Below are 576,716 nucleotides of genomic sequence, written 5' to 3'. Positions count from 1 at the left end.
AAGTCCTTTGCTGAGACTGACACACATGGCATCAAGGCACCCAGTGCTTTGCTAGTCTAACAATCCTACCAGAAAAGAAAAGAAGGGAATTTGTCATCACCTCTCTTATTCTTAGGTAAGCCATACGAGCTCCCAGTGGTCATTGCTTTCTTCTCTAAGTGCTGAGAAAAAATTATATGTATGTACATACATATATACATACACACACACACATATACATATACACACATATATATACACATATATATATATTTATACATACACATATATTTCTCAGTTATAGAGTTTTCTTGGGGATAGATATCAAATTTAGATGTAAATTCTAACACATATTTTCTTCTTATTTAGTATTGAATAATTTGCACATCTTCAGTCCTCTGGAATTGTCCTCTGAAATTCCTAGAAGATTACTTAGAGTTACAATTGTGTACTCAAATCTTCTTTCTATTAAGTCATTTATTCAAGGTGGTGACCTTGAGCAAATGATTTCTTTTCTTTCCAGTTTCTTTAACTGTAAAATGGATATATGTCTTCCAGAGTTGCTATGAGAAAGGAATTCAAGAGCATACCTAAAAACACCTAATGCAGTGCCTGACGTGTCCTTTAATGAAGGTCTGTCCCTGCCCTGTGGTGATCCACTTATTTTGTTTCTGCATCTTGACCTCTGTGCTTCCATAGTATTTCCTTATGTCTCCTCCTCTCCACGTTCTGCCTTTTCCAGTTGGAAGATCATTGCCCTTGACAGAGATGACATAATTTTATAAAACTTATACAGCAGGGCTCCCCTGGTGGCGCAGTGGTTGAGAGTCCGCCTGCCGATGCAGGGGACATGGGTTCGTGCTCCGGTCCGGGAAGATCCCACATGCCGCAGAGTGGCTAGGCCCGTGAGCCATGGCCGCTGAGCCTGCGCATCTGGAGCCTGTGCTCCGCAGCGGGAGAGGCCACAGCAGTGAGAGGCCAACTTATACAGCAATGTTTCTTCACTCTTCACTGTTAACATTCTGTTTTCTGCCCTGGGCAATGAGCCTCTTCCTTCCTAATTCTTATTTTAAAAATAGCTTCTAAATAGTCCCACTGCAACTCCTAGTACCCTTTTAATTCTGAGTACTTTTCACAAGTCTCAGTTTATTCAGCAGTTATCATTTAAAGGCTCACTATATCCAGCATGTACTCAGTGTTGAGGACACATCAATGAACAGATTGATGGGGCCCCTATCATAACACATCTCACAGGGGGCATCAATTCTTGTAGGTGAAGCTGGGTTTAACCCGTGCCCCAAGCCCTAGGGTGAGTGTAGCACACAGTGGAACTAGGATTCGAATCTAAGTGCACTTTCTGCCATATGATATTGGCACAAATGAATTTTTTGGGAAATATTAACAGCACCAAGGAAATATTATGAAGTACACTTTTAGGCGGGCCCCATGATCCTCCTTCTGACATCATCTACCTCCACTCAACTGATTATCCACTAATCTTTATTAAGTGGTTACTGGATAGGGTAGTTAAGGTGTAACTGATAACAGCTAAGGAATGAACCTCTTCCAGTGGGAATGGAGTAAGTGGTTTTATTCATATCAACACACTCTGAGAGGGGGTGGAAAATGATTTAAGTGGCTATCCTTTCCCCCATCATTTACCAGTCAGTCCTAATTCATTCTTTCCACAGCTCTCAGACATTAAGCTCTAAATACAGTGAACAGAAGATCATCACACTACATGATTACACATCCTTTGCCTTAAGAACCCACCGCCTTCTTTACTCATTCCCCATGTAGTGAGGTATAAACAGTGTCTTCAGTAGCAGCGGGGAGTGGACCTGGACTCTTATCTCACTCCCGTCATTAACTCATGGGAAGTCATACCTCTCTGGACCTCCTTTTCTTCAACTGTGAAATCAAGGACTTAGAAAGTTCTTGAAAGAAGGTCCTGCTCTAAAGTTCTAAGAGGTCAACTGCCTCATTCCAGAGACATTTGGCTGTGCATAGATGTTAGCAATCAGCCTCCTGCCCCAAGAGCACTTAGTTTCGCTCTGTAGGAACCACGACGCAGCTCTTCAAGGGGGCTCCCATGGTGTGACCTGAGCATTCACATTCTTTTCCGAGAGCTCATTCAGTGAGATGAGGGAGAGCTCTCATCTCATCCAGTGAGAGCTCTCATTCATTCACAGTCTTCATGGGGCTTATACCATGAACAGAATTGGATCTGGGCCAAGGGCTAGTAGCCTGACTGTGTCACTTATACACTGTGTGGCCTTGAGAAAAACACGTCACCTCTCTGAGCCTTTTTACTTCCTCTGTAAATCTGTCACAATGGTACATCTTTAAAGGCAGTGGTGGGTCTAGAAATTTTATGACTATATTATTGATCTGACTGGAAGATGGCCTGAGGGGCTTGCCTTGAACGTGTGATTGTGAAGTTAGCAAGCCACGAGCACAGTGCATTTGCTTAGATTGTGTATGTATTTAAGGAGTCTAGAGTGAGAGCACGGGTGTAGGTTATATGAGGTGGTGGGACTCAGGCCTCCTCAAGTTACCCCAACAGCACAGTCATTATTCACAGAGCTGTTTTGACAATTCAATGTGATTCCATATGCCTAAGTGCCTGGCATGTGTTAGAGAAATAAAACAACATGCTGGTTTTGAATGTGAGTCAGCTTTGTGCCCAGCTCTAGGTGAAATACACATCACCCTAAAGTCCTTTATCCTGCAATAAGGTCCTTGAGAGGAAGACAGCATTTTTGTAGGGGCAGCATGTAAAGAAACAAAATGATCGTCTCTTGGAAAATACTGTCTTATTCTTAAGATCTGAGGTAAACCATTGAGATTTTGGAATATATCAGATGGTAGCTACATGGCTCCATTAGTCCTCAGTTAAAGCATTGGGCTTGCAGAGTTGTGGAATCAGGATTGTTTATCCTAGTCTTGACAACACTTGGAAATTGAATTTGTGCCTGACTCCTAGCAGGCCTTCAATAAGTGTTCAGTGAATGAATAGATGAATTAGTGAATTAATGTATAAATGAAAAAAAAAAAACAACAATGAACTATTTTCTAAGACCACCTCTGGGAATTTTCAATTTCCACATATCTCCTCACTCCTCAAGTTAGTCTATCTGAAGGAACAACTCCAGAATATTTTATTCTCATAACATTTCTATATGCATAACCACAGGAGAATGCTCAAAGTATTTTGTAAACTTCTTATTTTTCTTCTAGCACTGGCAATTCTATTCCGAGCTTTTAGATGGATAGATAGGCAGGCCAGCACTCCTCTGAAATCTAAGTGTTTGGAGGAGTTGTCCCCAATATCCATTCACCCCTTCCTCCTCAGTAACAGGGGCATGCTTTTTCAGTTGGGCACATGGCTGCATAGGACAAACACTACATTCTCCCGCCTCCACTGCAACTAGGTATGGTCATGTGATGAGTTCACAATAGAATGTGATGAGTTCACAACAGAATGTGGGCAACTTCCTGGAAATATCCTTAACCAGAGGGGGCTGTTCTTGTCTTTCCCCTTTCCTCTTAAGTGCTAGCTGAAAAAACAACCATCTTGGAGATTGAGATGAACTTAGAAATGGAAGACACTTGTAAAAAGTAAAAGATAGGAAGATGGTCCCTAATATGGGTCCCTTCAGACCTTACCTAAAAGAGAAATAAACCTCAATTTGAAAAACAAAACCAAAACCGTATTTTGGTGTTTTTTTCCCCACATAGTCAAAGCAAATCCTGACTCACACAGAGTTGACCCTAGGAAACCTTGGAAATGCTATTCGTACAATGTGCTCATAGAAAATGACCACTGGACTAGGAAATGGTTATTGGACAAAGTGTAACTGATAATAATGAGGGTGAGCTCTGGTCCAGCTTCTATCCCTAGTTAGTTTGCTGACATTCAATAAACAACTTCCTTTTTAAAGCCTCAGTTTGCCCCTCAGCAGAATATGAGCATTAAATAAATATCTCCTCTACAAATTTACTACCCCATGATAATTTTTAGAAAAATACAGCATGAGCTCCTGTGTGAAATATCCTGTCAAGCTTAAGGATATTAAGGAAAGAAGAATCTGGTTGTAAACACACTCAGTCGATATTTGCTGTGCACCTGACTCATGCCAGGTACTGTGCTAGGTGCTGGGAATATACAGGTGACTTGAACAGAGACATTAACAAATATTGATAAATAATTGTAAGTAGAAAAAGATTTGCATAGAATAGAAGCACACATGTTATGGAACCATGTGTCAGGGGAACATTGCCTGGTTGTAGAAAGAGGAGATCAGGAAGAAATACATGAGGAAGTGATATTTAAACTGAAATATGAAGGCTGAAGGTTGACTAGGTGGAGAGTAGGAAGAAACACAAAAACATCTATCTTAAGTGAACTTTAAAGGTTCCTCAAGGACAAATTGATCAAGATTATTGAGCCACAAAAAGAGACTCAGATTTACTCACTCGCAGACCTGGCCCTATTATAAACTGATGCCTCCCAGCAAAACCTCTACCCAATCCTTAATACTCAGGACTTCCAACTCTGGAAGATATTTTTTCTTGAAGTGGTAACACTGAGCATTTTTAGACTAGATACTCTCCCTTTCATGTGTACAGCAGTTTTCAACATAGTGTACACAGAGCAGACTCACATATACAATTTCACATAATATACAAGGTAGATGGTACTAGCCTCAATTACAGGGCAGAAATGGAAACCTGCTGAAGTTAAGTGGCATACTTGTGTGTAAGTGATGGGACCTGAATTTTTCCTCTGATATTCTATTTCCTGGTCCAGTGTCTGTTCACCCCTCTTTCTAGTGTAGATACCATTTTCACACACAAGTGCGACTATAAGGGAAAGAAATTGATTTATCCCTTTTAAAGGAAAATTGGCCAATTAATGGAACAATGCTACAGAGAGAGATTAAAGTCAAATAATTTCTTCACTCCATTTAGGACTTGCTTCCAAGCCACACAAGAAAGTAAATAAAGACTTTAAATCCACCCTTTGGTTTTTGACCCCAAACATTATTACACAGGTTGATCAGACTTTATTCAACAGAATTGGATCTAAATGACAGCTGTCTGTTTCCAAAGAATCAACTCCACCCTCAAAGGATAAAGATTCACCACCTTAGGGAAGACTCAAAAGAATGTGCCCCGAAGGCACATTCTCAGGAATGTTCTCAGGAATGTTCAAACACATTTTGAGCAGTGTCAGTGCCCTCTGAATCAGGGTTCACCTGGATGAGATCTTTAATAGTGATCAGCAGTTCTTCGAATGATTTGATTGTGATATACAAAAATACACTGAATTATACACTTTTAAATCGGAATTATATCTCAATAACATGGTTTTTAAAGTGTAACCTCATTGGTTTATCTTGTACATAGTGTTATCACTGGGATAGCTGCTGGAAGACTCAGAGAAGTAGCTTTACACCTATAGGTTACAGTTAAGTTGGAGACACATAAACCTACCATTAACCTTGTTCCTTCCTGCTCATGAGACAGCTGGTGACGTCCCATCACCTCCTTCAGTTCCATGAGCTCATCATCTCCAGTACTTCACAGGAGCCCAGGGGCCTAGACGGAGCCTTCCTGTCTTTCTTCAACGAAGATCTTCGCAATGACAGTCTAAAAGAGAGGAATCTCCATGTCACGGGCCAGCTACTTTGGGCTCGCCAAGTGTTCATAGAAACTCACAAATCTCCCAAGGCTCCTCATGAAAACCATTTCCTCAAGAAGATTCCCTACAGCAGAGGTCAAGGAAGCTGTAGAAATCTCCACCACATGGGGGCAGCAAACGGGAAAACAAAGGTTGGAGAGGTTAAAGCTAACTGCTCTGAGGACAAGTGTGGTCAATAGCCTGAGGTCTTTTAAAACTAGCATCAGAGTTAACTCCTAGTTGGGAGATTAATTGAGTGAAGGGTATTCACACCTTGACATTCAAGAGGACATCCTCATTAGCAAAACACTAATTAACTGAGAGAAACTGGATGAGAAATGCAAGAGTCTAGTTTACAAAGAGTTTTACCTAAAACACACACACACACACACACACTTTACATGTCATTTTGACATTTATGCATAAAATTCTCTCCCCATTTTTTTAATATATACTCTCCCTTTCTTTCTCGCTCCTTTTTTCTTTCTTTTCCTCCTCTCTCTTTTTTAACTCATTCATCAAAGGGTGTACCCAGTGCCAAGCACTGATGGAACAGCACTGCCATAGTCCTTTCTCCCACACAGCTTATGGTTATTGGGATATGTCCAGATAAAGAATCTAGAACCTTGCAAAATTCCTTCTAACACTCATTCTTGCAAGGGGTCCAGTCTAGAGCCATATGTGAAGATGTGTCATTCCTGGAAAATGCCTCCTTTGGTCAAGATTAGATTGAATTTGGTCAGCAACAAGTCTTAGGGTTTCCAGAGGCACCACTGAAGCTAGGATGAGTCAGAAAAGCCCAGAGACCCAAGGGAACCCTGATTGTTAACATCCCTGGAACAGAACGGGAGGCCCCAAATCACGGTAATCTTGGTTTTCAATATCTACCTGGCCACAAAGAATCCTGGTTTTCTTTAACTCCTCAGAAGTGGGAGAGGCCCAAACATCACAATGAATGATTTAGGAGCAGAGAATATGCCAACCTGCCAGTGCTGCAGGGCCCCAAGATTACTGATTCCAAAAGAAAGGTAGGTGGGAACACTAAGTACCTCTGGATTGACTCAAACACCAGAGGTCCAAGTGGCATTGGAATGGTGTTTCCAAGATAGAAAATCATATGTATTTGAGTTCATTAGGATTAAGTTCTGCTGTGAGTAAAAGAGACCTAGAAAATTATTGCTTAAGTAAAGAAAAAGTTAATTTCATTCTCAAATTTAAGAAGTCCTGAGGTAGGCATTTCACAGTTGATACTTGGGCTCCCCACTGTCAGCAACAAGGACCCTGTGGTATTTGGTCTTTCATTTCCCAAAATACCCACATGATACAAATTTCTTTCTGAAACTAGCTATTGCATATTCCAGGAACTAAAGGGAAATAAAGAGTTAAGGACACCCCTCCTCTCTTTTAAAGAAAACTCCAGGAAGATCCCAATGACACTACTGCTGATACAACATTGGCCAAAAAGTTAGTCACATGACCACACCCTGTTGTAAGGAAAGGTGGGAAATTTGGCAGCAATATGCCCAGGTAAATATTTGGGCCTGTTGCTAAATGAAAAGGGAGAATGGATTTTGAGCTCAGCTATAGATAATCTCTGTCATGGTCATCAATGGATTAGCTAAAAACAATTTTTTTAAGTTTTGTAAACTTGGGAAGGAAAACTTCTGCCTCTTTGAGCCTTGGTTTCTTCAATTGTAAAATGAAGACGTGATTACTGAGGTGTCACCCATCTCATTTCTTTTAAAAACCTATTTAACTTGGGTAGATTATGCAGAGGATTTTTTTTTCCAATTCCTAGGCTCCAAGTGCCTTCACAACTCTCTGCAAAACCTGGGTATCTTTTGGTAATAGGTGTCTGACCAGGATATGTCACTTTCAATAAGAAGACAAATCTATCAGAGTGTGGTTGAGCTAATGATAAGGAAGAACAAGGTCCATTAAACTCCAGGTTAATTGCCAATTAGCAGTTGACTTAAAAATCAGACAGAATTATATTAGTCCTTATTTTTCCAAAAACATGTTCAGCCATGAGTATAAATGAACCTATTTGTGCTATTGAAATACAACTGATCCTCTCTGGGGAACCCACTCAGGACCCAGAAGGCAAGGAAAATGAACTTCACAGCATCTTGTGCAACTTTCCCAAACACAGATGCTAATTCATCTTCTGAAAATTTAAATCAACCTGTGTGTGCACACACATGATTACAAAGGGAAAGGAACGTGTCTAAACGAACTCCACATGCCCAAGGTTTTCTGGCAGTTGACCAGGGAAATTTTAATGTTCCTATTGTTGACCCAGTACCTAGAAATAAAGACTTTAACTTTCACCTTCACTGCCCTTCAATCACCGAACACACAAGACTAGTCCCTGAGATACCATGATCACCAAATGCTAAAACCAATGGTAATATCTCAGATTCTGAAAGTCATGCATTTATACAACCTGAGGTGCTTTTATAATGTTGAGGCAAATAATTCAGATTCAGGAACTGGATGGCTGAGGGTGCTAGTTCCGTTCTGAAATTTATAAGCTGTATGACATTGAACAAATAACTTTGATACACCTCAGTTTCCACTTCTGCAATATTAGGAATGATCGGGACATTCATCTCTTTATGGCAGTATTAAGTACAAGAAATCCTGGAATATAAGCAATTGATAAATGCCAACTTAAAAAAAGGCAAGCAAACTTTTATTCCTCCACATTCCACTTCTTCATTTCCACTAAAATTTCTCTTCGGCCTTATTTCCGACTGTATATCCCTAAATCCCTCCCACTTCCCCAGATCTACCTTTCTTGAGTCCTCTACTAGCTGGAGACCATGGGGGAACTGTTTTAACTGCAATCGTGCGAGCCCCCTCCTCTCTCTTCTTGACCTTCCATGTTATCGGCCTTTCCAATTTCCACCCTCTAGTTCCAGGCCTTCGAGTACTGATAGGAGAAAACACTTAGCAACACCATAAATTCATATCCAGCCTCAGCTGGAATCAGAATGCTGAGCGGTACCTCTGTTAGTCACACCTAGTTCCCACTTTCCACACACGAAGCAGTTATGCCAATCCTGCCCTCTCAGCACGAATGAATTATTTTCTTCATACATGTCTTAATTCACTCAGTTAATAAATATTCACTCACTCTCTACCACAAGCTAGATTAACAGTTTCCAAGGAGGCTACTCTCACTAAGGGAAGCCTGAGACTCACTTGTTCATACCTTCCTTCCTTCCTTCCTTCATTGAAATGATCTTACAAGAACACCCAGATCTTTATTATATTTCTCCCTTCCTCAAACTTTCTCCCAAACTCAATCTACTAATGTCTAAGAAAGAAAAGCTTCTTATTTCTTTGCAAGTCTAGTTCCTTCATATGCATTCCTTTCCAGTCTCATCCTTTTCATTTGATATCCATTTTCACACTTCTTCCTTTCTCCCCTTTGGCTAATCCTTTACTATTCAATTTTTTTGAAAGTTGGCATTCAAAAAACAAACACGCATTAATTTTTTTTAAACATCTTTATTGGAGTATAATTACTTTACGATGGTGTGTTAGTTTCTGCCTTATAACAAAGTGAATCAGTTATACATATACATATGTCCCCATATCTCTTCCCTCTTGCGTCTCCCTCCCTCTCACCCTCCCTATCCCACCCCTCTAGGTGGTCACAAAGCACTGAGCTGATCTCCCTGTGCTATGCGGCTGCTTCCCACTAGCTGTCTATTTTATGTTTGGTAGTGTATATATGTCCATGCCACTCTCTCACTTTGTCCCAGCTTAGCCTTCCCCCTCCCTGTATCCTCAAGTCTATTCTTTAGTAGGTCTGTGTCTTTATTCCCATCTTGCCCCTAGGTTCTTCATTACCTTTTTTTTTTTTTTTTACATTCCATATATATGTGTTAGCATACGGTATTTGTTTTTCTCATTCTGACTTACTTCACTCTGTATGACTCTAGGTCCAGCCACCTCACTACAAATCACTCAATTTCGTTTCTTTTTATGGCTGAGTAATATTCCATTGTATATATGTGCCACATCTTCTTTATCCATTCATCTGTTGATGGACACTTAGGTTGCTTCCATGTCCTGGCTATTGTAAACAGAGCTGCAATGAACATTGTGGTACACGACTCTTTTTGAATTATGGTTTTCTCAGGGTATATGCCCAGTAGTGGGATTGCTGGGTCGTATGGTCGTTCTATTTGTAGTCTTTTAAGGAACCTCCATACTGTTCTCCATAGTGGCTGTACCAATTCACATTCCCACCAACAGGGCAAGAGGGTTCCCTTTTCTCCACAACCTCTCCAGCATATATTGTTTCTAGATTTTTTGATGATGGCCATTCTGACCGGTGTGAGATGATACCTCACTGTAGTTTTGATTTGCATTTCTCTAATGATTAATGATGTTGAGCATTCTTTCATGTGTTTGTTGGCCATCTGTATATCTTCTTTGGAGAAATGCCTACTTAGGTCTTCTGCCCATTTGTGGATTGGGTTGTTTGTTTTTTTGATTCTGGAGATTAATCCCTTGTCAGTTGCTTCATTTGCAAATATTTTCTCCCATTCTGAGGGCTGTCTTTTCGTCTTGTTTATGGTTTCCTTGCTATGCAAAAGCTTCTAAGTTTCATTAGGTCCCATTTGTTTATTGTTGTTTTTATTTCCATTTCTCTAGGAGGTGGGTCAAGAAGGATCTTGCTGTGATTTATGTCACAGAGTGTTCTGCCTATGTTTGCCTCTAAGACTTTTATAGTGTCCAGCCTTACATTTAGGTCTCTACAAGCAACTATAAGCCAATAAAATGGATAACCTGGAAGAAATGGACAAATTCTTAGAAACTCACAACCTTCCAAGACGGAACCAGGAAGAAACAGAAAATATGAACAGACCAATCACAAGCACTTGAACTGAAATCTTCCAACAACAAAAGCCCAGGACCAGATGGCTTCACAGGAGAATTCTATCAAACATTTAGAGAAGAGGCTAACACCTATCCTTCTCAAACTCTTCCAAAATATAGCAGAGGGAGGAACACTCCCAAATTCATTCTACAAGACCACCATCACCCTGATGCCAAAACCAGACAAAGATGTCACAAAGAAAGAAAACTACAGGCCAATATCACTGATGAACATAGATGCAAAAATCCTCAACAAAATACTAGCAAACAGAATCCAACAGCACAGTAAAAGGATCATACATCATGATCAAATGGGGATTATGCCAGGAATGCAAGGATTCTTCAATATATGCAAATCTATCAATGTGATACACCATATTAACAAATTGAAGTAGAGAAACCATATGATCATCTCAATAGATGCAGAGAAAGCTTTCGACAAAATTCAACACCGATTTATGATAAAAACCTTCCAGAAAGTAGGCATAGAGGGAACTTTCCTCAACATAATAAAGGCCATATATGACAAACCCACAGCCAACATCATCCTCAATGGTGAAAAACTGAAAACATTTCCACCAAAATCAGGAACAAGACAAGGTTGCCCACTGTCACCACTATTATTCAACATAGTTTTGGAAGTTTTAACCACAGAAATCAGAGAAGAAAAAGAAATAAAAGGAATCCAAATCGGAAAAGAAGAAGTAAAGCTGTCACTGTTTGCAGATGACATGATACTATACATAGAGAATCCTAAAGATGCTACCAGAAAACTACTAGAGCTAATCAATGAACTTGGTAAAGTAGCAGGACACAAAATTAATGCACAGAAATCTCTTGCATTCTTATACAGTAATGATGAAAAATCTGAAAGAGAAACTAAGAAAACACTCCCATTTACCACTGCAACAAAAAGAAGAAAATATCTAGGAATAAACCTACCTAAGGAGACAAAAGAACTGTATGCAGAAAATTATAAGACACTGATGAAAGAAATTAAAGATGATACAAATAGATGGAGAGATATACCATGTTCTTGGATTGGAAGAATCAACATTGTGAAAATGGCTATACTACCCAAAGCAAAATACAGATTCAATGCAATCCCTATCAAACTACCAATGACATTTTTCACAGAACTAGAACAAAAAAATTTCACAATTTGTATGGAAACACAAAAGACCCCAAATAGCCAAAGCAATCTTGAGAAAGAAAAACAGAGCTGGAGGAATCAGTTTCCCTGACTTTGGACTATACTACAAAGCTACAATAATCAAAACAGTATGGTACTGGCACAAAAACAGAAATATAGCTCAATGGGACAGGATAGAAAGCCCAGAGATAAACCCACACACGTATGGTCACCTTATCTTTGATAAAGGAGGCAAGAATATACAGTGGAGAAAAGACAGCCTCTTCAATAAGTGGTGCTGGGAAAACTGGACAGCTACATGTAAAAGAATGAAGTTAGAACACTCCATAACACCATACAAAAAAATAAAATAAAATAAACTCACGCATTAATATTTATTGGGTTTGCCAAAAAGTTCCTTTGGTTTTTAAGTAAAACTAAGGGACACATTTTTCATTTTCACCAAGAACTTCATTGAACAACATATTCACCACTTTGTTCCACTACCGTCTGCCAATTTTCAGGCAATTTCATAATTCCATCTTCCCAAAACGTTTTATCTCTTTGAGCAAAGAACTGTTCCAGATGCCTTTTACAGTCTTCCAGGGAATTGAAATTGTTTCCATTAAAAGAATTTTGTAAAGACTGAAAGAAATGGAAATCCTAAGGTGCAATGTCTGGTGAATACAGCGGATGAATCAGAACTTCCCAGCCAAACTGTAACAGTTATTGCCTGGTCATCAAAGAAATATGTGGCCTTGCATTATCCTGATGGAAGATTATGCGTTTTCTGTTGACTAATTCCGGATGCTTTTCATTGAGTGCTGCTTTCAGTTGGTCTAATTGGGAGCAGTACTTGTTGGTATTAATCGTTTGGGTTTCCAGAAGGAGCTCATAATAGAGGACTCCCTTCCACTCTCACCATATACACACCATCACCTTCTTTGGATGAAGACTGGCCTTTGGTGTGGTTGGTGGTGGTTCATTTCACTTGCCCCACCATCTCCTCTGTTCCACATTATTGTTTAGTATCTACTTTTTTTTTAAAGAAGATGTTGGGGGTAGGAGTTTATTAATTTATTTATTTTTGCTGTGTTGGGTCTTCGTTTCTGTGCGAGGGCTTTCTCTAGTTGTGGCAAGTGGGGGCCACTCTTCATCACGGTGCACGGGCCTCTCACTATCGCAGCCTCTCTTGTTGCAGAGCACAGGCTCCAGACGCGCAGTCTCAGTAGTTGTGGCTCACGGGCCCAGTTGCTCTGCGGCATGTGGGATCCTCCCAGACCAGGGCTCGAACTCGTGTCCCCTACATTAGCAGGCAGATTCTTAACCACTGCGCCACCAGGGAAGCCCATAGTATCCACTTTTTAATCGCCCGTCACAATTTGTTTTAAAAACGGACTGTTTTTGTTACGTTTAAGTAGAGAATCGCATGCAGAAATACGGTCAAGAAAGTTTTTTTCACTTAACTTACGTGGAACCCAAACATCAAAGTGATTAACATAACCAAGCTGGTGCAAATGATTTCCAACACTTGATTTGGATATTTGAGTATGTCGGCTATCTCCCGCATGTATAATGTTGATTGTTCTCAATTAATGTCTTGATTTGATTGCTATCAACTTCAGCTGGTCTACCCGACTGTGGAGCATTGTCCAGAGAGAAATCTCCAACATGAAACTTAGCAGACCACTTTTGACATGTTTGATCAGTCATAGCACCTTCTCCATACACCGCACAAATCTTTTTTTGCATTTCAGTTGCGTTTTCACTTCTCTTGAAATAATAAAGCACAATATGCCGAAAATGTTGGTTTTTTTCTTCCATATTCAGCATTAAAATGGCTACAGAAAAATTCACCAATTTTGATACTTCTTTTAAAAAATGCACTCTGACATGACAGGTAACAAAATTGTTTTGAATGAAGTTAAAAACAACTAAGTGCTACTAAAGCCATCTTATGGAAGAAAACAAACGAACGTTTTGGCCAACCCAATACTTTGTTACTTTTATTCTCTCTCACTCCCTTTACCCTCTTCTTTTTAAACATCCCAAACATATCTAACACTTTCTCAAACCCTCTCCCATTCACTCCTGGACTCACAGGAATTAATTTTAGCCCCTCAGATGAATAGCTCTCTCCAAGGTCACTAATGGCCGTCTTAGTGACAAATTCTAGGAATCTTCTTCAGTCCTCACATTACTTCTCTTTCCTTTCTGAGGCATTTAGCCCTGGTGACTCCCATCTGCTTGAAGTATCATTGCCCCTTTGGTCATTTTATTCTGAGCACTTTCTGAAGCATTTCTGACCGTTTTCTTCCCTGGATCCAGGTCTCCTGACCAGCTATGGAAGCATTCCCCAAAAGTCTGTTCTCTCTTCTCCTTCCTTCTGTTACTGGACATCTCCATATAGATGGCCTCCTCACACACGTCTCAAGAGGAATGCATGGCTTTCATCACACTCTGTGCTACTTCTGCAAAGATCCCTTAAGTGGTCCATTTCTGGAGTCTTGCCAAAATTGGCCATAATCCGTAGTGCCCATGATAACCAAAGACATTCTTCTTAGGTTCACATATATCATTATTCCCATTCAAAAATCATTGTTCAAAATCTTTCTTCAAAGGAAAACAGAAATTTAAAATCTTTACTAAGACAGTACATAAATGCCTCAGTGATGTGGGTCTAGGTCATCCTATCAGCCTCATTCATTCATTCACCCAGTCAGTCAACAAATATTTGAGTACTTACTATAATTCGGCACCACTCCACCTTTCTAAGCATCAGTGAATAAAACAGACCAAAATAATAACAACAGTAATAATAGTAATACAAAATTATTCAATAATTTTGTTTTCAAAATAATACAAAACAATTTTGTATTATTATTATTTAACACTTATGGAGCTCCCATTTTTGTGTGGGTTTATCCTATATTAGTCCCTTTTCTCTGGTCCATGCAATTTTGTTTTTCACTCTTTCTCCTGATTTATTTTAATGCATGGAATTTTTCTTCATTTTCTTTTCTCCTTCTTTTCTTTTCTCCCATTCCCCCACTAGACTGACATTTTTTTGAATAGCAGCCATGATCATGAATAAAATCCCAGAAAAAGAGGTTTACCAAAATCTATCATGCACCCACTCCTCAGCCTCATACCCTCCTACATTTCCCAGATGCACCATGGGTTTCAGAACACCAAACCCTTATAGCTCCTGGAGTGGCCATGCCCTCTCATTGTTCTGTACCTTTGCTGTTGGTCTGATCACAGTATCTAGAATGCTTTTTCTCCCTTCTTTTCTGGCTGATTCCAGGAAGACAATTGAACAGAACAGTTAGAACCTGGATTGGAATCCTGGCTCCATGCACTCTTTACCTCTGGCATGACCTGGGCAGATTATTTAATATCTCAAAGTCACAATTTCATCACTTGTTCAATGTGGCTAACAATAGTAGCTACATCATAGAGGTGTTGCCATGATTAAATGAGATAATACACAGAAAGCAAACGGAACACTGTCTGACACATGCAAGGCCTCAATAACTATTAGCTGTTATTACTGTTGTTTCAGTCCTATGGTAAAAATAAACCAGGGGCTATGAACACACATAAGAACAGTTAATATAACTTTTGGAGGTCTGGGAAGATTGGAGAAATTGCCTCTTCTTATGTGTGTTCATAGCCCCTGGCTTAGCTCTACCATAGGACTGTGAAATATATTTTAATTGAATATTTATATATCTCTGCACCATGGAGAGGCTGGGAGGGTAGGTGCCATGTCAAATTAATGTTTGTATTCATAACACATAGTACAGGGACTGGTTTTGTAAAAACTCAATAATGTTGAGTGAATGAAGGAATGCCCTCAATTTAACTGCAGAGTCGGCCTCTCCTCGAAGAGCACTTCTGGCTCTCCTCCATCCCAGATGAGGTAAGTCATCCTGTTTTATTCCCCATAGCAGCCAACACTTCTACATTTCACAGTCATATTTACCTGGGCAATATCCCATTCCCCCACTAGACTGTAAGCTCCTTGAGAGAAGCCACTCCATCTGCAGGACCTAACCCAGTGTCTGTTTGCTAAAAGAATGCCTGAACAGGCTGAGATTACTCTTAGACACAGAGTTGCTTGGAACTCAGTAACTGAACTGCTGAAAGCACTGACATGAGCCTTGAGTGGGTGGTCAGGCCTTGCTCACACTTCCTGCCTTCCTCCAGAACCCCATGCTTGCACAGCTAAAAGACCCAACTCTCTGTGTGGCAAAGCTTTGGAATCTGGCTGCTAAAATCAAAAGAAGGGAAAGCAGAGGGGCCAGGGAGTCATTTGAAATGACTGTCCTGAGATCCTGTTTCATCATGTGTATGCACTTAGTGACACATCAGGAAACTTTTTTCCAGCAGCAAGTTCTTTCACCCCTCACTTGTGGATGTGTTGAAAGATCACACATACGTTTTCAATGAACTCACTGACAATCATGGCAAGCCAGCAGCAACAGCTGGTGGGTCCGAGTTACCCGGAGACGATTTAATCTCTTGGCCTCACATTGGGAAAGCAGTTTGAGGAAGGTAAAGATTCCATTAAAAAAATTTTTTTTTGAAGGAAGAAAGAGATCAGGAACAACAAGGAGAAATTGTATGACTTGAGGCAGCTGCTGCTGTTACTAAAAACTAAGAAAGGAGGCAGGAGGGGCCCTCGCCCCGTGGATGACAGGGAGTCTTGTTATCAGCAGCCAGGGTGGCCAGGACTAGTGCTCCTGGGAGAATATCACTTCCTTTGTGGAATGAGATAGGAGAAGATTTCCAACTCCCAGCAGACCAGCCTAGGGAGTATGGGATTGGGGACACTTTGTGATCCGGAATGCCTGGACTCAAACAATGTCAGTACTGCTCATGAGAGATGAGTAACAGGAGAGGGACAATTCACAGGCCAGGGAACCCTGGAAACAGTCATTAAAATGTTGAAAGGTGCAGGCAGCGGTGTAGTATAGCTGCTGAGCCTGTCAATTATAAATTCTGGGGGAGAATGCCATTCCAACGAGGCCAGCAGTTCTCATCCTGACTGCTTGCATCACAGGCCTGATATCCAACAACAGAACCTCTTCCCAAAAGCAAAGCAAAGAGATAAGTAGATTGTGGAGGTCCCTGATGCTCACTGAATTTAGAGGTCTACGTGTTTGACTAGGATTTCATGATCATATTTTTGTACATCAGCCAATTAAAAGAAACTATTTTTCAAAGGGAAAGCTTAGTTCTCTCTGAAACTGAGACATTTGTTAATCAAAAGGAATAGTTGATCAGGAGAAATGACCGCCTCTACTATTACAATTAATGAGATTGAAACTTTCCTATCATAACGTGCTGATCAGCTCCAAAGGCTTTTTTACACCACGTTCACAACGATACATAAGGTACAGTCACTGACCTTGAGGAATTCAATAGTAACAAGGTGGAGAGAGCCACAAAAACAGGTAATTACAATACAGTGGCGTATGTGCTACAGTGGAGGTTTGTGCCTACTGTGAACACTGAGACTGAAGAGAGGAGGGATGAGACCGGGGCTGAATATGGAGAATAAAGAAGAAGGGGAGGCTGGAGGGCAGCAATAAAAAAAAGCGAGGTCAGGCTGCCAAGGTGCAAAGTAGTCTCCTTGCCACAAGTTTTTTACATTTGTACTTGTGTGGTCCTTCATTGCTTCTTATACACATATTAATTGGTACTCTGTTCCGTTTCTGAATTTTTTCCAACATTTTCTTATTTTTCCTCTCAACAATTCCATCCTTATTTTACTCCTTCCTCCTATAGGCTTCCTGCCTATTCACATCTGTACCTATTTCATTCTTGACATATGGGATGCCCTCTCCAGTGTTTTCAGTATATTAATCCACCCATCATTAAAATCCTATCTTCCTCTTACTCCCTATCTTTAAACTTATCTTTCAACACATGGGGCAAGGATGTTTGCGTCCATTAATTTTTGCTTAACAATGAGCAAGAGAATAAATATGGATGTTAAAATGCCTATATAAAAGGGGTTCACTTTTCTGGTAAACACTTTTCAGGGAAGTCACATGTCCAGGGCTGTGAAACAACTTGGCTTTGCACTGTTGTTGCCTCATCACGTTCTCAAATCATTTCTACTTGAAGTATACAGTGGGGGACATATATTTTGGGCGACAGTATCTTCTGACTTCAGGATGCTGTAAAAGATTTTGGTTACTCTTCACCTACCACAATATTTTCCACCACCACCACCCTGCTCTTTTTGTCGGTCAATTATATGGCTCGCAGAGTCAAGACCATGATCCAAACTGCTCAACCAGAACATCTCATTGCCCTGGTCACAATGATTGATTTAGGCATGATGACATGACACAGGCCCCAGACAAATCAAAGCCACCCTAGGATGTTTTCCTGAAACCACTGGGGGAAAAAAAAGACTATCTAGATTACCTGAAACAACTAACATCATGTGAAGGACTGTGGGTAGTAATCTTAGACACTGTGTAGAAAAAGTATGAGTGAGAATAAAGTTAAAACAGAAAACAGAGGTGGGACAGGGGAGAAAAAGCAAGAGAGAATGATTTTTCTCCCCCTTGAATTCAGCTATGTCCAAAACTAGAATGGCCACTCTTTAACTTCTTGTTATGTAAACTTATTAACTCTGACTTTGTTGCTTAAGTTACCTTCCATTGAGTGTGACTCCTGCAACCAAAAGCACTTTTTAAAATCCTGTTGTATAGCCATACATCAACTGAAACATTAATGATAACAGTATCTTAAATGAAAACAGAGTTTTAGCAGAGTAAAATCGAAACAGAATTATATAAGTAATAGTACTATATATAGTAATAGTATATGTAAGCTATTCTCTTTTGATTTTACTCTTACATATATATATGGTCGTTTAGTCTTACATATATATACATATACACACACACACACACACACATATATGTGAATGACTGGAGTATTACATGATGATAAAAGGCTCAATCTACCAAGAAAACAGCAATCCTAAATACATATGCACCAGACAACAAACCCTCAAAATATACAAAACAAAAAATGATAGAGCTGAAAGGAGAAACAGACAAATACACATTATAGTTTTGTAGGTAATTTACAGCACCTAAGACATCAGAAAAGATAATAGGTCTCAAATCAATAATCTAGATTCTCACCAAAAAAAAAAAAAAAAAACCTAGAAAATTAAGAGCAATATAAACACAAAGCAAGAAGAAAAAACAAAATATCAAAGATAAGAGCAGAAATAAATACAATTGAAAACAAGAAAACAATAGAGGAAAATCAGTGAAACAAAAAGCTGGTTTCTTCAATAAAGTTAATAAACCTCTATCAGTACTGACAAAGATACAAGATGAAAATACATAAATCACCAACATCAGGCATAAAACAGGGGATATTACTATAGATTCTGCAGTCATTAAAAGGATAATATGAGAGTAATACAAGCAACTTTGTGCTTATAAATTTGACATTAAAGAAATGGACCTATTCCTCAAAACCCACAAACTACCATCACACAACCAAGATTTAATAGGCTGCTGAAGAGTCCTATAACCACTAAAGAAATTTACTTTGTAATATAAAGCTCCCCAAAAAGAAATCTTCAGGCCCAGATGGTTTCAGTGAAGAAATTTACCAAACATTTAAAGAAGAATTAACACTAAGTTTACAAAATCCCTTCCAGAAAACAGAATAGAAAGGAACCCTTCCCAATGCTTTTTATTTGGTATTACCATGATATTAAGTCACAAAAAGGACTGTACAAGAGAAGGAAAATGACATACCAATATCTCTCATAAATTTAGATGCAAAAATCTTCAGTGAAATATTAGTAAATTGAATCCAACAATGTATAAAAAGAATTATATGTCACAACCAACTGCAGTGTATTCTGGGTATGTAAGACCTGGTCCAATTTTCAAAAATCAATTAATGTAATCCACCGTAACAACAGACTAAAGAAGAAAATCATATGACCATATCAGTTGATACAGAAAAAGCATCTGACAAAATCCAACACTTATTTATGATAAAAATTCTCAGCATATTAGGAATAGAGGAGAATTACCTTAATTTGATAAAGAAAATACACAAAAAAACCCTGCAGCCAACATCATACTTAAAAGTGAAAGACTGAATACTTTACCCCTAAGATCAGGAACAAGGTGAAGATACCAATTCTCACCATTCTTATTCAACATAGTACTGGAAGTTCAAGCCAGACTTTATTCAGTCTGTCTAAAACAGGCCTTGTATAGGCAATAGGGCTGGGGGACTGGTAGTTATCACAGGAAAGAAAACACACACATCTGGAAAATAACAAGTGGGTAGAGCATCTGAGTTGTATGAAGAATAGAGGTGGTAGGTTTGAGCACATATCAGCAAACTGGAAAGACCTTCAGAATTACTTCTCCCCATTATTAGGTAAAAAATAGGAGACATGAAGCTAGTGTCCCAGGTTACAAGTCCCTCCACCCCCATGTCCCCACCAAATTGCCCCGTAAATCACAGCAGCAAAACTACATTCTGGGCAGCACAGCAGAACCGGTGGCTCTTTGCACCTAAAGAGCAATTTTTATTTTATCAGGCCAGCTGGAGCTTGTTTTTGAGTCTGTGGAAAGATAGGAAGCTTTCAAACAGGAAGTTGGGATAGGGTTACACTGACAAATCTGTAATTTCGTTCATGACTTTAGAGGAGAGGAATGTTCTGCTGCAAAACTGCATTGCTACAACCAAGTTTAAATTTTACGTATATGTGTTTAGGCCAATTTGCCTGTTTAGAGCTGGTTCTGATTCTTAAAGTTTGAGTGTTATCTTTGTTTTGTCCTAAGAAAAACCCCTTCCTTTATATAGTGAAGCTGTCCCCTTCCCTGGGACAGTCTTCAGGATCCCCTTTCGAAGTTTTTGGCTCAAACCTCTCTTAACTGGATCCCAACAACCCCTAGTTTTGCAGAAATCTCTAACCTTCCCTCTGCCTCCTCACATATTCCTGTCACCAAGTCCTGGCATTTTTGTTTTGGAAATGGTTCTTAAATGCATGATCTATTTCCTACTAGGATATGCATGACCCCAGTTCAGATCTTTACCACCTCTTATCTGACCAATTTCCTGAATCATCTTCCTGACTCAGTCTCCATTTGTAGGCCTTTCTCCACCTTGCTGCCAGCATGACCTTCCCAGGACACAAATTTGATCGAGGCATTTTCCTGATTATATCATTCCTGGTGGTTCCTCATCCTCAACTGTGCCATTCAAAAATGTGGTCCAGGGCTTCCCTGGTGGTGCAGTGGTTGAGAGTCCGCCTGCCAATGCAGGGGACACAGGTTTGTGACCCGGTCTGGGAAGATCCCACATGCCGCGGAGCGGCTAGGCCCGTGAGCCGTGGCCGCTGAGCCTGCGCGTCCAGACCCTGTGCTCTGCAACGGGAGAGGCCACAGCAGTGAGAGGCCTGTGTACCGCAAAAAAAAAAAAAAAAAAAAAAAATGTGGTCCACCGTCAAGGCGAGCCAACCTTTGTTCCTGTTCATGATAAGGTAAGTGCAGAAAGGGAGAGCAAGGGCTTGAAAACTTTATAGACATTTGACATTGCCATGATATCCAAGCATGTGATGAGTGGACTTGTGTCACTGAACAGGGTAAATACAGGGTGCTGCTGAACCCATGTGGTGAATCATTTGTATCACAAACTCCATCCTCCTTTTGGTCTGCGAAAGACTGGGGAATAAAAACCAACAACTGGTCTTTCACCATAAATAGTTTGAGAAGCCCGGTGCTACAAGATGAAGTCCAAAGACTTCACCCCAAATCCTTCATTATCTGGTCTGCATCTGTGGTTCTTCCAACACCTTCTGGACTCCTATATCTTACCCCTTTTCTGTGAGGCACCTTGACAGTGCTCCAAGTGCTATGTACATATTAATTCTTCTTTCTGACATGCCCTTCCCTGCCCTGTCTATCTGGAAATGTTTTCTTATCTTTTCCTGCTCTGCTAAAACAACTCCTGTGAAGCCGTTTCTGATGCCATCTTTGAATCGCCAGCACGGATATATATCCCTTGTGTCCTTCTGTACTACCCAGTACATTCATTCAAGAAGCATTTTTCCAATGCCAAATTCAGGATGAACAGAATAAGACAAAATTCCTGCCATCAAATGATTCCTAGTCTCATGAATTTTCTGTGTACTGTCTCCTTGAAGACAGTGGCCATGTCTGAAACATCACTGTGTCTCCAAAGCATCTGTGTTGTGAACATATTAGGGACTGAGGTAGTGATATATTTGGAATTAAGATTGAAAATAATGGATGAAACATCTTTAACCCTCTCGGATAACCTATCTGGGCTTTCATTTCCCCTTTTACCACTTTTAGGATTTAAACTGTAGGACACCTGCATTTCCTTTTAACCTCAAATACTGCACTCTGGAGCCAGGGAATTCACATTACCAGAACTCACGTCCTCCAGATTCCCCTAGAAGATAGCCCTTAACCTCCTCACCTCCACCCCACACCAATTCCTCAGACTCCAAACACAAAAGTTGACAACCACATGAATGTATGTAGCTCTATTTTCCTGAGACTTTTTATCAGGTCTTTCTCGATACTGCATCCCTTTGGTGATAGTGGCCTTTCAGCTGCTTTGTAGACTGCCCTTTAGCCAGGTGATTAAAGTAGAAACAAAACAGGAATTTCAAACTTGGATTTTTTTCTACTGACATCTTCGCTAAGTGTTGTTGGGAAATTGAGGTGACAAGAAAAGGCACATTTCAACACAAACATGGCATATGCTCCTAGGCTTGGGGAAGATCATCCAATAGCCATTCATGTATAAAACAACAGATCTGGAACATCTCAATTTAAACAAATTACATTGGAAATGAGCTGGCATTGTGGGTAATTCAGTCAAATATGTCCCCATTAAACCTACTGAGGTCAGTGTTCTTTCTCTTCTCTCCATTCTATCAGCTTTCACAGAAACATAGGATAAAATATATATTGCTCTTTTCAAATCCGATACAAGTCTCTTGTACCCACAAGATTTCAGTGCAATGGAAAATTCTTCCTAGACCTGATCCAACACCCAATTCTTGATTTGGAATAAACAAGTTCGACCTGACAAAATTCTTCCATTGCTCATATTTGATATTGTTAATGAACTGAATTTAATTATTCTTCTTAATTCACAGCAGTATTATGGACAGTGATAATTTCCATTGTGTTGCTTTCTGGAAAAACGGGCAACATGCTTTAAGAGCATGATCTCCCTTCTGAGCCTTCCTCTTGTCCAAAACACACATCCCAAAGCCCTTCATGCCTGACTAGAACTGACTCATCCTTCAAGTTTCAGATTAGATACCACTTCCCTGGGGCCCCTTTTTTGTTCCCCAAGCTGGAGCAATGACATTCTTTCTTGCTCCCATAGTATCCTTGAAAACCAGTCTTTGAAAGAAAAGGGATAGTATTGCAAATGTCAAATTATACCTAGCTTGGTGGACAGCAGAACTAGAAAGCACTCATTCTGAGGTCATCTCTCCCAGTTCAGTCTAATAGAAGAAGAACATTTAAATTAGCAAAGACTGAAGAGCCTGACATTTTTATTTCCTCAAACAATTATTCTCAGAAATACTCAACTGAGTCAGAAATATCTAATAAGATGGTCTAAGATGCTGCAAGTATAATTGCTCTACAATGGGGTAATTTATATCACTGGAAATGTCTCAGGTAAAGTCCTCAAATAATGCTGCTGTAGATGTTTTCTAAGGTATCAGACATGAATTCAACCTACACATCACATCTCTTTTACAGTGCCTCACCTCACCTCCTCCTCTCCCCCCCCAAAAAAAACTCTCCATGAAACTGGCATGTGAATCTGGGGTAGCAATTCTTCAGCCCAAGACCACAAGAGAGAATGACTCTGCTATTGGTCTCTGGGGCAGGCTTGCAGAGATTTCTGTCACCACAGAATGCCCCTACATCTGTCCTCATCTTTCAGATTCCTTTCACTTTAATTGACAGGACAGCTTCCCTCCTCCCCTTTCCCTGGTGCCATACCCACGGGCCTGCTATACACATTAGTGTTTTCAAAGCAATATTCCCAGCAGGAGTCCCCAGAGCAGGCTACACACCCAAGAGGAAGGAGATAAAGGTCTGAAAACTCAATTTTAATTGCATTTGGATTTGGGAAGCCTGTTTTGATTAACAAGTAACACTGTAACGGCATATCTCTTACAATTTAATGAAAAGGTTGTTTTTCCCTCTTTAAGAAAGTGAAAGAGGGAGTCAGATAACTCCACAACAGCTCCAACCCCCAACCCCCAACCCCCAAGCAATAATTTGATTCACACTGGCTGATTTGCACGCCAGGACTGAGACGGACAAAAAACAACTTTCAAAGGGCTCTGGCACCCTCTGCTGGCAACTGGTACTCAGACCAGTAACACAGAAAGGGCACTGAATGTTAGAGTTGATTTATTCCACTCCACTCATTTAAAGATGAATAAGGTGGGGATGAAGAGCCTCACTCAGTGAAGTCATTTACCTTGTAAACAGGAATTGCATGTGGTCCAAGGACTCCCTGCCATGAAACCTCTTTTTTGAATACTATGTATTCCCCTACTAGGTATGTCCTTGAGCAAGTTATTGACCCCCTCCAAGTCTCGGTTTCCCACCTCTACAACAAGACAATAATGAAGATCAAACAGCTTTGAGGGGATTGAAAAAGTACCATTCTTTGAAATATATTATTTACTTGGTAGTATTTTCTTTGACATCATCTTCATTAAGGTTGCTGGGATAATCAAATTATCAGGGCTGACAGGTTCCCCTCCTTACTTACTGTTCTGAGTTAGGCTAAAGAGAAAATGGGCAGTTCTTCAGTTAAACTTATAGAAATAACTGCTCCTGCACACCTCTGATCTGTGCCCATATTTATAGCAAATTATAATCCATATAACTTCAGGACTAACTGAAGCGTAGATGTGGTGTCAACTACCAAGCCTCCTGACCAGTTTACTAAGACACCACCTTCTTCCTCTGGAAAACGACTGAATGCCCTCTCTTCTCGTTCTTTTTCTTTGTATAATCCAGCATCAGTTCTGTCACTTCCTTATCTCAGAGCTAACATGCTGATGACAGGGAGCTCTTGGAAATCTCTTTGCGTAATTGTGCACTTCTGTCTTTGTATTAATTTGGCAATGCAAAATCTGGATGAATTCAGAAACTTTAGAAGGGATGGAGGTCTTCCAGTGTTGACTTGCTCTGATAAATTCCTTCTGCCTGTGGAAGCCACTATAAAAATGCTGGCTCTGATGAAAAGCATTTTAAAGACCTTCCTGGCTTTAGGCAAGAAAAGTGTAATAGTTAGATTGGGTATTGGTCAAAAAACTCTTTCCCCATTGTACGGAATTGTTTTCCTCAATTTATTAAATGTCAGATATACATGGGCATAAAATATTGTTCTTAGTGTAGGATACACAGGGAGCAAGAGAGACTGGCCATGGCCCCACAAAGCTACTGTCCAGCAGAAAGGATGGTTGTCAGTCACGTATCATTTGGTTATTTCTTCTTTGTCACCATAAACCATTCTTCTGATTGCAGCAACTGTACGTAGAAGCTGGCTATAAGCTGTTTCCCTGTGATTTTTCTATTAAATAATTTTGAATATGCACACACATATTTTTAAATGACTTTGAATACACACATAGAAACAAGTAGTAAATTAGAGACAGCTGTCCCAGATTGTATCAATAACATAATATGCCCCAGATATTATATTAATGTCCCAGATATTTTACCTCCCAGATCCTACTCCTTTAACCACTTTTAGTAGCCTCAAGCTTTGGTGTTCAAAACATTTGCCAGAGGGGAGAATCAAAAATGAACACTCTTGCGCCTCAGTCTCCGCATTTCTGATTCTCTAGGTGTAAAATAAAGTCCAATACTCTGACGTGTGCGGCCCACAGACAAAACTCTGCACGACAGCATGCAGATTTCTTTTCTAGCTATTCAGCAGTACTTTTTAAACTACTCTTTTGGGAGCTGCACGTTTATTGGCTATCTTCTGTATGCCAGGTACCCTGCGTGGTACTTTCCCATGGTGGTTCAGAATAGTGGTTAAGAGCAAAGAAGGCAGACCGTCTGGGTTCAAATCCCAGCTCATTTAACCTCTCTGTAGCCACTGTCTCATCCATAAAAGGAAGATAGTAATAGTACCTTCATCATACAGTAATTGTGATGATAAGAATGGCAGAGAGCAAGAATGTAGCCCTATGTGGGTTTAGAAGAAAAACCTCCATATGGACCTTGAAAGATTTGTTCACTGCCTGGTGAATGGACAGATGTCTGGGTTTAGGTGAGCTGGGAATCCAACCCTGCATTCAGTGAGAGCAAAATGGGAAGTTGTAGCTTCTAATAAGCTAGAGAACATATTGATCTCTGGATCTTCCCAGGTTTATGTCTGAAAAGTGGAGCAAGTCCATTCTATAATGTATTCTCACCCTTGGGTGCAATCAACCTCATCTGATCCAAAAGTTTTTTTCCTATAAGTAAAAAGAAAATCCCCCTTGTGGCAAACTAAAATTATTTCATCCCCCTTATCATCACTGGAAATTAAACTCTCAAGTAAATCACATTACTGGTTAAAAAATATGCATGCATTTCTCAACAGTGGTCAAGAAAACGGTACTTGGTATAGCCATTCAATCAAGTGAGTAGTAAAACCCAGAGTAACTGCTGTTATGCTTCGACCTTCTCTGTGCTCTATCTTTTGACAAGTGCTGAATTGGACAGATAATGGTTTGGATACAGTAACGTTTTCTTACATTTCTGTATCACTAACATTTTCTTACATTTCTGTATCACTCAACACACACATATACAAATAATGCTTCTCGTATTAATGGTCTTTTATTTTAAAAATAAATTAAAAATAAAAAAATAAATAGATAAATCTGTAAATTCAATACTCCAAAGTTGGGACACTGAGATCATAAGACTTGGTATTCAAATCTGTTTGATGACGGCATGTTAAAGATTCTTTATATATTTAAATATTTGAACTTGTTCTTTCAAACAATAAAGTTCTACAGAAGAGTAGATGTCAAGTCTCACAACAATAGTTTCTCTCTAAAGGAATGTGCAAATATGCATAATTTTAATTATTATTCCCTCTAAAACATTCTACTGCTTTCTTGTCTGCTAGCTCTTTTCTAGATTACTTAATTCTCTTTCCTCTCACATAACCTTTACAGTTTCCAGATGCCACAATCATGATTTTGTTTAACGGTTAGCAATTATAATGGCCATGACTAAATTTAACCAGTAATTGTGCAAAACTTTGATTTCCTTGTGTAATCCAAAAGTTACCTAGCTTTACAGACAAAAATGCAAGAAATAGGATACGCTGAACAGCAAATGTGACAAACAAAGGACTTTCTTTGGGTTTTTTAAATAAGGTGATAGTCAGGGGACTTCAGCTAAATGAGCGAGGAAGACAAGAAAGGGGGTCATACCCCAGTTGGTTAGAAGGAATTCCCTGAGATTTAGTTGACAGGAATGGAATGTGCTATCTGGGCAATATGATACAGAGAAGGAATTTCTGAAAACAGAAAAAGTTTCATAGTTTGGTCCTCCAAATTAAATATCAATACACTATCACAAAGCTAAAGACAGAGTTTAAGAACAGAGAGATTGGTCCTTACATGCCTGGATTTGAGAGACGGTATATGGGTGTGTGTGTGTGTGTGTGTGTGTGTGTGTGTGTGTGTGTGTGTGCACGTATAGTATATTTGTGTACATGCATACATATGTGTATCTATACACACACACCATACACACATAAATGCTTGTAGATGTAAGACTACATAATTAAATGAGACAGTAGAGCATGTAATGACTACATGTTCTGGCAACATAGATATGGTACAACTATCAGAAAAAGAGGAAATGGGAGCATGTATGGAGCGTAGATTAAGCTTGCTGATAGGCTTCTACAGTATCTGGGGTAAAAGAGTATTATTTTAATCCAGATGCTGAGGAAAATAAGATGGCACCAGCTAATTTAAATAGTGTCATAGGACAAAATCAATAAATAATAGCTAAGAAAAAGAAGACACTAAGGGCATTATACAAATACATGAGTACAAAAGTAATCATTATCACAAATAAATACATCTTCCTAAATAACAAAAGCTTTATCGAAAGAGAGAGCTAATTAAACATATAAAATATTGGATCTTTTCTGTTTAATTATACATAATTACATATCCTACATATTAAAATAACTAAAATATGTACTTTATAATAAATGTATTTTATATGTAACATATACAAATATACACCTTCGTTATATACGTAACGTTACATATTTAAATAGATACAGCAAATATATACAGAATATATTATAGAAATATATATATATACATATATATATATATATGTCAGAACTGAGACCAACCATTTCATTTTATCACTGTATCAATAAATATATATGGACTTACATCACCTATAAAAAGGAAAAGATTTTCAGAATGGGTAAGAAAGCAAAATACACTATTATGCTGTGTATAAGAGGCATCTTTTTATACAAAGAGATTCGGAAAGATTAAAAATTAAAGAATTAAAAATTAAAGAATAGTACATCCCGACAATGGAATATTATTCAGTGCCAAAAGAGAATGAACCATCAGCCATGAAAAGACATGGAGGAAACTTAAATACATGTTACTAAGTGAAAAAAAAGGCCAATCAGGGCTTCCCTGGTGGCGCAGTGGTTGAGAGTTCGCCTGCCGATGCAGGGGACGCGGGTTCGTGCCCCGGTCTGGGAAGATTCCACATGCCGCAGAGTGGCTAGGCCCGTGAGCCATGGCCTCTGAACCTGCGCGTCCGGAGCCTGTACTCCGCAACAGGAGAGGCCACAACGGTGAGAGGCCCGCGTACCACAAAAAAAAAAAAAAAGCCAATCTGAAAAGGCTGCATATACTATACGATGCCAACTACATGATATTCTGGTAAAAGCAAAACCATGGAGACAGTAAAATGATCTGTGGTTGCCAGGGGTTGAGAAGAGATGGAATGAATCAGCAGAGCACAAAGGATTTCTAGGGCAGTGAAACTATTCTGTACAACAGAGTAATGATGGATACAAGTCATTATAAATTTCTCAAAATCCATAGAATGCATAACACCAAGAGTAAACCCTAAGGTAAACTACGGATGTTGGATGATTATGATGTGTTAGTGTAGGTGCATCGATTATAACAAATGCACACACTATGGTGGTAACGGGGAGACTGTGGGAGTGCGGGGGCAGGAGTATATGGGAAATCTCTGCACTCTCTACTCAGTTTTGCTGTGGACCTAAAACTGCTCTAAAAATAGCCCACTAAAAATATAAATAAATAAAAGGCTAGGTAAAGATAATACTAAGGATTTTTTTTTAAAAAAATGAAAGCAACGGTCACAACCTTTATGATTAACAATACCGATTTAGATCCCAAAGTATTAAAAGTCACTTTATAAGGCTAAAGGCAACAACTTACAACAAAGCGATTATAGATGTTAATATTTGTTCATCTAATAACATAGCAACACTTTTCATAAATCATTGTCTAAATGAGACAAAAGAGAAAATACATAGACTAATAACTGGAGACTTTAGCACACATCTCAATTCAAGAGAGATGAAGCCAACAAAAACTAGTATGTTTAAGACATAAGCAACTGCACCCGATGTTGCCAGTGTCCCAGTGCAAAGCTCTGGGCCTCACCTCTGATTTTTGCCATATGGTAGGCAGTTCCAGGTGGGGTTTGACTCACTTCCTCCTGACAGGGCCTTGCTTCAGGCTTCTATCTCCGCCCATCTTTCACTTTCTGTTGCAGAAATTCTACATCTAGACACTGGCAAGAGCCAACTTGGCAAGCACATATGTGCAGCCCCAAAGCAAAGGGAAACAAAAGCCTCTAATGATAGCCCACAACATTTGAGATAACTGCTCCATCACTCAAACCAAAGCGGACAACGGTGAGGAGCATGACAAATGCTCAGAGACGCTGGGTGAGCATCGGGCCCCAGTTTCACCAAGTGGTACCCCAATAACACACTCTTATACTGACTGTTCCTCCTTCCTTCACTCCTGCTGCCAGAGGTGATCTTGTAAGTAGACAACTTGGACAATGCTAGCCCTTGTCTTAGGGTCTGCTCTGGGGGAATCCAAACAAGGATAACCACATAATCAATGAAGTAGAGGATATGTGTGTGTATACATATAATATACATATACATATAATAGAATACATGTATGTGTATATATATATATATATTCTAAAGTATGTTATATATATATATAAAATATGAGAAACTATGAGAAAATAAATGAGTACTGTTTTAAGTCACTAAGTTTGTTGTAATTTTTACACAATAATAGATAACTAATGCAAATATACAGTAAACTCTGAACAAATGAGTAAGCATTGTAAGTACCGGGTAGACTAGCCCACTGGAAATTTAAACATAATAGGCCTCTATAATTAAAAGCTGTTCAGACACCAGAATAGACAAACATATAAATGGAGCATAATAGGAAATCCAGAAATAGATCCAGTTACATGTGACTTTTAATATAATAAAAGGGAGCATCTCAAATTAGTAGTATGGCGATAACTGAATACCTATACAGGCACACCTCAGAGATACTGCAGGTTCAGTTCCAGAACACAGCAATAAAGTGAATATCACAATAAATGGAGTTGCAAGATTTTTTTGGTTTCCCAGTGCATATAAAAGTTATGTTTACACCATACTATAGTCTATTAAGTATGCAATAGCATTATATCTAAAAAAAAGTATGTACCTTAATTTTAAAATACTTTATTGCTTAAAAGTGCTAACCATCACCTGAGCCTTCAGTGAGTCATAATCATTGCTAGTAGAGGGTCTTGCTTTGATGTTGGCGGCTGCTAACTGATCAGGTGTCGTTCCTGTAGGTTGGGGTGGTTGCGGCCATTTCTTAAAATAAGAAAAAATGAAGTTTGCTGCATCGATTGACTTTTCCTTTCACAAACAATTTCTCTGCTTTTCATAGCCTTTTACCCACAGCAGAATTTCTTTCAAAAATGGAGTCAATCCTCTCAAAACTTTTCACTGCTTTATCAACTAAGTTTATGTAATATTCTAGATTTCTTTTTGTCATTTTAACAACCTTCATAGCATCTTCACCAGGAGTAGTTTCCATCTCAAGAAACTGCTTTCTTTTGCTCATCCATAAGAAGGAAGTCCTCTCATCTGTTCAATTTTTAACATGAGATTGCAGGAATTCAGTCCCATCTTCAGGCTTCACTTCTAATTCTAGTTCTCTTGCTGTTTCTGCCACCTCTGTAGTTACTCCCTCCACTCAAGTCCTGAGCCCCTCAAAGTCATCCATGAGGGTTGAAATAAATTTCTTCCAAACTCCTGTGTGTTGATATTTTGACCTCTTCCCATGAATCATGAATGTTCTTAATGGCATCTAGAATGATGAATCCTTTCCAGGTTTTCAATTTACTTTGCCCAGATCTAACAGAGAATCACTGTCTATAGCAGGTATTGTCTTATGAAGTGTATTTCTTAAGTAATAAGACTTGAAAGTCAGAATTACTCCTGGATCCATGGGCTGCAGAATGGATGTTGTATTAGCAAGCATGAAAGCAACATGAATCTTATTATATCTCCATCACAGTTCTTGAGTGACTAGGTGCATTGTTAATGAACAGTAATATTTTCAAAGGAATCTTTTTTTTTTTCTTTCTGAGCAGTAGGTCTCAACAGTGAGCTTAAAATATTCAGTAAACCGTGTTGTAAACAGATGTGCTATCATTCAGGCTTCATTGTTCCATTTACATATGAAGCACAGGCAGAGTAGATTTAGCATAATTCTAAATTCTAAGGGCTCTAGGATTTTTGGAATGGTAAATAAGCATTGGCTTTAACATAAATCACCAGTTGCGTTAGCCCGTAACAAAAGAGTCAGCCTGTCCTTTGAAGGTTTGTATCAAGCATTGACTTCTCCTCTCTAGCTATGAAAGTCCTAGATGGCATCTTCTCCAAATATAAGGCTGTTTGATCTTTCCTGAAAATCTTTTTGATTTTTTAGTGTAGCCACCTTCATTCATTATCTTAGCTAGATCTTCTGGGTAACTTACTACAGCTTCTACATCAGCACTTGCTGTTTCACCTAACACTTTCATGTTATAAAGATGGCTTCTTTCCTAAAACTCATGAACCAACCTCTGCTGGCTTCAAACTTTTCTTCTGCAGCTTCCTCACTTCTCTCAGCCTTCATAGAATTGAAGAGAGTCAGGGCCTTGCTCTGGATAAGGCTTTGGCTTTAAGGGAATGTTGTGGCTGGTTTGATCTTCCATCCAGACCACTAAAACCTTTTCCATATTAGCAGTAAGACTGCTTTGCTTTCTTATCATCCGTGTGTTCACTGGAGTAGCACTTTCAATTTCCTTTAAGAACTTTTTTTTCCTTTGCATTCACAACTTGGCTGACTTGCCCAAGAGGCCTAAGCTTTCAATGTGTCGGCTTTCAAATGCCTTCCTCACTATGCTTAATCATTTCTAGCTTTTGATTTAAAGTGAGAAATGTGTGACTCTTCCTTCCACTTGAACACTCAGAGGCCTAATAATTGGTCTAATATCAAAATTGCTTGGTCTCAGGGACTAGGGAGGCCCAAGGAAAGGAAGAGAGACGGGGGAACAGCTGGTCAGTGGAGCAGTCAAAACACACATATATTAAGTTTGTCATCTTATATGGGCACAGTTTGTGGCGTCCCAGAAAGTTACAATAGTAAATCAAATATCACTGATCACAGATCACCATAACTAATATAATAATAATGAAAAAGTTCAACATATTGTGAGAATTACCAAAGTGTGACACAGAGACAGGAAGTGAGAAAAATGCTCTTGAAAAAATGGCACTGACAGACTTGCTCAACACAGGGTTGCCATAAATATTTAATTTGTAAAAAACATAATATTTATGAAGTGCAATTAAAGGAGGTATGCCTGTATAAAAAAGTTAAAATCAGATTCACTGCTTACAATAGGATACATTATAAATGTATAAAAGAGTTAAGTATGAAAAAAAAAAAAACTATATGAGTTCAAGAAGAAAACATGAGTAGATTTTTTTCACAAATGGGGGAAAATTCCCTAGCTATGCCTCCAAATCCAGAAGCAAAATGGAAAATGGCTGGTAAATTTGATTAAATAAAAATTTAAAACATTTATATGCCAAAACACAATAAGCCAAGTTAAAAATCAGGAAAAAAATATTTACAAACTTGTAATTTCCCTGTTGTATAAACAACTTCTAAAGACAGAGAAATAAATGGCCAAATCCTTACCAAAAGGGGGGTTGGGGGGCGGGGGGTGGGCAGGGATCTTGTTGGTTCACAAACCCGGGAGCTTCTTGGGTAAAAATCTGAAACTTATCCCCATACAGGGTAAGGCGAGCCTGAAGAAACAAAGACAAGGGCAGCCACTCCGAATTGGTAGGTGGCAGGTTTAATAAGCAAGGGAACTTACACACCAGACTTGTTGTGGTCAGACAAAAGACAAGTAGATCTTGGCATCCGCCCACCAGAATCTTAAAAGTTTATATAGAGGGATTAACTGGGTTCAGTCACGGACACTTTTCAGAGTGTCTCAACAACACCTCACTTTCTCAAGGCTGCATCCTTGAAAACAGCTCTCACTGTGGGAACGGTGGGCAGAGTGTACATGCCAAGGACAGGGGTGGGCGAGGCGCCTCCAATTGCCTGGCCCAGCATTCAGGTTAACTGGCAGTCACATCCTCTCAATTATCTCCTCCAACAAATACAAAGTGTTCGCAGAAGAAAAAGAAATGCAAATTGCTTTTAAATTCATTAAAAGATCCTCAACTTTGCTTATAGTAAGAGAAATAAAAGGTAAAACTATACTGACTGACAAAACAGACTGTGGGAAAGCAATATCATATATTGATTGTAGAATGGTTTTAAATGTTTAAACTACTATGAAGGAGAATTTGGTGATATGTAGAAAAAAATACATGTGTACTTAATCCATGTCCCAACTATCCCACTACTAGGAATGTATTTCAAAAGTACATTGACAGGGCTTCCCTGGTGGCGCAGTGGTTGAGAGTCCGCCTGCCAATGCAGGGGACACGGGTTCGTGCCCCGGTCCAGGAAGATCCTACATGCCGCGGAGCACCTGGGCCCGTGAGCCATGGCCGCTGAGCCTGTGCATCCGGAGCCTGTGCTCCGCAACGGGAGAGGCCACAACAGTGAGAGGCCTGTGTACCACAAAAAAAAAAAAATAATAATACCTTGACAAAATTTTACACAAGGCTGCAGTAGATTATATATTTCTCTCCAACTCTTCAGCTTTCCTTGTACCCACAACTCTGTCATGGCCTCATCATGGGCGAAGCAATTCCCCACCTTTGATGTTGGGTTTGACCAGGTGGCTTGCTTTGAATGATGGCATGTGAGTGGAAGTGACAGTGTGCCAGTCCCAAAGCTGAGCTTTAAGTGATGTAAACAATAAATAATCATTTTTATATTCAACTAAGTCTTGGTGGTTGTTTACTACATGGTATTTTGTAGCAAAAGCTGATACAAAGGAAGCATTATTTGTAATAAATAGCAAGTAACTGGAGACAACTCAAATGTCCATCAACAGGGGAGTGATTGAATAAACCATGGACAAATTACACAAAGGATTATTATGCTTCATGCTTAAATTTTTTAACAGCAAGAACAACTGCCATTTAACTAGATCAGTTTAAGATGTTCATAAGCAATTATTTCTTCTGAGAATCTTCAAATATTTAAGAATACAGAGCATTTAATTTTTCACAGTGGCACTGGTGTTAATCAAGGGACCATCCCCAAAGCACTGGTTTGACTGGATCATTGCTTTCAGCCTTAATAAATCAGGAAGTGTAAGCATCAAATTTGGATTGCTCTCCAAAGGAAAATCATGAGTTACTGTGGGCCAGCAGTCTCGGACTTCTTTCTCATCAAAAGTGATCTCATCTTCCTAATGGCCACCACACATGAATGAACAGGGAAGAACTGTTGGGGGTATAAGCTGCTGACTGTGCATGGCTGCTGATTTCCTTGATTGCTGTGGGGAGCTATGTATCATGACACATGAGACGGCAGGTTTGAGGTCAGACACACCTGAGCTCTAATCCCTGACATTTTGAAGTATGACCAACTTAGTTATTGTAAAACTCAAATTCCTTGTCCATCAATTAGGGTTATTAATACCTACCATGGAGAGTTTCGATGAGGATGAGAAGAGAGAGCAAATATACAGACTGTAAACAGTGCTTGTGAGATCACAGACACCCAAATACATTTGTATGTTTGTTTGTATCCTCCATCCCTTCTCATCAAAATTGTGGAAACGTGAATGTAAATATGGGCTCTGAAATCTCCTAATAATAGTTAAATTCAAGACTTTCCTTCATATTTTCAAATAAGCTTATATAAATGATTATAATACTCACTGAATAAATACACAAATGAAAACAAAAGACCTTCTTGAGAACTCATTAGTAATACGAGAAATTCTGCAATCACAAATAAAGGCTCGGAGTTAGTACCGCCTTGAAAGAACATCTATCTTATTTAGTCTAGGTGTGTATGTTAGATTTGATTTACAATCATGCACTCTTTTTTCCAGAAAAACGATCCTATCTGTTGACATGCAGTGACATGACAACAAGTGTTTCCTTGTTGGGAACTTAAGCTCCATCCCATTGTCAAATATGGCCTATGATTTGCTTTGGTTAATGGCAGGCCAATGGATGTGACATACAACACACTGAAGCAGAATTTCTGACCAAGAACCAGAGTGGAAAAATCTCATAATAGATAAGGCATCAATTAGAATACTAAGAAGGTCTTGCCTCAGTACTGGGGGAAAATTACCTTAGTAAACTTCTATGAAGAGGTTGATAGGAAATATTTTAGGCTTTGCAGACCACATTCAGTCTCTGTTGCATATTTTTTTTTCTTTTACAATTTAAAAATGTAAAAACCATTATTGGCTTACAGGTAGTACAAAAAAAGCCCCTGTCCTAAACTAAACACTGCTTTGGTACCACCTAACTAAGCTTAAAAGCAAAACTCAATAGGGCTAAGATAATTCTAAGTAACTTAACTGGGTCCTAGGACTATGCTCAAGAATATTTATAGGAATACTAAAACATCAGGACCCTACAAGGCAAAATTCACAATGTTTGACATCCAAGCAAAAATGACCAGGAATGCAAAAGTAGCATAATAACTACAAAGAGAACATAAACCAATACATCAAAACTGACCCAGAAATGGCAGATGATGAAATTTGTTCCCATAACCTGAGAGAATCTGACTTGAGTGGAGGCTCACAACTTTGGCTTTAAGATATCTTTGTTTCTAACACTTGGAAATTTTATCTCTCTTGAATTCATTTCCAATGATTTTTCTTGTTAAATCTACCTAAGATTTTCCAAGTGTTTAGAGGAATAAAACAGATCTTTCAAGGCATCTCCAGCCACAATGGTGCCTGAAAGTCATTGCTCTATTTTATCAACAGATCTTAGTCCTTGAGAATCTTAAAAGACAAAGTTTATCCTAAACCTTCAGCAAACTAGTCTCCATTGTATCAGGTAATATTAGTGAAAACCAGCCAAGAAAGCAGATTCATATAGATGTGTGTTCAATAAAACCACTAGATGACGCAATATGTTCACATTTCATTAACACTGAAACCCAGAAGGGAATTTAGTCCTTTACAAGGGACACTTACTGGATAGCTATCCTAATCTGTCATTCCGGCTGCCAGCCTTACTTGCTGATGATCTTTTAGCTGAGTCTAATACATCTTTGCTTTGCTTTAACTTGAAAAGGAGCTTTCTAATTTTTTTTTTCTGTTGATGCTGTGGTGAGAGTTTGAATATTTTCAAATGCAAACCGTGAGATGAATTCTGATTTTCCCATTCCCCACCTCTGAACATAACGCTGCCTGCCTTACTCATCAACCTTGCCCCAGATTCCAGCATTTTTCAAGGCCTAGGGTGGCTTCCTCTCCTGTAACAAGCCATCATTGACCTTTGCAGTCTACGAGTATCTCTTTTTCCTAAATTCTTATAACACTTTTGTTTGTTCCTTACTTACACAGGACAGTGTAACATTGGGGAAGTTACTTTCTCTATTTGAGGCTCAGTTTGCTTCTCTATATAATGGAATTCACTATAGTACATCATTCATGTCTAATATACAATAAATTCTCATAGATATATTTATTTATAAGCCTTTGGTATAGTATTAGGTATGACTTCCCACTGTCCTTTAAAGCACTGTCCCACTGTGCTTTAATTATATGGTCAGTAATTATTTCTTGAACGTGGACAACTTTCCAAGCATCTGCTTGCTGCTATAGATGGAGTAGTGAATAAAATGTGTATAACCCATGCCCTTACAAGCCTTACAGTACAGGAAGGAAGAGGGAGATAAATCATTCCAATAAGATCCAGAATATAGGAAGTACAGTGACTACAGGAACATGCAGCAAAAGTAACTTCTCTTGTCATACAGAATTAGTAAAGTCCCCTTCAAGGAAGTATTATCTAAACTTAAGCTGATAAAAATAGTGGTGATTAGCCAAGTAGAGGGGAGAAGTGGGTGGGATTTTAATCCAGCCTGTAAAAGTCCAAAGGCACTAAGATGGGGGCTTGGCAAAGTTACAGCTTTCAAATGTTTTTGACTACAACTTATGCTAAGAAATACATCTAATATCATAACATATACACAGACTCAGACACACATGAAACAAGACTTACTGAATTATTGTTAACCTTATTGCAAAAATGAATTCTGATATTTTCTATTCTATCCTCTCTTATTTAAAAAATTACCGATCTCACCTCACAACAAAGCACCAAAATACCTGAAGCAAAACAGGCCAAAATAAAGGGAAAAATAAAAAATTCAAATAACATTTGGGGACTTCTATATGCCACTTTCACTATTGTACAGAACAACTAGGCAGAACACCAGTAAGGAAATAGAAGACAGCACAACACAACAGACCAACTAGCACTAACAGACATCTGTTGGACATGTCACCCAACAACATCAGAATATGCATCCTCTTCAAGTGCACATGAAACATTCTCCAGGAAAGACCGTATCCTAGGCCATAAAATAGATCTCAATAAATGTAAAAGGAATTAAATATAAACTTCGTTCTGAGAACAACGGAATGAAATTAGAAATAAGTAACATAAAGAAATGTGGGAAACTGACAAATATGTGGAAATTAAACAACACACTCCTATTAACCAATGGCTCAAAACAGAAATCACAAGGGAAACTATAAAATACTTTGAAAGGAATAAAAATTAAGACATACTATACCAAAACATATGGAATGCAACTAAAGCAGTTCTTAGAAGGCAATTTAGAGCTATAAATACCTATATTGAAGAAGAAGAAGAAGAAGAAGAAGAAGAAGAAGAAGAAGAAGAAGAAGAAGAAGAAGAAGAAGGAGAAGAAGAAAGGAGGAGGGGGAGGAGGAGGGGGAGGGGAGGGGAGGGGAGGGGGAGGGGGAGGGGAGGGGAGGGGGAGGGGAGGGGAGGGGAGGGGGAGGGGGGGAGGGGGAGGGGGGGAGGGGGAGGGGAGGGGGGAGGGGGGAGGGGGAGGGGAGGGGGAGGGGAGGGGGAGGGGAGGGGGAGGGGGAGGGGAGGGGTAGGGGAGGGGAGGGGAGGGGGAGGGGAGGGGAGGGGAGGGGGAGGGGAGGGGAGGAGAGGGGGAGGGGGAGGGGAGGGGGAGGGGGAGGGGGAGGGGAGGGGAGGGGAGGGGAGGGGGAGGGGAGGGGGAGGAGGAAGGGGAGGAATATCTCAAGGCAATAACCTAACTTCTCTCTTTAAAACACTGAAAAAATAAAAGCAAACTAAATCTAAAGCAAGAAGGAAGGAAGGAAATAATAAATATTACAGCAGAAACTAATGAAATAGAATGTAAAAACAAGAGAAAAAAAATCAACAAAACCAAGTGGTCCTTTGGAAAGATAAGCAAAATTGACAAACCTTTAGCAGAACTGACCAAGGGAAAAAAGAGAGAAGGCGCAAATTACCAAAAGCAGAAATGAAAGAGGAGACATTATTACCAAACTTACAGAAATAAAACTTTTTATAAGAGAATACTCACAGAATATGAATTATATACTAGTAAGTTAGATAAATTAGATGAAATGGAAAAATTCCTAAATCTGACTCAAGACAAAATAGATAATCTGAATGTACCTATAACAAGTAAAGAGACTGAATTAGTAAAAACAACAACTACTACAACACCAAACATCTACCCACAAAGAAAAGTTCAGGCTTCACTGGTGAATTTCACCAAATATTTATTTTAAAAAAATGCCAATACTTTACAAACTCTTTCAAAAAATAGAACAGGAAAAAACACTTTCCAACTCATTCTAGTATTACTCTAATATCAGTATGACTCTAATATCAAAACCAAACAAAAACATTACAAGAAAACTCCAGACCAATATACCTTATGAATATACATGCAAAAATTCTCAACAAAATACTAGAAAACCAAATCCAGCATATAGATAGATAGATAGATAGGTACGTAGGTAGATAGATAGGTAGATAGATGAAACGACCAAGTGGAATTTCTACCAGGAATGCCAGGTTGGCTTAACATCTCAAAATCAATTAATATAATATACTATATTAACTGAATTAAAAAACAACAACTACGTGATCATCTCAATAGATGCATTTGGCAAAATCCAATACCTGTTCATGATAAAAACACTAAAAAAATAAAAGGAAACTTCCTCAACCTGATAAAGGGCATCTACGAAATATCCACAGTTAATATCAAACTTAATGGTAAAATACTGAATGTTTTTACTCTAAGATCAGGAACAAAACAAAGATGTCTGCACTCATCACTTCTATTCAATACTGTACTGGATGGAGGTTCTAGTCATGACAATTAGGTGAGAAAATGAAACAAAAGTCATATATTTTGGAAAGAAAGAAGTAAAGCTATCTCCCTTTACAGATGACATTATCTTGCATATAAAAATCTTAAGGAATCCACTAAACACCTATTAGAACTAACAAGCAATATCGGAAAAGGTACAAGAGAGAAGATCAAAAAGCAATTTTATATCTATACACCTGCAGTAAAAAATCCATAAATGGGTCTTCGCTGGTGGTACAGTGGTTGAGAGTCCGCCTGCCAATGCAGGGGACACAGGTTCGTGCCCCAGTCCAGAAAGATCCCACATGCTGCGGAGTGGCTGGGCCCGTGAGCCATGGCCGCTCAGCCTGTGCATCCAGAGCCTGTGCTCCGCAATGAGAGAGGCCACAACAGTGAGAGGCCTGCATACCGGGAAAAAAAAAAAAAAAAAAAATCCAAAACTGAAACTAAGAAAATAATCTGTTTACTACAGAATCAAAAACAATAAAACGCATAGCAATATATTTAACAAAATGCAAAAATCATGCTCTGAAAACTGTAAAACATTGTTAAAATATATTAAAGAAAAAATTAAAGAGTTTCTAAATAAATGGAAAAACATCTCAAGTCTATGGATTGGAAGATTTAATATTGTCAATATGACAACACTCCCTAATCTACAGACCCAACATAATCTCTGTCAGAATTCTAATTGGCTTCTTTGTAGAAACTCACAAATTGATCCTAAAATTAATATGGAAACTTAAGAGACACAGAATAGCTCAAACAATCTTGAAAATGAAGAATATAGTTGAAACTCATACTTTCTGATTTCAAAAATTATTACGAAGCAACAAAGCAACAGTAATTAAGACACTGTGGTGCTGGCATAAGATAAGCATACAGATAAATAGAATGGAATTGAGAGTCAATTTATTTTATTTATATTATATATATAATATGCATATCATATTTTTTTCAATTCATTTTTGACAGGGGCATCAAAATCATTGATTAGGAAAAGAATATTCTTTTCAATAAATGATCCTGGGACAACTGGATATCTACATGCAAAAGAATGAAGTTCGACTCCTACATCATACAAAATTTCAACTCAAAAGGGATCAGAGACATAAATCTAAGAGCTAAAACTACAAAACTCTAGAAGAATGCATACAGTTAGATCCTTATGACCTTGGATTAGGCAATGATTTATTACTTACAACACCAAAGCACATCCTAAAGAAAAAGATTAATATGACCTTGCCAAAATTAAAACTTCTGTGCTTCAAAGGACACTATCAAGAATATGAAAGGACAAATCACAAATAGGACAAATAGGACAAAAGGACAAACAGGAGAAAATATTTGTAAATCATATACCTGGTAAGGGAATTGAATCTAAAATATATAAAAAATTCTTATAACCTAACAATAAAAAGACAATCCAGTTAAAATATAGGCACAGGAACTGAATAGATATTTTTCCAAAGAAGGTATGCAAAGGGCCTATAAGCATTTGAAAGATTCTCAAAATCATTAGTCATCAGGGGAATGCAAATCGAACTACAACAGAATACCCCTTCACACATATTAGGACAGCTATAATCAAAAAGACAACAACAAGTATTGGCAAGAATACGGAGAAATCAAGACCCTCATACACGACTGGTAGAAAATATAAAACAATTCAGCTGCTTTAGAAAATAGTCTGGCAGTCCCTCAAAGAGTTAAACATAGAGTTACCATTTCACCAAGTATTCCACTCCTAGCTATATACCCAAGAAAAATTAAAATAGATGTCCACACAAAACTTGCACAGAGATGTTCATAGTAGTATTACCATAATAACGAACAAGTGGAAACAACTCAAAGGTCCAACAATTGATAAATGGATCAACAAAAAGTGGTAATATCCATACAATGGGATATTATTTGACCAAAAAAGAAAAAGAATGAAGTTCTGATATGTGCTACAACATTAATGAACTTCGAAAAATTATGCTAAGTGAAAGAAACCAGTCACAAAAAGCTCCACCTTATATGGTAGCATATATATGACATGTCCAGAATAGTCAAATTTATAGAAACTGAAAGTAGATTAATGGTTGTCTATGGTTGGGAAGATGAGGTGGGGATGAGGCAGTGATAGCTAAAAGGTACAGGGTTTCTTTTGTAGGTAATAAAATGTTCTAAATTACATGGTAGTGATTGTTGCACAGCTCTACAAATACCCCAAAAGTCATTGAATTTTACACTTTAAATGGGTGAATTATGTGGAATATGAATTATATCTTAATAAACCTGTTAACAATTATTGGTCATGACCAACTAATGAGCTGTGATGTGGTACTCTGAAAAACACTTTGTTAAGAATTAAAAGAATTCCAGTAGAAGGATGTGCTCTCACTTCCTCTTACGAGAACACCAGAATCACAACTAGCTGCTGGACAATCATCAACAGGAAGACACTGGAACTCACCAACAAAGATACCCCACATCCAAAGACAAAGGAGAAGCCACAATGAGACAGTAAGAGGGACGCAATCACAGTAAAATCAAATCCCATAACTGGTGGGTAGGTGACTCACAGACTGGCAAACACTTATACCACAGAAGTCCATGCACTGGAGTGAAGATTCTGAGCCCCACGTCAGGCTCCCCAACCTGGGGGTCCAACCGGAGCATGAGGAGGAATTCCTACAGAATCAGACTTTGAAGCTTAGTGGGAATTGATTGCAGGACTTCGACAGGACTGTGGGAAACAGACTCCACTCTTGGAGGGCATACACAAAGTAGTGTGTACATCGGGACCCAGGGGAAGGAGCAGTGACACCAGGGGAGACTGAACCAGACCTACCTGCTAGTGTTGGAGAGTCTACTGTAGAGGCGAGGGGTGGTTCTATTTCACCATGGGGACAAGGACACTGGCAGGAGAAGTTCTGGGAAGTGCTCCTTGGCATGAGCCATCCCAGAGTGTGTCATTAGCCCCACCAAAGAGCCCAGTTAGGCCCCAGTGTTGGGTTGCCTCAGGTCAAACAACCAACAGGGAGAGAACCCAGCCCCACTCATCAACAGTCAAGTGGATTACAGTTTTACTGAGCTCTTCCCACCAGAGCAACAGTCAGCTCTACCCACCACCAGTCCCTCCCATCAAGCCTCTTAGATAGCCTCATCCACCAGGGGGCACACAGCAGAAGCAAGAAGAACTACAATCCTGCAGCCTGTGGAACAAAAACCACATTCACAGAAAGATAGACAAGATGAAAAGGCAGAGGGCTATATACCAGAGGAAGAAATAGATAAAAACCCAGAAAAACAACTAAATGAAGTGGATAGGCTACCTTCCAGAAAAAGAATTCAGAATAATGAGAGTGAACATGATCCAGGACCTTGGAAAAAGAATAGAGGTAAACATCGAGAAGATGCAAGAAATGTTTAACAAACACCTAGAAGAATTAAATAACAAACAGAGAGGAACAATACAATAACTGAAATGAAAACTACACTAGAAGGAATCAATAGCAAAATAATTGAGGCAGAAGAACGGAAAAGTGACCTGGAAGACAAAATGGTGGAATTCACTGCTGTGGAACAGAATAGAGAAAAAAGAATGAAAAGAAATGAAGACAGCCTAAGACACCTCTGGGACAACAATAAATGCAACAACATTCACATTATAGGGGTCTCAGAAAGAGAAGAGAAAGAGAAAGGACCAGAGAAAATATTTGAAGAGATTATAGTCGAAAACTGCCCTAACATGGGAAAGGAAATAGCCACCCAAGTCCAGGAAGTGCAGGGAGTCCCATACGGAATAAACCCAAGGAGAAACACACCGAGACACATAGTAATCAAATTGGCAAAAATTAAAGATAAAGAAAAATTATTGAAAGCAGCAAGGGGAAAATGACAAATAATATACAAGGGAACTCTCATAAGGTTAACAGTTGATTTCTCAGCAAAAACTCAACAAGCCAGAAGGGAGTGGCATGATATACTTAAAGTGATGAAAGGGAAGAACCTACAACTAAGATGACTCTACCCGACAAGGATCCCATTCAGATTCGATGGAGAACTCAAAAGTTTTACAGACAAGCAAAAGCTAAGATAATTCAGCACCAGCAAACCAGCTCTACAACAAATGCTAAAGGAACTTCTCTAAGTGGGAAACACAAGAGAAGAAAAGGACCTACAAAAACAAACCCAAAACAATTCATAAAATAGTCACAGGAAAATACATATCAATAACTACCTTAAACGTTAATGGATTAAATGCTCCAACCAAAAGACACAGGCTTGCTGAATGGATAAAAAAACAAGACGCATATATATGCTGTCTACAAAAGACCCACCTCAGACCTAGGGACACATACAGACTGAAAGTGAAGGGATGGAAAAAGATATTCCATGCAAATGGAAGTCCAAAGAAAGATGGAGTAGCTATACTCATATCAGAGAAAATAGACTTGAAAATAAAGAATGTTACAAGAGACAAGGAAGGACACTACATAATGATCAATCCAAGAAGATATAACAATTATAAATATATATGCACCCAACATAGGAGCACCTCCATACATAAAGCAACTGATAACAGCTCTAAAAGAGGAAATCGACAGTAACACAATAATAATGGGGGACTTTAACACCTCACTTACACCAATACACAGATCATCCAAAATGAAAATAAATAAGGAAACAGAAGCTTTAAATGACACAACAGACCAGCTAGATTTAATTGATATTTATAGGATATTCCATCCAAAAACAGCAGATTACACTATCTTCTCAAGTGCGCATGGAACATTCTCCAGGATAGATCACATCTTGGGTCACAATCAAGCCCCAGTAAATTTAAGAAAATTGAAATCATATCAAGAATCTTTTCTGACCACAACGCTATAAGATTAGAAATCAATTACAGGGAAAAAAACATAAGAAACACAAACACATGGAGGCTAAACAATATGTTACCAATACCAAGAGATCACTGAAAAAATCAAAGAAGAAATCAAAAAATACCTAGAGACAAATGACAACGGAAACACGACGATCCAAAACCTATGGGATGCAAGCAAAAGCAGTTCTAAGAGGGAAGTTTATAGCTATACAAGCCTACTTCAAGAAAGAAGAAAAATCTCAAGTAAAAATATAACCTTACACCTAAAGGAACTAGAGAAAGAAGAACAAACAAAACCCAAAGTTAGTAGAAGGAAAGAAATCATAAAGATCAGAGCAGAAATAAATGAAATAGAAACAAAGAAAACAATAGCAAAGATCAACAAAACTAAAAGCTGGTTCTTTGAGAAGATAAACAAAATTGATAAACCATTAGCCAGACTCATCAAGAAAAAGAGGGAGAGGACTCAAATCAATAAAATTAGAAACGAAAAAGGAGAAGTTACAACAGACAACGCAGAAATACAAAGCATCCTAAGAGACTACTACAAGCAACTCTATGCCAATCAAATGGACAACCTGGAAGAAATTGACAAATTCTTAGAAAGGTATTACCTTCCAAGACTGAACCAGGAAGAAATAGAAAATATGAACAGACCAATCACAAGTAATGAACTTGAAACTGTGATTAAAAATCTTCCAACAAACAAAAGTCCAGAACCAGATGCCTTCACAGGTGAATTCTATCAAACATTTAGAGAGGAGCTAACACCCATCCTTCTCAAACTCTGCCAAAAAAATTGCAGAGGAAGGAATACTGCCAAATTCATTCTATGAGGTCACCATCGCCCTGATACCAAAACCAGACAAAGACACTACAAAAAAAGAAAATTACAGACCAATATCACAGGTGAATATAGATGCAAAAATCCTCAACAAAATAATAGCAAATAATCCAACAACATATTAAAAGGGTCATACACCACGATCAAGTGGGATTATCCCAGGGATGCAAGGATTCTTCAATATATGCAAATTAATCAATGTGATACACCATATCAACAAACTGAAAAATAAAAACCATATGATCATCTCAATAGATGCAGAAAAAGCTTTTGACAAAATTCAACACCCATTTATAATAAAAACTCTCCAGAAAGTGGGCATAGAAGGAACCTAACTCAACATAATAAAGGCCATATACGACAAACCCACAGCAAACATCATTCTCAATGGTGAAACACTGAAAGCATTTCCTCTAAGATCAGGAACAAGACAAGGATGTCCACTCTCACCACTATTCTTCAACATAGTTTTGGAAGTCCTAGCCATGGCAATCAGAGAAGAAAAAGAAATAAAAGGAATACAAATTGGAAAAGAAGAAGTAAAACTGTCACTGTTTGCAGATGACATGATACTATACATAGAGAATCCTAAAAATGCCACCAGAAAACTACTAGAGCTAATCAATGAATTTGGTAAAGTTGCAGGATACAACATTAATGCACAGAAATCTCTTGCATTCTTATACAGTAATGATGAAAAATCTGAAAGAGAAATTATGGGAACGCTCCCATTTACCACTGCAACAAAAAGAATAAAATACCTAGGAATAAATCTACCTAGGGAGACAAAAGACCTGTATGCAGAAAACTATAAGACACTGATGAAAGAAATTAAAGATGATACCAACAGATGGAGAGATATACCAAGTTCTTGGATTGGAAGAATCAACATTGTGAAAGTGACTATACTACCCAAAGCAATCTACAGATTCAATGCAATCCCTATCAAGTTACCAATGCCATTTTTTTTTTTTTTTTTTTTTGCGGTATGCGGGCCTTTCACTGTTGTGGCCTCTCCAGTTGCAGAGCACAGTCATCCAGACGCGCAGGCTCAGCGACCATGGCTCACGGGCCCAGCCGCTCCGCGGCATGTGGGATCTTCCCGGACTAGGGCACGTACCCGCATCCCCTGCATCGGCAGGCGGACTCCCAACCACTGCGCCACCAGGGAAGCCCTACCAATGCCATTTTTTACGGAAGTAGAACAAATCATCTTAAAATTTGTATAGAGACACAAAAGACCCCGAATAGCCAAAGCAGTCCTGAGGGAAAAAAACAGAGCTGGAGGGATCAGACTCCCTGACTTCAGACTACACTACAAAGCTACAGTAATCAAGACAATATGGTACTGGCACAAAAACAGAAACATAGATCCACGGAACAAGATAGAAAGCCTAGAGATAAACCCAAGCACCTATGGTCAACTAATCTATGACAAAGGAGGCAAAGATATACAATGGAGAAAAGACAGTCTCTTCAATAAGTGGTGCTGGGAAGACTGGACAGCTACATGGAAAAGAATGAAATTAGAATACTCCCTAACACCGTACACAAAAATAAACTCAAAATAGATTAGAGAACTAAACGTAAGACCAGACACTCTAAAACTCTTAGAGGAAAACATAGGAAGAACACTCTTTAACATAAATCACAGAAAGATCTTTTTTGATCCACCTCCTAGAGTAGTGAAATAAAAACAAAAATAAACAAATGGGACCTAATGAAACTTTAAAACTTTTGCACAGCAAAAGAAACCATAAACAAGATGAAAAGAGAACCCTCATAATGGAACGAAATATATGCAAACGAATCAACGGACAAAGGATTAATCTCCAAAGTATATAAACAGCTCATGCAGCTCAATATTAAAGAAACAAACAACCCAATCCAAAAATGGGCAGAAGACCTAAATAGACATTTCTCCAAAGAAGACATACAGATGGCCAAGAAGCACATGAAAAGCTGCTCAACATCACTAATTATTAGAGAAATGCAAATCAAAATTACAATGAGGTATCACCTCGCACCAGTGAGAATGGCCATCAACAGAAAATCTACAAACAACAAATGCTGGAGAGGGTGTGGAGAAAAGGGAACCCTCTTGCACTGTTGTTGGGAATGTAAATTGATACAGCCACTATGGAGAACAGTATGAAGGTTCCTTAAAAAACTAAAAATAGAATTACCATATGATCCAGCAATCCCACTACTGGGCATATACGCAGAGAAAATCATAATCCCAAAAGACACATGCACCCCAATGTTCATTGCAGCACTATATACAATAGCCAGGTATTGGAAGCAACCTAAATGCCCATCGACAGACAAATGGATAAAGAAGTGCTGGTACATATATATACAATGGAATATTACTCAGCCATAAAAAGGAACGAAATTGAGTCATTTTTTGAGACGTGGGTGGATCTAGAGACTGTCATACAGAGTGAAGTAAGTCAGAAAGAGAAAAACAAATATCGTATATTAATGCATGTATGTGGAACCTAGAAAAGTGGTATAGATGAGCCGGTTTTCAGGGCAGAAGTTGAGACACAGATGTAGAGAACAAACGTATGGACACCAAGGGGGGAAAACTGTGGTGGGGTGGGGATCGTGGTGTGCTGAATTGCGCAATTGGGATTGACATGTATACACTGATGTGTATGAAATTGATGACTAATAAGAACCTGCAGTATAAAACAAACAAACAAACAAACAAGACAACTAATACTAAACTTTCTTTGGGTTATTTGTATGGAAATATGTTAATATAAATGTTTCAGACATTCCATGAAATTTCTAAAAATCTTATATGTTCTGGTATGTTATAAGTCATAATTCTAGTTATTACTTTAAAATGTATATCTCAGAAATAACTAAATTTTCTTGTCAATTGCGTTATTATGAACTTTCATCAAATCTTTAACCATGGTCATTTTTAAGTCTTTTGTCATTTACAGACAGTTCTGGGTGTACTCTGATGCTTTTGCAAAAATGTTCCTATAAAAGGGTTTCATCTTCAAGGAATTCATGGAAAAGACTCTGACAAGTACAGGTTTCTGGTAACTGACTATACTGCTGAACTGAATGAATAAGCATTTTCAGAACTCTAATGGAAAACTCATGAACTCATAAAAGTGGTAACAAAAGATCAAGCTGGAAAAATATTAATTACATGGGACTGAGTGAACTGATGAGGATGATTATAATTTTTGTGACCTTCTGTTTGAATAAAAAAAAAAATCCCAGAAGGACTCAGAGGCAAAAAATATACAAATCAATTTTCACTGCAGAGTAAAGGAGCTGTTACAGTGGAGGATTACTGGACTGAATGTCAATATTATGACATATTGTGAGTGTGTTTCATGTTTGGTAATTGCAATCATTGTTGCTTTTGTTCTGGTCATCCATTTACAATGCTTGATGTCAGTCTATTTATCTCTTGTAAAAATAAAATACAGTGTGTGTGTTTGAAAAAAAAAAAAGTACCCCTACTAAATCTTATCATAAAGGGACGTTAGGGAAAACTGCATTGAATCACAGTATGTTTAGTGGAAAGAAAAGTGAGATTGATATCTAAACTCAGGCACTATCATTGTTTAGTAAATACACGTGAGTGAAATGCATAAAATTCTCATTACACAATATTTCATAAAGTTGCAAGTTCAAGAACTCTAGGATACTCTTATAGAGAGACCACAATAGGGAAGATATATCATCAAGGTGGTGGTACCTAGAATGAGCATCACTGTTTATAAATCTCTGTTTGAAGTGTTTTTCCTCTATTTTTAATTCAGTAAGGCTATCCATTGAGCAGATACAAATTTTTTCTTATTTATGTCAAACATACATGTATGTCATAGATGTTTTTTACATCTCCTTTTTTTTTTTTTTTTTTTTTTTTGCAGTACGCGGGCCTCTCACTGTTGTGGCCTCCCCCATTGCAGAGCACAGGCTCCGGATGTGCAGGCTCAGCGGCCATGGCTCACGGGCCCAGCCACTCCGCGGCATGTGGGATCTTCCCGGACCGGGGCACGAACCCGTGTCCCCTACATCAGCAGGCGGACTCTCAACCACTGCGCCACCAGGGAAGCACCTGTCATAGATTTTTATTCATAGTCTTCATGTATGTTTCTTATTTTTGCTCCATTATAGCAATGTTTACTACAGCTATTCCAGCCTAAAATTTTGAGTTACTTCAGCCATCTTTTATCTTTCCATCCCCGACACCTATACCTGAGAATCCTAGAGACTGCTCAGTATCACTAAGCATAAATGAACCATGCACTTGTCCCTGAAGTAATCTCCTATGCCTTTCAGTCCCTTGGTTCATTAATATTCTTTTTCTTAAAACTGAAAATCTGCTGGAGACTATTTCTAGAGTTTTACAATATTTAGAATGTATGCCTGTCTCTCAACAGTGATTTATGTTATCAAATTCTCCGAAATACCTTCAAACTCATGTCTGTTGCAACCTTTACAACAACGTATGTGTATACTGTGTGTTCCCGTTTCTCTCTTCCATTTCAGTCTGTAAACTGAGTACGTACATATAGTAGGTGTTTCTACGTCCATTACAGCAAACCATACACTTCAATGTTTTGTTATTAAGATGTTTTATTTTTTTAATCTTTGTTATTTTTTAAAATTTATGTAGAGCAAGTAGATATGAATGAAGCAAGGAGATAAAATCCTCCTTTCTCAAAAAAAAAAACCAAAAAGAATTCCAGTTTGGCTAGGGCACAGAGAACCAATGGGCTACTGATAAGCAACAGGGTTCAGTGATTTTCTCAAAGCCACCCAGCTGAGGAAAATGGAGTTTGGAAACTAGATCTGTCTGCCTCTCAGGTATGTGTGTTTAAACATTATGATACATAACTTTAGTTTGCAAATAAAATCTCAGGTGCAAGTCCAAGCTCACCAACTTGCTAGGAATGTGAGTCTCAGGTAAGCATCTTGGATTGTTTCTTGGTTAGAAAATGGAGAAAATTATACTCACTTCCTGTGCTCTTTGTGTGGAATAAATGATAACATATAAAATACCTAGAAATCTACCAGACAAAATAGGGAATAGCCAATATTGTTGCTGTGAAAAATTTGGTTGATTGTTATGTAGTAGGTGGCATTTTACTCCTTGAAAGATGAACTCAAATTTTGACAGGAGGAGATGGGCATGGTAGATGGAAGTGGTCAAGGCAGGGGAAACATGATAAGCAAAGGTGGAATCAGAAAATGTTAAGGCTCTGAAAACACTGAGTGCATCTTGGCTGAATACAGTGTGAGTCACAAGGAATACAGGATTAGGACCTTGAATGACAAGCTACAAGTGGATCTTTAATTAGGCAACAAAGTGGAAACACTGAAGCTTTCAGACTGAATGAGAATATGTTCAGATTTGTGTCTTAGGGAAATTCATCCATCAGTATCTGGCACAGAGTAGATACTCAACAAATGTTCTCTGGATGAATGGCAGCAAAGTCAAATATGCAGTGAAAAAATAGAAGCAATGAGTAGAGAATCCAATTAGAGGCTGTAACACACTCAAACCCCATTTCCCCACCCCATTCCTCTCAAACAGAATTTCATTTTGGCTTTCTCCCTCCTCCATGAAGGAACATAATTCAGAGAAGATTGGTCCCAGCACCAGGGAATAGGTCCTGCTTAGCCAGAATAATTCTGGAGGTCCTTCCAGGGACTGGTTTCAGCATGGGCATGTACTGGAATGCTTGACTATGGAGACATATGGGAATTCTGCTAGAGGAGCCCAAGAAGAGAGGAGTAGCCCTTTTCATGCCTCTGGATGTTTTTGTGTCTGTGTATGATGTCTAGAAGGGCTACATCCATCGTACAATCAGTCTGTGGGTACGTGTGACCAATAAGGTGTACAGAACGAAGAGAATGAAGCAAAACAGCCCTACGTATACAACGCCATTGAGAATGGTGTTGGTGGGAAACCAATAAAAGCAAAATTAATCTATTATATACAAAGGGCAAGAAACTGAATTCATGAAATATAATACCTTTCACGAACTGGCTTACACTTCACTGGCAATCTGACAGCAGCTTTCTCCTAAGACTTCATGAAAATCAACCCTCCTCTAAATCCAGATATAGAATATTTAAATGGCTTTAATTATTACTCTAAATCAGTAATAAAAATAAATTACTGAGTTTCAAAACATTGGAGCTTATGGAGGTGATGTGTCGTACCTAGATAATCCAGTTAATTAGGAGATAAAACATCAATCCCATCCTCTCTCATTTCTCACCATTTGCCATTTTTTTGGTAAAATACATACACACACACACACACACACACACAAATATACATATATATGTATATAAAATAAATCAAAGAACTACGTTTTAATTGCTCTGAAATTGATTTTCTGGTGCTGAATGTAATGCAGTATTAAATACATTTAGGAAATAGAGACACATAAATAATTAAATAAAACCAAACAAAATGCAGTGATTCAGAGATAACCATTGTTAAAATGTTGTTATACTCAATAGAAATTTGGACAACAAATATGGATAAGTAATTCACAGAAGAGAAAAATCCAGTAAGTATTTAAAGAATAATAAAATATGCTCAACCCCACTGGTGGTTCAGGAAATTGAAAATAAAATAATACAAACAACAAATATAAAAAACTAACATGGGAGACATAGCTGAAGAAAGTATCAAAGAACTGGAACATAAAATCAAGGAAATTATCCAGAATGCAGCACACAGTGAAGGTAATACAACATATGTAAAACACCTGCTCTCCAGAAAATATAGAAAAGATCCCCTCATTCTCTCATGCTTTCCTTTCCTTTTATGTACCTTCTTTGAATGATGTAGTTGTAAAGCCATCAGTTTAGACAGAGCAATTAGACAGTAGATTGAGGAGGACTTCTGTGTGGAGTGTCAGAACATGAGCAGGGTGAGGCAGGTATCCGTGTAGGAGGAGAGGGGAGGCAATATTGACAGTGAGATTCCAAGCAGGGTGAAGAAGGTAAACCTGTTGAGGGGTGGCCCAGCATGTAGTGTGAGAACCTGAGCAAGGTAAGGTCTTCCTTGTATGAGTGACTCAATGCAGGGAGGACTTGGCATGGGGCACGGAGAGTCAGACCAAAGCCGGGTGAGGAGGGAGCCGATGCTTGAAAATGTCCCATACTTGAGAATATATATATATATATATATATATATATATATATATATATATATATATATATATAGTGACTGGGAGGTTTGAATCAACACTGTTTACATGGTAATCTTTTTCATATTGATCTACAGATTCAATGCAATTCCAATCAACATTCTAATAGTATTTTTGAAGAAACTGATAAGCCTATTATAAAATTTATATAAAAAGACAAAGAATCTAGACCAGCCAAAATAAATTTAGAAAAAGTTGGGTGGGGGGGGACGACTCATACTACATGATTTCAACGCAATATAAAGCTACAATAGTCAAGACAGAGAGATATTGAAATACAGACCCATAAATCAATGGAAAGAATGGAGAGTCCAGAAATAGATCACACTTTTATGGTCAACTGATTTTCAGCAAAGGTGCCAGATCATTTCAAAGTATGTCAAAGGTCAGTGTTTTCAAAAAGTAGTGATGAAACTACTGTATAGATGTTTGGAAAATAAATAAATCTTGACAGTTATACCACACACACAAATTAATTTGAAATGTAACAGAGATCTAAACGTAAGAGCTAAAACTATGACACTTATAGAAGAAAAAATTTTTGACATGAGATTAGGAAAATATTTCCTAAACTGATCCAAAAAGAATATATATACACCTGCTGCTACAAAGAAAAAAAGTGGTACAACCATTTTGTAAATACAATATGGCCTTATGTTAAAAAGTCAAATCTGCATTTACCATATATCCTAGCAATTCCACTCCTAGGTATTTACATAAAGGAAATGAAAACCAAAGCATATGTCCACACAAACTCTTGAATTGAACATTCATAGTAGCATTATTATTGTTTGAAACTGGAAACAACTCATCTCAAATGATACCAACTAATGACCTAATAAAGGATTAACAAATTTAGCATATGCATACAATGAAACACCACCCAGCAATAAAAAAAGGAACAAAATACTATGGGTCAATCTCAAAACACGTACTAAGTAAAATAAGTCAAACACAAAGTCTACATTCGCATGTTCCATTGAAATGAAACTCTTAAAAAAGCAAAACTAAGGGAAAAAATCAGATCTGTGTTTGCTTGGATTGGGGAGTGGATCAACTGCCAAGTGGTACAGGAAACCTTTTTTTAAGGTGAGGAAACTGCTTTTTATCTTGGTTATGGCAGAGGTTATAGTGCTGTACACAATTTCCAAAATTCATCAAACTACATTTAAGATGAATGGGCATTGCTGTATGTAAACATTCATAAAATAAGCTTTAAAAAGGCTAAATCAAATTCTTATATCACAACACTTACAAAGTTAAAGCATTCCAGATGATTTATACACAACACAAACTTTTAAACTTTTACAATGAAATACAGGAGTAAATTTTCCTGATCTAAAAACGGAAACGTTTTTTAAACACACACAAACAAAAGCCCTAGCCATTATTGCAAAGACTAGTAAATTCAGTTTTACTGAAGTTAAGAATTTATAATCATTGAAAAAAGGGAACAAACTTGCCCTATTTGCCTGGGACCTTCCAGGTTTTAGCACTTTAAAATATTGTGCCCCAAGACACCCTTCAGTCTCAAACAAATCAGGAGAGTTGGTAACTGTCCAGAGTTGAGCTAAGCTACTCCATGGTATTGCTGCCTCGGCCTCCATTCTGTTTGGCAAGTGGCCAGGGGTGCTTAACCTGACACTAGCCCTCTCACACAAGCAAGTGCCCTAGATAACAGCCCACAAAGGCACAAGCAAATGTAAGCTCCTGATATGACTCCCCCAACAGCCCTTGTGAGAAGCAATCTCCCCTGCCTCTAGGCCTTCAGCCTGTGTGCCCCTAAGGTAAGACCCCTTGGAGCTTACCAAAACCCAGCATTTTTTGGTTTGAACTGACCAAACGGGCCTTAGCCCAGGAACCTCAAAGCACTTTATCCATGGGCCCTAATAAAGAAATGTGGCTCAGGTCCTGCCTCTCTCTCTGCCTACACCCTGCCTTGACCTCCCATGTAGGTCAAGGTATGCTGTGTACTTCCTCCAGGACCTGTGAGTAACAAACTTCTCTATCTCAGTTTCTCTTGTGGTCTTTTGCTGAACCATAGCTCATCACCCATCACCTTGGGGTTCTACTTAACAAATGTTAATTTAACAAATCATAACAGTAACCCCATGGTAAAGTCGTTAAAGGAAGTGAAGACAAGCCCCACGGTTAACCAATATTTTCCATAAAAGAATAAAGAATTCTCCAGACTATTAGTAAGTAAAAGACGGCAAGCATCTTATTAGATAAATGAACAAAAGCCTTGAATAGACATTTCCAAGAAGAGGAAATATAAAATGCTAATACACAAAAAAGGATGATCTGTTTGATCTTATTTTTAATCTGGGAAATGAAAATTAAAGTGAAATGCCAGGGCTTCCCTGGTGGCGCAGTGGTTGAGAGTCCAGCTGCCAATGCAGGGGACACGGGTTCGTGCACTGGTCCGGAAAGATCCCACATGTCGCGGAGCGGCTGGGCCCGTGAGCCATGGCCGCTGGGCCTGCGCATCCGGAGCCTGTGCTCCGCAACGGGAGAGGCCACAACAGTGAGTGGCCTGCGTATCGCAAAAAATAAAAAAATTTAAAAAAATAAAATAAAGTGAAATGCCAGTGATAGACCATTAGAAACCAACAAGTTTGTTAGAAATTTTAAAAACCTGACAGTACGAAATATAAGCAAGAATTTGGAGATATGAGAACTCATATAAAACTCTAATATATAAATTTATGACAATTCATTAGAAAAATTCTGGTAAATAAAATTACGAAGTAGAAATTTTGCATATCCTATTAACCCAGTAATCTCACTCGTAGGTATGAAACTGTATGGAATTTTTAACATGTATGTGTATATATATCAATTGATACTTGGAGGATCTTTATGGTAGTCTTGATACTAATAGAAATAAGTAGAAAAAAATAGAAAAAGCCCAAATTCCACTGAAAGGAAAATGAATAAATTAATTAAATATATTCACACAATAGAATACTATTCAGCTGTGAAAAAAAGAATTGTAGCTACATTTTTCAACATGAATGCATTTTAAAGACATGAAGTGGAATAAAAAGCAAGTTGCTTTTAACTGTAGCATGATGCAATTCTGTCAAGTTTAAAGACAAAGAAAACAAAGAATTATATATTTTACAGCTATGGAGGTATGTGGCAATATTATTAAGGAAATCAAGGAAATATACCACTAAAGGAAAAAAAATCATATTAGCAAGTATCTCTACATAAAGTTGTAGAGACATGGTCATATTTACCAGGGGGAAATATGATTGCTACAATATTGTTGAAAAGTAAAATGGCAATATTTCTAAAATAAATATATATTCTTTAATTCAGTAATTTTACTTATTGGAATTAATCCCATAAAAAATGCCTCTAAATAAATATATTTGTGCAAAGGTGATCATTGTGTTAGCAAACAATGAAAGCAAGTGAAATATCTCTCAATAGGGGAATGTCTGAATAAACTATGGTATATCTGTTCTTTGCAAAATTATCCAGCTAGTCAAAAGGCTGAATTAGACTTTGAGAGATAGTTATATTCAGTTAGATGAAAATTTAAAATGGCAGAGTAATGTGTAAATATGATATTACTTTTGTAAATGATTGATGCGTAAATAATAGCATTAGCCCTAAGCATTTGTTCATATGAATGTATATACTTGTTCTGCAGGAAAAGAAATGGATTAATGCACATCAATTTGTTAACGTGTTACCTTGGGAGACAGAAATGAAAATGCAATGGGATGAGATCATTAATTTTTAAATACAACTTTACGTTGTTTTATTGGTTCAAAGAAGGGTATGTTACGTTGTTAATACAAAAAAGAAAAATTAAAAGAAGAAAATGTCCACTGGGGACATTTTAGAATGTTTAGTTTCCAAAGGGTGTTCCAGGGAACTGTATTTGATAGTAAATTTAAAGAATTCTCCTTCCAAATAAGTTTGTGAATATGGGGTAAAAACAGTTAAAGGTATTTTTTTCACTAAATCATGTATCATATCACTTAATAATTTTACTTATGATGTGAATTTCTGATATGAGGGTTTCACTTGTAGAATTTCTTAAAAATTTTGACAAGCTGGAATATCTCAGGGAGCCACCGCTTCATAAAGCCAATTTTCTGAAATAACGTGCTAATCCAACTCCCCAGACAAGACCACTCTCAGTACAAAGTCCAATTCTTTCTAATCTTTTTGCTAGCATTTTTACATAGTGTAGACCATATGGTACACATAAGTTTTACTTCCTTTTCTTTTGTAATGGTACATTGTTTTATCATTGAACAGATTTTTATGGACATCGGTTAACTATAGTTCAGTTAGAATTTCAACATAAATGTTTGTGTGAAATGTAACCATTACAATCTTAAAATCACAATCCTAAATATAATTAACCTGTAAATAATGTGGTTGTGTAATTCACACTAAAAGTTTTAAAGGGAGTGACCAGAGACAGTGGATGCCTGGAGATAGGAGGAGTGGATGTCTGGAGATAGGAGGAAAGCCTTCATGCGGAAAAGGAATTTGAAGACACACGATCAAGGCAGCCCTGGCTAGAATTAAAGGATGTACATATATCCTGATAAGAAATGAGCTTGCTCAGGATAGGGACTCTAGCTTCTATTAAGAGAGTAACCTGACTGGTTAATATAAGAGATCACAAAGACTTAAGAATGAGATGCAGTTCTATAGAATTCTGTAGAAGGAAGAAATATTTGTTATTATGTAGCTAGATCTGGACTGTGGTAACTGAGACCTATAATAACAAGATTTATGTTTCCAAATACAGTTAGCTATCTTCACGGTTCCACAACATATCCCTTATTCATGGAAATGGTTATCCCCTGAAAAGAAAACTGAAAGCCTGTCACAGTCCGTTCAGGCTGCTACAGAGGAATACCATAGACTGGGTGGCTTAAACAACAGACATTCTTTTCTCACAGTTCTGAAGGCTGGGAAGTCCAAGATCAAGAGACCCGCAGATCTGGTGTCTGGTGAAAGCATGCTTCAGGATTCACAGAGGGTTGTCTTCTTGCTGTATCTTCACATGGAAGAGAGCAGATAGCAAGGCCAAGCTCTCCTGTCTCTTCATGTAAGAAAACCAGTACCATTGATGAGCGCTCCACCCTCATGACCTAATTACCTCCCAAAGTCCCCACCTCCTAATGCCATCTCATCAAGGGGTAGCATTTCAACATATGGATGTTGGGGGCGGGGACACAAACACTCAGTCATAACAAAGCTACTCTGATAATTCAGCTGGAAGCTGCATAAACCTGTAAGTGAGTAATAATAAGTACTAACATTTTTAGAGTTATTTACTAATCCCACTTACATGCCTTATCTAATTTCATCTACTTATCCCACCTGTGAGAGCTTGGTATCATTATCTTAATACTATAAGTAAAGAAGTTAAGACTCAAAGAGTTTGAGTGATTTGCTCAAAGTCACAAAGTTAATTAGTGAAAGAGCTGGGATTTACACCCAGATGTTTCATAGTAAGTTCTTTCTGCTGTACCATATATTCCTTCTCCAATATTAGGCACTCTGGTGATAAAAACAAAATATATTAGTATGCTTAATCTGTTGCCTATCCATTCTTGATTTTTTAAAAAATCTGGATTTATTTTGCAGTCAGTTGGAGTATCTCTTAAGGTTTTTGGGTTTTTTTTTTTCAAGAAAAAATACACTGGTGGCATTATCTCTTTGTTGCTGCATATCTGAGAATATGTTTCCATTGTCACATACATGAAAGATAACTGGGATGTGTGTAAAGATTTTGGATCAAAACCTTCTTCCATTAAAATCCATCAGTTGTCACTCCTTACATCCTAACTTCTGATGTAATGAAGTCTAAGCCAGACTGATTTGTGTTTTTGATAACTCATTTTCTTTTTTTAAAATTTTCCCCTTACCTGAGTACTTGTCAAAGTTTCCTTTATTCTGATCCATCATAAATTTTGCCAACGTATGTTTCTGTCAGTTCTTTTCCACTGATTTCATCAGAGAAGCAAGAACCCTTTTGTCTTTACTTTCTCATCTAATTACTTAACAGGATTTTAAAAAATTATATTGTTGATGCCTACGTTGTAGTTACTCTGATTTTTTTCCTGTGAACACTCGTTATGTTTAAGTAGAACTCCTTTCTCTGCCCTCCGTATCTATCATTTCTGTTATTTTTCTCACTTTTTATTTTTTTCTTAGAATCCCAGAAGAACTCCTCAGTTTATTTCTTTAGAAGACAGATATTTATTAAGTGTTACTCTATGCCACTCATTGTCCTAAGTGTTCAGGATACAAGAGTGAACAAGAGAAACAAAAATCCCTGCCTTTGTGGAGAATGCAAAAGAAAACAGAGATAGTGTATTTCAGATATTTATAAATAATTTGGAGATAAATAAAGCTGGAAAGTGAATGCCAGGGATGGGGAAAGTTGCACTTCTAAATAGGATGGGAAAGCAAGATCTTACTACAAAGGAAACATTTGAGTAAAGACTTGAAGTAGGTGAGAGAGTGAAACAAAAGGATGTATAAAAGAAGAACAATACAAAGTGCAATGACCCAGACTACTTGTGTGTTCAAGGAAGAGCACAGAGACCAGTGTGCCTGGTCTAGAGTGAACAAGGGGGACGGGGGGAGTAGTAGGAGATGAGGCCAGTGAGGTAATCCAAAGCCAGATCATGTGAGGCCATATGGGTAATAGTAAGAACCTTGGCATTTGCTCTAAGAAGGAAAACTAGTGAAGAGTTTTGAGCAAAGGGGTAGCATGAGCTGATTTGCTTTTTAATAGAATGACTCCGTCTGCTGTGAATAGGACAAAGGGCAGAAGGGGAGACATCAGTGAGAAGGCTATTGCCATAGTCCTGATGAGAGATGATGGTGACTTGAACCAGAATGATGGGGAACAAGGTGGTGATGTGGTTGAACACTTAGTGTACCTCAAAGGTAAAACCAATAAGACTTTCTGATAGATTGGATGTGAGAACATAGATTCTTGTCCTGAGCAACTGGAAGGACAGAGCTAAATTTTAACACAGAGAAAATTCTAGGAATAGTAGAGAAAGGAGTTTAGAAACACAATTTAAAGAATGTTATTTATGTAAATTTTATTTTTGGTTTGGCTTCTTTTTGCTCAAGATTTTACTTCTAATATTCATACATGTTAACAAATGTAGCTGTAGTCCCTTTATGTTCACTGATCTATAGCAGGGATTGGCAAACTTTGTTTGTAAAGGCAAAATATTTTTTTAAAAATTGGCTTTGCATTAAAAAAAGAGAAAAAAATGGTCAGAAGAACCTAGGGGCAAGATGGGAATAAAGATGCAGACCTACTAGAGAATGGACTTGAGGATACGGGGCGGGGTAAGGGTAAGCTGGGACAAAGTGAGAGAGTGGCACAGACATATATACACTATCAAATGTAAAACAGATAGCTAGTGGGAAGCAGCCACATAGCACAGGGAGATCAGCTCAGTGCTTTGTGACCAACTAGAGCGGTGGGATAGGGAGGGTGGGAGGGAGGGAGATGCAAGAGGGAAGAGATATGGGGACATATGTATATGTATAACTGATTCACTTTGTTATAAAGCAGAAACTACCACCACTGTAAAGCTATTATACTCCAATAAAGATGTTTAAAAAAAAATTGGCTTTGCAGACCAGATGGTGTTTACTGCAACAATTCAACTCTGTCATAGCTACTGCTATGAAAGAAGCTATTGCCAATACATAAAAGAATGAGCTTGGTTGTGTTCTAATAAAATGTATTTGCAAAAACAGGCAGTGGGCCAGATTTGGCCCATGGGCTGTAACTTGTTGAACCCCCTAATCTATAGTACCCTCTTGAGTGACAGTACCACAGTTTATTTATTCATTCTGCTGTTCATGAGCATTTGGATTGTTTCAGCTTGGGACTTTTACAAATGATGCTCCTAAGAACCTTCTTGAAGGTTTTTTTTGGTGACCACATGCTGATTTGATATAAATATAAGAAATGGAATTGGTGTGTCATAAGGCATGTTAATCTTCAATTTTAATGACTCTAATAATTTAACTTTAATAAATTAACTTCCACCAACTGCATATGAGACTTTCTGTTGTTTTACAACCTTACTACCAATTCGCTTTTGCCAGTTGTTTAATTTCAGTACTTGGGTGAGCATTTAGTGGTACCTCATTTTTATTTCAATTTGCACCACATGATCACTACTGAGGACAAATGCTTTCACGTGGTTTTTGGCCACAGAAGTCTTCTTTCATATGGGACTGGTTAAAGAATTGTGTACATATTCCTATTGGTTTGTCTTTTTTTCTCATTGTTTTGTAGAGTTTCCTATAAATTCTGTGTATATGTTGCAATTATATTTACCCACATATTTACTCTATTTTGATGTGCTTTGTTCATTCTTGCATTTCTCTGTTCCCATGTGGCAAATATTTCATTGGTACTGAATAACTCTTTTTAGTGTTTCTATTAGAGAAGTTCTGCCAGTGATGAATTCCTCTGGTTTCTGTTTGTTTGAATATATCTTAAATTCACATTAATTCTTGAAGGGATTTTTTTCTACATTAATATTTTAGATTGTCTATCATTTTCTTTCAGCACTTTAAAGATAGCATTGCTTTGTCTTCTGCTTTCTGTAGTTTCTACTGATAAGTAAGCTACTTGTCTTATTGTTGCTCCTCAGAAGATAATATGCCTTCCCCACTTCCCCTTTGCACTTAAGATTTTTATCTTCGTTCTTAGCTTTAGCAGTTTTTTTATGATGTTCCTAGGCATAGTATTCTTTATTCATCCTGCCTAGGGTTTATAGGACTTTTGGAATCAGCGGCTCAATTTCTTTTACTATTTTTTGGAAACTTGTATTGCTTTTTGCCTTTTTCCCTCTCTCTCTTTTCCTTCTGGGTTTCCAATTATATGCATGTTAGACTTTCTTATTGGACTCTCTATGTATGCTACACATTTTTTCTGTATTTTTATTCTTTTGTTATATGCATTATTATGGATATTTTCTTTGAGTTTATCTTCCAGTTAACTAATTCTACTTTTGGCTTTGTCTAATCTGCTCTTTAACACAATACATTATGTTATCATTCTTAGTTATTATACGTTTTTATTTCTAGAAGTTCAATTTGATACCTTTTATAGTTTCCAAGGTCTCGTCAAATCATCAGTTCTGTTTTTTATTTACTTGCACATGTTTAGCACAGTTGTTTGCTGATTTTAATCTGTACTTTCTAGCTTTATTATGTGGACTACCTCTGGATTTATTTTTTTATTTGTTGTTTGTCTTGATTTTATATCATATTACCTTGTATGTGTATAAATGTGTATTTTTTAAGTTTTGTAAAGATTTTGTCCATTTTTTTCTCAGCAGGAAGTCAACTGGAACAACAGTCTGTCATTCAGGAAGAACGATTTCTGACTCTTCCTTCTTCCCCCTCTCCCCAGGGATTATTTTAATTGTGCAATTGCAGTTTTTTGTTTTTCTTTTTTTAGTTTCCTTATCATCTTTTACAACACTTATCTGTATTTTCATCATATCCTAATATCATTTATCTCAGCCTGTGTTCCTTTATTATGATGATCTGCTTCTGTTTCAAAGAGGCAATGTTTCCTTACACTCTTATACCAACTGGTTTCTAAAACTGTCATAAGCTTGTCATTCTTCTGAGTCTTCTGGATAAAGTTCCCCTTTCTTTATCCTGCAATTTTCCCAAAAAGCTATTAAAACTGGTCTTCCTGTTCATTTGTTATTTAAGGAGAAAATCTTTCCAAACTTGTTGACAAAGTTAGTAGATCACTATTATTCTGCTTTCTTTTAACTGCAGGTCTGGTCAAGTGTTAGACTGAGACCTATACCTGGATGGCAGCTTGATGTGCACAACTTTTAGGCAATTCTTAGTATGTTTTCCTTGAGTAGGTTTTAATTAGACTGAAAGATAATTCCTTTGAACATATAAAAATATAGACTAAGAAACATATAAACCCCAGTATATGTACTCCATCATGTTTTTCCTGTTTTTAGCTTTCCCTTTCTACTCATAACACCACTTAGAAAGATCATACCTCCAGTATGCAGCAATACAGCCTGTTGAAGAGTATGTGTTTAAGATAGTCCAATTTTGACCATTTTATCAACATTTCTGAATGTCATATTCCCTATTTGTAAAACAGGGACACTAACAGAATTGTTCTTGTAAGACTATTACTTGAAATGATGCATGTAAACTTAATAGCATAATTGCTGGCACTTAGGATTAAGTAAATGTTACCCATTATTGGTAGACGTAAATAGTAGTACCAGTATTTTGGTTATTAATTTGCTGCCTCCTGCTTCCCACTCTGACCTTAAGTTGCTGGATTTAGATAGAAATGACTTCATGAGATTGTTGGTGTCTGGGGAGTGGACTATTTCTTCATTCTTTGAAAGGCACTATCAAAGCATTAAAGAAATTGACACCCAGCTTTATGATAGGTGCAGTTTCCTAACTTTGTTAAGGATTGACAGTGGAGGAAGCAGAAAGCAGTCTGGAATGCCTGTAGGTGTCAAACATGTAACAAAAATGAGTGCAGCAGGCCAAATGCAATTAAAAGGGACTGGCAGGGACTGTGGAAAATCTGAGAGCACCTGCCTAGTATTTTATACGCAGCCATACTTCAGTTCCAGTTAACTGACACTACCTGGAAATGTGGGTTGAGTGGTTTCCCCAGGAGGTAGTCATTGATATTTGTAAGTGAAATCATATTTTATATTTATGTGAATTCATTTTTAAAAAGACCCAGGATATCAAACAATCTGCATGGGTTATATAGGGTATATAGGGCTCATGGTATGCTGTTTTGTGACTTCTAAACTATAAGATAAAGCCCACCACCTTGTCAATAGGATCCAATGACCTGGCTCTAGAAGTCCTCTTCAAAGTTGTCTTCCACCTCTTCCTGATTTTAACTTTACAATATGGTAATACCAAAATGCTTCCAAGAATCCTCTGACAGCCTTCTAAGCTACAGGATTGCTTAAGTGGCCCTATTATAGTTTTAATACCATTCTGGGCATATAGCTATCATAGATCTTGCAGTACAATTTTAAGACATCTGTTTCCATCATCCTCATTCACCCAAAAACTTCTTGAAGCTGAAGACCATGTTGTGTCCACCCCTCACCCATATGCCTAGCACAGTGCTGGACACATAGTAGGCCCTCAGATACCATTTGTTAAATTGGATTGAATTTTTTGAAAGGAACGTGGTGTTATGATCATTCTTTGCAGAAGTTGAAATGAGGTACAGAAAGCGTAAGTGCAGAACACGTATTATTCATCGTTTTCTTTACTCATCATTTTTGGGTCAGAAGAACCAAAGACCTGTAAGATATCTAAGGCAAAATATACTTAAGAAATTTCCAAAAGTCTGATTTCCCTATAACATCCAAAGAGCAAAGGTAAAATTAGTATAAGTAATAGTAACCATAATTATTATTGATTTATGAGGCTACAACACCAAGTTCTTTGCTAAATAGTTTACAGGAAATACGTTTTTTTCAATCTTCATGCCATCCATAAAAGGCAGCTACTCTTATTTTTCCCATTTACCAGACAAAGACATTGAGACTCAGAGAGAATGTCCATGATAATACAGCTAGAAATTGGTGGATCCAGTATACACAATCAGGTCTAATTCCCCTTCACTTCTTGGTGCTACCTCACCAGTGTCAAGTGACATCATTGACCCATGGATGATTTTCTTGCTCCTATAAACCTGAAATTCAGAAAGAATTTACACTCCTTTGTGACTTTATCATGACAGTTTTGAAGAGGTAAAGAACCAGAACAGGATCAGAGGCACCCTGGATAAAAATGACTGAATTTCACCGTTCTGAATGCACCTCTAAGCATTCTTTTGGTATACAGATCCTTTTTTAAAAAAAAAGAGGCACTCTAACTAACAGGGAGTTTTCTGAGAAGTCACCTCTCCCGGCCTGTGAATACTGGATAAAGCAAGGACCTTGGAGTCATGTATTCTTGAGTTCAAATCTCCACTCTGTTCTTTTATGAACTGATTGTATTCTTTCAGGCTTATTTTCCTTATATATAAAATAGAATTCATAAAGCCTTGCTGGACTCACAGGTTTGTTATGAAAATCAAGCAGCAAAATGCAGGGGAAAGTCCTTTTGAAACTGTAGAGCACTAGGCACACAGGAAGAGTGGTTATGGTTTTGCAGAAATGACATTCCCAAGCCATTTTATGTGAAATGTGGAAAATTGGAGTGAATAGGTACACACTATGTATAGTTGTCCTGCTATGATAACAGTTCAGTGGTTTAAGTGACAAGCAAATCAATGGAAATCAGGCTATTAACACTGGACATGTACAGCATATTAATATGGACCTTTATTTGCCAGGGACCTATAATTATACCTTATAATAAGCAATACATATTTTGCAGTATTTTACTAAAATGCACATCAATGAGCAATGAAAAGCAAGAAGGAAATAACAGAAAGAGATACCAGAGGGAAAAGCATATCTTCATGAGGATAGAGGGAAGAAATTCAGTGTGCTTTTTTAAATATTTACTTATGTAGCATTTACCCAAACTCATCTTTGTAAGAACCTCAAGCCAGGTAGACATGATTTCTATCATACTTATGTCCATACAATAGAAAGGAAATTTCCACTCAACTGACAGGTAATGCTAAGAAATCAAGAAGGGGTTTCTCTTTCCATCCCAAGGCACTATATGTACCAAACTCAGACCTTCTGATTTAAAGATATCCTTTGTATGAAAATCTGTTCTACAATACAAAACCAATCTCTCTTACTCCCCGTGACAATCCTTTTACCAGGAAATAAACAACTCACTTGTTATCAATTTATTTATCATAGATTCACACTGAGAGAGTGCCCTGGGACTGTGGAATTCTGTGCTACAGAATTAGCAGATGTGATCTCGATAGCATTTAATAGTGCGAAAGAGCCTGTCTCGCCAAAACCCTCTCACTGGGCTTCCCTGGTGGCGCAGTGGTTGAGAGTCCGCCTGCCGATGCAGGGGACATGGGTTCGTGCCCCGGTCCGGGAAGATTCCCACATGCTGCGGAACGGCTGGCCCCATGAGCCATGGCCGCTGGGCCTGCGTGTCCGGAGCCTGTGCTCCACAACAGGAGAGGCCACAACAGTGAGAGGCCTGCATACCACACACACACAAAAAAAAAACCCTCTCACTGACTATTAATTAATAACTAGTAGATGCTTCAGTGCAATAAAGAAACCAGTAGGTAAGGGAGAGAAACACTCCAGTAGTTGAGAGAATATGCTCATTAAGGAGAAAGACAAGTTGAAACATTTAAAATGAGAATAATAGTGATAGTAACAATAATATTTATTGAGTAGTTACTCTGTATCAGGCACCATACTAAGTAAGCACTTACATAGATCATTTAACTCTCACAACAACCTGTGAGGCAAGCAGGATTATTATCTCAATTTTATAGATGAGGAAGCTGAGACAGAGAGAGGTTACGTAAAAGCCTCACAGCTGCAGGGGCAGAAAACCTACAAAGTCCAATTTGAAGGGGATCGGTCATTCTTCTTCAAATAATCCCCTGGTGCTATTAGCCTTCACTTGGCATAAAGACAGAAAAATTAAAAAACAAAAACAAAAAACCCATCATCCTTGGCTTTCAAGAGCTACTTTCTACCTAATTCATTCTTCCTTTATTTGCCTATCTGATTCTATTCTTTCTGGGTCACAAGCTCACCTTTCCACTCACAGATCACCTTCTACTTCCTGGGACATGAGTTCACTTTTGTTTTATTGATCTAGTCCTACTTCCTGCATCAAAAAGTTCACCTTTCCACTCACTGACTTTGTTCAACTTCCTGAATCATTAGCTCACATCTCTTAACTGACCTTAATTTGCTTTTTGGTTCTCCTTCTAGAAGGAAGACATGTTTGAACCTGGGAAACAAAGAAGCAAAAACAAGAACTATTACCTTCATAGTTCTTGCTTTATGAGCAATATCAAGAATGGAAGAGACCTCTGTCTGTTTGAAATCTCTTTATCTTAAAATCTCTTTATCACACCAGTCAGAATGGCCATCACCAAAAAATGTATAAACAATAAATGCTGGAGAGGGTGTGGAGAAAAGGGAACCTTCTTGCACTGTTGGTGGGAATGTAAATTGATACAGCTACTATGGAGAACAGTATGGAGGTTCCTTAAAAAACTAAAAATAGGGCTTCCCTGGTGGCGCAGTGGTTAAGAGTCCGCCTGCCGATGCAGGGGACACGGGTTCGTGCCCCGGTCTGGGAAGATCCCACATGCCACGGAGCGGCTGGGCCCATGAGCCATGGCTGCTGAGCCTGCGCGTCCAGAGCCTGTGCTCCGCAACGGGAGAGGCCACAACAGTGAGAGGCCCGCATACCGCAAAAAAAAAAAAAACTAAAAATAGAACTACCATACGACCCAGCAATCCCACTGCTGGGCATATACTCTGAGAAAACCATAATTCAAAAAGAGTCAAGTACCACAATGTTCATTACAGCTCTATTTACAATAGCCAGGACATGGAAGCAACCTAAGTGTCCATCAACAGATGAATGGATAAAGAAGATGTGGCACATATACACAATGGAGTATTACTTAGCCATAAAAAGAAATGAAACTGAGTTATTTGTAGTAAGGTGGATGGACCTAGAGTCTGTCATACAGAGTGAAGTAAGTCAGAAAGAGAAAAACAAATACCGTATGCTAACACGTATATATGGAATCTAAAAAAAGAAAAAAAAAAGTCGTGAAGAACCTAGGGGCAGGATGGGAATAAAGACGCAGACCTACTAGAGAACGGACTTGAGGACACGGGGAGAGGGAAGGGTAAGCTGGGACGAAGTGAGAGAGTGGCATGGACATATACACACTACCAAATGTAAAACAGATAGTGGGAAGCAGCTGCATAGCACAGGGAGATCAGCTCAGTGCTCTGTTACCACCTAGAGGGGTGGGAAAGGGAGGGTGGGAGGGAGACACAAGAGGGAGGAGACATGAGGATATATGTATACATATAGCTGATTCACTTTATTATACAGCAGAAACTAACACAACTTTGTAAAACAATTATACTCTAATAAAGATGTCAAAAAAAAGAGAAAAAAGATGTTTATAGACCAAAAAAAAAAAAAGTGGCAAAACACTAGAGAACCTAGCATTTAGGCTGAGGCCACAAAGGGTCTCATTCTCTGAATATAAGAAAGGGATATTACAGCTATGAATTCAGACCCTGCGGCTGTCACAATGAAAGTAATTCAGCCTAGAAGCAGTGAATCCAGAATACCACTCTGGACTTCCAAAAACAAATTTTTAATGGGGACTTCTATGCATGAGTCCTCTTCCTTATAAGATGTTACAGAAAAAACGGAATGAACTTTCTGGCCAACCCAACACATATATACGTACATACATACATACGTACATAAATATCATGGGAATTAGGTCAGCATAAAAAAATAAGCTGCTTAAGAATACCCACTACTGAGTAGGTAGCTGAGGCTTGAGATCAGACAGACCTAGGTCAGGCTCTGTCACATCCAGCTCAGGTCGTGGAGCTTTAGATTTCCCATCCATAAATAAGAAAACAGTACAAACCTCTCAGCATCTCTCCAAGTAAAGCAAATAAGAATAGTTAACCTTTATTGAGAGCTAGGTGCTAGGCACTGTGCTAAGCTTTTAACATACATCATCTGAGGCCTCACACTGGCAGTCTATGACATATTTTTTGTGTGTCTGCATGTTTTTTACTTATAGACGTTTTAATATTTTTAAATTAGTTGTCTTTATTTAAAACTGAGGAAATGTCACCATTTTCCCCATTTATGTCTTCACTTTTTAAACAATGTCAAAGTTGAATAGCAACTGCCTACTTTAGGCTATACATGCACTCTCCAATTTGCTTCAGGCCCCACCCTGCCCTGTTGCCTGGCACTCAGCCCATTTGCCCATGTACATGGTCTTCTTGGCCCCTGCAGACTTTTGAATTTGCCAGACCCGCAACACATCTTAATCCTTGAAGAAGCTCTACAAGGTAAGTATTGCCTTTTCATTTTACTCGTATAAAATTTAAAAAAAAAAAAAAGTTGTTCTATACATACTAGTTAACTTTCTTCTTTACTTTTTATCCACAAAATTTGGTTGAGTTCCAATGTAGAGGGGAAGGCCTATTCTTAAAATTTTAATTAAATACAGCTAAAAATAGAGGCTCTTTGGTGAAGCTTTTATTCAAAGAACCACAAGTGCTATTCAAAGGGAATTCAAATGTAAAAATAAATCTACCAATGTCCACTCCTGCTATTGAAGGTAGATGAGCCATATCATCACTTCATTTCAATCAGAGAGCCTATTAAGGTGAAAATGTTTTTACCTTAGATTATATATTTGAACTGGAACTTGAATGTGGCATAAACTGCTGAATGTTTGAAGCAAAAAAGGTTGAGGGAACAAATTTAGGAGGTGGGTTGTAAATTATTTATGGGCCTTCTGAAAAAGGTCAGCATTTTTGTTTAATTCCACCAGGACCTTCTGAAGAATGCAATACTGCTACTCTAGATGCTTCATCCTTAAGATGCCTGCTCTTTATCAGCATCCCTGTCTCCATGGTAATATGTTAGTGCTCATGCCCCACCCCCACCCTGACCTCCACGCCCACAGCGAACCTTAGCAGGAGGAAGAGCCCTCTGGGGGGCCATGCTCTGCAGCTCCAGGACATAAATAACTCCATGGGTGGTTGCCATGGCAGTTCTTCATCCACAGTATAATTACCCCAAGGTGCACTGGAGATGCACTTATGTGCATCGAAACAAGAACAGCTACATTTCAGTAAATCACTCTAGCCAGGTGGTTGCCAAGCTAGTGTTCTGAGAAGCTTGGGTTACAAGGCAACCACAGCCATAATTCATCATTAGAAACAATGGCAGGCCTGGAGTTCATCCTGGGCATGAAGGGCCTCTCCAGTTTTATAAAAGAAAGCCACATGTTTCCATAAAAAGAATACCAGGAAAATTCAGATTTTCATCCAGGCAAACCTAGGGATGATGCCTGCTTCTTTTACTTAGTAGTTGTGGGGACTGGTTCAAATCCCTTTACCAATCTGAATATAGATTTGCTCATTTGTAAAATGCAAGTAATAATACGTACCTTATGAAATTGTGAATTTATATGTGACTAGTGACCAACACGCAATGGCAATTATTACTATTATTTTTATAATGGGAGCGAGTCTGGTAAGTTTTGGAATAGAAGATAGTCATCAAATAATTAAAAGACAAGCTCTTCCAAATCAAAAGACCCATTCACCTCTCTTCTCCACACAACCATATGCATATACAGATGTGGCTAGTAGCCACTTACACTCAAAGATATGAGTATAGGCAATACTGCAGATGAGTATAGGCAGACACTCCACATGTACTGTTCACTGTTTAATTCCTCCATCAGACAGTCTACTGAAGTCTAGCACGTATTTTCTTCCCAGTGAATGTCTCATCCCCACACCTTCGTAATAAGAGCAGTATATCTAATCAAGTTTCAAAATTGTATTTTATGAGGAAATGAAACTCATCTTGGATTAATCCTCCTGCTAACCAAAACAAATGTTACATGTCACCTCCAACACTGAGCTTGTCTTTGTCTTCCTGTCAATCCCTCATCACCAACTGTTCTCCATTTTCCTGCCCCTAGGATCTAAGCAAGCATTCTCTCAGTCAAGAACATCAGAAGTGGATGACCATTCTCAATCCCATTTTAAATGGGAAAACAGTTGATCACAGAAGTTATGTGGCAGCCCACACAGTTAGCTAATAGCAGGGCTGAATAAACACAGGTTGTCTGACCTCTACCCTTAATCCATTACTCATTACATGGCACCCGCATGCCTTTCCTAATATTTGTTTAAAAAAAAAAAAAGTATTATGACATTGGAAACGTGCTTTTGATACTATCAGAATTAGTCTCACTTTCAAAAGTCTCTGATATTTCAGGCAAAGTTACTAAGAAATTCCACTTGTAATGGAAGTGACTGAATTCTTTGAACAATACAGTTTAGCGATTAAGCCTGACATATATGTTGTTATTTCTCAAGCTCAGTCTTTTAATTCCTGACACAGAGATGACCTATTTAAGCATGTGGACATCTGCTTCATTTTATTTTAGCTTTGCTGGTAATATTCATGCATGTGTTTAATTTCATGTTTCATCCAAACTGCCCCCATTATACGTTTTTGTAGCAGGTTCTTTTAGAGGGATGCAAGTATCTTTTTTACAAGTTTATCTAGCTTGCCTGAAAGTTTTAACATTTTCATTTTGTCAAGTTTTCCCTGGTCTTGAGGGATTCAGAATTGGAAGAATCATGGTTATAACTCACTGTTTTACAAGAAGTTTCTTTTATAACCAGTCTTCTCATCATTGTCAGAAGTTTCACAACTTTATCCTTCAGAAATGGAAATTTTTATAAAGTGATTTCCTTCGTATTCTAAAGGATAATGTGGTTAAAAGGAAAACTAAGGGCTGAATGTGCAAGTGTTTCTATATCTGGTTTCTAGTTATAGACTTTCCAGTTTTCCTTTGGAAATGGAATCTCTTTGTGTAAATAACCTATGAAAGACATATTTTCTTTAATGTGAAAACTATCTTCCTGGTAATGAGTAACTTTATGAGCCCTCATTTTTACTTTAAAAATTAGATAAGTCTTTCAGGGCAGTGAAACTACCCTGGATGATACTATAATGCTGGATATATCTCATTATACATTCGTCAAAACCCACAGAACATACAACAGAAAGAGTGAACCCTCAAATAAACCATGGACTTTGGATGATAATGATGTAGGATTGTAGGTTCATCAATTGTAACAAATGTAACACTCTGGTGGGGGACGTTGATGGTGGGCCAAGCTGTGCAGGTGTCAGGGCAGGAGATACATGGGAAATCTCCATACTTTCCGCTCATTTGCTGTGAACCTAAAACTGCTCTAAAAAATAGTCTATTTAAAAATAGGTTAGAATAATTGACATAAAAGCACTTTCCTTGCAGATACATAAGCTATAGCCCAAATAAGCTTGTGTTATCTTATTGCTATTTTTTTTTTTTTTTTTTTGCTTTATACATAGCTCTGTTCCTAGTTTCTGGCTGTTATGAGTGTGTGTGTGTGTGTGTGTGTGTGTGTGTGTGTGTGCTTTAAATATATTTCAGTATAAGAACTATGTGATTATGATCTTGTCATCAAATAGTTAATTTGGATGCTTCTAATTGGAATTTGATATTTGATGCACAGGTTGCAATCCTTAGTTGAGATTATAAAGGTGTGAGAGAGGGAAACGTTAAGGTTATTATTAAAATTTTCCAAAATTTAAAAAATTCTTTATCATCAGGACTTTGAATATAAACACATATAAATTACAGACAATTCATAGCCATCTTAAGAACCTCTTGATGAGCGTCGCTTTGCTAGTTGCCACATTTAATTATTGTATATTATGTCAAATAATAAACTTGGCTGCTCTTATATAACTCACATGGTAAGGAATGGCTTTCCCTCAAGTTCTTCTGAATTAGTGAAGTTTAACTATACATGCTTTTCCTCTAGTATCTTTGAAATTTTGATTCAAAAAGAATTTAACAGTAGAGATTTTGTCCTATTTTTCATGCATTTTACACGATCCAAAATCACATGCAAAACAGATGCATAGTACATATTTATAAACTGTTTGATAAATTCTATGTAAATTTTATTATCTCTTTTGATAGCCTTATCTAACCCAGGGTTTCTCAATCTCAGCACTGTTGACATTAGCGGCTAGATAACTCTTTGTTCTGGGAGGCTGTCCAGCGCATTGTAGAATATTTAGCAGCATTCCTGATCTCTACGCATGCAAGAGATGCCAGTTGCACCCCCCAACTGTGACAACCAAAAATGTCTCCAGACACTGCCAAATGTCTTCTGCCGGGGAAGTCTCCGCAGTTAAGAACTACTGGGCTAACCAATAACTGGGATCACAAAGTTCTCCTTAAAAAAATACATACATATTTATAGTACACATATATATAACACATATATATTATACATATAATTTTTATGTGTTATGCTCAGATGACACTGAGTTCAAGGTCAGGAGATTGATCATGAGGTTTAATGCATTCATTCAACAAGCATTTATTGATTGGCCTACAATTACATTGCACTGCGTAAGGTGCTGAGAGGGATGACACAAAAACATGAAAAGCAACCAGTGTCCTGCAGGAATTTATGATCCTGCACAGTGAGTGAGAAAAAGCCAAAATGAGTGGTGGATTCAGGGTGACACCAGGGATTGAGAAAAGCTATGCCTGAACCTAGTACTGAAGAATAGAAAAGAATGTGGTTAGACAGAGAGGGAGAAGGGTTGGTTCCTCCTATAAAGGAAGAATAACAGGGAGAGTTATTTATTATAGAAGGTTAATATGTGCTAGTCACCACGCTAAGTACTGATTATATCATATTTTCTGTACATGATGTACAAGGAATGAGACAGAAATTAAGTTCTGGATCTAAAATCACAAGACTTTGCTTTAAATCACTACTTACGACTTGGGAAAATACTAATCCTATTTAAATATTAACTTTTTATGTATAAAATGGGAATAATGATATGGTACTTTTTTTTGAAGTCTGAAAGAGGTGATACACGAAAACCAGCTTAATATAGTACCTACATTAATTAAGTGAATATTTTTATTCTCCTTATTTTTATTATTGTAATTACTCAATTTATTTAGGTATTTAAACCCAGGCCTGTCCGCATTCAGAGCTGTGCACTCTACAATTCACCAAGTTCCCAGAATGTAGGGCTTGTGCAGAGAGCAGTAGAAGCTCCATGTTCTGCCTGGAGAAGACAGTGAACTACATAACAAGGGGTTTGGCCTATTCACAAACAACAGGGGATATTAATAGCTCTGAGCATTGCTCAGATGACACCCCGAGAAACTCCAGTGTAGCTGGAGGAAAAAAAAACAGCAGGAGAAAATGTGGTATTAGATGGAAGGAAAATGGTGGGAAAAGTGTAAGCAAATCATGCAAACCCTTCTAGGTGATAATCAGGAGTTTGAATTTCATCCTGAAACCAATGAAAAGTCACTGAAGGATTTTAAGTAGAGTGATATCAGGACCAAACATGCCCTCTGAAAAGATCACCCTGGCCATTTGAAGAATGGAGAACGGATTGGGGTATGAGAAAACTGGGAACTGAGGCCAGTGAGGAGACTAAGTGATAAATAATGGTAGTCTGGCCTCAGCTAGTAACAGAAAGATGAGAGAAGGAGAAGGATTTAAAGATGGTTTTGGTGATAGAATTGATAGGCTATCCTTCAGCTAGTAAGTGGCAAAGCCGAAGCATTTGATTCCAAATCTAATACTTTTTACCATACATTAGAGCTACATTCTCCTTTAATCTAGCTACCTATAAGCCATAGATATTGAGATAGCAAAAATTACTCCATGCCTAAATCAGCATTGCCTCCCAAGAAATGGAAAAAAAACTCAAATTTTATAGTCTTTGGATTTTTTGCTGAAAATAGTATCTGTGGAAAGAATAAAATGAATGATATTGTGTCAGTGATGTCCTCTCTGTACATGACACATGGAAAACATGACTTGCCTGGAATGTGGTATTTACTTCAATGCAACCCATTAGCATCTAGCGTTTGCCAGATGATCTAGTGTTTGCCAGGTGATGTTTCTTCCAGGACAAACTTGAATAACTGTGTATTTTTAAAATACACTGAGATGCTTTTGGTTTGATATCTATTATACCATCATCTTAGAATAAAATGGCATTTATGCATGTTTTCCTATAAGCACATCTTTGGTTAACTTTTCATGGATTTATTGGTTTATTCAACAAATGTGTTTTAATCTAGTTCTCAGCAATGTATTGTATTTGATGCTACTGATAAAATGGAAATACGATACAGTATTTCCACTCTTAACCAGTTTGCACTTGAGAGAGAGAGATAAGACAGGTAAACAAGAAATCTCAACAAAGTCAACAATTGGGTGGATGGAGCAAGTATACAGTACTGGCAAAAGGGAAGAACAACTAGCCTTCTCCTGGAGAAGCTGATATTGACATGGAAATCAGAGGAAAACTAGGACTAGCCTGGAAAGGGGTAATGGCAGGGAGAATGTTTTGTGTCAAGGTCAGAGCATATGCAAAGGTCCAGAAATGAAAGTGAAAATGACATATTCGTGGAAAAGCCAATATTTCAGAATAGCTGGAGAGTAGATTCATAAAGTGGTGGCCCACCAGGGGGAAAATCATGAAAGAATTAATAGCCTGAATTCATTCAAATGGCAAGAAGGAACCATGAGAGAATTTTCAGCAGGGAAGTAACATGATCAGGTATACAATTCAGAAACTCCTCCTTGACTGCAGGATGGAGGATGCCTGAGTGGGGATAAAGAGATCAACTTAAAAAACAAGCAAGTCAGCTGGAAGTCTTATGTGTTATTACAGACTAGAAATTATGCATTCTGAGAAAACTGAGTGGATACGGAGAGAAGTAGGCAAATTTATTGTTTTACTTTAATAAACAGAATTATTACTTGTAGTGTTTACACACAGTCTTCCATGGTAATGTTAAACTTAACATTTTCTTCAACTGCCCATCAAAATAACACACTTTGCCTTCCTAAGGACAAGGAAATTCAGTGAAAGTGATTTACTCCTGACTGTCCCATGTCTCTTTCTTTTCATTTTTAAACATCTTTGTTGGAGTACAATGCTTTAAAATGGTGTGTTAGTTTCTGCTGTATAACAAAGTGAATCAGCTATATGTGTGGCTATATACCCGTATCTCCTCCCTCTTGCGTCTCCCTCCCACCATCCCTATCCCACCCCTCTAGGTAGACACAAAGTACCAAGCTGATCTCCCTGTGTTATTCAGCTGCTTCCCACTAGCTATCTATTTTACATTTGGTAGTGTATATGTGTCCATGCCACTCTCTCACTTCGTCCCAGCTTACCCTTCCCCCTCCCTGTGTCCTCAAGTCCATTCTCTATATTTGTGTCTTTATTCCCATCCTGCCTCTAGGTTCTTCAGAACCATCTTTTTAGATTCCATATATATATGTTAGCATATGGTATTTGTTTTTCTCTTTCTGACTTACTTCACTCTGTATGACAGTCTCTAGGTCCATCCACCTCACTACAATACACTCAATTTCGTTTCTTTTTATGGCTGAGTAATATTCCATTGTACATATGTGCCATATCTTCTTTATCCATTCATCTGTTGATGGACACTTGGTTGCTTTCATGTCCTGGTTATTGTAAATAGGGCTGCAGTGAACATTGTGGTACCTGTCTCTTTTTGAATTATGGTTTTCTCAGGGTATATGCCCAGAAGTGGGATTGCTGGGTCGTATGGTAGTTCTACTTTTAGTTTTTTAGGGAACCTCCATACTGTTCTCCATAGTGGCTGTATCAATTTACATTCCACACAACAGTGCAAGAGGCTTCCCTTTTCTCCACACCCTCTCCAGCATTTATTGTTTGTAGATTTTTTGATGATGGCCATTCTGACTGGTATGAGGTGATACCTCATTGTAGTTTTGATTTGCATTTCTCTAGTGATTAGTGATGTTGAGGATACTTTCATATGTTTATTGGCAATCTGTATATCTTCTTTGGAGAAATGTCTATTTAGATCTTCTGACCATTTTTCAACTGGGTTATTTAGTTTTTGGTATTGAGCTGCATGAGCTGCTTCTAAATTGTGGAGATTAATCCTTTCTCAGTTGCTTCATTAGCAAATATATCCCCCGCCCTGTTCTGAGGGTTGTCTTTTCGTCTTGTTTATGGTTCCCTTGCTGTGCAAAACTTTTAAGTTTCATTAGTCCCATTTGTTTATATCTGTTTTTATTTCCATTTCTCTAGGAGGTCGGTCAAAAAGGATCTTGCTGTGACTTATGTCATACAGTGTTCTGCCTATGTTTTCCTCTAAGAGTTTTATAATGTCTGGCCTTACATTTAGGTCTTTAATCCATTTTGAGTTTATTTTTGTGTATGGTGTTAGGCAGTGTTCTAATTTCATTCTTTTACTTGTAGCTGTCCAGTTTTCCCAGCACCACTTATTGAAGAGGCTGTCTTTTATCCATTGTATATTCTTGCCTCCTTTATCAAAGATAAGGTGACCATATGTGCGTGGGTTTATCTCTGGGCTTTCTATCATGTCCCACTGACCTATATTTCTGTTTTATTTTTATTATTATTATTATTTTTTGCAGTACGTGGGCCTCTCACTGTTGTTGCCTCTCCCGTTGCAGAGCACAGGCTCCGGATGCACAGGCTCAGCGGCCATGGCTCACGGGCCCAGGCGCTCTGCGGCATGTGGGATCTTCCCGGACCAGGGCATGAACCCATCTACCCTGCATTGGCAGGCAGACTCTCAACCACTGTGCCACCAGGGAAGCCCTATATTTCTGTTTTTGTGCCAGTACTTACTGTCTTGATTACTGTAGCTTTGTAGTACAGTCTGAAGTCAGGGCACCTGATTCCTCCAGCTCTGTTTTTCTTTCTCAAGATTGCTTTGGCTATTCAGGGTCTTTTCTGTCTCCATACAAATTGTGAAATTTTTTGTTCTAGTTCTGTGAAAAATGCCACTGGTAGTTTGATACGGATTGCACTGAATCTGTAGATTGCTTTGGGTAGTATAGTCATTTTCACAATGTTGATTCTTCCAAACCAAGAACATGGTGTATCTCTCCATCTGTTCACATCATCTTTAATTTCTTTCATCAGTGACTTATAGTTCTTGGCATGCAGGTCTTTTGTCTCCTTCAGTAGGTTTATTCCTAAGTATTTTATTCTTTTTGTTGCAATGGTAAATGGAAGTGTTTCCTTAATTTCTCTTACAGATTTTTCATGATTAGTATATAAGAATGCAAGAGATTTCAGTGCATTATTTTTCTATCCTGCTACTTTACCAGATTCACTAATTAGTTCTAGTAGTTTTCTGGTAGCATCTTTAGGATTCTTCCTAGGCATAGTATCGTATCATTTGCAAACACTGAAAGCTCTACTTCTTCTTTTCCAATTTGGATTCCTTTATTTGTTTTTCTTCTCTGATTGCTGTGGCTAAGACTTCCAAAACTATGTTGAATAACAGTGGTGAGAGTGGACAACCTTGTCTTGTTCCTGTCCTTAGTAGAAATGGTTTCAGTTTTTCACCATTGAGAACAATGTTGGCTGTGGGCTTGTCATATGTGGCCTTTATTATGTTGAGGTAAGTTCCCTCTATGCCTACTTTCTGGAAGGTTTTTATCATAAATGGGTGTTGAATTTTGTCAAAAGCTTTCTCTGCATCTATTGCGATGATCATATGGTTTTTCTCCTTCAATTTGTTAATATGGTGTATCACGTTGATTGATTTGCATACATTGAAGAATCCTTGCATTCCTGGAGTCAACCCCACTTGATCATGGTGTATGATCCTTTTAATGTGTTGCTGGATTGTTTGCTAGTATTTTGTTGAGGGTTTTTGCATCTATGTTCATCAGTGATACTGGCCTGTAGTTTTCTTTCTTTGTGACATCTTTGTCTGGTTTTGGTATCAGGGTAATGGTGGCCTCATGCAGCGAGTTTGGGAGTGTTCCTCCCTCTGCTATATTTTGGAAGAGTTTGAGAAGGATAGGTGTTAGCTCTTCTTTAAATGTTTGATAGAATTTGCCTGTGAAGCCATCTGGGCCTGGGATTTGTCTGTTAGAAGATTTTTTAATCACAGTTTCAATTTCAGTGCTTGTGATTGGTCTGTTTATATTTTCTGTTTCTTCCTGGTTCAGTCTCAGAAGGTTGTGCTCTTCTAAGAATTTGTCCATTTCTTCCAGGTTGTCCATTTTATTGGCATACAGTTGCTTGCATATAATCTCTCATGATCTTTTGTATTTCTGTAGTGTCAGTTGTTACTTCTTTTTCATTTCTAATTCTATTGATTTGAGTCTTCTCCCTTTTTTTCTTGATGAGTCTGGCTAATGGTTGATCAATTTTGTTTATCTTCTCAAAGAACAAGCTTTTAGTTTTATTGATCTTTGCAATCGTTTCCTTCATTTCTTTTTCATTTATTTCTGATCTGATCTTTATGATTTCTGTCCTTCTGCTAACTTTGGGATTTTTTTGTTCTTTTTCTCTAATTGATTTTGGTGTAAGGTTAGGTTGTTTATTTGAGATGTTTCTTGTTTCCTGAGGTAGGAATGTATTGCTATAAACTTCCCTCTTAGAACTGCTTTTGCTACATCCTATAGGTTTTGGGTCATCGTGTTTTCATTGTAATTGGTTTCTAGGTAGTTTTTGATTTCCTCTTTGATTTCTTCAGTGATCTCTTGGTTATTTAGTAGTGGATTGTTTAGCCTCCACGTGTTTGTATTTTTTACAGGTTTCCTCCTGTAATTGATATCTAGTCTCATTGCGTTGTGGTCGGAAAGGATACTTGATACGATTTCAATTCTCTTAAATTTACCAAGACTTGATTTGTGACCCAAGATATGATCTATCCTGGAGAGTGTTCCACAAGCACCTGAGAAGAATGTGTATTCTGTTGTTTTTGGATGGTATGTCCTATAAATATCAATTAAGTCCATCTTGTTTAATGTAGCATTTAATGCTTGTGTTTCCTTATTTATTTCCATTTTGGATGATCTGTCCATTGGTGAAAGTGGGGTGTTAAAGTCCCCTACTATGACTGTGTTACTGTCAATTTCCCCTTTTATGGCTGTTAGCATTTACCTTATGTACTGAGGAGTTCCTATGTTGGGTGCATAGATATTTACAATTGTTAAATCTTCTTCTTGGATTGATCCCTTGATCATTATGTAGTGTCCTTCTTTGTCTCTTGTAATAGCCTTTATTTTAAAGTCTATTTTTTCTGATATGAGAATTGCTACTCCAGCTTTCTTTTGATTTCCATTTACATGGAATATCTTTTTCCATCCCCTCACTTGCAGTCTGTATGTGTCCCTAGGTCTGAAGTGAGTCTCTTATAGACAGCATATATATGGGTCTTGTTTTTGTATCCATTCAGTCAGTCTGTGTCTTCTGGTTGGAGCATTTAATCCATTTACATGTAAGGTAGTTATCAATATGTATGTTCCTATTACCATTTTCTTAATTGTTTTGGGTTTGTTATTGTAGGTCTTTTCCTTCTCTTGTGTTTCCGGCCTAGAGAATTTCCTTTAGCATTTGTTGTGAGGCTGGTTTGGTGGTGCTAAATTCTCTTAGCTTTTGCTTGTCTGTAAAGGTTTTAATTTCTCTCTCGAATCTGAATGAGATTCTTGCTGAGTAGAGTAATCGTGGTTGTAGGTTTTTCCTTTTCATCACTTTAAATATGTCCTGCCACTCCCTTCTGGCTTGTAGAGTTTCTGCTGAAAAATCGGCTGTTATCCTTATGGGGATTCCCTTGTATGTTATTTGTTGTTTTCCCCTTGCTGCTTTTAATATATTTTCTTTGTATTTAATTTTTGTTAGTTTGATTAATATATGTCTTGGCATGTTTCTCCTTGGATTTATCCTGTATGGGACTCTCTGTGCTTCCTGGACTTGATTGACTTTTACTGTTCTCATATGAGGGACGTTTTCAACTATAATCTCTTCAAATATTTTCTCAGTCTCTTTCTTTTTCTCTTCCTCTTCAGGGACCCCTATAATTCAAATGTTGGTGCATTTAAGATTGTCCCAGAAGTCTCTGAGACTATCCTCAATTCTTTTCATTCTTTTTCTTTATTCTGCTCTGCAGTAGTTATTTCCACTATTTTATCTTCCAGGTCACTTATCCGTTCTTCTGCCTCAGTTAATATGCTATTGATTCCTTCTAGAGAATTTTTAATTTCATTTATTGTGTTGTTCATCAGTTTGTTTGCTCTTTAGTTCTTCTAGGTCCTTTCTCCATTCTATTTCCAAGATTTTGTATCATCTTTACTACCATTACTCTGAATTCTTTTTCAGATAGGCACCTATTTCCTCTTCATTTGGTGGGTTTTTACCTTGCTCCTTCATCTGCTGTGTATTTCTGCATCTTCTCATTTTGCTTAACTTACTGCATTTGGGGTCTCCTTTTGGCAGGCTGCAGGTTTGTACTTCCTGTGGTTTTTGGCATCTGCCCCCTGTGACTAAGGTTGGTTCAGTGGGTTGTCTAGGGTTCCTGCTGAAAGGGACTGGTGTCTGTGCTGTAGTGGATGAGGCTGCATCTTGTCTTTCTGGTGGGCAGCACTGCATCTGGTGGTGTGTTTTGGGGTGTCTGTGAACTTATTATGATTTTAGGCAACATCTCTGCTAATGGGTGGCATTGTGATCCTGTCTTGCTAGTTGTTTGGTATGGGGTGTCCAGCCCTGTAGCTTGCTGGTCGTTGAGTGGAGCTGGGTCTTAGCGTTGAGATGAAGATCTCTGGGAGAGCTTTTGCTGTTTGATATTACGTGGGGCCAGGAGGTCTCTGGTGGACTAATGTCCTGAACTCAGTTCTGCAACCTAAGAGGCTCAGGCCTGACACCCAGCCGGAGCACCAAGACCCTGTCAGCCACATGGCTCAGAAGAAAAGGGAGGGGAAAAAAAAAAGAAAGGAAGGAAGAAAGAAAGGAAGGAAAAAAGAAAGAAAGGAAGGAAGGAAGGAAGGGGAAGGGGAAGGGAAGGGAAGGGAAGGGAAGAAATAAAGTTATTAAAGTGAAAGATTAAAAAAAGTATTAAAAATAAAAAAATAAAAAAGTATTTATTGGGATGCTAAGGCTGCTGCTGCTGCCACCAGGAAGCCTGTGTGTGAGCACAGGTCACTATCCACACCTCCTCTCCTGGGAGCCTGTGAAGCCTGCCACTGCCAGGGTCCTGTGATTCAGGGACAACTTCCCTGGGAGAACAGAAGACGGGCCTCAGGCTATTGCAATGTCATGCTGGCCTCTGCTGCCGCAGGCTCGCCCCGCATTCCGTACCCCTCCCTCTCCCTGGCCTGAGTGAGCCAGAGCCCCCACCTCTGCATGTAGGTCACCTGAGGGCATCTGTTCTTCGCTCAGACAGGACGGGGTTAACAGAGCAGCTGATGTGGGGGCTCTGGCTCACTCAGGCCAGGGAGAGGGAGGGGTACGGAATGCGGGGCGAGCCTGCGGCAGCAGAGGCCAGCATGACATTGCAATAGCCTGAGGCCCGTCTTCTGTTCTCCCAGGGAAGTTGTCCCTGAATCACAGGACCCTGGCAGTGGCAGGCTTCACAGGCTCCCAGGAGAGGAGGTGTGGATAGTGACCTGTGCTCACACACAGGCTTCCTGGTGGCAGCAGCAGCAGCCTTAGCATCCCATGCCTGTCTCTGGTGTCTGCACTGATAGCCGCGGCTCACGCCCGTCTCTGAATCTCGTTTAGGTGGTGCTCTGAATCCCCTCTCCTTGCGCACCCCGAAACAATGGTCTCTTGCCTCTTAGGCAGTTCCGGACTTTTCACAGACTCCTTCCCGGCTGGCTGTGGTGCACTAGCCCCCTTCAGGCTGTGTTCATGCAGCCAACCCCAGTCCTCTCCCTGGGGTCTGACCTTCAAAGCCCGAGCCTCAGCTCCCAGCCCCCACCCACCCTGGCAGGTGAGCAGACAAGCCTATCGGGCTGGTGAGTGCTGGTCGGCACCGATCCTCTGTGCGGGAATCTCTCCGCTTTGCCCTCTGCACCCCTGTGGCTGCGCTCTCCTCCGCAGCTCCGAAGCTTCCCCCCTCCGCCATCCCCAATCTCTGCCTGCGAAGGGGCTTCCTAGTGTGTGGAAACCTTTCCTCCTTCACAGCTCCCTCCCAGAGGTGCAGGTCCTGTCCCTATTCTTTTGTCTCCGTTTTTTTCTTTTTTCTTTTGCCCCACACAGATACGTGGGGAGTTTCTTGCCTTTTGGGAAATCTGAGGTCTTCTGCCAACGTTCAGTAGGTGTTCTGTAGGAGTTGTACCACTTGTAGATGTATTTTTGATGTATTTGTGGGGAGGGAGGTGATCTCCAAGTCTTACTTCTCCACCATCTTGAAGGTCCTCTCAAGAAGTAAGCAAATTTTAAAGAGACTATTTAGTTGATAGGATGGGCAGCCATTGGTGATCGATTGAATGTGGTGGGTGAATGTTGGAAGGTATCAAAGACTATAGCCAGGTTTCTGATAGGAGTTAGGTAATACAAGAAAAATGGTTAGGACATGACAAGAAGTTGTACCCTGGACATGTTAAATTTCATCTTTCTGTAGGTCATTTAAGTAGTGATGGACACCAGGTCGTTAAATTCACTGTATTTACAGGAGAGCTCTGTGACAGACTCAGAGATCTTGTTGGCATCAGCATGTAGTGCAGGAAGAATTTTGATTGAATATGGTCCATGAACAGAAGAGTCAGAGAAATGTGACAGCATTGTGTGAATTAGCCCTTCACAGCTATCCTGAGGCTGTAATAATTCCCCTCTCTAATCAATGATACACCAAGCAAACAGTTTCCTAAGGGTCACTCCAATGACCTTGTTGCAGTAATCTATTATTAGGCTTCCACTGATTCCTGTTTACCATGATTCCAATCTGCAGCCAATATGCCAATCAATATCTATATATTGAGTGCCCCATATATGCTCAGCATAATGACTATCTGAATTCTCTTTAGAGTTTTGGATGTGGTAGGCTAGAATTAAGGCAAAGGACCCTAGACAAGGTGATCAGGCATAGGAGTCACTTGCAGAGAAAACCGCAGTTTTAGGCACAGAAAACAGCAAATGTCAATCTGTAAAAATCAAGATGGGTTTGAAAACCCGAAGAGCAAGAGTGTTGCAGAAACCAGGAGACAATCCCAAGGGTCAAGAGATAGGTAGAACAGAACAGAACATTGTCCAAAACCAGGAGGAAAGCATGGAAGACTCAAGGCGATTAAGGTGCTTAAGCATCCATATATTGACTTCATTGTTTGTCAAGGACATGGTTCTTGGATGGGCCGAATCTGCTTTCTAAGTACTGGCTTGTGGTAGACAGCAAATACTCATATTGGTTAGACTCCTTCATGATTCTAGAACTTTATTCTCAACATTTTGTTATTAAGGCAGTATTTCCACTTATAATAATTCCCCCATTGTCTAAATCCTTTAGACAGGGATTCCTGAAATAATTATAAGTAGATCCCACTTAATGAATACTAATGGTACGTCCCTGAATGGGCATTTTGCCTGCTCTGTCCCATTTAATCCTCACAACTGTTAAGTGAAGAAATTGAGGTTCCTATTGTCACTGGGAAGACAACAAAAACTCTGAAGATCTGCCTGCAAGACTCTGCTTTGCTTTCCTCTCTTTTTTCCTCCGGACACTTCCTCCAACTCACACTTTGCTCCAGCCACCCTGGCCTTCTTCCAGTTTACCAAAGCCACCATTCTCCAGACCCCAGAATATTTGCATATGCTGTTTCCTCAGTCTGGGCTTCTATTCTCTCTTTCACTTTGCTATCTCTCTTAGATCACAGCTCAAGGACAGCTTTTTAGGCAAGCTTTCCCTGCCTTCCCAGTACTAGTCAGTACCTTTGGTCACGCTTTAGAGGACCATACTCTTTTACTGCCAAGCTTTAAGCTCAGAATGTAGTTATACCTTTATGAGCAGGATTAGTTGTTTGTGTTTTTCCACGTTAAACAGACTGTAAGCACAATAATAGGCCTTATTGTGTATTTCTTTGTTCACTATCATATCCCTGATACCAAGCACAGTCCTGGTCCATAGTGAGGATTCAATAAAGATTTTTCAAAAAATAAATAAAAAAGGTAATTTCCTCAAGGTTACAGCTAGTAAATCTATATACATATTATTATATCAAACCCTACAACAACAGAGTTAGTTTTTATTATTTGTAAATCATAAAAATGAGGACTAGAAAAACTGTCACTTATCTAAGATCGAACCGCTCCTCGATCAGTACCAAAATTACAGTTCAGAGCTCCTACCTCCCCGTCCATTTTCTTTTAAAAAACATTAACCCCAATTTGCTCACGTTTGACCTTCCCTTCACCATCTCCATTGTGATAATCTGTGTAGATGCCCAAAGGGAAACACAGACAATAAGTCTACATCCTAACAATATAAGTTTAATGAACTAACCAGGAAAGTCATCCACCACTAAAAGTCCAAATTAACATACTAAAACCATAACTAAAAACATCGCTTCCATCTGGCAACTGTACTTGTCACTGCCATAGAGTGTGGGTTTTTTGCATACTGAATACTTAAAAGAAAATTGAGAATTTCTCAATTCAAAGAAAATTAAGAATTTCTATTGAATTGTGCCAGAAAGAGTCGTAGCTGTGTTGAACATTCTACCAACATTCCTTTAAAAGCATGTACCATCTTGACATCATATTTAGATATATCTTTTAAAGAAGCTATTGCCTCTATGCTGTAAGCTAATGGAAAGCAATTGCAGTTTCTTTTTTTTTTTTAACATCTTTATTAGAGTATAATTGCTTTACAATGGTGTGTTAGTTTCTGCTTTATAACAAAGTGAATCAGTTATACATATACATATGTTCCCATATCTCTTCCCTCTTGCAGTTTCTTTTAAATACCAATTGGGCCCCCAGAGCAGAACAACAATTCAAATCATGGCTGTATAGTAACCACTTACATGTATGACTTCCCTGTGGCAAAGTTCTTAGTTAAGCCCATGGATCATACTATTCTGAGTCAGTTGATCCCTCTTTGAATGCTATTGCCTGTGTTTCTACAACTAAATTTACAGAGGAGCTTTTGCAGTAGTACTACACCAACTATTTTATATCTTCTTGATTATTTCTGTTCTCTCCTTTTGCCCACATTGTCAGTACAGACTACGAGCAGAAAGCCCCAAAGCTAATAAATGAGAAATGCACTCCACTGACTCAAAATGTGGTAACACACTGGTGTTATCTAGAGGGCATTTTTTCTCATTAATCCATCTGGATCTTTCACTAATAACCCACTGAAGAGGGCAGCTGAACATGCGACACACTGAATTTTCTTTTGGTACTTTCTAAAGTCAATTGATCACTTTTAAAATCAGAACATCACCCAGCCAGGACTCTTTGCTGGGAGAAAAGCAGTATCTTTATTAGCACTTACCCAAATGACCTCAAAAGCACCTGCCCTTTGAAAAAATTAAATAAAAAGGAAGATAAGCGGAGGATTTGAAGTAATGATAATAAAGACACTTCAGTTTTGGACTCAGAAGAAAACTGATGAACAAGAGCAAAAAACATAAGGAGAAATGGTCAAGAATATTTTGGTGAACATCAGGGAACAGGGAGAGCAGTATAATAAAGGGTTAGGAGGACAGCCTTGAGTCAGACACACCAAAGTTCACTGGTTCGTTCATTTATTAATTCATTTGACAATGGCTGCATGGTATAGTGGTTCAAAGTGTAGATGCTGTAGCCAGAGTAACTAAAACCAAATCTCCATTCCACCATGGACAAGCTGTAAAGCCTTTGGCAAGTTCCTTAAGCTCTCTGGCTTTAGTTTACTCATCTGTAAAGTGGGCATGATAATGCATCTATTTCATAAGGTTGCTAGAGGATTTAAGGAGTTAACACAGGTAAGATGATTAAAACTGTGTCTGGCACATTGTGAACACTACGTAAGTTTTGCTTTTACTGTTATGTTTCCTGTGTACCTGCCTATTCCAACCCCCACAATAAGTGCTGCATATTGGAAGGGAATACAACAGGCACTATCTCTCATTCTGTAGGTCACAACAAATATTATAATGGAATGGGGAAGAGAGATGTGAGAGAAAAGAATGAGGCTGTGGGGTGATTTGATTTACTCAATGTGAGAATACACCTCTCTGGAAAAAGTGTCATTGGATCTGAAAGCCAAAGTTTGAGGGGATGAGAGGTAGTTAGGTGACTTAAGGGAGATAAAATATCCAGTCAGAGGACATGACAGTGCACAGCACAGGTTGAAGATATTGGCTACTTTTGAGGAACTGATGTAAGGCTCCTATGTCAGAGACACAGTAAGGGTGATGAAGTAGTGGGAAATGAGCCTGGAGGCATGGTGAGGGGCTGGAGCACCAGGACCTCGTACAGAACATGCTTTATTCTCAGAACAGTGGGAGGCTACTGAAGGATGTTATGCAGAGAAGGAATATAATCAGATTTTTTAAAGTGAATAGATTAGTTGTTAAGAGCAGTTTTAGGCTTACAAAAAAATCCCACAGAAGGTACAGCACATTCGCATATATCCCTTGTTCCCTCCTCCCCCCCCAGTTTCCCCTACTAGTAACATCTTGCACTACTGTGGTACATTTTTTATAACTTATAAACTACTACTGATACATTATCATCACTAAGGTCCAAAGTTTACACTTGGATTCACTCTTTGTGTGGAACAGCTCTATGGGCTTTAACAAGGCCTATTGTCATGTTTCATACATGACAATGATTCTATGTAGAATCATACAGAATACTTTCACCACTCTATAATATGTTTATTTTAAAACCGAACTAACTCAAAGTATGTGGAAAATGTGGTCGGAGCAAGAGTAGTGATGAGAAACTTGTTAAGTGGCTGTTGTCACAATCTTGACAAGAGTTGACGGTGACTTGGACTAGGAAGGAAGCACGGAAATTAGGAGAATGTATACATTTAATGGATACGTTGGGAATGGGTTTGATGGGAGTATATTAATCATGGCAGGCTAACTGCTCTACATGCGAACCTCAAAATCTCAGTACCCTTTCATAATAACAGAAGTCTACTTCTCGCACCTTGGCAAAGTGGCTTCGTCTCAGGCTGTCATCCAGGGAACCCTGTCATCTTCCAGCATAATCCCACCCCTGCCCCATTCTGCCTCCTTGGACCCCTCTCCATTCAGATGGGGACAGAGGAGGCGTGGAGAATCACAGGGGAAGTGTATATCAAATTCTCTTGGCCAACATTCAGTCCCATAGTCCTTAACTGCTAGAAGTTTGGGGGAATGTAGTCCAGTTATAGGCCCAGGAGGAAGAGTAAATGGGGTTTGGTGAACACAGAGTAATTTTTCCACAGGGTAAAGGAGAAGGTATTAAGGATGACTTCTGGGTTTCTGGCTAGAGCTCCTGGATTTGTAGAGATGCTGAGATTAAGGCTATGGAAGAACCAAGAATCTTGGTGGAGAGGAGGTAAAGAGATCAGAGTTCATTTTAGGATCCACGATCCAACCTTTAACTGTGTTTCCTTAGGCAATGTACTTAGCCTCTCTGTGTCTCCGTTTCATCATCCATAATATGGAGATGGCAATGGCCCTTACCTTGTAGTGTTATAAATACTTCATGAAATAATCCATGTAAAACACTTAGCACAGTACCTGGTACATCCTAAGCGCTCTAAAACTCTTCCTTGCTGTCGTTATCATTATCATTTTTACCATTATTAAACAATAGGCTAGGCATAAGAGAGGCACATGACGCACAATCCACCTTTCTCTTCCTGAAATATGGAACTTCCAGGGATGATCTTGTCCCATTAACTGGCAGACCAGTTAAGCCTAAAGAACCCACTTCTAAATTGCAATGAATTTCTTGGAATTTTGTGTGGCTCAAGTCAAGAGTTTGCTCTTACCCCTTATGACATAAATGGGGAAAAGGGGAGTGGAAGAATGAAAGGCATTTTCAGTGTGTCCCTGGAGAAAGGTTATGACTGTAACCGTATTCAAGGAGAATATCAGCTGAACATAAAGTGAAGAAACTTTGTAAAAGGATGAATGTGGCAATAATGTACTTATTTACTTCCTTCCACTCTAATCTCAGTATTTCTAACTTCACCTATTCTCCAAGGTCCAGGTCAAAGAGCAAATCCTTTGGTGGCCATCCTGCAAATAATATTGTTTTCTCTGGAAACAGGACCCTAGTTTCCTGTTTGAAAAAATGCCCCTTCCTCAGCTCATGTGCTCAGAAGCAAAGCATGTGACTAGATGTAAGGCAAGGAGAGTATTCAATCCAATCACAGGAATCCTGGGACTTATGTGAGACCCACCAGGAAACAATGCTCTCCATTCCACTGGTCCTGAACCTGGGAGGGTACAGGAGTGAGGGGAGAACTTGTTTGAGAACACAGGCATCATAGAGGAAGGGAAGCTGAAAAAGGAGGAGAGAGACTGGTCCCAGTTGTGTGGCACTGGATCAAGATTTTCCTGAAGCTCCATTTTTCCCTGGATATCAGTTATGGAAACCAATATCTTCCCTCTTTTGCTTAAGTCCTTTTTCATTTGGGTTCTGTTGCTAATGACTAACAAAGCCCTTACTGACACATGTTCCATGAAGTCTTTCTCGATCCTTCCAATTAGAGCTGATTTCTCTCTTCTCTTACAGTATTTCTTTCTGTATACTCTTATAGCATTTCTCTCTGTAGCTGTCTTGCAGAACTTACCACTATCATTCATTACAATTATTTATGTATATATCTAATCTCCCCTATTAGAATTTAAACTTCTTAGGGAAAATGACTATTTCTGATTTGTCTTTAAATTTCCCATTTTCTACCATCTTTATTAGAGGGTCAAGAAATGGTATAGTGCTGGAAGAATTTGTTGAGGACATCTTGGTTGGTTCCCCAGTTTTTTAGCAATGAATCCTAAACTTAAGGCCTAGAACTCCAAAGCGGTTGGAGATTTATTGAGAGTCCCTCAAATCTGTATGCACATTAAGCATTGCATAAAGAATCAAATCATTAACATGTCTCATATATAAAACGCTATAAAGTGTTTATATAATCTACTGTGTTTGTTAATTTACTGTGATTAACAAAATGCAATTTCATTTAACTCTCTGAATCCATGGCAAGTATTATTTAATATTATTTAATGTATATTCTCTGAATTAGCACATAGGTAGCTAGATAAACACCGTAACTGAGCACGGACAATAAACCAGACACTGCTGAGTAAACACTTTATATACATCATGTCTCATAAGCCTCCCTGAACGTGACACTCTTTTGCAATGTCCTCCATGGGGCCTACTGCCTATAGCAGTGCTTCCCACTCTTCACATCAAAGCACTGAATAAAACACTAGTATGGTTCACTGTGGTCACAGGACAAAGGTGCTTACAGCTGGAGGTTATCTACAATGATTTGTGACTATTCTAGGTCCCACCCAGTCATCCTGAAGACTGAGGGCGTGATTATCTTGGCATAACTAAAATTTGTTCATGGCACTGCAGTGTACTATAGCCTAGTGGATAACTTCCAAGTCCTCAGTACTGAATACAACATCTTCAAGATGCCATTCCCACCTGTACTCTACAATCTTGCCTTCCCCTATCTTTCCAGCCTCAACACTCACATGAATACACACACACACACACACACACACACACACACACACACACACGTGTGCGTACACAGGTGTAGGTATATTTGCTACCCTACTACAGTGTTGGACTCTTACAGGTTCCTGTGCACACCTTGTTTTGCATTCCTCTGCATCCCTGTTTCCAAGCGAGGAAACTGAGGCACAGAAAGGGTAATGTGCCCAAGGTCTAGATTCAAACCCAGACAAATCTAACTCTAGAGTCAACAGACTTACTCTTGCTATAGACTGATTGTTATCACAGTTTGAATTTGAATCTTATCTTCACTGACTTTATTCTGTTTGAATAACATGCCTCAATAACATCATTTTTAGATCGGGCATATTTTCCCTATTGTCTTTTGAATTAGATTTATGAAAGTATTGGCTTAAAAAAAATCTTGAAGCTGCTGTTACCCGACTCCAGATGAATACCGCTCTGATGTACACCTCTGCTACTTCATCGCGTATGGGGTAGCTTTGTGGCTCTGCTCTTCAGAGCAGTTGCTTTTAGGAATTACAGTGTTATGTGATTTGAATCAAAATTATATACGAGAGGGATGATGTGTGTATTTGGGTGGGAAAGGAGCCTGAAGTGGGAGAATGGGCAGTAGCACGTGAATTCCTGTTATCCATCAACATTCTGTTAATGTGCCACATTACCCCAAAGATGAAGTATCAGGAGGCGGCAGAAACAATTCACTTATTCAGCAATCATCTGATACAGGAGCTACTTGTCAGAATCCTGAAAATGCATGTTGATTAGGCTTTGGCCTTCCTATGATAAAAGGTCTTATTCTAATGACACAGAGAGGTGGTGTCTGTATGCTCCTAATTCTTTTTTTTCCCCTCCCTCAGCCCTGAAAATTACCCATCATCACTGGAAGCCTCATGTTGTTTAGTATGACAAGTGCTGAACTGACTTTGATATCCAAAGACATGTTTTTGTTTGTTTTTCATTTTCTTTGAGGTTTTTCATGATGTAGTAGGTACAAAGTATGGCGCAGAGGAACTGTAATTACAGAGAATACAAGAGGACTAGAGAGAGGGGCATAATTATATTCCTTGTAAATGAAGATTGCTAAGCAGTGGGACAAGCAATAACACTTAGCTGGTTGGTGACTGTCTCGCCCTTTTTTCATTCTGGTAAGGCAGTCTGTCCCTGAGTCATCCAGAGGTGGTTAACCCCGTGGGATGACTAAGGAGTCTATTGCTTGTTATGGTTAAGAGAACACGGTGTGGAACCAGACTTTCTGGTTTCAAAGCCTGGATCTGATACATGTTAGTGTGACCTTGGACACTTAACTTAACCTCCCTGTGTCTCAGCTTTCTCATCTGGAAAATGTGGAAAATAACAGAATATATTTCACAGGGTTGTTAGAAGAGCAGATGCATTAATATAAGTAGAGAACTAAGAACCGGACTTGGCACAGATGAAGAGCTGTATACATGTTAATTATGATCATTAATACTAAGTGCAAGTTCCTTATTATTTGTTACTTAGTGCCTCCAAAGAAGTAATGTGGTCTCAGCTAAACCTTCACTTACCCAACGCATTACAGTCCTGTTACTTGTGAAGCATTTGGATTAAAATTCCATTTGGGGCTTCCCTGGTGGCACAGTGGTTGAGAATCTGTCTGCCATGCAGGGGCACGGGTTCGAGCCCTGGTCTGGGAAGAGCCCACATGCCACAGAGCAACCAAGCCCGTGAGCCACAACTACTGAGCCTGCGCGTCTGGAGCCTGTGCTCCGCAACGAGAGGCCGCGATAGTGAGAGGCCCGCGCATCGCGATGAAGAGTGGCCCCCGCTTGCCGCAACTAGAGAAAGCCCTCACAACACGGCCAAAGACACAACACGGCCAAAAATAAAAATAAATAAATTAAAATTTCATTTGCTAGGCCATAGGGTTTCAGCCAATTTCCCCCCTCTCTCACCTACTAAGGTGCACAAACTCTATTTTTGGAGTCACCAAGCAGATGTCACAAAAGCAGGACGTTCTTCTCTCCCTGTTTAAATCAGTAACTATACACATGGAAAGGAAAGAAAAGGAATTACTGTTTAATAAGCAGCTACAATTGTGATCCAACTGCTTAGTTGGTTATTTCTCACACCCTGGGTTGGGGAACTGAGGTTTTAGCCTAAGGCAACAGCTTCAACCATATAGCTTAATTATCTTTTTTTTGTTGTCTGATGTCTGTGAATTTTGTGTTCTGCCCCATAGGATTCCCCATTCCAAAGATTCAAATGAAACTGTTGCTGCAGGAATTTGAGTGGTTCCTATAACTTGAAATCTGCCTACCCTTCTTGAGCATTCTTGGACACAGAGGATATTCCTCTGGGGTACTTGTACCCCATTTGGAGAAGCACAAATGTGTGTATTCTCTTCTCTATATTATTTCCCTAAGAAATTCCATCTTTCAATATCTTGGCTACCTAACCAATGACTTGCCAATGACTGCCAAGTTTCTATCTTTAGCCTAGAACATACCTCTGAATCCTAGACTTATACCTGACTCATGAACATATTCACTTAGTGTCTCAAATGTGGCAAAAGCAAGCCATTCCACTTTCCCATATCAGCATATTCAAATCTGAACTCAAGAATTACCCCACCTTAATCTCTCCCAGTGAATGGCACTGCCCCCTATCTAGTTGTGCAAGTCAGAAAACTGTCCCTGCAATCCTTGAGGCCTCCTTCATCCCCCATAATGAATCCATCACCAAGTCCAATCAATTTAATTTCCTAATTTTTCTTGAATTAACCTACTTTTCTCCATCTTCACTACCACTGTGTAGACCAAGCTGCTATCAGGCCTTCCAAAGACTCCCCAGAGTCTACCCTTGCTCTGCTCTAATCTGCTCTCCACGCTGCAAACCGGATTACTATTTTAAAATACAAACCCAATTATGTCACATATAAGCTTAAAAACCTTGGGTAGCTTCCCACTGCTCTGGAGAAAATGTCAAAATTTCTTACCAAAACCTTTAAAATCTCCTGCAATCTGTCCCTTGCATATACTTCTCCAGATGCATTACCCATCAAAACCACTCTCTCCAACCCTGTCCCTGCCGTACTGGCCTTCTTTGACTTCCTCTGCAAGAATGACACACTTCCTCACATTGTCTATGACTGCTTCTGAGCTCCAGTGGCAGAGCTGAGGGGTTGAAAGAGAAACTGCATGGCCTACAAAGACCAAAATATTTTGTATTTCACCCTTTACAGAAAAAAGTTTGCCAACCCCTGAACTATGGTGTGGTCATTCAAGCAACTGATTTTTTTCTGAGAACTTAACTTGTGCCCAGTAGTAGGTTAGCCACTGAATTATGTCATTGGAAAAGAACAGCTAATGCCAGGAAATGGATGTTTTGACAGGCAACTATTGTCCTCCTTAAACACAGTGAATTTAAAATCAAAACCGAGTTTTTCCCTTTTACTATAGACACTTCCTAGATGCTTTTATCTTCTTACAATCTCTGTGCAAGATGCCAGTTATCTTTCAAATCATTTCAAACTCTACACTGCTTTATTAACAGAAATAAAATCTGCGTTGGAATTTCGGGGGACTTTGAATATCAGCTAAGCTGCCAGAGTAAGAGGAAAGAGGAAAAGAAAGAAAAGAAGAAATGGAAAAAAAAAGAAGAAGAAATGGGGGATAGAGAATGAGAATTATACAACAGGTTGAACCGGAGATCTGATGGCCACTTCTAGATTGAAGGGCACACAATTTAGAATTAGACAGTCCTAAGATTTAGTTCAATGTTAAACCTTACAGACCTTAGATGAGGGGATGACTGATAAACTTCAGTAAAATAAAAAAGATTGAATTTAGTCACTAATAATAGCTTGACCAAGAAATTCACTTATAGTCTATGAATCTCAATATCCTTGTCTGTAAGATGGGGATAGTAATAAAAATACGTTTAGTGATAATGTGTGTACATGTTAGCTATAAATATAGCTTAAAAGTCAACAATTGCTTATAAGAAGTTAAGTAAATATATCTTTAAATATTATACATTATAAACTATTAAATACTATATAGTTAATTATAAGTACACATTAAAATTAATTTTTATATAGTTGATTTTATATAATGTTGTTTTAATGTTAATTCACTTGTATAAATGTGAACTATTTCTGGCTCATAATAAGTGCTCTATATATACTAGTTGAATACATGAGTGAATAAATAAATTAAAATTACAGTGTAGTATAAAAAATCAGCATAATATGTTCATTTCTTCTGATGCCACACATACCTTTAAGTCCCTGAGGACCCTGAAAGACAGGAAGTACCACACCAACATTTGGTTGGGGATGCTGCCTGGTTAACCGTTAACTGTTGAGAAAGAAATAGGCATGATTCATTCTTCTACCTAGGTTTATAAGTGATGCCTCTTGTGTCGTCCTACAAAAATGCTGACCTGGATTTTCTGAGTGCAGCTGCATAACCTAGTCTAGGTGATTTGGTGCGTTTGCTACTCTATAAAAGGAAAAATAATCAGGATGTGTATCTATATGAGTGTATGACTCTAGAGTAGATAGCTAGGTCTTAAGGGATCCAGTTACTATGGGCAGCCCAGAATGATGGAAAGGTCATTGTTCTTTGCATCAAACAGATCCAGTTTCCAAGTTCAGTGCTCCAGCTTTAACAAACATTTGCTGTTGATGCTGTCCAACATACATTCTCCTTCTCCTGACAACAGTACCATGAGTGTCCCTGGAGGAAACCCTTCCCTGCTGTCAATTTCAACAGAAGTTGAGTCTATCACTGACTGCAGGGATGAGCATTCGAAGATATCTGTCTGCTGAGTGTGTCTGGGAGCAGCAATGCCTTAATAGCAGTGAGCACACCCAGGGCCTGTTTGTCAATATCGTTTTATCCTAAAACGAACTAGGGATCCTTGGAGAAATGGTTGTTAGGGAGGGAGCATAAAGTACAAAACGAGCCTGCAATATCTTGCACCAGAAAGTACAGAGGTACTGAGAGAATGATGGGGACATGTCAAAAGGAAGCCAGCTTGAAGGAGCTCCCATTGGCCCAACTGGATGCAACTGCAGATCAAAATAAATAATGATAGTACAGATTTGGCCCACTAAATAAACAGGAAACCACAAGTCCACAAATATATCAGTAAATAAATTTGGAACCTAAATAAATAAATACATATATAAATGAATAGAAGTCTGATGAACAATGGAATACTTAGTTTAAACAACCTCCTCAAACATAATTATTAACAACAAAGAAGAAAAGAAAATTTTACAGTGAGAAGCTTGGCAAATACCACCTTAATTCAAAGATTAAGTTAACATCACCAGTAACATCACCAGACAAATCAATATCATGTGCCTCCAGATGAGGTGCAATGAGAAAAACACAGCATCACTTCTACTACATTCCTGTCAAAGATGCAAACACTGAATCTAATCATGAGGAAACATCAGACAAATCAAAAATGAAGGACACTCTGCAAAATCACTGGCCTGAGACATTCAACAGTGTCAACATGATAAAAGTTAAGGAGATGCTGAAGAACTGTTCCAGACCGAAGGAAGCCAAACAAATGCAACAGCTAAATGCAACATGTGATTCTGGACAGGAAGGATCCTTTGGCTAGAAAGACATTATTGGGACAATTGGAGAAATTTGAATGGAGTCTAAGGATCAGATGGCAGTAATGTATCAATGTTACCTCTGATGTTGATGGTTGTGACTCGGTTGTGTAGGGAAATACCCTATGTACAGGAAATGCACAATAAAATTTCAGGGGTGATGGGGCAACAGATTGGCAACTCTCAAATGGTTTAGGAAAAAAAACCCTGTGTTCAGCACTTGAACTTTTGCTGTAAGTTTGAGATAGTCTGTAAATAAAAATACTAGTAATACACATGGAGAACATGTCTGGAAGGACACACCAGAATTGCCATTGTCTATGAGAAGAGTCCAACATGAAGTGTCCAACATGAAGAGACTCACTCCCCACTGTTTACCTCTCACACTATTGAGATATTTTATGTTGGAAATTAAAAACTAAAACAGAGACATTTTAATAAAAATTTTAAAATAAAGTGTATACATGATCATGATAGAAATTTTGAAAATTACAAATATTTTAAGGGCTTGACCAGCTCCTTCAGTGATAATAGTCTTACTGCTATGCATCATTTTCGTCCCTTGATTTTACAACATTACGATCCTGTGGTCCTATGCCATACATAATTTCACATTTTAAAAATTAATGTCATTTTCCATACTCCTTAAAACTTTTAAATATCAAAAACAATAAATAAAATAGATTATCTCCTTCAGTCTGCACCTTTAGGCTACTTAATTTTGATTGCTAGCATGTATCATTACATGACAAAATATATAACTAATTATTATTATTATTATTTTTGGCTGTAGCTCCTGCACTAGAATGTTGGCCCCTCCTATAAGACTAGGGATTTTGGTTTATTCCCTGCTGAGGCTTTGATGCCTAGTGCTGTGCCTAGCACATAGTAAGTACTCAATAAACATTTAAGTTAGAAAGATAAGTGCCAAGGGAATTTATTTACTTTCATGTTTCAGAACCTGTTATGTAGAAATTATTTTCTGGGCTGATATTGATTAAGTACTTACTATATGCTCAGGCACTGTGCTAAATGCTTTATAAATATAAAAATTTAAAGGTTTATCAACAATCCTATGAAAAAGGACTATCACCATGTACAGATGAGCATCAAGAGGCTTAGGGATGAGTGAATTGACTAAGTTGGCATTTAAGGAACCTGAGATTGAACTCTGCCCTGACTGTCTCCTTGGCCTTTCCTCCATCTGTACCACCTCACACTCTAAATGCCATGGCAGCCACATCCACAGTGGAAATTACTGGCCCTCTGCCTTCTCCCTGGCTCAGCTCTTCATTACCTCTCCTCTGGATTCCGGCAGAGCTATGCTCTCGGCCTCCTACCCATCCTGTAATTTCTTTACAGATAATGTTTCAAAGAAAAGCCAATGATGCCTCTACCAACTACTTTCAAGGGCTATCTAGAGGCTACAGCAGAATTGCCCAGAGCTTGTAGAACATTTAGTCCATAAAGGAGAAATCAAGAATTGCTCTTTCCTAAAGCAATGAGTAAGGGAGCTAAGCATTCCTTCCACAGAGGAATGCTGAAGATCAAGCGTGTTCAAATGGACATCCACCTGACAAATAAATTGCACACCTAGGGTAGTAGGTATGGTACTAGGGTTATAGCTATAAATAACAAGAGGAGGTGGAAGTGGGGCCAGATGCTGAGATGAAACGTGAAAGGGGAGGTATGAGATGTGCAGTCAGAGATAGTAAGGGCAAAATGAGTGCAAGGAAGAGTGAAGGGGGATGGTAAAACTGAGGGCAGGCTTGACATATTCTAGAGATGAGACTGACTGAGAGGAATCATATCAACAACAGTGAGTTATTTTAAGGAATTAAATAAATAGAGTTAATGTTTATGAAGAGTCTAGTACAGGGTCTAGCCTATAATAAAAACTCTATAAATAGTGTATCTTATTAATACTACCTCAATTTTAAAGTTTTGGAATGCGCAAAAAATCACTGTAAACACTTCTCAGAAGCAGAGACACATCTTTCTTTAGATGCATTTGTATATAATATTTTCAAATGCCTTCACATACAGTGACAATCTCAGAACGCATTCCAAAATATTAGTATGGTTTTTGGGGAAGTCAATAAACATTCTTTCCTATCTCTTGTGAAATCTATGGCTCTGTTGATTTTTCTTGGTTTCACTTTTTAGGAGGGTTTTCTAGCCTAAAATTGAAAGTATATCATCAGGGGTTTTACAAAACAACTTGAATTTTCCAAACTAGACATAGTCTGAGGTTGTTTTAAGTAACCTTTGATTTCTTATTTTCCTCCTACCTGCTTGCTAATGCCTTTGTGCTGGTGTTAAGAAATTATCCCCTATTATTCATGGTGCCGTCAATTACACCCTGAAATTTAGACTGAGTAGACACCTAAACTCAAAAAGCAAAGCAAACTTGAAATCAAATTATATATCTTTATAGACTCCCCTCCCTCCACTCCCCTACCATACTACCACCTGCCCCTTCAATTAAGCCTATATAAATCAAAAGCAATATTCACTGAATAAAAACAAATTGAGGGCTATTGTACACCATGTGCCTGACTGGGAACTTACTGTACTGTAATCAGATGTGATGTTATAATTCCACAGACTCACATGCCTAGACCATACTTGAACAGTGAGTAACAAATCATATAAGCAGAAATCATTGTAATGCCCTTCAAAGCAAGAAGTCCCAGTGTTCCCAGGATACTCTAAAATAGAATCCAGGCAAATCTATCAGACACAAACGTGAAATGCCAAGCTCAGGGGCTGGACAGAACACTTCCGGATGACTTCCTATCTTTCTTTACTCATTGTTCCTTCAACATACTCTGTATTATACAAATCTATGACCCTGCTGGTGGTCTTCTCTCTACTTGCTCTGCTTGCGATGCATTTCAGCTATCTTGTCCACTAGATGTCTTCGCTGTTATGTTTGCTAGAGCATCAGAGAAAATAATCCAAAGAGTTTAGTGTCTAGAATTACATAGGCTTGGACTCAAGGCCTGACTTTGCCACTTCCTGGCTGCATGATAGGGGATGCCATAATAGGTAGTCCAGACTGTTTAATAAAGCTCTTGAGGATACTAAGAGTTAAGTTAAAAAGGAAATGTTATCGGTTTTTCCCCTCCATTTTTTAAATAGGGAAACTGAGATGATAATGAATGACTTCCTCCAGGCCATACAGTGAGTAAAGGTGAACTAATGCTTTTTAGTTCATCATTGAGGATTCCAGGGAGACTTCATTTCAAATCTCTGGTTGTCTGACTACCAAGATCTTTGTATTTCACAGTTATTTGCATGTGGACCCTAAACAGGTATGTGGAGTGGGATTTTGGCAACTGAGAGAGGGATCTGAGGGTATATGGGCCTCTTCTGAGAAGTAGACTGAGTGGGAAGGTCTCAGCCATTGAAAGCAAATTCAGGAACTGAGTCTTCTCAGAAGACATTATAAATCTGACTCAACCTCACTGAGGTTTCTACACAAGAGATTTAACTCACTGTTTCCTCTTGCCTGAGTACATAGCTTCGAGACCCCAATGCCCCACCATCCCCTCTCTTATCATCTAATTCATTACTAATTGAGCATATGCTATGGTTGTTTCTGCGAACACAGAGAAAAAGAAGATGAGTTTCTGCTTTCATGGAATTCAAAGCCTATAAGGCAGACTGACATAAACAAAAACTGCAGTCAACTGTGGCAAGTGCTGTAACATACAACTCTACAAAAACAGCATTGGCACCAAAGGTGGGAGAGTTTCATGTGGATTTGTGGTCTGATGAGGTCCAGAGGTTTCACTGCAGGAAGACTCTTGAGTGGGTGTTGAAAGATAGTTAGGAATTCTCTAGGGAAATTGTACTATGTTTAATGATGACCCCCAAGAAGATATGTCTATACCTTAAAGCTTGGAACCTGTGAATATGACCTATTTTGGAAAAATACACTTTGCATGTATAACTGAGTTAAAGGTCTTGAGACAAAATTATCCTAGATTAACTGGGTGAGCCCTAAATCCAATGACATTATATAAGAGACAGAAGAAAAGACACAGACACAAAGAAAAAGGCCATGTAAAGATGGAGAAAGAGACTGGTGTTAGGCAGCCATAAGCCAAGGAACTCCTGTAGCCACCAAAAGCTGGAAGAAGAAGAAAGCACTCTCCCCTAGAGCTTTCAAAAGAAATATCACCCTGCCAGCATTTAACTTTGGGCTTCTACTGACTACAACCTTGAGAGAATAAATTTCTGTTGCTTGAAGCCACCCAGTTTGTGGTAACTTATTGCAGCAGCTCTAGGAAACTAATCCAGAGGTGAAAAGGGAAGTGGCATTTGAAGCAGAAGAAATGTGTGAAGTTGCAAAGACATGATGAGTGCAGCTTAATCAGGACAGCTTCCACAGTCCCTAGGACTCACGCTTGGATAGAAACCTGGACCAGAATGAAACAAAATGAACCACAGGAGGGTGTGTGTACCCCAATAAGGGCTCTGAGTTTTATCCAGTAGGCCACAGGGAGCTAGGGAGTAACATTCAACCAGTGTGCATCTTAGAAAGATCATTGTGGTGGTACAAAGAATGGACAGGAGAGAGAAACCCAGGGAATCACCAGTGAGAACTCTTGCAGTCACTAAGGTAACAAATGACAAGAAATCAGTCAAAATGATCACAGTGAGAATGCAAAGGAAGAGGCTGAGAAGAAAGATGTTTAGGAGGCTAAATCCACAGGATTTAGTAACTGATTGGATGTAGGTGGCAAAATGGAGGGGGAGAGTAGAGTTCTCCAAGATCGATGTGGGTGACTGGGCAGATGGCAAAGATTTTCACAGACTAGGAAATGTAGAAAAGTAGATGAGGAGGGATAATTTGTTCATGAATAGACATATTTGAAGTTAAGATACTTGGAGTAACAACCAGGTAAGGATGTCTAGTAGGCCATTAATATATGATTCAGGATCTGAAAAGAGAGGTACAAACTGTAGATAAGTATTTGGGAGTTATTGAAATATAAGTGATAGTGGAAAACATGGGGGCAGATACATTTGCTCAGGAAGACATGCAGAGCAGAAGCACAAGGATGGAACCCCTAGGTATGCAAACAATTTTGTCAGAAACTTCTGTGATTTCATGGATAATGCTTTCAACTTATGTTACGACAAAATGTTATAGCTTTCCATGAAACAATATGAAGATCTTCTTCATTCTTAGGCTCCAGAATTATTATTTTACAATAAGAGCCAATGAGAAAATAAAAATGAATACATAAAAATTCTCATTAAGAAAAATCTCTCTCATAGAGCAAGATACACAATCTCATGTTTTGTTCCTTCTATCTGCTCCTTTTTCTTATATTCTGAGCTCAGTAACTGGCACCATCATCCAACTAGTTACTCAAGCCAGAAAACTGGAACTTAAAACTGATATCTCCTTCTCCCTGTGGCTTAGCTCCAATTAATTATCAGGTTGAATCTATTTCTCTCGAATCGCTCAACTTCTCCCCATGCCACAGACTTAATCTGAGCCACCTTGCTCCTTTGCCAATAGCCTCCTAATTTGACCGCTCCCAGTTTCTCTAGTCTCCCTCCAGTCTATTCTCCACACTAGTTATAATGATAAAAAAAAACACCTTAAATCTGATATTTAAAAAATGTAACTTCTTCCTTAAAACACTTTCATGTCTTTTCAACACTCTTAAGAATAAAGATAAAAATTCATACAGCTTCCTAACAGCTCTCCATGGTCTGACCTCAACCTATCTCTCCATCCTCACTGGGTGCATCTCCTCCTCTGTCTCTAGACTTCAGCTATTTTGTGCACTTTATCAAAAATGTCACACTCCTTCCCTACCTCAGGGTAGGTATGTCTGCACTTCTCCTAATAAAGTCTTCTTAACCTTCAGGTCTCCTTGGGGAGGACTCCCCTAATCCTACTACCTCTCACTATATACTATCAAACATTCAATCTCTATTATAGAAATTAAGAGCATTTAATTAAATTATGTAGCAACTTGTTCAGTCTTTGTGTTCTCAGCAATACTCCACAAGGGAAGAAATTTAAAAAGACAGAAGAAATAAAAAGAAAATGGAAAGGAGGAAGATATGGCTTGGGCTCTTTTTGGCCTTGAAGCCTCTCAGAGATTGGGTTCCAAAGAGACCTAAAAAAAGCAGAAGTTGTGGTTGTTTTGGGGGGTTTATTTGAGCTATTATTGAGAGAAATAGGAACCTCAGAGTGAAAACTAGGCCATTTGATCAATTAGGATGATCACCAAGGCCTCACACAGAAACGCCCCTGCTACTACTACATCCATCGCTCTTTTTGCCCCCCAGCCCTTTCATTATTCATTTTCATTATTCTGGAAGACGTGGTGGAAGACACCATGAACTAAGTGTGTACACCTGGCCCTTTATCCTGTCTCTGTCACCTACAAATCATTAACTTCATTTCAATAAGCATTTATGGAAGACCTATTTTGTGCCAGGATCTCTTCAAGGGGCTGGGTTTTCAGAGTCACACTCTCTGCCCTCAAAGAGCTCACAGTTTGAGAAAGACATGCAAAGATTAAATGTTCATGAGGTTTAAGTAGTCTCTCTAAGGAGGTGGTCCATTTCTTCATGTCACCCACCACTACTGCACTGGTGCCTCTTCATCTGGTCACACTACATGACTAGCCGGCTGAGAAAGAAAACAGCTAGGCTTCATTCAGTGATGGGTTGGCTTGGCATGTGGTTTGAAGCGGAAAATGGTCTACTTCTGAACTGAAGACACACTGACAGTGCCCCCGCCCCCGGAGCAGTGGGGAGCTTAATTTTCTATGTGAGCAGAGTTTTGGTACATGTACCCAATTATCCACTTTGTGTTGAAAGAGACGTGGCCTGAGATAAGGAAATATATGGACACTTGGGCAGGAAAATGACATGGCTGGCTGGTCAGGGGTCTGAAAGAGAAAGATTAAGAATCAGAGCCCACTGATCTGGAAAAGAGGCATGAAGATGGGGCCAATTCCAGGGACAAGAAACGGGACCACTTTTTAATTGCAAGTTAATGCCCATGAGAGCCTTCAACATGGAAGTGATGCTTAACAACCAAGCGGGCAGAGTGACTTGGCCAGTTGACATCAACCAGCCTCTGTGGCTCATGGTAAAGGAGAAAGAGCGTGCAATTGATCTCTAGATAAGTTATTTCTCAACTTAAGCTGACCCCTATTGTGCCTTATATCTATATTCCATTCTGTGATTTCCCAGGCCCTTCTCCCAATAATTTCTCACTCCAGAAAGTAGAAGCCAACAAACTCCACTCCTCACATTTAGAACATAGTAGGATCTTGTAAAAGAAACAATGCAAGCTTTGAAGCCAGGCAGACCTATCCTTTGTTCCCTTATTTATAAGCTATATAGCCTTGAACACATTGGCTTACCTCCTTGAAACTTAAAGAGAAATGATAATGCCTACCTGTAGGATAGTTACAAGGACCAAATGAAATAATGTTTTAAAAAGGCTTAGTGCAATGTCTGCCCCACAATTAATACCAAGTACAGGTTAGTTACTATCCCCTATAGTCAGAACTCTGCAGCCAGGTTTCTCTGAACCCTTGTTATCCTCCTACACCTCTCCTTCTCACCTTTAACCAGACTCCCAGATGCCTTTTTAAAATGATTTTATACCTAGAATGGTAAAGAGATCTTATTTTGGTTCCAATCCCCTCATAACCACTATCAGAGAGAAGCCTGCATCCCACAACTTTGATTTCCTCTTCATTTTAGTCTATGATTCCCCAAAGCACCTCTAAAGTTCCCTAGAGTAATGGCATTTGAAATCTACTGGCCTAGAGCAATTGTTGTAAGCATGTAACAAAAGGAACTTACTTAATGAAAGGTCTAAAAGATATATATCATTTAATAAGGCAATTAAACACATTACCCAAAACTGCCAGCTGGGTTCCTGTGGCCTACACCAGCAAAATCTAATAACCCCATCTCAATTACACACCCACAGTCAGCCCCAGGTGTTGATTAGCAAACAAATGCTAATACAAAAAAGACAACATGTACAAGGAGAGAATTATAACGGCAGATTAACATATGCAAGCCAACAAACTGTACATTCTTCAAATTAATAAAACTAACAATAACTTATTGTTAGAGCTATCCCTTACAGCACTGAATTATTTTAAGAATCCATAAGGTGGGGAAACAAACTATAAAACAAAAGTAGACCAAAAACAGGGCAAGGGGGTATGAGCTAGATTCTAGCTTTAACTCCGCTCCCAATAGTGATGCTAAATAAAAATAGTCTCACTGATAAGAAACAAAATGTAAAAACTATCTTCCCATATGACTAGCTCTTCCACTAGACCCTGGACAAATCAACCTCTCTTTTCTAGGTTTCTATCTCATTTTAAAGATTAGAAAAAGGGCAAAAGAGAGAGGCTTGGGAAGTAAGAGGAACGTTCATTTCTAAAAGCCAATCTTAACACCATCATTTATTGAAGCAAATGTAGAAACAAAAAGAAAAGCAAAACAAAGCCAAGTGAGCAGTTGGCAAACAGAGCAGGTTTCACATAAACTGTGAATCAACAAATATGAAGAAGTATCTATTATTTGGGCCCAGAACAATAGTATCTACTAAGGGGACATAAAAGCGTACTTGCTAAATTAATTGAGCACTTATCCTCAACCAATCCTTATGAAAGGCCTATGAGGTGGATGCTTAGAGACAAGTGAGCTTAGTTTTCAGGACATTTAACCATCCACCAAAATGCTTTGGCTGCAAGTACCAGAGATCCCTATTCAAACCTGATCAACAAGGAAATGCATCACAGCCTACAACTGAGAGTGCAGTGGCCGGCAGTCTTCCAGGTGTCACACAAGGACCTGTTTTCTCTGTCTTCAGTGTCAGCTCCACCCTGTATCTGTACCACCTGATGTTCAGACAAGATGCGTCACAGTGAGAATCTGAGCTACATGCTTCCCTGTTTCTGTCCAGCATGAGAGAACCTTTCTCCTCCCTCATGTAGGCTATCTGTTCTTTGCCTCAAGCTGCCAGGGACAACTTAGGTCATATGATAACTCCTGAATCAATAACTGTTGCTAAAGGATGTCGCGTGTTGGGATGCTAAAACTAACAAGGACCATTTCTAGAGCTGGGGATGGGGCCACTTTCTTCTGAATCATGAACGTGAGAGGTGTATATGTGAACAAAAATAGGGTGCTTATAAGAGGGAAGAAGAGAGAATAGACGAAATAGGCAGCCAGTAGGTCCACTCCATTTGCTCAAAGCCCAATTCTTGACAAGTGCCGGGGCCAGCATTGCATCAGTTAAAAAACTTGTAGAACCTTGGACCAATTTCTGCAACTTAGAAAACCACATTATCAGGCAATTCTTCTTATTACAACCCAACAAATCAGTTCTGACAACTATAACCCCAGAGATGCATTATAACCATATCTACCCAACAGAAAAGTCAGGTCACTTGGTCGAAAGAATAGTGAACTTATCAAGACAAATGAAAACAACATTTGAAATCCAGAAAGTCATGGAATAGCCAAAGCATATGAATACCATGCCAATAGAAGCCATTTGCTTTGAATGAGTCAACCGTGTTATAAATATATAGTAACAGTATCTGCACAATAGTAAGTATTCATGTGCCATTTAGCCCATCTTATTATTACTGATATTTGTTCATGGTAAAGCAACACTGTTGTATTTAAAAACTGCAAAAGGTATAGAAAGCCTTTAAGCAATTATAATTTTTTTTAATGACTCGTCGTAAACAAAACACGTCAGCCTGACAAGCCTTCTCTAATTTCTTCTGGCTGCTACTGATAATGGTCTGTAAATAATGCTGTCCAGTGTCTGGTGTCTCTGAAATATTTAACACTGGGACAGAGATGAGCTGGCTAGGTGCTGGCCTCTTTTTAGCCAAGACCTAGATCCCAAAATATTCCCTCTTCATCTAGGGTTATAGCAGTTCCATTGAAATAAATACCCGTTTTTCTCAAAGGGTTTTTTGTCCTGTGAGGAGAAAAGATAGATAGTGGCAGCCTAGGACAGCAAGTCTGTTTAGAGGACTAATTCCAGTTTGCTATGTAGAGGGAAATAAGCCAGGTAATTCAACTTTTGGACCATCTCCCCATCTCTCCCCCTGCTTAGGGTCATTACCATAATATACCTGGTCATCCAAGCTGGACCAGTAAACCCATTCGGGTCCTATCCACTCCTGGGTAAACAGAATTCCGTCCCACTTTCATCCTAGTAGATGCTCAGTCAGTTTTTGGTGAGTGAAAGATCTTAATATAGGTTTTTTTAATTGAACTGAAATGCCAAAATGAGACACTCAGAAATAGGGAGTGATCAGGCTTATAGCTGCCTTGTTTCCTTAGTATTTCCCTTCCTTTTTATCCCCCCTGCCCCATTCTTGGCCAGCTCTTATCACCTTCATCTGAAGTGTCATGGACTCGCCTTTCCCAACTCAAATTCCACTGCAAAATTAATTTTGTAAACATCTCTTTGTTCATTATCTTCCTACTCAAAAACCTTCATTGTATTCCCATTGCTCCACCAGAGGCTGGCAAATGTTCTCCATAGTCAGATAATAAATATTCTTGACTTTTGGGGCCAGATGATCTCCGCTACAACTATTCAAACATGCCCTCTGCCATTGCAGTGCAGAAGCAGCCACAGACAATATGTGAACAAATGGGCTTAACTATGTTCAAATAAAACTTTATTTATGAATGCTGAAAACTGAAGTTGATATAATGCTCATGATAGTCTTCTTTGAATTTTTCCCCAACCACTGAAAAAGGTAAAAACCATTCTTAGGTCATGAGCCATACTAAAACAGGTGAAAGGCTGGATTTGACCTGTGGGCTGTAATTTCCTGACTCCCTGGTCTAAAGCCTTTTAGTCCAACATCCAAATTAATTCCCATTCAGAATCCAGCCACTTCTTCATCATTAGCTTTCACTGTTCCCAATTCACCACCAAGGTACTACATTACTCCTGCAAAATTGAGCAACATTTTGTTCCCTGAATGTGCCAAGTGCCCTGTCACCTCAGCTTTTTTGATGATGTCATTCCTTCCACCTAGCTTCTAAGACTCAGATAAAGCGTCACTTCTTTCATAAAACTTTTCCTAACGGTCTTAGCTTGAAATACCTCTTTATCTCTTATAAAATCAATCTCTGCCTAGTTCCATGTAAGCAATTTACATACATTATGTCCTTTAACCCTTAGATGATGAGATAAGTGTTGTTGGACCATTTTACAAATAGGAAATTGAGATTCAGCATGATTATGTAGCCAATGTCATAATAAATGGCCAAGGCAGGAGTCTAACCCAGATATTTTAGACCCCAAAGCCCATGCACTGCTTTTTAAACTCCAAGTACACCACAGACACTAGCATTTTATTTGTACTTCTTTTATGATGCAGATTTCATTTCTACCCACTATTAGAGCTATTTGAGTGAATTTCTTCACCTCCTTTTCTAAAGTCTGGAATTCTTGAAGACACAGTCTATGTTGTATTCATACTTGTATCCTCAGAGGGATTTGCATAAAATAGGTGCTTAATACATCTTTGTTGAAAGAATGAGCACCATTCAATACATACTTGTAGCAATGAATCGCTATTATTAACTTTTGGATTTGATTTCCTGTAATCACTACCCTTGATGACAAAGAATGAACCTGTCTTTTTTTTCTTTTCCAGGAAGCAAACCCAGAGATAAACAGAAAATCAAAACTGGTTTCCATCAGCATGTGTGGAAAGATTTCATTTATGCTCAAGTAAAAACTAGACAGACTCAAATACAAAATGCATTTGGCCATTTGTTTTGAATTTTAGCACTTTATTTCAGGGAAAAAAAAAGCCCAGAACTGTTGGTGTGTTAATTAGTTGCATCAGCATGTGAGCACTGGGGTTGGCATTATGTTCCGTGGGTTTTATAGACCCTCCGACATCAACAACCACTGGAACTGTTGGTCGGCAGGCACAGAACCTACTCCCAGCCTCGCTTATGACAAGGTCATCCTCTGTTTCAATTGGACACTTGGGTCATTTAAAATGGAGCTTCAGTCTGGCCGTGGTATTTGGTAACAATGACAAAGACAACAATCAACAACCGCCACCCCGCCCACTGTTCAACTTGCCAAAGCTAAAAAGTGACTGAATTTTGGGTCTTCTGAGGTTAAGTTTGATAGATCTTTTCTTCCTTTAGATGTGAGGCCTGTTTGGTGATAAAGTTAAGAACTTAATGCAGTGAAGAACAGCATGGCATCATGGCACAGACCCTGAGTTTTGGACTCAAGAACTTCCATTCACCCATATGTGTTGCTTTCCATGTTTCATGTGATGTATCCGATTTTTGTTTTGTTTTCAAACTGGAGAAAAAATAATATCCTCTTTACAGAATTTTAAACGAAGGAATCAGCATTTACACCAATATTTATGCCAATATGGTTGTTGACAATTAACAATTAGATATGAGTGGCTTCCATGGTTGGAGTTTGGAGTGATGGGTATCCTCCTTGACAGTTTTTCTACCAACTGGCATGTTCTCACAAAAGCTAGCCTCTGAGCAAATTTGGTCAGGTATTCAAATGTTTACTAGTAAAGCAGCAACCAAACAGTCATTTAACAAATTGTGCAAGCTTGATAATATCTCTGCTCTCTCATTTTTCTATACTCTGACACATGCATTTGATGAAAGGCTTTCCTGAGGCAGGTACACAATAGTCTAGTGGCAGGATTCAGCTAACACTCCAGTAGAGATGAGGTGATGGAATCTTGCATCAGGAGCTACACACAGACCCTGATGGAATCCCAAGGCCAAGGCTTTATCCTGAAGTGAAGAAATTTTATCAATAGATTTTATCGCATGCAAGGGCAAAAGGCCTTGTAAGCCATCTGGACAATCTATGTATCTTGGACCCAGTCATTGCACCAATTTAAAAATCATGTCTAACATCCATTGTACTAATTAACAAACTTTCTGGTGTTGATAATTGATAAAAGAAAGTTGAATCCTTCTAAAAGAACTGCTAATCTGTGGGCTTCTGATTAGCTTTCAAAGGCTAACTAATTTAGAGCTTATATTGTCTATTAAGGTGTTTCAAACATTAAACTAATTAGAATGGGATTAAAACACTTGCATACGCACATATACACACCATCAACAACGATAAATTACAGATAATGTAAAACTCTTGAGAATTCCAAAATCCAAAAAATTAAAATTCTATAGAGTCTTAGATTCTTGTCTTTGCACACAAGAGGTCTTATGCAGATTCACAGGTGAGAGATGGGTGTGAGGGAGCTACAGTAAATATATGTGAGTATGTGAGTCAAGCCCTAGGAAACTAACAGTAGACTTTACTGTCATTTGGTAGTAGGGAAATGCTGAAGATTTTTAATTGGGAGGAGCTCCCTAATTTCATACCCATGCTATAAGGGTATGAAATAAGGGGCCAGGGATTTGGGGCCATAGCAAGTATAGGAAAAGAAGAAAATTTAAGTAATCTGAAACTAAGAAAAAACATATGATTAAATGACCTATCTTCCTGACAATGTAATGTACTTTTAAAAATGAGTATGGCCTGTCCATTAAGAAAATAAAATATGTAAAAGAATGGCTATTCAGAATGCACAATGCAGACTGACATATTTGTTATTATTTTGCCAGTGTAATTTATATCTCTGGTTTTCAAGATGCCTATTTAAGACTGGGTCATGCAATTAAGGTAAAATGCCACCAGGGGTGAATAATGTCTGTGTTAGGATCACATGACCCTAAAGACTGGCTTTAAGATGGTGTGATTTATCTGAAATAAGCCAGCACAGTTTAATTTTTTAATTATTAAAAAAGTATTTGATTAGTAAAATTATTCAGTCATTAACTGTAATTTAATAATGAACATGCATTAAAATAAATTATAAATATTTAATCATTGCTAATTATTTTTAAATTCAACCGAAAAAGCAATTAGGTGCCTTTCTGTTAGCAGCACAATCTGAGATCCAGAGATGAAGAGCATTGCTCTTTTAAAATATGATGCTAGTTATCCTTCATCTAATTAGACACAGTTAGTATTTCAAAAGAACAGAGCATTTAATTACCACCCAATTCTCAATACCGTCTACAATATCACTGCCAAGGTTTGTCCAACCTAAGCCTAAACCCCTCCAATGATAGTGCTCTCACTTTATCCCAAGGCTTCCAGTTCAACCTTTCAAAAGCACTGGCTGTTACAGCATCATTCTCATGTGCTTTTGTCTAACAAACATGAACTGAGGGCATCCCACTGTCAGGTACTGTCATTGGCTCTGGGACCCAGCATTAAATAAATTACACAAATGCCTTTGCCCTCATGGAACTACATTCTAGTTGGGGAAGACAGACAATAGAGTTATGCAAAATATCTGGTCTGGGTTGGAAGAGATGTGTTCTATGGAGAAAAAACAGAAGAGGGCAATAGAGAGACCTATGATGTTGAGTAAGTTCCAAAAGACGTAAGTCAGTCAGCAGGTAACTGGGAACAGGGCAGTTTCAGCAAACACCAAGATCCTAAGGAGGAAATGTTCCTGGAGTATTTAAGGAAAAACAGGATGCCCATGTGGCCAGGGCAGGGTAAGTGAGGAGAGGACACTAGGAAGGCCAGAGAGGCAACAGGGTGGGATGGGCACAAAGCATGGAGGGAGGGCCGTGGTAAGATCAGTCTCCCAGAAACTGCTGTATGTGAGGAGTGGGAGTAGGACCCAAACCAAGAAAACTTCAAATGACAGACCTTCGGATAACGAAAATCTGCCCTCATGTCCAGAATCTTATCTTCCTCAGTTTCAACAAACCTCCTTAATTCATTCCCTTGCTCTTCATGTCACTCGGTTCTGCACCCCTTCACCATCCTGCTGACTCTCCTCTGAATGTGATTTAGGGTGCCTCGTCTCTCTTTCTATATGAGGCCTATAACTGGATAGAACAATTAGTGAACAAAGAGCAGCCTTTCCATTTGAGTAGTGATATGCTCCCACACTGCCCTGAATTTCCCCCATGGAAGCACTTTTTCTTGGTTATAATGGCTGCCTATTTGCTTGTGCATCTCCCCAATAGAAGGGGAACTTCCTAAAAGTAAAGAATTGATCCCATCACAATTATGACCCAAAGCCTCACGTTTCACTGGCTGACATACACTTGAACAGCCTCACATAGAGTGATAAACCTGAGGCACAGAAAGGTTAAGCAACTCGCCCAACATCACAAAGCTAGAAAATAGATGATAGGATGTAACCCAAAGCAAGCAGTCTATCTAAACAGTCTGCCTGTCCACCTGACTCTACTATAGTACATCCCACTGAAATTTTATTTGATTCTCTTGTCTAACTTCCCCACTACACCCAGAACTTCCTCAGGCCAGCAGCTCTGTTGTCCTCATTTCTGCATCTCTCATATCTAGCACAGCGTCTGGTGAAATGAGTGCTCAGTCGTTGGACAGGCAGAAGTTTGAGCAAGTTTGGTTTGGCTTTTGCTCTTGTTTAATTCATCCAGCTGAGGCCAAAACTGACAGCATTTAAGGAAAGACTAGATTTTGTGTCTATCGATGAGCATTACAGCAGGTGTGACACATTCAGTATGTCATTCAGGCGGGACAGAATTATACCCCAGTCTGTGCATGTATAAACACAAACACACACAGGCCACCACCCAGAGCTTTTCTGAGTCTACAAGATCAAGGGTGCAGGCTCTATTCTCTTAGGGGCCGGTTTACTCCAAGGTCATTAGTTCAAATAGGGCAGATGAGCCAGTTCAAACTAAGCCCCCAGATAGGATATAAATATATCTCAAAGGACTTGTTTAATGGATATGAACAGAGAGAGTCCACAGACCAGTAAAGTCATTTGTATTTTCAGAGGTGAGAACTTATAGACTTTTGGTTGATCCCATCACTCTACATTAAGCACCAAAGTCAATGTGGCAAAGTGGAAAAAGTTCAAATCTTAGAAGCAGAGTGCCAAACTGCAATATCTGGTTCATACACTCATTGCCATGTGAGCTTCGGAATGTCTTTTCAACTCTTGTCTACACTGGGTTCTTTGTTTGTAAAGCCCTTCCTGTCTCCATTGGTTACTAGGAGAATTCAGTGGAACAATACACATGGCATTGACATGTGGAACAAACCCACCTCATAGGATGTAATCAGAATGTAATTTTATTTTTGCTTTCTACTACTTCATTAGGCTTATTACATAGGGTTGGCTATTCTATCTCTGCATGAAAACCTGATTGATCTCATGACATTTCTATTCACTTTAAGCCAAAACTACAGTGTCAGTTCAATCACTCAGTGTCTAGTCTGTCCAATAATCAGAGCTTTGAGCTTCATTCGAAAGTAAAATTCCCCTCTATTTTCACACCTAGGACCTTGTGTCAAGATATCCCCGAGAGCCCCTCTGGTTCAGTGATTTCCTAGGAGCAATCATAGGATTTGCATATAGTCGTACCAATGCCAAAAGGATACAAAACAAAATCAGCAAAGGAAAAAGGCACACGGAGCAAAATCTGGGGGAAACTAGATGCAAGCTTCCATAGTCCTCTCCAGTAGAGTCACACAGCATGAAATTAGTTCCCCCAACAATGAGATATGATGACACGTGTGAAAGTTTTCCAATCAAGGAAGTTTATTAGTGACACCACATTCAGGATCTCTACTGGGGGCTTACTTCGTGGGTACCCTTGCCTAATGTGTAGCAAAATTCAGGACTCCCAGAAGGAAAGCAGGAGTTCAGCATAAAGCATATTGTTTGCATAAACAGATTAGACCCAGAGAGCTACTCCACTGAGTTGGAAACATGGGAACCCTCCTGAAATCCAAGTTCCCAGACACCAGCCAAGGACCAGTCTTACAAGCAGGCCTTTCTAAGGATAAGCAGTCAGGCTTGCTATGCTGCTAGCTGCCTTCAGTATGGAAAGTAGTGTGTCCTCCTCTTTCTTTCTTCCTTAACTCCTTCCCAACTGTCTAGCTGACCTTGAGTACAGAGGAATTCTTGGCTCTGTACCTTAACAACCCCCCCTGTCTCCCTAGGACTTGACTCTCATCTTGGTTTGTTTCTTGTCAGTATACACCTCAGCACTCTTTCCTGTGGTTTAATCCATCTGTCTGTACAATCTTGGCATCTTCCATCATTTTGGGAGAGCGCTCCCTGCCTCAGCTCCCTGATTTCCTGGAACAGCTATCTGCTCCTGCCTTTTGGCTCTTGTCTAAATCTGATCGTCCCCCTTTTCCCCTCGAGGCGAGAGATCTGGAAAATATTCATGCTGCTAGAGCTATACAGTACACACAAGTGATATTTTCCTATTTTAACTTTGCCTCACACATATGGGCTGCGTTCAGATGTGTGGCTGGTGTTCAAAGGTTGTCACTGTGCCTTGCTGGTATCTCTTTAGGGTCTTCAGATTTCTCCCCTGGGAACACTTAGCTGGACTTTCTGTGATGTGTTGACACATTTTCCTTGGCCAGAGGTAGCTTCTCAGCCCCTGGTTGTTCAGCAGATCACTCCACATGGACTCTCTCCGTGGAGCTCCACTGGGCCTCTGCATGGTCCTCCTGGGCAGGATTTGAGAGAGTTGCATGTAGTCCCTCTCTGGCTCATGGGAAACTCTGGGGCATTTTTACCCCTAATAAACTCTGTGAGTATAGATGGCTGAATGCAGTCGCCTCTCCTTGGCTGTAGCTGCCTGAACAGCTAGGTACCGGACTCTCCCTTTTAGGTTCCAGCCTAAAATCAGATACTAGTCCTGTTGTCACACCAGCTGCAGGAGCTAAACATCAAATTTTCTGAGTGGTCCCCTTTTCATTTGATGTAAAAAAGCAGAACATCCTTTTCCCTCACCTTGGTGACTGGCTGGGGTGTGGGGTTGGCAGGGGATGGGGAACGACTCATGGCGCTCCAAGAGCTCTCTGAGGAAATTACTTCCATATATACTCCAGGGATTTCTATCTCCCAACTCACTTTGATATCTAAAATCCAGGTGCACATCCAGGTTTCAAGGAGCCTGAAGTTTATATAATTTAAGTGGAGATGTGTCTTCTTTACCAACAAAAATATAAAACTATGAATACAAAACTAAGTACAAAATGAATATTTATTTTGAATTAGATAATAAATCACAACAAAATAAAAAAATTAAAAAGCTGACAAATACTACAAACGTAAAACTCAGAAAAATAATATTGTTATTAACTACCTGACCCTGCTCTGTAACACTTTTTTTCTGTATTTTTAGCTGTAGACTCTTTGATTCCCTCTATAAAAGATAACTTTGTACTATTTTCAATAGTGTGAAAAAGAAAGATGATTCAGTCTTTCCTCTAGAATTTATTTTTATTATTGATATGTTAGATAATTTTCTTTCAAATTCATAATAAACCACATATATTTTGGGGATCTGCTGTCATAATTGGGAAATCTCCATCAAGTTATTTTCATACATGAGTTGTAAGATTTGGAAGAAATCTCTATAGACTGGCCTCTAACTCCATCATTTCCAACTTTTCTTTCTACCCCATCCCATGTGCTTCCATGCTGGGATCTGTCATCCTAGTCCTGCACCTATGTGTCATGAGGCCAGGTGACTTGGCACTCAGAGCAGTCTGTGTATTTGTGGAAGACATGCCCATACTGACACTGTCAGCAATATTGTAAACCTTGACACAAATATGACCCTGGGCCACAAGATTATATTCCAACGCAAGCTAGATGTATCCACAAATCAACTTCCCACTAGTTCAGAGGTTCTCAGTGAATGGGGTTCAACTCTCCCTCCCCAGGGGACTTTGTCACAACCGTGGGGGGGGGCGGGGGGAGCAGTTTGGGGGTTGCTACTGACACCCAGTGGATAAAGAACAGGAACGCTGCAAACATCCTTCAATGTTCAGGACAATCCCCCCAGCAAAGAATTATCCAGCCCAAAATGTCAAGAGTGCCAAGACTGAGAAGACTTGAGAGTTGAATCTTGCTAGCTGGATTTCCAAAATATGCCCCCAGTTGCTATACCACCACTGGATATCGGAGGAAATGTGAAAAGGAGAAAACTCAGAGGGGATATAGACCATGGTCCTAAAGCACTGCAGCTAGAATATCTTACTTCTGCAAATTCTGCAAGAACATGTAATCATATAATCTCATTGCCAAGGCTCTCCCAGGGCCTTGGAAGGGGGCTGGCGAGGGACGAATCCTGAAGCTTCAGCTTCATCAACTTCAGGATAAATCCTGTCTTCCCTCCCTGCCAACACAGAGGTGGACAGCAGAGTCCCAGGTTTAGCATCCTGTTTAAATGCTGAAAAGGAACAAACATCTCTGGAATGTTTCTTTACCACAGACTAGCATATTATCTCAATTTTGTAAAGTGTTAAAACAGAGGGAGGCCACAAACCGGCCACCGGCAGGCTGGGACCTTGCTTACAGACATGATGTGTTGATTCTCACAGGATTCCCACATTCGATTTGAATGAACTGCCAGCCCTTAAAAATTATACTTTATATAGAACCCCAGATTTCAGGCTTTGATTGAAAAATCCAGCAGCATTGGGCTCCCACTCCCACCTAGCAACAACTGAGTTTTTATTTAGCTTAGTTGTTGCTTTTAGTTTGCCAAAGACCCCACCCAGCCAGTAGTTTATGCTCCCTGCCTAGCCCTCTAGGTATCTGAATCTGCAAGCTTGCCCTGTGGCATCGGTTGACTACAAAGGGCTGTGCAAATATTCAACAGATCATTGGTGTTTAGACTTTAACTTTCCCTTCTAGCCTCTTCTGAATGCTGGACAAACACTCCATTATTTATCATGGGTCATTTTTCTTTTCTTGGAGAGTCACAAGGTCCATATTTTAATAGAAGCCACACTGCTTTGGCAATTTGTCACATGCTAGACTTTCTATGAAAATGCAAAATTGGAGGGAAAAAAAAAAACTGTCCTCTCTGTTGAATGTAGCAGGGTTGACCAAAAGGTGGCAGGCCCCAAGGGGGCAATCTGTAGTCAACTGCTCCAGGAAAACCATTTCTTAAAGAGGCCAGGGTACAGAATGCCAAATTGACTTCAAAGCCCAAAAGGCCAATTAAGTCATGTGAAAATTAATGAGCAAAATAAAAGGCAAGGAATAATAATGGCGATGTAATCATTTCAATGTGTCTAAAATTAAAATTAGGATTTTTTTCTCATTTGATACAGGAAGATGACACCCACTGACATTTAGCAAAAAGTGGGCTCCTTTCAAAGCCAGGCCTTCTGGCCCCATCCTCAAATCATTAGTGATTCCCAGCGAGGCACCAGGTCGTGTTAGATATCACACATCAAAAGAGGTAGAAGTGTTTGAACAGCCTCTGTCCCTGAATCCTGAACTCTGTCTGGTCAGTCTACTTCCTAAACACAGAATTCATTATTTTAGTTGGAAGACACAGAGTCCCACTTTCTTATTTTTCAATGAAAGAACTGAGACCCAGGGTTATTTGGAGACTTCCTGTGATGCTTAATGTTATGTGTCAATTTGGCTGAGCTATGGTGCCCAGATATATAGCCAAACATTATTCTGGATGTTTCTGTGAGGTGCTTTTGGATGAGATTAACATTTAAATCTGTGAACTCTGAGAAAACAGACTGACCTCCATAATGTGGGTGGGCCTTATCCAATCAGCTGAAAGTCTGATCAAGCAACAGGTTGACCTTGCCCAAGCAAGAGGGCATTCTGCAGCAGACAGCCTTTGGACTTGAACTGTATCAGTTCATCCCTAGTTTCCAGCTTACTTTGCAGATTTTGGACTTCCCAGCCTCCATAATTGCATGAGCCAATTCCTTAAAAGAAATCTCTTTCTGTATATATACACATCCTATTGGTTCTGTTTCTCTGGAGAACTCCGACTAATACACTGCCCAAGGAGAAGATTTTAGACTAGGATTCAAGTCCTGGGCCTTCCTATCCAGTGTCCTTTCAACATCTAATGACCTGACTGCAAATGCCACTAAGGGCAATTGTTAAGTAGGCAAATATCACCTGTGTGTACTGTATAGCTCCAGCAGCATGAATATTTTCCAGATCTCTCGCCTCGAGGGGAAAAGGGGGACGATCAGATTTAGACAAGAGCCAAAAGGCAGGAGCAGATAGCTGTTCCAGGAAATCAGGGAGCTGAGGCAGGGAGCGCTCTCCCAAAATGATGGAAGACGCCAAGATTGTACAGACAGATGGATTAAACCACAGGAAAGAGTGCTGAGGTGTATACTGACAAGAAACAAACCAAGATGAGAGTCAAGTCCTAGGGAGACAGGGAGGGTTGTTAAGGTACAGAGCCAAGAATTCAAACCAAACCACTCAAAGCAGGTACAAATATAGACACTAAGAGGGAGATTCAGTGATTCATCCAGCAGATATTTACTATGCACCTGCCATGTGTCAGGCACTGTTCTAAATATCATACCCAGGATGAAATGGTAAGCAAAGGCAGCACTGTCCCTGCCCTTGAGGAGTCTGGAGCTTGCCTTTAGCAATTAACTGGAATAGTGATTCTCAACGAGTAAAGTAGAGGGCATCCCTTGTCATGAACTTGTTTTATGTCTTCAGGGGAACAGGGAAGAGACCAGTAGTTGTATAGTTTTTTAAAAGCACATTCCAAATGATTCTATACATTCTTACTGGAAAACCACTGACAAAATCCATTGTTTTCATAACATAAACTACAGAAAGTAAAGTGTGGGGTATTCTTCATGCAGAAAGGGCAGTTTGAGGAATATTTGCCAAGAATATTAGTGAGCATTTGCAGCTTGCTTTTGAAAACTGGCAGAGTTGGGGTGAAGAAGCTTGTTGACTGCATTGAAGGGCCAGAATGGAACAGATACAGCCTCTTACTTCACTGACACATGCCCCACCTCCTGCGCCCCCACCTCCCACTCCATGTGTGTACACATACTTCAACATATACATACACACACATGCTATCGGAAGGGAGTCTTTTCCCATCGCTTTATTCAGCAAGACTTGACTGAGTGGCAGTGCTGGGTACTGGGAATGTGGCCCCTGCCCACATGCAGCATACCGTCCACCAGAAGAGAAAAGTAAATGCTTGCACTGATGAGTGTACATTGCAAACTGGATATACAGCTATGAAGGAAAGGTACACAGTACTGTGAGAGCACAACTGAGGGAGACCAGCCGGCCCTGTGTGCCAGGAGGAAGGTGCAATCAAATGACGACATTTTTAGGTAAAAGACATGTTCCTCTTTTCAGAGCAATGGAAACATCATATTATTCTTTTCCATCCTGTATTTTATCTACGTATCAGACAGGAAGGTAGCAAGAAGAGGGTGGAGGCCATTAAACTGTGTCAGAGTGACTGATAGAAGTGCCATGATCTTCTGAAAATGTTGCCTGAATATCACTCACACAATGAGTGTGCCTCTCCCACAGTCCTTTAAGATTTTCATAAATCCTACTTGTAAGAAAGAGCGCTTCTAACACTACCAACACGGAGGTTACTTGCAGCCTTTTGATTTTCACCAGGTGATGTGCTGTCATTACTAATTTAGTCAAATAGCTCAGCTTCAATAAATCATTGGCCCCAGGAGTCTGAAAAACCAGAAAACCAAAAACATACATTCTGGTCCTTGTCCGTGACCCCAAAGCCAAATTCTTGACATTTACTGATGCTTCTTTACGAGATTTCCTTAGGGAACCAACATGTTTGTTAATTTTTAGCCTCCTTCTTTTTAGATAAATAAGACAATTAGGCTCATCCTGTAGCTCAGAAGCATTTATCTATCAATGAGCATTTTTGACTACCTACTATGAACTAGGCTCTCAAGTCGTTGACAGGCTCGCAGAGATGCAAATAAATAAAAACAATAAACCAGGGGAAGTGTGAAAACAGAAGCAGAGACTAACCTCTTGAGAGAGGAGAGGGTGAGGGATTGTCCCATGGGGAAGGCGCTATATTAGAAGCAAAGAAAGATGGAGGGGAGTTTGCCAGGCAAGAAGGCGAGAGGAGGGTAGGAAGGAGGAGGAGTGTCTCAAGCAGAGGAAACTGCTCATGTTCAAGGGCACAGAGGTGAGGAACAGCCTAGCCTGTTCATAAGAAGGAAGCTGTTCAGCAATCACGAGGTATCTGGGGGGAGGGGACAGGCATGGCGAGCAGTGAGAACCGTGATGGGGCCTCGTAGCTTTGAATGCCCTGTTAAGAAGTCTGGGCTTTTCCTGAAGGCAGAAGCAATCTCAGAAGAATTTTAAGCAGAAATGATGTTGCAATAGGATTTGTGTTTCAGCAATATCACCCTGGTAACCGTATAAAAGGATAAACTGGGATGGATCCAAAGTAACGTGATACGCCGAGAGACCACAGCAACATTGATCTGAGCTGACAAAGGCTGTTTCATCTGGTTTTATTACTTCCAGAGCCTTTTCCTCTACCTCAGTCCCTGCTCCAGGAGCACGTTTTTAGCCTGAAATTGTTGTGTTTGTTTCAAACTTCTTTCCCAATATCCAGCACTGGGCATATCAAAATGGGTGAGGGATAAGAGGAAGGCATGCTTGAGAAAGCAAATATTTCAGATTCTTTGTTGTGCCTCCTCCATACCTCCAGCCCTGGAGAGTATGGTGCCTCACCGTTGGCAATCTCTGGTTTAGATTTTGAACCTTTGTTAGTCCTCAAATAGTCTCATTTAATACCATGAAAACTTGTACTTGGAGACAGATGGCATCTAATCCTCACACTTCATCTTACAGACAAAACAGAGGCCCAGGTAAGAGAAGTGACTTGGCCCAGGTTATCACATGTAGTTAGTGGCAGGGTCTAAACCATTACTGCCACAGCATAATGGCTTATCATGATCGACTGTGAGATTTTCAAAAAGTAAGGTAAATATTACTAATATTAGTGGTTATCTTGTGTTCTAAAATGTGTTCTTGAGTTGGTGAGAAATGGATTGCGATTCTGGGAAAGGAGATCAGGCATAGTCAGTCCTCACCGAGGAGTGGTATAGTTAGCATCTACATTACGAGAATACTTGGTGGCAAGTGACAGAAACCCAACTTTAGGTAGGTTTACCTTTAACACAAAGGGCAATTGATTGGAAACTTCATTTAAATGCATAAAGGGCTGAGCTGCAGCGGGTCTCAGGAATAACTGGAAGCCAAGCCACCTCCATTTCTCATTTCTGCTTCTCTCTCCTGCAATAGAATCATCTTTAATCTCTCAAGCTAGCTTTATCCTTTGGCAGAGGTAAAAATAAAAAATGGATGAAATATGGTGGCTGGAGACTCTCAGACCTCACCTCTTATAACTGTGCCCAAAAAGAATGACTGTTTTTCCTCCCTTGGGAAGTCAGAATACTCTCAGAGGAAAATTTTGATTGACCTAGCTTACGATATATTTCCCAACCCCATCAACCAACTGAGGTACTGTCACCAGAAGCCACCACAATAAACACATAGTTGTGGTGGGATCCAAGAAAAACGATCCAGGAGGTAGATACTTCTACTATAAATGGTTTCACTGATGTGGTAAATACAAACAACTGTAAAACTTGATTCTCTTGCCAATATTTAAGTTTTATCATCGTAAGGATGGCAATGTTTTCTTTGTATGAATATCATCTATCATATGCTTCTCTTTACTGGTTGTATTGATTTCTATTTAATATATGCAAAGAATTTTCCCCCAAAGAAATTTTAAGCTTAAAGAAAATGGTAACTTTGAGGTACATTTTTCTTATTCCCCCACAGGGCCTAGCATTCATTCACTGCATGTGGTGAGCACCTGAGCTATGCTAATTCCAGTGCTAGGCGTGGTTATATTGACAGGGATGAGACGAGAAGAGCTTACTGAGGAGAGGAGAGGGCACACTGAGCGTGAAATCTGACCAATGGGAACTAATCTCTAGTCCATCAATCAGATTCCCTCTCTAGAGAATATGCAAGAAAAGGATTGGGGACTATTTTCAAATTTGCAGTAGGACATGAAGAGCAAGTGAAGGGTCCTGGGCCTGGGACTTATAGAAAATTGCAAGGCAGAGTAATGCTGCAATAGAAACAAGAGGAAGGAATGAGTCACCCTGCATGGGGATGCTGAGGAAAGCTTTGCAATATTGACATGTGAACAGACTCTTCAAGGGTGAATACGGGTTTTCCAGGTAATAAAGGCAGACAGGCAGAAACACCAAAGGGAACTTCATATGCAAAGAGATGGCACATGGAAGCATATGGCATGTGTGCTTGGAAAGACTACTGTAATTGTAAGGAAAATAAACCTATTTAACTTATCCAAAAGGAAAAGGAAGGAACGAAAAGAAAAAGGAAGGACAGAAGTGAAGGAGAGGGGAAGGCAATGGACGGGAGGGAAGGAGAGGAAAAAGAGAGTTTGAAAGTGTAGAGTCTGACTCCTGGACTTCCAGGGGGCTACACACACATGGGGAGTATGGCCATTCTCTCTGTCTCTAATGCACAAGTGGCAGCTCTCCATTCACTTGTCTTTTATGTCACCTCTGCCTTTCTACATTTGCCTGCTCTTTTCCAGTTTTGCTCAAAATATCATTCCACTTATTCATCAGTTGCACATGGTTTAAAATGACGACCTACCCCCAACCCTAGACCTCTGGATCCATACAACCTTTCCCTTCTCAAAACTCTCTAGGGAAAACATACAAACAGCCTGTTTCATTCTGCAAAATCTTCAAAAACAAAACTCCAATTTTTTGTTGGTCACCCCATGGTCTGTTTCCCTTAGATTGAAATGCATCCTTTGTCTGTTTAGTGGAGCCCCTGAAAGAGGCCTGTCCTGGTGCCCTTTAAAGTAGAAGGGCGAATAACATGGTAGATGAGTTAAGGACAACACGTTTGGTAAATGGAGAAAAGTATGGGGCAGCTTGGGCACAGAGCACTGCTTCACTTGCCATGTTGTAGGACTAAGGAATCAAACCACAACCAAGAAACATCAGCACCAGCATCTAAAAGACAGCAATGGGACCCGTTCTCCACCCAAGCAGCAGTGTTACTATGGACAGTCAAGGACAACATGACAGAATAAAAGAAGATGCCAAAATCCAAGCAGGGGTGATGCCAAAGCTGAAGGAGTAAGTACCACTGAATTCAGCCAGGTTAGCAATGACAATGTGACAATGTGACTACAGGGTATTTAACCTGGATGATGTCTTTCTCATCTGAGGTCACACTGAATGGCATATAGCACATAAGCCATTTAATGCTTCATAACATTTTCCAGATTCGAAGTAGGTATTCATTATCATAGCCTAAGTGCTATCACTGATCATTCTACTAATACTTGTGATACTCTTCCAAATGACGGTGGTCATGCTCAAATCTCATCTCATGATACAAGGTAGTACCCTCCCCTTCTGTGTTGTGAGCTGATGGTTTATGAGAAACAGCCAAGAGGGTAAACCTTCCTTTAAAATGTATAGAAGCAGAAATAGGGATTTTATGTAAGAAAAATAAAGTGATCTTAAGAATATGTTCTCTTGGGAACCAGAAAGCCCATAGGATTCAGCTTGCCTGGAAGCTGCAAAACTCACCCTCCTCTCTGTCCCTCTGTTTCCTAGCATTCAAAGCTGGCAGACAGAGGAGAAGAAAGTCAGAAAATGAGCATCCTTAACTCTGGAACCTACAGAATGTTCCTCTCACCTTTGCTGGGAGCTGGATTTAAAGTAAGGCTTTACTTTGCTTTTTATTTATTTATTAATTTAGGGGCTGGAGATAGGCTTATTTTTAAGGCAGAGGTGAAAACAGAACTGGGAAAGAGAAGAAAAACATGTAAGTCTCTCTTCAGTAGTTTTTCTGATGCAGGAGCTAGACAGCAGCTCTGTTAGATTGGAGGCTGTTAGCAGCACATTAACGTTTAAGTTTAAAGCAGTCAATATCTTTCTATTCAAGAGTTAGAACCACCTCTTCCTAGCCAATTGTTTTCATTTTGGGTTCATTTTTGAGTTATTTTAGCCATGTTTAGATTATTTGAGTTATTTTAGCCGATTCTTAGATTAGAGAAAATGGACTTATGCCCTTTTATCTAAGAAGTAACAAGGGAAAGAGATCCATCATCGTTAAAATCATCATCGTCATTGTTGTTACAATCATCATTGCTACTGAGCTCCCACTATATGCTGGGCCCTCATGCAAGCTTCTCACGTGCATTGCCTTATAAGAGACATAACTACTTTATAGGGTAGCACTATAACTGTCCCTATTTTGCAGATAAGTAAACTGAGGCTCTTACCTCAGTAAGAGTGTAAATTACCTAAAGTCACTGAGATGTTAGGCAGGGGAATTTGGAATGAAATTCAGGGCTTTCTGATTCCAAATTGTATATTCTCAACCAGGATGCTGCACTTACTCTAAGCGATCTGAATCCTGGAGCCGTTAACTTCTGAACAGAAAATCACCTCATAGAGAAAGCACTGGGCTAAAAGACCTAAGGTCTATGTTGCAGTCCAGCTCATCAATAAATAATCGTTTGGAGGGATTTCCCTGGTGGTCCAGCGGTTAAGACTCTGCGATCCCAATGCAGGGGGCCCAGGTTCGATCCCTGGTCAGGGAACTAGATACTGCATGCCACAACTAAAAGATCTCACGTGCCACAACTAAGACCCAGCGCAGCCAAATAAATAAATAAATAAATAAAATATATTTTTTAGAATAATAAAAAAATAAATAATCGTTTGGACTTGGCGAGGTTACTTACCACCTGGGCCTCAGTTTCCCCATCTTTATCATGAGGGGGCTGAACAGGTTGATCTCAGTCCTGACATTCTGTGATGTGGTCATTTTAGGGACTACCCATCAATACTAGATTTCTTCCAAGGAAAAGAGTAAGTGGTCTCGGTTTCCTCATCAGTAAGTAAAAAGATTGAAATACTGGGTCTCTTTAAAAGGAGGTCAAAATTCTGTCTGGTTTTATAAAAATATACTACTTAGGCTAATGATCAACCTGTGTTTAATCTTCTCCCGAGTCCAGCAAGAACTGCTGCTCTCACACCCCGTCAACCCCAAGCAGGTGCACTCACCCCCACACCAAGGTCCTGCACACTCTAAAAGCCTGACGTTGCAGAAGGACAAGCAATGCTTACTTTTATAATCACATTCTTTGCTTCATGAAAAGATCTACTAAATGGATCCTTTAAATAGCAATCTCTTTTAGAACATTTAAAAGTAATTCAATTTACTCCTTCAGAAACACATTTACCTTACCAAGCAAGGCCCACCTCTATCTCCAACCAGAGTTTTGAACAGTTACCAGTCTAATGGAAGCAGGGACATTTTGTGCTTATAAGGGAAAAGATATGCATTCACTGATTGAAAGTATATTCACTGCCAGCTTATTTATTGAGCATTGAATGCTGGGCTAGGTTCTTGGAAAATAGTTTGAGTCAGATTTGTGTGGCAACTTTCCACACAGAATTTTCAAGTCCAGTGTGTTGGTAGATGATATTTAAAGTAACAGCTTAAAACAGAATAAGTGCTATGATAGGAGAGGTACAGGTTTCATGGATACTCCTAGCGTAAGCATGTCATGGGACATTCCCTAGAAAAAGTGAACCTTGATCTACGACCTGAGGAATCAAAAGATAGTGAATAAAAGCAGGTGAGTGGGTGGGAGGGGGAGATTGTTCCAGGAAGAGGACAAAGCAAGTATGGAAACCAAGACAAAACAGAGACCATGGCATACTGAAGCAGCTCACAGAAGTACAAGACAGAATATCCAGAAAATGAGGCTGTATAGGTAGGGAGGGACCGTCTCAAGAAGGGACATAAGCCTTCTTGAACATCTCAGTCTGAGTATCCTTGTCACTTAACTTCTCTGATTTACGTAAGACAGTACCTAAGGTCCCTTCCAACTATGAAATTCAGTGCCATAGTTAAAGACAGGGGATAAGATTGAGGAAATAACTTCACCTGAACTTCAGTGGAGGTGTAGAGAGACCAGGTTAGAGAGCACTCATTTGTTTTTTCAATAATTATTTATTTAATAGCTACAAATTTAATACTTACAAATACTAAACCAATAATGTAAAAAATAAGTATATAGTCAAATTTTATGAAGGAAAATAACGTACTGATCAAGGATATCTACCATAAGCCTACAGAAAGCACCATACTACATGATAAACATTAGAAATGTGTCAGAAATAAGGCAAATTCAAATTCTGTCATTTTCATTCAACATTGTAATGGTGACCCTAGCCAGTGCAACAAAACAGGAAAAAATAAAAAGTATAAAGATCAGAAAGGAAGAAATAAAACTGCCAACTTTAGCAGACAATAAAACAATTTAAGTAGGAAATCTCTGAATATTTCAAACCTTTGGAATTAATAAGAAAGCACCTCAAACTCAAAGTCTGACGTAAAAATATAAATTGTGATGTCATAAAATGGTTACATCAGAAATTGAAAGCTTAAAATGTAGTTGAAATAGCATTTCTAGTATAAGTTCTTCAAGATCTTTAAGGAAAAATTTACAAAACTTTTAAAGTATGTTTTAAACAATCTAAATAAATTGGTGATAACCGTATTTATTAGAGGAACCCAATATTACAGCAATGTCAATCCTCCCCAAAGTGTTCTATAAATTAAATGCAATTCCAAACAAAATCACAAAGCGCTATTTACGAAACATGGTAAGCTGTTTCTAACACTTATTTGTAAAAGGAAAATATCAAGATTAGATAAGACGAATATGACTTATAAGATATCAAAATTTATGATAAATCTATAACAATTAGAACAATATGACAGTTGCCTAGTGATAGAAAAAAAATGACCAATAGAACAAAATAGAGTTCAGAAACCAACCCATGAATATTTTGATACTTGAATATGAGAAATCAGTGGGGAAAGAATGGACTATACAATATTGATACATAGTTCTAGGGAAATGACCTATCTATTTAAAAAATGAAATTAGATCTCTACATCACACCTTACTCCAAACAATTAAATGTGATATAAAAGCCTAAATGCGAAGTATCAAATTAACACGTGTACACCTAAACTTACACAACGTTATATGTCAATTATGTCAATGTTATATGTCAACACCTAAATATGAAGAAGTAAAATTTATGTATACCAAAAAGTATAACAATTGTAAATGTATATATATAAAAATGTATAATAATTATGACCTAACCTCTGATATTTCATACCATCATTTTTTTCATGCCATGGATTATATAATTTCTTGAACTGGACACAAAATGCCTAAACTACAAAAGATTTTACAATTGCCTACATTATAAAATCTTTAATTTTCATTTATAGAATACAACAGTTTTAAAAAAATGTCTCAGACAAGGTGAACATTTATTTAAGAAAATATTAGTATATAGAATATGTAACTAATTCTTATCAATCCAAAAGATGCAAATGAGCAAAGGCAAAAATGGGCTAATATATATAAATAAGTCACAGATAAAGAAATGTAAGTGGCCAAGAAACACAAAATGAATGATTAAACAAAAACTATAACTTATATCAGATTCAAAGGAAGGAAGGAAAGACAGAGGGGGAAAAAAAGCAAGCCTTGTAATATAAAAGGCTTGTGAGGATGTGGAAAAATAGGACTTCCCATGTACATCAGATAGAAGCATAAATTAGTACAACCATTCTGGAAACTATTTTGATAATAACTAGAAAGTTAAAGGTGAATATGTACCCTAGGGAAATCTTATATATGGAATTAAGTATTCATCTAAAGAATGACAACATAGTGGTATTAATAAGAGTGAAAAACTGAAAATCACCTAAATACCCTAAAAGGAGAACTGATAAATAATTATGGCACAGTCATAGAATGAATACTAGAAGTCAGTTAGGATGAATGTTCTAGTTCTACATATGTCAACATAGATAAATCTAAATAAAGATAGTAATGCTGAACTCACAAGAAAGCAAGCTGCAGAAAGACATCATGATTACTTCTGGGGAGGTAAGAAGGAGAATGGGTTTAATGAAACCCTTGAATTTTATACTGGAAATATATATATATATATTTGTTTAGAGGTTTTCTTTTTATATATATAAGACACATTAATCCATTAAATTTGAGGACACAGTACAAAAAAAAAAAACACTTCAACTAATTCATCTGACAATGCTGTTCATATTCATGATGCCATTTTGTTGTTGTTGTTTTGTTTCCTAATAATAAAGGAGGAGACTTAGGGCTGTTGTGCTGATATATATTTGGGGGTCCCCCCTCCCTACCTCACCTACATACCACTAGGGTGAACAGGAGGAGGAGAAGGGAGGGCAGGGCCCACAGCAAAGTTTCATAATCTTGAATGCAAGGGGGGAGGAGGAGAGGAAAGGAAGAAAAAAAAAGGAAATACAAATCCTATAATACATACAACAGAGTGGGGATGGTATGGGAATGGGACAGACATGAAGCTGAGGCATGGGATGGGCTGCTGGGGTTGGGGGCAGTGGAACCCCCCCACATTCCTTCCTCTCTTTAATGCTGTTTCCATAGTTGCCAGGCTGAGAGCCCTCTCAGAAGATGGGACCAGGAGAAGAGAGTCAGGGCCTCAGTTGGCCCCCCAGCTGTAGCTGTTGTAGGCAGACTTGTTGGTCTGGGGCTTCTGCGGGATGGAGCTGGTCTGGCTACGTTGCCTGCTGCCCATCTGGGCCATCCTGGAAATATTTCATAATATTTTTTCAAAGAGAAGGAAGACATGTTCAACTTCTGTGTTGAGTGCTGCTGCGATACAAATAAAATGAAGACTAAAAAGTATCCATAGGATTCAGCAACATGGATGTCATTGGTGGCCTAATGAGCAAGTACACATGTGTATTGGATATTGGTAATCTACTGTTATGTACACATGTGTATTGGATATTGGTAATCTATTGTTATGCAGCAAATCACCCCAGTATTTAGTAGCTTAAAATAACAAAACCCTTATTATCTCAACAGTTTCTGAGGGTCAAGAATCCAGGAATGACTTAACTGAGTGGTCTGGCTTAGAACTGTTCATGGGATTGCAGTCAAAATATCAGCTCAGGCATCATCATCTGAAAGCTCGAGTGGGACTGAAAGAATTGCTTCCAATGTGGCCCACTCACATGAGTGGGAAATTAGTCTGATGGTTGGTAGGAGCCCTTAGTGTCTAACCGTGTGGGCCTCCCCATTGCCCGCTTGAGTGTCCTCATGATATAGCTGCGGGTCCTCCCTGAGGGAGAGACCCAAAAGACAACTAGCAATAAGCCACAATGTCTTTTATCACCTAGTCTCTGATATTGCACACCATCACTCCTGCTCTATTCTTTTTAATAGAAGCAAGAGGCAAAGTGCAGCCCACATGCAAGGGTAAGGGAATTAGGCACCACCTTGAAGAGAGGAGAGTCAAAGAATTCACTGACATAGTTTAAAACCATCACAATATGTCACAAGCTCTTTGTGCTGTAAGGCATAAATATAATGTTAGATGTGATTTCTGCTGTCCAGAGTATAATCTTGTAAAGCAATTAAGTCACATGCAAGGCAGTTCATAGCCAAGACTGATCAGAACTAGTTTCAGTGAATGGAGATGGAAATAGTCTTATCCAAGTGGTCAGAAGTCTTTGTGGAGGGAACAGGGCCAGATGAGGATTCTGGCATATAAGCAGGATGATGAAGATATTCCAGGCAGGGAACAACATCAATGAAGGCCTGAGATCATAGAAATTATGCATTTGAAGCATATTTTATTTGCCTTTATTACTGAAGACACCAGAAGAATAGTTGGTTATGGAGATTTTCCCCAGATAGATTGAAATTCCCATGTTATCTGCAGAGCCTTTGTGTTCCCTTATGGCCAAGACAGTGTAATTTTCCTTTCAGTGTCTCAGGACCTAATGCTATATACCTGGCACAGAGTAAGTTGTCCATAATAGTTTACTAATAAAATATGTGTTGAAAAACAGAAGGAGCAAGTGAGTACATGAATGACTGGGTGAATAAATGAACCCTCTACTACTGAACTTGCAGTCCAGAGTACTTGTCTGGGTGGAAGGAAACATGTGGCATGCAGAGCACTGTGATTTCTTGGTCTACTCAAAGACTAAATCATAGCTAGAATGAATGCCAGCCTCTACTATCTCAGGGGCTAGAGCCAGTCCATTTAGTCTTCCAAACTTCCCAACATAGAGGGTCCAAAAGCCAACCAATTTTTACCCTTCTGTCTCCAGATAAACAGACAAGCAGACATATGAGCTGCCTCTCCTTTCCCCCACAACTCATCTTTAATGTTCATCTTCCAGTCATCTTCCCAGGTTTTCCTGTCTCTCAACAAATACTCCATGAATGGCTGTATCTCACCAACTCTGATTATGCGTCTGACAATCCAACCATGAGCAAAGTCATATGAACACGTACGTGTATATCTCACCAATTCAATACTTGTAGAGGCGTTGCTATTAAAGAACACTTCATATTTCCTTATAAAATATTTAAAAGTCCTGTGCTGAGCTTCCTGACTGCCTCCACTGTCTTCTTCAATATTCTGCATTCCAGAAGAGCCCCAGGAAATCCTGTTTAACTGATTAATCTCCACTCTCAGCATAATTAAAAATAAGACACAGCCCCCACCTGAGCAGCTCTCAATTGAATAGGAATTCACACACACACACACACACACACACACGCACTGATGTCACAATGTTAGGTGGGCCTTCAGAAAAATATCAGTACCTTTTCTCTTTCAGTTCACAAGAAGGGACTGAACATCAAATGAATCTGGGTTGATATGCAGTTCTGAAATGGCAGGTGGTAATGAGCTTGCTAAATATTATGTACCATCCCTAGCTAGCCACCATATCTGGCTACCTGGAGGATATCTTCTATCTCACCTTGGAAATCCCCAATGTCTCTTCTCCAAATAAAGATTGCCAAGCTGGTAAACTGAAAAATCTCTCCAAATGACCTTCGGGTGTCTAGGCTAATAAAGGAATTGAATATGAAATATTTATGTCTCTCAATGAATGTGAACTTTTGACTGTGTCAAAGCCCTCACCAGCCTTTTCCACATGGTCCCTGCTTTCTGTTTTATTGTTACTGTTGTTGATATTATTCAGCCAGAATATAAACTGCCCTCTGAAAGCACTTGTTACTCCCCCCCAGAAAGGCATTTATGTGCTTCTTATGGCCTTGAAGATGATTAAAGGATGATTTCTATTCCCCTTTAGTCATTTGTCATTTTGCTTTGGATCATAAAAGTGCAGGGTAAGTTTCCAGGGAGATTTAATCAAGTGAATGGAGTGGAATTTTACAAGACATGTCTCCAAAGGTAAGGGGGTAGAAAAAAGATGAGACTGAGTTATACAGATTGGAGTTCCCACCACTCCCTGGGTATGTGATCTTAATCAAGCCCCTTTATCTCTGCACCTTGGTTACCTCATCTGTCGAATGTTATAATTAATGAGCTGATATTCATAAACACACACAGCACATGCTCCACAAATGATATTTTCCTTTCCTCCTCATTTCTAGAGAAGGGCTCAGAGTACTGTCATTGCAGGAGTGATTGTGTTCCAGGTGGGGAAGGTTTGGTACCTGTGGAAACATAGTCAACCACACTAGGAAGGCCATGGGGAGGACCACAAAGGCTGATGACAGTAGATCTTTCCAAATCTCTTTGGGGGACAGTGGTCAATGTGCATTGCAAGGCAGTTTATATCCAGATGGGATACAGTGTCCTCTCCTGTCTCTTGGAATTGTTCATTCCCTAAAGTCCCAAAATCCTGGAGCCATTGCAATATGAGAATGGCCAACCTAGATCAAACCCTGGCCCGTCTCACTCTGGTCCATTGCTCTGAAACCAATGAGAGGCTTAAGGGACCATCTCTGAAAGGAGATGTGCATTGTTGTTGGTTATAATGGTGCAAGCTAGGAGGAAACTATCATTGTTGAGTAGCCATTCTTTGGGAGGGATTGGGGAATGGCAAGATGAATGAGACACATCTGTCATGATGTGAGAGGGGCTGTCCCAGTACTGCATATGTTGTGCTATGAATATGTACAGAGGGAAGGAGTCCTTCTACCAGGAATTCAGGGGAGGGCAGGCCTACGAACAGTGTGACTTGGGGTTAGGCCTTGAGGAATGTGCAAGAGTTTACTAGATAGAGAAGCTGCCTGGACTGAGGGGAGAGGATGAGTGAGAACTCAAAGGTACAAGGTGAGGGTGGGGGAGAGGTAAGTCTGGAAAGATGATTTGGGCCTCCCCTACAATGCCAAGGTTACCCCTGAAGAGTTCTCAAGCAGGGCATGACACAATCAGATCAGTTTGTTTGTCCTGAAGGCCCACTTTTCCTCATATTTCTGAATTTGATTAAAAAGTTTATGCTCGGGGCTTCCCTGGTGGTGCAGTGGTTGGGAGTCCGCCTGCCAATGCAGGGGACACAGATTTGTGCCCCGGTCTGGGAAGATCCCACATGCCGCGGAGCGGCTGGGTCCATGAGCCATGGCCGCTGAGCCTGGGCGTACGGAGCCTGTGCTCTGCAACGGGAGAGGCCACAACAGTGAGAGGCCCGTGTACCGCAAAAAACAAACAAAAAAAAAAAAGTTTATGCTCTTAGGAGAATTTCCATGAAATATTCATATTATTCTTTATTTTATAATGTATTTTCCTATACAGTATATTTTTATTTAATGAGTGTAATTTAATATTTATTATTTATATATAATAATGCAATTAAATAATATGTTATTTAATGAATAATAATGGAATACAATGATATATCAGTTAGTACCCTTTGAGTGGAAATGCGTGTATGTGAGTATATGTGTGTGTATCAGGTCATAGTGTAAAACAGTTGGCTTAAATTGAAAAAAAAATGTTTAATAAGATGACCTAGAATTTAAAGTAAAACTTTGTGCTTCAAGTCAAATTCTCTTGCTCCCAGTAGATACACGCCCAGTATAGGGGAGAATTAGGTGTCCTATGGGCCCTTAACCAATATTAATTGCTAGTCATGGAATGAGTGATGGAAATCACCGAGGGACTAAGGCATTCCTAGGAATTAATGTCCTGATGAGAAGGACTGATATCCTAGCAAACAGGTGAGGGTTTTTAGCACCAGCTCAGCTGCATCTCTGGGGAATGTCTAAATCAGAAGTCATCATTACCCTCTCAAGAACTGCAAATGAAGATTCATAAGCCCATAAATTTCCTTTTCTATGGGCCCTGGACTTCCATGGACTCAGTTAAAAGGCAAGTTCAAGAATAAATGCTCTATTTAGTAAACCCAGAGGTCAGAGGCAAAACACTTATTTTATAATTCTCTTAGAACCATCCAGTTTAGAGCCCACCAACAGAAATATCTCTCAGGAAATTATCTTTGAAGGAACCTCAGTTTGCTCATTTGGAATTGAACTATGTGATCTTTAAGTCTTCATTCAATTTAACTTTCTATAAGCTGAGGTGAAATTTTAACTAACAGAACCCATTAGTGAATCTTGACAAGAGAACACAGTGATCTTGGAGCCACAACTTTGATTCATTAACTCATTAGATTATATTTTAAACAAAAGTGTATTGTACTCCCACTATGTTTTGATACCAGCTAAAACGAGAGGATGGAGAGAACAAGACAGACACATTGAGCACAAGCATATTGTTCATAAAGTAAAGGCGGGATGCTGCAGGAGTACAATGGGAGTGCACACAGTGTGAGCCATCTTGCTGGTCTGAGGGTTCATGCAAGACCCTTTTAAGGAAGTAACACTTAAATTCAGACCTACTGGAAGGATTATTAGGAACCAGTTTGGTAAAATATCAGAGTGGAGGGATGTTCCAGGTAGAAGGGTACCATATTTGAAAGCCACAAGAAAGAGAGAGTGAGAGAGAAAAGCAGGGAAGGAGAGAGAAACAGAGAGACAGAGACAGAGAGACTGAGATTGAGATTACAGAAGGAATAAAAATGAGAGGGACTGCAGTAAGAGGTGAAGCCGGAGAGGAAGTCACTGGGCAAGTAAAACTTAAAAGCTGTGTCACAAAAGTTGGAATTTATCCCAAGAGCAATGAAGAGCCATGTGAAACAACTTAAACAGTGTTTTGACAGAGCTAGTGGCTGGTACATAGGAGTCAAACAGAACTGACAGACTTAAGGTCTGTTTTTAGTCTACGATGGAAGAAGCAGTAAGGGAAATTTAAGAGATCCTCACCAATAACCCTAATTAAACTATCTCGACTAGACGACAAATAGCGGGCCACTGGAAGAATTATGAGGCCAAAACTATTGGTCTTTCAAGGAGCACCCTACTAGACTTTTTCTTCCCCACCTTAACTCTTGCTTCCCAACATGGCTGTATAACAACTACTCCAAAATCAGAGGTTTCAATAATAATTACTAACCTCATTAAACCAATTATGGGTTATGGAGAGAGCTGGCTGATGTAGGCAGGGCTCATCTGGGTGGTTCCACCTCAAACTGTGGATGCAGAGATCTTGGCTTCTCGCTGAGGCTTGGACTCAGATCTGCTCCATGTGTGTTAAACTCATTCTAGGGCTCGGTCTGAATGGGCATCTGAATGGCTATGGAGAAGCCCCTCCCCAGGCCAGGACAGAAGCTCAAAAGAGCAAGTAGAAGCACAGGAGGCCTCACAAAGCCTAGGGTCAGCCCTGACACACTATCACTTCCTCCTCTGCTATGGCTAGTCCCACCCCTTTTTTGTGATAAAATATACATAACATAAAATTTAAAGTGCATAGTACTGTGACTGGTTTATCTCACCATAATATCTTCAAGGTCCATCCACGTTGTGGCATGTGTCAGAATCCTTTCCTTTATAAGGCTGAATAATATTCCATTGTACGTTTCTACCATATTTTGTTTATCCATTCATCCACTGATAAACACTTTGGTTGGTTCTACCTTTTGGCAATCACGAATAATGCTGCTATGAAATATAGGTGCACAAATATCTGAGTCCCTGTTTTCAGTTTGGGGGTATATATCCAAAAGAAGAATTGCTGGAACATAGGGTAATTCTGTTTAATTTTTTGAGGAATTGCCATGCCATTTTCCAAAGGGGCCACACCAGTTTACATTTCTACCAGCACTAAATAAGAGTTCCAATTTCTCCATATCCTCACCAACATTTATTATTTTCTATTTTTTTTAACAATAATGATCCTAACGGGTATCTTATTGTGGATTAGATTTGCATTTCCCTAATGATTAGTGATCATGAGCATCTTTTCAGGTGCTTACTGGCCATTTGTACACCGTTTTTGAAAAAATGTTCAAGTCCTTTGCTCACTTTTTAATAGGGATGTTTGCTTTTTTGTTGTTGTTTTGGGTTGCAGGAGTTGTTTAAATATTCTGGATATTAATCCCTTATCAGATATCTGATTTGAAAATATTTTCTCCCATTCCATGGGCTGCCTTTTCACTCTGTTGACAGTATCCTTTTACACACAAAATTTTTAAATCTTGGTGAAGTTAATTGACCTATTTTTGTTGCTTGCGCTTTTAGTGTCATATCTAAGAAATCACAGCCCAATCCAGCATCATGAAGCTTTTCCCCTGACCTCATCCTTTTAAGGGAAGAACTACTATGTTACATGGCAAAGAGTATGGATACAAGGAGCAGAGAGGTGTGGTGCAAAAAAATCAACCTACTTTTGTTCTTAGGTGATAGTGACTAAGACTTGGCTAAAAGAACTACAGCTCCTAGTGATACTTTCATTTCAAGCAGGAGCAAAAAATCTTAAACCAAGGAAAGGAAGACACATGTTTACATTTTGGTCAGCTCTGAGCATGGGACAGAAAACTTATTCCCTGAGGAAACAAATCAGAAAACTGGCTCAGTGCTCAAGTTGCCACCATTTCTGGTATTTCAACCCTTAGCATCAAACTCCTCTGTTAGTAGAGGTTACCAAGATTTCACTACAAACAGGATATGGTAGAGGGGTAACTCATTAACCAAACAGACCCAATGAGTGAAACGAACAAATACAATCCTTATAACCCTCCCTCATAGTTTGATCCCTTCATCAAGGCAGTAGAACACCCTCCCTTGTGTAACGGCAGGGACTACTTTTCCTTCTTGTCCAGCTTTTCCAAGTCGGATTTACATTGAGTAATTTGTTTCATAAAACAAAAGAAGACATTTTCTTGGAGTCTTCTCCAGGTCTTGTCAAATCTTGTTTACACTGTGTAATAAAACAAGACTTTTGTGGGGGGTTTTTTCTGTCTTCTAAACGTAAAATCACAACACTGAATATGGTCTCTCAAGCTATACTCCCTTACTACAGATTATGATTTTATTTTTTCACTATCACCCTAAGGTACCCACACATACACAAACACACATATACACACACACTCACTGGTTCAGAAAGCAAAGGGTAGTTCTATTTTCAGTTTTTTAAGGAACCTCCATACTGTTCTCCATAGTGGCCATATCAATTTACATTCCCACCAACAGTGCACACCCGCTCCAGCATTTATTGTTTCTAGATTTTTTGATGATGGCCATTCTGACCGGTGTGAGATGATACCTCATAAAAACTAAAAACAGAACTACCATACGACCCAGCAATCACACTATTGGGCATATACCCTGAGAAAACCATAATTGAAAAAGTCATGTACCAAAATGTTCATTGCAGCTCTGTTTACAATAGCCAGGACATGGAAGCAACCTAAGTGTCCATCATCGGATGAATGGATAAAGATGTGGCACATATATACAATGGAATATTACTCAGCCATAAAAAGAAACAAAATTGAGATATTTGTAGTGAGGTGGATGGACCCAGAGTCTGTCATACAGAGTGAAGTAAGTCAGAAAGAGAAAAACAAATACCGTATGCTAACACATATATATGGAATCTAAGAAAAAAAAAAAAAGGCCATGAAGAACCTAGGGGTAAGACGGGAATAAAGACACAGACCTACTAGAGAATGGGCTTGAGGATATGGGGAGGGGGAAGGGTAACCTGTGACAAAGTGAGAGAGTGGCACGGACATATAGACACTACCAAACGTAAAATAGATAGCTAGTGGGAAGCAGCCGCATAGCACAGGGAGATCAGCTCGGTGCTTTGTGACCACCTAGAGGGGTGGGATAGGGAGGGTGGGAGGGAGGGAGACGCAAGCGGGAAGAGATATGGGAACATATGTATATGTATAACTGATTCACTTTGTTATATAGCAGGAACTAACACACCATTGTAAAGCAATTATACTCCAATAAAGATGTTAAAAAAAAAAAAAGAAAAAGAAAGCAAACGGACTGGGTTTGTTGCTGTTGCCTGTTTGTATTTTGGGTTTTTTTTGTCGTACAGAGTGCAAAGATTGAGGCAAATCAAGGTTTGTGTGTGTGATGGACAGAGAGGCAAGGGATTAGAGAAGAGTAATGAACAAAGCTGGCTGTGTGAGGGCACTAGGGATCTGGACGGGACGGAGGTGTAGGTAAGGGCGAGTTTATTGCTGACACAAGCTAAGGGAGCAGGTGGGTGGAAGGGACACAGCTGGGAAGACTGGGTTCCATCTACCACTCAGTTATGAACCTTAGTAAGCTCATTTCAGTCCACCTATTGATGCCCACAGTGGACACACAAATGTATGCAAAAAAGCTGAATGGTCTCTCCTATGGCCTTTATGATAAAAGTTCCAAAGAGGCTTAGGGGTAATGTAGAGGCAAAAAACTATGCATGACTGAGGTTAGAGGAAAAGCTTTCTATGCCTAATTTGTTGCAGAAATTATTCAAGAATAAGTCAACTTATTGAAAATAAGTTGAAATATGGCCATTGAGACCTTGCCAAGGTTAGTATGAACCATGAGGATCTGCTGAGCAAATTCTGGCTACGTAATCAAAAACTGCTTGGTTGAAGCTTTAACTTAAGCACCAAGTTTTCTCACCCCCAGTTTTAATAAGGGAGCAGTGTAGGGGGCAGGCTGAGGTGACCACGGTGCAGGTATTTGTGCTGAGCTGGATAAAGTTGCTCCTGGTCTGTCTGTCAGAGAAGCATTTTTCTCATTCCCTCCACTTCCTCTCTCCCCCAAGACCTGGATATTCACCTCAGATCCTACACAAAAATGACAGAGAGACACTAGTTTTGCTGAGGTTTTACCAGAGAGCTAGAATAGTCTCTTTTTCATTCAATTTGCCCAATTCTCGGCTAGGTACAGGGACACAGATAAGGGATAAACAAAGCCTGGAAAGCGGGAACAAGGAGGAGCGGGAGCATCACGGTCTCACACGGGGCATGAATTAATTGGTGCCACCGGAAGAAAACCCTGTATGATAACTCAGTGAATATTCTAGCAATGGCATGTTTCACATCATCTCTGAATTTATAGTTATGCTCACTACACTCCAATGGAAATCCCTCCCCAGACTTTACTCTCTAATGGCCATGTAATAAAAGGTAATATATATTCTTATGCTAAGCAATAAATAGGGAGCACTCAGCAGCACTGTCTTCCTGAGGAAATCTCAGGTCTTTGGGGATGCATATTCGTCCACACAAAAAGGAGACACAAATCAACATTGGCCGAGCAGGCACGGAATGAATGATGGCCTCAGCTCCTAATGAAATGCATTAGAAAGACTGATTGGTGTTAAGTTAGCTGCCAGTGTTAGCTGGGGTACCCCAGGCTGTAATGAAACTGCCAGGGGTAATTTACAGAGATACAGGGTTTAGGGTGTAACTTATGTCCAGCAGGCTGGTGTTACAGACAGATACACACTTGAACCTCCACAATGAATGGAGCAACAGACACCCAGTTCTATGTGGCTCCTTTCCCACTGGATGGGATGGCATGCTTTCCCAAGCATTTACACCAGGCTGAATAAGGGCAGGTTCCCAACCGGAAGGAAAATGGGCCAAGGTTACATATAGTGTGAAAATACTGACTTTAGGTAGGACAACAGAAGGCGTCAAAATAATTGCTGCTGAAACCAAGCCAAACACATGCATCCACATACAAAAACAATGCCCTTGTCTAAGCCAGGAGACAAGATACATGCTTATTTTCAATGTTTGGGAATCCTCTTTTAACCATGGCTCCTTGCATGAGAGCCAGAAAGGGGGAAGAAAGAAGGAAAACCAACACTGATTCTGGTAATTCAGTCATGTGCTCAGGCTCCGGGGACAAAGAGCAAGGGACAAGGGTGGAAGGGTGGATTTGAATGGGGAAGCAGCATGTTGCCACCTTCTTCAGCCCAGGTCTCTGCTCTATATTATCTGGATTTAAGGTGAATGTGGAAAAAAGGATGGAAGCAAGCTGAAAAATAGGACTTCTCAAGAACCTTCACTAGGAACATGATTATACAAACTGTAGCATGTCCAAGAGGCTGGAAATGTCATCCAATCAGAGAGTCTCTTTAATTTCCTGCCTGACTGGATCCAACAGAAGGAAAAGGGGAAATGGTGCATGAGCTTTGTGATACAGACGTTATTCCTCAAAAGCCACCTCTCTCTTATCTGTTGCCTCCAATTCTACAAAAGTAGCTATAAAATGATGTGGAGGGGCCTGGGCATCTGGGGAGGCATGTCAGTGGGCAGAGCAAGAGCAACTGCTGGGGACAAAGAAGCTCATGACTCCAGAGAGAAGGAAGAGGGCCAGGGAGAGAGTGAGGGCTGGACCCAGCAGAGTTCAATGCTACGTGTTCCTATCAGGGCTCCCTCAAATACGGACTCTGAGATGAGGACTTGGGGTGCTAGCTTACTTGGGAGGTGATAACAGGAGACATAAATGAGGAAGTGGGGAAAATAAAACAGGAAATAAAGTCAAAAAAACTGAAAAATTGTACTGAATACATTTCAGAAGTAACCCACTAAGGGGCAAAGAGATCGGGGCATCAACCCACCAACTGTTATTCTCCACTGGTTGAGAGTTGTTCCCACAAGGCATTTCCATGCTCTTGCTTATGCTGGACGAAGCTCTCAAATGCCATAGAAGCCAGCAGACAAGAGGAGTCAAAGGAGCCTGGAGGGGGCAAGCTATCAGCAAGCCAGGAACTTCCCACCAGAGCTGCAGGTGCCCTCTGGTAGGCCAAGAGGTTACAGACCAAACAAATTATGACTTGAGTCATCCTGGCTTAGTCATCTGAGAAAGCTGGATCTGGTGAGCAGGATCAAGAATAGACTTCAAGAGGGAATTCCCTGATGGCACAGTGGTTAAGACCACACACTCCCAATGCAGGGGGCCCAGGGTCTGAGCCCTGGTCAGGGAACTAGATCCACATGCATGCCGCAACTAAGAGTTCGCATGCCACAACTAAGGAGCCCGCCTGTCACAACTAAAACCCAGTGCAAATAAATAAATAAAAAGAATAGCCTGCAAGAGGTAGAGGCTTCTGAGTGACACCTCAGGTGAGGTGAGAACTGGAACCAGTCAGACAGATGCTGGATTAAAAATCAAGAGTCTTTATTAACATGACTTGACTTTTCCACTAACTCTTGCCCAGGAAGATGAAACTGTTTATCTGAAATGTGGTAAGTTGAGAAACAGCCTACTGTATTAGTTTCCTAGGGCTGCTGTAACCTATTATCATAAACTGAGTGGCTTTAAAAAACAGAAGTATATTCTCCCATGGTTTCAGAGGCTGTAAGTCCAAAATTAAGGTGTCGGCAGGGCCATGCTCTCCTCAAAGCTCCAGAAAATCTGTTCAATGCAGTTCTCTTAACTTCTGGTGGCTCTGGGCAATCCTTGGCATTTCTTGGCTTGTAGACACATCACTCCAACCTCTGCCTCCATCATCTCAATGTGTTCTGTTTTCCCCTCCCTGTATGTTTCTGTCTTTGTTTCTCTCCTTATAAGGATACCAGTCATTGGATTAGGGCCCACCCTAGCCCAGTATGACCTCATCTTAACTAATTATGTCTGCCAAGACCCTAATTCCCAATAAAGTCACATGCTGAGGTTCCAAGTGGCCATGAAGTTTGGAGGAGATACTATTCAACCTAGTACATGCTCCCAAAAGATATCCATGTTGTATCTCTGGAACCTGGGAATATTACCTTATACAGCAAAAGAATGGACATTATGTTAGATGGCAAAAGATATGATTAAATTAAGGATTTTGAGAGAAGGCATTTATCCTGGATCATCTGGGTCTGGACCCTAATTGCAATCACATGCATCCTTATAAGAGAGAGGCAAAGAGACACACTCATTCATGAAGGAGAAGCTGACATGATGATGGAGCAGAGGGAGGTACAGCTACAAGCTAAGGAATGCCGACAGCCACCAGACACTGAAAGAGGCTAGAAGGATTCTCCCTTATGGCCTCTGTAAGGAGTGTGACCCTGTCAGCTCCTAGGTTTCAGACTTCTGGCCTCCAGAACTGTGAGAGAATAAATTTGTTGTTTTACGTTTGTGGTAGTTTGTTCTACAGCCTCAGGAAACCAATATAAGGGACTTACTGAAAACCCATTAATCTGACACTATAGTATGCAATTTATCCTTATTTGAGTGAAAAACCCCTTCTTGGTGCAACAAATAGTATCAAACAACTGTCTCCTCAAGATTTACTTGGCAACTATCACCTAGCTCTGGCCACGGATCCTGAACTATTCTGTCAACTCTTTGCCCAACCCAATAAAACCCCTGAATCAAATGACTCGCATTAAACCAGACCCCAATATCCTCAAACATATCGTCCTTTGCCTTCTCTCCTCCAATAAATCTGCTGAGACTCTATCAACGTAATGATCTCCCTTACTGCAATATTTTCAGGAAGCCAGCTTTCAATGCTGGTGACTGGTTCTTGGGCATGCTAACCATTTTAGACTAATAGGTCAGCTAGTACCGTGGGATATAGCCTGTGTAGTTGACAAGGGGAAAACAGAGCTTTGGGGCTCTCACCAAGAGACTCTATCTCTGTAGATATTGAGAACTTTTACCTTAGTCTCTGGAACAGTGATCACCAAACGTTGTGACAGTACATCTTCACTGGTAAATGATTTTCTTACATTACAAATATTTAATATATATATTTATGTTTATTTTTGTATACAGTATTTACACGTTCCATCGCTTTGCATACATTAAAAAGCACACAGGCTCGTGCCCCGTTCTGGGAAGATCTCACATGCCGTGGAGTGGCTAGGCCCATGAGCCATGGCTGCTGAGCCTGCACGTCCGGAGCCTGTGCTCCACAACGCGAGAGGCCACAACAGTGAGAGGCCCGCGTACCGCAAAAAAAAAAAAAAAAGCACAGACAAAAATATAAAATGTAAAGATCTGAAATAGAAATGAAATGAAAACTGCTTTAAAATCATTTTAAATTTACTTACTAATATAACCAAAATCTTCAGTTATATATATCACTAAAAATAATATGACTAATACTTCTGTGAGAGCACTGCAATCAGAAAAATTATAAAAGATTTTGAAATGTCTAGCAAAAGATTACTAGGTATCCTTTCAGTGGAATGCTGAGCATTGTCTAGCAAACCCTTCAGGGTTATCTGATTCTATAGAGCTTTGCACCTTGCTGTCTTGGACGAGGCTGTTCTACAACTCTGTAAATTGTAAGGAAATGATGATAAGGCAAATTATTTTTTATCCATAGAAATGCAAATGAATTTTGTCTCGTAGAGGTACAACTGATTTCTGCCCCATAGAAAAATAGTTTGCTGCCTTACAGGATATTAATCAGATTTGTAAATATTAGCAAATTCATTTTAACATCCTCGATTGCCTGTACATATGTCTACTCTTCAGATTTCCCTTTGAATTCTTTAATCATCTAATGGGTTCTCTCATTCATTAATAAACCAGAAAAAATCTTTGACACACGTTCATTTTATATATGTATGACAGCATGTTTTTGTATTTTTTGAAAATTATCCTTTAACAAATGAAAACAAATATGTCTTTTATTTTTTTTTGCTGTAAAGCTGAATCTTTTTTTTTTAACATCTTTATTAGAGTATAATTGCTTTACAATGGTGTGTTGGTTTCTGCTTTATGACAAAGTGAATCAGTTATACATATACATATGTCCCCATATCTCTTCCCTCTTGAGTCTCCCTCTCTCCCACCCTCCTTATCCCACCCCTCTAGGTGGTCACAAACCACCGAGCTGATCTCCCTGTGCTATGCGGCTGCTTCCCACTAGCTTTTTACGTTTGGTAGTGTCTGTATGTCCATGCCACTCTCTCACTTTGTCACAGCTTACCCTTCCCCCTCCCCACATCCTCAAGTGCATTCTCTAGTAGGTCTGCGTCTTTATTCCTGTCTTGCCCCTAGGTTCTTCATGACCTTTTTTTTTCTTTTTTTTAGATTCCATATATATGTGTTAGCATACGGTATTTGTTTTTCTCTTTCTGACTTACTTCACTCTGTGTGACAGTCTCTAGGTCCATCCACCTCACCACAAATAACTCAGTTTCGTTCCTTTTTATGGCTGAGTAATATTCCACTGTATATATGTGCCACATCTTCTTTATCCATTCATCTGTTGATGGACACTTAGGTTGCTTCCATGTCCTGGCTATTGTAAACAGAGCTGCAATGAACATTTTGGTACATGACTTTTTTTTTCTTTTAATTAATTAATTAATTTATTTTTGGCTGTGTCGGGTCTTCATTTCTGTGCAAGGGCTTTCTCTAGTTGCGGCAAGCGGGGGCCACTCTTCATCGCGGTGCGTGGGCCTCTCACTATCACGGCCTCTCTTGTTGCGGAGCACAGGCTCAGTAGTTGTGGCTCATGGGACTAGTTGCTCCGCGGCACGTGGGATCTTTCCAGACCAGGGCTCAAACCCATGTCCCCTGCATTGGCAGGCAGATTCTCAACCACTGCGCCACCAGGGAAGCCCTGTACACGACTCTTTTTGAATTATGGTTTTCTCAGGGTATATGCCCAGTAGTGGGATTGCTGGGTCATATGGTAGTTGTATTTTCAGTTTTTTAAGGAATCTCCATACTGTTCTCCATAGTGGCTGTATCAATTTACATTCCCACCAATAGTGCAAGAGGGTTCCCTTTTCTCCACACCCTCTCCAGCATTTATTGTTTGTAGATTTACAGATTCAATGCAATCCCTATCAAACTACCATTGGCATTTTTCACAGAACTAGAACAAAAAATTTCACAATTTGTATGGAAACACAAAAGACCCCGAATAGCCAAAGCAATCTTGAGAAAGAAAAACAGAGCTGGAGGAATCAGGCTCCCTGACTTCAGACTATACTACAAAGCTACAAGACAGTATGGTAATCAAGACAGTATGGTACTGGCACAAAAACAGAAATATAGATCAATGGAACAGGACAGACAGCCCGAGATAAACCCATGCACATATGGTCACCTTATCTTTGATAAAGGAGGCAAGAATATACAGTGGAGAAAGGACATCCTCTTCAATAAGTGGTGCTGGGAAAACTGGACAGCTACATGTAAAAGAGTGAAATTAGAACACTCCCTAACACCATACACAAAAATAAACTCAAAATGGATTAAAGACGTAAATATAAGGCCAGACACCATCAAACTCTTAGAGGAAAACATAGGCAGAACACTCTATGACATAAATCACAGAAGATCCTTTTTGACCCACCTCCTAGAGAAATGGAAATAAAAACAAAAATGAACAAATGGGACCTAATGAAACTTAAAAACTTTTGCACAGCAAAGGAAACCATAAACAAGATGAAAAGACAACCCTCAGAATGGGAGAAAGCATTTGTAAATGAAGCAACTGACAAAGGATTAATCTCCAAAACACACAAGCAACTTATGCAGCTCAGTAGCAAAAAAACAAACAACCCAATCCAAAAATGGGGAGAAGACCTCAACAGACATTTCTCCAAAGAAGATATACAGATTACCAACAAACACATGAAAGAATGCTCAATATCATTAATCATTAGAGAAATGCAAATCAAAACTACAATGAGATATCATCTCACACTGGTCAAATATGTGTCTTTTAAAAAATCTTGCTTTAATCCTTTGTGATACAACAGTTGAAGTGTCTGGTTCTAAGTTCAGTTAATTTCGATACTTGGTTTTAATGGATGCTATAGCCCAAACCTCAGAGTGATCAGAAAAATCGTGGGATTGCCCTGGATTTCATTCAAGGGTTAGGAAGAACAAGACCCAGACAGCAGATATGAAAGTGGAGGGAAATAAAGTTATCTTTTCTTGTACTCCAGGGAGGTCCACTCTTTCAAGGTAATGGCTGTGAGTTCAGAATAAGAACAGAGCTGCAACATCTCAGTGTGGGCAGGAAAAGAGAGGCATAAGAGACTGAGAAAGAACAGTGAGAAGGAGGAATACCATGAGCTGATGGTCTCGTGGAAGCAGCTGCCTTTTCCTTTTAAATGTTACCCTGTTTTTCCTGTATCCTCACACACCTCCCCACCCATACACACACTTAGTACAATCCTAGGACAGCTGGTAGGCTACTGACAGAAAACTTGTGAACTGAACTGACAGAACAGTCCTGCAAATAGTTTCCACCCAACTGTCTCAGCATTAAAGATTGTAGGACTCTGTACAACAAAGAGGTCTTTGTTGTATAGATACATGAATGATAAGATCATGGAACTGGGTTCACGGTGCCAATATAGAGCCAGAGCTGACGAGATACTAGCTGCATCTGATGAATGCTTTCTGCTTTTTATAACACTTTCACTCTATATCATGTAAACAGTGAGCATAGTACATCACGCCCAGAGGAAGGGAGAACAGGTGTGTTCTCTCCATTGGAGAGATGACGGGGGTGGGGTTAAAAAAGAAGATGAGAAACTTGCTAACTATTACTAGAGCTAGGACAAGACACCAGGACTCCGGTGTCTCACAGATTTTTTTTGAACATTTTTCTCTCTCCCTGAGATGCCTTTTAATATTTTCCCAGCCCTTTAAGTTTACAGACTGTGGTCACTGACTTTATTTGAAGGTTTTCCATCCCCTTCAGCGCATCAACTCCTAGTTATACCACAAAATCCAGCCCTTTGTCCACACATCTTAAATCTTTACTAAACCCCTTAAACTATAAACAATCTTAGACTATCTGGGATTCCTTCAGCTCATTTAAACAAAATGGAAATAATGCTATTTCTCATTACATAGGAATGTTGAGACAATTAAGATATGGTGAGGGCCCAACACATAGAAGACTTTCCATGAGTGACTATTAATTAATGGACACTATCATAAAGAGTTCAGTGGACAGTGGGGTGGGGAAAAGGCACTGTGAGGACTTCAGCTCTAACCTTGGGGATATTCTTGTTAGCACTGCAGACTTGCTTCCTTCCTGTCATCTAAATGGCAAATCTTGGCCTGCCCAAGATCAGTAGGAACACACAATGCTTGTGCTCCGTAATTGCAACATAAAAACAAGGCTCAGGTGGCTTCTCGGCCAAGCCATTCCAAATGTCTCTGCCCCTTACTTAATCGCAGTGATAAATACCATGTAAAGAGCTGAGGCTAAATGCCAAATGCATAAACCAGCTGGATAGCAGCAAAAACACAAGCTATTAGGCCCTTCTTTCTGATGCCTGGGGGAGCTTACCTGCTCCTCTTTTTCAACAGGCACCACAGTTGGAGTACTGTTCGATGTGTTTCGTAAGTCAGCATAGCAACAGCAGGGATATATATATTTGAAGTATTCTGCATCCAAACATCTCTCTAAGTGCTTTTAATACCAGCTTATAGCACACCGACCAGCAGGAGTTGGTATTTAATAACAGAGCTAACAAGAGGTTCAGTGTCCCAGAAAATTCCACCTGTTTCCACACTGCTGACCAGATGGCAAAGCATTTTCATGAGATTCTCTCCAAGACCTCCTGAGCACCTGTGAAAATTGGGTATTACAGTCGCACCCTAGACACTGGGGAACTGAGACCAAGGTTGAGCAGCCAACAGTGGCAATGCGGGTAGCCAATAACGAGGCAGAGCCTGTCTCCTGACCCCCACTTGCACAAACTTGACACCGTAGTGTGGCTGTCTTTGTCTTCTATACAACTTCCTGTCTCCCTGATGCAATCACGCACATCCTGGGGACTGTGGAAGACTGTGCTAAGGTGCCTGCCATGGGAACTCAGCCACCACCCAGTATAGCGATTTTCTTTCTTTTCTTTTTTAGATCATTATCTGTAAAATAAATTTTATTGAGAATCCTATTATGTAAGATAGATCCAAATGGGACTCAGCTTCCTTCATTATAAATTTTGGGAGGAGTCATGTCTGGCCTCTCAGCAGCATCCTGGCTCCTCCCCACTGAATGGCCCCCTGCTTGGAGCACAGTTTGAAAACCACTGGTTTGAACCAATCCCCAGTTTATAACTGAGGAAACTGAGTCCTAGAAAGAGAAAAGGACTCAGCAAAAGTCAATTTTTTGAAAGTCTTCAGAGCACTTTTACTTTCATTCACACATGTAACTCTGTTTGTCCTGTGTCATCGTAACATTACATTATGAGGAAACAGTCTGCAATTTCCCCAGCCCCACACAAAGAGTAAGAACTGGAGGTGGGATTCTAACCCAGGGCTTCTGACTCCAGATCTGCACCTTGTCACCACTCCACAGCTGCATCCCAGGCCTCTCATGAGGAAGCAAAATTGTGCCTCAATAAAACAAAACTTCACAAAGACCCAGAACTGCTCTGTAAGTTCTGAAGCACCCAGACTCTTAAATATTTATTAAACAGGCATCATTTCACTGGTTCATATTCTAGATCACGTTCTCAGAGTTTTAACTCAGCACTGCAAACATTCCTTGTGGTTTCCCCTCCTCCTATGCCAGGCAGGTGAAATAATTATACTTCATGTAGTTAATCTGCACCTGCTATTGCTCAGCAAGTTTATCCTTTCCATGCAGCTTAGAGGAAATATGTTTTGGGGGAGGCAGGGTTGGGGGAGCAGATTAGGGGGGAGAAGAGAAGTATGAGTTTACAGTTAACCAGGGAGGTAGCAGTGCAGCAAGAGAACAAAGCAAGTGCAAACAAAGAAAAGGAGAGTAAGGGATGATGCATCCTAAGTGCCTCCTAGCCTGGCACTTTGCAGATGTGGTCCCTGTGCGACTTGCCAGGCACTGCATCTGAGCACCTGAGTCTTCTGTTGTCTTGGCTGCTGAAGAGCAAGCCATGTGTTGTGCAAGCTCTGCCATCCTTTGTCTATTCATCCCAGCACTCTGATGGGCTTCAATTTAAAGAGCAGTGACTTTTAAAAGAAATGTAAATCAATTCTCGCAGGTAGCAAGTCACCATCTATCCATCTCTCCAGCCATCCTTTACATCACTCACTCACCCATTCACCCCTTGCTTTCTATAAATATATACTGAGTGCATATAAAGATATGGACTATGCTAAGGGCTACAAATACAATAATGATTTCAGCTGAATATGAAAACTAATGCTTACTGGGTGCTTATCACAACACAACCACTGTACTGAGCATGGACTATTATAATTAATGCTCCAAATCCCCATGATAATATTATCACCATTTTACAGATTTAAAAACACAGAGGTATGTCACCCAAAGTCATGCAGCTAATAAGTGGCAGATCCTGCATTCACTCCCAGAGTTCAAGCAGTTAACCATCATGCTAGACAGAGAGACTTCACGGTTTAATCCAAGAATAGTAATGGTGGACCCCTGTGATAACCTTTCTTCTCCTGTATTAGTTTTCCATATCTGTGTAACAAATTACCACAAAATTAGCAGCTTAAAACAATACACATTTTTAAAATTTTATGGAGAATTCCACAATGTGTGCACTAGTCACTTGATTACACTTCAGTCTCATGTCATGATTTTAATGAACTTTTTACTGCTCTGCCCATGTTCTCTTTTCTACTCATGAGCAAGAGTTCTGTGCAGGTTCTAGGAAGTCTGCACTCTTTCTTCAGTGCCAACTTTTCATTATATTATGCCTCTTGCCTCAAGTTTCAAGCTGTACCCACTCTATGCCTTATTCCACAACCTACAGAGCTTAACACTTTGGGACAGATCTTGCTGCAATAATATGTGGTGTATACGTGTGTGTGTGTGTGTTTGTGTGTGTTCAGTGATGACAAAAATAAAAGCTATACATTGATCAAGATTTGGCAGCACATCTGTCAAGTAATAACTCAGTACATGCATTAGTTAGCTATTGGTGAGTAACAAGCCTTTCCAAAACAACAGGCTACTTAGCCTATGATTCCATGGGTTAAAAGAAAATTAAGTTGTGCTCAGGTGGGCAGTTGTTCTGATCTTCACTGATCTCCGCTGGGTTTACTCATGGATCTGTAACTAGTTCATGGATCAGCAAGTAACTGATCTAGGTTGGATTAAACTGGAATGACTCATCATTCTCTCTTCTATTCTTCAGGTAGCTGTCCCTGCTACTCTTTCACTTGGAGACATTGCTACTTCCCCATTAAAAAATTCATAGGAGGGATTTCCCTGGTGGCACAGTGGTTAAGCATCCACCTGCCAATGCAGGGGACACAGGTTCGAGCCCTGGTCCGGGAAGATCCCACATGCTGCGGAGCAACTAAGCCTGTGCGCCGCAACTACTGAAGCCCATGCGCCTAGAGCCCATGCTCCACAACAAGAGAAGCCACCACAATGAGAAGCCCACGCACCGCAACGAAGAGTAGCCCCTGCTCACCACAACTAGAGAAAGCCCACACGCAGCAACAAAGACCCAATGCAGCCAAAAATAAAATATATAAATTAATTAATTAATTTTTTTAAAAATCCATAGGGTTCTTGGTGGATGTGGAGGGCTTCCAATCACAGTAAGCTCCTCCCTCTATCACAGAAATAAATTCATGGCCTGGGACTAGCAAGTTAAGTATCTCATCTCCTTGGCCACATTGTTTGGCCCAAAGTATGGATATATGACACAAGCAAGACCAGTTTTATATATATATATATATATATATACACACACACACACACACACACACACACATATATATATGTACACACACATATATATACATACACACATATATGTATATCTCCCAGGGAAAATATAGTATTACCTATTAATATTATATGTATATATAATAATATATGCATATAATATTTTCTCAGGAAAAGTTTATGAATAAATATACATAAATATATATATATATATGAAACAGAAGAGAAGATTGCTCTCTTCTCTAGGTTGGCAACTGCAATAATACAAGCCTGGAATGTCCACTATTCATGTACTTTCTCCCCCACCACATGGAGGAAGCTAACAAACTCTAGAACAGAATGAGACCAGTACCAAAGGGTACAAAGTTTCAGTTATGCAAGAAGAATAAGGTCTGGCAATCTAAGGTATAGTGATGTGACTATAGTTAACAATACTGTATTATATACTTGAAACTTGCTGAGAGGGTAAATCTTAAGTGTTTTCACCACAAACAAACAAATAGAATGAGATCAACACACAAGAAGAGGAAGCAAGGGATGGGAAGACAGTGAGGCCAGCAAACAAGTCCCCTGTCACCCTTGCTGAAGGCCAGCTCTGTGGTGGCCTGTCTATGCTTTGGGTTTGTAACATGGTATTTTGAAGTATTAAGTGAGAGATGTTTCCATTTTCCATGAATTGTGATCAAATCAACAGCCGAAGTACTATAACAAAATGATGTTAAGTTCTCCCACAACCACCTGGAAGGGCTGGGGTATAAAATCCCCCTTTTATAGTACTCTTCTACTTTCCTTAAGATGTCAGATAGGGGCTAGGGACAGGGAAGGAGCCTGCCTTTTAAAAGAAGAGAGAATTTGTTGAAAATCAACCATTTCTTATTTCTACCCACTGCGCCTCACATGGAGGAGAACCTTCGCTTTAACTCAGCCCCTAACCTTTTTCCTATAAGATGTAGTTGCACAAAACATGATGTTCCCACCACCAGTACTCAGGAGCTGTTGACCATCTGTTTTATGAAATCTTCTGAACCACTAAACTGGCAAAGAGGCCACTGCTGTTGGGATGTGAAGAAAGGAGAAGACCTGTGAAGCCAAGAAAGAAAGGCCAAGGGGACCCAATGCTACCTCTATTTGGCAGGAAGAGATGACAGTTCCATGGGTAGAGCTGATACAACAGAAGTTGTCTGGGGAAGATACTATCTTACTAGTATCCCCAAGAGGGCTGTACACAAGGCTAAATAGATCCAGCAGGAAGGGCTGTGAGGTTGACCACCCAAGAAGGTGGCTGATGTGGGAGGAGGATGAGCCTCAACCAGGCCTCTCTCAAAGAAGATGAATGTGCAAGATTGAGCCCCTGGGATCTTCCCCAAAGTATAATACAGAGGTACCCCTACAAGAGAGCTAATGTTTGGACTCCTGTGACATAGAGAGGACTTAAGGTCAGTATAATAGCAATAATCAAGGGAAAAGGGCTGTTAAAAACCATCCATGAACAGCCATTTAAGGAAATATCTTTTTGTCACTTTCTTTCCCATTCCCAAGACCAGCAAAGTAAGGACGGGGCAGAGAAATGATCATACGGAAGAGTAATATGTGAACCTCAGCTCCCTTCCTGTTTATGCCAATGGGGGCCAAACTCACCTATGCTTGTGGGGGTGGGGGAAAATAAGAAAAAAGAGTTGTAGAACAAAGAGGACTTAATATTAGCCCTTGAAAGTGACCAAGAAGTTATAAAATCTGACTAGGATGTCATTAAGTAGGTGACTATATAATTTATTGCAAATTCCAGGGCACTAATGAGAGGCACTATTTATAACTGCTTGAGGACAAAGGTGTAAACCAGAATAACCCCAGGCAAATACAGACATATGTCACTATGCCCGTAAGGAAAGGGGCTTCCAGAGAACACAACTGCTAACAGATTTTATAAAAATAAAATTGCTTCAGGTTTATATTTGAAATTGAATTATGAAGCCAATTAATGTCTACTAATTTTTTACTTTTTGCAATGAAGCTACTTTGAGAGGTTTTTGTCACAACTGAAGAGTTCTCACTAAAAAATATGTAAATGTAAAAATAATCAGTCAGGTGTAAGTACTAAGACAAAGGTTGGCACTAGGTACTAGAGGAGCATGGGTGAGAAGCCCCTAACCCAGCCTGGAGGGTCAAGGAAGAATTTCCAGAGGAAGAAACCCTGGGCTGAACCTTTTAGTACAAGCAGAAAACACAAATGAGAAGGATGGGCAGAAGGGAGAGAGGAAGGCTAAGGAAAAAGTATGCGAAAATAAATAAATGCAAGAAGAATACTAAACAGATGAAAATGGTAGGATCTAAAGTAGGGACAGGCAAACCACAGTCCACAGGTCAAATCTGGCCCTCTGCCTGTGTCTGTCAATAAAGTTTTATTGGCACATAACTACAGCCATTATTTCACATATTGTTTACGGCTGCTTTCACACTACAGTGGCAGAGTTGAGTAGTTGCAGCAGAGACTGTCTGGCCTGTGGAGCCTAAAATTTTTACTAGCGGGCCCTTTACAGAAAAGGTTTGCTGACCCTCTTCTCTAAAGCACAAGATAGTCAATGAGGTGCCCCCTCAGGTTCACTGCCAGTTCTAAGAGAGGTATAAAAAGGGTGAGGGGTCTTCTTTATTACTACAGTTAGGTCTTTGATTTTGCATTTCTGTTTGGTTTCCTACCTGGAGAGATTGACTGGATCCTGAAATAAAAAGTAGTAAGACTTGCTTTGTGAATGCCAGGGAGAGTTTTAAAGATATTGCCTCCAAGATTCTGTGCCCTCAGGCCCATTTTTTAAAATTGGGTCCTTACAGAAGCAAGTCCTAAGAAGAGAAGCAATAGCATGTTATTTATTCAAGAGGCACAGAGATCCTGGTGGGGCAATGGCAGGGTGACACGGGAGGAGGAAGGCAGACAAAGAGGAGGGTGTTACACATTCAGTAACCACAGAGCACAGCCAGAACCTCATTCCTCCGGGAATATATGGGAAGTTGTGTACAACTCCTGCCTCAGAAATATTCCAGCCAAGGGAGGAGGAGGCCAGGCTACTTATACCCACTACCCAGCAGTTATTGGTTAGACCCTCCATCACCAGATATCAATTCCTGGTCAGGAGCTCCAACAGCCTGAGGACAGATTCAAATGAATAATTACTTCAATTAATAATAACAATGTCTTGGTTTTACTTGAATAATGCCGTCTCAAGTACAAAGACACACACACATATACTTTTACAAAATAAATACATGTGTTAAATATGAATTTTATATATTTTACAAAAATATATATTCACATAAGTTAATCTTGAAAATATCTTTGTGAGATATGTGTACATATATGCATGCATGCATATAAATACACATATATACATGCACATATATTATGCCCATTTTATAGATATAAGGAAACTGAAGTGTAGAGAAGTAGCATGTAAAGAACAAGAACATAGGCTTCAGCATCAGGTAGATTGAGATTTAAGCCCTAACTTGGGACACGAGAAGAAGAGACAGGAGAGATGGGAAGTGGGAGAGAGACCCACGTTGCCATTACCGCTAGCACTGAAGATGGAGCAAGGGGGCCATGAGCCAAGGCATGTGGCTCTAGAAGTTGGGAACAGCACTTGGCTGACAGCCAGGAACCCCAAGGAACTGAAATCTACCAGCAAGCTAGATAAGCCAGGAGACAGAGTCTCTCTAGCCCTTCCGAAAAGGGATGCAGCTCTGCAAACATCTTGATTTTAGCCCATGAGACCCATGCAGAACATCTAACCTGCAAAACGTTCTGGAGGCAAGAAGTCTGAAATCAAAGATTCAGCAGAGCTGGACTCCCTCCAGAAGATAGAGGGAAGATTCCATTCCTTGCCTCATTCAGCTTCTGGAACATTTCACCAAATATTCTAGAACTGCAGAGACTGGAGAAAACAAGGCCATCACTTCTTCTTTGTTAGGTTCATCACAATTGAGATAGAATAGTTTTCAGTGCATATAATTATTTCATCAAGAAGGAAGTGGAGGAGATTGGTTCAAGATGGCAGAGTAGAAGGACCTGCTCTCACTGCCTCTTGCGAGAACACCGGAATTACAACTAACTGCTGAACAACCATCGACAGGAAGACACTGGAACTCACCAAAAAAGATACCCCACATCCAAAGAGAAAGGATAAGCCACAGTGAGACGGAAGGAGGGGCGCAATCACAATAAAATCAAATACCATAACTGCCAGGTGGGTGACTCAAAAACTGGAGAACATTACACCACAGAAGTCCACCCACTGGATTGAAGGTTCTGATCCCCACGTCAGGCTTCCGAACCTGGGGGCCCAGCAGCGGGAGGAGGAATTCCTAGAGAATCACACTTTGAAGGCTACCGGGATTTGATTACAGGATTTCGACAGGACTGGGGAAAACTGAGACCCCACTCTTGGAGGGCACATTCAATGTGCACATCAGGACGCAGGGGAGGGAGTAGTGACCTCACAGATACTGAACCAGACCTGCCTGCTACTGTTGGAGGGTCTCCTACAGAGGCAGGGGGTGGCTCTGTCTCACCATAAGGACAATGAAATGGGCAGCAGAAGTTCTGGGAAGTATTCCTTGGCGTGAGCCCTCCCAGAGTCCGCCATTAGGTGCACCAAAGAGCCCAGGTAGGCTCCAGTGTTGGGTCACCTCAGGCCAAACAACCAACAGGGAGGGGACCCAGCCCCACCGATCAACAGACAAGTGGATTAAAGTTTTACTGAGCTCTGCCCACCAGAACAACAGCCAGCTCTACCAACCACCAATCCCTCCCATTAGGAAACTTGCAGAAGATTCTTAGATAGCCTCATTCACCAGAGGGCAGACAGGAGAAGCAAGAAGAACTACAATCCTACAGCCTGTGGAACAAAAAAAACCACATTCACAGAAAGACAGACAAGATGAAAAGGCAGAGGGCTATGTACCAGATGAAGGAACAAGATAAAACCCCCAAAAAACAACTAAATGAAATGGAGATAGGGAACCTTCCAGAAAAAGAATTCAGAATAATGATAGTGAAGATGATCCAGGACTTCTGAAAAACAATGGAGGCAAAGATCGAGAAGATGCAAGAACTGTTTAACAAAGATCTAGAAGAACTAAAGAACAAAAACAGATGAACAATAAAATAACTGAAATGACAAATACACTATAAGGAATGAATAGCAGAATAACTGAGGCAGAAAAACGGAAAAGTAATCTGGAAGACAGAATGGTGGAATTCACTGCTGCGGAACAGAATAGAGAAAAAAGAATGAAAAGAAATGAACACAGACTAAGAGACCTCTGGACAACATTAAACACAACAACATTCGCATCATACGGGTCCCAGAAGGAGAAGAGAGAGAGAAAGGACCAGAGAAAATATTTGAAGAAATTATAGTTGAAAACTTCCCTAACATGGGAAAGGAAATAGCCACCCAAGTCCAGGAAGCGCAGAGAGTCCCATACAGGATAAACTCAAGGAGAAACACGCCGAGACTCATAGTAATCAAATTGGCAAAAAGTAAAGACAAAGAAACATTATTGAAAGCAGAAAGGGAAAAACAACAAATGACATACAAGGGAACTCCCATAAGGTTAACAGCTGATTTCTCAGCAGAAATTCTACAGCCAGAAGGGAGTGGCATGATATACTTAAAGTGATGAAAGGGAAGAACCTACAACCAAGATGACTCTACCCGGCATCTCATTCAGATTCAATGGAGAAATCAAAAGCTTTACAGACAAGCAAAAGCTAAGAAAATTCAGCACCACCAAACCAGCTCTACAGCAAATGCTAAAGGAACTTCTCTAAGTGGGAAACACAAGAGAAGAAAAGGACCTACAAAAACAAAAACAAAACAATTAAGAAAATGGTCATAGGAACACACAAGTCAATAATTACCTTAAATGTGAATGGATTAAATGTTCCAACCAAAAGATACAGGCTTACTGAATGGATACAAGAACAAGACCCATATATATGCAGTCTAGAAGAGACCCACTTCAGACCAAGGGACACATACAGACTGAAAGTGAGGGGACGGAAAAAGATACTCCATGCAAATGGAAATCAAAAGAAAGCTGGAGTAACGATACTTGTATCAGAGAAAACAGACTTGAAAATAAAGAATGTTACAAGAGACAAGGAAGTACACTACATAATGATAAAGACACCAATCTAAGAAGAAGATATAACAATTATAAATATATATGCACCCAACATAGGAGCACCTCAATACATAAGGCAACTGCTAACAGCTCTAAAACAGGAAATCAAGAGTAACACAATAACACTGGGGGACTTTAACACCTCACTTACACCAATGGACAGATCATCCAAACAGAAAATTAATAAGGAAACACAAGCTTTAAATGACACAACAGACCAGATAGAGTTAAGTGATATTTATAGGACATTCCATGCAAAAGCAGATTACACTTTCTTCTCAAGTGCGCATGGAAAATTCTCCAGGATAGATCACATCTTGGGTCACAAATCAAGCCTCAGTAAATTTAAGAAAACTGAAATCATATCAAGCATCTTTTCTGACCACAATGCTAAGAGATTAGAAATCAATTACATGGAAAAAAACGTAAAAAACACAAACACATGGAGGCTAAACAATACATTACTAAATAACCAAGAGATCACTGAAGAAATCAAAGAGGAAATCAAAAAATACCTAGAGACAAATGACAAGGAAAACACGACGATCCAAAACCTATGGGATGCGGCAAAAGCAGTTCTAAGAGGGAAGTTTATAGCTATACAAGCCTACCTCAAGAAACAAGAAAAATCTCAAATAAACAATCTAACCTTACACCTAAAGGAACCAGAGAAAGAAGAACAAACAAAACCTAAAGTTAGCGGAAGGAAAGAAATCATAAAGATCAGAGCAGAAATAAATGAAATAGACCGAAAACAGTAGCAAAGATCAATAAAACTAAAAGCTGGTTCTTTGAGAAGATAAACAATATTGATAAACCTTTAGCCAGACTCATCAAGAAAAAGAGGGAGAGGACTCAAATCAATACAATTAGAAATAAAAAAGGAGAGGTTACAACAGACACCGCAGAAATACAAAGCATCCTAAGAGACTACTACAAGCAACTCTATGCCAATAAAACGGACAACCTGGAAGGAATGGACAAATTCTTAGAAAAGTATTACCTTCCAAGACTGGACCAGGAAGAAATAGAAAGTATGAACAGACCAATCACAAGTAATGAAATTGAAACTGATTAAAAATCTTCCAACAATCAAAAGTCCAGGACCAGGTGGCTTCACAGTTGAATTCTATCAAACATTTAGAGAAGAGCTAACACCCATCCTTCTCAAATTCTTCCAAAAAATTGCAGAGGAAGGAACACTCCCAAACTCATTCTATGAGGCCACCATCACCCTGATACCAAAACCAGACAAAGATACTACAAAAAAAGAAAATTACAGACCAATATCATTGATGAATATAGATGCAAAAATCCTCAACGAAATACTAGCAAACAGGATCCAACAACACATTAAAAGGATCATACACCATGATCAAGTGCAATTTATCCCAGGGATGCAAGGATTCTTCAATATACACAAATCAATCACTGTGATATACCATATTAACAAATTGAAGAATAAAAACCACATGATCATCTCAACAGATGCAGAAAAAGCTTTTGACAAAATTCAACACCGATTTATCATAAAAACTCTCCAGAAAGTGGGCAGAGAGAGAACCTACCTCAACATAATAAAGGCCATATATGACAAACCCACAGCAAGCATCATCTTCAATGGTGAAAAACAGAAAGCAATTCCTCTAAGATCACGAACAAGACAAGGATGTCCACTCTCACCACTATTCTTCAACACAGTTTTGGAAGTCCTAGCCACGGCAATCAGAGAAGAAAAAGAAATAAAAGGAATACAAATTGGAAAAGAGTAAAACTGTCACTGTTTACAGATGACATGATACTATACATAGAGAATCGTAAGGATGCCACCAGAAAACTACTAGACCTATTCAATGAATTTGGGTAAAGTTGCAGGATACAAAATTAATGCACAGAAATTTCTTGCATTCCTATACACTAATGATGAAAAATCTGAAAGAGAAATTAAGGAAACACTCCCATTTGCCATTGCAACAAAAAGAATAAAATACCTAGGAATAAATCTACCTAGGGAGACAAAAGACCTGTATGCAGAAAACTATAAGACACTGATGAAAGAAATTAAAGATGATACCAACAGATGGAGAGATATACCATGTACTTGGATTGGAAGAATCAACATTGTGAAAGTGACTATACTACCCAAAGCAATCTACAGATTCAATGCAATCCCTCTCAAATTACCAATGGAACTTTTTACAGAACTAGAACAAATAATCTTAAAATGTGTATGGAGACACAAAAGGCCCCAAATAGCCAAAGCAGTCTTGTGGGAAAAAAAACAGAGCTGGAGGAATCAGACTCCCTGACTTCAGACTATACTACAAACCTAAAGTAATCAAGACAATATGGTACTGGCACAAAAACAGAAACATAGATCCATGGAACAAGGTAGAAAGCCCAGAGATAAACCCACGCACCTATGGTCAACTAATCTATGACAAAGGAGGCGAGGATGTACAATGGAGAAAAGACAGTCTCTTCAATAAGTGGTGCTGGGAAAACTGGACAGCTACATGCAAAAGAATGAAATTAGAAGACTCCCTAACACCATACACAAAAATAAACTCAAAATGGATTAGAAACCTAAATGTAAGACCGGACACTATAAAAATCTTAGAGGAAAACACAGGAAGAACACACTTTGACATAAATCACAGCAAGATGTTTTTTGATCCACCTCCTAGAGTAATGGAAATAAAAACAAAAATAAACAAATGGGACCTAATGAAACTTAAAACCTTTTGCAAAGCAAAGGAAACTACAAATTAGATGAAAAGACAACCCTCAGAGTGGGAGAAAATATTTGCAAATGAATTAACAGACAAAGGATCAATCTCTAAAATATATAAACAGCTCATGCAGCTCTGTATTAAAAAAACCACCAACCCGGGCTTCCCTGGTGGCGCAGTGGTTGAGAGACCGCCTGCCAATGCAGGGGACACGGGTTCGTGCCCCGGTCCGGGAAGATCCCACATGCCGCGGAGTGGCTGGGCCTGTGAGCCTTGGCCGCTGAGCCTGCGCATCCGGAGCCTGTGCTCCGCAAGGGAGAGGCCACAACAGTGAGAGGCCTGCGTACCGCAAAAAAAAAAAAAACAAAACAACCAACCCAATCCAAAAATGAGCAGAAGTCCCAAACAGACGTATCTGCAAAGAAGACATACAGATGGCCAAGAAATACATGAAAAGCTGCTCAACATCACTAATTATTAGAGAAATGCAAATCAAAGCTACAATGAGGTATCACTTCACACCAGTTAGAATAGGCATCATAAGAAAATCTACAAACAACAAATGCTGGAGAAGGTGTGGAGAAAAGGGAACCCTCTGCACTGTTGGTGGGAATGTAAATTGATACAGCCACTATGGAGAACAGTATGGAGATACCTTAAAAAACTAAAAATAGAATTACCATATGACCCAGCAATCCCACTACTGGGCATATACCCAGAGAAAACCATAATTCAGAAAGACACATCCACCCCAATGTTCACTGCAGCACTATTTACCATAGCCAGGTCATGGAAGCAACCTAAATGCCCATCGACAGACGAATGGCTAAAGAAGATGTGGTACATATACAGTGGAATATTACTCAGCCATAAAAGGGAAAGAAATTGGGTCATCTGTAGAGACGTGGATGGATCTAGAGACTGTCATACAGAGTGAAGTCAGAAAGAGAAAAACAAGTATCATATATTAACGCATATATGTGGAACCTAGAAAAATGGTACAGATGAACGGGTTTGCACGGCAGAAACTGAGACACAGATGTAGAAAACAAACGTAGGGACACCAGGGGGGAAAGCGGCGGGGGGGGTGGGGATGGTGGTGTGATGAATTGGGGGATAGGGACTGACATGTATACACTGATGTGTATAAAACTGATGACTAATAAGAACCTGCTGCATAAAAAAAATAAATAAAATAAAATTCAAAAATTTAAACCCTAGGGCTTCCCTGGTGGCGCAGTGGTTGAGGGTCCGCCTGCCGATGCAGGGGACATGGGTTCGTGCCGCGGTCTGGGAAGATCCCACATGCCACGGAGCAGCTGGGCCTGTGAGCCATGGCCGCTAAGCCTGGGCATCCGGAGCCTGTGCTCTGCAACAGGAGAGGTCACAACAGTGAAAGGCCCATGTACCAAAAAAAAAAAAAAAAAAAAAATTTAAACCCTAACTTGGACTGAAACTAGCAGTGACCTTGGAGAAGTTACTTAACGTGTCTGAGCTCATAAATTGAGGATCATAATGCCCCTTCCATAGGGTATTTAGGAGGAGTAAATAAAGTAATGTTGTGTTAATAACAGCTACCATTTTGGGGAATCTACCCTGTGCCAGGCATTGTGCTAAACACTTTATGTACTTTACTTCATTTAATTGTCTCAGTCTTATGTGATATGTTTAATATTACACTGCCATAAAGACCAAGTGAATTGAGCAAATATGTGTGAACTGTATAGAACACTGGTAGCACACTGTGGGAAAGCAAAAAGACTGGCTGGTCTTATAAATCTAGAGGCTGAGCGAGAAGCGCTGCCCAGGAGGAGCGGGAGGAGGAAGACAAAGCGGCAGGGGGATGAATATGACACGCTTTCCACACCCCTGCAGAAGAAGCTGCCCTGCAGGAGTCAACTGCTCGACAGATTGTACCTTTTAAGAAGTAACGTTCTTGGTTTGTTTCTACTACTGCAATAAATCAGGCTGTGTAACAGTAAAATATTTATTTCCTGCAAGAAAAAAAAAACTCTATTTACTTATAGGCCAATAGTAACATCACCGTGGTCTAAATATACATTTATAATAGCAAAGGTGGAAAATCAACGGGGAGTGGTAACGAGAGATGTCAGACCACGTGCATTGGGCCATGCCAGTAAGCACCAGCCCCTGACTTTTCCTGGTCCCTGAAATGCATGGTTATTTGCCAGGGCTACACCTCAAAAATGAACTCCCATGGAAATGCAAGCAGAAATGGAAAAGCCATACTAGGTTCGTTCCTAGTCCTTGAACCTACAGAACACCATCTTGGCATTTGCTGTCCTTCCACCTGGAACAGTTTCCCCCCAGGGAAAGCTGACTACAGACTGGCCGGCTCCCTGACTACATTCATTTCTGTAATCAAACGTGGACCCTGAGGCCCTCTGTCACCTTATCTGAAATAGCACCCTCCCCACCAGCACTCCAATCCTGCTGTATTTGTCCTTCATGGCATTTAGCACCACCTGACACTTCAAATGTCACTTCATTCCTTATTACTAATTTTATATTACTATTACTAATTTTATCTATCTATGAAGTAATTTATTTTTTATTTTATCCATGTGTTTATAATTTTATGTTTTTGTGCAGTGTCTCTCCACACTAGCATGTAAACTGCACAAGAATAGGAACTTCCATTGAAGCACTTCAAACATCTACAACAGAGCTGGGCATGTAGTAGGGATGAATAGATATTTTTCTGAACAAAAATTTATCTTTATACTTGTTTGGAGGTTGGTTTTATTTGTTGATTTGTTTTTAAATGCAAGTTATAAACGAGTTGCAAACTGATTAGAGTTGTACTGTCTGTCCATTCTCTTGGGTCCATTGGGTTGGGTTGTCTTGTCTAAATGTTACACTGAATAGAGAAGAGAAGCCAGAACACATATTAACAGTATCGATTTCTTATCAAGGCTTTATACACTAATTTTAAACTGATTGTCCTATCGTGGTCTCACACTACATTAGGAGGACTGAGTTGGTATCGCTGTTCCCATTCGAAAGATAGAGAAGCTCTGGTTCAGGGAAGTTAAAGGGCTTGCCCAAGGTCACACAGCAATTTAGTTGTTGGTGGAACAGGTGGTTGAGGCTAGAACACAGAAGTCTGGATTCCAATCTAATGTGTGTTTTCATTAGGCACAAAACAAGAAACTGATTATATGCATATAACCAACACCTGCCACAACACCTTCATGCTCACAGAAGACATTAAACATCCACAAATGGCACACCTTCCGCTGGACCAGGGCATGGCATTCCAGCCAGCCTGTCAAGCAATACATGTTAAAAGAGATTAATCTGCCTACCTGTCTCCTATCCTATTGACTCGTTTGCCCTCTCCCAGTCACCTGTCCACAAGATGGAGACAACGCATGGCTTAAGTTTTAGAAAGGGTCTTTAGGGATTACTTACTGAAAAGCTTTACGAGTTGCTCAGCACTATTTCACAATTGTATACTTATGTACAAGTATATTATGGTTATTTTGATATACTGCACTGGAATGAATTGTGTGTTTTATACCCCCACAAACATACACACAGAGAGTCATAAAACAGTATTATAAATTATGTGTAAGAACAGGAGTAGATGCTTTAAAATATTTATTTCATTGCCATTACAGATACATCTCATATTTATACTTTATAGAAACGAGAAAGAATGAATCTAATCTTTGATACTAGATGATTACATGTTTCAGATGGTCCTAAATCTTACATGCCTGCAGTATCAGATTGAGGAAACTGGTCTTGATAAGACATGTGTGTTTATTTATTTGTTTTTCACAGGCCAAGACCAAAGAATAGTCTTCCTTTTAAGAAGTATTCCCAAAGAATCTGGTTTATACCCAAGCAATAATTGTGATGCATAATTATTTTGCAAATAGGCAGTCATGGTAAAATTTCTTTATACCTCATTTCTCAGTTACCACCTGGGGTTCTAATTAAAATTCACTCTTGGTATATGTAATAGCATCAGATAATGTTATTCTTACCTCATTATGTAATAATTACATCTGTGGCTTTTGGTTTTGTTTTTAATTAGCTTCCACAGTTCTCTACAAATGACATGGGGCAACCAACACAGTTCACTTTTTTGATATAAAAAAGGATAAAGGACAAAAAAAGCATCCAAAGTTAATTAGGACATCATGAATAAAATGTCGATGATTTGAGGTGAATAGACTGGGTTGTATTTCAACCATCCTTTTCTCTTACCCATCAGTTCCTATGACAAGCCTGTGCCCACAGTAGAGGGGACCTTGTGGATATATTTTCTAAAGGCAGACACCTGTTTTAAGTGGTGCAACTGCAGGATACTGACTTCATGGCATTTTGTCCTGTTTCATTCATTCTACATCACAGCCTTGCACCATACTTGCTGTAGAACTCTGGAAAGCCTGGAGGGGTGGCATATGATGATAGGTAGTATCAGAGAAAGAACCAGAGGAATCAAAAGTGGTGCTTAACCCAGGACCTGGCTGCCCATCTGAGGGCAGGAGGAGCAAGGAGGATGGAGGGCTGCCATGATGTCTAACCTCATCTCACCCCTTGGACTGGGTTTGAGCAAGAGAAAGATTTAGTCACTTACTTCAGATTTAAAATGTCACATCATTTTATATGAAAAAGCTGGGGAGGCCAAATAACATCTAGGCTACAGTAATTTTATATTCAAAATAATAAAAATTCAGCAGACATATGTTGAGAACACAAGGCTCTGTGCCAGGGGATTGTTCTTGAGTTGAACATAATAATGCTTTAGTTGTAGATAATAACTATCCTTTTGCCTAACTAATTTGCTAATTCAGTTTTACCTCCTATGCTTGAGACCTGTCTCAGCCCTGTTTAAGAACCTTCAATGGGGGCTTCCCTGGTGGCCCAGTGGTTGGGAGTCCGCCTGCCGATGCAGGGGATGCGGGTTTGTGCCCCGGTCTGGGAGGATCCCACATGCCGCGGAGCAGCTGGGCCCGTGAGCCATGGCCGCTGAGCCTGCGCGTCCGGAGCCTGTGCTCCGCGGCGGGAGAGGCCGCAGCAGTGAGAGGCCCGCGTACCGCAAAAAAAAAAAAAAGAACCTTCAATGGCTCTTCTCCACTACCTAGGAGATCAATTCTAAATGCCTAGGCTGGCATCAAAGACTTCCAGTTAAGTCCCCAATCTATATGTCCTGCCATGCCCTCTAATGTTTCTCTTAAAAAACATTCCATTCCAATCTTTCTGGTCCCCAAGTCATGCCTTATACATTTCTACTTCTGTGTGTGTCTCTCTCTCTCTCTCTCTCTCTCTCTCTCTCTCTCTCTCTTCCCTTTGCTCTCCACATCCTACCCACACAAACATAAAGCCTTACCATACTTTTCCACTCTTATTCCTCCTATATAAGCCTGACATATCCCTGTCTTCCCACTGCACACTCCATGTGTCGTTCTAGAGTGTACAGAGACTCTGTGACTTAATACAAGAAAGACCTACTTAGGAGCAATCAGCCTATTCATGTTTTTGCCTATTCATGCTTCTTTTGGCCAAATGGTCTCTTACTGATTTGTAATAGCTCTTTATCTATTGAGGAAATAAGTTCTTATGTGTCATTCTTTTTTTTTTAAATAAATTTATTTTATTTATTTATTTATTTTTGGCTGTGTTGGGTCTTTGTTGCTGCGTGCAGGCTTTCTCTAGTTGCAGCAAGCAGGGGCTACTCTTCATTGCAGTGCACAGGCTCTAGGCACGCAGGCTTCAGTAGTTGGGGCACGTGGTCTCAGTAGTTGTGGCTCGTGGGCTCTAGAGCACAGGCTCAGTAGTTATGGTGCAGAGGCTTAGTTGCTCATGGCATGTGGGATCTTCCCGGACCAGGGTTCAAACCTGTGTCCCCTGCTTTGGCAGGTGATTCTTAACCACTGCGCCACCAGGGAAGCCCCCATGTGTCATTCTTTATGCTTCTTCTCCTGGGCCGAAATGTTATATTTTTATGTAGCTAAATCTGTCAGTCTTTTCTCTTAGACCTTTTAGGTTTTATGACTTGTTTAGGAGGACTTTCTCCCCATTCCAAGATTGCTTAAGGATATATTTTCTCTAATGCAGCATTCTTAAGCGGATTTGCCTAATAAGATTTTCCTTTCTCTGAGCAACAGAATGTTGTCAACAATATTCAGGTAGGGTCCATCCAGGTTTAATTTAATACCTAAAGGGTTCTTTAATGTGAGACTCTACAAAGATGATCAAAAGAAATAACTGAACAACACTAATGCCACTGTATAGTATGGCAAATAGACAGGGTTTACTGAACTAAAATTTTATATTGTACAACATACTACAGATATTATTTGGTGGGTTTCTGCTACTCACTCACCGTTCGTCATCATGAAGAAAATGAAAATAGTTAGCCATAGTCTGAGCTCTCATCTAATTCCTCTTCTTTTTGCCTTTTCTAAGTTATTTTTCAAATTGAGATATAATTGACATACATTGCGTAAGTTTAAAATATACAACATGTTGATTTGATACATTTACATTTTGCAATACAATTATCACAGTAATCATATTAGCTAACACCTCTAACATGTCACATAATTATCAATTTTTAAATTCCTTTAATTTAATGTCACACCTCCCAGGTGATTCAGCCTGAAATATTTCTTCATGTGTCGAGATCGTTATTACTTGTGGGGAGTAGAGTCTCAGTTTCTACTTGTGCAAAAGCATCAAAGTTCACTCAACATATAGAGGCTTTACCTCAAGTATTCCAAGGAAGCTTGTTTCCTTCAACAGAGTGTGAAATATCTGTGCTGCTAGTAATGGACTATCCCAAGATGTTTACATTTGCTGTCACTCCTTCACCACCTTGCCCTCTGCTGTCTCTGTTTTGAGGAAGAGAAAGAACAGGTGGGATGACCCTGGCAGTCCAGTGGTTAAGACTCTGACTTCCAATGCCCGCGGGGTACGGGTTTGATCCCTGGTCAGGGAGCTAATATCCCACATATCTCGTGCCTCATGGCCAAAAAACCGAAACATACAACAGAAAAAATATTGTAACAAATTCAATAAAGACTTCGAAAATGGTTCACATCAAAAGAATCTTAAAAAAAAAAAGAGAGAGAGAGAACAGGCTCTAGCAGTCATAAGACCGGCTACTGTTGTTAGAGCCTGTACACAAACTACCTCCTCACTATTACTTACATTTCTTATAGAAGAGAAAACAGAGGCTCTCAGAGGTGGAGTAATTTGCCCACCATGGCAAGGCCAGAGAGAGATACAGGCAGGATCTAAATTGAGGTCAAACTGCCGACTGAGCTCTTAAGAATCAGACAATATATCCGCGTGAGAAATTAAAAGGTACAATAGGACTTCAATGGAGAGGCAAAAATAATAATAATAAACTGTGCCTGAAGAGATCCACAAAAAAGGAGATCTTTGGGAAAGGTCTCAATAATAGCAGGTGCTCCCCCAGGTTTAGCACAACAACAGTCCTTTAGAGAAAATATCCTACACACCCACTAACTGGAATAAACAGGGCACCTGCGGGCTCCCCCTTCCCTTGCTGGCTTGTTCTCTGACGGCTGCAGATGGCAGCGTGGCTGGCTGACTTTTTGTCTAGACAGAACCTACTCCCCACAGCTCACATAATTTCTCAGATGCTGCCAGGCCACCTCCACCTCCTCCTTTCCCTCCTCCTCGTTATTCTGTATTCTCCGTGCTGCTCCCGTCCTGTGGAAAGGAACACATCAAAGCCATATGGAGTCATTCTTTCTGGGCACCCCACGTCCTTTCTCTCTTCTCCTTTTCCTGGAACATTAATATTAATAGCTTGTTTCTTCACAGTTGCTTTCTTCTCCAACCTCAAGGGACCGGAACCTTTTCTTGGTCTTTGTGACAGACGGAGGGAGGCCTCATTTGAAGGCGTGGGGAGGTGTGCCGGGAAGCACAGGCATGGATGATGTCTCTGATGTAATCCCAGGCCACGCAGTGCAAGCACGTGATGTTGGCTCCACTGCCAGTCCAGTCCACCCGAATATTCTTTGTAATATGTGTCCTTTTGGAACAGGAGGAGAAAGAAATACGCAAACGATCTAGCCAAAGGCCAGTGAAATCATCCCTAATCAATAATCACTGGTTTTGCAGCCAGGCTCTGCACGCATTTTGCATATCTCATCTCATATAATTATCACAATTCTACCGGCTTAATATTGATATCCCCATTTTATAGACAGGGAAACTCAGGCTCAGAGAGAGTCAGTCACTTGCCTAAGCTTGTGAGCTTGAAAGTGAAAATTCAAATCTCCTTCTAACTCATTTCAAAGTCCGTATTTTAAACCTTCACCATCAACTATTTCCTATCCTGGAGCCTCTATTCAAGCTGAAGTACCAGAAAATGGAGACAAGAAGAAAGGCTTCTTTTGTGCTCAGTGAACCCCACAGCATCAGCACAAGAGAGCTGGCTCAGCAGGACCCAGCCTTTGTGGGTCTGCCTTCTCCTTTCTCACGCCCACTCCAGTCCAGTTTGGTACCATCTCTGAGGTTCATGGAAGTTCTGGCATGGAGAGCTGTGAAGCCAGAAGCCATTGGCCAGATCTGTGCTCACCTGCCCTCAGAGAATGCCTGATTCCCCCACTGTGCTTTCCCACCATGGGCTGGAGGATGGCTGCACATCAGGAATAACAAGAGGAGATGTACCAGGCTGACTGGGGTGAATCCCAAAAGGTCAGTGGCCACCTTGCCATGGGGAAAGGTGACAGTGCTTCAAGTTCAAGTTCATGGACATAACACGATATGGAAGTGACAAAGACACCACACCTCTGTAGTTTTGTTTTGTTTTAATTTTTAATGCATTCCCTGGACTCTGAAAGTCTAAAATGGTCAAAATATCTAGAAAGTTCATCATGGTTTACTACGCTTTGTGTGATATGGCTTTGGCGGGCTTTTTCAGCCTGACCATGAACAACTCTCTCTCTCCTAGCTCTAATCAAGGCAGCCTCCTTTTCTTTCCTCAAACACATCAGGTTCCTCCCTGACTGAGGGCTTTCCAGCCTCAGGGCTGCTCCCTCTGCCATTTACCCAGCTCATCTCCACTTATCTTTTGAGCTTCTTTGTTCCTGCCCTGTCAGATTAGGTGAGTTCATCAGACTGGGCAGCCACCAGGCACTAATTTATATAGGGCACATTTGCCTGTGAAGGACCAGATAGTAAATATTTTCAGCTCTGTGGGCCATAAAGTTTCTGTCACATCTACTTAACCCTGCTGTAGTAGTGTGAAATCCAGCACAGATAATACATAAGTGAATAGGTTTAGCTGTGGGTTCCAAAACAACCTTATTTACAAAAACAGGGGGCCAGCTGGATTTGACCTGTGGGTCATAGTTTGCTGACCTTTGCTCTAGGACATCACTGAAATACAGAGCTTCGGAAGCAGTTAACTCAGGTTTCCACAGTAAACTAACGAACCATGTACACCAGTCTTGATTCCAGAAAAGTGAGTCATACCTTGAGTATAAATTGAAGCAAATATTTCTTGCTGGGCTGAGCCCACCTGTGATGCGTATTTTTTTAAGAGATGCATGTTATTGGCAGTCAACTGAGATCTGGAATCCCAATAATCCACGGGGTGAAATGGGAGCAAATTATTTATTTTAATATCTATATGTTGGATCCTTTAACACGTTTCACAAGATGATTTCTGTCTTGGGAAATTACGAAAGAAAACTTAAGTAAGAATAAGAACTACGGAAATACAGAAAACATTTTGCCAGAAACATGCACAAATATCAATTCTGCTTCAGTCAGTGGAAGTCAATTAATGGGTGGAGCTATTTTGGTATACAGTTTTAATTAATTTAAAATAAGTTTCTTGGAAGTCTGGCTACATTCAGGCCATGGGTTCCATGGCTATGCCCTCTGTTTTTACCACCCACCTCTCCCAGGCAAGCCAAATTACAGGTTCTACTGCTATCAGTTTTATTTTTGGATACACAGACTTCCCACCAGCTTCCAGTGTCTGGTGGAGCCCAGCAAGAGCCAGCCAGAGGAAGTTCTCTTTATTTATTCTTCAACCGTTAATTGGACACTTACTACGGGTCACGGGACACGTGAATGAAACACTGACTCTACCTATAAGGATCTCCCTGATCAGGTGAGTAAGTAGGTCATACGCATGAAATATGATTCAAAGAATAAAAATAGCATGCAGCACTGAGGAATGCACCCACATATGAGTACCACAGCCACCTGCACCCTGTGGCCCTCAGCCGTATGCATCCTTGTAGTGAGCTTGCTGCTGGAGCCTCGGGCTGTCTGGATAAAGGCTCAGGCCACGTTGGGGCATTAGAAGACATAAAGGGCACAGAATGATGGTGCTGTTGGGAGAACATGGGTGACCACAGCAAAAGAAAGAAGTGTTTAGACCTTGCATAAGCTCAGGCTCCCCAAGACTCTTCCACAAATGCCCATTACATCAGCTGGTTAGTTGAGTTATAACTCTTCATTGGTCCATGGGTTCTGGATGGGCTGGCACTGCCAGTAACAGAATGCAGTTCTTTAATTATTGCCTCTTTTTTCCTACCCCCACTAATTAGGATGATCTCCAGCCACCCCCAAAATATCTAACCCAGTTATAGTAAGAGAGTTGCTAGAAGTCCCTAGCAATGTCATACTGGGGCCCAATGGATGTAGCAAGAACTAAAGGGAAAAGCCATTAGGTTGTGCAAGATGCTTGGAAGCATTCTATAACCTTCCCAGCTACAGCATAGTAAGAACCCAGAACCTAGATGTTAGGACTGGGTCACCAGCCTCAACAAAGATGGAAGACAGGTAGCTAGAAGGCCTGTACTCCTCTGACCCAGTGGATTTGTCACTCTGCATAGGCTGCTAGTGACAGCTCTGCGATCGCCCCACAAAGCACATTCATAAATCCATGCCTGTCTGCCACATCAGTGTATATTCTCTGTCATACATATCCTGAAAAGATCTTGTTTTCTGTTTCTTTAGTAAAATGAAGTGATTTTTTTTTCAAATCAGTTTCTTCCTGCCTCCGATAAATAAAAGATGAACAAGTTTTTTTTTTAAATCTGTTTGAAAGCATACCAAATTATTAGCCTGTGTGGGACAACTATATTTTTGAGTCCCTCTGATATGTTTTCTCATTGCTTCTTATACTTCTCTTTCATAACACTTTTCAAAGTTTCAATTAATTAATGTTTTGCTAATTCTTTCTCCAATGTCTCTTCTGATTGTGTACCACATGAGGACAGGGGCCATGTTGCTTGTACCATTTAGGTTCCTTCAATATTCATCTGCTGAATGAACAAAGGAATGAAACTGATTTTTTCTTCCCTTTTTTAATGGCTGCATTGGGTCTTTGTTGCAGCGAGTAGGGGCTACTCTTTGTTGGCGGTGTGCAGGCTCCTCATTGTGGTGGCTTCTCCTGTTGCAGAGCACGGGCTCTAGGCGCGCAGGCTTCAGTAGCTGTGGCACACAGGCTCTAGAGCGCAGGCTCAGTAGTTGTGGCGCATGGGATTAGTTGCTCCGTGGCATGTGGGATCTTCCCAGACCAGGGATCGGACCGTGTCTCCTGCATTGGCACTTATTCATCACACCTCTGCTGGGAATGCCTATATTTGGGCTAATTATCTCTGACTTTAACCGTGAGCCTGTCAGTATCAGATGCTCCATCTAGATAGCCCCCATCTTGATGAGGGATGGAAACATCTCCATTGATCCTTGTGGTGGGAAAACAGGATGAGAGGCAAAAAGAAAAAGGCTGGTTGGCAGAGAAGGCATTTGCCCACTTTCAAGCCCAATTATTAATATTCTGTGGAAAATAAGAAACCTATTTAATATTCTGTGGCAAATAGGAAACTCAACACGATAACAAATAACTTCCTGCTGGACATTTCAAGTAATTCAGACTCTAATTCTGCTGTCTGAAAAACTCTAATTCTGTTGTTTGGCTCTCCTGGAGTCAGGGAGCCAAGGCTGAGTTACAGTTTGCAAGGCCAACGTATTTCTGAGATCACTCCAGGAGACCTAATGGGAAAATTCAAATGAGGCCACCTGCTTTATTACATGTCAAAAGGAGCATGCCCCCTCCTCCCTGGGTGCAACTTATTCTCCTAACCCTACAGCATGGGAAATGGGATTTTGCAATGGATTTTTTTCCTTCAAAAGTCATCATCGTTACCAAGCCACCAAGCTCTTCATTGAAAATGGATTTAGATAATTTGGAGTTTGGTGTACTGAGCTTTTATTATTTTTTTTCCAATTTTCTTTTTCTGTTCAGGAAGAAACCCATTCTGGTGTAGTCATGCCCCATTGAACAGAGCCAAACCTAGATATGATTATTTCCTCTGAGATGAAAGCAGCCTAATACGGAAGAAGCTATTGAAATTGAAATCCCAGAAAACTACCAACCCAAGGCAGGGATATTTTTATCAATGATGCATTCTCCCAAGAGGAAGGTTATTAAAATTTCAATTTTATATCTGTGTGTATACATATATATTCACATACATATGTTCACACATATATGAATGTGTGCATATAAATACGTATATGGTTTTATATATACTTATATATATACATATATGTATATACATATATATAGTATATACATATATATAGTCTTCAGAAGGAAGACATGCAGTAATTAGTGGAGAGAGCAGAATCACTAACATCTAATTAGAATGGAAAGAGAAGTAATTTTTTAAAACTGTCATATATTTAATTAAGAAAAATTAGCATTTGGATGCATGGCTACCAGTTGGTAATGAGGTGAAGAAAAGCAGGTTTCAAGAAAACTGGGACGAGTTCTAAATACACACTCTGCCCCACACTCAAATAACCACAAACAGACCCTCTAACTGGAGCAGCCATGTACTAAGTTGAAACTCTTGTTCTATCAGGTTTCTCTTCTTGTTAAAGAAGCACTGGAAGCACACCCAGCCACACACCTTAGCTTTAAGAGGTTTCTGTTCTTTAGAAGTGAGCACGGTGATGTCATGTGGGTGTGGCACTGTCCCTTGCTTCCTTTCCAGAGACTACAAGAGACCTTTAGATGTTTAAGGTCTGAATGTGAAGTTCATACAGAACCTTGTAGTTCCACTTGGCCCTCAGCAGGCAGGATTCCCAAGAAACAACAGATTGTTCCTTCTGCCAGCTATGCTTGGTCAGTCACTGGTTGTTTCTGTTGTATTTCTATCCTTTTTGGTTTGTTTGCTTGTTTGTTTGAGCCCTGATTTGGTTCTTACAGGAAATCCACCAGGGCAGTTACCGTAGTCCATTCAGGCTGCTATAACAGAATTCCATAGACTGGGTGAGTTAGAAACAACAGAAATTTATTTCTCACAGTTCTAGAGGCTGGGAAGTCCAAGATCAAGGGGCCGGCAGATTTGGTGTCTGGTGAGCGCCTACTTCCTGGTTCATAGTTAGCCACCTTCTCACCATAACCTCACATGGTAGAAGGGGTGAGGGATCTCTCTGGGGTCCCTCTAACAAAGGCACTATCCCCACTCATGAGGGCTCTACCTCCAGCTCCAGAAACCATCATATTGTGGATTAGGTTTCAACATATGCATTTGGCAGGGACACAAACATGCCATCTATAGCTACAGGGGACTCTAAAATTTGTACTTTGTGCTCTGTGCTCTAAAATTTCTTGGCTTAGAAAACGCTAGACTTCCTGGTCCTCACAAGGAAAATGCCTGCTGCCTGATTAAGTCAGGGCTTAATCTCCCTGTATAGTTCCTCCTGTTCTTTTCATTGCCTGGAATATCCTTTCCCATCTTTTCAACCTGGCTCTCTCCTAGGCATCTTTCCAGAATCAGTTTTGGCCTCTTTTACTTTCTATACCCCTCTGGGCTGAAGTCCATGTCCCTGTATATGCTCCCAGAGACCTGTGTTTCTCCCTTTCACTGACCTCATAGCAACCAACTGACTGGATCATGAGTCTCTCTCCCCAATGTCATACTTGGCAGGAAGAGCACCTGTCTTTATAGCCCTTATATCCATAACATTTAACACAGACTGAGGAAATTTTACATGATTACTAATTCAATTTAATTGAAAATGCTGCTTCTTATTTTGTAGATATCGCAGTGGGCTAGGTTATGCTGCTATAACAAATACCCTGCATCTCTGTAAAGACCAAAAAATTACCTTAAAATGAAAAAAGTATCTCTCACTTGTACTAAATGTCACTAATATGCCCGTTGGGGGTTCTGTTCTATACTGACCTCCCTCTGAGCCCCAGGATGATCGACAGGCACTATATGGAACACGGCTGAGTTGCCATGGCTGAAGGAAAGAAGGCCCTGGCAAGTAAATACTTTGAACCAGAAGTGACGCACATGCCCTCCATTCACAACTCACTGGCACGAAATAATCATATGGCCCCTTCCAAGCACAAGTGAACCAGGAATTTTACTCCTGATCCTAGAAAGCCGAGTGCCAAATATTTGAAAATGAACACTCATGATTTTAGAATGACTGCTGCTGTTTGTATGCATGTGTGCATATACATACAAATATAGTTTTACAAAGAAACAGGAGTCATGTCTTATTTGTCTTAAGAACCTAAACCTACCACTGTACCCAGAACTAAATGACTGTATGTTCTACTGGCCTCTTATTATGATTTGACTTCTGTGCTTTTATATAAGCTGTTCCTTGGACTTTGAGCTCTCATTATACTCTGCCTGCTTTCACCTGATTATGCCCGACTCATCTTTCAGACCTGTGATTATATGGGACCTCCTCCAGGAAGCCTTCATTGGAAATCCCTTATACACACACCACCATACTGTCCGTAGTACCTTGGTCTCTCCTTGTCACAGAGTCCTCCATCCTAGAATTTAACGCTTTACTTCAGTCTCCTATCATCTCACACTAGACTGAATGTTCCATGAGGGTATGAATCCTGTCTTACCCAATAACAAATAACCACTGCATCCCCAATGCTATTAGCTGCTCAAAAAATATCTTTGAAGGAATGGATCAACTTATGTACAAATGAATAGATGAAATCTCAACTGCTTCTATATTGTTTCAAGATGGTTTACTCTAGTTCTTTGATTCCTTGGCTGCCTTACAAGAGAGAAAGGAATCTATTTCCTTTATTCATCCTCATGTTTAATCCAGAATCACCATCCAGTTCACCTTCAGATATACTTCTCTCTGGCCAAAATTTTAAATCATCATTTTTGTTTTATTTCTAAGTTGTTAAAGCCCCCTTTGGTTAATAGAAGACATTTTCAGAGCTCTCCACTCTAAAGTTTATAAACTCATTACACACACACACACACACACACACACACACACACACACACGTATTGTACTTAGGGACTTGATTTCCTACATTTAGAATGGAAGATATGGCCATGGCTGCCTCTAGAGCTCCTACTGGCTCTGACCCTCTGATTTTATGACCATACAGTTGCTGCATTCCTATTTCTTCACCAGTGCTTTCTTTTTTAAACTTAAATTCCTGAAGCTCTGACCAGCTTAGCTGTTTCTAAGCAATCTTAAGAAGGATTAATCTTGTCTGGAAGAAGGTGATATGTTAGGTCATTACTCCCTTGGGATGGGCAGAAAACTTTTTCTTGTCATCAGCAATACTGTCTGAAATTCCACCATTCATTGATTCAGTTCTTCTGAGATTTGTGTGCCAAATTCTATGCTAGATGTTTTCCCACAGGTGAGTCATAGGTGCTAAGGTAAAGCTCTTCTCTTCCTCTCACAGGCCACTTGCCAGTGATGTAATCTCTGAATAAGACACGACGTAATCTTCTCTCTGCCTATGAAGTCTGTTTTACTACAACTCATTCTTCCTTGGAGTTTTCTGTGACCCTTAAACTAAAGCATCTATTCCTGCAATCTGTTCCCACATCACACTGTGTTCCCCCCCCCCCATATAATCCTCCTCATACCTGTTGTAACTACCTATTTACTGTCTGTGTTTCCCAACAGAGAGCAGGCTTCACTGAGAGCATGGTGTGTGACTCTTACCCAACTGCTGTTTCCCAGTACCCAGTACATTATTCAAGTGCTTTCTTAACAGGCACGTAATAAATATTTGTTCAATGTGTGAAAGAAAACTTCCTGGTTCTGTATGAGACTGAACTAGGGGTAAATTCTACAATCAGTAGTGGATTATCCAATTCTCAGGCTAAGCATGTGCTTAGGGCACAGGGTGGCAGGTGGGGGAGGGAAGACAGTTAAAAAAGCATTAAAACTCCTTCGACAAACTGATTCAGAGATTTGGAATCAAACCATCCCATAAGTAGCTATTTTAATGTTAGGATACATAAACATTTTGTGTTACTTCAAAAAGGTAAAAGCCACTTTGTAGCCATTTTCTTTCTAGAGTAAGAAGGCTACCAGTACCTTTATTAAAATTAAATGAATGGTCTCTAAAGTCTCGACTGAACTTATAACTCAAAGGTCTTAAGATATCCTTATCTAATCTTCTATTTGTACTCTTGCTACAACTTCCCAACTAAACAACTTCCCAACAACAAGCTAAATGTTTGAAGTGAAAAAGAGAGGCCAGCAGTTGTGTGCCTGATGAACATGTGGAGAAAGGAGGAAGCTAGATCTGGACTGTTAGTCCTGGCTGAGTACTGAGGCTGCTGCAGTGCTGTGTAAGGCGCTGCTGAGCAAACGTTCCAGTAAGTCTCATCTGTTACTTCATATGCGTAAACCTGAGTGCATTTAGCAGTTCCCAACTTTCAAATGTGTTCAAATCCAAAAGCACATTTCTTCGTCAGATTCTTTTAAGAATTTGAAGCCATTTTCCCACAGAAATAATAGTGTTTGTAAGTTTTCCAGGCTAGTGCACCAAAACCCATTTTTTCCATAATTTAACTGAAATACATGTTCAATTACAAAAGTAGAAAACAATGCTGTAAAGGCATCAATTTCTTTTAAATGCCATGAAACATGTCTAAACATGAAGAGTAGAACAACAATACATTTAAAAGTCATGATAATTTTTCAGGCCTCAGGTTGGTTAAGATACAAAACTTAAAATAAGGAAAATAAACAGGAATTCAGTTTTATGTTGCCAATTAGTATTTGTAAAAGCAGCACATGGAACACACGACTACTTGTTTCCTAACATCCAGTCTCTCCCTCTTCATTTAGAAAAGGAAAGTAACACTCAATCTGTAGCTGGATACAAAGCCAACCAGAATAAAAAGCATATTCCACAGCCACCTGTGCTGCTAGGTATGACCATATGATTGATTCCACCAAAAGGGTGTACCTGAAAGTGATGTTGTAACTTCCAAGTTATGCTCTTAAAGTCCCTTAGCCTCCTCAATTGACTGGCACACAGAAATACTGGGGGGCCATCCTAGACAGTACTATTGAAGGTGGTACCCTGGGGAATGATGAAGCACAAGACAGGTTTCTTAGACAGTCTTATGGAACGAGGCCTCCCCATCAGTTCTGAACCATCTACTTAGTGACTGCTATGTCAGAGAAAAATTAATTTCTAACTTGTTTATTTTTAATCTTTTTGTGAGATATATATATATATATATATATATATATATATATATATATATATATATATACACCTATATAGTCCTAACTAATATGAACAAAGGATGATGATGTAGTGAGGAATCCTGTGGGGGTTCTGGAGGAAATATCTCAGAATTTCCAGGATGGGGCTAGTACAAAAAAAACTGTTCAAAACTCACAATTTTTTTCTTTGAAAAAACCTATTTTTTAACTTCATGAATATTTTCCAAAATAGGTCATAGGGATATGTTCTCCAGACCATATCCTACAGACTAAACCAAAATTTCTATTACAATTTCCCTCTTCCTTCCTTCTTACTTCTTTCTTCCTTCCTTCCTTCCTATCTTCCTTCCTTTCTTATTTGAACGCCAAGATATACTAGGCATTAGGCTGAAAGTATAGCTATAAAGTTTAATAAGGCACAGTGTTTAGTCCTCAAGGAAGTTACAGATTCATAAGAGAGATAGAAAAAGAAAGGACTAATAGCCCTGCTGTGTGATAAATGCTATAATGCAGTTATTTCCAAAACTCTGGGGGAGCCCAGAAAGAAAAATGTCTTTTGAAAATTAGCAGAATCCTTGCCTCAAAAACTGAGAAAAGAGGTTTTGAGGAGTCACAGTTAAAGAGTATGGGTTTCTTTCTGAGTCGATGAAAATGTTCCAGAATTGATTATGGTGATGGTTGTACAACTCTGGGAATATACTAAAAGCCACTGAATTGTACAGCTTTAAATGGGTGAATTGTATGGTATCTAAGTTCTATCTCAATAAAGCTGCTAACAACAAAAAAAAAAATACTGAGGAAAGATTCAGAGCTTCATCAGAAAGAACTTTTAGTTAGCCTGACTCTTCCAAAATGACTGGATACATGCACATGTATTCATTTGTACATATATGATTACAACAAAATAAAGCTAAAAAGGTTTTTATTTTAGATCCAAATTTGCTTGATGATAAGAGTCAGAAACTCAGGCACCTTCATAGAGAGTCTGATTCAGAATGTTATGTTTAACATATTTAACAGAAGACATAGGGTAGAGTACATGTATCTGTGCTCCTTGCCATGGAATATCAGTGGGTACTATATAATCAAAGTTTGAAAAGTCCTTAAAGTTATTCTTGCACGTTTGACATTGTCATGAAGAAAATTTGTCCTATCTAAATCACTGACCCAGGAGAAGGATGACAATTTGTGGACCAGATGGGCCCAACCCAGAATAGATGATCCCCATGTGAGAGCAGACTCACGTGTCAGCCCAGCTGAGACATGAGACCAGAGACTCTACGAGACAGGCTCAGTCTAGATCTGCTGACCCCCACCCAACTGACAGAAGACATGTAAGCTAAATAAATTCCATTGACAGGTGGTTGTTATGTCACAAAATTATAGACAGAGTTAACTGATATGAGGCCAAGTAGCACTTATGATCAGGCAAGGTGAGGACACTTCTGTGGTCCTTACCACCACCTTCTTTTTTCCTCTCTTAACTCAAATGCCAACAACTGCTCCTGACCCTCCAAGTATAACCTTGTCACTTCTGGGAGGCTCACTGTTTAAGGTGCTACACGTACAATTGCTCTAAACTCTGAAACTGGAGGAACAGAGATAAACCAAAATCTTCCTATTGTAGCAGAGAAACTTCAAGTCATTTTCTCTCATTACCAAGCTGTTATCCCCGGCCTTTTGCTGCTAGTCAACATCCACATCTCAAAACCAGAGCTCTTACGTGTCACAGAACAAAATCAATAGAATTGATCCCAGGAAACAATAGAGGCCTTTGCCCACAAACTCATTTTTCTCTTTTTAAAACCCATACTTCATTTTCAAGTTCATGTGACTTATTCACTCAACATGAAACTTGTGCTCAAGTTGAAGTAGAGGGAGTTAGTTGCTGTACCATTTTTATTTTCCTTTATATGTGACTTTTACCTGTGCCCCACTCCAGGGTTTTCTCCATAAGTACTGACATGGGATTTTATAGCTCATACTGCTCTTCAGGTTCTCCCAAGACTAACAGAAGTTAGGACTTACCTTTTACAGAAATCACAGAATTGCAAATATTTGATTTGATTTTTGTAATTGTCTGTCTTACTAAACTGCATCTGAATTCACAATTTTAGGTTCCCAGTGTTTGTCACGATGTCAAACACATGCTCAGTAGACACTCGTTATGTACCTGAAGACAAATCAAAATCTTTATAGAGAGAATTTATATTTTAGATTCAAGATCAGATATTCTCTAAGTGGTCCTGAAATTCAGACAATGAATGACAACTTCCAATACACACATACACACACACACACACACACACACACACACACACATACATAAAAGAGACAGTGTAGAGGAGGTTTGTTTTTTTTTTTCCTTTTTTTTGCGATACGCGGGTCTCTCACTCACTGTTGTGGCCTCTCCCGTTACGGAGCACAGGCTCCGGACGCGCAGGCTCAGCGGCCATGGCTCACGGGCCCAGCCGCTCCGCGGCATGTGGGATCTTCCCAGACCAGGGCACGAACCCGTGTCCCCTGCATCGGCAGGCGGACTCTCAACCACTGCGCCACCAGGGAAGCCCCAAGGAGGTTTTTTTTTAATTGTGGGCTTTGGAATTAGACAAATTTGAATCCTGATTCTATTATTTTCTATTTGTCTTTCTAGAAAATTAGTTCAGCTATCTATGCCCCTATTTCCCCATCTGTAAAATGGAGATAAAAATCTCACAGAATTGTTGTAAAATTAAAATCACTTAGCATATTCCTCATGCACAGCAATGTAATACATGGTAATAAACTGAATGACTTTTAAAGACCTTCCAAATTATTTTTGGTATTTTTAAAAGAAATGGAAAAAAAACATACCAATTTTAAAGGAAGAGTGTATCAATTCAGAGATATTATTCCATTAGGCTTTAGAAACTTACTTTTGATGAATTAGTCACTCTGATCATATAACTATGGAAACAGCATACGTGTGGCTGAATTAGAAGCTCCCAGCCCTGCTCTATGGGAACCATAGAGACTGGATTAATAACGGAGACTGGATTCATTCCCCGAAGTGCTCATGGGGAATAGAGGACTTGGAAAAGGTGCTGGATCTCCTGGTGCTAGGTCCACTTAACTCTCAGGGTGTTCTTTACATTTAATGAACATTTGTAAGTGATGGGGCTAGAGAATTAAGTACAAACTCCTAACCACATTGCAGCGGAGCAACCACCTCAATCTGAATGTATTTCCCCAACTAAATTCAAAGCCTTGGTGGTCCCATATGACTAAGGTTCAGGCCTTAATCATCTCTGAACCCCTAGAATGAACTTAGTACCTGGCATGTAGCCTGTGCTAACTGTTTGTTGCTTGTCGACGGAATCAATGAATGCCTTTTACAATAGGCCCACAAAGGTCATAGTGGCAAACAGGGTCCTTTTTAGGTCAACAACAATAGCCTTCAACACTGAACAAAGCACCTCGCCCTGTACGGTGCTCTGACCTCACCTGTGCAGAGTCCAAATGGGACTGAAAGGCCCCCACACTGGGCCACACCGAATGACACCTGAGATTACCAAGGCTCAACCCATCAACTCTTTGGAAACAACTGCTGAAAACACTGTGTGAGCATGCTTACACACACACACTCACACACTCACTCACACACACTTTTCTCTCAGGAATAGTGAGCACCTTAACTAAATATTTGTCTAGGATTAGGAACAGACATTTAACTTCCCAAAGACGTACAGTATTAAAAGTATTCTGATCTGGTTCCAGGAACCATACATTTATGTAAAGTATTTAAATTGTGACTTTCTAAGGAATATTCCAGAAATGATAACTATATTTAAATAATGAACAGAATGATGGCATCCACCAGAGAGGCTTGACCGGTTCATGCTTGCCCATGAACTCCTGTTACATGGGGTTTATTCTAACTGTATAAAAATAAACAGATTCCCAATCCTTATCTCTTGAGATTGTCCAAATTCTGTCCCAGTAAGGCTATGCCCTGGGTTTCTCTATTTTTATAAGCTTCTAGGTGATTCCCGTTCCAGGCATGAGAACCATTAACTTGATTCAACTCTAAGACCTTTCCACTCCTAATAGTCAGTCAATCAGCCAGCTGAGAAGGCTGCAACATCCATCACCCCACAGATCTTGAGGTGCTTCATGTGGCTACCTGGAAAGGTGTACCTGACTTCTTTAGCTCCCCCTTAGATGTCCATCTGAAAGCTGTAAGCCAGGTATGAGAGGATACCCACCCCAGCTAGATATCAGCTCTTCAATCAAGAGTATATTTTTTACTGGGATCCCCTGCACAAACTTCAAAGATTTTCTCAGGGTCCATGTGTGAATCCAATGAGTCTAGATGTCAATCACCCTCCATGCTCTAAGTTTCTCTAGTCCCCAGAGCTAAGCCAATCACTCAGAGCCATCAGCTAATGTTAAAAGATTCTACCCCCTCTTCTCAGGTTCTTTCCTTGTTGAAACTCCAAACCCCATTTCACCTAGACCCGTGATCTTAACGTCCCCCCTTTGCAAAAATTCCAGAACCAAGAAATGAGATTGAAACTGTCACCTGGGTGTGTGTAAGGACTTGGGGTAAGTACAACTACAGGGTCAAACCAATCACCCTGTAATCTTCTTTAGCATCCCACATCAACATGAGTAAGTAATTATTTGTGCAACTTTTCTTTGACAGCACCTAACACTGTTGTAATTTGATAAACATCTGTGTAATTTCTTACCCAGTGAGTCTCCGCCAAAAGATCACTGCTACGATGACAGAGACTCTGACTTGTCTTGCTCACTCACATCCCCGGCACCTAGCACAGAGTCTGGCACACAGCGCTCAGTGAATTCTCAATAATACAGAAAAATGCGTCTTGTTGTTGCTGCATGGGATGTTAGTTTCCTGCCCCCTAGGAAAATTCTCTTTCACAATCAATTTGTGAAGATTTATTGCTCATACCAATCATAAGAATTCTGAGTTCCCTCGCCTGGGTTCTAAGAGGATTGAGCAACCATAAGATGCAAATACCTTGCCGTGTTTAAAGCCTCAAGTCAACAATCAACAGACATGGGCTATCTGTAGTAGTTGAGGAGAAGGGTGATGGACAACTCTACAAGACCTCTGTTCTGCTCCTCTGATAGCTACTGCACCGTAGACACTACAGGCAAGTGTGCAGTGCAGGTTAAATGCCCTGCTTCTGGCAGAGAAGAAGCATCCAAAGCTTGTATTCTGAAAGATATTGACTGGGACTTGAGGAATTAGGGGAGGAAGGGAAATAGAGGGGAAGGGATAAAAGGAGAGAAAAATCTTAAGGGAGAAAGAAAAGTGAGTCCAAGAGTGTTTAACCAATCAATCAAGGTATATTTTTATCCCGACTTACTCACAAAGCACTCCTTCTTCCAACAAACTAAAGCATCTTTCTTAAATCCTCACCTAATATTTGAGCAATATAGTGGGGATGAAATCAATTTTTCATATTTTACAGAGACAAAGAAGCTAAAAAGGGTTTGTAAGAATCCAGAATGATTCAAAATCAGAGGTTTTAGAGCTGGGATGGATCTTCCAGAAATCTTCTGGTTCAAATGCCTGACCTTGGATAATTTAATTTCCCCTGTTTCATAGATAACACAAGCTGGTTCTAGGCCTTGCTTCTGTTAGAAAGGTGTGAAGGGGCTCAAAACAGCATAACCTGGTCCACTGAACACAGTGCTTTGCAAAAATGTGCTCATGACTTGGACAAGCTAGGACCTTATCTAAGTGACCCAGTGATTCCCAGACTCGTCAGAACTTATTTCAAAAACTTAATAAGTGATTTCCATATGTCAGCTTCTGTTCAAAATCCTTTAATCCTCTCAACAACCTGGTGAGGTAAATACTATCAGTATTTAGATCTTACTAGTGAAAAAAAAAAGTACAGAGAGGTCAAGTAACTTTCTTGAAATTGCACAGCTAAAAGTATCTGAGCCAGAACTATGAACACAAATATAACACCCCCTAAACCTGGACTCTTAAATCTCTAGGCTACAGTGCCTATCATGTTAATATTCTATCAATGTGTTCCTTTTAAGGAAGGAACTGCCTTCTTCCTTTTTTTCCTCTCAAAGAAAACTGTGTTCAGAAAGTCCTGATAATCCCATTACAATATCAACACCCCAGAGAAGGGTGAAAAATTGTGTGCATGCTGCATGTGCTACGCATATTCTGATTTTATTAAAATAAAAAGTTGAACTGCAAAAAAAAAAAAAAAAACTGTGTGTGAACTGAGTGCTAAGAAAGGTGACACCAGGCACAAGATCTGGCTCACCTCAGCTGCATTCTTCTAGTGAGTATGGCAGCCAAGAGGAAAAACCATGCCCAAATCATTACCCCAGAGATAGATGAGAAGTAGGCACTAAGAATTATTTTATTCTGCTCTGGGGCCCATTTTATACTCACTCTTCATTTCTCCATGTTTTTGGGAGCCTGTCTTGCGATAGCTCTCTATCCCCAAACAGAAGTGTTCATTTTCCCCACTTCTCTGAGGGGGGTGACAAGTCAAAATACATGATGTATTGAGAAGTGACTGGGTCCTTCCATGGTTTACATGTTCTCAGAGTAACAGGTCCAGAGGACCCCTGATTCCTGCAAGTACCCGATTACAACAACACCTGTCCCAGTGTCTCCCAAAAGCCTGAAGACTACCCTTCCCCACTAGACTGAAGCTCCACGAAGACAGGAGAGCACTTACTCTTTTCACAGTGGAGTCCCCGGTGCATAGCTCAGAGCCTTTCCTATCAGGTATTCTCAGTAGATATACAGGGGATATAAAATCTGCTTCCAGCCAGTGGTGCAACCAAGGGCAATTTTGCCTCCCAGGGGACATTTGACAATCTCTGGGGACATTTTTGGTCATCACAACTCGGGAGGAGGGTGGGAAGCAGTAACACCGTCATCTAGTGGGTAGAGGCCAAGGATGCTATTAAAAACCCTATGAGGCACAGGACAGCTTCCATAACAAAGAATTCCCCGAACAAAGTAACAGTCCTGCTGAGGGTGAGAAACTCTGTTCTAATCCAGTGTAGCCCTTTGATAAATGAAGAAAACTGAGAACTGAAGAGATGATATTTCTGACCCAATCTTGCTCATCAGAATGGTGGCAGAGTCAGAGCTGGGACCTGACTCCCAGCCCAGGCTCCCTTCCTCACTGATTAATATTCCAGAAATTGGGACAGGTCTCTTCAGAGCACTCATGTGGTTTCTTAGGCCAAACAAGCTCATTCTAAAAAGAGAATCTTAGATTACAGCATGATTTCCTGCTGTCTATTTTTACTTAAAATAAAAAAAAATCTACATAGCTTAGTGTATATAAATAAGGCAAATGTTGTATATATATGTATCTTTAACTGCTTTTTTCTTCTTTAGTTTTCCACAGACTGATGAGACATTGCTTTTTTTATTACTCATTTTTCTAAAGATGGGTTAATTGCTGGTTAAATAGTGATAAATTAAGGACAAGGAAGTAACACTCTCTCGAGTCTCTCGAGTCTCTCAAGTCTCTCTCTCTCTCTCTCTCTCTCTCTCTCTTTCGTTATGTCTTTAAAGAGAGTCGTCTGAAACAAATATGGGGAAAAAAGTTAAATCCACCAACTTTGAATAGTAGTTGCATTATTAATTTTTGTATTTTTCAAACTCTAGGCAAGATGACCTCAGCTTGAAACCGCTGACCATCCTTCAAGATGACTTGTTTTCACAAGTGTTCACAGGCTCCAGGAGGCAAGGTGGAAGCCGAGGAGAAGCAAAATCTTTGGGTCTAGGCAGCTCTGCCACTTTCTTGGGCAAGTTAATTAGCCTCTCTGAAACTGAGTTTTCTCTTCAAAATGGAAAATTTTTAAAGGAAAACAATTATAGGGATGTTAAAAAAAATTAAAGATGAATTAAGTTCCTCCTGAGAAGAGTGAGCACACACTTGGTGAAGATAGTAGATGTCTGCTTTTTACTGTCGACAGAGCTTTTACTTTCGAAAGAAGGCTAAAAATACCAGGGCAAGAATTAATAGCTAAAATATATTCCTCCCCCTCTTCTTCCTCTCCAGTCAGTAACCTCCAAATTCTTCAGGCACTACAACATGATGAATAGTTTGCTCTGGGATTTAACGTGGTGACTTACGTCTGCTACCAGCTCCACAGATCTCAGTAAGCACTGATTACCTAGTGTGCATTGGTTACTGCACTAGACATTCACAAGGATAGAGGAAGGGCCGACAGGAATGACTCTGATCCACACCCCTCCCTCAGGAAGCTTACAATTTAGTCAGGGGACAAGACAAGGGCACACACAATCCAAAACCACATAGAATGGGGTGCATGCAAGGCTGAGACAAGATATTTATTCCATTGCTTCAAACATCAGATTCCACTTCTGGCTGGGCACATGTGGGGACATTAGACGTGACCCTTCGAGGAGGAAAAGCTTTCAAGGAGAGCTTTCAGGGAGGAGCACATTTCAGCAGGAGAGAAGAGCCTGGTTACAGAAGGCAGAGAGCATCAGTACGTAAGAAGACTGGTTTTCCAGGAGGGCAGACTCTGCAAAGGGAGCTAATGGGAGCTGAAAATAAAAGGAAAACAGGCTTTGAAAAGGGAAATGTACCTTTTCTAAAATTTATTCCGTATTATTTTATTTATCTCGTAGGCAAATGGGAGCTGCTCAAGATTTTGGAGCAATGGTGGGATACACACTGAGAGTGTGCTTTCAAGAAGGTTATTCAGCAGCTTTAGGAAGAACAGATGAGTTGACTGGTGCAGGGCAGGGAAGAGACTATAAAGATATCGTGAAGCTCTTCAACTGTGACCTGTTCATTTATTCCTTGGTTTGAATTAGAATTAGGGTCCTATGTTTGGAAGGAGTCTTAAAGGTCACTTGGTGTAACCTTGTACCTGGTGCAGGCGGTAATGGGAGGGTCACTGGGACACAGAATGACGCAGGGTGTTAGTGAACAGCTCAGCTCCATAGGAGACAGAGAAGCGCAGGGGAAAGACCTCAGGCGTGGGAGCCAATCCCTCCTGCCCAATGAGCAGAGCAACCTGGGATAGGCTACTCTCTGAGTTGCTGTCCTTCCATGTGAATGCTAACCTTCAATGGACAGAGATGCAGTGATGCAAAATCATATATCCTACCCACTGTGGCCTAACACGGTAGACACATACATACTCTCCCTCTTGGTCTCAGCCAAAATCTTCCTCCCATTCACAGGACCTAATTTCATCTTCCAGAAGCACACAGGACACGTTTGCTACCAATTTCCTAAGACAAATATTAGAAGACAGAAACCATGTTGCCACAAGTCTTCTCTTTGCTAAAAGATTAAACATCGCCTTCCTCAGACAACATATCTTCCAAAGCACTTATCTTTGCAATCTTAATATATGCACTGTGATGAAGTCTATATTGGTCTTTAATATAAAACCATATTCCTGTGTAGGGTGAGGGGTAGACTTTCTCTAATGCAGCCCCGATTATCTCACTCCTTCTAATGAGTGAATTTGCTTGGCTAAGAGGGAGAGATGGGGCTGATGATGATGATTTGTTGGTGATCTCTAGAGACTTCTGACCCCTTTTTCATTCCACCAGGCTCTAGTCTGACAACTTCTCAAATGTAGTCTAGGACAAGCCACTGGGAAAGCAAAAAAAAATTGAGAACCACTGGTGTAAGACACATGGATCAGTGTTCTGGCTGACTACCCGAAATAAACTAAGACTAACACGATTAAAATAACTTCAACACTTCATGTTAAAGAGGCATGGATGAGCTCTCGTTAAGGCAGCGCATAAAAGAGCACTGAAGTTTTCAGTACAGTTAGTCTGGCCTGGGAATCCAAGTATAGCCCTGCACAGTAGGGAAGAAGTAAAATGGGTAGGAGTGACCCATGGTCCCAACAGTGTGGAGGACAGGCTGCTTCTGCTTTAGAGAACTGGAGCCTCTCTTCCAGCTGACCCCATGGCTCACAGCAAACACTCAGCAACATGCACAGACCCCTTGTTCTGGACCAGGCTCTGTATGAGGTCTTAAGGATGACAAGGTGATTAGCCCAGCACTGCTGCTCTCAAGCGGCTGGAAGTCTGGCTGAGGAGACTGATAGAGAACAAGAAAGATCATGGCAAGATAATGTGCTAGATGAAACAAGGATAATCGAAACCTAGATTTTGTACTTCAGGTCTAAGCAGGGGGCCAGCACAGAAAAGACAGCTCAGTTTAATACAGCCATTAAGAGCCAGGATGGAGATTTATTCAAAGTGCCATCGGGGGCAGGGGTGGGAAGCAGAGCCGGGGAGCCTTCTCAAAGCTAAAATTTCACAAGGATTTCACCAGGCTGAAAGAACAGGCAGGGAATTGCAGGCCAATGGAATAACATACATATCCAAAAGCTTACTGGCAGGAAAGCCCAAGGAATATCTAGAAAAGGGGCAAATGTACTTATGGGTTTTTCAATCCTTAAGTAATGTGGAGTCAAAGAAAAGCTTTTAAGCATGGAAATTATACAAAACAGATTACAGTGGAATCCTCTGGTAACTGTGTAGAGAAAGAGTCAGAGGAAAGAGCCCAGAGGCAGGGAGAGCTGTTGGAAAACTCAGTCCAGGTCTTAGATGAGGCTGTGGATTAGGGCAGTGTCTTTAGGGATAGAGAAGAGACAGTGGGTTTGGTAAACATTTTGGACAAAGAGCTAAATTGAGATGTATCACATCCCTGCATAAATATTTGAACATGGTGCTGTGCTATAATTGGGGGCCCAACAATTAAAGGACAGGTCCTGATATCCCCAGTACAAACACAGGAGAACCAGCATGAAGTAGGGCCACTTTATTTAGGCACTTGTGCTCTGCAAAGATGCCAGGACAAAATTAAATACTTTATTTCACTAAGTATTTATTAAGCACCTCACCTCACCAAATTCCCATTTATTTCCAGGCACTGTATTATGCTCCCTACATACATAATCTCATTTACTATTTTTAAAAAAATGTTTAAAGGTAAATTTTATTATTTTACATATTTTAAAATAATAAAACCAAGTTTGAATAAGTTGAAGTACCTTGCCCAAAGTCACAGTTAATAAACTGTTGGCTTACAAATAGAGGGGAACAAAGCAAGAAAATATTTCAACAAATATTAAACTGAATTTAAAATGTCTATATTCCGAGAGCTTATGTGGCCCAGTCTCTGACCATTAAATAAAGCCCCAAAGGAAACAGTTTCTCTCATACATTGCTGGTGGAAATGCAAACTGGTGTGCTGCATCTAGAAGGGAATTTGGAGATACTTAACAAAATTTCATACACACCAACCTTTTGACTCAGCAATCTCACTTCTAGGAATTTATCCAGCAGCTACACCTCCAACAGTATGAAAATATACATGCACATGTTTCTTTATTGCAGAATTGATTGCATATGCAAAATCTTGGAAACAACATAAATGTCCATGCATTGGAGAGTTATTGAATAAACTATAGTCCATCCATACATTGGATAATAGGCAGCCATTAAAAACAAGAGAGAGAGAGGAGACGATTTCCCCGAACTATTATGCGATGACTTTAAGGATCTTTGTTTTGTTTTGTTTTGTTTTTGCGGTACGCGGGCCTCTCACTGCTGTGGCCTCTCCCGCTGTGGAACACAGGCCCCAGACACGCAGGCCCAGCGGCCACGGCTCACGGGCCCAGTCACTCCGCGGCATGTGGGATCCTCCTGGACAAGGGCACGAACCCGCGTCCCCTGCATTGGTAGGCGGACTCTCAACCACTGCGCCACCAGGGAAGCCCTAAGGATCTATCTTTAAGTGAAAAAATAGAAGTATAAAATGTCTTCTATAGAGCATGCTATAGCATGAATCCTGTTAGGTCATTTTAGCCAGACCCCTTTCCATACCCCTAATGTTTTCTCTTAGTAATTTTTTCATCCACTGCCCCTCACCTTCCTCCTTGGCTATAAATTCCCATTGGTCCGGGCTGTATACAGAGTTGAGCCCAATCTCATGGCTCTGTTGTAAAATCCCATTGCAGTGGTCCCTCTACCTACCATGTTGGTCCTGAATAAAATTTTCTTTACCATCTTTAACATATGTCTTTGAATATTTTTTTCTTTAACATTAGTAAATTTGTTTTTGATGCAGGAGAATGAGTTAGAAATTCTGAAACTACTTTATGTGTATACTTGGATTGAGTAAGTAAGTGAATATATGGTGAAAAATGAAGGCCAGGTTTCTCCCTGTCAGAGAAAGGAGCTATAAATAAGGAAAGGAAGAAGGTGACAATAAATCCAGTGATATTGGATTAGGATCAGAGATATTAGTATGAACTCAGTGTTTTAATATATGTGTGTGCACAGATAGATAGGTAGATACAGAAATAAATATATATGCATATTTTACATTAGTAAGTAAATATACACAAATTTCATAGGTATCTTTCGAGAAGTCTTAGAAGCAATAACATCTCAGTAGCAATAAGCATATCTAGTGCCGATATTTCGGTTTCTAAATTTCATTATGTGATAAAAGGAAACAGAGATCCTTGAAAAAGTAGGAGATTGGAGGGCAGGTGCATTAAAAAAATACGAGCCTGGAATATATATGGCACCAAAAAACAAGGAAATGTTCAATAAATGATGTAGACATGTTGAAAAGACACAGGGACCAACTTGAATAAGCTCCCACTGACTAAATCTGGGACAATCTGAGCAACAAAATAAATAAAATAGTAATAGATTATAACCCATAGACTAAAATAAATATCCATGTGTCCATACTAATAAAAATATAATTGAAAAATAAATAAACGGGGATGAAGGGACTGCTCTTTCTTACAGTAGAATTCAACTAATAATTTTATAAGGAATGACGAAAATTAAAAATGACCATTAGTAGACACCACAGTGAATATTGTTGCTGGGAAGTATCACTGAAGTATGCTAAAGTTAATGGGCAAAAGTGCAATGAGAAACAGGACATTTGCATAGTCTCAAAGTATCTCCCCACAAGATATTTATTAATTACAAAGATGAAAACACATTTACAATGGAGATTTCTGGCATACAGCACCTTAACCAAGTTATCAAAATCGATATTATCAGTAATGACACAAACTGAACTCATGCACCTTCTGATATGATGCACAAAGAAGGATAAAGGTCGTAACATCACTTCAGTGGCGATCTTGCCAAAAATATTTAACTCATCTAATCAGACAAACCCAGATCAGACTGAGGGCATTCTACAAAAGAACGACCAGATTATACCCTTCAAAAGTGTCAAGATCATCGAAAAAGAAGGGAGGAAGGGAGGGAGGAAAGGAGGGAGGAGGGAGGGAGGAAGAAAGGAAGAAAGACCAAGGATTTCACAGATTGGAGAGACTAAAAAGACCTGATAACTAAGTCAATGAAGGATTCTAGATTGGATCCTGGACCAGAAAAAGGACTGATCCAGTCCAGTGGAACAACTGGGAAGATTCAAATATAGTCTATAATAATAACTGCATCAATGTTAATTTCCTGATTTTAATCATTGTAATATGTAAGATGTCAACATTAGTAGACACTAGCTGAAGGTATGTGGAAATTGTGTACTATTTTTCAAGTTTCTGTAAGCCCGAAATTATTTCAAAATAAGAATTGAAATACATACATATGTAAAATCCCAAAAATGGTACTAAGGTACTATTACAAGGTACTAAGTTAATCAGGCTCTTCTCCCTTGCTACTCAGCTCTTAGCTCTTTGTTTTGCATATTGACAGTATCACTGACATTTTTTTCTTTTCTTCTCACCTGGATTCTCTAGCAAAGGGGAGCCCAGGAACTGGCCCAATACACAAGGATCCTTCCCCTTTCTTCTCATTTCCTCATTCCTGTCTCTCAGTTCCATATAGAAAAAAATCCATGGGTCAAGTTAGTTAAAACAGATCTCTCACTGCAGAGTGGGAGAAAGAGAGATGTTGACTGATTGACAACAATTATTTTTAATGAGTGGAAGAAGGGGGAGACTTAAATGGTTCTGTCTCTATAGCACAAACACAATCAAAGACCAACAAACTCTGGTTGGATGGTATATATCCTAAGAGGGGTCAGGAAGGAATAAAGTAATCTGAGGTGAGGAAGTGGGCTGGGCTGATGGCCATATAATTACCATATAATTACTCATATAATTACCATTTTCTTTCTTTGTGTGATCAAAATATTTAAGATCTACTCCTTTACCAACTTTCAAGCCTACAATACAGTATTGCTAATTATAGTCATCATGCTATACATTAGACCCCTAGAACTTAGTAACCTTTTAAGTTTATGTCCTTTTACCAACATCTCCCCATCCCCCCCACACCCCAGGCAACAATATGAATTTGGCTTCTTTAGATTCCACCTCTAAGCATGATCACACAATATGTCTTTCTCTATCTGACTTATGTCACTTAGCATAGTGCCCTCAAGCTTCATCCATGTTGTCACAAATGGCAGGATTTCCTTTTCTCATGGCTTAATAATATTCCATCATATATACATATATGTGTGTGTGTGCACACACACACCATATTTTCTTTATCCATTCATCTGTCAATTGACACAGATTCTTCTATTTTTTGGCTATTGCAAACAATGCTGCAATGAACATGGGGGTACAGATAGCTCTTCAAGATACTGACTTCATTTCCTTTAGCTTATTTCCCAGAAGTGGGGTTGCCAGATCATATGGTAGTTTTTATTTTTCATTTTTTGAGTAACTGTCATAACTGTGTTCCATGGTGGCTAGACTACTTTCCTTGGATTCTAATCTCAGCTCTGCCACATACTAGAAGGGTTTAACCTTCCTGAACTTCAGTTTTCTTTATCTATAAAAATGAGCAGGATTAAACTAAATAAAATGACATATAAAGGAGAAGCATTACAGCAGTCTTTGTACTAGGTATAAGGAAGAGAGATGAATAAATCATAGTCTGTGCCCTCTGGGTTGCTCAAGCATGATCTCCAGGTTTTGTTTTATCTTTAGCTTAAGAAGTTCTATGGTCCAGTTATTAAGACTGTAGGTTCCAGGGTCTAATCTAGGACACTGTTTAAAATCTGGTTCTGCCATTTACTTAGCAGTGTAGCCTTGAAAAAGTTCTTTATCCTTTCAGCTATTCAGGAAAATGGAGATAGTATTTACTCCAAAGTGTCAAGGTGAGATTAAATTAGACAATGCAGATAAAGTGGTTAACACAGCACAGGTATATAATAAATCATTACTACTAGTAGTATTCTTATTCTAGCATTTGTTTATCAGTGGAGACACCACTGGTTAGAGCTGGATAATTCTTCTTTGTGCAAATCTTTCCAGAGTGTGCCTGCCCACTAAATACTAATAATGTCCCCCAAGCCAATGGAACAACCCAAACTGCCCCCAGATATGTTCAAACATGAAGAGAATAGTATTGTTGCCTTCTGGTTGAGAACTACTTAGATAGCAAACTTCTTAAGGACTTGATTATTTTTGTGTTCTAGGTCTAACACTGTAACTAGCACATAACTCAATAAATACCCTTAACGGAAATGAGTGGAGAATGAATAAAACAATATGACTTTATAAATGTGCTTGAAATGCCACCATTATATATTTATAACTTTTCTTTTGTATATCATTCTATTAAATTTCTATAATCCCTCATTAAATTGAAAATAGTTCTGAGGGGAAATACTCTCAGCTGTTATTAACTAACATCAAGTTGGGTGGATGCCAGCTGTGACAAATGCCCTGCAGGAGTAATTTACAGGACAGAGAAAATGGAGATGGAACCATGTTCAAGTATACATTCAAAAAGGTAAAGCTTTGTATGGTCTCTAATTGTGCCTCTGCAAAAGTCTGTGCATAAAAATATGAAAGTGTGTGACAATGGGAGCTCAATGGGAGACACATCTCTTACCTCCCGCTTTATTTTAAAAGAAATTGAAACCCAAAGTCCTTTTGCATCTATCAACTGTATTCTCCTTTCTTTCTTACAGGAGAACTCCACATCCCATATTTCTCTTTCCTCAGCAATCAGTCTTCCTGAGAAACTAATCTGAAATTCTCTTCATTATTTATTTATTTTGGTTTATTTATTTATTTATTTTGTATTTTTATTTCTTTTTTTTGCATTTTATTTTATTTTATTTTTTTTATACAGTAGGTTCTTATTAGTTATCCATTTTATACATATTGGTGTATATATGTCAATCCCCATCTCCCAATTCATCCCACCACCACCACCCCCTCTTGCTTTCCCCCCTTGGTGTCCACACATTTGTTCTCTACATCTGTGTCACTATTTCTGCCTTGCAAACCGGTTCTTCTGTACCATTTTTCCAGATTCCACATATATGTGTTAATATACGATATTTATTTTTCCCTTTATGACTTACTTCACTCTGTATGACAGTCTCTAGGTACATCCACATCTCTACAAATGACTGGATTTCATTCCTTTTTATGGTTTAAAATTTGTATGGAAACACAAAAGACCCCAAATAGCCAAAGCAGTCTTGAGGGAAAAAAACGGAGCTGGAGGAATCAGACTCCCTGACTTCAGACTATACTACAAAGCTACAGTAATCAATATGGTACTGGCAGAAAAACAGAAATATAGTTCAATGGAACAGGATAGAAAGCCCAGAGATAAACCCATGCACCTATGGTCAATTGATCTATGACAAAGGAGGCAAGGATATAAAGTGGAGAAAAGACAATCTCTTAACAAGTGATGCTGGAAAAACTGGACAGCTACATGTAAAAGAATGAAATTAGAACACTCCCTAACACCACAAGCAAAAGTAAACTCAAAATGCATTAAAGACCTGATTTTTTTAATTAGTCCAATTCTTATCATAATTCCTTGAAAACTCATTCCCAGGAACTTCAAATATTTTTGTCCTCAACCCTCTAAAAGTTAGTGGCCTCATGAGTACTTTGATTTTCTTTCCAGCTCTCCCAAAGCACTTTACTCTGAAGAACATATCCATTCCCATAGCCTCAACCATGACAACTTATCTTTATCTGAGTGTTTACCATCAAAATCACCAAATTCACAGAGTTTAATTCTGTAAAAATATTCACTACAAAACTGACAATTTATAAAAATTAGTCTCCACTTAAACATCCCTCCCTACTTAAAACAAAGATCTCCTAATCCATTGAGACAATTGAGGCAACATTCACTGGTTATCATATGTAAACCTCTATTAGCACCATGAAATACAAGAGCAAATCTACTTCAGGATAGAATTGCACATCTTGTAAAAGATGCAGGATTTCATGATGTCAGAGCACAGTTAAAACACTTGCAAAGCCACTCATATGAGAGAATCTGAAAGAATTACTCCAGTGAACAAATGAAGAAGATAAATTTACAAGGATGATGATACAATAGCAACTTCAAAAACTTCACAGAAAATTATTTGAATAACAAAAAATTAAGATTACTGGGGAAAAAATGATGAATCCTCATATATGTTTTGCACATTTTGCCCTCTTCATAACTGTGTTGTAATGGTAAAACAGAGAGTTTGAGTAGCCAAAACAATTTTGAAAAAGAACAAGTTAAACGTCTTTCAAGCTTATCACAAAGATACTATAATCAAAACAATGTGGTATTTGTATAAATACAGACAGCTAGACCAATGGAATAGAATTAGAGAGCCCGGAAATAAACCCTCACAATCACAGTCACTTGATTCCTGATGAGGGAACCAAGACCATTCAATGGGAAAAAAGACAGCATTTTCAAAACGATTTTGGGAAAACTGGATATCCACATGCAAAAGAACAAAGCTGTACCCTTACCTTACACCATACACAAAAATTAACTCAAAATGGATCAAAGATCTAAATGTGAGGGCAAAAACTATAAAAGTCTTAGAAGAAAACACAGAGTAAAAGCTTCATGACATTGCATTTGGCAGTAATTTCTAGCAAATTTAGGGGAAAAAAATTTTTCCTCCACCTTCTTGGGATCCCTGGCTAGGTTTGAAAATTAAACTGACCAAGACAGAGTAACAGGAGAAAGCATACACATTTATTTAATATAAGGAAATCAAGATCTGAACAAACAGTTAAATCTGAGTATTTTTATGCTAGGTTTGATGAAGAGTGTCTAGTCATGGAGAAATATAATAGGGCAAGGAGTATGAGGTGCGTATAGTAAACTGGGGGTAACTTAGCAAGGCCCATTTGGATTTTTGGTGGCATCTCGTTGTCTTTGGAGATAAGGATGCTCCTTTGCTTCATACAGGGAGACCACTTCCCACATAAGGACTTTATGACCTACTTCATGGGTGAAAGGTTAGGGGAGGGTCAAAGTAACCTTCCTACTTCTGCTGTTTTCTCAAACTCTTTCAACTTAAAAGATTAAATATGCCAAGGTGCCATACTTTAGTGTAGCATGTTCTGAACCCCATCAGATATGACACCAAAGGTACAGCCAACCAAAGTTAAAATAGATAAATTGGACTACATCAAAATTTAAAACGTCTGTGTTTTAAATTTAAATCAAGGACACAATCAACAGAGTGAAAAGACAACCCATGGAATGGGAGGAAATATTTGCAAACCATATATCTGACAATGAGTTAAAACCCAAAATATACAGACAACTCCTAAGATTTAAGAACAACAACAGTAACAAAAACAACCTGATTCAAAAATGAGTAAAGAACCTGAATAGACATTTCTCCAGAGAAGACACATGAATGGCCAATAAGCACATGAAAAGATATACAACATCTCTAGTCATTAGGGAAATGCAAATCAAAACCACAATGAGTCTCCTGCTGCAGTGACACTAGTGGGAGCACCTGGACCGCGGGCTTGGAGTGACAGTTCTTGGACTGCTTTAAGAAATGGCAGACAAGCCCGACATGGCGGAAATTGCCGGCTTCGATAAGGCCAAGCTGAAGACGATGGAGACGCAGGAGAAGAACACCCTGCCAACCAAAGAGACCATTGAGCAGGAGAAGCAAGCGAAGTGAAATTTCCTAAGAACCTGGAGGATCCTCCACCCCCATCATCTTGGAGACCTTAGTCATGCTGTGGAGGAAGAGCCACCTGCAAGATGGACACGAGCAACAAGCTGCACTGTGAACCTGGGCACTCCGTGCCAATGCCACTGGCCCGTGGGTGTCTGAGGGGACCCTCCAATCGGACTGCTAAATTCTCGGTTTGCCCTGGGCTATGATAGAAAATTATTTGTATGATTAATGAAAATAAAACACACCTCGTGGTATGGAAGAAAAAAGAAAAAACCCACAATGAGACATCCACCTCACACCCATTAAGGTAGCTACTATAAAAAGGAAAAAAAAAAGAAGGAACAACTGTTGACAAGGATGTAAAGAAATCAGAACCCTTGTGCACTATTAGTGAGAATGTAAAATAGTGCAGTCACTGTGGAAAAGAGTACGGCGGTTCCTCAAAAAATTAAAAGTAGAATTTCCATATGATCCACCAAGTCTACATTTGGGGATACACTCAAAAGAAAGCATGGTCTTGAAGAGATATTTGTACACTCATTGTCCTAGCAGTACTATTCACAATAGCCCAAGGGTGGAAACAACCCAGTGTCCACTGACAGATGAATGGATAAACAAAATGTGATGTACACATACAACAGAATATTATTCAGCCATAAAAAAGAAAATTCTGACACGTGCTATATAATCTGTTTAAACCTAAAAGACATTATGCTAAGTAAAATAAGCCAATTACAAAAAGACAAATACTGTGTGATCGATTACACTTATAAGAAGTATCTAGGTAGTCAAAGTCACAGGAACAGAAAATACAATGGGGACTTCTCTATCAGTCCAGCAGTTAAGACTCTGCACTTCCACTGCAGGGGTGCGGGTTCGATGCCTGGTCGGGGAAGATCCCACATGCCCTGAGGTACAGCCAAAAAGAAAAAAAAAAAAAATACAATGGTGGTTTCTAGGAGCTAGGGGGAAGGAGACATGGAGAGTTGTTGTTTAATGGCTATGTAGTTTCAGTTCTGCAAGATTAAAAATTTCTGGAGATTGCTTGCACAACAATGTGAATATACTTAACACTATTGAGCTATACACTTGAAAATGGTTTAGATGGCAAATTTTATGTTATGTGCATTTTTTTTAAGTATTTCTTTTATTTTTAATTTTTTATAAATTTATTTAGTTTTGGCTGTGTTGGGTGTTCATTGCTGCGCGCGGGCTTTCTCTAGTTGCGGAGAGCGGGGGCTACTCTTCGTTGCAGTGCACAGGCTTCTCATTGCAGTGGCTTCTCTCGTTGTGGAGCACAGGCTGTAGGCACGTGGGCTTCCATAGTTGCGGCACATGGGCTCAGTAGTTGTGGCGCACGGGCTTAGCTGCTCTGTGGCATGTGGGATCTTCCCAGACCACGGCTCGAACCCATGTCCCCTGCATTGGCAGGCGGATTCTCAACCACTGCGCCACCAGGGAAACCCCTGTTATGTGCATTTTACCACAATTTTTTAAAAAATATCAAAAAGAGTTCAGGGGAAACAATGATAAAAATCTAAAAGGACCTTGAGTTCAGACTGCTTGCCAAAAGAATCTTTAAATTTTCACTCCACGTTGAAGCGCCCAAGACTGGCTTCTTGGGGGCTTCCCTGGTGGTGCAGTGGTTAAGAATCCGCCTGCCAATGCAGGGGACATGGGTGAGCACATTCTTATGTCACCACCATGCCTATTAGCATTAGACAAATTGTCTCTAAATTTTAATCCTATACTTCTATTCATCTGTTTATTGGTTTAAAAATGTAATTTATGTATAAATTAAATATATGCATTACTGTACTAATAAATCTTGATTTTGTCACATATCAGCTAATGTTCCTATGCCAGTTTCTTAACCTAACTTTGCTTCAGCTTCCTGATTCTTTAAATGGGAACACTAGTATATATATTAGGTGTTGTGAGAGTTAAAATAATTAATATATGCAGAGCATTTGTAACAGTACCTGGTAAACAATAAAATGTATGAAGTGCTAAATATAATTAGGGTTGTATCTATAAGAAGATGCACAAAAATAAACTTTAAAGAAAATAAGAAATATGAGTTAAATTTTATTTTAGTTTACTTATTAATGACATAAACTTTTTTGCCTTACTTAAAAATATTACTAATATCACTAATTTTAGCAAGAGAAATATGATTCAACATGTTCCATTGTTTTTGAAAGTCCGGATATAACATTTTGTGATACAGTGATTTGATGGACTGTTTCTAAATTTATTTTGGTTTTTGATTTTAATAACTGCCTAGTTGAAAAATATACTTCACAAAGAAACACAGGTCCTTGTGGAAAAAGTATACTCATATATAAGTGTTGATATCTGATCAATAAATTTCCATCTTCTATAATGTTACTTTTTTTTTACAAAATTAATGGAAGGTATTTAATATTTGTATTTTTCACAAATGGTCTTAAAACCTACCTAAAGTCTTCATTTGGAAGATTTTTAAACAGATTAGAAAGTTCAGTTTCACAGCCTTATTAACATTGAAATATAAGAGTTTTATAGGTAAAATAAATCAGTCAATCTCAGGAACAAAAATCACATAGTGATGAAAATATTTTTAAACATGTTTTCCAAATTATTTCTCCAAAGCATGAGCTTTCTTCAAAAAGCCGTTATTTTCTCATTTATGGTCAAAAACATCACTTTCACTTCAAAAACACTGGTTAAGTGGGTATATTTTGTCAAAAAAAAAAAATGCTGCTAGATAACATATCACCAATAGCCATTGTTTTTAGCTCATGACATACCTGAAAAAGAATCCAAACCAGGAGGGGGCATGCTGCCCTTCCATTTTTTTGTTGTTATTGTTGGCTTGAATTATTAGGATCATTTTGACCAGCAGTTTCTTTGCAGGAAATATTTTAAGTCACTTGTACACTTTAAGAGTGTTAATTTACCATAATCAGTAATGTAGTGCGTAAATCCATTTCACCAACAATATATAAGCTGTAATATGTCACTGTATGTTCAGATGACGTAGCCACCACCAACTCTGAGTTATAGAGCTCTCATTCCTCTTGCAGACCATGTGACACAGAATTATCTGCCTTACTGATTAAGTGATGGAGTCAGTATCAATCATATTAAATACTAGTAAAGCTTAGTTCATTTCCATTTTCTCAAAATAAAATCTAAATAGAGATTGAAGTTCTAATATTTTCTTCAGCCACCTCAAGGGATAGTCTTGCACATCCCTAGAATGTACACACCCTATTTTGCAAATGACAGCACTAAGCTGTCTCATGCCAACAGTGCCACCACGTGGTTACAAAAGAATAATATGATTAATGTTTTTTCTCAGACCTCTATTCTTCCCATTAAGGAGACGCAAGCACTAACAGCTTTCCTCTTTCTGTCCTTCACTATCCTTATTATCAAACTCAAACATATTAATACATACACACACTTTTAAACTCCATTTCTCTCTTGTTTCACATATTCCCCCATGAATGTTCCTCTTCCCCACTCTTCTTTTTTTTCTGTGAATTGAAACATTAATCATTCCTTATAAGCATAAACATAGTTACTAGTCATATGCCAGAGATAGAAACTATCCATTTTCATCTAAAATTAAACAACAAGTACCAGTATTCTCAATTTCAAAAGCTTTTATAGATTCTTAGATGGCTCTTTCAGAATTAATATTTTTCACTTAAACTTCTACCCACATCTTCATCTTCTCCTAATTGTATCTGTTTGCCTTAAACATTAGCATTCAAAAAACATGTTTCCATCTTTTTCCTATTCAATTTTGATATCACTCTGTTTCAGGAGTTTCCGGTTCCTGGTAAGATGGAGTAAGCACAATCCACTCTGCCTCTCCCACTAAATGCAGCTGTAAAACCTGGACAAAATGTGTGAAACAGCTACTTGAGAACTCTGAGATGTAAACAGTAATGGGAAGATTGGAAAAGCAGACCACCATCTGAAGTACCACCAAACCAAAAATTACCAAGTGGCAATTTTTTCATTCTTTTTTCCTCTGGTATCTCCCAGCCTGAGCACAGTGCAGCCTGAAACCCAGAAATTAGTATCAGCACAAACAGAGAGCTCCAGAAGAAGCCCTTAGATCTGCCTCAAGCAGTGAAAAGAGAACTCTAACACTGAAATAAGAGAGTGTGTAAATTTTCCTCATCTTTTTTTTTTCTTTTCTGTCTTCTCACACTTCAGACCCCAAGCAATGCAATGGTTGTGGTAGCAGCAGCACCTTTGGGAGACCACTGAGTGGGTAGAGTGTTGGGGGTCCTTCTCCTCTAATCAGTGGAGCTGTAATTCCAAGAAGGTGGGGTGACTCCCGCGTGATTTTTACTCTCTCTCTGTCCTCCAAGCAGTTGGCCCTGGATGTGTATGTACATAGTCACAAATATGTGCAGCAGGGCAGGATTAATGAAAGCCTTAGCTTTCTAGCTAACGAAGCAAAAGGGGGACACCCAGGGAACAAGTATCTGTAGACTGCAAAGGAAGGAGACCAAGAAAGTGACCCCATAAAGTTACTCATGAACTCCTAGATGTCACCCCTAACTGTCCATGCCTGGATGTGATCTTAATCAGCATTTCAAAGAATTTAAGAACCAAACATCCAGAAAGGCAACTGCGTACATCACAGGCTGACCCCTGGGTGGCACACATGTGACAGATCTAATTGGAACTGCAAAGTCTTTAAAATCTGAACTGACGTTGGAACTATAGCCCGCAGAAGGCAGATTGGAACTTAGAGCCTGAACCTAACCAGGTCAATTGCCTAGTAAAACAAGAATATCTATGTTTTCAAATAGGATTTAAATGAGGTCAAGGGTCTCCCAATGTAACATATGAAATGTGCAGGATACAATTCAAGATTACTCAGCATATGAAGAACCAGGAAATCCTCAAAGACAATCAACAGACAGCAACCTCAAGATGACACAGGGTTATGATCTCAATTGTGTTCCCGCAAAATTCATAGTTGAAGCCCTAACCACCAGTACCTCAGGATGTGACTATATTTGGAGACAGAGCCTTTAAAAAGGAGAATAAGTTAAAATAAGGCCATTAGGGTTGGCTCTAGTTCAATCTAATCGCTGTCCTTATAAGAAGAGGAAACTTAGACATACAGAGAGACACCATGGATGCCTCTGTACAGAGAAAGACCACATGAGACACAGTAGGAAAACAGCTGTCTGTCTGCGAGCCAAGGAGAAGGGCCTTGGGAGACATCAAACCTGCTAGCACCTTAATCTTGGACTTCCAGCCTCCAGAACTGTGAGAAAATAAATTTCTGTTGTTTAAACCACCCAGTCTACGGTATTTTGTTAGGGCAAACTAAGCAAAGTAATACACACTGATATTATAATTTTCTGGCAAAGACTTTAAAACAGCTGTTTTTAAAATGCCACAATAAGCAATAGCATGTATTCTTGAAACAACTGGAAAAGTAGAAAATCTCAGCAAAGAAATAAAAAAATTGAGTGGAAATTTTAGAAATATAAAGTACAATAACCAAAAATATATATATATATAAATAAACTCACTAAATGGACTCTGAGATGACAGGGAAAACAGTGAATCTAAAAATAGATCAATAAAGCTCATCCAATCTAAACAACAAAAGGAAAAGAGACTGAACAAAAATTAACAGTCACAGGGACCTGTGAGAAAAAAAAAAAAAAGTCCTAAAATTAAGGTCACTTGAGTCCCAAAAAAGAAGAGAAGCAAGATGGTGCTTAAAAAAAAAAAAAAAAATTGAGGAAATAATGGCTAAAGACTTAATAATAACGACTTAAACCTACAGATTCAATAAGCTAAGCAAAACTCTTATAGGAGAAACTCAAAGAAATCCATACACAGGCACATCATAATTAAACTTTTGCAAACTAATAAAGAAAAATATCTTTAATGCAGCCACAGAGAAATGATGCCTTACCTATAGGAGAAATTCAAATGACAGATTTCTTAGCAGAAACCACAGAAGATAGAAGAACTGGAGTTCTTGGAAATGATACCAAAAGCATGACTCATAAAAAAATTATAAGGTGAACTTCATTAAAATTAAAAACTTTGCTCTGCAAAAGACATTATTAAATGATTGAAGAAACAAGTTACAAACTAGAAAAAAGTATTTTCAAATTAGATATCTGACAAGAGCTATGTAGATATAGATATAAAGAACTCTCTAAACTCAATGTTAATTTTAAAAACCCCATTTTTTAAAAAAATAGACAAAAGAACAGATACTTCCTTAAAGAAGATACAGTTGTGGCAAATATGCATATGAGAAGATGTTCAACATAATGAGGCAGTAGAGAAATGCAAATTTAAAGTATAAGATGCCACACTACATACCTATTAGAATGGCTAAAATAATTTTTTTTAATTTTAATTAATAATAAGCAATTGTGAGTATGTGGAGCAACTGAAACTCTTGAACATTGCTGGTAGGAATGGAAAATGGCACAGCCACACCGGAAGACAGTTTGGCAGTTTCTTATAAAATTAAGCATATATATATTGTATGACTCAGTAGTTCTACTCCTGGACATTTCCCCTTGAGAAATAAAATCTTGTATTCACAGAAAAATCTGTATATGAATGTTTATTCTCAATTACCAAAAACTGGAAACCCAAATGTTCTTCAACCGTAAACTGGATAAACAAACTTTAGTATATTCACACGATGAAATACTACATAACATTAAAAAGAAACAAACTATTGATACAGGCAACAATATGGATAGATCTCAACAGAATTATGCTGGGTGGAAAAAACCAGTCCCCAAAGATTCCATTTATGTAACCGTCTTGAAGTGACGGAATTACAGTGATAAAGAATAAAACAGATCAGTGGTTGTCAGGGTTAGGGACAGGGCTGTTATTTTAAAGGAATATCACAAGGTAGTTTGGGGGAGCACTGCAACTGTCCTGTATCCTGATTATAGAGGGGGTTACATAAATCATACATGTTAAAATTCAAAGAACTATATACCTGACAGTCAATTTTCCTCTACGGTAATTTAAGAAATGAAATCAATCAATGAAAAGTATACTCTTCTGTTTTATTTAGCTATTCATTTGGTAACATTATTACTCTTCCAAAATTTGTATTGCCAGTTATCAGTTACATTGTTGGAAAAATGAGCCTTTGTCAACTAGCCTAGAAAATCTAAACACAACTTATCACACTAGTTTTAGGGAAAAACATATTTCGAGTTTCCATCATTCCTTGACAATGAAGGATAACTTCAATTCAGAAGGCAGAGAAGCAAGATGAGGGCCAAGTGAAGACTAAGATGAAGGTACGCAGAGAGAGTGGTGCCAGAAGAGCTAACCAAACAAAGTGAGCGGGTGTGGGTCCTCCAGGAAGAAAGGAGAGACTTCCTCAGACGGAATACATCAGACCTGAAGGGAGTTTGAGCTTTCAATTAGTGGCTCATTTACCTGAAAGCACCTGAGGAGAATGTTGCAGAAAGAAAGAGACTGATCTTTTCAGTCACCACATTTTATGATAGCTTGACTACTCTCCCCCACCTGTTTTAGCCAGTTCAGGCTGCTATCACAGAACACCACAGACTGGGTGGCTTCTAAACAACAGAAATGTATTTCTCACAGCTCTAGAGGCTGGGAAGTCCGAGATCAAGGCTCCAGTAGATTCAGTGTCTGCTGAGAGCCTGCCTCCTGGTGCAGGCAGGACACCTCACTGTGTTTTCACCTGGCGGAAGGGGTGAGGGAGCTCTCTGGAGTCTCCTTCTAAGGCCACTAATCCATTCGTGAGGGCCCTGCCATCATGACCTAATCACTTCCCAAAGGCCCAGCTCCTAATACCATCATCTCCACGGGTAGGATTTCAACATGAATTTGGGGGAAACATAAACTTCAGCAGTTATGGTAAATTCTAGAGATAATGTGTTTTATCTCAGATATATAAACATATATATGCACACAGACACATAATACATATATTATGTGCAGTTAGGAGTTCAACATATGAATTTGGGGGGCCACCAGCAACAGTAGTTATGGTAAATTCTAGAAATAACCCTTTTTTTTACCTCAGATACATAAACATATATATACATATACACATATACATGCATAACATGTATATATATTGGGTGTAGTTAGGACCTCAACATATGTATTTTGGGAGAACACAAACGTGAGGAGTTATGGTAAATCCTAGAAATAACACTGTTTTCCACATCTGTGTAAACATATATATGCATATATACATATACACACACATATATATGCACACACACTGTACATAATATACATCTTATGTGCCACGTGGGTGAGGACGACAGGGCCTGGCCGCGAGGAGAAGCGCGGGAAGCACACGCAGGGCCTACCTGTCCCAGGGATCTTAGGGGAGGCGCCTTCCACAGCGGCTGTTTCAAGGTGTGAGCAGACGCTTGGGAAGAAGCAGCTAATCATTCGGGCGAGAAGGTTCTTAGGACGCGGTCTGGGGGTCGTGGTCCAGCCCACAGTCTGGTAGGTCCTTGAGGGCTCGAGCGGAGAATCTGACAGAAACGTGCATTTTAGACGTGCAACTTAGACAGGGGTTGCTGTCTAAGTCGACGTCGCCGCGGGAACGGCCAACGGGCCGGAGGCCGGAAGACAGAGCAAAGCCCTGGGAAAATGGAGTCGATCCCGCAGACCGTCAGCTTCTCGCGGTACCTTGAGGCGGGATCATCCAGAGGTCATGACCTCAGGTTGACCCGGAGGTGGACCAGGAAGTGAGGCTCCTGGCCCTCCCCTGGCTTTGGAGTGCCCGCCCACAGTTCCTTCCCACAGTGGGATCAGTTTTCAAGGACGCAGCTTTGAGAGAGTGGGGTGCCACTGAGACCCTTTGGATGGTGTAGGTGACTGGACCCCATTAAAGCCTTTCTATAAACTTGAGATTCTGGCGAGCAGGGGTGGAGATCTACTTGCAAGGATGAGCAAGTAGCACGTTATCATCGTTTGTATAAATAAAAATATTTTTAGTTAAAAGAAAAATATATATGTAATTAAAATTACGATAAAAGTTGACATTCGTGCTTTCCTGGTGGCGCAGTGGTTGAGAGTCCGCCTGCCGATGCAGGGGACACGGGTTTGTGCCCCGGTCCGGGAAGATCCCACATGCCGTGGAGCGGCTGGGCCCGTGAGCCATGGCCGCTGAGCCTGCGCATCCAGAGCCTGTGCTCCGCAACGGGAGAGGCCACGACAGTGAGAGGCCCGCGTACCACAAAAAAATAAAAAAATATATATATATACACCCTGTGCCCTCCCCCCGGTCTGCACCCCTACTGTTCTAACCAGGGGAAGACAGCCACATGCCATGAGGCTTTTCGAGCAGCCCTGAGCAGAGGCCCTCCTGGAGAGGGACTGAGGCGTCCCATCAACAGCCAGCAGCTGGGTAAGCAGACCCCTGTGATGGCCACCTCCAAGGTGAATTCTCCAGCCACGGCCAAACCTTCAGAGGTCCAGCCAACATCTTATTGCAGCCTCATGAGAAACCCCACGCCAGAACAGCCCAGCCAAGCTGCTCCTGAATTCTGAAGTCACAGAAACCGTAAAGGTTAGTACATAATTATTGCTGCTCTAAGCCACTAAGTTACACAGCATTAGATAACTAATGCAAAGCCTATAGGCATCAGACTTCACATACATTATCCTATTTAATTCTCATAAAGTAGAACATCTCATTTTACAGATGAGGAACCTGCTGCCTGGAATTATTGAAGAATTTATCACATGGTCATGGGAGCTGGTCCACAGCCCTGCTGGGCTTTATACTCAGGATAGGTTATGTAGGTCATATGACTACATGTCAGGCCCTGGGGACACAGTCATGGAAACTGGTGAGTGAAGTGTTGATCAGAGGGAGAGGCTCCTGAACAGGAGAAGGGGAAACATCATCAAGTTCTGTGGGAAGAATGGAAGGAGCTAAATTAGCAACGTCAGTAGCAAGTCTGCAGGTCAGCTTGAACTTGAGGGTAAGGAATGAGAACTTTGGCAAAGAGGAAAGCAAAACAAGGTGAGAAAAATAATATAAATAAATAAAATTCAAAAAAAAATACCCAAAAACGGTTATATCCTTTTAATAGCAAATGAGAGGGTAGCCAGGGACACAGTAGGAATCAGTCCAAGTGGAGTAAGAGTCTCTATCAAAACTACACTGCTCATTTTCTGTTACTAGTTGCCCTGGCAATAGGATCCCCACCTTATTGTAATGATATTTAAATGAGAAAAGTGCATGATACTCACATGTGTCTAGTTACCTTCACCTTCTTAGGAGGTCTGAGTAAAATTTGGGCAGAGTTTTGTCCCAGAAAAAGAATTATACCAAAAAAGGAAACTAGGAGAATATGACTCATGGTCTGGGGCTCAGCCTCCCAGGAAGATCTTCCAGATACCCCTGATCTGTTTCTTTCCCTCATAACGCTGGTAGGAGTCAGTGTTAAGTAATAAGGCTTGCACCTTTTCATGTCTGGTGCATTCTGGTTTTAATCTAAAGGAAACCCTGTAAATCAGGGCCCCAGCCTGCCCAGCTGCTCCCTCCCAGAACTCTGTGTGAGGGATTAGAATCCTGTAGGTGCCCTGCTGTTTGGACAGCTCTGCCGGCTTTGACCATTCCTGAGAGTCGGGCTGGCTAAAAAGAGTATATTTGCTTCCTAGAGCTGCCATGACAAAATACCGTAAACTGGGTAACTTAAAACCACAGAAATATATTATCTTATAGTTCTGGAGTCTAGAGTCTGAAATCAGGATGTCAGGAGAGCCGTGCTCTCTCTGAAGTCTTGTGTAGGGGGATCATTCCTTGACTCTTGCTCGCTTCTGGTGGTTTTCTGGCAATCTTGAGTGATTCCTGACTGCCAGCTGTAGCACTTCAACCCCCGCCTTCATTGTCACATGGCCATTTTCTCTGTATGTGTCTATGTGCCTTCTAATTAGGACACCGGTCATATTGGAGTGGAGCCCACCCTAATGACCTCATCTTAACTGGATTACATCTGGATTACATCTGCAAAAAAAAAAAAAAGATGTAAGGTCACATCCTGAGGTATTGGGGGTTAGGATCTCTGCAGGAGAATGTGGTGGGGTAGGGGCACAGTTCAACCCATAGCGGAAAGGAAGTAGGACCCACAGTCAGGAGAAATAGGCCAATGGAGAAATGACCCAAAATGAATACCCCAAGGTGATTCACACTTTATATACACCCACCTGCACCCCCGTGACAGTCCTTCTTCCCTTAGCTCCTCACGTCCCTTGCAGTCCTCACAACACTACAGTTAATCTAAGAGATAAGGTGCCAGGCTGCAAGGATGAAGATTTGGCTTGGCAGGACTCTGCCTCTGGCTGAGTGTGTGACTTTTCCAAGTTGCCCACCTGTGCACCTGATCAGTGACCTTCAGATGAGTGTCCCTCAAACATACAGCAGCTCATGAGTCACTTGAGCTTTGGTCAGGCATTCACGCTGGGCAGGAGTTTCATCAGCACAGCAGACAGGTTACTCCCTAGACAGGCTCTGGGTCTCAGGTGTATTTTCTAGCTGCCATCGTCACATCTGCAACTGATCCTTTAGGAAAGGGAATAGGCAAAAGGAACTCTAGTCCAAAAATACTTAGGGGACAATATGGAAATGGCATGCATCACTCCTGGTCACATTCCATCGTCCAGAATCAGCTACATGGTCACACTCAGAATCCAGGGATGCTGAGAAACGGTTTCTAGCTGGGTGGCCATGTGTCCGGTTAAAAATCAGGAGTTCTATTATTAAGGTAAAAGGCTAGAATGAATATTAGTGAAAAACTGTCTGTTGCATTCTTTATACATGTTTTTTTTATATTGTGAACTTCTGTGCCATAATTTTTGAAAATTTTATTTTAACATTTGCATAGTTTTCAACCACATAGTTTTATAATAACATCATTATTTTCCTCTTGTTAGACATTTATAGTGTTAAACTTTTGACATTAGAAGTAATGCTACAAAGAAAAAACTCACCAATCTTTGTGCAATTCTCTGATTATCTCCTTATGATAATCTCCTGAAAGGTTTTCCTGAGGCCCCTTGACCCAGGTCTTTGATCCAGGGACCAAATTAGCCTGAAGAACTGCTGATCCAGGTCATCTTTGAGAAAAGTGAGTTTCCTATGGTCTTAGCACATTCTGCCCTTCCCCCATGCCACCTTGCTTTGTCCAGCTCTTCTTCTAGGCCCAGGGCTGGCTACCAGCAGCAAGCTACTTGCTTGGGAGATAATTTGTAGCCAGATGTGCCATTGCTAGATGTTTTCAGAGGGTTTGATTTGAAGGGTTTGCCTTGAAATTGTGTCCCGTGCATCCTTACTATTTTTACTCATCAACTGTATTTGCACCCTGCTTCACAATTTGCAAGACGCTTAACTACACATGATCTCATTGGCTGGGTCCAACAGTGATTTTTCTGAAACACAAATCTGATACTACCACTTTCATGGCTTAAACTCTTTGAAGAACCCTTGGCATTCTCCGATTCAAATCTAAATTCCTTAACATGATTTATAAATCTCTCTGACTGACACATCAATTAGCTTTTACCTAATAATAATAATAACTTAATGGATGAAAACAAAAGCCATTTATTTAGCTTGTGATTCTGTGGTGCTTTGAGCCAGTATCAGCAGGGCTCACTTATCCATCCATGGGCAAGTGCAGGTCAGCTGTGTGACTCTGTTTCTGAAGATAGCTGGCTGTAGACTGGGGTGACCAAGAAACTGTGGCAAGCATCTCTCATCATCCATGAGGATACCCTGGACCTAATAGAATGTCATTGTTGGGCTTCCCTGGTGGCACAGTGGTTGAGAGTCTGCCTGCCAATGTAGGGGACGCGGGTTCATGCCCCGGTCTGGGAAGATCCCACATGCCGCGGAGCGGCTGGGCCTGTGAGCCATGGCCACTGAACCTGCGCGTCCGGAGCCTGTGCTCCGCAATGGGAGAGGCCACAACAGTGAGAGGCCCGCATACCGCAAAAAAAAAAAAAAGTCATTGTAAGGTTCCAAGAGTAGCAAAAAGCTTCCATGTACAAACATTTTTCAAGCCTCTTCTTGTGTCACATTTGTTCATTTTTCATGGGCCAAAGCAAGTCCCACAGTCAACTCAGAGATGGGAATAGACTTCCCCTGTTAATAGGAGGAAAAGAATCTGTGGCCATTTTTACCATCTACCACCTCTTTCTCGAGTCTTGTCTCTTTTTGTCCCTACTTTCATCTCTATGGACTCTGTTCCAGGCAAATGGAACTGTTCACAACTCCCTCACCCTGCCTTGTTTTTTAGGCTTTTGCTCATGCTAATGCCTTTCCTGCTCTGTCTTCCCACTATTCACCTAGGCAGCTCCTGCAGGTCCCATCCTGGTGGTCCTTTCCAACAGGAAGCCTTCTCTCATCTCCAGCTCCCTGTGCTTCCTCTTATAACCCTTACCACACTCTGTTACAAATGTCTGTTTTCTTGTCCATTTACCCCACAAGACTATAAGGTACTTGAGAGCAAGATGTTTTCTGATGCATACTTGGTACCTAGTGTCATACAGTAGGAAGCACAAAGCTATTTGTTGGTCAACTGATCAACTGCATATGAATGAAAGAAAATAGATGTAGGAAAGCCTTTTGCAAATCTGCAGACAGTTACTTCACAATGATGGAATCTTTGGGCTGGAAGGGACCTTAGCTATCTTCCTGTCTATGCATAAATCCTTAGAATAACATTGTTAAAAATTGCTTCTAAGTCCACTGGGCACATCCCTTCTAAGGGATGAGAAACTCAGCTCTTCATCACAGATAATTCTATTGCTGAACTGTTTTCAGGCTTGAAACTTTTTCTCTCCAGTTGAACCCAAATCTATCTCCCAGTAACTCCTACCTGTTGCCCAAGACCTTCCATCCGAAGCCTCAAAGGTAAAGGTAATCTGTTTCCCATGCATCAGGCCTCTTCATCTGAGATCTAGCAACTGTTGCTCTTAGTATATTCTCACAACCCTCACCATCCTGGTGGCCTTCCTCCTGGCATGCCCAAGTGTGTGTCTGTTTTTCCTGGAAAATGACATTCAGAACTGGACAGGATATTCCCCTGGAACTGGGGGATGCACCTCTTGGTAAACCATTTGTCAAGACCATGATGGCAGCCACGAAGTTTAGGAGTGCTGGGAATTGTAGCTCCCACAAGGATGGAACTCAGCCCTGAACCAAAACATTAGGATGACATTTCTAACTCAACACAGGCACTGGCAGGAGGAAAACCTGAATGTTTTTTACTTGTTCTTATCATTCGTATCCAGGTCAAGGCCCCAAAAGGCCAAATTTTCCAGACTTCAAATACCTCTGATAAAAAGAGGGAAGGGGTGTTGAGGTGTGTTCCATCATGAATAGATCACAAGCTTCGGAAGGAAACAAACATGGACTGGATAACAAAATGCTTTAGATGCCTGTGTTAGGAAAGGGAGTTAATCCCCTAGGGTTTGCATTTCCTCATCACCTCCTGGGCTACTGTTAGGATCATGTGTGTGTAATTAGAGCTAACATTTGTTTGGAACTTGTCATATGTCAAGCCGAGTGTGTACACACATTTTATACATTTTAACATGTGCCTACCTTTGCCAAGAAGGTTCTGTTATTATGCTCATTTTGTAGAAGAGGAAACGGAGGCTCAGAATGTTAAAGTGATTTGCCCAGTGTCACAGAGCAGGTGAGTGGCAGTGCTGGGCCATAAACCCAAGTCTTTCCAGCTCCAGACTACAGGCACCCAGTGAACCCTCAAGCCATCTTGGTACCTGCAATTCCACATCAAAAGTCAGAGGAATGGGTGATTCCTGTCCCTAGATGGTGACTGACGTGAGCTGCTGCAGCTCAGTAACCACAGGGCTCACACAGCCACCGTGCTCAGCCCTCAGTGGTAAAAGCCTGGCAAAGATGCTCAGCTCAGAACAATATGCCATCAGTCTCTTGGGGTTTGGCAGCAGTGACCAGTTTTGTTGCTATACTGGCATACCTTCCCAGAGATAAAGTAGAAAGCAGGAAAAAAAAATTTTTAAGGGAAAAAGAAAACCCACCCCTAAGTGTTATTTTGCTAACAGCCTCAACTTTGTAATAAATAAAGACTGCAAGTGGGAAGAAAATGCATAAAATGAAAATAAGCTGAATGAATCATGGAACACACTATGTACAATATATAAATATTCATGTTAAATGACCTTTTACTCCAATTCCTGGTTCTCCTGTGTACACTTAGGGCTGAGTGGTTTTGTTCGGGAGGGCTTAGTTACTGACACAATTGCGTGTCACTTTTAGGAGAGCATGAGGAATAACTAAGAATGATTAGCACAGGTCCGAGTAACGTCAAATCCCAGTGTAAGCCCCAGGAGCTCAAGCACCCTCTCTGCCTTTGGCAAGGGAACAGTAATCCATCTCTTGGTCCTTCCCAGTCAACGGAAACTGAGCTGAGGGAGAAAACGGGAAGAAAATCCTTAATCTTAGCAACAGCAGGATCTGGTATTTTAGCTGTGGAGCTTAAAGAAAAAAACAAAACAAAACAAAAAGCCTTGTTGAAAAGTTCAAGTCTAGGTAACCAGTTTCTGAAAAAGTCTTTTGTATGAGTGGGGAGATGGGCTGTGAGGGCAAGAAGGAACGAGGGCCAGGCAGGGAGGGGCCCTGCTTTCCTGCCCGGGAGGGGGTGGGTTCCCTTCCTGTGGGAAGAATGTGGCTGCGTTGCTAAAGGCTGGTACAGACTGCCACGGTGCTGATGGGCAGGCCAGCAGAGGGAGGCCAGTGTGCCTGGAGGCTCAGCTGACTCAGGGGCCAACATTCTTTCCTTTGTTCCGCTCTGGCCTCCCAATGACCTTGAGGTTAAACTACAGTCAAGCCCAACGGCCATGATAACATGTATCTCACTCCTCTATGCGGCTATGAGCTGCTTCCCACCAAAGGCAACATTCTAAATGTGAGCTCTTGGAATTTCCAGAGCGATGAGTCGATGAGTCGGAATCTCGCTCTCTAAGTTACCCCAGCTTGTCCCCACCTGGAAAAGACATGGTGTGTGTAGTTTGTGTGTGAGTGTGTGTATTTATACCATGTTAGGTAATGATCTGCATGCCAAAATGGATCCTACATAAATAATTTTATATATAAGAACAGAATGACTTTAAAGTGCTAAATCTGGCTTTTTCCTGTGCCTCATGGACATAAATTCATTACATCAGCCTTTCCTTCAAACAAGGGTGTATAGTCCATGGAGTTAAAACTTTCTAAACTTTCTATAGCTCTGTGCATTTACTCCAGTTAATTCAATAAGTACTTCCTGAACACGTACTATGAGGCAGGAATGCCAACACAGCCAGTGTAGAGAAAAACAGAGACTCTGCAGTCAGACTGGATTCAATTTCTGGCTCTGCTACTTGGACCTTTGAGAACTTAGGTTAAAAAGTTGAAACTTTTGGTGCCTCAGTTTCTTCATCTGTAAAGTGAGGGTAACAATGCCTCAAAGGGCGACTGTGAGGGTTCATGAAGATGCATGTAGGACGCGTAGTAAAACAGTGTCTGGAATCCAAAATTCTTCGCAAGTGTTTGCTGGTATTAAATCTCAGATGCTACCTGCAGAGAGGGCACCCCCTGACAGGGAGCATCTTGACAAGTCGAGGCCCCATTTCCCACCCCTCCAATAACCCAAAGAACGCTTACTCTTTCAAGAACCACTACTTTAGTGACTAGTAGCTTAAATCACATTTTCTTCATAATAGCATGGCCATATGCTACCAGAAATGGCAAAGACAAGATGATAGGAGTGCAGAAAGTGGAACAGGGTGCAAGAAGTATTTGAGCATTCCTCAGAGAGGAGAAACAAAACTTAACTTTCGGGCTTCCCTGGTGGCGCAGTGGTTGGGAGTCTGCCTGCCGATGCAGGAGACACAGGTTCGGGCCCCGGTCCGGGAAGGTCCCACATGCCGCGGAGCGGCTGGGCCCGTGAGCCACGGCCGCTGAGCCTGCGCGTCCGGAGCCTGTGCTCCGCGACAGGAGAGGCCACAACAGTGAGAGGCCCTCGTACCGCAAAAAAACAAACAAACAAACAAAAAACTTAACTTTCCTTTTATACCAAAGGAAGCACAGACTTATTACGTGGGCTTGGGTGGGGACCACGTGTATAACCCTCTATTACTCCAGACAGGTCCTACTTCATGTGCTCAGCCCTCAGTCATTGACAACTATTTCACTTTTGACCTAGAAAAGAGAAATACTAATAATCTTGGCTAACTTTCATTAAACACTTGATGCCCAGAACTGATAGCCCTTAATGCCATTTCATTGTTTAATCAGCTGAGCCACGCCGTGAACGAGTTTGTGCCGGATGTTTGACCTACACAGCCATCCCCACTCTCCTCCACTTTGCTCTCTGCCCTGGCAGGCTGGTCTGTACAGATTATATTGCCTCCTCTCATGTCCTCCAGCTTCTAGCTGGGTTTGGCCAGCAGGGAGCCTTAGGAGAGCAGAATTTTGGAGAAAGGAAGGAAAGTCAAGTCAGATTGCCCGCTGCCTCCCGTAAAGTCATTTCCGGTGGACTAAGGTCATAACTTTTCTCAGAGACCTTTTTTTTTTTTTTTGCGGTACGTGGGCCTCTCATTGTTGTGGCCTCTCCTGTTGCTGAGCACAGGCTCCGGACGCACAGGCTCAGCGGCCATGGCTCACGGGCCCAGCCACTCCGCAGCACGTGGGATCCTCCCGGACTGGGGATCGAACCCATGTCCCTTGCATCGGCAGGCAGACTCTCAACCACTGCGCCACTGGGGGAGCCCTCAGAGACCTTTATTAAGAACCACTGCCCCATTTTGGTTCCTGTTCCTTCTTTCTCCCCTCTTTCCTAGTGGCTTAGGAGTGGCTTAGCTCTGTGCTGTTAACCTGGGTTCCCTCATTATCTAGGGTGGTTCCCTAAACCTTTCACACATCTATGATTTCTCCTTTTGTGAACAAGTCCTGTTTGAATGATCCTTATCTGAGTGCAGTACCTATTTCCTGTTGGGATCCTGATACACAGATACTATTATTATTCTCATTTTACAGGTAGGTCTAGAGGGGTAAAGCAACTTGTCCACCTCATAGCTAGTCAGTGGCAGAATTGGATTTCAAAACCAAAACTGTCTAAATCCAGAGCCCATGTTCTTAACTGCTGTACTGTAGCAGCGACAAACAGTTCTGGACAAGGCAGCCCAGCTGGGAAGCCTGGGAGATGCAGCCTCAAGCAACACCTCATGGAAACCTGCAGTAGGAAGAACTACATAGTACAGGCAGATTGAATACCTGTCAACTTCTTTATCAGGCAGGGGCTAGCACATGTGAACTGGGGGTGAAAGATGAACATACTGTTAGGTCTCTTTGTCCTGGGCAGAAAACATCTGCTGGTGCAGAGAGGCCGTGTGGAGCTGTCAGATCTCACTCACATTCAACTCTCGGCTGGGAATCACACTCCAGGACGCCTTTGGCCTTTCTCTAATTGTCCTGGCCAAACCGTGAGAGGCTCCCATTGGGGCAGAGTCTTATTTAAAACAGCCAACCAGACCAGGACAGGCAATGATTGATTCTTCATCCAAAAGAAAAAGCAAGGCTACTTTTTCCCCTGAGCATCAAATTCATTCACTAGACCCCAGGAGAATTCATAGCGGGAACTAACTGAGGATGTCATTTTCATCTAAGCAGGACTGCCCTCCGCATGCTGGCTTCCATCTTCCACCTCAGGAAGCTCAATGATCTATATTTAATGCTGCAATACTGAGGCTTCCTCTGCAGAGTGAGGAATTTATCATCTCAGGCTTCAGATTAAACAGAGAGAATTTTTTAGCTAAAGTAGTTACGTATACACATTTCCATAAATGGTTTTATGATAAAATAAGAAGTCTACTTCCTCTGCCTAAAGCATAAAAAAAAAAAAAGAGTTTAAGCAAAGACTCTCAACCATGCCTTCTTCCAAGGAGTTCTGTTATCTCTTGTCTCCATCTTGGCCCTCGCTGCCCTGAATCGTGTTTACAGGTCACCCCCTGCAGCGGAAAGTGAGATCCTTGTAGGCAGATCATGTGCCTCTTTCATCTCTGTGTCTCCAGCCCAGCCCAACACCTGGAACACAGCAGGCACTCTATATATATTGTGGGATGAAGAGACACATGGATGCCCCCAGAGCACCCTACAAGGACTGTCATCAGAGTGTATTATCCAATTATATGTTGACTCATCAGCCTCACCCACAAAGGCAGACACCATATTTCATTTAATTTTATACCTCCTATGTTTGGAGCATCATGACTGCTCAAAACATGTTTTGCAGAAAAGTTGGTAAAACAGATGTAGCAAGCAAGAAATACAGCTTCGTTAACACTTACCTTCCTGCATTCCTTGGAGATACCTGTCCAGCTCCTTGGGTTGGTGTCTCTGGGCTAAATGGTTGCAATTATATGACATTCTGGAAAAGACAAAAATATGGAGTCAGTAAAAAGCTCATTGGTTTCCAGAGTTTCAGGGGAGGGATGAATAGACGGAACACAGAGCATTTTTAGGAGGTAAAACTATTCTATTCGTGATACTGTGATGGTGGATACATGACATTATGAGTTTGGCAAAACCATAGAGTGTACAACAAGGAGTAAACTCTAAGGTAAACTATGGACTTTAGTTAATGGATCAATATTGGTCCATCAATTGCAACAAATGTATCACTAACGCAAGATGTTAATCATAGAGGAAGCTGAGGAGGGGGAGGAAAGGGGGTTTATGGGAACTCTGTACTTTGTTCTTAATGTTTCTGTGTATCGAAAGCTGCTCTAAAAATGTAGAGTTTGCTAATTTAAAAAATTATGCATCTTAGCTGGTCACTCAATATGGAAAATATAAGAATAGAGGGGCATTGGCTCAAGTAGGGGGCGTAGCCCCCCCTCCACTTTATATCCACAAACACATCTCAGGTCTCATTTTCCTTCTCTTGGGTCCCTGAGTCATTTGAAAACTTCTCGTTTCCCTCCCCCACCCCCCAGCTCCCACCTCCACTCCTGGCACCATAAATGTACCCTGAGTAGCTTGAACTAGCTCCTGGCTCTGTAGCCCAACCTTGAAACCCATGGATTCTTCTTGAGTCTTCTCATGGACCTCTGCACAACATACCTGATTTAAACTTTTCTCATTTTGGCTTGTCCACTGCATTCAATGAGAAATCCCTGTTTGGGCCCAACCATCTCCCATAAATTCCCATTCAGGACCAGTGCGTAGGGGAGATGAGATAGCCAAGGAATGCAGGGAGAAGGGAACATTAATTTTGAACTGGCTATATGTGAAGCCAGACTGTTTTCATATTCCAAAGTCACAGCCGAGACTCCCCAGCAATCCTGCTGATAAACACACCCTAACTGCCAACAAAGAATCGAAAAGAGAACTAAATAACCCCTTGAAGCAAACCAGAGCAGGTTAAATAAAAGCGGTGGTACCACAATTACTGGCAAATGTTTGCTGTGCAGAAGGGGTGCCTGTGAAACGCCGCAGGGCACCAAGACAGGGAGGAGCAGGTTCTACCAAGTAATGAAGTGCTTCCGAGCAGGAGCTGTGTCTAGAAGGTTTCTGAAATAAGCCACGGCTGCACCAGCTAAGGCTCCTGGGAAAGAGGAACAAACTCGCTCTTTGGCAGCAGGGAGGCGAGAAGCACAGCATCGCCATGGCTACCCAGCAGAGCCTCCCTCAAAGCCTTTCAGGAATCTCTACTATTTGTGGAAACTGGGTAGCATTCCCCAAAGGCCAGCATTCCTCCACTCTCCTGCACTTTCAGTGGTTGCCTCTCTTAACTTTCCTTCGATCCAATTAAAAAGCGAGAGTGGGCCCTTACACTCCGCTCATGCTGGGGACCCTCAGTGACACTCAGGTGGAATGCCTCCATCAGAGACCCCTGCACGGCGGAGGTGATCCCAGTGATTTCTGTTTGCCCCAAATCCCATATATTCACAGATCCCGATGTGGAACTTTGTTAGCATATGCTCTTAAATTCGTAACAGGATTGGAGGAAAAAAATAGACCCTCATTGATGTGACTGATGTGCCAATTAAGGACGCAAGTCTTTCTTCTTTTGCTTTCGGTGTGCTGTTTTCCCAACACAATCTCAGAGGGAGGTGAGTGACAAGTAATGTAATCTCTATTGTATATTTGCCACAAAGAACACTCAGTTAGAAACGTTCCCATGGGGGGCCAGCCGTGGATGTTAATCTGCATTTTTTCAAAGAAAGTAAGGAAAATGTGTAGATTGGTTTAATAAGGTAATGTTTTGGAAAACAATAGAAACTGATTTTTAAACTAGCTTAAGTTCTTATTAAATCCAGACTCTTCCAACCACCTAACAAAACAAATAAATCAAAAAAAAAAAAAAAACTTCTTAAAAGAGAGCCTGTGAGGTTTTCTGTTCAATGGTCCCCAACACTGCACATCTATTTGTCTTTTCTGGCCACTCTATCTCCATTATTCCAGAAGGGATCTCAATTCACTTTTAGAATGGTGTCTCTAAAATTGCTCCTTCTGCAACCTCTCTCCAAATATGAGGGTCTGTTGGGAGCTGCCAATGATCGTATCCCAATTGCTTAGCCTTGGGGTGAGCATCTGACCCACAGCAGACCAATCAAAGTTCTTCCTAGCTATTTTCAGAATAGAATTAAAGAGGAAAAGACCTGTTTCCCTTTAGGTGGGAAGCTGAAGAAGTGATTCCTGGATTCCAGACTTAGGGGAAGTAGTTTGTGTAAAGGAATGAAGATGGCATGCAGAGAAAGGCAAAGACATGATAAGGAGTACCCTGCAGACATTCAAGTCCTTGGTCTAGGGTATATGTGGTAGATTGTGATACAGTAATGGGCACCGGTAAGCCTTGCCTCCTTGTATACACAACCTTGCACAGTCCCATTCCACACTGATTCAGGTCTTGACCAAGTGACTTGCTTTGGCCAGTAGGACATCAGCAAATGCAATGCAAGCACAGGCTTAAAAAGCACCTATACGTTGGGACCTACCCTTTCTCTTGCAGCTTTCAGAACTCAGTCACCATGTGAAGAAGCCCAGGCTAGCCTGCTGGAGACAGATGGCCCAGCCAATAGCCAGAAACAATTGCCAGCCATAAAGAAGACCATCATAAACCATTTGGTCCCAGTCACGCCACATGTGAGACACCAGAGATCATCAGAAGAATCATCAAGCTCAGCCCAGTCCAAAACGATGACTCATAGCTCACAGACGAGCAAATGCAGTGGTGGTGACTTACTTCACCAAGTTTTTGAGGGTTTGTTTCTCAAAAAAAAATAATTTGCTGCTCTCTGAAACTGTTCTACCACCACGTGAAGAAGGTGAATGTAGGGCAAGAAACCACATAGAAAGAAAATCCCAGGTGTCCCAAACATCCCAGCCATCTAGCTAAGGTCACAGCAGTAACACTGTATCCAGGTGACACCACATGGAGCAGAGATGAGTCCCCCCGATGAGCCCAGTCCAAGTTGTCAATCCACAGATTCATCATCAAATAGATATTTGTCTGAACTTAAACTTTAAATTTAAAAAGTCACTAGGTTTTGGAGTGGTTTGTTATGAAGCAAAAGCTAATTCATACAGCCTTCCTGAAGCCACTCCATTCTTGCTTTTCTCATAAAGGCAATTTATTCCCCATTCTGCCCAATTTGCTGTACATGATTATTAAGTGCTTTCCTAATATCCAATCACTTCTTTTCCTTTGACTACAAAAATCCTCATTTTGTGTAGGGAGGCAATGTACCCAACTAACCATTCACTCTATCCATTTCTCTTGCAGCTAGATATGGTTATGTGACACAGTTGAAGCCTTAAGGATATGAACAACTGATGAGATGGACCACACCCCTTCCATTCTCCACCTTCCTTCTTTTTTTTTTTTTTTTTTTTTGCGGTACGCAGGCCTCCCACTGTTGTGGCCTCTCCCGTTGCGGAGCACAGGCTCCGGACGCGCAGGCTCAGTGGCCATGGCTCAAGGGCCTAGCCGCTCCGCGGCATGTGGGATCTTCCCGGACCGAGGCACGAACCCGTGTCCCCTGCATTGGCAGGCAGACTCTCAACCACTGCGCCACCAGGGAAGCCCTCCACCTTCTTTCTCACTAGAACACAGATGTGATGACTGGGGCCACAGCAGCCACTTTGAGTAAGCGAGTAAAAAAAAAAATTGAGCAAATGAGTCATGAGTAAAAAAAGAAAATAAAAAAAGAGATGTCAGACCTGATATTGTTGACCTTCTAAAGCAATGCCAGTGACCACCTAACTCCAGAAGTGTTATTGTACAACAAAATCAGAAACTTGGTTCCAAGACACCTGTGTAAAGTGAGCTTCTGTTACACACAACCAAATACAATTTTAAATGAGTGAAGTTAGATTTTTGTCACTTGTGACCAGAAGAGTCCTGACTAGTGATTGGGCCTTTCCTCTGGGGAGTCCTCTGGCCATGTCTGAACTCCACACCTTAAGGTAAATGCTCCCCCTTACTCTCTGATCTGCCTGTAGACACAAAGTCATTTCCCTTTTTCCCCTTAAAATAGATGAGATAGGTGGATATTTCCAAAAAGTATTTTATTAAAATCCAAACAAAAACACAAAGGAAATAATTACAAGAAATATAAACAGCACGTAATTGCCCTATTCCCATGTTTGACACTAAAATCACCAAATAAGCTTTAAGAGCCCCTTTTCTAATCTCTTTACTTTATGGCAGTAGTTCTCAAAGTGGAGCCCCCAGACCAGAGTATCAGCATCCCCTGAGAACTTGTTAGAAACACAAATTCACAGGCCTTAGCCCAAACCTACTGAATCTGAACCATGGGGGTGGGGTTAGCAATAAGTGTTTAAACAAGCTCTGCAGGAGATTCTGACGTAGCCAGTGTCTGAGAGCCTGCTACCTTAGCAGAATTATTTGCCAGTTTCTTGTAGGTAATTAAGCCCTGTCTCCTTTTCTTCCAGGTGGCGTTGAGTAGAGCCAAAGGTTTGGAATCAAAGAGTACTTGGAGCGACATTGTGACTCTGCCCTATTATCAACAGCTGTGACATCTTGGGCCAGTTGAATAACCCCTAACTGCCTGGGGTCTTAATTTCTTCACAGGTAAAATGGGATATTACTTGTTAGGATTATTTAAAGATTAAATGAGATGAGACCAGCAAAATGCCTACTCACTGTCTGGCTCCATGCAGGACTAAACAAAGTCAGCTAGTTCTTTTAAAGTCTGCATCTCAGTTATGCAGCCACAGGTCAGTCCAGCAAGAAATGTCTGGTGTGTACAGTCATCTTATTTTCAAAAAAAAAAAAAATATATATATATATATAAGTTCCCTAAATTCAGTTCAAACCTCCCCATACTCCTAGCTACTCCCACTTCAGCTAGGTGTCCAGACAAAGAGTCCAGCTTATTTCTTAACTGATTTACTAGAATGACTGACACTCATCACTCCCTGGTGGTTAATATGGCCTTTCCTGGCTGGGGCTGGAGGAATTTCCCTCCTCTAGGGCGTTTCCATCCTCTTCACCTCCAAGGGTCTTCCATCAATCCCCTCTTCTCCATTGAACCATAAACAGCCTCCAACCATATCATAAATACTCTCAGAATTAATCACATTCAGAAACAATCATTCACTCACAGGAACCAATTCAGAAACAGCGGAGTGTAAGACAGACACGGGAACATTGTTTTTGTGTGTGTGTTTTTTTTTTTTAACAGTTTATTATTTTGAATAAGGAATCCATATCTATGATTAAAAGGTTCAAATATTATAAAAGGGAATGTAATGCAAAGTTACTCTCTTTCCCAACTCTGGTCCTTAGATCCCTACTCAGAGGCAACCATGCTTATAAGCTTTTTGGGTAAACTTACAGAAATAGTCTATATGTGGAAAAATCATGGGAAAAAAAACATGAATATATATATATTACCTATCTCATCCTTTGTTTTCCATAAAATGTAATATATTATACATCCTGTCTGCACCAGGAATATGGAAAGTATGATGAATAAAGACTAATAAGAGACTTTAATCACCTGCCAAGTCCTACGTAGGGGAAGCCTGAGAGTCGGGGTGATATTACCTGCACCATAAAAGAATCTTATCCTGTCTCTTGTATCTCTGGCTGCACACAGATGCTCTCTTGATGGCTGTATCCACGTGTGGGTGTGCGCATGTGCGTGCATGTGTGTCTGGCCTTACTCTCCACACAACTGTGGCCACACACATCTTTGGGGATCAACCTGTTTTCTCTCCCACCAGCCTGGTCACTCATCAGTCTTAGACTGGACTTCTGATACCTGAGTTGAATTTGCCCCTTGAAGCCCTTGTGATAGTGACTGGCTCTCTGTTAGTTTTTCTCATGCCCAAGTCTGTGTGGCAACATCTCAATTTACTGGGGACTCCCACTTGACATTGCTCAAGCCTTAAAGCCCAGCGTCCCGGGCTGCTCACCTTCTTCTCCTGCACTTCTGACACCCACTGACAAGCAGCCTGTGGGATCCTAGTCCATCCCTCCCCCAGTTTTACAAATGGGAAACATGGGGCCCAGGCCTAGGCTCAGGGAAGTCCCCAAAGGAACATGGAGGGCCTGGGATCGTGACTCTAGCATCAGCTTGGACAAAGTGGGGTTGGACATCTAACAGTAGTAGGTTTGAGTCCTGGCTTCATTACATGAGATCTGTGTTTTCTTGGCTCTGGACCCTCAGTTTCAATATCTGTAAAGTGGGATAATAATTACTTACAGATTAATTAGAATTATTTTTAAAATGGCAGAACACCAAATAGTAAATATTATAGAATGATAATTCTGCAAAATTTAAGTTACATTCCTGTATTTCTTAAAGAGGTTCACCCTCAGAGCTCCAGCTTTCTTTCTTATTTCTGTAAACATTTTTAGCACATATAGAAAATTTACACATAAGGGATACAAAGATTATCAAGACTCTGCCTTTGTCCTCTAGAGGTGTGGTGGAGACAGCCAGCCAGTTCCTAGAGCTCAGTAAGGGCTTCCTTCCCAGGAAGTGTGATGAGAAGCTCTGGAAACTAAGAGCACTTTATCTACCTGCTGTTGACAAAATAAAGGGCAGAGGCAGGTCTAGGGTGGGTATGACTGCTGGCCCAAGGCCAAGATGGGCTGAAATGGGAACACATGTTTCCTGGCATATTTCCTCAATCAGGCCCAGGGATCACACAGTTACTCGCTTCCATCCCAGCTCCTCTCCAGGATTTTCCAAATACTATAGCCCCGTGCCACTTTCATTTCTGAGCTTCCAGATGTGCAGGGACAGAAGAGTCCCCCTCCTCTGCCCCCAGGCATGTCCTTCCACCTTTCATATTTGGGCCCCAGTGAGACCTCCAGATAAAGTCTCTTAAAATAAGCTTCTGAGAATAATTTGTCAAGCACACGATTCAGCAACAGGGCAGGGAATCTCTCCTGACTTCTGCAGATAGGGGCTTACATCACAGCATGAAATATGTTTACCCTTATCTTCGCACACAAGAACAAATTATCCCGCCCCTGTTATAAATCCTTCAGCCCTGCTTCTGTGGGTAGGTTTCTGCGTAAATCTCCAGCAAACTCTACTTAGCTGACTGTTCACTTTGGTTTGCTGCCTTTTCCCGGCTCTGTGCTCACAAAATTGTCAGTCTCACTAGAGGACATGCTGGCTTTTATCTGTAGACAGAAGAAAAGAAAGAGAGCACTCGTCAATCTTAGACTGGACTTTTGATACCTGGGTTGACAGAGTCACTGCTGTCACCCAAACCACATCAACAAGGGCATGTGTCTTCTCTCCCAGCTGAACTGCAGTAGCTCCCTCCCCTCTTCTCCACCAAGCCCTGGTAAGAAAAGTCCTTAACAGCCTGGGAAAACAGAACTTACCAGCTTCCAGGTCCTCCTGTAGACTCACCCTGTTCAGGATGGTTAGTACCAATAGATGATCATGAGCGGGGTGAGGAACCTGTCCAAGGGGCTTAAGTAGCATCAGTAGGTCCCAAAGCCAAATGACCAGGATCAGGAAGGGGGAGGGGAAACTTTCCATACAGCTGACTGCTAATTAAACATCAAACACTAAAGTAAATACCCTTGGCCTGGGTGCTCATGTCTCAAGGACAACAGTATGGCCTAAGAAAATGTTTTTAAAAAATTGTTAGCAATGGGGGCTTCCCTGGTGGCGCACTGGTTGAGAGTCCGCCTGCCAATCCAGGGGACAGGGGTGCGTGCCCCGGTCCGGGAAGATACTGCATGCTGCGGAGCGCCTAGGCCCGTGAGCCATGGCCACTGAGCCTGCGTGTCCGGAGCCTGTGCTCCGCAATGGGAGAGGCCACAGCAGTGAGAGGCCCGCGTACCGCAAAAAAACAAACAAAAAATTGTTAGCAATGGCGGCTTCCCTAGTGGCGCAGTGGTTGAGAGTCCACCTGCCAATGCAGGGGAAACGGGTTCGTGCACTAGGCCCGTGAGCCATGGCCGCTAAGCCTGCGCGTCCGGAGCCTGTGCTCCGCAACGGGAGAGGCCACAACAGTGAGAGGCCCGCGTACCGCAAAAAAACAAACAAACAAACAAAAAATTGTTAGCAATGTGGGCTTCCCTGGTGGCGCAGTGGTTGAGAGTCCGCCTGCCAATGCAGGGAAAGCGGGTTCGTGCACTAGGCCCGTGAGCCATGGCCGCTGAGCCTGCGCGTCCGGAGCCTGTGCTCCGCAACGGAAGAGGCCACAAAAGTGAGAGGCCCGCGTACCGCAAAAAACAAACAAACAAACAAAACATTGTTAGCAATGGGGGCCTCCCTGGTGGCGCAGTGGTTGAGAGTCCGCCTGCCAATGCAGGGGAAGCGGGTTCGCGCACTAGGCCCGTGAGCCATGGCCGCTGAGCCTGCGCGTCCGGAGCCTGTGCTCCGCAACAGAAGAGGCCACAAGCCCGCGTACCGCAAGGAAAAAAAAAAAAAAATCGTTAGCAATAACAACAGTAGCTATGGCGTCCTTACCTTCCAGAGGGCTAAGCTCCACTGAGCGCTCTCTCATTTGCCCTTAACCCTCCAGGTGCATTACATTGCAGGGATCACCACAGCCCAGAAGAGGAGTATACTGTTAAAACTAGGGAACTGAAGCACAGGGTTAAGTGAGGTGCTCAAGGGCACACAGGTGTAAGAGATAGAGCTTGATTAGCGTGGGTGGTCGGACTTCAGAGCCTTTGTTCTAAATCAGGGCTTCGCAAGCCTTAACACTCACCAGAATCACCTGGTGATCTTGTTAAACTGCAAATCCTGGTTCAGCCAATCGGGGGTGGCGTCTGAGATCCTGCATTTCCAGCAAGCTCAGCTCCCTCCGGCGTGAGGCCCATACTGCCTGTTGGTAACCACCCTTGGAGAAGCAAGGGTTGGCCTGATCCAGCCCTGAAAAGTGAGTACCTCTGCTGGTCCCCCAACTGCTTGTTACCTGTCCACAGAGGAAGAATGGAAATTGGGAGTGAGCTGGTAGAAATTTTATAACTATTTGGCGGTTATTTTATGTCTGCTGAGTGTAATAATAATTTAAAAATTGGACTTCTATATCATTGTATTATATTCTTCATTCTTCTAATAATTTATATCTGTTATTTTACAAAGGTATCAGCTCACAAAAAGTTGGAAGTTATAAACAAAACAAACAAACAAAACAAACAGCCTGGCCCTTTTTTGCAGATAATTTGAAAATCACTTCTCTAAACTACTACACTGTCCTGGCTTCCTAACCGATGGGGTGTCTAGGACCAGGGTACGTGTGTGTCTGTGTGTGTGTCTGTGGGTGTGGGTGAGGATATCTGTGTATATCTGTCTGTCCCCCCTCAATGCTCATTTCACGTAGGTTCCATTTCCTTATGGTTTTAGGGGCATTCCTGCCTATCTAGTGTCATATGCAGATGGAGACTACCATCCATAAAACTCTGCAAGTAATGTGGATTCTAGTTCGTCCCTTCCTAGTTTTTTTGTTTGTTTTTGTTTGCGGTACACGGGCCTCTCACTGTTGTGCCCTCTCCCATTGCGGAGCGCAGGCCCAGCGGCCGTGGCTCACGGGCCCAGCCGCTCCGCGGCATGTGGGATCTTCCCGGACCGGGGCACGAACCCGCGTCCCCTGCATTGGCAGGCCGACTCTTAACCACTGCGCCACCAGGGAAGCCCCCCTTCCTAGTTTTGGAATCTCGGCCAAGTCATTCAACCTCTCTGAGGCTGATCTGTGAGGTAAAACCCACCCACTGTGTGGCAGGGATGCAATGATATAAAGCACACAAAGTGCTTAGCACAACACCTGGAACCATCCCTAGCAATCAATAAAGAGCAGATACAATTATTATTAGGGGGGAAAGAAACAACAGCAAGAAATAAATTCATATCAGACATTCATCGACTTATCAGAATTTTTGAGAAAATGCCCTGATACTCTGCTAAGCACGGGGTAAGCAAGATGCTGTACTTCTCTCAACAAAATTAAATTAAAATTTCTTCTTCAACTTAGAACAGTTAGAGCCCCATTTCTCACAAAAGTCGACAACTACAGTGAAATTGTAATACTAACGTTTAGGCAGAATAATGCCCCAAGGCGCTGCAAGATGTCTGAGCATCAAGCAAAAATGTGATTATTTTCATTCTGCTCCAGAAACTTAGGCAGGTGCGTGAACTAACACAGTTTAAAAAGATTTTCAATAACAAGCCCTTAAACAAGGCACGTTTTATTTAACCTTCAGTTAAGCAGGAATCCAGTTAACTAGAGATGGTCAAGGTGGGAGGGTTCCTGGTTAATGGCTTTAGATTCTGCCTGTAAGTCATTTACATAATGACTCAGGAGGCAAAAGCCCCTGGGGCTTGAGGATAAGGAAGGAAAAGGGCTGAGGACTGTATTGGTAAGAGTTGATCTAGTCCCTGACAATGGGGACAGGAATTTGTAAATCCCTAGGTGAGGGAAACTTGCCCTGGTGGGAAACAGAATCTTTGTGACCTTGCCAAAATGGCAAACTTCATGCCCAGGTTACTGTTGTGTTTAAGTGTCTGCAGGGACGTAGTGATTTGGTACAGCACACTGAAATCCAATTTATTTATCTTCGTTGGCACGTCCCCAAAGCTCTAATGACCCAGGCCCTCCCACGGTAATACATTGGTCAAATTAGTCAGGGTCCCCAGGTTGTTTCTTTTTCCTTCTCCCTGGGCCATCCTTACATGGGAAGTTCAGGTTCCTCTTCCCAGTGGGGACATCTTCCATCAGTCTGTTTCTGCAATCAGTATGGGCATGCTAAATCCTAAGAAACCTGTTTGAAACCCTTGGACTAACTGCTCTGGGTGAAGCATGCCCCACTTAAAGGAGGAGGAAGAGGAAAAGGAAACAGTGAGTTAATGGCTGCATTTTGCCTCACCAAGAAGCTCTGTCCTATTGTTTGTGACATCGATGGTCAGAGTGCAAAGGAGCCATGTCCAGTGGGGTTTCGATTCAGACCTGCCTGGGTCCACATCCAGTTGGTGGGATGACTGGCCAGCTCTGTGATAGGAACAAGTCACTTCTGACACTTCACGTTCCCCAGCTCTAAAATGGGTATTAGGATAATAATAGTACCTGCCCTGTGAAGTTGTGAGGAATGTTAACCAGGTAATGATTACAAGTAGTTAGCACAGTACCAGGCGCAGACTAAATCCTCCTGCTGTCTCAGAGATAGGACCTCATCTTTTTACTGGTTCGTAGTGAAGAGTAGCAGAATATGCTACCCCAAAATAGGCCACTTTGGTACAACGATTATTTTGAATTGAAGGCAATTGAGAAGAAGATATAAGAAAAGCTCTGCACCTTCCCCCTAGTTAGCTAAAAACAGAACATAAATTTCCCTTGTTAAGGTGTCCCCTTCCCCACTTCTTTTTTTTTTTTGGCTTGTGGGATCTTAGTTCCCAGACTAGGGATTGAACCCGGGCCCTGGCAGTGAAAGCACCGAGTCCTAACCACTGGACCACCAGGGAATTCCCTCTCCTTCCCCACTTCTGTACCAAGAGGGGCATAACAACCTTATCATTGGAGACAAGATGGCACCCAGAAAGGGTCAACATGAACAAACCTTAGCAACTAGCTTTTATCCCCCATTAGTTTCCCCACATATTTGCATTCTCACAATTTTCTGCCCCTAGAAGTTCAAAGTCCTTTTCCTTTGTCTTGTCACTTCTCTACAAAATTATCGTTCTTGGCTAAGATGCTATACAAGCCCAAGCTCTAATATCCCTTTATCTACTTATCACAAGAGTGCTCCCATGTGTACATGATACACACATTAATAAACTTCTATTTGTTTTTCTCTTGTTAATCTGTCTTTTGTCAGTCTGATTTGAGGGCCCCAGCCAATGAACCTAAGATACATAGAGCAAAAACTTTTTTTCCTCCCCTACAATAGGTATGTGCAGAGTGGTTATAGCCCCTCCGATTTGCAAAAGCTAGGTCAACATAGCTTCTGTAGTTATATTGTTGGCTCAGTCTCTAAATAAATATCCCTTGCCTGACATTCCCAACTGCTTTTAAGACTCTTAAGGCAAAGGCCCTATTCTATGCACTCATTAATCCAAAGACTTCAAAAATGTTTACTGATCATCTACTAAGTTGTTCAGGAGGTGCTAGTTGGGGTGATGGGTCTGTGAGCTCCCAGAGGGCAAAGATCAGGTTTCAGTCCCTTTGTTCAGCAAGTAGGAAGGGTGCGTGACGTAACGTAGTAGGTGTTCAGTAAGGATTCCTGGAACTGGACTGCCAGGCACAGCAGCTGACTGCCAGGTGTACTGGTGCACATTCAGCTCCAGCCACAGGGCCCAGGGCAGGGCTAGATGGAAGGTAAGTCCTCACCATGTAAAGACAGAGCTCCATCCCACTCTTTACTCCACTCCAGTCAGATAACTCATTCAGTCAACTGGAAATCAACCCCTCATTCAATGAACTTTAGCGAACCTTATTTGTTCTCCTTACTAGGCGTAACAGGCCCTTTCTGCTTTCCTCCTCTTGTGTTTTGTTTTTTCATTTCTCTTCCTTGACCCACTTTTACTCCATCAAGCTTCCTCCTGGTTCCACTTAGCAGCTTAGCTTTGCAAACCTGAGCACATACCTGAAACTCAAAAATCACTCTTTGAAGAGCTGTTTCTCTTGACACATACAGAATGAGGAATATCAGGCTAATCCAAAGAAGGACTTACTTACTCAGCACATATTTGTTAAGCATCTACTGTGTGTAGGATATGACATTGGACGCTGAGGGTGTGACAGTGACATGTCGAAGTCTGGACTCCTGAAGAGACAGGCAGGCAATGACAAGCAAATAAGCAAATACCATCACTACTGTAATAGGCGTTTGTCGGAAGCAAGCAGGGGCTGAGGAAGAGTGAGGTGGGTAAAAGGCTAGTTAACAAAGCTCGCTCTCTAAGGACTTGACTTGATTGGAAGCAGAAAGAATGTGAGGAATTTAGCTTTGTGAAGAGTGAGATGAACAGAAACCAAGGACTGGTGTGGCCGAGGCATACAGGGCGATTGGGAAACTGGCAGATAAGCCTAGAAAGATGGTGAAGACTCAGACTTATGAACGCATGCAAAGGCGATGGCTTCATCACCCACAGATGGGACCAGGAGGAGTGTGGAGCATGAAGACAGAGGAACTCAGCCATATGGGTTCCTGTCTGGGCAAGGTGGATAGCAGGAGGTTACCCCTACTCCATGGCACTGTCCCGTATATGAATCTTGGTTCTGCAAATCACTAGTGGTGTTGCCATGGGCAAGATCCTTAAATTTACTATACCTCTGCTTTCTCGCCTGTAAAATGAGGATAATGATAATAATGCCTACCTCACAGGTAAGGATTAGAGGAGTGAATACATATAAAGCTCTCAGGGTGGTGCTGGATACAGTAAGCATGCAATAAATATTAGCTGCTACTATCTTGTTTCTTTGTTTAGTACCACCTTTATGAATTCTCTGTCATCTGAGGTGAGATCCTCAAGATCAAAGGTTCAGAAACCCAACTCTGCCAACCCACTGAAAATGGACTCAGCCCACAGAGTCAGACACATAAAACCAGCCCCCTCAGCTTACTGAATGGCAAAAAGAACTGTAATTACTAGGTCAATATGTCATCTTTGTAAGCACGTCTATAGGGGCAGAAGAAAGCCTCTTAGAAGGTCGCTCGCTTGGCAGGGAGTAAAAGGGAGTAGAAGATGCTCAGTAATGCTAGGGCTGGAGTTCTGGCTCTGTGACAGCCAGCCTCGTCCACCTCCATCAGACTGGGAATTCCTTCTTCACAGACCCCACTCTCAATTTTGTGCAGGGGGCTATCTGCTTTAACAGAAGTTGCTTAAAACATGTAACCCTGGAGCCTACTTTAGCCCATTTCTTCCTCTGGAGATTTACTGTCCTCCAGAGGCAGGCATTCATCTTTAGGTACTGTCTTGGGCAGCTTGGGCTACCATAACTAAATACCACAAACTGGTGGCTTAAACAACAGAAGTTTATTTTCCTACAGTTCTAGAGACTAGGATTCCAAGATCAGGGTGCTGGTTATGTCAGGTTCTGGTAAGGCCTCCTTCCTGGCTTGTAGATGGCCACCTTCTCACTGTGTCCTCACAAGTCAGAGAAAGGAAGCTCTGGTATCTGTTCCTCTTCTTATAAGGGCACTAATCCCACCACGGAGGCTTCATCCTCATGACCTCATTCTAATCCCAATTATCTCCCAAAGGCCCTACACCTCCAAATACCATCACATTTGGGGTTAGGGCTTTTACATATAAATTTGGGGGGGACACAAGCAGTATATAACAGGTATGTTAATCCTTTTGAGACTTGTTGATGCCTTCTGCATATCTTTGCTCTTATCCTCATAGGAAAGACAAACTCATTTCACTCTTGCCCTCAAGGGTCCAAGAGGTAATATACTGAAGACAGAGACATAAGGTGTCATGGAAACAGCTAGAAGAGCCAAATGCAAGCCACACATGTAATTTAAATTTGTAAAGTGGCCACATTAAAAAAAGTAAAAAGAAACAGGAGATATTAATTTTAATAATATATTTTGTTCAGCCCAATAGATTTAAGATGTTATAATTTCAATATGTAATCAGGATGGAAACATTAGTAAGATCTTTTACCTTTTTTGTACTCATTCTTGGAAATCGATGTGCATTTTACATTTATGACACATTTCAGTTCAGATGCTTAATAGCCACATGTGAGTGCTGGCTACCATGTTGGACAGTACAGAGATAGAATTTCATGGTGAACTTAGCTGTGTTACCTGGGCCCAACTTCTTAACCCCCCTGAAACTCAACTGCTTAGTACAGTACCTGGTGTACCCTAAGCATTTAGTACATTTTAGAATACATTTTCTCATCTGTAAATTGACAATATTCCCGCACCATTAAAGCTGTTGTGAGGATGACTAGAGATGACCCACAGAAAGCCTTTTCGCTTATTAATTTAACTACAATGTATTGAGCCTAGCACTGTTCTAGGAGGTCGGGAGAACCCAGTAAACAAGACAAGGATCCCTGATTTCATAGCGTGTATCGTCTAACTGGGAGAGATAATAAACTAAAATAAATTAATAAAGTATAGAACACTAAAAGGTGATAAGTGAGTTGAATAAGTGATAGAGAAATAGAGCAGGAAAGAGGATAAAGGGTATTGTGGATGACAAATGTCGCCTGCCATATCGGTAAACAAAGGGTGTTTCAGCCATCAAGCCATCAGCCACTGCAGTCACCCTGACTCTGCACCCTGAGGGGATTCGGGATGGAAAAAAAAGAAAAAAGATACTGGCCCTGGATAGTTAAGGTGCACATCAAAGGAATGATTTCAATGAGCCCAGACTCTTGCATCTTCCCATATATAGAAAAATGCTAAATTCATTAACTTGAGATGTCTGGTTTTTCTTTAACAGTAATCTTTTGATGTTCTGACTACCTGGTTTCTGTTGCAAAAGCTCCTATCTATCTTGGTTCTTCCTTTACCATTTTTGTAGCCATCCCTCAGAGCTATCTGAGTGGCTGCCTCCCAGACTTAAGTTCTCAGCAAGCCTGAGGAATAAAACATAATTCTCAACTTTCAGGTTGTGCGTTTTTCTTTTTCAGTTGACAGTATGTATGGGAGGACATTTGAAATTTTGAATAGGGCTCTTGGGGAAAGCTCACCAAGAAGCTAGCATCTGAGTCAAGACTAAAGAGCACACCATGAAGATATCTGGGGAAAAGCGTTCCAGACAGAAGGGACAGCAAATGTTGAGGATGTGGGGGAGAAGCATGCCAACCACGGGGGAGGCAGAGCAAGGGGACAGTGCATCTGGAGGTGTGAGCGATGGGGCATCAGACAGGGAATGAAGGAGGCAGGCAGGGCTGTGGGGCTATTTTAGGGACTGATACTGAGCAGGACCCTGTGCGGCTCCTGGGCACAAAGCCTTTCTGTGTCCCCCATTTCTCTGATGACAGGAAACAGGCTTTATTCAGCCTCCATGACCCTCCCTGACTTCCAATGGGCAGGTTCAAGTAGTTGTTAATTAGGGAAAGGAGGGGATGCAGAGACAGGGGAGAAACAAACAGTCAAGAGAAACCATAGTGCAGCCTTGGGACGAGGTCCTGGTTCCCCATCAAGGGATGCACACAACATCTTTGAGCTGTTTTGCGGATACTGAAACCCCCACCAGGTGGGAGAAGTTAACAGTTAATGGTTAAGGACAGTCTGCTGCCCACAAGCACGGAGACCCCAGACTGGCTGGAACCAGAAGGTTGATGATGCCGACTCCCTCCAAACCTCCCCACCAAACCATCAGGAGAATGTCCACCAGCTGATCACGCCCTCTTTGAACCACTCCTATAAAACTCCTCACTACCCGCTCTGGGTTGGGACACACAGTTTCAAGGGCATTAGTCTGCTGTGACCCCCTTTGCCTGGCAAAGCAATAAAGCTAATTCTTCTCTACTTCACCCAAAACTCTGCCTCCGAGATTTAATTTGGTGTTGGGGTAAGAGGCTGGATTTAGCTTCAGGACTTTGGCTTTTCTCCAAGGGAGACAGGGAGCCATAGAGTTTTGAGCAGACCTGGCTAGGCTCGCTGTCTCAGAGGATTGCTGGGGGCTGCTGTGTTGTGAATAGACTATAGGAGGGTGAGTCCTTCATCAGGATCCCTTGGCCCCAGGCCTAGAAGTGGTTTGGGGAAAGCAGACAGAAATCGACCAACAAGATGTAGTGAGCCCAATGCCCCAGTTACTGGGTGGGGGGCCCCCCTAATCTGTCCTGCAGAAGGCTGCGCTGAACACCGTCTTCCTCTCTCTTGTCGGAGGTCTTCTTCCCTGGAAGCATGAAGAATGGCCAAGGAAAGAAAAGGAGGTTGGGTTTGCTCTGCCGAAGCTTCTCTCTCGTTATTGACAGCTTGTCTCTTCTCTGAATAGCTCATCCTCCCCTTCTTGCACAAGAAGTGCAAAATAAGATTCTTAGAATTTAGATTTTTTTTGAAATCCCTACATTTGGATTTGCAGATATGCCAATATTTGGATTTGTAGAGCTGTAATTTAAGCTAGTCTCTCCCCTGGAACCACCTGGTGAAATGCATCTTTCATGAGGCTTCTGCAGGAGTCCAGCTACAAGCTCAGACTCCCCGGCACAAATCAGACTCTGGTTCAACACCAACAATATAATGGCAGGGGTCTCCTAAAACAGCCAGCTTCCAGGAGCCACAAGCCTCGGTGTTTTCCAACTGGTGATCCCTCTTCCAGGAAAGGGTTAAAAGCTTCCTCACAATTTAGGCACAGGATTAATGCATGGAGAGCTGAAGGTCTGGGGTGCGTGACAGCCCCAGACCACTTCTCAGGGCATCTCCTCCACATACCAAACCACAGGGCAGACCAGCTCTTGCCCAGCCTGCTTGAGAGAGCCTGTTCTGGGGATCTGAGGGGAAAAGGAAATAAAATGCAGAAGCCAAGGAAAAGGACACTCAAAAGCCTCTGTGCTCCCTTCCTTAATCTGAAGATGGAGGAATCATTCAGCCAAAGTGCAAAACTGTTTCTGCAGGTTTTAAAGCCCAAGACAGGCTGGGAGGGTGAAGAGAGAGGGCGCAGCTACAGGCCAGTCCTCTCAAAGGAGAGACAGGCCCAGCCCTCACCTCCTGGAAAGAATCCAAGTAAAAAAAGAAAAAAAAAAAAGAATGAATGCCAAAAGCATGTAATATTTATTGTCTCTTTTACTGGATAACCCAGTTTGCCTAGCTGCTGCCGTTTGCATAACCTCGCCTGGAGATGGCAACCCTTTATGAGAGTGAGGTCTGGACTAGAACACCTGACTCTCCTTTCTCCCCTCCCCCTTCCCTGCTCCACCCCCAGCAATATCCCCAGTCCTCTCAGGGGCAGAAAAAGCAAGGACCAGGTTAGGGAGCCACCAAGGTAAGGCAGCCAAGTGTCCCAGTTTGCCTAGGACATGGGACTTTCAGTGTGAAACCAAGATCGTCCTGGGCAAACTGTGACAAGTTGGTCACTCTACATCCAGAAGACAAGGCAGCCCCCTGGTCCTCAGACTGGCCAGTGTCTGGATGAACAACACACATGCTGGTGCTCCTGAGGCCGCGTGACATGGCGTGAAAAGTATGGGCTTGGAGCCAGCCAGATTTGGATTTGAATCCAGCTTCTCCCACTCATAATCCGTAAGATTCATACTCCTGAGCCTTTGTGTCCTTATCTGGGAAGTGTAAAGAAACGGGATCGGTATGGACATTTAGTAAGCTGACGCCTGGAACAAATGGTTATTCTTTGGCTTCCCATATTAAAATCATCATCTGGCTCTAACATGGGCCTAACCTAGGGTTTGGTAGGTGTGAATAACACGTGGCATCTACACAGTCTTCAGGATTTTCGAGGTGCTTCCACATACACTGTCTCACATGACGATTCCCAAGCGAGGCAAATAGTATCACGAGCCCCACTTTAGAGTTTGGAAAAGGAGGCCCAGAGCAAGTAAGAGATGGCTCCGAGGTCATGAACCTGGCAAACAAGACGCCGACCCAGGTCATGTGTTTTCATTCTGCTACCACTCACTTTCTATGTCTCAACAGAACCCCAGCTGTGGGTAACAGGCATGGGGAAGTCTGGAAGTTTCCCAACATAAGGAAGTTGTGGAGGAACCTGTTTTCCAGCAAACTCACTCAGCTATCTGCCGTTGCCGTGAGCCTGGGGCCCAGCCCTGGGAACAGGCAGAGTTAGACTGCCGAAGCAGGCAACTCTGCTCTCCTGATTCTCTTTTGTACATTCTTGGGTCGAGCCATTTAAACCGAGATCTCCACTACACCTGCAGAGTCGGGGGCCAATGCCTTGTCAGGTGGAAACATCTCTTCTCGATTATTCCCCTCTGCTCTGGACAGGAATGCTGTGAGAGCAATTAGCTGGCATTCAACACAGCTTGTTTTTATTGAGTGCCTCCTCCAAGGAGGTGTGTGGAATGTGACACTTGGGTCACTGCTGGGGGAGGATGAAGCTACAGTATGGCTGGGAATTCAAATCTAACGTTTGAATTGAATCTAATGGCTGCTCTTGGGGAAGGTGCCTTGGTGGCTTTATCCCTTGTTCACGAGGCTCCATCTGCAGGGAAGGCCTTTCCTCCCTATGGCCTGGTCATTTATAGGACCTGCTTCCTCTCTCATCCCTTTACAGTCCATTTCCCATAGGGCAGCCAGAGTGACAACCCTAAACCCCCAAAGCTTTCCCATGGCTCTAACTGCACCCCCTTATCACATACCTTCTCACTGACTGTGCTCTAGTCGCAACCTTTTATCCCCCCTTTTTCCTAAACACTCCAATTCCTTCTCACCTCAGGCCTTTGCTCTTGGTGTTCCCTGTGGAGGGAATGCCAAGGCCACCTCCTTCAAGTCTCAGCCCAAGTTTCACTTCTTTAGGAGCCCATCTCTGACCATTTTATCCAAAGTAGGCCACCTCACCCCTGCCACCCTCTCTGTAGCCACAGTTATTCAACCCCATTACCCTAGTCTATTTCTTTATGGCCCTTATCGCTCTCAGAAAGGAATATACAGTTACTTAAACTTGTCAATTGTCTCCTCCTGTCAACACATAAAAGCCATTAAGAGAAAGGACTTTGTCTACTGAGTCTGTGGCTTTTTAACCTTGGAGCCCAGTAAAGCCAGACACTCAAATATTTGTTAAATATTGAAGAATGTATTTGTCTCTATTTAAAACAAAGTGGTTATGAGCACAGGCCTTGAAGTCAAGCAGACCTGTGAGATCTTACCAGCTGGAAGAAGTCACTTAGCCTCTCTAAACTTAATTGTCTTTTATAAGAGAATTAGAAGCTCACTCAATGGTAGATGTCATTGTTACTTTTAGAGTTGTGTCACCCCCACTAGTCCAAGCCCCTGATGGCAGGCACTTTAACATTCACCTTTGTATCAACATGTCTTGAAACCTCCCCTCAGCATCCTCTACTTTCCCTTCCTGTAGGACATGTCGCACTGTCTTAAAGGAGTCTATATATTTCATGGGGACATGAATACCTACAAAACCTAACACAGTGCCTGTTGTAGAATAAATGTGTGGTGTTTAAGACTAACAGGTACCTAGCAGGTCTTCAAGAAATATATTTTGAATCAAGCTCTCTTTACTATTATTTTTTTTATTGGAGTGTAATTGTTTTACAATGTTGTGTTAGTTTCTGCTGTACAACCAGGTGAATCAGCTATATGTGTACATATATCCCCTCCCTCTTGGACCTCCCTCGCATACCCCCCATCCCGCCCATCTAGGTCATCACAGAACACCGAACTGAGCTCCCTGCGCTATACCGCAGGTTCCCACTAGTTAGCTACTTTACACATGGTAGTGTATTTATGTCAAACCTAATCTTGCAATTCATCCCCCCCTCCCCTCCCCGCCCCAGGAGTCCACACATCTGTTCTCTACATCTGCGTCTCTATTCCTGCCCTGGAAATAGGTTCATCTGTACTATTTTTCTAGATTCCACATATATGTGTTAATATACAATATTTGTTTTTCTTTTTTTTCCCCATCTTTACTGGAGTATAATTGCTTTACAATGTTGTGTTCGTTTCTGCTGTACAACAAAGTGAATCAGCTATACATATACATATATCCCCATATCTCCTCCCTGTTGAGCCTCCCTCCCACCCTCCCTATCCCACCCCTCTAGGTCTTCACAAAACATCCAACCGATCTCCCTGTGCTATGCAGCAGCTTCCCAATAGCCATCCATTTTACATTTGGTAGTGTATATATGTCAATGCTACTCTCTTACTTCATCTCAGCTTCCCTTTCCCCCGCTGTGTCCTCAAGTCCGTTCTCTACGTTTGCGTCTTTATTTCTGCCCTACCACTAGGTTCATCAGTACTGCTTTTTAAGATTCCATATATATATGTGTTAGCATACGGTATTTTTCTCTTTCTGACTTACTTCACTATGTATGGTAGTCTCTAGGTCCATCCATGTCTCTACAACTGACCCAATTTCGTTCCTTTTTATGGCTGAGTAATATTCCATTGTATATATGTACCACCATGAGGTATCACCTCACACCAGTCAGAATGGCCATCATCAAAAAAAAATTTACAAACAATAAATGCTGGAGAGGGTGTGGAGAAAAGGGAACCCTCTTACACTATTGGTGGGAATGTAAACTGATACAACCACTTCGGAGAACAGTATGGAGGTTTCTTAAAAAGCTAAAAATAGAACTACCATATGGCCCAGCAATCCCACTACTGGGCATATACCCTGAGAAAATCATAATTCAGAAAGACACATGCACCCCAATGTTCATTGCAGCACTATTTACAATAGCCAGGTCATGGAAGCAACCTAAATGCCCATCGACAGGCAAATGGATAAAGAAAATGTGGTACATATACACAGTGGAATATTACTTGATAATATTTGTTTTTCTCTTTCTGACTTACTTCACTCTGTATGACAGACTCTAGGTCCATCCACATCTCTACAAGTGACCCAATTTCGTTCCTTTTTATGGCTGAGTAATATTCCATTGTATATATGTACCACCATGAGGTATCACCTCACACTGGTCAGAATGGCCATCATCAAAAAAAATCTACAAACAATAAATGCTGGAGAGGGTGTGGAGAGAAGGGAACCCTCTTGCACTGTTGGTGGGAATGTAAATTAATACAACCACTTTGGAGAACAGTATAGAGGTTACTTAAAAAACTAAAAACAGAACTACCATATGACCCAGCAATCCCACTACTGGGCATATACCCTGAGAAAACCGTAATTTAAAGAGACACATGCACCCCACTGTTCATTGCAGCACTATTTACGATAGCAAGGTCATGGAAACAACCAAAATGTCCATTGACAGATGAATGGATAAAGAAGTTGTGAATCAAGCTCTCTTTAGAAGACATTTTAAATATATGAATTAAAGAATAATACCAGATGCTATGTGATCAAGTGCTGACTTACATATAATCAAGTGATACAATGTATAATGTAGAAATTTGATGGCAGAGGTGGCCAACACAGAGTCTCCCAGGGCCAGTCAAGGAACTAGTAAGTGAGGTGGGTAGGACAGGGACTGGGGCCAACTGGAGGCTACATCTCATCTCCAAGGCAACCACTGCTCAGCTCTAGCTTTTTGTTGCCATCCTGGAATGTGGGCCCAGTGGTCTCATACATTAGCACTTTCAAGTGAATCTGAATTTTTATGTGAGATTTCCCAAGTCTCCAAATTACTGACAGTTAATTTAAATTTATTAAACAAGCATTGAGATGAGCAAAGCATGTTTGGGAGCCATTCTGTAAACTATGACCAAGAGCCCTGGGGGATCAGATGGAGGCTGGGCCCTAAACAGGCATTCATGGAAGAAGTTACACAGGAGACAGGTTATTGAAATGTCCAAGAATTCCCCTAAGGCGTCCATCAAGCATTTATTGAGTACTTACTGAGTGCCAGGCATTGGGATATAAAAATGACTCAGAGCCTGCTCCCTCCGAGACTTTATAGTTGGTCAGTTCAAGAACTGTTGTTGAGCCACAACCGGGTACCTGAACAGAGCTCATAAAGGCAATAGGCTAGACACCTGGACAACAAGGTGTTGTTTCCTTACTCATTAGATCTGTGCCTCAGAGTGCTGGCAGCAAACTGTCATACTACTGTGTCCTTCTGTGGATTCTCCCATCACCAGGCAAACTACCCAGTACCACCTAGGGGCAAAGTGGCCTACCACAGCTGATGGTAGCAGAGGTTCCCCAGCCTGACAGACATGGGATGACTTGCCATTGCCTCTTTCAGTCTAAATCCCCTCCCTCCCTGTAAAATGGGCGTCTACATGAGTTCACATGCTAGTGGCAAATACTAGTCAGGTTAAACAGCAGCTCCCAGAGCACGTGTTATCAAAAAGTCCAGGGAGGAGACTCATCTGGTCACACATGCCTGAGGCTGGTCAGAAAATACTTAATCTATACAGCAGACATACAGAAGTCTCTTTTGGTCTAACTTATACTGTGATCTTAGACTTGCTGAAGGACTAACTTCCATCACAGCCCTGCCAATATTGATTGTTGGGGCTCAAAAGTATGTAAGTAGATTAATTTTTTTTCCCCCTCAAACTAAAAAGGATCACAGTGGTGTTAGTATATTCCTGTTTCCACTGGTCAGTATACACACTGAATAATAGTGTTACCTGGAAAAACGGAGTGAAAAGAAACAGTGATGGAAAACAGGGTAGAGGAGGTCTTGAGTTGCATTCTTAATTCCACCAAGAATTACTTTGGGTGTTCCAGTGTTCCAGTGAAAGTCTAAGCTTGTTTATTGTCATCCCTCCACCCCGACTCCAATCCATTATTTAAAAAAAGAAAAAAGGGCTTCCCTGGTGGCGCAGTGGTTGAGAGTCCGCCTGCCGATGCGGGGGACGCGGGTTCGTGCCCCGGTCCGGGAGGATCCCACGTGCCGCGGAGCGGCTGGGCTCGTGAGCCATGGCCGCTGAGCCTGTGCGTCCGGAGCCTGTGCTCTGCGATGGGAGAGGCCGCGGCGGTGAGAGGCCCGCATACCGCAAAAAAAAAAAAAAAAAAAAAAAAAAAAAACATAAAAAAAGAAAAAAAAAAAAGAAAAGAAAAACCACTTTGGTAGCTTCCATCTTAGGTACAAGAAACAAAACCAACAAAGAGGGGAGAGGCAGGAACTGTCCTCTTGTAGTGGAGGTTAATAGGCAATACTAGTCTCCTGTCACTTCCTTCTGTAAGTCAGCAGGAAGGAAATATATCCACTGAGGGCCTCTGCTAATATGTTCTTAAAGACAATTAGGCAATTCCTACATCCTCTACCCCCAAAATAAACAAGCAGAGGTGAATGCTTTCTTTCACTATCCCGTGTATGAACTTGTAACTCTCAAAACAACAATGGAGGTTATGAAATCAACTTTGTACTAACTTCGAGGGACATTATTAAGAGCCCGGGTCTTGGAACCAAGTCAGCAACTAAGTCTTCATTCTGTTTTATACTGTTTCCTTTCTGTGAATTTTTTTCCTATCTGAAAGTTTCACAGGGCTTATTCTGGTAATACCTCTAAACGGAAGCACTTCTCCAGCTGTCCTAGTACAAAATTCTCTTCTGTGACCTTTGGCAAGAAATCGGTTCTAGGAAAGAAAAGAAAGAAGCAAAAGTTTGTTTGCTTTCTAATGACTGTTCCTCCCTCTCCAGGTACTCTGGGGATGAAGAGACGAAGGGGAAACGGAACAAACACCAAACTCTTAATCCCTCTCTCCTTTCTACACTGGCAGGTGGCGTTTGCTTTCCAACTCCATTTTGAAGCTCACAGCTCCAAAAAATACGACCTGAGCAAGCAGCGAGGACTTCACAACAAGGTCTTGCTCTAAGAAGGTAAGCAAAGATCCTACCGGTTAGGCGCGAAGACCGCCAGTCCAGTCGACCCATTGGTTATTTACCGGCGGGATTTAAACCCGCTCCGGAGCGGGGGCGTGGCCTGGGCGGAGCCCCGTGGCCCGTGTGGGCGGGGCGGAGGCGGGGATGCCTGAGGCTCAGTGCCGTGCAGGAAAGACTCGGGCTCCGGGAGCGAGCGCCTATCTCTTTAAATGCCAGCGGCTGCTCTCCCGCCCTGGGAGCCCGGAGCCGGATCTACAATCCCGTCTCTCCCGGCGCTTGTTGCTCGCCCGGACCGAGCGGGAGCTGCCGCCACGGGGCACCAAGGCTGCTTCCTTCACCTCCTTCTAAGGAGCCCCACCTCCCCCAAGAGTAGGTTGAAGGGGAGAAGCGGCCCCAGGCAGAGGGAAGGGGTGCTGTGTGAAGAGGCGCCGCTCCCCACCTTCAAGTCTTGAGGCGTTGCGTAGCCGCGGGGGCAAGACATGCGCTGCTCCCCCATGACCAGCCTCGCAGCCGCTGGCGCCCGGAGAGGAGAGACTGCGGAGCCCACACCTGCAAACTCGCACTAGAAGTCTCAGGGTGCGGCGGGGGGCCCCTCCCAACTCCCCACGGCCTCCACCTCTAGGCGGGTGAGTTTGCGCAGGTAACCCGAGCTAGAGGGCGGGGGGAGGGGCGGGCAAGACGGAAGGAGAAAGCACCGCAGGTGAGCCAGGTAGGGCGGCTCACCTGCCCGGGCCGCGCTGCGGGGTCCTAGCCGGTTTCCTCAGCGATTGATATGGGGGCGTCTCTGGGGTAACTTAGGACCCTGAGGTGAAAGGAGGGGGCTAGGAGAGGGGAATTAAAGTTTCTTTTCCTTTCTCCCTCCTGCTTGGGATTGGCAGGTAGGGCGCTGGCGGAAGCGGTAGGAGTCGCTGATGCAATGGGCTTTTGCCCGGGCGAGGTGAAGGGCTGGGGGCGGGGGAGAGCTGGAGTTGCCCGGCCTCCTGCGACCGTGACCCTGGAGGCGGAAGAGTGAGGAAAAGCTCGCCACATCTGAGACTCCCCGTAAAATGGCTCCAAGTGCCCGACACCCAACCTTTCTTCCTCCTCTTAAGAACAAATCGCACGTTTCACGGAAGGGCTCCTACATGGCTTCCTTGCCTTCCTCTCCCAACAGGTGGTCTGAGCCCCTGTCCGGGGACCTGTGCCAATGACCCTAGTGGTGGTTTCGCTTTCTCCTCTCACGGCGGTGTGAACGTGTGTCCGCAGCGTGATGGGCAACCAGGTGGAGAAACTGACCCACCTAAGTTATAAGGAAGTTCCCACTGCCGACCCGACGGGCGTGGACCGGGACGACGGGCCCCGCATCGGGGTCTCCTACATCTTCTCCAATGACGACGAGGACGTGGAGCCGCAGCCGCCGCCCCAGGGGCCGGATGGCGGTGGCGGCGGTTTGCCTGACGGCGGGGACGGGCTGCCGCTGCCCTCGCCGCAGCCCTATGACCCGCGGCTGCACGAGGTGGAGTGCTCCGTGTTCTACCGCGACGAGTGCATCTACCAGAAAAGCTTCGCGCCGGGCTCCGCGGCGCTGAGCACGTACACGCCCGAGAACCTGCTCAACAAGTGCAGGCCTGGCGACCTGGTGGAGTTCGTGTCGCAGGCGCAGTACCCGCACTGGGCTGTCTACGTGGGCAACTTCCAGGTGGTGCACTTGCACCGGCTGGAGGTGAGTAACAGCTTCCTGACGGACGCGAGCCAGGGCCGGCGCGGCCGCGTGGTAAACGAGCTGTACCGCTACAAGCCGCTGAGCCCCAGCGCCGTGGTGCGCAACGCGCTGGCGCACGTGGGCGCCAAGGAGCGCGAGCTGAGCTGGCGCAACTCGGAGAGCTTCGCCGCCTGGTGCCGCTACGGCAAGCGCGAATTCAAGATCGGCGGCGAGCTGCGCATCGGTAAGCAGCCCTACCGGCTGCAGATCCAGCTCTCTGCGCAGCGTAGCCACACGCTCGAGTTCCAGAGCTTGGAGGACCTGATCATGGAAAAGCGGCGCAACGACCAGATCGGGCGCGCCGCGGTGCTGCAGGAGCTCGCCACGCACCTGCACCCCGCTGAGCCGGACGTAAGCGACAGCGACGCCGCGCGGACTACGCCGCCTCCCGGGCGCCCCCCCGCGCCCGCCCGGGAGGAGGGGGCCCGAGAGGCGGTGGTTCGCTGACCGGCGAGCTGAGAGCGGAGCTGTGTGAGGGAGCTGTTTGTAGCAGCCGCTGCTCCCTCCCTTCTCTCACTCCCTCCTCCACCACCTTCTGGGCCCCATCTGGGCTCCTGGGCCATTTGGAAAACGGAGAGTTGGCGAAAAGAGCAGCCAGCTGTGGCTTGAGTTTGTTATCTTGGACGGAGGAGGAAGAGGGAGCAGGTAGGAGCACTTTGGCCGGGGGCGCTTCTGGGCTTCTTGCCCGCCGGCTCAATCTGTCTTCCTTTCCCGAGGTGAGGCACACTGTGGACTTGCCAGACACTTAATCCCTGCTGGACTTGGGTCCAAAAATCGACGCCTCTTATGCACTTAGGGGTGGAGAAAAGTTCAGAGTACCAATGCCTGCTGTTGCCTTCCGACCGCTTCCCCTCCTACCATGGCCTTGGAGGATGCCCTGTAGTAAAGCCAGAGCAGGTTTGTGGTGGTGCTACCTCCAAAGAGCAGTGTGAGGGATTCGGGAAGCTGGGGTGATTTATCTTGTGGTTTTTCTGGGGTGCAAGGCTGGTAAAACCAGGACCAGGTCTGGGAGCCACAGACTGAAAGCAAGCAGCCCCCTGTGAAGTGCAAGAAGTAGTTGAGTAAACTTGGGCTACAAAACAAAGATTTTGCTACATGCCCCCTCCCCATCCCCAAGCGATTTGTCTTCTGGAGCTGGCTTCCAGCTGAGTCTCCTGGGCCATCGCCACTTCCCAGGTTACATGTAAATCATTGTCAGGGGCCAGCTAAAGGAAGGATTCAATTTTGGTTCTGTTTTGCTGCCTTTGTTTCTTGCTTGCTATTGTAGGCACTTACAGCTGTGGTATTTGTTATCAAAGGAGGGAATAGCCCTTTGTGTCTCTGATCTAATTAAGCCTGCTTGGCCATGTTCATCCCCAGGTCACACGGGAGGTTGGCTGCTGCCACCCCATAAGGTATCCACTACAGAAACAGCCAAACAGGGTTGCCCTGGCAGGAATCAGTCAGTTTCCTGTCCATTCCCCCACCTGACTCTCTTCCTGAATAGTGAAGGTAACTTTTTTTTTTTTTAAATTTAAGGCTTTGGTGTGGTGGTCCTGTGAATTTTTTTTTTTTCCTTCATTGCCTCATCCCCCTCACTCAGTTTTGTTTTGCTGGTGGTAAAATCTTAGGCTTGAGGCATATTTCAGTGATAGTTGTTTATTTTGGTAGCCACACTCGATGCAGTTTAATTCAAGGTGTAAAATCTTGTTATATTGCTACAGTCTTCTTGTCGCTTGGAGAACACCCCTTCAGAATGCTTTCTCAATGAAGAGGGGTGACAGCAATCATAAATAAATGCAACCTGGTGTAGTCAGCGCCGGATCTGGTGACAGTCCTAAAGCATGGATTGGTGATGGTGGGATCTGTCCGAAGCAGGATGGCTGATACTATTTGAATCTGCTGCTGTGTTTGCTTTACTCTGAGGCTTTAAAAAATGTGTACAATCTGTCCTTTGTTTTCATGTGAGCTCTTTAATGATATGTGCCCTTGATTTCAGAATCCTCTGCTGCACATGGGCATTGCTAATGCTGTCTCAAAAGTTGAGTGAAGTTTCTTTTTTTTCTCTTGGGAATCATTATAGATTACGCTGAACAAGTCATTTTGTGACGCAATTCTTACAGCTGGAGTAGACTCATACTTGAGTGTTCCACAGTGGTGGCCATCCTCAGGCCTCCTGCCTGGAGATCTTTAAATCAAGGCAACAAAACTTGAAGGATTTCCTTGTACACGTACTTTTTTTAAACTTGGGGATTTGAGGCCATAATTTTTAAAAGCCTAGACCTTTATAGCACCTCAACATGAAATTATTTCATTACAAGGGCATTAGCTATGTTCACTGTTTTAACAGGAATCCCCAAACAGGTCCTGTCAATGTTAAAGATGAACCACACTCAGCCCTGGTCCAGGAATTTGGAGAAGCGTCAGTCTCCTGTTGGAAATGTTGATCTAGTTTTCTTGTTTAATAATCTCACAGCTTTGCGTTTGTATTCTTTTGCTCATGGAAAAGCGGAGCAAGGTAAACGTGGGTAAAGACATTTAGGAGAGCCTTCTAGATTTGGATTGTCTTTTATGTTTAACACCATCAAGGGAAAGTTGAATGTAATGACATTGTGCAGACAGCAAGAGAGAAGAACAGAGCGGCACTGTCTAGCAGCTCTGGGCTAGCCAGCCAGCTCTCTTTTCCACTGCTCGGTCTCTGTCTCCCTCCTTCACCCCTCAATGGAAAGTGAATGTCATTGGTCACACCAAGGGACAGCAGTGACTCTGTTACAAACAGCTCTGTGAGAAACCTCAACTTGAAGGAAGAACTCCTATAAAATCCATATCAGTAGTAGCATTCTCCCTCTAAGAGAAGAGGTTTTTGATAACAGGGCTTGAACATGATCTAGAAGAGGAAAGATCTACTCCAGATGCTGCTTTATCACGTGTTTTTACAGGGTACCAGAGATGTGAAGTACGTAATGCTTCGGAACAGTGATTCTGTTGGAAGTTTTATTAGGGTCATCATGCTTAAAGTAAAGCACCAACCAGCCACTGAAGGTTGCAAGGAAAGGGGACTGAATCAACTGTTGGCATCTTTCTCAAAGATGGCAGTGTTGTGGATAAGAGTTTTTAATGTCCAGGCAATGGCTACATCTGGCACTTTACAAAATATATATATATATATTTAATAATTTTTGTTTCTCCTTAGGACTAAGATTCTAGAACTGTTTTGTACTGTGAATTACGGATGCTCTTTGAAGGCAAGGAATATTGATTCTAATGTTCTTTAGAAGCTCTGGCAGGGATAAGCAGGACACCCAACTGGAACGGATGCTAAATGTAATCAGACAAATTATATTTTCTTACTTGAGCAAATATTTTATTGAGACTGCTTATGTATGGCAAAGGAGCCTACAACTTCAGCTACACAACTTTTTATATTGAAAGAACTCATAGTTTTTGTAGTTTTATTCTACATTTCATTAAAAATGACTTTATAGCACTAACAAGCCTAGCAGAAGACTTTACTCCAGACCTTTAAGGAAATTTTTAGTTTTTATGAAAAATGACACTTCAGTAGTTAAATTTCTCATGTCTTTGCTGCTTCTGGCCCTAAGAGCACCAGTCGACAACACCATAACCACATGGAAACATATTTTTGGAAGCAAAACTTTAATTTTCTACAACATATGCTATGGAGAGTGAAGAAAATTTAAGGATTACTTGTTTTCTATTTTTTTTCTCTTAACAAATGGAATCCACTGTGTTGAAGACTCTTGATATTATGTGATTGTCTAACCATTGTTTTTTTGTAAATCAAAATAAAATCTAGTGTGATCATCATTGAAAGGATTTGTTTGGAAAGTTACATTTTATTTGTGAATTTTTTTTTTTAATCAGGGTAACTATAAACTTGACTGGTTTATTCAGCTTTTCATTATGTTTTGTTCTTAGCGATACTTGTGACCCATGGAGAATTACATTGACTAACTTGATAAATTTCATGTATTTTATTTCCTAGTGAATTATGTAAACTTTATTTTTGTTGAAGATTATATGTTAAATCAATGTTATGTTCTCACACCACTTCTTGAGAAGGAGGTTCAGATTTGAAATTGTATCATTTCCTTCAAAATGAAGGGCAAGTGCTTAGTTAAATAAAAGATTGATGACATCTTTTAAACCATTTCCTCTTCACTATGTCTTATTACAATAGAATCTGTCAAATCCTTTTGACAAATGCTCTGAGGGTTTCCAATAAACCATTCATTAGAATTAACTCTATTTATACATGGGTTTTTTCCATTTGTATACTTTCTGCCAGTTTTGGCCCAAATCCAAGCTCCTCAGCTTAACTGCAATTTTTCTGAAATATTAAGTGTGTTTCATCTTTACATTACTCAGTAAACATTTTGATGAATTCATTTAGTGACTGGAAACCCTCCCTGCATTTACTGTGTGGGAATTAATCACCTATTGCTTCTAGGCTCCATGTTCATGAAGAACATCTTGTGAACATACATTTTCAATACACATTGATTTTTTTCAGGATCAGTGCAAACGTTGCCAGAAGCCACACTCACATTTTGGAGTCTGTACTGGGGAGGTTTGGTAATAAGATCAGTAACCCATGTTGCGTGTTAGGTGGTTTCCGAATCCCAGACAAAGGGAATGGGCTCCCTGAGTGATTTAATTACAGAAAACAGGCCCATGTGATCAAGTGGCACTGCTGACATGATAAAGGATGCAGGTGCCAGCAGTAGGTACAGGAGCAGATGTGGCCTCTGGGACTGGCGTGTGGGAGGCCACCAGCACTCCTTAGACCAGCACCTGAAGTCACTGCCACAGTCCTGTGAGGCTCAAAAACCTGGGCTCCATCAGCAGGCTCCCGTGAGGATTTTAAATAGGAAGAGTGTTGAATGCTGAAGGTTATCCAGAGCTCAAGCAGCAGTGAGACCATTTTTCCCTAGAGTGGTTGTCCTTAATTTACCATGGTTCTCATTGCACAGGAAAGTAGAGGGAAGGGAGCCTAATATAGAATGTGCATATATTTTGGGGTGATTTTGGTGGAGGCCGCTGTTCCTCTTTCTCCTAAATGGACTGAGTTTGCTTAATGTAGGAAAATGACATGTTTGGAAATGTTTAAAAGGACCTCCAAAATGAACAGGCCCAAAATGTGTGCAAAGGGCTTTTATTTCCCTTTACTGAGTTTCCTGGAAAAACTGCTTATTAAACACAATTTTATCTGCACAGTAGATGCAAGAAAGGTTAGTGTCTGTGATTTGCAATCACAGCAAGGTACTGAGTATGAAGGGCTAGAGGATGCTGAGCCCTAGACGAGATACTAGAACATAAGTTTAGAGATGAGCAAAAACCTTAGATAATCTCTACCCCTGAGCTTGTTTCTAAGGGGAAATCAAATTTCACTCATACATGTAGAACAAATATAATGAAAGGTGGTCCTGTGAAGTGCTGATGGTTGATCGGTATTCAAATAAAGCAGATATGTGTAGGTTTAATTGGAGAACTCAGAGAAATTGGAGAAATCAGATCAAAGCCCTGAAGGTACAACGATGATAGAGGAAAGGATGTAACTAATATAACTAATATTCATGAAGTATTTAATGGGGAGTCTCCTAAATTCCATTGCCTAAGGTAAACCAGATGCACAGTGTCCGTCCTCATGTGACTTACTTTCTAATTGATAAGACAGATAACTGCTTACTACCAAAATCTTCACAAGAAGGAATTTAGAGATGTGATAGTTGCAGTGAAAGAAATGCGCAGGGTGTAGGGAGAGGCGCTCTCTCCATCACTGAGTCAGTAGGCTTCCCTGAAGATGCATTTATGCTGAACTTCGGAAGAGGTAGAGGAGAAAGCCAGGTGCTTCAGAGTGGATACTGATTACATTAATTCAGGGAGGAAGGCTGGGGAGTGAATGAATGAACGTTGAGTGCTCTCAGAATGCCTTTGCTTAATGCTCCAGTGGTAGCCATTTCTCCTTGGGGTTCCCTTCTGCAAACTGTTGTCTAATTCAGTGTATCTGACACTTAACACAGGAACAGGCAGAGATACTCTCAAAGTGTGAGTGAGTGAATGAAATTGGAGGTTGGGATTTGTTGGTCTAGAAAGCCCTATTAACTCAAGGTGATGTCAGGACTGTGGTTTGAAGAGGTGAAGTCACAGTGGTTTTTAGGATGGATTGAACAGGGAGAGCAAATGTGACTGCCTTCCCCTCTTCCAGAGCTAGAGGCTGTACTGCTCATGCTATTGATGGCTTATATTGCCAGCCAGGTAATGATGTGTGTGAATTCGGGCCTTTGCCCAGTGCAAGTGAAAGGAGAAGCGGCCAGGCAAGGCTTGATAGGGACAGAGGTAAGCGGGAGCAACAGGTTTTATAGCCTGCGCGCCATAGCCTTGGAGCCATGATTGAAACAGGGGTTCTTTTATACAGTCGGCTAACACAAGCCGCTGCTATGATACAGTCTCTCATGCCTTGTCTAGTGTGGCCATAAATGACTCAAAAGATTAGCTCACTGCTCTTTTGGGAAACTTGTGCAACAATGTAATTAACTCCCAAGGTTTGATTATCAACATTCCGTGCCTTCTTTTTAACCTCATAACTTTGACGATTCTCAGTTGTTGGGCTAAACTGGAGGTAGAGGGTCTGGTCCTAGGCCCACAGAATCAAATAGCAGTTAAGGCTTGACAGTCAAACTACCTGGGATTCTCTACTCTGGCCCTGCTGGTAACATTGGGAGAAAGTAGATAACTGCTTTGAAACTTTATTTCTTCCTATGTGCAGTGTGGCTTATTGCATTGGTCAATTCAATTCTGAATATCAGTTATATTTCTAAAATAACATAATATATGATACATGTAATATAACATAGTAATAGTATCAACTTCACATGGTTGTTTTTGAGTCCAAAATGAAACAATGCACATAAAGCCCAGATCATTAGCTACTGAGATTAATTAATTAATTATTAATTAATAAAGAAAATCTGGGATATTATAGGTGTTCAAAAGCCTTATTCAAAATAAAGTTACTGTCTGGGAGAGAGAAGTCTTCCCTTTAGTCTTAGAGAATTTCTTAGCTAAATAACTCTAGTTAATACATAAGTTGTTGAGTTCCTGCTGTAGTGTTTGAAATGTTTCTTGAGCTTTGATCTTTAGTAGAAGAACCATTTAACTTGTTTCTACATTTTATATGTTTACTCATTAATTCAACAAGTTATTTCCTGTGAACTTCTAAGGTGCTAGGTGCTGGAGAGCCAAGAGGGAATAAGAAGGGATTACTGCAATAGATAGTAATATTGACAATGATGAGGTCACCTTGCCTACGCTGTCCTATTTTAATCATCACAATAGCCTTTCTGGACAGATACTAATATCTTCATTTAACAGTTGAGGAAACAGGTTTAGAGAAATGAGGTGATTTGTACATGGACACGTAGCTAATAATCGACTGCTTCTGGCCAGGAGCAGGAATGCTGGCCTTCCAAGCCCTAGGCTATGGTTCCTCCACTGAGAAATCATCTGACCACTTCCACCCTTTGGCTCCTCCCCCCTTCTCCTTACCCTGGGAGAATGCATAGCACCTTATTCTGCTCCAGCTTTTGGCATGCAGCACGATCTGAGTAACACATATTTTCACTCTTGTTGCAGCAACTCTGGAGCAAGTGACTCTGGGATGCAAAAAGAGGCAGGAAAAAGAGGAAAGGCAACTCTCAGCCATGAGGAATTTTACGTCCTTATCCATCCTGTGTAATAGTGTCAGGACTAGGGTAAAATTGGCCAACCCATAATTATGCCCCCCTCCCTGTGGCTGGGCACTGTGACAATCCCTCCTCAAACTGCCCCTCTTCTCTCTGCCCTTTTGTGACTCTTTTTACCTCTCCAGGCTGAGGTCAGGTCACACAGGCCTGCTTCCAGCTGACCTGCTATGTGACCTTGCCAAGTTAGTAACTTTTTTAAGCCAGCTTGACTTATTTAAAAATTAGTGCCTCCAGAGGCGTTCACTGGCTTACACGAGACAAAGTAAATCAAGCACATATGGGACACTTAGGTGTGGCATGGTGGCCATATTGGTTGGCTCTGCCACAAATGGCTCTGTTAAGAATATATGACCCTGGACTTCCCTGGTGGTGCAGTGGTTAAGAATCCGCCTGCCAATGCAGGGGACATGGGTTCGAGCCCTGGTCCAGGAAGATCCCACATGCCGTGGAGCAACTAAGCCTGTGTCCCACAACTACTAAGCCTGCGCTCCAGAGCCCATGCTCCACAACAAGAAAAGCCACCGCAATGAGAAACCTGTGCACTGCAACAAAGAGTAGCCCCCGCTCGCCGCAACTAGAGAAAGCCTGCGGGCAGCAATGAAGACCCAATGCAGCCAAAAATAAATAAATAAATTTATATTTTAAAAAAAAGAGAATTTATGACCTTGAGGAAGTCCCTTTACCCTCTAGGACCCTGGATCTACGTTTCTGTGTGTGGAGCACCCAACTCGAGCTGGAGTCTATGACAAAATTCCAAGTGCAACTTTGAGATGGTTATATTAGTTGCTCTACTTATAATTAATTAATACTAATTAATACCGATTCCTTGGCCATAACCCTAAACCTTGCCTCATTCATATAAAAAATTAATATGTAAAATGTAAAAAAGTTAGTGATAGTAATAATATGATGGAATTTCAGGGAGTGCTTTTATTGTGAAAAGTAGGAACTGTACACAAAACTTTTTTTGAGAATTGGCAAATTTTTTTATGATCTTGCATATTAGAAGTCCAAATCTGGGCCATGGATAAGGAAAAAGATGATGATAGAAATAAATTAATCCATGTCTCTTTTATTTTGGAAAAAGTGCTTAGAATTTTTGTTTTTAATTTTGCTTTTCGAACACTGATTCCTCCCCCCATTCCCCCCTCCCACACACACTCGAGTACATTTCTCTTTGCTACCTGGCTCTACTCTTGGCCAATACATCATACCCATGAGAGAATTCCCCTTTATCTTCAATAGATAGGCGTGATTTATTTTACTTTATTTTAATGAGGTCTATTTCTTTTTGTATTTGAGAAAGAGCAAGGTTGTTCATAAAGCCATAAAACATCACATGGTGACAGTTCTTTGCGCTGACATCTATTTTACTACTTTAAAAAATACTAATAGACTTAATTTTTCTAGAGTAGTTTTAGATTTACAGAAAAATTGAGTGGAAAGCACAGAATTCCCATATAACCCCCCTCCTAACCACACAGCCTCCCCTTCCATCAACATGGGTATCAGAGTGGTACCTTTGTTACAATGGATGAACCAACATTGACTCGTCATTATCAACCATAGTTTACACTAGTTTTCACTCTTTGCGTTGTACATTCATTGGTTTTGAGAAATGCATCCACCATTATAGTATCATACAAAGGAGTTTTACACAAGACATGTTCTTTACTTCTTTCCCTTCCCAAGCTAAGAATTGGACTATTTTCAGCTTCTCTTATCAAACCTTAAGAGACACTTCTCTGCTGGGCCCTTCTGCTTTCTTTGCCCTCCCAATGGACATTCCTGGCTAGAACTGTGTTCATTCATTCTTTAAGTATTTATTGGGGCCTACCGGGCAATGTGCTACTTGCTAGGGCTAGAAATAGGAATGTCGCAGGGTCCCTATGCTACGCGTGCCTGCCCACATTCCGCTGAGGAAAACAGGCAAACAATGAATGCAATACCTTGTGATTAAAGTGTGATGGTTGGAGGATAGGTAGGCATCAGGAATTACGGTGGCACTGGAGGGGCAGGGGGTCTGGTGGCTAACCCCACATAGTGGGGTAGGGAAGCATCCAGGATAGGCTTCCTGGGTAGACTTAAGCAGGTAAGGGGAGGTATTATCAGAGAAAAATTCTGACATAATCCTGCTCCCATCTCATCAATCCTGTATTTTAGGAGTAAGACACACATCTGTCTTTGTATGTGGCTGGGGTGGGTGATGGGGGGAGGGGGTTTTGAGGACGAATACTATAAATTGCTTAGCAATTCCTTTTTTCTTTTTCATAGTGCTGATATAGATTTCAGCTAACTAGGGAACATTATCGAAAACTCTGAAAGGATATTAAGTCAAAGCGTTCTCTTATCTTTAGCACCGTTATCCAGCTGACTTTGGGCATAGCCAAGCCATTCCAACATGGTGAGGATTGAGGCTGGTTTCTCTGTGTTTTGAGGGAGCTGAGAGGCACTGGGGAAAACATTGCCTATGGTTGGAATTAAGCCTGGGCTGACACCCCAGCACCTCCCTTGCTACACCACCTGGACAGATGACTTCCCCTGGCTTGGGAGGCTGCATTGTATTCATTGGTAAAGTGGGTATAATATGTCACCTACCAAGCAGGGTTACGGAGTAAGTGGTAATATACATAAATCACCCAAAAGTGGTCCTGGCAGGAAGGTGTATGCTCAGGGATTGGTTGCTGTCATTATCTATTTTCTCTTTTTCTGTTTCGCCCAGTGTTCATGACTCAATCCCAAAATCTCACAGATGAATTTCAGATTGGAGCAGGTTAAGCCAAACAAACTTAATCAGAGTTAAGATGGTCAGAGGTGGTGCAACATCTGGTTTCGTAATGGTTAACACCATCTGGCCCCAGGTATTTGGGAGAAAATCATAAATATGTGTGTACACACACATACATACATACATACATACATACATACATACATACATACATATCAACAACCCAAGTGCATTTGACTCTGGTTTCTACCCAACCTGACAACCAAAGAATTGAAGCTCTGGACTTTGGTATCATCACAAAGCTACGATCACTTTCTTACCTCCATAGTTAATGTCTCTCTCTACCTGCCCTTTAAGCCTATGGGTATTTTTATTAATGTAATTTTATCACTTTATATCTTATTTTACTTTATTAGCTGTGCCACACGGCTTGCAGGATCTTAGTTCCCCGACCTGGGATAGAACCGTGGGCGCCTGGCCGTAGAGGCACTGAGTCCTAACCACTGGACCACCAGGGAATTCCCAGCTTAATATTTTAAAAAATATGTGCTTAGGGCTTCCCTGGTGGCGCAGTGGCTGAGAGTCCGCCTGCCGATGCAGGGCACACAGGTTCGTGCCCCGGTCCGGGAAGATCCCACATGCCGCGGAGCGGCTGGGCTGGTGAGCCATGGCCACTGAGCCTGCGCGTCTGGAGTCTGTGCTTCGCAACGGGAGAGGCCACAACAGCGAGAGGCCCGCGTACCGCAAAAAACAAAACAAAACAAAACAAAAAATATGTGCTTAATATAAAAGAAGTTCAAATACCAAAGTATACATAGTGAAAGTGAAGGATATCCTCCACTGACTTTTCTCACCCTGTTCCACCTCTAACCAAGGGTTATTGGTATTAAGTGTATTGTGTGTTCCTTCTAGACTTTTTTCTGTAAACATTCATTTATGTTTATCTGCATATATTCTCCCAGTTTTTTTTAAATTTAATTTTATTTATTTTTTATACAGCAGGTTCTTATTAGTCATCTATTTTATACACATCCGTGTATACATGTCAATCCCAATCTCCCAATTCATCCCCCCACAACCCCCACCCCCTGCCGCTTTCCCCCTCGGTATCCATATGTTTTTTTCTCTACTTCTGTGTCTCAATTTCTGCCTTGCAAACCGGTTCATCTGTACCATTTTCTAGGTTCCACATATATGCACTAATATACAATATTTGTTTTTCTCTTTCTGACTTACTTCACTCTGTATGACAGATGCATCCACGTCTCAACAAATGACCCAATTTTGTTCCTTTTTATGGCTGAGTAATATTCCATTGTATATATGTACCATTTCTTCTTTATCCATTCTTCTGTCGATGGGCATTTAGGTGGCTTCCATGCCCTGGCTATTGTAAATAGTGCTGCAGTGAACATTGTGGTGCATGTGTCTTTTTGAATTATGGTTTTCTCTGGGTATATGTCCAGTAGTGGGATTCCTGGGTCATATGGTAACTCTATTTTTAGTTTTTTAAGGAACCTCCGTACTGTTCTCCATAGTAGCTGTATCATTTTACATTCCCACCAACAGTGCAAGAGGGTTTCCCTTTCTCCACACCCTCTCCAACATTTGTTGTTTGTAGATTTTCTGATGATGCCCATCCTAACTGGTGTGAGGTGATACCTCATTGTAGTTTTGATTTGCATTTCTCTAATAATTATTGATGTTGAGCAGCTTTTCATGTGCTTCTTGGCCATCTGTATGTATTCTTTGGAGAAAGATCTATTTAGATCTTCTGCCCATTTTTGGATTGGATTGTTTGATTTTTTAATATTGAGCTGCATGAACTGTTTATATATTTTGGAGATTAATCCTTTGTCTGTTAGTTCATTTGCAAATATTTTCTCCCATTCCGAGGGTTGTCTTTTCATCTTGTTATGGTTTCCTTTGCTGTGCAAAAGCTTTAAAGTTTCATTAGGTTCTATTTGTTTATTTCTGTTTTTATTTCCATTACTCTGGGAGGTGGATCAAAAAAAATCCTTCTGTGATTTATCGCAAAGAGTGTTCTTCCTATGTTTTCCTCTAAGAGTTTTATAGTGTCTGGTCTTACATTTAGGTCTCTAATCCATTTTGAGTTCATTTTTGTGTATGGTGTTAGGGAGTGTTCTAATTTCATTCTTTTACATGTAGCTATCCAGTTTTCCCAGCACCACTTATTGAAGAGACTGTCTTTTCTCCATTGTATATCCTTGCCTCCTTTGTCATAGATTAGTTGACCATAGGTGCGTGGGTTTATCTCTGGGCTTTCTATCTTGTTCCATTAATTGATCTGTACTTCTGTTTTTGTGCCGGTACCGTACTGTCTTGATTACTGTAGCTTTGTAGTATAGTCTGAAGTCAGAGAGTCTGATTCCTGCAGCTCTGTTTTTTTTACCTCAAGACTGCTTTGGCTATTCGGGGTCGTTTGGGTCTCCATGCAAATTTTAAGATTTTTTTTGTTCTAGTTCTGTAAAAACTGCCATTGGTAATTTGATAGGGATTGCATTGAATCTGTAGATTGCTTTGTGTAGTATAGTCATTTTCACAATATTGATTCTTCCAATCCAAGAACATGGTATATCTCTCCATCTGTTGGTATCATCTTTAATTTCTTTCATCAGTGTCTTATAGTTTTCTGAGTACAGGTCTTTTGTCTCCCTAGGTAGGTTTATTCCTAGGTATTTTATTCTTTTTGTTGCAATGGTAAATGAGAGTGTTTCCTTAATTTCTCTTTCAGATTTTTCATCATTCGTGTATAGGAATGCAAGAGATTTCTGTGCATTAATTTTGTATCCTGCAATGTTACCAAATTCATTGATTAGCTCTGGTAGTTTTCTGGTGGCATCTTTAGGATTCTCTATGTATAGTATCATGTCATCTGCAAACAGTGACAGTTTTACTTCTTCTTTTCCAATTTGTATTCCTTTTATTTTTCTTCTCTGATTGCCATGGCTAGGACTTCCAAAACTGTGTTGAAGAACAGTGGTGAGAGTGGACATCCTTGTCTTGTTCCTGATCTTAGAGGAAATGCTTTCAGTTTTTCACCATTGAGAATGATGCTTGCTGTGGGTTTGTCATATATGGCTTTTGTTATGTTGAAGTAGGTTCCTACCATGCCCACTTTCTGGAGAGTTTTTATCATAAATGGGTGTTGAATTTTGTCAGAAGCTTTTTCTGCATCTATTGAGATGATCATATCGTTTTTATTCTTCAGTTTGTTAATATGGTGTACCACATTGACTGATTTGCGTATATTGAAGAATCCTTGCATCCCTGGGAAAAATCGCACTTGATCATGGTGTATGATCCTTTTAATGTGTTGTTGGATTCTGTATTTTGTTGAGGATTTTTGCATGTATATTCATCAGTGATATTGGTCTGTAATTTTCTTTTTTTGTAGTATCTTTGTCTGGTTTTGGTATCAGGATGATGGTGGCCACATAGAATGAGTTTGGAAGTGTTCCTCTGCAATTTTTTGGAAGAGTTTGAGAAGGATGGGTGTTAGCTTTTCTCTAAATGTTTGATAGAATTCAACTGTGAAGCCACCTGGTCCTGGACTTTTGATTGTTGGAAGATTTTTAATCACAGTTTCTATTTCATGACTTGTGATTGGTCTGTTCATATTTTCTGTTTCTTCCTGGTTCAGTCTTCAAAGGTAATACCTTTCCAAGAATTTGCCCATTTCTTCCAGGTTGTCCAGTTGATTGGCATAGAGTTGCTTGTAGTAGTCTCTTAGGATGCTTTGTATTTCTGTGGTGTCTGTTGTACTTTCTCCTTTTTCATTTCTAATTTTATTGATTTGAGTCCTCTCCCTCTTTTTCTTGATGAGTCTGGCTAATGGTTTATCAATTTTCTTTATCTTCTCATAGAACCACCTTTTAGTTTTATTGATCTTTGCTATTGTTTTCTTTGCTTCTGTTTCATTTATTTCTGCTCTGATCTTTATGATTTCTTTCCTTCTGCTAACTTTGGGTTTTGTTTGTTCTTCTTTCTCTAGTTCCTTTAGGTGTAAGGTTAGATTGTTTACTTGAGATTTTTCTTGTTTCCTGAGGTGGGCTTGTATAGCTATAAACTTCCCTCTTAGAACTGCTTTTGCTTGCATCCCATAGGTTTTGGATCATAGTGTTTTCATTGTCATTTGTCCCTCGGTATTTTTTGATTTCCTCTTTGATTTCTTCTTTGATCTCTTGGTTATTTAGTAACGTATTGTTTAACCTCCGTGTGTTTGTGTTTCTTACGTTGTTTTCCCTGTAATTGATTTCTAATCTCCTAGTGTTGTGGTCAGAAAAGGTGCTTGATATGATTTCAATATTCTTAAATTTACTGAGGCTTCATTTGTGACCCAAGATGTGATCTATCCTGGGGAATGTTCCATGATCACTTGAGAAGAAAGTGTAATCTGCTGTTTTTGGATGGAATATCCTATAAATATCACTTAAATCTCTCTGGTCTATTGTGTCATTTAAAGCTTGTGTTTCCTTATTAATTTTCTGTTTGGATGATCTGTCCATTGGTGTAAGTGAGGTGTTAAAGTCCCCCACTATTATTGTGTTACTGTCGATTTCCTCTTTTAGAGCTGTTAGCAGTTGCCTTATGTATTGAGGTGCTCCTATGTTGGGTGCATATATATTTATAATTGTTATATCTTCTTAGATTGGTCTCTTTATCATTATGTAGTGTCCTTCCTTGTCTCTTGTAACATTCTTTATTTTCAAGTCTATTTTCTCTGATACAAGTATTGTTACTCCAGCTTTCTTTCGATTTCCATTTGCATTGAGTATCTTTTTCCGTCCCCTCACTTTCAGTCTGTATGTGTCCCCTAGGTCTTAAGTGGGTCTCTTGTAGACAGCATATAGATGGGTCTTGTTTTTGTTTCCATTCTGCAAGCCTGTGTTGTTTGGTTGGAGCATTTAATCCATTCACGTTTAAGGTAATTATCGATATGTATGTTCCTATGACCATTTGTTAAATTGTTTTGGGTTTGTTTTTGTAGGTCCTTTTCTTCTCTTGTGTTTCCCACTTAGAGAAGTTCCTTTAGCATTTGTTGTAGAGCTGTTTGGTGGTGCTGAATTCTCTTAGCTTTTGCTTGTCTGTAAAGCTTTTGATTTCGCCATCGAATCTGAATGAGATGCTTGCCGGGTAGAGTCATCTTGGTTGTAGGTTCTTCCCTTTCATCACTTTAAGTATATCATGCCACTCCCGTCTGGCTTGTAGAGTTTCTGCTGAGAAATCAGCTGTTAACCTTATGGGAGTTCCCTTGTATGTTGTCATTTTTCCGTTGCTGCTTTTAATAATTTTTTTGTCTTTAATTTTTGCCAATTTGATTACTATGTGTCTCGGTATGTTTCTCCTTGGTTTTTTCCTGTATGGAACTCTCTGCACTTCCTAGACTTGGGTGGCTATTTCCTTTCCCATGTTAGGGAAGTTTTTGACTATAATCTCTTCAAATATTTTCTCTGGTCCTTTCTCTCTCTCTTCTCCTTCTGGGACCCCTACAGTGCGAATGTTCTTGTGTTTAATGTTATCCCAGAGGTCTCTTAGGCTGTCTTCATTTCTTTTCATCCTTTTTTCTTTATTTTGTTCCACAGCAGTGAATTCCACCATTCTGTCTTCCAGATCACTTATCCGTTCTGCCTCAGTTATTCTGCTATTGATTCCTTCTAGTGTATTTTTCATTTCAGTTATTGTATTGTTCATCTCTGTTTGTTCGTTCTTTAATTCTTCTAGATGTTTGTTAAACATTTCTTGCATCTTCTCGATCTTTGCCTCCATTCTTTTTCCGAGGTCCTGGATCATCTTCACTATCATTATCCTGAATTCTTTTTCTGGAAGGTTGCCTATCTCCACTTCATTTAGTTGTTTTTCTGGGGTTTTATCTTGTTCCTTCATCTGGTACATAGCCCTCTGCCTTTTCATCTTGTCTGTGTTTCTGTGAATGTGGTTTTTATTCCACAGGTTGCAGGATTGTAGTTCTTGTTTCTCAGATAAATGTTTTTTAATGTCATTTTTGCGCAAGGACTCTGTGTATCTTGCAGCGTTTTTATTCCTCATTTGAATTGTCCTACAGCCCAGCTCTCTTATTCATCCTTTCCTACCCATGTTCTCAAGTTCAGTTGTGGATTATGGCCCAGGATTTCCTTCTCTCTCCCATTGTGCATACAAGTCTGGCTCTGCCACAGGTCAGCTTGAATTCGGATCACTGTTCTACCACTTACCAACCATTGTCACTTTATAGAGTGTTAAAATTTCCTTATCTGAAAAAAGGGGCTTGAAGTAGCACTTTCCAGAGTGTTTGTGAAGATTATATGGAATCATTGGTAAGTTTAGTCATAGTACCAAGCACAGAGTAAATTCCCCTGGAAATGCATACTCACATTGCAAAGGACCCATGTTCATTCTACAGCTGTACCTGTTGTTGAAATATTGAAACACTTTCATATCAGTTGACAAACAGCTGCTTCCCTGAAACCCACAGTAGCACTGTTATCTTCCTGACCACCTGGCCACTGCTCTGGGGCCACCATGGATATTCCTACAGTCCAATAACAGGTAGCTGCCTGTGGAGCTGGGGCCTCCAGCACCCTGCTGCAGCTCTATGTGCAGCATTGTGATTGGTTGATGACTTCTGAACAATATTAGTTTCTGTAGAATATTAGCTGACTGCCTATAAATACTATGCCTCCTGTTTACAGATGACAAAGGAAGCCAGGGGAGAGGAGTAACTTTGCCCAGGGTCACACATAATGACTTAAACTGAAACTATTCAATTTCCAAAACCATGTCCAGTCTCCATGGAGTCAAGTCCCAGTCACTAAGTGTGGTTCAGCCCCTGTGACCTTGGACAGGGGACTACATCTTTTAGAGGGGGCCAGAGTGAGAATGATTCTTCTGGCTTCCCTTTCTCTCCAGGCATTGGACAGTGCCAATATAGGGGAATTTTCCTTGTCTTTTTGTTCAGGGCAAATAAGTTGAGCAGTCAATTTTAGGCCAGAGATCAAACTCAACTCGTTAATTATTCACAGAGTTGATCACTCTGCTCTGTTCCTGAAACTGCTAAACCAGCTGCGACAAAGCAGAACTACAACGCTGGTAAAATAAACTTTCTGAAAAGAACTTGTTGAAGCAGAGCATACAGATACTTTTAGAGAGGGAATGTGAGCCAATGAAAGCAAAGGCACATAGTGAAAGGAGCCAGAGAGACGCCACTTAATGAGCTGTGTGCTATTGGGCAGATCACGTGCTAGGTAACCTTGGTTTCATCATTTGGTAAATGAGAATAAGTACCTTGAAGAGTTATTTAGAGGCAGATACAGTAGGTGCACAGCCCCAAGCTCTGTGCCTGGCACCAGGAGTGAGAGCCAAAATATCTCCTAACCTAGACTACAGGACCCTAAAGAAACCAGGGTCACTGTGACTCAGCACCCCAAAGACTCCTGGAGGGCCCCAGCAGGCCAGGAGTGAACCTTTACCTTGCGGGATCAGGGGGGCAAGGATGAGACTGTTGACCAACCAGGATGGAAATCTTTTATCTGCTGTGCTCACAAGTCCCAGCTGAAGAGCAGCCCTGCCTGGCAGGAAAAGAAAGTGCTCAGGCACCATCAGGTCCACTCTTCATTACTGGAGAAAGAGGGAAGGACAAGAGACGGCTAATAATTGTGGGGTTGGTTTGCTTCCAATGGTACAGAAGGGGTAAAGAGAAGGTTGAAGCCCTTCTTCCTACTTCCCATCCTTACTCCCAAGAAATAACAATTAGCAGCAGATTCTTGTATCTTTTTCTATAAATGAGGCATTAGCCTTCCTTCCTTCCATACACATGGAATTATAATAATGGTTAATATTTAGCATGTGCTTGCTATGTGCCTCAGAATATTTTAAGCATCTTATATAGACTGTATGTTATTTAACCTTCATGACAACTCTGTGAAATAGGTACTGCTTTTATTTTCATTTTTTAGCTGGGGAAACTGAGGCACGGAGAGGTTAAAGCACTTGCCTAAAGTCACACAGTAGGTAGGGACAGGAAAAAGAACTCAGGAAGTCAACGTATATCTATCTTATTCTGTTTTATGCTTGTATAGCGTCTCAGTATGAATGAATGATAGTTTATTTAACTTATTGTTGGATATCGAAGTTGTCCAAATCTGTTCTAACAATCACAGCTCCACCAAACATCTTTGTGTATTTATCTTTGAAGTTTTAACTCGTATTTGATGTCTACTTTGTGCCAGGCACTCTGGGACACTCTTGACAGGCATTTTGTCATTTAATGCTCACACTCCATGAGGTTAGGAGCCATTCATTTTGCAGGGAAGGCTATTGAGACTCCTAGTCATTAAGTAACTTGCCCAACGTCCCAGAGTTGGTAAATGGCAGAAGGTGAAAATGAACTCAGACTCTCTGATTTTAGGGTCTATAATACCACAGTTGCTATGGAAACTACACGGTTGTATGTGAAAATGCCCACGAGGAATTCACACATATACAGGAATCTCCTTTTAATAACATTACCCTTTTATATTTTTTCTTCTGTATTAATCTCACTGAGGCCAGTTTTCATACCTATCAAAGAGAGTTAATAATACCTATTACTATGGACTGAATTGTGTTCCCATTACCCCAACGTGTTGGTATTTGGAAGTGGAGCCTTTTAGAGATAACTAGGTTTAGATGAGGTCGTGAGGGTGAGTCCCCTTGATGGGATTGGTGTCCTTATTTGAAGAGACACCAGAAATCTTGCTTCCCCTCTCTCTCTCTGTCTCTCTCCACCATGTGAGCAGTCATCAAGAAGTTGTCCATCTGCAAACCAGGAAGTGGGTCTTTACCAGAACCTGACATACTGGCACCTTGATCATAGACTTCTAGCTTCCAGAACTGTGAGAAATAAGTTTCTGTTGTTTGGGAATTCCCAGGTGGTCCAGTGGTTAAGACTTGGCGCTTTCACTGCCGTGGCCCTGGGTTCAATCCCTGGTCTGGGATCTAAGATCCCGCAAGCTGTGCAGCACGGCCTAAATAAATAAATAAATAAATTTCTGTTGTTTAAACCACCAGTCTGTGGTATTTCATTCATTATGTTACCCTGTGCAGATTAATACACCTTCCCTATAAAATTATTTTGAAGATTAACAGAAACAAGGTAAACCATCAAGAATAATTTCTAGCATGAATTATGGAGTTATTGTATGCTAGGTATTGTTCTAAGAGCTTCAAATGTGCATTAGTTTCCTAGTGTTGCCATAACAAAATATCACAAACTGGGTGGCTGAAAACAATGGAAATGTATTCTTTCACAGTTTTGGAGGTTAGACATCTGAAATCAAGGTGTTGACAGGGCCAAAGTCCCTTAAAAGCCTCTGGGGGGAGGATTCTTCCTTGCTTCTTCCTAGCTTCTGGTAGCCCAGGCGTTCCTTGGCTTGTGGTAGGATAACTCCAGTCTCTGCCTCCATTGTCAAATGGCATTCTCCCTGTGTGTTTGTGTTTTCATATGGCCATCTTCTTATAAAGACATCAATCCTATTGGAGGGAGGGCCTACCTTACTCCAGTATGACCTCATCTTAACTAATTACATCTATTGATACAGTGACCTTATTTCCAAATAAAATCCCGTTCTGAGATATTGAAGGTTAGGACTTCAGCATATCTTTTCTGAAGGGAACAATTCATCCCATCACAGTACATCTTACCTCATTCAATCTCCATGGCAACTCGATGAAGCAGATATTATTACATTAGTTTTAGAGATGAGGCCATGGAGGCTCAGAGAGTTCACGTAACTTGTCCAAGGAAGAGTGACTAAGCAAGTATGTGCTCTACTATTTCTTGGCTACTAGAGTTTAGGGGCATAGTAAGCACTCAGAAAAATATGAGTTTATTACTCTTTTTGTTTGTTCATTTGTTTTATTTTGAAATGCCTTACAAATGACCATATTACCCCAGAGTAAGGGTAAGCAAACTTTTTTTCTGAAAAGGGACAGACAGTAAGTGTTTTAGTTTTTGCAGGTGATGTGGTCAGTCTCTGTTGCAACTACTGAACTCTGCTATTGTAGCACGGAGCTAGCCAAAGATAATATGTAAGCAAATGACCATGACTGTGTTCCAGTAAAACATTATTTACGAATGGACAGGGTTTATCTATTTAACAGTTGATGGACATTGGGTTGCCTCCACATTTTGGCAATTATGATGAATAATGTTGCTGTCTGATAGTGTCTTTCAAAGCCCAAAACTTTTAAATTTTGATGAAGTTCAAATTATGTGTCTTTTTCTTTTATTTCTTATGCTTTTGGTGTCCTAAGAATGAATTGCTTAATCTGAGACCATGAAGACTTACTCTTAGGTTTCCTTCTGAGAGTTGTATAGTTTTAGTCTGATATTTTTCTCATCCTTTTGAGTTAACTTTTATACATGATGTTGACTAGTTTCATTCTTTTTCATGTAGTTATCCAGTTGTCCTAGAACAATTTGTTGAAAACACTGTTCTTTTCCCCACTGTATTGTCTTGGCACTCTTGTCAAAAGCCAATTGACCATAAATGTAAGGGTTTATTTCTGGACTCTCAATTCTATTCCATTGATCTGTATGCCTGTCATTAAGCCAGTTCCTCACTGTCTCGATTACTGTTTTTGTGTTATAAGTTTTGAAATCAAGAAGTGTGACTCCTCCAGCTGTGTACTTTCATTTCAAGATTGTTTTCACTTTTCAGGGCCCTTGGATTCCCGTATACATTTTAAGATCACCTTGTTAATTTCTTCAAAAAAGCCAGCTGGGCTTTTGACAGAGATTGCAATGAATCTGCAAATAAAATTCGGGAGTATTACCATTTTAACAATATTAATTTTTCTAATCCATGAACATGAGATATCTTTCCATTTATTTGTGTCTTCATTAATTTACTGCAATGGTGTTTTGTAGATTTTAGTGTACAAGTGTTGTACTTCTTTTGTTAAATTTACTAAGTATTCTATTCTTCTTGATGCTATTATAAATGGAACTGTTTTCTTAATTATAGTTTCAGATAGTTCATTGTAAGTATACAGAAATATATTTGATTTGTGTATACTGATTTTGTATCTTGCTGAATTCATTTATTTGTCTTAATATCTTTTTAGTTAACTCCTTACTTTTTTCTATAAACAAAGTCATGCTATCTGTAAATAGAGATAGTTTTCTTCTTCCTTTTCAGTCTGGATGCCTTTTATCTCTTTTCCTTGTTTAAATGTTCTGGCAAGAACCTCCAGAACAATATTGAATAGAAATGGCAAGAGCAGGTACCTTGTCTTGTTCCTAAACTTAGGGGGAAAAACTTTCAGTCTTTCACTATTATCTAAGATGTTAGCTGTGTTTTTTTCGTAGATGCCTCTCATCATTTGAGGAAGTTTCTTTCTGTTCTTAGATTGAGTGTTTTTACCATGAAAGAGTGTTGGATTTTGTCAAATTATTTTTTCAGCTATTGAGATGACACTGTGATTTTTAAACTTTATTCTATTGATATAGTGTGTTATATTAATTTCTTTCTGTATGTTGAACCAGCCTTTCATTCCTGAGATGATCTTATTCATGGTATATGATCCTTTTTATATGTTGGTGAATTCAGTTTGTTAGTAATTTTTGAGGATTCTTTTGTCTGTGTTCGTATGGGATATTGATCTGTAGTTTCCTTTTTTTGTGATGTCTTTGATTTGGTATCAGGATAATGCAAGCCTCATAGAATTGTGTCCCATAGGTCTCTGTTTATTTCCTTTGATTACTTTCTATTTATACCAAGTAATCTTAATTGACCTGTCTTTAAGCTTACTAATTCTTTGACCTGCTCAAGTCTGCATTTGGGCATACTTTATATCTTTTAGTTGATGGTCTCTGTTTGAGGACACATTTTTCTCATACTTTAATTCTTTAGAAATGGTTTCTTTGAGTTCTTTGAATATACTTATGATAAGTGATTTAAGTCTTTATCTAGTAAATCTGTCTTTCTTTCTAGTAATGTCTGGGCTTTCTCAGGGACAGTTTCTGTAAACTATTTTTTTCCCTTTGGGCCATATGTTCCTGTTTCTTTGTATTTCTTATATTTTTTGCTATTGTTATTGAAAATTGGACTTTTTATCAAAACAAACAATTTTTTATTGAAGTATAGTTGATTAGCAATGTTCTATTAGTTTCAGGTGTACAGCAAAATGATTCAGTTATACATCTATCCATCTATCTCTCTGTATACGTATGTCTGTTCTTTTTCAGATTCTTTTCCATTATAGGTTATTACAAGATATTGAATATAGTTCCCTGTACCATACAGTAGGTCCTTGTTGTTTATCTGTTTTATATATAGTAGTGTGCATCTGTTAATCCTAAACTCCTAATTTATCCCTCCATCCCCTTTCCCTTTTGGTAACCATACATTTGTTTTCTATGTCTGTGAGTCTATTTCTGTTTTGTAAATAAGTTCATTTGTATCATTTTTTTTTAGATTCCATGTGTAAGTGATATCATATGATATTTGTCTTTTTCTGTCTTAGTTCACTTAGTATGATAATTTCCAGGTCCATCCATGTTGCTGCAAATGGCATTATTTCATTCTTTTTATGGCTGACTAATGTTCCATTGTATGTATATACCACATCTTTTTTATCCATTCTTCTGTTGATGGATATTTAAGTTGCTTCCATGTCTTGGCTACCGTAAATAGTGCTGCTATGAACACTGGGGTACATGTATCTCTTTTTTTCTTTTTTAATACTTATTTATTTGGCTGGGCCATGTCTTAGTTGTGGCATGCAGGATCTAGTTCCCTGACCAGGGATCGAACCTGAGCCCCCTGACTTGGGAACATGGAGTCTTAGCCCCTGGACCACAAGGGAAGTCCCTGTATCTTTTTTTTTTTTTTTTTTTTTTTTGCGGTACGCGGGCCTCTCAGTGTTGTGGCCTTCCCGTTGCGGAGCAACAGGCTCCGGACACGCAGGCTCAGCGGCCATGGCTCACGGGCCCAGTCGCTCCGCGGCATGTGGGATCTTCCCGGACCGGGGCACGAACCCGTGTCCCCTGCATTGGCAGGTGGACTCTCAACCACTGCGCCACCAGGGAAGCCCCCCTGTATCTTTTTGAATTAGTTTTCATCTTTTCTGGGTATATGTCCAGGGGTGGGATTGCTGGATCATATGGTAACTCTGAAAATTGGATATTTTAAATAGCACAATGTGTCAACTCTGGAAGTAAGAGTCTCTCTCACCTTTGTGCTTTGTTGTTGTTGCTGCTGTTTGGTTTTTTTTAGTGACTTTCTTGGACTAATTCTGTAAAACCTGTATTCTTTTGTCATTTGTGGCCACCAAAGTCTCTATTCAGTTTGCTTAGTGCTTAGCTAATGACTGGATAGAGATTTCCTTAAAATTCCTTGAACTAATAATCTCCCAGTGTGTTTTTTTTTTTAACTTCTTTATTGGGGTATAATTGCTTTACAATGTTGTGTTAGTTTCTGCTGTATAACAAAGTGAATCAGCTATACGTATACATATATCCCCATATCCCCTCCCTCTTGCGTCTCCCGCCCACCCTCCCTATCCCACCCCTCTAGGTGGTCACAAAACACCGAGCTGATCTCCCTGTGCTATGTGGCTGCTTCCCACTAGCTATCGGTTTTACATTTGGTAGTGTATATACGTCCATGCCACTTTCTCACTTTGTCCCAGCTTACCCTTCCCCCTTCCATGTCCTTAAGTCCACTCTGTATGTCTGCATCTTTATTCCTGTCCTGCCCCTAAGTTCTTTTTTTTTTTAGATTTTATATATATAAAATATATATATATATATTAGCATATGGTATTTGTTTTTCTCTTTCTGACTTACTTCACTTTGTATGACAGACTCTAGGTCCATCCCCCTCACTATAAATAACTCAGTTTCATTTCTTTTTATGGCTGAGTAATATTCCATTGTATATATGTGCCACATCTTCTTTATCCATTCATCTGTCGATGGACACTTAGGTTGCTTCCATGACCTGGCTATTGTAAATAGTGCTGCAATGAACATTGTGGTACATGTCTCTTTTTGAATTATGTTTTTCTCAGGGTATATGCCCAGTAGTGGGATTGCTGGGTCATATGGTAGTTCTATTTTTAGTTATTTTAAGGAACCTGCATACTGTTCTCCATAGTGGCTGTACCAATTCACATTCCCACCAACAGTGCAAGAGGGCTCCCTTTTCTCCACACCCTCTCCAGCATTTATTGTTTGTAGATTGTTTGATGATAGCCATTCTGACTGGTTTGAGGTGATACCATACTTTAGTTTTGATTTGCATTTCTCTAATGATTAGTGATGTTGAGCATCCTTTCATGTGTGTGTTGGCAATCTGTATATCTTCTTTGGAGAAATGTCTATTTAGGTCTTCTGCCCATTTTTGGATTGGGTTGTTTGTTATTTTGATATTGAGCTGCATGAGCTGCTTGTATATTTTTCTCCCAGCATTTTTAAGGCCTCTGTGTATGTGTGTGTGTGTGTGTGTGTGTGTGTAATGTATTGTTTTAAGTGCTCTAGCAGCCAGTTTACAACTCCAGCTTATCCTAAACTTCTTGCTTATACAGAGACTCAAGATAACCATAGGTGAGAGAGTAGACCTTATCGAGTCTTCCCTAGATGTATGCAGCTCTGAAAATGCACATGGATTTCTGGATTTCCAGGAATATGCTGGAGCTTTTCAAAGACCCCTATGGGCATCTCATTATCCAGTTGTTCTTTTTAAAATTTCTGGTTAGCCCCAACTGTTAGCGCCAACTGTTAAAGTATCCTCAGGTAGCTGTGATATTAAACAATTGCCACTAATTGTATTTGACAAATAGTCAGTGGGTAGAGGGCTCTTCATAAAAAGCAAGCTCTGATTAGGTCAAATAAAGACAATCCCTGAAAATGGAGCTTTTTAGTGAACTGCCAGACAGGTCAAATAGTGATAGTTTTCTAGAAATGGGGCTTCTGGGGAGCTCCAAACCCATTTTACTTCCTTCGGTAACAATTTAGCTACTGTTTTTCACATCTATTGTAGTTGTGAGCCTGTTGGCTTTCAGTGCTGCTGAAAAGCTAGGGAGAGGGTGATGGGCACAGGTTAAAATGCCATAAGGCTCACTGTCCTTGCTGAGATTCAGCCATTTTTCTTGAATAAATGCTTCTTGGATTGTTGCAAGCCTTTGGTGATTTTTCCGAGTTCTAAAGAAGTTTATTTTGACAGTTATCCAGGGTTCTCATTGCTTTTATGGAGGAGTGTATTTCAGAGGTCGCCCTCAATCTGCCGTTTTAAGATCAGTTGATTGTATGTTTGGTTTTTATAGCTATATGTCAGATTATCACACACTTAGCAGCTAAAACAACCCCCAGGTATTATGTTACAGTTTTTGTAGGTTAGAAGTCCTGGCACAGAGTAACTGGGTCTTACAAGGCAGAAATCAGTGTTTTGGTTGGACTATATGTTCTCTTCCTGAGCCCAGGGTCTTCTTTCACACTCATTCAGGTTGTTGGCAGAATTTAAATTGTTGTTGTAGGACTGAGGTCCCTGTTTTGCTGCTGGCTGATTCATCTCAGCTCCTGGAAGCCGCCTTTAGGTCTAAACCATGACCTAGAAGCTTACTTTCTCAAAGCCAGTAGGAAGAATATTTCTCCAGCCTGTTAAGCTTGAGTCTTATATAACCTAATCATGGGAGTGAATATCCTATCATATTCACAGGACATTCTCAAAGAAAGGGGAGTATATAAAGTATATTTACTAGGAGGTGAGATTCTTGGGGGCCATCTTAGAATTCTGCCTTCGTTAGGCTTAATTGTGGGCTTTTAAGCATTTGGCTACAAAAGATATCATTTCCAGCTCTACTTCATTTGTCTAGAACTGTTTCATATAAATTAATCTAATATAATCTTTACAATAACCCTCTGAGATAGGCAAGGACGGTGTTCCTAATCCCATTTTAGAGCTGTGAACCAAAAGGCTCAGAGAGATTATATGATTTGCTCATGGACACACAGCTAGTGGGGGGCAAATTAATTCCTCAGACTCTAGGTAGAGTGCCCTCTGCCCTACCCCATACCTGTTCAGTCCTTTGAGTTTTGTTACATGGCAATGAGGATGTTAGTACCTGAGGCTTCTTTAAGGGACTTTGTCTCTGAAACAGTCTCCCTCTGGGCCCCTGTATCTCCTGCATGTGTATTTGGGAAGAATACCTGAGCATAGAAAATAGTATTAACCAGGAGTTTTGATAAAATGGAGCTTTCAGGGGTGAATTGCAATTTAAATAGCTGAAAAATTCCATTTACTTCCAGCAATGTATTCTGAATGCTCCCTCTGGCCCAGCTCAAGGGGAGCAGACAGTCATCTCCTGCAGAAAGTAAATGGAATTATTTTTTTTCTTCAAAGGGCCTTGAAATCAGCAGTCTCGAGGCTGGCAGTGGGGCCTCAGTGAAGACGTCATCAGAAGGAACAGCAGAAGGTTCTGAAGGTAGCCAGGCATCGAACAAACTCACTCTCACTTGAATTTGATGATTTTGCAAATGGTAGAAAAAATTAACCATTTAAGACCAGCTTTCCAACCTTCCTATACTTAATCTCCTGGTTCAGTATATCCAGTCATTTAAAAGATGATGGGGTTTCATTAGTTCCAATTCAACCCTTTTAATTATTCTGTGTCTTTCTACAGCAATGCACATGGCTGTTTGTAGACTGCATTAATCAATCCTCCAAATTTCTCAGGGCAGCAGAGATGGGATATTGGTTCCCTCTCCAGATTCCTTTTACCTGGGCCCTGTACCAATTCCCCAGCTGCTGGGAGAAGGTGGTTCTCACCTTCTAGAAAGGCCAGCCCCCTTGCCTCAAAGTGGCAGTAACTTGGGTGGCTTTCATGCTCCAGAGCTCCCTGTGTGGTCAGGCTGAGGCTGGATCCAGCTGGGACCACATATTTGCTTAGCTGCCTCCCCTGCCCATCCTTCTTCCTGTACTTCCTGTCTCCTGAGAGCCCTCCACATTCACTGAATATAATTCAGTGAATCACATTCACCCAAATCACTGTCTCAGGTGCTGCTTCGATGGCAGTGACCTAAGACAGATAGTAAAGAAGTTCTGCTGTACCATTCCAATATCTAAGTTAAAAAAATATACATATGTATGTATGTATGTATGTATGTATATATATATATATGTATATATATATATATACATCTCCAGGAATTAAAGGCTTTGCTTACAGAAACATCCATTTAAATAATATGGAGGTCATTTACCTCTCAACCTCAGTTATCTGGAATACAGCCACGAATATAGAAAAGGCCTACATGTAACCGATTTAGATATTGTAAAATGAAAGGCAGTCTGTACTTTCATCATTGAAAACAAGTGTAGGTTTTGGTGCCTGACAGATACACAAATGAATGACCCCTATTGCATGTACTGGGCAAGCGAGCCTGGGTAAGCTTGTAACCTCTCCAGCTCTGTTTCCTGTCTGTGATACACTTGTCACTTCACACACTCACAGTGTTTCTGGGAAAACAAAGGGTATGATACATTAAATGGGTTAACAAAACCCAGAGCTTTCTTTTATTATTAAGGTCTTCGTGTAACAGGGAGCATGCTATTTCATTCTGGTTACAGGCCAGTTTTTGTTTCAAAGCTGAGGCTGAGAGCAGATGCTTTTTCATGCACAAAACAAACAAACACTCACCAGCTGCAAGTAAACCAAAACTGAACTTTGATGTTGTTTCTCACCACACTGAGTCCCATTTGCAGAGGAAGGGGATGAATCACTAAACTGAGGAGAACGTGGTGGGTTACAGTTCTCCAGGCATGGAGAGATAGGCATGGACAGCAAAGAGAAGCAGGCATTGTCCTGGGCTCCTGGAGTTTGCTGAGCCCCAGGAGCTGGGTCACCCTCATCCAGACAGAAGAAGGGCAGCAAATGTGGGAGGTGGCTCATGTCAGCATTGGTTAAATCTGGGCAACAGGTGATCTATGGGTGTTTGTCTTATTCTCTGTAATTTTTTGGAAGTTTGAAATATTTAAAAATGAAAAGTAACATAAGAGTAAAGGTAACAAAGGATTAAATGAGAATGATTAAATTCACTTTGTGAATGAACTAAGCATGGTATAATTTATACTACCCTTAACTCAAATTCATATAAACACACCTTGTGCATGCATGTGGATTTCTATACATATATGTATATGTCCCTCTATATCTTTTTACATAACATATATAATCATGTATGATTTTATATATATATATATATATTTTTTTTACACACATGATTTTAACTGAATCTTCTACCAGCTTACATGGCATCTGTCCCAGGTTAGTGAATGAGGCAATGCTTCGTACCTGTGTCTCCTCTACAGATGTCTGTTTCTCCCCAGATTTCAGGTTAGCTTCATAGCCTCAGTTCTTTGATGGGTTTAAGAAAAGTTGTTAACTTGCAGCTTGTCCATCTTTTTTCATGTTGTAAAGATTGGAGCATTGTTCATTCCAGCTTTCTCTATCTCTGAGGTGAAACCAGAAGTCTTTGCATTAAAATTGTGAATCTAAAAATGTGCCCTGCTCGCAGTGGTTGAGAGTCTGCCTGCCGATGCAGGGGACACGGGTTCATGCCCCGGTCCGGGAAGATCCCACATGCCGCGGAGCGGCTGGGCCTGTGAGCCATGGCCGCTGAGCCTGCGCGTCCCGAGCCTGTGCTCCGCAACGGGAGAGGCCACAACAGTGAGAGGCCTGCGTACCGCAAAAAAAAAATAATAATAAAATAAATAAAATAAATAAAATAAAAATGTGCCCTGCTTTAGAAAGCTTTCCTCCTTTGTTTTAAACAGTTATTGTTATTTAGTTTCCTTTCCGCAGGTTTCTAGTGAAGTTGAACCTCTGTTCTGCTCTTCATCGGTCATTTGTAGCACCCCGCCCCCCTACCAGATCCAGTGTGGTCCGGATCTACTCTTGGGAGTCCTGGGAGGGAACCTGGGGGTGCCAGACTGGGAGGAAGGTGTGGTGGGTGATTCTGGGAGGCAAGAGAATTGTTGTAGGTGGTTCCTAGTTCCAATCATCGGCTCTTTCCTTAGGCTTTATTCATCTCTGGGGCTAAAGTCTCTGCAACACTCCCCTCCATTCCTCCAGGGCCTGAGCTGTCCACTCCAGGATCATGTATTTTAACTAGTACTTCATTCTCTACAGAGACTCAAGCCAGAAGAGCTTCAGAATTGGACCCTGACCTTCTGTCAGGGAAAGCAGCATCTAAGGCAGAGTGACGAAGCCAGGATCAGTCAGGGTCCTGGGAGAAGACATCGCCTTCAGGTTAGTCATGCTCAAGGAGAGTTCAATTGAGAGATTATGATGCTGTGAGTGTGTATAAGGAAACCCTGATGGAAGAAGCAATACCAGGGCTATTAAGAGCAAGGTTCCTTTCTCACCCCAAGGTCTGTGGTATATGGAGCAGGGACAGAGGGGGCCTGTATGAGGAAAGCTGCGTGACCTGAGCCAGACCCAAGGCGGAGAGAGGTGGCCAGTTCCAGGCGTGACTGAGAATAAACACCCACCTCACTCTCCTCCCTCCCTCTTTCTTCTGCTGGTGTTTAAAATTGGCCAAAGCCAATTAGAAGCCAAATGGCAAGGGAGCCCATTGATGGCTTCTTTTTTTAATTTCTAATTTTAATTTAATTTTTATTTATCTATTTATTTTTGGTTGCATTGGGTCTTCATTGCTGCACGCGGGCTTTCTCTAGTTGCGGCAAGTGGGGGCTACTCTTCATTGCAGTGCATGGGCTTCTCATTGCGGTGGCTTCTCTTGTTGCAGAGCACAGGCTCTAGGTGTGTGAGCTTCAGTAGTTGTGGCATGCGGGCTCAGTAGTTGTGACTCGCAGGCTTAGTTGCTCCACAGCATGTGGGATCTTCCTGGATCAGGGCTCGAACCCGTGTCCCCTGCATTGGCAGGTGGATTCTTAACCACTGCACCACCAGGGAAGTCCCCCATTGATGGCTTTTCCAGGTCAGTCTCTTGGGGCACAGAGAAGATGCAGAGAGGACCTGGGAGGGTCAAGTGAACACATCCAGCATGAAAGCCATGGAGACCACACCTCAGTAGGTATTCATATGGCTATTTAAGAATTTTTGAATTAAGACCAAAATACTGGATAATGATAATTATTATGCTCTCATAATTCAATCACTTCTTTGTGTTGCCCTATACTATTATTACCTCCACAAAATCCAAGGCAGAGAGTGATTAGTAATTTGCCCCAAATTATATAGCTAGAAAGACTGGTGAGAAAAAGTTTATACAACCCCAAAGTCCTTGCTTATGACTACCACACCCTACAAATTTATTCGACCCTTTTCTTGGGCAATCCCTTGGAGCCAGACTCTTCTCCCTCAACATTCTAAGGAGCCTTTCTGACCTCGTCCTTGCCTTTCCTTCTTCTCCAAAAGAGTCACTTGTCACAGCTTCAAGAAATTGGGCTCAGGCACTAACAGGCAGAACCAGACCAGGCAAGGCCACCTGGTATGTAAGCAGGGCACGTGGTGGATAGACAGAGCCAGGGAATCAGGAACAGGGAAACAGCAGAAAGGAACAGAGAGACCAGATGCAAACATTTCGCCTACAGCCTGGAGGTCAGCCCAAGGGGAAGAGAGATAAGGGTGGCAAAGGTCACAGGTGAGGTTGGCACAGCTCCTTAAGAAATGGGTGAAAGATGAAAGTGACTTTGCTTTCATCCAACAAAAGCAGCTAATACTTCTACAGTGCCTTAGTGGTTAAAGCAAATTCCCACATGTTTTACTAGACGATGTTTTATTAGACTGTGGGCTTCCTGAAGGCAATGCCTTTTCATTTTGTTATCCCTACCACGAGGCAAGGTTCTGGACACCTGGTAGCCAATATCAGCAAACACTTGTTAAATAAATAATTGTAAATAGAGTAAAATACGGAATTCTGAGGGGTTTGGGAGCCCATAACATCAGGAACATAATTCTGGTTTTGTTGACTATTGAGTGAGAGTCCTTGGGGTGATCTAGTCTTTGTGAGCTTTAGTGTGCTGGTCCATGAAATGAAAATTTAAAATTCATACATTTGCAGGGTTGTTGGGAAGTTATACACACACACACACTATACACACACATACACTATACACAAAATGCTGACATACTGTATGTTTTATATATATATATGTATGTATGTATACACACACCCAAACACACTCATACACAGTCAGCACCACTTTTACATCTATCTAGCAAGGTAACCATGACAATATGATGACAGTGACCATGATAAGGAAGGAGTAACTTCCCATAGGGGTGTTCCTGTATATTGTTTTGCTACCTCCATTATTTGAACAAGTTTATTTCCAGCCAGCTCCATCTAAGCAACAAATAGGTCTTAAGCTACCCACTTGAGAAAAGAGCAGATGAGAAATCTGTGTGGGTGGCCAGGTGACCTCTGTTATTAAATCAACACAGTAGGGCAGGCTCACTCTCCCCTACATATATACTGTTCTAAAGGAAGGTCTAAAAGCCACGCCACCATGTCCTCTCAGAGGTAAAAGCTCTCTCTGCAGGGGTTTGCTGAGTCTTCCTAAGCCTGGGTAACACTGGGCCATGAGCCGGGAGCTTAAATAGTTCTCTAGGTTAGTTGTGATTTAAAAAAAATGTTTTCCCTGTCAACCTTTCTCAGTCTGTAAAAGTTAGAATCCTTTTGGCTTCGTCCTTCTCATCATTAGAGGTCCATACCTTTACTCTCATCTCCACACCTCCCACCCTTCACTCCACCAACATCTATCTGTTTAGTGGTAAAATTGGTTAAGATGGCATTTAATAGAAAGAACGACGACTGACTCCCCCTCACTCTCGGTACCAGCTGCCTCGCTGATACAAGCACACCCACCTGTGTTCTGACAAGGAGCCTGCAGACAGGAGCTCTCCTTGTGTTCACTGTGCTCCCAGCCTGTGCTCGTCATCTCCTTTGCAACCTGGAGGGCAGGGGAAGGGAGAGGTTGCTGAAATCAGGGGCCATGGAATATAAGACAGCTTTCCTTCAAGGAGTTAGCCAAGCATTTTTTTTTTAATGTTTTTATAAAATTCATCAGCTGACAAAGGTACTTGGTCCACGTGCATTATGATGATCTAAATTAACGTGAATCACAATCACGAATCCAAGTTGGACTTGAACCAAACTTACCCGAAATGCTCGGCATCAGTGAACATTGCTTTCTGCTGCAAGAAAACGTGCCGCGAGTGCTCTGTTGAGAATTCCCCGTAAAGTACCTTCAGTAACATTCACCCAAGTGATCTTCTTCCCCCTCCTCCTGGATTCCTTGGAAGAGGAGCCACTTCGGATTCATTGAGCCTCTGGTTAGCACTGATATTCTGAGGGGCACCGAGAAGGAGGTACCCTTTCACTTCCATGAGGACAGGAATCTCAGCCTGGAGCCCATCAGTCTCTGCAAAGTTCTGTGGATAATGTTCATGAACCATCTGATATTTAGGCAAAGTTTGTATCTATCTCTTCTGTGGGCTTCTTTTTTTTTTTTCGGAAAATTTTCCATATCTTTCAGGAGATTCCCATGGTTGTATGCATCCTCTAAAATTTTAAGAGCCACTAACATAAAGTGTTTATTGAAACATTCTGTAAATTTTGCACAGTATATTCTAGGCAAAATTCAGAAGGAAAAATTAAAAAACAAACAAACAAACCTCCCTTTCTTCCTGGCTATTGGGATTCTCACTCCTTTCCCAAAGGTCAATGAAAGAACTGTGTCCAGAGGCACTGTGACACAGCGAAGGAGTCGTGGTAGGGAAGGCTGTGTTGTAGCCAAGACTCTAACAAAAGCCAACTCTAAAGTTGGCTTTCTTAGTCCGTGTAGTCTCCGCAATACTAGCTGTGAAGAGGTTAAAGGAGAATACTTCCCCTCAACCCCTGCCACACAAATACAGCCTGGAAAGGACATGCTGATTACACAGAAAGTTTGGTGGCTTCCATGTACTCCAACAAGCACACCCACCAAGTGTGCAAAACCAGAGAGTTAGTCTTCTTAAGGAATGGTCCATTAGCAAGGTTCTATTTGTGTCCTACTAGTGAATTTTTGCAAGTCCTTTCATGCCCCAACCTGTTTTCTCACCTGTTCAATCCAGGTGAGTCTACTCACCTAACCTGCCTTTAAAGGGTATAATAGTTAAATGATAGAGCTGAATCACCAAGGAAGAAATGAAGTATGAAAGAACATAGAAACGGAGGTATGCTAGTCTTCATGGAAAGAATCTGATTGTTCTGAAAGGGCAACTCTGACGAAAGTAACAGGGTAGATGGCTTCCAGGAAGAAGAAACTAATGGGTAAGGTAGTAAGGGACTTGTTGAAAGCGAGTTTGGAAACCAAATATTTTGTATGAATTTGCTCATACAAACATACATACTGCTGTAAGAGTTTGAAGATTATTATGTGTGTCTGATGTGCAAGGGGACCAACCAGTAGTGTGGATTTGGACCAGATGTCAATTCAGTGATCATTGTGAAAAACCCTGTGGACCTTTTGTATTTTGCTGTTAGCTTTCTGGACACCAGCCTGGACACTCAAGACCCTGAGGTCCCCTAAAAACATATCCCTGGGCTCCAAGCCCACTGGGCAACCACTCTTCTACATTAACCATATCAAACTGTGTGACTACTTCATGTGTCATTAACTTGCAGACTGAAATCTTTCTTTCTTCCTTCCTCCCTCCCTCCCTCCCTCCCTTCCTTTCTTTTTATTTTTGGCTGTGTTGGGTCATCGTTGCTGTGCGCGGGCTTTCTCTAGTTGTGGCGGGCGGGAGCTACTCTTCGTCGTGGTGTGTGGGCTTCTCATTGCAGTGGCTTCTCGTTGTGGAGCATGGGCTCTAGGCACACAGGCTTCAGTAGTTGTGGCCTGTGGGCTCAGCAATTGTGGCTTGTGGGCTCTTGAGCGCAGGGTCAGTAATTGTGGTGCACGGGCTTAGTTGCTCCGTGGCATGTGGGATCTTCCTGGGCCAGGGCTCGAACCTATGTCCCTTGCATTGGCAGGCAGATTCTTAACCACTGTGCTGCCAGGGAAACCCTGAGACTGAAATCTTTAATAGTAATACTACAAGTAACAAGGATGTACTGTGCTAGGTACTACTTTATGTTCTTATCGTTATTCTTCACAAATACTCTGCCAAGTAAATATAATAGATTTGTTGGAAGTAGGTTAAATCTGGTCGATAACAATCAGGAAATAGCTTTGCTTGTCTCCCTATCGCCTTCAAACTCACTGGTGTATTGGCTTTCTCCTTCCCCTGATGGCATATCAGGGAGACTCTATAGCTTCCTGGTCACTTTCAAGTATTAAAACACACAGTCGAATCTAAAACGTAATTTAACCTACATCCAGTTTAAAGCTTCTCCTCACTGCCCTGCTCAGGCGTGTCCAGACAGTTAGGTAAACCTATAGGGCGCCTGGTCTGTTCCTCGATTCTCCTTGCTCGGCCTCTTACCTGATCCCCCTAATTGCTGATGGATTTTCCAAGGTTAGGGGAGTGGGAAGGATGAGAGATCAGGTGGCAGATGCTGTTTGTGCTGCTGTCTCGGCTGTTGAAGCTGCTCCAAGTGGTAGAATCCAAATGTTGGCTCTTCCAGGTGCACCTTTCATGCGGGCTCCTCAGAGACGCTGACCTGGCAATGTGCTAGACTAATCTTGTGGGCTTCTCTCAGCTCCTGCCTCTTGTGGTTCCCCAGTCCTCTTGAGAAGATGAGTTAAGCAGGTTACCTTCCATCATATTTACCTGGCCCCTGTAAAATGTGCATACACTTGCTCTGCCATCGTGGGCAGTTTTGACGTGCTTCACCCTTAGTCTCTCCAGGGAGGTTCTAGTCTCTGTGTTCCCAATGCCAGGGGAACATCTTTTAAGATTGCCCAACATCTCCACTGTGCTCTACTTCAGGGACAGCTTGGAAGCTTGGAACCCGTCTTGGCATCTCTGCATCCCAGCAAGCATCCAGCCTGGGAGTGAGATGCCAGTCTGCCCTCTTGCAACAAATCCTCCCTCCGAGACTGATTACCCTACACTTCTTCATTTTGCTGTGGCTGAAGGGAAGCAAACCCACCCCCAATACTACAAGGCTCTTCGGAAGAATCCTCTTCTCTCTAAGGAGACTTCTAGCTTGCCTGTAAGCAAGCTATTGGGAGTGTCAGATTTGGTCTCCAACGAGCAGTTCTCATGTGGGAGTGTCTAGCTCTTCTCTTTAGAATGCATGGCTACTTAGCTTTTTCCCATCTTTGGGGGTCTCAGCCAAAGCTCGAAGTTCTGTTGAACATTTGTTATAATCCTTTTGCCTACAAGGAACTGGATCACGAAGAGATTTGTTGCAAAATGCTGGAGATTATTCAACTTGTAAGAGCAAAAGTTGGATTTAAACCCTGACCTGTCCTTCTCCCAAGCTAATAGTCTTTCCCATCCTCCAAGTGTCCTCTTTAAAGTTGCCTAGGACCAGGAAGAAGGAACTACACTTAATCCCATTTTACAGATTAGTTAATAAAAGCTTAAAAAATTTTAAAAGACTTGCTCATGATTACCCATGGACTGGTCAAAGTCCCAACAGGAAACAGATGGCTAAGCAGAGGAGGCCACTTTAAAAACAATTTAGTAAAAGGGTATTTGAAAAGGCGTGGGTAGTATTGGGAAGCCACAAGGGTTGGTGCAGTACTTCAGCACTAGTTAGCAGCAGGGCTGTCACCCGTAGGACTAAAGGGAGGAGAGGAGGGGATTGTGTTCCGAGGGGCACCTCGAGAGGAGCAGGGACTTCAGGTGGTAGGAGACAGCCAGTCCTAAGTCACGGCTCAGAGGGGAAGCTGGCCTGCCTGCATTTCCTCTCAATCTCCAACCTCCTCTGGAGCCAAACCCAGTAGGAAGCCAGAAGCCACTGGATCTTGTTGAAGCTGCACCTGCAGGTTGGTCTCCCAGAGCAGAGAGCCAGTGACGGTGGAGAGTGGATCTGGCCCACACAGCTAGTCATGGCAGAGCTGGGGTTTGAAACCACATCTGCCTGCACGAAACCCAGTGCTGCCTCTTGTTGCCTCTGCCCTTATTTCCTTATGTGACTGTGACGCTTTATATTGTAAATATTCTCTGGGTGGGGACTTCTTCTTACCATCTTTATAAATGTTGCCATTCCAAGCACACAAAGACATTCAGTAAGTTTGTTGACTGAACGAATTAATAAACGTTCTCTGGGTGGGGACTTTTTCTTACCATCTTTATAAATGTTGCCATTCCAAGCACACAAAGACATTCAGTAAGTTTGTTGACTGAACGAGTTAAGGGATGGAGGGACAGGCTACAGCTAAGCTTGAAACACATGGGGACATTATAAGCAAAGCGAGGGGAATGGTATGTATTGCAATAACTACCCGCATACGAGATGATGTCTGCATACTTTTATATACATATACTTTTATGTTAAATATTTTATATATATTTTCTCATTTAAACCTCACATACATCAACACTTGAATTATTACTCCTTGATGATTCGCCCAAGTTTATTTGTGTAATGACAGTAGCTGAAGCAGGATGTGACCTCAGGTCATCTAGCCCTAAAGCCAGTACTCCTTCAAGTACCACTCAATTGAGTATAATATTGTATGATAATAGGATAATCATAGTTCACTCTCAATATCTTTCTCTCTCTCTCTCTTCGTCCCGCCATTGACTCATTGCAGAGATCAAGTCATCTTTCCAAAAAGAGATGTCTCACATTCTGGATGTGTCTGTTTGCTTCCTTGTAGTTTCATTTAAGTTGTTTCTCTATTCCATGCTCTATTTTTTATACATAAAGCTATTGAGGACTGATTTGATTAAGATTCAACTTTTGGTTTGTTTTTTTTTTTTTTTTTTTGGCAAGAACACTTCATGAGCAGTGCTGTGTGTTTCAAATTGCAGTACCTCAGGATAGACACCAAGCCTGACTATCCCACCTTTCATGAGGCAAATATTAATTGGTGGATTTAAGTGACTTAGGAAAATTTTAGTTAAGGAAAACTTTAATTATTATAATTAATAATTGGTATTCTAAAGTTAAGCATCAACCATGTGGCAGGCACTGTGCTTGGCATCACACATATGTTATCTTGTTGAATCCATGCAAAGGCTGCATGGAAAAGATAATCTCATCCTCATTTATTAAATGAGAAAACTGAGGCTCAGAGAAGTTAAGTAGGTTCCCTGAAGTTGTACAACTAGGAAGTGACAGAGGCAGGATATGAATTTGGAGCTGATGGACTCCAGAGTCTATGTTCTGAACAGCTATGTGACATTATGTATGGCTTCATTTCTTTTCAGCACATTCTCACAGACTGCTCCTAGAACTTTTGATTCTTGCTCCTTTAATAGACTGTCTGAGTCAGAGTAATTTATACATTTAACTTTAGAGTGAGTGTTGGGAAAAGAGCCAAGGAGGGAGGCAACTTTGATGCCAACCATGCCATAAAAGGAGGGAGGAAAGTATAAGAAGGGAAAGAAGAAGTAGAGCAAGGCACTTAGAAGAGGTGGAAGTAGGCAGCAAAATCCAGAAAGGCAATCTATTAAGATCTTTTAAATTGTACATTATAAAATCACAACCCAAAGTAGCTTAAGGAAAAAGGGTCATTGATTTGCTCAAGTCACCAAACTATAGAAAGGCCTGAGATGGACTGACCTCAGGGGTCACTCAACCCACCAACTAGATAGAATTCTGTAGAATGCTCTCTCCAACTCTCAGCCTTGCTTCTCCATGCATGCTGGTTTCTTGCTCTCAGGCTGGCTGTCTCCACATGGCAGGAAGCATGGCTACAAGCAGCTCATTCTTAAAACTACGAGACCCAAGAGGAAAGAGACATTTCTCTTTTTTAAAAAAATATTTATTTATTTATTTTGGCTGTGCTGGGTCTGAGTTGCGGCACGCAGGCTCTTAGTTGTGGCATGCCTGCAGGATCTAGTTCCCTGACCAGGGATTGTATCTGAGCCCCCTGCATTGGGAGCTTGGAGTCTTATGCACTTCCATGTCCACCAGGGAAGTCCTGAGACCTTTCTCTTCTTAACTCCAGTAGGGAAAACCCCAGGGAAGGACTCTGATTGGCTGAACTTGGACCAATCAGTACACTCAGGGAAGAGGGGCCCTATTATTGGTCCACTTGGGTCACATGTCTCTCCTACAACCAGGAAGGCAGGGTCCATTACTATAAGAAAGAAATGAATCACACAGATGAGGCTACTTGGGGGGATTGCGATCTGGGTAGTCACCTCCATCCCCATTTTCCATATATTCTTATTATGAACAAATGACAACAGGTGATATTCAGAGGCAGGCTCTGGGGTGACTGAAAAAAAGAAATGTAGGGGGAAGGAAACTGATGTTTATTAAACACTCACATGTGCTATATAATATTCCAAGTGCTATATACATAGCTCATTTTGTTTTCACAACAGTACCACAAACTCAGTATTTTATTCTCATTTTTAAAAACAATAAACTGAAGCTCACAGAAATTAAATGATTTGCCTAAGATCAAAGTTGGTAAATATGAAGCTAAGATTTGAATCTAGATTTTTATAGTTCTAATATCTATGCTCTTTCCTTTGGATCCAACATCTTTTAGTGCTGGAGGCACTGAGGAATATTACCCAAGTACTGAAATTCTGTGCATGAAGCAGAGCCCTATGTATGTACGGGTTACGTGGTCAGAGCAGAATCAAAATCCCAGCATGTATTGCAGAATAAAGACTGTTTTTCATCAGAAAAATCCAAATTGAGGGACATTCTACAAAATATCTGACCCATATTCCTCAAAGCTCTCAAGGTCATCAAAAACAAGGAAAGACTGAGATAGTGTTACAAACCAGAGGAAACTAAAGACACATGACAACTAAATACAATGTGTTACCCTAGATTTCGTCTTGGAACAGAAAAAGGGCATTAATGGAGAAACTGGTGAAATACAAAGAAAGTCTGGAGTTTAGTTAAAAACAGTGTACTGGGACTTCCCTGGTGGTGCAGTGGTTAAGAATCCGCCTGCCAATGCAGGAGACATGGGTTGGAGCCCCGGTCCAGGAAGATCCCACATGCCACGGAGCAACTAAGCCCGTGAGCCACAACTACTGAAGCCCGTGCGCCTAGAGCCTGTGATCCGCAACAAGAGAAGACACCGCAGTGAGAAACCCGTGCACTGCAACGAAGAGCAGCCCCTGCTCGCCGCAACTAGAGAAAGCCCACGTGCAGCAATGAAGACCCAACGCAGGCAAAAATAAGTAAGTAAATAAATAAAAACAAACAAACAAAAAACAGTGTACCAATATTTGTTCCTTAGTTTTGATAAATGTACCATGGTAACATAAGATGGTAATGATAGTGGACCCTGGATGAAGGGTATATGGGTATTCTCCACACCATCTTTACAACTGTTCTATCAATTTAGAATTATTCCAAAATTAAAAGTTTATTGAAACAAAATTGTGTTTTGTTTTTCTCCCCTGAGTAAAAACATGAGCAGTTGCAGAGCCTGGGGCAATTCTGCAGGTGGGAGCTCATTACTGACTGTGATGAAGGGGTCTCTGGAGCTCCTGACACAGGATGTTATGGACTGGAGGTTTGTGTCCCCCCCAGATTCCTATGTTGAAGCCTTAATTCCCAGTGTGATGGTATTTGGAGGTGGCACCTTTGTGAGTTAATTGGATTTAGATGAGGGCATGAAGACGAGGCTCCATAATGGGATTCCTGTCCTTGTTAAGAAGAGGAGGAGAGACCAGAGCTCATTCACTCTCTGATATGTGAGGACACATGAGAAGGTGACCATCTGCAAGTCAGGGAGAGAGCTCTCACCAGAACCAAATCTACGAGCACCTTGATCCTGAACTTCCCCTCCTCCAGAACTGTGAGAAATAAATGTTGTTATCTAGGCTGCTATATTGTTATAGTGGACTTGGCTAACTAAGACACAGGGGATGACATACATCGTTATGGGTCGCGAGCTAAAGGAATAACACCCTAAAATGAGATTGCAGTCATCTGAGGGAATTGGTTAATTTTTGCTCAAACCTCAGGTTCCACCCAAGCAAATTTTTCCTCTAGAGTTACCCTGCTAACATGCCTTCAGTTCAGACTGCGGCATCTCACTTACTTCTGTGACACATTCGAATCACCAATCCATGGTGATACCCCCAAACAGTGTTGATAGATGAACAACCCTTGATGAAGTTGTCCCAGCTGCCCCGCTCCCCAGGTGCTTCTTATCTCAGCTCCTGTCCATGGCTTCTCTTGGTTCTTTTGGTTTAGAAACACTGCAGACCAGAGACAGACTTACTAGTATTTAATGGTGACTGGTCTCAAATGCACCACTTAGACGACTTACTGAAAATGAAGAATATCCCCCCCCATTACAGTCTTTACAGATGATAAAACTGCACAACCCACTAAGTATATTATGGCTCCTCACTGCTGCCAGTGATGTCTAATTTTTTACCTGTGTTCCTTAACCAGCTATAAGAGGTGGGTTCAAAAGAGAAGATAATGAGTGACTTGGTTCTAATTGAGAGAGGTGAGATTCTGTGGATGTGGCCAGTTGACCCTCCTCTTTCCAGGGTAGAACAGAGGGTCTCACATAAAGTTTATAAACACACAGATTTCAGATTTGAAAGTAGGGTGAACAACAGTCCTGGTTTGTCCACGACTGAGGAGTTTCCTGGCACGTGAGACTTTCAGGGCTAAGACTGGGACGCTTCTAGGCAAACCAGGATGGTGGAAGGGACCTTGCAGTGATCTTCTCAGACATAAAGGCTCCAACATATATTCTCTCCTCTGGGGATTCTGACTAGATAAATATCCAAAGGGATTTGTGCATGGCAAATGCATTGTCAGGAAGAAATGGGTGTAACTGACAGAGATGGATTCGGGCCGGACAGGGAGAGAGAGGAGGCCTATGTGGCATACTCAGTGTCAGAACACCTGGGTGCAAATATCATCCCTATTGCATAACAGCTAAGACAACTTGGATAAATGATTTTTCTCTTCTTTTGCAGTATCTTCATAAGCAAAATGGTAATGTTATTTAGTACTTCCCTCATATGTCTATCTTGAGATTAAAATTCAATAACTCAGGTACAGTTCTTAATATTCTGCTGAGCACATAGAATGTGCTAAATAAATATTACATTTTACTATTGCTATTGATACTATTAGCAGTGAGCATTCTGATTCCTAGTTCCACTAGTTACCAGTTATGTGGCCCTGGTAATTGCAGCTTCCTCATCTGTAAATGGAGATAATGATATTCCATAGGGTTTGGAATGACTTCCATAGGGTTTAGGTGGATTTAGTGAGATAAAGCAAGTGCATAATCAGCATGTGGATTATGGAGGCTGCTTTCTCGATGCCTGAGTGTCCAGGGCTCGTGCTTTCTTGTCTGATATTTAACTCTGCTATTGGAGTAGAGAGAGAACAGGATTTATAAACAGGGTCTTGATGTTGGCTGTGCTATTACTAGGGTCTTTATTCAGTGGCTTTTCCTTTAAAGAAAAGCTGTGATTTTCTTGGAAGTCTGGGAATTGGCTCTGAAGACAGTTACCCAAAAGGAGTGTCAGTTATGTTTTGACAAATGGAATCATCATTGGAAGAAGCATGTAATCTCTTTAATTATTCATTCTATAAACCACGTGTTAGCTTTGCCTTCTTCAGTTGTAGTCCTTTCCATTCATTTACAGTCATTCCTGAACAAAGTACACACTGAAGTTATTTTTTAGGGACAGTGGAGTCAGGGATCCATAACACTAGCCAGCACAAACTCCTTCAAGTTCTCCTTTGCCCTTCCCTTCTTCCCTTTTCCTTTTCCTGTTCCCGCCTTCTCCCCTTTCTTTCCCTTCTGTCTTGGCAATTCTTCCTTCATTTTTTTTTGTGGTACGCAGGCCTCTCACTGTTGTGGCCTCTCCCGTTGCAGAGCACAGGCTCCTGACACGCAGGCTCAACGGCCATAGCTCACGGGCCCAGCTGCTCCATGGCATGTGGGATCTTCCCGGACCGGGGCACGAACCCGTGTCCCCTGCATCGGCAGGCGGACTCTCAACCACTGTGCCACCAGGAAAGCCCCCTTCCTTCATTTTTGACACTCTGCAACTTTCTGGCCTGGCAGTAGAGACTGCTATGTGTTCTTTTTTTTTTTTTTTTTGCGGTAAGCGGGCCTCTCACTTGTGGCCTCTCCCGTTGCGGAGCACAGGCTCCGGACGCGCAGGCTCAGCGGCCATGGCTCACGGGCCCAGCCGCTCCGCGGCATGTGAGATCTTCCCGGACCGGGGCACGAACCCGTGTCCCCTGCATCGGCAGGCGGACGCTCAACCACTGCGCCACCAGGGAAGCCCTGCTATGTGTTCTTTAAAGTTGATTTTCTCTGTTCTTGGGCACATAGTTAGACTACATTTCCCACATTCCTTTGCAGTTAGGTGTAGCCATGTGACTAAGTTTATCCAATGGGACATGGGTAGAAGTGACATGTACCATTTCCTGATAGTCTGAACTGTAAAATCCTCCCGTGGACAATCCTCTCTCACTTATTCCCCCTCCTGGCTTTATGTTGAAGTCCAGGGACTGTTGATGGTATTGAAGTCTCCATCAACCTGGCTCTGTGTGGGGCAGAACTAACCCCACCTCTAACCTACAGCCCTACCCCTTGCCATCAGGATCATCTTATGGGGGTTTACACGAGTGAGAAACTTTATGTACGTGAGAACTAAACTTTATGTGAGTGAGAAATAAACTTCCATTGTGTTAAGTCAGTGATATTTCAAGGTTTATCTGTTATAATCACTGGCTTTATATAAACTAATATAGCCATCTCCCTGAGGATTGCTGTTCCACTGTTTCTGATCTTGTGCTCCTCCAAATCTCTCTCTTCTTAACTATAATTAACAATGTGGATCTCAAGCTGCTGTTTTTATGCTCGCACATTCACAATCAATGCAGTACTCAGCAAAGAAACTTCAGATTACAAAGAACCACCTCTTTAAAAGGAAGAGTCTATTAAATAATATTTATTTTCTGGGACATACCATCTTTCATACAAAACATAATCACAAGACATCTACTCTGTCATCTGTCCTTCTGTAGACACTAGAGATAGAGCAATGAAAGTCAACTTCCACCTTCAGCACCTCTTGGCCTAGTGCTAAAATAGACGACAGAAGTATAGTTTGAAAGTCATGGGAGTTCACGTAAGTCAAAGGAGGGATATCTAATTCAACTTGGACTTGAGTCAGGCAAGTCTCCCTAAGGAAGGACCTGATTTGAATCTCAAAGAATGAGTATGAACCATGCAAAGGGTGGAGGAAGGATATTCTCACACGAGGACTGTGAAGGATATTCTCGCACGAGGGTTGTGAAATGACATGGATTTCCTGGAAACTTCACTTTAGGTCAGGCCAGAATGAAAGGCATATGACTGGGGTATGGGTGTGGTGGGAGATACAGCTGGACGTTGCAGCTGGGACCAGATCCTGACAGTTGGTCAAGTTGAAGGTTAACATGCATCTAGCACTATCTGTTCTTGTCTTCTAATTAAGACACCATGTCATGATTCCCCAGTCACCACATCAAAGATAATTCCCTTTCCTCATACAGGGCTCTTCCCTGTGTGGTAAGCACAGTCCCTCAGGTAGAGGAGATGCCAGTGAGATGACAGAGCTTCTCACAATTGCTCTGAATTGTCTCTGTCCTTCGTATTTCTAGGGTCAGCCTTGCTCTATGTGAATTTGCTGGGGAGCTTTCATGAAGAAAAAACCATGAGGCTTAGGGGACCTTGATATGGAACACTAAAAATCTCCTTTCTGTGTGGGCCAAGAGCCTTTTTATCTTCATCCACGTTATCGTCATTGTTGTTGCATTTTGTCCTTTTTACTTATAAAGTTCTTTACCGTTCATAATGGCTTTCACATAACTGATTTCATTTTCTCTTTCCTGCTGTCCTCTGTCATTGGATTGGATTCCATGTTCTCATTATATAGGTAAACAGCCCGAGGTCTAGAGAGTTGAGATAATTTGCCTCTCCTCCTCTGTCAGAGGTTGAACCAGGACTAGAATTGCAATTTAACATATATTTTCTAGGCCTTGATCTCCTTGAGACAAAGTATCACATCTTCTAAATATTGCCACTTTACCAGTGCCTTATATAGCTACTTAACCTATACTTGCTGTTTAGCGTAACATAGTGATGAAAAACACGAGCTTTGAAATCAAAGGACACCTAGATTCAGCACCTGGTTTTTGGTATATTGGGCAAGTCATTCAACCATTTAAACAGCAGGTTTCTTATTTGTAAGTGGGACTCTTAATGTTTTTCTCATAGGGTTGTTTTAAGGAGCAAATGAGATGATATAAATGAGTCATTTAGCATAGTGCCTGGCACACAGAATTGCTCAATTTATGCTAAGGTCTCCTGGTCTCTCTTTCAAATTATTTTGTTTTTTAATTTGTAAAAATTTTAACTTTATTCAAAAGTATGCAGAATAGCATAGTGAACCATTACATATCAAACTCACAGCTTCGGGAATTCCCTGGTCGTCCAGTGGTTAGGGCTTGGTGCTTTCACTGCTGTGGCCCGGGTTCGGTCCCTGTTTCCTGGTCAGGGAACCAAGATCCTGCAGTCGTGCGGTGTGGCCAGAAAAACCAAACACCAAGAAAACCTCACAGCTTCAACAATGATCAGCTCATGGCCAGCTTTGTTTCATTTATCTCCATCTTCTTTCCTCTCTTATGTTATTTTGAAGGAAATTTCAAGCACCCTATCCTTTCCTCTGTAAGTTGTGCCATATGTATCTTTGAAAGATAAGGACTGAGAAATAGTGATATCCACAATGCAATGATCACCTCCTCCTGCAAAGACACAAACGCAAACAAAAACAAAAACCAATGTTTGTAGCAGGCAGAATAATAGTTCCCAAAGATGTTCACACCCTGATCCCCTGAACCTGTGACTATGTTACATGTCAGTGGAGAATTAACACTGCATATGGAATTATGGTTGCTAATGGGCAGAATTTAAAACAGGGGGGTTATCTGGGATTATCGAGGAGAACCCAATGTAATCACAAGGATCCTTAAAGGGGAAGAGGGAAGTAGAGAGGGAGAACCATAGAGATAGCAGCATAAGAAAGACTCAGCCAGATGCTTCTGGTCTTGAAGATGGAGAACATGGAGATGGAGAAGAATCCAAGATTTTACAGTCAGAAGACAAGGAGAAGACATGGAGAAGACAAGGAATACAGGTGACCTATAAAAGCTGGAAAAGGCAAGGAGGGAGATTTTCCCCTAAAGTCTCCAGAAAGAAGGCAGCCCTGCTGATTCTTTTATCTTAGCCCAATGAGACCCCTTTCAAATTCCAGAACTATAATTAATTTGTATTGTTTTAAGTCACTAAGTTTGTAGTAATTTGTTATAGCAACAACAGGAGACTAATACAAGAATAATCACTTAATATCATCAAATATTCAGTCAGTTAGCTTAGTATTTGAACTAACAGCTTAGAATTCTAGTCATTATACTTCTCTGTTTGGACTAAAATTCTGAAATACTGCTTTCATAAAGAATAGTTCAGAGGGCTTAGAGTCTGCATTTGACCAGATAATTCAATTGAAGTACATTTCTTCTAAAATGGAAGGTTATTCTTGATGAAGTTTCTTTTATTTATTCATTTGCTCATTCTTTTACTCATGTGCTCTTTCTTTAGAAAGCACCTAGTAGCAAGGGCCTACTATGAGTTATCAATTGTGCTATAGCTCTTGGGAGGGTAGATCTACTAAGACCCACTCTTCCTCCTTAAAGACAGTAGCATCAGGATAGTACAAAGATTAAAAACACACATTCTGGGAACATACTTTCTGGGTTAATTTCAGCTATGCCCACCACCAGCTGCATGATCTAAGGCAAGTTAACATCTCTGAACCTCAGTTTTTTCATATATAAAATGGGGTCAGTAGTGGTACCTACCTGATAGGAGTGTTATGAAGATTAAATGAGTTAATTAATATATGTAGAACCCACAGAACACTGCCTGGAACATCTTAAACATTCCACAAGGTTTTTTGCTTATTATTCTATACCAAGGATTGATGGTCTTGAGTCAGACAGATCTTGCCAAGTTCTGAATCCTCACTTTCTCATCTACAAATGGGATTAATAATAGGGACCTACAATACTTAATGAAATAACAAGTGTTTGGTTCAGTGCATAGAACACAGTAAGTAATCAATAGATATAAGTGGTAATCATTTTTATTGTTCATTTCGTTGCTCACTTAAGAAACTCCCAGATCAATGATGTTATACAATATTTTTTGAACTAAGAAGAGAAAAGCCAAGCAGTGCTCATGCATCTCCTCCTTTATTCCACCAGGTCAGTCAACCACTTTTGCTTCTGTGCTATGGAAGGAGAAAGCAGAAGACCAGGGTTGGGAAGGGGTTCCAAATCATTATAAGAAGCACGGTGTGGTGAAACACCCTAAGGTAACTCACCTTAGTAGTTACCCTTTATATAATCCCCTCCTCTTTACTGTGGGCAAAACCTGTGACTTGCTTCTAACCAATAGAATATGGCAAAGGTGATGGATGTCACTCTCTTGATTAGGTTATATTATGTGGCAAAGCGTGTCCCTCATCTCTAAGGCCTAAGAATAGAAGCATTTTTTTCAGGAAAGTTCCAAGTTAGCTGGGAAGTCATCATTTGCTCTCACTATGTCACAATCCTCTTCTGGCATGACATGACTTTTCAGTGAAAGACTTCAAGTGTTCTTGCAATCTGCAGGATTTGACTGGTGGGAGTGAACAAGAAGAGGGCCTGGAGAGAGATAAGTCAACTCTACCCAATTTCATTCCAAGTTTTGGCAAAGAATTCCTCTTGGGTGAATTTTTCTCTTGAATGGATTAGGATGAGGCTGTAAGTTGTAGCAGAAAGACTTTCAGTCTGGGGGCTGTAGAGAAGATCTAAGTACTAAGTAAAGTGACACCAAATTTTACTCTCATCAATACTAGAAATTAATAGGCAGCCCTTAGAGTGGAGAATTCCTGAAGCACCTGCTTTTCAAGGCTTAATTACACCAAAGAAAAACAGAACCTGCTTGGGATACCAGGGAAAGTGAGGCACACACACACACACACACACACACACACACACACAGACAGACAAACACAGATAGTCAGACCTACACAATCACAGGAGCTTCAATGAATAATCCAAGATTTTACAGTCAGAAAATCTTTTACTTTTAGCATACATGCAAGTTTTATGTCTTATCATTCACAAAAGATGACAGGGAACAGGCATTGTGAGCCTTTCTTTGTTGTAGAGACACTGCTCAGGCTGTACATCTAAGGACACTTGGAGATACTCACTTCGTGTGGCTCTCACAGCTCTGACAGTGGCAAAGGTACAGATAAAAACTCAATTCCTGCACAGCCATCTGTTGTTGATCTCTGTTTGGCTCTCTCTAGTCTCTAGAGATACACAGACTTGTGAGTCCTCTGAGATAGGGGAACCTTAAGGAACACCTAGGTCATCTCCATCATTTGGCAGAGGAAGTAACTGAGCTCCAGAGGAGTGAAGTGATGGATTCAAAGTCACATGACCACTCTGGTGTGTGGACAGGATGAGCAGCCTTAGCCTGGCCCTCTTTCCAGCTTTCTGTGTTTGGCCCTTCCGTATTGCCATTCTGCACATGCTGGAGGAAGAGGTGGGTAGACGTTCAGGGAATAAACTCATGCTACTGTTTGAATATTAAGATTTAATATTGTAATTTCAGCCTAAAACAAAACCAAATTAAAAAGGTACATCTGCTGCCGAAAAATTAAATAACGCACTTCTGGCCCCAATACACATGATTCTGAATAATTTGGCTTTATTCCTGGTAGCAGGGCTGGCATGGGCAGCATGGATAGAAAGGGAGCAGGGCTTTGTGGGGCCTCTATCCTGTTGGACATTTCTTCCCTTTATCCCATTATACTCCTTAAAGCCTTTTGTTTCCATATAGTGGCCCCAAACTTTCCTGCATTCTCCAGGGCACCCTTTCCACCATCAGAACTGAGGTTTTGTGCGCTCACTGGGTGACCACTTGTATTCATTTGCTATGGCTGCCATAATGAAGTGTCCCAGATTGGGTGGCTTGAATAACAGAAATTTATTGTCTCACAGTTCTGGAGCTTGGGACTCCAAAATCAAGGTGTCAGCAGAGTTGGTTCCTTCTGAGGGTTGTGAGGAAAGGCTCTGTTCTAGGCCTCTCTCCTTGGCTTGTGGATAGTTGTCTTCATGGTTACATGGTATTCTCCCTGTGTCTTCACACGGTCTTCCCTCTGTACGTGCCTGTGTCCAAATGTCCCCTTTTTATAAGGATGTGAGTCATATTGGATTAGAGCCCAGCAGAATTGTTACCGAACACAAGTTCATGTGCCCGATGAGGACAAACAATACCAAAAGCTCAGAGTTTGGAGCAGAGAAAGGTTAATTGTAGGGCCATGCAAGGAGACAGGTGGCTTGTACCCCAGAAAAGCCCAAATTCCTCAAAGGGTTTCAGCAAAGCCCTTTTAAAGGCAAGGTGAGCGAAGGGCGTGGTTAGTTGTTGCAAACTTCTTGGTGTTAGAATCCTCTGTTCTTGCACCTGACTACGTAGGTCAGTGGGCTCTTCAAGGTCAGAGACAGCATGACTACGCATAGGCAACAGAGCACAAAGGTTAAAGTGAAAAAGGAACAGATCTAATATGGAGGCAGATGGGTTCTTCCCTATTACACAAGGTCTTCATGTCTGCTAAGTCTCCAGTCTTCTCTCTTGCCATTTTCCCCACGTCCTCACACGTCGACACCACACTCCTTGGACTCACTCACTCTTGGACTCATGTCTCTCACAATTCCAGCACCTTTGCCTACCCTCCCTCAACCAGGAATGCCCCTTCCCCCATTCACTATCTAGCCAACATTCTAGTCACCCTTCTATTCCCTACGGAAGCAGGAACAAAAGCGACCCGCATCTGTGAAGCCCTCTCCTGGCTCCCAAGCCACTGTAAAGGCCACTTTCCCTATGTCCCAAAGACCTTAGAAAATTACTACCATTAAATGATGACGGGGGGCTATAATTATTTGTTTGCACTTCTGTTTCCACCCCAAAACTGTGAGCTCTTGGAGGACAGAAATAGATTTTTCACCCTCAGTTCCTTTCTATCATAGCACCTGATAGTTTTCCTTGCATTCTTTAACGATAGCAGAAGCCTAAAGAATGTCAACTCTGAGGAGAAACAGACTGCGGGGAAGAATTGTTACTAACATAAAGGGAAATCTCGCGACACGTAGGTCTTGAGCGGGAACCTTATTCAGCCCTTGAACTGCCATCCGCCCCGCCCCTCCCTCCTGGCCGCTGAGGCGGAGCGATTTCCCGCCTTATCTGAGTTTCAGAGGCCGGAACTCTTGCTGGTTCTTTCTGCTGCCCTCCTAGACGGCGGTGGCGGCGGTTCGCGTGGGCCCTGAGCCCGTGGTTTCCCGCTAATTTTTTTTTTTTTTTTTTTTTTGCGGTACGCGGGCCTCTCACTGTTGTGGCCTCTCCAGTTGCGGAGCACAGGCTCAGGAAGCGCAGGCCCAGCGGCCATGGCTCACGGGCCCAGCCGCTCCGCGGCATGTGGGATCCTCCCGGACCGGGGCACGAACCCATGTCCCCTGCATCGGCAGGCGGACTCTCAACCACTGCGCCACCAGGGAAGCCCTCCTGCTAGTTTTTTAAAGGTAAGGGCAGGTGTGCCGAGTCCCTTCCCTATTTACAGAACGACCTGGCTTCGTATTGATTACCTCTGTAAAGACCCTATCTCCAAATACCGTTATGTTCTGAAGTACTGCGAGATTAAGGACTTCAATGTATGAATTTGTCAGGGGACACAATTCAAACCGTAACACCAACCAAACTGGTAAACCACACGCTGTGAGCTGGCCAGAGGACAGGACACGGTTCTCACGGCTCTCGGCTCCTTTCTCAGCCCCACCATTGTCTCCGTGCAAGAACTCGGCCGGGTCCCTGCCAGCTTCTACTCCCCAGGTTTCAAATGAGCGGAAATCACCCCGGCTTCCCAGAGCTGTGATGGCAAATAAACAAGGTAGTCCTAGGACAGCATGTGATACATCAAAACATAATTAAACAGAACTGTTTGTGTTCCTCCTTTTGTCCACACCCAGAAACTCTTCACAGAGGAGGACTTATCCCAGTCACTCAAAGAGGAAACTGAGCAAAACATATGCACGTATCTGCCCTTGGGAACTTTTGTTCCAACAGAACCTCGAGGATAAAAACAAAAAGTCGATGTGTAAAATAAAGAAAGGAGAGTGGTAGAAGTGAGGATGGGACCACCCAGGTCCTTCCCTCTTTTCTCCAATGTTTATACATTCACTGAGAACGCTCAGGCATAATTTCTTACATTGTTACTCTAATCATGGAGGGCAACTGCTTGGGTAGTTTTATTTTATACTTAAAAATAACAGCATTATATACACACACGCACGCACACACACACACACACACACACACACACATATATATAAGTTGGGAACATCATACTTTTTTCAGTAAAAATCTGTTGTTGTCATTTTTTTTTGTAAAAAGTAGGCTTATATGATAAGTGCCATTTGAGAAATCCTCACATTCCCCATGTTAACAATGTACCTTGAACATCTTTCTATATTAATACATATTTTTCTCTATGTTATTTCAAATGGCTAAATAGTTTTTTGTTATAAGAATGAACCATAATTCATTTAACCATTCTTGATGGGCATTTAACTTCTAGCCAGCTTTGAATTATTGTGTTATTATTAGAAACCAACGCTTGGGTGAGATCCTTAATCTTTCTACATCTCCCTGCTCTTTCCACTGATACTACTATTAATCTTTGGCTATATAGACCCAAATTCACAATAGCTGGGATGGTAGGAGATGAAAGGGACAAGCTATTCACAGAGCTGTATTCACAATGTTTTTAAAAATCCTGTGCAGGGATTTGTAAGTTTTTCTGGAGAGACTTAGTATGGCTGTGCCTCAAATGAATGTTACCAAACCGTTGCTGAAAAAATTCTTCTAGTAGGACACTCCAAAACAGTGGGGAGAGAAAACATAATTAGATGTCAGAATAAGTTGCAAATGAGTGGCAGAGGAATCTGCAGAGGTTTTTGATTGGAAGGAAAAATGGTTGAGGAAACATGTAGTGAGTGAGGATTGAAAGGGCAGCACACCTTTGCCATAATTTAGCATAAAGGGGGCTCTTATGCAGAAAGTGTTGCATTAAATAAAACATAATGACTTAAGTAAGGAGCCACGTTATGATTTTGGGTGCTGTTTTCTTTATAGAGCTTTGTGGAAAAGGACTGGGAAACACATAGCCAGGATTTCGGTCCTGGAGTTTCAGCTGATCTTGTGCAAATCAAGCAAGTCTGTTTTGGTCATTGGCTGAGCTTTCTAAATCTGTAAAATAAGGACGTTAGATTAGAAAATGAATAAGGTCCTTCTTAGATGCCGTTTTTTAAAAAATCCTGGGTCTTCTAAGATTTCATAGGTAGAAAACCAGCATCTTAATGGATAAAGGATCACAGAGGCCAGGAGGTTAAAAGGGCAGCAGTCAGGGCTTTGCCAAACTTGATTAAGCGTCTGCTCCCACCTCAACTATAATCCTGTGACTCCTGCCCTTCCTTCTGGGTCCTGTCAATTTACTATTCAGATCAACAGACTAATTTTGTCTGAAAAGGGAATGGAAAATCTCCGTGTCATCGGATACACATTTGATTTGATGGATAAGGCTTAAATTCCAAAGAGAGTGTCAGGCAGGAAATATCCGGCTCTTTCAAACTAATTACTGCATACCTGATTTATTTCTCTCCTTACTGCTGTTTATTTTGTTTTTATTCAAAATATAAAATTGCTCCCTGAGTTGGGAGATTAATAGCTTTCTTCTCCTTTAGCAACAGATCATTTGTGGATCCAGCTTATAAATAGGAGGTAAGAATCCATGACTCATTGTTTTTTCCTTTTTCATACAGAATGTCCCCTGAGATGAACTGTGGCTTTTTTTTTAAGTTACAGACATTAACGCCTAATTATTTGCAGGCTGTTATGTTGGAGAGTTTTGTTTCTAGGAAAATGTAATAGTTTTCTTTTGTACCATGCTCCTGGAAAAGTTTATATTTTGATAAACTATTGATAGAAATTTAAACATTATTGAGCTATGGCTGGATGGAGCACAGTTTTGCTTGATTCATTCATTCATTTAACAAATGTGCACTTACTGTATGTGGCTCTGTATAAGGCGGGTGGACATTCAGTGTCTCAGATGCAGCAAGGCTCTGATACTGAGGCTGGAAGGAAAGAATACAGAGGGAGGGAATAGCTTCTCAGGTCGATTTGCTGTGTGCTTGCAGTTTATTCATTTGTTTATTATATATCCTCTCACTGGTCTATCAAACATCTTCTGCAGTCACAGATCCTGCTGGGGTTTTACACAAGCATGGTATGCATGCGTTTGGCATGCATGCATTCATTCACTTATTCATTCATTAAGCAACAACAATTACTCCCCTACAAGGTGTCATTCTCCAAGTAGTCTATGAGATGTGGATGGAGAAAGGGAAACAATTCTGAAGGACTTTGAATGACATGCTTAAGGAGCTTTGACTTAATTTAGAATCTTTTTTTTTTCTTTTATCTGTGTTTTCTAGTACTTCCTAGCTGTTTAATTGGGGTAAGTTACTTAACCTCTCTGTGTCTCAGCTTCTTTATTCCTTAAACGGTGTATCCAGCAGTGTCCAGTCAAGAAAATAGAATGACGTACAGATAATTCCAGCAGAGAGGGATTTAATGTAGGGAATTAGTTACAATATTTTGGAAGAGGAGTAAAAGGGAGAAGAGAGTGAATGGGAAGTGAGGAAGTGCTGATCAGCCTTGGGCAGGAGCCCAGCCTGCACATGCTGCTGGTGTGTGGGAGGTGCTATTGCTGTTACTGATCAGGAGGTCCCTGTAGCTGTGTGGTTCAGAAACAGCACTCCCCCTAATGTTGCTACCACTTGGGGAAGGAAAGGGAAAAAAATCAGAACAATGCACGAACAAACTTCTCCCTTCCTCCAGCTTTCCAGTCTCTCCTCAGTGCCTCCCCATTGACATAGAACCCAACCAGGAGGCAGCTGACCAGTGAGCCTGGGAAAAGTAGTTTGCAGGCTTCTTTCTACATGCCCTGAGTATAAAGGAGGTCATAGGAAGGCAGGAATGGAGCTGACAGCTACCAGACAAATAACCAGCACAAATGGGGACAGTAATGGCACCTACCTTGCATGGTTGCCGTGAGTTATTGAGTTAAAGTATGCAAAGCCCTTTAGAACAATGCCTGATGCATAGGAAGCAGCTGCTGTTAGTGATTATTACTGTTATCTAGTAACTCAAGGGAATCAGGGAGGGCATGTAAATGGCACAGTAACAGAATCGGATTTATATTTGAGAAAGTTCAGCTGGGGCCATACAAGAGTCTGAACCTTAATGGGTCACACAAGAGACAGGGACCATGTAGGAGGTGGTTGGAATATCTTTGCAGTAATAGGGATGAAGAAGAGGGTTCATCGTTACATGGTTCTTTAGGCAATTGAATTATTTAGACTTTGTGATTGATAGGGGGATACAGAAGGAGGGCCGTCCAAGATGCTTCCAAACTTTGGTTCTGGGTGGGTGATCTCACTATTCATCATTATGTCATCAGGACAGGGATGGAGTGTCCACTGACCATGGACTTCCTGCAACTAGGATAGTGCATGGTAGTCTGTGTGTGTGAGCTTCCTGCAGGGGAACGCAGGAGAAATTCTGCCTGTGGCCTCATCAACCAAGGACCTTCAGCTGTTAGCCTGCCACTGATTTGATCCTTCCCTGAAAGGCAAAAGCAGTCTCTCTCCTCCTTTAATCCTTTTTCCTTCCTCTGGGCCCTCCTCGTTGTGTTATGCATGTCTGTCCATTTACATGTCTTCTCACTAGCCTTTCTTCACTTTGGAATGACACGAGCAGCTGTCTAATTGCAGTTCCCTAAGTCCCCCAGCCATGTGGACCTGTGTTCAAGTCCCTGAATGTGCTTTGCGTACTCTTGACTCTAAGCATCTTCACAGCAGTCCTCACTTGACCAATCTCTCCATGTCTTTGTTTTGTTGTCTCTTAATCATCTTCCCAAACAGCCCAAATGAATTCTCTTACTGGAATCCTTTCCGTACCTCTCACATGGCCAGGTTCTTTGTGCTCCCCTTATCTGAGTGATTCTCTTTATATTGTAGCTTTCTCTCTGTTTATCTGCCTCTTCTGTCTCTTGTGCTGGAGTCTGCACACCTGTGATGGGAGGGAACCAGGTTGGGTTCTCGGTACCCCCAGATTATGGTCTGTAAAGTAAGTCTCCATTGAGTTAAAGGGCAGCAGAACTGACCAGCTAACTACATGTTTTGTCCTCTGACTCATGAGCTTCATTCTGTGTTCTGGGGAAAGAGGGGGATGAACTTTTACCACCTGGCCATGGTGCCAGTTTACCAACATCTGCCATTTCTGGGCAATGTGTCCTTTATCCAAGGGCTGGGTGAGCCTTGCACTTTTGTTCCCTTGGGTGATTATTCCTGTTTGAAGAGGGTCTTAGGGGTGGAGGGAAGATTTCCACCAGTGCCCAAGGTCCTCTCTCCGCCCTAAGTAACTTAACCCTAGAAAGTGGTAATGTAGCTTTTTCCTTCCCCCCATCACTGCTGAGGACACGCTTCTCTACTCAGAAACAGAAGCTTGTTTCTGACACACCCATTTGTTTTCCAGGATTTGGAGCAGAATTAATTAGGTTGGAAAAGTATGGGGACAATGCTAAGTATTATTAATGATACAATTAATGGTTCCTTCCTGCAGGGTTTGGGTGGTTCCTGGCTCCCTAGGCATCTCTTTTTTTTTTTTTTTTTTTTTTTTTTGCGGTATGCGGGCCTCTCACTGCTGTGGCCTCTCCCGTTGCAGAGCACAGGCTCCGGACGCGCAGGCTCAGCGGCCATGGCTTACGGGCCCAGCTGCTCCGCGCCATGTGGGATCTTCCCGGACCGGGGCACGAACCCATGTCCCCTGCATCGGCAGGCGGACTCTCAACCACTGGGCCACCAGGGAAGCCCTTAATGATACAATTAACGGTTCCTTCCTGCAGGGGATGGGTGGTTCCTGGCTCCCTAGGCATCTCTTAAAGATGTATTCTGTTCTTTCAGTTTTCACTCTAACAAGCTCTGCTTGGTGCCCTGGGTCTCTGCTCCCAGTCACTCCCTGGCAGGGTTGTTGCCAGGGACTCGTACCAGAATGGGGCTACGTTCCATGGCAGAGGAAGTGGATGGACCCAGCCATACCTCCTCAGCAAGGGAGGAAAAACCTAAAAGATGCAAAGGGGAAGCAGAAGTAATGTGAATTTAGCACATGTTGTATCCCAGGAACTATGCTTCGTGCTTTATACACTTAATCTCACTTAATTTAATCCTCATAACAGCCCCACAGGTAGACATTGCTAGCCCCATTGTACAGATGTAAAAATAGAAATTCACAAAGGTTTAATGCATTGTCCAAGGACAAACTTCTAACGACTGTCAGAGACAGGATTTATACCTAGGTTGCTTTGACTTTGAAATGACTAGTGCTCAGCCAACATGTAGCGTTGATGTAGATTCTCTATAAGGACTTAGTGGCAGAGATCTACTTTATTGCAGGTCCTGCACACCAGCGTTTTTCCCCATCCGCACCCCAACCTCTGTGCCCTCTGTCATCCTCTCAGGCCTTAGTACTCGGCTTCCCCATGGATCTCACAGCCCATGCCTATCCCATTGTTTCTTTGTCCCGTTTGTCAAATTTCCACCAGAATCACCTCCTTGTCTAGATTCCTATGGCAAATGAAAGATGATCCCAGTTAAGAATTAAGACCTGTTTTGGAGGTAGTGTGCGTTGAGGTCAAATATCAGCTCTGTTAATTGATAGCGATGCCCCTTGGGAAATGTATGTAACCATTTTGTGCTCAGCGTTTTCATCTCTAAATTGGGCATAATGATATTTAGCTCCATTATTGCTCCACTCTCTCCATCTCTCTAGCTGTGTCAAGCATCAGCCTGCCAGGGAGCCTTATGTGGCCCATTATATCAAGTTAAGGGCTCCCCTTCTGTGCTCTATATACCCTGAATGTTGCTTGCGTGATTATACTCACCACATTATAAGTGCCTATTTCTCTTGACTAGATTGTAAGCTTTTTAAGAATAGGAACCATGTATTGTTCGCTTTTGGGTTTCCCAGTCACCAGTATGCATCCTGGCATATGGTGGATCTTCACTACAGCTGGTTGAATAAATGAACGAATGCGTACGTGAATGAAGTGATCTTTAAGTTGAGTTTTGAAAGATGAGAGGTGCTTGCTGAGGCAGAAAGAAGGAAGGGCTGTCTAAACAGAAGGGGCTGTATGAGCAGAGACTTGGGGACCTTTGGGGCACTGAGAGTAGCTGGAGGCGACTGGGATATAGGGTGTAAGTCAGTGGGGCAGAGTGTCGTGGAGTCACGGGCCCTTCTACTTCTAGGACCAACACTTCAGAAGCCTCTGGTCTCAGGATCCACTGAGGCATGAAGGGAACAAAATATTAGTTCAGCAGGAGGGATGTTTTATGGTTTTGGTTTGTTCCAGTTGAGTCACTTCAGATAATGCATTGATTTGGTCACACTTTGAAACCATTCCAGTACATGTATTTGTAGAAAAAACAAACAAAAAATACCTTTGATTCAAGTCACAGTTCAAGAAAAAAAAAAAACAAACACATTTCTTTGATGAAAAGAAGCACTTAAAACCCCTTTGGTGTTCTGAAACTGTCATCCGTCACTCAAACTATTGTGTCTGTGTTGCCCTGGGACAGGGTCAGACTATCTTTTCCTCCCCACATTTCTGGGGCTCCTAGAATGTGAGCTGTATCCCCCGATGAAATATCAGGAAAAGGATGTCTGCTCTTGCCTCTACTCCCTTCACTTACTCCCCCCTAAGGGAAAAAGAATAATTTGTCTGAATGACGGGGTAGGAATTTGACATCCATTGGTTCAGAATTTTTCACACAGAGGTAGTGACTAATTAAAGGTCATGAAATCAATAAAGATTGAGATTTATTGGGTTGGCCAAAAAGTTCATTTGGGTTTTTCCATACATCTTATGGAAAAATCTGAGCGAACTTTTTGGCCAACCTAATACTTTACATAAAGATAGAGAACATTATAAATATAGTTTCTGAAAACTTTTACTTTGGCGTGCGTGTGTGTGTGTGTGTGTTGGGTCACAGTATAAAACGTATCTCTTGCTGTGAGTTTTGGCCAAAACTTTTTAAACATCTGCCCTTTTTGGTGTCCCTTCACTGTGATGGATCATTATAAGCCATTACTCCTGTGTAGTCCGCCTGTGTTCACTTTTTCAGTCCACTTGGTGTGCTTAATTAGTGTGATGTTTACTCCCTTTGCTTTGTCTTCAATGTAATAAGGACATCTGGATTCAGGGCCTCTTTTAGAGGCAGGTCTAGAAGACCCATGGTTTCCCTGGACCTCTCTTGGGATCAGTAGGTTGGAGCCAGAGGAGTGAGTCCTTACTTGACAGAACAGCTGTAAGGAATTGAGTGGCTAGTATCCTGACAGAAGCACCCAGCCAGCCATGAGGACCGGTGGGGGCTAAAATACAGTTCGCATGTTATATGCCAAGCCATGCACCCAAGGAGCTACTCTCACCAGAAAGAGCACCTTTTTCTATTGCATGTAAAGGTTCCCCTGAGGGCCCTGCTGCTTTGCAGACTCCACCCAAGGTAGGGTGGTGGCCTAGACTTGGCGGAGGCGGGGGGAACTGTACAACACCTCCTTTTTGACAGCCAATCCAAGCTGTAGTTCTCCAATCCATTGTCATCCATGATGAAGTTGATATCTTATTTCTTAGGTGACACTGGTTTCTATTCTCAGTGGGGTGCAAACTCAGAAGATAAAGGCTTGTAATGATAACCTCTGAGAAACCACAACAGCTATGTGCCCACTTAATGAAGGGTTAGTTCCCCATTCCCCTGCCTGCTTCCGGAAGCCTGTTATCAAATCAATGTGTGTCTTACGGTCAGAAACATAAGACATGATATTTCCATGGATTTTTCTGGTTTGGACTGCTTTTCCCTACTGTTGTCAACTGGTGCCTCAACTCAGAACTAGAGCCTCTGAGTTAGTGAGAGACTGCGTTCTTTCCTATTTCTTTTCCCTTCTTTCCTTTAAACCTATCCTTTTGTTCTTCCTCTTCCTCTCCTTTCTTCCTCAATTCCCTCAAGTCCCTCTCTTTCTCTAGTATTTGTTGAGGATCGACTTTGGTTAGTCCATGTCATTATTCCATGAGGGTACACCGTTCCCTGTAACACACACAGAAACAACAAAAATAGAATGCAAAGAAGAGCATTTAAGTCACCCTGGTTATTTGTGTCTAGTCCATGCCTCTTTCTATTTTACATAGGGAGTTTATGATTATGGAAAGGGGACACACAGAATCAGATACACATGCGTTAAAATTTATTTTCCACTACTATACATTGGCTTAACTTTCTGAGCCTCAGTTCTTTAATCTTTCAATTGGGAATAAGTTGGAAAGACTCATTGGACATTGATTTATTTTGTCACTTCCAAAGCACATGGAGGTAAAACGTCACCTTTGTGATGATCTTTAGGGTCCCTGTTAGGCAGGCAGGTGGATATTAGATGGACCTATTCAGAGGAAAAAGTGAATCCAAAACTGTATTTCTACTTAATTCTATTACATGTGGACTGCTGCCAGTTGTTCCATGGTATGCAGAGCTCTAGGGAGGGGTGGACCAAACTGCTCAAGGGGCCAGAGGAGAAGTCTTCCCTGCCTCCTCCTAGCCAGCAATCCTTGGTGTTCCTTGGTTTGCCGACATTCCTCCAGTCTCTGCTCTGTCATCACATGGCATTCTCCCTGTGTGTCTGTCCTCTGTAATTGAGCCCAAATTTCCCTCTTCCTATAAGGACGCAGCTACTGGATTCGGGTCCAGTATGACTTCATTTTAACTTGAGCACAACTGCAAAGACCCTCTTTCTAAATAAGTCACATGCACAGGCACTAGGGGTTAGGATTTCAGTATATCTTTTTAGAGGACAAAATTCAATCCACATCAGTTTCAAGAGGGTAGGTGGAGCTAGGACTAGTGGGATGGCCCTGACAACTGTGTCAGAAGATGAGAAGGGGCATGATGCTTGCAGGTCTGTACGTCATGGATGCTGGAACCAGATCCTCCTGAGTCTGACTTGTACCAGAGACTATCTTTTTTCCTGGGCCTCAGCTGAAAGAACTGGTAGTGAAGTAATCATGCCTGAGGTTTGAGCCTGTTGTGGTGTGGAGTCCTCATCACAGAGTATAACCCTGGGGAGTGGAGCAGCTCACCCTCAAATAGGTATTGTTCTTGCTGTAAGAACTATGGCTTCTTCAGGAGCCAGGGACTCTGACCCAGCTCTGCATTTTGGACTTTACCTTCCCCCAGTCCATCTTCTATTTAACAACCAGTGTTCTTTCCTCCCTTTCCCCTTCTTTTCCATCAGACGTTATGCCCAGATAGACATTGAAGTGCCGACTCTTGGTTTTACTCCAACTTCCTCCATTAGAGAATAGTAACAACGACATTAATGGCTAACCTGCTAAGAAATCTTACCATGTGCCAAGCCTTGTTCAAAGTGCTTTCTGTGTATTAACTCATTGAACCCTCATAAGATTCCCTTGAGATAGGTGTTGTTGCCATCCCCACTTTTCATTTAAAGGAACTGACATGAAAGGAGGTAGCCTGGGCTCTGGTGGGCCCATCCTACCTCCAGATAGTGAAAGGAGGTACCACTGTCCCTCAGTCCCCACCATACCCTGCCCAAGGCTGCTGCTTTTCAGTGCAAAGTCCCCTGCAGGCAGGGTGGCCCGTGGTGTGGCAGGCAGGGTGCCCTGTGGATCCCCAAACAGTTTATTATTTACGCGGACTCTGCCCAAGTCAGCAGGGGGCACCTTGGTCTGTAGTACTCAAGATCTTCCTCTTAGGTACCTCTGTGCTAGGTTTAATTCTTTCACTCCCAAACTGCCCCCCAGACCTTCCCCAGGGTGATCTTGCTAAGTCACATGTCCATGTATTTTTTTCTCTCTCATGATAACATTGTGATCCTCAAGAAGGGGTTACCAAGGTAACCAGGAATGGTGCACACACAGTCTTCATGGAGACTTCACCTCTACTTAATCGGATTATGTGTTCTTGGCTTACTCTGTTCTTACAGCTAGAACACAACATTTTCTTCTTATGTAGTTTTCTTCTCCCTATTTTGTATTTTTCTCACAATGTCTTATTGACTTTCAAACTTTTTCCAGAATTTACTAACAACTCAGTTTTTCTGTTACCCAAGCATGAAAGCGTCCTAACCTTCAATGAAATAAATAACCCTTTTGAGCCAAGCTTCTCCTCAACGTTAAGCACCTGGGGATTCCTGCATGTGTGAAATGGGGAAGAGTTAGTGCCTTAGAATGGGGCAGACCAGCTATTTGGCCTCCCTCTTATACCACTGTACACACTGAGAAGTGATTTGGGGACATTAATGACAACTCAAATAGCAAAGGGGGACACTTGTTAAAAGATAATCATCACCTCCTATTTTTCTGATGATTAAAAGAGACCATGTTTTAGTCCCTGAGTTCTTCTGCTTTCTATCATGCCACACTTTCTTGAGTATCTGAATAAACTAACTCAAGGCCCCATTCAGTATAACTGAGAGAAGTCCAGCATCCTCCCTGAGATTTCTAAAGATTCTTAGCATTCTCCGGAGTATCAGTGTTCCATTAAAAGGCTGTTCTTGCCTTTAATAACCTCGTTTTTTAAAATAATGGCAGGCAGTTACCACAAAGAACGAAAGATATCCGTTAAAGTGAATATCTGATATCACTTTCTAATTTCCTTAGCCATCGCTAAGGATGGAATATTTTCAGCCTAGTTCTCCTTAGGTCCCAGCCTAGCATTATTTCCTGGGATTCAGTCCCTCTCTAAAGCAATTCTGTCTTATCTCTTCTTTTTCCCACTTCCAAGGACTCAACCCCACAGTCTTCTGGGCTGAGGACTGGGGGATTGGGGTGCGATGAAAACTCTATTTTTCAGAGCACTTTATCTCCCCTTCCACTTTATCTCCCTAACCTCCTCCTTCCAGATCGCAGCTGAGACTTGTCTTTCCTAACCAAAAAGGACATTGGAGGGCTTTCCTACGTTAGTGAGCCAATCATCATATACACCCACTTTAAGCAAGGGGAAAACTTTGAAAAAAAGTGTTTTAAATTCTCTCATCCCCTATTTTAAAAGAGGATCCAAGACAACTCTTTCCCTATTAGCATCATGTGGAAGGGGGAGAGAGGCGATGAAAAGAATTTATTCTTTGCTGTCCAGAGCAAACCCTAGAGGCCATAGGCTCTTAGCTTTGTATTTCTTTTCTGTTTCAGGTAAAGCACACAGCGGATGACTGCAGTGAGTCAATAAATGTTGGCTTTCTCCATGTCCAGCTTAACCTCCTTACTTTCCCTGCAAACAAGGGGAAAAGCAGAGTCAGGGCCCTGGTGCTAAGGTTCTATCCAGTCATGACACTGGTGCACTCCTAAAGATGGAGCCCCATTGTTTTGCCAGAAAATTTCAAGAGAAACTGACACTTTTTTGTAATTGTCCTTGGTATCTGGCATCACACTGAAACTTACTGCAAAAATCTTACAGGCAACAGTAGTGTCAGCATTTCTGTGAAGCTTATGGTGGGGTAATTTATGCTTCTTTCCAGCAACTCTGCCTTCCAAATTCCCAGTGCATCCTCTCCATTTTTTGAGACCATGATTTCACTGGAAGAGTCTGGACCATCTTCCAGATTCAGCAGGAGCCCAGTGTGCAGCCTAGGAAGGGGAGGACTTGGGAAGACAAGTTGAATTCATTCAGTCTGGGTGGTCGCAGAGAGGGAAGTCTGATTGGCTCTGCGCCTTTTAAAATTTAGTTTTGTTTTTATCAAGGGGTCCATGAAAATGGTTTAATGAGTCAAATCATTCTACAAGGTTTATGAAAATAAATCCAAAAAGCAGTGTTCCACTCCTTTCCAATTCCCAAGTTTGCAGCGACAATCACTTAAATCATTTTAGTCTATTTTTTTGGGGTATATTCTTCCATATCTCTAAGCACTACTTTTTGGTTTTTGGGTTTTAGGTTTTCTTTATTTGGTATCCACTCTAGGTTATGAGGATTTAGTTATCTTTCACACCTTTTCTCAAACTCCCACTACAGACATACAATTTCCCCCTTTCCTGCCCTCCCACAGGTTTTATCTAAGTAGTGAAATAAATATCCAGTGTTTACATTATTTAAAATATGTAAATGTTATCTACAAATAAACCATGTAGTATATGAAGGTTGCATTTCTTATGGGCACAGATTTTTATTTTCGCTGAGGTTATTAATTGCCTTTCGTATTTGTTTCCTTTGCTGTACATCTCACTGATAATCCCCAGTCTCCCTACTTGCCTGAATGTCCTCTGCCATCTCAATTTCATCTTCTTGGAGAAGTTCATCCAGAGCCTTCTCTATTCTAAGACACAGCCATCCATCTGCCTCTCCCTCACCATCATCCTGGACCCTCCTGATTTCTGCTAGATCTCTTGTCTTCTGCGCTCATTGAATCTCTTTCTTGTTTTATTCCCTTCTTCACATGGAGCTCATCCTCAAGTAAGTTCCCAAGGAAAAGGTGCATGAGAGTTAAATGAACATTTTTGAATTCTGTGTGTCTGAAACCAGCTTCACTATACATTTACTCTTAATTTAGACTTACGCTGTGTATAGAACACTAGGAATCGTTTGATTTTCTCAGAATTTTTGTTATTCCTTCTAGCCTCTCTTGTTAAAAGCTATGTAGTCCAAAGCCATTTTGATTCTTGACACTTTGCAGAGAAACTACTCTCCACCTCTCTCAGGAAATTTGTAGGATGCCTCACCCCCAACCCTTTTTTTCTTGCTTTGAGTTTTGGGAATCTTTTTAAAAATATCCATTTGCTAAGAACTAGTTAGGTGGACATTTTACTCTGAAAACTCATGTCCTTATATTGTGGGAAAATTTCTTCAGTAATTTTATTTGATGTTCTTCTTTCCATTTTCTCTATTCTTTCCTTCTAGAGTTGCTGTCATTTGGATATTGCATCTCCAGGAATGAAATTCGGGTTTCTTCATTTGTCTGTTTTATCTTTCTCATTTTTATCTCCTTTTTGTTTTTTACTCTAGGTATTGGAAAATTGTCTCAACTTTACCTTCAAATGCTTTGGTTGAAGTTCTTGACAATAACTTACTGGTGTCATCATTTCTAAGAGCTTTTCATGTTTCTCTGGTATTTTTAAACTGCTATTCATTCATGGGTACAACATCTTTTCTTGGTAAAAATCAGATTTTGTGTAGCCTCTTTGTTTTGGATCCTACTTCCATGCTGCAGTTTTCTCTATGATGTTGAGTGATGCTTGGGTGTCTTCTGTTTGTGTGTGGTTCTCAGAAGCTGATTAGAAGCCTATGTTGTGCTTCAGGCTCCTCAGTTGTGGGCTTCACCGGAGGAAGTACTGATTTGTTCATTTCACTGGGAAACTGCTGTTTTATTTAGGTCTTTACATCTTGGGGCCTGTCAAACGTTGGTTTGCCTGGAAGTAGCCACTGAGACAAAATTGCGATGTAGATATTTATCCAGGACCAACACTATGAAGGCTAGGAAGCAGGATTGGGCAAAAGGAAGAAAAACTGGGATGCAGGCCACCCTGGCCGGGTGCTCTGGAGGGAGTGCTGCCCATCAGAGTGTCCCATACTGGGCTGAAATGGCCACCTCTATGCCCCACCTCCATCTATGAGCCATTGGATTTGGGCCATCCCAGGAAGGGCATGACCTTAGGCAGGACACTCTGCAGCTAAACCAGACACCTGAAGGAGTTGGCATGGCTGCCGCCAATGTGAAGTCAGTCATTCCTTGAAAGGGAATCTGGGTGGTGCATCTCTGTGTTTACAGGTTCTCCAAGAAGGCTCCTCCAATCTCCTGCCTTTCTGCAGGATAGAAGCTGGTTCTGAGAGTTGAACAGGGAGTTGGGGGAGGGGGTCAAATTAGCCTGTAAACTTTCTCATTATATCATGTTTTGCAATACGGGAGCCCCATCTTTATCTGTGTCTGGTGTCCTGCAAGCCAGAGACCCTCTGTTTTATCCCTTCCAAAGAATAAACTTCCAGGCTTTTTGCTGCAGTGGGAAAGGGACTGACTCTTGGTTGAGATTTATAGAGCAAGAAATGTGGGGTTTAACTGCTTCTTAAGCCTATTAAAAAAAAAAACAACCCTCCTGTTGTTAGCCCCCAATCTTCCTGTTTGCAGAGGTATACAGTACCACCAATTTCTGATTCTTTGAGGACATGTGTGACATAAAGCAGCTTGCACAACTGGCTTTCCCACTGCAGTCTTCAGATCAGCACTTTGCAGTTACTATGTCCTATCAATCATCCATGTGCTTTGCACCTTCTAAGATTTTGCTGCTATTATGTCCTCTCCTGTTTCCTTTGTCCTTGAGGGTTTATACTTAAAATAATCTCTTTACTCCCTTTTGACTGAGTTTGGGTAGTTGAAGAGATTGATGAATGTATGTTGCCATCTTTAACTTGATTTTGTTTTTAAAGAAACACAGTATGTAAATTTTCTCCTCAAATAATTGCAGAAATATCTCAGCATAAATTGGTAATACCCGCTAAACACAATCTTTACCCATGTGAGTCTTATTTAACTGTCCCATGGGATCAGAGTAGCTCCCTGAAAGTTACATGAGATCAAGTATATAAATTATTTGTCCTGCAGTAAATATATACTATATTTGGTTCCTACCTTTTTTGGAACCCACAAATGAATGTGTTTTATAATTAAAACATGAAGAGCTCAAATAAAACCTTGCAGTTAGATGGTGGTGGGCTTGTTTATCTTCTCAGCCTCCTCTTTCTCTGAATTCAGTGGAGTGGTAAATCAGCCTTCCAGAATGATCCTGAAGCCAAAGATGGTGGAGCCCCTGTTCCCCAGTTCCCCACCTCTGGTTCACCGGGGGAGCCCTGGTTTCCTGGCATTTCCTGTTTCCCCTTGGCTGACAGCTCATTTGTTTTATTCCTATTCTTGACCTGGGTTTCAGGCTCGTAAGAGAAATAGCATGTACATAAATCCACTATTGTCATAAACCCTGGTAGCTTCGCTTCTGTGGTTTAACGATGACTATAAGAAGTGAGGAATAAATTACAGTTGGGTGGCTAAGTGGTGTGCATTACTTGTTTATGACTTTACGTTTAGGTTCGAGAGGGTGACATTCTTTGCACTGAGCTTCACAAACTGTTTTTTGGCCTACTTGAAAACTAGGCGGAGCTGATTTTCCAGTCTCATTTTTACGCATCATCATCTCCAAAACTTGATTTCACCCTCAGTTCCACTACATTAGAAGCACATACACACACACATAAATACACACATATGTACACAAACATACACACATACATACAAATAAAAACACACACTCACATACACACAAACACATAACTACACCAAGGTCTTTCAGAGACCCTGGTCCCTTGGCAGACTCAGGACCTCTGCTTCTCCCAGAACAGAAATTCCTTTGCCCAAGTCAATGGGAAAACCATCTTCCTTTTTTAACTTGTCGTCTCCTGCAGTGTTAAGACCACTGGCATTAGAAATATAAGGTTTGCATACTAAAAATTGAGATTTCTGGTATTTACTTTCTGAGAAGTCATTAAATTTTTTGTGTCACGGGCCTTTTTGGCCTTTGGACTCACTTCTCACGACACTGTTTTTAAATGCAGACAATTAAATGGATAGGATCACAAAGGAAACTAATTATACAGTTTTCTATCTCAAAACTGTATATAACTTTCCTGATGTAGTAATATATATGCTAATTTATTAACACGTAAAAGATCATTTGGCATCAAGTTTAATAATTTGTTATTTCAGCATAAATATTATTTGAATATATCTAAAACAATGGTAATGAGACATCAAAATATTTGTGGTTTTTGTTACAGATACTGCTAATACTAAGCTAGTTTGTTGCCTACATTCAAAATGTTAAACTTCAGTAGAGGTTAGTGAAAATAAAGATGTAAAATGTGTCCCATCCAGGTGCAGGGACTTCCTGAATTCTAATTATGTGCACCAAGTTAAAACGAAAAGAAAAAAAAAAAAAGCAAACAAAAAAAATCCCTCCCCTAAACCTATTGAAGTCGAGTCTCAGGGAGAAGGCCTAAGAGTATGCATTTCAGCAAGCTTCCAGAACAATGCACCTTTTTCTAGATAGGTCACTCTTTCAAGTCTCTGTGTACTTGCAGTTCTTGCCCCAGGATTGGACCATCTTTCCTGAAGCCTAGTGAAGGCTGTTCAGCTAGCTCACTTCTTGCCAAGCCTTTCCTGAGAATATTCTTTATCCTCTACACCCTATCCTCAGGTAGATTTGGTATCTCTTTTAACTGGTCTCCATAGCACTTCTGGAATGTACTCATCCCTCTGCTCCCTGCTCCAGCCCATCATGGAAGGAGAAGGGTGGGACAGTGTGTTATGAATGTTGAAACATCAGCAGGAAAAACCCAAAGAGCATGTGAAGCCCTGGACAATATATTTCACGTTCCTATTAACATAACTCAACTAATAGAGAATCCACAGAATGATGGGCATTTTGGAGTGGCTTTTTTTGATCACTTATCTTGTCCGTGAGCTCCATTTCAGGAGTTTGAGGATTTCGTCCTAGGGTTTCCAGGCACATTCCTTGGCCACCTTTATCCTCTGTACAGTGTGAACCTTGGACCCTTTCCCACTTATCTTTTTTTTCTCCCAAACCAACACCTTTATCCCTTCAACTGCATCACTCCCCCTATTCCATCCTCAAGCAAAGTCCACTTTTCACTGTTAATTATTCTCTTATCTGTTTGTTTCTGCAGCTGGTGGAGGCATAGCAGGGGCTTTAGGTTTGGGGGGTAGAGGTGAGAGGAAAAGGAGAGTGGGCCTCACAGTGCTCTGGTCTCCAAGTGGATTATATTTTTTTTAAATCAGATTTTTATTCCACAAAGACCAGCTCCTGTAGACACATCCTCTGTACCTTATTATGCTGAAGAGAATCTATCTCCTCCCTCAGTTTTAGTTACATTACCAAGGTCACCAGCTCCAGGAAGGTAGGCAGTGGGGGAGAATGGTTAGGGGAGAAAACCCCATCAACTCACATAGAGTTATTTCTTCAAGTGCTTATCTTTCCTATTAGACTGATATCTTCCACAGCAGAGTCTGCTGTTTAAAAGTAGGTGATTTTTTTCTCTTGGTCAAATTAAACACTTTAAGTTGAAATTCTCTGATTCAATTATAGTAACATTTCTGTTACAGGACTGTATTATATAAAACTATCATATGTGTAGTCAGTGTTCAATAGAGAAGCACTTTATTGTTATTTGTCTTTTTTTTTGTAAGATTTTTTTGATGTGGACCATTTTTTTAAAGTCTTTATTGAATTTGTTACAATATTGCTTCTGTTTTATGTTTTGGTTTTTTGGCCATGTGGCACGTGGGATCTTAGCTCCCCGACCAGGGATTGAACCTGCACCCCCTGCATTGGAAGGTGAAGTCTTAACCACTGGACCACCAGAGAAGCCCCATTATTTGTCTTTTATTGCCAGTATTCAACAGAGTGCTGGCACATAATAGATGCTTAGTAACTCTTAAGGACTTGAAGGGCAAGGAGATAAAAAAACCCCTGAGAATCAGGAAATTTAGGTTCAAGTCCTACCTCTGCTACTAATTTGCTTTGGGACCTTGGCCAAGACTCCTGTCCTTTCTAGAGTCAGTGACCTCATCCCATCAACTGAAAAGATCAGTTTATGTAACTTCAAAAGTTGGAGTTCCAGTGTTTTAGAACCTACAGGGGATCTTAATAATAATAATAAAAGCAATTTCCATAAGGAAATCTGTATTTTAGTTTTTGAGTGTGATTTTGGTCATCTCTCAGGTTGAGAAATACTGTCCCAAGGTCCTCTTACCTCCTGTCTCAAAGATTATATTTTAGAACTGTATAAGGAATTATGCAAATGGTCTTAGGAAAATAAAATATGGAATCTTTCCCATACACTGAATTTTTATATCATGAGAGCATCTTTTAATCCTATGGGTTCTACCCCCTCATTTAGTCATTAAGTATCTGTTTGAAGCCCACTCTATGTCAGGAGCTGTGGAAGAACCAGGAATCCCAGAGGAAACAGCAAGTGGTCTTTTCCTTGGAGGATCTCAGAAGCTGGGGAAGGGGGAGAGACAAGAAAACCAGTGATCTCAGTACAACTGTACTTGTCAGGATGCAGGGGAAGACAAGATGCAATGGTCCCAGGGGAGGTCGGAACTCAGTCTTGGGTATTTAGAGGTGACCTCCTGAAGGAAGTAATACTAGCTGCCTTCTTCCTTTTCCAAACACAAATGAAGCCTTTCCTGAAGTATCACAGCTTCTTAACAGCAAACACACTAAGCTGAACCACAACCTGCAGATTGATTAAACACCCAAAACTCCCCTCTGTGAAATGGCAAAACATAATTAAGACTTCGATCCTATTAAAATAAGGGGAAAGAAAGACCACTTCTCCTTTATTTTTCCTAAATGGCAGCTGAATGGAATTCTTAAGCATCCACCAAGTGCTCATTATAGACTCAAGCCAAGCCACGTTTTGGCTTCCAGAGGAGCAGGAGGGAGCTGCTCTGGAGTTGCCAGTTCCATTACTGGGCAGCTTGTGGGTGGGGTGGGGGTCTTTTTCCTAAATGCGTCATTAAAATTTCCGTAGCGTGGACAGAAAAATTTTTAACTCGCCAATGAAAAGTACTTAAATGTCGTTAAAAAGTTTCAGCTCTCTTATAATTCTCCTTAATGGTGCAAAAATCAGCTCTGGATTCCAGTTCTGAGACTGCATTTTTCAAAGAACCCTGCAAGGGAAGTCTCAAATTATCTAATTACCATATTTATTGCCAGATTCTGTTTTCGAATCCCTGATGACTTTGTCAGATATATTTATGTGCTGTTCCTTTTCTTCTCTGGCCATGGATACTGATCTGGGCTTGTTGCAACTTGAATTGGAGGGCCTTTTCATTACGGATAATAGAAGGAAGCCTGGGCTGGAATGACCTGCAAGGCACACCCTGCCAGAGCCAGACCAAGAGGGGAAACCATGGCTGGCTTCCTAGTAATCATTACTGGCACTAGACACACCATATTGTAATTGTTATTAATATAAATTAAGCTACATAAATAATCTGGCTCCTTTCCTGCTTAGAGGACCCAGGCCAGGGAGTCCCCCAGAATTCAGCTCCAATCCAGAGAGAAGCGGTTTCTCTTCATTCTTTCCTTAATTGAAGCTTAGCTACATAAAAAGTTTGTTATCATGAAGAAAGGAAAAAATAAATGGTAATCACACTTAGGTGTCCTGCGGTTCTATCCAAGGGAAAGAATGTTCGTGACTCTGAAGATGTTAAAAGAACTGTAGCTTGATTTATGAATGCCAAATTTCAGTTTTATACTGTTCAGTGGGCAGAGTAGTTCTGTTTTTGTTTCTCAGGAAGTTGGGCACTGTTAAGAAAAGCAAAATCCCACTTCAACTTATTTCTCTGTGTCAACTTGCTTCCCTGAAGAAAATGCTTGATGGGCTAAAATGAACATAACTTGACTTAGCAGTTCCTGGTCTATTTTCTTTTGCTTCTCATTAAGTAAAGATAAGAGAAAGCACATCTACTCACACAGCTAAACAGAATAAAATAGAAAATTAATTCTTGAGAATTCTTTCTCTTTTAATGATCAAATACACTATCTGGAAAGGCTTTGTGTTTACATACTGGTTATGGATAGATAGTTTTAGTATTGCTTTTGAATTAAGATATTCTTAGCAACTTTTTCTCTAAAATAACACAATATTTTCATATATCCCTTCCCCCCCCCCGTCCCCCCTTTTAGGTTAAAGACTGTCTTCCTATAATGGCTGGGTGGTTTTCATATATCCTTTTATTTATTTATTTAAATTTATTTATTTATTTATGGCTGTGTTGGATCTTTGTTGCTGCGCGGGCTTTCTTTAGTTGCGGTGAGCAGGGGCTACTCTTCATTGCGGTGCATGGGCTTCTCATTGTGGTGGCTTCTCTTGTTGTGGAGCACGGGCTCTAGGCACAAAGACTTCAGTAGCTGTGGCTCGTGGGCTCAGTAGTTGTGGCTCGTGGGCTCTAGAGCGCAGGCTCAGTAGTTGTGGCACACGGGCTTAGTTGCTCCACGGCATGTGGGATCTTCTCAGACCAGGGCTTGACCTGTGTCCTGTGTCCCCTGCGTTGGCAGGTGGATTCTGAAACACTGCACCACCAGGGAAGCCCTCATATATCATTTTAAATTAAGATATTCTTATCTACGTTCTCCCTAAATTCTTGCAGTATGCTGATGTATTACTTTTTCTCCCCTCTAGGTCAAAGACTATCTTTTGTTTTTTTTTAATATATTTATTTATTTTTGGCTGTGTTGGGTCTTAGTTGCTACATGTGGGCTTTCTACAGTTGTGGCGAGCGGGGGGGCTACTCTCCGTTGCGGTGTGTGGGCTTCTCATCGTGGTGCCTTCTCTCATTGTGGAGCACGGGCTCTAGGTGCGAGGGCTTCAGTAGCTGTGGCCCACGGGCTAAGTAGTTGTGGCTCAAGGGCTTAGTTGCTCCATGGCATGTGGATCTTCCCGGACTAGGAATCGAACCCGTGTCCCCTGCATTGGCAGGCGGATTCTTAACCACTGTGCCACCAGGGAAGTCCCAAGACTATCTTCTTTTATATACCTTTTATTATTTTTTTTCAAAAGACCTAGTTGATTTAGTCCCAAATAGATGCTGTACTTAGCACTTAACTATTCTTAGCAAGGAGGCCCTTTGCTTACAACATGCAAATAGAGATTTGCTTCTTGGAATACCATGATAAAATAACATGCCTAATAGCTAAAAGCACAGAAAAAAGCTTCAGACCTTCTTAAATGTGTCTAATTATAACGTTAAACCAACATATAAATGATAGTAAGTCATCAGCCACAGAAGATCTTCATTAGAAAATGAAGGAAGGAAATGTAGTATTTACTGGGCACATACAAAGGTGAGGAGCTGTGTGCAGTGCTTCCCCAAAGTTCTCTTAATTTATTCTTCATAAGAATCCTGCCAGGTTGGCCTTATTATCCCATTGGCTACTTATTCATCTATTGATTCATTATTTATTTGCACACACAAACACGTGCAAAGGCACTCACTTATTTGCTGGGTGCTGGTGTTGGCAAGACACTCAGCTGAGCTCTGCTGTGCAAAGTGAGTCAAGCTGGTCTTTGAGGTGCATACAGTTTAGTGGAGCAGGTGGAGGTGAGGGTAGAAGGGAGCAGAAAGATAAATCCTGAAATGTGAGTGCCACTCCAGAGATATGAATGAGATGTCGGTGGAGCTAAGAGCAAACGCTAGAGTCACTGCGAGATCAGGGAACTTTCTGTCCTTTTTCCCCCCAGATAGAAACTACAGAGAACAAGGGCCTTTGGCTAAGAAATTAATTGAATCCTTACTAGGGCAGCAATTGCACTGATTTTCTTCCAGTAATGAAGGAAGCAGGCCTGGCCTTGGGCTCTGTTCTTTTTCCTTGCAAACTCCAAGAGACCTAATTTGGAAAAGGAGGAGTTTGAATAAAAGGACTAAACTCTGCAGGATAATGTGATTTTACAGATGCTATGGGTAGAGATGAACTTTTCAAAATATGAAGCACTTCCAAAATTAGTGTCTTCTACTTATGATTGAGATTTCTTTCCCCCAATTTTTCATTGGGAGGTTGTATATTGGGCATGTTTTGCCTAATAAATGTGTCTGCACTTTCACTAGTGGGAGGTTGTGAAGGGGTGGGATTTGGTGGGTCTGAGAATGCTTGGGCCATGCTGGGAAGATTTCTTACCCTATTCTGTGAACTGTCACAGGCAGTCAAGGAAGGTGGTTGTGTTTTCCGACATCAAATGCGTGTTTGTTTTTTCATGCCACTTCTCCAATTCTCCAACACTAACTGGGTGTCCAACAATTCAGTTCAAGTTCTGACACTAACTGCCCAAAGTTAGTGCAGACCCCATAAGACTAGCCCTGCTTCAGACACCAAATGCAAACGGGAAGCTACCCACACTTCTGCCCAGTTGACTACAGATTTGGAGGTTTCCAAGAGTCCCCCCTCTCAGGTCCTAATAATTCACTAAAATGACTCACAGAACTCAGAAAAGCACTTACTTACATTTATGGTTTATTATAAAGGATAGAAATTAGAAACAGCCAAATGGAAAAGCTGCATAAGGCAAGGTATGTGGGAAGTGGGGAATGTGAACAAATTCCATGCCCTCTCCAGGAACATCAATGTGTTCTCCAACCTGGAAGCTCTCTGAATCTCATCATCTGAGAGCTTTCATACACCAATCTCCAGGCTTCCTTAGCCTCCCTGGAGGTCAGGGTTGGGGTGGGTGGGAGCTGAAAATTCTCACTCTCTAGTCACGTTTGCTTGTTCTGATGACCAGCCCCATCTTGAAGCTACTGTCACCTCATTAGCATAGACGCAGGTGTGTTCAAAAAGGTCTCCTTATGAATCATAAAAGACCCTCCTATCACTCAGGAAATTCCAAGGGTTTTAGGAGCTCCATGCTAGAAACTGAGGACAAACATCAAAGATATATGTTTTATTATACCTCAGTTGTACAAGAGTCAGTAGAGGAGAGGGATTTTAAGCTGGATGTCTGACTCCTGAGTCCTGAGTCTCCCACCTACCTTTGGTGTTAACTACACTATCACGGCTTTAAAGGAGATCTAAAACTCAGATGGTATTGTAAGAAGACTGGTGAAGTGACAATCCCAAGGGCACATAGTGGCTTCTTGTGATTCACAGTCAGAATTACAAGAAGAGCTCCAGGATGGGGAACAGATATGCAAATGGGCAGGGCTGCCATGCATAGTGCTTTAGGTCATTCACTGTACAAGGCCACCCAACCAAGGGCAAATGGAGATCACTAGAGATTGAAATTTAATCTGTGCTCCGCTTCCCCAGCAGTGTACCTGGTATGGAACTGTATGGAAAAAAGAAAAGTCTTTCTCTAATTCCCTCAAAGTTGCCACTTGGGTTAGCTGTGTCTTGCGTACATCTAACAATCATTATGAAGACTGTATAATATTATAGAAAAAAATGTTTTAACTAAGTGAAAATTGCAGTATGTGAAATCGTTGAACAACGTGAATATAACTGCATAATGACAACTCTAAAAAAAAATGCTCAAGAAAAATAAGACCTGAGGTGAGGTATTTGTTCTTTCCCTTTTATTTCCTTCTTTCCCAAATTTTCGGTAATATGGCTATATTATATTTATAATGAAAATAAATATTTAAAAAACAAAATAATGCAATGCTATTTTTATATCCTTAGCTTTCTCAAAGACAAAGTATGTGTATGTAATGTAAATGTGTATTGGGCTGGAGGAGACAGAGGCAGGGTTACTGAATAATCCCGAATTGGAGTAGTGAGAGGTACGTGAGCCAGAAGCGATAAGAACTAAGGGAAGATTGCTTTATGTACAAAAATTAGCTATGTATTCTTTTCTGCCACCACTTTCCAATTTTCACTTATTTCAACAAACGAAGATTTTTGGTGCAATAAGTAACTCTGTTAATGTGAAAATGCCTCCTCTGTGAGGGTTAAGCCTTGTAGACTCCATAATGTACATAAACTTAATTAGATCACCATCTAACTAAGAGTCCCACATTCAGCTTCCCTGTTGTCAGAACTTCTTCAGACTGAAGAGCCTGAAAGGGAGTTTTGCATGCTTTCCTATCATCAGCCTTCTTCTGGTAATCACTGTTCCTGTAGAGGACCTGCTTTAGAGGGGTTTGGAGTTTCATAACTGAGCTTCAGAAGAATTGCTTTAATAATAATGACGAAGGTAATAGGGATGATGATGTAGACACTGGTAATAACTAATACTCACTGACTCTTAGTTATGTGCCAGGCACATACTGAAGTGCCTCACATGCATCATCTCATTTAATCCTCAGTATTGTTGCAGAGCAGGTGCCATTTTTTCCCCCATTTAATAGATGAGCAAGTTTGTGAGACATATGTAACTTGCCCAGAGTCACCCAGCTCTGAGTTGCTGCAGCTGGGAATTCCACCCAAGACAGCTTGATTCTAAGACCTGAGTTTTTAACCATGGTGTTATTACAGGTTTTCTCTACCATAAGGGGAGGCAAACTTTTTATGTAAAAAGCCAGATAGTAAATATTTTAGGCTTTGTGAACCAAAGGGCAAAACTGAGGCTATGACATAGGTAAAGGAGAGAAAATGAATTTCTACAAATTTTTCATTGATGAAACTCAGTATTTTATTTATGGACATTGAAATATGAATTTAATATACTTTTCGTATACCAAGAAATATGATTATGCTTTAATATTTATTTATTTATTATTTTCAACCGTTAAGAGTGCAAAAACCATTCTTAGCTTGGAAACCATACAAAAGAAAGTGGAGTGGGAGAGTGAAATAGTTTGAAGACTGCTGTTTAGCTGGGATGTTCTTGGGTAGGCAGTTGTAGATGGGAGTGAATAGGATGCTTAACCAACAATTAAAGGGAAATTGGTACCCTGGGATTTTGGCTGAGAAAACCAAAAGGATGCTGAATGTCAAGAAGGAAAACTCTAATCATGTTGCCATTCAGCTGAAGTTTCTCTGGCACAACCTTCAGAAGCACTACCTATCCTTGCTTTGAGTAGTGAGGTTTCCATTTTGAATTTAGCACTGTGAAAAATTCTTAAGGGAGAGTGAACAGAATACTTGAAATTGGAACTTGTCTAGAAAATCTAGCATATGTTTGTTTAGCGGTAGGTTAAGTTTAGATGTTATAATTAGTTTGGAACTCTGCCCACTTCTCTCTCTTTCTGACTGTAACCCACTTGCTCAAGTAGAGGGAAGAAGAAAAAAAAAAAGAGAGAGAACAAAGAAGAGATGAGAGAATAGCTGTACTTATGGCACATGTTTCCATTATTCCGTCTTCAGGAACTCTTAAGATTTCATCATATCCCTTGGGGAATTTATGTACTTACATAGTATTCTGGAATTCATCCAACTCTAGTGGAGGCCAGGTGATGGAGAGAAAGGACACTGAGGATATTCAGGACATGGCCTCATTTCCATCGGGCTGAGTGACCTTCAGCAGGTGACTAACTTCCTGGATCTCTGTGTCATCTTCTATAAAACAAGAGATGAGGGCTTCCCTGGTGGCACAGTGGTTAAGAATCCACCTGCCAATGCAGGGGACACGGGTTCCCGCCCTGGTCTTGGAAGATCCCACATGCCATGGAGCAACTAAGCCCGTGCACCACAACTACTGAGCCTGTGCTCTAGAGCCCACGAGCCACAACTACTGAGCCCGACTGCCACAACTACTAAAGCCCACGCGCCTAGAGCCCATGCTCTGCAACAAGAGAAGCCACCCAATGAGAAGCCCGCGCACTGCAATGAAGAGTAGCCCTGCTCACTGCAACTAGAGAAAAGCCCGCGTGCAGCAACAAAGACCCAATGCAGCCAAAAATTTTAAATAATTAATTAATTAATTTAAAAAAAACAAGAGACAAGCTCAAAATGTGGTAATCCTTATGAACCAAGACTTTTGATTATCTCCAAATCAGGACTAGCAATTGCTTCTCTAGGAAAAATATTATGAGCAGTGAGTGCAAATAATGTAAGTGATCACATTTTGTCTTCCAACACTAAGGACACTCTTAAAATAAACTTGCTTTGAAAGAGATAAGCTCTTGGAGTCCCTTGGGGGCCGTGCATTAAATTTTAGGAGAGAATATGGGGCTCTTACAGTTAATGCTCAATACCCAGTACATTAAACTAAATCAGAACACTGTAGTCAAGATCCAAATGGTACCAGCTGAACCTACGGTAAGAGGTAAGATGGCATAATAACAACCTGCAGATACTAAGGAATTTATATACATCACCAGGTAGCAGGCAAACCCTTGTAATTTCAGATTCTAAGAATAAGTTGAAGTTATAAAGAAGGACGTAGTCAAAAGACCTGGGATTGAGTCTTGGCTTTGCCCTTACTAGCTGTGTGAATTTGGGGAAGTTATCTAGTATACTGAGCCTCAGTTTCCCATTTTCAAAATGGAGATAATATTTATTGGTCAGTGTTATGGCTCAGACTTATCAATTCATTCATCTGTTCAATGAGCATTGCTTAAGTTCCTTCTATGTGTAGATACTAAAGATAAAAACATATGTAGTACATGGTCGTGTTCCTCAAAAAGCTCATAGATGAGAACAAGGTGGTAAGACAGTAAGTATACATGAAGCAGCCTGCCAATGGTCCAAGCTGGGTTCTGTGAGAACAAAGAATAGAGATACCCTACCCTGCCTAAATAGAGTGAGGGACCTGGAAGAAATGTAAGGTCAGAACTGAATATTGATGGATGAGTGGGGATTAGCCAAGGCAAAAGGAGAAATTGTGTTCCAGGCAGAAGCAGCAGCATGAACAAAGGACTAGAGGGAAGAAGAAAGTGGAACGTTTTGCAAACTCCTGGAAAGTGTAGTGAGAAGAGTTTTGGCAAACGAGGTGATTTCTGACACATGATTTAAAAGTTGTGTCATTTTTATTTAGTCCAGTTCTCAGCCAGGTGATTACAGCAACCACCAGTGACACTCATGTTGGTTGCATGTATCCTTGACATGATGTGATGAGAATGGCACTTCAGCTCTGTGGTCTTCCTCCCCCAAACCCAAAATACCAGTGTAACTGTGAAAAAAGTTATAAGACAAACCCAAACTGAAGGGCAGTGTCTCTAACCAGTAGTCTTCGAAACGGTCAAGGTCATCAAAAACAAAGCAAGTCTGAGGAAACTGTTGCTGGCCAGAGAAGGCTAAGGAGACCAGTTGACCAAATGTAATATGGTTTTCTGCATGGGATCCTGGAGCAGAAAAAGGACATTAGGTAAAATTTAGTTTAGGTAAAATATAGTTTAATAATGATTACCAATCTTGGTTCCTTAGTTGTGACAAATGTACCATGGTTATAGAAGATGTTAGCAACTGGGGAAACTAGGTGAGGGGTATATGGGAACTTCCAATATTATCTCTGCAACAAAAAGTAAACCTAAAATTATTCTAAAAATAAAAAGTTTGTTTTAAAAAATATACAATATTCTCTTTGACTATCAGTTAAGAAATGTAAAAGCAAAGAACTCTCCAAGGCATATTATTGATACTATCTTTGAGCACATTTCACAACCTTATTGTTATCTGGGAGGAACCTCCAAGTCTCCTTTCAATATAAGCTGTGCTGAGAAAAACGGATATTTGTGAGATCAGCTCTCATTAAGCCTTATTTGAAGGTCAAAGAGAAACGGAGCAAATTAGAAAGAGGTCCTTGGATTTAAGATTCTTGCAAACTCTTTTTATCTGACACAACTTGATGTGATCATGTTGCAATCTTTCTTCTGACATCTTGGAATCTAGGAAAAGGGTAATAGAGTCCAGCGCTTTGCAATTATCCTTATAGACCCCATCCTATAATTGGGGGGAAAGATTCTGTCACACAGTTGAGGAAGACAAATGATCTACAGTGGTCAAGCTTGGGGGTTCCCTGGTGGCCTAGTGGTTAGGATTCTGGGCTTCCACTGCTGTGGCCTGGGTTCAATCCCTGGTCCAGGGAACTGAGATCCTGCAAGCTGCGCTGCGGGGCCAAAACCAAAAAAGACAAAAAACACCCCCCCCCACCCCGCAAAAGAACCCAATTTTTACCGTGGGCAAGCTAAAGGCAGTCTGGTGGGATGGAGGACCCTTACAGGAGAGAGAACAGGCATGGGTTGTAGGCATGGCTTGGCAGACCACTGCTCTGCCTCCTCATCTACATTATAAAATTAGGACTTTGGAGTAGGTTTTTTTTTTAAATTTTTAAAAAATATTTATTTTTGATGTGGCACATATATACAATGGAATATTACTCAGCCATAAAAAGGAGCGAAATTGAGTCATTTTTTGAGACGTGGATGGATCTAGTGACTGTCAAACAGAATGAAGTAAGTCAGAAAGAGAAAAACAAATATCGTATATTAATGCATGTATGTGGAACCTAGAAAAATGGTACAGATGAACCGGCAGGGCAGAAGTTGAGACACAGATGTAGAGAACAAACGTATGGACACCAAGGGGGGAAAACAATGGTGGGGTGGGGATGGTGGTGTGCTAAATTGGGCGATTGGGATTGACATGTATACACTGATGTGTATAAAATTGATGACTAATAAAAACCTTCAGTGTAAACAAACAAGCAAACAAACAAAACAACTAATACTAAACTTTCTTTGGGTTATTTGTATGGATATATGTTAATATAAATGTTTCAGACATTACATGAAATTTCTAAAAATCTTATATGTTCTGGTATAATGTTATAAGTCATAATTCTAGTTATTACTTTAAAATGTATATCTCAGAAATAACTAAGTTTCCTTGTCAATTGCATTATTATGAACTTTCATCAAATCTTTAACCGTGGTCATTTTAAAGTCTTTTGTCATTTACAGACAGTTCTGGGTGTACTCTTATGCTTTTGCAAAAATGTTCCTATAAAAGGGTTTCATCTTCAAGGAATTCATGGAAAAGACTCTGACAAGTACAGGTTTCTGGTAACTGACTATACTGCTGAACTGAATGAATAAGCATTTTCAGAACTCTAATGGAAAACTCATGAACTCATAAAAGTGGTAACAAAAGATCAAGATGAAAAATAATTAATTACATGGGACTGAGTGAACTGATGATTATACTTTTATAAACTGATGATTATAATTTTTGTGACTTTCTGTTTGAATACAAAAAAAATCCCACAAGGACTCAGAGGCAAAAAATAATACGAATCAATTTTCACAGCAAAGTAAAGGAACTGTTACAGTGGAGGATTACTGGACTGAATGTCAATATTATGACATAGTGTGAGTGTGTTTCATGTTTGGTAATTGCAATCATTGTTGTTTTTGTTGTGGTCATCCATTTACAATGCTTGGTGTCAGTTTATTTATCTCTTGTAAAAATAAAATACAGTGTGTGTGTGTGGATAAAAAAAAAAAAAAGACTCCCTTAGTGAACACAATTTATAACTAAAGCCAGGCACAGATAAGCATCAATTCTACTAATTCCTGTGTAAATAGATGTATGCATTAAGGTATCTTTTTTTATAGAAATTAAGACATAAAGGGCTTTATTATAAGAGAAATATACAATATTTTTATTCCAAAAAATATTTATTTTTGGCTGCATTGGGTTTTTGTTGCTGCACGCAGCCTTTCTCTAGTTGGCGAGCGGGGCCTATTCTTTGTTGCGGTGCTCAGGCTTCTCATTGCGGTGGCTTCTCTTGTTGCGGAGCACGGGCTCTAGGTGTGTGGGCTTCAGTAGTTGTGGCTCACAGGCTCTAGAGCACTGGCTCAGTAGTTGTGGCACACGAGCTTAGATGCTCCACGGCATGTGGGATCTTCCCAGACCACGGCTCGAACCCGTGTCCCCTGCGTAGGCAGGCGGATTTAACCAGTGTGCCACCAGGGAAGTCCCTGGAGTAGTTTCTTTTCTCTAGCCCTAATATTCTAAGATTCATTTTCTAGACAGTTGAAAACATGTTCAGGAGCATGGCATCTTTTTTCACAAGACTGAATATTTGTAGAGCCAAGAGGAATTTCTAAACCCTGATTTAACACAACTACCTATATTTTGAAAGGCAATATATTTTTCAAACTAATGAGTTTGGGTGGTTCAACTTAATGTGGCATATTTTTCACAGAATTAACCAATCTACCCATCTTTTCTTTTGGTTTTGCTTGTATTAGCTGAGGTAGTTCTAGGGAAAGTTTGTTTCTTTTTTTCCTTTCCAGAGTTTTCCTTTCAATGTATACATTTCTTGGAGTGCTCCTTTTGCCGGAATGCTGAGCACAGACAGGCAGGTCTCCCCTGCTTCTCCCTTCCCCTCAGGATATAGCTACAGGCCTGATGGAAAGATTACTAGACCAGACCTGAATGTCTCAAGAGACCTGGAATTTAGCCCTGACTCTCCCAGTGAGGCCCTAGGCAATGACTTTTTTTCTCTGAGTATCAATTTCCTTATCTATATAGTCAAGAATGAATTATATCCTCTCCAGGGCTCCTCCTGGATACAGATACTTGTCTTATTCCAGAGGATCCTAAGAAGGAAGGGGGAAAGCTTTACTCTTTTATTCATTCTGTCAGTCATTTCCTTAATCATATATTGATTTCATTCTTCACACACTCAAATATGTAGGGGGATCCATTTTTAGTTAGTTCCTAGATACCATCAAGAAGCTCATGTTTAAGTAGAAAAAACAAAGAAGAACATTATAATTCAGTGTAATAAAAGTATACAGAAGGTGCTAAGTTGCCCAGAGGAGGAATAAACGAGCTCCACCAGACGCTCTTCCACTTCAGAGTCTTTGAATTTGCTGTTCCCTTGTTCTGAAATACTCTTCCCCCAGACATACTCATGGCTTGCTCTGTAGCCTAACCCAGTTTTCTGCTCAGAATTCCTCCTTAGGTGAAGATTTCCTCGACTACCCCATCCCTCTCTTATTGTGCTTCATTTTTTTCAACTTGCTTCATTATATCACATATTTAGTTGTTTATTTACCTTCTGTTCATCCATTAGATGTAAACTCCCAGGAGGGCAGGAGCTTCTTTCCGGTTGACCATAATATCTCCAGCACTAGGTCTGTGTCTTGTGAATATTTGTTAAATGCTAAATGAATGAATGAATGCTGAGTGATGCACAAAAGCTTCCTGGAGAAGGTAGGTGGTGGTGATTCAGGTGAACAAGTGAAAGCATGAACAGGCATTACCAAAGCAAATGCACAGTGAGAACAGGAATTCTAGATAGAAGAAACATATGAGCAGAAGCCTGTAGGGATGAGGAAACTGGGATTGCTACCCAAATGGCAAATAGTTTGGTGCTGCTGAAGTTTAGGATGAGATGGTGACGCGAGCGGCTAGCCATGAGGCTGGAGATGTCAGCAGATGGATCACCTATGGCTGTGTATGCCAAGCAAGGAAGGGGGGGAACTGGGTAACGAGGGTGAGGAGCCATTGAAAAAACCCAGTCAGAAGGGGGTAGAATCCCTGTATCTTCTCAAACCATATTATGGCTTTTCCTTCAAATCCTGACCAACTCCAGCCCCCTTCTATTGACATTCCTTTGAACTGGGGTTTTTCAAGCATTTTTAACTATGAACCTCAGTAAGAAATAAATTAAACATGATGTCCCAGTTCAAAGATAAATTGTTAGATGATAGGTGAATAGATATATAGATAGATAGACAGATATTTAGTACAACTACAAGCAATCTATTCTATTCTACTCTAATTAATTTTTAAAGTATTAGCTGCTCTCGCTAAACTGATTTCTCTACCCACTGTTTTCAAATGCACCTGTAACTGGATCATGATATAAACATACGTACACATGATATAAACAAATATATATATATAAACATCTTTATTGGAGTATAATTGCTTTACAATGGTGTGTTTCTGCTTTATAACAAAGTGAATCAGCTATACATATACATATATCCCCATATCCCCTCCCTCTTGTGTCTCCCTCCCACCCTCCCTATCCCATCCCTCTAGGTGGTCAGAAAGCACCGAGCTGATCTCCCTGTGCTATGCGGCTGCTTCCCACTAGCTATCTATTCTACATTTGGTAGTGTATATACATCCATGTCACTCTCTCACTTCGTCCCAGCTTACCCTTCCCCCTCCCCGTGTCTTCAAGTCCATTCTCTACATCTGCATCTTTATTGCTGTCCTGCCCCTAGGTTCTTCAGAACCACTTTATTTTTTTAGATTCCATATATATGTGTTAGCATACGGTATTTGTTTTTCTCTTTCTAACTTACTTAACTCTGCATGACAGACTCTAGGTCCATCCACCTCACTACAAGTAACTCAATTTCATTTCTTTTGGCTGAGTAATATTCCATTGTATATATGTGCCACATCTTCTTTATTCATTCATCTGTCAATTGACATTTAGGTTGCTTCCATGTCCTGGTTATGGTAAGTAGAGCTGCAATGAACATTGTGTTACACGACTCTTTTTTTTTTGTTTGTTTGTTTTTGCGGTACACGGGCCTCTCACTGTTGTGGCCTCTCCCGTTGCGGAGCACAGGCTCAACGGCCATGGCTCACGGGCCCAGCCGCCCCGCGGCATGCGGGATCCTCCCGGACCGGGACACGAACCCGTGTCCCCTGCATCGGCAGGCGGACTCTCAACCACTGCGCCACCAGGGAAGCCCCTACACGACTCTTTTTGAATTATGGTTTTCTCAGGGTATATGCCCAGTAGTGGGATTGCTGGGTCCTATGGTAGTTCTATTTTTAGTTTTTTAGGGAACCTCCATACTGTTCTCCATTGTGGCTGTATCAATTTACCTTCCCACCAACAGTGCGAGAGGGTTCCCTTTTCTCTACACCCTCTCCACCATTTATTGTTTGTAGATTTTTTGATGATGGCCATTTTGACCTGTGTGATGTGATACCTCATTGCAGTTTTGATTTGCATTTCTCTAATGATTAGTGATGTTGAGCATCTTTTCATATGTTTGTTGGCAATCTGTATATCTTCTTTGGAGAAATGTCTGTTTAGGTCTTCTGCCTATTTTTGGATTGGATTGTTTGTTTTTTTTGATACTGAGCTGCATGAGCTGCTTGTAAATTTTGGAGATTAATCCTCTGTCAGTTGCTTCATTTGCAAATATTTTCTCCCATTCTGAAGGTTGTATTTTCATCCTCTTTATCATTTCTTTGCTGTGCAAAAGCTTTTAAGTTTCATTAGGTCCCAATTGTTTATTCTTGTTTTTATTTCCATTACGGTAGGAGGTGGGTCAAAAAGGATCTTGCTGTAATTTATGTTATAGAGTGTTCTGCCTATGTTTTCCTCTAAGAGTTTTATAATGTCTGGCCTTACATTTAGGTCTTTACTCCATTTTGAGTTTATTTTTGTGTATGGTGTTAGGGAGTGTTCTAATTTCATTCTTTTACATGTAGCTGTCCAGTTTTCCCAGCACCACTTAATTGAAAATGCTGTCTTTTCTCCATTGTATATTCTTGCCTCCTTCATCAAAGATAAGGTGACCGTATGTGCATGGGTTATCTCTGGGCTTTCTATCGTGTTCCATTGATTTACATTTCTGTTTTTATGCCAGTACCATACTGTCTTGATTACTGTAGCTTTGCAACATAGTCTGAAGTCCAGGAGCCTGATTCCTCCAGCTCCGTTTTTCTTTCTCAAGATTGCTTTGGCTGTTCAGGATCTTTTGTGTTTCCATACAAATTTTGAAATTTTTTGTTCTAGTTCTGTGAAAAATGCCAGTGGTAATTTGATAGGGATTGCATTGAATCTATAGATTGCTTTGTGTAGTATAGTCATTTTCACAATGTTGATTCTTCCAATCCAAGAACATGGTATATCTCTCCATCTGTTTGTATCATCTTTAATTTCTTTCATCAGTGTCTTACAGTTTTCTGCATACAGGTCTTTCGTCTCCTTTGGTAGGTTTATTCCTCGGTATTTTATTTTTTTTGTTGCAGTGGTAAATGGGAGTGTTTCCTTAATTTCTCTTTCAGATGTTTCATCATTAGTGTATAGGAATGCAAGAGATTTCTGGGCAATAATTTTGTATCCTGCTACTTTACCAAATTCATTGATTAGCTCTAGTAGTTTTCTGGTAGCATCTTTAGGATTCTCTATCTGTAATATGATGTCATCTGCAAACAGTGACAGCTTTACTTCTTCTTTTCCAATTTGTATTCCTTTTATTTCTTTTTCTTCTCTGATTGCTGTGGCTAAAACTTCCAAAATTATGTTGAATAATAGTGGTGAGCGTGGATAACTTTGTCTTGTTCCTGATCTTAGTGGAAATGGTTTCAGTTTTTCACCATTGCGAATGATGTTGGCTGTGGGTTTGTCATATATGGCCTGTATTATGTTGAGGTAAGTTCCCTCTATGCCTACTTTCTGGAGGGTTTTTATTGTAAATGGGAGTTGAATATTTTCAGAAGGTTTTCTGCATCTATTGAGATGATCATATGGTTTTTCTCCTTCAATTTGTTAATATGGTGTATCATGTTGATTGATTTGCCTATATTGAAGAACCCTTGCATTCCTGGTATAAACCCCAATTGATCATGGTGTATGATCATGGTGTATGATCCTTTTAATGTGCTTTTATATTCTGTTTGCTAGTATTTTGTGGAGGATTTTTGCATCTGTGTTCATCAGTGATATTGGCCTGTAGTTTTCTTTTTTTGTGACATCTTTTTCTGGTTTTGGTATCAGTGTAATGGTGGCCTCGTAGAATGAGTTTGGGAGTATTCCTCCCTCTGCTATATATTGGAAGAGTTTGAGAAGGATAGGTGTTAGCTCTTCTCTAAATGTTTGATAGAAGGATAGGTGTTAGCTCTTCTCTAAATGTTTGATAGAAGGATAGGTGTTAGCTCTTCTCTAAATGTTTGATAGAGGGATAGGTGTTAGCTCTTCTCTAAATGTTTGATAGAATTTGCCATCTGGTCCTGGGCTTTTGTTTGTTGGAAGAGTTTTAATCACAGTCTCAATTTCCATGCATTTGATTGCTCTGTTTATACTTTCTATTTCTTCCTGGTTCAGTTTCAGAAGGTTGTGCTCTTCTAAGAATTTGTCCATTTCTTCCAGGTTCTCCATTTTATTGGCATAGAGTTGCTTGTAGTAATCTCTCATGATGCTTTGTATATCTGCAGTGTCAGTTGTTACTTCTCCTTTTTCATTTCTAATTCTATTGATTTGAGTCTTTCCCCTTTTTTCTTTGATGAGTCTGGCTAATGGTTTATCAATTTTATCTTCTGAAAGCACAAGATTTTATTTTTACTGATCTTTGCTATTGTTTCCTTCATTTCTTTTTCATTTATTTTTGATCTGATCTTTATGATTTCTTTCCTTCTGCTAACTTTGGGGGTTTTTTTTGTCCTTCTTTCTCTAATTGCTTTAGGTGTAAAGGTTGGTTGTCTATTTGAGATGTTTCTTGTTTCTTGAGGTAGGGTTGTATTGCTATAAACTTCCTTCTTAGAACTGCTTTTGCTGCATCCCATAGGTTTTAGGTCATCGTGTTTTCATTGTCATTTGTTTCTAGGTATTTTTTGATTTTCTCTTTGATTTCTTCAGTGATCTCATGGTTATTTAGTGGTGTATTGTTTAGCCTCTATGTGTTTGTATTTTTTACAGAGTTTTTCCTGTATTTGATGTCTAGTCTCATAGCACTGTGGTCCGAAAAGGTACTTGATACGCTTTCAATTTTCTTAAATTTACCCAAGCTTGATTTATGACCTAAGATATGATCTATCCTGGAGAATGTTCCATGAGCACTTGAGAAGAAAGTGTATTCTGTTGTTTTTGGATGGAATGTCCTATAAATATCAATTAAGCCCATCTTGTTTAATGTATCATTTAAAGCTTGTGTTTCCTTATTTATTTCCATTTTGGATGATCTGTCCATTGGTGAAAGTGGGGTGTTAAAGTCCCCTACTATGATTGTGTTACTGTTGATTTTCCCTTTTATGGCTGTTAGCATTTGCCTATGTATTGATGTGCTCCTATGTTGGGTGCATAAATATTTACAATTGTTATATCTCTTCTTGGATTGATCCCTTGATCATTATGTGGTGTCCTTCTTTGTCTCTTGTAATAGTCTTTATTTTAAAGTCTATTTTTTCTGATATGGAAATTGCTACTCCAGCTTCCTTTTGATTTCCATTTGCATGGAGTATCTTTTTCCATCCCCTCACTTTTAGTCTGTATGTGTCCCTAGGTCAGAAGTGGGTCTCTTGTAGACAGCATATATATGGGTCTTGTTTTTGTATCAATTCAGCCAGTCTGTGTCTTTTGATTTGAGCATTTAATCCATTTACATTTAAGGTATTTATCAATATGTATGTTCCTATTCCCATTTTCTTAATTGTTTTGAGTTTGTTATTGTAGGTCTTTTCCTTCTCTTGTGTTTCCTGCCTAGAGAAGTTCCTTTAGCATTTGTTGTAAAGCTGGTTTGGTGGTGCTGAATTCTCTTAGCTTTTGCTTGTCTGTAAAGCTTTTGATTTCCCCATCAAATGTGAATGAGATCCTTGCTGGGTAGGGTAATCTTGGTTGTAGGTTTTTCCGTTTCATCACTTTAAATATGTCCTGCCACTCCCTTCTGGCTTGCAGAATTTCTGCTGAAAGATCAGGTGTTAACCTTAAGGGGGTTCTCTTGTATGTTATTTGTTGTTTTTCCCTTGCTGCTTTTAATAATTTTTCTTTGTATTTAATTCTTGCCAATTTGATTAATATGTGTCTTGGTGTGTTTCTCCTTGCATTTATCCTGTATGGGACTCTCTGCACTTCCTGGAATTGATTGACTATTTCCTTTCCCATATTAGGGAAGTTTTCAACTATAATCTCTTCATATATTTTCTCAGTCCCTTTCTTTTTCTCTTCTTCTTCTGGAACCCCTATAATTCGAATGTTGGTGCGTTTAATATTGTCCCAGAGGTCTCTGAGACTGTCCTCAATTCTTTTCATTCTTTTTCCTTTATTCTGCTCTGCTGTACTTATTTCCACTATTTTATCTTCCAGGTCACTTATCCGTTCTTCTGCCTCAGTTATTCTGCTATCTATTCCTTCTAGACAATTTTTAATTTCATTTATTGTGTTGTTCTTCATTGTTTCTTTGCTCTTTGTTTCTTCTAGGTCCTTGTTAAACGTTCCTTGTATTTTGTCTAATCGATTTCCAAGATTTTGGATCATCTTTACTATCATTACTGTGAATTCCTTTTCAGGTAGACTGCCTATTTCCTCTTCATTTGTTTGGTCTGGTGGGTTTTTACCTTGCTCCTTCATCTGCTGTGTGTTTCTCTGTCTTCTCATTTTGCTTCACTTACTGTGTTTGGGGCCTCCTTTTCGCAGGGTGCAAGTTCGTAGTTCCCGTTATTTTTGGTGTCTGCCTCCAGTGGCTAAGGTTGGTTCAGTGGGATGTGTATGCTTCCTGGTGGATGGAACCGGTGCCTGCGTTCTGGTGGATGAGGCTGGATCTTGTCTTTCTGGTGGGCAGGACTGTGTCCGGTGGTGTGTTTTGGGGTGTCTGTGGCCTTATTATGATTTTAGGCAGCCTCTGTGCTAATGGGTGGGGTGTGTTCCTGTCTTGCTAGTTGTTTTCCATAGGGTGTCCAGCACTGTAGCTTGCTGGTCATTGAGTGGAACTGGGTCTTGGTGTTGAGATGGAGATCTCTGGGAGAGCTTTCGCCATTTGATATTACATGGAGCTGGGAGGTCTCTGGTGGACCAGTGTCCTGAACTCGGCTCTCCCACCTCAGAGGCACAGGCCTGAAACCCAGCTGGAGCACCAGGTCCCTGTCAACTACACAGCTCAGAAGAAAAGGGAGAAAAAAAGAAAGAAAGAAAAATAAAATAACATTATTAAAATTAAAAAATTATTAAAAATAAAAAATTTAAAAAGTAATTTAAAAAAAGAAAGAAAGAAAGAAGAGAGCAACCAAACCAAACAACAAATCCACCGATGACAACAAGTGCTAAAAACTATACTAACAAAAAAAAAAGAACCCCCCAAAAATGGAAACACAGAACCCTAGGACAAATGGTAAAAGCAAAGCTGTACAGAGAAAATCACACAAAGAAGCATACACATACACACGCACAAAATGAGAAAGAAAAGAAAGAAATATATATCTATGCATAAGATGAAAAAAAAACGAAAACAGCCACCAAATTAATAAAGAAATCTACCAATGATAATAAACTCTAAATACTAAACTAAGATAAACATAAAACCAGAAACAAATTAGGTGCAGAAAGCAAACCCCAAGTCTACAGTTGCTCCCAAAGTCCACCACCTCAACTTTAGGATGATTTGTTGTCTGTTCAGGTATTCCAGAGATGCAGGGTACATCAAGTTGATTGTGGAGATTTAATCTGCTGCTCCTGAGGCTGCTGGGAGAGATTTCCCTTTCTCTTCTTTGTTTGCTCACCTCCTGGGTTTCAGCTTTTGATTTGGCCTTGCCTCTGCGTGTAGCTCACCTGAGGGCATCTGTTCCCTGCCCAGATAGGATGGGGTTAAAGGAGCAGCTGATTTGGTGGCTCTGGCTCACTCAGGCTGGGGGGAGGGAGGGGTACGGAATGCAGGGTGAGCCTGTGGTGGTAGAGGCCGGTTCTCCCAGGGAAGTTGTCCCTGGATCACAGGACCCTGGCAATGGCGGGCTGTATGGGCTCCTGGGAGGGCATGTGTGGATAGTGACCTGTGCTTGCACACAGACTTCTTGGTGGCTGCAGCAGCAGCCTTACCATTTCATGCCCGTCTCTGGGGTCTGGGCTGATAGCCGCGGTTCGCGCCCATCTCTGGAGCTTATTAAGGTGGTGCTCTGAATCCCCACTCCTCACGCACCCCAAAACAATGGTCTCTTGCCTCTTAGGCAGGTCCAGACTTTTTCCCGGTCTCCCTCCTGGCTAGCTGTGGCGCACTAGCCCCCTTCAGGCTGTGTTCACGCCACCAACCCCAGTCCTCTCCCTGCGATCCGACCTCCGAAGCCCAAGCCTCAGCTCCCAGCCCCGCCCGCCCCGGCGGCTGAGCAGACAAGCCTCTCGGGCTGGTGAGTGCCGGTCGGCACCGATCCTCTGTGCGGGAATCTCTCCGCTTTGCCCTCTGCACTCCTATTGCTATGCTCTCCTCCGTGGCTGTGAAGCTTTCCCCCTCCCCCTGCCCCGCCCCCTGCAATCTCCGCCAGTGAAGGGCTTTCTAGTGTGTGGAAACATTTCCTCCTTCACGGCTCCCTCCCAGAGGTGCAGGTCCCATCCCTATTCTTTTGTCTATGTTTTTTCTTTTTTCTTTTGCCCTACCCAGGTACGTGGTGTGTTTCTTGCCTTTTGGGAGGTGTGAGGTCTTCTGCCAGCGTTCAGTAGGTGTTCTGTAGCAGTTGTTCCACATGTAGATGTGTTTCTGATGTATTTGTGGGGAGGAAGGTGATCTCCACGGCTTACTCCTCCGCCATCTTGAAGGTCCTCCCATATATATATATATATATATATATTTTTTTTTTAAACTGAGGATTACATTCAAGAAAATCTGAGCCATACTGCTTTACGATCCAAGGCCCAGGCCCAGACATTTCTGCATCAGAGAGCACACCCCAGGCAAATGGCCTTTGACCCTACGATCACTCAGATTCCATGCTGGGAGAATTCTGTGATGAAAAGCTGGGAGGCCAGTTAATTGCCCTTGCCTTCAGCAGCCAAAGCTCAAGGAGTGGGCTGCCTTGTGATAGCGTGCTCCTGAGCATGCCAATAGCAGTTGCCTTTCAAAGCATAGATGTATTAAATGTGTTCTTAAAATGACCTGATTCCTGGCAGGAAGCCCCAGGGAATGTGCAAGAATTTCTTGTGAAGATCATCATTGTTGATATCGGTCATCCTGGAGAAAAGGCATTTAGTAGACTTGCATTTGTCTGGCGTGGTTGGAGTCTGCCTGGTTTATGGGTTGTTGCAGGAAGATGGATTTTTGAAATAAATCTTTGCCTACAGCAACCAGAGGACTTCCAGGTCACCTTTAGTAAGGGAGTAGGCAGCGTACTGATGGGAAAGAGCATAGCATTGTGAATTTGAAGACCTGGGATTGAGTCTAAGACTGTCTTCCTTGGTGGCCATGGGCAAGTCATCTAACTTTTTCAGACTCAATTTCCTTACACATAAAACAGGAGTAACGATACCTTTCCTTGACTTCACAGAGGCATCTCAGGGATAAAAACAATAACATATGTCAAAGTGCTTTGCAATATCCCAAACTTTTATACAAATGGTAACGGTTTGTATTGAACATGAATGATGATAATTAAGAAATGCCTTCCAAACAATAATAAAAGTACCATTTTACAAATGAGGAAACAGAGATTAAAAACTTGACAAATGAAACAGCAGTAAGTGATGATGCCAAAATTCAAACCCAGGCCATTCCGGTTTTAAAGTCCTTGCTGGGAACCACTGTGTTGGAAAATATGCATTTCAGAGAACATATGGACTCCAAGGCTGCATGCTTCTTGATGGAGAGGTATTGCTGCCTGTCTCTTACTTCTGGCAGTGGCTGGTAGAGAGAACACACTGTGTTAGTTGAAAATAAATATCCTTACTTGTCCTCCTCTTCCTCTTTCTTTTTGGGATTCTTAAATTATTGTTGTAATTTTTTGGATGCAAAAATTGCTCTGTTAGCCCACATAGCTCACTGTCTTATTTGGAGTAGCAAATAAACAAGCAAAGGCTGGGCTAACTTCAGGAATAAAATTTGTTCAGGTTGAAAAATATATAATTAACCAAATGCCTGTTTTGTTCATTTTCAGATATGCGCACCAACAGGGAGCACAAGCCATGAGGAAGTCACACAGCAAAGGCTCACACTACAATTGAGTTTTAGCACTGCTAAAATGAACTTGAAGACTGAAATTGTTGTCCAGCTTAGTTGAGCTCAGTTTGGGACAAGCTCATTTGGAATTTCCCGCCTTTTCTGTAGAAGATCCAGCAAGGTAGAGATTATAGCTTCATAAGTCAGACTTTTACCTGTAATTATTATGCACATACTATAGGGAAAGTCACTAGAGCCGTCCCTCGGTATATATAAGGGGTATTGGTTCCAGGACCCCCCATGCCCCCTCAGGCACCGAAATCTGAGGATACCACAAGTCCCTTGTATAAAATGATGTAGTATTTGCATATACCTAATCATATCCTCCCATGTACTTGAAATCATCTCTATATTACTTCTAATACCTAATACAATGTAAATGCTATATAAATAGTTGCTAGTATGCAGCAAATTCAAGTTTTGCTTTTGGAACTTTCTGGATTTTTTTTTTCTAATATTTTCTATCTGCAGTTGGTTGAACCTGCCCATGGGGAACCCATGAATACGGAAGGTCCACTTTATAGGAGTCTTCTAGGGCTGCCATAATGAAGTACCACAGACAAAGTGGCTTAAACAACAGAAATTTATTTTCTCTTGATTCTAAATCAAAGTTCATGTGTCTGCAGGGTTGATTTTTTTCTGAATGCTTTTCTCCTTGGCTTGCACGTAACTCTTTTCTATTTTTTCACATAGTCTTCCCTTTGTGTGTCTGTGTCCTAATCTCCTCTCCTTATAAGGACACCAGACAGATTGGATTAGGGCCTACCCTAGTGACCTCATTTAACCTTGATTATCTGTTTAAAGACCCTAACTCCAAATATAATCACATTCTGAGTTACTGGGGTTTAGGACTTCAACATATGAATTTGGAGGCGGGTTGAGGGGACAGGGACACATAGTTCAGCCCATTATAATCACAAAGTGGGACAAAATAAAAATAGCAGTTAGGTCTCCAAATGACACTTCCAAGCTTTAGTAAAAATCTTGGGACCTAGAAATGAAAGGGAGACAAACAAAATTCTTTAAAATTGTGTATTTTTCATTTTCAGCTAAGGAATTTATTTTAATTCCTTTCATGCTTCTGTTGTTAAACAAAGTCCCTTTCACATTTGGGAATTGCAGGTTATTTCCCAAGGAAAGGGGTTATTTGGTGACATTAGTGACATGTAGATTCTCGCTTCATTCTGTGAGAACCACTCAATGCACAGATACATGCACTTCTCACATGAGCCATGGAGGAGGAAGAGAAATATTTCACCATCAGAGGGAAAGCTACCAGCAGTCAGATTGATTTTGTGTTCTTCTAGAGCCTTTTGGGTGCAGAGTTGAAGGCAGGACCTTGTGGTGGCCTCAGATAAAGCTTGTGCTTGTGGGTAGGACCTCTACCCAAACTAATGTGATACCCACCACTCTGTCTAGATACATTGTCTGAGAACGCTCTTCAGACTTGTCATCTGACTCAGCCTGCATTCTTGGCTCCCCAATAGTTACACCATTTCCTTTCTTCATTTGTCTTTCTTTATTGAGGTTTATTGAGGTATAATTTACATACAGTAAAATTCACCCCTTATTTTAGGTGTATAGTTTGAAGGGTTTTGAAAAATGCGTGCATTATGTACTTGCACCACACTCGAGATACAGATGATTTCTTCCCACCCCTGAAATATCTCTTTACTCCTTTGCATTCTTTCTTAAATGTTTAAATAGAATTCAAAAGTGAAACCATCTGGGCCAACTGGTAAGGATGCAACTTGGAATTCAACGTCTTTAATAGATAATAGGCTATTCAAGTTATCTACTTCTCTTTAGTTAGCTCTGCAAGTTTGTGTCTTTCAAGGCATTGGTTTATTTATCATCACATTTATTGGAATAAAGTTGTTTAAAATGTTCCCTTACTATCCTTTTCATGTCTTTTGGAGCTGTAATGATGCTCCCTCTTTCACTTCTGCTATTGGTTGTTTGTGTCCTCTCTTTTTTATTTGATCAGTCTGATTAGAGGTTTATCAATTTTATTGATAAAAACTGCATTGAGCACATAAGATAACACAAGAGCAAGCAGATGAGACAATTTTAAGTGTTTGCTTTATAATCCCAGGATGCTCTTCAAACAAATGATTGCTGAAGTGTGAAAGAACACTAGTAAGAAATTTGGTTTCAAAAATGAACCACCAGGGCTTCCCTGGTGGTGCAGTGGTTGAGAGTCCACCTGCCGATGCAGGGGACGCGGGTTCATGACCCGGTCCGGGAAGATCCCACATGCCGCAGAGGGGCTGGTCCCGTGAGCCACGGCTGCTGAGCCTGCGCGTCCGGAGCCTGTGCTCTGCAACTGGAGAGGCCACGGCAGTGAGAGGCCCGCGTACCAAAAAAAAAAAAAAAAAAAAAAGAACCACCAGTCATGGCAATGATGATGATTATAATTATCTTAATAAATAAGATTTTGTGTTTAATATAGTCAGTCTTTGTGATTAGTGGTTTCTGTGGATTATATCACAACTATTTTAATTCGATATTATAAAGATGAGACAATAAGTACCCTAAACTTATGTTAAACACACAAACTATCTACATGTTTCATACACTTCCCATTCATGGTTACTCTTTTTGCAGGAGGATACAGGCAGGCAGCATTTATTGATGGGGTGTAGAACAGTGGTATTGCTATACGATTAGGTAATATCTTACTCAAGCATCAAGGTAGAAAAATAGCAAATGAGCTGAAAACCAATTAATGGTCCACAATCCCTTTTCTTAAACTGTGTGGTCAGATGTGTCCTGAAACTCAGAATTTTCATATTTTATAAAGGTAGTAAGGTACATGTGTTCTCACTTAATTAACACCTTTGGTGGGAATCTAGAGCAGCATCTCATAATCAAACACACTGGAAAAACAATGACTATAAATAACCTCACAGAATTTGCTGCCAAATGAGTTACTCCAAAATGCTGTCTTTCAAAGACTTTTTTGGATTTTGAGTCTGAAGATAAGAAAGGACTATAAACATACATGGTCAAATAGCCCATGAAAACTATTGTAAATCTCCCATAAAAAATGGTATATTGGTTTTGTGTATAGTGTCCCAACTTTCCACTGGAAAGATGGCTTTCCTGGAGGAACAGCCAATTGTTCCTCCAGGGTAGAACAGATTGCTATTGCTTTAGTCGAGCACCAGATGAAGTAATTGGTTTGCATTAGGGGCCCATTTTGAATGAAAATTATGCTTTCTCTCTTTACTTTTTGTCCAAGCTCATATAGTTGAATTTGGAGAGATTAAATCAATGTATGTTTGATACAACTGAACTACAGAGTACTTGCTTGAACAGTTTTACATATGCCAACAGGAATAGACAAGAATAAAAATAAACACCAGTGCCGAACTACAGCCTTCCGAAACAGCAACACATTTATAAGAAGTTAAAATATATGCATAGAGATGGCAGAAGATGATGTATTCTGAGGTCTGCACAGAAGCAAGTTAATGTGGCAACACAAGCTAATGAATTGGTGGTATCCAATGTGTTAATACTTCTCTGTGTGAAGTTTTGTACTGCAATTTAAAAAATAATCCAAATATATTTTAAAAATGAAATCTGTATCAAATTCCATAATAGTTTGTCTCCATGATTTATTCTAGATGTAGACAAAAACATAGCAACAATAATAAAAATAACATATTGATCATAATTAACATTTCTTGAATACTTACTATATGCCAAATACTGTTTTATGTGCTTAAGACATTAACTCATTTAACATTCATTTATTCTTTCAATAAATAATTACTGAGCATTTGCTTTGTATTAGGCATTGCTTTAGGTCAGTGATACTCAAGTAGGAGAGATTTTGCCTTCCAGGGGATATTTGGCAATATTTAGAGACATTGTGCTTATTATAACTGAGGAAGTGCTATTGGCATCTGATGGGTGAAGGCCAAGGATGCTGCTAAACATCCTACAATGTGGGACAGCGCTTACAACAAAGAATTATCCGGCCCCAAATGTTTGTTAGTAGTGCTGAAGTTGAGAAACCCTGTTCTGGTTGACAGAGGTACAAGATGGACAAAATGGCTGCCTTCTTCATTTTATGTGTTGCAGTGAAGAGAAACAAACCATTTAAAAAGTAAATATCAATTATCTTAGAAGGTAGTGAAGGTTTTCTATTACGAAGGAAAAAAAAACTGGGGGAAAAGGATAGGGTGTGTGTGTGTGTGTGTGTGAGATTGGCTGCAGGGTGGGGAGTTGGACATTTAAGTAGTGTTTAGGGAAGACCTTGCCTAAGAGGTGACTTGGGAGGAAAGTCTTGCAGGTGAGGGAGCATGTATGTGGATACCTGGGGAAGAGTTACTTTCAGGCAGAGGGAACTGCAAGAGGAAAGAACCCAGGCAGGAAAAAAAAAAAAAAAGCATAGCGAGGAACAGCAAGGAGACCACTGTGACCTGAGGAGAGCATAGGAGGGGATGCAAGGTTAGAGAGATGAGGGAGGGACATTGTTTAGAGTTTGTAGACTAGACGAGTATAAGGATCTAAGTTTACTCTGAGTAAGAAGGGAAGCCATGGCAAGGTTTTTTTTTTAAACTAGATAAATAATATTTTAATACAGTCTTTTTAAATCAAAATTATTCAAACTGTTATGAACAAAATATCAAAGTTTTATTTTTTTTAGTTTTTATTTTTTTCAAAATTTTAAAGATAGTATTGACAATGCTGTACTGAATGATACTGGAACCCAAGGCAAAAGGAAAAATGGAAGCCCCTATGTACAGTTGACCCTTGAACAACACAGGGGTTAGGTGCACTGACCTTCCAGATAGTAGAAAATCTGCGTGTAACTTTACAGTGGACCCTCCCTATTGGTGGTTTCAACCAACCATGGATGGTGTAGTACTGTAGCATTTACTATTGAAAAAAACTTTGGCAGCATTTTGAGCTAAGGAGTGTCATGAGCTGATTTATGTTTCTAAAGGATCTTGCTGACCACTGCATTGAGAACTGACCAAGGACAGAACCAAAGAGACCATTAAGTAGTCATGGCAACGGTCCATGAGCTTGTAGTGGCTTAAACAAGGATTCTAGCAGTTACAGGTGAGAGGTGGTTGGATTCTGGACATGTTTTTCAAGGTTGAGGTAACAGAATTTTGTGAATGCATATGAGATATAGGAGAAGAATCAAGAAAGTTGATGTTTTTGTTTGCTTCTTTGTGAGCTGAGCCCCTAGAAGAATGGGATTGTCATTTACTGAAATGGAGAAGGCTAGGGTAGGAGTGGTTTGAGGAGGAGATCCGAATCATCATGTTTAATTTGGATGAGAAGTTTTTAATTTGAGGAGTCTATTCAAGCTTTCAACTGGAGATGTCCAAAAACTTGTAACCACTCTGTGAAATAGATACTACCATTAGTCCCATTTTGGAATTGAGGAATCAGGAATAAAAAGGTTCAGTAACTTGTCTAAGATCACCCAGCTATTAAGTGATATCATCAGCCTAGATTCTGATGATACAACCTGACATCTTGCTGAAAAAAATCTCATCAGCCCCTTTCTCCTGGGATGGCACCTCTTGGTCTCCATTTCGATGGATGAACTTGACCAGCTGTTAGAGAGAGAAATTCTCTGCCCTGAAGTGAGGTCTTGAGATAGAGCCTTTTATGCAGTTGGTACCTGAAAATTAAGCTGCTTTCTTTGCCAGCTTTTTCTTTGAATCATGTGCTAAAACCAACCACAATGTAAAACCTAAAGAAAAGATGGGGATTCTGCAGTTGCAGGCGGCTTAGAAAATGATCCTTTATTGGGCATCTACATTAGAAAGACCACTGACTCGGGGGGTTCCACAGATAAACCTGCATTAAAATACAGCCTCTGTCACTCACTAGATGTGATTTCCTGGGACTAAAATGTAACTTTTCTAAGTCTGTCTTGAGCAAGTAGATAGCGCATGTGGGAGCAGTATCTCTGTGGTACGTCCACGTTCCCCAGTGGCTTTTTCACCCCAAGGGTTAGGCTTATACCTGATCAGCCCGGTGAAGAGGTCCATTCTTCACTGCTTTAGTGGCCGTAGAGTCTGTGTGGTTTTGCTACGTTTTTGTTTATTGTCTGTTCCCCACTCTAGAAAGTATGCTTACTGAGGGGGCAGGGGTTTGTCTGCTCTGTTTACTGTTCAGGACAGTGCCTGGCACATAGTAGGTGCTCACTGAATATCTTTTGAATAAAGAAACGAATAATCCTCACTGTAATCATCCCTGGGAGCTTGGCTCTATTTTTAACCCCATTTTACAGATGTGGAAACCAAGGCTTAGAGAAATGGAGCAGGGTACCCAGAGCTACCCAGCAGCAGGAGGCAGGACCTAGTCACATGATATGAAATAGATGTAGAGTTTAGAAAAGCCACCACTGAGTGTATCAGCAGTAGCAGAGTCTAATAATTAAGTCTTTCTGAGTTCAATGCCCAGCTCTGTTTGACCTCTCTGCATCGTAATTCCATCCATAAGTGGGAGATGACAATAATACACCTACATTATAGAGTTTCTGTGAGGATTGAATGAGTTAATACAAATACAGTGCCATGTAACAAATGCTATTATGACTATTAGATAATATTAATATATTTTGTTCTTTAACTTATAACACATATACACCTTGCTCCCATCTTCCACCTCAACCTTCACATTTTCCAACTGTGTCCAAACTTGAGCAAGGTATTTGCTTATATATATATTTAGCTAATTTGTGCATGTGTCTTAAATTACCCATTATGTAAATGGCTTTGGTTTAGGAAGCAGAATATGCTGGGATATGGTTAATGGGAAACTGTTTTGTGCAACTTAGAAAACAGAAGAATCATAACAGAATCCTCTGGGGAGATAGTCTGATAAAGGTGTAACCAATACATTTTCAGGTTTTTATTTTTAAATAATAACCAGTCACTAATGCAGTAATGGCTAAGAGCAGAACATTGATTTCCCTACGGCAAGGTGGATTGTGTTTTCCTGCTACATTGCCAGCTATCATCTTTGATATTAAGCTGCCTCCCTTCAATCTAATATCTGTCAATCTGGCTTTCAAGAAAGACACTTCAAAACAGTGTGGAGGCTTTGTCATTTTTGTGGATGGGTGATAGAAGGTATTTTTGCATGTGTGCTTTTTTTGGTAGGAGCCATTTACTTTTTAGCAGAGCTAGAATCTAACCTGATATGAAGCCCTGTGCAGTTGAATTCCTTAGCAGACTGGCAAGGCTCTTAAATTCTTTTAAAGAGAAGGCTCTTGGAGTTGGCTGTTTTTCAGGTGCCCTCTGATGCTTTAGGCAGAACTGCTGTTTGATCTATGCAAATCTTCCTCTAGCCTGGAAGTACTGGCCCCTCTCTGCTGAGGGGGAATAGCATTGTTCAGTGTAACTAGATCACAGTAGAACAGATCCTTGAGGAAACTTAAAAAAATCAAAACCAAAGTCTTATTACTGAGCTTTTCCCAACATCTTCTTTTTCAAAAAAACTAACGAAAAACAAACAAACAAAAAACAACCTTAACTTGATGTGTAACAGATATCAGAGGAGATTATTAGTTAAGCCTAAGTGAAAAATTCTTCTGTGCATTTATTCATTCATTCATTTACTCACTTATTCATTTAACATTATTTATCATGGACTCACTATATGTTGGGTATTTTGCTAGGTGACAGAGGGGTGAGGTAGCTATACAATTTATTAACAAAATAAAAAAAAAAACACTTTCTATCCTTATTTTCTTTATGAAATCTGATATTTCAAAGCAGATGCCCCCCAAAAAGCCTCTTTTTTTCTATTTAACAACCCATATTAAGCATCTTAATATGCAAAGAATTGTGTGCAAGAATTGTGCTAAGCACTGTGAATATATGAATGTGACCCTCAGGTCCTAATAAGGAGAAACATAGTGTATGTATTCAAAGCTATTCTCCAGTAGTTTTATGATCTGTGGTAGGCAGAATTCTAAAGTGCCTCTTCCCCAGATGTTCAGTCCTAATTCCCAAGAATGTGAATATGATGAGATATCACACTCATGATTATGTTACATTTTATGGTAGAAGGTTTTTGTGGTGTAGTTAAGGTTACTAATCAGTTGACTTTGGGTAAATCAAAAGAATGATTGTTCTGGTGGACCTAATCTAATCACTTTAAAAGCAGAATTGTCTTTAGCTGATAGTAGAAGGAGGAATAGATTTGGTATAAGGGAGGTTGTTGAGATGGAGGGGGCTACAGGGCAAGGACCTAAAAGTAGCCTCGAGATGCTAAGAGTGGTACCTTGCCGACAGCCAGCCAGAAAACAGGGACCTCAGTCCTACAACTCAAGGAATTTAATTGTCAGCAACATGAATGAGCTTTGAAGCAAATTCTTCCCTAGTCACCAGTTGACACTTGTTCTCAGCCTTGTGAAACCCTAAACAAAGAATCCAGCTGAGCCTGGCTAGACTGCTGCACTCTAGAACTGTGCGATTATAAATGGTGTTGTTTTCAGCAACTAAGTTTGTGATCGTTTTTACACAGCAATTAATATATATATTATATATATAATATATATATATATTATATATATAATATATATATATAAAATCCTTGGTTATTTTCATAGATACTTTGTAGTTAAGATATCTTAACACTTGAGTGGATGCTAAGTGATCTATATAGTTTTTTATGACTGATAATAAAATTACCTTCTTATATTTGCACAAACCCATTTACATAGTACTTTTACATATGATTTTCTCATTTGATTTTCACAGCTTGTGAGGAATCATTGTCTCCATGTTAAAGATGAAGAAACTGAGAATGGGACATAATATGACTTGCCAACTAATCATCCTAAGTGGTAAGAGTGGTATTTGAACTCAGGCCCTGGCAATCCCATTTTACTTGGGCATAATCATCAGAAAGTTGATAGGTTACCCCATATAGGCTCTTTTTTATCTTGCTTTCTCTTCATTCCTTCTAATGTCATCATCATTGTTGTCATCAGTAGTGAGGGCATTCTCCTCTTCCTGCTTGTTTACTAAATGTTCATTAACTAAATAATGGCACTTAAAACAATTTTTTTAAGTCAAAACATTTATTGAGTATCTGTTATATACCATGGTACTTGCTGTCCAACAAGGCAAACAAAATGACAAGTGTCCTCTTGTTTATATACATGATATTGAGTCTGAGAAATAGTCACCAAGGGGATGCACTTCTGATGCATGTGAAATATATAAAAAAGTAGAAATAGACTTCTTCTTCTACAGCTGGCTCACGAAATAAAACAATCCAGCAATCTTTTCTCTGCTCCTCTGGAAAAATTTTTTCCCAGTTTTATTGAGATATAATTGACATATAACATTATAGATATATTGTATTGTGTGTATATATTTGTACATATATAACAATTGTTACAGTTACATAGTTAATTTTTTTCCTGTGATGAGAAATTGCAACACAGTTGCAATTTTTCCCCCCTGTGAGGAGAACTTTTAAGATCTATTCCCTTAACAACTTTCAAATATACAATGCAGTGTAGTTGACTATAGTCACCATGCTGTACATTAGATCCCTAGACTTTATTTCTCTTATAACTGGAGGATTGTACCTTTCGATCACCTTCACCCATTTACCCCATTCTCCCATTCCCTCCCTCCTCCAGCCTCTGACAACTACCAATCTGTTCTCTGTTTCTATGAACTTGGGGTATTTTAGATTACAGATATAAGTAAGATCATACAGCATTTGTCTTTCTCTGACTTATTTCACTTAGCATAACTAAAGTCCATCCATGTTGTCATGAAAGTCAGGATTTTCTTCCTTTTATGGCTAATATTCCACTGTGTGTGTATGTGTATGTGTGATATTGAGTATATATATCACGTTTTCTTTATCTGTTCATCCATTAATGGACACTTAGGTTGTCTTCATGTGTCAGCTATTGTAAATAATGCTGCAATGAACATGGGGGAGGGTGCAGATATCTCTTTAAGGCAGTGATTTCATTTCCTGTGGATATGTAAAAATTTTCAGTTTCTGTATGACCTTGTTCTTTTTTCTGCCAGAATATTTCTTTGGGGGAAGTATTCCTATTTCCAGATTTTTCTTTCAGAAAAATGGTCAGGGTAATTTCACTTGTGCTGGAGAGACTGGAATCTGGGAGAGCATAAGGTGAATTTCCAGGTTGTAATCCTACCAGTTTCCTAAACCGGTAACCTGCCTCCCCCTGCCCCTGCCCCCCAGCCCCCCTCCCACCCCACCAACCCCCCGAGAATGGTGGGGCAGTGAGCAGGTCTTGGGAAGGCCAAAAAACCTGCACTCACTCTCCCACACGAGACTGCCTTTTGTCCCTTTGAATCAATACAGCTTCCTGGGGAGCCTATCTGATTGAGACCAGAGAGCCAAGCCACTCTCAACATAGGGCAGAACACCCACCACCCTAAGCTCTAGTCCCTCGTTGTGTTTTTCTTTCTGTTTTTAATTTTTTTTCCTTGATGGGCACTTTTTGGGTAGGAAGAAATAAAGTCCAGTAGTAAATTAAATTTGAAATCTGGCTTGAACAGTTATTCAGCTATACTTATTGTCATCTAATCAGACAGTTTGGGGTTAAAGTGGCCAGGCCTAACCAATCTTATAGAGTCTGCTGCAAACTGCCCCTGTACCAACTGTTGCCGTGGGAATGGGATCATGTGGGGGTGGACATGCCCCCACCGAAGAACATTCTGTGCATAGACCACACTCAAAGGATCTCCGCTGGCAATTAACCGGAAGGCTCAACAAGGGCATTCTGTGACCAGGGTCAGCTCTGGAAGGCCTGTTTAGGAGGAGCTTGTGGGCTGCAATCTGTTGGGACTCATCTTGAAGCCGATTCTGTGTGGCCTGCCCACTGATTGCACTTAGATTACAGGAATATCTGGGGTAGGTGAAGATAACCATACCCTGTGTCCCCTGTTCAGCCATCACTTTGTAGATCAATGCCGAGAAGCCCCTGTCTCATTGCTGGTGAGTCTGAAGAGACTCTTCCGGTGTGCAGCTCCCACAGCTGCTCTTTTGAGCAGATGGAAGAGACCTGGGGGCAGTAAACTGCATCCTTTCTGGTTGATGAGTAAAACAAGGCCCAGTCCAGCAGGGACTCCCAGTTACAGAAGGGATTGATGACAAACAAGGAGAGGGAACCCAAGAACTCTCAGTGTTAGCTATGCATGTGATGAGGGAAAAAGAAAAGCCCAAATCCCCTCTACCCCGCCAAAAAGAATCCATTATGTCTATTTCTCTTCTATCAAAAACAGATTAAAAAAATCAAAGTCCCATCTGTTCTGTGTCAACATTAGAAATCGTACATTGTGTTTCATCACAGGCAGGTTTGCCATGGTGGTGGGGGTTATATTTTTGGAAAGTGCTTGAAAACCCAGAGTAACTGAAAACAGAACTCGGCCCTTCAGGCCCTTTCCTGCTGCCTGTGTTTGTTCATTCAGCAGTTGATGTTTTTAATTGATGTATTTGACAAAGAGGACCCTGGGAAAAGACAAGCAGGTAAAGGCAGCTGCATAGGCCTCTGGAAGCAACACAGGTAACAGCCCCATGGCTCTCAGCACAGCAAGGCAGTTTTCCCACATGAATCTGTACTCTGAGTTCACAGCAGCAGCCTTGCTAGTCCTGCGATATCAAGGGTTCACATTCAAGGGCTGCTGGTTAAATCTGGTCATGAGTTAGGCTAGGGTAGACATGCACTCCTGGAGCCTCCCTTCTGTTCTTCCTTATCTCTTCCCTGGGATCCCCTCTGCTGGTCAGCTGATGAGCGCGGATAGGCTTGCTCCTAATTGCTTGGCTGCCAGACCAGACAAGAAAAAAGCAGACAAGGCCATCTGTTATGAGTCTTCTCTTGCTTTCCCTCCCTGCCCTGACCAGTTTGCCCAGTGTCAACTCCATGCCACTCTGAGGATGGAACACACTGGTATGTTCTGATGAAAAAGAAACGGCTGCCATCCCACTCACAGCCTTCCACACTTGTTGCTTTCTATGTGCACGTTGCTGCTATCAGGGCATGATAAGGGAAATCCTGAAAAATAATGCCAGCCTCTTCTTGAACTAGAAATAGTGACAAAAGTCCCAGAGGAATCTCTATTCAAAAGAGAGTCACAAAGTCACTCCATCAGTTGCATAGATTTAGAAGGAACAGGCATTCATGAGGACAAAACCTTGGTCAAGGTGCCCAACTCTGAGACCCCTGGCAGGGAATACTGATCCCTGAGAAAAAGAGGACCAGTCTGCATTAATAGTCCAAGGACAAAAAGAAGCCAGGAAAATTTGAAGCTAAAAAGATGGACCAGGGTAGTCCAGCTGAAAGCCCAGTGATAGAGAAAATTAAAAAAAACATCCCCCAAAGAGGTAGCCCAGGTAGGTGGCCCAGGCTCATGGAAGCACTCTTAAGTGGAGGGGGGTGGGGGAGAGATGGTTTTGGCAAATCATGGCTGAAACTGAACCGAGGCTCACTGGATAAGCTTTGGGGCCAAGCGACTAGGCTTGTCTTCCAACATGGGGATTCTCTGGTCAGTGACTTAGATCAACAAGGGCATCTTAGTAGCCATGGATGTGCATCAAGTGTCGAGTTATGCAGGACCAGTCTGATAACAACACAACGAGGCAGCAAGAAGGAATGATAAGCGACAGGTTAGACTCAATTTCTCTCTCCTCTTGCTATTCAGAAGCAGAAGCAACCTCTCCCCTCTCCTAGATGCAGTGAATATGGTGACATATTTCTACAGCCATTATTGGAAAGGTTTCAAGTCTTAGCCTTTCTTGTTAGTAAGTTAGGTGGGTATTCTGGTGATTATTTGGAAAAAATGAAAGAACTATTACCATATTTGGAAGTCACGTTGTTGAAGGAGGCATATTTTATAATTTCACCTCACATACTCTGAGCTTGATTGTGAAATTTATAGCTGACTTTGTTATTTTAGGAATAAAACTCCATCTTTAGCTTTTTCTAATTGCAATCTCATCTCTCTTATCCTCAAAACACTGGGGAACATGTATTCTGAGATAGTTCTGACCCCAAAGGGAGAAGGTGTGGAAAGTCTGACCACATCCTTCAAAGACATTTTTTTTGAGGATTTGTTCAAAAACACCAGTTGTCATCTAAAGAATGTACAGACCTACTATTGCTGCATTCCTGGAATTCGCAGCAGATCCGCCACCAGAGAGCAAGCATAGTTCTCAAGGCAGAGCCAATACCCAGTGTATTGAGACAAACCTCTATGGGGATTAAAGGGATCCCAACTAAGTTTGTGTTACTGCAAGTGATTGAGCTTGAGGTTATATTAAATCAGGCTACCACTGCTGACGTCACTGGAATGGAATGCTCCTTTGTGCCTCTTCACCGCAGTGGGCAGGGGATGAGGAGGGAATTGGTAAGTGAATAGTCCTCACTTCAGTTTCTGACTGATGGGCTCTTGGTATGTTCACGTTGGAACAAAGGCTATGGGCTTGAAGTGGTTTGGAAAATGTTTTCTCTGGATTGTAATTATTGGTTCTTCAGGAGAAGAATAATGTCATTATTATTTTTTCCAATCTCTACCACTTAGTAGTAATATTTATCGGAAGAAGGAAAGAATGAATGTATATTAACGATGCATTCAGAATGCCTGGATTTTTTTTTTTTTTTTTTTTTTTTGCGGTACGCGGGCCTCTCACTGTTGTGGCCTCTCCCGTTGCAGAGCACAGGCTCCGGACACGCAGGCTCAGCGGCCATGGCTCACGGGCCCAGTCGCTCCGCGGCATGTGGGATCTTCCCGGACCGGGGCACAAACCCGTGTCCCCTGCATTGGCAGGTGGACTCTCAACCGCTGCGCCACCAGGGAAGCCCAGAATGCCTGGATTTTAATCCAAGGTCCACCATGTTGACTTTAATCACCCCTGTGTCATTGCTCCACTCAGGAATCTTATACTTTTTAATCTTCCTGAATTGTGATGATCTAATTTACATGTCAATTTCCCCAACGTAGTCTATGAGCTCCTTAAGGAGAAGGGTGTGTCTGTGTCTTATTCAGCTCAGAAGCTCCTTATTTAGCAAAAGGCTGTGTTTGTTATAGCTTATTAATGAGAACATGAGCTCTGGAGCCAGCTTTCTTGGTCTCACATCTTGACTCCTTCATTTCCTAGCTCTGTGACCTCAGGCAAGTTGCTTAACCTCTCTTGTGGCTTAGAATAAGGATAACAGTATCACCGACTTCACAAAATTGTGTGAGAATTAAGTGACAAATACATTTAAAGTGCTTGGAGCCTTGATACATGCTCAGCAGATATTAACTACTACTTTCCTTACTACCATTGGGTTTTTTAATTGAAGTGTAGTCGATTTACAATATTACATTAGTTTCAGGTATACAGTATAGGGATTCAATATTTTTATAGATTATACTCCATTTAAAAATTATTATAGAGCTTCCCTGGTAGCGCAGTGGTTGAGAGTCTGCCTGCCAATGCAGGGGACACAGGTTTGTGCCCCGGTCCGGGAAGATCCCACATGGTGCGGAGCGGCTGGGCCCGTGAGCCATGGCCGCTGAGCCTGCGTGTCCGGAGCCTGTGCTCTGCAACGGGAGAGGCCACAACAGTGAGAGGCCCGCGTACCGCAAAAAATAAATAATAATAAAATAAAATAAAATAAGGACTATACTTCCTTATGCTTATTAGTCCTTATTATCATTGTTGATAATATATATTTGTCAATAAAAACAACTTCCGTGTCACTGAACCTGTTTTCTTATCTATAATATAGGGGCTATGATATAATAATAACAGTAATATCCTGAAGAGATGTTGTGAGGATCAAATGAGACAATAGCTAAGTGTCAAAATGTCTTTTTGGAGAACTGTAAAGTATTTTGAAACTTTCTGGTACCATTATTTATAGTATTAACTGCAGCACAGAGTAGAGAAATGATTTGCACAAAATTCCACAGTGTGAGTGAGGCAGACAGAGCTGGGCTAGAATATTCTTGGAGCTTCCTGTGTGCCTAAAGTACTGCTTAGCTGTGATGCACGGAGCTGAAGCCTCTGGGATTACTGAGGCTTTTTCAGTATTTACGTTAAGATACAGCTACAGGTCTTTCAGCAAAGAGCTATGTTTTAATCAAAGCTGCCCTGGCTTTACTGTGCTCATCCTCACTGCCCTTGCCCAAAGGTCTGACAGTTTTCAGAGCTGCCCTTGTTTTCTGAGATGCTGGATATCAACAGTCAACTCTTTAAGTGCAGACTGGATGCCTACGGATAGACTGTAGTAGGTGCTATTGAGTATCCAGAAGAGGTAGAGAAAGGCCTAAACTAGGAGTCGGAACACATGAGATAGAGGTATAATATTTACCACTTAGAAATCATGGTGCCCCAGACAAGCCCCATTGATTGTTTGGGATTCAGTTTTCATGTCTACAAGTTAAAAGCAATCAGATCATTTCTGAGATCCCTGCAGAGTAAATGCCCTTGGAGTCATGAGTCCTGTGTTCTGCTGGGACTTCTGCCATTCTCCTGCACTATGACCTTGGGCAAGTCACAATCTCTCTTCCGTCTATAGTGTCCTCATTTGCAGAGGACTTTTTCCTGAAAGAGACAATCTTTGTGCTCCTGGTATGTCAGTCACTGCACCAGTCAATGAAAGTGTGCATATATACAAACACAGGTGTACACACACTCTAGTACACACCGATGCCTAGTGTGTGGCTTAGTTCTTTGCACACATTATTCAATGTAACCTTTATAACAACTTTATGAGAAAGATATTTCTGTCCTCATTTTACAGATGGGGCAACTGAGTCTAAGAGAGAGTAACTAACTTGCCCAATGTCATCCCTAGTATAGTTAGAGTTTGAACCCAATGAATCTGACTCCAGCTAACCATGATGTTACATAGTCACCTATAAAAGATAAGAAAAGTATCATATCCTTCCTAGACTTACCTCACTTCTTTTTAATTAAGGTTATTCAAGTAGTGGACATGTAGGGAATGTTGACTCATAGGGTGCCTAGATTTTAGCCTGAGATGTAACGTAAGATGTAACCTAAGAGTTAGCTGGATTCATGGCGAGTTGGAAGACTATTCCTGTTCATTGGGCATCCTGCCATCCTGCAGTAGCCTGAAGGGTTCTGCCCTTTTCTTTGTTAAGATTTTAAACAATGGCATGAATGAAGGCATGAACTGGACAAATTCGCTGTGACATGAATTTGGAAGGGCTGGCAAATCGACCAAATGACAGAATAAAAATGAGAAAAGATGTGACTATATATGCATTATCACATTTTAAACACAATTCTCAGTAGGACTCTTATTATGTCCATTTTATGCATGAGGAGACCCAAGCTCAGGGTGGTGACCATCCAAAGATGACACAGCCTGTGAATTGACCTTTTTTCCAAAATAAACTTTTATAATTAAAAAAAAAAACTTGCAAAGCTAGCACACAGCATTCTTGGTATAACACTTGTTTTACCCTATGGTCAACATCTTATATTATGATGATACACTTGTCAAACTAAGAAACCAACATCAGTACATTATTATTAATGACTCCAGCCTTTAACTTGATTTTACCATTTTTTTCCATTAATGTCCATTAATGTCTAGGGCTGTTATAACGAAGTACTACAAACTGGGTAGCTTAGAACAACAGAAATTTATTCTCTCACTGTTCTGGAAGCTAGAAGTCCAAAATCAAGGTGCCCAAAGGGCCGTGCTCTCTCCAAAGGTTCTAGGGAAGAATCCATCTTTGCCTCTTCTAGCTTCTGGTGGTTGCTGGTAATCTGTGGAGTTCTTTAGTGCTCTGGTGTAAATGTTTTTGTCTCCTTTAAATTCATATGTTGAGATCCTAATGCCCAATGGAGATAGGGTCTTTAGGAGGTGATTAGTTCATGAGGACTCTGCCCTTATGAGTGAAATTAACACCCTTATAAAAGAGGCCTGAGAGAGCGTCCTCTCCCTTCTGCTACGTGAGGATGCAACAAGAATTCTGTGACCCAGAGGAGGGCCCTCACCCGACCATCCTAACACCTTGATCTTGGACTTCCAGCCTCCAGAACTGTGAGAAATAAATTCCTGTTGTTTATAAACCACCAGTCTGTGGAATTTTGCTACAGCAACCTGAACAGGCTATGACAGGCTTAGATGAGGCTGAGATGCATCATTCCAATCTCTGCCTTCATCTTCACATGGGCTTCTCTCCTTGTGTCTGTGTCTCTGTGTACAAATTTCCCTCTTTCTATAAGAACACCAGTCATACCGGTTTTATGGCCCAAATGAATCAATTATGACCTCACCTTGACTTGATTATATTTGCAAAGAACCTATTCCCCCAAAAGGTCACATTCATAGCTACTGGGTGAACATAATTTTTTTTTTTTTTGGTGGCAATGGGTGCCGGGGGTGGAGGTGGGGACAGACACTATACATAGTAAGTTCTTTCTATTCCAGCATCCAGTCAGGGTACCACATTGCATTTAGTTGTTATGTCCCCTCATTCTCCTCTGGCCTATTATAGTTTCTTAATTTTTTCTTGTTTTTCATGACCTTGACAGTCTTAAGAAGTCAGGTATCCTGTAGATTGGGTTTTCCTGATGTTTTTCTCATGATTACTATGGGCTTATAGAATTTTGGAAAAAATACTGTGGAAATCACATGCCCTTGTGAACTTAAAGTCCAGAGCTCAGGTTTCAGTTATAAAACATATAACTATAAAGATGAAATATTTCTTAGAATCAGCTGTTGGCTTATTCTTTTCCCTTTCTTTTGGGGGGCTTGCATTACACTGGACATATAACTGGGGGTTCAATAAATACCCAATAAATTGAAAGATGCAGGATCTGCTGTCACCCTCAACCCCAACTCAATTACCTTTCCCCAGATGTGGAACTGCTACCTTCCCTCTCTCATATACGTGACAAACCTATCCACATTGCTAATGTTAATTTACTTTTTTCGAGATCCACCAATATATCAGGTGCTACTGCAAACACAGAGGTGGACATGACCCTTGCCTGGGAGGCTCGATAATCCAAATGGCAGGAAAGCAGAGGTCACCTGCAGGAGCTGAGTTGTGTGTAAAGATTCCTCAGCCTCTCAGGGCCCGGAAGAATTGACAGGAGGGAAAACTAGAACTTGCTCTTCTCTCGCAAAAGGTGGATTATGTGGATTCAAATTCTGTCTTGAATATCAATGATAACCAAATAAAGAAAGCTCTCTTATTAAGCATACCTCAGCCTTCACTTCAATTTAGTAGTGAAGGGAGAGTATATATAAATTAGTGGATGAAAATTTTGGAATTCTAACTTCGCCATGTACTTGTTTGCTTGTTTGTTTATTTATATATTTACTCATATATTAATTTATTCACCCTGGGAGTGGGCAGACTGATGCACAATGGGGTGGCTAGAAAGAGTACATCATTTGAAATTAGCAGAGCTTTTTGTAAGTCCCAGGTCTCTTACATTACAAGCTGTACCTAAAGCTAAGACTCAGTTTCCCCAGCTATAATATCAGGATGACACATCTCACTGCAGCACTGTTTTTGACTACTCAGCATTTACTCCCCCATGTTTGGAGACAGCCCCTTGATCTCCCTTCAGGGCACTACCCACCCCTATTTGATGCAGTCTTGTTCCAAGTGTCCCGGATTCCCCGAACTGAAGAGTGGACACATGCCTCGATTGGACTTCCTGTCCTGGGAGTCTGAATTTCAGGGCGACTGCTGTAAGGGCAGAAGTGACTGGGGTGAATTCATTCCGGAAGAAGCATTCGGAAGAGGCTCACCACTGGTTCTTGCTACCCAGACCCCTGAGAGTGACTTCCATTTATTTTATTTTATTTTTTTCACAAGCCAGGTTCTTCCTCTTTCCCTTGCATTCTGTGAGTCTCCTTCTTTTTTTCCGTGATATACATATTTTATCTGCTTATAGGAGACAAAGTTGGCCTCTTTTGCCTGTGACCAAGAACGCTGATGGATATTCCTTTAGCTTTCTCACAGCCCTGCCCCATTCCAGGAGCTGGAGATAATCCCTTCCTCCGCTCAACTCCCACGTTAGTTTGTTTATCCACTCCTGAGAGCTTACGTAGCTCCTTCTCTTACATTCCCAATATTTTTGTACTACTCTTGTCTAGCCATGAAAGAGGCAATCTAGCATACTGGTTGTTATGGGATGGACTGTGTCACCCCCAAATTCATGTATTGTAGTTCTAACTCCCATTACCTCAGAATGTGACGGTATTTGGATCTAAGGTCTTTAAAGAGGTGATTAAGGTAAAATGAGGTCATTCGGGTGGGCCTTAATCCAGTATGACTGATGTCCTTAGAAGAAAAGGAGATTAGGACACAGACACACATAGAGGGAAGAGCATGCGAAGACACAGGGAGAAGATGGTAATCTCTAAAACAAGGAGAGGTCTTGATCTTGGACTTCTAGCTTCCAGAACTATGAGGAAATAAATTTCTATTGCTTAAGCCACCCAGGCAGTGTTACTTTGTTATAGCAGCTCTGGAAAACAGATACAGTGGTCAAAGGTAGCGACTGGGTTGGGCCTACTTGCATTCATATCTATGCATAACCATGGACAGACTACTTAACCATGCAGTGCTAACATTTTTTGGCTGTGATGTGGACGGCAGAGGAGGGCATGGAGGAAGACTGCAGAAGGTGTGCCTTTTCACTTGGTTAAGTCTCAAGAGGAAATAAGAGAAAGGGATTAGGTATGTAGTTTCCCCTTCCAAATTGCTAGTCTCTTCAAGTCACCTTTCCTCCCCACCATATGCTTTGCTAGGGGAGTTTCCTCCATGCAGAAGGAATGTCAGGAATGGGAAAGAGATTCCCCTCCTAACAAGCAATTGTGCAAAATAAAAGAAAAATAGTTAAGAACAAGAAAAGAATTCCGTATGCTTTGGGTGAGTCACCTAACCTTCCTAAGCATGTGTCCTAATCTCTAAAATGGGGATAATGATCCCTGCATCTTATAGCACTGTTGTGAGCAGCTCATGGCAGAAAATGCATCTTGTCTATAAAAAGTTCTCCACCAGTCTATGAATCCCTTGAAGGCAGGCACTCTTGTTATATTATTCATCTTCTTGTTCCCACCTTACAATTCAGGGCTGGATACGTGGTGGGCATTCTGCTTATATTTGTGGATGACTAAGCAGTGGCAGTTGTTATCAAGGGAGAGAGGAGACAGATGGACAACTGCTCAGAGTTGGGGCTGCTGCCTCTGGGTTTGATGTGCTAGCCCCAGGCCAGTGCAGGCAATGGCAGAGTAGGACTGAAGGGTCAGGATGGAGCTTACACCAAAAACAATGGTAGAGAAAAATGCATATAGTTTTCTAAATCTAGATTTTTCTGCTTGAATGCTCATCTCTGGAGTGGGTGAGAATTCCTAAATTAGTTACAATGAATTAGCTATAAATGATGGAGTGTGTCCGTGGGGGGGTTGGAGTTGGGGGAACACTATTGAAGTCACCTCCCTACTTGGTCTCCCCCCACCAACCCCCCAACACACACACACACACACACACACACACACACACACACACAGAGCAGCCCATCCACCACATCACAGCAGACACAAAGACATAACTATGTATAATTCCTCTGCTGAAATTTACTCATTGCCTCCTTGTTTCCTATGGGGTCAAATTCAAAGTGCTCATCCCCATATTCAAAACCATTGCATCAGGCTCCCTGCCCACTTGTTTATCCCATTTCCTCCCTCCTGCCTGCGTGCCAGAATCAGAGCACTATTTGCTCATCCTCCACATATTTGCACATGATTCGCCTTCTGCCTGGATTTGTCTCTTTCCACATGTCTGCCTGGAAGACTCTCCTTGTCACACTCAGCTCCAGCATAGCCTCCTTACGTGCATACCATGTTGGTCCCCTCCATCAAAGCCCTTTGCACCAGAGTTTAATCACTTGTTTCTGTACTGAGCTCCCACACTGAGCCTGAGGCTCCTCCAGGGCAGGGTCTGCCATCTTCATCTTTGCACCTGTAGGTTTCAGCAAATCTGATGACAGAGTGAATTGCATATACTCATATCTCATTTAGCCTCCTGATATGAAGAAAATAAGGCGACGGAGCTTGCCTGAAAGCCTCCCAGTGATTAAGTGGAATCTGGGGACTGGGATTCTGCAGCTGACCCAGTCGTATATCAAACATTTAATGAGCATCTACTGTGTTCAGGATTAGTCATTGTAAGGTTTGCTGGTTTTAGCACAAAATACAATATTTTAAAGCATCCTCTTTTTAACTAGCGAGACTGGGGGAGGAGGGGTGATATCTTTTATTCAGAAAAGTCAGAAACCTAAGGAAAGGCAGTAAAGAGGAAGGAGAAAGAGGCCAGACTGACAAGCACCCCTGATAAGAAGAAGGTTTCTTTGCATTCATTCCCCTAGATGAGAAAGAAGTGGGCTTAAGAGTCCCAGAAGAAGGGCTCTGAGTAATGAAAAAGGAAGCACTTTGACTCTGGAGGTCTGGAATCTGTCAATGAGGTGGGCTGCTGTTCTGTCTCTGATGTTGATTGCTCACTTTTCCAAGCTCCAGGGCTCAAATTATGTAAGCCAATGGGAAATTTTGCTCTAAATATTCTTCCCAACCTAAAAATACATTTTAAATCATAGCAGCCAATGCACAGTAGCACAGGTATCCCAAATTTACTCCCCTCCTCCCATCCTGCAGCCTTTGCACAGGCTTCTGCCCTTCTCTGGAAGCCACTCCCCCCCCCACCCCCCTAGCTAATTGCTTATATCCCTTCAGGCTCGGTTCACGGGTCTCTTCCTCCAGGAAGGCTTCCTGAATCTTAGGTTTAGTGCTCCCGTCCTGCATTTACTTACATCATTATACATACCACTCACTCTCAAAGGTGGATTGACCTTGAAGTTAATGATGCCTAAGGTTTGGGACCCCTCCACACATGGGCCTCTTTGGGTACTAGGCATCATTTGTGACATAGAGTGTTCCAGGTGTCGAAGAGAAGGCAGTGAGCAGTCAAGGAGAATTTATATGTATGTTTATTTATTGTAAATTGTGCAAAGAGATCTCAGAAGACAGGGACCTGCATCTGAAAATATTTAGATATTTGTTGATTTTTCTCATTCTGAATACTCATTTACTTCTGAACCTTCTTTCGTGAATTGGTTTTAATATTATTGTTTTCAAGAGGACCCCACTAAATCATATAAGCTTCAGGCCCAACAAAACTTATATCTCTACCCCCCTGCCCCTCATTCTGCATTGCAACCACCTCCATTTCTTTGTCTCTGCCACTCAAAGACGTCCCTTGTCCTTCACAGATGTCGTATTTACCTTTGTATTTTCAGGGCACAGTGACTAACACACACTGTCACATTCCTGATGATTGAACAGCGCTGTGGAAATGGAAGTAGGTGTAACAGGCCTGGAAGGAGCAAAGCAGTGCCTGGTCATTCCATTGTCAGAGAGCTGTCTCTCTCAGATCCTTCTCTTGACTGTTGTGTATAAATTTAGGCAGCCAATTAGGAAGAGCTCTGAGGTGCCCTGAGAAAAGATTACCGACAGCAAAAGGCTAAATCCTGAGTCATCAAGAAAAGTTTACCTTACGTTTTGTCTTCTCAGTTTAAAATCAAAGGGGAAGTGTGTTGTTTGGTTTTGAAATATATCCTTAAAATTAGCATTTCCGAACACTTGGCAAGTTCTCATTCATTTGTGGAGATTGCCCCCCAATTCAAACAATACTGATCAGGACTCAAATCATGCTGTGTGCTCTGGTTTCTTCTTTCGAAGCATTTCTTAAGCCCTTTGAGGAAAATATACAGGACTGTCACCTCCTCTGTGAAGCCTTCTCTGATGCCTAACAGACCCGGTAGAACTGATTACTTCTGCCTCTGGAAGGGAGTAATGTGTGTGTGTGTGTGTGTGTGTGTGTGTGTGTGTGTGTGTGTGTGTGACTTTTACAGGCTATGTGTCAAGTGCCATTCTAAACCCTTACATATATAAGCTCATTTAAACCTCACAACGACCCTTTGCTACATTAGTGTGTCCCCACATTTACATGAGAGGCAGTGGGACTTGGACACTGCTTCCTGGTTTGAGTGTGCCTCTATTTCACCGCTTCTCTGTCCAAAGTGACATTGTCTGAGGACCAGCTGGTGAGCTCTCTAGGTTCAGTGCTCCCTCTTAGTTTTGTATCCCTGTGGGTTTTACCCAGTGGGTTGAGGAGAGAAGGGCTCAGCAGGTGACCAGGGCCCTGGAGCCAGTTCCTTCAGGGATTCATCATTGTTCCTGAGCAGAGGATTCAAGGCTCACTGACCCAGTCCTTTAACGCATAAACAGGGGACCACGCTAGATCCTGAGTCTCCCTTTTTATATGTGTGAAATCTGGAAGATACCATGTGTCCTTTACAATCCAGGAGTAAATGTAGAAGCCCTTTGAAGAGGATAAAGTATGCGACAGATTCAAGGCATTTTAATAATTAGCAAAGCTTTAAACACACATAAAAAAGCTGCATTACAACATCAAAAACTAAACTATGCTGCACAAACCAATTAATATTGCTGGACCAGTTCATTCATGTAATGCAATTATCTTCTCCCTCTAATCTATCCATTACACTGTCATTGGAATAATCCCCATTTTAAGGCAAAAACCTGTAAATGAACTCCACTTTGCCTATTTGAGGCAGTTCTAACAGTAACAAAAATTACATCTAATCTTTCATGAGAACCTCCTTTGTACCTGTCACAGTGCTGATTGCCTCAGCTGAAAGCACAGTGATACCTCTTGGCATAATCTCAGCCAAATTACTTAGCCTCTGAGAACTTCGGTTTACTTATCTATAAAATGGGGATAGCAATCATAGCTACAGGTGTGCTGCATGCAGTTGTGTCGATTGTAGAGTGCACAAAGGCACCAGATCTAAGGGAACACCATTTACATCATCAAAGTGAGAGACCAACATGCTTACTGCCCACGTTTCCAAGCAGATGCTAATAGAATTTCTTATTCTAACAAAAATAATATATTATGACAATCTTCCGACAGATGGAAGTAAAGTATCTTTTACTGCTTCATTCATAGGCTCCAAATAGGCAAAGAGCGACCTCATGTACCTCTAAGGTTCATTATGTGGTTAGATTGAATAGATGTATAGAAAGCACACAGAACCCATAAGAAGAACCCATAAGTGGTAGTAATTATAATTTCTATCACAACCTTAAAAGGAAACTTTTTAATCCTTGTTTTACAAATAAAATGAGAGTTGGAGAGATTATATAATATCTTAAATTTCAACTAGGTGGTGAGTAGCTGAGTTTGGTATCCTAATTGGAGCCTGTCTGCTTAAGCCTGAGCTGTTAACTGCCTTGAGCTGATTCGATGTGTGTCAGGGCGAATCCTGCCCCAGCCATCTGCCTGAGCTGCGACCACTCCCCTGGCGTCCTCATCATGAAACATCATGGGAAAGACAGTGCAGCCAAGTCCATCCTTCATTGCTCCCTGGGGCTTCAGTCTAATTTGTCTTCCCTCCACAGTGTGCTAGCCTCTGTGGGTTCTTCTCCCCGTAGATAGGTTAAGGCAGTTTTCTGGGACCTGCTCCTGACTTACCTTTCCCCACACTACCCACCTGGATCCCACTTGACCTTCCAAGGGCAGGAGGTGGAAAGGGGGTTGGGAGGACTGGGAGTGGATTGCAAGCCTTCCTTCAGTCCTGGCCCTTCCTACTACCTTGTGACAGGAGAGAGAAGAGCATGGAGAGAGGAAACTCCCAGGATATCCTCTCTGAGTAGAAGGGAGCAATTGTCCCAGTCTGATTTCTGCTTTGAACCCTTACTCCTTGCAGTGACTCTCTGCTCAATCCCTCTTTCTTCCTCCCCACCCCCACTATTACAACCTCACTGTGTCCTTGACCTTCACTTCTTTTTTGACCCATAGCAAAATACTTCCATGCTTGGGGAGGAGCCAAGGCAGGGAAAGTAATGAGAGCCTTGGGTTCTCTAGAGGTCAGGAGGGTGTGGCAGCTAATGCTGGCATCAGAAGCCAGGTCCATGGGCCATGCAGATGAATGTAGTGCAAACATATGCACTTAAGTACTTGGACTGGCAAAGGGCAATGGGCGAAGTAGTGGAGAGATGTTTTGACGCTTTCTTTAATTTTTTCTATCTTATATTAAAAATTCAAGAGAATTTTCTATTCCCTTGCTGACTGTATCTGTTTCTCTTAATATAGGCATAATTTTTCAGATTTACAGAACAGTCAATAGATCAGAAAGATAAGACAGTCCTGAGACTTCGTGTGTAGCCTGTGTTATGGTTAATTTTATGTGTCAACTCGGGTAGGCTATGGTGCTCAGCTGTTTGGTCAAACACTAGTCTAGATGTTATTATGAAGGTATTTTTTAGGTAGGATTAATATTTACAGTCAGTAAACTTTAAGTAAAGCAGATTACTCTACATAATGCCGGTGGGCTTTATCTAGTCAGTTGAAGGCCTTAAGATCAAAGACTGAAGTTTCTTGAGGAAGATTGAATTCTGCCTCCAGACTACAACATAGAAATTCTGAGTTTCCAGACTTTGGACTCAAGACTGCAACATCAGCTTTTACCTTCTTACCTGAATCTCCAGTCTGCCGTCCTACCCCGTGAATTTCAGATTTGCTAGTCCTCACAGTCATGTGAGCCAGTTATTTTAAAACACGTCTCTAACTCTCTCTTTCTCATATATATAGAGAGATAGATAGATATAGATATATATATATATATATGTTTCTGTGTGTGTATGTGTAACATATAATGGTCTGTGTAGGCCAAACAAATATATTTATATATCTATATCTATCTCCTATTGGTTCTGTTTCTCTTGGGAACCCAGGCTAATAACACATCCTGGTACAGAGATTACTCAAGAGTATGTTCTTACTTCACCATAGATTATACCAGTGACAACAGAAAAGCCCCATGTATTAGTCACATAGACTGGCTCTGCAGTGGCAACAAATAAACCCTAAATCTCAATGGCTTAACACTATACAGACTTATTTGTCCCTCCTGCCACAGCCCATCACAGGGGACACAAACTCAAATGACTACTGGGTCCAGACAGGTGAAGTAAGTGCCTGATGGAGCCTGTGGGGACTGTAGTGACCTAGAGAGCAAATGCCTAAATTAGGAAACTTTTGTTACCTTGTAAGAAAAGGACCTCATGGGTCCAAATTTCCCAATCTTCCAATAGACAGAATACATTGGGATTTTAAAATATGAAATGTCTAACTTTGATATCTTGATAACACATTCCAGTTAAAAAAAAAAAAAAAAGGTCTGGGTCGTACCAACAAAATCTTTCTGCTGGTTGCAGTTGGCCCGAGGTCCTCTAGCTGGTAACTTCTGTTTGTTATTGACTACCCAGCGATATTCATTCTTGTTTATTTTGAGCTCAGGCTCAGCTTTGATCAAAATCATAGTCCAATAAGAGGCAATGAGGTCCTGTTTATGAAGCACGGGGAACTTCATCTGTCAGGACTATGTGGAAACCCAAGAAACTCGGATGATAACAACAGAAAACCAGCCTGCATAGTTACTCATAAGTCCACATATGAGTAAGTACACAGACCAAGAGTGAACAGAACGGGAAATAAGCGGAAACTTCAAAAGATCACTTTATCACTTGCATAGACTGGAGCCCTCCTTTGTTTAAAAGTTCTTGCCAGAGACATTTGAATTGGAGTCAGTCATCAGTAGAATATTTTCTATTTGTTTGAATGACATTATCTTCATTATCCTCAGAAAAGGGATATTGAGTTCCAGAAAGACACGTTGTAGGCCTGAAGTCCTAGGCAGGGGAAGGAGGGAGAGTGCTGTTGTGTATTGCAAGGCAACAAGAATGAATTAAGCACCATCTGCATGTTTTGTGTGGAACCAGAATCATATTTTTTCCTCAGAAATCGCCCTGGAAAATGGACTGTCGTACTTAGGTCTAGCCAGGTGACAAAAAACACTTGGAGTATTTTCAACAGAGGAAAGTCATGGTATAGAAAGAGTTACACAAGGGCTGAAAGAGCCTGATAAACCAAATGAGAAGGATGGAACCCAGCAATTAGCCGCCCAGAAAGAGCAAGAAGCCACTACCACCCTTGGGTGGGAGGAACTAAGGGCCATGGTCCCCTACAAGAGGTCAGGGCCATGGGGGATGCATCAAGCCAGAGCTAGAGCTGTGGCAGAGACACAGGTGCTGCCAGAGACGCAGCCATGGCAGTGAGGAGAAAGAAGATTCTGTTTTCTCCCTTCTTTCCACCCCCTAACCCACTCCAGTGCTTTCTATTGACTGTGGCCTGAAAGCAGCTGGAATTGAGAAATGCATCTTGAAGAGGTTTGGGAGGGGCAGGCAGGAAGGACACCCAGAGGTGCCCAGGGCCAGGATTAGCATGGTCACAGCTAACACCCAGATTGCAGCCCCACCATTTCTACCCCACAGCACATGTCCTGGGCAGATCACCGGGGGCATCCACTCACCATAGCAACCCAAGGACCCAGGCAGAGGGGAGCTCCATTGTGTCACTTCCTTCCATACTCACATCCACTATGGGGAAAGAGTGACTGTGGTGAATCGGGCACTGTTTCTTAACTCTTCTACCTGGAAGTGACTGCCTTACTTTTCTCACCTTTTATCAGACATAGCAAGTCCTAGGGCTATGCCTAACACCAAAGGAGACAGGGAAATACACCCCTGCAGTATTCTCAGAAGGTCAGGAGCCAGAAATAGTTGGAAAATAGAGCTAATGAGTACCACAGGGGCCAACACAGAATGTAAAAATATAGGCTCTACCAAGATATATTTACACTGACGGATTGTGAGGTTTCTGGAGGGCCTGAGGAGGGGCCAGAATTTGTAAAAGCCAGAGCTTTGGGTCCAGGCAAAACTGGATTCAAACCCCTGCTTCTCTTCTTCTTAGATGTGTGATCTTGGGTAAATTAATTATCATTTCTGAACATCAATTTCCTTATCAGTAAATTGCATATGTTATAGTCTTACGATCTCCTAGGGTTAAGGGATTCATTCACTCATTCAGTGAGATGATTGGGCTTAGCACAGCAGCTGGGAGAGAAGCTTCAGTGAGATTAGCTATTATTACTTTGTTGACAATTTTTTCCCAGTCAGTCACACAGAGCTCTAGGAGCTGGATTAAGCTCTGGGACAGCTCTAAAACACACAGTATTCTCAGAAGGAATCACCAATCCAGCCTCAGAAACTCACCCAGGCTTTGTCACCCTCTCATTCTGAAGCAGATACCACCCTTACACAATTAAAGTGGATATAAGCCCATCCAGGTCAAATCCACTGTATTTATTTAGTGCAAATCATGGGCAAGTCACTTTCCATAACATGCCCTATTTCCCTTCAACATTAAAATCTGAAGTTAGGTATTAGTTCTTTTTTCAAAAGGAAAAAAATGAGGCTCACAGAGACTAAGCAACTCGCCAAAACTCACACAGCTAGTGAGTGAGTCATAAAGGCAGAATTTAAGTTTATGTGTGCTTATCCCCCATTCATTCATTTATTTATCTACTGCCCGTTTTCCATTCGGCATTACACTGCAATACTACAAGTATATCCAAGCCTTTATCGGTTAATATAAGATAGCGTAGAGTAATATAAACCTGCATTTGTCCTCCAATATTTTAGGGAGAGTGATCCTTTTAGAACATAAGTCAGATCACGTCACTGCTCTGCTCAAAACCCTGCGTTGTGTCCCCATTTCACAGAATTAAATTCAAAGTTTATCATAGTGTTCAAGTCCCTACAGACATCTCACTACCTTATTAATCAAATACTTCCTCTGTTTCTTTTCCTTATTGTGTTTTTCTTCTTCATGCTAATCAAGCTATTTACGCATTTGTTTATTGTTTGTCTCCCTCCACTAGTATGTAAGCTTTAGGGGTGTAGAGACCTCATCTGTTTGCCCATTGCCCTATTGTTCATGCTTAGAATAGTGTGCCTGTCTGTATGTGTCTACTAGGTCTGCCATAACAAAATACCACAGACTGGGTAGCTTAAGCAACATAAATGTATTTTCTCACAACTCTGCAGTCCAGAAGTCCAAATCAGGGTTGATACCTGGGGAGGCTGCTCTTCCTGGTTTGTAAATGGGTGCCTTCTTGCTGTGTCCTCATATGGCCTTGCCTCTGTGTGCAAGGAGAAAGAGAGCGAGCGAGCGAGAGAGAATGAGAACTCTGGTATCTCTTCCTCTTCTTATAAGGACAACAGCCCTCTTGGCTTATAGTCCTACCCTTCTGACCTCTCTTAACGTTTATTATCTCCTTATAGGCCTTATTTCCAAATACAGTCACGTTGAGGGTTAGAGCTTCAGTATATGAATTTTGGGGAAACAATTCAGTCTGTAACACTGGTGCATAGTGAGTTCTCAATTTTTGTGGAACTGAATTGCATTTCTTTTATCCTATTCCATGCTGTACGTTCTGCACTGGTTTCAAACACTTTGCTGTCTTGCAGAAACCTCTCTAAATTGACTTAGGGGTTTATTCTACTCTACAGTGGGATGGAATTATTGAAATGCTGAGGGGACTTTATTCCGGGTGTCCTTTCATTAACCATCCTAGGCTTCCTTGGCCTTAGAGGAGCAAGGCACATCTTTTCAAAGTGTATCCTGAGACAAGTTAATGTTCATCTTCCTACCAGAAGTATGCAGTGTCACCAGAAATGTTAAGTATGAGGGAGATGAACATATCATGCAATTCATCCACATAATACTTAGTAGAAGGGGTATTTTGTGGCCTTTGTATTGAGTGAAAAAGAACGTGCATTTGGGGGAGGGTGTATATCCATGGGTAGAAGCTGTAGAATACATAAGTTGAAAGTGCATAGTGTGAAATCACTCTTTTGTAGTTGTGAGATAGTGGAAAATAGATATTGCTCTCTATCCCCAGTTGCTGCCACAGAACTCCTGAAACCCTTGGAATTTCCTAAGTGATAAGAGCACTAGGAGAATCTTTTGTTCTAATATTTGGTCTTTGACCCCAGCTCCTGACACAAGGTTCCTGAAAACCTTGTAATTTCCTGGATATAACAGAGTGTCTTTTGTTCTGACAAGGAGACTCTGGGTGGGCTCCTGGATGAGGGCTGGTCACCAGAAAGACCAAACCATGATTAGAGGCTTGGAATTTCACCCCTGCCCCCCACCCCCCCAGTCTCTTGAGAAGGGAGAAGGGCTGAAAATGGAGTTAATGATTGATCATGCCTATGTGATGAAGCCTCCATAAAAATCCCAATAGCATGGGGTTTGGACAGCTTCCAGGTTGGTGAACACATGGGGATTCGGGCAGAGTAGTGTGCTCAGAGGGCATGGAACCTCCAGGACCTTCCCCACATACCTTGCTCTATGCAGCTCTTCCATCTGGATGCTTATTTGTATCCTTTTATAATAAACCAGCAAACAGAAGTATACTCTTTTCTTGAGTTCTGTGAGCTGCTCTAGCAAATTAATCAGACCTAAGGAGGGGGTCATGAGAACCTCACATTTATAGTTGATCAGTCAGAAGCACAAATGACAACCTGAAGAGAACAATCTTGTGGGACTGAGCTCTTAACCTTGAGGGATCTGATGCTATCTCCATGTAGATGTCGTCAGAATTGAATTGAGTTAAATTGTAGAACACCCTGCCTGTGTCAGAGAATTGTTAATGTTGGGGAAAAGCCCCCCGCCCCCCTCACCCCCCCGCACTGGAATTTGGTTTAGAATCCTTTTAGAAAGTTAAAAAGTCCAATACTGGTAATTTCATATGGTTCAATCTAATATGTATAGTTGGGCATATGTGTAGGGGGCATAAGTGTAAATGTGTGGATTTCTGTTCACCTGTGTCTGTGTGGGGGGGGTGGTATAAGTTGAGTGGATGCGATGTATACTTGTGTGTGTGTCAGGGGAAGAGGGCATGCACATGGATGGCTGGATATAGGAATCAAGGAAGGCTTCCTGGAGGAGTTGACTTTGAAGCTTATAGTGAAAGGACAAATAAGGGCTAGTCAGGTGCACTGACAAAAAAGGGTGGAACAAATGCTCCCACCAAAGAGAACTGTGTGCAAAGGTCAGGGATAGACATATATGAACATCATCATGTCTAGATCATAAGGGTTAGGGAGCTGGGAGAGTGAGAGGAGTGGCCTCAGAGAAGAAGAAGGCACAGAAGGTCCTGTGAGCCATGGCAAGGAGAGAAAACCAAGGACCATTCACATATTAAGCAAGAAGTCTACCAAGGTGGCACAAAATAAAGACTACAAAATGGGAACAGGAAGAGGTTGTGAAATTGTATTACATTGCAAAAAAAAGGTTTTCCCTGGGCTAATAATGGTCACCTTCATCTTTCCTTGGTACTAGAACCCTTGATCTAAAGCAGGAGAGGGTCTAAGTGGAAAGAGAAGCAGGGGCCAGTAGACTGCTGTTGATCTGATGATCCAAAGAGGGTTCTTTTAAGCTGTTGAGGCACAGAATCCCCATTGGAGGGGTCTACAGAATTCCCACATAGAGGCCTGGGGGTTCTGTGCTCATGGCACCTCCTCCCCACGGACCCACTGTGTGAGGTCAAAGCCCAGAGGGAGTAGAATGAGAGCTTCCTCTTCTGTTTCTGATCATTGCTCTTGATGTGTTCCTTGTTAATAGCAGAAAAAGCCATTTGAACAGAGTCCCAGCAGTTGGTGCACATCAAAATGATCAGGAGGCAGAATGAGAGCAGGGAAGGGAGAGGAAGGTGGGCAGGGATTGCGGGGTGTGGAGATGAAGAAGGAGAAGAAACAGCAAGGATAAGCGAGATAAGCCAAGGGTCAGAGATAGAGGGAGAGCAGAAAGGAGAGGAGGACTCCGGGAGAGAAATTAAACACTCACTGTATGATAAGAGAATAGTTTGAGACCTGGGAGGAGCATCTATCTGAAGGTAATAACGTTGCTTGAGTTTGTGTGCACATATCTGTCAGGACGTTCTCTGAGAAACTGAGAACTAGACCCCAGTTTGAAGGGCGTTGAAAGTTTCTCCATCACCTTACTAATTTTCCTTTCTAACTCCGGAGTTAGAGCCCTAGGACATCCCCATCTGAAAGCAGCCTGATTTCACAGCCCCTGGGCCTGCAGTGTGGCTGCTCTGACATTTTTTTCATGGGTTTTCCATCTGCACCAACCATTGCAAATCCAATTCATATTTGGCATAAAGTAAATCAGTTTCAAGAAATCTCTTGTCATCATCCAAATCAAAACGCCACATTGAGAATGCTCAGTGCCAGCTACAAATTGTCAGAGGGGTTGAAGAAAGAGGAAAAGACTTTTGCTCTAGACAGGAGGGGAAAAACACCTTTGAATGCAATATAGTGGCTCTGTGTTATCCAAATCATTCAAATGAAACTGGAAAAAGATTTTTGAGAGCTTGGCTAATCTGTTCTGCTGTTAACATTGTCTCACCACCACCCCACCTTCCTCTGTTCTGGAAGCTTCTAACAGCAAGGACCACTTCAGAGTGTGAGCAAGTCCATTTCTTCTGAGTATCTGAAAAACCGAACCCCATTTGCCTGCAATTATGCGGGCTGCTCCAACAGCTCTACTAGGTTCTGAGGCGACAAGATGCTCTCTACAGCCCTGGAGATTTCAGTTATCACTTCTTTTGCTTTTAACCTCACAGCTCTCCGCTTTACCACTCACCACAGCCCTAGAAGTGGGAACTAGATGTGGTCAGCACACGATCTCTTAACCCATACTTATGCTTCCTACTGAACTGCCTTAAATGCCCTTAATTTCATTTATGAAATTCTTTAAAGCATTATGTACATGGTTATCTGGAAGAGAGTCTGCATTAGCAAATTACCAAATAAAAATTTGTCTCGTTTCCTATGGTGTAGAGGAGCACAACAGGAAGAGGGACTGGAATGTTTTGAAAAGAAATGAGATGATAGAAAAAAGCAAGAGAGACTAAGGACAGCTCTTTGGATGGTTACCTCTATTCCTTTATACAGCCACTATCCTTGCCTTAGAAATCCTCCCCCCTTGATTACTTAGGGAACTCATTCAAGCTCTGGAACGTTCAAGGCTATATTCCCAGAAAGCCCAGACTGTGCTTGGCACTTGGTGGGTACTCAGCAAATGTCTGCTGAAAGAATGAATGCAGGAAGCAAACATTCCTCATTTGTGTTACTTTTGCTAACTTCCCATCTTACCCCATAAGGTTAGGTTGAATGCTTCCTTTTGACTCTCAGCGGTCCTCTACTGTATCTCTCACCCTCCATCGTTGTAATGAAAGAATCTCTTATTATGTGAGTTCCTTAAATGTAGAAATTTTGTCTTGTTTACCTTTTCATTCCAAGTACGCAGCACAGTGTTGGCATCTGGTAGATACTCAATACATGTTGGGTAAATTGTGAATAAATGAAGGACATTTGAGCAAATTGGTGGTCACATGAAGATACTGAATCTGAGTGATAAGAGATTAGATGAGTCAAAGAAACTGCAAGGCCCCCCAGATTGAAGTGACAAAACCCTACGAACAACTTCAGGACTATCAGTCAAGGTTTCAGATATGGACTATATGCATATTTAGTATAACCAAAGAGCTGGAAATGGGATGCAGAGTGATCACCAAGCAAGCCTTGGCAGTACCAGTGAGTGCTTCTAGGGGCTCCTAACCTTTTCAGACACCAGAACACTGGAGCCACCAGGCTCTAAGCATAGAGAGATGGAGGTTTCATGATGGCAATTAAAGCAGATAGCCTTCTTAGGTGATGTGATTGAGGGACACCAAAGTCCTCCTCTGTCCGAAAATCCTTCCCCGCTCGACACTTGCAGGAGGAAAATGTCCACAGAGCCCCTCTCATGTGAGAGCAAGAGATTCACATTTTGGTCCTTTTGGCACCTCTCATCATGACCATTGACCTTATTGATTAGGTATCCAGAAGCCAGTAGGGTTCTGAGGGAATGGGGTAGACATTTTCGGTGAAGGGTAGGACCAAATCCTTAGAACTCAGAGTTCATTCCATTAACTCAGTAACTGACTCATTTAAGAATCTCACTGAGTGTCATCTGAGTGCCAGACACTGTGCTAAGTGCTTGGAATACAGCTGTAATCAAAACAAACATGGTCCTGTTCTCTTGGATTATAGGCAAAAAACTTGGGGTGGAAATTTGCAAATTCTAGCAGGCATAACTCACCTGGAGAGTTTGTTAAAGTAATGATACCAAACCTCATGCCCCCACTCCAAAACTTTTTTCTGATCAAGTAAGTCTGGGCTGGTCCCAGGCATCTGCATTTCTAACCAGCTTTCTAGCTGATCCTGATTAAGTGGTCCAGGACCACATGCTTAAAAATACTGACACAGAGGGGAGGGTTAGCTGTAAAATGGAAGTGGGGGAAAGAGGAAAGCAAAGGAAAATGCAGCGCAAAGACGAATCTAGAAATGAGGTTTTGACTGAGTTTTTCTGCAGTGATTTATTCCAACCCCCTCATTATATAGATGTGAGGTCTGAAAATAGGGTGTGATCTTCCCAGTCACAAAGAAAATGGAGATGGGTGAGGAGCAGACCTCTAGCCTTCCAGCTCTTTCCACTTTACTTCTTCTCCCCCCCTTCACCTGCTTCTTAAGTGTGCCCACTTAAGGGAAGCTGTTAAGGGGTGGGCCATGATGTGAGGACAGACCACACAAACTTCTATGGAGCTTAAGAAGGACATAGGACTAGGCATAAATGGTTTCACCAAAGGCTACTTTGAGAATAATAATAAGAAATATACGGTCTTTCAAAATTTTGCCGTCAGCAAAATATTCTCAGACCTCATTACCTCACTTGATTCTCACAACTCCCATCCATGAAGTATTGCCTTAATGATAAGGAGATTGCTCAAGGTCACATGGTGGGTAAGTGGTAAAGCTGGGTCTCAAACCCTGGTCTTCTCACTCCAAGTCCTGTGCTTGCCTTCGAGATATAGAAGATAGAAAGTCAGGATCTTAAAGAAGAGGGGTCATTGGCAGCCTACTTACCAGTCATTAGCACACCAGGCCACCAGCAAGTCATCACCAGGCCAAACTGTGGGATGTAGCGTCACAGGCGTCCACTGTACATAAGGGGCATAAGAGAGAAGTGAAAACACTTCCGAAAGATTCTTCTCAGGGTGTGGAATTTTGCCTGGATCAGGCTCTCCATTTGACTTGCATTCGAACACTGAATAATAAAATTTGAAAATGTCGGAGACCATCCTCCTAGCATGTTGAGTGCCTGTTGAGGCTAGATTGTTTAAAAAAAAAAAAAAAAAGAATCTTTGAGGTTAGTAAAATCTCTCATGTTTTCCAAAAACATATTTTCTCCCCCTCTTCTTCTTTTCTTCTCTCCTCCTCCCAATCTCTCTCCCTCTCTCTCCCTCCCTCTCTTCCTCCTCTCCCAGAGGATAAAACTTCATGGAAGTGACCAGGAAAACCACTGGACCCATTCCTATCAAAAACAAAAAATCAAATTCTGATTTCTCCACTGGGTCTAAAAAGATGTCAGGAGAGATCTTGCATCTGCCTTGTTAAATCCTGTCATAATATATCTATGTTGCTTTCCCGAACCACCTACCTACTAACAGTATCAATACAGGAAATAAATTTACTGTGGCTTTATTCTTGGGTTTCTCTCCTTAATAGATTTCTTTACTTTGGATACATAATCCTTCTGCTTAATCATCAACATGTACATTTCTTTTGGGGCCATGATCAGCTTTCCTAAAATGTCATTTCTAAGATACACATTACTTTTTTGGAATATCAGAGTGAAATTTGCTCATCTCAGATCTGGCCTCTCTCCTAGAGCGGTTTTCTCAAAGGCTATCAGAAGGGTTTGATATCCATCTATGTGGTCTCCCAGCCCTGTGGCCTCTAATCTGTGGACCTGAAGATTAATCTCATGTTAGCTCACTCAGCATTCTGCAAACATCTTCTCTGCCTCTTTGGATTTCAATTTCCAATTAAATAATTTTTTCAAATCATATCCATTTCAAAAACAAGTTTCTTAATGGCAGAGATAGAATAAAATGATTGTCAATCCCCAGATGCTCCAAAGGCAATTCTGGAACCAGCAAGTTCCAAAGCCCATTTTTCTTTTTTTTCTCTAGATCTAATTTTTCACCTCAAGAGTAAGGTGGTTCACTTGTACGATCTAAGATATTTCTCCAGACATCTTTCCTCCCCTCAGTCTGTTCTGGTGGTGTCTTAATCTCTTTCAAGTGCAGTTTTCTTTTAATGGTTTTCCATGACTTTTCATACAAAATTTTTGGAATTTTTCGGTGATAACTACAGAAGACTCTCCATGCTTTAGTCTAGGGATCAGCAAACTATGGCCACAGGCCAAATCCAACCTACTACCAGTTTTCAGATGCCCTGTCAAGTAAGAATGGTTTTTCCATTTTTAAATGATTGAAAAAAAATTAAAAAGAATATTTTGTAACACCTGAAAATTTTAGAAATTCAAATTTCAGTTTTCAGAAATAGCTTTATTGGAACACAGCCATTCTTATTCATCGAAGTATTGTCAATGTCTGATTTCATGTTGTAACCCCCAAATTGAGTGGATGCAGTAGATACTGTGTGGCTCTCAAAGCCTAAAATATTGACCATCTGGCCCTTTACAGAAAGGGTTTGTCAATTCCTGTTCTAGTGAGTTCCAGATAGCTTATCAATTTGTCATTTTATTCTTAGTTAATTTTTTGGTCAATAAAAATATATTTAATGCTATTATCTTTTTTAGTGCTGCCCAGTGATGATCATTTTAATCAAGAATGCAAGGGGAGGGAGGTAAGAATGTATTTTTTCAAACCTCATGATAGATTGAAATATTTCAAGCCTTTAGTCTAGCTACTCTTTATCTCTGCAGGAAGGATGGGAGGATGGCAATACCTTTCTGTAAGAGGAGATCTCCTTTCCACCTCTCTTACCATCTCTTGCTCTCTGTTTCTACGGCTCTAACTTACTTTAAACCATTGCCATCTCTTACTGAGACCATACAGTAGCTTCCCAATTAGTTTCACGCATCAGCTTTGGTCTCTGCATTTCATTTGCTTGCTGATACCAGAATAATCTATCTAAAACACAAATCTTACTGTGACAGCCTCTTGCTTGGAAACATTCAAGGTGTGCTAGTTGGCCTGAGAATCTGGGCCCAGCTTTTTAGTGGGACACACGGGTTCCACGCTTTGTCCCTGTGTCCTTCTGCAATCTCACTTCCTCCCTCCCATGCTCCCTCCCTCTTTTCTTCCTCTTTATTTATTTAGCATTGGACTGTTTGCAGCCCTATCACAGCCATTTCCACTACAGGAAGAGAAAAAGTTTTCTCCTTGCCTTATCTTACATGATAAATTCTCAGAATTATACTTTTGTTTTTTATTGGAGTATAGTTGCTTTACAACGTTGTGATAGTTTCTTCTGTACAACGAAGTGAATCAGCTGAATGTATACCTATATCCCCTCCCTCTTGGACCTCCCTCCAGCTCCCCCAACCATCCCACCCATCTAGGTCATCACAGAGCACCGAGCTGCGCTCCCTGTGCTATACAGCAGGTTCCCACTAGCTATCTATTTTACACATGGCTGTGTATATGTGTCAATCCTAATCTCCCAATTCATCCCACCCTCTCCTTCCCCCGCTGTGTCCACATGTCCCTTCTCTGTGTCTGCGTCTCTATTCCTGCCCTGCAAATGGGTTCATCTGTACCATTTTTCTAAATTCCACATATATGTGTTAACATACAATATTTGTTTTTCTCTATCTGACTTACTTCGCTCTGTATGACAGACCCTAGATCCATCCACATCTCTACAAATGACCCAATTTCATTTCTTTTTATGGCTGAGGAATATTCCATTGTATATATGTACCACATCTCCTCTATCCATTCATCTGTCGATGGACATTTAGGTTGTTTCCATGTCCTGGCTATTGTAAATAGTGCTGCAATGAACATTGGGGTACATATGTCTTTTTGAACTATGGTTTTCTCAGGATATGTGCCCAGTAGTGGGATTGCTGGGTCATATGGTAGTTCTATTTTTAGTTTTTTAATGAATGTCCATACTGTTCTCCATAGTGGCTGTATCAATTTACATTCCCACCAACAGTGCAAGAGGTTTCCCTTTTCTCCACACCTTCTCCAGCATTTATTGTTTATAGATTTTTTTGACAATGGCCATTCTGACTGGTGTGAGGTGATACCTCATTGTAGTTTTGATTTACATTTCTCTAATAATTAGTGATGTTGAGCATCTTTTCATGTGCCTCTTGGCCATGTGTATGTCTTCTTTGGGGAAATGTCTTTAGGTCTTCTGCCCATTTTTGGATTGGGTTGTTTGTTTTTTTGATATTGAGCTGCATTAGCTGTTTCTGTATTTTGGAGATTAATCCTTTGTCAGTTGCTTCATTTGCAAATATCTTCTCCCATTCTGGGGGTTGTCTGTTTGTCTTGTTTATGGTTTCCTTTGCTGTGCAAAAGCTTTGAAGTTTAATTAGGTCCCATTTGTTTATTTTTGTTTTTATTTTCATTACTCTAGGAGGTGGGTCAAAAAAGATCTTGCTGTGATTTACATCAAAGAGTGTTTTTCCTATGTTTCCCTCTAAGAGTTTTATAGTGTCTGGTCTTACAATTCAGAATAATTATAGTAATAAAAATAATAATAGTTAGCATTTACTGCACCTTCTTGACCTAACAGTCCACCCTGAAAAATACCTGGCATATATTAGATTGTCAATATCTCGAAATGAAACAAAACAATCTTAAGAGACAGATATTCTTCCCATTTTATAGATGAGAAATGTGAGGTTCAGAGAAGTTATATAGCTTGCTCAAATCCACAGTATGCAAATTCAGGTTTCTCTGACTTTGAAACCCAAGATCTTGCCATAAAGTCCTACCTTCTTCACCAAAGAACACATCCTCCTGTGTGTTGATGTGCTGGCAAATGTTTAACAATGGCTGTCTCTTCTGGGGTGTGGACATGGTGTGGACTGGGTGTGGGAGACTCTTATTTGCAGTTTTTTTCCAATTTCAGTGGAGTAAATACAGCAGTGGTGAATTTCAAACTACCAATGTGATACCACTGAATGAGAAGTTGGGAAGAGATGTGTGGTAGTGCACCATTCTATAGAATCTCTATCATATCAATGCAATACATGCAAACGAACTCAAGAGCACAGATAGTAATAAAAGATGGTAAAATAACTAGGAAACGATGAGTTTGGAATATTTATTAACCTTTGTTTTTCTAATATAGTGTGTGAAATTTTAAGTTTATGTAATTTAAAATGGCTGTCTTTAACAGTTGATTCACAAAATTCCTGAACATATAACATTTGGCTCTCCTGAGCTGGTACAAGTCATTTCCGGTTTCTCTGGGAGGTAGGATTGCAGACGTGTAAAAAGGCTTCTGCTATTACAGATACAAAATGAAATGTGAACATTCTGTGACAAGTTTGGGGACTGGGAACAAAAGAATAAGACTGAGTTAAATTTTCAATAGCGTCTTCCCATACAAAGTAAGTTTAGGGTCAGTTTAACAGTGGGATCAAAAAAAAAAACAGTGGGATCATACGGCATCTTAAGAAGGCTTTAGAAAAAAAAATCTAATCTTTTTTTTTGTTTTTTTTTGGAGATATAATTGACATATAGCACTGTATAAGTTTAAGATGTATCACATAATGATTTGACTTACACGTATTATAAAATGATTGCCACAGTAAGTTTAGTTAAATATTGGTATTAAAAAGAGAGAGAGAATTTAGTTGTTCTTGTAATGAGAACTCTTAGCATCTGCTCTCTGAACAACTTTCAGATATACCACATGGCGGTGTTGACTTTAGTCATCATGTTGTATTTTATATCCCTAGTACTTATTTATCCTATAATGGGAAGTTTGTACATTTTGACCACGTTTATCCAATTCCCCTTCCCCCTCTATATCTTAACACAATGTTAAATGTGTCACTAGACTTCCCATTGCCTTCATTCCATCTCTTGGGAACTCAGGAAAAGTGATTCTGATCTAGACCTTGGAGGAAAAAGAGACTGTCCTTTCTAGCAGGAAAGGAGCTGGTCAGACATTGGAGGGGTTTAATTAGTGAAAATTATTGAATAACTGTGCATTACATAAACAGATGGTGCCAATGCATTTCCTGTCTTAACATTTTCAAAACTAAGAGAGAATTCAATGCTTTTAGCCTAGACCCTCTTTTTTTCCATTGGATATCCATGTAGAGTTCTAAGAAGTGGAAGTTTCCATCTCTTAGACCACATTACCAAAGCTTCTTATCTTTAAACTCTTTTCAAATCTACCATATTATAAGAGTGCCTATTGAAACCAGGTACTAACAATGAAATGAAAAGTCATTTACAGAAGTATATTGTAATAATTTTGCTTTAGTTGTAGTCTTCACATATATATTATTCATTTATTTTTTCCCCATTTAGATATGGAACCACTCAAGTTTGGTTCTCCGTTTGGGAGAATTGGCAAAACTCTGTGATACTAATGCTATCAGCACAGCACTAATAATTGACTTGCTCACATGGTGAGGTTGTTTTTTTTTTGTTTGTTTTTGTTTTTTTTTAAATTCGGAGATACAGGACAGCAGAAGACACTACTCTGTGCAGTATAATATATGTGACCTTCATCCAGTGAAACAAAACTTATTACACACTTATTTGCCCTGTATCAAGTCAAATTACAAATGAGAAAAGTTTAAACTTAGTAGTCTTCAAAAATGCAAATAAATATGAGCTACCTTTTTTTTTTCATAATTAAATTAATAAATGTCAGAGCTTCTCTGTGCAAGAGAAGTATTGTACCAACGGAGGAAGAGCAAATAGTAAGGCCATTTGTGAAACCAGCTTATCAATTTGCATCAAGAATCTAAAGCCACACAGATGTGTTTCCCAGGGTTATTTATATTAGCAAACAATGAAAACAACCAACATATACAACAATAGGAGTATGTATAATTAGATTGTTTTATATGTTTATACATTTTTACATATTTTATATAAAATGGAATGTCATGCAACTTTTAAAATGATATTTTAACAGAACTTTTAAAATACAGATAAATATTGATACTTTCCATTTAAGGGAAATGAGCATTCAAAATTGTATGTGCTGCATAATCTGAATTATGTTAAGTCAAGTCTGAAAGGAAATAAGCCCAAATATGAATAGGACTTATCTCTGGATGACGGAATTATAAATGACTTTTCTTTCTTCTTTTTTCCTTTTCTATTTTTCCACAAGAATTCTATTATGGACATGTATTACTTTTATAATACAAACATACGTAGTGCAGCCCCTGTCCCTGGCCCTCTAGAATCCCTAAGACGATCAGTATACTAGAAATAGAACAAATATCCCACCAATCCATACATTAACAAAAGAAATAGTAAAATAAATCATGTCACTGTTCAAGTGAGCCCAGGTGCAGAGCTGGCTCAGAGACCTGGATTGGATGAGAGTGGCGGGAACGGGGGGAGTGCAGACTGGAATGAATAGTTTTGGGCTGAGGGATGTCTGCTGAAGGAGGAGGTGGTCGGATGATAGGACCCCAGCCAAAGGGCGAGAGAGGGCAAGTCACGTCCTGCAGGAAAATTAGTACATTCAAGGAACTGAAACTTATCCTGTTTAGTTCAAAGAAAGGCGGAAGAGAGGATTGCCCTGGGGTCGGGGTGGGAGGAAGTCAGGCATAATGGGAAACGGAGCTTGAGGAGTGGAGGGTCCTTCAGATGGTGCCACTTCTATGCTGTTTGTGACTCTCTGGGGTGTGATGGTCTGTCATCTCTGTTTTTCTCCACGCACCCCTCTTCTCCCCTTTACAGATAACTACATTTCTCTGCACATTTATGGTTTCTGCTCCTTCATAACTTCAGCTTGCTTTTGCCTGTAGTTTGCTCTGGTCCTATGTGGTTTTTCAGCTCAGATTCTCTAGATCAGACTCACTTTCTGTGTTTGAGATCCGTGGGAGAGAAACCTGACAGGTCCAGCTTAGTTCCGGTGTCAAATCTTAGTCTGATCACCTGTGGCTTGGGGTGAGGGTAAGAAGGGGCAAATGTGAGCGCCGAGGACCAACTCCTCTCAACAAAGAAAGTGGGTGGGGGCCACTAGGAACTCACCAAAACATTTCTGGACTGAGGCAAGAGGACGCTAGGGGAGACTGATTCATAACGATGAGCGTTAGGGAAATCCTGCAACTCTCATGTCGGCTACTGACTACTGATGGCAAAGCAAGGCTGACAAACCACACCTAAGGTGACAATGTTCTCTCTGTAAATTGCAACATCTACTTCCTTTTACACTTCAAAATGCATGCAGATGACATTCACAAGCCGACCACCTACCCATGGCTTATAGTTTACCAGCAATTCCTAGTCTTTCCAAGTAAAAACGTAACCTCTCTCTCATCACACAGTCCTCTTACTCAAGTGTGACATTATTTTAGTGAAATAACATTGAATCAGTACCAATTCATTTTTCCCAAATATTAATTTTGAAGTTTCAAACCTGTAGAAAAGTTGCAAGAAAATTACAATGAACACCCATTTTATTTTATTTAGATTCACAAATTGCTGACATTTTGCTACATCTGATTTATCTTGCTCCTCTCTTTTCTCTGAACCATGTAAGAGGAAGACGCACATATAAATGACTCTTAAACCCTAAACCTTTCAGCATAAATGTCCTGAGGAAAAGGACTTTCTTCTACACAATCACAATACACATTTGCCTGCCTGGAGTCTTCAAGTTAGATTAGCCACCTTCATTCTTTGTGGTCAAGATTCCAATTTGCTTCAAAGATTTGTGCTTAAAATGCATTTCCACACACACTCCAAATGAGGAAAATCTTTAAAGTCTCTGAAAAGTGAAGTTATTTTTCCTTCTATTTCCCCATGGTCTGTAGGGACACTTCGGTGAGTGATTTAAGTCTGTATACTAAGGCAGGTGAACTGCCTTATAGGGGGCAAATGTCATTCCGAGGTGCATATGTCATTTTGGTTAAAATTGGATTTCTCTCCAGGATATTGTGTTTTCCTTGGGAAGATCAATGCGTTAACCTCACTTCATTGAGAGGCCAGAGAATGCCAAATTATGTGACGGGATTAAATGGATTCTTTGCGTGCTTTGGGCTAATTGCTAGGTTTGGTGTAGGGAGATTTTCCTCCCTTCTCCATGCATTATGACTGCAAGAGGGGCAGCTATTTCCTTTTGACTCAGGTACATCACGAGAACCTCAGACCCAGGTTCCCAATGCTTCAGATAGAAGAACCACAGGAGTACTACCAAATTCAACAACTTTATCTTACAGATGAGGGTTGTATAACAAATTCAGCTGATTTCACGGATGAGAGTCAAAGCGGTGAAGGCTTGTTCTGGATCCAAAGCTTCGCATGAAGGGCAGAGCTGGATCTAGGAACTGGACTCCTGATTCCTAGGAAGGCACTTTTTAACAGAATTCTGCCTTTCCAACAGACCTAGCGTTGCATATTTTCTTATTTGCTGCAAGGGTGAGCAGTTGTAAATCCATGTGTAGCCCCTGTTTTCCATGGCACACCAGCTGGAAATATCAAAGGGTCCCAATAGACAGGCAGTAGTTTCTGACATTATCCTAAACAATAATATATATGGGACCTTGCTTCTTCCTAATCCTCCCTTTCTGGTCTAGGAGTCTCTTGGATTGTCTTTGGTGAACTCACAGAGGGCCTTGACTCTCCTCCGGAATATGTAAGCATTTCTGACTCTTCTGTCATCTTACCTTATGTCTCTTTGATTTTTTGTGCCTGGGAGTAGCTGCATCTTAAGACCATATCCTTAGTTGAGTCCACCCTCTAGTTTTTCCTCCAGCCTTACATTGTATGGCCACGACCTTGTGTGGAGGAGAAGGAAATACTCTCCTCTCACTGTTGGTCAATTCTGACTTGGAGCAGAATTGTCTTGGTCTCAGCATCTGACAGCCTCGACTTTTAAGAAAATTTTTATTTAATGGGCTCCCTCCACTGAACACAATCCTGCTTCTGGGACTTTGTCACACATCCTTGCAGGGACTGAGCCAGAAGATAATCCTCTGTGAAATAAGAATTATTCCACCCACGTTTTCAGAACAGGACACTAATGCTTAGAGGTGGTAAGGGTCCTGCAACTATTAAATGGAAGAATCAGAGTTTGGCATTTAGTCTGATCACCTGTGGCTTGGGGTGAGGGTAAGAAGGGGCAAATGTGAGCGCCGAGGACCAACTGTCTTCATTGCCCATGGCCTACCCATTAACCCACACTGGTTTTCTTACTCACCCTGGCATTCAAGTTGGAGAGAAGAGGATGTTTGATGACATGAGGGTCTTCAGTATCTATGAAATCACAGCCCAGGCTCTTCAAGGAAGGGAAAGGCAAGGAAGCACATACTCATTTGCACAACCTGCTCCATAGCCTTCCGGACCTTTGAACTAAGTCTTTCTGAAAGCTGCTGTTAGCCACTCAGTCATGGAAAGTTTGCAAGCCTGGACCTCTAGAGAATTTCCCACTTCTTTCTAGAAATAAGAAGCCTGGGGAAAGTTCTCCTTCTCCCCTCAACATCCTACGAAAAGAATAACTAGAGTCTTCTTTGATATGAAGAGAGACGAATACAGCCCATAACCACCAACCCATTAATCTCTCTAAGAAGAAATGCATGCAGATGACATTCACAAGCCGACCACCTACCCATGGCTTATAGTTTACCAGCAATTCCTAGTCTTTCCAAGTAAAAACGTAACCTCTCTCTCATCACACAGTCCTCTTACTCAAGTGTGACATTATTTTAGTGAAATAACATTGAATCAGTACCAATTCATTTTTCCCAAATATTAATTTTGAAGTTTCAAACCTGTAGAAAAGTTGCAAGAAAATTACAATGAACACCCATTTTATTTTATTTAGATTCACAAATTGCTGACATTTTGCTACATCTGATTTATCTTGCTCCTCTCTTTTCTCTGAACCATGTAAGAGGAAGACGCACATATAAATGACTCTTAAACCCTAAACCTTTCAGCATAAATGTCCTGAGGAAAAGGACTTTCTTCTACACAATCACAATACACATTTGCCTGCCTGGAGTCTTCAAGTTAGATTAGCCACCTTCATTCTTTGTGGTCAAGATTCCAATTTGCTTCAAAGATTTGTGCTTAAAATGCATTTCCACACACACTCCAAATGAGGAAAATCTTTAAAGTCTCTGAAAAGTGAAGTTATTTTTCCTTCTATTTCCCCATGGTCTGTAGGGACACTTCGGTGAGTGATTTAAGTCTGTATACTAAGGCAGGTGAACTGCCTTATAGGGGGCAAATGTCATTCCGAGGTGCATATGTCATTTTGGTTAAAATTGGATTTCTCTCCAGGATATTGTGTTTTCCTTGGGAAGATCAATGCGTTAACCTCACTTCATTGAGAGGCCAGAGAATGCCAAATTATGTGACGGGATTAAATGGATTCTTTGCGTGCTTTGGGCTAATTGCTAGGTTTGGTGTAGGGAGATTTTCCTCCCTTCTCCATGCATTATGACTGCAAGAGGGGCAGCTATTTCCTTTTGACTCAGGTACATCACGAGAACCTCAGACCCAGGTTCCCAATGCTTCAGATAGAAGAACCACAGGAGTACTACCAAATTCAACAACTTTATCTTACAGATGAGGGTTGTATAACAAATTCAGCTGATTTCACGGATGAGAGTCAAAGCGGTGAAGGCTTGTTCTGGATCCAAAGCTTCGCATGAAGGGCAGAGCTGGATCTAGGAACTGGACTCCTGATTCCTAGGAAGGCACTTTTTAACAGAATTCTGCCTTTCCAACAGACCTAGCGTTGCATATTTTCTTATTTGCTGCAAGGGTGAGCAGTTGTAAATCCATGTGTAGCCCCTGTTTTCCATGGCACACCAGCTGGAAATATCAAAGGGTCCCAATAGACAGGCAGTAGTTTCTGACATTATCCTAAACAATAATATATATGGGACCTTGCTTCTTCCTAATCCTCCCTTTCTGGTCTAGGAGTCTCTTGGATTGTCTTTGGTGAACTCACAGAGGGCCTTGACTCTCCTCCGGAATATGTAAGCATTTCTGACTCTTCTGTCATCTTACCTTATGTCTCTTTGATTTTTTGTGCCTGGGAGTAGCTGCATCTTAAGACCATATCCTTAGTTGAGTCCACCCTCTAGTTTTTCCTCCAGCCTTACATTGTATGGCCACGACCTTGTGTGGAGGAGAAGGAAATACTCTCCTCTCACTGTTGGTCAATTCTGACTTGGAGCAGAATTGTCTTGGTCTCAGCATCTGACAGCCTCGACTTTTAAGAAAATTTTTATTTAATGGGCTCCCTCCACTGAACACAATCCTGCTTCTGGGACTTTGTCACACATCCTTGCAGGGACTGAGCCAGAAGATAATCCTCTGTGAAATAAGAATTATTCCACCCACGTTTTCAGAACAGGACACTAATGCTTAGAGGTGGTAAGGGTCCTGCAACTATTAAATGGAAGAATCAGAGTTTGGCATTTAGTCTGATCACCTGTGGCTTGGGGTGAGGGTAAGAAGGGGCAAATGTGAGCGCCGAGGACCAACTGTCTTCATTGCCCATGGCCTACCCATTAACCCACACTGGTTTTCTTACTCACCCTGGCATTCAAGTTGGAGAGAAGAGGATGTTTGATGACATGAGGGTCTTCAGTATCTATGAAATCACAGCCCAGGCTCTTCAAGGAAGGGAAAGGCAAGGAAGCACATACTCATTTGCACAACCTGCTCCATAGCCTTCCGGACCTTTGAACTAAGTCTTTCTGAAAGCTGCTGTTAGCCACTCAGTCATGGAAAGTTTGCAAGCCTGGACCTCTAGAGAATTTCCCACTTCTTTCTAGAAATAAGAAGCCTGGGGAAAGTTCTCCTTCTCCCCTCAACATCCTACGAAAAGAATAACTAGAGTCTTCTTTGATATGAAGAGAGACGAATACAGCCCATAACCACCAACCCATTAATCTCTCTAAGAAGAAATGATGACAGACATGATGATGATGGTGATGACAGTGGTGACGAGGCGGAGGAGGAACATGTCCAATGGACCAGGCAATATGCCAGGCATTGCCATTATAGATTTCTAAAACGTTTGATGACCTTAAGAAAGAAATACGATTGCTCTCATTTCAAATGTGAGAAAACAGTCTCTGAGGGGTTCACACTACAAAGCAAGTAAGAGTCAGTACTGGGATTATTTTAGGAGAGGGGTCATTCCCTTCTCCCTACCACACTTTCTCCCATAACTATTTGCCACACTAATGCTCGATTCCTTTGGACTCGACTGTGTCATGACAATGGAAGCTCATGTCATCTTTCACATGTGGGGATATTTCTAATAGCCATTCTGGCAGTTGCAGAGTTGCAGGGTGCTGTCAGAGGATTCAGTTATTTATGACCCAACCCAACGGGAGTCAAGGATTCGGGATCACGCCTCTCAGTCTAGGAGGAGACACATCTCATTTGCGCCCCTTGCTCCAGGGAATGTGAGAATTGCGACTGCAGTGATTCAATCACAGTTGTTCAATAACCTTACACAGGAGGAAAATGTCAGTCAAACGTGTCTCTTCACATTACATGCCTATCCTTGTTCCCTCAGCCCAGTTCATCCATCTTCCGTTCTCCAGGGGCATTAAGGGGACAGGCATCTGGGGGTGGTGGGCTGTTGGGCTGACTGATGTGGGGCTTGCGTGCAAAAAGCAACCAAGGCTTTTGAGTGCAATTATTGAAGTCCGCCTGTTTCACTGATGAAGGATCTGAATGAAAGCTGCCTTTAAAGGGTTCTGAAAAGGGAGGGATAACAAGAGATCAAAGCCGGTCCAAAAAAGAGAAAACACTTTATTTATAGCTTCCACACTAATTCAAAACAATCTGATGAGCAGAGTTTTGCCCATGCACGCACTTTCCACAAAAACAAATGCCTCTCGGGTTGCTTTTATTCTAATATAATATCAGTGCCCAAGGCGAGAAACATTCTGTACTTCACTCAGCAGAGCCTGTCCAAATTTACAATTAAATGGGACTGACACAGCTGATCATACTGGAGCTTGTTTCCTTTTCAGCTGGGGCCTTTCTTTTGGAAGCTTGGTTATTATGCTGGCTGTATTCCAAACGGATGGAGCTCACTGTACCATTTCCCTTGCAGGCACTGGGACACTGTGTGCAGTTAGAGCAGTGGGTCTCCAGCCAGGGAGATTTTGTCCCCTGGGGGACACTTGGCAATGTTGGAGACATTTTTGATTGTCACCGCTGGGGGGTGGGGGTGGGGGGTTGTTACTGGTATGTAGTGGGTAGAGGTCAGAGATGCTGTTAAACATCCTACAATGCATAGGATAGCTCTCCCTCCCCTGGCCCCAAATGTCAATAATGCTGAGGTTGAGAAACCTTGAGTTAGAGGACAGCTGGTTGGTAGGGCCCTCCAGGGTCGGGGAGATTGGAGAGGCTCTCATCATGAAGTTGTAGGACATGAAATCATCAGTGGAGTTTGCTGATCAAAATTCTCTCTGAGAAGGAAGTGCAATAAGCCCAAGAGGGAAACCAGAATGTCACACAGAAAACAAAGGGCTATAAGTAGATATTTGATTTAAGATGATGGAGCCACATTGGCAGCACCATGGAGATGCATGAAGGAGAGGAGGTTGAGTAGGTTTGGAGCAATGTCTGCCAGTAAGTCTTGTTGTCTGTCTCTCAAAGTTATTGTTCCCTGCAACGTGGAGTGAAGACATGGTGTCTTTTGGAGGACTAGTAATGAGGCAGATGCTTTTGGAATATTTTTATTATTATTTTTTCCTAATATATCAGAATATTTTGAATAGTGGTCTCAAAGAGGTGACCTACCAGTGAATTAACCATGCTGCAGGTTAATCTTTCATTCTGTCAACGTGATAGATAGAAAGAAAGAAAGAAAGAAAGAAAGAAAGAAAGAAAGAAAGAAAGAAAGAAAGAAAGAGAAAGAAAGATAGAAAGAAAGAAGCAAAGAAAAGAAAAGAAAAGGAAGGAAGGAGGAAAGGAAGAAAGAAAGGGAGGGAGGGAGGGAAAGGAAGGAGTGGAGGGAGTAGAGGGGAGGGAGTGGAAGGAAGAAAGGAAGGAAGGGAGGAAGGAAAAGGAAGAAGGAAAGAAAGGGAAAGAAAGAAAGAGAAGGAGGGAAAGGAGGGAGGGGAGGGGAGGGAGGGAGGGAAGGAAGAGAAAGGAAGAAGGAAAAACAGAAGGAAAGAAAGAAAGAGAAAAAGAAAGAAAAAGAGAAAGAAAGAAAGAAAGGGAAAAAGAAAGAGAGAAAGGAGGGAAGTAGGGAAGGAGTGAGGGGGAGAAGAAGAGGAGAGAGGGGAGAAGAGAGGGAGGTTGTGAAAGTTGACAGGTCACACAATTTTGGTTCCACAAACCCCAGCCCTCTCTGTCTCTATTATTATACCTGGCCTCAGTCACGCATTTATGTGACTAGCCAGACTCTGTAAGCATTTCAGTTTTTTACTCCTCTGGTCTCAGATTTCATCATTACCTCCCAGATGTTTAGCATTAGAAAAATTCCTAAAATCATACTATGCCTTGGTCTGTCCACAAAGCTGGCCGAGATTTCATTTACTACACAAAGAGAAACCTTAGCATTTAGATCGCTTTTCATGAGAGGTGTGGGAAGCCAGCCAATTGCTTTATGGTCACTTTAAATAAAGGATCATACAATGAATATTAGATGAATAACCACAAGCATCATCTAGCCCAGTGGTAGCTTCCTCTTAGAATTATCTGGGAGCTTTTGAAAAACACCCTTCCTCCAACCCTACCTCCAGAAGTTCTGATTTAATTGGGCAGGAGTGGGCCTGGGAATCTGTATTTTTAAAGCTCCCAGATGGTCATAGCTGCAGCCAAGGCTGAAAACCTTGATCTAGTCTGTCTTCCTCATTCTCAGAATAGGAAAGTGAAGGTCAGAGAGGCATAAAGTTTGCCCAAAACATATTTGCTATCTGTATGTGTTTCTACATCTTTTGCATTCTCCTCTCCAACCAGGGCTAAATATGCATCAGAAAAGATAAGAGGGAAACCCAAGAAGTGTGCTAGGAGCGTTTCTAGCTCTTGTTGGCAGAAAGACCTGTTGGTTGGCAGTTTCTGGAGGGAACCAGGCTCTCCTGATTTTCGCAGCTGAGTAGAGGACTGTGGGTCCTCCAGTTCCCAGAAACATCCCACGGCCATGGTGGGTGGCTTGCAATGCTGTCTTAGCTTGAGAAACACCTTCTTTTGCTTGCTTTGTTTGAGTCCAGTATTTTCTCTGCTTTGAATTTCAGGCATATCAGCATTATCTAAGGCACGGATGGGGATTTGCTTGGAAGGATGTAGAGATATCTGTTCTTATTGAAAAAATAAAATTCAGTCGGTCATTATAGTGATGTTTATAGGAAAGGAAACACCAGCCAAATTCCTGTTGAGCAAAACAGTAGCCTGGAGATGTGTGATGGGGAACATGGTGACCCGCGTTTATAAGAGGGACCAGTGCCTGGTGGTTGCTTGACTCAGTTGCGGGGGACAGTAGAGGAATCAGACTTCCTCAATCCCAGCTTTGCCAACTATACATTCTGCAAACAGGCAAGCGCTCAAGCCCACACACAGAGCTAAGGCCCTGAAAACACGCAACCCCACAGTATCCCACCTCTTCCAAATATTTCAGAGGTGTCAGGCACTTTATGTGTCTCTTTTCATTTATTCCCATAGTGTCCCACGTGTGAAGTTGATATTCAAGTCCACATTTTGTGAGAGCATAAACTGAGGATCAGAAAGATGAGGAGCCCTCTCCAAAAACCGCATGGCGAGGAGCTAGCAGAGGTAGGGCTCACAGCCAGTATTCTTTTAACTAGAGATGAACATGTTTACCTGTACGCTTCATGGGCTTTTATTGAACACTTGCTTGTGCTTGGAAAGTGGGTTTTGGTTCTTTGGAAAGAGCTGGCCTTGGTAGGATTAATCAAGAAATTGATTTATTCTAGTTCCATATTGTCCTCAAATGCACTCTCAGGATGTTCATTCCCATCTTTGACCACACTTCAGGCAGATCACATGGCTTTTCTCACCTGTTTCTAGTTACTTTCAATTATTATGAGTCTCACTTTCAGATATGATAAATAAAAACATTTAATCTCTGATTCAGTTTAGTACTTTTCCCCTCCTCATCCCTTCCAAACCCCTTGGTCCTGCCCCTCTCCACCCCAGCTCAGGTCAGACTCACATTTTTATAATCTGCAAAGTGGGAGGGGTATTCGCTTTGTATCCTACTTGCTCATTTTCTCCTCCTGTTCATTTGCTCTTTCTCCCCTCCTCCCCCACACCCCATGCTGCTTCTGCTTTCCCCAGGATCAGCTCAAGGAGAAAACTGAGAAATTAAAATCTAAAAATCGTTTTACATGACTGATGCTCTCAGACCTGACACCTGTGCCGTCTTTCTGGCAGACACCCAAGTGCTGGTGTTGCTCCTCTTGGGGGACAAGGTAGGTTCTTTGGAGGCACCCCTATGTTTGATGAATCACCAGGAAGACATACAGGACTCAGCTGGTATTGGCACCCACAGCTATACTTTACCATGGCAGAAGGATACAGAGCAAGATCAGCAGAGGGAAAGACACATGGGGCAAAGTTGGGGAAACCAGGCACAAGCTTCCAAAAGTCCTTCCCAGTGGAGTCTGTGAAATCCTTCCCAGTGGAGTGTATGAAATTTTGCCAACTAGGGAAGTGTATTGGAGACCATGCACCCAGAGTTTTTATAGAAGGCTGGTCGGTAGGCAGTCTCTGCCTGGCACGTACCAAATTCTAGACTCCCAGAAGGAAAGCAGGTGTTGAGTATAAACAGTATACTGTATATATTTTGTACAGACAATTTAGGCAGAGGGAGCCAGAACTGTTATCAGTTCTTGGAACACTGGGAACACTCCGAGTTCCTAGACACAGTCACGGCCAGTCAAGGGCTGACCTTGTAAGCAGGTCTTTCATAGGAGAGCAGTCAGATCTGCTATGTTAATCTTTTCTGCACACACCCCCCTCCCTTCAAGGCGCTCTCATGCTGCACTGTTCACCAGTCCTCTCTCACTATAATGGTGAACCCCAACTCTCAGCACAATTCTAGCCTCTTCCTCCTGGGAAACCGCAGCCCAGGCAGGCTGCCTCTCAGTTCATGGAGACAGTGACATCTTTGTCTGTGAACTCTGGAGTTCCAGGCCTCTCCTGCTGCAGCTTCTAGCTCTGGTGGCAGCTCTAGCCAGCCCTATGCCAGAGTAAGAACCAGACAACTTACTCTGTCCCACCAAACTCTAAGACATACCTGTTATATCCTTTCAAGAATTTTCTCACTACTCTGCACCCCTGTTGATCTTGGAGACCACTGGAGTTCGCTTTCTAGGCTTGGCAGGGAAGACTTTTCCCTATGTTCTCAACAATGTTCTGCAAAGAAAGCTCTCCTGAAAAAATCTCTAGGCTGCTCTTATGTGAAGAATGGAGGTGGGTGATGGGCTAAAGGATTCAGGAAGGGATTTGGCCACTTCTTAGCCTCTTCGCTGATGTGTACGGCTCCTCTTTTCAGAATTCGCCAGTATTTGCTCTTTATTGTTTAGAGCTTTGGGTTTCTGCCAAAATTCTGAGAAACAGGAAGAGTCCCAACTGGCATTGTGTCACTTGATTCCTATTTTCATATCTTTCATTCCATTCCACGGCCACTGCTCTGGTTCAGGCTTGATCACCTCCCAGCTTACCTGGACATTTGTAGCCTTTCTGTTTCTTTCACTTACATTCTCTCTTCCATGCAGTCTTCAGAGTTATCTTTCTAATATGCTTTGATCTCACCATTCACCTGCTTTTTTTTTTTTTAACATCTTTATTGGAGTATAATTGCTTTACAATGGTATGTTAGTTTCAGCTTCACAACAAAATGAATCAGTTATATATATACATATATTCCCATATCTCCTCCCGCTTGCGTCTCCCTCCCTCCCACCCTCCCTATCCCACCCCTCCAGGCGGTCACAAAGCACCGAGCTGATCTCCCTGTGCTATGTGGCTGCCTCCCACCAGCTATCTACCTTACGTTTGGTAGTGTATATATGTCCATGCCTCTTTATCGCTTTGTCACCGTTTACCCTTCCCCCTCCCCATAGCCTCAAGTCCATTCTCTAGTAAGTCTGTGTCTTTATTCCTGTTTCACCCCTAGGTTTTTCATGACATTTTTTTTTTTTCTTAAATTCCATATATATGTGTTAGCATACAGTATTTGTCTCTCTCTTTCTGACTTACTTCACTCTGTATGACAGACTCTAGGTCTATCCACCTCATTACAAATAGCTCACCTGCTTAATCTCTGCTGGCTGTCCTGAGGCCACGGGAATGTCCACACTCCTTAACATGGCTCAGAAAAGCCCTTCAGAGCCTGGCCTCACCTGCCTTTCCAGTTCCATTTCCGGTCATTTCTGGTTTGCCTCCAAAATTCTTGTTTCATTTGTGTTGACCTCTTTCTTTTTCTAGACCTTTGCTCATGCTGTTTCTTCTGTTTGTCTGCACGGGGAACTTCTACCCACTCCTCAATGGCCCCAGATAGAATGATCCACTTCCCTTGCTGTGCCTCATAGCACTTTGTGCACCCCAGCACCACCTATTACTGGCTAGGTGACCTTGGGCAAAATCACTTAACTTCTTTGTGCCTCAGCTTTCTCATCTGTAAAATGGGGAAGATAATATTACCTACCTCATGGGGGAGTTAGGAGGACTACACTAAATAAGTAAATATTATAAAACATTGAAAACTCTGCCTGGCAAAGCTCATACTCTGCGATATTTGTTATAAAAATAAATGCCTCAAATTTACATGTTTTAAGATCTATGTCCCCCTTCAATGAACTTTGTGAGGGAAAGGGGTCTTCCTTATCTATTGATATTTTTGCCTGCCCAGTGATAAAGATATACAGAAGGTGCTCAGTAAATATCTGGGAAGAAATATTATGGATTAAATGATATGGTGTCTGAGATTTTCCTTAAAGTAGCACAGGAGGAAGAGGAGTGAGTGCAGGTAGAGATAGAAAAAGATTGGATAATTGTTGAAAGTGGTTATGAATACATGGGAATTCGTTAGGTTATTCTATTTTTATACATGTTAGAAATTTTTCATAATACAAAGTTAATTAGCAAAAAGGAACATTTAAAAATCTGTTGAAAGAATTAGTGAATTAAAGCTAATATTCTCTATTTCTTTGATCCCTCTCTTTCTGTACTTCTATTTTAGAAGTTAGCTTCAAGCTCTGATTTTGCAGGGAAAGAGGAAAGTGGGAGGATGGGGTAGCCAGGAATCTTTGCTTTCCTCTGTATGGAATGTTCATTTTTCCCCTCCATCTTGGAGCCAGAAATTGCACTGCCAAGTCTGTTTGGAAATGTTCTTTCTCTATACAACAGGTTGCTCTCTTACTTGAAATGAGATAGCTATCATTCTTGAGTCATTTATGAAAGTTTTGTTAGGAATTTGTGGGTTTTTCTTTTCTTCATATTTGGTCAGAGTCACCCAGTCACCTTGCAGCGTCCCAGTCTGACAACTGATTACATCATTTCAAAAGCCTTACATTTCCTGATTTGCATTTTCTGCTGTCTGCAAAGGATGCGGCTGGCCTCTGGAAGGGGCAGTTCTATAGACTACAATCTGTCCCCAGTGTTGGCAGCAGGCTGACAGCCAAGTCTGGCTGCAGGAGACCCCAGGTACCTACTGCTGTCCATCAAGGATGGGAAAGGGCCACCTCAAGTGTTGAAATGGGGCTGGGTGTTGTCAAATTCCTTTGTAACCATGTCAGTAGGAGGCTTTTTTCTACTCTCCTGGAGAATAGCAATGAACTACTGTGCACTTAGAAGAGTGTTTAACAGAGATGGAAGCAAATTCATTGAGCGCCTGCTAAGTATCCAGAACTGTTCTAAATGCTCTGCATACCTTTCTTTATTTCATCCTCACAGCAACTTTCAGACATATTTAATTCCTAAATTGCAGATTAGGACTGAAGCTCAGAGAGGTTAAGTAACTTTGCTTTCTTCTAAGTAACGAATCTGGGATTAGAACCCAGTTCTGGTTTCCATGCTTGAGTCCTTTCCATGGTGATTCCACTGCTTTCCACCAATTTCTAATATCCAAAGGGAGCACAGGGGCTCTCTCCAGCACAGTGGGGGAGGGGAGGAAGGGAGAGCAGATGGGGCTCTGTATCCCCCAACTTGGTTCAACAATATTGGCTTCATTTTCATTACTTCTTCTCACGTACCAATAATTACTAATATTTAGTGGGTAGCTGTAAGTGTCAGGCATTGTGATTAGCAGTTTCCATCACTGTGCTATTTAGCGCTCACAACAGCCCTGAGAAATGGATTGCATCATAATCCTTCATGTGTCCGCGAAGAGACTGAGGCACAGAGAGCCTAGAAACTTGCCAAAGATATAACAGTGCAGTCTGACTTGAGAGCCCGGTACACCAGATCCCATCAGGTTTGACTTAAAGAAGCAGTTAAGTTGGCACTATTTCATGCTTCCTCACTCAGCAGTCCCACCCTTTCCTCCTTCCCTTCCTCCCTTCTCCTTCCTCCATCCCTTGCTTCCTTCCCTCCATTCATTCTGAACCAAGTAGACTCTGGGCATAAGAAAATGAAACTGAAAAGACAGAGTTTTTACCTAAGGAGGATCTTAGGGTCTGGAAGAAAAAAACCATATATGTGAGGCAAAATGTGAAAGAAGAGCCACATTACCCAGGCCCAGAAAAGAAAGAGAGGATGCTTTACAATCTGGCAGACAGGTCAAGAGGTGTTAAAAGACTTCCTGAGATCATCCCTCAGGGGCAGATCTGAAACTCACCCCCTGAACTTCTAATTACCAGTCGCTTCCCTTTCCCATCCCTTGGCTGTGTCCCCAGGGGTATGGCTGAGTTCAGCTCCGAGTTCCAAGGGTGACCCCGACAGAAGGAACTTGCTGGTGCTGTGGAGCACTTTTCTTCACCCATTCACTTCCTCAGGCTCTATTTTGGATTTTTGCTTGGTTTGTGAAGAAGCGGCTTCATTTCCCCCTATGTTTTTAATGACATGGTGCTCAGAATGCTGGGTCAGTATTTCTGTCTCCCATTGTTCTGCATAAATGTCACTACCTGTCACCAGGTGTTATTTTGTTTAGGGCAGTTTTGCAGCTAATGGAGGCTTCTGTCCTTGTTTAAATGACTTGTTTTGTTTTGCTTTTAATCAGAGTGTTGGGGTATTTCCTCTCTCTCTGTCTCTCATCTTCTCTTTCTTAGATGCCTATGTTTGAACCCAGGTGTCTTTGCTAACAAAAGAAAAGTTATTATAGATAAAGAAGGTAGCAAGCATGATTAGACTTTCTCATTCTGGAACTCTCTTGGGAAGCAAACCCTTGGCATTGCACCGTGACCAGACTTACAGCTTACTGTGTACCAGGAGCAGCTGCCACCCAGTTCCCTGGGGGCGGGTGGAGTTTCCTGGAGAAGAAAGTCCTAAGGGATTCATCCTGATGGCACGCCTGAGGTGGGATTGGAAAGCCACCCCTCCGCACCACAACCCAGCTTCTGCTTTGCAATCTTGAAGTTTGCTTTGCTGTGTAAGTCACATGTGGTGAATGCAGCCCAAGCCCTCCCAATTCTGTCATCTGAAGGTATCAGGTATCAGGGTTTCCTGAGCCAATTCTGACTTACACTGGTCACCAGTGGGGTAGGAGTCCCCTCTCTACAGTCAGAGGGCATATAGAAGACTTCTGCTGACCAGAGCCGATGTCAGAGGGGAACTTACTAGACCAGAGTCACCCCTCACACCCTGAGGAACTGTCTGGGCTCCTGTGTTCTAAGTCCCCGCTAGGACGCACCCCTCCGTAGACTCTCTGCTTCCCGAGTCTTGCCCCTGACCCCGTCCCACCAACACCCCCTCCAGTGCAGCCCTTCTGGATGCCCCTCCCTTGCAGCCCTGCACTCCAGAGGGATAGCCATTGTCCTCTCCAGGATATCTGTCGTCAAAAAAAATGTGATTTTTGTCTTCCCAAATCTAACTCTGCCTAAAGGAGGCATGGCTAAATCAGAATGAACTCATGCATGTCCTCTCATTTTGCTAATAGAAAACTGGACCTATTAGGAAAATAGGTTTCATTGCAGCCATCCCTAAACCACTTACCAGCCCTTCTGGTGCTCAGCCTTGTCTCCCAGTTCTTGGGTGGAGCAAAACCTTCACTGAAATGGGAAGTAAATACAAGGCAAGTAGGGTTGAGGCATCTTTAAGGCTGTGATATAATTGTTGTTGGTTCAGTGTGGACTCCTACTGAGGCCTGCTTCACTGAAAAGAGCTTTGTCCTGTTTACGTCCTGCAGTCTCCTTTTTACAGTCAAACAATAGGCATCCTAACAGAGCTGAGTTACCAAAGGCAGTCACTGACTGTTTACTCGCCTTCCAGGAGACAGAACAAGGGAAAAGGGCTCCTATGTTCCAGCATCAAAGACTGAGGCTTTGCTTACTGAGATTATGAGGTGCTCTCAGGCAGGAAATGAGTCATTCATTTGTCTGGATCTCTCCTTTACATCTAGAATAGTACCAACACTTAGTAAATGCTCAATAAATATCTTTTGAAGGGACTAATGCATAAACATCTGGTGCTTCCAATACCACTAGTGCTAATAAAAACTGTTGCAGAACATCCTGTGAACTAAAAGAACCTAGCAGTGTTATTAAGTAGTTATTTTTCTTCCCATTTTATTTAGGAGATACCTGAAATGGTTAAGTAACCTGTTCAAGAGCACAAAGCTTGTAAAAGGCAGAGTCAGGATTTGAACTCAGGTCTGTCCCTTTCCATGAGATGGTGAGTTTGGTGCATGTCACTGTCAAGTGCTATGGCACTGACATCATGCAAATAGCTGTAGAAACACAAAGGGAGTCCCTTCTTATTCTTCCTGGTAGCATTAGAATGGGCTTCACAAAGAAAACGCTAAGTGATTTGTGATTTGAATATTGAGATTTGTTCTGCAGTGTAGAGAAGGGCAGGGGAGCATTCAAGCTGGACAACACGGCATATGCAAAGGCAGAGCATGGCGAGGAAGGAGAAAGACTGTGTGGCTGCAGTGGGGCGGGGGGAAGAGGTTCCAAGTGGAACAGGTAAGAGGCTGGGGGAAGATGCACTTAGCGAGGTTAGCTGTAGCCAGAGTGTAGGTGAGGCGGGATTCGATCTGACCAGGACACCTCCTGGAGAATTCCATAATAAGTTATCTGCATTCCATGATAAGTTCCAGTTAACTCTGGAACACAAATTTGTCTTCCCAGAGTTTGGCAATGGAAAAAATCTTCCTGGAAGAATTTTTACTGGAAGGGAGACCTCCCCCCTTTGCCACTAGCACCGTAGATGTGTAACTCCCAGCAGTGCACATTCTAGAAGAAAGTATGAGTTCAGTTCTCTTAAGGAACTTAAAACAATGCAACCAGTTGGACCCTTAAGTCTTTGGGTTTCCTGCTTATAAAAGTTCTGCCTTTTGATGCCCCCATTGTTAGTTGCAGCTGAACGGTTTGTGTAATTTAATGGCCCTTTTCTCGTCTCTGCAGATTGAGGGAGCACCACGAAGGAACCCTTTGGGATGTGAAGTCATAAACTTGACATTTCTAGCAACAGATTTGTATTTATGGCATGCTGGTCGATAGTGAGGCAATGGCTTGGCTACAGGGACTGTCCCATGTGCCTACTTCCTTGTCATCTAAGTAGATCTGTATCACTGTTTGGGATCATCAAACTCTGCTGCACATCTTCCAACCAATGGTCAGAGACCTTTGCTATGAAATAGAGCTTAACTTTGCTGATAAAATGTGGCCATAATATATTAAGGTAACCTAGAAATCCTCTAAGCCTAGCCCTCATTTTACAGAGGAAGAAAACAAGGTTCAGAGAGGTGAGGTTGCATGCGCAAGGTCACACAGGGGCTCTGCCCTGTCCAGTGCAGTAGCCACGCACCACACCTGGCTAGGAAGCGCTTGAAATGGGGCCAGTCTGACTGGGGTGTGCTATTGCCATGAAAGGCACAGGGGATTTCATTGACCTCGTGTGACTATAAAATAACTGATTGATATTTGTATATTGATTATACGTTGGAATGATAATGTTTTGGATACATTAGGTTAAATAAGGTGTATTATTAAAAATAATGTCACTTTTCCTTCTTTACTTTTTTCATGTGGCTATTAGAAAATGTAAAATGACATATGTGACCCGAATTATATTTTTATTGGACAGAGTGCTTCTAAGGCTTGATTGGAACACAGGTCTTTTGACTTTGATGTTAATCTGGAATGGGGTGGGGGGTTTTGGCTGGATCGGAGTAAGCCAAAGGCAAGGAGACAGGTTAGGCGGCTACTGCACCAGGCACACAGGGGTGAGGGCTGTGGGTGCTCACTGTTAGTCACTGAAACAAGTTCCTACCATTCTGCCAGTTTCCCCTCATACCTCCCCTCCCTCCGCTGCTCCTTTTCTAATTATCCAGAGCCCTGAAGCTTGCTTTCTCTTTCTGTGTCACTCCAGGCGTGGGAGATGCAAAACAGCCAGTCTCAACATTGATCTGTTTCTACCACCTTCCCGTCTGCTTCGATTTGTGGCTGCTCCCTTACGCCCTCCCTGTGGTTCTGCAACTTCTTTAAACAACTTTTCCCTCCTCTTCCCTACAACACTTTTACTCAGAGAGCATTTCTTTTTTCTTTTTTTTTTAATATTTATTTATTTGGTTGTGCTGGGTCTTAGTTGTGGCAGGCGGGCTCCTTAGTTGTGGCATATGAACTCTTAGTTGTGGCATGCGTATGGGATCTAGTTCCTGGACCAGGCATTGAACCTGGGCCCCCTGCATTGGGAGCGTGGAGTCTTAACCACTGTGACACCAGCGAAGTCCCTAGAAATCATTTCTAAACAGCACTTTACTTTGAAAAAAGGTAGAATGAGCACTTAGTAAAGGAATGAGAACCTTTACTTCATTCCCTTCCTCACAATATCTTAACCCCAGCTATGGAAATCTGGGTTCCAAAAATGCAGAGGAGTTTGTGGAAGGAATGATCAGGCTGGTTATGGAAAACAGCTCTACTAGCTTTGAGTATTTGTGTTGAATATTAAGCAATCTGTTCCTCTGCTGGCACCAGATCCTCTCTATGGAAGAGTTCTAGGCTCAACTTCTACAAACAGGAAATAGGAACTCTTCATTCATTTATTCATTCATTCGATAAGCGTTTAGAAAGCATCTACAGTTTTCCAGGCACTGTGTTGGGCTCTGGAGCTACAATGGTACTTGCGGCAAACATGGTCTTTTACCAGATAGAGGTAAAAGATGCAAATCAATGGGTCAGGGGTGGCTGGTGGCTGTCAGGTCCCGCAGACCCTGGTGGCCTCAACACAGGCTGGCAGCTCACCTCCCTGACCAGGGTGAAGTTGCTGGTAGAAATACGACCCAGCGGAAACCTGGAGTCCTATGCCAGTTTGAACACTGAATAACTATTTTTGAGTTCATTGAGAATTTTGAGGACTGTTGTTTAGACTCAGCTCCCTCTATCCCATTTTTTCTAATATTCTGGTCACCCCTGGCCTCCTGGACTAAGGTTATCTCCTCTGGATTCATTGATGCAAGAAGCACACACTTCCCATTCCCCTATTTCATCAATGTCCCTACGTGCTCTTCTGCACTCTGTCACTCTACAAGGGGGCAGGTCCTCCTCCTGCACCTCTGCACGGTATCTCAGGATTAGGTTCAGCCTAATCCTGGGGGGTGTTGAGGCTTCTTGTCTCCATGACGGTGTTTATAAATCATTGCTTTTGTTTTTCCTTTAAACTTCCTTTTCAAATGGAAAGATATATATATATATATATAAAGGTACAGAAATACATGTATGGTTTAAACAATTATATAGTGAACACCTAGGAAAACACTGCACAGGTCAAGAACGAGATCACTGCCAGAACCCAAGAAGTCCCTCTGCACCCCTGACTAGTCACAGGTCCCTGCCTCCCCCACAGGGAGAACCCAGTATTATGGCATTTTGTATAATCCCTACTTTTTTAAGAAAAATAATCGTCCATTTTTATATGTATCCCAAAAGAAAATAGATTAATTTTGCCTTTCTTGAACTTTATATAAATGAAATCATATTGTATGTATTCTTTTGTGTCTGATTCAATACCCTGTTTGTGTGGGTCATTCATGTTGTTACCTGTTTCCGTAGTTTATTCATTTTTATTACTATATACAATGACCATTATTCTTATTCTCTCTTGGAACCCTGCCCTCCTGCTTTGAGCTCAATGACCTCAGGCTGCTTCGGTCTCATAGTCCTCACACGCACCACAGGCACTGTCCTCATCCTGGATAATACTTTACAAACTCTTTTATTATGAAAAATTTCAAACATATACAAATTTGGGAGAACAGATTATATCCAGCACTCTTACACCTTTTACCCAGCACCCAACTCTACCAATTACCAATTCATGGTAAAACTATTGTAACTATATCTCCATGCAGTCCCCTGCTCATTTATTTTGAGACAACTCCCAATGATCATATTATTTCTTTCATAAATACTTTAATGTTTTTCTCAAAAAGTTAAGAATTCTTTTTAAAAACATAATGCCATAGTATTATCATACATGGAATAAAATCAACAGTACTTTCTGAATATTAAAAAAGTCAAGCTGATATTCACATTTTACTCTTATCTTAATTTTTTTTCATACTCTGAATTAGGATTAAAGTAAGATGCATAAATTGCAATGCAATGGTTTGTATTTCTCTTAAATAGCTTAAGTCTATAGATTCCCCATTCTTCTTCCTTGTTCCTTCTCTTTCTCTTTCATGATCTTGATCTCTCTTGACCCTCACTATTTAGTTCTTAAAGAAACCAAATCATTAGTCTCTAGAGTTCCTCTCAGTTTGGATTTTTCTGTCGTTTAACATGTTCTTCTGTCCCTCATGTTTCCTTTACATTGGTGGTTGGTTTTAGAGCTTTGTTCCAGATATAGTTTGATTTTTGGCAAGAATTCCCCATAGGTGGTGTTTTGTACCTCCCTCCATCAGCAAGCTGTCTGAGATGTCAACTGCCAGTGGTCATCGTTGCCTAGATGATCCATCATCCATCCTTGCCTCTAACATCATGTGTTGCAATATGGCAGCATCCCAATTCTACCATTCCTTCACTTGTCAGCTAAAATGCTTCTATAAAGAAACTTTCCCTTGTCTGCTATTTGGTTTCCCTGAGACAAGTTCTTATAGGAAAGGAAGAATAAATGTTTGATTCTTTTCCTTCATTATTTTTTTCATTTTTAAAATAAATGAGATATTTCTGCAACGTTCTCCAAAGGAGAATGAGGTAATTTTCTGCTCCTTTTAATAACTTTATAAATTCAAAGATAAACCCATGACTGAAATGTTTCAACCTGTTGTGATTATTCTTGATGCCCAAATTATCCCATCTTTGTTCAGTAGGAGTCTCTTAACTTGACTCCTGAGCCCATAAGACCTTTCAGTACAACCTTATTGGACATTACAGCTTCTATCTTGGCATCACATCGTCTTATCACTTCATCCATAAATATTTTAGAGATCCTCAAGTTTTTTTAAAAGTGGAAGACCACAGTCTGGGTGCTAAAGGTGTTCCTTGTTACTAATAGGGTTGGCTATTATTTCTAAGCCCTTTCAGTGGACAGAGGCAGGAGGCAAAGATAAATTGTCATGAGTTTAAATAGATACTTATAAATCAAATGACTACATAGTTTTTACTTAATATCTTTGATTGTACAGCTCTATTTCTTTTCTCTTATGTCAAGTATTGTATTTATCAATGACACCAGTATAACTATTCATTTTCTTTCTCACATAGTTCACACACAACAGACTCAGAATAACAATATAAACACTACCATCAACAATATGATTATTAAAATCAATTTCAGATATTTTTACAGTTCATTTTATCATTAGGGTACATAAGCTGAAGATGTTTAATAAATTACTGTGTTGTAAAATCATTTGAAATATTTTCTCTCTTGTGGTTATGGCACTAACTCAATATACTATTGGGATCAATTGTTTTATTTTACTTTTGATAAATAGATATTACTTTTATTTATTTTTAAAATTATGCAAAATGTTAATGTGTTCCAAAGTCATATCATGAACTAGAGTGTATCCAGAGAAATTTACTCTCCTTGTTTCCCTCTCCTGTTTCTTCCTTTCCCATGGGGAACCATTTATTTTATTTATTTTTTTATTTAATCAATTCGTTTTTTTAATCTCAATTTAGTCATAATATAACAACTGAAAACCATTTTCAGAGTAAGTAGAAAGAATTACAGGTCATCATGTTCTCATAAAAAGCTCTTTTATGCTGATGGATCTTTTTCCCTACCCACAAAAATTTCCTGGAAGTCACATTTTTGAATCACATTATAAATTCCTGCCTTTAATATGCATTTATTGAGAACCTGTTCTTTGCAAGTATATTTCATCTAAATGCTTCAGAAAATAATTTCTAAAGTTAATAACCATATTTGTAATGGTATGTATTAATGTATGTGTAATGTATTCATTTTCCACATCAGTATTTTCTTTTTTTTTTTTTTGCAGTGGATGGATCCACATTTATTTTTTGATATTCATGAACTACAACATGTTATCTATGTTCAGATTTTCTTTTTACATTTTAAAAAATCAACTATATTTAGGTATAATTTATATGCAATAGTATGCATACATTTTGAGAATACAGTTTGATGAGTTTTGACAAATATCAACCTATCAAGATATAGAAATTTCCATTATCCTAGAAAATTCCCTCAGACTTCTTTGAAGTCAGTCCCTCATTAATGCCTCAGAGAGGTAACTACTGATCCAACTTTCTCTTTTTTTTTTTCCACACACACACACTGTATTTTATTTTTACAAGAGATAAATAAACTGACACCAAGCATCGTAAATGGATGACCACAACAAAAGCAACGATTGCAATTACCAAACACGAAATATACTCACACTATGTCATAATATTAACATTCAGTCCAGTAATCCTCCACTGTAACAGCTCCTTTACTTTGCAGTGAAAGTTGATTTGTATATTTTTTGCCTCTGAGTCCTTGTGGGTGTTTTTTTTTATTCAAACAGAAAGTCACAAAAATTATAATCATCCTCATCAGTTCACTCAGTTCCATGTAATTAATTATTTTTCATCTTGATGTTTTGTTACCACTTTTATGAATTCATCAGTTTTCCATTAGAGTTCTGAAAATGCTTATTCATTCAGTTTAGCAGTATAGTCAGTTACCAGAAACCTGTACTTGTCAGAGTCTTTTCCATGAATTTCTTGAAGATGAAACCCTTTTATAGGAACATTTTTTTTTCTTTTTTTTTTTTTTGCGGTACGCGGGGCCCTCCCGTTGTGGCCCCTCCCGTTGCGGAGCACAGGCTCCGGACAGCCACTCTGCGCGGCACGTGGGATCTTCCCGGACCGGGGCACGAACCCGTGTCCCCTGCATCGGCAGGCGGACTCTCAACCACTGCGCCACCAGGGAAGCCCTATAGGAACATTTTTGCAAAAGCATAAGAGTACACTCAGAACTGTCTGTAAATGACAAAAGACTTAAAAATGACCATGGTTAAAGATTTGATGAAAGTTCATAATAATGCAATTGACAAGGAAACTTAGTTATTTCTGAGATATACATTTTAAAGTAATAACTAGAATTATGATTTATAACATTATACCAGAAAATATAAGATTTTTAGAAATTTCATGTAATGTCTGAAACATTTATGTTAACATGTATCCATACAAATAACCCAAAGAAAGTTTAGTATTAGTTTTTTTGTTTGCTTGTTTGTTTACACTGGAGGTTTTTATTAGTCATCAATTTTATACACATCAGTGTATACAGGTCAATCCCAATAACCCAATTCAGCACACTACGATCCTCACCCCACCACTGTTTTCCCCCCTTGGTGTCCATACATTTGTTCTCTACATCTGTGTCTCAACTTCTGCCCTGCAAACTGGTTCATCTGTACCATTTTTCTAGGTTCCACATACATGCGTTAATATATGATATTTGTTTTTCTCTTTCTGACTTACTTCACTCTGTACAACAGTCCCTAGATCTATCCACGTCTCAACAAATGACTCAATTTCGTTCCTTTTTATGGCTGAGTAATACTCCATTGTATATATGTACCACATGTTCTTTATCCATTCGTCTGTCGATAGGCATTTAGGTTGCTCCATGACCTGGCTATTGTAAATAGTGCTGTAATGAACATTGGGGTGCAATGTTGGGGTGTCTTTTTGAATTATGATTTTCTCTGGGTATACACCCAGTAGTGGGATTGCTGGGTCATATGGTAATTCTATTTTTAGTTTTTTAAGGAACCTCCATACTGTTCTCCAAAGTGGCTGTATCAATTTACGTTCCCACCAACAGTGCAAGAGGGTTCTCTTTTCTCCACACCCTCTCCAGCATTTGTTGTTTGTAGATTTTCTGATGATGCCCATTCTAACTGGTTTGAGGTGATACCTCATTGTAGTTTTGATTTGCATTTCTCTAATAATTAGTGACATTGAGCAGCTTTTCATGTGCTTCTTGGCCATCTATATGTCTGATTTGGAGAAATGTCTATTTAGGTCTTCTGCCCATTTGTGGATTGGGTTGTTTGTTTGTTTTTTATGTTGAGCTGCATGAGCTGTTTATATAGTTTGGAGATTAATTCTTTGCCCGTTGACTCGTTTGCAAATATTTTCTCCCATTGTGAGTGTTGTCTTTTCGTCTTGTTTATGGTTTCCTTTGCTGTGCAAAAGCTTTGAAGTTTCATTAGGTCCCATTTGTTTATTTTTGTTTTTATTTCCATTACTCAAGGAGGTGGATCAAAAAGACCTTGCTGTGATTTATGTCAAAGAGTGTTCTTCCTATGTTTTCCTCTGAGTTTTATAGTGTCCAGTCCTACATGTAGGTCTCTAATCCATTTTGAGTTTATTTTTGTGTATGGTGTTAGGGAGTGTTCTAATTTCATTCTTTTACATGTAGCTGTCCGGTTTTCCCAGCATCACTTATTGAAAAGGCTGTCTTTTCTCTATTGTATATCCTTGCCTCCTTTGTCATAGATTAGTGGACCATAGGTGCGTGGGTTTATCTCTGGGCTTTCTATCTTGTTCCATTGATCTGTTTCTGTTTTTGTGCCAGTACCATATTGTCTTGATTACTGTAGCTTTGTAGTATAGTCTGAAGTCAGGGAGTCTGATTCCTCCAGCTCTGATTTTTTCCCTCAAGACTGCTTTGACTATTCGGGGTCTTTTGTGTCTCCATACAAATTTTAAGATTTTTTTGTTCTAGTTCTGTAAAAAATGCCATTGGTAATTTGATAGGGATTGCATTGAATCTGTAGATTGCTTTGGGTAGTATAGTCATTTTCACAATATTGTTTCTTCCAATCCAAGATCATGGTATATCTCTCCATCTGTTGGTATCATCTTTAATTTCTTTCATCAGTGTCTTATAGTTTTCTGCATACAGGTCTTTTGTCTCCCTAGGTAAGTTTATTCCTAGGTATTTTATTCTTTTTGTTGCAGTGGTAAATGGGAGTGTTTCCTTAATTTCTCTTTCAGATTTTTCATCATTAGTGTATAGGATTGCAAGAGATTTCTGTGCATTAATTTTGTATCCTGCAACTTTACCAAATTCATTGATTAGCTCTAGTAGTTTTCTGGTGGCATCTTTAGGATTCTCTATGTATAGTATCATGTCATCTGTAAACAGTGACAGTTTTACTTCTTCCTTTCTAAATTGTATTCCTTTTATTTCTTTTTCTTCTTTGATGGCTGTGGCTAGGACTTCCAAAACTATGTTGAATAATAGTGGCAACAGTGGACATCCTTGTCTTGTTCCTGATCTTAGAGAAAATGCTTTCAGTTTTTCCCCATTGAGAATGATGTTTGCTGTGGGTTTGTCATATATGTCCTTTATTATGTTGAGGTAGGTTCTGTCTATGCCCACTTTCTGGAGAGTTTTTATCATAAATGGGTGTTGAATTTTGTCAAAAGCTTTTTCTGCCTCTATTGAGATGATCATATCGTTTTTATTCTTCAATTTGTTAATATGGTGTATCACATTTATTGATTTGTGTATATTGAATCCTTGCATCCCTGGGATAAATCCCACTTGATCATGGTGTATGATCCTTTTAATGTGTTGTTGGATTCTGTTTGTTAGTATTTTGTTGAGGATTTTTGCATCTATATTCATCAGTGATATTGGTCTGTAATTTTCTTTTTTTGTAGTATCTTTGTCTGGTTTTGGTATCAGGGTGATGGTGGCCTCATAGAATGACTTTGGGAGTGTTCCTTCCTCCCCAATTCTTTGGAAGAATTTGAAAAGGATGGGTGTTAGCTCTTCTCTAAATGTTTGATAGAATTCACCTGTGAAGCCATCTGGTCCTGGACTTTTGTTTGTTGGAAGATTTTTAATCACAGTTTCAATTTCATTACTTGTGATTGGTCTCTTCATATTTTCTGTTTCTTCCTGGTTCAGTCTTGGAAGGTTATACCTTTCTAAGAATTTGTCCATTTCTTCCAGGTTGTCCATTTTATTGGCATAGAGTTGCTTTTAGTAGTCTCTTAGGATGCTTTGTATTTCTGCGGTGTCTGTTGTAACTTCTTCTTTTTCATTTCTAACTTTATTGATTTGAGTCCTCTCTCTCTTTTTCTTGATGAATCGGGCTAATGGTTTACCAATATTGTTTATCTTCTCAAAGAACCAGCTTTTAGTTTTATTGATCTTTGCTATTGTTTTCTTTGTTTCTATTTCATTTATTCTGCTCTGATCTTTATGATTTCTTTCCTTCTGCTAACTTTGGGTTTTGTTTGTTCTTCTTTCTCTAGTTACTTTAGGTGTTAGGTTAGATTGTTTATTTGAGATTTTTCTTGTTTCTTGAGGTAGTCTTGTATAGCTATAAACTTCCCTCTTAGAACTGCTTTTGCTGCATCCCATAGGTTTTCAATCATCGTGTTTTCCTTGTCATTTGTCCCTAGGTATTTTTTGATTTCCTCTTTGATTTCTTCAGTGATCTGTTGGTTATTTAGTAACATATTGTTTAACCTCCATGTGTTTGTGTTTTTTATGTTTTTTTCCCTGTAATTCATTTCTAATCTCATAGTGTTGTGGTCAGAAAAGATGATTCATATGATTTCAGTTTTCTTTTTTTTTTTGCAGTATGTGGGCCTCTCACTGTTGTGGCCTCTCCCATTGCGGAGCATAGGCTCCAGACGTGCAGGCTCAGTGGCCATGGCTCATGGGCCCTGCCACTCCTCGGCATGTGGGATCTTCCTGTACCGGGGCACGAACCCGTGTCCCCTGCATCAGCAGGCAGACTCTCAACTACTGCGCCACCAGGGAAGCCCTGATTTCAATTTTCTTAAATTTACTGAGGCTTGATTTGTGACCCAAGGTATGATCTATCCTGGAGAATGTTCTGTGCGCACTTGAGAAGAAAGTGTAATCTGCTGTTTTTGGATGGAATGTCCTATAAATATGAATTAAATCTATCTGGGCTGTTGTGTCATTTAAAGCTTCTGTTTCCTTATTTATTTTCATTTTGGGTGATCTGTCCTTTGGTGTAAGTGAGGTGTTACAGTCCCCCACTGTTATTGTGTTACTGTTGATTTCCTCTTTTATAGCTGATAGTAGTTGCCTTATATATTGAGGTACTCCTATGTTGGGTGCATATATATTTATAATTGTTATATCTTCTTCTTGGACTGATCCCTTGATCACTGTGTAGTGTCCTTCCTTGTCTCTTGTAACATTCTTTATTTTCAAGTCTATTTTCTCTGATATGAGTTTAGCTACTCCAGCTTTCTTTGGATTTCCATTTGCATGGAATATCTTTTTCCATCCCCTCACTTTCAGTCTGTATGTGTCCCTAGGTCTGAAGCGGGTCTCTTGTAGACAGCATATAGATGGGTCTTGTTTTTGTATCCATTCAGCAAGCCTGTGTCTTTTGGTTGGAGCATTTAATCCATTCGCGTTTAAGGTAGTTATTGATATGTATGTTCCTATGACCATTTTTTAATTGTTTTGGGTTTGTTTTTGTAGGTCTTCTTCTTCTCTTGTGTTTGTCAGTTAGAGAACTTCCTTTAGCATTTGTTGTAGAGCTGGTTTGGTGGTGCTGAAATCTCTTAGCTTTTGCTTGTCTGTAAAGCTTTTGATTTCTCCATCGAATCTGAATGAGGTCCTTGCCGGGTAGAGTCATCTTGGTTGTAGGTTTTTCCCTTTCATCACTTTAAGTATATCATGCCACTCCCATCTGGCTTGTAGAGTTTCAGCTGAGAAATCATCTGTTAACCTTATGGGTGTTCCCTTGTATGTTATTTGTCATTTTTCCCTTGCTGCTTTCAATAATTTTTCTTTGTCTTAAATTTTGTCAATTTGATTACTATGTGTCTCAGCATGTTTATCCTTGGGTTTATCCTGTATGGGACTCTCTGCACTTCCTGGACTTGGGTGGCTATTTCCTTTCCCATGTTAGGGAAGTTTTCGACTATAACCTCTTCAAATATTTTCTCGGTCCTTTCTCTCTCTCTTCTCCTTCTGGGACCCCTATAATGCGAATGTTGTTGTGTTTAATGTTGCCCCAGAGGTCTCTTAGTCTGTGTTCATTTCTTTTCATTCCTTTTTCTTTATTCTGTTCCACAGCAGTGAATTCCACCATTCTGTCTTCTAGGTCACTTATCCGTTTTTCTGCCTCAGTTATTCTGCTCTTGATTCCTTCTAGTGTAGTTTTCATTTCAGTTATTGTATTGTTCATCTCTGTTTGTTTGTTCTTTAATTCTTCTAGGTCTTTGTTAAACATTTCTTGCATCTTCTTGATCTTTGCCTCCATTCTTTTTCTGAGGTCCTGGATTATCTTCGCTATCATTATTCTGAATTCTTTTTCTGGAAGGTTGCCTATCTCCACTTCATTAAGTTGTTTTTCTGGGGTTTTATCTTGTTCCTTCTTGTGGTACATAGCCCTCTGCATTTTCATCTTGTCTCTCTTTCTGTGAATGTGATTTTTGTTCCTCAGGCTGCAGGATTGTAATTCTTCTTGCTTCTGTTGTCTGCCCTCTGGTGGATTAGGCTATCTAAGAGGCTTATGCGTCTTAAATTGTAGGTTTAAGTGTTTTGAAAAGTTTGAGAGGTTTCCAGCCATTATTTCTTTGAGAACCTTTTCAGTCCCACACTCTCTCTCCTCTCCTCTGTGATACTGATGACAGAAATGCTAGGTCTTTTATTGTAGGTTTCTGAGGCTCTGGTCTCATAGGTTTCTGAGGCTCTGGTCCTTCTTTGTTTTTAATCTGTTTTCTCATAGTTTTCTCATAGGTTTCTGAGGCTCTGATCCTTCTTTGTTTTTAATCTGTTTTCTCTTTGTTCAGACTTGGTGGTTTCTGTGTCATGTAATCACTGATTCTTTCCTATTCTCCCCTCCCCCCATTTTGCTGTTAAATTTACCCAATCTGATTTTTGAAGTTCAGCTACTATATTTTTCATTTCTGAAGTTTCCATTTGGTTCTTCCTTATATCTCTCATTTCTATGCTGAGACTCTATTTCTTTGTTGAAACTCCTTTTTTTTTTTTTTTTGGCCACACCACACGGTATCTTAGTTCTCCCACCAGGGATTGAAAACAGGCCACGACAGTGAAAGCACCGAGTCCTAACCAGTGGACTGCCAGGGAAGTCCTGAAAGTCTATTTCTTCATTTGTTTCAAACTTGTTTGTAGTTATCATTGAAGCATATGTATGAAGGTTTATTTAAAATCCTTATCAGATTATTCCAGTATTTCTGTTGTCTCAGTGTTGGCATCTGTAAATTATCTTTTTCTCTCAGTCTGAGATCTTTCTAGTTCTTGAGATGATGTGTGCTTTGCAGTTGAAACCCGGAAATTTTCATATTATGTTATGAGACTCTGGACCTCATTTAAAGATTTTATTTCAGCCAGCTTCCTCTGATACCACTCTAGCAAGGAGGGGGGTCAGGGGGCGCTGTCTTGTTACTCTCAGGTGGAGGTACAAGTCCAGGCTCTCCACTCAGCCTCCTTTGACACCCAAAAGGGAAGGTAATGGTTCATTTTATGTGTTAATATGAGGTGGGCCATGGGGTGCCCAGATTAAAAAGCATTTCTGAGTGTTTCTGAGAGGGCGGTTCCAAATAAGATTAGCATTTGAATTGTCGGACTCAGCAGATTGCCCTCCCCAGTGTGGCTGGACATTGTCTGATCTGTTGAGGAACGTTCTTCCACTCCATTTTTCCTTACTGCTACACATAGAGAATATCCAAATTTGAGAAGATTTTTTTCATAAAAATGGTTAAATCCTCTGGCTCGTCTACACAAACCTTTTTTCACTCAGTATGGATCTTAATAATACTGTTTATGTGTATAGTCACAATTATTCCTAATTACTACTGGTATGTTGTTTCTATCAAAAAAAAAAAACCACCCCAAACTGCAAAAAAAGAAAGAAAGAAAAGAAAAGAAATAACTTGGAAAGAAACTAGCCAAGCAATCTCAGGGTTGTGTTCCAAAGACTTAGGAAAAAAAACACAGAGAGTGACAGCTGCCATCTACTCCCTCCTCCATTTTGAGCTTTAAACTCATTGTCTTACCTTTAAGGCTGAATAAAGCCCTCTTCTTCCTATTCTAGGTCTTCCTGGAACAGGGGCTGGGGTTGAAGATGTTATTTTAATTACTGGAATATGGAGAAAATATTGTTGTTGTTTTAACATCAGAAATCCCTTCCTTCTCCCACCAAAAAATTGGTTTTGTTGTTTGACTTCTTTAATTAGAAATTTAGGGTATTCAGAGAGCCCCTGAAAAATACACTCACTAACAACAGAAGTTTACTAAGCTGCATCCTAAGGAGGGTAGGTTTGGTTAATCTCAGGAGATATGCACAGGGCCACTGGGGTGCCTAGACTGGCATCAAAATTGAAATCCAACCTAGCTGCTTTCCTGCTAAGTAAGGAGTTATGTCCTCCAGGGGCACTGCCTCTGTCTAATTTGCACAAAGGCAGCTTTGGACCAGTATCCACCCTAATTATAGAAGCTTAGTGTTAGGGCAGAAGTGCTGGGAACAATGGCGTCAGTTTTAGACCCTGCGAAGGAGAAAGGGAAGGAAAGAAGGGCACTAAGGCAGATAATTACCAGAGAGGGCCATTGTGGGCGAAGAATCAAGATGTCAATTTTTGGTTTTAATTATTACTAATTTTTTCATATAATGGTATATGATGTAAATACCACCTATTAATTGTTCTGAAGTTGGATGGGAGAGGAGAGTACATGGATGCAATAAAGTACTGAGTCTTACTAAAAACTATACAGTCGGCCCTCCATATCCATGGGTTCCACATCAGCGGATTCAACTGGCTGGGGATCAAAAATATTTAAAAAAAATGTTCCAGGAAACAAAACTTGAATTTGCTGCAAGGGCAACTATTTGCATAGCATTTACATTGTATTAAGTAGTATAAGTAATCTACACATGATTTAAAGTATATGGGAGGATGTGCATGGGTTATATGCAAGTACTACACCATTTTATATGAGGGACTTGACCATCCTAGGATTTTGGTATCCGTGGGGGAGGAAATGGGGAGCTGGTTTTGGAACCAATTCCCCGAGTATACCTAGGGACAACTGTACTTGAGCCAGAATGAGAGGCTGCCCACTTAGGTAAAGAGGCTGACAATAACATCTAGAGACACAATTATCAGATGCTGAATTTTTTTCAGACCTGTTCCATTCAACAAAATGAATGTTTGTTCAAAAATTCAACTAAAGGCAGCCTTTACCTCTTGATCTAATTTCTTCCAGTAACATATTTTAAATCTCTTGGTAGCAAAGGATGTTGATATCTAATAAAGATTTATCAACCTCTTCATGCACATGCAAAACACTTACTTGTGCCAATACAAGTGAATTATTTATTTGCACTGACAAAGTAGGTCTCCTAGAGGTCACATTTTATATTAACACTGAATTTTAATAAAGACAGTCACTTGAGTCTCTAGTTAAATTCCCACTGTTCTTTATTCCTTGAAGTTCCACATTAACTGATATTTGGCAAAATATAAAATTACAATTGGGTTTGAAAGAGAAATTTGTTTTTCTTGATTTGTTCCTGTAAGCATGTTAGACTTAAGTCACCTGTGTTATGCAAATTGGTACCAAGCAAAAATGAGGATTTATTCATTATGAGAATCTCTTCTCTTTGAATTCTATCTTTATTTAAAATAAGGACAACTTGGAAATGGAAATATCCCACAAATTTACATATTATGTCAGGGGCCGACTTCTGTCTATGGAAGCAAAAACCTATTTATTGATAGTTCTCCTGTTAGGCTGGTTAAGGGAGGGGAGCTAAATCTTGAGCAAACTTAATATTCAGACTCAGTGCAGGAACAAATGTTATTCTAGGTTTCTTCATCCTTTTCTTTAAATCATGACATTGCTGTAATCAACTCCAGGGTTGAAATACAAGATTAAAACTCTACTCGTAATTATACATTATCTTTTCTTAAAGCTTTTTGTAAGAACCAAAAGAATTGAGATACTAAATAGAAAAATTAAGGAGCAATTAAGAGGATGCTATTTATTTTTTTAAAAATATTTTGTAGCTGGTGTGTATGGAAGAAGTATTGCTATGCATTCAAAAAGATGTGGATTCAAATCTCAACTCCGCTGCTTGCTGGCCAATACAGGCGCTGCACTTTGAAGGTTATTTGTGCTTCAGCTTTATCCCAATATTTGCTTGAAAACAAAGCTAAAAGAATTGTTTTGTAAACCTCTAGAACCACCTTATGCTGCCCCCATGTGTCTGAGAAAAGAGTGGTGGTGCTCACCTCAGTTTGCATGTTAAAATAATCTGGAGACATGAAAAAGGTAAAAGGCTCAGTTAGTTGATTTCTTCTTTTTTAAGTCTCACTCCCCAGGTGAGTCTAATTATGCAACCAGGTTAGAGAAGCATAGAAATAGGTCATAAACTCCATAAGGGCAGAGGGTTTTGATGGTGCAGTTGGTGATTGTGTTGTTTTGTCTAGAAAAGTATCTGACTGATAGTAGTGCTCAATTGATGTTTATTGAGTAGATAAATTAATAAATGAATGTGTACTTGACTTAGTTTAAAAAGTGATATAATCAGCCCTCAAGGCAGATCCTGCTGCAATGATTGTAGTTATCATCAGTTGAGCCTTGCCAGTGTCCCTGGAGCAGATCTTAAAACCTTGGCTTAAAATCTTCTAATGGAGTACCTTTGAGTTTAGAATAAAATTTGAACTTTTTACCATAGCATCTAAAGCATTGTACAGTCTGGCCCCTTCCTACCTTTCCACCCTCCTGTCACCCACCCTCTTCAGTCACCCAGGCTCTATTTACTCCTTGAACGAATCAGGCTAGTTCTAATCTCAGGACCTTTGCTCCTACTGTTCCTTCTACCTGGATTATTCTTCTCCAGATCTTCCTGTGCCTGATTCTTTCTCATCATGGGAATATCATCCCAAACGCATCACCTCCTCAGATACATTTTCCATGGCTACCCTATCTAGTGGTCCCTCACCTACCATCACTCTTTATCCTATTACCTTGTTTCAGTTGCCTCACAGTAGTTCTTACTATCAGGGGCCACCACCTTTTTATTTATTTGTTAATTTGATATTTTATCCTTCCTCAATCCCCACAAAAACTTAAAATATCACTAGACCAGAAATCTAATCTTTTATTTTCTTTCATGCAGTATGTTGAGCACTCAGAACAGTGTCCAAGACCAATAAAAGCTTATTAAATATTTGATGAATACATAAAATAATGAAAGAAAGCCTTATCCGTTATTTACTTGTTACCTTTGGGAAAGTTACATCTCTCCTGTAATAATATGTATAACTTGCCTTGTACAATGCCTGGCAAGTGCTCAAATAACGACGGCTTCCCTTGTCTGTGCTGTTTCTATCAAACCTTAAAGGAAAACTCTTCAAAGAATCCTGTATAAAGTCATCTAAAAAGCAGTGGAACCTAAGTTTTGTTTTCTTTCGTGTAAATATCTAGGAATGGAGTTTTAGGTAGTTATATATGTTTAGATTTCCAAGAAATTGCAAACCATTTTTAAAGTGATGGTGTCATTTCACACTTTCATCATCAATATACAGGGTTCTGATTGCTCCACATTCTCGCTAGCGTTTGGCATTGTCAGTCTTTTTAATTTTAGCATTCACATGTGTATAAAATGGTATATCATTATTATTTGATTTTCGTTTCCCTCATGACTAATAATGTTGAGCATTTTCATGTATTTATTGGCCATTCACATATCTTCTATTGTGAAGTGTCTTTTCAAGTCTTCTGTCAACTTTTCACTAGCGTGTTGTCTTCTTGTTGTCGATTTTTAGAATTCTTTATTTATTCTGGACACAATTCCTGTGTCAAATGTATTGCCAGTACACGTCAATGCCTATAATACACTGACAGTAACTTCTCATTTTTTAATAGTGTGTTTTGATGAGCTTTTATTTTTATGAAGTCTAATTTATCTACTTTTACTTTATGTCAAAGGCTTTTTATGCTGCAGAAATCTTTGCCTATCCCAAGGTCCTAAAGATGTTCTATATTTCTTTTTCTCTCAGGAGCCTTATGGTTTTAGCATCTACATTTAGTTTCATAATCTATTGCAGATTAATTTTTTGCACATGGTTTGATGTAGGAGCCCCACTTTTTTTCCATGTATTTATCCAGTTTCTTATCCAGATTTTTATTAAAATGTCTACTACAGCCTTATTCATAACAGGAAAAAAGGAAATAACTCACAAATCCATCAATAGAGGATGGAAGAACATACTGTGATTATTCTAACAATGCCATACTAATCAGCAATACAAAAACTAACTACAGATACATGCAGCGGCATGAATGAAGCTCAGAAATGTTATGCTGAGTGAAAGAAGCCAGACATAAAGGACTGCATACCGTTGATTCTACTTATATAAAATTCAAGAACAGACAATGTTAATTTGTGGAATGAATATCAGCATAGGGGTTGACTATGGAGGGAGGGGGATTAACTATAGGGGAACTCCCTTTGGGGATGGAAGTGCCCTATGTCTTGATCAGGGTTGTGGTAACACAGGTATAACATTTATCAAAACTCATTGAATTATGCAGTTAAAATCTGTGTGTCTCACTGTGTGTAAATTTTATGTTAAAAATATGGAATAGCTGATAATGACAGAGAAATTGTAAGCATAGCCTGGGCCATTACATGTCTCTAAATATTTCAAAACCCAAGTTCCTCTCACAGCCATCTATGTTTATAAAGATAAAATTAAGATTTTTCCTCAGAATCTTCTTTTAGTAATTCAGGAAATCTACTTAGAAAGTTTTAAAATGTAAAACCTTTAATATTTGAGAAGTTTTGATCTTCAAAGAGGCACACCTTACTTAGAACAATCTATGAATAAGAAACATCTAATAACTAACAATGTATGATGTGCATACATAAATATATCAATTCACAGAACAAATACATATATGTATATGTATTTACTTTAGAGTCATTGAGCAAAGCCACAAAAGACTATCTAATTATACTATAAAAGATTGATGTGTTTCTTGGGCTTCATATTGTTTTTTCAAATTGAATTGAAATACTCAGCTCTGAAACCTCAGATAGAATTGCACATTAACAACGGAATACTTGCAATCATAAATGTATAATCCCGATTCTTCGGGATTTTCCAGAAGAATCCCTTTGAGCCTCTCAGGCTCTGACAGAGAAGTGTACAATCAGCCTGCAGCATTTCTACCCCAGACCAGTCGGCAGAATCCTAAGCAGCTTTATTTCATGCTCACTGACTCTTTTTGTGCCTTTCTATTGAAGCTCAGAACTACTTACATATTTATTAACCATGAAGAACCATGTTTTCGCATATCTATCAGCATCATCACTGGCGCTACCAGGAGGAGAAATCCTGTTGCTCCTTGGTGTTGGAAGGATGGGTAGCTTCCAGGGAACGTGTCAAACAGAGCCTTCTACTGCGGCATGAACAAAGGTCAGAGTACTAGCACATTCCCATGTTTTAAGGGGAATGAATTATCAGACTACAGACAGAATTTGGGAATCTTACTTTGTTCATGGAAAACATTTACTTACCTCCTGTCCTATTTCTGTGTGAGAAATTTCCACTGGTGTAGCTCGCTTGGGCTCTCTCATCCCATCACGGACCCCTCAGGAAGAGAGTCTCTTCTGATTGGTGAACAGGGAGAATAAGAGGAGCATGGCTCAACTTTTTCTCATTATCTCTTAGCCATGCCACAAGCACAGTTGAGCTGGGTCTGTCCTTATGGGGTGGTCTCTGGTTTTGGGTGGTTTATCAATTCAGGAAAATATTAGCAAGCCACTTTGTCCAAAGACTTTTAAGACTTCATTTTTATCTGACTTTTGTTCTTATCTTTCAATTGGATCTATACTCAGTTGGGAAGAAGAAGGTTGCAGCTTTCAAAACTAAGCACTATGGCTTCCCTGGTGGCGCAGTGGTTAAGAATCCTCCTCCCATGGGCTTCCCTGGTGGTGCAGTGGTTGAGAGTCCGCTTGCGGGTGCAGGGGACACGGGTTCGTGCCCCAGTCCGGGAAGATCCCACATGCCGCAGAGCAACTAAGCCCGTGCGCAACAAATACTGAGCCTGTGCTCTAGAGCCCGTGCTCCGCAACAAGGGAAGCCACCACAATGAGAAGCCCGCGTGCCACAACAAAGAGTAACCCCCGCTCGCCACAACTAGAGAAAGCCCGTGTGCAGCAATGAAGACCCAATGCAGCCAAAAATAAATAAATAAAAATAAATACATTAAAAAAACCAAAAAAAACTAAACACTACTGTCTAGGGTTGGGAACCACTACTTTCAATCTTCTCTCTCTGGTTTTTTAAAAATGTAAAAATTCATAAATTTTAGCACATGGATATGGCTGACTGTTTAATGTCTAGAAAAAGGGAAGAATTTCATACTCTTAATAGCCTGAGTTTTTAGTGTTGCCATTGTACCTGTGTTCTGAAAACCTTTTGATTTGTAATTTAGGTATTCAACTAGCTTCTCATTGAAATCTTGTATAAGCCCCACTATAATTTATTTTTTATTACGAAGCTTGTTAGTCATTAATAACACCTATGGAATAAAAGTAGTTGCACATCCCATCAGTACTTTCAATTGTTTTCCTCATTAATTTTCTAATATTTATGTCCATATGTTCCCCTTATTTTTGGTCATCTTCTGTGGCCCAGAGATTGTGGCTGATTCATATATGGTCTGTGAAGTACTTATCAAATACTAGAGGGAATATATTCAAATGTCACTCTCTCATTGATGGCAGAATATACGAAGTATCAAAAAAGAGGCATAAACAAGTTTCCCTAGAAACACTGAGTAAGGAAATATCACACTTAACGACCATAGATAGGACTGCCCCTCCACCCCCAGCATAGACTGAATATCAACTTTAGATAGTCAAAAATATTTTTTTGGGCTTCCATGGTGGCGCAGTGGTTGAGAGTCCGCCTGCCGATGCAGGGGACGTGGGTTTGTGACCCGGTCCGGGAAGATCCCACATGCCACGGAGCGGCTGGGCCCATGAGCTGGCCGCTGAGCCTGCGCATCCGGAGCCTGTGCTCCGCAACGGGAGAGGCCACAGCAGTGAGAGGCCCGTGTACCGAAAAAAAAAAAAAATTAACTTTGATCTTACACATGTGTCTGCAATAGCAGAAAAAAGTTGTCTGGAAATAGATTAATAAGTGAGCAAGCCTGCAAGTTCTAATGAAGTTTTCACGTGCTCGAAGGCATTTCCTATCAGGCTTGCCATGGGACCATCTACTGGATTAAGATATTGAAAGGCCATTACCTTTACCAAGAAAAGCAGTCCATCTGACAACACAGTGCAGATTACCTTGGATTATCTTTCCCTCTCCTGGAAGAAAGTAGGGTCTGAGGGAGTAAATAATGGACAGTTAGGCCCATGGAGAAGGCCTAGAACACTCTTCACTGAAAGTGTTCCAGTAGGGGCTAGGTGATGACCTGCCAAAGATTCTGGAGGAGACCCCTGCCCTTGGTAGAAAGCTGGTAAGAATACCACCCTCTGCAGGCCCTTCCTGCTCTGAAATCTTATGGTTCTTTGATAAGGAGGTATATGTAAGGACCCACAACGGTGGGGAGAGAATTGGGTGTTTGGACTCTTCTGCCCTCTCCAGTAGAATTACTGGTGCTTATTTTACTCCTTTCCAGAATCAGTCTTGGTTCAAAGGACAACCTAGCAGAAATAGGAATCAACTATATAGAACACCTATATAGTTCTAAATTGCAAAATCCCCACTCCTTTTCCAGGATTAGAGATTAGAATTCTGATTCATTTCTCCTGAAGGTCTCAATGCTAGTTTCCTTGGTTAGAGACTTTACATTATATATAATCACTTTAATACATTTTTTATTGTATTATGACATACTTCAGAAAAAAGAATGTTTAAAGAAAAATATGATAAACACACAAGTATGTATCCCACACAACTTAAGAAATAAAGCACAGCAGTATAGATGAAACTTTCCATTTCTTCTCCCCTGAATATATTTCACTCCCCCACCTACCCATTTGTAATCACAATGAAATCCACTCAAAAGCCCCTTTTCTTTTCTTCTTTGACATGCAGCCATACTATATTTGCCAACTTCCCTTGCAGCAAGGTCAGAGCATGTGACCAAATTCTCACCAATAGAACGTGAATGAAGTGAAGTATATCCCTTCTGTATATGGCCCATGGAAACCTCCTGAGTAATCCTCCAAGCTCTCCCCTTAGCTGGCAGCATGGAGAAGGTCCAGAAGTTTACAGAGAGGAGGAATTACAAAGAACAATACTGGTTCCCTGAGTGACGGTATAGAGCAATTTTTTTTTTGCTACCGACATCATTTAACTATAACACAAGAGAGGAGTGAACATGTGAGTTAGCCTACTCTGATTAATAGAGTAATTATCATTCCCATGAAGTGCTTTAGACTTTTACCACATAAGGAGGTGTCCTCAATCAGTACATAATTTCCATGTTTTCCAGCTTAATATAAATGCTATAAAATTGCATGTGTTCTTCAGCATCTTGGTGTTTTCACTCACCATTGCTTGAGAGATCCATCCATGTTAGTATGGCCTGTTCTCAGTTTATTCTCACTGCTGTTAGAGTTCTACATGTATGCACATTATATAACTTGTGTACCTGTGTCCCTATTGCTGACTAATAGTTTCAAATTTCTTGCTATTACAAACAATGCTGCTATGGACATCCTTATATCTATTTCTTTGTTTATGTATATAAAACGTATATATACCTAGTATTATAGAGGTTGTTTCTAAAGAAGCTACTTCAGGGGGTTAAACAAAATCATGCATAATTCTAAACTTCATGGTCTTGGTCACTGCCTAGGAGTTTCCTTTCTCACAAGTATATTATATATATATATATATATATATATATACACACACACACACACACACACACTCTGTTGATTGATTTGGTTGCCCTGTTATTGTGAGAGAAGTTGTTATGAAATTATTAGAAATAATGCATGAAGATATATAGCTGGAGACCAGTTTGGAAAATCAATGCATCCAATAAGCCTTCATTAAGGATCAGTTATGTGCTAGGTGCTAGGAACCCAGAGCTTTATAGGAGCTCACTGAGCTAAGTATGGGATGGAGTATTTAAGGTGCTCATACTCTGGGGTGGAGGTGATGGGAGATAGTAAAATAGACGAATATAATATACTTAATGGGTACAACAAATAGCCTAAAAAGAGTAATCAAAACTGATTGCTGAGACTTTTCAGGCTATAAAAGACCACTGATAATACCTAACTGATCACATCAATTGCAAAAGATATTCTTTTTTTTTTTTTGCTGTACGCAGGCCTCTCACTGTTGTGACCTCTCCCGTTGCGGAGCACAGGCTCCGGACGTGCAGGCTCAGCGGCCATGGCTCACGGGCCCAGCCGCTCCACCGCATGTGGGATCTTCCCGGACCGGGGCAAGAACCCGTGTCCCTGCGTTGGCAGGCAGACTCTCAACCACTGCGCCACCAGGGAAGCCCGCAAAAGATATTCTTTAGGAATTCCCTTTATTACATTACATTCCAGAGGCTCATTTGCATGTGAAAATTGACATCAAATATGGAGTCTGAAATGAGGGCAGGCCTGCATGTTCAAGCACTAAGCAAAATTCAATCCAGAGTGATCCATATTTCTTTAGGTAAGTTAGTTTTACTCTGCATGTATGCTCCTTACTAAGGCTAGGAAACTCTGATGTCTGCCCTGGGCCGATGCCAGAGTCATCCTTCTGTCCCTCTGAAAAAGCCAATACTGGTCTAGTCACTTGCTCTAAATGTATGTTTCCAACAATTACCCCTTCCAAGAACTGTTCACTTTCTCCTCTGATGCTTCTTCACCCACCATTGGGTGTTTGGAAGGAACTAAATGACATAATTGTATTTTTCACAAACAAATGCCTTTTCAGAGAGCCATAAAATAGTAATTGCAGCATCACTGGAGCTATTCCTTGAGACGGTTGTTTTGTATTTTCAATTTCTAAAGAAACAGATCAAGGTTTGAGCTTTGAATTAGTAAAGAAAGCAGGCAAATTGCACTAGAGTCCATCATAGAACTACTTTCCTTAAAGGACAATAACTGTGGAAAACGTTCTCTTCTAGAGCTGTCAAAATTCAGGGCTACTAGCAAGATATTTGCTACTGACATGCTAAAAGGTGTGTGGGGAGAGACAGCCTTAATGTTCCTTTTGGATATTATAGCTGCGGCTATGCACACCCCAATAATGAGAGCTATGCTACAAACCTGGCTGCAGGCACAGCTGTGAAACTTTGCTGGAAAAGCAGGCATGAAATCAGAATCCCTAGTTCTCCAAAAAGAGCTCTTTTGTTCCTCCATCCACTGGAGCAGGCTAATAAAACTAGCTCCCTTGGTGGCCAGAGAGTTAAAACTCCTTCCCCTTACAACTTAGCTGGTGATCAGAAACACCAGAACCTTTGGGAGCATAAAGGGCAAATAGTCAATCAAAATCACATTGACTCTTTGCAATATTGTGAAGAAGGGTTAGCTGTCTTTAAAGTCAGAGAGACCTCATCTTCAACATAGACTCATATATTCTGTCCTAGAGAACCCACCGCAGTCTTGGCCATGCTCTGAATACAAGTGTGGGGATTTTAGACTCTACTAAGTAGGAGGGGAGGCAATTCAGGAAATGAGGCATGGAGTATTTCAGAACTGAAAGAGACCTTAGATGCCATCTCTTTATTATTCCTCTCACTTGAGAAGGAAGAAAACTGAGGTCTAGAGAAAACAAGTGACAAAGATGGCCCACCTCTTCCCAGGTGCAGTGTAAGGTTAGCTGGGAGCTTCTCCTAGCCTTTGCATGGGTACTGTGTATTGGGTATGTCTGGTGTATTGGTCATGGGGTTCTTGAACATCAGGATTTCCATGAGTGTGTTTTCCTTGGCTTTATTAATCATTAGAATACAGCCAATGTACATAAATTAACCTTTACTGGGCTGGTATGTGCTTAGGGAAGGACAGGGGGCAATGCTGGGAGGTGGGTGGGGGAGAGAAGGGAGCTAAGTTTATGGATTCCTACATTTGGGGAAAACACCATGCAGAGAGGCTTGTGTACATCATCTCATTTCATCTTTGCAACATCCCTGTCAGGGGCATATTTTATCTCCATCTGAAAAATGAGGAAATTGAAATTTTAAAAACTGAGCTAGCAAAAGGCAGAACTGGGATTTACAACCAGGTTTCTCAGGTTCTTTATCAGTTAGAGATCTTTTGGTTGCAAATGACAGAAAACCCAAACCAAACTGTCATAAACCAAGAGATTTGTTATCGTATGGAAGCGTTAAGGCCAGAAAGACCCCTGGCTTCAAGCTTGGCGGGATTGGTCATCTAGTCTCAGCCTCCCTCATCTCTCAGTTTTGCACTCCTTCTTGTTAGGTTTGTTCCCAAACTCAAGTTTGACAATAAGCTTGCTGCCAGCAGTTCCAGGCCAGTATCCTCCCAAGTTCAAGTCCAGGAAAAAAGGAGAGATTTCTAAACAAGTCTAGCAAACACCATATTGCATTTCATTGGCTCTGAATGAGTCACGTGCCCATGAGAACCAATTACAGTGGCCCAAGTGATTACAGGGCTCTGATTGGCCAGTCCTGAGCTACATGACTAATGCTAGAGCCACAGGTGATGTTATACACCTGAGGCACGCGGTCTGAGGATGGAGGGGCTAGTTCTCCACTCTGTTAGTAGAAGATGGGTGAATGGCTAAGAGGCAAAAACTGCAGCTGTCACTCAGGTTCTTAAGTCTGATGCCATTAATAAGATCCAAAAAAGAGCATGTAGAAGCAAACCGCTTGGGAAATATACTTGAGGCTTAAGAATGTAGTAAAACCTCCCTAATATTGCAGGATTGGGCACAACTGAGGAAGGGAAGCGGCAGTGTAATTTAACCCACTCAGTGTGGCATGGTGATATAATTGAATCAGAATGTGTAAGCTTAGCGACAAAAAAAAATCTGCTCTCACAAGTTTTATCAATTACCAGAGAGCTAGGATATTATACAAATGTTGACCAAGTGGTAATATATGTACCTAATGTAAAGTCATTTCAGTTTCATTTCAGTATCATGTTAATATAAATTCACTAGGTGGCCCATTGGATTTGAGTCATCAGATGGAATTCCACAAACACTTCCTGAGTACCTCAGTGTTCACTGTACTGAGCAGCAGGTAGGGAGAGAAGCTTCAGATGGAGGAGAACCCAAAACAAGAGAATGCATCAGCAAAGTCCGATGCTGGGAAAATTGGGCTGGAGGTGGTAGCAAGCAAAGAGGAAGGAGACGTGGCTGTGGATCACGTGGGGCATATGGCAGACACTTGCAACACTCCATTCATAGCCCCCCTACCTCAGCAGTTCATCACGGACCCTCCATGCTTCCGGCAGCTAGCGCCTGCATTTCCTTACCTTAGAGATTCCTTTTTCTGTAGGAGACTCTTTTGCCATGCGTGGCAGACCAGAAGAGCCAGAGAAGTAACTCCTGTGCCACCCCAGCCCTAGCAGCCCTGTCAGTGACTGGTGGGGATGGATGTCTAAACACCCCCAGTTCCCTTGTCCCTCTGGTAGGGTAACTCAGAGATGTTTCACACTGGCTCCTAGGGTTTCTCCAGTGGGATCAAGCTCCAGTCGCCTTCAGGGGTAGCAGGTTGATAATATATTGACTGTCTTCCTTTCCTTGTCTTACTTCTCCAACTTCCCTACTGGTCTTCATATCCTCAATAAGCTACTTGCACTCAATTCTTTGCTTCAGAATCTGCTTCTGGTGTAACAAAAAATTGGAGATGGAAATGGCTGCTCCTGAAGATGTGGATGTGTGAGTTATGGGTGAGGCAATGCCAAAGGACGGAGAAAGTAGTCTTAATATTTCACCAGCTCAGAAATTCTGTGTGTATCTTCAGAGATTATATTGTGGTTTTCCAGAATTCCAAATGGGACTTTGTTGAGAGAAAGTATTGAAAGAGGGTAGCCTGGCCTCAAGCCCTTGAGAAGAAGTCAGAGAATCTCAGCAGTGGAAACCAAACTGACATCAGCTTCAATGCTGGACACTTTGCCTTGCCTTTTCTACCATAGCAGACTTTCATGACTTTCTCTCTTCTTCACATACAGTGCCATTTCTTCATTCCTATTTAAGAATTTTAAATTTTATTTTATTTATTTTTTATACAGCAGGTTCTTATTAGTTATCCATTTTATACATATTAGTGTATACATGTCAATCCCAATCTCCCATTCATCACACCACCACCCCCGCCCCACCACTTTCCCCCCTTGGTGTCCATACATTTGTTCTCTACATCTGTATCTCTATTTCTGTGCTGCAAACTGGTTCATCTGTACCATTTTTTTAGGTTCCACGTATATGTGTTGATATATGATATTGTTTTTCTCTTTCTGACTTACTTCACTCTGCATGACAGTCTCTAGATCCATCCACGTCTCTACAAATGACCCAATTTCGTTCCTTTTTATGGCTGAGGAATATTCCATTGTATATATGTACCACATCTTCTTTAGCCATTTGACTGTTGATGGGCATTTAGGTTGCTCCCATGACCTGGCTATTGTAAATAGTACTGCAATGAACAGTGCAGTGCATGTGTCTTTTTGAATTATGGTTTTGTCTGGGTATATACCCAGTAGTGGGATTGCTGGGTCATATGGTAATTCTATTTTTAGTTTTTTGAGGAAGCTCCATACTGTTTCCCATAGTGGCTGTATCAATTTACATTCCCACCAACAGTGCAAGAGGGTTCCCTTTTCTCCACACCCTCTCCAGCATTTGTTGTTTGTAGATTTTCTGATGATGCCCATTCTAACTGGTGTGAGGTGATACCTCACTGTAGTTTTGATTTGCATTTCTCTAATAATTAGTGATGTTGAGCAGCTTTTCATGTGCTCCTTGGCCATATGTATGTATTCTTTGGAGAAATGTCTATTTAGGTCTTCTGCCCATTTTTGGATTGGGTTGTTTGTTTCTTTAATATTGAGCTGCATGAGCTGTTTATATAGTTTGGAGATTAATCCTTTGTCCGTTGATTCGTTTGCAAATATTTTCTTCCATTGTGAGCGTTGTCTTTTCGTCTTGTTTATGGTTTCCTTTGCTGTGCAAAAGCTTTGAAGTTTCATTAGGTCTCATTTGTTTATTTTTGTTTTTATTTCCATTACTCAAGGAGGTGGATCAAAAAAAATCTTACTGTGATCTTTCATAGAAAGAGTGTTCTTTCTATGTTTTCCTCTAAGAGTTTTATAGTGTCCAGTCTTACATTTAGGTCTCTAATCCATTTTGAGTTTATTTTTGTGTATGGTGTTAGGGAGTGTTCTAATTTCATTCTTTTACATGTAGCTGTCCAGTTTTCCCAGCACCACTTATTGAAGAGACTGTCCTTTCTCCATTGTATACCTTTGCCTCCTTTGTCATAGATTAGTGGACCATAAGTGCGTGGGTTTATCTCTGGGCTTTCTATCCTGTTCCATTGATCTGTATTTCTGTTTTTGTGCCTGTACCACATTGTCTTGATTACTGTAGTTTTGTAGTATAGTCTGAAGTCAAGGAGTCTGATTCCTCCAGCTCCGTTTTTTTCCCTCAGGACTGCTTTGGCTGTTCAGGGTCATTATATCTCCATACAAATTTTAATATTTTTTGTTCAAGTTCTGAAAAAAATGCCAATGGCAATTTGATAGGGATTGCACTGAATCTGTAGATTGCTTTGGGTAGTATAGTCATTTTCACAATATTGATTTTCCCAATCCAAGAACATGGTGTATCTCTCCATCTGTTTATGTCATCTTTGATTTCTTTCATAAGTGTCATACTTTTCTGCATATAGGTCTTTTACATCCTTAGGTAGGTTTATTCCTAGATATTTTATTCTTTTTGTTGCAGTGGTGAAAGGGATTGTTTCCTTAATTTCTCTTTCCAGTCTTTCATTGTTAGCATATAGAAATGAAAGAGATTTCTGTGTGTTAATTTTATATCCTGCAAATTTACCAAATTCATTGATTAGCTCTAGTAGATTTCTGGTGGCATCTTTAGGACTCTCTATGTATAATATCATGCCACCTGCAAACAGTGACAGTTTTACTTCTTTTCCAATTTGTATTCCTTTTATTTCTTTTTCTTCTCTAATTGCCATGGCTAGGACTTCCAAAACTATGTTGAATAATAGTGGCGAAAACGATGTAGGCTGTGGGTTTGTCGTATATGGCTTTTATTATGTTGAAGTAAGTTCCCTCTATACCCACTTTCTGGAGAATTTTTATCATAAATGGGTGTTGAATTTTGTCAAAAGCTTTTTCTGCATCTATTGAGATGATTATATCATTTTTATCCTTCAATTTGTTAATATGGTGTATCAAATTGATTGATTTGCGTATACTGAAGAAGACTTGCATCCCTGGGGTAAATACCATTTGATCATGGTGTATGATCCTTTTAATGTGTTGTTGGATTCTGTTTGCTAGTATTTTGTTGAGGATTTTTGCATCTATATTCATCAGTGATATTGGTCTGTAATTTTCTTTTTTTGTAGTATCTTTGTCTGGTTTTGGTATCAGGGTGATGGTGGCCTCATAGAATGAGTTTGGTAGTGTTCCTTCCTCTGCAGTATTTTGGGAGAGTTTGAGAAGGATGGATGTTAGCTCTTCTCTAAATGTTTGATAGAATTCACCTGTGAAGCCATCTGGTCCTGGACTTTTGTTTGTTGGAAGATTTTTAATCACAGTTTCAATTTCATTACTTGTGATTGGTCTGTTCATATTTTCTATTTCCTCCTGGTTCAGTCTTGGAAGGTTATACCTCTCTAAGAATTTGTCCGTTTCTTCCACGTTGTCCATTTTATTGGCATAGAGTTGCTTTTAGTAGTCTCTTATGATGCTTTCTATTTCTATGGTGTCTGTTGTAAATTTTCCTTTTTCATTTCTAATTTTATTGAATTGAGTCCTCTCCCTCCTTTTCTTGATGCGTCTGGCTAATGGTTTATCAATTTTGTTTATATTCTCAAAGAACCAGCTTTTACTTTTATTGATCTTTCCTAATGTTTTCTTTGTTTCTATTTCATTTCTTTCTGCTCTGATCTTTATGATTCCTTTCCTTCTACTAACTCTGGGTTTTGTTTGTTCTTCTTTCTGTAATTTCTTTAGGTGTAAGGTTAGATGGTTTATTTGAGATTTTTCTTGTTTCTTGAGGTAGGCTTGTATTGCTATACACTTCCCTCTTAGAATTGCTTTTGCTGCATCCCATAGGTGTTGGATCATCATGTTTTCATTGTCATTTGTCTCTAGGTACTTTTTATTTCCTTTTTGATTTCTTCAGTGATCTCTTGGTTATTTAGTAAGGTATTGTTCAGCCTCCACGTGTTTGTGCTTTTTACGTTTTTTTCCATGTAATTGATTTCTCATCTCATAACAGCATGGTCAGAAAAGATGCTTGATATGATTTCAATTCTCTAAAATTTACTGAGGCTTGATTTATGGTCCAAGATGTGATCTATCCTGGAGAATGTTCCGTGCACACTTGAGAAGAAAGTGTAATCTGCTGTTTTTGGATGGAATATCCTATAAATATCAGTTTAATCTATCTGGTCTATTGTGTCATTTAAAGCCTGCATTTCCTATATCTTTTCATTTTGGATGATCTGTCCATTGGTGTAAGTGAGTTGTTAAAGTCCCCCACTAGTATTATGTTACTGTCAATTTCCTCTTTTATAGATGTTAGCAGTTGCCTTATGTATTGAGGTGCTGCTATGTTGGGTGCATATATATTTATAATTGTTATATCTTCTCCCTGGATTGATCCCTTGATCATTATGTAGTGTCCTTCTTTGTCTCTTGTAACCTTCTTTATTTTAAAGTCTATTTTATCTGATATGAGTATTGCTACTCCAGCTTTCTCTGAATTTCCATTTGCATGGAATATCTTTTTCCATCCTCTCACTTTCAGTCTGTATGTGTCCCTAGGTCTGAAATGGGTATTTTGTAGACAGCATATATATGGGTTTTGTTTCTGTATTCATGCAACGAGCCTGTGTCTTTTGCTTGTAGCATTTAATCCATTCACGTTTAAGGTAATTATCAATATGTATGTTCCTATTACCATTTTCTTAATTGTTATGGGTTTGTTTTTGTAGGTCCTTTTCTTCTCTTGTGTTTCCCATTTAGAGAAGTTCCTTTAGCATTTGTTGTAGAGCTGGGTTGATGGTGCTGAAATCTCTTAGCTTTTGCTTGTCTGTAAAGCTTTTGATTTCTTTGTCAAATCTGAATGAGATCCTTGCCGGGTAGAGTAATATTGGTTGTAGGTTCTTCCCTTTCATTACTTTAAATATATCGTGCCTCTCCCTTCTGGCTTGTAGAGTTTCTGCTGAGAAATCAGCTGTTAACCTTATGGGAGTTCCCTTGTATGTTATTTGTTGTTTTTCCCTTTTTGCTTTCAATAATTTTTCTTTGTCTTTAATTTTTGTCCACTTGATTACTATGTGTCTCGGCCTGTTTCTCCTTGGATTTATCCTGCCTGGGGCTCTTTGTGCTTCCTAGACTTGGGTGGCTATTTCCTTTTCCATGTTAGGGAAGTTTTCGACTATAATCTCTTCAAATATTTTCTCGGGTCCTTTCTCTCTCTTCTCCTTCTGGACCCCTATAATGTGAATGTTGTTGTGTTTAATGTTGTCCCAGAGGTCTCTTGGCTGTCTTCATTTCTTTTCATTCTTTTTTCTTTATTCTGTTCTGCAGCTGTGAATTCTACCATTCTGTCTTTCAGGTCACTTTTCCTTCCTTCTTCCTCAGTTATTCTGCTATTGATTCCTTCTAGTGTATTTTTTATTTGAGTTATTGTATTGTTCATTTCTGTTTGTTTGTTCTTTAATTCTTCTAGGTCTTTGTTAAACATTTCTTGTATCTTCTCGATCTTTGCCTCCATTCTTTTTCCAAGGTCCTCGATTGTCTTCACTATCATTATTCTGAATTCTTTTTCTGGAAGGTTGCCTGTCTCCACTTCATTTAGTTGTTTTTCTGGGATTTTATCTTGTTTCTTCTTCTGGTACATAGTTCACTGCCTTTTCATTTTGTCTGTCTTTCTGTGGATGTTGTTTTCCTTCCACAGGCTGCAGAGTTGTAGTTCTTCTTGCTTCTGCTGTCTGCCCTCTCCATTTCTTCTTTCCTTTATGTGCTGTTGCTTGTGGGTTTTTTCTTCCTGCCTGGAGAGTAGTTATTCCCTTGTTGGCCTTGTAATATCCGCCTTTAAAACTCAATTCTTCACTCCTTCTAGAGCAGTTCATGCTTTACTGTCTAAGAGCACCTCCATATTGTATTGATTTAGTGTGCTGCACCCCTACTGTCTCCAAATAGTCCCATTACCAGCTTGTCAGGGGAACAAGAGGTCTGTTCATCTCAGAATCCTCACCCTCAGCATGGACGTTTAGTACATCTCAGTATATATTCAAATGAAAGAAAGTGCGGTGGGGAGATAGAGGTAAGTGTTCCAGCAGCCTGCAAACTTAGGGGGACAAGGAGTTGCACACCTACCCTTGAAACAGATTTAGCAGCGTGGCAGAATAGAAAACATTTTTTTGATTTTACTCCTGGAGGCATATGTATGGCGAACATGGAGAACTTTTAGGGAGGGAGTCAGAAGAAGAAGAGGCATAGGAGCAGGAGGGCAGAACATCTCTTTAGGAAAGAGCAAGTTGTTCAGCCTGGCTGCAGTGTGGGTGAAGGCCAGAGGAAAGGGAGATGAGGCTAGGCATGATGGAACTTGAGGCATGGACCATGGACCAACAGCAGGCATCAACCAAGAGTTTGTAAGGAATGCAGAATCCAGACCCACCGAAACAGAATCTGCATTGTAACAAGATTCCCAGGTAATTCAAATCACATTGCAGTTTGAGAAGTGCTAGGGAGTCATTGCAGATTTTGGAACCAGGATGTGCTCAGACAGAGTAAACAAGGTCTCTCCATCATCTGGGCAATGCAGCACACCTGAAATTGCTGAGAGCCTTAAGCTTCTTTCCACTTCTCTTCCTAATAAAGCCAGAGATGAACTTCACTGCATGCTATCAGTGATTTGCTTTGCCACCTCCTTCCCTTTATAGATGGCTTTTATGTGGTAAGCTATCTGACAGGATGGAATGGTGCTGTGCAACAGTGTCTTCTGAGTGTAGGAAGAGGTTTGTCTCTTCTCATTTTTCCATCCTGCTCTCCCTCTTGATTCTCCCCTCCCCCAAGTCTTCCTTCTTTCCTCATTAACTGCATGGAGAAGACTCCTTCATGCATTCCAGGGATCTAGAGAAGCTAAGGATCAGATGAAATGAATAAAAGTCTATTAAAAGGAAAGAAATATCCAAATTGACCTATTTTACACTTAAAATATTTATATTCTTGTTTCAAAGACTAAGCTAACATAGTAACAGTTCTAACATTGGATTTTTATACTAACGGTGATTTTTCAAAACTGTTTTAAAATTTACTTTAGTATTTTCCAAACTCTAAACTTATACTTGGCTTCCCCTTATTCCTGGAAAATTACCACCTTTCCATAGCTGTTTTACACATGGGCAGGTGAATTCCTCAGGAAATTTACCAGAGGCGAAATATTGGGTGATATTATGACAATATCTTGATATATTTTTCCATTGTTTTATTAATCTGAGGGCTCATGTAACATCTCCATGTGACCAAATAACAATTATAATTTTGTTGTCATGGTGGCTACCTGCATAATGTTAAGCACGGCTGCAAAGATCTTTTTCTTAGCAGCATTAAAAAAACTATCACTTTATTCTGTCTTTGGCAAAATAACTTTGGGCTATATCTGTAGGAGGCCAGCTACAAGTCAATTACCCAGCTACCAGGAAATAGATATACCCACTTGGATCTGAGTAATCGAATTCTCCAATTTGCATCCAGATGTTTCTGTGTGGAAGCTGCCTATGACCAGGAAATATATGCAGTGCAAATCAATAACTCAACAGGATAGCATTATTTTAAATGCATGGTTCCCCATGTACTATTTCTTTTTCATATGATATTACTTATATGTGGAATCTAAAAAATTGATACAAATGAACTTATTTACAAAACAGAAATCGACTCACAGTCATAGAAAACAAACTCATGGTTACCAAAGGGGATGGGGGATGGAGTTAAATTAGGAGTTTGAGATTCACATATACACACTACTGTATATAAAATAGGTAAACAAAAAGGGCCTACTGTATAACACAGGGAACTATACTCAATATCTTGTAATAACCTATAATGGAAAAGAATCTGAAAAAGAATATATATATATATATAAAATATATATGTATAACTGAGTCACTTTGCTGTACGCTTAAAACAAACACAACACTGTAAATTAACTATACTTCAATTTAAAAAAGATAATTTTAGTAAAGAAATACAGAATACATGAGCTAGGATTAGATCATTATCTAAAACTACTGTCTGGAGTATTGATTGAATTTTATTTTTAACATAATTTTCTTGGATTGGCCTTAAATATTTTATTAAAGCCTGGAAAAATTGAAAAAGGTATAAAATAATACCAGTTCATTTCTACCATTAAAATGAAGAGAAATCCAAATATTTAAAAGAAATAGATTTGACACTTTTAGAAGCAAGGTGAATCTGATACGGGGGTCTTAGGGTGTGATAATGAACCTCCCTTCTCCAAAGGCTCACATCTGTGTTCCTAGTAAAATATCAGTATCTAAAAGTTGAGGGGAATGGGCTGTTCTAATAGAAACACAGAACATTCTCCTATACAGGGGCTCACTAGACCACCAGTGAAGAGACAGGTATGGACTCCAGGTTTCAAGAATGGATCTGTGGATGTATTGCTTCCTTATTCATCTAATAGTGGGAGGTAAATGAAAAATCCTACAGTTACTCCTCTTTCTGGTCCTGCAACGATTGGAATACCAGCCTATCTAAATAGTATAACAGCAGGGGAAAATAAATCACAGCCTGAAAGCTTTTTCTTTTTCTTTTTTCTTTTTTACATCTTCATCGGAGCACAATCGCTCCACAATGGTGTGTCAGCCCCTGCTCCACAACAAAATGAATCAGCCACACATACACATATGCTCCCACATCTCCCCCCTCCCGCGCCTCCCTCCCTCCCACCCTCCCCATCCCACCCCTCCAGGCGGTCACAAAGCACCGAGCTGATCCCCCTATGCCACGCGGCCACCTCCCACCAGCCATTCACCCTACGCCCGGTAGTGCATACATGTCCATGCCACCCCCCCGCCCTGGCACAGCCCACCCCTCCCCCTCCCCACACCCCCAAGTCCGCCCTCCAGCAGGTCTGTGTCTTTATTCCTGTCTTACCCCTAGGTTCTTCATGACATTTTTTTTCTTAAATTCCATATATATGTGTTAGCATACGGTATTTGTCTTTCTATTTCTGACTTACTTCACTCTGTATGACAGACTCTAGGTCCATCCACCTCATTACAAACAGCTCAATTTCGTTTTTTTATGGCTGAGTAATATTCCATTGTATATATGTGCCACATCTTCTTTATCTATTCATCCGATGATGGACACTTAGGTTGTTTCCATCTACGGGCTATTGTAAATAGAGCTGCAATGAATATTTTGATACATGACTCTTTTTGAATTATGGTTTTCTCAGGGTATATGCCCAGTAGTGGGATTGCTGGGTCACATGGTACTTCTATTTGTAGTTTTTTAAGAAACCTCCATACTGTTCTCCATAGTGGCTGTACCAATTCACATTCCCACCAGCAGTGCAAGAGTGTTCTCTTTTCTCAACACCCTCTCCAGCATTTATTGTTTCTAGATTTTTTGATGATGGCCATTCTGACTGGTGTGAAATTATATCTCATTGTAGTTTTGATTTGCATTTCTCTAATGATTAATGATGTTGAGCATCCTTTCATGTGTTTGTTGGCAGTCTGTATATCTTCTTTGGAGAAATGTCTATGTAGGTCTTCTGCCCATTTTTGGATTGGGGTGTTTGTTTTTTTGTTATTGAGCTGCATGAGCTGCTTATAAATTTTGGAGATTAATCCTTTGTCAGTTGCTTCATTTGAAAATATTTTCTCCCATTCTGAGGGTTGTCTTTTGGGTTTTTTTATGGTTTCCTTTGCTGTGTAAAAGCTTTGAAGTTTCATTAGGTCCCATTTGTTTACTTTTGTTTTTATTTCCATTTCTCTAGGAGGTGGGTCAAAAAGGATCTTGCTGTGATTTATGTCATAGAGTGTTTTTCCTATGTTTTCCTCTAAGAGTTTGACAGTTTCTGGCCTTACATTTAGGTCTTTAATCCATCTTGAGCTTATTTGTGTGTATGGTGTTAGGGAGTGATCTAAACTCATACTTTTACATGTAGCTGTCCAGTTTTCCCTGCACCGCTTATTGAAGAGGCTGTCCTGTCTCCACTGTACATTCCTGCCTCCTTTATCAAAGATAAGGTGACCATATGTGCATGGGTTTATCTCTGGGCTTTCTATCCTGTTCCATTGATCTATATTTCTGTTTTTGTGCCAGTACCATACTGTCTTGATTACTGTAGCTTTGTAGGATAGTCTGAAGTCAGGGAGCCTGATTCCTCCAGCTCCGTTTTTCATTCTCAAGATTGCTTTGGCTATTCGGTGTCTTTTGTGTTTCCATACAAATTGTGAAATTTTTTGTTCTAGTTCTGTGAAGAATGCCAGTGGTAGTTTAATAGGGATTGCATTGAATCTATAGATTGCTTTGGGTAGTAGAGTCATTTTCACAATGTTGATTCTTCCAATCCAAGAACATGGTATATCTCTCCACCTATTTGTATCATCTTTAATTTCTTTCATCAGTGTCTTATAATTTTCTGAATACAGATCTTTTGTCTCCTTAGGTAGGTTTATTTCTAGGTATTTTTTTCTTTTTGTTGCAATGGTAAATGGGAGTGTTTTCTTGATTTCACTTTCAGATTTTTCATCAATAGTGTGTAGGAATGCCAGAGATTTCTGTGCATTAATTTTGTATTCTGCTACTTTACCACATTCATTGATTAGCTCTAGTAGTTTTCTGGTAGCATCTTTAGGATTCTCTGTGTATAGAATCACATCATCTGCAAACAGTGACGGCATTACTTCTTCTTTTCCGATTTGGATTCCTTTTATTTCCTTTTCTTCTCTGATTACTGTAGCTAAAACTTCCAAAACTATGTTGAATAAGAGTGGTGAGAGTAGGCAACCTTGTCTTGTTCCTGATCTTAGTGGAAATGCTTTCAGTTTTTCACCATTGAGGACGATGTTGGCTGTGGGTTTGTCATATATGGCCTTTATTATGTTGTGTTAAGTTCCCTCTATGCCTACTTTCTGCAGGGTTTTTATCATAAATAGGTGTTGAATTTTGTCGAAAGCTTTCTCTGCATCTATTGCGATGATCATATGGTTTTTCTCCTTCAATTTGTTAATATGGTGTATCACGTTGATTGATTTGCATATATTGAAGAATCCTTGCATTCCTGGGATAAACCCCACTTGATCATGCTGTATGATCCTTTTAATGTGCTGTTGGATTCTGTTTGCTAGTATTTTGTTGAGGATTTTGCATCTACGTTCATCAGTGATATTGGCCTGTAGCTTTCTTTCTTTGTGATATCGTTGTCTGGTTTTGGTATCAAGGTGATGGTGGCCTCGTAGAATGAGTTTGGGAGTGTTCCTCCCTCTGCTATATTTTGCAAGAGTTTGAGAAGGATAGGTGTTAGCTCTTCTCTAAATGTTTGATAGAATTCTCCTGTGAAGCCATCTGGTCCTGGACTTTTGTTTGTTGGAAGATTTTTAATCACAGCTTCAATTTCAGTGCTTGTGATTGGTCTGTTCATATTTTCTATTTCTTCCTGATTCAGTCTTGGCAGGTTGTACCTTTCTAAGAATTTGTCCATTTCTTCCAGGTTGTCCATTTTATTGGCGTAGAGTTGCTTATAGTAATCTCTCATGATCTTTTGTGTTTCTGCAGTGTCAGTTGTTACTTCTCCTTTTTCATTTCTAATTCTATTGATTTGAGTCTTCTCCCTTTTTTTCTTGATGAGTCCGGTAATGGTTTATCAATTTTGTTTATCTTCTCAAAGAACCATCTTTTGGTTTTATTGATCTTTGATATTGTTTCTTTCATTTCTTTTTCATTTATTTCTGATCTGATTTTTATGATTTCTTTCCTTCTGCTAACTTTGGGGTTTTTTTTGTTCTTCTTTCTCTAATTGCTTTAGGTGCAATGTTAGGTTGTTTATTCGAGATGTTTCCTGTTTCTTAAGGTAGGATTGTATTGCTCTAAACTTCCCTCTTAGAACTGCTTTTGCTGAATCCCAAAGGTTTTTGGTCGTCGTGTCTCCATTGTCATTTGTTTCTAGGTATTTTTTTAGTTCCTTTTTGATTTCTTCAGTGATCACTTCATTATTAAGTAGTGTATTGTTTAGCCTCCATGTGTTTGTATTTTTTAAAGATCTTTTCCTGTAATTGATATCTAGTCTCATAGTGTTGTGATCGGAAAAGATACTTGATACAGTTTCAATTTTCTTAAATTTACCAAGGCTTGATTTGTGACCCAAGATGTGATCTATCCTGGAGAATGTTCCATGAGCACTTGAGAAAAATGTGTATTCTGTTGTTTTGGGATGGAATGTCCTATAAATATCAATTAATTCCATCTTGTTTAATGTATCATTTAAAGCTTGTGTTCCTCATCGTGGACCCGAGATCATTTCTCCCAGCCTATGGATGATGATGTCACCTTAGTGGACAAGGCAAGACATTGGCAAAACCAGCATTTCTTCTCTACTTCATTTTTCCTACTTCCCTCAGGGCATTTTTGCTCTCTGTCTCCCTGGCTTGATTTTTACTGATTATAGTGCAGTTTGCTTCCAATAAGCAACCTTTTTTCACAGTTGAGAAATATGAGATTATTGTAAATGGGGAAGGTAGTTTTAAAATGGATTGATAGTGACAACATGGAGAGAAAGTTAGGTATTAGCCTAAGGAAGCCCTGTAAAGGAAAAACGATTTTGCTGGATTTCCCTATCCCCTTCCTAAACTCTAAAGGCAGGAGTTTGATGTTAAAGCTATGGTTATCCTTGGGGGAAAATGGTAAATGGAAGTGTCTTTGTTCAGCCTGCTATAACAAAATGCCACAGACTGGGTGGCTTATAAGCAACAGAAATTTATTTCTTACAGTTCTGGAGGCTGAGAAGATCCAAGTTCACATTGCCAGCATGGCTGGGATCTGGGGAAGGCCCTCCCCCAGATTCGAAGATGGTGCTTTCTCTCTGTGTCCTCACACAGTGAGGGGGCTAGGCGGTTCTGGTGTGGGAGGTCTGTTTTTATAAGGCATTCGTCTTATTTATGAGGGCTCCATCTTCATGACTTAAGCATCACTCAGAGGCAGCACCTGCTAATAATCATCTTTGAGGGTTAAGATTTTAACATGTGAATTTGGGACACAAACATTTGAACCATAGTGGAAGGGACAGAAAGTACAACTATAGGCTGAACTTGTTAAATGGCCCAGTTGTCAGATGAGATAAAAGCAAGGAGGGTTTCTTTCTTATAAAGAACTGTATTTATGATAATGTGTGAGAAAGAGAACATTTGTTAGCTATTGATAGGAAGTTAGCTAATGGCACATAAATGGCACTTAGAAAATAGAAATGAAGATGATTACTATTGTTATCATCTGTGTCTAATCAGGATCTATGATGATGAAGTCATTACTTGTAGAGAACAAGATGTGGCCCTTCATGAAGATCAAGGTTTTCGCATGAAACATAAGCAGATTTACATCTCTCACTTTAAAAAAACACATGGTCAAGAGGCTAGACTAGAGCTTGAAACTCAAATTGTGGTTTATATTCCTGCAACACCAGCATCACCTGGGAGCTTTACAAATGCAGGATCTCCAGCCTATCCCAGACTTACTGAACCAGAATCTTTGTTTTAACAAGATTCTCAGGGGATTTTTATGGACATTAAAATGTGAAAAGGACTGGTTTTAAAGGAATCATCTCTCTCTCTCTGGGAAGGTTTCTTGGGGGAATATCTACATGGGGGTGGGGGGAAATAACTAGAGTCTCCTGGAAAAATTATGCTACCAGATCACATATAGGGATTACTTTTTTCTGGATTCCAGGAGAGGGGACTTCTCTCACACCTGGCTTATTCCTCTACTAACCTGATTGTCACCAGACATGTCATTCTTAACATCAATCTTTCCCCTCAACTCATTCTTAGATTCTTCTTAATGCTGTCTGTCTTCCTCTTTTTTCTCTCTCTCTCCTCACTCTCTTTCCCAGTGGTGTTCTGAAGCTGGTCTGTAAGTCTCCATTAACTAGCAAAAGCACACGTGTGGTAGACGGAGGACGCCAACTGGACACTTCTTTTTCCAGCTCTGTGTTCAGGATGTCATCCTGGTAACCTGAAATCAGGCATGACGAGAATATTTACACTGTGGAAATTTCAAACCATACAAATCAAGGCTTCCCTTTGTCTCAGCCAGTTTACCAGCATAGGACTGCCTCTTCTTCCCTTTCTCAGAACCTTTTCTTCTTCTCCTTCTTTCTGTATTATTAACCCTCTGTCCTTCTTCTCTCTTATTTTTGCTTTCTTTTTTCTGCTCTCTTTCTTTTTCTCTTCTGGGAAACCACCGTCAACAATAACAACATGACAATAACAACAACAAAATAAAGAACAACCAACTTTCTCTTAACCCAAACAACATTTAAAGCCACAGAACCTTTTAAAAAAAGCAAGTGAAAGTTATAACACCCCAGTTAAGGAAAAGAAAAGCCATGAATTTTTAAATGAAATTAGAAGTAGTGAAGTATCAGTTTTCTCCAACCAAACATAGGTCAAAGTGTCCAGATATATTCTGTTATTTATCTAATCTATCTTTCTACTCTATAAAGCCAATTTCTTCCTCAAACACCTATATTCAAAATAATCGAAAAGTGATATTTTAGTAAATTATTTTCTTTAGATTCTAATCCCTGCTGACCCTTGAACAACATGAGTTTGATCTGTGTGGGTCCACTTGTACACAGATTTTATTCAATAGTAAATACTACAGTACCACACAATCCACAGTTGCTTGAATCTGTGGCTGCAGAACCACAAAGAACCATGCATACAGATGAATCTCAGATATGGAGGAACTGTGGATGTGGAGGGCAGACTATACATGGATTTCAGCTGCATGGAGGGTTGGTGCCCCTACGCCGCCGAGTTGTTCAAGAGCCAACTATGTTAGCAAAGGTATGCTGGGTGTCAAGACACTATGCTGGGGTCTCTTAAATCTGTGATATTTTTTCTATTACTTTATTGCATATAGATATATTCTCAAATATTTCATAGGATCAAGAGGTTTTAGTAGGCTAGATTGGGGAACTAAACACTTTGCATTATATTGTTACTGTGGGAAACTATGCCTGAGATTCTAATCAACCAATTTACCAATTAATTTTGAGACCAAAGGATATTTATGAGTTTGGAATTTTGTGTTTATTTTTTTTCCTTGATCATAATGTTGGTATGTTCTTTGGTGTTGACTACCAATCTGCATGCTGATGTTCATAAATAAATATTTTTGCATTAATCAATGTTCAGCTTCTCATATAGGGAGGATCTATCACAATGCACTAATTAATGGAAATGAGTATACAGAGGATTAAGAATATGATTATGATGAGATTTTAAGTGTTCATTCATTCAATCATTTAATTATTCATTTACTCCTTAAACATGTGATGAGTATTGACTATGCACCAGGTTCTAACTAAGTGATGTGGATGTAAAAATGAATAAGACATGCCCTCCAGGAGCTTATGTTTATGTTTAAGAAAGGAGACAGACACACATGCAATAATTGTAATACAGTGTGATGAGTGCTATGCTAGTGGTATTGACAAGGTGCTGGGGGAGCACAGAGGAAAACTTAGTTTGACTTAGGGCAATTAGGGAGATGTTTACAGAAGTGATTTTTAAAATGAATTGTAATAAATGAGTAAAAAATGAACGTATGAAAAAGTGGAAACAGTTTTATAGCATACAACACAAACAGAATAAACGACAACAATGAGAGACTAAGTGCGGATGTGCTCAGTGAATATATATTAATTCAGAGGGATTGGAGGTATGTGTGGTGGATGGAGGATGCTATGGTTTGAATGTTTGTGTTCCCCCCAAATTTGTATGTTGAAATTCTAATGTCCAATCTGGTGGTATTAGGAGGTGGGACTTTTAGGAGGTGATTAGGTTATAAGGTGGAGGTCTCATGAATAGGATTAGTGCTCTGATAAAAGAGTCTGAACAGAGCTTCCCTTTTGCTTTCCACCATGTGAGGACACAACAAGAAGACCCCATTTATGAACCTGAAAGCGGGCCTTCACCAGAATTTGAACATGCTGGTCTTGAACTTCAGGCCTTCAGAACTGTGACTAATAAACTTCTGCTGTTTATAAATCACTCAGTCTGTGGTATTTTACTGTAGCAGCCTGAATGGAGTAAGGCAGAGGATATTTGGGAATGAGGAGATATTGATGTTGAGGCTGGTTTGACAGTTTGTTGCCTACTTTAAAATACCTTGAAAGTTGATAAAGGGTATTTTTTCAAAAACAAATGTAATCATGACTCTCATACAAATGGACATACGTCAAAGATTTTATTGAACTCCTCATGTGGTAAGGATAAGGTGATTATAATCGGTTCAAAAGAAGAATTCAAAAAACCTCACATATGAGCTGTAAATAATGCTGAAATTAGTTTACAAATATATGCAAAGCTGGCTTATGTCAGGAACTGGAGGTGTGAGGGATGAGGTTGAAGGAACAGCAAATGAGGGAAGGGTAGGAGAATCAATTGTATTTACTTTAGACAGGATTCTCTTTCCTGTCTGTGGAAAAGAATCATTTACTTGCTATCAGTTATCTACCAATTAGAGAGTTGTAAAATGGCTCGAAGACAATGAAAGGCTCAGAGAGTCCATAGAATTAAATAATCTAGAAAAATGTGATTAGACTATGCTTAGCTTTCTGCCAAAGACACCCAGATATGTTTATTTCAAAGCATTTTACAATTCTTTTTCCTATAGCATGAACTTAATTCTGAGTACTATGTATGTATTAGAGTAGTAATATAAATTGAAGAATATTTTGTAAGAATCTGCACTTTTCACTCATTTAAACTCCTTGAGAGAGGAAATCAGTCTTGTATCCTAAGAGCCTGGTGTAGTGTTGAGTGTGTAGTAGGCTCTCACTAAATGTTGATTGAGTGAGTCAGAGTTGATTTGGAAATGGGAGCAGATCCACTCGGAAGTGGATCCATGTTGCAAGTAGTCATTATGCTGATCCTGTGATATTGCAAGTGGACATGTGAAAATTAATGCACTAATTATTTAATAATATTAATAACTATAAACACCCACACGAGTAATGATATAAACTATTAGTTATCAAAAATTCATTCTAACATGCAATAAAACATGAATAAGTACACTGCAATCTGATATATGCACAGGAATGGCCAGAAAAAGTAGCAGCAACTTAGTTTGGCTAGTATAAAATTCTGATTCATGTACATCAAACTGTCAAAAGTGTTTGACCTTTACTTTCCCTCTGGTGTTAGCTTTTGTTCTTGCCCGTTGTTGGTCTCTAGAGTAGAACTGATTGACAGGTGTGTCAAATCCCATCGTGGCAGCTCTTTTTAATGAGGACTGATGATCGTGTAAGACGAGGCATTAACCTTAAACATGGCTTATTAACCTGGATGCCTTGAGGCTATGTGCTGAGGTGCCAAAGATTCCTTTGGATTCAGTCAGTCGGGCCCCTAGGCATTAGCATTTTCAGCGTGGACCTGGATCTACTGAGAAAAAATAAAGTTTCTCTTCCTTGAAAATAAAATTGTGGTTACTGGGTTTGAAAAGGAAGGAGCTATAATAAATAATGCTCTTTTCCAGTTAACAATATTTTAGCAAAAGTATTTGAGGAGGTGGCCAACATCTTTTTTTAAATAAAAGCTTAAAAAATGTTGCACAAATAAAGTCAGAATTAGAAATTTTGATGTGGTTTGGAATTGAGATTAAAGAGTTGGTATTTATTATCTAAGCAACTTTACTCCTGCTTTTATGTAAGCCCAGTTTGTCTCTGCCAAGTAGTTTGCTATCATAATGAGTTATTAGACTTCTGGTATTTGGATGGTGTTATCAAGTGTCCTACTTAGAAGCCACAAGGCATCTTAAAATGCCTCAATAGTTTTTAGATGGCTCTGAAATATAATTTTCAGATACTATGGATTCTTCTAGTGAGGACTACCTCATTTATTATAATATATAATAAGAATATGTGTTACATAATTGCAATAAATATGTATTTATATAATATTTATATAACATAATATATATTTCATAATATATGCTGTTATATATTATATAATATATATAATATGTAGTTTATTTAATTACAAATATTATATATAATTGCAAATTTGTATGTAATATATATTAAATAAATATTATAATATTATGAGCAAGCCAATAGTAAAATAGGGATAGAGACTCAAAAAAAGCCAGTCCTTTGCTTCTTTTAATTTGCCATCATGAGAACAAAGAAAGAAGGTAATAGGAATTCTGCATTTACATAAAGAAATGACTTTCAAATAGCTTTTGGAGAGATAGAGTAAGCACAGCAGAGGATGCCAGATGCACAATGCTTGCCCAAAGTGGTCCCAGGGGTCAGTTTTCTGGTGAAATTGTAGGAATGTGCATTTAAATTGGACATACTGTCTAATATGATGGACAGATACAGTCAAGGCTGAGAGATTATTCAAATGAAGAACATAACGCTATGACCTCTGACAAACCTGTAGTGGAAATTCCAAAGGGAAAAATAACAAAATGAAGCAAACCCAACTCCACACTTATTTAGAATCCTCTTCTCATTGGTGATGGTGGCAGCTGGCCTGACACAACCAGGGTGGGCCAGAGTAAATTTTTTTCTCCAAATGAATACTGGACAATTCTACATATCACTAAAGACCATTGTTCCTCAGCTGTTAAAGACAATCCTATGTTCTAGGCATGAAGTCATAAATACAATTTTTAATTTTTGAGATGGTTCTATTACATGCTTGACCACAGAGAATTCCACTGACAAAGATGGCAGCTTAAGTGTTGTTTGAGCATGCTGAAGGTGGAAAATCAGCATGGCTTCCTCCTTTCAAATCAACTCTGGAGTAAATATAGAAGCAATATAGAAGCATGGATTAGAAGAAAAAAAAAAAAAGGAATAATTGCCTTACATAAATTCCTGGGAGACTGAAGGCTTTCTGGGTACAACAGCAGGGGTGGAAGTGACCTCACTGGAAGGTGGAGTAAGGGTTAGAAGAAATTCTTTTTCTTTTTTCTTTTAAAGAATACAACATTTATTTTTTTCTCTCCCACTCTTTATTTATTTATTTATTGGCTGTGCTGCTCAGCATGCAGTATCTTAGTTCCCCGACCAGGGATTGAACCCATGCCGCCTGCATTGGGAGCTCCAAGCTTAACCACTGGACTGCCAGGGAAGTCCCTAGAAGAAATTTTTTATCTTCTTTCTCCCCAAGTTGTCTCAGAGGCAATAGTTGATTCCTCCTTCTCCACATATTGGGAGCAGCATTCCAGGCCACAGAAATCAGTGGGGGTGATGTTAGGGCAGAGCATGGCCCTGATGGGGTGATGAACACAGATGGGAATTGACTAGTCACCTTCAGTAATGTCTTGTTCACCTCCTCCCTCTTCAAACTCTTAGGATTGGTGGATTGGAATGTTGGAGATTGCCTCATTCAGTGCTGCTTATTTCTAAAACTTTATGTGTGCATTCAGAAGAGATAAGTTTTAGAGTGGCAGCAAATGGGAGGGTAAACTCTGCAAGATCTGGGACTCACTGGGGGCCCTCCTTCCACTTCTTAAATTCAGGTAGGGGGATGTAGACCAGAACCTAGCTTTTGGGTCTCCCCCAATACGCTTTACAAGATAAAGTAGCTACCTAATGCCTCCTGGGGAACATGAGCTCACAGGCCAAAATAATCAGATGCTTGATCAAATAACCTCTATAAAGTGCGTGCGTGCACGTGTGCGCGCGCACACACACACACACACACACACAAGAAATTATACAACGAAAGAGTTATTGAAACAGAAGCCTCAATACTTTTATTGAAGTAAAATAAATATAAAAAGGTTAAGGGATGCTATAAAAGCATTACTTCAGGTTATAAAAAAGAACAATATGGAAATATTAGGTATGAAAATAGTAAATTTGATATAGAAAACACAATACGTGGAATAAATAGCTGAAGAATGAAATAATGAGCTGGAAATCAGATTGAAGAACTTCCTCAGAAGGCATCAGAAAAGAGGGGCATTATACCCCGATGAAATATATCTGATTTTTCTTATTACATGCCAATTTGGAAAATCCGATACTGACTCATGGTTTTAAAAAAATAAAAAAAATTTAAATTAAAAAACGCTATAAACCACCACAAACCCCCACAACCAACCAACATTATATTTTTTCTGCCAGTTTTATTAAGATATAATTGACATAGAGTACTATATAAGATTAAGATGTACAACATAATGATTTGATTTGCATACATCGTGAAATGATTACCACAGTAAGGTTAGTGAACATCCTGTCACCTCATATAGAAACAGAATTAAAGAAATAGAAAAAGATATTTTTTTCCTTGTGAAGAGAATTCTTAGGATTCACTCTCAACAATTTTCATATATAACGTAGAGCAGTGTTAATTTTACTTATCATATTGTACATTACATATCTACTACATGTTTAATCTTATAACTGGAAGTTTGTACATTTTGACTGCCATCATTCAATTCCCCCTCCCCCCAGCCCCCACCTCTGCTAACCACAAATCTGATCTCTTTTTCTATGAGTTCCTTTGTTTGTTTTTGAAGTATAATTGACCTATACAACACTATGTTTGTTCCCATTACACAGCATATTGATTCAATAGTTCTATACACTTCAAAGTGATCACCAGGATAAGTGTAGATACCATCTGTCACCATAAAAAGATATTACATAATTATTGACTATATTCCCCACACTGTACATTTTATACCCGTGATTCATTTATGTTGCAACTGGAAGTTTGTACCTCTTAGTCTCCCTCACCTATTTCTCTCCTCCGCCCAAGCCCCTCCTCTTTGGCAACCACCTTTTGGTTATCTGAATCTATTACTCTGTTTCTGTTTTGTTGTGTTTGTTCGTTTGTTTTCTATTTTAGATTCCACATATAGGTGAAACCATACAGTATTTGTCTTTCTCTGTCTGACTTATTTCACTTAGTATAATCCTTCTAGGTCCATCCATGTTGTCACAAATGGCAAGATTCCATTATTTTATGGCTGAGTAATATTACATTTTACATATATATGTGTATATTTTACATATATATATATATATCTATATATATATCTCACATCTTCTTTATCCACTCACCTATTGATGGGTACTTAGGTTGCTTCCATGTCTTGGTTACTGTAAACAATGCTGCAGTGAACACAGGGGTGCATGTATCTTTTCGAATTAGTGTTTTGTTTATTTCAGATAAATACCCAGGTGTGGAATTGCTGAATTGTATGGTAGTTTTCTTTTTAATTTTTTGAGGAATCCCAATTCCATTTTTCAGAGTGGCTGCACCAATTTACACTTCCAACAGTATATGAGGGTCCCCTTTTCTACACATCTTTACTGACCCTTGTTATTTTTTGTCCTTTTGACAATAGCCATTCTAACAGGTGTGAGGTGATAGGACACTGTGGTTTTGATCTGCATTTCCCTAATGATTAGTGATGTTAAACATCTTTTAATGTACCTGTTGGCCTTTGTATATCTTCTTTGGAAAAATATCTATTCAGATGCTCTGCCCATTGTTAATTTTTTTTTTTTGATGTTAAGTTGTATGAGTTCTTTTTATATTTTGGATATACCCTTTGTCAAATATATCATGTGCAAATAACTTCTCCAATTCAGTAGGTGAACTTTTCATCATTTTATAGGCAGTTTCGTGCACTGTGCAAAAGCCTTTTAGTTTGATATAGTTCCATTTTTTTATTTTTGCTTGTTTGCCTTGCCTGATGGAACATATCCATACTAAGATTGGTGTCAAGGAGTGTACTGCCTATGTTTTCTTCTAGAAGTTTTATGATTTCATGTCTTACATTTAAGTCTTTAATCCACTTAAAATTTTTTTGTGTGTGTGGTGTGAGGGAGTAGCCCAGTTTGATTCTTTTGCATGTAGCTGTCCAGTTTTCCTAACACCATTTATTGAAGAGGTTGTCTTTCCCCATTGTATATTCTGGCCTTTTATGTCATAAATTAATTGCCCATATAAACATGGGTTCATTTGTGGGCTCTCTATTCTGTTCCATTGATGTATGTGCTTGTTTTTGTATCAGTACAATACTGTTTTGATTACTGTAGCTTTGCGGTAGTTTGAAATCAGGGAGCATGATACCTCCAGCTTTGTTCATCTTTCTCAAGATTGTTTTGGCTCTTTGGGGTCTTTTGTGTTTCATTACAAATTTTAGAATTATTTGCTTTAGTTCTGTGAAAAATGCCATAAGTATTTTGATTGGGATGGCTTAGAATCTGTAGATTGAATCTGTAGTATGGTCATTTTAACAATATCAATTCTTCCCATCCATAAGCATGATATGTCTTTCCATCTGTTTGTGTCATATTTGATTTCTTTTATCAATGTCTTATAATTTTTTGGGGTAAAAGTCTTTTACCTCCTAGGTTAGATTTATTCCTAGTTATTTTCTTCTTTTTAATGCGATTGCAAACAGGATTGTTTTCTTCATTTCTCTTTCTGATAGTTTGTTGTTAGTGTATAGAAATGCAACAGATTTCTGAATATTAATTTTGTATCCTACAACTTTACAGAATTAATTGATTAGCTCTAATAATGTTTTGGTGGTGTCTTGAGGATTTTCTATGTATAGTACCATGTCATGTGCAGTTTGTCATCTGCAGTTTTACAAGTGACAGTTTTACTTCTTTCTTTCCTTTTATTTCTTTTCTTGTCTGATTGCTGTGGTTAGAACTTCCAATACTATGTTGAATAAAAGTGGCAAGAGTGGGCATCCTTGTATTGCTCCTGATCTTAGATTAAATACTTTCAGCTTTTCACTATTAAATATGATGTTAGCTGTGGGTTTGTCATATATGGCACTGTTAGTGTCTTACTGTCAATTTCTCCCTTTTTGTCTGTTAATATTTGTACTTTATATATATACATATATATTTATAATTGTTATTCTTAGATTGATTCCTTGATCATTATGTAATGATCTTCTTTGTTTTTTGTTACAGTGTTTGTTTTAAAGTGTATTTTGTCTGGTATAAGTATTACTACCCCAGCTTTCTTCTCATTTCCATTTGCATTTCATTTCATTTCCATTTTCATTACCTTTTTTCCATCTCCTCACTTTCATTCTGTGTATGTCTTTAGATCTGAAGTGAGTCTTTTGTAGGCAGCATGTATATGGGTCTTGTTTCTCTATCAATTCAGCCACTCTACATCTTTTCATTGAAGCATTTAGTCCATTTAAAAAGGCTACTATAATAATCCAGGTAAAAGAGGCTGGTGGCTAAGGCCATAGTTAGCATAGAGGTGGTGAAAAGAGGGTTCAATTCAACATACACTTTGAAGGTAGAACCAACAAAATTAGCTGAAAGATTGCAACACAGTGAAAGAAGAAGAGGAGTCAAGGATGGCTACCAAGTTTTTAGCCTGAAAAATTGTAAGAATGACTCAAATGACATAACTAATATGTCCAAAACTTTTCTTGTCATCTCCTTCAAACCAGTCCTTAGCTTTCTTAATTTTAGTTAATATCACAGCATTTTCTGTAACTCTGGGAGTTGAGACATCTTTAAGTCTTCCTTAACTTTTTTCTCCTGACTTGCCTCCCTCTTAGCCTTTCTTCATGTTATTCTCCACTCTGTGAATGTCATTTCTTATGCCATCTTTATGTATTGAAGCCTGATCCATTCTTCAAGGTTTTTCTGATGCTTCTGCCTTCCCTGATCTTGTCAATTGATTTTCGCTTCTCTCCTTTTTTCTTGTCATAGAATAGGAGAAAAATAATTTTGAACATTTATTTTCCCCAATAGGAATTTGGCAGTAGATGGATAGCTGAATGGATAATTCATCAAACTTTTCTCTGTTCAAGAACTTGAAAGTTCTGGGGAAGAATATGGGACTCTGATCAAGCCCAGATTTCCAGTCAAGTATATTATAGCCAACACCTATATCCAACTGGTAGGTGTGTTTGAGGGTGGTGGTTGAGAGAGGGTTGAGTGTAAGACTATGAAAGATGGCAACTTGCTTTCTGGGCTCTATCGATTGTGTTACTATATGGCTGAGACATCATGAAATTTCGTACCAGACCTATCTATGTTCAGATGTAGCTCTGCTACTTGTGTTTGTGACCTAGAAAGCATTATGTCATTTATCTATCCTCCATTTTCTTACCTATAAACTATTAACATCCTTTTCTAGACTTTATTGAGAATTAAATAAGACAATGCACTTAAAGGTGTGTTTTATAGTGCTAGAATTATAGTAGGTGCTCAGTACATATGAATTCCACTCCCCCTGTGTGAGTCATAAGTCAGTTCTTCCCAGTAGTAAATTAAGCTCTCAGGAAGATGGATGGACTCACCCATGCCTCTGTGGGGGTACTTCAGTGCTTGACAACAATAATGCATTTTTCTGATGACCTGAAAGTGTTAGTATTGCTTCCTGCAACACTACTCAGAAATGATGCGAACCCTGGAGAGAATCTGCTTCTTTGAGTTGCAATCACCTTCTCGTTGCCATCAGTGAAATCACTATACCATACTTTCTGATTGAAATTACATCCTTGTGGAAATTACATGGCTTAAGGATTTCCCCTTAAGAGAACTGAATTTTTCATGCAGTGACGCTGCCATTGCTGCTACAGAATTTAGCAAGAACTATTTCCAGTTCTTTTGACATTCTGAGGATGCAACATCAGCAGTTACTTTCTTTAATCAAAATACTACAACCCCATTGACCATCTATAAGTCACTAACTTTTGAATAATGGAATGAAATATACATGCAATCTGATTGAGTCATGATGGATACTCTCTGGGAGATATTCATAAATTAAACCATCCTGACACACCAGGGAACCTATAATATAATACTTTCTCCCAGGGAGAAAAGAGACAGAGAATGATCCTTTCTTTACTTCTCTTTACAAAGTATATCTTTCTGGTAACACAGAGGCTGACAGCATTTAATGACAGATAAGTTATAGTCCTCATGCATTTAATTTTCAAATAAGAGAAGAGTATATTGAAAATCGTAAAATGATAACATTATCTTAAAATGTTATGGTATATTTTCCCATAGGAATTCAGAAGTTTTCACATAAATTCTTCTCTTTAGTACTTTTGTCCATTTTGAAGTCTTGTTGGTATAAAATGCAAATAAAAATTTTAAGTATTTTATGAAGATTCTGTTGATATATTTATGACTTAGGAGCATCTAATATCTTTTCCAAGTTCAACATAATACAATTTTAGAAGTATAATTTAAGAGATTATTTGGATAAACCACTTTACCTAGCCCACTTTCCTTCTTAGCTTTATTGATGGAGTAACTTTTACTTACATGTGTATACACTTTAGTATTTGAAAAGATATTTTACAACTAGAGTCTTTGATCATTATAATCAGGGCAGATATTTTCTAAGTTTTATAGATGAGAATTTGGGGCACGATGAAATTCAATGATAACAAGTTATCTGCCTCCTGAATCTTGACTTTAATGAATTTTATACTCCATTTTGCAAATGGTAATACCAAGGCACTGAAATAAAGCTAAATGCTCAAAATCACAGAGCACGTTTGTTATGGAAATTTTGGTGGGCTCTGATAAGTGTAACTTGTTCAAAATAAAAATCTACTGAGAATCATCAATGTTGGTTATTTGATGGAGGAGGTATTTATACCACTCTCTTCTTCCTAGTGGCTTCTGATGACAATTAGAATAAAACCTGAACTCTTTACCATGACCTACCAAGCCCTGCCAGAGAATCTGGCCCCTGCCTATTTTCCATCTCACGTGTAACTCTGCTCACCATGCTGTAGCCACTAGTCTTCTTTCTGTTCTCCAACATCACTAGCTCATTCATCCTACACTTCTTTGCACGTGCCATTCCCTCTTCAAGGTGTCTTGTCCCCAGGTTTTCTCACAGTTCGCCCCTTCTCCCAGTTCCACTGGCAGCTTAAATGCAGCCTCCTCAGAGAAGCTTTCTTGAGCAATGTTGCTAAAGCAGTTTCCCTTCTCTGACCCTGGTCCTTCTCTCCATCATATCACTCTGTTTCTCTTTCAGGTCACATTTTTTGTTTGATTTTGCCTGTCTCCCAACTAGGATATAAGATCCATGGAAGTGAGAGTTATTGATATTATTCATCCTAGTTATTGCTGAGTGCCCAGCACTTAGAACACTGCTTAGCATATAGGAAGCATTTTTAAAATATGTATTGAATGGATAGATGTTCCCCCTCAGGAAAATGGAGCAGGGTTGGAAGGAAGAAGAAGAATTAGAGAACAGTCTTTTGTTTAATTTTGACTTGAAGGGGATTGAATGAGTAAAAGTTAGCTTTCAAGGGACAGAGCCCAGACCAATACTAGGGAATTCAAGAGCAATAAGAAACATACCTATTAACATCTTTTGGGGAGTAAACTGTAATAATCTTTTTTATTTTAAATAGATCTTTACTGGAGTATAATTACTTCACAATACTGTTAGTTTCTGTTGTAGTGAATCAGCCATATGCATACATATGTCCCCATATCCCCTCCCTCTTGAACCTCTCTCCCATCCTCTCTATCCCAGCCCTCTAGGTCATCACAAAGCACTGAGCTGATCTCCCTGTGCTATGCTGCTGCTTCCCACTAGCTAACTGTTTTACATTCGGTAGTGTATATATGTTGATGCTACTCTCACTTCGCCCCAGCTTCCCCCTCCCACCGCGTGTTCTCAGGTCCATTCTCTATGTCTACATCTTTATTCCTGTCCTGCAACTAGGTTCATCTGTACCAATTTTTTTTTTTTTTTTAGATTCCATATATCACCTCACGTGGGTCAGAATGGCCATTATCAAAAAAATCTAGAAACAATAAATGCTGGAAAGGGTATGGTGAAAAGGGAACCCTCCTGCACTGTTGGTGGGAATGTAACTTGATGCAACCACTATGGAAAACAGTATGGAGGTTCCTTAAAAAACTAACAATAGAACTACCATATGATCCAGCAAACCTACTACTGGACATATACTCTGAGAAAACCATAATTCAAAAAGTGACATGTACCACAATGTTCATGGCAGCACTATTTACAATAGCCAGGACATGGAAGCAACCTAAATGTCCATTGACAGATGAATGGATAAATAAGATGTGGTACATATATGCAATGGAATATTACTCAGCCATAAAAAGGAACGAAACTGAGTTATTTGTAGTGAGGTGGATGGACCTAGAGACTGTCATACAGAGTGAAGTAAGTCAGAAAGAGAAAAACAAATACCGTATGCTGACACATATATATGGAATCTAAAAATATAATTATCCTAAAGAGAATATGGAGTCTATATTTAGAGAGCTTGATTGCATTTGTGGTTATTATGATTGGTTTCCATCTTTTCCTTATGCCCCCCCTACTGTTTAATAACATTATTTTGATTATTTAATACTGCCTTCTGGTGTTAAGGGGAATCAAAGAAAGGGTGCCCCAAGCCACCAAATTAGACCAGAACATTAAAGAGAAAGAAAGCAGCCCTGGAACCAACAAGACAGTAGAAATAATCAGATCATAAGCAAAACAAAGGAAATATAAAAGTTGGGAGGGAAAATGTTAGGATTGCTGCTTTAAAGATTCTCCTTCCGGGCTTCCCCGTTGGTGCAGTGGTTGAGAGTCTGCCTGCCGATGCAGGGGACACGGGTTCTTGCCCTGGTTCGGGAAGATCCCACATGCCATGGAGCGGCTAGGCCCGTGAGCCATGGCCGCTGAGCCTGCGCGTCCGGAGCCTGTGCTCCACAACGGGAGAGGCCACAACAGTGAGAGGCCCACGTACCGCAAAAAAAAAAAAAGATTCTCCTTCTATCTGAAATAGTGCACGTTCTATTTTGTTTATGGCAGTAATTCCATAACATCGAAAAAATAGACAAATTTTGAAGTATGTTTCTATTTTCTCTCTTCCCAAAACCAACTTGTTTACATGACCAAAATCCTACCCTATGTAAGGTCATAAATATACTTAAGTCCTTTATTTTTAAAAATTATATTCGGCATTAAAATTTTTATTATATAGTAGATTAAGTTTCAAGGACAGTAGATAAGTTCTTACTTGAATTAAAATAAAAGTTTTATTAAAACCAACATATGGATTGCCTTGAAAATGGAAATGTTGGGCTTCCCTGGTGGCGCAGTGGTTGGGAGTCCGCCTGCCGATGTGGGGGACGCGGGTTCTTGCCCCGGTCCAGGAGGATCCTGCGGGCGGCTGGGCCCGTGGGCCGTGGCTGCTGCGCCTGCGCGTCCGGAGCCTGTGCTCCGCAGCGGGAGAGGCCGCAGCGGTGAGAGGTCCGCGTACCGAAAAAAAAAAAAAGGAAAATGGAAATGTTAAGTAGAAGCACACCTAATATGCTCCATTTTCTTCCTTGCAATGGATATGAGACATCAAATAATATTTATATAAGCACATAAATGGTAAATATGCATGAGAGCTATTAATGGTTAATGGATCCCAGGAAATAGATAAGAATGAAGAATTGCATGGGTTCTTTTGTTTTTGTTTCTTTTGCAGAAAAGTTAGGATAGTGGAAAAAACCTTTTTTTCTTTTAAAATCAAATATAAAATGACAAGAAATCCATGAATCCTAAGAAACAGCTCTTACCTCCTCAGTTCTAATAAATTTGCTTTAGTATCTCTGGATTTTCCCCCAAAGACAATTTTCTTTTTCAATTCTATCACCAGTATTACTCCAGTGTTTTAGTACATTAGAAAAAATTCCCTGGTTTAAAAGGAAAATGGCAAAAGACTCAAAGCAATACTTCTCAAAGCTTTCCAAACAATGGAACAGACACTGTGGGGTTTGGCTTCTCTCTCTTTACGCCCTACCTCTATTCACAAACTTGCTTTAAATGATGAGAAACAAAAGGATATTATTCTGGCTTTGCATTTGTGGCCAAGTCCTAACAAGATGGTACTTTGGTGTTTAATTCAGTCACCAAGGATTCTTCTCAGAAGTTACCCCATGGACAGATAAAAAGACAGAGAAACATCCCACTGAATGCCAGACCTTTTGAAAATATTTTTTCAATAATGTTTTTAAAGTCAATGGAATCACTTTTGGAAACTCCCTATACCCCAAGTCTCCAAAGGCCTAAGGCCCATAGCCTGGAAACTTCCTTTGAATGCTAAATAATTATTAGAATATCTTCTTTAAAGTGATAATAAAAAGTTCTGATATGACTACCCTGGAGAGAGTACTATTGAAAGAGAGATATTTTATATTCTCACAGAGAGTGTACTCATCATTAGTAATACAAAGGAAGTTTGGGGCAAGGGTTTGATTTTATCTTTTAATTATAGGTGATGGAAGAATTTAGAAGCTGTAGATATCTACTTAATTCTATCAGCATTCCATAATGTCAGTTTTAAGGTAAATACAGATTTTTGAGTATGGGAAGGCAAATGAGATGGGAGTAAGGATTCTGAGCAGAGGACCCTGATCTTCTCATATTTGCACAGCAATTTACAGCACTGTTAAGTCAGGAGGGCAGAGGTAAGAGCTCTCAAGGAACAGCTCCCAAGGAACTTGCTCCAAGGCTGTCCATGTTTCTTCTCCTGCTTTCCATGAACTCCTCTTTCTGGGCCTTGCTCATGGGCCCCTATATCTCAGAGCTGGAAACCTTGTTTCCCGTTCCTTTCACACTTCAAATACCTGATTTTTCCTTTCTCCCAGTGGTGTATAGGCATCAAAGGTGGCCACCCTAAGAAGGTCGTGGTTTTTGAGAGAGACAGAGCCTCTTATTCCTTGATTTTACTATAATTTAGCAAGAGCTGAAATCATTAGACCTCAATTTATATGTCATTAACCAAACAGAAGAAGCTGCAAAAATCAGTTCATGATCCCCAGAGTCTATCTGGGTAACCAGATGAGAACATCTTTCCCAGTTTGGCTGAGCTGTTCAAATACTTCCTCCCACCCCCTTAACAACATTGCCTCATTTTTGTCTTCGCATTTGTAGGGCCATTCATCCTCTCACTTCTTTTCTCATAGGAATAGAAGATATCTGAGCTGATAAGTACAGTTGTAAACAGGGAAGTAAGGGATGAATTCAAAGTCTTTGGTATGGCTACCATATGATCAACTAGTTTGTCTAATTCCAGACTGCCTTTTACCAATGCATGTAACAACTCACTTTTGAGAACAAGTCAGAGTACATGTCTCCTTTAACCATGTTCCAGTTCGAATATCCAGGAAAATAGAACATGATAGCCCATTCCCCATTACCTGTCAGAAGCCCCTTGGTCATAAAATTCTTAGTCATGTTTCTCTGTACTTCTTTTACTCTCACTCAATTTCCTGGTTTTCTTCTCTCTCAAACCTTTCTTCTGCACCTACTAGAATTGCTATCCCATTGTGAGTCATCAAACTTCCATTTGATATTCCCTATAGTTCCTGTCCTTAGCTGAAACCTGGCTGAATTCTGAGGATGTTCCTCCCAGTCATCTTTTCAAGGAAAGGCTTCTCATTTTCTTACACACCATGTGTCAGGCAGCCTCCAAAATGGTCCTTTATGAGCCCTGCCTCCTGGAAATCACACCCCATGTGATACCCTCCTTTAGAGCATGAACTGGTCTAGTAACTTGCTTCTAATTAATAGAATATGGCAAAGGCAATGAAGTGTCACTTTCATGATTAGGTTACATGATTGTAAGTTTCATCTTGCTAGCTGATTCTCCCTTGTTGGCTTTGATAAAGCAAACTACCATGTTGGAGGGACCCACTTGGCAAGAAACTTAGGGCATGCTCCAGCCAGCTAGGGACAGAGGCCTTCAATCCCACAGGCAATGAGGAACTAAAACTCTGTCAACAGCTAGGAGAGCTTGGGGGTAGGTCCTTCCCCAGATGAGCCTTCAGATGAGAACTCAGCCCTGGCTGACACCTATGAGAACTCAGCCCTGACTGACACCTTGATTGCAGTCTTGTGAGAGACCCTAAAGCAGAGGTCCAGGTAACTATTCCCAGATTACTGACCCACGAAAACTGTGCAATAAGAAATGTGTTGTTTTCTTTGCTAAGTGTGAGGAAATTTGTGTTGCTGTTGCACACATACCACCTCACAAACTCAGATCATCAGGCAGAACTGACATCTTTCCTGTTCAATGATAAGGCTTCTAGATAGTTATGCTTCCAGTCTTATGAGAAGATCCCTAATTATTTTACTGTTGTCCAATTCAGCCCTGTATGTTCTATCCCTTCTCGTTACTGGTACCTATCCTGACTTCTCCTTTAATAAAGACTTTGGAAACTGAGCAAACATAACCTCTCCAACTCAATGGAAGTCATTATCCTGGTAAGTTGAATCTTAAAATGAACTTCCCACTTCTTTCATCTCTTCTGAAAAAATTTTCATTATTTGATTCACTTTTACCACAGGACAACTGGTTTCTCTTTTTTATTTAAAATGGGAGAACGTTTGAAATTCTAAATTCTAACTTCTTAATCTCTATTCAGAGCATTCTGTTCCTCTAGTGTGTGTGTGTGTGTGTGTGTGTGTGTGTGTGTGTGTTGTTGTTGTTTTTCTTTTTTACTAATCTACTCTTTTTAATCCTGTTGTTCAATCACATTCAGATCTCTTCTCCACAGACTCTTCCAATTTATTTTATCTGCTCCCTCCTGCCTTCTTATAGTGAAGTAGTCAGTGTGTGCAGTTAGTATCAGACAGACCTGAGCTAGAATAGCAGCCATTACTTGCTGCTGGGAGACAAGCCATTTATTTAACTTTGCTTTAATTTCCTTCTCTGTAAAATAAGGATATGCCTGGCACATTGTAGATATCTAATAAATATTGTCAATTAATATATACTTTATAAAGCTTAGGCTCGGTTAAATAGACCATTCAAAAAATAAAGCCAGCCAATATCTGAGAACAACTTGCCCTATTATTCTTCTGTCATTCTCACCTAGTGAAGCTTCAAACTTAAAGCAATTCAACTTTCTACATTTTCTGAGTTGCACAGAAGCATTGGAAGAAAAAAATCATGTGACCTTGAAAACTGGTGTCTCAATAAATATTTTGTCCCTAGGCTTCAACTGAGCCGTAAGAGATGCCTCAAAATGCTTCTATCTTGCCCTCGTTAGATCTTGCTCTCATTTCCAATAATGGCAATTTCAAACTGTAATGTCAAGAAAAATCTTTCAGAAGACTGAGGTTTGGGAGTTTTTTGTTTGTTTATTTTCACCTTTTTTTACATTTGTATATACCAATGTAAATGTGTGATTTTTAGTGGAAATCTCTAGACTTCCCATTAACTTCTTCGTATTTTGGCGGGTGATGGTGGAAGTGGACGCCCATGAGAAGTTAGCTTTATAACCAACAAGTTAAAAATGTTGCATAGCAAATCAACACTACAATGAGATACCACCTCACGCCAGTCAGAATGGCCATCATTAAAAAGTCCACAAATAACAAATCCTGGAGAGGTTGTGGAGAAATGGAATCCTCCTACACTGTTGGTGGGAATGTAAGTTAGTGCAGCCACTATGGAAAACAGTATGGAGGTTTCTCAGAAAACTTAAAAATAGTTTAGTTAGTGGGATTGATCCAGCAATCCCACTCCTGGGCATATATCCAGACAAAACTATAATTCAAAAAGATACATGCACCCCTATGTTCATAGCAGCACTATTCACAATAGCCAAGACATGGAAACAACCTAAATGTCCATCGACAGGTGAATGGATAAAGAAGATGTGGAACATATATGCAATGGAATACTACTCAGCCATAAAAATACTGAAATAAGGCCATTTGAAGCAACATGGATGCCACTAGAGATTATCATACTAAATAAGGTAAGTCAGAATGAGAAAGACAAACACCATATGATATCACTTATATGTAGAATCTAAAATATGACACAAATGATCCTATCTATGAAACAGAAACAGAATCAGGGACATACAGAATAGACTGGTGGTTGCCAAGTGGGAGAGGGTGGGAGGGTTGGATGGGGAGTCTGGGATTAGCAGATGCAAACTGCTATGTGTAGAATGGGTAAACAACAAGGTTCTACTGTATAGCACAGGGAACTATATGCAATATCCTGTGATAAACCACAATGGAAGAGTATGAAACAGAATGTATATATATGTATAACTGAGTCACTTTGCTGTACAGCAGTAATTAACACAACATTGTAATTCAACTACACTTCTATTAAAAAATAAATTTATAAAATAAAATTTAAAATGTTGCATAGAATTTATGAATTATTCATATACAATTAGCATAGAAGAATTGTCTTTATTTTCTGCTTTTGAAAGTACATGCAAAGAGGATGGTAGTGGAGAGACATAGACAGGGCTCAGAGGTCATATGAACATGCACCCTGGCACTTTAATGTTCTATTTTAGAAATATAGCATTGGAGTTTTAATCAATGCTATCGGAATCTCAAACAAAATGAGATGAGAGTCACCCTCCATTCAAGTGTCCATACCAATCTGAGAGAACCTGCCTTGGCTTTCATTTGCTATTAGCCAATCTTGGGCAATAATAGTATAAACAAATGCAAATTATGTAGACATACTTAAAGATAATGCATTTCAAAAGAACTTTGAAGAATCCCTAGAAACATGTGATTTGGGTTTAAAACATAAGGAGACATTATATCTATGAGGCTAGATTATGTAATCATGAAATGGGGACAGATTGAAACATGAGAGAATTCTATGGAGATGAAAATTCCATGCCTGAGAGTAGGAAGGGTCTTCTCTGGACTCCTCACTTCCTCTGGAGCTGGAGGATATTTGAGCTTTCCAACCCAGCTGCTGGGAGGTTGGAATGCTGGACAGCAGTGTAGACCTACACTGTAATGCCAAGTGATATTTCAGTGTTTCGAATACGGATATGAATTGATATTGCCAGATGGAGCCTTTTATTGGGACTTCCCATGCCTTGAGGAAATGACTAGCAGCCCTTGCGGAAAACAGTTCAAGTTAGCCTTTTCCTGCTTCCACCTACATTTGGGATGAAATAAAAGTGTCTTTTTTGTTAGACCAGTTTTGGGCCAAGCAGGAATGTGTGAAGAAAGTACTGTACTTGGAGGAGAAAGATGAGGTGCAGAAAGAGAAGCCAGTAAAACATTTGGAGAAAATTCTTCCCACAGAGGCCATTGCAAAGTAATGAAAGAACAGGAGGTATTGGTCCCCAAATTTTTCCAGTTCAGAGAGGCTGGGATTTTATGTAAAATGCCTTTGTATAGATTTCTGTAGAAGTCTTTTTCTTATAGTTTTTCTGTGCTTTGCAATATAACGTAAAATAACAAATTTTATTGAGGTGTCACCTTGGCCCTTTGGAAAATGGACTGAAAAAGACAGGAATTGTATGTAAGTCCCAAGTAAACCTGTTAGAAAAGGTAGCTGCCACTTTTCAATTCTTCCATTTCCTGATTGCTCTGATTTTGTCAATTTATTTTAAATAGTGTGTTGGATAATCTCACTATCCAGGAAACATTCTTCATAAATGATGGTTGTAAATGAGGAGATTCATTGTGAACCATTGCGTTCCTTTAGTTACATTTAGAGTCCTTGGGTGAAACAGACAGAACCAAAAAGCCTTCCTTGAAAATACTAGCATAAGGCCCTTCCTCTTAGAAAGGGGAAGAATTTAAAAGGCTTGTATCTTGAAAACTATCTTGAACTTGAACATATGAGGTAGCACTGTATGGTTGATTATCCACATTTTACCTAATACATTTTGGAAAATAAATGGCTTCCTTATTTTATTTGCTATTTATGTATTGAAGTTGTTTGCCTACATTTGAGAGGGAGAGAGTTAGGACTTCTGATTCACAAGCCCTTGTTAAGTAGAGAAATACCATTAAGCACTGCTCCTTGTTTTTCTGAAAGCTCATATTTGGGACTCATTATAATGATAGTTTTTTCCTCAATAGATTCCTTTTAAAAATCACTCTTGAAAGATGAGGACTGAGCTACCCAGAGGAGACATGAGAGGAAAAATAAAAGTTCATCCTAAGTACATAGTTTTAAAAAACGTTGAATCCAAAGAGTTAGATGTGTTTTATTACTGAGCAATAAATTTTGGTAATTATTATATATGCACTTAAAAATAATGTATATTCTGTCATTAATGAATGGTCCTATACACATAAGTTTTTTTTTTCTTAACATCTTTATTGGAGTATAATTGCTTTAAAAATGGTGTGTTAGTTTCTGCTGGGTAACGATGTGAATCAGCTATACATATACATATATCCCCATATCTCCTCCCTCTTGCGTCTCCCTCCCACCCTCCCTATCCCACCCCTCTAGGTGGACACAAAGCACCGAGCTGATCTCCCTGTGCTATGCGGCTGCTTCCCACTATCTATTTCACATTTGGTAGTATATATATGTCCATGCCACTCTCTCACTTCATCCCAGCTTACTCTCCCCCCTCCCTGTGTCCTCAAATCCATTCTCTAAGTCTGCATCTTTATTCCTGTCCTGCCCCTAGGTTCTTCAGAACCATTTTTTTTTTTTTTTTAGATTCCATATATATGGAATCTAAATCTTACCCAATCACACTTGGGTAAGAACCACTTGGCCTATTTCACAGGTACATTTTAGAGTTATCAAATGACTTATAATTCTGGGTTAAACTGCCTTCCCCTGAGAGTCAGGATGTTGCAGGTGAGCTCTAGCTAGCAGCTTCTCTGGGGTCTTTGTAGGGGTTTCTTGACAGAGGCCTTTCCTTCAAGGCAAATGTCGTTCTTTGGTAGGCTTCCTAACCGGGGGCACCCATTTCTCACTGGTTGCAATGGAGGGGGAAAAGGAAAGCGCCTAATATAGCTGGCACACTTTGAACAAGATGTGGTGTCCCAGGGAGCAACTAGTACACCTTGGCATGTGTTCCTTCATACTTTTCCTATCTCCAAGTACTGATAAGCCCCTGCCAAAACTTCTCTTTCTTCTGTCCTCTCCCTTACGGTTTCTCAACATTCCTTTGGGAATGCCACTCTGTAGAGATCAGACTTTGCAGACCCTCAAGTGGTGAGAAAAATGTTGTTAAATGGGAGACATAGTATTGGGTTGGCCAGAAAGTTCGTTCAGTTGGTGAATACGTTGTTCACTTAAGGTCTTCGTGAAAATGAAAAATGTGTCTTTCATTGTTACTTAAAACTGAATGAACATTTTGGCCAACCCAGTAGAATGAGCCCTGGGCATGCAGTCATGGAACCCTATTCTAGGCTCAGCTCTGAGATATGATTTTTTTTTTTTTTTTTGCGGTACCCGGGCCTCTCACTGTCGTGACCTCTCCCATTGCGGAGCACAGGCTCCGGACGCGCAGGCCCAGTCGCCATGGCTCACGGGCCCAGCCGCTCCATGGCATGTGGGAGCTTCCCACATGGGGGCACGAACCCATGTCCCCTGCATTGGCAGGCGGACTCTCAACCACTGCGCCACCAGGGAAGCCCTGAGATATGATTTTGATGCAGTGACTCAACCTCTCTGGGCCTGCTTCATCTGCTGGAAAACCAGGGGACCAGTCTAAATATTTTGTTCTAACCTAACCTAACTTGCAGTTCTCTAATTATTTCTTCTTCTGTGTTTATTCTGTATTCTCATTTATAAAGTTTGTAATTTATTCATTTTATTTTTCAGTTCTGGAATTTCTATTTGATTCATTTCTCAGGTGATAGTATCTACTTTTTATTCTATTTTTTGAACATATTTATCACAGGATTTAAGTGTCCTTGTTTGAGACCTCTAACATTTATATCCCTTGAAGATTTTCTGTCATTCATTTCTTCCTCCCATCTTCCCTGGTGACTTTTATTGTATTCTAGAGATTGTGTGTAAAAAATGAGAAAGATCCTTTCCCTGAAGGATGTTTATTTTGTTCTCAGCCAGTGACATACAGTAGGAACAGATCAGCTAGATGTAAACGTATATTGAAATGATTCAATGTTGGGTGTCAGCCTTTGTGAAAATTGGTCTCTTTATGGTTTTTCCACCATCCTAGGACATCACCATTCAGCATCTCAACTAAAAGTTACATGAATTGGTTAAAATGTTTCTTAAAATTAGTAACTTTTAGATTCCTACCCCTTTCATTCAGAGCTGACTATGTCTTTGTTTTTCCAACCAATCATTCTTGCTTCCAGTAAGACCATTGGTAATGAAACTTGTTTAAAACAAGGCTCTACTATTGCCTCTGAGATATTTTTCCATGATACTGAAAACCTTGGCAAGTTTTGGTGGACATGCCTAGGCCGTGACTGTTACATCATGACCACTGCTTGGCCAGCAGTAACGAGATATATCACAATTTAAACAATGTTAACATGTGAAAAGAAAAGAATACATCTTAAAATGGATGGAATGCCATGTGAATAGCACTCAGAACAGTTCCTGATGAAGAGTAAATGTAAATTATTATTTTTATTTTGAGAAGAGTGGTAACATGATCTAACATACATTTTTAGAAGACTCTAAAACTCAATAGTGAGAAAATGAACAATCCAATTAAAAAGGATCAGAATAGAAATCTCATCCAAGAAGATATACAGATGGCAAATAAGCATATGAAAAGATGTGCAACAGCATATGCCATTAGAGAATTGCAAATTAAAACGAAAATGAACACACCTGAAACATGAACAACATCAAATACTGGAGAAGGTGTGGAGCAACAGGAATTCTCATTCACTGGCTGTGCCATGCAAAATGGTACGGCCAATTTGGAAGACAGTGTGTCACTTTTTATGAAACAAAACATACTCTTAAAATATGATCCAGCAATTACCCTTTGTGGTATTTATCTAAATGAGTTTTTTAAAAATGCCCGCAGATGTTTATAGGAATTTATAAGTGCCAAAAGCTAGAAGCAACCAAGATGTTCTTCTGTAGTAACAGTAGTAAATGGATAAAAAACTGGTACATCTAGACAATGGAGTGCTGTGGTATTCAATGCTAAAAAGAAATTAGGCATCAACCCATGAAAAGATATGCAGGAACCTTAAATGCATACTGCTAAGAAGAAAAGCCAGTTTGAAAAGGTCAACCTGCAAAGAAAAAAGCCAGTCTGAAAAGGCTACATACGGTATGATTCCACCTCTATCACATTCTGGGAAAGGCAAAATTATGGAGAGATTGAAAAGATCAGTGGTTGCCAGGAGGCAGAGGGGATGCAGGTATGATGGTTAGGCAGTACACAGAGGATTTTTAAGGCAGTGAAACTATTCTGTATAATACTATAATTGTGGATACGTGTTTTGCATTTGCCAACACTCAGAGAGTGTGCAGCACCAAGACTGAATCCCAGTGTAAACTATGGACTTTGGGTGATTATGATGTGTTAATGTAGGTTCATTAATTGTAACAAATATACAGCTCTGGTGTGGGATGTTGATAGTGCGAGAGGCTGTGCATGGTGAGGCATGGGCCGTATGGGAACTCTCTATACTTCCTGCTCACTTTTTCTGTGAACCTAAAATTAGTCTATAAATAAACTCTATTAAAATGTAAAAAAAAAAAATCTACCTGTGATGTAGAGAATGGTTTCAAGCAGGTGAGTTTAAGGAGATCATTTAAGAGGCTTTTTTCTTTCAAATAATAAATCATTAAATTTTGAACAAGTGATTAGTGTGGGGGTGCAAGGGGGTCCAGTTCTTGACATGTTTGGAGGCGTATTAAACAGAGTTTCTGATGAATTGCATGTGGGTCATTAGAGAAAGTGGAATTATAGATGAATGCACGGTGCAGTACCAAGAAGACTGGAATTGATATTTAACAAAATGAAGAAGTAAGGAGAAGAAGGTTCATTAGGGTGTTGGGTAAGTAGAGGAAGGAAGATCAAGATTATGATTTAGGATATTTAAGTGTCTGTTAGATATTAAAAAGTAAATATGGAGTAGGCAATTGTATACAAGTGTCTAGAGTTCAGCGGACAAATCTAAAGTTGGGATCTAAATTTCGAAATCATCAGTGATAACATGGCATTTCACATCCTGAGAATGATTGGGATTACCTAGGGAGTAAGTTTTAGATAGAGGAGAGGGCTGATAATACAGCCATGGTGGACTTCAATGCTAAAGATTTGGAAAATGGGGAGAAATCAGAAAACAAGACTGAGAAGGAATAACTCCTTGGATAGGAGGAGAATCAAGAGAAAGTAGGATCCTTTAAGCCAAAAAAGAAAAAAAAATGCAGAAAGATGAATCAACAGAAAGATGGAGGGTGTTGTATGCTGCTGTTAAGTTGCATTATGAAACATCTAACATTCTTTTAAAAATAATTGTTGAATTTCATCACCTAATACTTTATTTAAGATTTTCTTATTTTGATCATTTATAAATGAAGTAGAATAATGATTTTCTGTCATTACTCAGTCATTATTTGTAGGTTAATGTTACAATAGTCTCTTGACATCAACTAAGCAAAATTACCTAGGTGAGTGCAGGATGTAAGGGGTATCAGTGAGAATACCCCACACTGCCAGTTTCCAGCCGTTTTATTTATTTATTTTAATTTATTTTTTAACATCTTTATTAGAGTATAATTGCTTTACAATGATGTGTCAGTTTCTGCTCTATAACAAAGTGAATCAGTTATACATATATATATGTCCCCATATCTCTTCCCTCTTGCATCTCCCTCCCTCCCACCCTCTCTATCCCACCCCTCTAGGTGGTCACAAAGCACCGAGCTGATCTCCCTGGGCTATGCAGCTGCTTCCCATTAGCTATCTATTTTACGTTTGGTAGTGTGTATATGTCCATGCCACTCTCTCACTTGCTCCCAGCTTACCCTTCCCCCTCCCAGTATCCTCAACTCCATTCTCTAGTAGGGCTGCATCTTTATTCCCATCTTGCCCCTGGATTATTCTGACCATTTTCTTCCTTTTTCTTTTTTTTTTTTTTTTTAGATTCCATATATATGTGTTAGCATATGGTATTTTTCTCTTTCTGACTTACTTCACTCTGTATGACAGTCTCTAGGTCCATCCACCTCACTACAAATAACTCAGTTTCGTTCCTTTTTATGGCTGAGTAATATTCCATTGAATATATGTGCCCCATCTTTATCCATTCATCTGTCGATGGACACTTAGGTTGCTTCCATGTTCTGGCTATTGTAAATAGAGCGGCAATGAACATTTTGGTACATAACTCTTTTTTCTTTTTTTGAGGTACGCGAGCCTCTCACTGTTGTGGCCTCTCCCATTGGGGAGCACAGGCTCCGGACGTGCAGGCTCAGTGGCCATGGCTCACGAGCCCAGCTGTTCCGCGGCATGTGGGATCTTCCCAGACTGGGGCACGAACCCGTATCCCCTGCATCGGCAGGAGGAATCTCAACCCTGCGCCACGAGGGAAGCCCCTACATGACTCTTTTTGAATTATGGTTTTCTCAGGGTATATGCCCAGGAGTGGGATTGCTGGGTCGTATGGTAGTTCTATTTGTAGTTTTTTAAGAAACCTCCATACTGTACTCCATAGTAGCTGTATCAATTTACATTCCCACCAACAGTGCAAGAGGATTCCCTTTTCTCCACACCCTCTCCAGCATTTATTGTTTGTAGTTTCTTTGATGATGGCCATTCTGACCAGTGTGAGTTGATACCTCATTGTAGTTTTGATTTGCATTTCTCTAATGATTAATGATGTTGAGCATCCTTTCATGTGTTTGTTGGCAGCCTGTATATCTTCTCTGGAGAAATGTCTATTTAGGTCTTCTGCCCATTTTTGGATTGGGTTTTTTGTTTTTTTGATATTGAGCTGCATGAGCTGCTGTGGAGTTTCTTTAACAAACTTTTTTGAGAAGTTTTAAGTTTCAGAAAAATTGAGTAGATATTAAAGAGTTCCTATGCACTTTCTCACACCCCTCCCCCAGTTTGCTCTATTATTAGCACCTTACATTTATTACAATTGATGAGCAGTTATTGATACGTTATTATTAGCTAGAGTCTATAGATTACTTCAGGGTTTACTCTTGGTGTTGTAGGTCCTATAGGTATTGACAAATGTATAGTGTCCTGTATCCACCATTACAGTATCATACATAATAGTTTCATGACCTAAAGAAACCTCAGTGTTCCTTCCATTTGTCCTTTCCCCTGCCTCAAGCCTTGACAACCATTGGTCTTTTACTGTCTACATGGTTTTTTCTTTTCCGAAATGTGATATAGTTAGAAAGGAATCATACAGTTTGTAGCCTTTTCAGATTGACTTCTTTCACTTAACAATAAACATTTAAGGTTCCCACATGTCTTTTTATGGCTTGATAGCTCATTTGTTTTTGACTGCTGAAAACTATTCCACTGCCTGGATGTACCACAGACTGTTTTTCTATTTATCTATTGAAATACATGGAATTGTGTTTTTGTGTATTGTCCTAATCTAGTTTGAGAAGCTGGGTTGCACTAGAAACATAAAATTATTTTTTTTCTTTGTTCTGAATAACTTGTATAAAATGTATTATCTGTGCCTTGAAATTTTGTGAAATGTCCCTTTAAGAATGTCTGGGTCTTGGACTGTATCAGTCAGTATCCAGTCAGAGGACAGAAATCATAGAGTAATTTGAAGAGAAAAAGAAGTAACAGGAGTTATTAAATAGTAATGTGGAACTCTAAGGAACACAGAATAGCATGTACATAGACAATTCACTCCTTTTATGGCTGAGACAGAAGTCCAGGGGGAACAAATTTGGAAAAGGAATCCCTCCTCCCCACCAAAGGCTGAGATTTATACTTTGTTGGAGAGGGCGTGACTACAGTTTTCTGGGTTGTGGAAGAGTTACTTATGTGCCATAGGACCAGGCTGATAATGAGGAAACTGCCTAGTGGGGCATCAAAAGTTGCAGGAACCTGCCTTCTGGGGTCCTGATGATGGAACTAGATGGGAAGTTGGCCCTTGAGTTCTGCTGAAACTCAACAGGAAACCACCTACTGGGGTGCCTGGGAGACTTTCTAGAAAAGGGACTGGGACACTGTATACAGGGGTGTTCCTGAATTTGCTAGGGGCTGGCTGTGGTGCTAGCAGAACTCACCAGAAACTTCCTGCTGGATCACCTGTGAGACTCCTTGGAAAGTCATATGGAGAGCCTAGAGAAGTTGCCAAGTACAAGCCCCTTGTGGAGTTTACACTGAACTCCCAGGGAAGCTGCCTGGGGGGCTGGTGAACTCACTAGAATGCCACCATGGGGGTGCCACTGAAATTTGCTGGTGGGCACTGAATGCTATAGGAGCCAGAGGAGAGTAGTAAGCACATGGAAACCAGGTAGAGAAGTCCCCTTCTCCTGCAGTGTTCCTCCATAACAGTGGACTGACAAAACCTAATGTTACGTCAGCTGGCAAAGAAGAAATGTTTATAGGGTCCAGCTTCAGTATCACAAAGCAGGACAACTAAGGGAGGATTTGGGGCTGAGAAACAATAAGATTCTAGCTGGTACAGGGACTTTATTTTTTTGTTGGGAAGGAGGGCAAGGATAGGGAGAGATTTTTGATAAGAATTTCCATTTCTGTTAATGTTTGGCTGTTGACCATACATAATGCATTCTTGTTCCAATTTTGGCATTTAATCTTTTCCCAGGAATTTTTCTGTTACAGCTAGACTGTCAAATTTACTGTTGAGTAGTTTTCTAAATATTTCTTTAAAAATAATAAAAAAATAATAATACATATTTAAAAATCTGTTCGTAGTTTTTTATCCTTTTATAGTCTTTTAACCTTTTTTGTATCTATTGCTGCTGGTTCGCAAAATAGTCCCTATACATAGAGGGCAGGGAGAGACTAAAAACAGAGGCAGACCACTTCAGATGGGTAGATGGCAGTTTTAATAAGCAAGGGAACTTACATACAAGACTTGTCTTGGGTGGCTGAAAACTGAGTAGATCTACACACCTGCCCGCCAGAATCTTAAAAGTTTATACAGAGGACTTAACAGGGTTCAGTCACATATACCACCCAGAGGGTCTCAACAGCACCCCACTGTCTCAAAGTTGCGTCCTTGAAAATGGCTCCCACTGTGGGAACGGTGGGCAGAGTGTACATTCAAAGGACAGGGGAGGGGGTGAGGAGCCTTCTATTGCTGGGTCCAGCCCAAGAGGTCAAGTGGTGGTCACATCCTCTTGATGACCTCTTCCAACAATTGCAGAGGTTGTTAGTGATCACCGAAACAGTGCATGTGTTTTCCTACATTCCCTCATCCTCATTTTGGGTGAGGACATGTGACTGTTGGTTGGTGCAAACCAAAGAGAGATGAGCACAGTGTGACTTCCAGATCAAGGAAGTGAAGAGCCAGTGTTCCTCATCCTTCTCTTTCTTCTTCTGCCACAGGTTCCATGGACCCCTGATTGCTGCTTGAGGAGAATTGCCCTGTGGATTTGACTGACCAACGATTGTGATATAAGCAGGTAAAAAAACATTTATTATGCTATACCAGTGAGATTTGGGGTTTTGTTGTCAACTATCCTTAATTACCCAGACTAAAACAACAATGCTTTCTCTTTGTCCCTCTCTCTCTTTCTCTCTCTCTCTCTGTCTCTCCTTGATCAGTCTTTCTGGAAGTTTATCTACTTTGGAAGTCTTTATAAAAGAAAAATCAGCCTTTGGGTTAGTAGAGCACAGCTGATAAAAGTACAGAATATTAATCATTCTCTGGTCCTTACTAGCTTTGTGATCTTGGGGAAGTTATGCAATCTCTCTGTGCATTGCTTTACTCATCTTTAAAATGAGAATGAATAATTTTGCCTTTATCTAAGGGTTGTTGTGAGGAGTGAGTGAGTCAATATAAGTAAAGCACTTAGCCCTTAGCATATCGTTTATGCCATATGTGCTGTAAACATGTTATCTATATTTTTTCTCTACTTTATGGATTTCTGTCTTCATCTTCACAACTTCTTCTTCTCTGGATTTATTCTCTTTTTTTTTTCCTAGTGTTTTGGGCAATGTTTAGCCCACTTATTTATAACCTTTCTTTTCATCTGGTAAACAATTTTTAGGATATATTATGCCCCTCACAGTACTTCCTTCACTGTTCCCAGACATTTTGACATGGAGTGCTTTTGTGCTCACTCAGCTGTAATTTAGTACTTTCACTTATGAATTTCTCTTTAACCCAAGTGCTGTATAGTTGTATGTTTTTTGGATTTACAGATATTTGGAGTTTCTATAAGACTTTATATTTGGTTTGATTCTTATTTTATTGAGTAATAATTGGAAAACTCTAAGATATTGCTTCTTTGCAATTTATTGAGGCTTTTTTTGTGTGTGTCTCAGTAGTTGGTTGAGTTGTATGAATGTTTCATGTCTGCTTGGAAAAGAAAAATTGTGCTCACTGGCTATAAAGTCGCTGATGTATATTTTGGTTCCGTTAGTAATTATCATATATACAAATTTTTAATTTGTTTCCCTGAACTGTCTGTTTCTGAAACACAGGGTTTTAAATCTACAACTACAACTACTGATTTAGTAGCTATTTCTCTTTGTAGTTCATCAATTGCTGTCAGAGATTATGTATGTAAGTTTTATGTGGTAATATATTCATTTTTATCATATCTTTTGGATCTTTTGTTCCTTTTATCAGCCTACATACAAGATAAAATTTTATTTATAATGATTTTTTGCTTTCAATTCTATTTAGTCTGAAATTAATGTTGCTACACTATATTTCTTTCAACCATATTTGCCTGGTGTGTTAGTTTTCACTCTTTTATTTTTATTTCATGTTACGTGTGTTCATTGTTGCATATGTGATTATGAATTGGTGGGTAAAGGACACATGCATACCTGCTATAAGTATGTGATTTAGAAATTTATACATTTCTTATTTAATGCAAGTATAAGAACTTAATGGAATAAAGGTGGTAAAAGCAACCAAGAACAGAAACATATCTTTGCATGACTGTTTCATTGCTTTGTTTCTATGTGGTTCACTGGTGGAAGGGACAATTTCCATGAAGTCTGTATTCTGTTAGAGTTGAGTAAATGCTAAATATTTATTGCACCTCTATCTTTTTAGTTCTGGCTTAACAAAGCAATTCCAGAACAGCTTATACTAAAAATCATTTTGCCTTAGTTTTTGAGAAGACATATAAACATATAGTTTTCTTGATTCTTGAACTAAATGCAGCACCATAGAGGCTATCTCCTTATCAGTGCCAGGGAGGGGATGGTGTCCTTGAATAATATCTTCACTTCCAGATTTCCAGTGTTCTGAAGTATTCTGCCTTATTCAGGCAGTTTCTTGGAAATAATTTATGACCAGAGCTCTTTTTCAATATTAGTCAGAGTGAGGCCATACTAATTTGTGCTTACAAATAAAACCTCAAAAGAATGCAACAATAATTCATTATTTTTTATTCACGTCATAGTTTGGTGTGGGAAACATGGCTCTCCTTCATCATTCTACTCCAAAAGGGGACTCAAGGGTATAGGCTACTACCAGAGCTGTAACACATTGGCTCTTGAGTTGATCCAACCAGGGAAAGGAGAATTAGAGCATCATATTTTTAAGGGCCAGCCTTGAAAGTGATTTACACAACTTCTGGCCAATTAGCACAGTCCAGAACTCAGTCATATGTTCAGAAATTAGCTGTCAGAAAGACTAGGACATGCCTTCTTTTCTGTCAATCCAAGAAGAGGAAATGGTGGTGAACTTGTTATTGCCCTGTCGAATGGTCCAGTTGAAATCTTTGTCTTTTGATTGGTACATTTAAGCTACTTAAATTTATCATAAATTTTAGTTACTTTTGAAATCTCATTTCATGTTTTTTATTTATAATACATACATATTGCTTTTATCTTTCTCTTTTACTAACCTCCATAGATAAATTTTGTTTTGTTAGTTTGAAGGTCTTATGTTCTACTTTAATTTTGTTAGTTATCCATAACATATTGAGGCTTATAGTTATTTTTTCTCCCAAGCAGCCTCTTAAGTTTGTCAATTTTTATCTTCCTTTGCAGTAAAGCTCTCTCTTACCTCCTCTGATCTTTCTCCTTGGTCCTGCTATATCACCATATAGTTATTACTTAGAAATGCACTCTAGATACACTTTAATAATTTGGGAGGATATGTCGTTGGTTATTGTTTATTTTTACAAAGACATATTTGATTAAGTAATTTACTTCTCATATCTTACTGCTTTCGTTTCTTACTACTGGAGTACTTATTCTAAGACTTCTTTCACAAAGGTTCTGGCTGTGGCAAAATTTCTGCTGCAGTCATTATTGAAAATATTTGTATTTCAACTCTTGTTTAAGTGATAATTGAGCTGGTTATAATATTCTATATTTGCAGTTCCTTGCCTTTACCACTTTGTTATTATTACTCCGTTACTTTTCATCTCAGGTATGCGTAATTCTTGTCATTTCCTTTCAGGTGATCTGCTTTTACTCATGGAAGTTTTTCTCTTTCATGTGGGTAACTTAAATTTGATAACTAGTTACACCTTTGACTTTTCTAATCTTTATTAAACTATTTAATCTAATTCTTACATATTTCTTTAATTTGGGTATATTCTTAATCCTTTACTTACATATTTCCTCCCTTTTAATTAGTTTTTCTCAGATTTTATAATGTTTATATATGTGGTTATGGACAGTTATTTTTCTGTCTTTTATATGGCTTAACTTTAAATTATTCTTTTCCACTTTATGCCTTCTTGTGAAAGTCCTAGACTTGATATTTCAGCTCAATCTTTCATTTTTTGATGGGATGTATTCTATTATTCAGCCTATCTGTTCAGCTCTTTATTTCAACAATTCTGTTTTTATTCCACTTATTTCTAATCAGTTCTTTTCTATGATTGCTTATTTTTCCTTGGCGTTTCCAATATCCTTATTTTCTCTTTGAGCATTTTATTGTGGATATTTAAAATTCTTATTTCTCTCATGTGCATTTATTCTGCTTCAACCAGAATAAACTGCTCAGTGTGCGGCTTTTCACTTTTTTAATAGTTGTGGTCCTCATCTCTGTTCCCTCCACCCCCATGTTTCATAGTCCATTGGGAATATCTGTCATTGCGATTGATCATGTCAACTTGGGGATGTGGTTAAAGCATAGACCCTATTTCTAGGTGTGTTGGGGAAGTGGGAACAGTGGGGAGAGTGTTTATGATTGAAGAGCCTCTGGATTTACAGTAAGTCCCCTACATATGAACGACTTCCACTCTGAGAGGGTGTTCGTTAAGTCCAGTTTGTTTGCAAGTCCAACAATATTAGCCTAGTCGTATCCAACTAACACGATCGGCTATTTACCACTGCTTTTACACTTGCTTCCAGACATTCTGGGCTTGAAATAAAGATACTGTACTACTGTACCCTATACAGTACTGTACAGTAAAGTACGCAAAAGCACAACCACTTGGAGTGGATGCACGCATGTGACAGTGTATGCCAGACACATGACCTAACGTACATGGTTGGACATGTGAAAGCACGTACGCATCGTTGAAAGTTTGAAACTTGAAGGTTTGTATGTAGGGAACTTACTGTACTATCTTGGTTCAGTTACTCTCCATTTTACCACACTACTCCCAACATTTGCTCTGGGGAAAATTCCTTGGTCCTTTTGAATGCTGTTTTGTCCATCCCAAAAGTTGAATTTCTGGCTTGTCAAATCATGGAGTGTTTTGTGGTGATGGGATAGAAAGACAAAGGAAATAAGCAGCTATTGCGTCAGACCCAAAGCACATTGCCTGAAAACAACAGGTATTCATTTAGTTCATGAATCTGTGGGTCAGCAGTCTAGTCTGGACAGTTCTTCTGATCTAACCTGAAATTGTTCGCTCTATGGGTATGGCCTGTCTCAGAGTGACTGTTGCATCTATGGGTCCTTTGGCTGCTGTCTGGAGGGACCTGATTTAGCCCCACATGTCTCTTATATTCCTCCAGCAGGCTAGCCTAGGCATGTTCTCAAGAGAAAGGCAGAGGTGCAAGAGGTAGGGCGGTTTCTACACCCAAACACACTTCAGGCCTCTGTGTATGTCACATTTGTTACTATCCCTTTGTCTAAAGCAAGTCATGTGGTCAAGCCTACTGCCAGAGTGAGGGCTCTGCAGAGTTATATAGCAAAGGATGTGGATACAGGGAAAGGTGAGAACATGGACTTTGCATGTTTACAATAAAGCTATCATAAGCTGAGTTAAATTTGATAACTAGTTATACCTTTAACTTTTCTAATCTCTATTAAACTATTCAATCTGTTTCTTACATATTTCTTTGGTAAGAAAATATAGATATTTATGGGCCCTGTGATATATACACTAGGCATTCTGTAGTAAACTACGTGTTATTATCCTTTACCGCACTTCCAGAACATTTTTACCTCTAGGAACTCCTATATTTGGAAGCTTTCAGACACTAGTCAACCTTGCTGAATCACAAAAGATTTTTCTATACTTTAGAATTCTCTCACTCTGGATTGGGAACACTGAGTATTTCAAAAATTTCCCCATATATTTGGAAATTTAAAGTGCTTAACTGTAGTTGAATTAAATTAGACTAACAGATGCCATACTGTAATATTTTCTATGCTTCAAGTTGATAAATTCTTCAATGCTGCAGGTTTTGTGAAGTAAATTTATTTTTTCTATTGAATAATCCAAGTTTAAGTTTTTGCATAGAATGTTTACTTAGTTTGGGTATTGCCTTTATACTAGGTGTTTTGATGCTGTGATAACTCCTAACTTGTGATCACATTCAAGACTGAGAGAAACAGATGATGCATAGAGGGAAGATGCTTTTGACTAGAGGAAAGAGGCATGTTGCTGAGTTACAAAAAAGGAATTATTGTATTCTCTTTATCTAATTAAATGACTTAATTCAGTACCAGACTAGCACATCCCTAATAGGCAATTATATTGACATTAAAAGTGTTAGAGGTCCTGAGTCCTCTATCACTGCAGATATTCAAACAAACACTTCAATTCTTACTGGGATATTAGAGAAGAGATGTAAGAATTGGGCTAAACTAAAAGATTTCTCAATTTTTTTTCCCTATGTCAAAGATATGAACATTATTATGTCCTATTAATGTCCCAGATGCTATATAGTTAAGCTCTGTGGTAGATCATCTGTGTATTCACACAACGCTATAATCCTAGCATAATTAAGGCACGAGCACTTGTTAAGAGTCAAAACCAGGGGCCTCCCTGGTGGCGCAGTGGTTGAGAGTCCGCCTGCCGATGCAGGGGACATGGGTTCGTGCCCCGGTCTGGGAAGATCCCACATTGCCGCGGAGTGGCTAGGCCCGTGAGCCATGGCTGCTGAGCCTGCGCGTCCAGAGCCTGTGCTCCACAACGGGAGAGGCCACGGCAGTGAGAGGCCCGCGTACCAAAAAAAAAAAAAAAATCCCAGAAAACTACCATGAAGTATCACCTCACACCAGTTAGAATGGGCATCATCAGAAAATCTACAAACAACAAATGATGGAGAGGGTGTGAAGAAAAAGGAACCCTCTTGCACTGTTGGTGGGAATGTAAATTGATAACATCCATCATGGAGAACAGAATGGAGGTTCCTTACAAAACTAAAAATAGAATTACCATATGACCCAGCAATCCCACTACTGGGCATATACCCAGAGAAAACCATAATTCAAAAAGACACATGCACCCCAATGTTCACTGCAGCACTATTTACAACAGCCAGGTCATGGAAGCAACCTAAATACCCATCGACAGACGAATGGATAAAGAAGATGTGGTACATATATACAATGGAATATTACTCAGCCATAAAAAGGAACGAAATTTGCTCATTTGTAGAGATGTGGTTGGATCTAGAGACTGTCACACAGAGTGAATAAGTCAGAAAGAGAAAAACAAATATCATATATTAACACATATATGTGGAACCTAGAAAAATGGTACAGATGAACTGGTTTGCAGGGCAGAAATATAGACACATATGTAGAGAACAAACGTATGGACACCAAGGGAGGAAAGTGGCGGGTTGGGGGGTGGTAGTGGGATGAATGGGGGAATTAGGATTGACATATACACACTAATATATATAAAATGGATAACTAATAAGAACCTGCTGTATAAAAAATAAATAAAATTAAATTTAAAAAATAATAAATATTGTTTTAAGCCACTAAATATAGGTATTATTTAATGTAGGGATTGATAACTGAGGTAGCCAGGAAAAGTAATTAAATCCCCCTTCCTGGGAAACATAGATGATTGACTGATATTTTTGCCTCAGATGGAGAGGATATTAGACTGTCTAAACTTATCAGGGGGCTTTTTAGAAGATGAACAGTGAGGATTTGACAAGACAAATAACTGGAAATGTGAAACCAAGCTACTCAAGTACTGCCAGTGGAGAGCAGAGATGACAGTTTGAGATGAAAGTTTTATCTGACTTTTTTCATGAATTAGCTCATGCCTTGATGTCCAGGGAATATAGAAGGTTATGCTTAAAAGCAAGTTTACTCCAGGATCACTGTGTCTACAAAAGTCCTCTTCTTTGGTGTCTGTGTTGCATATTGAATGTCCCTAAGTTGAACAACAAACTTTTAGGTGTAAGAGGAAGTTCTCTCACAGAAAAAAATAAACCATTATAAAATAGCTTATAATGGTTCTTGTGGGTGCCGTTGCTTTAGGATGCAGGCCATGCAGCATGGTTATGCAGCTGAGATATAAAGATGGAAACGGATATATGAGAAGTGACTTAGCCGAGGCAATGCATACGCGAGAAAGTGTAGCCTATAGCAAAGCTTGGATGTGGAGAAGTCAAGTATATCCATTATTCATTCTATTCTATTTCCTTTGTTTAGATCCTTGGTCCTTTTTTCCTGTTGTTCTCTTAATGAGTTTTGTTGTTTGTTTGTTTATATGCTTTTTAAAATTTATGTAAGCCCATTTATATGCTTAAGATAGGTATCTTTTACTGTTGTATTTAACTGTAAATCCTTTTTACTATTTCTTTAATGGGCTTTATTTTTTGGACATACTGAAATATAACATTTTTAAAGGTAATCTCTGTGTTCTTAGGCATTCTTTCACTGATTTAAAAATTTTAAATCCTCCCACTCTATAGGTTAGAATAAATATTGAAGTGTTTTCTTACTTTTTTGAGGTTATAAAATATTTAAGCTGAAATTATTTTATCATATTAAAATTGCTTTGGACAGAGCTAAAGCAAATTTTTTCAATAATAAGGAAATGATGAGTCGAGTGTATCCAATTGTCTTAAGTTTGATTAACATGTTACCTAAACCAACTAAAAGAATGAATTTGACGAGAGTCATGTTGATTTTATGACTGCGTGTAAATCCATATGAAATGAGAAAATGTTCTAATCTATTTATTTCTTGTTCTTACTGGTTTGGAAGTTTTTCATAAGGTAATAAATTGTGTAGTGTAGTCCTCTGCAAAGCATGTAGCATCAGAACACTAATTTTGCAGAATGTTAATTTATATTAAGTGATTAAAGGGTTTTGTAGTAAAACACATTTGGGAAATACTGGTTTGAACAAAATTAAATTGGTTTTTTAGTCAAGGATTTCTCAGAGTATTTAATGTAAATTGTGACTTTCCAAGAGTATAATATAATAAGCAGCATTGCCTAAGCTTACTCAACCATGGCCTCCTCCTATCCCCGCCCTCCCTCCCTCTCTGCCAGAGCATCTTTTAGGACTAGTTCTATGGAATACATTTTGGGTAATGCTGATGTGTTGAAAAAAAATTCTGAATCAGGTGTTAGGAAATCTTCAATAAGGCCCTTAGCCAATATGGAGCAGTTTCCTCATCTGTATAATAAACCCTGGACTTTCACAATAATTATAAATTGTCTCCAAAAGTTCTGTCCAGTTCTAGCTGTAGGTCCTTTGTGTCAGCGTTGCCTAACAAAATCACAGGCACTCTGTCAGCACCAGTATTCAATGAGGTCCCTTCTGAAACTGAAAATGTAGAAGGACTATTAGGTGACCTCTAAAATCTTTTCCACCTTTGACAGTCTTGGTTCAAAGCTCAATGCTTTGGATCATATTACAGAAATTGCTAACAATATCCTCGCCTATGTAGTGCTATTTGATCATGGAATTTTTGTCTACGACACACCTGGGAAGTTTGAATAAACAAGAAAAAATTTAGAGTAGGGTTTCTTATATGTAGGGTCACAACCCCTTCTGATTTGTCTTGAATATTCCTCCTTTATACTTGGCACCCTGGCATAACCATTAATAGCATCCCCTTTCATTTCAAAGGCTAAATGATTTAAATGATAAATTATATGGTCACTTTATCTATACTCCAGATCCAACCACCTCCTTAGCTACTGCCAACTTTTTTTTAAAACAGGTAACAGCTTTTTAAAAATGTCAATTTAGTATAGGTGCTATTCTAATGAAGGCCTTTTTATGCACTCTCTTATTTAATTCTCACAAAACTCTATGAAGTTGGTACTAATATCATCTCCATTTACAGATGGAGAAACTGTCTCATAACTTGTTCAGAAGTGATGCACATTTGAACTCCAACAATCTGACTCAGAGCTTCCTCTCTTAAATCTATACTACAGTATTCATTGCAACCTCTAATACCAATTAGCATAGCTCTAAAAGATATGGCCCACTTTGCTCAAACTATTTCTTCATTGGAATATCCCACCCACTCCCTTTCCTCTTTTGTCTGTAAATCCTGTTAATTCTGTAAGTCTTTGTGTATAGAGGCCTTCACCACAAAACCTGCTTATACTCTAGCTCATCACAAGTGATTAGTTGGGATTTCACTGGTAGTTATTGTCTCTCCTCTCATTTCAACATATATTCAGATATCCCCTTTGAGAGCCATAAATGATTCAAAGATTGTATGCCTATTTCAATCCAGATTAAAGTTCTTGCAGGCCTGGGGCCATGACTGCACTGTGCTTTCCACAGTGCTTCCTAAGATGCCATCATAGTCAATATCATTTTAGCCTTTCACCACCACAGGGAAAGAAAATGCAAAGGCTAATGAAAAAAATCCACAGCTTCAAAATGCCTTGTGTATTCTTGGCCCTTGGTTGGATATCAGTAGTATTATGGGGGTCAGAATGTCTAGCTTTGACTTTGTTCTTTGGTGACATTAGGCAATCATTTTCTTCAAACCCCAGTTTTCTCATTTGTAGATGATTACCTGTGTGATAACATATGTCCTGCCTAGTTTAAAGGATTTTACATGGTTCTAAAGAGATAACTTGTGGAGAAGTGCTTTGTAGATCGTAATGTGCTGTTCAATTAGAGGAGGTTGATTATTTACAATGATAAAATATCTTGTATCTACAGGCATTCCTTTCTGATTTGGCAGAAGAAAAATTTGAAAGCAACATTTCCTTGAAGTCTTAATCCGGTTTGAAATCTGATTTTGCCCAATTAATTATAATAAACCTATAGAAGAGGCAGGTGAAAGCCTCCTTCATGAATCAACAAGCATCTTCCAGGACAGCCCCAAGCATGCTGTAGGAGGTACCTGGTGCTAGCCTCTGATGCCTGCTTCTCCCATTAAAATGCAGATAAACTTTCTAGATAAGTTGATTAGCCTGAGTCTGTTTATTAGCAGGCAACAAATTCTTCTGCATTGTAGAAACAAGTGAACAAAGCATCCAGGGGTTAATAAGATCTTCTCCTGTTCAGACATCTTTCTATTACTCATCATTTATTGTTTCCATCCACTCAGCTCACCTATTTCCCATGTTGAACTCCTAACACATCCCACATGGATTGCTGAGCTACAATCCTATAACGCCTGGAGTTAACGAAATTAATTTTCTGATGTTCCCATTTCAACTTTCTTGTATTGCACCTTGCATGTGTCTTATATTTTTCCCTCACCTCACTGATTCCAAATATATATATTCTTCAATATACTCCCATCCTAGGGAAGGCTGTAGGTCAAAAGAGGTTAGTTTATCAGTGCGTGAAACATTGTGTCAGGGCCAGTTGGCAAAAGAAAGAATGTAGAAAATGACTATGGAGTAGACAGTCTTCCCCTTCCCCATGTCCCCTTTAGGGGCTTGTAATCAGGACAACAAATAAACTTGATGTAGTAAACACATAATAGGTCAAATTGGACATTACTCTCTCAGGGCATGACTTCGCCTCTGTTTCATGTTTCCCTGTTTAGTGAAAGCTTTTCCCAAGAGAGCATTTCTCAGTCTCTTTGAACTCTGTTGGAAAGATTATTTTTAATACTAGTAACTCATCTTAATTTTCTTTTCCTGTAGCAATTTGTACTGCAGATATAGCCTGACATTTCTCTCCTTCTTGTATTTGATTTTATGTGCAAATAAAGTAAGGGTTCCCATTACTCAGAATGGGAAAGAGATAGGACATCTATAGGGGCTCAACATTTGTTGAGCCCCTATAATTTACTAGGCAATGTTCTCTGTGCTTTGCATATTTCATCTCATGCAGTTCTCATATCAACTCAGTGAAATAGGTATCATTATCTCTACTTTAAGAACAAGATATCCAATTCTCAGAGACCAGGACCAAAATTGACCTGGGATTCGAACCTAAGTATGCCCTGACACAAATGCCCTTGCTTTTGGTTATATCAGCTGAGTGTAATGGAGTATTTTGCCTTCTTAAACTTTTTGATTGAAACAGAACCAAAAACAAAATATTTTTATTTTAAACCATTCTTGATCATAGTATTTCTAGAAAGAAACAATTACTTGGGAAGCAATGCATGCTCTTTGAATTTTTTAAATTAAACTCTACATTGAGGTAGTTATAGATTCATAGGCAATGGTAAGCAATAGTACAGAGAGATCCCGTGTACCCTTTAGCCAATTCCCCTTAATGGTAACATCTTTCAAAACTATTGTAAAATATCAAATCAGGCTATTGACACTGATGCCATCAAGATATAGAACATTTCTGCCATTAAAAGCATCTCTAATGTTTTCCTTTTATAGTCACTTTGATTTCTCTTCTGCCACACACCCTGACTTAACAACTAGCAACTACTAATCTGTCCTCCATTTCTACAATTTTGTCATTTCAAGAATGTTATATAAATGGAATCATATAGTATGTAAAATTACAGGGTTGGCTTTTTTTCACTCAGCATAATTCTCTGGAGATTCATCCAGGTTTTTGCATGTATCAGTAATTTGTTGCTTTTTATTGCTGAATGGTATTCCATGGTATGGATATACAGCAGATGGTTCAACCACTCAGACATTGAGGGACATCTGGGTTGTTCCTAGGTTTTGGCTATTTTGAATAAAGCTGTGATGAACATTTGTGTACAGGTTTTGTGTTTCTTGTGTGTGCTTTTCTTTGGGATAAATGCAATTAGTGGATCACATGGTAGTTGCATATTTATTGTAGTTTTTAAAAACTATCAAACTGTTTTCCAGAGTGGCTAAGTCGTTCTGTATTCCCACTAGCAATGTATGAGTGATTCAGTTTTTCTGCATCCTCACCAGCATTTAGTGCTGAAACTATTTTTTTTTAAGTTTGTCATTTTGATAGGTATGTAGTAATATCTCATTGTGATTTTAATTTGAATTTTTGTAGTGACTAAGGATTTTTTTTTTCCCCGTACCACGCGGCATTCGGGATCTTAGTTCCCCGACCAGGGATTGAACCGGGCTCTTGGCAGTGAAAGCACCAAGTCCTAACCACTGGACAGCCAGGGAATTCCCTAATGACTCATGATATTAAACATTTCTCATGTGCTTATTTTCCACCTGTACTGTGTATCTTATTCATTTATATGTCCCTTTATGTTTTTGCCCATATTTTAATTGAATGATTTTTTTAAACTGTTGAGTTTTGATATGTTCTTGATATTAGTCATTTGTCAGATATGTAGTTTGCAGATATTTTCTCCCACTATAGAGCTTATCTTTTTATCCTCTTTGCATCATCTTTTGCAGAGAAAAGATTTTTAATTTTCATGAAGTCCAGCTTTTCAGTTTTTGTTTTTGTCCATCATGTTTTTGGCGTCAACTGTAAGAACTCTTTGCCTAGCCTTAGATTCTGCAGATTTCCCCCCATTGAATTTCGTTTGTACCTTTATTAAAAAAATCAATTAGATTTATCTGTGTGGGTCTACTTCTAGTTCTTTCTGGGTCTGTTCTGTTCCATTGATCTATATGTCTATCCCTTCACCCATACCATAATCTTGATGACTGTAGTTATATAAATGCTGAAATGAGGTAGATTCCTCCCACTTTATTTTTTTTTCAAAATTGTTTTATCAATTCTAGTTTCTTTGCTTTTCCATATAATTTTCTTCTCGCATAACATCTGTTATCATATTTTTTCTGATAGTTTCTTCTTTTCTCTTCAAAAATGTTAGAAGTTATTTTCTTCTCTAGGAATATTAAAAAAATACCATATTCCCCTTACTTAGGTTTTCTACTAACAACTTGCTAACCAAGACATATTTGTTTTTCCCTATTCTTTACAAGAATTTTTTTTCAACTCTGTCTTATAGATGCTTCCCTCAATCTTTTTTTTTTTTTTTTTTTTGGCAATAAAATGTCCTAAGCTGAACTTATTAGTACCCTATTCAGAACAAAATATATATTCTGGATTGGGGGAGAATATTGTATTTCATTAACCTGAACCACATCAATAAATAGTTTTTAGGCACTGTGCTATGAACTGTGGCCTATAAAAGTGTTCAGTATAGTATACAATATGTAATATATACAGTAAATACATATATGTGTATATCCTATATATATATATATATATATATATATATATATATATGATTTTCCTTGAAGATGTTTCATTTACGAAGGTATTTTTTTTAGTTCAAATGAATCAGTATGACTTTTGTCCAGCTTTTGTCTTTTAATAAGTTTTTGAGTCATCTATATGGACAGTGACTACATAAAAGAACTTAAGACTTGAGAAAACAGACATCAAAGACAACAGAACTTAAGACTTGAGAAAACAGACATCAAAAAACTGTAAAACTTTCCTGGTGGCGCAGTGGTTAAGAATCCACCTGCCAATGCAGGCGGCACGGTTGGAGCCCTGCTCTGGGAAGATCCCACATGCCGCGGAGCATCTAAGCCCGAGCACCACAATTACTGAGCCTGCACTCTAGAACCCGCGAGCCACAACTACTGAAGCCCATGCGCCTAGAGCCCGTGCTCTGCAACAAGAGAAGCCACCACAGTGAGAAGCCTGTGCAACGAAGAGTAGCCCCTGCTCACCGCAACTAGAGAAAGCTCACGTGCAGCAATGAAGACCCAACACAGCCAAAAAATAAATAAATAAAATAAATTAAAAAAAACCAAAACACAAAAAAAGCTGGAAGACAAGCAAGTTTAACTAAACACCATGAGAAAGGACTAAAAAGCACTCGGGAAGTACAGTTTAAGATTTACAGGCTTTATCAAGAAAACAATTCTCTTCAGGACCTTGATTTTACTTTTGGTAATTCTAAGTTAGAAGTGTATAAACGGAAGCCAGTCAATAGGATAAATATGACCAAAAGCATAATGAACAAAAAGTATGTAGAGTGTGACAATCAGTGATTTCAACCATCTAAGATAAATATGACCAAAAGCATAATGAACAAAAAGTATGTAGAGTGTGACAATCAGTGATTTCAACCATCTAAGATGTTCTTTTTTACTAATCTTTTAAGTGGAAGGTTGTCAGTTTGTTCCATTGAACTTAGCTTTAGCTATTGGACTTTTTTTCAGGGATTAATTTTTTCTGGCGGTTCACCTAGAACCTTAGTTTAAAGTTTCTAATTGTTGCAAATTTACACTTCTGAGAAGACCCTTTCCGCATTTTCAGAGTTTTCATGCTGATAATGACAGTGACATTTCAGAGTAAGGGGCAAAGCCGTCTCTAATTCGCAAGTATCTGTCACTGCAGTGTTGGCTCCATCCCCATCTTTGTACGTTGTTATGCCCTATGTAAGAAGCACGAAGTTTAATAGATTTTGTTGTTGTTTGCTTGTTTTTTAGCCACCATGAGTGATATGGCTTTTGACAATAGAGTGTTTTATCCCATCCAGAAAATAAACATTGTTACGAAATATGTTCATGAAGGCATAAAGTCATAGCTGTAGGAGGCAATTGTGTAAAATCCATTTGGAGATGCTGAGGGTTTCTTTTTGATCATGGTTCCACCCCTGTCAAACCTCTACATTTTTAGTTACAGGGATAACATGGATTAACCACAACGTCTAGAAAAGTTTCCCCATTGGAATTTTAAATTGTGGACAGTTTTCCCCTACTGTGGGGTATCTCCTGGAAGATTTTAGCAAGTGTCCATTTGAGGTTTTATTCAGTGTTAGAAAGCAGCCGTCTTGGCTTTGCTAGATATTATTCTCATGGATCTTAAAACTCATTTGGTCCCAGTATTTCTTTTAGAATTTGGGTCAAAATTTGTGTCTCTAGTGAAATCCTTTAACTTTTCCATGGAATTGTCTTTATATTACAAGGTGTTCGCAGGTAATGACTGTATTAGAGAAGCATATTTAGCATGATGATATGGTAAAGCATTTAATATATTTGTAATGGTATCTCTTTACCTATGAGCCTCCACCTTTAGGATAGAAATTTTTGTGGGGGGGGGGAAGGAAATATCTTAGTTTGAACATCATCCCAAGATAGTTAAACTATTTCAAACTTGTTTTGGCTATCAGAGAATGTATTTACACTTTTATTTTTAACAATTTGATGTGTCCTAGAAAGGACCATTGTTCAGCAATTTGAATCAATTGGGTTTCCAGTGAGGGATTAGTTTGCATAAGAGAGACTGAACTAGTTATTGCATATCCAACCTAGCATCATCCCTTCTCATTTTTAAGATAAGCTCTGGCAACAAAAATATATTAAGTCAAGACTTAAGGGAGTGTCCAAAAGATCGTTTCTGGGCATAGATACTTCTTGAACACAATCAAGAAATTTTATTTCATTATGTAAGTGTAAGATCGTTTTTAGATTAAGGGGGAGTAACAATATTTCATAGTTCGGTAGCTGACTAGCAGAAAAATGTTGGTCATTTTCAGTTGAGAATAGGGATTATGTTGCATGTGAAATCATCAGATTTAAAGGTGATACTGGTATGAAATCCAAAGATACTTTGAATAGTGTAACCAAGACCCCCATTGCTCTAAGGCAAAAAAGGTAAGACTTGGCTACTGTATCAAAGCATAATCTAGAGTAAGCAATGGGTCTTTTTTTTTTAATTTAATTTATTAATTTATTTATTTTTGGCTGTGTTGGGTCTTCCTTTCTGTGCGTGGGCTTTCTCTAGTTGCAGCTAGCGGGGGCCACTCTTCATCACAGTGCGCAGGCCTCTCACTGTCGCGACCTCTCGTAGCGGAGCACAGGCTCCAGACGCGCAGGCTCAGTAGTTGTGGCACACGGGCCTAGTTACTCCGCGGCATGTGGGATCTTCCCAGACCAGGGCTCGAACCCGTGTCCCCTGCATTGGCAGGCAGATTCTCAACCACTGCGCCACCAGGGAAGCCCAGTGATGGGTCTTTGAAGTGTACCATGTGGTTGAGTTAATAGCTCGAGAATATGGCCTAGTATGTTAGTAAATACAAAAAAAGAAATTTATGATTATCTGAGAAAAAATGATCTAGATTCTTATGTGCTCTGCACTAATTATTTTCTGTACATGAGTGTTTTGCCCATAAGAATTCTGAAATTAGAGCTAAGTATTTTTCTTCAATCACATATAATGTAGAAATATTAATCATATCCAGGATGTTTTCCTGGGACTTTCAATGATAATTATTCTGTAGTGCAATTTATCAGGAAGTACCATTTGTAAGGTGAATTTTATCTTACAAGTTTGTTTTGATTTCTAGCTCGTTTACTTTCTAATAGTCTGTGTAAATGTTCGGTTACACATTGAAGATATTCTGAATTGAAAATTACCCATTTCATTTTGTTTCTGATAAAGTTCCTTAATTCAGGTCTGAGCTTATTTGCGAAAAGAGACGATAAACTTCTCTTAAGCTGTTGTGTCTACCCAAAATACTGTTTGGGAGTTTTAAAGACTATTTTTTAAAGACTACTAATAATTTGGCTTACAGGTTTGAATCCTTATGCAATCTACTTCTAAGAGAAAGTCTTCTTAAATTGCTTTTATGCAGTACATTTCCTTTTATTTATTTATTTTTGCCTTGTCAGGCCCATTTAAAAATATGCATAACGAGGCTATTTAAATTCTCTTCTGGTCTTTCCCTCCTTGCTCCGTTTAACAGTTTCTCCTGTCTAAAGGGCTAATAATTTAGTGAACAAATTAGAACATCTATGACCATTCAGGACCATAACTATCTTGCAAAATCCTGAATTCTGTAGCAGGTTTTCGTATAACTTCTAGAGGCCTAGGAAAAATTTTAATTATGGCTCTCAACTTTTCTCTACACTGGTTTAAATGCAGCTTTTATATATTTCCGTCTGACTTAGGAATTTAAAAGATATTGTGTGCAATGTGACTGTTCCTTTCCTGAGAACAACTCTCCCAAAAGGGAGCTCAGGAGGTCAGAAGAAGGAGCAGAAACAATTGGAGGATAAGACAGATAGATGAAGAGAGATGGATGAAGTATGGATTTCAAATGGTTGAACAGGAGTGAACAAGAGAGCCTTTGCAGGAGATTTTCTTGAAGTCAGCATTTTGTTTATTTGAAGTTAGCATACAAGTTAAAAAGCTAACTATTGAATGTTTGATTTTTTGCTCCATATTTTTTTCTGAAGCTCCCCTAAATTTTGACATGTAAAAAGTTTCACAAAATAGCCATTGCTATTATTTAAAATAAAAGTAATTTTGCCAGTTACCAAGATAAGCACAAAAACTAGTGTTGCAGTGAGAATTTATAGGAAAGCAGCTGTTCTGCCAGGAGCAGGTTATGGCTTTGCTATAGACAAACTCATGACAAATAAGGAAAAAGGCCTCTATAGTTGGTCAGGAATGTGTGTTTATGAATAATGTTTTCGGTTTCCTAACCAAACAGAAGCTAGGAACAGACTGTGTGGTCAAAAATGCAGCAAGTGTGGACCTTGGAATATAAACTAAACAATATGACTTACTTTCATGAACTGGCAAGATGGATTGGAGACTGATCAAGCCTGTGCCCTCCTTTGTTGTTTATGGAGCACACTCTTATACATGCAACAGAAACAAGACCATCTAAGACAAAAGAAGGTAAGCCATTCATCCACTCACGAAGCACATACACACATATGCACACACATTATATATATATGACAGTTGTATAGTTAACCTAGGGTATGGGGGTAGGTGCTTGGAAATAGGGCCATACATTCTTAAGTCAAAGTTCATGAATGGGTAACTAGTCTCATGGGGGCTGGGAATACATCACAGAGGTTTTCATCATTGTTTGGGACCAAAAGAGCATAGAGGCCACTTGATCCTAATGATTATTAAACAATATCTATTAACTACAAAGCTCTTGATGACAGAGAAGAAATTTACTGCACAGTACAGTCCTGGGTAAGGTCAGCTAAAGCACAGAAGAAACTGTAAGGGCCCAAGATGGTGTCAGATATGCTAACAGCCATACGCTGCTGTTGATTGGATGTATATAGGAAGTTCGTGTGCTCACTTGATGACTTTCAGGAATAAGGAGCTATTTCTGACTAGCTGGTTTTAGGAAGCTGAAGTGAATTTTTGATTGATTAAGTGGGTATAAAATCAGCCATAGTGATTGCTTTTACCATGGCTATAGAACTGTAATTGATAAATTAAACAAGTGTAAAATCTGTCTGTTGACTACTTTTTACCATGTTTACAGCACATACAGGCTTCTCCCAAAAGTGTTCAAATTATTATTTTTTTAATTTTCATGATGGTTAATGCTAGGGAGTAGTTAAAAAAGAACAGGTGGCTAGGAGTAAGAAGCAATCAGTTAAGGGTCACTTAATGATGATCAAAACCTACAGTCAAAGATTCATCAGAAGCCCTTCCCTCTACTGAGACCTGTCGTAGAAATTATGTTTCAGTCAGTTTCCAGAAGCTTGGAAACTTTTATATTTAAAGGTTTTTTCATGGGCTTCTGATTGAAATTCTTAGTCTTTGGATTTACAATGAGAGTTACTTTTAAGACTGTCTCGTCCTATACTGCTGTTTTATAGGTGAGACCAGAGGGATCAGTAAAATTGTCTAATCTAGCTATTGACTCACATGAGACTAAAGCCATAACTCTTCACTTCAAGTCTTGTAACCTCAATTTTGGTTTCTGAATGCAAGTGTATATATTTGAACCTTTACATTGGTTAGAGTAGCTCTGAGACTTCTAGGGTTTGATTTCAGTTTATGTTTCTGGATTGTTTTGATTAAACTATTCCTTGAGGATAAGAACTTTTGTTTATTTATTTTTTTATTGCTTAATTCCTAGTGTCTAGAACAGTGATTGGCACATAGTGAATATATATTCTGAATGACTAAAACAACAAATGAATTAATAAATTACTAGTCCTCCGATTTATGACTGTGGCCTTAATATAGCTCCTAGGCCCTGGTCCTTACCTTTCTGCCCCTTAGTTTCCTCCCCTATTAAAAAAAAATGTAATGGTGGCTAATCTTTAAGGTCTTACCAAATCTGGCATCCTAATTAAGATATGACCTGTGACTTTTTTAGTGTAGTGTATTTGGGAGCATTAATCAGAATGGGAAGCTGAGGTGAGAATTGGATCAGATTTAGGAAGTAGAAATAAAATGCATTAAAATATATTGTTCAGGTTGTAAAATTATAATCCACAGTTGGATGGGTAGGGGATCTTATAAATAATATGAGGGCTTGTAAAACTTTTAACTTTATATTGAGATATTAAAAGTAAAAAAGATACACTACTGAAAGTAACGGTGAATGCGGCCTGATTGGTGAGATAGCCCCTGTTCGCTGTTCCCACTCTTGTACCCTTAAGAGCAGAGTGAATCAAGAGCACTTTGGGAGTCCCCTCCAAGCATGGACAAGTCCCAGCAAAGATGGGCCAGGACAGGCATATTGCCAGGTTTCCTAGGCAACAGGGCCCCTTGCTTTATAACAAGAAGAGCCATGTACAAATGAAGAAAACAATAATCAAGGGGAAAAGAGATAGGATTGGGATAAAATCTACCTGTGAAGAAAGTTTGAAGAGGCGTTCGGGAGGGGTGTGGGCTGAAAAGGATGAGATCACAACTGGAGCAAAACTGAGTTCTGCTTTAGAGGGTAATATACTCAAGTACATGTTTAAGATCATCTAATATGAGGTATCCCAAGCCTTTTTCCTGCTGTTGTGGTCATAAGTTGTGTTCATGAACTCAGGTTGCCCCACCGGTTCTATCTGCTGACAGCATTCCCTTTAACTCTCAGAATCTTTCTCATTTCTCCATTTGGCCACTACCAAGTGATTGGAGTGAGCATGTGAAATGAAACCGGTTTGTCATTCTTGTCCTCCCGGCCCGATGGTTCGGGACTGAAGTTTAGGGTCAGATGTTTCTCTTCAGAGAAATGTAAAGGACAATCTCTGAATCTGTGGGAAAAAAGATTGAAGGGAAAATGGGGCAGGATCTCGGCCATTCTCAAAGTGATAGCCCTGTGAACACTGCTTCAGACGACAGAGAAATGTACCTTTCAGCTCTGTGTTTTGGCCTTTCTTGAACCAGAAATAGCAGAGGATCAGCTTAAGGAGTTGGGCTGGGAACATGACCTCTGGAGAAATGGGAATCAAAATGGTTGTTGTGCAAACAGTGGCTATTCTTAAGTTTTTCTTCCTGGCTTGCCAAGGGAGAAAATGGATCTTCTAACACCAGCATCCTGGTTTTTGATGGAGTGGCCATAAGCCTAAAATAAAGGCAGAGTTGGGTTCAAATCCTGCATTTGCTGCTTGCTAATTAGGTCATATTGGACAGGCTTCTTAAACATTTCAAACCTTAATGTCTTCATCTGTAAATCGAGGGTACTAGTACCCACATTAGTCATTTTTTAACAAACAGTTAAATTCATTGTAAACAAGTGAGTTGATATGTAAACAAAAAGTTTGGCACGGTGTTTAACACCTTTTAAGCAGTTATTAAATGTCAGTTACCACTAATATTCTTGGCTCATTTCCATAATAACTTAGGTAGGTAACATTTTTTCTTTTCTGTTATCTTGCATTGCTTATTGAGCTGAGCTGAATGCCTTATTTTAAAAAATCCTTGCTGCCATCAATAAGCTGAATTGCTCTTTAACATTTAAAAACTTATCCATGCCTCTTGAATCTCTGGTTTTCCTCTACACAACTGAGTTTCAAAAAACACCAAACGTGTTCCCACCTCAGAGCCTGTGGGGTTCACTCCCTAACACTAATTACTCCCCAGGGTTCAAATGATTCTCTTTTGCTCATGCTCCCCCTCCCCAGGTTTAGCCCAATATCTGCTTAAACGTTGCCCTTCCAAAGAGGCCTCCCAGACTGACCAGTGCATCTAAAAGATGTCTCTCTCCAACTTAGATATGGATACTGACTCTTCTTAATTATGCTTCATAGCACTTTTCCTTACTAAAATTATACATTTGTTTTCTTGTTTATTGCTTGTTTCCACCAAGATATAAATGAAGACAAGGTCTCTTTTTAGTCTTGTACACTGCTGTGTGTCCAGTACCTAGAACCATACCTGGCACAGAGCACACATACATGCACACGCTCATAAATGGGTGGATGGATGGATGGATAAATCAAAAAGTGGATGGTCATAGGTTTGTTCTAATTTTAAAACCCAATTTCAACCACTATAAACAGTGCTACAATGATAAACACCATCTTAAGTACATATGTAGACATTTTTCCAGAGAAAACACTGAGGAATGAATTTGCTAGGTCATAGGGTATGTGCATCTTCAACTCTATTATATATTGTCAAATTGTTCTCCAAAGTAGTCATATCTATTTACACTTCTACTGGCGGTGTATAACAGTTCCTGTGTATTCTCATTCTTGTCAATATTTTGTCTTATTAAATTTTAAAATTTGGCAATCTAATGGTGTGTGCGTAAAATTGTATGTCATTATTATTTCAAATATGTGCTTCCACAATTACTACGGAGGCTTAGAAAACACCCTAGTGAATTCTTAAGCATGCTGTGTAATCATTCATAGCATCACTGTGGTGGTATCTGAGATGCTGAAAATTCTTTCCTTCTCTATCCAGAGCAAGGATTTTCAACGAAATGCTTTCTCCTCACTTTTAGTTGACTTTTCACTTGCAACCTCTGTCTTATGCCTAAGTTATATGGAAAAAGTGGAACAAGCACTGGTCAATTTTGAATTCTGGGTCTAGCACTCCTGGGTTTGGACAAGGTACATAGGTTTTCTGAAAGTGAGATTAGCCAACATCCTTATCCTTCCTCCCTTGTAGGACTGGTATGAGAATCAACTAGGATAACTGAATTAATGTCTAGAGAACTATGTAAATTGTAGTTATTATTACACTTCTTTTGCTGAACATTGTGAGGCTGTCCTGGAAGAGTCTTCCTCCCTGAAGCTATAAGGCACACAGACAAAGCACATGCAACCCTATGTTAAGGGTTCAGTGTGGGATTGAAGCTAATTTTCCCCTGTGACTTTTTTTTTTTTTTTTTGCTTAGGGAGTGAATTGTTAACTATACAAAACCTATAAGGTCAGTGGGAGTCCTATTCAATAAGGAATTTACTCTTTCAATAATGAGCACTCCTCCAGCACCTTTAAGGCTGCCCCTCCCATGTTAAAAGAATGTGTAAATCTTTGGTTCCCATGTGACACTGCTTGCCTCCCAGGATTTCCGAAGGAGCTGGAACCACGGGCCCTCCATTAGGTCTCCAGGCTCAGTGAAGAGCCAACTTTAAGTGAGATTTTCAAGTGATGCAAGTGTGTCTTTATGTTTTGGATCCTTTCTTCCCTTTTTCCTATACAAGGGCACCATTTTGCTTCTACTGCATTCACACACACACACACACACACACACACACACACACCAATAGTGTTAAATTAAACTTCTCTGGGCTCCTGCATCCTGCCAGCGTTCCTGGGGATTTTCATTTTTGCAGAGATCAGAGGTTTAATCTCTATGAATTAAGTCCTAGGAATTGCAAGTCTCAGTTTGTGTATGGAGGATGTCATTGGGGCACAAGAGGACCTGGTTGTAGCCCAGATCAGGAGGGGACCTTGGTCAGATATGGCAGGTGTGGGGCTGACTCAGTGAAAGGCAGCCCTAGTCAATGTACAGTCTCAGAAAGGAGGCAATTAGAGACCAGGAAACAGGATGTTCTGGAAGCCTGGAGCTGCTGAGGTGATCAGGGATTTGCAGTCACACACATTTTGAAGTGGAAAGCAATTTAAATGAAGGAGGCTTTTTTTTTCTTCTTTAAAAAGAGGTTTGAAGAAAAAATAATGTGCTATTTTTTTAACATATTTATTGGAGTATAATTGCTTTACAATGGTATGTTAGTTTCTGCTTTACAACAAAATGAATCAGTTATATATATACATATGTTCCCATATCTCTTCCCTCTTGCGTCTCCCTCCCTCCCACCCTCCCTATCCCACTCCTCTAGGTGGTCACAAAGCACCGAGCTGATCTCCCTGTGCTATGCGGCTGCTTCCCACTAGCTATCTACCTTACGTTTGGTAGTGTATATATGTCCATGCCTCTCTCGCGCTTTTTCACAGCTTACCCTTCCCCCTCCCCATATACTCAAGTTCATTCTCTAGTAGGTCTGTGTCTTTATTCCTGTCTTACCCCTAGGTTCTTCATGATATATTTTTTTTCTTAGATTCCATATATATGTGTTAGCATACGGTATTTGTCTCTCTCTTTCTGACTTACTTCACTCTGTATGACAGACTGTAGGTCTATCCAATAATGTGCTATTGAACCCACTTTATGAAAAGGGACCATAGTAACTGCGATGTAATGCAATCTATGCATTTAGGGTCATTTTCTGATGTGTTCTCACTGCCTTTCTCTGCCAGAAGAGCCTTGTGAAACAAAGCAAGAGAATACCTCACAGTGGTATTTCCTTTCTGGAACAGTTTCTTAAAAGCCCAGTTTATGAGTACTATGTTCACATATCCTGCAATGCCCATCACCACATAAACTAACCAATGTTTCCTGCGTTGTACTGAGTGCTGAATACACTTTACCCCATTTAGTCATCCATATGACTCTGTAAGGACAGTATGAGTATGCCCATCACACTAAGGAAAGAACTGAGGCTCATAAAAATTAAATGACTGACCCAAGGCCTCGCAGCTAAAGGATGACTAGTGTGATGTTTGGCTTTATGTATCAGCTTGGCTGGGCCACAGTGCCCAGATATTTGGTCAAACATTACTGTGGCTGTTTTTGTGAGGGTGTTTTTGATGATATTAACATATTAACTGGTGGACTTTAACTAAGGCAGATTACCCTCCATAAAGTGGGTGGGCCTCATCTAATCAGTTGAAGACCTGAACAGAAGGAAAAACTGACCTCTCCTGAGCAAGAGGGAATTCCACCAGCAGAAGGCCTTTGGACTCAAACTGCAACATTGGCTCTTCCTCGGGTCTTCAGCCTGCAGGCCCACTCTGCAGATTTGGGACTTAACAGCCTCCATAATTTCATGAACCAATTCCTTAAAGTAAATCTCTTTCTCTCCATATATAGGCACATCTTGGTACTTCTGTTTCTCTGAAGAATCCTGACTAATACAACCAGTCTAGGATTACAATGCAGCTCTCTCTGTGTCTCTCTCTTTCCACTAAACCACGTAGCTTCCCAAGACCACTGTTAGGCAGCAACTGTAATTTAATACTAGATTAGTCACCATAGAGAACAATAACCTCAAAATGGAACTTACTGTGCAATTAAGAAATCAGGTTCACTAGTGAATAAAGTAATGTGGAGAGCATATATACAGAGATTTAAGCCTAAATCCAACCTCTACTTGCTCTGTGAGCATGAGCAAGCTACTCACCACTTCTGAGCCCTCAGTTTCTCCATTTGAAAAGTGGAGATGATGCTTATTTCTACAAGGTTGATGAATATTCTGGTTATCTGTCACCAGACAACAAACCACTCCAGAATTTAGTAGCTTAAAATGACAAAAAAAAATCATTTGTCTTCTCACAATTCTGTAATTTGGGCAGGGATTGGTGCAAATGACTTTCTTCTGCTTCACACTGTATGTCTTAGGCTGAAATATCTAATATGGCTTCTTCACTCCTGGGTCTGTTGGCTCAGATGGGATGGTTGATAAGGCATCTCTATTTTTCTTCACTTAATCTTTCCACATGACTAGCTTGGTTTCCTTTACAGCATGGAAGTATCTTACATTTTGTCCAACTTAAAGGGAAAGCAGAAGCTCACAGGCCCTGAAACCTAGACCAAGACTTGGTACAATACGCCTCTGTCTCATTCTGTTGGTCAGTGTCTGCCACAGAGATTAGCTCAGAACCAATGGGACAGGCTTAAATAGCACGGGGCATATTTCCTTGGGAGCTGCAAAAGTGATAGTCTATTACAATGGAAACAAATAAAAGGGCAGATTTACAAGGTGCAGCTCAGGACTAGGTATAAAGAAGGCAGAATTAATTCAGATAAAAACAATATTTATTTGCATGGCTTTTTTGCCTCTACAAAACATGTGCATAGAGATTTGTTTGAGTCTTCAAATTGCCTCTGTGTTCCAGGAGGAGAAGAGAAGGAATTGTTTTTCCTCTATTAAAGTGAGAACATAGTAACTTGCACAACGTCATACAGTTGTGGTGATGCAGGTAGGTGGTCTGTGTCAGACACTGTGTGCTGGCAAACTGACTCAACAACAACAACAACAACAAAAAGTCAATTTGGAGCATTTGACAGTTTCTATGGTGTAAATACTCCCAACATAGCTGATTCCAAACTAGCTTGGGAAAAGACGAGCACAGACAGCGTTCATCAGCCAGTACATGCAGCTCCAGCACACCACTGAGCTGGAGGAAACAGAAACTGATTGCCCAGAAAGTCAAGGTTCTGAAGTCAAAACTTATGAGAAAATACATATTTATGAACTTTGAATGACTGACCCTAAATCAACTACCCCTGAGACTCAAAATGGTCAACATTTTGCCTCTCCATGGAGGCAAATGAGAAAATGACATGAGACCTATCACATGCTCTATTTGAAGCAGGATATTTCCTTATAGAAAATAAAATAATAAACAAACAAAGGAATCATGTGAAATAAGCAATTTGTCTTTGGTACCCTCCCACCTTGTTTTGGGAGCCCCACCAAGAAGATGTATGTTCCTGAAATGTTTCATTTTTCACCTCTGGTAGGCTGCCTGAGCCTGTGGGGTTCAGAACTTTCTACTCCTCCCCAAAATGAAATACTCATAAAAGACTTTAATCATTGATATTGGCTTCAACTATTAAGATTCCAGAATATTAGGCAGACCCATGTTTATTGATGGATCTCCAAAACGCATTTGTAAGTCATTTGTAAGTCAGTTGTTTGAAACCTAGTATACATTATCCCACATAAATTACAATATAAACAGTCCTTACGCAAAAGTCTATTTTGCTGAGATCAATGAACCCTTACAGATTGCCGCTAAAAGGCAGAAAATGATAACTATTGTAAAAATCAATAAATTGAATAGGCAACTGAATTGAATGAAATGTTTTGAAATAATTTTTTTAAATTTCTACAGGTAAATTAGTTTCAATAAGAGGAGATTAGGAGTGTCACTGGATGTTTTTGTGAAGATGGGAGGTTTCTTGACACTGATAGTTTTATGGGTAGATGGTTGTAATATTGCATTTCACAATTTTCAACTAAGTGTATTTTTAGCACTATGCTTCATGCATCCTAATCATTACTAGCGGTGTGTTTGGGGAAATCACAAGTGAAACAAAGAATTTTGAGATAGGGAAATGGAAAGAATGAAAAAGCAGACATTATCTTGATTAACTATTTCTTGAGTATATTCTCTACTGCACTGGTCCCACAAGTTACTTCATGATCAGTTAAATTTTAGAAACTGAATACTAGATCCCCTATTTGGATAGTCATGTTGCATGTTAACATATATGTCATTTAAGAATAAAGGGGGACCTTATTTATTCGTAATAAACTTCTTTAACCTGTAATTTCTTAGCTTACTAGACAACAGATTCCTTTGCTTAAATAATATTTATTAACATCAATGAAACTGGTAAATTCTAGACCAGTGTTTCTCCAGCTATAGGTCATGACCCAATAGTGGAATCATGAAATCATTTGAGTAGGCTGTATAAGCATTAAAGAACAGAATAGAACATTTCAGAATCCATTGCAAAGTATTTATCATTTAATACAAAAATGTTAAATACATTTTGTTTTAAGAATGTGTGCATATGTGTGTGTGTATTAGGTCACAATGAAAAATATGTTTCTTACTGTGAGCTGAAAACTCTAACACACACTTTGGGAAACCTTTCTTAATGAAACTGAAGAATAAAAACAAAGGATGTCAGTTTATTCATTATTATTTTTATTGGGTTATTAGACCAATAGAACACAATATTTTTAACGTATATGTGAGTCATAAAGCTTAACAATAAAATGAACACCATGATTCTAGCATACAGTTTAGAACTTTACCGATATCATTGTATTTGTCTATGTGTAACTTTTTTTTCCCAATAATTTTTATCAAACATGTAAGTATTCCTATGTTTAGTTTTGTTTATTTTGTGCATTAAAAGAGTATCATACTAAATGGAGTCTCCTGAGATGTATATATACATATATATATATATTTTTAAGATTTATTTATTATTTATTTATTTTGTTTGTTTTTGACTGTGTCGGATCTTAGTTGACGCACTCAGGATCTTCGTTGAGGCATGCGGGATCTTTCTTTGCCGTGCGTGGGCTTCTCTCTAGTGTGGTGTGCGGGTTTTCTCTTCTCTAGTTGTGGCGTGCAGGCTCCAGGGCATGTGGACTCTGTAGTTTGCGGCACGTGGGCTCTCTGTTGAGGCCCACAACCTCAGTAGTTGTGGCATGCGGGCTTAGTTGCCCTGCGGCATGTAGGATCTTAGTTCCCTGACCAGGGATCGAACCCACACTCCCTGCACTGTAAGGCAGATTCTTTACCACTGGACCACCAGGGAAGTCCCCTGAGATATATTTTTTTAACTCAACATTCTGTTCTCCAGTTCATGTATGTTGGTTCATGTAGCTGTGGTGCATTTATGTACTATGGTATTTTCTTTACTGCAAACATTTCTGAAAACTTCTCCTGGTAAACATATTAAAGAGTTTCTCTGAACTATATACCAGGAGATTCTGTATGATCTGTTCCTAGAATTGGATCCGTATCCATAGAGTATTATAATTTTCAACTTTACAAAGTAATGTGAATTTATTTTTCCGAAAGTTTTTTTTATCAATATACATTCTCACCAATATTTAAATTGTTCCACATCATCAACATCTGGTACTGTTAGAGTTGTTACTTTTGCCAATCTACTGGGTATAAATGACATTATTTTTAAGTATTATTGTTAATTTCCATTTCTATCATTACTATCAAATAGTAGAATAGGTGTCTGCTCACATATTTACTTTCTATGGACTTCTGCTTTCTGAGTTGCCTTTCTGTGTCTTTGCATTTTTCTACTGGGTTGTTTTCTGTTAATTTGAGAATTTTTTTGTACATAATGGTTACTAATCTTTTGTTGAACATATGTGATTTAATATTTTATCCTTGTCCTTTCACTTTCTTTACAGTGTCTTTTATTAAACAGAAATTCTTAACTTTAATATGGTCAATTTTATCAATACTTTCCTTTATACTACCCTCTTTCATGTCTTTTCTAAAGAAACCTACACCTATCCTGAAGGCATAAAATATTTTCTTATATTTTTTCTAAAAGTTTTGAAGTTTTGTTTTCAAATTTAATCAATCTGGGATTAAGTTTTGTTTATAGTGTGTGGTAGTGGTCCAATTTCATTTTATTTACCTAAGAATAATCTTTTTCTTAGCACAATTATTAAATCGTTCCTCCTGTTCCTAATGCTTTGCAGTAACACTTTTATCACACATAAAACTTGCATATATGTATGGGCCTGTGTCTCGGTTAAGATTAGGGTCACCAGATAAGTCATGCTGTATTTTGGACATACTCATACTAAAAATTATTTGTTGTTTATTTTAAATTAAAATTCAACTGGATGTCCTATTTTTTTTTATTAGAGTGTAGTTGCTTTAAAATGTTGTGTTAGTTTCTGCTGTAAAGCGAAGTGAATCAGCTATACGTATACATATATCCTCTCTTTTTGGATTTCCCTCCCATTTAGGTCACCACAGAGCATTGAGTAGAGCTCCCTGTGCTATACAGCAGGTTCTCATTAGTTATCTGTTTTATACATAGTAGTGTATATATGTCAATCCCAATCTCCCAATTCATCCCACCACCCCCCAACCCCCTTTGTGTCCATACATTTGTTCTCTACGTCTGTGTCTCAATTTCTGCTTTGCAAATAGGTTATTTACTAAATATGGCAACTCTAGTCAGAATCCACTCAGGGAACTGAAACCATATGAGCATTTTCCAACAGCTTTAAAGAGGTAGGTTTCAACCAGGGGTGTACATGTTTACTATGTGAGGAGATTTTTTAAGATACAGATACCAAAGAAGCTGTTCCTCAGATCTAATGAAACGAAATCTCTGAAGAGAGATGTTAGGCACCATGGGTCTTTTAGGGCAATTCTTTAAGCTGAATCTCATGTGTCCTCCTTGTTAGAACCACTGTCTCACGGTCATTTCAAGAAATCCTTCAGAATGAGTTTTATTTTGATTAACTCAAACTAACAAGTTTTGTGTGAGAAATAAATTGGTCCCTGCGTCAAAAGTTTGAGATACAGTTTAACCTCATGAAACAACCAGTGAAAATTGATAAATTGATTCACATTCTAGTGTTGGAATCTATAGTGCAAGGTCTAAAAAGAAAAGATCATCATGTGCCTGGATTAGCTAGGAAAGGCTTTCTGGAAGATACATGGTTTGAGCTGGCCCTTGAGGGACATCTAAGATTAAAGCTTTCACTTTTCTAATTTAATTAGACAGAAAAAGAATAGAAATTAGAGGGTCCCTATCACAGTAATTTTCAACTCTTAGCCAAACAAAAGGTCACAGAGGTACTAGGAGATCCAGAAAGAAAGTTTAAGTTTGACTTCCTAACCCTGGAAGTTTTGGACTTAGAGATTCAAACCCAGGAATATGGATAAGGACAAGGGCAGGCATGGAAGGTGGGGGTTAAATAGTATGAGGGACAAATAGATTAATAAAATCAGTTCATTCCTTTGATCATCATTTTATCAGCTACCAAGAATGAATGCACAGCTCTTCCTGTTCAACCAGGCAGAAAACAAGTAGGACTCAAGGCAGATATCACATTCCTGAAATACTACAAGAAAAGAAATCCTTAGTCTTAGGCACATATGACGTCTTATATAGTTCCAGCCTGAACATCAACACAAGAACTGATACCTTGTTTGGAATGTCCTTCCATCCTAAAGCCATGGGGTTGGGCCACCCATCTTTGTCCCACTCATTTTGACCTCTCTGTTCTCAATATTTCCTTAATAAAAATCAGTTGGACCTCACCGGGCAAATATTTCTAAGCCTTTAAGCATAGTTATATGAAGCCATAGTAGAGTCCCTCATCCTAAACCAACAGAATTATAGACTGTCTTCCCTAGACTGCAGCCATTGTTATTTCTTCCCACCTTTCCTCTGCCCAAGGTGTGATATTTGATTACAATGGTAGAAGATAATTTTAGGCATGACTGGAGTGTTGTGATTCATTTGCTTTTTTGAAAAAGAAGAAAATGAAATTATATTTTAAAAATCACAGAGCTTTTCAAAGGACATGGTAAAGGCAGAGAGAAGAGGGAGCTTAAAAATTAGGGCCCATCTGAATCCATCTTTGCTACAATTATGACCAATAGAAAGCTTCATGAATGGAAACTGTGAGAGAAATATAATGGGTGGATGTTTTAAGACTGTTAGAGGATAAAGCATTAAATTGCAGTGTAGTTATCAAAAACACCAAAGCCCATCTGTGGATAAGGGGGCATGAAATTTTATACAAAAATACATTGCATGAAAAATACCTATTTTCACATAAAATTGAAATGAATATTCCTCAAGGCTTATTCCAAATTGCACTTGTTTAAACTGTAATGAGAGAGAAGACTAGCCAATGTGTGGATAATACTAACAATACTGGTGAGATGATTAGCCATGGGGTATCGAGCCAAAGATTGCTCTTCTGATAATTAGCTTCAGAATAGAGAGTCTAACATTTGCCAAGACATATATATTGACAAAGATTCCCTTATGGGCTGGCAGATATGTGTTTGGGATGTGAAAGAAATTAGGAATTAAAGAGCTAGGCTCTGAATTGGGACATCTGAATGACATTTTTAAGTATATTACTCATTCTGATGGCCAGTTCTTGATACTTCCACATACCTGGGGCAGCCACGAAGGTGCATGCTTGGATCTTCATCCAAGAAAGACCTTGCCATTCCATTACAAGGAGTGCAGTTACTTGACACCCTCTGGCTGTTAGTGCTTTTAGAATCTGCCTCAGCTTTCAAGTCAAGGACTGGCTATTATATTGGCAGTTCCTACGCAAGTACTGAGCATGACAAGCACATTTGGTCCTGGCCATTTCCACCCAACACAGGATGCCTCCAATAGGCAAGATTCTGCTTCAAAGCTCCACAGTGAGGTAGTAGAATCAGATACACAATTCAGGCTAATGTTCTCACTGCCTAATCTTTCACTTTAATATAGTATTAAAAGCTCATCGCCAAACCCAAGGCAGTCTAGATTTTCTCCTACGCTGCCTTCTAGAAGTTTTATATTTTTGCATTTTACATTTAGGTTTATGATCCATTTTGAGTTAATTTTTCTGAGAAATGTAAGATCAGAGTCTAGATTCTTTTTTTTTTTTTCTTTTTGCCTATGGATGTCCTGTTGTGCCAGCACTATTTGTTGAAAGGACTATTGTTTCTCCATTGAATTGCTTTTCCTCTTTTGTCAGAGATCAGTTGACTATATTTGTATAGGTCTATTTCTGGGCTCTCTGTTCTGTTCCATTGATCTATTTGTCTTTTCTTTCATCAGTACCACACAGTTTTGATTCTTGTAGCTCTATGGAAAATCTGAAGTTGAGTAGTGTCAGTCCTCCAGCATTGTTTTTCTTCTTCAATATTGTGCTGTTGAGAGTCTTTTTCTTTCCATATAAACTTTAGAATTATTTTGTCAATACCCCCAAAATTAACTTGCTACAATTTTGATTGGGATTGCATTGAATCAAGTTGGGAATAACTAAATCTTAGTGACAATGAGTCTTCCTATCCACAAACATAGGATGTCTCTCAATTTATTTAGATATTCTTTGGTATTTTTCAATAGAATTTTGCAGGTTTTTTTCATGTAGATCTTATACATACTTTGTCAAATTTATACCTAGACATTTCATTTTGGGAGGTGCTAATGTAAATCTTGTGTTTTTAATTCCAAATTTCAATTACTCATTGCTGATAGTATGTAGAAAAGCATTTGGCTCTTGTGAACTAACCTTGTACCCTGCAGTCTTGCTCTTATCACTTACTAGTTCCATGAGATATTTTGTCAATTCTTTCAGATTTTCTACATAGATGATCATGCCGTCTACAACCAAAGATAGTTTTATTTCTTCCTTTCCAATCCATATACCTTTTCTTTCCTTTTCTTTTCTAATTGCATTAGTAGGACTTTTAATGCAATGTTGAATAGGGGTGGAAACGGGACATTCTTGCCTTATTTCTGATCTTATGGAGAAGGCATCTAGTTTCTCACCATTCAGTATCATGTTATCTGTAGGCTTTTTGTAGATTTTTTTTTATCAGACTGAGGAAGTTCCCCTTTATTCCTAATTTTCTGAGAGTTATTATTATTATTATCATTAATGGGCGTTAGATTTTGTCAAATGCTTTTTCTGCATCTCTTCATATGATCACATGGCTTTTCTTCTACAGCCTGTTGCTGTGATCGATTACAACAACTGATTTTCAAATGTTGAATCAGTCTTGAATCCCATGCTGTATGATGGTTTTTATTCATGGTTAGATTTGACCTAATATTTTGTTTAGGATTTTTGCATTTATATTCATGAAACATATTGTCTGGAGTTTCTCTTGCTTTTAATATCTTTATCTGAGTTTGGTATTAGGATAATGCTGGCTTCATAGATAAGTTAGGAAATGTCCCCTTTTATTCTCTAGAAGAGATCATAGTGAATTGGTACAATTTCTTCCTTAAAAATTTGATAGACTTCATCAGTGAAACTATGAGCTTTCTGCTTTGGAACATGTTAACTATTGATTCAATTTTTTGAATTGTTTAAAATGTTTTGTGGTCCTGAATATGGTCTGTCTCGAGGAATGTTACATTTGAGCTTGAGAAGAATGTGTATTCTGCTGCTGAACCATCCCTAAAGTAAAAGCTATTCTAGATCCACTTTAGCAAAACCACTCTAGGTTTCAAGGGGCTCAAATTCATCTCCAAGTTACTTAGCCAGCCAGAAGAAAGCCCAACAATCTTCAGAGCAAGACAAGAAAATCAAAATATTTAACAATGTAAATTCACTCTTTTATAATGTTCCATATTATGAATTTTTCATAATTTATGTTTTGTTCTACTTGTGATGGAAACTTTGTTTCTAGTTTTTTTTTTTTTTTTTAATGAACGTGACTGATATGAACACTCTTGTACATGCCCCTGGTATACATATATAAAAAGATCTTAGGGTATATGCCTAGAAGTGAAATTACTGATTCTAGGACTATGTACATTTTTTACTTTTTGAGATAAGGTCAGATCGTTTTCCAAAGTGGTTTTGCCGATTTACGCTTCCACCAACAGGGGTGTGTGTGTGTGTGTGTGTGTGTGTGTGTGTGTGTGTGTGTGTGTGTGTGTGTGTGTGTGTGTGTATACTTACATTACTTGCCCCCTTGTCAGTACTTGTTAGAGTAGGACATTTACACTTTTGCCAATTTAGTGGAACTTTAAAAAAAGTTTCTTCTTTCACTAATCTCTTCTACCTCCTATTGTTACTATCTTGTTTGAAGTAATTTCTGTATCTTTATATTTTCTCTAAATTATTACATTTTAAGAAGACTAGGTCTTAGGTTAGGCCTAGGAAACAAGTGGTTATATTTTTGGCTCCCTTTTATTGAAATTTTACTCTTTGCCAAACATTGTTCTAAGCATGATGTGTGCATTCATTATTTTGTTTAATTATTACTATAACACACCTCTCTGAAATAGATATTATTATTACTCTTACTATTATTATTTCTGTTTCATAGATTAAAAAACAATAGCTTAAAGATATAAAACACTTCCCTAAGGCCACACAAGGTCATTGGCATGCAACATAAGGCTTGTAATCACAACATCAGTGGCAAAACCTGATTGGATGCCGTTTTTGATTCAAAAGGTTTTGATTTCAAAACCTTAGCACTTTATACTAGGCTTCACTGCCAGTCCACAAATGCTTCTGAAAAACTAGATGCCATTTGTTAAATTCTCTACTAACACAACTCTACTAGTATTTAGCTTTCACTCTTTAGATAGTTGATTTTATCAAGAATTCTGACAACTGCATACCCCCCAGTCACTGAGATCCACATGCTCACATCACTTTTTAAAAAATGGGACATTAATAATTTTCTACATTTGGACAAGGCTATTTTGACCATTTAAAAAAAGCCGTACTCCAGGTATGGTCCTATAACTATAGATGCATATATTTTTATTGTCCTGGTTTTAAATTCAGACTTCTTTATATCCTCCCAAGCCCTAGTATAAATAGCTCTGAAGTTATATCTCCATGCATAAGTTCCTAAAAATGGGACATTGGAACATAAGCCAATTAAAATGCTGGGTTCAAATAACCTATCACACAAAATCAGTGTGGATACAGTGTACATTCATCATCTTTTTATTTATAAAGCATACAACTTGCCCAATATGTTTCTGTGAAGTGTGCTAGTTAGAATTCCCAATAGGTGAAGCATGCTGCCTAAATGAAAGCCATTAATAGAATCCTCTTTGTTGTTTTGGAAAAGCTTATTTATGTGCTGAAATTCAATATTCTTCTTCTCTTATCAGCTGTTGCCATGGGATTTTAAATGTAAATTACTTTGGAATATAAATAAATGTTTATATTTGTCAAGCTGAGAAGAATTACTTGTTAAAACAGTATGCTAAGGTGCTTGTTCATAAATGGCATCTGCTTTGTATTCGCATGCAGCTATCAGCTTGGATTAATGTAGTTACATTTAGGATCAGTGAAGGCCGATGGATTTTGCAACCCACTTATGGTTTGTTTTTTGGTTTTTTTTGCGGTACGCGGGCCTCTCACCGCTGTGGCCTCTCCTGTTGCGGAGCACAGGCTCCGGACGCGCAGGCTCAGCGGCCATGGCTCACGGGCCCAGCCGCTCCGCGGCATGTGGGATCCTCCCGGACCGGGGCACGAACCCGTGTCCCCTGCATCGGCAGGCGGACTCTCAACCACTGCGCCACCAGGGAAGCCCCACACTTATGGTTTTGATGGAGAACAAAATAATCTTAACAAAAAGACTAGAATAAAAGTTCAGAATTTCATCTGGGGTTTTTAATAGACATAGTAAACAACACAATGTTGAAACACAATTGTATTCCCTTTCAATTTGTTTTGAAGCAGAAGCAGCAAGTGTTGGCTGTAACTATCTTTTTCTCTAGTATACAAATAAGCAAAGGATGCTGCCTTTTGTTTTTGGGCACAGAATTTCCCCCCAGTGATGACAACCTTCTCTATTGGATATCTTCATAAGGTCAATACATAGCATAGTAACAGATTCATCTGTAAAGACTGTGGGAATAGGCTATCACTTCAAATTTTCATCATTACAATAATTTGGCAAGAATTTCTCCTAGCATTCAACTCTACAGGGATTATCTCACCATGTCTTCTAGATAATTCTCCAGCTATTGGATTTAAGATTACTGACAGGGTAAAATATTATTTTAGATGGCTACTTCTACATTGGTTTTATTGTTCATATATATATATATATATATATATATATACATACATATGCACATACATACATATACATATGGAAATGGAAAGAAAAACTGATTTTTTTTATTCAATGGTTGTCAGTTTATTTAAATTATTGTGCGGTCAGTGCTACACATTGCATACTAAAATGTATCAATGTCCATTAACCTCCTTCAGTGAACTCAGAGTCCTTGGAAAAATAATGCTACAGTGTCTTCCATATTACCTGTGGCAGTGATTGTCGAGTGTTACCCTGCATTCTAACTGACTTGCATAACAGCTTATTTCCCATTCCCACTTCAGAAATCCTGATTCAGCAGCTCTGAGAGAGAGTCAGGTATGTGCATTTTAAAGAGCACACCACCTTTTGGACCACACTTTGACACCTAATCTGTGATCCTTGTTGACAGGACCATTGATGGGCCCTTCCTAGTTCCCAATCTCTATAAAATTATTTTCTCCAATTGTGGAAAATGACCATCACTCTCTCTTACAACTCTAGCACGGTATTTCTCCACAGGTGGTTAAGCAACCGCCTACACTGGGATTAGGTAAGGTCCTGACTAAACTGTACATGCGGCGGTCCCACTACAGATCTATTAAGTCAGATACATTTGGCTCTGGAGACTTAGAATCTTCATTTGAACCCAACTGATTTTTTTTTTTTTTTTTTTTTTGCCACCCACTGCCTTACTTCTAGGATCTTTCCTCACATAGGAATTTTAAAAGGATCATTTGGAGAATAATTCTGCTTTGATCTTGTGTTTCAGGCATTGTTGCCTCAAACCAAGCTAATCCATTTCACACTTCAAGACAGCCACCTCAGTAAAATTAATCTTGAGAACTTAGATAAATTTGCTGAAATAATACCAGATTCTCAAGTTCCTCCCCTTGCCTATGCTCCTTATTTCCTGATTCATTTCACAATCTGTCTATTTAACTTTTGGCCTCCTTTCTCTCTCTGACTCTGTGAACAATCCTCCACCTTGAGAATATGGAGTAGATGAGAATTTCCAAGGCAGGAAAAAAAAAAAAAAAAGCAAAAAAAACTAGGGGGACAAAGTCTTATTTTAGACATGTTTACTAGAATACAATCCTATTAGTTTGGGATTCTGACATCTGTAGAGACCTACCAGGAAAGCAAAAAGGATTACCCCCAAATCAAAGTGATATAGAGTGATTACTTCCAGTATAGTTTTAAAAAGTTTAAAAAATCCTCTGCAGGAAGCTGTTTTAGATTGATAAATCAAAGAATCTCAGGGTTGAAACAGAGCTCAGAAGTTGCCTAGCCAAGGCATGCTAAATTGCTTTAGGAAGCAAGATAGTCTCCCTTTTGCCTCACTACCTGTTGTCTCTTTGGCCTTATATCTTAAGAAGAGTTCTTATGGTAGGTGTGGTAGCTTGGTGCTCACCATTCATTCTAGTCTTTCTGGTGTGTCCTCCTATACAGTGGATGCCAGAAAGCCAAAACCTATATTTCCTAGATTCCCTTGCAGCAAGGGTTTGGATGTGATCTATCTTCAGACAATCTGGTAGATTTGTGAAAGATTTGGAGGGCAGAAGTGAAGTGGAGATACTACTGCTCCTTCTAAAATATCTGCTAGCAACAAGAACATGGAGACTTTGGGATTGTCTCTAGACTATCAGGGCATGTCGTGCTCAGACACTCGCTCTGTGAGGACCTCTGCAATGTGCAGATCCTTTAGGCAAGGTGAGGCTTTGGAGTTACCAGTTCTGGTAGCATCATCAGTCCCTGGAAAGGTGAGATATCTGTTCTAGAGCAGCAGTTGGAATGACTGCTTCTTCATGGTGGATCCTGACTAAGAGCTAGTGATTGACACAGATTGCCCTGAATCCTCCTTAGTTTCCTTAGTAGGCCAATTCTCTGGTATTTGTCTGGAAGTTGTTCTTTTTTCTATTAATGCATATAGTATGAATATGCAATTAAATGAAATTGAATTTGCATTGCAGGATTTAATTCCTAAATCCTTAATAGCTTAAATTCATAAGCTATCCTTAAATAGCTACTATACATGTGACTCTCAAAGAAGGGAATTTCATAGATAGCTTTTCAAAAGGAGTCTTGTTGCAGGCCTTTTTGTTTTTAACTTTTCGTTTTAGTCCTTGTATCTGGGGAGATTGGGGCCACAATGTCTAGGGAGTGACCGGGACATCTCTTCTTCTCTCGGTCTTCTCTATGATTTAGGTTCATTCATATTTAGCTGTGGTGCCTCCATTTTCACTGATATTTGATATTTTATTACATGAATATCCATAATTTATTCATATATTCTTTTGTAGATGGACATTTAGATTAAGATATTTTTCTACTAAGAATATTCCCGTGCATGTCTCCTGTTGCACACATGCACGTACACCAGGTAATACACTTTAGAATGGAGTTGCTGGATTGTAGAAAGAACACATCATGATCAGCTCTGCTAGGAAATACAAAGCTGTTTTCCAAAGTAGTTTTACTAAATTAAATTCTCAACAGCAATAGATGAGAATTTCCATTTCTCCATATTCTCATCAGTACTTGCTATTACTAGATATTTTTAGTTTTCCTTTCAGGTAGGAGTAGCTTTAATGTTCATTTCCCAATTATTAATGCTGCCGTGAGGAAATGAAACATTCTTTCATGCACTCATTAAACATTTACTGAGCGAGAAACAGGGAAGACAGCTTTGAGCAAGACAGAAAAGGCCCCTGTTCTCATAGAGCTGACATTTTAATGGAGGTCGACAGACAATAAGCAAACAAATAAACAAAGAGGTAGTGATATGTGCTGTGATGCAAATAAAGAGGGTGATATGATAGAGAGAGAATGGGAGTCTACTTTTGATTAGGTGGAGAGGGAAGGCCTCTCTCGCAAAATGACTTTTAACAACGTAGGAAGATGGAGATGACATTACTCAGGGTAACTAGACTATCATCCAAACCAGGGCAATTTTGAGAGTAATGAGCACCAGGATGATAGGTGTAGACTGAGACTGTCCAGGGCAAACAGTTCTGAATGGTCACCCTAACTTTCCTACTTTTACTCGTATCCAGTTTTCCTCCCCGCAGGGCTCAGGGAAGACTTACTTCTCAGCTTCCTATGCAGTTTGATGGAGCCAGGTGACTAGTTCTAGCCAATGAAAAGTGAATCACTGCTGGGCTGGAGCTGTGGAAAGCTGATACATGACAGTCAGGTTTTTCTCATTCCCTGATGCAGCCATCAAAGTGGCAACATGTTCCAGATGAGTGGCTACAAGCTACAAGATGGTGAGGCCTCCCTCCTTCTGGGACCTTGAGTAAATATACAGAGCAGAGCTCTCTGAAAAGCCTTGATGGAAATGTAGAATAAGCGAGAAATAAACATTTTGTTACTGTTGTTTTAAGACATTAAGAATTAGGAATTGTTTCTGCCACATAGTCTATCTTAACTGTTATGTTCTGAGAGTAGAGAACCTCTGAGTTTCTGTGGAAATTGTCATTAGCTACAATTCTCTGGTTTTCTTAGGATTCTGTGTCTCAGTTATAAATCATTTATTAGTGATTATCAAGCATTATGTGGTACAATAATGGCAGTCATAAGTGCACGTTTTAAAACTCCTATCCTAGTTACATAGTATTTGATGGGTATTATCTCATTTTATTTTCAAGACAACTCTATGAGGTAGGTATTAGCATTACCCTAAGATTATAGATTAAGACATAATAAAAATTACAGAGGCACAGAGAGGTAAAGAAAAGTAACTTTCCCTGATTTATTTGTATAAGGAAAGAGAAAAAAGAAGTGATTAGAGCCTAGGTTTTGAAGATACACATAACTGGGTATAAGCATTGGGTTCTGCCACTTACAAGGCATTTGCAACTGATTAGGTCATGTGACCTCTCTGAGTCTTAACTTCTAATCAGCAGAAATGTTGTGGATAATAAATGTATGCAGACTATGAATTTATAGTGAGTTTCAAATAAGATAATTCAGTTACTTCCATGTGTGGCTCATAGGAAGCATACAATAAGTAGTACTTATGATTTTTATCATCATCAACATTATGATCGCAACTACTCATATCACATCTGGAACTTTGTGTTGAGTTCTGCATATCACATTTTAATATGGACATTTACAAATTAGAGTGTCTTTAGGATTTGGTCAGTGTAAGATCTGGGGATCGTATCATTTACATGAGGATCATGTGAAAGAATTGTAAAGAGTTGGTTTGGAGAATAAGGCTTCAGATAGTTATCTCCTAGTATCTGAGATGCAATCACAAGAGGAAATATTAGAGGTGTTGTGTAACTCCAGAACAACAGCAGTTGTTTCAAGGAGAACTTTCTAACAGGCAAAGTTATTAAAAAATACAGTGGGCTGCTGTGTGAGGGTATGAGCTTGTCCAATGCTTGATGGCTCAAAAGCAGGTCACGCCATTTTGTAAATGTGAATCTTGTATGGAGTTAGAGGTTAGACTAAATGAATTCTACAAGTAAAATGAGTCTTTGAGAAAGAGCCTCTTCAGTGCACAAGTGATGCAGGCTGCAAGAAATTGGTATAGACAAGCAGTCATCTATTTGAAAAGAATTCCAGAGTATTGGTGTCTATGTTCTTTTTATGTGCAAATAAGAATTCAGGGCCATTTTTGACAAGTTTTCTAGGAGCAAGGATACATGAGAGGCTGGGTCAATTCTAGCCCATGTGGGTTGCAAATTACTTTATTTATGTGGTTCTCTGTTTAATTTTTATTGTATCTCTCCCTAACGTGCTATAAGCTTCATCTGGGCAGGGATTGGGTCTGTTTAGTTCACTTCTCCATTCACAGCATCTAGAAAAATATGTGGCTTGTAGCATTCACAGAATAAATATTTGCTGAATGAATCAATTAATGAATGGTGGTAAAAATGGACAGGATTTGATGACCTTTTAGATGGGAGGGAGATCAGGAAGAGGAAAAGCCAAAGGATGGCTCCCAGGTTCTGAGCCTAGGTAGCTGGTTACGTGGTAGCACCATCCATCTAAATAGGAAATGTAGGAGAAATATATATTTTGGGTGGTTTGAGGATGATGACAAATTGAATTGTTGATGTGTTATATGGGTCCCTTGTGGGACATCCAGGTGGAAACCCCTAAGGAGACAGTTTTATGTGTGCAAGGGGAACTTGGTTTAGGGCCATGTCTGGCAAGCATCTATTCTGTGTTGAAGGTAGAGCTATGGCAGTAGATGCAATCTCACAAAGAAAATATAGGGACTGATAGGAAAAGAAGGCTGAGGAGAGGACCCTGGGAAACCAGCCATTCACGCTATTGCCAGAGGAAGGCGGCCTCTTGAAAGAAATCCAGGAAAATGTAGCAAAGGGATAAGGAAAGAAACAAATAAACCAGGAGTGAAATCAGAAACATCACAGTAGGAGAGATTCTACTCCAGCAAGTCTAAGAAATTGAGGCAAGCTTCCAGATAATCTATCATCACAACATCAAACCCATTTAAGTGCCAAGAACTTAGAATCAAAATTCCTATCTTTAGAATACCTAAAACCTGACCTCACACTTTTGTTTAATTTCAGTGATGAGATCACTATCTTATAAGGCAAATCCTGTATGACCCTGATAAAATGTGTATACACATTAAATGTGTATATAAGTTGACTTAGTTTATTCCAGTTTTTATTTGAACTTCTGTGTGTAAAGTCTAAACAGTAATTTATTAAATGATGCCCCATCCAAGTAGAAGAAATATAGGGAATACATGCCTTATTCAAAGCAAATGTTCCACAAGGGAAAATTTCCAAACTGCAGGATTCTGACTTAATAAAGGGCTGAGATCAGACCATCAGTAGTGAGTTAAACCTACCCCAAGAGAATTAAAGGAATAAAAATGCATTTATAAGGAGAAAGAAGCAGTAGTAGACGCTGAGGAGACAACCTACTAAATGAAATTAATGATAACTCCAAACTGGTTTCTCTCCTGAATTCATTTTGGCATTTTTCTGGAACAAAAGAAGATAAAAGAACTATCTGGATAACTGGAAAATAATAAAGATATATTTAGAAATTCGATAGAAATAATAACCTTAGGTATACCTAAACATACACAACTTCGGAGTTTTTTAGTCATGTAGCTGAGGAATAGGCAGAGTGGGTGTAATTTCCAGTAGCTGAGGGGTGCTGGAAAACTGCCCGTTCAGATAAATGTTTATCCCATGGAACTTGCATGATGTCCATGACATTTTATTTAAGTCTGTGCTATCCAGTTACAGTAGCCCTATCCACATGTGACTGTTTAGATTTAAATTTTAAATACCTAACATCATAATAAAAGTAAAAATTCAGTTTCTCAGTTGCCGTGATGGTTTGAGTATGTTAAATCGTTAATCAGGCTTACTGACTAGTTAAATGGCTGAACTGTGAGTTTCAAGATCTTGCCTCAGCAAAATTACAAGTGATTTTTTAAGTTTTATACTGTCTGAGTCACTGGTGCATTGATAAAGTGCTTGGTTTAACCAATGACAGTCAGGGATATGTTGTATTAACAACCACATTCATAGGGTCCCTATAAGATTTCAATGAGCTGGAGAGTAAGTGAAAATACAATGCAAGCTGTAAATTGCCTATGCAAGTGCAGGTTTTTACGTGGAATAGAACATAATTGCAACTTTACCTTAATGAAAAATATCAGCAAATATATGTTGAGTGCCTAAATTAGCATATTTTTCATAAAAATAAATGTTTTATTAACCACTTAACTGTGTACAGCTCTATCCTTGCTGTTGAGCAGAGGTTCCTTCTGCCTTACCATTCCATACTAATCATAGACTTGCATAAAATACTTGCTGTGTGAGAATAGTGGGTATTGTGGAAATAGTGTGGGCTTTACCTCCAGGCATTCACCTCATTTATGTATCCATTCATTTAACACATTTTTATTGAGACTCCAGAGCCTCTTTCATTGAACAAATGTTTCTGAGATCCCAGCAATGTGGAAAAGGGGTAATATGAAGAAATTACTGAGCTGAGATATGGAAAGTAAGAATAATTAGAGGAGTAGGGGGAGAATTTTTTCCACGCAGAGAGAACAGCACGTGCATCAGGACCACGGATGAAAGAGAGTGAATGTGACTGTAGCCCACAGAGGAGGAGTGAGGCTCTGTGCCAAGGCTGGAGGGAGAGACAGAAGCACACCCAGTTGGTGCCCTGAAGCCCACACCAGCAATTAGGGACTCACCAAAATAGGGATGCTGCCTTGTCAGACTGACAGCTGCTGCAGTAAAGAAAGAGTGGGTGAAAGTCCATCAGTTCAATTGCAGATGAGGTGGTCCCAGGAAGAGAAGAACGTAGCCGGTTATTAAAAGGTAATGGTGAGGGGGGTAGACATTATTCCAATAAAATGTTCCTCGATATGAATTGCATCTTGATTTTCCACACCTTAGCAGAGACACCAAGGCAGTCACTTCACATCTCCAAGGCTCAGTTTCCTCATTTTAAAACTGGAATATTAACCTAAGGATTTGGGGGAATTAAGTAAATGGATATGCATAAAAACACATTGTCAGCTCCACAGTGGTATATAACTTCAATCATGGAACTCATTAGCCCTGTTTACTTTAGAATTGCATTTTCAAGCTAGAATTGAAAGACAGCAAATTGATCAAGATTTGCTGTGTTCCATGAGGAATACAGCTGCTGTGAGTAGAAGCCAATGACCTTGCAAGGGCCTCGATGGCCTCACAGGATCTGGTTCCTGTTGTCTGTCTTTCCTATCTTCTACAACTCTTCTATTCCAGGCATCTCTTGAATATATAAGGCATCTCTCATTGTACAGTCTTTTCTCTGTCAAGTGTAAAGCGCTTTTAGCACCAGCAGCCCCAGCCAATTCCTTTGCACATGGCTCAATATTGCCTTTTTTTTTTCATGGCACTCATCACGTTTTATGCATACCTTATAATTTATATGTGTCTTATGTTTATTGTCTGTATTCCCCTAGAAGAATGTAAGCTCCATGAGAGAAGGGAAATTTGAGTGTTTTGTTCACTAATGTATCAGGTAAAATAGTGGTTGACCCATAGAAGAAACTCAACAAATGTTTTTTGAATGGATCTGAGAAGAATGCATTTCAAATATCATATGTCCTGGAGCTCATATGTGACAATTCTCATTCTTCTCCTGCTTCTCAGTGACATCCATCAAACTTGTAGATAGCCAAAAATATTACAGCAAGACTTTATAGAGGAAGGAAGAACAGATATGACTGAGCAAAGGGAATTCTAATTCTCAATGTGTCTGTGGAAAGAATAACGTGGAAGTTAACACCAAGCAAATCTCATTTCAGATATCAGTGGGTAATTGAATAAGTTATGAAAGAAAAAGTCCAGAAACTCATGAAATAATTGGTAATGGATACTGAGGGACTATGAAGAAAAAATTATGCTCCTTAGAAGGACTTGTTAAATATGCTTATGAACAGGTTCAAAAATTGGTTGAGAAAGTCTTGGCATATTCTAACTGCACCATCTTAATGTAACTTCATTCCTCACAATACATGCATCTCAGATCATAAAGCACCTGCTCAGAGATGCCATTCTATCGAAAACCACTTCCCACATTGCTACCCCATCACTATCCAACTTTACTTTTCTTCACTTATCACTTCTTGAAACATATTATATTTGTTTACTCATTGTTTATGTCTCTGTCAGGGAAGGATAAACTCTATCAAGTCAAGAACTTTGCCTTTCTTGTTGCCTGTGATATCCCTAGCACCTCAGCAGGGACTGGCATACAGCAGGCACTTGGTAAATGTAAGGTAAATGAATAAATAAATATTTTTTACATTTTTTGTGGGAGAAGAGGAAGAAGAGGGAGGACCAGCTGGGCAGCGCCTCTCTACTGTCCATTCTGTCAAAGTCAAACTCTGGATTAGGAATTTAAGGTCTTTCATCATTTTATTCAACAACAACTCACTGATGTGTATACACAAGGTTAAAGATAATGAGATGTGGCTTCAGCTTTCAGGATGTTTGTAATTTAGTGAGGAAGAAAGGCAAAGTTCCTAACCATAGGTCTAGATAGGCCAAACAAATGCTGAAGCTTGTCAGGGCTACAGAACTGAGCAAAAGTAGGGCCATTGCCTAGAGCAGAAGTGGCCAGGGAAGATGGGGTGGGGAAGGTGAAGGATTGAGGTTCAGTCATTCTTACTTTCACTAATTTCTGCTGCCTCTCACTGAATTGTACCCTACTTATTTGCTCTTCCATGAAAAACATCTTTGCTGTCATTCTCAAAGCACTGGCCTTGGTATACCAACCAACACAACTTTTCAATTCTCCTTTATTAAAGTACACATACTCCCCACCTTACAAATTTAACATTCACTTCACATTGACCTTCCTCAAGAAGCCCACCTTAATGAATTCCTCCTTACTCTGTATTTATACAGTTAAAGGTATTCACTATATTTGGTACGTATAGGTGCTATACATTGAATGTAAGCTGAATTGGCTAGGGAGATAGACATACAACTAATCATAATTTAGGGAAGCATTAAGCATTAATAAAGAGCACTGTGGGAGCAAAGGAGAGGGAATAACCTATTTACCAAAGAAGCGACATTGAGGCTAAGATTTGAAGGATTAATAGATACTTCACCTGCCAAGAAGGAGATATGTATAAAGAAAACAGTAAGGAACACAGATATGAAAATGTATTGCAAAACATGAATCGTTCAGTGAAGCTGATGTATAGTATATGGAGTGCTGGGAGATTGGATTAGAGATATATTTTGGAGTTTGATTGGGAAAACCTTTGGATGTCTTACTAAGAAGTTTAAACTTTGTGCTATAGGCACATAGGAGATATGTTTAAGAGAGGAGTGTGATATAATCAATTCTGGTTTTGGACAAATAACTCTGCAGGAGTAGATCAGGGTAGGGAGAGATTAGAAGTACATTTATCACCCCAGGGATGGTAACTTTTACATTTTTAAAAGATTGTCCAAAATGCTCTGATATAAAAATCAAAAAGCTATTTTAAGGAGTGGAATCTCTTAATCTCTTTTAAGACCAGCATGATTTTACTTTTGCTATTGTTTTGAGGGATTGTTTTTAACACTTTTAAGTTTGTTAAAATATTTGCCAGTTATGTCCAACATTGAATTTTATGCTTACTGCACTATAAATTCCTGGAATTAATACAGTAGTGAGGATACAATAGTATAAAAGAAGGAAGAAAAAACCATAATACTATTTGATAGTTTCCTACATACCAAGTGTTTAAAAAATATTTTCTTTTATTTTTTTACAAAGACCCTGCGAAGAAAGCATTATTATTTCCATCTTACAATTATGGAAATTGGAACAAAAACTTTAAGGAAATTGTCTAATATCTCACAGCTATAAAGAGGCAGGGATGGGGTTCTAGACCATGCTTAGTTGACTCCCAAACCCTTTTATTTCCATTTTGCCATTTTCCATTAACTAAACATGAATCAAGGGTTTACTGTGTCCCCTTCATGAGTACTAGACTTTAGGAACATACCATAAGTAAACTGGTTTTTCTTCATTTTCAACATCCCCCCTCTTTCTGCCCTCCAAAAAAAAAAATGTTCTCTACTCTTGTCAACCATACTCTGTGTCTCAGAAAGCTGAACTTTACAGGCTGTATCACCCAAGTTCCTTTACTCTCTGGTTACTAATGTGGTTCTTCCATTGGGGGCCATAGGTAGTAATTCGGAGACTGGGAAAATTCATTTCCCATACCTACTGCCTCTCTGCTTTTTAGTGGTTTTTCCATCTTTGACTATATTCCTCTGCAGCCACAAGTCCTGTTAGGCAGCCCTTTTCTGAGGTTCAGTTCCCTCAAGCAGGCTCTGATAATATCATTTCCTCCTCTTGCCTCTTCTATCCTAGAGATGGGATCAGCTCCCCAGTATTGTCAGCCCTAAGGTGCTTCTCTGTTCCTTCCAACTCCTTTACCCTTGCTCATAACTCAGTAAACTCATCATTAAACTCTCTCCTTTGATGGTGCTATTGCTTTCATTCTGGGACCCTAACTGATTCCATAACCTCCCACTAGACCATAAGCTGCATGAAAACAGGGGTGATGATTGTCTTGTTTATTGAATCATTCTCAAGGATAACTAGTTCTTGAAAGGACTATAGTTACACAGAGCCTGACAACCTGATAAAAATAGGTCCTGTTGTTTAAATTTCCAAGTTGAGATGTCAGCTATCTTAACTAGTAGATAGCAACTACTTTGCTCCCATCCCCAGGGTTTTTCCAATATATTTTGTCCAGCTGTGTTTATGCCCAGATTTATTCTTGTAATACCTTCTATTCACAGAACATTTAATATTCCAATGTATAGTAAAATTCTACTTACTTGGAGTGATTGGAAAAAGGAATATTCTGATTAAGTAAATGTAATTGTAAAGAGCCCTGTTGGGACTAGTTCAGTTTCTGCCACTTTATCCCAGTTTCAATTGGGGCATGTCCTTCAAACTTTCTGAGCCTCTGTATTGGTATAGATGGAATAGTATAATACTAATATGTAATCATTTCCATCTATTCTTGTGAAAATGGAAAGGCTCTTCTTCCCCTATGAGGACTTAAGGTAATTTTCCCATGAGCCTCAGGATTGCAAATAGACCAAGTTTCTTTGAGCCAATATACCTCCCACACCAACTGTGTGTTCTCAAGTATTTATCAGCTTCAACCCTCCAAGATGAGAAGTCCCAGCCATATGTTCTGAGCCGTTAGGCCTTGACTGAGCAATGCAAACAGATGGGCCCACTGGAAAGATGCCGAGATGTTGGCAGAACCAGCTCCTGGAACTTGGGTGCTTTCTTTGAGAAATGAGAATTTTCTGGGTGATAGTAACAGTGATGGCGATAGGAATAGTGTTGAGGAGAACCAGCCTTGTTAAAAGTTGGCTCTCACCCATGTAAAGCTGTGCAAAAGCCTGCATCCTATAACACAGTCTTGAAACTCAAACCGTCATGGAAAGGAGTTGTGAGCATTTGAGATTATAAGCATTTGTTGCAGTAGAAGGAAGCTTTGCCAAATCTAGTTTGTTCGTTTTTAAAATATTTAAAAATAGGACTTGTTTATAAAAATACATTTTATGGAAAAGTCCAATATAATGTAATCTCTTTAATACGACCTTGACTATATATAAAATAGTATAATTACTGTTATAATATTACAATTGGCTAATTATCAAACAAAAAGAATCTGGAAATATGTGGTAATCAGTTAATAACAATAATAGATAATACGTATGAATCATTTACGGTATGTCTAGTAGTGTTCTAAGCTGTGAGTCCCCAAACTACAGCTGCAAGCCAAACCTAGCCCTCCATCTGTTTTTGTAAAAAACTTTTATTGGAACACAGCCACACACATTTGTTTACATATTGTCTGTGCCTGCTTTCCCCACTACAAGAGCAGGGTTGAGTAATTGTGACAGAGACCGTGTCCTGCAAAGCCAAGAATATTTACCATCTGGCCCTTTACAGAGAAAATTTTCTGACCTCTAAGTACCAACCTAAGCACCTCACATATTTTATCCTGTTTACTCCTTTCCTCACCTTAAGAAGGACTGTATTCTCCCCCCCGCTAACTGCAGTTTCACTTTCCATGATTTCAGTCACCTGCAGTCAACCATGGCCAAAAATATTAAATGGAAAATTCCAAAAATAAACAATTCGTAAGTTTTAAATTGCGTGCTGTTCTGAGTAATATGATGAAATCTCAAGCTGTCTCGCTCCATGACACCTGGGATGTGAATTATCTCTTTGTCCAGCGTATCCACACTGCATACACTACCTGCTCGTTCATCACTTAGCAGCCGTTTTGGTTATCAGATCGACTGTCGTAGTATCGCAGTGCTTATGTTCAAGTCACCCTTATTTTACTTAATGATGGCCTCAAAATGCAAGAGTAGTGATGCTGGCAATTTGGATATTCTCTTACAATGCCTCATTTATAAATCAGCCTTTATCATACGTATGTATGTATAGGAAAAAACGTGTTGTATATATAGGATTCAGTACTATCTGAAGCTTCAGGTATCCACTGGGGGTCTTGGAACATAGCCACATAGATAAGGGGGGGCTAATGTATATGGTATATTTATCTTCATCTTATAAATGAGAAAACTGAAAAATGGGAGAGTTAATTGGCCTAAAATCTCACAAGTAAGAGATTCAGTCTCTGAGAGTCTGAACCTAGCATCCATGTGGCACTGCCTTTTCTTCAGGCTTATTTTGACTATTATACAGAGTCTAGAAATTAGTGAAGAATTGGAAATGGTTCTCTATTCTGTTCTACCCAGATTGCCAGCTCCTGAGAGCACCTAGAGCCTTTAGCTTTAACTGGCATGGCCCAAACTGAATCTTCTGAGTCCCTCCTCCCTTCAACTCCTTTCCCATGCCCCCGGCTCTCAAACTCTTTTCTCCAACTTCCCCTACCTCTAGGTGCTCTGCCACATTACTTATTCTGCTAGTCTCAGAAGTCTTTCCATTCCATTAGATTTTTTTCCACTTGACTATAGCTGAGAGGGTTTGAGTTATATGTAGGTGGAAAAGAAACGTGAAGAGAATTCCTTTGCAAAGTCAAACATCCATAAGGCAAAAGAACACTTACGAGGTTTTCTCCCCCGTGCTCTTTGGTGTTATTAAGCTAAAAGAGTTTCCGTTTCTCTTCTATATTTTGAATTGTACTACAAAAGGCCTCCTTCCTTTTTCCTAATTTACTATATGCCTGGCCAACAAAAGAAGTGGGATAGTTTTGGAACCCAGGTAGGTGAGAATAGAGAAACTCCTTACCCTGTGACAATATAAAATCAATGAATGTAGAACTTTAAATCTGGCGATTGGAGAGCAGAAATTGAGCCTCACATACACAGTCTCCCCTCTCATGACTGAAGCAATTATCCAGAATGCTGGTACCCAAGAATAGAGTTGTAAAAGCAACTGCTTGGGATTCTTATGATAGAACATACATAAAGCTCCTAGTTCTGATGACGGGAAGATAGATGTTGTTCAAGATTTTACAGTTACTGAAATGAGGACAATGATGGTAATAATGTTGATGATGATTTTCCTTATAAGTTCCAGATCATGAAAGTTTCCATTACAGCACACCAACAGTTCCTCAGGGTTGTGCTCTCCAGGAAGAGAGCTTTTTAGAGGAGGTAGAACCGATTGTTGCTGGTTACCAGCCCTGAGGCTTTTCTTTGTGCATCTCCACAAGACATTGCAGATGGAGTGATCTTTCTAACAGGTGATGTGATCAAGGCACCTTCAACAACCCCGAACCCCTCAGAACCAGGCCAGAACATAACGGTTCTTCTGTTGCATGAACTGCAAAGCCTTTTCATGATGCATATCATTTTGTTAGTGGTCATTTGAATTAAATATTTTAATGACCCTGATGAAACTGGAACACTTGACATTGAAATTTTAATAAACCCGCAATTAAACAAGGGTCACTAAACGTAGAGGGGAGTACAGAAATGTTATCCCTGTAGCATGGGGTTCTGTGCATCAGGTATCAGTGGAATTGCCTTAGGCTTTACCAGATGAAGTGTCCTTATGGCTAACTTCAACCACAAAAGTCCCAGGGGGTTGGGTTTGCTCTAAATTACTTTGTAGCCTGAAAGAAGATCAATATTCTAAGTAGTTTTCCACTTCATGGAGTATCCAGAGCTAGCCCACTCAAAGTTATAACCTGTACCCCCTTTAGTCTCAAAAGCATTTTAAGTTAAACTCCATTCAAATCTGTTTCTATAAAAAATTATATACATAGAAAGCCTTACTGGAAGGATATATGTCCTGAATGTCAGAAAAGATTGGCTAGTGTAACGGGGAGTAGGGTATCACAGTTCAGTGCTGTTTGTTTTCTCTGTTTGCAAATGGATAGTACTTGTATAATGAGAAGAAAAAAGTCTTTGAAAAAGCTGTGCCCTGGATGGAAAGAGAAAAGAAGGGCTTTGTTGTTGTTTTTCATTTGTTTGGTTCTGGTTTGTTTAAACGTGTGGTTATTCTTGAAAGTCTGTTTCTGTTCTGCACAGGGTAGTAGAGACATTTCCAAGGTGTTCTGAGTATTAAAGAATGGTAGGCATCGAACTATCTCCCTCTACTTCCTCTATAGCATTTTGCTTATATTTTAGGTACTTTTCTCCCTTCAGGAAGAACAATATCTAGAAGAAGAACTTGACCATCTTAGCAAATGTGCCTTAGACCAGCCATGAGTGTCTGAGATGGATCCTACTCAATAAAGTAATAGTGGTGACATTACTGGTGGTTGTAATGTTAACATTAATAAAAATATTATCAGCAGCCCTCTATTTTGAGGGCTATTTGATTGTACTGCATGTATTAACGAATTTAACCTTTACATACAATAAGTTTATGAGGTTGGTTCAATGAAAATAACTGTGATGTATAAAGGTTCAGTAATTTGCATAAGGTGACAAGTATGTGTTTGACATAAGATTCGAGGTATCTGGCTGCAGAGTCCACAGTCAACAGACAATGGACAATGCATTGAAATTGTCCATGGGAATTGAATTGGAATGGATACTTGCAATAGAAGACAGACAATGCTTCTTTTCTGGCTGATGAGACCTCTCTTCTAGCCAGAGAGGCTAAATGCATACTGGGAGGAGATGGTACTTGTACCCAGTTGTGTATTGAGTCTCTTCTGTCATCATCAGAAAGGAATGTTAGGCAATGGTCGGTCTGTGGACACAGTACTCATGGACTGCGTCAGGAGGTCATGAACCTCATCCATCTGGAGTTCCCAATGTCATATTACCAGAGCTCCATAGAACCATAGAGCTGGATAGTGCTTAGAGGATACAGTGAGCCTTTGTTGTTTTTTGATTACCCAATATCCATTACACTTTCTTTTGGAAACTGCACCCTCATTTCCTCTTGGGAAATTATCTCTTCCAAGACTTGCAGTCTGATTTGCCAAATAATCAAGTAATCTAATAAAAAGACTAGGTACACGATTCAAAAGACAAGATCCATCAGATGCTTCCTTTCTGGAACTTGAATTACCAGTTAGCATGACGAAAATACTGAAAACAACTGGAGGTCTTGTTCATTCCAGAGATGACACCTGGAGCCACTGAAACTTCCTAACTCCCATTCCAAACCAACTATTCAGGGTCTCTTCACTCCTGTATGTCCACTTCCCCGAATCAGCATTCCAATAAGATTCTCTTTGGGTCTAAAAATTCTAGAGCCATTTTCCATGATGAAAACAGTTCAGCCTTTATATAAGCCATTGAGTCAAAATTTTACAAAACATAAGAGTCATCTACTCAGTATTTCAGACATTTCAACTTCTGTTTTATTGAAGAAATGCTTATATAATACTCTTATGTGTCAAAGCTCCACTCTAAACACTTTATACATATGGAGGAGCACAGTTCTTTGTGAAACTGCTGTTTCATTATTGGGTGGAAGCTCACGTTGTCGGACAATCGTTTCTCATATTTGGCTAAAATCTGCTTCTTTGTTCTGTTTACCCTCCTGATCCTTGTCCTGCTATCCACTACACAGAATAACACCGGATGTGCTCTCCCTTTGACTCCTTGTTTTACATTAACCAGTTGTAGATTTAGATATATGGATAAAGCTCACAAAGACTATAGTGTTTTAACCCTTGCAATTCTAACTTGAGTGTCATCTGTGTTAAAGGACTGTCCTTCATCTGCTACCTTTGTCTATCATGCAATGATTGAGAATATCATATTAGGGAATTGGTAAAATCCTAATACACAAAAACAAAAGAGAAACATTATTTCCTTTAAATCCTATCACTGTCAATGAAAAAGAGTCTCAAGGCTTTATATCTTGAATGCCTTTCGATATAATGTCATCAGTTACCCCCATCCATGCTTTGTCTTTATTCATGCATTTATTCATTCAATAAATATTTATCAGCCACATATGCCAGGTGCAAGACAGAGTGCTAGGTGCTTTGGGGTGTAAAACAATAAATCAGACATGAACATCTAACATCTACATTAAAAAATTTAAAAACCAAACATCCACTTACTTAGTGTTTATGGAACCAGTACCTAGACAATAGATTTTTGTTATTGTTATTTGATTTGTTGTTTGTTGCCACCATCTAGCTCCTTGATGTTACGTAGACAGCTAGTAAAGGTGCAATTCTTGGAAGCATCTTCTCTAGCACAATACTCAAGGATGACATACTAGCTATTTAAAGACATAAGAAGAAGCTTTCTCTTGCTCCTGAAAGGTTTCTGACTATTGTTCAATAAGAATTAGTGGTTCTTCCCCAGAAATGGTTTTAATTTTTATTTGTCCCTGATATAAAATGAGCTTTGAGAATACAGGTGAAACACTTTTATAGAAACCTCCAAACCCAGCAAAAAAAATATTGAAGCACAGCAAGATGGGGAGAGGAGGAGAAAGGGGGAAAAGGAAGATGAATATTAATTTTTTATATTAGTATTACAAGAAATATCCCATGTTTTATGCCTACTTATTGCTCACATACCACCAAGATAGGTGATCTTTAAAACCCACTGGTGCTAAGATTGTTACGGAATACTGATCATGAAGGATACTCATGGAAATAGCGCGTCTCTTTTTAAATTTTAGGGAATAGCCTCTATAATATCTGGTGGCATACAATTTGAAGTCAATATATGTACAATACATAATATTAGAGCATGTCCCCACTTTCCCACCCTCCAGTCCATTTTAAAGAGAAAATAAATATCACCTTTGATCCAGAGGCAAGGTGCTGAAGGAGAATTCCCATCATTGCCTTCTAAGGACCATTTACTTTACTTTGCTTACCTTTACAGAGTTATGAGTCAGTTACACTTGCTCTTTTCCCTAACAAAAGATTGTATCCCCAGCCCTGGCTATATCTATGCTTTCTCCAATCCCACATAGACAATACCGATCCCCTGCAAATTAAAGGCCTGGGATGGAATGGAACAGAAGAGTCAGTGCAGAAAACATTGTATCTACTGCAAGAAAATCCACAATATTCATGAAATTTAGGTGACTTTATTTTTATGTATATAGAATAGTCATTCTTTTCAAGTGTTTGATGTCATTAGCACATGCATGGTACTAAGATAAAGACTGGGCACTAGGGCTTCCCTGGTGGTGCAGTGGTTGAGAGTCCACCTGCTGATGCAGGGGACGTGGGTTCGTGCCCCAGTCCGGGAAGATCCCACATGCCGCGCAGCGGCTAGGCCCGTGAGCCATGGCCACTGGGCCTGCGCGTCCGGAGCCTGTGCTCCACAACGGGAGAGGCCACAACAGTGAGAGGCCCGAGTACCACAAAAAAAAAAAAAAAAAAAAAAAAAAAAAAAGACTAGGCATTAGAGGAGAGGGGAAGGATGAAGTACAGTGGAGAGTTTTCCTTGTTTGGCCTCTAGCCTCCTTTTCCTTATGGACTTATAACAGGTTCCAAGAGAAGAAGAGACTAAGAAGCAAGAATAAGTGTTTTCATAAGGCATTACAGACCCCAAGGTGGGACTTCTCTGTACCGTATGCATGTGGTCACCAGAAATTGATTTGAGAGAAACCCCTTCAGCACTACTTGAACTTGTGGGTAGGTGATATACAAAGCAATAGAAATTGAACCTCTGAGCTCAGCCATACCTGGGTCTGAATTAAAGATCCTGATTCTCACTTTATGGCTGTGTCACCTAGAACACGTTACTCCTGCTGTATCTTGTTGTCCTCATAAGAAATGGGATCATAGCCACAATTCATAGATGGTTGTGTGGATTACATGTGTGAGGCAGAATGGGGTTTTCTTTTTTCTTTTCTCACCTTTATATCTGTGATAACAAAAATGATTTTACCCCAAGATTTAGCTTTTTTTTTTTTTTAACAACTAGTTATTCTGCAACTTTTAGTTTAGAACCAAAATGCAGGCTGATGTGAGAGAAACTGGGTGATTTATAGTACACTTAGTCCCAGCATTATGAATGAATTTTGTTCCGAAGGTTCATTTGTATGTAAGTCATCTACCACATTACAGGCACTGAACAGATGCTAATTGCTGGGTACCTTCCAGTTTTAAATGGCATCTGACATTTTAGCAATTCCTAATGCAGCATTGTCCATTCTTCTGCTACCCATGAAGACAGTGAATAAAGCAAAGATGCACCTCCCTGAAATTGACTTGAATTTTTGAAGGATTCTTAATAATTTTAAATCCAGTGAAATATATTGCAATAAAAATTCAAAAAAACTTCTATCCAGTCTTCAGCAAATAGTTTTATTCATGCTCAAAGTATTGCTCCAAAGAATATTGGAAGAAAATTCTTCCACCTTAGATTGTCCTCCTGATGGAGACACTTGGGTCTCCGTCAAATTAAAACTAGGCAATTCATGCACGGGTACTGACTTTTTTCCTTCAAATAATCAGTTATATTTCACTTCTCCTCCATCTATGTCTTCTACCCCTGAAGAATACAACAGGGCAGAAAATGTCAGGATTTGAGGAAGAGAACTTGTGAGGTATGATCCTTAATGGTAAGCAGTGAAAGCAAATACAAAAAATATATATACAGAAGCACTGCATTTTGGAGATTAGACAGAACATGCCATGTATGCTGTAGAGATAGAAAGGTTCCCAGTTCAATAAAATAGATCCCTTTTACCTAGATATCTTGCAGAAACCAGGAAATGAGTTGGGAGCCTTGCCCATCACTCCACTGTAGACTGCAAATGAGAGTCCAGCATTAGACAAATGAGTAGCAGAGTTAAGAGAAATTCTCACATTATTGGCAAACACCCAGTCTGGAGACACCTTACTCCATCCAAGGCAGATTCAAGTGAATTAAGAAAATATTGGGCATATACAAGTTACAGAAAAGGAAAGGAAACTATAAGTATAAGAATATCGTGTTTTTAAAAATGACATATTAAAATCCAAAAGAAAATTTTAAAATTAAATATTCAGTGAAATACACTAAGAAACAGAAAAAAATATCTGTTACATAGAAGCAAAAAGTCACAAAAGAAAAGTAGGCTGAAATAAAAGAATAGCAGAATAGGATGAAAACAAAGTTGGGTGAGCTAAAAAAAAAAAAGCAAAAATACCAAAATTATAGTAGCAGAATTACAGACCATATTGAAGGCAGATGGAGGCAGAAAAGATAAGAATGTGAAAAATCAAATCAAGATGGTGGAGGAAAACCTGAGAAAACAAAGACATGAAAATAGAGAGGGCAAACGGTCACACAAGAGTAGGAAAGAGAGAATCACCTGCCACTGTCTGGATAATTGCTATACCTGAAAAGGAAATTGATAAATGCAACAAAAGCAACAATGGAGTATTCTTTTTAACATCATTATTGGAGTATAATTGCTTTACAATGGTGTGTTAGTTTCTGCTTTATAACAAAGTGAATCAGCTATACATATACACATAGCCCCATATCTCCTCCCTCTTGCGTCTCCCTGCCACCCTCCCTAACCCACCCCTCTAGGTGGTCACAAAGCACTGAGCTGATGTCCCTGTGCTATGCGGCTGCTTCCCACTAGCTATCTATTTTACATTTGGTAGGAACAATGGAGTATTTTTAAGAGAAGAGATCTTCTCTGAGCCAATGACCTGAGGATGCAAATGGAAAAAGGTCAGGGTATGCTAAGCAAAATCAGAGTCATATATGTAGACACATCCTGGCAGAAACATGAATTTCAGGTTTGAAGAAAAACATTCTACAAACATCTAGACAGAAAAAAACGTTCATTCCCACAAGAACAAAGAGAGACAAACTTCTCTTTAATAACACAATACTTCTCTTGTAATAGGACACTGATCTATAAAATATAAGCCAGATGCTTCTAAGGAAATTCGATCATGACTAAAAGCCCAGGTTCCTGAGACTTAGAAATTAAATGTTATACAAAATGGAGTTCATGAGTCAAATGCTTATTTTACCCTAAAGGAAATATATATATACATAACTTTTCCTGTATTGATATTATGACACCTGCAGTTAATTTTAGAATGCACCGTATGGCCCCTCATGCTGCTAAGCTGTACCATACTTAACTTTAATTAAAATGTCATTTTTCTTCCTCCCTCATCTGTATTTCAAAGATGACTTAGTTATATCTTTTTATTGAGCCCATATAACATTGACCATCTCCACGCATAAATGGGAAGCAAATGCCTCTCCTAAGAGTTCCCTAGGAGCTCTTTCACCAACGGGGTTTCAATAAATTTGGAGACCATGAATGTCTCCAAGATGTTTATTAAGTCTTTCCTTATGTTCATGATCTTTACAGAGAGTGTATTGAATCCTATCTACTTATTCTTCACAGCTCCCACTTTTCCCCAAATCGGATGAATATACATTTTCTTGTTCATCATCAAACTATGCTGGTTCAGTCTATGGTTTGTTTTCTCCATCTCCTAGTTTTTCTGTGGGCAAGACTTTAACTGAACTCCATTAAATAATTGCTCAATGAATAGCCTGCACTATCCCAGGGTTAATGAGAGAGGCCCCAGTCTCTTTAGAGTCCTGGCTTTCAGTGTCTTTTCATCCAACTACAGAGACTGTTTTCTTCGGGAGAGAATGTGGTGTACAGATTACTTCCTCCGTACTAAGTCCTGAGCTGAAGATGGCCTTCCCTTGGATTAATGTACTGCAGTAGGATGAAAAAAAAAAATTAGCTGCACAGCATATGTCCTTAATGTTTTGAAAAGGGGCCACAAGGGGCATTGTGAAGAAGATGAATGTGGAAAGGATTCCTTTTTATTAAGCTTAGCAGGAGCGGAGGTTTAAGATATTCATTTCCATAGATAAACAAACAAGCCAAAGGAATAGAACATCTGCTGGGAAAGGCTCCTCCAACATGTAGCAGATGTGTTTCAACAACAAAGCATATCCTGGAAGCATTTTAGGATTTAATTATTTAGCTATTTCATTGAGCTGTGGAGCGAGGGGGTGGGGATGGATTGATGAAGCACATTGTAAATTTACTGAGCTTGGAAATTCAATTCTGAATGCAGTTTAAGCCTCCGCATGCTGAAGTTTCTTCCAGAACATATGCTAACTGCTTTTTGATACACATACCCCAACTGCAGTTACCCATTCCACATGTACGGTGGCTATCACTCTGAAGTATCCTCTCCTCGTCATCACCCCCCTTTACCCTCATCTCTCCCTTGCAGTTTTGCAACAACTTCCCATCTGCTTTCACTGCCTTCAATTTTTCCTTGTTCAAAACTGTTGTCCACTGAACAGGCTTTCTAAAATGCAAATCTGATCACTGAACCTATAAAACAAAAAGGGAGGGATGTGACATGAGAGGTTAAGGGAGGATTCATCCAAAGCAAAAGAAAATTGATCAGGGACAGGAGGAAGGAGGAAAATAAAATAATGGCAGTGGAAGCTGTCTGTAAAGTAGCCAAAGGGTTCAGACAGAACAGTTCTGGAACATGTATAGTATACGTGGCTGCACTCTAGCTCTCCAGGGCAATGCCTTCTCCTAGGAATGATATGGGTTTTACAGGGGAATTTCAGTAAAGAAGGTGATGCCAGTCTGTGTGCGTTTTTTGAAAGGCTAGACAAGTGAAGAAAAAGCAGTCTTATCACAATGGCCCAACAGAGGCCAGAACATCCTCATCCATCTGAATTCCTTTCCATGGTCCTCCATTGCTCACAGTACAGAAGTCCAAGAATTTCAGTGTCATATACCAGAACTCCCAGTTTTCTCCCTCTAGACTCTTCTTCCAAGCTCCTACTGTGTACTTTGCACTCTAGCAAGTATTTGCATATCTCCAATTATCTATCATCTCTATGATTTTGCATGTCTTCTCTCTTAGGATTCCACATAATTTCTTGACTAGACAGTAAATTCCCGCCAAACCTCTAAAAGTTAATTTTGATCTCTTGTCCTCTCTGAAGCCTTTCCTGCTCACCTTCACACTAAATCTTTGTCAAGGTTAGTCCCTACAATCAGCTTTCCTAAAGCCTGGCATTCTAGTCTATGTTTAGCAGTTATCATTTCATTTTTAACCCTTTCCTAAATAGAATATACAATTTTGAGGTTATAATGTGCTCAGTTTATGTGCATTGAATGAATGAATGGTGTGGTCAGGATTGCAAAGTCCAGTGTAAACTGAGTTATATGCATGTGGGTAGGATAGGGAGGTGAGGCAATGCAGGGACATACCTTCCCCTCTAACTTAGAGTAACAACTGTGACCTAGGAAAAATGTTGGTTGGGGACTAGGACAATGGCACAAAGTGCCTCCCACTTTTATTTTTGTTTTGTAACCAATACTTTAGTTATGATGCTTTTAATTGCAAGTGCCAGAAAATTCGTCTCATCTAATTTAAGCAAAATACATCCTGAGTTAGTCTAGTTTTAGAGAGTCCTTAATCAAGGACTCGTGATAAATGATTAGGATTTAGTTTCTCCCATCTCTTGGTTGTGTTTCCTTTCATGTTGGCTTCATGCTCAGCCTTCCTGGAGAAGCTCGAGGCAGCTCCAGGTATATAGTATCTTCACGGCTGGCCAATCCAGTAGAGGAGAGAGCCTGCTTCTCACTTGGCAGTCCCAGCATTAGGTTTATTGCTCTGATCACACCATGAACCCCCTACCCATACAAAGCAAAACACTATTGCCCTATACACATATTACCATGTGAATATATATACATACACATTTGTGTGTGTGTAATTATGAACTATTTTAAGACTTTTATTTTACATAAATTCACAGAAAGAACTCTGGACTGCTTTAATACAACATGTTATTAGTTTTACCTCTTCTTCTAACAAATCTCCTCACTTTTCGGGTCTCTATTTCCTCATCTTTTGAACACAGAAGTCTTCAGCATCCTCTCCTGCTCTATAGTACTCCAAGATGACATTATAATTCTAGGGCAAAAGCAAGACTAATCCCAAGTGATTTGGCAGATGACTAACTCTTTTTTATTTTTTTAAACATCTTTATTGGAGTATAATTGCTTTACAATGGTGTCTTAGTTTCTGCTTTATAACAAAGTGAATCAGCTATACATATACATATAGCCCCATATCTCCTCCCTCTTGCGTCTCCCCCCCACCCTCCCTATCCCACCCCTCTAGGTGGCCACAAAGCACCGAGCTGATCTCCCTGTGTTATGCAGCTGCTTCCCACTAGCTATCTATTTTACATTTGGCAGTGTATATATGTCAACGCTACTTTCTCACTTCCGTCCCAGCTTACCCTTCCCCCTCCCCATGTCCTCAAGTCCATGCTTTATGTCTGTGTCTTTATTCTTGTCCTGCCACTAGGTTCTTCAGAACCTTTTTTTTTTCTGCATTCCATATATATGTGTTAGCATACAGTATTTGTTTTTCTCTTTCTGACTTACTTCACTCTGTATGACAGACTCTAGGTCCATCCACCTCACTACAAATAACTCAATTTCGTTTCCTTTTATGGCTGAGTAATATTCCATTGTATATAATTGCCACATCTTCTTTCTCCATTCATCTGTCAGTGGACACTTAAGTTGCTTTCAAGTCCTGACTATTGTAAATAGAGCTGCAATGAACATTGTGGTACCTGTCTCTTTTTGAATTTTGGTTTTCTCAGGGTATATGCCCAGGAGTGGGATTGCTGGGTCATATGGTAGTTCTATTTTTAGTTTTTTAAGGAACCTCCATACTGTTCTCCACAGTGGCTGTATCAAGTTACATTCCCACCAACAGTGCAACAGGGTTCCCTTTTCTCCACACCCTCTCCAGCATTTATTGTTTGTAGATTTTTTGAAGATGGCCATTCTTACTGGTGTGAGGTGATATCTCATTGTAGTTTTGATTTGCATTTCTCTGATGATTAGTGATGTTGATGTTGAGCATCCTTTCATATGTTTGTTGGCAATCTGTATATCTTCTTTGGAGAAATGTCTATTTAGGTCTTCTGCCCATTTTTTGGATTGAGTTGTTTGTTTTTTTGATATTGAGCTGCATGAGCTCTTGCATATTTTGGGGATTAATCCCTTGTCAGTTACTTTGTTTGCAAATATTTTCTCCCATTCAGAAGGTTGTCTTATTTATGGTTTCCTTTGCTGTGCAAAAGCTTTGAAGTTTCATTAGGTCCCATTTGTTTATTTTTGTTTTTATTTCCATTTCTCTAGGAGGTGGGTCAAAAAGGATCTTACTGTGATTTATGTCATAGAGTGTACTGCCTATGTTTTCCTCTAAGAGTTTTATAGTGTCTGCTCTTACGTTTAGGTCTTTAATCCATTTTGAGTTTATTTTTGTGTATGGTGTTAGGGAATGTTCTAATTTCATTCTTTACATGTAGCTGTCCAGTTTTCCCAGCACCACTTAATTGAAAATGCTGTCTTTTCTCCGTTGTATATTCTTGCCTCCTTTATCAAAAATAAGGTGACCATATGTGCGTGGGTTTATCTCTGGGCTTTCTATCCTGTTCCATTAATCTGCCATTGTCAATCCATTAAATATAATTAATTATATTTCTGTTTTTGTGCCAGTACCCTACTGTCTTGGTTACTGTAGCTTTGTAGTATAATCTGAAGTCCAGGAGCCTGATTTCTCCAGCTCCATTTTTCTTTCTCAAGATTGCTTTGGATTTTGGGGTCTTTTGTGTTTCCATACAAATTGTGAAATTTTTTGTTCTGGTTCTGTGAAAAATGCCATTGGTAGTTTGGTAAGGATTGCATTGAATCTGTAGATTGCTTTGGGTAGTACAGTCATTTTCACAATATTGATCTAAGAACGTGGTATGTCTCTCCATCTGTTTGTATCATCTTTAATTTCTTTCATCAGTGTCTTATAGTTTTCTGCATACAGGTCTCTTGTCTCCTTATGTAGGTTTATTTCTAGGTATTTTTTTCTTTTTGTTGCAATGGTAAGTGGGAGTGTTTCCTTAATTTCGCTTTCAGATTTTTCATCATTAGTGTATAGGAATGCAAGAGATTTCTGTGCATTAATTTTGTATCCTGCTACTTTACCAAATTCATTGATTAGCTCTAGTAGTTTTCTGGGAGCATCTTTAGGATTCTCTATGTAGAGTATCATGTCATCTGCAAACAGTGACAATTTTACTTCTTCTTTTCTGATTTGGATTCCTTTAATTTCTTGTTTTTCTCTGATTGCTGTGGGTAAAACTTCCAAAACTATGTTGAATAATATTGGTGAAAGTGGACAACCTTGTCTTGTTCCTGATCTTAGTGTAAATGGTTTCAGCTTTTCACCATTGAGAACAATGTTGGCTGTGGGTTTGTCATATATGGCCTTTATTATGTTGTGGTAAGTTCCCTCTATGCCTACTTTCTAGAGGGTTTTTATCATAAATAGGTGTTGAATTTTGTCGAAAGCTTTTTCTGCATCTATTGAGATGATCATAGGGTTTTTATCCTTCAATTTGTTAATATGGTGTATCACATTGATCTATTTGTGTATATTGAAGAATCCTTGCATTCCTGGGATAAACCCCACTAGATCATGGTGTATGATCCTTTTAAAGTGCTGTTGGATTCTGTGTGCTAGTATTTTGTTGAGGATTTTTGCATCTATGTTCATCAGTGATATTGGCCTGTAGTTTTCTTTCTTTGTGACATCTTTGTCTGGTTTTGGTATCAGGGTGATGGTGGCCTCGTAGAATGAGTTTGGGAGTGTTCCTCCCTCTGATATGTTTTGGAAAAGTTTGAGAATATTAGGTGTTAGCTCTTCTCTAAATGTTTGATTGAATTCATCTGTGAAGCCATCTGGTCCTGGGCTTTTGTTTGTTGGAAGATTTTTAATCACAGTCTCAATTTCTGCACTTGTGATTAGTCTGTTTATATTTTCTATTTCTTCCTGGTCCAGTCTCAGAAGGTTGTGCATTTCTAAGAATTTGTCCATTTATTCCAGGTTGTCCATTTTATTGGCATATAGTTACTTGTAGTAGTCTCTCATGCTCCTTTATATTACTGCACAGTCAGTTGTTACTTCTCCTTTTTCATTTCTAATTCTATTGATTTAAGTCTTTGTCCTTTTTTTCTTCATGGATCTGGCTAATGGTTTATCAATTTTGTTTATCTTCTCAAAGAACCAGCTTTTAGTTTTATTGATTTTTGCTATTGTTTCCTTCATTTCTTTTTCATTTATTTCTGTTCTGATCTTTATGATTTCTTTCCTTCTGCTAACTTTGGGGGGTTTTTGTTCTTCTTTCTGTAATTGCTTTAGGTGTAAGGTTAAGTTGTTTATTTGAGATGTTTCTTGTTTCTTGAGGTAGGATTGTATTTCTATAAACTTCCCTCTTAGAACTGCTTTTGCTGCATCCATAGGTTTTGGGTTGTCGTGTTTTCATTGTCAGTTGTTTCTATGTATTTCTTGATTTCCTCTTTGATTTCTTCAGTGATCTCTTGGTTATTTAGTAGTGGATTGTTTAGCCTCCTTGTGTTTGTATTTTTTACAGATCTTTTCCTGTAATTGATATCTAGTCTCATAGTGTTGTGATTGGAAAAGATTTTTGCTATGATTTCAATTTTCTTAAATTTACCCAGGCTCGATTTGTGACCCAAGATATGATCTATCCTGGAGAAAGTTCCATGGGCACTTGAGAAGAAAGTGTATTTGGTTGATTTTGAATGGAATGTCCTATAAATATCAATTAAGTCCATCTTGTTTAATGTGTCATTTAAAGCTTGTGTTTCCTTATTTATTTTCATTTTGGATGATGTGTCCATTTGTGAAAGTGGGGTGTTAAAGTCCCCTACTATGATTTTATTACTGTTGATTTCCCCTTTTATGGCTGGCAGCATTTGCCTTATGTATTGAGGTGCTCCTATGTTGGGTGCATAAATATTTACAATTGTTATATCTTCTTCTTGGATTGATCCCTTGATCATTATGTAGTGACATTCTTTGTCTCTTGTAATAGTCTTTATTTTAACGTCTGTTTTGTCTGATATGAGAATTGCTACTCCAGCTTCCTTTTTATTTCCATTTGCATGGAATATCTTTTTCCATCTCCTCACTTTTAGTCTATATGTGTCCCTAGGTCTGAAGCGGGTCTGTTGCAGACAGCATATATACGGGTCTTGCTTTTTTATCCATTCAGCCAGTCTATGTCTTTTGGTTGGAGCATTTAATCCATTTACATTTAAGGTAATTATTGATATGTATGATCCTGTCACCATTTTCTTAATTGTTTTGAGTTTGTTATTGTAGGTCTTTTCCTTCTCTTGTGTTTTCTGCCTAGAGAAGTTCCTTCAGCAGTTGTTGTAAAGCTGCTTTGGTGGTGCTGAAATCTCTTAGCTTTTGCTTGTCTGTAAAGCTTTTAGTTTCCCCATCAAATCTGAGTGAGATCCTTTCTGGGTAGAGTAATCTTGGTTGTAGGTTTTTCCCTTTCATCACTTTAAATATGTCCTGCCACACCCTTCTGTCTTGCAGAGTTTCTGCTGAGAAATCAGTCCCTAACCTTATGGGGATCCCCTTGTATGTTATTTGTTGCTTTTCCCTTGCTGCTTTTAATATTTGTTCTTTGTATTTAATTTTTGATAGTTTGATTAATATGTGTCTTCGCATGTTTCTCCTTGGTTTTATCCTTTATGGGACTCTCTGCACTTCCTGGACTTGAGTGACTATTTCCTTTCCCATATTAGGCAAATTTTCAACTATAATCTCTTCAAATATTTTCTCTGTCCCTTTCTTTTTCTCTTCTACTTCTGAGACCCCTATAATTTGAATGTTGGTGCATTTCATTTTGTCCCAGAGGTCTCTGAGACTGTCCTCAATTTTTTCATTCTTTTTTCTTTATTCTGCTCTGCAGAAGTTATTTCCATTATATTATCTTCCAGGTCACTTATCCGTTCTTCTGCCTCAGTTAATCTGCTATTGATTCCTTCTAGAGAATTTTTAATTTCATTTACTGTGTTGTTCATCTCTGTTTGTTTGCTCTTCAGTTCTTCTAGGTCCTTGTTAAACGTTTCTTGCATTTTCTCCATTCTATTTTCAAGATTTGGATCATCTTTACCAAAATTACTCTGAATTCTTTTTCAGGTAGACTGCCTATTTCCTCTTCATTTATTTGGTCTGGTTGGTTTTTATCTTGCCCCTTCATCTGCTGTGAGTTTGTCTGTCTTCTCATTTTGCTTAACTGACTGTGTTTGGGGTCTCCTTTTCACAAGCTGCAGATTCGTAGTTCCTGTTGTGTTTAGTATCTGTCCCCAGTGGCTAAGGTTGGTTCACTGGGTTGTGTAGGCTTCTTGGTGGAAGGGACTAGTGCCTGTGTTCTGGTGGATGAGGCTGGATCTTTTCTTTCTGTTGGGCAGGTCTGTGTCCGGTGGTGTGTTTTGGGGTGTCTCTGACCTTATTATGATTTTAGGCAGCCTCTCTGCTAATGGGTGGGATTGTGTTCCTGTCTTGCTAGTTGTTTGGCATAGGATGTCCAGCACTGTAGCTTGCTGGTCACCGAGTGGAGCTGGGTCTTAGCATTGAGATGGAGATCTCTGGGAGATTTTTGCCGTTTGATATTATGTGGAGCTGGGAGGTCTCTTGTGGACCAGTGTCCTGAAGTTGTGTCTCCCACCTCAGAGGCACAGCACTGACTCCTGGCTGCAGCACCAAGAGCCTTTCATCCACACGGCTCACAATAAAAGGGATTAAAAGTAGAAAGAAAGGAAGAAACAGGATAAAATAAAATAAAGTAAGATAAAATAAAATAAAGTTATTACAATAAAAAATAAAATATAATTATTAAGAAAAAAAATTTTTTTAATTAAAAACAAAACAAAACAAAAACCGGATGGACAGAACCCTAGGACAAATGGTGAAAGCAAAACTATACAGACAAAATCTCACACAGAAGCATACACACTCACAAAAATAGGAAAAGGGGAAAAAATAACATATCTTGCTCTCAAAGTCCAGCTCCTCAATTTGGGATGATGCGTTGTCTATTCAGGTATTCCACAGATGCAGGGTACATCAGGTTGATTGTGGAGATTTAATCCCCTGCTCCTGAGGCTGCTGGGAGAGATTTCCCTTTCTCTTCTTTGTTTGCACAGCTCCCCGGGTTCAGCTTTGGCTTTGGACCCGCCTCTGCATGTAGGTCGCCAGAGCGCGTCTGTTCTTCGCTCAGACAGGACGGGGTTAAAGGAGCAGCTGATTCGGGGGCTCTGGCTCACTCAGGCCGGGGAAGGGAGGGGTGCGGATGCGGAGCGAGCCTGCAGCTGCAGAGGCCGGCATGACGTTGCACCAGCCTGAGGCACGCCGTGTGTTCTCCCGGGGAAGTTGTCCCTGGATCCCGGAACCCTGGCAGTGGCGGGCTGCACAGGCTCCCCGGAAGTGAGGTGTGGATAGTGACCTGTGCTTGCACACAGGCTTCTTGGTGGCGGCAGAGGCAGCCTTAGCATCTCATGCCCGTCTCTGGGGTCCGTGCTGATAGCCGCGGCTCGCGCCCGTCTCTGGAGCTCCTTCAAGCAGCGCTTTTAATCCCCTCTCCTCGCGCACCCCAAAACAATGGTCTCTTGCCTCTTCGGCAGGTCCAGACTTTTCCCCGGACTCCCTCCCAGCTAGCCATGGCGCACTAACCCCCTGCAGGCTGTGTTCACGCAGCCAACCCCAGTCCTCTCCCTGCGCTCCGATGGAAGCCCGAGCCTCAGCTCCCAGCCCCGCCCACCTCGACGGGGGAGCAGACAAGCCTCTCGGGCTGGTGAGTGCCGGTCGGCACCGATCCTCTGTGCGGGAACCTCTCCACTTTGCCCTCCGCACCCCTGTTGCTGTGCTCTCCTCTGAAGCTCCCCCGCTCTGCCACCCGCAGTCCCCTCCCGCGAAGGGGCTTCCTAGTGTGTGGAAACCTTTCCTCCTTCACGGTTCCCTCCCACTGGTGCAGGTCCCGTCCCTATTCTTTTGTCTCTGTTTATTCTTTTTTCTTTTGCCCTACCCAGGCACGTGGGGAGTTTCTTCCCTTTGGGAGGTCTGAGGTCTTCTGCCAGCGTTCAGTAGGTGTGCTGTAGGAGTTGTTCCACATGTAGATGTATTTCTGGTGTATTTGTGGGGAGGAAGGTGATCTCCGCGTCTTACTCTTCCACCATCTTGAAGGTCTCTGTGACTGACTCTTGAGACAGATTGAATCACAAACTTATAATGTTTTTGGCTCACTGTGGCAGATTTGATATTTTCAAAGCCCTAAGAACAAAATAAACAACAACAACAACCATATATCAGAACTTATTACATGCCAGCTCAGTACTGAACTGTTTATATGTTATTTCATTTGTCCTCACCCAACTCAATGAGAGAAGCATCATTACCCCCATTCTATAGATAAGGAAGCCATCACTTTCGTCACTCAGTGTCATTGCTCAGCTAACACTCATTGGATGCTTACTGCATGCTGGATCTTTTTCTAGGTACTGAGGCAATAAAGACGAACAAGACAGTGTAGGTCAGACTTCACAGAATTTACATTTTCTGGAACTAAAGCCATTAGGAGTTTGCCTAGTTCCAGTTCATTCACCATTCAAGGGCAAGTCCAGCTTCCAGAGTGACGTAGAGATCTCTGGAATGCTGTTGGCTCTTCATGGCTCCGTCTCTATGAATTCACAGAAAGTATCTGGTAGTGGGCCTATGGTCGGCGTTGGTCAGCAGGGCTGGAAGTCAGGAAGGAGACCTGGATGTGGGGTGAGGACAAACTGGAACCTCCCAGCACCTTTGCATCTGTTCCTCAGCACCTCTAACCAATGGTGACCTGAAAGAAAAATAACTACTGCTTCACTCCCATCTTTCAAATCTCATGCAAAATGTTCTGATGGCTCCATAAAGGAAGGGAATTCCAAGAAATCCAGCTCCAGCGTAGCCAAATGGACACAGCACATGAGCACCACAGAGGGCGTGGGGAGCTTTGGAAGATGGTGAGTTAAGAGAGACAGACAATAAACAATTTTTAAAAATTAAAATTAAAGTTTCAGATACCAACATGTGCTTGATAACTACAGGGGGATGCTGTGCTACACAGTCACTGGTGGCTACCTTAGATGGGGGTCAGGGAACTTTCCAGAGTCGTGAGTGGAGAAGCAGAGACGCCAACCCAAGCAGTGTGGCTCTGGAGCCAGTTATTTTATCTTCTACACAAATTCTGTGCAAACATGAATGATAAAATAATTTCCTGGGTGGGGGGAAGGGCAGAGAGTATGGCTTAAACATGCAAATTCCCAGCCACCTTTTCAGAACAACAGGATCAGAATCTCAAGGTCCTGGAACTTGTGGTTTTAACAAGTACCTGAGGTGGGATTTAGCAGACCAGTTTAGAGAACACTGCAACAGTGCTTCACAAAAGAGTAATAAATTCCTGAAACAGGGCTGCTCACATGTTCCTGAAAAGAAGACCAAATTATCCCTGGGTGAGTTTGAACCACCAACCTTTCAGTTAGCAACCAAATGTGCTAACCAGGTGCACCACAGAGACAACTGTGCAGCTCAGCTGTGACTTCAGCCATAACAGATGAGTCTCCTCTGTGTGCCATGTTGTCTGGAATAACACACAAGGGCTCAGCAATATATACACATGCACCATCAACTTTTCTGATTTATCATAAAAACTGTGCTTGTGTGTGTATATGTGTTCAAGAAGAAGAACCCACAAAGCTTTTTAACTCTTCAAAAGTACTTTAAAAAGCCCTGTGTTTAGACCTCTCAGCAACTCCCTCATACACCTGGGAGAGATATGTGAATGAAAACGTGCTTCATTTATGTCAAGGCTTTGAGGCTTTAGAAGCACAGCCTGAAAGGCAAAACTTCACCAACAGCAATAGATATTCGTCAACATTAATGGAAATGTTCACTACCCTCAATGCTAAGAGCTTCCAGGGGGATTAATTGTTTAATATTCACAAAGGACTTTGAAGATGAAAAGACCCACATAAAGGCTGAAAATGAACACTCACTTTGTTTGCTTTTCTCATCCTGTAGTTGAATCTGCAAAGCCACCATGTCTTTGAAACAGCTCCAAGATTATAATAATAATGACCACCCTTGGAGTTGGGGAACAGAGTGAGCAGGGAGGAATAATTTAGCCTGAGCTATAATTCCAGTAACTGTAACAGCAAGGACTTTGGTATCAAACAGAGTCCTGACTCTCTACCATCTGCCAGCTGTGTGACCTTGGGCAAGTTACTTACTCTCTCTGAGATTCTATTTCCTTAGCTGAAATATGAGCTAATTATACCTACCTGGTTATTGTCAAGCTAGAGGTATTTTAAAGGACTTAGGTAGTGCCTGGCACATTGCTGGTACTTGTGCAATTATAATTATTGTTGCTATTGCCAACGGTTGAAGAATATTAATAAGTAAGATTTCCAAGACCTGATGCTGCAAAAGACAGCATTGATCCTAATTAAATTAAAAATGACAAAAGAGTAGGAATGATCCAGGCTGACAGGCAAGAAATCTTTTTTTTTTAAATTGTTATCCTACTCTGAGTTATTTCTTATTTGTAGAATTTTTTAAATGATAATTTTTTTAAATTTAATTTTATTTATTTTTTTATACAGCAGGTTCTTATTAGTTATCCATTTTATACATATTGGTGTATATATGTCAATCCCAATCTCCCAATTCATCACACCACCACCCGCCACTGCCACCGCTTTCCCCCCTTGGTGTCCATACATTTGTTCTCTACATTTGTGTCTCAATTTCTGCTCTGCAAACCGGTTCATCTGTACCACTTTTCTAGGTTCCACATATATGCGTTAATATACAATATTTGTTTTTCTCTTTCTGACTTACTTCATTCTGTATGACAGTCTCTAGATCCATCCACGTCTCTAAAAATGACCCAATTTCATTCCTTTTTATGGCTGAGTAATATTCCATTGTATATATGTACTACATCTTCCTTATCCATTTGCCTGTTGATGGGCATTTAGGTTGCTTCCATGACCTGGCTATTGTAAATAGTGCTGCAGTGAACATTGGGGTGCATGTGTCTTTTTGAATTATGGTTTTCTTTGGGTACATGCCCAGTAGTGGGATTGCTGGGTCACATGGTAATTCTATTTTTAGTTTTTTAAGGAACCTCCATACTGTTCTTCTTAGAAATCTTTTGAATCATTTGTAGGTATGTGTGTCTGTGTCTAAGAGAAGACTATGCTATTATTAACTCAAGATTACATAACTTTAAGTAGTCCCTTCTTTCATAATGTTTTCTATTTTCTTCTAATATATCAACTAATTTCTTTAATATGGCTCTGCTATCAACTCCCATTCACACCCTCCCTCCCATCTTTAATGTTTATTTCAGTGTTTGTCAAAGTTGAGAAGATAAGGGCTTCTGTGAAGCATCTGAGCAGTTCAGCATTGAACGGAGACTCTTGAATATAGAAACCCCAAGCTATAAGATGCTGCAGAAAGAGACACTTAGGCCCAAATCCCTCTCCATCTCATTTAGACATTGGAGATTATCTTGCCACTTTTTCCAAATCAGGAGCACTTCAGGTAATGAGGTGGGAGTTGGCAGGAAAGAATAGAATTATTATGTTTACTCTACTTTGAATTCTATCTGGATTTAACCCACGTGGGAATTCACTAAGCACCACTGCCCCACTCCTATTTACTGTCACTTTGGCTTTGAAGCTGCTTCTTCAATAATCTCAAGGAAATAATGACCCTGGCCTGGGATTCCCCTCCCTATGCCAATCACAACAATCCTGTGAACACAGTAGTTATGATTGTATGGATATAAAACCATACTGCCATGGAGAGAAAAAGTAAAATCAAGGATCCCCAATAGGTCCATTTTCTCAAATTTGGAAATCATTGTTCTAATTGTTCTCCAGTGCACTGGTTTACAGTATAAGGTACCCTGCTTCTCTGATATGTACAAATTAAGAAACTTGGGATCCTAAAATTTGCAGTGCCAGAATGTGAAGCCTGAACGTTTGTAGAGTAGTAGGCTCTTCATAAATCAGGAAAGAGTTAAGAAAAAGTATAGTACCCAAAAATTTCTCTTTGGCCCCCCTTGTAGATTGCCATGATATATGAGGGAGTGAAATTAGAGGGTGGCTTAAGAAGGTAGCATACAAAATCTTTAGGAAAATTTCCTTTATCTGAGTCAGGTTTAGAAAAAATTACAGGGCCAAATAATTGGGTTGGTTGGGGGTGTTCCTCTTTCGGGAAGAATATTAATAATAAATTGTTCTACAAAAGAACTACCTAAGGGTTTGTGGTCCAGAAAAAAAGAAATCTCGATTAGGATGCAGAAGACCTGAGTATGAGTACTACCTTTAACATTAATTTGCTCTGTGATGTTGGGAAATTCTACTGAACTTTGCTGGCCTTGTTTTCCATGTGTTTGTTTGCTTTTCTAGTCACTTGAAAATTGAGACAACAAAAGAAGTTTTAACTAGACAACTTACTACATTTTGACAGGAATTTCTCTGCACGTGAATATTTTTCTTTAAGAACAAAACTCATGGTTGTCACTATTTAGCTTCTCAGTGTCTTTAGTTGGGAGTTCAAGGTATGCTGTATCCTCACGTGCACATCTTGGTGGGAATGGATGACAGGCAGAGCACTGGGGATATAGATTTGGCTCAAGGGTCCAGAGCATTGTAGTAAACTCTGTCTTAGTTTGGTAAGAATTGATATCCATGAATGTCCAAACAAGGCATATATAAGTACATAAGTATCCAGGAATACTTAATCCAGAAGTAATTAATACGTTATATAGGGAGTGCCAGAAGTAACAATAGAACAACAACTGAGCATCCAGTACCAGCCCAGTATAAATACTAATCATGTATAAGGTGTGGGTGGTCTGGCCATAAAAAGTAGGAATCAGTCTCAGTGGCTTCAGAGGAGAGTTGTACTAGGAATGTAGAGGTGAAAAGAGGGAAACTAAAACAGAACTCCAGGAAAACAGTGCAAAATGGTGGCAGAGATGGCAAAACGGTTAAGAAAGGTGCCATTTGGTGGATTTAGGCTCACCTATATTTGACAAAGTGTTGACTAAGTCTTGAACCTTCTCTCTGATGAACCAAGGTGACAAATGTCTAAGCTGAAAACACTGCGATGAATGAGCTACCAGATTTCTGCTTCCAGCCAAGATGGAGTAACATCCATCAGATTTACCCCGCCACCTAAAACAAATACAAAACTAGCCTAAATAGATAAAACAATGATTTCAAAACAGTGGAGATGGGAAATGAAGGGCAGGAATCTCTAGGGTTTGGGAGACAAACAATCCAGTGAACCTTACAGTTGCCCCAGTGAGAGAATTTTCAGGCTGTGGTTACAAGGAGACAGAGCCTGATGAAATCCTTGAGTTGAAGAGACAGAGTTTGGGGAGACCAAGGTGACTATATTTTCAAGTACTAGAGAAGAGAGAGCTGCACAGAGGACTTCACACAACTGAAGAGAGTCTCCGTTGAATGTCCAGCAGAATACTGACCAGTGAATGCTTGTAAGGCAAAATACCTGAGGGCAGGGGAAGCTCCATCCAAAAGGGTTAGAGAGAACAGCACGTGCTCACACAGAACCATTAGTATTTCCTGCTGTTATGAATATCCTGAGTGTAAAGGAGAACTAATAAGGAGCCTTAAGTACAGGAGGGATAAAGTCAGATTGACCCTTTGGAAGTAGAGCTCTGGGTACAATGCAGAGAACTGATTGAAAGGAAAGAAACCCAAATCAAAAGAAATGTACAAAAATAACAGGGATTATTAACCTTTTTAAAAATATATAAATATGGGCATTTACTATGTTCCAGGCACTGTGCTGGGTTAACTACATGCAGAATCTTACTTAATCCAACAACTGACTGAAGTCAGAGAGGGCACATAAGGTGCCCAAATCACATAGCTAATAAGTAGATGAAATGGGACTCAAATCCAAGAATGTGGTTCCAAAATCTGTACCTGGTTCCTAAGCCATGCTGCTTCCTTTCCTGTTGTTGACTAATTCAATCCTGAGCCTATAAATCAAAGTCCTATATTTGTCTTAGAAGTAGAATGTTGAGAGCACCGCCCTTGACTTGACACCTGACAGTACATAAAAATATTAATATGACAATAATAACAACTAGCATTTGTTTAATATTTAGTATGTATCAAGTCTATGTGCTATACCTACATCCATGCATTTAATGCTCCTAACAAGCAAGAAAGGAGTCTATTTATTTTTCCTTCTGAAGAATCTAGCTGCCAGAGCCAGTATATTACCCACCCTGGTATTTCACAATTCACTGCCCTCACATCAACCAGGCCCCCTGACTTCAATGCAGAAAAGGCATCAGCAGCATGCCAAAGATTAATGTGTAAGAAAAGGCAGCACTAAAAGGAGGATAACATCACCGTTAATAAACTAGCTTCTCTTTAACTACCTTAAGATTTTTATTTTATGTACAAAATGCAGAGACCCAGAGGGGTCCCTTAGTACTAAGGCCTACTTGGAGCCTTGACCAGGATAATACGAACTTTTCTCTTTTCCTAATAATCACAGAATTTAAATATTATGTGCTGAGACTTGTTTTGCTGTTTTCTTAGTAAGCCCAATGTTTAGCAAAATCTACTAAACTTATTGCGTGCTGCTCCCCAGGTTATAAGCCACTGGGTATTCTTGGAATCCATGGCTTCCCAGCGTATCGTTTTTGTCCACAACCATACACCCACTTCTCTTTTTTGCTGTTTAGAGGCAAAAACAGTAATGAATCAGAACATGTCAACTATTATGAAACTACTCATTTTCCAGTTAAAAGAAGCAACTGTGAACATTAAATTTTTCCATTAACTCAAAAAATAAGAGTTTCCAGGCAGTGCACCCAGTGAAGAGCTGTTTTGACTGAAGAAATGATAGTCCCCCTATTAAGACTTCCATTTTATAATTCTGTTTGTTTCTGTGTGTGTGTGTGTCTGTGTGTGTCTGTGTGTGTGGTGGATAACACAGAAGCAGGGATGCAGAAGGACAGATATGGACCATTACTGCATATTCCATTCAGTCCTAAGAAAGATACTAATAATTGATTGTACATTTTTTTTCTCTCCATCCCACATAGAGTCTCGACTCTTTCTCAACACAACCCTTTACAAAACTGCCAAGTTATCTATTCAGCACTTAAAATATATCCCATTAGCAAAAATATATCCTATTAGCATTTCATGGACCTGCCTTTCAATTTGAACATTTTCAGTGACAGAAAATTCCCTGTTTCTAAAGCCAGCATGACATGTTTTCAGATTGTTCTAATGTCTGAAGTTCTTTCTTGTATTGCATGAAAATCTACTTTCAATTCAATTCTACCCATTGGTCCTAGTTCTGCTTTCTGGTCTAAATGAAAAAATCAGTGTATACTGCTTTATACCCTGGAAATGGCTTTCACACTCCCATCTGCAAAAATCCTTATTCTGTTCAAATTCCTTTATCTTTTATTCAAGAATGAATCCTTTCAAGGCACAGTTGTCCACTGAGCACTGTATTTGGTAGTGTAGGTAAAATAGTAAAAAGACAAACTAAGTCCTTATTCTCATATAACTTTCTATTTAGTAGAGGAGCCAAGTAAATGGCAATTATATCAGAGTGTGATAATGTGCTCAGATAGGGAAAGCTCAGGGGGCTATAAAAGCATAAGGAAGGGGCCAACACTCTGAAATCTGGAGCAGGGGCTGTCAAGAAAGGCTTTCAAGATAAAGTGAAGCCTGAGCTGCCCCTTAGAAGAATGAGCAAGAATTAGCAGGCAAGGGGTGTGTAGAGGGCAAGTGTGCGAGTGGAAGTTAGAGGTAGGAAAGTGATCCAGTAGAGGGAGAAGAATGCCCTAAGGATGGGGATAAGAATCAACAAGATCTGGCTGTGTGTGGCTGTGTGTGGCTGTGTGTGGCTCTGTGTGTGTGTGTGTGTGTGTGTGTGTGTGTGTGTGTGTGTGTGTGTGTGTCTGTCTGTCTGTCTGAAGAAGGAAATGGGTATGAGAACCTGAGGACTTTTGAAGCCTTATTAAGTGATTTTAATGTCATTACAAAGGCTTTGGGGTGAACTACAGCTGGGTGCGACATGAGCACATTTGTATTTTGCAGAGATCACTGTGCCACAAGGTGGATAATGTTGGCAAGGTCAGGTAGAGGCAGGAAGACCATGCAGGAGGCAATGACCCTAACTGTGCAGTGAGATGAGGTGGGTGGAAATCAGGATGATGGCAGGACTTTTCCATCCCTTCATCATGATGGTCACTCTTACCTCATAAAGTTCAGTTTTTTTAAAGTTCCTCTTGTAGGGGAGGAAAAATTTCTATCTTTCTTGATTCTTTGGCCTAATAATCAAATTAACATAGAACTGATTAATATGGGAAAAACAAATTTAATTGCATATGTATTGGATTCCATAAGAATATGAGACCCATAGGCAGTCAGGCAATTGAGGCTTATATGCCATTCTGAGCTAAGGAGAAGAGAATAGAGGTCTGGGACATCAAAGGGGAGAAAGATAATTCACAGGAAGGTGGGAAGAACAAATATTTAGTAAACAAGTGTTTGCCATGCCATACAGAGACAATGGGACACGGAGAGGACTTTGATCTCCAGGCCCTGCTGAGTTTCCCCAGCTTACCACACCTAGTCCATATTCTTTGTACTTATCTCTGGTAATAGTTCTCTTCCTGGATCAGGCCCTCTATCTAAATTCTTTTAGGCAATTAAGAGGGGAGTAAAAAGCTTCTTCTGAGTCTTTTGGGCTGTGATTGACATCAGCTCAAAGTAATCCACATGTCAAAGCAGCACATTTTAGGGAGGACTCATTTTGAAACCCTTCACTCTGATGATCTAATACTCCACATTGAATTTAAAAATTCCACTTGTGACCTGATCATTGCAGAATAAAGAGGAGTTATCACCCTACATGTTCTGCACACTGCAGAAAATGGCCACATTTATTTTTTGATAGCTGTACAACATTGTTTATTAACATTATGATTGCAATAGGCTAGAACACATTAATCCATTTTTTGTGCTATATAGGCACATATATTCTTTCTGATAATTGTGCCTATTTTTTTTTCTTTTAGTTCAGTTGCAAAATGTTGCATGTATGTTTGGTATAACACATGATTTTTAGATTTTGCCTGGTATTCCAGATTGCTGAGAACATTTTAGATTTTAGTTCTGATACCCAGATGGTAGCTCAGATTAAGAACACTATGGATTTTAAAGTCAGACAGACCTTGGTTAAAATTCTGGCCTGGCCACTTATTAACTTTTTGCTGTTAGGGACTTAACTTTCCTAACTTCCTTTTTTCTTTTTTTAATGCAATCAAATATTTATTATATTATTACATGATAAATTATTATATATGGTAATTTAATATATTAAACATATTAAACATTAAACAACATATATTACAATATCATAATATATAACTACTCTCTATATATAATACCACCGTGCAGATTAATAGAAATAATATATGTAAAATGCTTGCCACGTAGTTATCAAATGCTGATTATTAAACTATGGCCTCTTGGCTCCATGCACACTCTGTTTTTAGCTTTGGCACACTGTAGCTGGAGTCTTCAAACACATTTATTCAGCAGCTGACTTCCTGTTGGGTTCTGTCCATAAAGAGCCCTAGAAGGAGCCTGGAAGACGAGAGGAGGACGAAGGTTCTTGCTCCTTCCAATTTTCTCCCTGTCACCCCACCGATTCTTCATCCCAACAGTGAAAGTTGGGTTTAGCAACAGTAGCTGGGACCAGTTTCTGGGTTTTCCCACACTCTCAGAGCCAAACTCATCTTCCACTGACCAGGAAGCACAAGAGGGACAAAGCCCCTTCCTCAAGGTCTAAACCCAGTTCAGCAGTCTTTATTCAAACTTCAGAGACACCAGTACCATCTGAGCAGTACACCTCCTTAGGACTTTGGTTCCTAACTCCACAGAGCCCTTCCTCTATGCTTCTAAGTCCCCATGACTCCAACCCCTTCCCTTTGCTCCCTTAGCTGGGAGTGATAGCTGTTTCCTGCACTGAGTATGTCTGTGTTACTTCAGTGTTTCATTTTTGTCCTTTCGGTCCCCACTGGTTTGCCAGTTCCCTCTATTAAATTCTCTATGTTAAAGCCTGGTTTGGTTCTGATTTGTTAACTACATTTCATTTCATTCCTGGCATCCTATCACTGGAAATTGTTATATCCTCTGGGCTAAATAAAAGGCAACTTGCTAGACAGTTGACATTTCCACCGCTAAAACTCTGTCTCAGTACGAAGGCAAAATAGCTACAGAAATGAGACAGAGTAATTTGTGTTTTTCAGTGTGCATATTTTCCTCATCTTCATAAACAAGAGTTTATTAGCCCCTTTGTGCTTTCTTGCCTTAGGTATTGTTAATGGGGCTTTGAATTGACCCAAGAGCACAAATTAACAGATACTCAGAAGTTAACTCCCCATTATAGCAAATACTGCTTAGCAAAGAATATTTATTGTTTACTAGGAAGTCTTTAAGTTCTTTACATGTATAAGCTTCTTTTATCCTCAGTAAATTTATGGAGCAGTTTACTATTATTATTATCATCATTCTTCATTATACAAAGGACCAGAGTGAACATTATGCAGTTAAAAATTTCTTAAGTTTGCTGTAGTGGGTTGAATGCTTGTCCTTCAAAAGATATGTCCACCCAGAATCTGTGAATTTGGTTTTATTTGGGAAAATGATCTTTGCAGATGTAATTAAGTTTAAAATCTTGAGATGAGATCATCCTGGATAAAATCGAATGACTAAATTGAATGACAAGTGTGCTTATAAAAGAAGAAAAAGGAGGGGGAAGTGATGTGAAGTTGGAGGCAGACATTGAAGTGACACATCTACATGCCAACCAAAGCCAAGGATTGCTGGCAACTACCAGAAATGAGGAGAGAGGCAAGGAACAGATTTTCCCTCAGCTTCTCCAAAAGAATCAATCCTGTTGACACCTTGATTTTAGACTTCTGGCCTCCAAAACTATGAGATGATACTTTCAGTTGTTTTAAGTCACCAAGTTTGTGGTAATTTGTTATGGCAGCCCTAGAAAACTAATGCATTCATAGTTAGAAAGAATTAAAGTTGGAACTTGAACTCAACTAGTCTGGTTCCAAAGCTCAGGTACTCAAATATTAAGGTACACTGCCTTCCTATCCTGCAAAAAGCAGTTGAAAAAATTTGTGCTGAATTCTCCCAGAAGGTGGAGCATAGGAGGCAAAAACTGTAGGAGCTGAGAAGCCTTTAGACTTTCTCCCATGGAACTGGGAATGGGATTGGAGTTTGAGGACCTTAAGGATTAATCCATAGCAATATCTCCACCCTCATGCATGGTGACCATTCTCCCTTTCCCCTAGAGGTGACAATACCTATGTTGGGATGGCTTGATGATGCTAATGTGACATAATACTTGGAGTGAAACTTCTAGAACCACAAGGAAAGATTGCCGACCCAAGTTTAGCAACAGGAGCTTTGTGGCCCTGGACCAGGAACACATCAGTCATAATAAGTGTAAACTCCATTGATGATCTGCACTATGTAAAACCTTTACATAGTCCTGGGGATGGACGCAACAGGGCTTCTCAGTGAAGACTGAGATGGACTCTTCTATGGGCCCAGTCTATAGGAGCTGGAAGTAGATACAACTTAATGTGGAGAAATTGATAAATTAATGAGTGTGACATTTATTGCACTTTATTGCTGTAGGAGTAAACTTCATAGCTGATATCCACACTTATTTGTTAGTGCACACAAGATTTCATTAATGGGCTTCCATGGGTGGATGAAAGATCATGGGTGCCCTCCATGGAAACTTGAGCTATTGAAATTATACATAATATATGTGTGTGTGTGTGTGTGTGTGTGTGTGTGCGCCCACAACTTTGAAAATGTACTTTCAAAAGGTCCGCATTTCTCAACATGTCAAGCCTACATGAATTGAAAGGAAACTTCCAGCCCTGACACTTTATGATTCAGTTACTTTGCAATAGAATAAACTAGGTATCTGTACAATTCTTAACATCAAAGTACCAGTGAGGTGAATAGATGTTCAAAATGCATCTTCTACTCTCACTCTTGCTGAATAAAGAACATAAAGACATATCCTGCTATTACTGTTCTTGTTCTTGTGCTTCTAAAACTGCATTTCATTGAGTTGACCTTTGTTCTTACCTCAGGACTTATGGGTTTTCAGGGTTGTTAGTTTGTTTAATTCAGTATTATAACTAACAATGGTTAAAGTTAGAAATCAGAGGTTTCCAGGCTTATAATTCTTCCAATTAAGTAAATAACACAGCTCAGAGTATGAATTCAGGGAGATCTTATCATAAGCTCATAAAAAGATGATACTAATTTTTTATCACCCAGGATATTGTGTAAGCATTACTTCCATGCTGAAACTGAAGTCCATAGGTCATAATGAAGATAGATAGGGCTCCGAGGTCAGACAGTTCTGTAACAAAGTGGGGAGAACGGGAATGGTTGACATACAGAAGCCTCAAGTAAAAACTTCAAGTAGATGAGTAGATGGTTGGGGTGATAGGTTTGCCAGCAAATAGTGGGCACTGGTTAAAAATGTTCAGAGTTCAGGGACAAGATTTTCATCTTAGGAAGGATGGGGTAAGGGAAGGCAGACTACAATTCCTGTCCATTCAGTTCAACATGAAATTCTTGAGACCATGTATGCTCCATACCTAATGCTTGGTACTGGGGATACAAAGGTATATGAGACCTTTTCCCTGTCTTTGTGAAGCTCATGTTCTAAAGAGAGACAGAGAAGTAGAGAGAGAGAAATAATTATGAACAATTAACTCTAGTCTAATTTGAAAAGTGTTGCCCCAGAGGTATAAACGAGGTACATAAAATAGGAAACTGCTACTTCTACAGAAGTTAAGAAGGACTTTGGAGGAAGTATATTGGTTAGGGACATGCTAGGTGCTATAATTCATAGGCCCCAGCTGTTTAATAGCTCAAAATAATTTATTTTGGCTCTTTTAACAGTTCTCAGTGTGTGAATGGGTCGGTAAATCGACTCTCCACCATGGAGTATTTCAGAGATCAGGCTGACAGAGGCTGAGCCATCTTCAGCGCATAGCTTCCCAGATCATCATACTTTTCTTCTTGTCAGCAGGCAGAAAGGGGAAAAGCATGGACAAGGCAATTCAAGATATTTTTATAAGCCATGCTCAGAAATGGTAGTATCACTATGTTTATATTCCATGAGTAAACATAAGACACATGGCTACACCTACCAACACAGGAGGTTGAGAAATGTAAAATAGCTGTATAGACCATGAAGAAGACAACATGAATTTTTGTGAACAGCTAGCAGTATCTGTCCCAGACAGTAATATCTGAGCTGAATTTTGTAGGACAAGAAAGAGTTCCCTAGTTAGAAGGTCTGAGTGTGCACTCTGACTACACACAGAAACATTCCAAGCAAAGCTGAACATTCTGTTCATCCTTTCTTCTCTGTTACCTACCAACCCCCCTCCCTGTCACCTCTGGAAAGTTTGTTTTCACAATTGTCTCCAAACTCATTCTAGAGAAAAGAGAAATAAAGATTTAATCATGTGCTCTTGTGTTACATGCATTTATAGCAGGGTCAGTAATTGTGTGGCTCTCGTTTTTCAATGCTATACTGTATATTAAGGGCAATCAATCTTTTCTGAGGCTAGAGAGTCAGAAAAATTTGGAAGTATTTATGACTTCTTCCATGCAGAGACAAAATAATTTTACCTAGTGATTCAATAAAGGTCCATCCAGAAAAATAAAAACCATTCCAAATAAATCAGAGAAACATTTATATAGGGAATTAGTAACAAAGATGCTAGAAGAGATGAAAGAACAATGGGGAAGGTGAAAAAAAATGAAATTAAAAACGCTAGGAACCCAATCGTATCTCGAGGGCTGGAGGTAAAATAGGTGGGGGCTGTGTTGCCAGAACAGGAGTCAGGACAAAACACTGGAAGCTAGAATCGCAGTGATTCTCTCACACAGCAACTGAGCCTATGCGAGGGAGGGATTGCGGGTGGAAGGGAAGGTGCTGAAGCCACAGAGAAAACACAGTCCCTTCTAGAGACTCAGCCCATGGCAGAGAGAGAAGGAGACGCATCACAGCTCCCCTCTTTGCCTCCAGGGATTTCTACTGGCTTCTAAGGCCTCTGTAGTTTTCAGGGATCTGCCCTCTGGTGATATGGGAAGAGCAGGAAGTGGATCTGAGAGCAAGAAAGCAAATGACTGGTCACTTGCCTCCATTGTTTTCAAAACCTCTAATTCTTCCACTTGAGGCATGAATGAAGGTAATTTTTATTCCCTGCTATGAGGGTTATAATGGCCCTGTTTTGCTTCCTTTTTGATGTTGTTATTATTTTCCTGAAGTGGTGGAAGCTTTAACAAGCTAGGTTAATAGAAAAACCGAACATGGAATTTTTCCTTTATAGGCTCTGTAGTTAGGTTAAGAAAAGGATAGAAATTTAAACTTTGGAAACGAAATAACCATTTGCTTTCCTCACCCCATATTTGAAGAGTCTAGCTCACAAAATTTAAAAAATATAAATAATTAGATTGGTTTATATTTTCATAGTCCTCTATGATAAAGATTGAATAGTTCTAGACTTCTCAAAATATTTCACATTTTGTTGTCAAACACACAGTATCCCTTTGAAAATTAGTAAGTCCAGAGAAATTATTCCCTTTTTATAGCACAAGAAAAAGGCCTGGAGAGAGTAAGTGCCTCGCACAAGTCTCGCTTTTGGATGGTGACATATCGAGAATTAGATCCTAGCTCTCTATTTTTGAAGTCTTACTCTCTTAGCACCAAACTGGTGGGCCTTGTGGAGAACACCTCCATTTTTCTCAGGTCAATCTTATCCACATTTGGTAAGCGCTTTCCTCCCTTATTATTCTAGGCAAACCCTCACTAATGCCTCTCAGATTCTGAACCAGCTCCACTCCAGGGACCACTGAGTTAAGAGTGGAATCAAAGACTCTTTCTAAACAGACCCAGAATTAGTTTTCTAGAGTTGCAGTACAAAGAGTAACAAACTACATGGCTTAAAATAACAGAAATTTATTGTCACGCAGTTTTAGAGCCTATAAGTCTGAATCAAAATGTCAGCAGGGCCACGTTCCCTCTGTAGCTCATAGGTGAGGATTCTTTTTTGCCTCTTCTAGCTTCTTGTGGTTGCAGGAAATTCTTGGCGTTGCTTGACTTGTAACTCCATCACTCCATCTCTGCCTTCTCTTGGCCTTCTCCCTTGTACATCTGTGTCTGTATGTCCAAATTTCTCTCTTCTTATAAGGACAGTTTTATTGGATTTAGAACCCACCCTAATTTGATATAACCTTAACTTGGGTGTATCTGCAAAACCCCATTTCTAAGTAAAGTCCCATTCACAAGTTCTGGGAAGATGTGAATTTTGGTGAGGCACCTAAGTAGTGGCAAACCATATTCCAAAAATCCATAAGCCCACAGTAGGCTTTAGCCAGTTTTAAATATCAGGGATCTATTCTTTAGGCCCTGTTCCTAAGCCTCCTAAAGATTTCCTTTTAAATATTTTAGAATAAAATATACTAAGCGCTAGAGATAGAGCTGCAGACACCAAGAACACTGAATTAGGAGTGCAAGAAAATACTTGAGTTTGGTTCTTAGCTCGGCTGCCACCTGGTTAGAGTGTAGCTTCTCTATCTCAATTTTTCATATGAAAAACAGGAATCTTATTAGTTGTACTGCCTACATCACTAGTATGTTCGCATCATGAAAAGAGTTAAGTGCACTGAAAATTCTATGTGATACAAGATTATAGGTTCTACTGGCTTTATGGAAAGCAGTCATCACTCATTACTTTCAAAGATAATATAATTGGGATTACAAGTAAATAAGAGAAATGCTTCTGTCCCTTTCAAACTCCACGAAATCTTGAAATAAAATACATATTTTAGTGTAAATTTTGATGTGTCCAGCATAACGTTATGGGGAGACACCATAAACAAAATAGATTAAACTGGAGCTATTCTTGCTGGTGTGGTTGTGGTGGGATAGCGCCACCATGACTTGTCTCCATCCCCTCTTATCTTTCTCCACAGCTTTCAAGGCAACTCTTCAAAAGCTTTGGGGTTCAACTTAGCACATCTTAAATACCACTAGACAAAAAGACATTATAGACATTATCGTTTCCTCCATTGCTAAAATTTTGATTAAACTTTTGATATTGCAGTTCTGGGAATGAAAAAATTCTCAGGCTCACACACGTGTTCAACTGGCATTGGCCCTTAGTAATAAAAAAGCTTTTTCTGAACTCTGTTGTGTTCCATCGATCAATACGTCTACCTTGATGCCAATATCACACTTTTTGATCCAATTATAAATGAAGTGTTTACTTACTTTTATTCTGGGATTGTCCAGTGTTCGTATATACATCTAAAACTGATTTCTGTGTGTTGACCTTGTATCCTGCACTTTGCCAAATTAATTTATTAGCTCTAACAGAGTTTTTGTGGGTTTTAAAAGATTTTCTATATATAAGACCTTATCAACTGGGAATAAATATAATTTTACCTCTTTCTTTCCAATTTGGTTGCCTTTTCTTTTTGTCTTGCCTAGTTTCTCTAGCTAGAACCTCCATGAAGTGTTGAATAGATATCACAAAGCCAGCCATCCTTGTCTTGTTCCTGATTTTAAGTGGAAGGAAAGCTTTCAGTCTTTAACCATTGAGCACGGTGTTCCTTGTGGGTTTTTCATAAATGCCCTTTATCATGTTGAGTGAGTTGTATTCTATTTTTAGTTTGTTCCACGTTTTTATCATGAAAGGGTCGTGTATTTTGTCAAAAGCTTTTTCTTTATGATTTGAGACAATTCTGGCGTTTTTCCCCCCTTTTTCCCTTTCCTCTATTAATGTGATATATTACATTGAATGATTTCTTAGTACAACTCTTACATTTCTGGAATAAGTTCCACTTAGTTATCATGTATAATTCCTTTAATCTGGGGCTGGATTCATTTTGCTAATATGTTATTGAGGCTTTTAAGGTCTTTTCTTTTTAAATGGAATGAAGTTATAATTATATTGTGATGCAGCTAATATTTGTTGAATGACTTTGTATCAGCCAGAGAATCCTAATCACAACTTATTTTGAAAATTTGTTTCTATCTGAACTTCAAGGTGATACCTCTATATAGCTTTGAAATATACTATAATTAAGATTATTTATTCATCTGCACTGAAATTTTTCCAAAATTAGTCTGAGATCTACAGCTTGCCTTGCCCAGATGCAGATGACTTCATAGAAAATGTACTATTTGCCTTTGATATTAAAATTTCAGCCTTGCCTGTTTAAAAATCCTACGGATTGTCGATTAAGAACTTTGAGATTGTTTGAAGCCCATCTTCTGAATTATAGTGTTATAGACTTAGGTTCTGGAGTAAGACAGGCCTGAATTTGAATCAGGACTCAATACTTGAGAGTTCTTATACAAGTTATTTAACATCTCAATGCACCTATTTCCTCATTGCTATTCACATTTTAACAATGGTATGTACTTAATAGCATTCTCAGAAGCATTAAATTAGAAAATGCAGGTAAGTCATTTAGAATCATGACTGGCACACACTGAATACTCAATTAATGATGGCTTTTATTGGATTCCAGACAATCAACTTCTCTATTCCCACTTAAGTTTAAATCTATTTAGGGAGAATTTGTTAGTTACTGAATTACACATGTTTCTAAATTTTCTGTACATATCTCTAAGCAGATATTAAATAATAGAAGAAAGGGAGAAGAGAGGATGGGCAAAACAATGATATAGGAAATAACACTCCCACTTTTTCCAGAAATATGTGATGTGACACTAAGCTGTGAAGTCCAAGTAGCCCAAAGTTTTCTTGACTGGAATTAAGAGAAGTGTGGTTGAGGAGGGATAAGAGCATAGCCAAGCCAGGGAAAATGAGTGGGCTACCTTAATATTTCCATGAAAAATTTATTGTACATTAAATTAATGTGTCAATTTTCAAATTAATGCACCATTCTAAAAGAGGTCAGGTAAAGAGCTATTTAGGATCTGTGATAAATGTTATTCTGTTAAAAATAATTATAGACATTTCTTATGATGCCCTCTCTCTGGGAGAATTAATACTTTTTATTTCACTGACATCATATTTGCCCATGTGTCTGGCTTTAGCCAATGAAATGTGAATGGATGTGACATGGGACTTCTCAGCAAAAATTTAAGCACCACCTCTCTTCCTTCCTCTGTTATAAGACTTGTACCGTCCCAAGTAGAGACTGCTCCTTGAGCTCAGATCTGAAAATGGAAACAATATGGAACAGAGCTTCAAACGACTTGCAATAGACAGGTTTCCTAGAAAGAAATAAGCCTTTGTTATTGTAAGTCATACAGACTTTGGGGCTAGTTATTGCTGTAGTACAATTTTGTCTAAGGGAAAAAAAATCTTCTTCCAAAACAGTTAAAGCGTCGTTCATGGCAAAAGGATATTTTAGTAATGCAAATACATAACTTTCTAGGATTGTAACTAACCAGTATATGTACTTTTAAATGTGTTATAAGAGAGAGGTGATCAAGATGGTGGAATGGGAGTTATTCCAGGGATGTAAAGATGGTTCAATATCCTCAAATCAATCAATGTGATACACCATATTAACAAAAGGAAGGATAAAAATCACATTATTGTCTCAATAGACACAGAAAAAGCATTTCACAAAATTCAAAATCCATTCATAATAAAAACTCTCAACAAAGTTGGTATAGAGAAAACATGTCTCAACATAATAAAGATCATTTATGACAAATCCACAACTAACATCATACTCAGTGGTGAAAAGGTGAAAGCCTTTCCTCTAAATTTAAGAACAAGACAAGGATGATCACTCTCACCACTTCTATTTAACATAGTATTGGAAGTCCTAGCCATAGCAATCAGTCAAGAAAGAGACATAAAAGGCATCCAAATTGGAAGGAAAGAAGTAAAAGTTTCACTATTTGCAGATAATATGACACTTTATATAAAAAAAACCTAAAGTCTCCACCAAAAACTATTAGAACTAATAAATGAATTTAGTAAAGTTGCGGCATACAACATTAATATACAGAAATCTGTTGCTTTTCTATAAACTAATAATGAACTATCAGAAAGAGAAAGCAAGAAAACAACCCCACTAAAAATCATGTCAGAAAGAAAAAATACCTAGGAATAAACTTAACCAAGGAGGTGAAAGACCTATACTCTGAAAACTATAAAACATTGATGAAGGAAACTGAAGATGGTACAAAGAAATGGAAAGATATTCTGTGTTCATGGATTGGAAGAATTAATATTGTTAACATGACCATACTACCCAAAACAATCTACAGATTTATTGCAATCCCTATCAAAATACCCATGACAGTTTTCACAGAGCTAGAACAAATAATCCTAAAATTCATATGGAACCACAAAAGATCCCAAATTGCCAAAGCAATCCTGAGAACAAAGAACAAAGCTGGAGGCATCATTCTCCCTGACTTCAGACTGTACTACAAAATGACAGTAATCAAAACAGCATGGTACTGGCACAAAAACAGACACATAGATCAATGGAACATAATAGAGAGCCTAGAAATAAACCCACACACTTAAGTCAATTAATCTACAACAAAGGAGGCAAGAAGATGCAATGGAGAAAAGATAGTCTTTCCAGTAAGTGGTGCTGGGAAAACTGGCCAGCTACATATGAAAGAATGAAATTAGAACATTTTCTCACACAATATACAAAAATAAGCTCAAGATGGATTAAAGACCTAAATGTAAGACCTGATGCCATAAAAATCCTAGAAGAGAACATAGGCAAAACACTCTTTGACATAAATCCTAGCAATATTTTTTTGGACCTGTCTCCTAAGGCAAAAGAAACAAAAGCAAAAATACACAAATGGGACCTAAGTAAACTTAAAAGCTCTTGCACAGCAAAGGAAATGATCAGTGAAACAAAAAGACTGAATGGGAGAAAATATTAGCAAATGATATGACTGATAAGAGGTTAATATTCAAAATACATAAACAGTTCATACAACTCAATATCAAAAAACAAGAAAAACAAAAAGCCCAGAAAATAGATATTTTTTTCCGAAGAAGATACACAGATGGCCAGGAGGCACATGAAAAGATACTCAACATCACTAATCATCAGAGAAATGAAAATCAAGCCCACATTGAGATATGACTTCACACCTGTGAGAATGGCTATCATCAAGAAGTCTACAAAAAACAAATGTTGTCTAGGATGTGGAGAAAAGGGAACCCTAATACACTGTTGGTGGGAATGTAGCTTGGTGCAGTCATTGTGGAAAACAGTATGGAGGTTCCTCAAAAAACTAAAAATAAAGCTACCATATGACCCAATAATTCCACTCCTGGGTATATATCAAAAGAAAATAAAAACACTAACTTGAAAAGATTACATACAACCGAATGTTATTTACAATAGCCAAGATATGGAAGCAACTTTTGCCCATCAACAAATGAATGGGTAAAGATGATGTGGTATCTATCTATCTATCTATCTATCTAATGGAATTTTACTCAACCATAAAAAGGAATAAAATTTTCCCATTGGCAACGACTTGAAGGGGCCTGGAGTGTATTATGCTTAGTGAAATAAGTCAGACAGAGGACAACAAATACTGTATGTTATCATTTATATGTGGAGTCTAAAAAATTTAAAAAACAAGTGAATATAACAAAAGAGAAACAGACTCACAAATATAGAGAACAAATTAGTGGTTAGCAGTGGGAGAGGGAAGGGAAAAGGGGAAAAATGGGGATATGAGATTAAGTGATACAAACTACTATATGTAAAATAGATAAGCAACAAGGATATATTGTATAGCACAGGGAAATATAGCTATTATTTTGTAATAACTTTAAATAGAGGATAATCTATAAAAATATTGAATCACTATGTTGTATACCTGAAACGAATATACTATTGTAAATCAACTATACTTTAAATAAAAAATAAACAGAGGGCAGACAGCAGAAGCAAGAGGAAGTACAGTCCTGCAGCCTATGGAACAAAAACCACATTCACAGAAAGATAGACAAGATGAAAAGGTAGAGTGCTATGTACCAGATGAAGGAACAAGATCAAATCCCAGAAAAACAACTAAATGAAGTGGAGATAGGCAACCTTCCAGAAAAAGAATTCAGAATAATGATAGTGAAGATGATCCAGGACCTCGGAAAAAGAATGGAGACAAAGATTGAGAAGATGCAAGAAATGTTTAACAAAGATCTAGAAGAATTAAAGAACAAACAAACAGAGATGAACAACACAATAACTGAAATGAAAAATATACTAGAAGGAATGAATAGCAGAATAACTGAGGCAGAAGACCGGATAAGTGACCTGGAAGACAGAATGGTGGAATTCACTGCTGTGGAACAGAATAAAGAAAAATAATGAAAAGAAAAGAAGACAGCCTAAGAGACCACTGGGACAACATTAAACACAACAACATTCGCATTATAGGGGTCCCAGAAGGAGAAGAGAGAGAGAGAAAGGACTCGAGAAAATATTTGAAGAGATGATAGTCGAAAACTTCCCTAACATGGGAAAGGAAATAGCCACCCAAGTCCAGGAAGTGCAGAGAGTCCCATACAGGATACACCCAAGGAGAAACATGCTGAGACACACAGTAATCAAATTAGCAAAAATTAAAGATGAAGACAAATCATTGAAAGCAGCAAGGGAAAACCAACAAATAACATACAGCGGAACTCCCATAAGGTTAACAACTGATTTCTCAGCAGAAACTCTACAAGCCAGAAGGGAGTGGCACGATATACTTAAAGTGATGAAAGGGAAGAACCTACAACCAAGATGACTCTACCTGGCAAGGATCTCATTCAGATTCGATGGGGAAATCAAAAGCTTTACAGACAAGCAAAAGCTAAGAGAATTCAGAACCAGCAAACCAGCTCTACAACAAATGCTAAAGGAACTTCTCTAAGTCGGAAACACAAGAGAAGAAAAGGATCTACAGAAGCAAACCCAAAACAATTAAGAAAATGGTCATAGGAACATACATATCGATAATTACCTTAAACGTGAATGGATTAAGTGCTCCAACCAAAAGACACAGGCTTGCTGAATGGATACAAAAACAAGACCCATATGTATGCTGTCTACAAGAGACCACTTCAGACCTAGGGAAACATACAGACTGAAAGTGAGGGGATGGAAAAAGATATTCCATGCAAATGAAAATCAAAAGAAATCTAGAGTGGCAATACTCATATCAGATAAAATAGACTTTAAATTAAAGAAGGTTACAGGAGACAAGGAAGGACACTACATAATGATCAAGGGGTCAATCCAAGAAGAAGATATAACAATTTTAAATATATATGCACCCAACATAGGAGCACCTCAATACATAAGGCAACTGCTAACAGCTATAAAAGAGGAAATCGACAGTAACACAATAATAGTGGGGGACTTTTAACACCTCACTTACACCAGTGGACATATCATCCAAACAGAAAATTAATAAGGAAACACAAGCTTTAAATGACACAATAGATTGGGATTGACATGTATACACTGATGTGTATAAAATGGATGACTAATAAGAACCCGATGTATAAAAAAATAAATAAAATAAAATTCAAAAAAATTAAAAATAAAAGAATAAGCATAGCAATATTAAAAAAATAAACAAATGTGCTATAAGGCATCCTGTTTTTTTTTTTTAAGTTACAGAAAAGTGTTTCTAAAATTCATGTGGAAATGCAAAGGAGAGAGAATACTCAAAATAATTTTCATAAAAAAGAACAAAGACTGAGAACTTTGACTCCCAGATTTCAGTACTTGTCATAAAGCTAGACCAATCAGAATAGTCTAGTTTTTTCTTAAGGCAGACAAACCAATGAAACAGAGCAGAGCATCCACAAGTAGACCCACACTTATTTAGTCATTTGATTTTTGAAAAAAGTGCAAAAGCAATGCAGTGGAGGAAAGATAATCTTATCAACAAGTCACGTGGGAACAGTTGGGTGCTCACTTGTAAAGATACGAACTTTAATCCATGCCTTGAATCACATGCAAAAATAAGCCAATATTGATCATAGACCAAAACCTTTCTAGAGGAAAACCTTGGAAAAAAAAATTATGACTTTGGATTAACCATTAAGATTTGTTTCCTATAGCTCCTGAAGTACAATCTATAAAAGAAAAAAAAAATCAATAAATTTGGATTTCACCAAAAGTTTAAAACTTCACTTCAAAAGATACTGTTAAGAGAATGAAAAGACAAGCCACAGATTTGGGTGAAAATATTCCCATATCAAATATTAAAGGATTTATATCCAGAATATACAAAGAACTCACAAAGTTAATAATAAAAAACAAACAATACCCTGAAAAAATGGGTGAAATATTTGAACAGACACTTCACCATGGAAGATATATGAAAAGATTCTCAACATCATTAATCATAAAGGAAATGAAAATTGAAACCATGAGATCAATGGACACTTTCAGAATATCCGAAGTTAAAAGAATGACCACGTCAACATCGCTGAGGATGTGGAGCACTTGCAGTTTCCATCACTGTCAGTGGGAAGGTAAAGTGGCTCAACCACCATGGAAAAGAGTTGGGAAGTTTCTCGAGAAGTTAACATACGCTTACTATATGATCCAGTCATTCCACTTCTGTGCATTTATCTAGGAGAAATGAAAACACATGTTAATATAAACACTTGTGCACACATGTTCATTGAAGCTTTATTTGTAATAGCCATAAAATGGAATACTACTCAGTAAGAAGAAGCAATGGACTATTGACACACACAAAGATATGGATGGATATCAAAATAAATATGTTGAGTGAAAAAAGCCAACCAAAATGGAGTATGTACTGTATGATTTAATTTATATAAAATACTAGAAAATGCAACTAATCTACAGTGACAGAAATCAGATCAATGTTCGCTTGGGGCCTGGGGTGGGAACAGACGTATGGGAGAAATTCCAAAGAGACATGAGGAAACTTTTGACAGGATTGGATATGTTCATTATCTTAATTGTGGTGATGGTTTCACAAGTGTATACATAGTTCAAAACGTATGGATCTTTACACTTTAAATAATGCGACTTACAGTATGTCATTTACTCCTCAATAAAGCTGTTGAAAAATCCTCAATTGCCACTTAATTTCCAACCAACAAAATAAAGTCTATAAATTCTTATCTGAGGCCTAAAGAGTCCTTCACAGCCTAACTCTAATACATGATTAGGATTGAAAATTTCCAGTGTTTCTCATTATATCCTGCATTATTTTAGGCATCCTTTTCCTCAGGAATATGTGGCCCATTCATAACAGATTCTTGGAGATGAGTGAGCTGTAGCTCTTTTTGCTGACCTACAGGTTCCTCCTTCCCTCCCTCCCTCCTCCCCTCCTTTCTTCTGTCTACCTACCCCACATTCACCCATAGACATTTAATATGTACCAACCATAAACTATTTATTCTGCTAGTTCCTGTAGCTATGGACTTGAAAACAAAACAAAATAAACAAACAGAATAGTCTTTCCTCTTTCTAGAAGCTTGCAGTGTAGTAGAAAAATGGAAAATTGTATTTATAATTATTCTTTTATCTTAAGGATTCCTCCCAAAAGTATGCTCTTAAAGAAGGCTTTCCTGAGGGGATGACATTTTTTCTAGGAAATCACTTAGGTAAATTTTTTCCATGTACTTGTAAATGACCACTTTGAGGGTAACCAATGAATAAATTAAATATTAAAACAAAATATTTTAAAATATAACACCAGTGTAGAAGAAGTATCTTTATACTTTGTACCCTGATGTGAAATGGAATGAAAACCAAAGCGTCTGATTGCTGAGTTTCAGATCACCGTCGCCTTGCCTTTTACTAACTCCTGTGTTGCCAAATAGGGGCCTTCTCCCTCAGATGATTTCTTTCCATTTAGAAGGTAGAAAGAAGAGAAAAGCCACCCAGACAAATGATCTTTTCATTGGTACCAAGAATCACAGTGCAGCCTGCTACCTGATCACGCCTACTGGGTGGGGAGAATGGGGAGGGGGTTGGCGGGATGGCCCTCAGAATGACCAGGATTCCATTATGTTCTAAAATGACACCTCCACATTGGAGAGAAGTGTCTGTGGCACAAATGTGTGTTGAGATCCTGCTGTAAGACAGGCATTGTGCAAGGTTTTCGAGATGAAGAACAATGACTTCCTTTCTTCCCTCAGAAAAACCAGCAAGTAATCCAATGTGATAAACTGATAAGTTTTACCCTGTTTGTATGAGGCACAGAGAATAAGGTCATCACAGAGGAGGAAATGCTTCAGCTGAGTCCTGCAGACTCCCTGGAAGCTAGTGAGGTAGAAAGAACAGCCGAAAAAAAACCCCAGGGAATAGATTTTGCCAAGTTATGGAGGCGCAAAAAGCAAGATCAAGATTTGTCATCAGGTGGGCTGGTGTGCCTTGAGCCTGGGCAGCTGAAGAACTGTGCCACAGTTAAGGCTGCAGAAGCAGGCAGAGGCCAGGCTGGGGGGGACACTTGAAGTCCTATTAAGGACCATGAACTTCATCTTGAAGCTGGTGGCAAACCATTGCATGATGATGTTCTCCTTTTAGAACACTGAGTCTTCCAGCAAACTTTTATAAGTGTATTATATACTTACTACATGTTAGGAGAAATTAAAATTTTAAATTTAGAATTTTATTCTTGATTCAAGGCTATTGTTCACTCATCTAATCAACCAATCATTAATTCATCACACATTACTATCAGCCATGGGTAGCATCAAATTTAGTGGCTGAGTGTTCTCAGATATTGGAATGGAATGCAGTTATTACTTTGCCTGAACTTGAAGTCATCAGATGGTTTTAAGCTAGATGATTCAGAACCACTTGTATCCCCTTTCTGTCATCTATCATGTAGCAGTTGCCAGCTGATTTAATCTGTTATGATACAAGAAGGAAGGAAGGTATAATATTTGAGGATAATAATAATCAAGAAAACCTTTTCCCTACTTATGTGGGGAGGGTCTTTACCCTAATAGAAAATAAAATACAACTTATGTCACTCAGTCGTGTGTGTGTGTGTGTGTGTGTGTGTGTGTGTGTGTGGTGTGTGTGTGTGTAATTCTTTCTCCACTCTCCTTTTATACCTCTCCCCTTCCACCCCTTTCTTCTCTTACCTCACCACTCCTCACTTCATTATGTGGGAACAAAATCATAACTGATATCTCTAGGTCAGCTAACAAGATGATCTTTGGGATATTATGAATGGTTGCACTTTAGAAAGCCTTAGCAATCCACTTTCCTCAACTCAAGGAAATTTTGCTCTTCCCAACTCTAGGAGATAGGACTTCCCTGTGGTCAGAGATACACTGTGAACTGAAGACCAAGTCAAATAACCCCTTCCCCCAGTGATTTGTCTAACCAACGTTTAACTCCTGCAATTTACAAATCTGCGATGTTTGCAATCCCTATGCCAATAAATAAACAAAACGTTGAGATCAAGGTATCAGATATGCTTTGGGGTCACTGGGTGGTAGGAAGAAATATTTAGTTATTACTCTATTTGAACAACTTTACATGAGGTTGTTGTTTATCATGATATAAATTATAACAAATTCTTTCTCACAGACTGGACTTACAGTTGACCCAAATAGAAAATCATGTGAGAAATTAGCCCCAAAACACTGGAGGGAGAGCAAGGCAGTGGGGTGGGGAAGGAGGGAGAGAGAGAATGAGAGAGGTTGGAGACAAGGGTAGGATTTAGGCATCTATGAGAAAAAGCAGAAGAATTAGAAGAGATATTCCTAGAGAATCAGGTCATTATGCCCTTCTTCGAGCAAAAGCCCAGAAATAGCATTCATCTATGGAAATAAAGGTCAAGGAGTGCGTGTAATCTGTACTAGTCAAGCAGCTAGAGGGAAATGGGCTTCTAATTCCCACATCTGGTCCAGCCGAGGGAGTGGTTTTCTCCTCTAAAACAGCTTTAACTCCGTCTTTGCTGAAGCCACACCAGCCTTTGTCTGAGTTCTGAAGAGCCCGGTTCCCTCTGCGTTTGTTTACTCTCTCCTCCTCTGCCACCCACATGGCATTTTCCTTTACTTGCAGGAGTCCTAAAGACCTGAAACAGCAGCTAGCTGATTAACAATTAATAAGAGTCTCAGAGGGAAAGTACCAAGAGGCGGTTGGCTCTGTGATGGGCAATTTTTTTAGGTTCTTTAAATAGCCAATTATTTTCAGGACACCTACGGAACAGAAACTACAGGATATGGGAAATAGGTTTTCAGGCCAAAGGGAATATATTTTTAAGCAAAATTCTTTAAACTTGGAGAAGAGAAGAATTTTGTTTATGGTACTGCTCTCATTGCCAACCCCTCTTCCCCAAATCTCCACCTATTTTTTTCTCTCTTGTAGTTTCAGGTGACTGGCCCAGTAGGAGTGAGAATAATTTATCTTCAGTATAAACTTCATTATTCTACAGTGTCTCTTCATTTGCCTGGGAGGTAAGGATGCTATGTAGGAAAAAAAAAAAAAAGGCAGTGAATGAATTAAAATCAGGCCTGGGAATACTTGCTGATATATTACATCCCAATTCAACCAGAAAGAAAATTTAAACCTGATATGTCAAGGAATTGAGAAGCACACATCTTTAGATTACTAAATTTAGATTACACATATTTTTAGATTCTTTGGATGAGAAACACTTTCTTAAAGAGCCTAATGAATGCACCAAGCCATAAAATGGCCTCTAAATACTGTAAAAATGAATTATAGGAAATATTTTCTCTACCACTTTCATTCTGCCATTTCCTAAAACCTATATTGTGGTTAGTAAAATATTTATGTGTTGCACTCTAGAAACGTATTATTTGTGATGCTCAAACAGGAAGGTTTGCATCTGATGACCACATTTTCATTTGGCCATGGGAAGGAACAAATTGTAGTTGAATTACAAACATGGAAACAAATCAGGCAGGGTGCAAATAATTTGTTCAGCCTGAGACAGGGTTGTCAGGAAGCGCTGCTGTAATATGGCTCAGAGGAGAATATGTGTTATCATTACCTTCCAACAAGTTGTCAGAAATCAGCAGGATGAGAGGGAGCTTTCAACAAAGGCAGAAAAGATAAAATGAAAAAAAAAGAGAGATTTTTAAAAAATGTAGTGTTAATGGAATGCTGAATTTTTAGCATTGCAGAAAAAATAAATGTAAACTTTGGTACCTAGCAGAGTCAATTGACTATGTCTTTTTTATACTGTGTGTGTTATTTTTCAAATCTAATGTTCCTTTCTACCAGTAACTGTTAACTTTAAAAAAGCAGAAAGCTCAGGGGATCTGAATTATGTTTTCAGAATCATCTAGTAAGCCTTACTGTAAATCACTTAGCTGTCTGAAACAAGACCTTTGTACTCCATTCTCCTGCTGTAAGAAAAAATTATTATGTATACATTCTTGCATGCTACAATTATAAATTGGATGGTGAAATCACTTAGAAGAGCAAAACTAGAGAATAAGGGAAAATAACTACAAAATAATATACCAATTAACATATATTGACCATGTATCAAGAACTTTTGTAAGGAAAAAATTACTTGGAACTCTGGTTGGTTATGATTTATGTGACTCATGCTTCCTGTTTCTCTGGTTTTTGTTTTTGTTTTTTTTTGTTCTACTGGAAACATACTTTATGTATTTATTTGGGGTTTTTTTGCTTTTTGTCTATTTTATTCTTTATACATTTATTTTCCCCCTCTTCCTAAAAAGGATTTGAGAAGATTCACCTCAGTAGACTTCTCCTCACCAGACAAAAACAAACCACATTTATTAGTTGAAAAGAGATTGCCCATAGACGACAATATGTCAGTCTGTTGCTCAAAAAATGTCAGTGGCTCCCTGTTGCCTACTGAATAATGTCAAAATGCTTTCAACATAGCATTCAAGGACGTTCATAGTCTGTCCCCAACCAGCATGATAGAAAACATAGATAGTCTTGGAAGTCTGAATGTCGAGTCTACCACTGGTCAATTGGATTAGATTTGGCAATATACTTAGTCTGTCTGCATCTAGGAACTAGAGCACAAAGTTTCTGCAAGGGAAATGGCACAGTCTACCTAGGTGTTTTCTGATTGTGACATCAGCCCCAAAGCAATAGTCTGAACTTCTAGCTTCTGTCACTCTTGTGATTGATCCTTATTTGTGTTTTTCCAGGTTATCCGAGAGGTCTGATTTTCCTTTCTTGGGGTTCCAAGCTTCTAGCATGCTTCCTGGTATACAACAAAAATTTCTGGACTCTGTTGCTTAAACCCTGCCTCATTCTGGGGTTCTCTCACTGTTCTCTCCAAGTTCACAAACTCTGCTTTCTCTTCTTTTAGCATCTGTCCTTTCCAATATGCTAGAGTGAGACTAGGAGTTTAAATCAAGAAGAAAGTCCACTGTGTTGGGTGTATACCCATGGCACAGGGCCATTCCCAAATGAGACTGAGCTTCCACATTAAGGATTTTGGCTGTGGCATTTTTAAGTCAGTAGGTGTCTAAGGGATGCCGCTGGGGGTTGTAAAAGTTTTTACCAAAAAAATCTTTTAGAAGAGTAAGTGCTCAATGGTGTTTAATAAATGCTTTCTATTATCATTCATGTTGACTTAAGAGCTCTAGACTCAGGCAATACTTTTTCAAGGATAACCTTAGGATGATGGATGTAGCAGGAAAAGTCCAAAGCATCAATAATTACAATACTTGGAGAAGAAAAATACTTGTTTTGGTTAATGCGCCTGCCATCCTTACAGATATTGACTCTTTGAATAACAGGGTCAGTGGAGACTGAGGAATGAATGCATTTTTATCTATCCAAAAACATTTCCATGACTCTTGTCTCCAGAGAACCAGAATGCGGAGAGAGAGAGAGAGGGAGAGAGAGAGAGAGATTAGACAAAACATCAGAAACTTGTGACATATGACTTCAGGGGAGAAAACATTTCAGAATACCCAGCAATTAATGATGAAAGAACATTACTGTGAAGCTCCTTTAGGATGAAGAGGAAGCTTCAGAAGGCACTTGGTGTGTTTCCCTTTATAAGTAAAAGGGAAAAGGGAAAAACAGGTGACACTTCGATCATCTGGGAAAAAAATAACTTAGCAGTCATCACACTGCGCAAACCCACCTAGCCTCTTCAATATAAGTGCATTACTAAGTGTCCATCAATGCTGATAAATTTAAATAAGAGTAACCATGGTGATAAAAGGAGATGTGTAAGTATGGCGAAGTCTGTGTATTACTTATTTCTTATATTTAAACAGTTAACCCAAAACATCTAGAGATGTTCCAACATGGAAAAAATATTTTCAGGCTTCTTGGACATATTGATTGGTTATTTCAGTCAAAGAGTTATTGTAACAGATTTTTTTCCCTAAAGAATTGCCTTAGGGCTTCCCTGGTGGCGCAGTGGCTGAGAGTCCGCCTGCCGATGCAGGGGACACGGGTTCGTGCCCCAGTCCGGGAAGATCCCACATGCCGCGGAGTGGCTGGGCCCGTGAGCCACGGCCGCTGAGCCTGCGCGTCCGGAGCCTGTGCTCCGCAACGGGAGAGGCCACAACAGTGAGAGGCCCGCGTACCGCAAAAAAAAAAAAAAAAAAAAAAGAATTGCCTTAAATTCTCCTCTTATTTCCTTTCTCTCTTTCTGTATCTTTTTTTCTATTTCTTCTTTCATTTCTTCATGTATTTAAGCAAACTCAAAATATTTAGCCTTATTTAAGGCAGCGTTCTACTGGGTGGGGAGTGCAGCTCTTTACCTGAGATGCCATCTTAAGGAAGAGTCATGCCTGCCAAAGTTATAGGTAATTAAATTCTTCAGGAGTTGATTCATAATGATACCAGAAAGACTCTTTAATCCAGGACTTTATGAAGACATTTAGAAGATTTGGAAATGGCTGAATCCTTACACACTTATTCATTTATACTGAATGTTTACTATGTGCCCTGGGTGGCCAATTGCTGAAACTCTGGCAATGTAAGAAGATGATAATGCATCTTTCCTGACTTCAAAACGGTCACAGTTTTGTTGTTCAGTTAGCAAAGTAAAGCTGAAATGTGAACCTAGGATTTCTGAGGAAAAATTTAGGTTCGTTTAGAATGAAAATAATTTCAATGAAATATTTGCTTTAGGGAAATTTGGGGGAACCACCAGAGCATCCATTCTGAGATCATTGTTTTACTATATGAACATCAGGGCATCATCATAAGCATTTGGAATGATTCTTCTTCACCAGAAAGCACAGATGGCATGTTTGGTAGGTGAAAGAATTCAGGTAGCCTGTACAACCCAACTGCTTTGCAACCAGTGCTGCACAAAGTCATATAAAAATATATGGTCCGGCAACTAAAAATAATTAAAAAACAATATTTAATGTAGTGTGTCTCAAAAAAAGCAGAAGTTTCAAAAGGAGTGGATACATTGTTGGAAGCAAACGAAACTCCTTAAAAAATCCCCTTCCCCCATATATCACTTCCTTTCAATTTCTCTTTCACTCCGCAGTTGCCTTGAATCTCTTGTTTCCCCAGTACATGCACCTCAAAAACTTCCATCCTCCCCAGGCTTGTCTCGCTGCCTCTCTGGCTCAGATCGTTTATTATTTTCTTTTCTTTTGTGTTATCCTTTGCCTTTTGCCCTGATTCTTGTATAAATAAAGGAGGATCCAGAATTGACCTAACAAATAATACGTCTCTCTCCTTTGGGAGAAGTGGGAGAGAGAAGATGGTAAATGCTTATAACTTAACGTCATTCCTTTTATCCCCTTCACACTTGAATTTTTAAAAATGGAGTTAATGTTGCATCCCATACCTTCAGAAAAGTGCTAAAAGGCCCAACCTGCACTCACATAAAGGAATCACCATTCAGAGTCACCAAGAATGTAGCTGTTAGGCCTGGATGTACAATAGATTCATTGGGAGTTTACTAACTTCTTTAGTAACAGTTGAAATTTCCACAGAAAATACGAGTATATCAGTTTCCCAGTATGGATTTCAGTAGTGTACTGGGAGGGGAAGGGCACATGAGAGAAAACTTCAGTCGTGTCTCTGCCTCTTAGGGACCCTTAAGCCACAAGTTAAGTCTATACCAAACGGAGGGTGGAGAGTAGGATTTTGCAGTTAAAGCTTTAGAATAGCCTGGACTGAATATAGATTGTTTTAATAATCATAATGCTTAAAGTGGCTGCTAACCAGTGGGGAAGGAAGGTTCAACAGAGCAGTTAACAGTAAGTGTGGGAAGAAGACATTTCGTGTTTTCATACCTTACAGAATCGAAGCTGTTCTGTCACCAGGCAAAGTATTCTTTCCATACACCATTGTGATTACTCTGTGTGTGCCTGTCTGTGTGTTTGTGTGTGCGTGTGTGTGTGTGTGTGTGTATGTGTATACATTTGGCAGGACAAAACCTCTTCTATTTCTCTTAAAAAGAAAAGGGCTATTTTATTCTTTTCTTCCAGCTGAATTTTACAAGAATTTTTTTAACTTCCAAAACAAGATGTCAATTTCTGAGTGGAAATGCTATAAATTCATAGATTATTAGAGAATTTGGCATCTTTACAATGGTAATTCTTTCCAACCAGAAATACATTAGTGTTCTCCTTTTATCAAACCGTCATTATATCTAGACACAATTGCTTTTTTTAGCTACTTTCTGCACATTTGGAAATTCATTTATTCATTCATTAAATATTGATTGAACATTTACCATGTGCTAAGCACTGTTTTAGAAACCAGAGATATAGAATTGAAGAGACCAGACATGATCCTTGCCCTGATGGAGCTTAAATCCTACTGAAAGAAGACAGAGCATAAAAGGAAAACAAAGACTTGTTTTTGATGGTCATACCTAGGAATTTTATATATCTTTATACTGAAAAATTTGTATGTACATTTTGGATTATTCCCTTAGGATAGAATTTCAGAGGTTAAATTCTTATATCTAAGATTATGAACATGTACAAAAGTTAATCGCTTTTTGAAAAAGTTTAAATTTATTAGAATAGAAGTTATAGAAGTAATCGATTGTGACTAGATGGCACTGTGGGTCACATTTCTTCAAGCCTTAAAGTGCCTGTAGGATTTTCAGGGCAAAAGATGGGAGAAGACTTAGAAGAATGGAAGCCATATTTGAAGAAGGTTGTTGGTAATGACTGGAGGTGAGGGAATTTGATCAGAGATGTAGAAATAATGATGACACATCATCCATGTTCCCAAACCCTGAGATGGTTGTGCTCTGCCCTTCATACACCATACCCCTAAGAAATGCAATAATGTACCATGAGATCTCCATACCCAGAAGAGGTTCAGGAATGTTCTCTTGCTGCCTTAGCACCTGGAAGGCAACCCTGTGGCCATAATGACTCAACTCCAAAGGGAATCCTCTGGGGCCTGTACAGACATGAACAAATTGAGAGGAAGAAGCTTCTGAAACACTGAGCAGAAGGATAGCATTTCACCATTTGTTTAGCGGTAATTAAGATTTTTCCATGCTGCCCTGCACATTCAAGACCCCGGAGATAAAGTAATGTTAATGGATGTGCTCACGCAGACCTGGATCTCTTTTCTGGACCACTGACTTAGCCTCTGACAACAGCTAAATTGCTCCTTGGAAATCAATAAAATGTTTCCATTCTGGTGCTTATGAAAGCACTCCTGATATTTACCATGTCCTGCTGTATTTACTTGATGCTACAGTAAATATTTGACGAATCATTAGAACTTCCTCAGAAATACAGAGAGTAACTGGAGTTGGCTGCCACGACAAAAATGCGTGCTTTACTGCATATTGCAATTCAGGTTTCCTGGGAAATAGACTGAGGCATTGATTTGTATGCAGGAAATTCACTGGGTAGTGCTGTTAGGGTGAATACCTGTGACAAAGTGAAGGCAGACAGGCAAGTTGAAAGATATGTAGTCAGAACCTCAGCTGATTTCACAGGGAGGCGGGTAGGGGGTTCTGGAGCTGGGTGGCCCTACAGAGTTGCCCCACATTGAGGCAAGAGGAATAGCCCTTTATACCTCTGCATTGACAGTCATTGGATGTAGGCTGTGTCCTGGAAGGGGACTGACCTTGGACAAGTGGGCTTTTTTCAGCTGGTGGCAGTGCTCAGAGGGGGATGCAGGGAGAGCTGTCAGCGAGAGCCAGCAGCAGGGGGGAATAGTTTATTTTGGTCCTGAAGGGAGGGATCTGGTGACACATCACAGCATCTACTATGACTCTTAAACAAGAGAAAGCTGCAGGTTTTAATTGCTTTACTCTTCCTTGTGTCTCACACGTATCTATGAAGTTGAGACTACTCGTTCTCTCTTCTGCAACCTCTGCTCCCAGGACTAGCCCTGAACCTATGGAATTTAAGAGCCTACTCTTTAATTAAAACAAAGAACTGCAAGAGTCCATTGCGGGTGTCGGTGTGATGTGATTTCTGGCCAGGGCTTTTTCAGTCCCATTTTCTGGCACCCATAATTGTTACTATTGTGGATGTTCTGACCCCAAATGCTTTCCTCTGGGTTTTATAAATGCTGTCTCTGGTCCAAAGTAATATAGTATAGAAAAAAGGTGTGAGAGCCAGACCAGGGTTCCAATCCCACCTTTGCCACTTGTTAGCTCTGTAACGCTGGCAGTGCATTCGCCCACTTGGAGTCACGGTCTTCTCACCTGTAAAATGCGATAATAATCATGATTTTAATAGTTAACATAGGATTTTATGAGATAACATCTATGACCCAGATGAAAGCTCTCTGACCCTTGAGAAATAATGATAAAAATGAAAAGTAATAATTATAACAGTGTCCAATATTTCTAAGTGTTTTCTATGTGCTTTACATTGGTTACCTGTTTAATCTTCACACAAAACCCATACGATATGGTTATTTTATGGTTAAAGCCAAACCATTTAACAAGTGGTAAAAAAAAATTTAAGAAGCGGTAGGTTACAGATCCATCAGAATGGAAACCACTGAAACCGTTGTGAGGATAAGCGTTTTGTTATACTCATTTTACAGATGGGGATATTGAGACCTAGAAACTTTAAATAGCTTGCCTAAGAACACAAGGCCTGTAGGTGGCAGAGATGGGTTTAAATAGTCTGACATTCCAGACTATAAAATTAAAGTTTTTCTTTTTTAATACTATCTCCCAATCTTAAGATCTAGCCAGGGTTGCTTTAAACCTTTAATTTTATTACCTCGGGAAGACATAAGCCTTCCGGATCTCTCAATACAGCTCTGATCCACCAGATCCAGCCATGACAGCTATTTTCTTACTAAAAATACCCTAGACCTTCCACCAAATACAACTGCCAAGGTTTATTGGACTGAAGGCTAATGTTGTGTGAGTGACTCTGAGCCAAAGTGATTATTGTAATTATAAGAGATAATAGTAGTTATTAAGAGTGATTTTAGTAAAAGCAAGCTAAAAATTGAGTTTATTTAAATAATTCAATCAGGCATTGAACTATTGACATTCAAATGTCAGTTTGAATCCAGACTTGGGAAGAAAGTGACTCTGAGAAGGTCTGCAAAAAGAGTGAGGGTGATATTAGTGACAAAGAAACCCTCAATAATAAAATGACATGAAATACGATAACTTTGTCAATTCCACTTCACACAGGCTCTTTGACAATGGTGGAACCAGGGAATTAATACAGAAGGCTGTTCCCTGAGGCAAAATAGATTGATTCAGATGCAGAAAGCAAAACAGAGCATCATGATGGAGACATTGGGTAAGCAGAGAAACAGATGAACGTTTCTTTGATTTTGTCTGAAAGAAACACAAAACTGGAATGCCTAGAGGAGCAGCCCCTGGAAACCACAGATGGCGTGTCTATAGACACTCTAAGATACTTGTGCCAGTTATTTTGCAGTAGAACTGTGTGTGGTGTGTGGTGTGTAGTGTGTTGTGTGTTTGTGTGGTATGTGGTGTGTATGTACCTATGTGTAGTTTGGTGGTAGTGGTGATGAAAAATGTGGAAGTACCTGTTAAACTTATTTGAACACATTCATACATACACCTACATCTCATAAAGTCACACATGAAAGACTGCAGAGACAAGAAACCAATATCTATGAAACCTTCCCTGGCAAACTCCACTATATATGTAAACTTTCACCTTCCACTTCCCTCTGTGGTCAAATCCAAGCACTTCCTGTACTTTCTTTGTCTGCTTTGACCTTGGTCACTTGTGCATCTGACCTCCCTCACTCCACACTTTATCTCCTAAAATATATATATATTTATATATATATATGGTTTATATTTTATATATATGGTTTATATTTTTATTTTATATTTATATATATGGTTTATATTTTTATATATATGGTTTATATTTTAAATTTATATGTATATATAAACCATATCTCTCTCTATATATATAGATATATATAGATATAGATTATATAGAGAAAGAGAACCTCTGCTGAGCTCTTGAAATCTACAAGGATAAATAGAGCTTTTAATCCTACGGATTTGAAAAAAAATGTGTTTCCTCGGCCTGCCTGCTAATAACCTCAGGTTAAGGGGTATTGGTGAGACTTCCCAGAGTTCCTGTTACCCCGAAGATTTCTGCCTGTGTCCCGGCACCACTTCTGAGCGCCAGGATCGGGAACGGGAGCTGTCATGAATATTCAGTGGCTTGTTTGCGTCCATTTCTGCTCTCTGTGAGCCTAACATTATATCTAGTTTCTTGCTTATTTGCTGCTGGTAGATTTTTTGCTGACACTTACTGTTTTGGTGGTGGTGGTGGTTTTGCTCGGTAATAGGAAGTAAGATGTGTGACCCAGATTTACTCTGCCACCTTACCTCAAAGTTTGCAAAGCTAAATTTCATGCTCACTTGCAGCAATCATCGAGTTCTGGTTCTTGGCAAAACTGTCTCCTCGCTTCATCTATTGGTGTTGAAGCTCTTGGTATATATCATCACAGTCCTCATCACCATTCTCATCATCATCAAATTCCAGATGTGCTTTAAGTCAAACTTGCCTCAAATAACTTTTGGATGTAGGAACATAGAACTGTAGAAGGTAAGAGGAAAAACAGATATTATCTAGTTAGGTCCTTCTAGCTGAAGAAAATGGACCCAGAGAAATTAAGTGAAAGTCACATTTACACAGCTGACTATTTTCCAGCTTCTTAGGGCCCAGGCTTAGAACTAGAACTCCTACCTAATTCTGTTGGCCAACGCCAGTTTCACAGTTTAGCCCAAAGCCAAGGGACTAGAGTATGAAAACAGGGTGAGATAAAGAATTGCTATCCATAACACAATCCATTGTAAGGACAAATGAGGTCCAGAATGCTGCAGAGAGAAGGAAATAAAGCTTGAACTTTGAAGTCAGACTGACCAAGATTTTTTTTTTTTTTACATCTTTATTAGAGTATAATTGCTTTACAATGGTATGTTAGTTTCTGCTTTACAACAAAATGAATCAGTTATACATATACATATGTTCCCGTATCTCCTCCCTCTTGCGTCTCCCTGCCACCCTCCCTATCCCACCCCTCTAGGTGGTCACAAAACACCGAGCTGATCTCCCTGTGCTATGCGGCTGCTTCCCACTAGCTATCTACCTTACGTTTGGTAGTGTATATATGTCCATGCAACTCTCTCGCTTTGTCACAGCTTACCCTTCCCCCTCCCCATATCCTCAAGTCCATTCTCTAGTAGGTCTGTATCTTTATTCCTGTCTTACCCCTAGGTTCTTCATGACATTTTTTTTTCTTAAATTCCATATATATGTGTTAGCATACGGTATTTGTCTTTCTCTTTCTGACTTACTTCACTCTGTATGACAGACTCTAGGTCTATCCACCTCATTACAAATAGCTCAATTTTGTTTCTTTTTATGGCTGAGTAATATTCCATTGTATATATGTGCCACATCTTCTTTATCCATTCATCCGATGATGGGCACTTAGGTTGTTTCCATCTCCGGGCTATTGTAAATAGAGCTGCAATGAACATTTTGGTACATGACTCTTTTTGAAAGACTGACTAAGATTTAAGGCCTAGTTTACAAATTATCTCTGTGATTTTGGTCAAGTTATTTAATTCTTATAAAAATCATTTTCCTAGTCTGGAAAATGGAGAAAATCACTTGCCATGCAATATTGTGGGCTCAGAAATAATTTATTATATTGTCTGACACATAATATTTAATAGTAGCTATGTTAGTATTATCTCCTACTTTCAGTCTTGGGTTCTTCCCTTCATACAATATCAGGATATGTTATTATTTTAAAAATTTACAAAACACTTCCCCCTCCGTGTTAACAAATGCTTATTTATTTTCATCTTAAACAAGAGGAAAAATAGTTGCTAATGTTTCTTGTTCCTGTTTTCCTCTACTAAATTCAAACAAGTAAATACTGACACTGACGAAAGCATGTTTAATGGAAAATTCAGTTTGATTTATTTGCCAATTAGTACCAATTAGACTTTGAAGGGACAGGTGAATGATGTGTTCATACAAATATTTGAATGTGATACAGCCCATCAGGTTTGCAGAAAAGGGTTAGTTCTGGAAAGCCAGAAACTGGTGAGGTATGTCCTATTTATGAGAATTCACTGGGAACACAACAAGGTAGCATGCACTCTGCATAATGTGGAAGTCAAGAGAGCACAGTACAGCAAGGGATAAATAGAAAGATGAGATGAATGGTTGGAAAACACCATTAATCAGAAAGTTAGCATTCTGCATTATGGATCTATAAGCAGTTTAGCTAAGGTGTCTCCAGGATCCTGTAATTAAGTGGGATTTACCCAGCACTTTGCTTTCGGAAGGAATTCAATGCAATTCAGTAAATGTTTCCTGAGTGCCTTCTCCACACCTGCCATTGGAGATAAAAGATGAGCCAGACAGAATCTCTGCTCTCGAGTAACACATAATCTAGTGGAGGTGTCAATTGCATATATAAAGTAATCAATTAATTGGTGGTAAGTATTATAATGGGAATAATAACCAAGAGCTGTAGAAGCACAGATAAATGAATCTGAGTGTATTTATATTGGGTGCTGATTAATGAAGAAGATTTTGACAGATTTGGAAAGGAGGTAAAGTTATAATTAATCAAATTAATATGAGATTTCTGGCTATTCCAAGGGATGAAAGGTGAGAGGGGTTGTAGACCATCCATAGCAGAAAGCTTCAGAGTTCAGGTTGCATTAGGATACTTTGCTTGGGATGTACTGAAACTGTTTAAGCATTGCACTGAGAGACCTTGTCCTTATCTTTCTTGCACTTCTAGTAAGGTTGGTACAATGCAGGCTCTTGGGCACCAAAGAAACTGATGTTCTCTGATTTTTTGAGGCAATGAACTCAGCCTACAATGAGCAATGTTCTAGAACTGAACATCTAACTGATAGCCAAATCAGGGCCGAGAACTAGCCCCCTGATAATATGGTACTTGCTTTCACTGAGCTTGCATTCCAAGGAGTGTAGCAGGTAATAGCTAAACAAATAGACAAGATAAAAGCAGATTGCAATAAATGCACTGAAAGAAATGAGGGGCCAACAGGGAGAACTTGGAAAGGACTCTTTAGATAAAGTGTTGAGATAAAAGGAATGTGAAAATCAAGGAGGAAGATATTCTGGACAGAAGGGAGAATAAATATAAGAATATAAGAGGGGCTTCCCTGGTGGCGCAGTGGTTGAGAGTCCGCCTGCCGATGCAGGGGACACGGGTTCGTGCCCCGGTCCAGGAAGATCTCACATGCCGCAGAGCGGTTGGGCCTGTGAGCCATGGCCGCTGAGCCTGCACGTCCGGAGCCTGTACTGCGCAACGGGAGAGGCCACAACAGTGAGAGGCCCGCGTACCGCAAAAAAAAAAAAAAAAAGAATATAACAATTCTAAGGCGAGAAACTGTTGGGCATGTTGAAGAAACAGAATGAAAACCAGTGAATATAATGGTTAAAGTGAAGGCTGGAATGAGATGAAATTGAAGAGGTAGCAGGAGAAAAATCAAGTAAGCTTTGTAGGTCATGGGGGCAAGTTTGGGTTTTATCTGAAGAGGAAGCCACTGGATTATTTTAAGCACAGTTATAAAATATTCTGTTTTTAGGGTTTAAATATAACTTGACTGCTGTGTAGCAAATGGTGGGGCAGGCTGTCTGTTGTCAACTGAGTGCCTGGAATGCATAGTTTCTGTTTCCCGACTGACAGAAAAAAATATGTTGGAAAGGATTAGAAGCTGTGAGAGGACACAGTTTGGACACTATGAGTAGAGGAGAAAAATGATGAACTTGAGACATACCTGGTAGCAGCACAGAAAATATTACATGTGGATTGTTTGGGACAGTGAAGTAAAGAAGGAATGGAGGATGTCTTCTCTGTTACTAGCTTGATGATGGTGCCGTTTAATGAGATGAGGAAGTTTAGTACTGAACAAATTATATGGATAGATATCCTAAAAATGGGGGGTAAACCTTGAAGAGGGAGATAGCTGGCCAGGACCATGGACCTTCTGGAATGGCATTAGGGGTCCTGGGATCACTGGGGATGTAGGGAACGTTGGGGGCAGAGAGTCAGTCAGGTGAGGATATGTTTTGACTTTTTTACATTCACGAAAGGAAAGGAATTGGGAAGCTGCCTTGAGGAATCTCAGGAGCAATTCCTTCGCAGTGGGAAGGGTAATTTTTCTTGAGCTTAGGAGAATTGAGTTCAGATCTTGACTCTACAACCTATTAGCTAGGTGAGTTTGGGGGAGTTGTTCAACCTCTTTGAGGCTGCTTTATTGTGTATTAGAGATAATTTTAATGCCTACCATAAAATATCAAATTAAATTATGGATATCAAGTATCTGGTCATAAATAATGCCCTTTATCCATGCAACACATATTTGTTGAACAAATACTAGACACTGTGCCAGGCAATTTGGATATAACCCTCCTAAAAAGTACAGGGTGCTACTAATCAGATTATGAAAAGCCCTGACTCACTCTGGGGAGTTAGGGAAACTCTCCTGTGAAGTGATGTTTGAGCTAAGCTCTGGAAGTTGAATAGGAATCAGACAGATTTACACAACGGGAGTTTTTGTCAGGTGGGGCATGAGAAAAGATGAAGAACATTCCAGGTCACAAGTAGAACATTGTAAAAGGCACTGAAGCAGGATGCAGGAAAATACATTTGGTACTCAGCAAAGTCAGGTGTGGCTGGTGCTGAAAGCCTGAGTGCACGGAGAATAGGAAGACTTTTAGGATTTGTCTTCATTAATCCAGGCCAGCTCTCAAGACTGAGATAAAGACAATGATTAAAAGCAGACATTTCGTTCAGCGAAAACCATAATCATTACTTGATGAGCCCTTACTATTCGTCAAGCCCTGCATTAAGCACCTAACTCTTGTTTTGAGAACTATTATGTCTCAGACACTGGCATATGATGATGAACAAGACAAGCAGTTCCTCTGTCTTTACTCAAATTTTACTTCTTTAAATCTCATAACAATCAACTGAAGTTAGAGATAAAGCTTATATAGGTCAACAACTTGCCAAGCTCATACAGCTAAGAAATATTATAGTTATTATTCCATTTATTCACTTGCTTTACACATATTTATTGAGCACCTCCGATGTGCTGGGCACTGTTCTAGGCTCTTGGGACATAGCTGAGAGCAAAAAAAGAGATCTCTCTAGGAATATACCTCCTAGCAGCATAGCCCGACAATAAACTGTAGCCCTAATATGTGAATTACATCACGGGTTAGAAAATGATGCATTCTTTGAACAAGGAATAACAGCAGAGGAAGGGAAACTGGGAATTCTAGCATCACAATGTTAATAGAATGTTGTGATGGGATTCTTTGAAGAGATGACATTTGAGAACAAGGTAAAGGAGTGGGGAAGTTAGCCTTGTGGCGATCTGGTGTCTTAGTCTGCTCAGGCTACCATAACAAAATACCATAGTGTGGGTTGTTTAAACAACAGAAGTTTATTTCTCACAGTTCTGGAGGCTGGGAGGTCCAAGATCAAGGTATCAGCCGATTCAGTTTCTGCTGAGGACTCTCTTCCTGGTTTGCACATGGCTGCCTTCTCATTGTGTCCTCTCATGGCAGAGAGAGTTCTTTCTAAGGCCACAGTTCTATTAGGGTCCTGCCCTGACAACCTCATTTCACCTTAATTACTTCTTGAAGACCCTATCTCCTGATACAGTCATACTGGGGGTTAGGGCTTTAATGTATGATTTTTGAGGGAACATGATTCCGTCCATAGCATCTGGGGAAGTGCCTTCAAGCAGAGGGAACAGCCATGGCAAAGGCACAAATGCAGGAATGAGCCTGGTGAGTTGAGACCAACAAAGAGCCTACTGTGGCTGCAGCTGATGGAGGTGTGGGAGAAATGAAGTCAGAGAGGAGAAGGGGACTAGCGTATGAGGAACTAGCTGGGTCGGGGGCTCTGCATTTTTATCTGAGTAAAACAGGGGCCAATGCAGAGCTCTGAGCAGAGGAGTGACCTGACTTGTTTTAGTAATATCACTGTGACTGCTTGGGGAAGCAGAGACCAATTTGATGCTACTGTAGTTACTTAGGCAAGAGATAATGCCAGCTGAGCCAGTGGTGACAGTAGAAATGGTGTGAAGGAAACATATTCTCGATATAGTTTTTAAGTAAAGTAAACAGAATTTCCTGGAAAAGAAAATAGATTTGGGATGTGAGAAAGACAAGTCAAAGATAACATCAAGATTTTGACCTGAGCAACAGGAATTTTGGTTTGTCAACAACTAAGATGGAGAAGGCAGAGGTGGAGCTAGTTTGGGGACAGAAGATAAGGCACCACCATCCCCGTAGAGCTCTCATTTTCTCAAGGTACAGGCATCTGATCGTAATACTTGGGGAAGTGAACAGAGATTAGGTTGCCAGTGAGGAAGTTGCTTCCGTCTTCTCCAAACTGCTCAGAGTTTACTTGAACAAAGGGTCCTGGATGAAAACTAGTTTGAAAAACTATTTACAAAGGTCAGTCACTCTATCTTACCAGAGAGAAGACTGAAGCCCATACAGGTTTAACAACTTAGCCCTGGCTGTACCCCAGGGTTTGGGTAGGAGAGAACACAGAAAATCCACAGAGACAATATCTAGAAAAAGAGAAAGGAAATCTCTGCCCAGTCTTGATATTGGGCATTTTGAAGAGGCAATCTCTTCAATACTGCAAGTTGGATATACATAAAGATAAGGAAAGGAATACCATCTACTGAGTTCCAGGCGCCAATATTACACCATTTAATTCTACAACAACCCAACATTACAGATAATAAAAATTAAGGCTTCACAAGCTTAAATAAATGGACCTTCAAATGTGATTTAATGGACACAGCTGGAAAGTACAGAGTTGGGGCTAGAACCCTGGCCTCTTTCATTCCCAATCTCACATTCTTTCTGCTATCTGGCATGAATGTAGCACCATTGTTTTATTTTAAGTGCTCAAATATAGCCCATGTCCATATCGAAATACTGATCTGGAAATACAGACTGAAGTCCTATGATGTGAGCATATTATTCAGTGATAGGGATGTGAGGAAACAAGGAATTGAGTAAGATTTCATGGTATAAACTGTAAGCGACATCGCTAGCTGCTGAGTCTATGTCAAACAACACTGTCCACGGGACAGCTTGACGTCTACTAGCTGATGGCTGTGGCATGGGGGACTTCATAAGAAGGGAGGAGAAAAGAGTGTGGGGTATAAATAACATGCATGAATTACTGGGTGCTCAGTAGCTCATGAAGAACAAGCCTTGGTGATATATGTTGCCCCTCATCTGGGACCATAGGGCAGTCATAACTGTCATGGATAAAGTCTCCAAGCCAAGGCTTCAAGGAGCCAGTCTCCTGAGCTTCAACAGGCAGGGGATGGGTGGGGCTGCAGAATGGCAGAGGGCCACCCACTCACCGCCCACTGTGTGGACTCATCGCTGCCTCCTCCATCCCGCGCACGCCAGCATCCCCAGAGTAACTGCTTTTCACAGGTGCCTGTCATCTATTTCTTTTATTTATGCTGTCCCCTTGCCTAGAATACTCTCTCCATCTTGTCACTGTGACCAGAGCCTTCTCATGCCTTCAGAGTCTGTCCAAGAACCACTTTTCCCAAAAACTTTTCCTGTTCCATCCAGGTTAGCTGTCCTCGTCTTTACTTTCCTAATTTTCTATGCATACTTTCTCACTCTACTTATAGTGCACTAGTAAGTGCGATTATGATGGTCTTTCTATACTTGCCTCCTCTGTTAGACTCTGAACTCCCGGATGTCAGGGAACCTAATTTTTTCTTTTTAAATCCTTAGTGCCCAGCATACAGCCTACATACTAGTGGTTCATAAACTTTAGTGTCCATCTGAATCACTCAGAGGGCTTCCTAAGGCCCATTCCCAAAAATTCTGATTCAGTGAGTCTGTGGTAGGGCCTGAAAATGTGCATTTCTAACAAGTTCCCAGGTTATGCTAATGGTACTGGTCTGAGGACAAATTTTGAGAACCACTGCTGCATACCATAGTTCGTTTTTGCTAAATACATTTATGTTCTATTACATAAGTGGTCATAAGCATCGGCTATGGAGTCACCCAGAGCCTGGTTTAAATCATAGTTCTCCAAGCTAGAAGACCTTAGAAAAATGGCTTAAGTTCTGTGAGCCTCGGTTTCCTTATCTAAAGAATAAGATAAGGATGCAATAAGATAATATTAAAGCACTTACCCTGATGCTCCACAGCTCCTGCTGGTACTGAGCTGGAGGTAGAAGCACCAGAAGGAAGGGAAATAAGTGAGAGGGCAGGATGCAACAGTTCAATAATCCCTGAATGAGGACCAGCCTCACACATGGAGCCCAGCAGCAAGTTTAATTAAATACTACACACATTTACTTACTGAAGTATCCTGTCTCCTTAACATAAACAGATAAGGAGGCAGTGGGGCATGACAGCCTCTAGAGTGCTGGGAAGAATCTGGTTTGAGTATTTTTCACATCAATCAGATGATTCACACACACCTCCTGTTCTGTGGATGGCTTTCAGGATTGAGTCTGGTAGGTTTTCCACCAGGGCTCACCACTAAAACCTGCTCATTAACAGATCATCAGCTTCTGCTGATCTGCTCCTAGGCTGCCTTCCAGAGCAGCTGTTTCCTCCTGTGTTGTGATTTAAGCTATGTTAACAGTGATGAAAACAGATTTGTGTTGCTTTGCTTCTCATTAACCTTATTATAGAGTTTTGCTCCCAGATACACACTTCCTAAAAATTTATCAAATTTATAAAACGGTTAAAACTTTTTAACCTACAGTGGCTTGATATTTCTCAATATCTGGATAAAGAGTAAATGATTTGGTCAATCTTCAAATTATCGGTTTGATTGGAGGTGACTGTCCGCAGTCTAGCCTCTGTGCCCTCCAATTTAGGCTGACCCTCACATATTTACACAGTTTCCTGGGGCAGCCCTCACTCTTCCCAAACCACTGGCCTGCCTCACCTGGCTTATTGAATTATGGTCAGCTAGATCACCAGTCTTCCCTAGGATGACCAACTCTTCTGTTTTCCTGGGACTGAGAGCACAGTGAAAGTGGGACTTTCCATTTTAAAACCAGAAAAGTCCAGAGCAAACCAGAATGAGTTGGTCACTCTGCTACCGATCCACAATTTGCAAGTAGCCAAGCCCACCAAGTCCTCAGGTCACAACTATTTCCAAGTCACCCTTGCCTTCCCTGCAACATTTATTTCTGGCAATTTTGAGTTTTCAAATAGCTCTTAAACATCATCGCCTCCCCCTGTTTCTGCTTCCCATACTCATGGCACTACCAGGCAAAGGTAAAATTAATTAACCTCAAAAGCTAGGTGAAGATAGTCATAAACAGTTTTAAATCCAGCCTGTGGAAATCAGTCAGTGGTTCAGAAAGATACGGAGCAGTGTGGAGGTCATGATGAATTTCCCAAAATTTCCCAAAACACATTTCTCAATCCCTGATGTTTTTTCTCTGCCTTGTCCTTTATTTTTTAGTCGGAAATAATGTATATGTCCCAGCATCATTTTTAGCCTTGTTATATTGCTCCAATGCCTATAGCTATTTGTACCTCAACAGCTCTATTGCAGCTAAACTTTGTTTACATATTTGAGGTGAGTCAGCCTCAGGTAGATTTGTTCTCTTACCTGATTTCCTAGCCCAACTTTCTACTTCCGTTTCTGAGGCTACACGGAGTGTGACCCAGCGGTGGGTGAGGAAACATGCAGGTGCAGAAATGCAGAGGATGAAAAACTCTCTGTCCTTTGTAACAGCTTGAAGATATTGTACTGAAATCTGAAATGTGCTCAGGTAACAAATTTGAAAACATCGTTCGAATTCCTACTGACTTCACCTTCCAGGTATCATCTCATTGGAATGTACCCTTTGAAGCAAACTGATTCCAGGCATATGTAACAGGGAGCCCCATCATACAGTATGTGTGAAAATGGTTGTCGCTTTGGCCAGCACATGGGAAGCAGATGTTTTCCAAGAGAACTGATGGCATCCCAGGCTCATCACAATCTGTCCACAATCTGTGTTTCCAGACGTATCACACCCCCACCCCCATACATGCTCAGTCACATGAAATGATTCTCCAAAACCCATTATGCCTTTTCATGCCTCCGTTCCTCTCTGCACTTGCTATTTTCATAACCCAGAATATCCTCTACACTCCTGTTTCCCCTTCCTCGCCTGCTAAACACCTACTGATTTTTTAGGATCCAGTTCAAATGACATCTTTAAATCCTTTCTGGACTCCAGCAAGCAATTATTTATTCATGACTCTGTTCCCTTAGCATGTTAAACATGCCTCTGTGTATCAGACCTCAGCAGGACCTTAGGCTCTGGCACTTGTGTCAATTCAGGTATGTCTGGGATCCACTAGAGATATGGTACGGCAGTAAAATGGAGCGTCAGCCAGAGGAGGCTGCAGCTCTGTGGGAGGCTCTACTACAGGGCTAATAGCTTACTCAATATCTAAGACTCCTCAGAAGTTGAAAATTATTTTCCCCTTTTAAGCTTATTGTCAGTTGTGGTAGCTTATATTTTTGGTGCTCCAGTACCCTTTCCGATGACCCTTCTCCCAATAACAGGCAAACCTGGTTCCTGGCCACAGTGGTGGGCATGTCCAGAGGCCCTGTCAATCATAGAACCGATTCTCTCTGCAAATCAGTTTGTGATTGGCCAAAGGGATGGGCACATGACCCCAGCAGCCAATCGGGATCCTTCCCTGGGACAGAAAGCTGAACAGTTGGAAGAACCACTGAGGACTAGTGCAGGGTGTGAAAAAGAAGTCAAGCCAACTAATGCTGCAACAGTTAAGGTCACTGTTGCCAGGTAATAGTAACAGGCAAGGCAAGCTGGGCAAGGAGAATCAAGTTCCTTATCTCCAAACTTCTGCCTTTCCAGCTCTCTCTAGTGCCCCCTACTGGCAGAACCTAAAAGGAAGACAGCTGGCAAAGGGAACACTGAGTTTGCAGTTTCAGCTCTGCATCACAGAACAGAGCCTGGAAGGGTGATTTGGAGCTGATATGCAATCATATATACAGAGAAGAATGTATACAAGCATTTTGCCATTGACCTATATGGTTTTTCAGATGGTTGTGGAAATGTGTAGGTGTTCTAGGGTCTTCTGGACATACAGATACAAAAGAGATGGTCAATAAAGTACTCTGGGAAACAGCAAGTCATGAAACACTGTGTTAAAAGACTAGAAATATGAAACCACCCCTACAGTCTATTCTTAATTCCTCTCCACCTTTCTTATTTTAAATAGCATATTAGGGGGCTTCCCTGGTGGCACAGTGGTTGAGAGTCCGCCTGCCGATGCAGGGGACACAGGTTCGTGCCCCAGTCCGGGAAGATCCCACATGCCCCGGAGCGGCTGGGCCCGTGAGCCATGGCCGCTGGGCCTGCGCGTCCGGAGCCTGTGCTCTGCAACGGCCCGCGCACCACAAAATAAATAAATAAATAAATAGCATATTATTGACTATTATTGGGAGCAAATCATGGGAAAGCAGTATAGCAATTAGGATTATTTTGGCAATGTTTCCTGCTATCTTATTTATTTCCCATACTTGAGAAACAACTTCTCCATCTGTTATAGGCCTTTTTCATATGGCATTGTATAAGTGTTTTCATGTCCATTTACTCCACCAAACTATGAATGCTTTTATGGAGATCCTCTGTCTTATTCATCTTTGTACTGGTTTACTGCCCAGGATTCACTGAACATTTACGCATTTGTATTATTCAGCAAACACTTAGCACGTTTTATGTGCCAGGTCCTGAACTACAAGTTAGACATACAATAAATCTTAGCTGCTGCCTGCAAGATGCTCATAGTCTAATAGAGCAAAGGGATGATAAAGAGGCAATACTAATGCAGGCCGTATACATGCCCTGGGCATAATGAGAACATGGCACTGGGGCCCCTAATCCAGGTTGAGGCAAGGAGACCAGAGAGAAGATCACTGAATTAATCCACATTAGAGATTAGAAGGGCTTCCACCAAAGGTGGGCAGTGGGAATGAAAATTAGTAGAAAGAACTGAGACTTCTTGTATCTCAAACTTGACTGCTCATGAGAATCAGTTGGAAGCTTACAAACAGCCCCCCACCCCAATGATCAGGCCTTTTCCAAAACCAATTACATGAGATAGGACCTAAACATCAGTATTTTTTAAAGTATCCCAGGCGATTACAATGTGCAGTCAATTCTCTTAAAAATATGATGTCAACAGAGCTTGATAACTATGTAATGGCATATATAGTAAGGAAGGGGGAGAAGTACAGGGTGATTCTCTAGCTTCTGGTCTAGGCAGCCACATAGATGGTAGATGCTTAAAAAGTTGTCCTAGTATGATTGTGTATTTGTCATTCCCAAGGTCCCCTGTAAATGTGCTATGTAAACAGCAACTACTCAAAAAATCTTTTTGGATAAACAAGTACCTGGGATGTAATGTCTGCTCAGAGGGGAAGATAAGAAGCAGAGGCTTGAATAGGTACAGTTTCTACCAACAAGTACAGTTTCTACTGGCAGGTAGAACAAGTTTCTACCGGCAGGTGCTTAGTAAAGGTTTGAAAGAAATCAGCAGTGATGACTGTAAACAAGTAATCTCCTGTGTGTAGATAGTGGACTTGAGTAATAGGCTCATATACATGTGAAAATTCAGACATATCCTTACCAGTAGTGCAGTTTTTAACCAAAACTAGTATTGTTACCGACCAGGATTCTTGGCTTGCTTAATAATAGAAATTGATCAGAGGTCAGACAAGAAATTCAGGCAAGGTTTTATTGGGAGCGAGAACTCCAACAGTTCCGTAGCAGTGGGGAGGGAGAACAAACAACAGTTTCCCTTGCTGGCCCACTCGCTGAGAGAGGGGCGAGTTGTTTCTTAGATGGGGTGAGAGTAAGGGTGTGTCCAGGGGTCGGGCGGGAGCGGTGGCTTAGGTGGTTTACCCACCCCTTAGGTGGTGTTTTGTGCAAGGGCCTGAGCAGTATCCTGCTTTTGCTCCGGCCTCTTCAAAAGTGGCAGTTGGGTTTTTTGGTTTCTTTTTGTCCAGAATTTGTCCCAACTGTGCATGCATGCAGTTACTTTTACTTTCACATAGTTTCTTTGTATTTTGTTGCCCAAGGAGAGGTGTGTCCAGGTGCAAGCATTGCAGCACTGCAGCAAAGGGTCCCAGGTCCCAGCCTGTCTCAGTATTTAGAAAATATAGTATTTTTTAAAATGTTGATTTGTAAAACTCACTATAAAATAGATTATGTTAGACTCTTGTAAGAATCACATGGTGTTAATTACTACTGCCATTTACCAAATATTTCCAGATCTCCTCCTCAGGCACACAGTGGAATTAGGCTTTCTGACCCCTTTGTGTTTGCAAAGGTCACATGACTAGTTCTGTCCAATGACTTGAAAGTAGAAGTGACTCTGGACCACAGCATTCAATGGCCAAGCATTTAATTAATTTAATTAATTTTATGACTCTCTGGAGTTCTTTTGTCACTTTGGCAGTTACCAACAATATCAAAGGCAATGGTGTCTGCTTCAACCTGGTTTTGTAAGCAGCTATGATGTGTCTGACTTTGAGGGCCATGAGCTAAAACTAAATCTTTGCTGTTTTAACCACTGAAATCTGTGAGTTGTTTGTTACTGCAGCATAAGGCAACCTCTCCTGATTGATAAACACTTTAACCCAGGAAGATTTCTCCCTCTAAATTCTTGATGCTTATCACCTGTATTTACTCAATTGTAGGTACTATATCTGCCTTTATAATACTTCTTTCATATTGTACATCTTCTTTGCTCTTCAGATACATGTTACTCATGTCTCCAATTAGAATACAAGCTCCTTCAGGGCAAGAAATGACTCTGGATAAGGTGTTTAACTTCTCTGAGAAATAATTTCTTAATCTGTTAAATGGGAATATTAAAAACTTCCCCACAGGTTTTCAGGAGAATTGAGATGTGCACACATAGAATATCAACCACAGAGCCTAATACAAAATAGAAAATCAAAAATTATAATTTTCTTTCCTTCTATTCATCTTTGTGATCCCCACAAAACTTAGCACATTGCTAACTGAAAAGATACACTTATGCACTGAATACCTACTATGTGCCAAGTCCTAACTATATGCTATTTTAACTCATATTAAATATGTATTATTTTCTCCATTTTACAGGTGAGAATATTGAGACTCAAGGAGATTAAGCAATGGAGTACTTTCACTGCTCAAATGGTAAGAACCAATATTCAAACCTAGCCTAATTCCAAAGCTTGTCCTTGTTTTCCCCTAAAGCACACTGCTTCCTTTGTTGATATAATTATGGACTTATGATTTAATTATGAATTTTATAGAAATAAATGTAGTTTGAGACAATAAGAAAAGTGATATCTTTATCTATCCATCTCTATAATAGTCCTCATTTCTATGAAGCTATTGAATGTAAGATATACTACCAATTAAAAGCAGTTTTTGGAAAGAAAATACTAACATATGAAAAGTAAATGTAGATTTTGTTTCACCTTGATTTTAAAAATTCAAGATGAAAGGGAAAAAGGAGATCAGTTAAAATTGATGAAATACCTTGATATAAATAGAGACAATGACAGGCACGATACCATGAGGGCATTTTACTTGTATGTTAATGACTTAAATCCTCAAAACAATCCTGAGAAAAAGTATCATTGTCTCCACTTAGAACTGAGAAAATAGAGTAACTGAGAAGTCCCACAACTAGTAAGAGGCAACCCTGCCAGACTTATCAACGTCATCTTTCTTTACCTGTTAGGCAGAGTTGATGCCTATTTGTGGGGAGTGGTTTGAGATTTCAGTCACTGGTCAGCCTCTTAAAAACACCTCCTCGTCCGTCTTTAGATGAAATCAGCTATGAGGCATTTCCTGAGATTGTATGATTGAGTGTGCTGACTACACTACCCAAATGTGCAAGGTCCCCAGGGATGTGTCCATGCAGAGCAAGGGAAGGAGCACCACATCCCTGCCTGACCCTCCCTCCCCTTGACTCCCACCTCTGCCCAGACAAGGGGCTGTCACTGTGTGTGTGTGTCTAAAACCTTGTGAGATAAGATAAGGTCACTCAGGGAGAGCCAGAGATAGCAGTTTCCTCAGCCTCAAAAGATAAGAAACTTTGAGCTATATAAGCGAGAAAATTAAAGCTGCAGACTGTTTGGCACCAGAAAACTAAAAAGATCAAGGTCCCAGGATGCCAAGAAATTGATGCTATCAAAGGGCTTGTGCTAATAAAATGGTCCAGCATAGAACAAGGATCTTTGCAAGTTGGAGGTGTGCCATTTGCTCCATTACTACCAAGACATCCTAATGATGTCATCTGTGCTATGAATGCCCAT

At 40.1% G+C, this 576,716-nt stretch overlaps 2 protein-coding genes and 1 long non-coding RNA gene across 8 annotated transcripts; 2 read left to right on the top strand and 1 right to left on the bottom strand.

Annotated features, from left to right (window-relative positions):
• The first annotated feature begins 193,777 nt into the window (after positions 1-193,777).
• On the top strand, positions 193,778-193,920 carry LOC132440380 (thymosin beta-10-like). Its single transcript, XM_060035306.1, has one exon. It carries the CDS (start codon positions 193,778-193,780, stop codon positions 193,904-193,906), a length of 129 nt encoding a protein of 42 aa, XP_059891289.1. The 3' UTR covers positions 193,907-193,920.
• Positions 193,921-203,752: 9,832 nt separating this feature from the next.
• LOC132413268 (uncharacterized) lies at positions 203,753-239,231 on the bottom strand. Of its 2 annotated transcripts, none has more exons than XR_009516656.1 (5): positions 239,101-239,231; positions 237,502-237,574; positions 213,299-213,378; positions 205,298-205,487; positions 203,753-204,932 (listed from the first exon to the last, which is right to left on the bottom strand). It is a non-coding gene; the product is annotated as an uncharacterized lncRNA (long non-coding RNA). The 2 variants fall into 2 exon arrangements; XR_009516655.1 differs by lacking the exon at positions 239,101-239,231 and adding an exon at positions 238,261-238,397.
• LRATD2 (LRAT domain containing 2) lies at positions 238,336-560,594 on the top strand. 5 transcript variants are annotated; one of them, XR_009516651.1, is made up of 7 exons: positions 238,336-238,447; positions 238,975-240,207; positions 330,679-330,861; positions 339,488-339,573; positions 458,141-458,217; positions 475,750-475,940; positions 560,485-560,594. XR_009516651.1 is itself a non-coding variant. In XM_059995189.1 (4 exons), the coding sequence occupies exons 2-4, from the start codon at positions 239,071-239,073 to the stop codon at positions 278,717-278,719; spliced, it is 975 nt and encodes a 324-aa protein (XP_059851172.1). In that variant the 5' UTR covers positions 238,336-238,447; positions 238,975-239,070; the 3' UTR covers positions 278,720-278,773. The 5 variants fall into 5 exon arrangements, 1 of the variants encoding a protein (XP_059851172.1); XR_009516652.1 differs by lacking the exons at positions 458,141-458,217; positions 475,750-475,940; positions 560,485-560,594 and adding an exon at positions 447,535-447,585; XR_009516653.1 differs by lacking the exons at positions 458,141-458,217; positions 475,750-475,940; positions 560,485-560,594 and adding an exon at positions 381,486-381,559.
• Positions 560,595-576,716: the final 16,122 nt, after the last annotated feature.

Source organism: Delphinus delphis, chromosome 17, assembly GCF_949987515.2.
Source record: "Delphinus delphis chromosome 17, mDelDel1.2, whole genome shotgun sequence".
Lineage (NCBI taxonomy): Eukaryota > Metazoa > Chordata > Mammalia > Artiodactyla > Delphinidae > Delphinus > Delphinus delphis.
This window is presented reverse-complemented; position numbering and strand designations above follow the sequence as displayed.

Coding starts and splice junctions, on each gene's coding strand:
- LOC132440380 (XM_060035306.1), top strand. CDS start 193,778: ATGGCAGACAAGCCCGACATGGCGGAAATTGCCGGCTTCGATAAGGCC.
- LRATD2 (XM_059995189.1), top strand. CDS start 239,071: ATGGGCAACCAGGTGGAGAAACTGACCCACCTAAGTTATAAGGAAGTT. Junction 239,914..266,438: donor TGCACCCCGCTGAGCCGGAC/GTAAGCGACAGC, acceptor TTTTCTTCAAAG/GGCCTTGAAATCAGCAGTCT. Junction 266,521..278,669: donor AACAGCAGAAGGTTCTGAAG/GTAGCCAGGCAT, acceptor AACATCTTTTAG/TGCTGGAGGCACTGAGGAAT.